At 43.1% G+C, this 472,971-nt stretch overlaps 7 protein-coding genes across 15 annotated transcripts; 4 read left to right on the top strand and 3 right to left on the bottom strand.

The window, feature by feature from the left end:
• Positions 1–128,041: 128,041 nt before the first annotated feature.
• On the top strand, positions 128,042–130,800 carry LOC115169566 (aquaporin FA-CHIP). Its single transcript, XM_029725305.1, has 4 exons — positions 128,042–128,484; positions 129,333–129,494; positions 129,780–129,860; positions 130,145–130,800. The coding sequence occupies exons 1-4, from the start codon at positions 128,122–128,124 to the stop codon at positions 130,319–130,321; spliced, it is 783 nt and encodes a 260-aa protein (XP_029581165.1). The 5' UTR covers positions 128,042–128,121; the 3' UTR covers positions 130,322–130,800.
• Positions 130,801–143,857: 13,057 nt separating this feature from the next.
• Positions 143,858–152,837, top strand: thoc1 (THO complex 1). The gene is made up of 21 exons (XM_029725302.1): positions 143,858–143,969; positions 144,202–144,275; positions 144,389–144,449; positions 148,325–148,394; positions 148,529–148,647; positions 148,786–148,834; positions 148,921–149,016; positions 149,135–149,217; positions 149,358–149,437; positions 149,608–149,716; positions 149,920–150,054; positions 150,273–150,373; positions 150,525–150,591; positions 150,701–150,751; positions 150,920–150,990; positions 151,143–151,238; positions 151,462–151,527; positions 151,689–151,772; positions 151,901–152,048; positions 152,167–152,251; positions 152,413–152,837. The coding sequence occupies exons 1-21, from the start codon at positions 143,919–143,921 to the stop codon at positions 152,688–152,690; spliced, it is 1,974 nt and encodes a 657-aa protein (XP_029581162.1). The 5' UTR covers positions 143,858–143,918; the 3' UTR covers positions 152,691–152,837.
• A 297-nt stretch (positions 152,838–153,134) lies between these two features.
• Positions 153,135–166,255, bottom strand: LOC115169565 (ubiquitin carboxyl-terminal hydrolase 14-like). 2 transcript variants are annotated; one of them, XM_029725303.1, is made up of 16 exons: positions 166,076–166,255; positions 164,858–165,003; positions 164,717–164,749; positions 159,962–160,066; positions 159,556–159,659; positions 159,122–159,180; positions 158,766–158,896; positions 158,476–158,556; positions 158,331–158,395; positions 158,045–158,159; positions 157,839–157,904; positions 157,630–157,722; positions 157,377–157,505; positions 157,128–157,191; positions 156,877–156,984; positions 153,135–153,874 (listed from the first exon to the last, which is right to left on the bottom strand). In XM_029725303.1, exons 1-16 carry the CDS (start codon positions 166,089–166,091, stop codon positions 153,729–153,731), a joined length of 1,461 nt encoding a protein of 486 aa, XP_029581163.1. In that variant the 5' UTR covers positions 166,092–166,255; the 3' UTR covers positions 153,135–153,728. The 2 variants fall into 2 exon arrangements, with proteins under 2 accessions (XP_029581163.1, XP_029581164.1); XM_029725304.1 differs by lacking the exon at positions 166,076–166,255 and adding an exon at positions 165,485–165,647.
• Positions 166,256–168,501: 2,246 nt separating this feature from the next.
• LOC115169563 (rho-associated protein kinase 1) lies at positions 168,502–236,233 on the bottom strand. Of its 4 annotated transcripts, none has more exons than XM_029725299.1 (33): positions 235,319–236,233; positions 202,833–202,914; positions 196,328–196,428; positions 196,006–196,143; positions 195,614–195,789; positions 195,256–195,340; positions 193,447–193,591; positions 191,065–191,203; positions 190,420–190,511; positions 188,378–188,537; positions 186,311–186,380; positions 185,604–185,692; positions 185,397–185,445; positions 185,135–185,270; positions 184,030–184,121; positions 183,134–183,380; positions 182,233–182,339; positions 181,702–181,852; positions 181,121–181,281; positions 180,648–180,832; positions 179,809–179,878; positions 179,612–179,715; positions 179,254–179,419; positions 178,911–179,004; positions 178,677–178,765; positions 178,323–178,514; positions 177,841–178,006; positions 172,941–173,011; positions 172,696–172,784; positions 172,402–172,480; positions 171,396–171,657; positions 170,988–171,195; positions 168,502–170,567 (listed from the first exon to the last, which is right to left on the bottom strand). In XM_029725299.1, the coding sequence occupies exons 1-33, from the start codon at positions 235,409–235,411 to the stop codon at positions 170,498–170,500; spliced, it is 4,158 nt and encodes a 1,385-aa protein (XP_029581159.1). In that variant the 5' UTR covers positions 235,412–236,233; the 3' UTR covers positions 168,502–170,497. The 4 variants fall into 4 exon arrangements, 3 of the variants coding, with proteins under 3 accessions (XP_029581159.1, XP_029581160.1, XP_029581161.1); XM_029725300.1 differs by having other exon boundaries at positions 168,502–170,069; XR_003870884.1 differs by lacking the exons at positions 168,502–170,567; positions 170,988–171,195; positions 171,396–171,657 and adding an exon at positions 174,398–174,450.
• A 17,220-nt stretch (positions 236,234–253,453) lies between these two features.
• LOC115169562 (GREB1-like protein) lies at positions 253,454–337,363 on the top strand. 2 transcript variants are annotated; one of them, XM_029725296.1, is made up of 33 exons: positions 253,454–254,309; positions 298,569–298,688; positions 302,126–302,285; positions 302,751–302,933; positions 303,226–303,402; positions 303,695–303,871; positions 304,232–304,357; positions 310,338–310,460; positions 313,625–313,762; positions 314,106–314,231; positions 314,980–315,117; positions 315,309–315,494; positions 318,970–319,269; positions 319,490–319,618; positions 320,008–320,142; positions 320,320–320,517; positions 320,699–320,879; positions 322,200–322,392; positions 323,069–323,202; positions 326,016–326,358; positions 327,008–327,123; positions 327,248–327,492; positions 327,673–328,250; positions 328,552–328,654; positions 328,812–328,967; positions 329,160–329,299; positions 329,678–329,839; positions 330,270–330,474; positions 331,659–331,824; positions 332,231–332,600; positions 332,746–332,946; positions 334,080–334,218; positions 334,507–337,363. In XM_029725296.1, exons 3-33 carry the CDS (start codon positions 302,129–302,131, stop codon positions 334,668–334,670), a joined length of 5,889 nt encoding a protein of 1,962 aa, XP_029581156.1. In that variant the 5' UTR covers positions 253,454–254,309; positions 298,569–298,688; positions 302,126–302,128; the 3' UTR covers positions 334,671–337,363. The 2 variants fall into 2 exon arrangements, with proteins under 2 accessions (XP_029581156.1, XP_029581158.1); XM_029725298.1 differs by lacking the exon at positions 253,454–254,309 and adding an exon at positions 294,874–295,148.
• A 2,837-nt stretch (positions 337,364–340,200) lies between these two features.
• Positions 340,201–363,467, bottom strand: LOC115169561 (phospholipase ABHD3). Of its 2 annotated transcripts, none has more exons than XM_029725294.1 (9): positions 363,196–363,464; positions 361,845–362,008; positions 352,122–352,304; positions 351,025–351,070; positions 348,170–348,282; positions 345,965–346,138; positions 345,447–345,495; positions 345,141–345,306; positions 340,201–342,219 (listed from the first exon to the last, which is right to left on the bottom strand). In XM_029725294.1, exons 1-9 carry the CDS (start codon positions 363,352–363,354, stop codon positions 342,035–342,037), a joined length of 1,239 nt encoding a protein of 412 aa, XP_029581154.1. In that variant the 5' UTR covers positions 363,355–363,464; the 3' UTR covers positions 340,201–342,034. The 2 variants fall into 2 exon arrangements, with proteins under 2 accessions (XP_029581154.1, XP_029581155.1); XM_029725295.1 differs by having other exon boundaries at positions 342,069–342,219; positions 345,193–345,306; positions 363,196–363,467.
• A 9,216-nt stretch (positions 363,468–372,683) lies between these two features.
• Positions 372,684–462,903, top strand: mib1 (MIB E3 ubiquitin protein ligase 1). Of its 3 annotated transcripts, none has more exons than XM_029725293.1 (22): positions 372,684–373,761; positions 374,281–374,452; positions 383,275–383,404; positions 399,557–399,661; positions 401,669–401,735; positions 402,227–402,431; positions 402,630–402,816; positions 405,773–405,917; positions 406,138–406,271; positions 407,139–407,246; positions 407,510–407,707; positions 408,219–408,370; positions 450,140–450,272; positions 451,035–451,121; positions 451,641–451,799; positions 452,955–453,136; positions 453,299–453,488; positions 454,885–454,963; positions 455,108–455,194; positions 456,572–456,652; positions 457,227–457,327; positions 460,416–462,903. In XM_029725293.1, the coding sequence occupies exons 1-22, from the start codon at positions 373,533–373,535 to the stop codon at positions 460,554–460,556; spliced, it is 3,072 nt and encodes a 1,023-aa protein (XP_029581153.1). In that variant the 5' UTR covers positions 372,684–373,532; the 3' UTR covers positions 460,557–462,903. The 3 variants fall into 3 exon arrangements, with proteins under 3 accessions (XP_029581153.1, XP_029581152.1, XP_029581151.1); XM_029725292.1 differs by having other exon boundaries at positions 455,108–455,251; positions 456,575–456,652; XM_029725291.1 differs by having other exon boundaries at positions 455,108–455,251.
• The last annotated feature ends 10,068 nt before the right edge of the window (positions 462,904–472,971 follow it).

Below are 472,971 nucleotides of genomic sequence, written 5' to 3'. Positions count from 1 at the left end.
CAGCTGCTGCACTCTGTCTTCCTCTTTGGGTCCATTCACCAATGTCCAACATACTCATCCAATCCGCAACAGCCACCAAATTCAGCTGCTCCCATGACACCTGTCACCTGGGGTCCATACTTGCAAACATTAAAAAAGTTTTTCCTCTGTCTCAAAATCTGCATCAGCCAATTAAAAACGTGATAGAACGTTAAATGTTAGCTTTTCCCATCAGATAACCTGCCACTCTTAGCCCTATGCTAACTACACCAACTGTACATGGTTATTCCCTGTAACAAATTCTGCATCAGCCAATTACAAATTGGGGCAGCAGGTAGCTTAGTGGCTAGAGTGTTGGGCCAGTAACCAAAAGGTTGCTGGATTGAATCCCCGAGCTGACAAGTTAAAAATCTGTTGTTCTGCACCTGAAGAAGGCAGTTAGCCCACTGTTCCCCGGTAGGCCGTCATTGTAAATAAGAATTTGTTCTTAACTGACTTTCCTAGTTAAATAAAGGTTAAATAAAAAAATTACAAATAAATGTATATGTAGTTTAAGTCATAGCACACTTTTTTAGTGAGAGCGTCCCTATTAAAGGCCCAGTGCAGTCAAAAACTTGTCACCAGGCGGTAAATTAGTTAATAGACCAATAAGAAAGAACATTTCCAAAATATCTAACAAAATGTTACTCTTTACGGTAAGTTCGAATCCCAAGTGAGATATAGAGTTTTCCTTTGAAATGTAGAATTACATTTGTTGTGTTACTGTGTTGCAAAGGTCAGTGCAGATTTAAACATTTAAATTCAGATACATGTAATGAGGAGCTGCATCTTCAGCCTTCTAGACAAGCATACTGCTAATAATCAACTTTATTAGGCCTACATATATTACATACACTTACATGTATAACGTTTTATAACCTTTGGTGTTTTTGAGCCACGGATTTGCAGATTGACTGACAGGTTAACACTTTTTGGCTTGGCTGGCTAGCTAGCGAGCTAGCTAGCTGGCTAATGTTTTGAAAAATGCATCTGGACACAGTACCATATTTTTTTGTTTCACCTGCCTGCCAATTTGAAAAGTCACCTGAAAAGTGAGAGGAATGTGAGATGGAGGAATACAGCAGTGCTGAAGCAGAGTGCTCATAGTGAGGAAGACTGGCTCCTATTCTGAACTTTGTGTGGTGAACTTTCTGGTGCCCAGAACTGCTGAGGCATCACCGAAGTGGGTGCTACACAGACTGGAAGAGAAGAAGACCAGTGGCTATAAAAGTCAGGCTGGTTCCCAGACGTGCCCTCTACAAGATCATCAACAGACTCCATCACCATCATCTACCATCCTCTGACCAGCTCTCTCCGGTCAAGCCATGAACTGACCCTCTCCGTCTTCAGAGGATGTAACTTTCAAAGATATGGTCTCTATGGGTTGACCTGTCATGATATATTGCTTGTTTGGTTTTTGCACTTGAAGCGCTTTGAGATTATATGATAAGCACTATGGAAATGTAATAAATTATTATTATTATATGCATTATTAGAATCATCCACTTTGTCACGCATGATTTGAATCGAGCATCGAGGACAAACTTGTTATGCGAAGGGCCTACGACCCTGCCTCACACAGGAAGCGGCGCAGGTCCTAATCCAGGCACTTGTCATCTCCCGTCTGGATTACTGCAACTCGCTGTTGGCTGGGCTCCCTGCCTGTGCCATCAAACCCCTACAACTCATCCAGAACGCCGCAGCCCGTCTGGTGTTCAACCTTCCCAAGTTCTCTCACGTCACCCCGCTCCTCCGCTCTCTCCACTGGCTTCCAGTTGAAGCTCGCATCCGCTACAAGACCATGGTGCTTGCCTACGGAGCTGTGAGGGGAACGGCACCTCCGTACCTTCAGGCTCTGATCAGGCCCTACACCCAAACAAGGGCACTGCGTTCATCCACCTCTGGCCTGCTCGCCTCCCTACCTCTGAGGAAGCACAGTTCCCGCTCAGCCCAGTCAAAACTGTTCGCCGCTCTGGCACCCCCCGCTCCTCCGCTCTCTCCACTGGCTTCCAGTTGAAGCTCGCATCCGCTACAAGACCATGGTGCTTGCCTACGGAGCTGTGAGGGGAACGGCACCTCCGTACCTTCAGGCTCTGATCAGGCCCTACACCCAAACAAGGGCACTGCGTTCATCCACCTCTGGCCTGCTCGCCTCCCTACCTCTGAGGAAGCACAGTTCCCGCTCAGCCCAGTCAAAACTGTTCGCCGCTCTGGCACCCCAATGGTGGAACAAGCTCCCTCACGATGCCAGGACAGCGGAGTCAATCACCACCTTCCGGAGACACCTGAAACCCCACCTCTTTAAGGAATACCTGGGATAGGATAAAGTAATCCTTCTAACCCCCCCCCCCCTTTAAAAGATTTAGATGCACTATTGTAAAGTGGTTGTTCTACTGGATATTATAGGTGAATGCACCAATTTGTAAGTCGCTCTGGATAAGAGCGTCTGCTAAATGACTTAAATGTAATGTAAATGTAAACCCATTGTTACTGTACCGCACAGATTCACAGCTAAGCGGTTTAGCAGTGCATGCCACCTATCAGCGATTGTAATGGAGCTACAATGTATATACAAAAGTATGTGGACACATCCTTCAAATTAGTGGATTCGGCTATTTCAGCCACACCCGTTGCTGATAGGTGTATATAATCGAGCACACAGCCATGCACTCTCCATTGGCAGTAGAATGGCCCGTACTTAAGAGCTCAGTGACTTTCAGCATGGCACCACCATAGGATGCCATCTTTCCAACAAGTCAGTTCATCAAATTTCTGCCCTGCTAGAGCATCCTCGGTCAACTGTAAGTGCTGTTATTGTGAAGTAAAGATGTCTAGGAGCGATAGCGGCTCAAGTGGTAGGCCACACAAGGCGAAGTGGTAGGCCACACAAGCTCACAGAACGAGACCGCCGAGCGCTGAAGCGCGAAGCGCATAAAAATCGTGTGTCCTCGGTTGCAAAACTCACTACCGAGTTTCAAACTGCCTCTGGAAGGAACGTCAGCACAATAACTGTTTGTCAGGAGCTTCATGAAATGGTTTTCCATGGCCGACCAGCCGCACAAAAGCCTAAGATCACAATGCCAAGCGTTGGCTGGAGTGGTGTAAAGCTCACAGCCATTGGACTCTGGAGCAGTGGAAAGGCGTTCTCTGGAGTGATGAATCACGCTTCACCATCTGGCAGACCGGCCAGGAATCTGTGTTTGGCGGATGCCAGGAGAATGCTGCCAGTCCGAATGCATAGTGCGTGCAACTGTAAAGTTTGGTGGAGGAGGAATAATGGTCTGGGGCTGTTGTTCACGGTTCAGGCAAGGCCCCTTAGTTCCAGTGAAGGAAAGTATTAACGTTACAGCGTACTATGACATTCTAGGCAATTCTGTGCTTCCAAATTTGTGGCAACAGTTTGGGGAAAGCCCTTTCCTGTTTCAGCATGACAATGCCCCCATGCACAAAGCTAAGTCCATATAGAAAAGGTTTGTTGAGATCGGTGTGGAGGAACTTGACTGGCCTGCACAGAGTCCTGACATCAAACCCATCGAACACCTTTGGGATGAATTGACGACTGTGAGCCAGGCCTTATGGGCCAACATCAGTGCCCAACCTCACGAATGCTCTTGTGGCTGAATGGAAGGAAGTCACCGCAGCGATGTTCCAACATCTAGTGGAAAGCCTTCGCAGAAGAGTGGAGGCAATTGTAGCAGCAAAGGGGGGACCAACTCCAAATTAATGCTCATGATTTTCGAATGAGAGGTTTGACGAAGAAGTGTCCACATACTTTTGGTAATGTAGTGTACATGACAGCTATTTGACAAGACAATAAGGCTCTTCTTCAGGCTCCTGAGTGGCACAGCGGTCTAAGGCACTGCATCTCAGTACAAGAGGTGTCACTGCAGTCCCTGGTTTGAATCCAGGCTGCATCACATTCGGCTGTGATTGGGAGTCCCAATGGGTGGTGCACAATTGGCCCAACGTTGCCGTGTTAGGCCATCATTGTAAATAAGAATTTGTTCTTAACTGACTTGCATAGTTAAATAAAGATAGTAAAAAAAATTATGATGAACTTAAAATGTTGTGTAGACCTGCAAAAGCACATGGATGTCTGTGAAACAGATAAGCAAAGCTTGGGATTTTGTTAAATATGTGAAAACATGCCTTTTCGATTTTGTCTAAAGTTAATAACATAGTCAAGGATTGCATCCTGCAATATTGGCTCACTACACTTGGAACAGACTAAGTGGAACAAAAGTAAACCTTGAATTTGCTGTGGTAGCCATGCTGGTTAAGTGTGCCTTGAATTCTAAATAAATCACTGTCAGAGTCACCAGCAAAGCACCCCCACACCATCACACCTCCTCCTCCATGCTTCACGGTGGGAACTACTCATGCAGAGATCATCCGTTCACCTACTCTGCATCTCACAAAGACACAACGGTTGGAACCAAAAATCTCAAATTTGCACTCATCAGATCAAAGGTCAGATTTCCACGGGTCGAATGTCTATTGCTCGTGTTTCTTGGCCCAAGCGAGTCTCTTCTTCTTATTTGTGTCCTTTAGTAGTGGTTTCTTTGCAGCATATCGACCATAAAGCCCTGATTCACTCTGAACAGTTGATGTTGAGATGTGTCTGTTACTTGAACTCTGTGAAGCATTTATTTGGGCTGCAATTTCTGAGGCTGGTAAGTCGAATGAACGTATCCTCTGCAGCAGAGGTAACTCTGGGTCGTCCTTTCCTGTGGCGGTCTTCATGAGAGCCTGTAGAGCTTGATGGTTTTTGTGACTGCACTTGAACAAACATTCAAAGTTCTTGAAATTTTCTGAATTGACTGACCTTCATGTCTTAAAAGTAGTGGTGGAGTGTATTTTCTCTTTACTTATTTGAGCTGTTCTTGCCATAATATAGACTTGGTCTTTTAACAAATAGGGCTATCTTCTGTATACCCACTCCTACCTTGTCACAACACAACTTATTGGCTCAAATGCATTATGAAGGAAAGAAATTCCAAGGCACACCTGTTCATTGAAATGCAGTCCAGATGACTACATCTTGAAGATGGTTCAGAGAACGCCAATAGTGTGCAAAGCTGTCATCAAGGCAAAGGGTGGCTACTTTGAAGAATCTCAAATATAAAATATATTTTGATTTGTTGAACACTTTATTTATAACACAAGATTCCATATGTGTTATTTCATAGTTTTGATGTTTTCCTTGATGAGCGGCCTTTCAGGTTATGTCGATATAGGACTCATTTTACTGTGGATATAGATACTTTTGTCGTGTTTCCTCCAGCATCTTCACAAGGTCCTTTGTTGTTGCTCTGGGATTGATTTGCACTTTTCGCACCAAAGTACGTTCATCTCTAGGTGACAGAACGTGTCTCCTTCCTGAATGGTATGACAGCCGCGTGGTCCCATGGTGTTTATACTTGCGTACCATTGTTTGTAGAGATGAACGTGGTACCTTCAGGCGTTTGGAAATTGCTACCAGACTTGTGGAGGTCTACAATTCTTTTCTGAGGTCTTGGCTGATTTCTTTGTCAAAACTATAGTTTGTTAACAGGAAATCTGTGGAGTGGTTGAAAAACTAGTTTTAATGACTCCAACCTAAGTGTATGTAAACTTCCGACTTCTACTGTATGTAAACTTCCGACTTCTACTGTATGTATATATAGGGGATTGGAAGTGATACAGACAATTACATCGATGGAACCTACAATGTATCTGCAATTATAAAGCTGATCTACCCCCCCCCCCCCCATGCATTTTGAAATCCTGCCCACCACAGCCCATTTTAACCTGTTTGGCAGCATTGGGGTCATGCACCAAGATATTTTGAGGAGGCACTGATTCAACATCTTTGCATTAATTATGTGTATCTGTCACGACAGTGACGGATGGTGGCGCCCCTCCTCGGTCGGGCGGAGCTCGGCGGTCGTCGTCGCCGACCTACTAGCTACCATCGATCCCTTTTTGTTTCACTTTCGTTTGGTTAGGTCTAGGTAGGCACGCACCTGTTTTGGGTTAGTCATTAGTAAGGGGGGGTTATTTAGGTTAGCGTAGGATGTATGTAGTTGTACGTGATTGTGTTGCTTGTCCGGGTTTTTTGTGTGCGAAAAGAACGTGTACTGAGTGTTCCTTCTGCCAGTGGTTTATTTTATTTGTGTACACCATCGCAGAATATTTAAGGGCTGCGCCCCTATACTTTGACGACCACATCCAGTTACTTCAAATAAAGAAGTGTGGTCACGAACTCTCTGTCTCCTGCGCCTGACTCTACCTCTCCTGTTGTTCTTCGAGCCAGCCCGTGACAGTATCTTCTATAACGTTTCAGAGAGCATTCGCATCTGTTTGGCAGCCAAATCAGAGGTTAAGTAGAGTTCATCCTGGTTTTTGCCAACAAATACATATTCACTATTTTGGCATTGATACTGTATAGACATGCACCAGAAACAGATTGCCAGTGTTGTAGTGTGGGCAGACAGGCAGGCAGGCAGGCAGGCTATGCTCTGGCGCCACCGCCGACCAAGTAGGCTACACACATAGACATGGAAATTGTAAGATGGCGCCAGAGCAGAAGGCAGACGTTTTACATGCCCCCAACCAATTGTGTTTTTTTGGTTGTTTATCGGCGTTGTTTGTAAATTATTTTTTTATTATTTTTGTACATAATGTTGCAGCTACCGTCTCTTATGACCGAAAATAACTTCTAGACATCAGGACTGTGATTACTCACCACGGACTAGCAGAATCCTTTTTCTTCATTCACAACTCTGACGAGCCCGAGGTGGAGGATATACAGCTCCCTCGGGAACAGGCCCCGACCCCAGTGATCTGCCTGAAGAGGAGGCTGAGAAAGAGAGGCCGGAGAGCGGGCTGCCATCTGAGAAGTCGGAGGCGATCGAAAAAAACCACTTCCCTCAATTCTGCTAGCAAACATGCAATCTTTGGACAATAAAATGGACGAGTTACTGGGAAGATTAAACTACCAATGGGACATTAAGAACTGTAACATCTTATGCTTCAGATAGTCATGGCTGAAAGACGATGATATCAACATACAGCTGGCTGGTTACACGATGTACCGGCAGGATAGAACAGCGGCATCTGATAAGACAAGAGGTGGCGGTCTATGTATTTTTGTAAACAACAGCTGGTGCACGATATCTAAGGAAGTCTCGAGCTATTGCTCGCCTGATGTAGAGTTTCTCATGATAAGCTGTAGACCACACTACCTACCGAGAGAGTTTTCATCTGTATTCTTTGTAGCTGTTTACATACCACCACAGTCAGAGGCTGGCACTAAGATAGCATTGAATGAGATTTATTCCGCCATAAACAAACAAGAAAACGCTCACCCAGAGGTGGCGCTCATAGTAGCCGGGGACTTTAATGCAGGGAAACTTATATCAGTTTTACCAAATTTCTATCAGCATGTTAAATGTGCAACCGGAAAGAAAATAACTCTGGACCACCTATACCCCACACACAGAGATGCATACAAAGCTCTCCCTCACCCTCCATTTGGCAAATCTGACCATAACTCCACCCTCCTGATTCCTGCTTACAAGCAAAAATTAACCTCTACGGGCCACGGGGGCAGTATTGAGAATTTTGAAAAAAATATGTGCCCATTTTTAACTGCCTCCTACACCAACTCAGAAGCTAGGATATGCATATTATTAACACATTCGGATAGAAAACACTCGGAATTTTCTAAAACAGTTTGAATGGTGTCTGTAAGTATAACAAAACTCATATTGCAGGCAAAAACCTGTGAAAAATAGATTAAAAAAAAATGAGAATTTTGTGACTGTACTATTTAGTGTCATTGTTTTAAAGATACCACAGTGAGAAAGGATTCAGTTCGCAACTCCTACTGCTTCCACTAGATGTCAACGATCTTTAGAAAGTTGTTGGAAGCATCTGTCATGAATACAGACCGAATTAGAAAGCTTACAAGTTGACACGTCATCACTTCATTTTTTGCGCCTGCGCATGAATCTGAGAAGAGTGTCTTTGTCATAATCGTTTATTCTAGACACTTGATAGGTTGTGTGAAAATATTACTGATGTTTACTGATGTTTCACGTTAAAAATGGACCAAAAGATTAATGCTAAACAACGTTTGACATGTTTGAACAAACATAAATAGATTATTTACTAGGTTTTTTTTAGCTTTTCGGCGTGACTTTACACTGCCCACCTCATTTTGTGGGAGCCTACTGAACGCTAACTATTTGGACATAAATTATGAACTTTGTCAAAAGAAACCACATTTGTTCTGGACCTGGGATCGCTGGCAGCGCCTTCTGATGGAGATAATCAAAGGTAAGGGGATATTTAGAATGTTATTATCGATATTAGATGATGCTAATGCTAACGGTTTAGCTTAGCTTAGCTTATAGCTTAGCTTATGTTGTTAGCATAGTACCCAGTTTATAGCAAAATGTGATTTCCCAGTAAAGTTATTTTGAGATCTGGCCATTCGGTAGCAATTACGAGATGATAATATATTATTCTTTGAATGACAATATTATAATTTACCAATGTTTTCGAATAGTAATTCCGTGATTTGTAATGCTGGATTCACTGGGAGCATTCGAGCCGAAAAAAATTCTGAATTTCACCGTGACTGTAAATGCTGTTTTTGGATATAAATATGAACTTGATGGAACTAAAAATGCATGTATTGTCTAACATAATGTCCTATGAGTGTCATCTGATGCAGATTGTCAAAGGTAAGTGCATAATTCTAGCTAGTTTTCTGTCTGTTGATGCCCTTCTTTGAATTGGCTAAACATTACACGCAGCTATTGTCAATGTACTCTCCTCACATAACCTAACTTTATGCATTCTCCGTAAAGCCTCTGAAAATCGGACAGCGTGGTTAGATTTAGGAGATATATCTTTCAAATGGAGGAAAATAGTTGATTATTTGATTATTTGAAACGATTACTCTTGCAGTTTTGAATTCCCCGCCATGGTCACATGACAATGAATCCCAATACCGGGATAAGATCCTGCCCCCTGGCCTCAACAGGTTTTAAAGCAGGAAGCACCATTGACTAGATCAATCAAAAAGTGGTCAGATGAAGCAGATGCTAAGCTACAGGACTGTTTTGCTAGCACAGACTGGAATATGTTCCGGGATTCCTCCAATGGCATTGAGGAGTATACCACATCTGTCATTGGCTTCATCAATAAGTGCATTGATGACGTCGTCCCCACAGTGACTATACGTACATACCCCAACCAGAAGCCATGGATTACAGGCAGCATCCGCACTGAGCTAAAGGCTAGAGCTGCCCTTTTCAAGGAGCGGGACTCTAACCTGGGAGCTTATAAGAAATCCCACTATGCCCTCCGACAAACCATCAAACAGGCAAAGCGTCAATACAGGACTAAGATCGAGTCGTACTACACCGGCTCTGACGCTCGTCGGATGTGGCAGGGCATGCAAACCATTACCGACTACAAAAGGAAGCACAACCCGAGAGCTGCCCAGTGACACGAGCCTACCGGACAAGCTGAAACATGCATGAGAGCACCGGCTGTACCAGAAGACTGTGTGATCACGCTCTCCGCAGCCGATATGAGTAAGACCTTTAGACAGGTCAACATTCACAAGGCCGCAGGGCCAGACGGATTACCAGGACGTGTACTGCGAGCATACACTGACCAGCAAGCAGGTGTCTTCACTGACATTTTAAACCTCTGCCTGTCCAAGTCTGTAATACCAACATGTTTTAAGCAGACCACCATAGTGCCTATGCCCAAGAACACTAAGGTAACCTGCCTAAATGACTACCGACCCGTAGCACTCACGTCTGTAGCCATGAAGTGCTTTGAAAGGCTGGTCATGGCTCACATCAACACTATCATCCCAGAAACCTTAGACACACTCAAATTTGCATACCGTCCAAACAGATTATGCCGTCTCTATTGCACTCCAGACTGCCCTTTCCCACCTGGACAAAAGGAACACCTATGTGAGAATGCTATTCATTGACTACAGCTCAGCGTTCAACAACATAGTGCCCTCAAAGCTCATAAATAAGCTAAGGACCCTGAGACTAAACACCTCCCTCTGCAACTGGATCCTGGACTTCCTGACGGGCCGCCCCCAGGTGGTAAGGGTAGGTAACAACACATCCGCCACGCTGATCCTCAACACATGGGCCCCTCAGGGATGCGTGCTCACCAACAAACTAACATGGTCCAAGCACACCATGACAGTCGGGAAGCGGGTACGACAAAACCTATTCCCCCCTCAGGAGACTGAAAAGATTTGGCATAGGTCCTCAGATCCTCAATAGGTTCTACAGCTGCACCATCGAGAGCATCCTGACTGGTTACATCACTGATTGGTATGGCAACTGCTTGGCCTCCGACCGCAAGGCACTACAGAGGGTGTTGCAAATGGCCCAGTACATCACCGGGGCCAAGCTTCTTGCCATCCAGGACCTCTATACCAGAAGGTGTCAGAGGAAGGCCCTAAAAATTGTCAAAGACTCTAGCCACTCTAGTCATAGACTGTTCTCTCTGCTACCACACGGTACCCATAGCGCCAAGTCTAGGTCCAAGAGGCTTCTAAACAGCTTCTACCCCAAGCCATAAGACTCCTGAACATCTAGTCAAATGGCTACCCAGACTATTTGCATTGCCCCCCCCCGCCTCCCCTACCCTCTCCACACCACTGCCACTCTCTGTTTTCATCTATACATAGTCACTTTAATTAACTCTACCTAGATGTACATACTACCTCAACTAACCGGTGCCCCCGCACATTGACTCTGTACCGGCATCCCCTTGTAAATATTGTCATTTCTTACTGCTGCTCTTTAATTACTTATTACTTTTATTTCTTATTCTTATCCGTTGTTGTGACGTTGTATTAGTTAATGTGACGACTGTTGCTCATCAAATGATTAACTGTTTATAATTGCGTGCTTAAATTAATCAAGCAATTATTAATTCATTAACCTGGGGCACCATGGGAAAATTTGTTTTATTGAGTTTCTATTTCCCAAATTAACTCAAAGAATATCAGAATATCAATTTTACAACAGTCGCTAAATTAATCAACCTCCAGTATCATGTCTGAACGTTGCATAATCCGGGAATCTGCACGAACCCGGGCTTCACCAATGAGTTTACCACACCAATCTTAGTTGATTATTTATTTACTAGCAAGCTAAAATGATGATAAAAATACACATACACAAAACACAGTCTAGGCTATTGATTAGGACTTAGTATAACGGGCCAACACACTATTGCGCATGTTACCCAAAATGGGGATTTAAAAGAGAGAGAAACAAAGAAAGTACACGAGAGAAATATACATTTTGGTTCATTTATCAGCTATGCTTATTTAAACCTAGCCTTGCCCCGAACTGCCGCTCTTATGGGTCAGAATATAATGATGTAATTACGTGTTGGAGATCTCAGAGGGGCGTCCCGCGTGGCTCATTTAGGCTTCTCAAGGGCGCACTGCTCCGAGGCAACTCTCTGATTGTCCTCACGATGTCAGTGTCCTTCTTGGCTTGGTGGTCTGATTTCTTCCATTTTCTCTGTGGTATCGTCTGAGGACAGACAGCTCTGTAGCTCAGAGCTCACAGCGTATGAATGAAATAGCGTAGATACCACGATTCGATGAAGAGTGGAGGCTAGGTGGCTCGGCTTGAATTCACCCGCTTAGACACAGCTACTCATCCGTAGCTTGGGTAGAAAAAGATTTCTTTGTCTTCAAACTTTGTGTTGCGTTTTGGGGTTCGTTGACCATTTAGACCTTCGCTGCAGCTTGGGGTCTCTTTTAGTCTACAGTTCATTCTTCAGTCACATGTTTTATACCCTCGGGTCAGAAGTGGGCGTAACCGCCTTTAGGGCAGTTCTCTGGGCGTACCAAGTTAAGGGACAAGGCCTAGATTTTACTCAAATCCAATTTTAGACACTAACTTCACATTTCATCCTTACCAAAACATTCTCTTTGATTTGGATATTTTCCACACAACGTACAATGTATAAACATCAGGCATATACTGAGAAAACTCTTAAAGGTACAATGTTTTCATAATAACGTAATCTGTTAACCTTTAATAATAAAACAAAAATTACATACATTTTCATATTCCATCTCTCGTCATGACCACCATTGTGGCTGATGGAAACCATTGTTCCAAAGTCCCTTTATTGCATGTTTAATGTTCTGAGGCCAGTTCTCCATAGTGAGGACACAGGAATTTCTCTGTATCCTAGGATTTATCATGGGCGTGAGGGGTCATAAAACCCCCACATCCTCATACCCCTAGATCTCTCCTCCTCTGTTGGGGGTTGAGAGAGACCCTGTAGGATTGTGGTCTCCTGTAACCTGACCTGATCAGGACAGTCATGACACCGTATTTAAAAAAAAATGCACTGTTGGTCAGGGGCTCATAAGTAAGCATTTCACATTTCACCTGTTGTATTCGGCGCATGTGACTAATAACATTTGATTTGATTAAAACCAGTATATAATGGTAGCGCTGACGTAATCCACGTAGTCCTATGGAAAACTCCCGATGGCGCACGAATTTGAATCGCAGCATATTGCTGAATGGGGCTGAATGGTACCAAAAGAATATGTGTCCGTAACTAGCAAAACATCATTAACTTCTATGGCATGAGGGCGTGAGCCTCCTCGTAGCCTGCTGGCCCGTGATTGGTCTGTGTCAGCACGTGGTCCTATTTGAAATGTAGTAGTCCGAATGGATCCCTATTTAATTATATATATTAATATATATATATATATATATATAAAATATCTCAATTTGTAGCGAACTTTAAAATAATTCACCTTGACGATCTAACTTGATCATAATAAACTCATTTTAGAGGCCAAAACGGCAATCTAAATACATTTTGTTCTGGCGAATGTAATTTACATGGGCTTTCTAGGGCAGACCAGGGCTAGGTTGCTACGAAGTCACCAGCACCCTCCATACCGGACACAGGGGGCCTGGCTACACATTGTGCACGCCTGGCTACTCTTTCTTTCCCGTAACCACCAGTCACCAGCCTACTATTTACAGTAGCTTTATCTGGTTAAGAAACAATAGTATTAATTTTAATAGTGAAACAGCAGTCTTGCTATTTGTCTCTCTCTCCCCTTGAGTAGCCTATAGAAAAGTAGGCTGTCTTTGAACTTGTCATCTCACTCTAACCTCCCACTTTCCCCCTAAATTAAATTCTACCAATCTGAGTCAAATCAATAGAGTCACAAATCTAGTAAAAGACGAGCACCAAGCCAGCAAACCAGCAGTACAAGCGAGCAAAAAAAAGCAGCAGTAACCAAAATACCAAAAAGGTCTAACAAACCCTGAATCATTAGTTCTACTTTTCAAGGTTTTTCAGAAGATGGTGCAAAGCAGGGGCACAACATTGGTTTTAGAAGTGGGGGGGACATAACTATAAAAAAAGTTTTATCCACTTGGATAAACACTCCAAATAGACTACCCGACCACTTTTATTCATATTTACAGATGGCATACAAGTTTGTTATTAAGGCACATGAAAGTTCAGAAGTTCCAGAAGGCATTTCTGCCTTCTAATAACACGTTATGTTCTCGTGTGACGTAGTGACCCGCGACACATGCCTAGTTTCCTGAAACGGGTCACAATTTTCCACTAACGACTGCTCTTCTGTCTGGCGGGGTCTTTAGAAGATCACAAATTACAAACTACCCCCCAACCAGGGGAGAACGACTGCCCCCTCTCATTGAAGCTGTGGAAGTTCAAGGCCAACCGTGGTACTGCAGGCTTCGTTAGCAGAAAATATATCATCAAAAAGGCATTTTTTTCCGAAACTTTAAGCACTTTTTGAATTGACTAAATACAACACACAAAATCACATGGTATCCTTTTCACCAAACCTAATCAATGTTTCATCTAGAAATACCTTTCATATAAAATAATTGCCTTTCACAATGCAATGCTCACAATACATTTCATATGATTCTCTTCTCATTAGTTTAAATACATTTGACAGTCACTTAATCCAACTGCGCTTAGTGGTTAATCACAGAACTACAGAAAAAGCACACGTTTGTAAAGTATAAACATCTAAATTATAACCATACATAATGACTACTTGCAATTTCTTTCAACATGGAACAGGATAGACAGCAAGGGAGAGGAAGAAATCAAAGAGCTTGTGGACAAGTTGCCCATCAGAGAGGTGGGCATGGGCACCATCAAAGAGGTCATGACCCCTTCCTCAGACCTTTTGGCAGAACGCCCAGAATATGTTCTATAAGTTAAGATAGGAGACAGTGCCACTCACATGCCGGAACCAACCCTATGAACCATGCCTACAGTGTGTAGCTTTTTTGTATAGCCGCATATAACAGAACTAACGGGACTGTCCCGGCAGAGTTCCCGACCGACGTGTACTATGGTGCATTAAGTTTGTTTGTAAGCTCTCCAGCTTGCTGATAGTAGACAGTGATTTAATTTAAACTTGACGTTGAGTCCCTGGTGGTAATTTCCACTACATTTTCAAAACAACTGGGAACTCGGAAAACTCTGGAAAAAAACAAGATTCGTTTTTTTACGGTCATCCAACTCGGAATTCCAATCCGGGAAACTTTGAAAACTTTCTAGAGATCTCAATTTCTGACCTGAAGATCACTGAGATCCCTATGTCTTTTCGAGTCCCCAGTTGTCTTAAAAGCATCAAATGCCATCAAATGCAGGTAGTATCAGTCCAGTAAAAAAAAATAAGTGAACTATTTTAAAATTATTTCAATTTATGCTCAGCTGTGCCTCACAAGTGCTACACCAACTGTTATCAAAGCTCAAGTATTGAAATATAATATGGTCTGAGAAGAGCAATATTGGCAGGCCAGGCATAAAACCAATATGCCGTGATAATGTATTAGGCCTACTGCACAAAACACATTCCTACAGAACAGTTTTTGTTAGGTTAATGCAAAAAAAGTCATATTTAAAATCAGAAAAGGTTGGTGACCACTGGTGTAGCTTATAGTGTTTATAGTATAGTCTGTAGTGGATTGTGTAAATTCTGCAACTATATATTTTATACGCATTTTCTCTCTATTGTCTGTCTGTTTATTGTCTGTAACTCTGTAGCAGCACCATTTCACTGAGTCAAATTCCTGTACATGCAAATATATTTGGCAAATAAAGGTGATTCTGATGTCAGATGTCATCAGGCTCTATATTACTTATGTTGTGCTTGGCCAAACCCAAAGTGTAGCAGAGGGAGGAACACCAAATGGCTTCAGCAAAGCAACAAAATCGAGACAACACTTTACAAAGAGAAGGCACAATCTGGCAGAGAGGACAAGAGAGAATACGAAATATGAATTGTCAGTCTTAACAGGGTTTTGAGGGGGGGGGTTGAGGGTGGAGTAAGACGGGGGTAGAGTGGTTTCACGAAACAGAATATCCATATTAATGTCAGCGGCATCTGTTGCCAAGGCTACAGGGAGGGGATTAATACTGGGTATTAGGAGAAGTGGTGGCCTGGCTGAAGAGAGAGATGGGAGGGGATGGGGGTGTAAGAGGGAAAGATGGTGGTAGAAAAAGAGAGAGAGAGCTCTATCTAGTGAACCAACCACACAACCTAGAGATAGATAGAGCACTGACAAATGAGAGGGCAATAAGAAGAAGAGTCATGACAGGAACAAAATACATATACTGAACAAACATACTGTATAAATACAACATGTATAGTGTTAGTCCCATGTTTCCTCACCTGAAATAGAAGATCCCAGAAATGTTCCATACACACAAAAAGCTTATATCTCTCAATTTTGGTTCACAAATTTGTTTACATCGCTGTTAGTGAGCATTTCTTCTTTGGCAAAATAATCCATCCACCTGAGAGGTGTGGCATATCAAGAAGCTGATTAAAAAGCATGGTCATTACACAGGTGCACCTTGTGATGGGAAAATAAAAGGCCACTCTAAAGTGTGCAGTTTTGCCACACGACACAATGCCACTCGTCTCAAGTTTTGACGGAGTGTGCAATTGGCATGCTGACTGCTGGAATGTCCAACAGAGCTGTTTCCAGATAATTGAATGTTCATTTCTCTGCCATAAGCCACCTCCAAAATTTGGCAGTACATCGAACCGGCCTCACAACCTCAGACCTCGTGTAACCACGCCAGCCCAGGACCTCCACATCCGGCTTCTTAACTTGCGGTATCATCTGAGAACAGCCACCCTGACAGGTGTTGAAACTGTGGGTTTGCACAACCGAAGAATTTCAGCACAAACTGTCAGAAACCGTCTCAGGTAAGCTCATCTGCGTGCTCGTCATCCTCACCAGGGTCTTGACCTTACTGCAGCTCGGCGTCGTAACCGATTTCAATGGAATGCTCACCTTCGACAGCCACTGGCACATTGAAGTAGTGTGCCATTCACAGATGAATCCCAGTTTCAACTGTACCGGGCAGATGGCAGACAGCATGTATGGCATTGTGTGGGCGAGCGGTTTGCTGATGTCAACTTTGTGAACATAGTACCCCATGGTGGTGGTGGGGTTATGGTATGGGCAGGCAGGCAGGCATAAGCTACGGAGACAATGAACACAAATGCATTTTATCGATGGCAATTTGATTGCACAGAGATACCGTGAAAAGATCCTGAGGCCCATTGTCATGACATTCATCTGCCGCCATCACCTCATGATTCAGTATGATACTGCACAGCCCCATGTCGTAAGGATCTGTACACAATTTCTGGAAGCTGAAAATGTTCTTCCATGGCCTGCATACTCACCAGACATGTCACCCATTGGCATGTTTGGGATGCTGTTGATCGATGTGTACGACAGTGTGTTCCAGTTCCTTACTATCCAGCAACTTTACACAGCCATTGAAGAGGAGTGGGACAACATTCCACAGGCCACAATCAACAGCCTGATCAACTCTATGCGAAGGAGACATGTCACGCTGCATGAGGCAAATGGTGTCACAACAGATAGTGACTGGTTTTCTGATCCACGCCCCTATCTTCTTTTTTAAGGTATCTGTGACAAGCAGATGCATATCTGTATTCCTTAGTCATGTGAAATCCATAGATTAGGGCCTAATGCATTTATTTCAATTGACTGGTTTCCTTATATGAACTTATATGAACTGAACTCAATAAAATCTTTGAAATTGTTGCATTTATATTTTTGTTCAGTATATTTGACACACATGACCACATTGTCTATGTTTATTTATACATTAATTATTATTTAACATGTCCTCACCTGGAATTTGATCTCACAACCTCTTGGTTCAAAGCATTTTGATATTCCTGCTACACCAACATGCCTATAACTGATTTCACCTGTATTCCTACACTTTGGACTAAATCTCAGCTTTGTTAGAAATGCACTGAAGAGAAACAAGTATTTTTCTCATAGTGATTCAGGAGAAATAGTAAAACAGAATAATATGCCCCACCTACATTGGACAAATATACAGAAAACCCCTCAAATTGCTGAAATAAGTCAATTAAATCAATGTTAACAGAATAGTCAGACTAACTTTAACTAGGGCTCCCGAGTGGTGCAGTGGTCTTAGGCACTGCATCTCAGTGCTACAGGCTTCATTACAGACACCCTGATTCAAATCCAGGCTGTATCACAACCGGCTGTGATTTGGTCCCATAGGGCAGTGCACAGTTGGCCTGGGTTTGGCAGGTGTAGGCCGTCATTGTAAATAAGATTTTGATCTTAACTGACTTGCCTAGTTAAATAAAGGTTACATTTTTCATTTTTGTTATAAAAAATCTTTGACACATACCAACACACAGGTGTGATCGTTGCAGTGGTCCCTGCAACGCACATTCAAACCTGTGTGATTGGAACACTTATTTATAACGTCCAGTTATGATTGACGCAACAGTCAGCGTTCGAGCTGGCCACACTGTTTTTTCACTGAATCATTTTGCACAAGCAGTCCTTACAACGTTATGTCCTGAATGTGACCAGTTGATTTTTGGATTGCAATGCTCTTTCAGTTACTTTTGGATTACTTTCCCCTTAACTTAGGGATAGGCATCTCGCTAGCGGGATACCAGCCGACAACATCCGGTGAAATTGGAGGGCGCGCAATTCAACTGAATAATCATAATATTTTAAACACATTTGGTGGGACATCATAGTGGTCTCTGACTTGTGGTCAGACTCGCTCAGGTGGAACAAACTTAAACTTGCGCCATAATTGTACAACAGGTAAAATAATCGAGTAAATACATTTATATTGTTATACTGTTAGCTAACACTATCAATATTGAAGCTGAAATATATTACAAAACAATCTGTAATTAAAAAAAAAAAGAATAATGTATATTTCACCTTTATTTAACCAGGTAGGCCAGTTGAGAACAAGTTCTCATTTACAACTGCGACCTGGCAAAGATACAAAAACAACAACACAGAGTTACACATGGGATAGACAAACGTACTGTCAATAACACAATAGAAAAATCTATGTACAGTGTGTGCAAATGCAGTAAGATTAGGGAGGTAAGGCAATAAATAGGCTATAGGGATGAAATAAGACAAATTTCGTATTAACACTGGAGTGATGGATGTGCAGATGATGATGAGCAAGTAGAGATACTGGGGTGCATAAGAGCAAAAAAAATAAAAACAATATGGGGATGAGGTAGTTGGGTGGGCTATTCACAGATGGGCTGTGTACAGGTGCAGTGATCGATTTGGAGATCAATATCTTTAAAAAAAAGATTAACACTTCTATATCTCCAATTTCAAGCGTACCTTCACAAAAGTATTTTGCCATTGGTGCAGCCATATTATGTTGTACATACTGTATAGTGGTGATATTATAAAAAAATGTCACCAAATTTCCCCAGAAATCACTATTTGTTGACATTAGTTTACTATGACATAAGCAATTCTGATTATGTAAAAGTTTATCAACTACAATTTTAGCTATGTTGTATTCTGAGATAGGAAGCATCTGAGTGACTGGGTCCACCAGAGGAAAAGCACTAAGAAGTTTCATCTGGGGGGATGATTTGGAAAACAGCTCTGTGCTGCATCCTGGGACTAAGGAAGCAGAGGGACAGGAAATTAAAGAGAAAATCTCCATGTGACACCACATGTACAGTACCAGTCAAAAGTTTGGACACACCTACATTGTAGAATAATAGTGAAGACATCAAAACTATAAAAGAACACATATGGAATCATGTAGTAACCAAAAAAGTGTTAAACAAATTAAAATATATTTTATATTTGAGATTCTTCAACGTAGCCACCCTTTGCCTTGATGACAGCTTTGCACACTCTTGGCATTATCTCAACCAGCTTCATGAGGTAGTCACCTGGAATGTGTTTCAATTAATAGGTGTGCCTTGTCAAAAGTTAATTTGTGTAATTTCTTTCCTTCTCAATGTATTTGAGCCAATCAGCTGTGTTGTGACATGGCAGGGGTGGTATATTGAAAATAGGCCTATTTGGTAAAATACCAAGTCCATATTACACAAGAACAGATAAAATAAGCAAAGAGAAACGACAGTCCATCATTACTTTAAGACATGAAGGTCAGTCAATCAGGAAATTGTCAAGAACTTAGAAAATTTCTTCAAGTGCAGTCGCAAAAACCATCAAGCGCTATGATGAAACTGGCTCTCATGAGGACCGCCACACGAAAGGAAGACCCAGAGTTACAGTACCTCTGCTGCAGAGGATAAGTTAATTAGAGTTAACTGCACCTCAGAAATTGCAGCCCAAATAAATTCTTCATAGTTCAAGTAACAGACACATCTCAACATCAACTGTTCCGAGGAGACTGCGTGAATCAGGCCTTCATGGTCAAATTGCTTTAAAGAAACCACTACTAAAGGACACCAATAATAAGAAGAGACTTGCTTGTGCCAAGAAACACGAGCAATGGGCATTAGACCAGTGGAAATCTGTCCTTTGGTCTGAGTTCAAATTTGAGATTTTTGGTTCCAACCACCGTGTCTTTGTGAGACAGAGAGTAGGTGGATGGATGATCTGTGAATCATGGAGGAGCAGGTGTGATGGTGTGGGGGATGGCTGATGTATACTATACCTCGAAAAACACTATATTAGTATTAGTCCCCCAAAAAACAAAACACTAAAATGTAAATCTGAAAAGATATATAATAGCAGATGCTAGCTTGACTCTTATTATATTACATTACAAGTTGATTCAACATATTATAAAATCATCAAAACAATTTGGCCATTTGGTCATCATTACCAATTTATGCACACTTAGATGGGATATCAGTCACTCTGCTCTTCTTTGGCTAGTAGTAATTTTAGTAAAATGTTTTAGTAAAAAGTGCGTTCCAACCTGTTTTATGTCATTGGACACATGTAATAATATTCCCCTCTGCGGTCCCATGTGTCAGCAACAGATCATAGAGCCAACAGAACACAATAAAGAAGAATGAGAGAGTTGTCTGATGGAGGAGAGGAGCAGAGGATGTCTGGAATCCTGATAAGGCCATTTATGTCAGTAGAGTTCCATGCTTTGTACATTTCAATGAAGTAGATCTTTATACTCTATACACTGCGTGTACAAAACATTAGGCTTTCACCTGTTCTTTCCATCACATGGACACAGCAGGTGAAAGCGATGACCCCCTTATTGATGTCACTAATTAAATCCACTTCAATCAGTGTAGATGAAGGGGAAGAGACAGGTTAGGATGTTTAAGCCTTGAGACAATTGAGACATGGATTGTGTATGTGTGCCATTCAGAGTGTGGATGGACAAGACAAAAGATTCATGTGCCTTTGAACGGGGTATGGTAGTATGTGCCAGGTGCACCGGTTTGAATGTACCAAGGACTGCAACGTTGCTGGGTTTTTCACGCTCAACAATTTCCTGTGTGTATCAAGAAAGGTCCACCACCCTAAGGGCATCTAGACAGTTTGACACAACTGTGGCAAGCATTGGAGTCAACATTGACCAGCATCGCTGTGGAACACTTTAAACACATTGTAGAGTCCATGCCCCAATGAATTGAGGCTGTTTTGAGGGCAAAGGGGTTTGCAACTCAATATTAGGCAGGTATTCCTAGTGTTTTGTATACTCAGCGTATGTAAATAATGGAATACATTACCAAATCAGTAGTTTTGCAGATCCTTTGTCACCAACTGATCCTTTTATCATCGATGCCCTTGAAATCTCAATACAACATCTGGTATGCATAGCAATTGCTCCAGATAGGCAATCTAATTAAAAGCTTATCCCCAACTATGCTAAATCCGTAATTGAGGCATCCAACAACGGCTAGTGACTCACTAAGCAGATTTCCTGTCCCCAGGGAATCATTGTGTCAATCACATTCTTTATGTAAGTTGAATAGAAAACAAAAGCAAGGTTAGACATTTGGACTGAACTTTCAACAAGACTGTCTTAAATTATTTAAAATGCTGTAAAAATAACATAATTAGGTATTTTGCACACAAAAGGGTTGGATTTCCCTTCTAATAACATGTAGGTCTTATGTACACTGAACAAAAAATCTAAACACAACATGCAAAGTGCTTGTGCTGGGGCCAATAAACAGCCACTGTGTGCAGTTTTGTCACACAACACAATTCCACAGATGTCTCAAGTTTTGAGGGATCGTGCAATTGGCATGCTGACTGCAGGAATGTCCACTAGAGATGTTTCCAGATAATGTAATGTTAATTTCTCTACCATAAGCCGCCTCCAACGTTGTTTTAGAGAATTTTGTAGTACGTCCAACTGGCCTCACAACCTCAGACCATATGTAACCACGCCAGCTCAGGACCTCCACATCTAGATTTTTCACCTGTGGGATCGTCAGAGGTGGGAGGGCGGTGTGCTGAGGAGTATTTCTGTCTGTAATAAATCATTCTGATTGGCTGGGCCTGGCTCCCCAGTGGTGGGACTGGCTCCCATGGCTGCCCCCCTGCCCAGTTATGTAAAATCCATAGATTAGGGCCTAATTTATTTATTTCAATTGACTGATTTCCTTATTTGAACTGTAAGTCAGAAAACTCTTTGAAATTGTTGCATGTTGAGTTTATATTTTTGTTCAGTATATTTCTTATCCCTATTAATTTACTCATAACAAAATGTAACATTTAATAAATAACAGACATGAAATAAAACATGGACAACGTCTGGACAAGGGAAACATAACGACATTAATGCTGACATGGGGATCAAACTGAGGACTAGACAGATAAAGAGCAGGAAATCAATAAAGTGATCGAGTCCAGGTGAGTCCAATAAAGCGCTGATGTGCATAACGATGGTCTGGTGCGCACCCCTGTCTGTTACGCACCCCTGTCTGGTGCGTAACGATGGTGACACCCTCGAGCACCAGACAGGGGGAGCGGGAGCATGCGTGAAAGTTAGGCTACTGTACAAATTCTTTTTCCAGGTTCTCTTTTCTGCATCTCACTTTCTCTTACACTTTATTTTCTAATGATCTTCCTTTTCTCCTCTTGCTCTGGAGACTATAATGACATGCTAATGATTTATTTTGAGATAAGCTTAGCAAAGCTCTCATCCTGTTAATTACCTAATTATTTGTAAACACCAGACCCGTCTATGCCTAGCCTGGCTGGCAGTGGAGGAACTGTATTAAGTCAAATACCAGGGTAAAGATGCACTCATCATTTGTATCTATTTTATACAAGCTGAGTTTAACCACATCAACAGGATTTTTAAACGTTTTAACATGCCATGTAACAGCTACTTTAGTTTACGCAGAGGGATTGTTCTTATCAGTGTTTGATCCAGTATACCTAAGTGAAATGCCAATACCAGCAAAACAGGTAAAAAAAATAACAGACATTGGAAATAGAACTGTCCTTATCTGTATGGGGACTGGGCATCGGTTCAAAGTTGTAAAATGTTCAACATAGATTCTTCATTTATGTATTAACATTTTGCTGTGTGGGAGGTATGATATGAATTAGAAAGAGTCTGCAATCAAAATACGCAATTCATTTTATAATTTGTAACTACTGTGTCCATTTGTAACTGCTGTGCCTGTGGAAAGGAGTACTAGCAGTTGATTTATCACAGGTCACCGATTTGTTGGTCTAGAGCCATTTGCACATCTCTGTATTTGTCCAGTGTCTTTTGCATCTCTGACAGGAAGATGTTAGGCCTTAAGTGTCTGTTTTACGATCCAATTATCTCTCCTGCCAAACGGGCCACCATCAACCAACCATGACCGCTATCATCACTCTCCAAGCTCCTTCTCTCTCAACCCTGCCGTGTTATTCATTAAAAGTTTCCATCTTGTCCAGCATACCAATAAACTATCCATATGCCTATCCTAAATTTAAACTATCCAGAATGTACTGATTTGACCACATTATTCTTCCATTATCTTCCATTATTTGATATCACTATTAATGGTCTTTTGTCCACATTTACACGAGTCATTTAGCAGACACTCCTATCCAGTCTGCTTACAGTAGTGCATACATTTTCATACTTTTTCATACGTGTCCCCCATAGGAATCCAGCCCACAACCCTGGTGTTGCAAGCACCATGCTCTACCAACTGAGCCACAAGGGACATGTATAGTGGTTTTCTGTACAGTTACTCTGACTCTCTTCACCAGATGCACTGCCTGCAGTTCACCACGCACTCATCTGAAAGAAACCACCCTCCTCCCTCATCATGTCAGTCAGATAATGATTTATTTTATCTTCGGCTCTGAAACGTCTCTTTCTTTGATGGGAGAAATCAGTGGGTATAGCCAGAGAGAAACACAGAGACAGTGTGTGAGCTTCAATCGACTCCAATGCCTAGTGTTGTAGCACTGCCACCCCACTTCCAAAGCGAAACATGAGAGAGTAAGTCGGTTTAATTATTCACTGGCAGAGTAAACAGAACTCTTCTTTCTGCCATTTGTACGAATAAGGTATTCATTATCATCACGAAAGAGCTCCTGGAGTGTGAAGTCACAGAAGTTAAATTCATAGCCAATAAGCCTAGATTTTGATCACAGTGGGGCATTTCTAGCCTACTACATATTTAAAATATGTATGTTTTTATTACAGGAATGTGAATACTGTTGTTGTCATTTTGTAAGGAAGGGGAATGATTAGTGGCACACAATTCCAAATTTGCATCTCCACATTTCATGGAGAGTACCTTTGTTTTTTGTTCTTATGAAGCAACTCAAGTTGAGTATATTTGAAAGCCAATGGTTGTTATTTGTGTTCCGTCCAGATACAAACGTCATGTTGTGCTCATTGATGTTCCCTGAATAGATTGATGGATGCTGTTGATGAGTAGGAAATATTCTTTCATTATAGAATGGATAGAGTTCCTTCTGCACAAACGAGGTTTCAGGTTCACTAAAAACCTGATGAATACACTAACAATTTAAATACAATCCAATACAACTAACCAAGCCAAGGACTGGATGACAATATCTGGCACATGACAGTGGAACTCTTATAACCACTGGTGTATGTTTTTAAAGAGCGACTGCCCCTAAAAACAAATAATCCCTTTGAAAACGACCTATGTGGCATCGATATGAGTCAGAAATGTTTATTCTAGTGTAACAATTGACTACAAAGTGTAAATATGATCATTTTGGTCATAAAGTCAGTCTCGTCTAAAAGAGAGTTTGAAACCTCAGTGTGTCACAACAAATAAATTAAGCTTTGGGTTTGGATTACAATTATGCCAGCTAATCATGCCACCTTTTGCCAAACTCCACGTGCAAATCGCTCCTCACATCCCTTCATTAAATTGGGCTCTGTTGTTTCATCGCCCCCCCAACCAACGCGTTCAAAGGATCACAGCCATTTGAGACTGAAAAGCCCTAGCTATACGGATTGACCATGCAATGCATGCTTCCAGCAGGATGCACAGACAACAACTATGGTTTGCATGCCCTGATGAAGGACCCTATCATTTGAAATAGGTGGTTGGAGTTTGTTGGTCTCCATTGGTGGTGAGTATACCGGTAGCTAGACCATAGACTGCTGGTTATGTATCTGTTTATGTATATTTTGATAATTATTATCACCATCATCGCTTGCATAGCTGGCATTAGCTACCTAGTTATCTAGCTGGCTAACATTAGCCTACCTCAATACAACTCAGAATTAGCTTGTAAACACAATAACATTTAAAAAGAAGGCAAATAATTAGTAGGAAAACCATTTGTCATGATCGTGATCTTGCCAGATTGATTAGAGATGCAGTACAACCTTAGCCAGCATTGCTAGCTATTTTTGACTAACTTTGCTAGTTACATTAACGTCAACATTGACATTTCTTTTAAAGTAAAGTTGACGACATCATAATATGGCAAAGTTGTTTCCTGCTAATTAATTGCCTACTTTAGCAATGTCATCGTATTTCCATGACACTCTAGGTTAGTGTAATTTAGACAAAACAGTGCCATTAGCCTCCAAGGTGCAATCCATGTCAAGGGCACAAATAAATATTGGATGCAGCTATGGTGGTACTAGCTAACTCATGTCTGTCTAAAACAGTGTAATAACTAGCAGCAACAAACTTAAACCAACCCAGGACCATAGCAAAACATGTCACAGTTGGTTGAAAAGGGTATCACCCGCCTGAATCTAATCCAATCTTGAGCCAGTCAGTCTACATCTGTAAACCATTAGAATTAGCTTCCAAATGAGATTACGTTATTTCTCGAACTATGCTTATAATTGAGGCATGATGACAATCATTGACCCTGTTTTTCTGTTTGACAAAGTGTACAGTTGGGTGCCAGACCGATCCCCTGGTCATGAACGGATGCCGGGACCTACCAGAAGGAGCAAAGTTGGATATCATAACATGTCCAGCAATGTGATTGCAATGGTTTAGTAACCTCCAAAATCATTTAATTCACTGTTCACTTGCTATTTTCACAACTTGTCAGGCAAGACCTCAGAATAAAAGTGTGTCATTCCCTAGCTAAGTAGATATAACTAGTATAGTCATTTAGGTTTTGAAGTGCATCAGCAAAAAGCCTTGTCCTTTCTTTAGTACAAAATGCAATTTACCACTTGGCTGTCTATTATTACACCCTGTCACAGGCCCTCCCAGTCAACACCACCTCATAAGATTGCTTGCTGCAGTTGTTCGAGAGATGTCCAGTTTGCAGCCGAACATGCAGCATAGACAAGATCAGCATCATGCATACATGCCCTCGCTGTGAGCATTCCTATGAATGGAACAGTCAGCCACTTGTATTCGGCCAGCAACCTTCACCTGTTAACGGTGACAGCTTTCACAGGCTCATCATTTGTATAAATACAGATCATCACTTCATTACTTTGATACATTTGATACCAGCCTGATCGGTGAGTTCACCATTATACTTCACATTTTATGATATCTTAAGTCAAATAAAAAGGTGAACACAGTAATCAGGTTCCACCAGACTAATCATAACTACCATTGTGTATGTCTGTGTGTGTGTGTTACCGACCTGTATCTTTGATAAGGGGCAAGGAGCTAATCTACTCTGCTATGCCCATCAATGGGACTCTATCAAAGACCTCACCTCTTGCCTGCTCACCCACGGTCATCGATGGGGATAACAGAATTAGGTAGGTTTAGTCTGAGTTGTTCAAACTTCAACATAGTTTATGTTTCTGTGTCAGATGTTGCCTATGTTAAGTACAATTGGTAATAGAAGAGTGAATATGTGTGTATGTGTTCACAGAAGCATGTATTAAGCCAGCACATGGAGACTTGCTAGATGATGTGATGAAGTCCAGATTGACAGTCTGAATGGAGAGAGACCTGGCACTTGCCATAACATTTTTACTAGACACAACTTTTACTTTTATTGTCTTTTTGTATTACTGAATTGAATGGTATCAGTCAACATGAGAAGGGAGAAACCATGTGTATTCTGCACCAGGATCAGGGAAATTCTGTTCTATGTGGAACACCACACAGGAAGGTATGACCACTCTGACATGTTTGCCAATGTAGCCCCATTACCACCAGGCAAAATGCAGATAGGCACAGTATCTTTGTAGGCTGGGAATGACAATGAAAGATGAAAGGTGCACGTTGTTATATTGGCAGAACACTGCTTCCTGGTATTATGTAAATAGTTGTGTATTCTACATGGATCTGTTACTACATTTGAAAGTTATCAAATCACTTAGTTTATAATATCTATGTAAATTCAGCTATTGCCAACTTCTCGTATTACTCTATAGGGGCCACACCTTTTGAACCTTTTGACTCTGATCTGGATTACTGACCTCTGCCTGCCCTTGACGTTTTGCCTGCCCCTGTTCAAGTATAAACATTTGTTACTTCGACATTGTCTGCATCTGGGTCTTCCCTAAAACGTGATAGTATGAACTGGCCATGACTGACCTAGCAGACTCGGACAAGCTCTGCAACGCCATCTCTTCCCAAGGAGCCACCATTGGAAGGCACGAGGAGTAGCTTCATGATCTTGTAGAAGGGTTCCAGACCTTGGCCGAACGCCATTACCGAGCATTGAACACAGTGCTAGAGCAATTCCAAGGGTTGTCTGTTAGGCAGCCTACCATGACGGTAACCTTCCAGCCCCTCAGTAACCCGGCTGTTAGCAGTGCCGCCTCCCCGGCTACCCCGGTTTTCCAGGAACCCCGCTTACCTCCCCCGGAACGCTTTGATGAAGAGTCGGGCACGTGTTAGGCGTTTCTCGCTCAGTGTTCTGTCATCATCTAGCTGCAGCCCTCCTCTTTCCCCTTGGACTGCTCTAAGATAGCGTACCTCATCACACTGATGCCCGGGAGGGCTCTTGCCTGGGCAATGGCAGTATGGGAACAGCAGTCGGCTGTATGCTTCAGTCTGGAGGAGTTTGTGGCAGAGGTAAAGAAGGTTTTCGGTGCTCAATTGTCTGGCAGAGAGGCTGCCTGGAAGTTACTCCAGTTTCGACAAGACTCTCGCAGTGTGGCAGACTATGCGGTGGATTTCCGCATGTTGGCAGCTGAGAGTGCCTGGAACCTGGAAGCATTGTTCGACATGTTCCTGCACGGAGTATCGGAGGAAGTAAAGGACAAGCTTGCAGACCGGGAACTACCAACAGATCTCGACTCATTCATTGCCTTGACCATTTGGATCGATGGGCGACTACAGGAACGAAGGAAGGAGAGGAGATTTGATTTCACTTGCCCGCCCAAGGATTCAACCTCGTCTCCGAGGCATCCCAGAAGTCCCCGACGGCTCCATTGTCGAGAAAACCTGAGGCTACCCGAGTTCCCCCGAGAGTCTCCGAAGGCTGCCGATTCACCTCTTCCCGAGCCATTTGCAACTAGGCAGAGCTAGGCTGTCTCCAGCCAAATGGCTATACATGATTCACACTAAGAGTTGCCTGTATTGCGGGACTACTGGTAATTTTGTCTCCACCTGTCCACTAAAAGACCAGGCTCACCGGCAGGAGCGAGTACTCTGGTGGATCATACGGATAACTTTTCCTCTCCCCTTACTCACACCCCTTTTCATGCCATTTTGCTGTAGGGAAACCAGTTGAAATCTCTCCGGGTACTCATCGACTCTTGGGCCAATGAGAGCTTTATGGACGCTACCCTAGTATCAGAGCTAGGCATCCCCACTGCTCTGGACGAGCGCTCTATAGCCTGGGTCACCCACAATACTACCCCCATCAACCCGTACCCTCCGTTTACATCTCACTTTTCGTGTGTCAAAAATCCCTCCAAAGATAATGGTGCCGGAAGAAATGGCAGCAGTTTTATGGGCGCCTAACCAATTGTGCAATTATGTGTTTTTTTCAGGTAATTTGTAACTTATTTTGTACATAATGTTTCTGCCACCATATCTTACGGCAAAAAAAGAGCTTCTGGATATCTGGACAGCGATCACTCACTTCGGATTAGCCAAAGATTTTTTCTTCAACAAGCAGGACGCACAGGACGTACTTCGAACACCTGACAAGGCCAACATCCCCGTCACTGGCAAGAGAAAGAGACGCAGGTACAGAGGACACATGGCGGGGTGCCTCGTAAGGATCTGCAGAAGGCGAGTGGGAAAGCTGCCGTTAGCGTCAATATTACTTGCCAACGTGCAATCATTGGAGAATAAATTAGATGAGGTACGATCACGAATATCCTACCAACGGGACATCAGAAACTGTAACATTTTATGTTTCACGGAATCATGGCTGAACGATGACATGGATATTCAGCTAGCGGGATATATGCTGCACCGGCTAAATAGAACAGCACACTCCGGTAAGACGAGGGGGGGGGGGGCGATCTGTGCATATTTGTAAACAACAGCTGGTGCACGAAATCTAAGGAAGTCTCTAGATTTTGCTCGCCTGAGGTAGAGTATCTTATGATAAGCTGTAGACCACACTATTTGCCAAGGGAGTTTTCATCCATACTTTTTGTGGCTGTTTATTTACCATCACAGACGGATGCTGGCACTAAGACTGCACTCAGTCAGCTGTATAAGGAAATAAGCAAACAGGAAACTGCTCACCCAGAGGCGACGCTCCTGGTGGCTGGGGATTTTAATGCAGGGAAACTTAAATCAGTTTAACCTAATTTCTATCAACATGTTAAATGCGCAACCAGAGGGAAAAACATTCTAGATCACCTGTACTCCACACACAGAGATGCATACAAAGCTCTCCCTCGCCCTCCATTTGGTAAATCTGACCACAATCCTATCCTCCTGATTCCTGCTTACAAGCAAAAATTAAAGCAGGAAGCACCAGTGACTCGGTCTATAAAAAAAGTGGTCAGATGAAGCAGATGCTAAACTACAGGACTGTTTTGCTAGCGCAGACTGGAACATGTTCCGGGATTCTTCCGATGGCATTAAGGAGTACAGCACATCAGTCACCGGATTTATCAATAAGGGTATCGAGGTTGTCGTGCCCACAGTGACTGTACGTACATACCCCAACCAAAAGCCATGGACTACAGGCAACATTCGCACTGAGCTAAAGGGTAGAGCTGCCGCTTTCAAGGTGTGGGACTCTAACCTGGAAGCTTATAAGAAATCCTGCTATGCCCTCCGACAAACCATCAAACAGGCAAACAGGCAAACCCTAGACCCACTCCAATTTGCATACCGCCCAAACAGATACACAGATGATGCAATCTCTATTGCACTCCACACTGCCCTTTCCCACCTGGACAAAAGGAACACCTACGTGAGAATACTATTCATTGACTACAGCTCAGCGTTCAACACCATAGTGTTGAACACCACCAGACAGCCTATAGGGAGGAGGTCGGAGACCTGGCCGGGTGGTGCCAGAATAACAACATATCCCTCAACATAGTCAAGACAAAGGAGATGATTGTGGACTGCAGGAAAAGGAGGACCGAGCACGCCCCCATTCTCATCGATGGGGCTGTAGTGGAGCAGGTTGAGAGCTTCAAGTTCATTGGTATCCACATCACCAACAAACTAGAATGGTCCAAACACACCAAGACAGTTGTGAAGAGTGCACGACAAAGCCTATTCCCCCTCAGGGAACTAAAAAGATTTGGCATGGGTCCTGAGATCCTCAAAAGGTTCTACAGCTGCAACATCGGGAGCATCTTGACTGGTTGCATCACTGCCTGGTACGGCAACTGCTCCGCCTCCGACCGCAAGTCACTACAGAGGGTAGTGCGCATGGCCCAGTACATCACTGGGGCTAAGCTGCCTGCCATCCAGGACCTCTACACCAGGCGGTGTCAGAGGAAGGCCATAAAAATTGTCAAAGACCCCAGCCACCCCAGTCATAGAATGTTCTCTCTACTAACGCATGGCAAGTGGTAGTGGAACGCCAAGTCTAGGACCAAAAGGCTTCTCAACATTTTTTACCACCAAGCCATAAAACTCCTGAACAAGTAATCAAATGGCTACCCGGACTATTTGCATTGCCCCCCCAACCCCTCTTTTACACTGCTTCTACTCTCTGTTTATCATATCTGCATAGTCACTTTAGCTATACATTCAAGTACATACTACCTCAATTAGCCCGACTAACCAGTGCCTGTATATAGCCTTGCTACTGCCATTATTGTTCACTGTTTTTTTACTGTTGTATTTATTTATTTACTTGTCTATTGTTCACCTAATAACTATGTTTTACTTAAAAATCGCACTGTTGGTTAGGTCCTGTAAGTAAGCATTTCACAGTTTAAAAAAATATATTTCACCTTTATTTAACCAGGTAGGCCAGTTGAGAAGAAGTTCTCATTTACAACTGCGACCTGGCCAAGATAAAGCAAAGCAGTGCGACACAATTAACAACAGAGTTACACATGGAATAAACAAACGTACAGTCAATAACAATAGAAAAAAATCTATATACAGTGTGTGCAAATGAGGTAAGATTAGGGAGGTAAGGCAATAAATAGGCCGTAGTGGTGAAGTAATTACACAAATAACAACAGAGTTACACATGGAATAAACAAACGTACAGACAATAACAATAGAAAAAAATCTATATACAGTGTATGCAAATGAGGTAAGATTAGGGAGGTAAGGCAATAAATAGGCCGTAGTGGCGAAGTAATTACAATTTAGCAATTAAACACTGGAGTGATCGATGTGCAGAAGATGAATGTACAAGTAGAGATACTGGGGTGCAAAGGAGCAAAAAAGAACAAAAAAACAATATGGGGATGAGGTAGTTGGATGGGCTATTTACAGATGGGCTATGTGCAGGTGCAGTGATCTGTGAGCTGACAGCTGACAGCTGATGCTTAAAGTTAGTGAGGGAGATATGAGTCTCCAGCTTCAGTGATTTTTGCAATTCATTCCAGTCATTGGCAGCAGAGAAATGCAAGGAAAGGCGGCCAATAAGAGGAATAGGCTTTGGGGGTGACCAGTGAAATATACTTGCTGGAGCGCGTGCTACGGGTGGGTGCTGCTATGGTGACCAGTGAGCTGAGATAAGGCGGGGCTTTACTGAGCAAAGACTTATAGATGACCTGGAGCCAGTGGGTTTGGCGACGAATATGAAGCGAGGGCCAGCCAATGAGAGCATACAGGTCCCAGTGGTGGGTAGTGTATGGGGCTTTGGTGACAAAATGGATGGCACTGTGATAGACTGCATCCAATTTGCTGAGTAGAGTGGAGGCTATTTTATAAATGACATTGCCGAAGTCAAGGATCGGTAGGATAGTCAGTTTTACGAGGGTACGTTTGCTTTATTGTGAAATAGGAAGCCGATTCTAGATTTAATTTTGGATTGGAGATGCTTTAATGTGAGTCTGGAAGGAGAGTTTACAGGGCAGGTGCGGGCAGCGATCGGTTGAAGAGCATGTATTTAGTTTTACTTGCATTTAAGAGCAGTTGGAGGCAATGGAAGGAGAGTTGTATGGCATTGAAGTTCGTCTGGAGTTAGTTAACACAGTGTCCAAAGAAGGGCCAGAGGTATACAGAATGGTGGCGTCTGCGTAGAGGTGGATCAGAGAATCACCAGTAACAAGAACGACATCATTGATGTATACAGAGAAAAGAGTCGGCCCGAGAATTGAACCCTGTGGCACCTCCATAGAGACTGCCAGAGGTCCGTACAACATGCCCTCCGATTTGACACACTGAACTCTATCTGAGAAGTAGTTGGTGAACCAGGCGAGGCAGTCATTTGAGAAACCAAGGCTGTTGAGTCTGGCGATAAGAATGTGGTGATTGACAGAGTCAAAAGCCTTGGCCAGGTCGATGAATACGGCTGCACAGTAATGTCTTTTATCGATGGCGGTTATGATATCGTTTAGGACCTTGAGTATGGCTGAGGTGCACCCATGACCAGCTCGGAAACCAGATTGCATAGCGGAGAAGATACGGTGGGATTCGAAATGGTCGGTGATCTTGGCTTTCGAAGACCTTAGAAAGGCAGGGTAGGATAGATATAGGTCTGTAACAGTTTGGGACTAGAGTGTCTCCCCCTTTGAAGAGGGGGATGACCGTGGCAGCTTTCCAATCTTTGGAGATCTCAGATGAAACGAAAGAGAGGTTGAACAGGCTAGTAATAGGGGTTGCAACAATTGCGGAGGATAATTTTATAAAGAGAGGGTCCAGATTGTCTAGCCCAGCTGATTTGTAGGGGTCCAGATTTTGCAACTCTTTCGGAACATCAGCTATCTGGATTTGTGTGAAGGAGAAATGGGGGAGGTTTGGGCAAGTTGCTGTGGGGGGTGCAGGGCTGTTGACCGGGGTAGGGGTAGCCAGGTGGAAAGCATGGCCAGCCATAGAAAATGCTTATTGAAATTCTCAATTATCGTGGATTTATCTGTGGTGACAGAGTTTCCTAGCCTCAGTGCAGTGGGCAGCTGGGAGGAGGTGCTCTTATTCTCCATAGACTTTACAGTGTCCCAGAACGTTTTGGAGTTTTTGCTACAGGATGCACATTTCTGTTTGAAAAAGATAGGAAAGCAAAGGCTATCTGCCTGTGTATATTGGTTCCTAACTTCCCTGAAAAGTTGCATATCGTGGGGGCTATTCGATGCTATTGCAGTACGCCACATAATGTTTTTGTGCTGGTCAAGGGCAATCAGGTCTGGAGTGAACCAAGTGCTATATCTGTTCCTGGTTCTAAGTTTTTTCAATGGGGTATGCTTATTTAAGATTGTGAGGAAAGCGGACAATGAGGCAGTGATCGCTGAAATCCTGGTTGAAGACAGCAGAGGTGTATTTAGAGGACAGGTTGGTCAGGATGATATCTATGAGGGTGCCCGTGTTTACAGATTTGGGGTTTTATCTGGTAGGTTCATTGATAACTTGTGTGAGATTGAGGGCATCTAGCTTAGATTGTAGGACGGCCAGGGTGTTAAGCATGTCCCAGTTTAGGTCACCTAACAGTACGAGCTCTGAAGATAGATGGGGGGCAAACAATTCACATGTGGTGTCCAGGGCACAGCTGGGGGCAGAAGGTGGTCTATAACAAGCGGCAATGGTGAGAGACTTGTTTCTGGAAAGGTGGATTTTTAGAAGTAGAAGCTCAAATTGTTTGGGCACAGACCTGGAAAGTATGACAGAGCTCTGCAGGCTGTCTGTGCAGTAGATTGCAACTCTGGACCCTTTTGGCAGTTCTATCTTGTCAGAAAATGTTATAGTTAGGGATGTAAATTTCAGTATTTCTGGTGGCCTTCCTAAGCCAGGATTCAGACACAGCTAGGACATCCGGGTTGGCAGAGTGTGCTAAAGCAGTGAGTAAAACAAACTTAGGGAGGAGGCTTCTAACATTAACATGCATGAAACCAAGTCTTTTATGGTTACAGAAGTCAACAAATGAGAGCGCCTGCAGAATGGGAGTGGAGCTAGGCGCTGCAGGGCCTGGATTAACCGCTACATCACCAGAGGAACAGAGGTGAAGTAGGATATGGGTACGGCTAAAGGCTATAAGAACTGGTCGTCTACTGCGTTTGGAACAGAGAGTAAAAGGAACAGGTTTCTGGGCGCGGAAGAATAGATTCAAAGCATAATGTACAGACAAGGGTATGGTAGGATGTGAATACAGTGGAGGTAAACCTAGGCATTGTGTGACGATGAGAGAGGTTTTGTCTCTAGAGACATCATTTAGACCAGGTGAGGTCACCGCATGTGTGGGTGGTGAAACAAACAGGCTAGCTAAGGCATATTGAGCAGGGCTGGAGTCTCTACAGTGAAATAAAACAATAATCATCAACCAAAACAGCAATGGACAAGACATATTGACATTAGGGAGAGGCATGCGTAGCCGAGTGATCATACGGACCAGTGGGAGGCTAGGCGAGCTGGAGACACGGCGATTCAGACAGCTAGTAGGCAGAAGGGCCTTAGGGGGGACGTCGCGACGGAAAAAGTCTGTTGTAGCCCCCTCGGACGGTTACGTCGGCAGACCAGTCGTGTTGTATTGGCAGGGCTCCGTGTAGGCAGTAAAAGGGTTCAGGCCACATGCCAATTGGCAAAATAGGTATTGTAGCCCAAGAAATTGGCTGATGGTCCTCTTCAGCTAACAGTCTGATATGCTCTCGACAGCTAGTGGGCCGCGGCTTGCAGGCTAGCGGATGGGCCTTCAGGAGACGTCGCGACGGAGGAGCCTGTTGAAACCCCTCGGGCGGATTACGTCGGTAGACCAGTCGTGGTGGAATCGGCGGGGCTTCGTGTCGGCAGTAAAAGGGGGTCCAGGCCAATTGGCAAAATATGTATTGTAGCCCAAGGCTGATGGACCTCTTCAGCTAGCCGGGAGATGGGCCTAGCACAAGGCTAATTCCAGGCTCACTGGTGCTTGCTTCGGGACAGAGACTTTAGCCTGGGGGTAGCCACTCGGATAGCAGCTAGCTAGCTGCGATGAGTCAGGTGAAAAGGTTCAGAGCTTGCGGTAGGAAACCGGAGATGTGGAGAAAGAGCAGTCCGGTATGCTCTGGGTTGAAACGCGCTGTGCAGACTGGCAGGAGTTTCCAGGCTAAGGTTAGCTGATGACCGCTAGCAGTGGCTAACTGACTATTAGCTAGTAGCTAGTTAGCTGGCTAGCTTCTGTTGGTGTTTCCGGTTCTAAAGCATAGAAAATAGCAGATCCATACCACATTGGGTGAGGCGCGTTGCAGGAGAGTATGTTGAAACTGAGGTTAAAAATAAAAAAAATATATACGAAATATATGCGAAGGAAAAAAAGATATATACACGGGACACAACAAGACGAAGACAAAGACGTCTGAACTGCTACACCATCTTGGAAAATCAAACTGTAAGGTCTACACCTGTTGTATTCGGTGCACGTGACAAATAAACCTTGATTTGATTTTCATGTGTTTAAAATCAAACCAATGTCTCACAGCCCTTTGTCTCCTGTTTCATCCCACCATTTTAGTTGTTGCCATCAGTTATACATGTAATTGATAAGATTTCCCTGAGTTTTTGTCATTCTGGTATTTGTGTTTTCATGTATGTTCTGTTGTGACTTGTTATAAACTCAGTCAGCATATAGAAAGCATAACATATCATTAACCATTCCACAAATGTGTAATATACACCCACCAGAATCAATATGCACCAGAGATATCACAGACATGTTCAGTGGGCACACCATAGCGAAACATTTTGCGACTGAAAATTCAATTGGACGGACTGTAGAACCTTCTCGTTTCACTCTGTTTCAAAACATTTTCCACTGATTGAACACGACCCATCACCACCATACTACAGCAACCACTTGATGGATCAAATGGCTATTTTTTTACCCATACACTCTGTGAAGCTGAAGCACCATTCAGTAGGCCTATCATCACCTCTACATCATTAGAGTGCCACTGCCACCTCTTCTGGTCAGTGGAGTGGTGCTTGAATCACCATGAAGCATGCTTAAACAACCCCACGTGGGTCAAGCTCTGATACTGCTCCAAAACATGATTGAAAGGAACCACTTTCTGTAATTTTACAAATGTTAAAAAAATAAATATGACAGTCCTATAGCACATGATAGTATGATTAATATATTGTTGTCAATGATGAACTTAGATTGTTGCATGGGATGTATGTGTACTTGATGGGCTATTTATGTACTCATAAAAATGTGAAAGCGTCTTCAGGCTGTCGTGCTTTGTGTTCGTCTCAGTGTATTTTATTTTGGTGGTAAATGTATCAGAAGCTTATTGACTGTGTTCGATCACTTTATTAGCAGCACTCCAGGGTTCTCTCCCACTAGAACCCTGGAGCACTACAAAAAAGTGATCGAAGCTGCAAATATTGCATCGTCAATGGGTCGTTCTTGAATTGTGGTGGCAATTACGTCCCTTGCATTTGCAACCAACCAACATTTAAATTACAAATAGTTACACATCATACATGTTTTTGTTTATATTGAACTGTTTATCAATGCTAAAACATAATGCAAATCCTTTATACTGCAAAACATTATGTTTATACATTGTTTAAAGTACTTAGGGAAAGCATATTGGCTTGTCCCAGTAGTGATGCGTAGCTTTGTAATGACATGGTTTGGATATCAATCTATTATTTTGAATGCTAGAAAGTGAACAAAATGATTTAATATATTCTATAGAGCAACAACAACAAATATAATATATAGTCTGTAATAATGTCTGTCCCTCAGTTTTATGTCTTTGGTGTTACCGCCTTGAAAATCACTTATTACAAAGTTAGACAGTACAAGGACCTTGAGCATTCCCACTGACCACAAACTAGTTGAATCAACATTGTTTCAACGTAATTGTCAACGTATTGTTATGTGGAATCTACGTGGAAAATACATTGGATTTGAAAAAAGCCATCAACAGTTGTTTTGAGGGGGAAATTTCAACAACGGGATTATGTCATCATGGTAACCACATTCCAACATAGACAAACCTTTTTAAAATATATTGCATTTGTATCTTTAAAACAATGTCAGATTTTCAACCTTACTGTATATCCATTGTCAGAAAAAACTGTAGGCTGGACAGCACCTCCTAATGGAGAATTGGTCCATCTACAGTTACTCTTTAGTCTCTCATTCAGGATTTTAACCAAGCCCAGCCCTGCATAGCTACGATATTTGTCCCTGACTATTACCAATGTGCTATCATGAGAATGATCAGATAGTCACTGTTGCTATTCAAGTCATTCCAAATAGTATAGTTTTAGCAGAGCAAATGAAATGTGACCATACTTTATCACTCATATATCATCAATGATGTCGTTTAGGCCCATATAGCATTCACTAAGTCATCAACAGCTATTGTTTCAATTGAACTTAGAATTCAACAAAAAATAAACAATACAACAGGCCTATCTCCTAAAGTAGTGTTTGTCAAACCATGAGACATCAGAAAATCGGTCTTCTCACAAAATTGTCCGTAGCATCCAAACATTTTGCCCTACGATCCCCACAAGCGTCTTGGGACTTGTCTGAAGTCGGTACAGCCAATCTGCCAACTTCTGTCTGTAGCGTCCGAACAGTTCGGGCTACACACTAATATGTGGAAAGGTCAGACTCTCACGAACATGTTGGATGTTTTGTTCTAGGATGCCCACAGGCCTCACAAGACTCGTCTGAAGATCTCCGATGCCATTTGAAAATATGAATGGAAGTACAACGCATTCGGAAAGTATTCAGACACCTTGACTTTTTCCACATTTTGTTACGTTACATCCTTATTCTAAAATTGATTTAAAAAAAAAAAAATTCCCTCATCAATTTACACACAATACCCCATAATGACAAAGTGAAAACAGGTTTTTAGAAATGTCTGCAAATGTATTTAAAAAACAAACACCTTATTTACATAAGTATTCAGACCCTTTGCTATGAGACTCGAAATTGAGCTCAGGTGCATCCTGTTTCCATTGATAATCCTTGAAATGTTTTTACAACTTGATTGGAGTCCACCAGTGTGGTAAATTCAATTGATTGGACATGATTTGGATAGGCGCACACTTGTTTATGAAGGTCCCACAGTTGACAGTGCATGGCAGAGCAAAAACCAAGCCATGAGGTCAAAGGAATTGTCCGTAGAGCTCCGAGACAGGATTGTGTCGAGGCACAGATTTTGGGAAGGGTACCAAAAAATGTCTGTAGCATTGAAGGTCCCCAAGAAGCATTGAAGGTCCCCAAGAACACAGTGGCCTCCATCATTCTTAAATGGAAGCAGTTTGGAACCACCAAGACTCTTCCTAGAACTGGCCGCCTGGCCAAACTGAGAAATCAGGGGAGATGGGCCTTGGTCAGGGAGGTGACCAAGAACCTGATGGTCACTCTGACAGAGCTCCAGAGTTCCTCTGTGGAGATGGGAGAATCTTCCAGAAGGACAACTATCACTGCAGCACTCCACCAATCAGGCCTTTCTGGTAGAGTGGCCAGATGGAAGTCACTCCTCAGTAAAAGGCACATGACAGCCCGCTTGGAGTTTGCCAAAAGGCACCTAAAGGACTCTTGGACCATGAGAAACAAGATTCTCTGGTCTGATGAAACCAAGATTGAACTCTTTGGGCTGAATGCCAAACGTCACATCTGAAGTACACCTGGCACCATCCCTACGGTGACGCATGGAGGTGGCAGCATCATGCTGTTTTTCAGTGGCAGGGACTGGGAGACAAGTCAGGATCGAGGCAAAGATGAACAAAACATCTCTGGAGATAAATATCTCTGGAGAGACCTGAAAATAGCTGTGCAGCGATTCTTCCTATCCAACCTGACAGAGATTGAGAGGATCTGCAGAGAAGAATGGGAGAAACTCAACAAATACAGGTGTGCCAAGCTTGTAGCGTCATACCCAAGAAGACTCAATGGTGTAATCGCTGCCAAAGGTGCTTCAACAAAGTACTGAGTAAAGGGTCTGAACACTTACGTAAATGTGACATTTCAGGTTTTTATTTTTAATACATTTGCAAAAAAATGGGCAGGGCTTAGACTCTTATGGGTTAACTTCAATTTTTGGTTGAGATGGAGACATGATTCCGACATATTAATTATTCATTTGTATACGAACTGGAATTAAAGTGAGTGGCACAGATGGAACTACCAAGCATACGATAAATCTCTGAAATACAAAAAACAGGGCTCTGAATTAAGATTTTTCCTTGGTAGCGCTGGCGCTCTCAACTTAAAAAAGGAAATTTAGGGGCACCAGAATTCATTTATTTATTATTGAGATCAAATAAAATAAAAGTTTACTCGTCACATTCGCTGACACCTTATCGTGAAATGCTTACTTACAAGCTCTTAACCAATTATGTACTTCAAGAAAGAGTTAATAAAAGATTTACTAAATAAAATTACAATAAATCAATCAAAAAGTAACACAAGAACTGTACATCACAATAACGAGGCTATATACTGGGGGTACCAGTACCGAGTCAATGTGCGGGGGTACAGGTTAGTCAAGGTAATTTGTAAAGTGACTATGCATAGATAATAAAGTTAGCGAGAAGCAACAGTGTAAAAAAAAGGGGGGGGGGGTGCAATGTAAATAGTCCAGGTGGCCATTTGATTAGTTTAGTTGTTCATCAGTCTTATGGCTTGGGGGTAGGAGCTGTTAAGAAGCCGTTTGGTCCTAGACTTGGCACTCTGTACCGCTTGCTGTGCGGTAGCAGAGAGAACCATGACTTGCTGACTGGAGTTTTTGACAATTGTTTGGGCCTTCCTCTGACACCACCTAGTATATAGGTCCTGGATGTCAGGAAGCTTGGCCCCAGTAATGTACTGGGCTATACGTACTACCCTCTGTAGACCCTTACGGTCAGATGCTGAGCAGTTGCCATACCAGGCGGTGATGCAACCGGTCAGGATGCTCTCGATGGTGCGGCTGTAGAACTTTTTGAGGATCTGGGGACTGATGCCAAATCTTTTCAGTCTCTTGAAGGGGAAAACGTGTTGTCATGCCCTCTTCACAACTGTCTTGGTGTGTTTGGAGCATGATAGTATATTGGTGATGTGGACACCAGGGAACTTGAAACTCTCAACCCACTCCACTTCCGTCCCGTTGATGTTAATGGGGGCCTCGAGACTTCTTTAACATTAGACATCGCGCACCAGCAGTTATTGACAAACAGACACAGATCCCCGCCCCTCATTTTACCAGACGTAGCTGCTCTGTCCTGCCGAAACACGGCGAAGCCAGCCAGCTCCATATTATCCATGTCGTAATACCGAGGGTAGTGGTGGTTTACTCACTCGCCGACGAATTCTCACAAGGCACCCAGAGCTCCGCCCCCTGTATTTCCGTCTTTTCTTCACGCGAATGACGGCAGCCATCCCCTCCGGCGCCATTATGTTGGGCCTATATGAATTCTAGCTTCTTTTGAAGCCCATGTTGTGCCCTAGAATCTTTTATGTAACACTGTAAAGACATGAGTTTATTTTTAAAAGCTAAAATCTTAATTCAAATACCCGTCATTGAAATTACAAAGTCATTTGTGGAATATTAGGTTTCTACATTGTGTAAATGCACTATTTGTCTTGTGAGATGCATTACACTCTTGGTGCTTTCATTACAACTGGGAACTTAAAACGAGGTCAAACAATTAAAAAGAGGTCAAATCATGACATGAGTGATCTTCAGGTTGGAAAGTCGGTGCTCTAGAAATATGCCAGAGTTTCCGACTTGGAAATCTGAGTTGGATGACCTTTCAAAACTATTTTTCCCAGTCGGAGCAAATTTTTTTCAGAGTTCCCAGTTGTCTTGAACGCACTGAAGTCGGAAGTCATAAATGTCAGAGTTCCCAGTTGTTGTGAACGCGGCATGTCTCTTTAAAAATGTCAAGTTTGTGATGAAGACATGCAAGATATCTGTCATTCATTCATTACTATGATCCACTGAGGTATAACATTTATTTTTACTGGTCTAATTATGTTGGTAACCAGTTTATAATAGCAATAAGGCACCTCTGGGGTATCCAGGCACTCCGCATTGCGTCGTGCAAAATAACAGCCCTTATCCGTGGTATATTGGCCATATACTACACCCCCTCGGGCCTTATTGCTTAACTATATGATCTCCTGAAGAAGCTATCCCTTTTCCTTTCTTTCTGTTCCCCCACATTTGGGAATATACTGGTAAAGTTAGCTAGCTAGCCAATGAGGTAACATGACTGAACAAAGTGGGGTGGGGGGTCATACCAAAGATCATTTAGCTATTTGATTTGGAATTTTAAGACCCCATGTAGTGTCAACAATATATATAAAACAATTATTTGATGAAACATTGACAACACTGCTATTTTTTTTATTTTACTAATTATATTTATGTGGGGCCGTGGAAATCAACTCCAGTTAACATGCCAACATGTTAAGAAATGATATGTTGAATTCACATCTCTAACTCAACCAAAAATAAAAGTTAAAGAATGTGATTAAGCCAGTGGCTCAGATGGAACATTCCAAGCAGTAAATACATCTCCTTTGTCAACCAAACACATTTCAATATTACTTTTCTAAGACAGTAAATAGCCTTTCTCATAAGTTAATGTAACATTCATCCTTAAAGTTAATAACATATCCATGACCACACTATTCAAGCTCATTTGGTTCTACTATTAGATGAAGCACAGTAATAACACAATCTGTTTTATAAATAAACCAAATATCGGACATTGTATTTTCCCATTTGATCTTTGCTGTGCATTTAAATGGTAGAAAGCACAGTGACAGACATTTGGGTGACAACTAAACCAACATTTCTATTGGTATTTGGTTGTGCTTTTAGATAGTTGAAAGCAGAGTGATAACACATTGGAAATTCAACTAACTTTTGAATGTATTTTTGAGTGGGTGAATATAGGTTGTAAATTCATTGGTCAACGTCTCAACCAAATATGACCCAATTATCCAAGTTGAAATGACGTAGCGTGGCCTCCAGTGGCAAACAGTTATCAGGAGATAATCACACAATTTTGTTTAGTCCCCAGGTTCAGAAGAGGCTGGGAAACGCACAGTATTAAATAGAGCCATGACTACATGAAACTCTCTGCCACCCCAGGTAATTCAAGCTAGCAATACAAGCTAGCAAAAAAAACGGATAAAAAAAGACTTTAAGGCACAACAGGGACTGTGAAGGGACACAGACATATTTATATATTTTGTATTGTATTTTGTATTGTATTATGCATTGTAGTATGTAGTGTTATGTATATTTTGTATTGTATTTTGCATTGTATTATGTATTGTAGTATGTAGTGTTATGTATATTATGTATTTTATTTGTTGTTTTGTTTCCTGTTTGGACCCCGGGGAAAGTAGTCATTGCCTTGCCAGCGGCAAATTGGGGATCCTAATAAAATACTAAAATACTAATCGCACCCTTTTAGTATGTCATACATTTGAGGATTCCATTGATAATTTGGTTTGTCTAAATCCAAAGTGTCACTTAGGATTACTCAATTTAAATGAAGGAACATTTAATTAGTACCAAAAAAATAAAATGCATGAAATGAAATGAAATGTATGCATTCACTACTGTAAGTTGCTCTGGATAAGAGCGTCTGCTAAATGACTAAAATGTAAATGTAAAATGTTAATTATTAATCATATCACTTTAGTAAATCATTTTCTAAAGGGTTAATGACCTTAGATTTGAGCATCTGTGGCCTTCATTGAAAAACATCCTCAAAAACCAAAACATTTCTCGTAGGTGTTACCTTGGTCCCTTTCCACTGCAGCTTTCTGCCCCCCTCATTGTAGAACCTTTGACCCATATTTATAGACCTATCCAAGGCCTTACTGTCAACCATCCCCTACTCATTTAAAGATTGTCTGAAATGGGCCTTGACCGTCTTGCAAGTATTTTTGGAACTATCTGCGTACTGCACACAATGTGTGCTTTCTGATGTTGTCAAGTCAAGTTACCTCAGTATTACTAAAAGTGTCACGCAGGGGTAGATTTTGGGACCTGTCCTTTTTACTATTATATAAATAATATTGGTCTATCTGCAAAAACCTGTAACATTCATCTGTATGCAGATGACAATGTTGTGTGCGCTATTGCCCCTACTGCTGACCAGGCTATGTTAGAGCTGCAATCTGATTTTGTTGCCTTGCATAAAAAAATGGTACTTCATGCGGGGAACAACGAAATGTATGTTGTTTTCTAATTCTCGTAGAAATATCTCAGATGGTTTATGCATTTATGCATTGGATGGTTCTTTCATCAAGCAGGTTCCCGCTTATAAATATATGGGCTTATTGGGCTGGATGAGCTAGTTTAAGAAGATGAGATTTAAAGTAAGCTTATTTTATAGAAATAGATCATGTCTCTCCCTAAACAGCAGGAAAGCAGGCTGTACAGGCAACTTTTCTGCCAGCTCTTGATTCTGGTGACACCACTTATCAGAATGCAGCAGCCGCTACTCTAAAACTCCTGGAGGCAGTGTACCGTAGCGTGCTTCGCTTTATCACAGGTGACAGGTTTAATGCTCATCACTGCATCCTTTATCAGAAGGTCAGCTGAACCTTTCTAAATTCCCGCAGGTCACATCATTTCTCCCTTTTTGTTTCCAAAGCTCTGCTGCACAAGCTTCTAACATATCTCACTTCTCTGTTAAAGTAGAAAAATATGGGGCACCAAACCCGCTCACAGGGTTGGTTAACTCTTGAGGTCCATAATTTTTCTACCAACCTATGTAAATTAGCCTTTAGTTTAACGCCCTCCATGTTTGGAATAATTTACAAACATCATTACATCTGGAATTTCTGGTGTGAATGGGGCAGTTTAGAATACCGATGAGGGATGAATTCACTGAGGTTGTGTTTTGGTTGATGGTGATCATTTATTTGTGTTGTTGAAATGTAGTGTATCTGTAAATTCTGTATCTTGTAGTTTCTTTTTGCTGTTTTAATGAATTCTACGTTGATTTGTGACTTGTTTGTTCTCAGGTAACTATTGAGAATGAGACCCTGGTCTCAATTGGGCTCCACTGATTAAAGAAAAGTGTATTACTCCTACTGGTGGCACAATGTTATCCTAATGGTAAGAGTATTTAAAGTCATTAAGCTGCCACATTAGTTTATTTAGAATGGGAAGATGTACCCAAAATACATTTAAATTAAAATGTACTTGGAAAAAATAAGTACATTTTTTCTGAAATGCCATACAATTCAAGAACAGCCCCAATACTACCTCTGTGATACTAATGTAAGCAGGGCTTTTCAAGGTCAGGAGTTCCAAATGTAAAGAATAGGAACGAATGTGGGTGAGCCTCTGTAGTTGTGTTTCAAAAACAGACAAATCCTTCAGTTGTGTTCAGCCTCCACACTCTTTTCCCCAGAGAACGTCCTTGTGCAGCGTCATATAACTATTCCCTATTGTTATCGATCAGTATATATAATCTGCATTACTCTGTTGGGCACCTTAGTGATTCACCTGCTCAGTAGTGGTTTAACAATACAGTGAACAGAGTGCATGTGTCACGTCCTGACCATAGAAATATGTTATTTTCTATGGTAGAGTAGGTCAGAGCGTGACGGGGGGGGGGGGGGATTCTAGGTTTTCTATTTCTATGTTGTCAGGGTCTAGTTTTGTATTTCTATGTTGGGGTTTTGTTTGGGATGATCTCCAATTAGAGGCAGCTGGTCCTCGTTGTCTCTAATTGGAGATCATACTTAAGTAGGGTTTTTTTTTTTCCACCTGGGTTTGTGGGAGATTATCTTTGAGTCACAGTTTGTTGTTTTTGTCATTCAGTTTATTTATGTATTGCATAGTTTCACAGTGTAAATAAAATGTGGAACGACACACACGATGCACTTTGGTCCGCTTCTCCTAACTGTAAGCATGTTAAAAGGACTGTACGAAACACCGCTGTGGGTTACGAGCGCTGCAGGGATAAAATCCTATTCTAAACTAATTAGCCTAGATTTGACAACTGTTTTTCCAGGTTGACAAACAACTGTTTCTTTGCGATTGAGCGGTAACCTAGAGTCTAGAGGCACACACGGAGGTCTAATGTTTCAACTGAAACACATCCAACCACAGCAATTAAAAAGCTTTGTTGATATGATCGCGACCCCCTCAGTGCAAAATAGTCACCCCACTATCAAGCATGTTAGAATATCCATGCCCATCCAAGGCATTTTCAAATATTATTAACCTAACAACCCCTATTATTCTCAAGCTTAATTACTGTTCCAAGGCATTCTCTCAGTATCAGTAATAACCTATTTAAAGTTGAGTCACCATCAACAAATGGCAGACAGTGGGAATGCAGGGTACAATGAGATACGGATTTGCACCACAGAGGCACATCAAGGAGCTATCTGTCTCCCCTGGTGGGATTTTAGAGAGTAAACAAAAACATCAGGTGGCTCCTGAATTGATAAAAAATACAACCCAAAACATTCCTCTCTTATGGAATGTTCTGTGTCTCGGAGTCTAACTGAGGAATTACTGTGCTCTGTCTCTTTCCTTTTTACACAACAACAGAAGACAGCCAGACTGTACAGCTTTGGCTCAGTTGGTAGAGCATGGTGCTTTCATCACCAGGGTTGTGGGTTCGATTCCCATGGGGTACCAGTACGTCGCTCTGGATAAGAGTCTGCTAAATGTAAGACATGGCATTTTCTATACTATATATGCCATTTTAGCAGACATCTTTTATCCCAAGCGACTTACAGTCATGCCTGCATTCATTTTCTATATGCGTGGCCCCAGCGGGAATTGAGCCCATCACCCTTAGCGTTGCAAGAGCCATGTTCTATCAACCAACTGTTCCACACAGTACCACAGAAAGACTAAAATATGTGCTCAAAGGCTAGAATATTCCTCCTTCAAATGAATGATTATACTAATCAAGGTCCCAGATGAATTTAAGAGTTTTGGGGGTTCCATCTAAGTGAGCTGAATCAATGTTAATATTCTAGAATTAGTATTTTACACACTTATGGGTAACTGCGAATCCAACCATGATTAAAAAGATTGTTCAAAAGAACTTCATTATAGAACCTTTCCTCACCAATATTCCACATTCTACATTTAACACCAGCATTGTGAGGTCGGAATCGTCGGACCAGCATTGAATGTAACAGCAAAAAGCATCACAACCTATGACATGTTTTACATCTCAATTTCCAGAGGTTGGAGAAAAGCTGCACTTAAAAGATGTCTCTCTCTCTCTCCCTCGCTCTTTCTCTGTCCTTCCTTCCCATCCCCTGGCCTGTTGGGGGAAGCTGCTGCTTCTGCGTTTTGAAAGGAGGGAGATGTAGGCAGTCTATCGGCTACTTCCTTTCTTATGATCTCTTAACACTTTGATGAAAAGCTGAAACCTTACACCAAAGCAGCTAGTAAGGCTAGAATCGTTTTCATCTCTGTCCTGCATTACTTCCATTGTGTTGGCTTATGTCTGATATCTGTGCGGCAGGCAGGCAGCTTGGAGGGCTGTAAAGAGGTTGGATTACAGGTGTAGAAGAGGTAGGGGAGGCATGATCAACAAAACAGCATTATGAACTCACACAGAGGTCAACGTTTTGAATGCAACTCGGCAATGCATCGACATCTTCAGTCCGTATAAGGACACCCTTGAGACTTCCTCTACATAGACAAATCCCCTTATTTAAATGGGTTCTCGTTGCGATGCTAGTTGGTGAACGTGTGACAGAATAGTCATGAACTGTAACACAAATGACTCAGTAACATGACAGCAACTGTATTCCAAACAACAGTGTAATACTACTGTGAATCTATCAATAATAAATTGGTATGGATGGCTCAGGTCTTCCATTAGCCAGGCCACATTCAGTACGTCATTGCCTTCTGCTGGCCGACTCTGTGAACAGCCCTAGATGTAGAAGTGTTCTCCAAGTAAGACGCATGGTACTGTAGCAGTGCTTCACAACATTCCCTATTGCTGGGTCAGAATCAGCATGGTAGATTAGGTGGGAATAATTTATTGGGGCTGACTCCCCAAGTAAAAACGTTGGATTGATGATTGGCATGCAGTTGACGATGACAGGTGGAAGCAAAATAATAATCCGTTACATAAAATGGACTGAAGACTGACTTCAAAGTCAGGGACAGATGAAACTACCAGTCACAGTTACAGGGGGAAAATATACTGAACAAAAATATGAACCCAACATGTAAAGTGTTGGTCCCATGTTCCATGAGCTGAAATAAAAGATCCCAGAGATTTTCCATACACACAAAAAGCATATTTGGCTCAAATTGTGTGCAAAAATGTGTTTACATCCCTGTTAGTGAGCATATCTCCATTGCCAAGATAATCCATCCACCTGACAGGTGTGGCATATCAAGAAGCTGATTAAACAGCATGATTATTACACATGTGCACGTTTTGCTGGGGACAATAAAAGGCCACTCTAAAACGTGCAGTTTTGTCACACAACACAATGTCACAGATGTCTCAAGTTTTGAGGGAGCATGCAATTGGAATGCTGACTGCAGGAATGTCCACCAGCTTTTGCCAGAGACTTGAATGTTAATTTCTCTGCCAGACCAGGACCTCCACATCTGGCTCCTTCACCTGCGGGATTGTCTGAGACAAGCCAACCGGACAGCTGATGAAACTGTGGGTTTGCACAACCGAAGAATTTCTGCTTCCTCGTCTTTTCAAAAGGGTCTTGAACTGACTGCAGTTCAGTGTCGTAACCGACTTCAGTGGACAAATGTTCACCTTCGATGGCCACTGGCACGCTGGATAAGTGTGCTCTTCACGGATTAATCCCAGTTTCAACTGTACCGGGCAGATGGTGTCTTGTTGGTGAGTGGTTTGCTGATGTCAATGTTGTGAACAGAGTGCCCCATGGTGGCGATGAAGTTCTGGTATGGGCAGGCATAAACTACGGACAATGAACAAAATTGCATTTTATCGATGGTCATTTGAATGTGACGAGATCCTGAGGCCCATTGTCGTACCGTTCATCTGCCGCCATCACCTCAAGTTTCAGCATGATATTGCACGGCAGGGATCTGTACACAATTCCTGGAAGCTGAAAATGTCCCAATTCTTCCATGGCCTGCATACTCACCAGATATGTCACCCATTGAGCATGTTTGGGATGCTCTGGATTGACAATATCCAGCAACTTCGCGCAGCCATTGAAGAAGATTTGGACAACTTTCCACAGGCAACAATCAGCAGCCTGATCAACTCTGTGCAAAAAAAGACGTGTCACGCTGCAAGACGCAAATAGTGGTCACACCAGATACTGACTGGTTTTCTGATCCACGGCCCTACACTTTTTTTAACAGTATCTGTGACCAACAGATGGACATGGTTGCCCTGTTCATGGCTCCTAATGTGTTATATCTCACATCATTAGCTCAGAACGTCCATTGCACTATTACATACAGCCGGAAATAACTTTTGGATATTAGAACGGCGGTAATACGACTTTCCTCAGTTGGACCCTTTGTTAGTACCCACAAGGAAATTCCACTTATGCCAGAGACTGCTTTAAGACGCCGCCGTCGGAGAAGAGATATTCGGAGTGGACTTTTAGTCCGACACTGGAGGTATGTATACCATCCATCACTTCGGAGTATATTACAAGCGTTTCGCTACACCCGCAATAACATCTTCTAAATATGTGTATGCGACCAATAACATTAGATTTTTTTAATTATTCCGTCATGTGAAATCCATAGATTAGGGCCTAATGAATTTACTTCAATTGACTGATTTCCTTATATGAACTGTAACTTGGTAAAAATGTTGAAATTGTTACATGTTGCATTTATGTTTTTGTTCAACGTAGTTTTTATGACTTTCATATCTTAAAGTAAAATCAAAAAATCTATGTTGCTGTAACGTTCTGAATTATTTTAATTTGGGATGTTGTTGTGTTCAATGAACACAGTCCCTTGTCAACACACCTGCAAAGTGAAGGAACAAACAAGACTCACTATGAAGAGTTTGTGATGGCATTTTAGTCACATCTTTTCAGACAGAGAATGGGGGACATAATCCCATGGTACTGTATGACTGTTCATTGCAAACAGTAGTCCTTAATCTGTATCAAACCGTATTGTTCCTCAAATGTTGCCATCTTATTTGTTGTCTTTGTTTTCTCTGTTTTTCTCATGTTTTTTCTCGGCAGAGCGCTTAGCGCAAGGCTGAAAAGGATGAATAAAATCTGAGATAGTGATTTCCACTCAGCAACACGATAAGTATATTACAATTCTCATTGATGTCAAGTCTCAATAATTATTCCAATTGTATCCAGAAAGAACGAACAGTCCGTTGTGAAAGGAATTTAATTAAGCACTGGTGCACTACAAAAGACACAGTTTGAATGATTGGATTCATCTTTATGTTTGTGAAGAAAAGTGCTCAAATTGCAGTGCATGCACTGAGAGAGAGAAAAGATACCTGGAGAGATTATACAATTTCTCTTCTGTGCTGTCTTTCTTTTAGTTCCTTTGAAAGCTCAGCTAGATCTGATACTGTAGAGGACAACTTGTAAGACAAAAGCAGAATCCTTCACTTCCTATTCAAATTAGAGCCCTTACTCAGCCTGTCAGGGCATCTCTAACGCTTCATGCTAGATTGAGAATACAAGGCAACTAACTATACAGGAGTCTCCATCTCAGCAGAAAAAGGAGAAAGAAAGAATGATGAAGTCGATTACCAATAGACTGCTCCTTCATAAAGCATAAAACAGTCTACTTCAGGCTATGACAGTACAAACGAGAGCATCCTTTTTGGAATATATTTTGTCCACATTGCATCACTAGGGGGCATGAGCGAGATGTCTAAAGTTTGGGAAGCTGACTCAGATCAAGTGCAGATCTGTTGAGTCTAACTATACTGTTAGAACATGCTACTTATTTTTGTAAGGCAGGCTATTTGTATTTGTACTTATTATGTATCCCCATTACCTGCTGCCTTATACAATTTAAAAAACATTACAACACATTCACAGATTTTACAACATATAATGTGTTCCCTCAGTCACCTACTCCACCACTACCACATATCTACAGTGCAAAATCCATGTGTACGTGTGTGTATAGTGCGTATGTTATCGTGTGTGTGTATGCATGTGTCTGTGCCTATGTTTGTGTTGCTTCACAGTTCCCGTTGTTCCATAAGGTGTATTTTTATCAATTTTTTTTAAATTTAATTTTACTGCTTGCATCAGTTACTTGATCTGGAATAGAGCTCCATGTATCTAATCTTAATCAATAACAGAATGTTTATCTTATTTTGAAGATATCCTAGTTGTTTTTAGATGGTCTACTCAACATTTAGAATGAATGATGAAAAGAAAAACTTTGGATGTTCACCCACATTGATGTCAAATGTTCCTCATATGCTTGCAAAAATATACTTGTTCAATCTTTTCTTTGTTAATGTCTTGGCTGTGGAACATCAAACAGAAAAATAATCTGTATTCACTGATCATTTGTCATCTCTGGTAATTGTTATACAAGTTTTGAAGAACATAATGGGTAATTATTTAGAAATAAAATTGTGGCGATTGGTGATTGCTTGGCATGTGAAATGTTAATATAGAGTACGATATGGTCAGAATGACCTGTGTCGTTTCACGTGGAGCAGACATGTGACTCACTCCATTCCTTACGGTAGTACCCATTGTGTCTGAACCCAACATCTCCCACCTCGGTCACACGTTAGACGACCCACCCATGTCGCTATAAATGTCCCCTAGGACCCAAATAGTTGAACCATCTGTTGTGATCAAGGTGGAAAGGAGAACAAGTCCCCTCTGCTTATTCCCCAACATACTGTTTTTAAAAGGTTAAGGCTGCGTTTGTTTCCTCGAGGAGGGAAGAGGAGTAAAAGTGACCAGTGATTCTTGCACTTTCTGATGTGCTGTTGACAAAGGCATCTAGGAGAAACGTTGGGCACTGGCTGCTGTTTCTGTCATTATGATTTCTTTGATGAAAACAAAGAATATACTGAACATGTTCCTGGAGTGTGTCCCATCCTTATCATCTCTCTGATGACTCTAGCAGAGGATGGTGATGGGAGTTCACCCTGTAAAAGCTGTGTTCTTGTTGAAATAATCAGTGTCAAGTTGAACAATTCATGCCAGGGGTTTTCACAAACTACCGGAGAGGAATGGCTGCTACAACCATTAACCAACCTTGTTCTGTGCTGGAAAAAGTTTTTACTCATACTGGCTTGCCAAAAGGACCTGTACCTGACCACATCCTTAAAACTGCAGGTGAAACTCCCCCAGGATGCACTGATTTGAAAGAGTACGACGAGTTCGATGAGGCCCAGCTACAGTAAACAATGTCAGGAAATAAGGAGGACCTGACAAACCACGATAAACATTTTCAAAATACAGTATGTGCATGTGCCTGTCATCGGTGTCTATTATTTTAAATGCAATAAATCATTTTCACAGCAACCCTCCAAAAAGTCATTCATTTCATTTCTATATGTACTAGGAAGCTAAGTGTTTGTTTCTAGGGCTTCAGGAATGTGACTGAAAAAGTATAAGGGGATATTGGTGAACAAGTGTCGTGGTTAAGGCTACGACGGAACAATACTCAGATGTTCAAAAGCGCATATCAGACCGAGAGCCTAACACTTCTTAGGTAGCTACTTCTTTATTCGTTTTAGTTTAGAAAACAATCTCTCGTAGAAGCACAGCTACCGGGATGGTAAAAACAGCGTGGTTGTCATAGCAACATCAGGGAAACTGGGCAGAAGGGAGTGGTGCTACAGATACAGCCGTTACGAAACATCTTTAATTAAACCTCTCATTCTCCTTAATTGCCAGCCAAAACACGTTATGGAAGGAGATGAACTGTATATGAAGGTCTGGGGACAGGTCGTCTGGATACTGGACAGCCAATAAATTGGCTGATGCAAACAGATGACCATCTTTAGCAGACAACAGTTCTTGAGGGCTTGAACATTCCCGGAAAAATAAATCCATAAATATAATATCTGTCTGATTGCTGATACAGTGTGAGCACGATAAGGAGGTTGTCCATTACTAGACTGCATAAAGGGGAACATTAATTCAACATACAACAACATTTAACAAAGCTTTGCTAAGTGTTTCGTCACCATTGTACTGTTTCCAGAATGGGACATTTCTTGACAGTTTGCCAGTTTGTTATGTATGCTCCCCCATTTGTGAGGCGAGAGGGAGTTGAGAGTTGATGGTCTGTGGTGGTGAAATACCCCACAGTATCTTCCTATCCCATCAGTCAGATAGCTATCGGACACTCCTAGTCTCTCTGGCTCTTTAATGGACCAGTGATTCCTGCTCTGTGCTGTTGACAAAGGCATCTAGCTGAAACGTTGGGCACTGGCTGCTGTTTCTGTCATTATTTTTTATGAAAACAAAGAATATACTGACAGTTTTCCTGCAGTGTGTCAAATCAAAGTGTCAAGTTGAACAATTCATGCCAGGGGTTTTCACAAACTATCGGAGAGAAATGGGAGCTTCTACCGTTAACCAACCTTGTTTTGTGCTGGGAAAGGTTCTTACGCCATACTGGCTTGCCAAAATTACCTGTACCTGACCACTTCCAAAAAACTGCAGGGGTAAACAAAAACCTGCACTGAGAATACTTTAAATGGTTCATTCGTTGGTCAAGTGAAACTCCCCCAGATTGCACTGAGTTGAAGGAATGCAAGGAATTTGATGAGGACCAGCTACAGTAAACTTTGTTAGGACTTAAGGAGGATCACACAAACCACAATAAACAATTTCAAAATATGTGCATGCAACATTGACCAGTCATCATATGTTTACAGTAATTGTGACCTCTTCTACTCAATTACTGTAAAAAGAATCCACCCTAGGATCAACACTTTTTGTGAACCTTCTTTGACGTTAGAGAAGTGTAAGCTGCTACCTCTTGGTTTAGGGCTTTCTAGAGAAATACATTATTATCTCCCACTGGGCACAGACGTCAATTCAAAGTCTATGCCACGTTGGTTTAATGTGATTTTATTGAAATTATGTGGATATCATGTTGATTTAACCAGTGTGTGCCCAGTGAGGACCCACCTGGATTAAATCAAATATTTAAAAATTAGAATACAATTGGACCTTTTTGCCTTTTCCAGTCAAGGTTTCTCGTTCAAGTAGACAGGGATTATCCACATACACTGAACCACAAGTGCATTGTTGGTTTTAGTGCAGTTTGATTTCATGTCAGGTATCATGGGCATAAACCAGTCCATCATCACAGACTTGCCAACATTATTACAAATTTATTTCTGGTCCACTATTAAAACAATGGAAATATGGCATGTACGCTATTTTCTTACTGTCCCTTTTCCATGACTTAACCCCACCTTAGTGTAACCTTTAAATGTTTAGTTTGCATAGTTTCTACAGTGTAGGCCCAAATGTGACAAAATGGTGATTACTGGGCTTTCGTCTGTAAAATGTATAAAATAATATAAGTACTGTTCACTGGATTTATTAAGTTCACCCATGCATACCAAAACTTCCAGAAATGAAGGTCTTTGTGGGTGGCCTCTTATGAATGTGACGAATGCCCTTGTACCAGAAAGATAAACTGAATATCCCAGTTGATATGGAACAGCACATATTTACACCTAATTGCTCCGGAGGCCCATATGGTTAAGGTTTGGGAGACCGTAGCTGGAACCAAATGAAGTTGTCTGTCTGATTACCTGCTCTGAGCATGATGAGTACAAGGAAGTCATTTTTTACTATACTGACTAGAGAGGAACATTTATCAAAGCTCCGCTAAGCAACAGTTGTTTCTTCACCATTGTATTGTACAGTATGTGGTCCCTGGGGGCCGGGATTCAACTGACTAGACTGCCTAATTCAACAACATTCAACAAAGCTTTGCTAAGTGTTTCTTCACCATTGTACTGTTTCCAGAATGTGACATTTTAATTCCATGAAGAAAGAAAAATACATATATATTTTATATAGCGCCTTCAGAAACTATTCACACACCTTTACCTTTTCCACAGTTTGTTGTGTTACAGCCTGAATTTAAAATGTATTAAAAAAGAAATTCACTGGTCTACACTCAATAGCACATAATGTCAAAGTGGAATTATGTTTTTCAAATGTATTAAAAAATGTATTAAAAATGAAAAGCTGAAATGTCTTGAGTCATTAATTATTTGACCCCTTTGCTATTGCAAGCTTAAATAAGTTTAGGAGTAAACATTTGCTTTACAAGTCACATAATAAGTTGCATGGACTCACTCTGTGTGCAATAACATGATTTTTTTGGATGACTACCTCGTCTCTGTACCCCAAATATACAATTACCTGTAAGATCCCTCAGTTGAGCAGTGAATTTCAAACACAGATTCAACCACAAAGACCAGGGAGGTTTTCCAATGCCTCGCAAATAAGGGCACCTATTGGTAGAAGGGTAAATGTACAGAATAAACATATTCCAAAACATGCATCCTGTTTGCAACAAGGCACTAAAGTAATTCTGAAAAAAAAAATGCAAAGCAAGTCAAAAAGTCCTGAGTACAAAGTGTTGTGTCTGAGTACCACTTTTTTTTCCATATTTTCAGCATAGTGGTGGTTGCATCATGTTATGGGTATGCTTGTAATTGTTAAGGACTGGGGAGTTTTTCAGCGTAAAAAAGAAACGGAATGGTGCTAAACACAGGCAAAATCCTAGAAAACCTGGGCCCTCATTTATCAATGTCGCGTACGAACAGAAACGTTCGTAAACCATTGCGTGCGATCATTTCTAAGCAAAGTGTGGGATTTATCAATTTGTACTTCTACTTGAGAATGTGTGTAAATGTAAGTACACCTCTGACCATGCGTATGCACAGCAGCTTGTGGTAGAAAAGTCAAACTGCTAATGAAATACCATCCACCAAATGGAGAAAGGATTGACCTACTGGGTCAAATCATCACCTATGACGAAAAAAAGATAATACATGAAATAGTTTATCCACTTAAGCTACTAATAGTTTTCTCGGGGTGCTATCGAATTCATGAACATGAAACCATTTAAAGCTAATTGAATAATAAAGATCAATTAGAAAGAGAGTGGAATGTAAGGTTGGAGGCAATTTAGTTAAACCAGTTAAATAATATAAAAGGCAACACTGAGGCATTGTGACTGGTCCAAAATGGCAAATCTTGCATTGCTGGAGGATCTGGCACAAGCTGCATTATACAGGGAGCGTGTTTTCAATGAGCGTGCAGATCTTTTTGCTGAGAGCGACGCTTGGCTTATTAGTAGATTTTGTTTTCCAAGGCATATTTTATTGTATCTCTGCAACCAACTCTCTCCGATATTAAAAAGGGAGACGAAACGCACCAATGCCATCCCAGTGCATACCCAAGTCCTCTCCACCCTGGGATCTTTGGCCACTGGAACATTCCAACGGAAGATTGCGGCCCGATCTTGCATTTCACAATCAACCCTGAGCCGAATATTGCCTGCAGTCCTTCATGGCACTATTTCATTGACCCCACAATACATACAGTTTCCGTACACTGCTGTGCAACAGGCCAGAGTGAAAAGGGATGTCCATACCATAGCTAGATTTCCCAATGTCATTGGAGCAATTGACTGCACCCACATCGCAATAAAAGCACCATCATTGAACGAATTCAACTTCGTCAACAGAAAAGGCTTCCATTCTGTCAATGTGCAGGTCATCTGTGATTCACATTTGGCTTTGTTGAATGTAGTGGCCAGATGGGACACACGATTCAGTCATTGTGCAGAACAGTTCAGTCGGCCTTAACCTCCAAGAAGGAGCTGTTGAGGATGGATGGCTTATTGGTAAGTGACTTATGTTTTATTTGCAAGGTTTTATTTGCAATGTTAGATCTATACTGGGAAACAATATCTGAATGTTGTGTTCATAACTGCAGGAGACCGGGGCTACCCATTAAAAACATGGCTGATGACTCCCCTCACAAACCCGTCAGACCAACAAGAGGCAAGGTACAACCAAGCCCATGCACCAGAACAACAGTGGAGCGCACCATAGGCCTGCTGAAAGCGCGTTGGCTGTGCTTGTCTGGGACAGGAGGCACACTGCAATACCAACCTAGCAAGGTTTGCCTCTGAAATGACATTCCTTCAAATGCCATTAAGGGAATGTAATACAATGAGCAAATTCCTTTTTAGGTTTGCTACATCGTCAAGGCATGCAGTGTGCTCCACAACATTGCAATCAAAAATGGCATTCCACTGAATGATCCACCCAGACCCGATGAGCCCATGGCTCTGGCACTGAGGACAAGAGTCAATATCATACAACAGTTTTAAGGTATCTGTTATTGTAATCAAATCGACAAGGAAAACACATTTACATTGCACCAGAAATTGTCTCACATGTTTGACACAATCAACAAGTTCTTTCAATGATTGATTTATCTTTCTTAGGCCGTTGAATACATCCTCCAGCTGCTGTTTGAGTCCAAGAATTGATGTGTTGATCTCTCGTTGTTGTTTCTGGACTGCGTCAGTCAAAACATGCGGTGCAGCTGAAGCGCTTGACCAAAGAGGACACCCTTCTGGTCGGCCTGGGGATGAGGGGTCAGGCAAATCACCCACATCTGTCAAGATTTCATGTTTTGTTATTTTTGTTATGTTCATTTTGTTACATTTATTTTGTTTTATATATTTGTTATATTTATTGTCAAGATTTTTTTTTTTAGATGTGGTCCATGTCTGAATATGGTTGCGAAAATAAAGCTTGACTTACCATCAGTTGGTGTGTCTGGTATTCCTTCAGGGTCTGGGAAAGGGTCCTCAGTATCACCATCAGAAATGATACCAGACACTGAGGTCTCTACAATTATGGTGCCAATGCGTTGGTCCATAGCAGACAGTGAAGAGTCACCTTGCCCTCTTCCTGTTGCACTTATATCCCTTTTGTGGATCATATATTATATTTTTTTTGCATATGTTTTCTAATCAAATTTTCATTTTTAACTGTTCTGCACTCAGATGAGGCAGAATTCACCACAGCTCTAACCTGCTCCCAAGCAATATTTTTTTAATCTTATTTGTCAAGCCATTGCTGAGGGCTCCAAAAAGTATGGCCTGTTTTGCTTCCACTTCGGTGATCAAAAGTTCTATTTCTGCATTCGAAATGTTTTTTTTCTTTGTCTTCTTTGATTTCTCCATGTTGGCGGACAGAAATTAGTGACATTTCTTGCAGCTTCAAAAGGAATGTTTGTGACCATAAATTGTCATTTAGGGCGGTTCTTTATGCAAATGAGACTTCATGTGCACTTGCACAGTGTTTTAGAATGTGTCTGATTTATCAAGGCAAAATACTTACAAGTGTGTGTAAATCAAGCGTACGAACAATTGATAAATACAATTTTTTTTGTACTTGCGAACATTCTACATTTTCTTCGTACGAGTTAATTTAGAAGCTTTTCTATGCAACATTGATAAATGAGGGCCCTGGTTCAGTCTGCTTTCCACCAGCCACTGGGAGATGGATTCACCTTTCAGCAGGCCAATAACCTGAAACACAAGGCCAAATCTACACTGGAGTTACTTACCAAGAAGACAGAGAATGAGTGACCAAGTGACAGTTTGGACTTAAATCTACTTAAAACAATCTATGGCAAGACCTGAAAATGATTGTCTAGCAATGATCAACAACCAATTTGACAGAGCTTGAAGAATTTTGAAAATAATAATGGGCAAATATTGCACATTATTGTTTTCCAGGTGTGGAAAGCTCTCAGAGACGTACCCAGAAAGACTCACAGCTGTAATCACTGCCGAAGGTGCTTCCACAAAGTATTGACTCAGGGGTGTGAATACCTATGTAGATATTTCTGTTTGATTTTCAATACATTTGCAAACATTTCTAAAAACATGTTTTCAGTTTGTCATTATGGGTATTGTGTGTAGATGGGTGAGATTTTTTTGGGTTTAATCCATTTTGAATTCAGGCTGTAACACAACAAAATGTGGAATAAGTAAATTGGTATGAATACTTTCTGAAGGCACTGTACTGTATGTCTGATTGCTAATATGAGCATGATAAGTTCAAGGAGGTTGTTCATTACAAGACTGAATAAAGGGGAACATTCATTGTATTGTTCCCAGAATGGAACATTTTAAATCCATTAAAATCTCTCCCTTCCTCAACCTTTCCCTCAACGTCAGCAAGAAAGGAGCTGATCGTGGACTACAGGAAATGGAGGGGTGAGCACGCCCCCGTCCACATCGATGGGGCTGTAGTGGAGCCGGTCGAGAGCTTCATGTTCCTCAGTGTCCACATCACTAAGGAATTAACATGGTCCTCACACACCCACACAGTTTTGAAGAGGGCACGACAGCGCCTCTCCCCCCTCAGGAGGCTGACAAGATTTGACATGAGCCCTTAGATCCTCAAAAAGTTCTACAGCTGCACCATTGAGAGCATCTTGGCTGGCTGCATCATCGCTTGGTACGGCAACTGATAGGCACCTGACCGCAATGCGCTACAGAGGGTGGTGAGCAATGTTCCTTTTAAGCTGCAAGGGGGCACACAGCTCCCCCAGGACTGCAGGTGCAGAAGAAATATCAGCACACACGGAGAAGCAAGAAAATGAACTTCACTGAACTTCCTCAAGTTTTCACTGTTAGTTAACTATCAACATTTCCCTTTACTGTGGGAATTGTGATCGAATCAATGCAATAGTAGTCACTTTCAATGCAACATACCGAAACAAAACAAACTATGCAAGACTTAGTTTGTAAAACTAACTATGCAAGAGATTTTGTTGTAGGCAGAAAGCATCGGAGTAGGATTCTATTGTATTGAGATGACAGGCACGACTCAGGCACATACTCTGCAGACCGGTGCGCCATAACCAATCAGAGTTGCAGTAGGCCTATATACAAATAGACCATTGCCATATACTGTATGGATGTGTGCCATCCACTGAGAACTGGACTTTTTTTACAGCATGAGTGGTCGTGTGTAGATGCGCTTGTTTTGAGATCAAAAGCGAGAGCTATACATTGTACATTTGTTAATATCCTTTGCTAGTTAGTGAGTTATTAACCCAGTTATAGATCATTCTGAAAAGCGAGTCAGGTAAAGAGCTTTCTTTTGCTTTAAAGGGGTAGTGTTGTATTTTGAGACAGGCTTGAATAAGCCAATAGGCAAAGAATAGCATAATTTGTCTGATTCTCTGTAATAATGGTATGGGAATAATGATGCATTTATTTTGTAAAGTGGTTTCTTGCATCAAACACCACAACAACATTGTCACCTCCTTGTCTTAAGGATAAGTGGATAAACAGGTTAATGTCAAGTCCTGCATGTTTTTTCAAAAGTCTTATGGAATTAAGGCCTACATTGAACACCACACATTGGCTGCTACTGTTTGCTGAATGATAGATCTCCTAGTTCCATGTTAAAATGTTATGGGATGTATTTTCTCCATCGTTTTTGATGGTAGGCCATTCTGGTAGGCCTACATTATTAAATAGCCACAGTAGCCTACTTGACCACTGTTAAAACTAACTTAAAGCGGATACAGCCTCAGTGTTCACTGAAAAAGCACAGCGGAAGTTGCACTGAATCTATACAATGCTCAAGTTTGCGCTCAGCAGACCTGAAATTTGATCAGTGATTAAACATTTTTGAGGGAACGTGTGATGAGTACGGCCCGGCACATCACTGGGGCGAAGCTCCCTGCCATCCAGGACCTCTATACCAGGCGGTGTCAGAGGAAGGCCCAAACAATTGTTAAAGAATCCAGGCTCCCAACCCATAAGGTGTTCTCTCTGCTACTGCACGGCAAGCGGTACCAGTGCACCAAGTCTGGAACCAACAGGACCCTGAACAGCTTTACCCCCCAAGCCATAAGACAGCTAAACAGCTAATGGCTTCCCGCTGCTGCTACTGTCTATCCTGTTGCCTAGTCACTTTAACCCTATGGATGTGTACATACTGTAGCTAAATCAATTAACTTGAACCCCTGCACATGGACTCAGTACTGGTACTTGCTGTATATAGCCATGTTATTTTTACATGTCATTGTTATTCATTATTCACTGTGTATTTATTGCTCCTGCCCCTATTTTTTTATTTTAATTCTTAACGCTGCATTGTTTCAAAATTACACATAAGTAAGCATTTCACTGTTAGTCTACACCTGGTGTTAACAAAACATGTGACAAATACAATTTGATTTGAGCTGTCTGATTGCTTAAATGAGCATGAAAAGTTCAAGGTCATTCATTACTAGACTGACTAAAGGGGAACATTTATTCAACATTCAACCACATTTAACAACAAAGCTTTGCTAAGCAACAGCTGTCAAACAAGAGCTTGATTTGGATAGCCCATGCGCTTTTCTTCCATCGGGTCAGGTCACAATGACAGGATGCCATTTTGAAACAACCCTTCTTCCGTATTTTGAGATCAGACTCAGTGTTATTTGAGGTCTATGCGAATGCTTTTGTCAATAGTCATGTTTCCTTTACACAGTGTTTCCGACGTTATTTGTTTTCATCAAAATGTCACCACGCAAGTAGCTCCTTGACCATGTCTAAAGGAGCAGCAGCTTAAAGAAAATGACATGCCCCAGTTTGAATTATGATATGGAGCAATTTTTATGACAGTTACCAGGCTTCCATCCAACCTTTTTATGCGAGTAAAGTACATGTTGGATAAAAAAATATAATGACAGGCCTTTGTTTCTTCTTTTAACTAGGCAAGTCAGTTAAGAACAAACTCGTATTTACAACAACGGCCTAGGAACAGTGGGTTAACTGCCTTATTCAGGAGCAGAATGATACATTTTTACCTTGTGAACATGGGGATTTTGAGCATGGGGATTCGATCTAGCAACCTTTTGTTTACTAGACCAACGATCTGACCACTAGGCTACCTGCTGCCTGACTGTGTAAGGGTCCTGTGTGTAGCTGGTGTAGAGAGTCAGGCGCAGGACAGCAGATATGAGTAATCAACGTTCTTTTACTCAAAAAGACAAATATACAAAGTAACATACCGAGCCCACAAAGACGGACCGAATTACAACAAACAGTCACTCACAAACACAACATGAGGAACAGAGGGTTAAATAATAAACAAGTAATTGGTTGAGTGAAGACAGGTGTGTGAGACAAAGACAGAACAAATGGAAAATGAAAAGTGGATCGGCGGTGGCTAGAAAGCCGGTGACGTCGACCGCCGCCCGAACAAGGAGAGGGACCGACTTCGGAGGAAGTCGTGAAAGATGGAAATGTTTTCGGTAAACTTTCCAAATGTCGACAAAACAAAATATGATAGATAAAGTGGGATCTTTTAGTATCGGTAAGATTCATTAATTATGCGAGATATGTCGGTTGAAACGCTTTTATGTGCATATCAAGTAAACCTGGAGTCACGCGATGACATGTGGTCCTCCTACTACGACTCGTCAGGAAAGCATGCAATTTATTAGGCTACAGATGAAACAAGTTATGATGAACTTAACAAAAAGTTTTATCTCAATCTCTTCATTCCAAGACTCAATCATGGACATCCTTACTGACAGTTGTGGCTGCTTTGCGTGATATATTGTTGTCTCTACCTTCTTGACCTTTGTGGTGTTGACTGTGCCCAATAATGTTTGTACCATGTTCTGTGCTGCTACCATGTTGTGCTGCTGCCATGTTGTGTTGCTACCATGCTGTGTTGTCATGTGTTGCTGCCTTGCTATGTTGTTGTGTTAGGTCTCTCTTTATATAGAGTTGTGTTCTCTCTCTTGTTGTGATGTTTGTTTTGTCCTATATTTATATTTGTATTTATTAATATATTTATTTTAATCACAGGCCCCTTCCCCGCAGGAGGCCTTTTGCCTTTTGGAAGGCCATCGTTGTAAATAAGAATTTGTTCTTAACTGACTTAAGTTAAATAAATAGTTAAATTAAGGTTAAATCATTTATTTTTTTTAAAACAAGGTGGTGAAAGAGCAAGGTGATGAACTTGATTCTCCTTTCCAATAAATATCTAGGGTCTTATTCTGGTGACATGATCATTGATGCTTGGCTGCCGTTTGACAAATAAAAATAATCTTGCACTTTTGTCCATAATAATCTCATCATGTAAACTATACATGCACTCCAGCCAACAGCACACGGCTAGAGCAAACCTGCCAATATCAGAGTGGGCACACTCGCTATATAAGGCAACATTTTTTTTGTGATAAAACCATCGGCAGACATGAAAATGCGATTGAAACCCATTTAACTTAAAATTTTTATTTGGTGGGAATTGAACAGCAAAATGTATTTTTATGTGCATTACGTTATCACACACAACCTTTTATTTGTTCATTTGTTCGTTGGACATGGTGGGATGTTTTTGTGTCTCTAAAATTAATTATGTGAGAAATGCCAGTGGAAAAGCCTTTATTGCCAAATACCGATATAACAACAATCATATCGAAGTTAAATTTGAGTCACGCAATGACGTGGTGTGTGGTCCTCTCACTACTACTCGGGAAACCATGCAGTTTATTAGGCTACAGATTAAATAAAATATGATAAACTTCACAGGGTGGTGAAAGTGAAGGGTGTTCTGATTCTGGTGGCATGATGATCGATGCTTGACTGCCATTTGACAAATAAAAATATCCATAATAATTTCATCACGTAGACAAGCCTACCAGCACATCCTACCAGCACTGTATCTGCGAACTGTTGGCTAGAGTGCACGTGCCAAGACCAGAGTAGGCACATTCGCTATTTAACACAACCGTTATTTTGACAATACTATCGGTATTGGGATGGAAACACATTGAACTTTTGATTTTTATTAGGTACATGAAAACTTAAGCGAAAAAGTACATTTTGTGTGGACTACTTTATCACGTACTGATTTGTATCTGCAAGAAGTCAGTTTGGTGGAAACACCACTGGTGGGGAAATATTTTCTTTATGTGGATTTTAGAATATCAGTACGAAAATCTGCGCCAATTGGATGGAAACATAGCTATCGAAAATAACATGTGGCGTGATGGATTCCTGTATTGCAGAAGTGTTTCGCGCCAGTCCTCACAGGAAGTTATGAGATGACTGTTAAAAGAAGTGATGACCCCATATATTTAAATAGTTTTAGCCAAAGCTATGCTCAGCTGAGTCCATAGATTTACTATTTGGCCATTTAACCACCACAGAACGAGAAATCCAGCCGTTATAAAATGATTACACACATATCTCATAAACATACAGATGCTATAGGCTACTTCCACCCACGACTTTTATGATCTTAACCATCTCAAGTAAGTTTAATTTTACATGTTCACTACTTAAAGGGGTAATCTGCAGTTCAAACCGTTACAAAGCGGCCCACCATTGAGGATGGGGATGGAGAAATGTAACCACTCTTAAACTCATGAACAGAGTTACGGATACTAGGACTGGCCATCCATGATATCAAAAGTATAGTTTTGCAGAACAAAAAAATTAGAGGCTATACAGTGTTTGTTTACATTGGTTACAAACAAAGAAGTAAAACAAGCTTATATTTGGGGTTCTGGTGGGGTATAACTAAGCTCATGAGGCATCTATAAGTTATTCTTCAAGAATCAATGGGCATATACAGTATAATAAATTGAAAAGTCCAAAAATTGAGATTGCCCTATTAACTCGTTAAGTCATTGGCAAAATAAATCTGCCACCGATATTTCACTTTTTTCAATTAATTATTTCACGTTTGCCTGGTATGCTCTGGTGAATTGATGTTTTCTCAGACTGTAAGTTAGTCAAATAACTTTCCATAAAGCTGGAAAGAAAACTTAAAAGCCCTTATATGTCTTAAACACATTACAGAACCATCTACTGTAGTTCACTACAATTTGTTCACCTGCACCCGAATGCTTCATTGTAGATTGGTAACATTTTCTCTGTCATCTGTTTCTTTCACGGAGCAAAGATGTTTCGGACTGGGGGGAAATGCAATAATTCTAAAATAACGGGAAAGAGTATCGGCGCAAGATGTCCAAATGACATCAGTTTGATCGGTTGTAAGGAAATAGAAAGCTGTGAAAATTACCCAACATGTTTCTGATAAAATTTCAGTTCAGCTTGAATGCATATTTTATGTGGTTGAAATACTATCAGCTTTTATGATGCTGATAAAGATAGCACCTCTACAGATATTAACTGTTCAATCGCATAGTCTCAAGATGCTGAAAAAACAAACATATTTCTTCACTCCTGTTCCCAAGTCCAAATTTAGCCTTCATATTATTTCATGCAAGAAATGCTTAATTCTGCAGGAGTTAATATTAAGGGTATGTGATTTCATTTTCCATTGAACCCATCTGAACAGTAGGCTACTGTTCCGTTGACGTGCAATGGGCCAATTTGAGGTACACATCTTGTGATTGTCTAATTTGGCATGTAGGCTATTTGGCGCCCGTAAAGTTAGGCCCTATAGTTTAGGCTTAGGCACTAATGCCAAATAAGCTAAAATAATTAAAGAAAAACCTCAATATCGATACAAATTATACAAGAAGATACATTTCTGGTTTTTTTTAAGGTATTGTTTTCTCTTCATTCAACTTGGAGTCACGCCCATCAACCCTGAAATAAAACAGATTATTTACATGGCAATTACATTACATTTACATGGTAATAACATAGGTAAAAGTATACATTCTTACTGTGACACCAGTTTGTGATTTCCATGACTACACATTGACAAGTGGAAAATATCTAGCCTGGTCAAGCAGATTTACTGCTTCCATCACGGTTTTCCAGAATGGCCTTAACTATCTCTGTCATTTTTTTCTCAGTTGAAAAAAATGTAATAATAATACGAATATATATTTTGTACACAATAATGAAAATCGATTACGGGTCCAAATCTAAATATTGCTCACAGCATTGATCAAAGCTCAGAACGCTGATATTCTTGATCTGACTGAATACTAACCGCACCTGCTTCTTTGCGAACAAGTGGAATCATGAACAGTTGTTTGTTCGTTTTGTTCACCTGTGTCCCCCTGATTTGCATCCCATATTTGCCTTTTTAGCAGCACATTCACCACTCTCTCAAACTGCTAACGCCGCCCTCGCTAGGCACAGACAGAGGACCTGAGACTTGAAATTAACTATCACAGCTCGAATATTGTAAGTGCGCTCTGCTCATGGCGGATCTGAGTCTGGGTATCCATAGCAACAGCTCCGTCTCGGCTACTCTGCTCAATGAAGAGACATGAGAGAGCAGTTAGCTCCTTTTCTTTACTCTAAACTCAAAACAAACAAAACTCCTGTCTTATATTTGACGAGGATGAAGCACTTCTGACACCATGTTATGATCTTAGTCAGATATGTCTGTACTGCGCAGCAGAGCACGCGCAAATGACTCAGCTTCAAACTGTTAGTGATCAATTTAGTGATACCCGAGCCCTGCCCTTACCTTAGTTATTGATACCTGAGCTCTACCCGGCCCTAACCCCATGTATAATGTTGGGCCCGTCGGGCTCGGATAAGGTAGCAGAGCTTTAACTTGCAGTCGACTCAAGTAGGCAAAAGGCAATTTTAAAACCCTCCCGTGACTCCTGCTGTGCCTACAGCCATCCCCTCGCCCCCAAAAAACAACTCTGAGAATGAGTGCACAACTGGTAGGAAATAGTCACTTATAGATATCAGTCAGTCAGGTGGCTAGCTGCCGGCAGAGACTTCTATTGCAGTAACATTAAAGGGCTCTGGCAAGTATTACTTAGCCAGCTAGAAGGATGAAGTAAGAAGTGAACATTATACGGAGCCTACCTAATCAGGAGAAGAAAAAAAAAGCTACTGAGTTCTCAAAATAACTTTGCTTTACAGAGAGGCTACTGAGACAGACAGTGATGTGGTGCACAGTGGTGAGGCAGGCTGCAATGAATGCAGCCTGCCTTGGGGTCACAGGCCCTGAGAAAATCTGTACTAGTCCAAGAACCCGATGGTCACTCTGACAGAGCAATAGAATTCCTCTGTGGAGATGGGAGAGCCTTCCAGAAAGACAACCATCTCTGCAGCACTCCACCAATCAGGCATTTATGGTAGAGTGGCCAGACAGATGCCACTCCTCATTAAAAGGCACTTGACAGGCCACTTGGAGTTTGCCAAAAGGCACTTAAAGGACTCTCGGACCATGAGAAACAAGATTCTCTGGTCTGATGAAAACAAGATTGAACTCCTTGGCCTGAATGCCAAGTGTCACGTCTGGAAGAAGCCTGGTACCATCCACACGGTGAAGCATGGTGGTGGCAACAACATGCTGTGGATATGTTTTAAAGCGGCAGGGACTGGGAGACTAGTCAGGATCGAGGGAAAGATGAACAGAGCAAAGTACAGAGAGATCTTTGATGAAAACCTGCTCAAGAGCGCTCAGGACCTCAGACTGGAGTGAAGATCCACCTTCCAACAGGACAACGACCCTAAGCACACAGCCAAGACAGTGCAGGAGTGGCTTCAGGACAAGTCTCTGAATGTCCTTGAGTAGGCCAGCCAGAGCCAGAGCCCAGACTTGATCTCGATCTAACATCTCCGGAGAGACATGAAAATAGCTGTGCAGCGCCACTCCCCATCCAACCTGACAGAGTTTGAGAGGACCTGCAATGAACAATTGGAGAAACTTCCCAAATACGGGTGTGCCAAGCTTGTAGCGTCATATCCAAGAAGACCTGAGGCTGTAATCGGAGCTCTTGGAGCTCTTTGGCATCAACTCAACTCGCCGTGTTTGGAGGAGGAGGAATGCTGCCTATGACCCCAAGAACACCATCCCTACCGTCAAACATGGAGGTGGAAACATTATGCTTTGGGGGTGTTTTTCTACTAAGGGGACAGGACAACTTCACCGCATCAAAGGGATGATGGACGGGGCCATGTACCGTCAAATCTTGGGTGAGAACCTCCTTCCCTCAGCCAGGGCATTGAAAATGGGTCGTGGATGGGTATTCCAGCATGACAATGACCCAAAACACACGGCCAAGGCAACAAAGGAGTGGCTCAAGAAGAAGCACATTAAGGTCCTGGAGTGGCCTAGCCAGTCTCCAGACCTTAATCCCATAGAAAATCTGTGGAGAGAGCTGAAGGTTCGAGTTGCCAAACGTCAGCCTCGAAACCTTAATGACTTGGAGAAGATCTGCAAAGAGGAGTGAGACAAAATTCCTCCTGAGATGTGTGCAAACCTGGTGGCCAACTACAAGAAACGTCAGACCTCTGTGATTGCCAACAAGGGTTTTGCCACCAAGTACTAAGTCATGTTTTGCAGAGGAGTCAAATACTTATTTCCCTCATTAAAATGCAAATCAATTTATAACATTTGTGATATGCGTTTTTCTGGATTTTTTGTTGTTGTTATTCTGTCTCTCACTGTTCAAATAAACCTACCATTAAAATTATAAACTTTGTCAGTGGGCGAACGTACAAAATCAGCAGGGGATCAAATACTTTTTTCCCTCACTGTATAGTACCAGTCAAAAGTTTGGACACACCTACTCATTCAACGTTTTTTCTTTATTTTTACTATTTTCTACATTAAATAACACATATGGAATCATGTAGTAACCAAAAATGTTTATATTTGAGATTCTTCAAAATAGCCACCCTTCGCCTTGATGACAGCTTTGCACACTCTTGGCATTCTCTCAACCAGCTTCATGAGGTAGTCACCTGGAATGCATTTCAATTAATAGGTTGCCTTCTTTGTGGAATTTCTTTCTTTCTTAATGCGTTTGGGTCAATCAGTTTTCTTTGTGACAAGGTAGGGGTGGTATACAGAAGATAGCCCTTTTTGGTAAAAGTCCAAGTCCATATTATGGCATGAACTGCAACAAATAAGCACAGAGAAATGACAGTCCATCATTCTTTTAAGACATGAAGGTCTGTAAATGTGGAAAAATTTTTCAAGTGCAGTTGCAAAAACCATCAAGCGCTATGAAACTGGCTCTCATGAGGACTGCCACGGAAAGAAAGACCCAGAGTTACCTCTGCTGTAGAGCATAAGTTCATAAGAGTTAACTGCACCTCAGAAATTGCAGCCCAAATAAATGCTTCACAGTTCAAGTTACAGACATGTCTCAACATCAACTGTTTAGAGGAGACTGTGTGAATCAGGCCTTCATGGTCAAAACCACTACTAATAAGAAGAAGATACGTGCTTGGGCCAAGAAAAATGAGCAATGGACATTAGACCAGTGGAAATCTGTCCTTTGGTCTGATGAGTCCACATTTGAGATTTTTGGTTCCAACTGCTGTGTCTTTGTGAGATGTAGAGTAGGTGAATGGATGATCTCTGTATATGTGGTTCCCACCGTGAAACATGGAGGAGGAGGTGTGGTGGTGTGGGGGTGCTTTGCTGGTGACACTGTCAGTGATTTATTTAGAATTCAAGGCACACTTAACCAGCATGGCTACCACAGCATTCTGCAGCAATACACCATCCCATCTGGGGTGGTGTATTGGACTCTCATTTGTTTTTCAACAGGACAATGACCCAAAACACACCTCCAGGTTGTGTAAGGAATATTTGACCAAGAAGGAGAGTGATGGAGTGCTGCATCAGATGACCTGGCCTCCACAATCACCCAACCTCAACCCAATTGAGATAGTTTGGGATGAATTGGACTGCAGAGTGAAGGAAAAGCAGCTAACAAGTGCTCCGCATATGTGGGAACTCCTTCAAGACTGTTGGAAAAGCATTCCTCATGAAGCTCATTGAGAGAATGCCAAGAGTGTGCAAAGCTGTCATCAAGGCAAGGGGAATCTAAAATCTATTTTGATTTGTTTAACCATTTTTTTGGTTACAACATGTTTCCATATGTGTTATTTCATATTTTTGATGTCTTCACTATTATTCTACAATGTAACAAGGGATAATGTCAGGGCTTTCGGAAGGATCGGACCAATACGCAGCATGATTGTAGTTCCACATCTTTTATTCAGTCGTGAAACTAATGCAATAAACCATAAACTTCAAATACAAAAACAAGAAAGCCGTGACGCAGAGCAGGCATACACTACTCACAAAATAATCACCCACAAAACACCAATGGGACAAACATCAACTTAAATATGGCCTCCAATTAGAGTCAACGACAACCGACTGACTCTAATTGGAGGGCATGCCAAACAAAAACTAACCTAGAAATACAAAACTAGAAACTAAACATAGAAATACAAAAATGGACAAACACCCCCTGTCACGCCCTGACCTACTCTACCATAGAAAATAACAACTTAGTATGGTCAGGACGTGACAGTACCCCCCCCCAAAGGTGCGGACTCCGACCGCACCTAAAAAAATAAAATAAAAAATAAAAACCTAAACAACAAACCCCCCCCCCCAAAAAAACACAACACAAAGGGAGGGTAGGGTGGGTGACTAATGTCTATGGCGGCGGCTCTGGTTCCGGGCATAGTACCCCCACCGCCGGCTGATCCCCCCGCTTCTGTATGTCCGGAGGAACCAGACCATGGATCATTGTCGGAGGCTTCGGACCGCCAACCGCCGCTGAAGACTCTGGGCTGCAGACCGCCATTGAAGACTCTGGGCTGCAGACCGCCGCTGAATACTCTGGGCTGCAGACCGCCGCTGAAGGCTGCGGACCGCCGCTGGAGGCTCTGGACTGGGGAGCGTCGCTGGAGGCTCCGGGCTGGGGAGCGTCGCTGGAGGCTCCGGGCTGAGGAGCGTCACTGGAGGCTCCGGGCTGAGGGGCGTCGCTGGAGGCTCCGGGCTGAGGGGCGTCGCTGGAGGCTCCGGGCTGAGGGGCGTCGCTGGAGGCTCCGGGCTGAGGGGCGTCGCTGGAGGCTCCGGGCTGAGGGGCGTCGCTGGAGGCTCCGGGCTGAGGTGCGTCGCTGGAGGCTCCGGGCTGAGGGGCGTCGCTGGAGGCTCCGAGCTGAGGGGCGTCGTTGGAGGCTCCGGGCTGAGGGGCGTCGCTGGAATAGTAACACACTTCAGGGCGAGTGCGGGGAGCTGGAACCGGAGGTCTGGAGCTTAGAGCTGGCACATCCCGTCCTGGCTGAATGGTGATTTGCGCCAAGCAAGGGCGGAGCGCCGGCACAGGACAAACTGGGCTGTGCTGGTGAAAGGGGGGTACCGTGCGCAGAGCAGGGGCAGGATAACTTGGACCGAAGAGACGCACTGGAGACCAGATACGCTGAACCGGCGCACTTCTACCTGGCTGACGGCCAACTCTAGCACGGCAATGGTGAGGAGCTTGCACCGAGCGCACCGGGCTGTGAGTGCGCACTGGCGACACTGTGCGCACCACCGCATAACAAGGTGCTTGCTCGGTCACTCGCTCCCCACAGTAAGCACGGGTATTGGCTCAGGTCTTAAAATCGCCTTAGCCAATCTGCCCGTGTGCCCCCCCAAAAAATGTTTTTGGTGCTGCCTCTCGTCCTTGCCTCTTGGTGGATACCGCACCTCATAGTATCTCCGCTCCGCTCTTGCTGCCTCGATCTCCTCCTTCGGACGGCGATACTCCCCAGCCTGCCTCCAGGGTCCTTTGCCATCCAGGATTTCCTCCCACGTCCACGACTCCCGCTGTTCCATACCACACTGCTTGGTCCTTGGTTGGTGGGTGATTCTGTCAGGGCTTTCGGAAGGATCGGACCAATACGCAGCATGATTGTAGTTCCACATCTTTTATTCAGTCGTGAAACTAATGCAATAAACCATAAACTTGAAATACAAAAACAAGAAAGCCGTGACGCAGAGCAGGCATACACTACTCACAAAATAATCACCCACAAAACACCAGTGGGACAAACATCAACTTAAATATGGCCTCCAATTAGAGTCAACGACAACCGACTGACTCTAATTGGAGGGCATGCCAAACAAAAACTAACCTAGAAATACAAAACTAGAAACTAAACATAGAAATACAAAAATGGACAAACACCCCGTCACGCCCTGACCTACTCTACCATAGAAAATAACAACCTACTATGGTCAGGACGTGACAGATAAGCTTGTGCTTTTTGCCATTTTCTTTAATTAAAGGTAGGCCTACGGCATACCCTCTCATACCCCCTCAATTTGAGTCTTGCTTTTAACTTAACAGCTGTTCACTGACGCGGAGGTAGGATATTTATAGAGTGCATGTTGGGTGGAGGAATTGACCGACAAATCTATGGATATAGCAGCTTGTAGCCTAATTTTGTGTGTCAAACAGGTAAGCCTACTTCCTTTTTCTTAAATAGGAATAAATAGACTCCAACATAAAGCCCTCTTGTTATTAGTGATGTTTAATTAAAATGAAGACGGTTGAAATGAATTATGCCAACTTGAATTTGCCTACATTCAGCACCATGAGCTGTCCACATCCGATTGATTGTGCAGCGACTGCTGCTTCAAGTTTGAAGCAGCAGAGCATAGGCTATAGGCTAGTGCCTATAGGACTAGGCCTAATAAATAAAACAAATTCTGAAGAAACCTTTGACTTCACTCCGAACTAAGGCACCAGGCCAGTCAGTGACAGCATGTTATAAACAGCATATTATAAACATGTTTCCAGAATGGACTTGTTGGGTTGGTTTGCTTGGCTATCCTGGCGTTTCAAGGCTTCCTGTCTTGAAGGTCGTAAGCCCTACCCAGCACAGCCATTGTTTAAGCAGCACAAAAAAAACTAAAACATTTTAGATCAACAAGAGCAGAGCAGACCGCGGCTCAGGGTTGGAATGTCCATTGCCGTGCATAATGCAGCCTTGTTTTATTTACACCATCCCAGCAGCTATATTAAAAATATGCCTTTGCACTTAGTAACCTATAGCCTATGGACTATGGATCATTTGATTGAGACCACAATAACTAGCCTATAGGCGCAATTGATATTGTGCACCCAGCGGAGAATCAGACATGAGAGGTGGCATCGGGCACACATCGATATATAGCCAAATAAGCAACTCATTCTAAAAGATTGAGAAATATTGAAATGTAATAAATTACAAATCACATGATCCTCCTCTGGACTGAAATTGAAAAAGCATGACTCTCCCCTGGTCAGTACAAGGTGGAAAGACGATGTGGATTGTTCCTGCATTCCTCGATTACATCTATTAAATTGGTGGGAATTATGTCACCACCTTACGACCTTCAAGACAGGATGCCTTGAAACGCCAGGCTAGCCAAGCAAACCAACCCAACCAGTCCATTCTGGAAACATGTTTATAATATAGAGACATGCTGTCACAATGACTGGCCTGGTGCCGATAGATAGGCCCTGATTTGTGGTGTAAATATGCTGTGTTGCTATTATCTACGCTGCTATTGTCCACGTATGGGCTTGTCCAAAACACTCTACTTGAAATGGACTGTCTGTGACTCATTTCTGTAACTCAGTGAATTTATTCCCTTTTTATCACATAGACCAATGAGTTGTCTATTTGACTCATGTGTGATGTGTATGGATGGTCAACCAAGGAATGCTAGCTACAGGCATTACATGTTTTGGAGAAAATGTTGAGAACAGTGTAGCATGTACAATGCAACATGTACAGTAGATCATGGAAATGCATAGGTACTCTCTTAGGGAGAAAAGTTGATATCTAGAACATAAAAAGGTTCTTCGGCTGTCCCAATAGGAGAACCTTTTGAATAACCCTTTTTGGTTCCAGGTAGAACCCTTTCCACAGAGGGTTCTACATGTAACCCAAAAGGGTTCAACCTGGAACCAAAAAGGGTTCAACCTGGAACCAAAAATGGTTCTACCAGAATCCAAAAATGGTTCTACCAGGAACCAAAAATGGTTCTACCAGGAACCAAAAATGGTTCTACCAGGACCCAAAAATGGTTATCCTATGGGGACAGCCAAAGAACCCTTTTTTTTTTTGAAATGCATGCATTTTTACTGAGAAGGTTTTAAGGTCTTAGTTGGCATACTGTGTGTGATTCAAACCCTCGTCACCCACACAGTGACACTTATCGGAACAATTGGATGAGACATAAGAAGTTATATGTTCAGTACTAGATGTTGCAGAGCATATGTGTTGACTCAACTGGACCACATAAATGTAAAATTCAATCATGTTATATCTGAAGTTATGAGCAAAATAACTGGAAAATAACTCTGTTTTGAATGTGGTGCTGACTAACAGAATAAACCTGAACTTGCAAAATAAATGAAAGTCACCACTCTCCTATTCATTGCAGTTTGTCTCGGGCTTCATCGGGCTGTGAAATTGAGTCCAGGGGATGAAATAAGCCACAAACAAAAACTAGGACATTCAATTCCAGCTGAAAAGGTGTTTATTTCAAGGTTTTAGACAGCATCTCTTGTTCACATTCAGAACTACTGCGGAAGGAAGCTTCTTGGCTGAGGACTCCCATCACTCTGGATGTTTGAAATGGCCTCTTACTGCTCACACACACACACACACACACACACACACACACACACACACACACACACACACACACACACACACTTTCTCTCTTGATCCTTCTCCATCATGGGGCTTGCACCCAAACTCCACTCAATAGGCATTATGCGTCTCAGTTGGGGGTCGGCACGGTTACAGTGGCCCTCAGGAAAGTAGATTAAAAACATTAGCAGGTCTGTTAGAAGGAGTGAAAATGGCCCCCAACCCCCCCCCCCCCCCCATCAGTGTCTTAAATGAAAATAACATATGACCTTTTCAAACAGCACCTGCAAAGCAGTTTTTCTGCTGTTCTGTGGCTCAGCGATACGTTGGGGTTAGGTAGGGCCAGCTCGAGACATGATGCTTGGATGATAGATGTTATCTAGTACAGTATAGGAACATATGTGGCTAGGTTGAAGAATTAATAAGAAATGTCTACTTAGGTTCTACTTGGAAAAAAATTAGTATTTTTTAAACGGTTTCTAATAGGTTTGTCCGTTCATCAGTCTTTAGGTTATGGTGCACATGTTGGACATATTTACTGTAGTGCTCTAGTCTTATTATTCAAGTAGGCCACGTTTCTGTTTGCAAGCATAATGCTTCATGTGTAAGCATTAGTGTTTTACCAATAAAATGTTTACTTTAAACTACAGAATTAAGATCAAAACATAAAGATAATGTAATTATATTATTGACTAGGTTTTATGGTTTTACTGTCCTGTCCCCACCAGTAGAAAAATAAAGAGCTAGTCTCATGTGGCTATAGATCCTCTACACACCAAGCATAACCCGTATTTAGTTGTATTTTGAGATTCTTCCTCTGAACTCCAAATTACATTAGCGCTACCATTGTATCTGCCAATGATAACGATTCTGAACTGAGAGTTGGTCTCTAATAGTGGTGCTTTATGAGCTGTAACTGAATAAAGACAGATTTTCTCGGTGACAGATTGGCTGAAAAAGACAGACCAAATGAATAAAGGTGTCAACAATCACCCGGGGATGGTTTAAAACAACACTGCTAATGTGGATATCTTAGACTATGTACTATCTTTGACCATGTCGAGCTCCCTGTGTGGATATCATTGTTTAGATACGTTGTCTTCTTGGCCAAAGAGCTTGTGAGAGGAGCGCGAAGTCTGCCTCTACCGCACAGCAGGATGATGAACACCTAGCACAGCGACTGACTGACAAAATCCAGACCCTCCGACCAGACCGACAGATAGACGTACAGACAGAGGGAGGAGTAATGTTGTAGTACTGCTTTACAAGGGAAGTGTTTGTGGAGTGAGGGTTGGCTTGGAACCATTCCAGTCCTGTTTTGTGAAAAAGTAGCTATGCCTCAGTCCAGGGCAAGGCAGCCAAACAGAAAAGTGTCTCAGGATGTCATTAGGGGGCCACTATACAAAAGATGCCCTAGTGGCCGCCATACGGAGACATTATGCTGCAAGCATACTAACCACCTCAATACTTCATTGTTAACCATTACATAATGATCTGTTAATCCACACAGCTGTGGATAATATCATGATATGGATGATATGTATAGGATAATAATATTGATGTAAATTGGCCAATAGTATTTAATTTAGCTAGACAATGTAATGTATCATGTATACTGTATTCCCTGTTTCAATTGACGGGTTGAAACAGGCTATGGTTCTCTAAAAGGTTATATTCTCTGTTCTACAGCCAAGTTGACGGTTTGTGGCACTGGCGCCATTGATTGCCAAGTTGAGTGAATGGACAGAACTTGTACTACTGTACGCAGATGAACAACTCAAGTATTCAATGGATTTCAGGTATAAGGACACAAAGCTTGTACTAAAGCTTGTTGTAGCCACCCAGAGAATTACCTTTGGATCAACTGTAGCAACTATTGAACAAAATGCATTGAAGCTGTATTTTTGCTGTCATTGTGGATTTGTTGTGGCAGTCCAGTTTAGTCACCTGCACAGACATGGCTCTACCTGTGCAGACAATGTGGTCTCGGAGCGTTTCATATTATTTTGTTCGTAAATTCGAGAAGCTCCATGTAGTGTGATATGTTACATTTTGTATGGTATGTATTCATTTGTGGATGTCCATCATCCATTTTGTATGATATTTTACGAATTGTAATTCATACAATATGTTACGACGTGCAATTCATGCAACATGTAACAAATTTGCAAAACGTATGATATGTTAAAAATTCCAATTTGTTGTGGCTAAATTTAGCTAGGTGGATAATGCTAACATTAGCTAACTCTAGGGGTTAGGGTTAGGAGTTAGGTTAAAGGGTTAATTACGGTTAAGGTTAGGGTTAGAGCAAGGGTTAGCTAAAAGGGTTCAAGTTAGGGGAAGAGTTAGCTAGTAAGTAGTTGCAAAGTTCCTAATTAGCTAAAATGCTAACGTTGTCCTTGATGAGCTTCATACACAAAACCTTTGGGTTGCTAGACATTCATATTATACACTTACCCATCCACCCGACCAACCACCCTCCTTTTGTTTTTGCCTTAAGTAACCTTCTATCTTATGTAACCATACCAAACGTAAAATATCATATTCATTTGAGTGTCTCAGATTTACGTTTACTATGTTACTTCTAGTCTATGAGACCAGTCTGTTGCAGAGGACATGCCCCTTTGCCCTTCCAGTCTCCAAAGTGCCCTTTTGGGTGGTGGTATAATTTCCCCAAAACGTTTTGGGTATAAATGTTTTTGCACTACCAGCAAGTTGTTGTCAAGTTTGCCACCTCCCACCCCGGCTAGTTGTTGCACCTGTTGATCTGCCTGTTGATCTGTTCACAAGCATCCGGTTGTTCCTTTTACCCTGTCTGCCCTACCCAGGTATCCAAAGATGCATGGCTTGAGAGATGTGGTCACTGTTCCAGTGTATCAAACTTACAGTGGTGGAACAAGTACCCAATTGTCATACATGCGTAAAAGTATTGATACCTTAAAGAAAGTTACTCAAGTAAAAGTGAAAGTCAGCCGGTAAAATACCACGAGTAAAAGTATTTGGTTTTGAATATAATTAAGTATCAAAAGTAAATGTAATTGCTAAAATATACTTAAGTATTGAAAGTAAAAGTATAGTTCATTTCAAATTCCTTATATTAATCAAATTGTATTTGTCTCATGACCAGAATACAGCAGGTGCAGACCTTACTGTGAAATGCTTACTTACAAGCCCTTAACTCAATTTTTCTTAACTGCATTGTTGGTTAAGAAAATATTAACTACATTAACTAAAGTAATAAAAAAGTAACACAATAAAATAACAATAAGGAGGCTATATACAGGGGGTACCAGTACAGGTTAGAGGGGGGGGGGATACAGGTTAGTCGAGGTAATTGAACTAATATGTACAGTACAGCACCAGTCGAAAGTTTGGACACACCTACTCATTACAGTGTTTTTCTTTATTTTGACTATTTACAACATTGTTGAATAATAGTGAAGACATCAAAACTATAAAAAAAACACATATGGAATCATGTAGTAACCAAAAAAGTGTTAAACAAATCAAAATATATTTTATATTTGAGATTCTTCAAAGTAGCCACCCTTTGCCTTGATGACAGCTTTGCACACTCTTGCCATTCTCTCAGACAGCTTCATGAAATAGTCACCTGGAATGCACCCACACAGACAGTGTGGTGAAGAAGGCGCAACCGTCAAACCTTTACAGAAGCACAATTGAGAGCATAATGTTGGGCCGTATCACCGCCTGGTACGGCAACTACACCGCCCACAACCGCAGGGCACCCCAGAGGGTGGTGCGGTCTGCACAACGCATCACCGGGGGCAATCTACCTGCCCTCCAGGACACCTACAGCACCCGATGTCACAAGAAGGCCAAAAAGATAATCAAGGACAACAACCACCCGAGACACTGCCTATTCACCCCACTACCATCCAGAACGCGAGGTCAGTACAGGTGCATCAAAGCTGGGACCGAGAGACTAAAAAATAGCTTCTATCTCAAGGCCATCACACTGTTAAACAGCCCGTCACTAACACAGAGAGGCCACTCTAACAAATGGATCACTAGTCACTTTATTAATGCCACTTTAATAATGATGTTTACATATCTTGCATTACTCATCCCATATGTATATATTGTATTTTATACCATCTATTGCATCTTGCCTATACCGCTTGGTCATTGCTCATCCATATACAGTGGCAAGAAAAAGTATGTGAACCCTTTGGAATTACCTGGATTTCTGCATAAATTGGTCATCAACTTTGATCTGATCTTCATCTAAGTCACAACAATAGACAAACAGTGGGCTTAAACTAATAACACAGAAATTATTGTATTTTTCTTGTCTATATTAAGTACATCATTTAAACATTCACAGTGTATGTTGGAAAAAGTATGTGAACCCCTAGGCTAATGACTTCTCCAAAAGCTAATTGGAATCAGGAGTCAGCTAACCTGGAGTCCAATCAATGAGATGAGATTGGAGATGTTGGTTAGGGCTGCTTTGCCCTATAAACAAACTCACAAAATTGGAGTTTGCTATTCACAAGAAGCATTGCTTGATGTGAACCATGCCTCGAACAAAAGAGATCTCAGAAGACCTAAGATTAAGAATTGTTGACTTGCATAAAGCTGTAAAGGGTTACAAAAGTATCTCTAAAAGCCTTGATGTTCATCAGTCCACGGTAAGACAAACTGTCTATAAATGGAGAAAGTTCAGCACTGTTGCTACTCTCCCGAGGAGTAGCCGTCCTGCAAAGGTGACTGCAAGAGCCCAGAGCAGAATGCTCAATGAGGTTAAGAAGAATCCTAGAGTGTCAACTAAAGACTTACAGAAATCTCTGGAACAAACATCTCTGTTGATGAGTCTACAATACGTAAAACACTAAACAACAATGGTGTTCATGGGAGAACACCACGGAAGAAGCCACTGCTGTCCAAAAAAAACATTGCTGCACATCTGAAGTTTGCAATAGTGCACCTGGATGTTCCACAGCGCTACTGGCAAAATATTCTGTGGACAGATGAAACTACAGTTGAGTTGTTTGGAAGAAACACAAAACATTATGTGTGGAGAGGAAAAAAAGGCACAGCACACCAACATCAAAACCTCATCCCAACTGTAAAGTATGGTGGAGGGAGCATCATGGTTTGGGGCTGCTTTGCTGCCTCAGTGTCACGCCCTGACCTTAGAGATCTTATTTATTCTCTATGTTTGGTTAGGTCAGGGTGTGACTCGGGTGGGAATATCTATGTTTTCAATTTCTTTGTTTTTGAGCCGGGTGTGGTTCCCAATCAGAGGCAGCTGTCTATCGTTGTCTCTGATTGGGAATCATAATTAGGCAGCCTGTTTTGTGGGAGGTTATTTTCTGTTTAGCGTATGTACCTGACGGAACTGTGCGTTTTCGTTTTTCCCTTTTGTTATTTTGTTTGAGTGTTTCTTGAAAATAAATAATCATGAGCACTTACCACGCTGCGCATTGGTCCACTTCTTCACCTTCAGACGACCGTTACACTCAGGGCCTGGACAGCTTGCTATCATCAACGTAAAAATGAATTCCCAAGTTTTATAAGACTTTTTCAGGAGAATGTAAGGCTATCTGTGAATGTTTACACAGTGTGTTTAACTAAGCATTGAAATTGTAACGAGTACTTTTAGTTGTCAGAGAAAATGTATGGAGTAAAAAGTACAATCTTTTACTTTTGATTCACTACATTCCCAAATAAAATTTGTCAAAAATATAAATATTAAAGTAAAGGTTAGTTGCCCCAAAAAACAACTTAAGTATAAGGGTACAGGGCAAGACCCAGATGCAGAGGAGGCAGATGGTTCGAGTCTCTGATATTTATTAGTATCCAAGCAGCAGGCAAGAGAATGGTCGTGGACAGGCAAAAGTTCATAACAAGGTCAGAGTCCAGGTGGTACAAAGTGGCAGGCAGTATGGTCAGGCAGGCGGGTTCAGAGTCAAGGCAGGACTAGCAAAAAACAGAAAAGGAACATGCTGATTGACTTGACAAAACAAGAAGAACTGGCACAGACAGACAGAAAACACAGGTATAAATACCTAGGGGATCATGGGGAAGATGGGTGACACCTGGAGGGGGTGGAGACAAGCACAAGGACAGTGAAACAGATCAGGGTGTGGAAGTACCCCCCTCTAGGGGCGCCACCTGGCGTCCTACCTGGGCGCATACCTGGTTGACCACGGAGCTGGAAGATGGCGATGAGGGCTGGGTCCAGGATGTCTCTAGCGGGGACCCAGCACCTCTCCTCCAGGCCATAACCCTCCCAATCAACCAGGTACTGGAAACTCCTGCCCCTCGGTCGAACACTCAGGAGGCTTCTCACCGTGTACACCGGATGGCCATCGATGACACAGGCCGAGGGGGGGGCCTGGAACAGAAGACAAAGGGCTGTGAGACACGGGCTTAATCCTAGACACATGGAACGTAGGGTGAATACGGAAGGCACGGGGTAACAAAAGACGAACAGCAGTGGAATTAAGGACTCTAGAGATGAATGAAAAGAAACGGGGGGAAAGTTTGTGGGACTCCACCCAAAGGGGCAGGTCCCGTGAGGATAGCCATACCCTCTGCCCAATGCGATAGTGAGGAGCTGGAGTCCGGCGGCGGTCCACTTGTCGACGATACCTGGAGTTGGGCTCATCTCCAGCTATGCCGACAGCGGCAGACGAACATCTGTGCCGAGGGTGTGTTGACTTCCTGCTCTTGTTCTGGAAAGAGCGGAGGCTGATACCCCATGGGGCACTCGAAAGGGGAGAGTCCCGTGTCCGAACAGGGAAGTGTGTTCCGGGCATACTCCACCCAGACCAGTTATCAGCTCCAGGTAGTGGGGTTGGTCGAGACGAGGCATCTTAAGGTTGTTTCCAGGTTTTTAGTTTGCTCGCTCCGACTGGCCGTTGGATTGGGGATGGAATCCGGAGAACAGACTGGCTGAGGACACAATAAGGATGCAGAACACCTTCCAGAACTGTAACAAGAACTGAGGACCCCGGTCGGAGACCTTGTCCACCGGGAGTCCGTGGATCCTGAAGATGTGCTGCACCATGAGCTGGGCCTTCTCTTTGGCAGAGGGTAGTTTAGGGAGAGGGATGAAATGGGCAGCCTTGGAAAACCCATCCACTACCGTTATAATGATGGTGTTGCCATCAGATGGAGGGAGCCCAGTGACAAAGTCCAGGGAGATATGGGACCAGGGACGATGAGGGACAGGTAGTGGCTGAAGGAGGCCGGAAGGGGCTTGCTGCGGAGTCTTATTCTGAGCACAAACGGTGCATGCGGCGACGAAGGAAAAGGCGTCAGGAACCATTGTTGGCTACCAGAAACGTTCTCGGTGGAACATAAGGATTCGACGGGAACCCGGATGACAGGTAAGCCTGGAGGAATGAGCCCATTCCAGGACCCAGGACCGGACTGAATTAGGGACGAACAACCGGTCAGCCGAGCTCCGTCCAGGGGCAGGCTGGGAACGTTGTGCCTTGCGGACCAGGGTCTCAATACCACAGCCCACAGCAGCCGCAAGGCATGAGGTAGGGAGGATGGTCTCAGAGTCAGAGGATGTGGCAGCGGGACTGTACAGGCGAGAGAGGGCGTCAGGTTTAACATTATTGGACCCTGGGCGATAGGAAATGGTGAAGTTGAACCTGATGAATAGCAGAGCCCACCGGGCCTGCCTGGAGTTAAGGTGCTTGGCAATGCGGAGATCTTCCAAATTCTTGTGGTCAGTCCAAACCAAAAATGGATGTTCTGCTCCCTCCAGCCAGTGTCTCCACTCCTCCATTGCCATCTTGACTGCCAGGAGTTTTCGGTTACCCACGTCGTAGTTTCTTTCTGCAGAGTTGAGACGATGGGACAGAAAGGCACAGGGATGGAGCTTTTGGTCCTGGACAGATCGCTGGGACAGGATAGCCCCCACTCCAACGTCAGAAGCATTGACCTCAACCACAAACTGACGGGACAGGTCCGGATGGACAAGGATGGGGCTGTGGTGAACCGATGCTTCAGGTCCACAAAGGCTCTGTCAACCGCTGGGGACCATGTGAACGGTACTGTGGGAGAGGTGAGTGCCGAGAGGGGGGCCGCCAGGGTGCTGTAGCCTTGAATGAAACTCCGGTAGAAATTGGTAAACCCCAGGAAACATTGTAGCTGCACCCTGGATGTAGGTTGGGGCCAATCCAGCACTGCTTTCACCTTTTCCAGGTCCATCTGGACATTTCCTTCAGCGATGACATATCCCAGAAAGGAGAGGGTAGAACGGTGGAACTCGCATTTCTCCACTTTCACAATACCTGGATATCCAGGAGGCGCTGATGGACTTGTCAAATATGGAAGACGTGTTCTTGGGCAGAACGGGAAAAAAACAGGATGTCGTTGAGGTAGATGAACATTAAACGGTTTAATATATCCCGGAGCACATCGTTTACCAGGGCCTGGAAGACCGCGGGGGCGTTGGTGAGTCCAAACGGCATGACCAGGTACTCATAATGTCCACTGGCAGTGTTGAAGGCTGTCTTCCACTCATCTCCTTTGTGTATCCGAACCAGGTCGTAGGCATTCCGAAGGTCCAGCTTGGAGAAGATGGTAGCCCTCTGGAGAGGTTTGAAAGCCGAGGAGAAGAGTGGTAGGGGGTAACGATTCTTGATCGTTATGTCATTAAGGCCCCGGTAGTCAATGCATGGACACAGTGTCTTGTCCTTCTTTTCCACAAAGAAAAACCCTGTGCCGGCAGGGGATGCAGAAGGACGGATGCCTACAGCAGCCAGAGAGTCCTCAATATACTCCTCCATGGCCTTGGTCCTCGGGCCGGATAGGGAATATAGCCGACCACGAGCCGGTGTGGTGCCTGGGAGAAGGTCAATGGCACAATCGTAGGGACGATGCGGGGTAGGAGAAGTAGCCCGTGCCTTGCTGAAGATCTCCAGGAGGTCATGATACTCTGCGGGGACGGCAGAGAAATCCGAGGCTTGACTTAAGCCCTGAGGAGGCTGTCTTGGGGAATGCTGTGCTGCTTTAAGGCAATGGGAATGGCAGAACGGACTCCAACCCAGGATTGAACTCATGGTCCAGTCAATAACGGTGTTGTGTTTTTGGAGCCAAGAAAATCCTAACACAACAGGATCATGGGGGGACTTAATGAGGAGAAGCTGTATAGCCTAACTGTGATTTCCTGAAACCCGCAGATTAACAGGAACAGTGCTGTGGGTAACTCTACCAATGGAGCGGCCGTCCAGTACTCTAGCATCCATGGGAACAGAGAGGAGTTGAGTGGGGATACCCAATTCAGAAACTAGGGTAGCGTCCAAAAAACTCTCAACCGCCACAGAGTCAATGAGCACCTGGAGAGATTTAGACTGGTCTCCCCACAGCAGTATCACAAAAAAAGGGAGTGCAGTTGATGGTAATTAGAGGATTCCCAGTCTGGCTCACTAGAGTACTTGTACCTACTAAAGAAATATTTTTCTTAACCAGGAAGGTTGCTATATAATGTCCCGTAGCCCCACAGTACAGACAACTGTTGGAACTTAACCTATGTGAACGTTCCCTAGGCGATAATCTAGTTTTGCCCAGTTGCATCTGACTCACCCGTCGCCAATGATTCTCGAGGGAACTCGGGTGGCTTTGGGTCTTCTCAGAAATACAGCCGTCGGGGACTTCAGGATTCCTTCAGAGATGAACGAGAAGCAGCAGATGAATGTGTGTGCCCAATACCAGACCTCTCATTCCTGCGTTCCCGTAGACGCCCATCAATCCTAAGAGTAAGGGCAATAATGGAATCGAGGCCCAGCAGTAACTCCCGAGCTGCTAGCTCATCTTTTATTTCCTCTGAAAGTCTGTGAAGGAAGGTATCGAATAGGGACTCCGGATTCCAGGCACTCTCTGCGGCCAACGTGTGAAAATCTACTGAGTAGTCTGCCACACTTTGGGGGTCTTGACGTAATTCAAGTAGTTTTCGGGACGCTTCTCTCCCATTTACCGGAGAATCGAACACCTTCCTCACCTCTGCCATGAAATCTTCCAGATGACAAATGGCGGATTGTTGCTCGCAAACTGCCGTAGCCCAGGAGAGCACCCTTCCTGACATTAGTGTAATAATATACGCTATCTTCGACCGGTCCGAAGGGAACGAAGATGGCTGTAGCTCAAAAATAAGGGAGCAGTGAGAAAGAAAGAAAACCCTGGCAGGTTCCAGGATCCCCAGAACATCGCTCCGGAGGACGTAAGCGGGGTTCCCGGGGTGCCAGCGTAGGCTGTACAAACCCTGCACTGATAGTAGACAGGTTTGGAGATCTCAGAGGTGGCAGGCTGCCTATGAGCTAACTCACTGATTTGCTCCATAATAGCCTTGAACCCTTGGTCATGGCGTTCCGTCAGGGAACGAAGCCCTTCCAGAAGTTCCTGTAGTAGCTCCTCATGCTTCCCAATGGTGGCTCCCTGCAGGGAGACAGCGTGGGGGAGCTGGTCCAAGTCTGCTGGGTCTGTCATGGCCAGTTCGTACTATTAGGGCACAGGGCGAGACCAAGATGCAGACACGGGATGCAGATGGTTTGAGTCTCTGATATATATTAGTATCCAAGGGGCAGGCAAGAGAATGGTTGTGGACAGGCAAAAGATCATAGCAAGGTCAGAGTCCAGGAGGTACAGAGTGGCAGGCAGGCTCGAGGTCAGGGCAGGCAGTATGGTCAGGCAGGCGGGTTCAGAGTCAATGCAGGCAAGGGTCAAAACCGGGAGGAATAGCAAAAACAGAGAAAAGGAAAAAGCAGGTGCAAGGCGTAACACGCTGGTTGACTTGACAAAACAAGACGAACTGGCAAAGACAGACAGAAAACACAGGTATAAATACCCAGGGGATAATGGGGAAGATGGGTGACACCTGGAGGGGGTGGAGACAAGCACAAGGACAGGTGAAACAGATCAGGGTGTGACACTTAAGTAATATTTTAAAGTATTTTTACTTACGGACTCTACACCAGTGGTAACTAGTCACCTATATAGTTTAAATATCAACAGTACTGTCACAGCAACATAACATTTGATTAACACTTGAGAACACTGGATTTAACCTACATCATCATAAATATTTGTTCTGGTTGGCTAATATACACAGTAGAGAGGCAGAGGGACATAGAAAGGTAAATCACAATCAGCTAAAGTAATTGAGCAAATAAAATAGCAGATTCACATCAATCTTCAACATCAATGATCAGCTGATAGCCCACCCTCTTTTCCCAATGTCAACCATGTCTTTAGTAGGCACTGTAACTAGCTTGCTTACAATTAATGAAGAGTGAGTGTTGCAGAAATAAATAGATCTATGCTCAAAAATGTACAGTGCCTTGCAAAAGTATTCATCCCCCTTGGTGTTTTTCCTATTTTCTTGCATTATAACCTGTAATTTGGATTTTTATTTGGATTTCATGTAATGGACATACACAAAAGAATCCAAACTGGTGAAGTGAAATGAAAAAAATGACTTGTTTCAAAAAATTACAAAAGAAATTAAACGGAAAAGTGGTGCATGCATATGTATTCACCCCCTTTGCTATGAAGCCCCTAAATAAGATCTGGTGCAACCAATTACCTTCAGAAGTCACATAATTAGTTAAATAAAGTCCACCTGTGTGCAATCTAAGTGTCACATGATCTGTCACATGATCTCAGTATATATACACCTGTTCTGAATGGCCCCAGAGTCTGTAACACCACTAAGCAAGGGGCACCACCAAGCAAGTGGCACCATGAAGACCAAGGAGATCTCCAAACAGGTCAGGGGCAAAGTTGTGGAGAAGTACAGATCAGGGGTGGGTTATAAAAAAAATATCTGAAACTTTTAACATCCCAAGGAGCACCGTTAAATCCATTATTAAAAAATGGAAAGAACATGGCACCACAACAAACCTGCAAAGAGAGGACCGCCCACCAAAACTCACGGACCAGGCAAGCAGGGCATTAATCAGAGAGGCAACAAAGAGACCAAAGGTAACCCTGAAGGAGCTGCAAAGCTCCACATCAGAGATTGGAGTATTTGTCCATAGGACCACTTTAAGCCGTACACTCCACAGAGCTGGGCTTTACAGAAGAGTGGCCAGAAAAAAGCCATTTCTTAAAGAAAAAATTAAGCAAACATGTTTGGTGTTCTTAAAAATGTATTTTGGAGACTCCCCAAACATATTAAAGAAGGTATTTTGGTCAGATGAGACGAAAATTTTGCTTTTTGGCCATCAAGGAAAACGCTATGTCTGGTGCAAACCCAACACCTCTCATCACCCCGAGAACACCATCTGGGAAGCATGGTGGTGGCAGCATCATGCTGTGGGGATGTTTTTCATGGGCAGGGACTGGGAAACTGGTCAGAATTGAAGGAATGATGGATGGTGCTATATACAGGGAAATTCTTGAGGGAAAACTGCTTCAGTCTTCCATAGATTTGAGACTGGGACGGAGGTTCACCTTCCAACAAGACAATGACACTAAGCATACTGCTAAAGCAACACTTGAGTGGTTTAAGGGGAAACATTTAAATGTCTTGGAATGGCCTAGTCAAAGCCCAGACCTCAATCCAATTGAGAATCTGTGGTATGACTTAAAGATTGCTGTACACAAGCGGAACCCATCCAACTTTAAGGAGCTGGAGCAGTTTTGCCTTTAAGCATGGGCAAAAATCCCAGTGGCTAGATGTGCCAAGCTTATAGAGACATACCCCAAGAGACTTGCAGCTGTAATTTCTGCAAAATGTGACTCTAACAAAGTATTGACTTTGAGGGGGTGAATAGTTATGCACGCTCAAGTTTAGTATTTTTGTGTTATTTGTTGTTTGTTTCACAAAAAATATTTTGCATCTTCAAATTGGTAGGCATGTTGTGTAAATCAAATGATACAAACCCCCCAAAAATGTATTTAAATTCCAGGTTGTTAGGCAACAAAATAGGGCAAATGCCAAGGGGGTGAATGCTTTCGCAAGCCACTGTAAAAAAAATTCACTATGGAGGAATTTGGTACAATATGTTAGGAATTTGGAGATTTTAATTATAAAAGTTCATTTTGAGCACTTGGTCCAGTTATAATGTGGGTCGATATAAAGCAGTTCTCTAAGGTACAGCAAGTAGGCTTTTCATTGCAGTTTTTTATTTATAACATTTTACTCTCACTTTCCATATCAAAGTATCCATATGAATTGTTACTCTACTTATCCATAAGGACACCTCCAAAACTTCAGATATCATACTACAGATGATATCCCCCTTGGGCACTGACACAGCCTTAGCTTGAGCTAACCTCGGAGTATTCTCATGTCCCAGTACTTGTGAGTCATAAGTACCTGCTCTCACTTTGGAAAAAATCCACACAATGAAGGGAAGCAGCTCCCAGAATGCTTCCTTCACAACAAAAGGAAAGGCAGTGATCACAAGAGAATGGGAAACAGACATAAGATACTCTGTTTCCCCACGGGTATGGTCCCTGTAAGAAGATCCTTTACTTTCTCAACCGACCGGCGGTACAGTTGACCACATCACGTCGCCTCTTACTATTTCCACCAATCCACCCCCTGCTGATTACTCAGTAGCCTTTCCAACACGGTTCTTCTCAGGATGTGTACACGCTCTGTGTGCTGTGTCTGTGTGCTCTGCTTGAATGCACTAACTGTAAGTCGCTCTGGATAAGAGCATCTTCTAAATTACTCAAATGTAAAACATTGAAATTCTTTGTACATGAGATTTATGAGTTGATATTTGCATCGGTTAGGTTAACTATTGTCACAGGCCGGCTCATAGCCTGTGCCAAAAACGAGGGGACATGGACAACAGGTATAGGCCAATCAAAAGGTTCTTTATTGTAAACCAAACAATTAACTCTAAACAAAGAAAAAGGAATGAGGTGTGGAAATGTCATAATGTAGGGTGGAGGTAAGGTGCATGAATCTGTGTGTGTGAACATGACTGAGTGGAAACTAAGTAAACCTACAAAGGAACAAACAAAACAGGATCATACCTGGAGGAGCAGAGAGAGAGAGAGGTTAGTGAAGCAGCAGGTTTAAATACCCTGAGCCCAGGTGGCTCCAATCACGCCAGCTCCAATCACTAACGACCCTCCTCTGCCTGCGCAAGAGCAAGCGTCTAGATGAGGTCCAGAGCAAGCGTCTAGATGAGGTCTTGTTGCTTAGTCAATTAAGGGTGATGGATTCTGACCGGATGTTGATAACTGTTGGTAGTTGTTGATATTTGTATTGGTGACATAAGCACCATCATTAAAAAGTAATTCAATAGCTCTGATCTTTGAGAGAAAATCCAAGAAAATTTTACAGGGCACCAAATCTGTATCTCTCAACAGTTTGTTTAAGTTCTAAGATATGAGATTGACAGCAAGAAAACCACAACAGAGATACTGTCAAAAATATATACAGTGAGGGAAAAAAGTATTTGATCCCCTGCTGATTTTGTACGTTTTCCCACTGACAAAGAAATGATCAGTCTATAATTTTAATGGTAGGTTTATTTGAACAGTGAGAGACAGAATAACAACAACAAAAAATGCAGAAAAACGCATGTCAAAAATGTTATAAATTGATTTGCATTTTAATGAGGGAAATAAGTATTTGACCCCCTCTCAATCAGAAAGATTTCTGGCTCCCAGGTGTCTTTTATACAGGTAACGAGAGCACACTCTTAAAAGGGAGTGCTCCTAATCTCAGCTTGTTACCTGTATAAAAGACACCTGTCCATAGAAACAATCAATCAATCAGATTCCAAACTCTCCACCATGGCCAAGACCAAAGAGCTCTCCAAGGATGTCAGGGACAAGATTGTAGACCTACACAAGGCTGGAATGAGCTACAAGACCAGCAGCTTGGTGAGAAGGTGACAACAGTTGGTGCGATTATTCGCAAATGGAAGAAACACAAAAGAACTGTCAATCTCCCTCGGCCTGGGGCTCCATGCAAGATCTCACCTCGTGGAGTTGCAATGATCATGAGAACGGTGAGGAATCAGCCCAGAACTACACGGGAGGATCTTGTCAATGATCTCAAGGCAGCTGGGACCATAGTCACCAAGAAAACAATTGGTAACACACTACGCTGTGAAGGACTGAAATCCTGCAGCACCCGCAAGGTCCCCCTGCTCAAGAAAGCACATATACATGCCCGTCTGAAGTTTGCCAATGAACATCTGAATCATTCAGAGGACAACTGGGTGAAAGTGTGGTCAAATGAGACCAAAATGGAGCTCTTTGGCATGAACTCAACTCGCCGTGTTTGCAGGAGGAGGAATGCTGCCTATGACCCCAAGAACACCATCCCCACCGTCAAACATGGAGGTGGAAACATTATGCTTTGGGGGTGTTTTTCTGCTAAGGGGACAGGACAACTTCACCGCATCAAAGGGACGATGGACAGGGCCATGTACCGTCAAATCTTGGGTGAGAACCTCCTTCCCTCAGCCAGGGCATTGAAAATGGGTCGTGGATGGGTATTCCAGCATGACAATGACCCAAAACACACGGCCAAGGCAACAAAGGAGTGGCTCAAGAAGAAGCACATTAAGGTCCTGGAGTGGCCTAGCCAGTCTCCAGACCTTAATCCCATAGAAAATCTGTGGAGGGAGCTGAAGGTTCGAGTTGCCAAACGTCAGCCTCGAAACCTTAATGACTTGGAGAAGATCTGCAAAGAGGAGTGGGACAAAATTGCTCCTGAGATGTGTGTAAACCTGGTGGCCAACTACAAGAAACGTCTGACCTTTGTGATTGCCAACAAGGGTTTTGCCACCAAGTACTAAGTCATGTTTTGCAGAGGGGTCAAATACTTATTTCCCTCATTAAAATGCAAATCAATTTATAACATTTTTGACATGTGTTTTTCTGGATTGTTTTGTTGTTATTCTGTCTCTCACTGTTCAAATAAACCTACCATTAAAATTATAGACTGATCATTTCTTTGTCAGTGGGCAAACGTACAAAATCAGCAGGGGATCAAATACTTTTTTCCCTCACTGTACTTCCAGTCATTGCGCCAATGCTGTGTTCGAGACCACCTATAGCGAGACCGATTCAAGACCAAGACCGGAGGGGGGCAAGACCGAGTCGTGACCAAGACCGGCAGGGGTCCAAACCGAGTCAAGACCGAGACCAGAAAAATGTTAGTCCAAATCAATAACATGGTTGTAATTGTGTCAAATCACCACCATAATAAAAGTTCAAAATGTCCAGTATTTCTGTGTTCATATTTCAGAAGAACATATGGATTCTTTAGATATTTTGAATAGTGAAATAATGCGTGCTGGGGGCAAATAGAGAGCCAAACAAATGAGCACTAACCCAAACAGGTATATAATAGATACAAATACAAAATAGGTTACAACTTCCCCCACTCTTCCTTACCAGCGAATCAAGGAATTTCTGTTGAGCGGGACAAAGTTTGAGGATATTTTGTTATTAAAGTAGAGGACAGTAATTTTATGGGTAAAGTAGGAAGTTGTGGCTTTACTCTGTTGGTCTCGGAAGAAAATAGGAGTCTTCATTGTCCGAGACCAAGTTAAGACCGAGTACAATCCCTGAGACAGGACCACAGTTTCTAGCACTACGACACTCACACTGCATTGCACTAATGCTAGTTAGCACTGGCTCACAAAACTACCTATAATTTCCATCATACTGGATGGAGAGATATAAAAATGGTATCCATCAGACTGGTGAAATAGATAAAAGGCTTTGTTATCAAAGTTCCTTCCTAGGGCCGAGACTTGCACTGCAGAAGTCATAGTAACTCCTTAAATAATATTATGTATCTCACTCGAGTTGCGTTCTGATTATGAGTGTGTCCCTGATGAATTTGAATCACATAAGCAGTCCCCGGCCCCAACAAGTTTGAGAACCCCTGTTTTAAACCAAACCAGTGGGGAATTTGTATCTACTAAGGAATCTCAAACGTCTCTTTGCTTGTCTGACAAGCTTCTCCAAGTGGGTCAATCCATTTCCTTTTGTTTGCAGATAAGAATCCTAACATTGTGTGATTTTGTGTGGTCAGACTCTATTGTGTCAGCTTGTGTGGCACCGTCAAAGAGCATTCTCTTGACTCTCTAAGAATCCATTCTATTTTAGAATCCATCTGATGCTATGCTACCACACGGCCTGTTGTGTCAAATCCTGCCTCTGCATCCCTATTCCTACTATTGTCTTTTATCAGTTCACAATACACAATCACACTAACATTTGGTTTACAAAAACATCCCAACAATGAATTGGCAAGATTGTGCAATGCCTCCCACTTCCACCCAAAGTTCTCAAAATGTTATGGTTTGCATCCTATCACACAAACGAACAGTAACACATATAGAGAAGTACACCCGATAACCTTAGACCCTGTTATGTGATTACATCATGGACACAAAGTTATTGGTTGCATAATCTCTCATGGACATACTACGTAATCGAGCATCTGACCAAATTACACAAGAATTGATTGGTTGCACCCTATTGTACAGAACAGAAATTACCAGGTATGTCCCGTAAGGATAAAAACACATACATTTCATGTGACCAAATATGAAGTGTTCCAATGTCATAAATTTTACTTCTGTTCCCTTGTAAAGGCGTCTGTGTGTAGCTGGTGAGATGAGTCAGGCGCAGGACAGCAGATATGAGTAATAAAATACTTCAAATGCTTCAAACATAACACACTCTCGCGACTTCGGTTGAAGGACCTAATGAAATCCCAATGAAATCCCTGCCTCGCTGGAAGCCCGCATTCCACAGGTGATAAGCGTGAGGCTCAGATTCATTCCTTCAATTTAATACCAGTCTTCATCGAGCCCAGGAACGGGCTGTGCTGGGCCAAACTGGTGTCGTACCTCATTTCCCTCCTTCTTGGGAACAATAGTTATAGTCATAATGTTACATTCCCCTTCAGTCAGTCAACTTCGGTACAACATACTATGGGGAAATATATTCACACCCCAAGCTGACCCCAACAGATACTTAATGAAACAGCCCATGGTAAACCACCTAGACCTGACCCTGCCAGATGCGCCAGTCTGGGTATTGCGCACATGGTGCACTGCCTAGTGACTTTCCCCTGTCCCAGCCATAAGCACACTGTGTGCTATACTGGAAGCAGTGACATCCAAGTGATAAAACTTCACAAAAGTGTGTGGTGATACCCAACTCAAGGCAGCAGAAATATCTCCTATAGTCAACCCTTTAAATAACCCCCAAGATGTTGCCAGACCCCTTGTGGAGTGGGTGCATACACCGCTGTAGGTAATCCTTGCCCCATGCTGCTATATGCCAGGGAGATAGCCTCCACAATCCAGTGGGAGAGACGCTGCTTAGAGAACGCCCTGTGCGAGCTGGATTAGCAAAACAGGCAAAAAGTTGGTCACATAACTGGGTATCAAAGGGTTCGTTCAAACGTACGTCCGTAAAGCTCATGGCTTGTAACCACTATTGCTCTTCTGAAGCAAAAGGAAGAGGCGAAAAGGGAAATAGCTCAAAGGCTAAAGACCTGTAGGACAAAGCCATGACTTTCGGAGCGAAGGCCGCATTTGGACTCAACGTCACCTTAGAGTTGCCAGGGGCGAACTGAGTACAGGAAGGGTGTACTGATAACGCACGGAGGTCCCCAACTTGTTTAGCCAAGGCCAATACCGTGAGCAGACAGGCTTTTTAGGAGAGGATCTTCAGATCCACCGACTCCAGAGGCTCACAGTGCCTCCAAAATCAGCGCCAAGTCCGATGTGGGAGCAATAGGTTTAGAGACTTGTCTGAGATGACATACAACTTTCAGGAACCATAAGGATGTCCCTCACAGAGCACTGAAAATGAACAAATCCTTTATCTTGGCACCAGAGCTCAAAAGCTTGCCTTTTATACACATACAGCCTTCTCGTGGAGGGCGCCGTTGCAGACTGAATGGTAGAAATAACATTCAGCGTTAAACCTCTAGCCATCAGATTGGCCCTCATAGGGGCCCATAGGAACCAAATCTCCAGCCTTACTTGCCAACCTGTCCCTGCAAACCAAGGCTGCCTGGGCCAACGGGGAGCCACAAGAATCAATGGTAAGCCCACCCGGCGCAACCTCTCCAAAGTGGGCTGGATCAGAAGCACTGGTGGAAACGCGAGGGTCCGAGGCCACTGGTGCGCCAGAGCGTCCATTCCCAACAGGGAACTCGTGTCCCTCTTAGGAAAAAATTGACGACACTGCGCATTTTCTTGAGATCAAATCAAATCAAATTGTATTAGTCACATGTGCTGAATACAACAGGTGTAGACCTTACAGTGAAATGCTTACTTACGAGCCCCTAACCAACAATACAGATAAGAATAAGAGATAAAAGTAATGCGTAAAGATCTACGTCAGCCCTGCAGAACATTCCCCATACCAGGGAGAGACTCCACTCCTGAGAGAGGGGGTCCCACCTTGATAAAAGATCTTCACCTGAGTTGAGGCAACGGGGGACATGGGTCGCCCAAAAGTGAAAGCATGTGCGCACTGCTCCCCAGAAAGACAGAGTCTCTCCCCATCATTTATGCATGCCACCACCGACATTTTGCTGGTGCTGGCCAGCACAAACCGTCCTGACAAAAACATGGGGAAGCGCCTGAGCGCCAGATACTCTGGGTAATTGACATGCAGTGTGCGTCACACCAGTGTCCATAACCCCCAAATTGCAGGATATAACTCAGCCCATGGGAGCCCCCATGACAACAGCAGAGGGTCCCATGACTGGGCTCTGGACCGTAGGCCTAACAGCGACCGGCTTAGGCTGCGAGATACGTCCAGGTGAGTGGCTAGCACTCAGCACTGGAAGGGCTGCATCAACAATAGCTCCACGGGAACAACTTCCATCACTGAAGCCATCATCCCCAGTAGTCACAGGCACTGGCGAAAATGCACTGAGTGACCGAGACGAAATTTGGCTAAGCAGAGCCAGAACCCGGACACCATCCGGTGGGATAGAAAAAACGAGATAAGCGAGTGACTCTAGCTCGAGACCCAGAAATGGAATGCGCTGAGATGGAGTCAGACAGCTATTTTATCTGGTTTCTTATGAAGCCTAGAGACTGAATATAGGGCAGTAGCATGGAGGTGTGTAACACTGCTTGCCCCCTCGACTTACAGCCAATTGCTGTAATAGCCAGCGGCTCGTGAGCATTCTGAGTTTGTAAACTCTGAGGTGATTTCTGGGAAGGAAAGTCCCATCCCTTTTCGTAACCAGGAATACCGGCTGTACCAGCCGTCACAGACCTTTCGATATAAGAAACACAGGGTTTGCCTGCTTCTGGAGACGGGAACATATTTCCTGCCACAAAATGGGCACTGAGGCCTCAGAAACAGTCGACGTGATGCTGCAGAAGCATGGGGGATGCACAACAAATTGTAGCCTGTACCCTAACATCAAGTGTGTTCGGAAGGGGCAGGATGCTTCTCATTCCTAGGTTCGCAGGAATGAGAAGCGTTAAGCTGGAAACAGACAGCCCCATTTTGGGGCTCATATGAACCACAGCGACTGCATGTGGGATAATAACGTGGTCATGTCCAACTTTGTTCGTTCCCTCGACTCCCAACAACTAATCGCCTAAAGAGCCCATAACCTGTATCACTAGACATCTCATAGGGACTAGTGACCTTCAGGCAGGAATCAGCAATGAATCCCAGTAATGATACACCTATGGGGGAGGGGCACCCCCTTGTGGACAGTAACCCAACTTATCACTCACCCTGGGGAGATTGATACACCCCTTGAACCCTATGAACACCGTGGAACGTGGGGTAACATAGGGGGCAGCATTAAAAATGGACAAGCTTCCAACACACGTTGTGCTTCCGTGAGACTGTATAGCCTGCAAGAAGACTGGGCCGTTTACAGGCACAGGGGGCTCTGGCAATGGCTGACGTAGTATCCCATTTGCCAAACGTGGAGGCACTGTTGTCACAGTAATGTTTTTTGCAGAGGGGTGAATTGCTCATTCAGACCCATGCCAAGGCACCTCACTCTGGGGGTTACCCCAGCCGAGTGCTTGGTGGGCTGCTTTTTCATTGGAGGTGTACGCAAACCCCGCTTCCTTCATTCCAGGAATTGAAAATAGGAATGGGGTTTCCATAATGCCGGGGAAAGCTAGTAAGTTTCACTCGCCGGAAGTTAAGCATGCTAGCCAACGCTAACCGGAGGCTTTTAAGCCTAAGCTAGGCTAGGTAATGCCTTTGACCGCAGCATGGTCCGTTTAGAATAACCAAGCGAATCCACCATGGTGAGGCAGGAATAGCTAGTAATAGCTATCTCACCTCAGCGAGTTAGCCAACCTGGCTTGCACGCATTGCATTGCTTATTAAGCTAGCCCGGTCTTGAAAGTACATGTAAGTCCGGAACACTGAGGTGGGACCCTTCATCAACAAGTCTGGGAAGAGAGGCAAGCGGTGCTTTACCGAGGCAGACACAGGCGGCGGGAGGTACCCACCAAACCTAGCCACCCTCTCTCTACGAGTAGCATCCCGTAACCAGCAACAGCTTGCACAGGAGCCGGGTTGGACATGGCCAGCCACCACAAACCCCATGCCCAGGCACACAAGACATTTGCACCGACCACCCAATCCATCTCCACTTCCTGCACCTTGGTCTCAGCCAATGTACCGGCATCCGGGAAAGGAAAGTCACCGTCAGTTACTCCAAGCTTTCTCAAGAATACTACATGTCTTTCCAATGAGTTTGTACGCAGTACGTGTAAATGTGCACATGGACTGGCTTGAGTGAGGGCCGCCTGAGCGTGTTCCAAGCCCAGACAAACTACACGTAGATTGTGGGTATCTTTCAGAGAAATGCTATAACCTCATGACTGGGGGCATGATCTCGACCCCAAACCTGGCTTAGCCATCATCGTCTCGGTCGTTTTGTTAGCCATCTTACTCATTGCACCAGCAAATTGAAGAATAGCTTAGTGTTTGTGGTTAGAAAACTTATGAGAACAAATACAAACTTCAGCACACAACATCCAATGGCTGAGCACGCTCTACCACTATGGGACAGTCTAATTTTCCAAATGTTTGTTTTTAGTAGCACAAATTGTTCCTATTACCCCCCCCCCCCCCCCCCCCCCCCCAGGTAAAGAGCGAAATAATTGAAGGAATGAATCCCGCTTATCACATGTGGAAAGCCGGGCTTCCAGCGAGGTGCAGATTTCATCGGCCTTGTCGGGCGTGACTGTAGATCCTTCAACCGAAGTCGCGAGAGTGCGGCTCCACATTGTATGTTGTGCCGAAGTCGACTGACTGAAAGGGAACACACGTTTCATGTGATCACGTGATCTTATGTGAAGTTAATGTGACAACGTGACAACATGTAAAGCAACATATGATAAGATCAAACTACACATGTCAAATTTAAATAAATAAATAAAACTAATTCCATATAATTGTGTGTTTTAGCTGTTCTGTGAGTTAAGGCGTTCCTAAAGTCACATATTTCATTAACAAATTTGTCAGTGAGCCTGGCTTATTTAAATGTCAGTTGGAACATCACATAAGAGAAGACTGGTTACATGAACAGCCTTTTCCACCCTTCTCTGGAACAAGACAATTTAATTATGTCTTTATTCAGTCATGTTGATATTGTTACCTAGATTGATTTAGTTTCACTTCTTCTACCGTCACTTGCAATCTTTCTAAAGAACGGAATAATGCTTCGTGCGTGCGTTTATCTGGGTATTTGACAACACATGAAAGAGTGAGAGAACCATATGAAATCACAGGATGGACATTCAGGAAAAATATTGTCCAGAAGTTATCTAAACACATTATAGAAACACGTGTGGATCATCTTTACAATCCCCAATAGTTTATAGGCCTACAGTTGTACAACAGGGAGTTAAAGAGAGAAATTAAACAGGAGTGACAATGACATATGTTGAATAAATATTCCGGAAAATATTGTCCAGAAATTATGTAATTACATAGAAACACTTGTGGAAACTCATTCCTATTGAAAGATCTGGTGGAATGGGTTGTAAATTGGGATGGGACCAATAATTAATAATTAAAAAGGGTTCCATACCAAAAACATCTTTGTCAGACAGTGTGAAAAGTTATTTTTACCCTGGGAACTATCTCAGATTTATTTTATGGCCCCTTGGCCCTGGGTGTGCTTCCGAGCTAAAATCCAGACATTATTTGTGTAATCAGAAGGAAAAAAAATAGAGAACATGTGTACTCGACTATTGTTGTCTTCCCTGCCTTTCCAGCCATTGTCTCTCTATTTACTCTGAGGAAATCAAACCGAGTGTCAGAGGAGCATGTACAAGAGGAGGCCAAGGTTGGGACTACCAGGGGTCAGTCATTCCTTCTTGATTGAAACATGAACTTGTGCTGGGACGAAAATGGCTGTGTAAGACATACAATGTGCGGCCTACGGATACAGATGAAGTCGGAAGTTTACATACACCTTAGCCAAATCCATTTAAACTCAGTTTTTCACAATTCCTGACATGTAAACCAAGTAAAAATTCCCTGTCTTAGGTCAAATAAGATCACCACTTTATTTTAAGAATGTGAAATGTCAGAATAATAGAAGAAAGAATGACTTGTTTACTTTTGTTTCTTTCATCACATTCCCAGTGGGTCATAAGTTTACATACACTCAATTAGTATTTGGTAGCATTGCCGTTAAATTGTTTACCTTGGGATTTTTTTTGGGGTAGCCTTCCACAAGCTTCCCACAATACGTTGGGTGAACTTTGGCCCATTCCTCCTGACAGAGCTGGTGTAACTGAGTCAGGTTTGTAGGCCTCCTTGCTCGCACACACTTTTTCAGTTCTACCCACAAATTTTCCCTAGGAACGAGGTCAGGGCTTTGTGATGGCCACTCCAATACCTTGACTTTGTTGTCCTTAAGCCATTTTGCCACAACTTTGGAAGTATGCTTGGGGTCATTGTCCATTTGGAAGACCCATTTGCGACCAAGCTTTAACTTCCTGACTGATGTCTTGAGATGTTGCTTCAATATATCCACATAATTTTCCATCCTCATGATGCCATCTATTTTGTGAAGTGCACCAGTCCCTCCTGCAGCAAAACACCCCCACAACATGATGCTGCCATCCCCGTGCTTCACGGTTGGGATGGTGTGCTTCACGGTTGGGATGGTGTTCTTCAGCTTGCAAGCTTCCCCCTTTTTCCTCCAAACATAACGATGGTCATTATGGCCAAACAGTTCTATTTTTGTTTCATCAGACCAGAGGACATTTCTCCAAAAAGTACAATCTTTGTCCCCATGTGCAGTTGCAAACCGTAGTCTTGCTTTTTTATGGCGGTTTTGGAGCAGTGGCTTCTTCCTTGCTGAACGGCCTTTCAGGTTATGTCGATATAGGACTTGTTTTACTGTGGATATAGATGCTTTTGTACCTGTTTCCTCCAGCATCTTCATAAGGTCCTTTGCTGTTGTTCTGGGATAGATTTGCACTTTTCGCACCAAAGTACATCCGTCACTAGGAGACAGAACGCGTCTCCTTCCTGAGCGGTATGACAGCTGCGTGGTCCCATGGTGTTTATACTTGCGTACTATTGATGTACAGATGAATGTGGTACCTTCAGGCATTTGGAAATGGCTCCCAAGGATGAACCAAACCCTTGGAGGTCTACAATTTTTTTTCTGAGGTCTTGGCTGATTTCTTTTGATTTTCCCATGGCACTGAGTTTGAAGGTAGGCCTTGAAATACATCCACAGGTACACCTCCAATTGACTCAAATTATGTCAATTAGCATATGAGAAGCTTCTAAAGTCATGACATAATTTTCTGGAATTTTCCAAGCTGTTTAAAGGCATAATCAACTTGGTGTATGTCAACTTCTGACCCACTGGAATTGTGATACAGTGAATTATAAGTGAAATCATCTGGCTGTAAACAATCGTTGTAAAAATTACTTGTGTCATGCACAAAGTAGATGTCCTAACTGACTTGCCAAAACTATAGTTTGTTAACAAGAAATTTGTGAAGTGGTTGAAAAACGAGTTTTAATGACTCCAACCTAAGTGTATGTAAACTTCAGACTTCAACTGTATGTACAATCAGCCGTTAGACTCATTAATGGTACAATGAGGAAATTTGTTTTATGGCTGTTAAGTAACCAATTAATTGACTCTGATTGAGGCCATCTGTCTCTGGTGTGACGCCATGTTGTTTCCCTTGTTATTCTGAGAACATATTTAGTACATGCATATGTAGAAATTAGCCATCTGTTACAAATCAAACCTGGGTTCAAATACGTGTGTATTTGATTATTTGTTTTTTAAAAACGTATTTGCTGTGTATTTGAGTATTTTCAAATAATGTGTCACGAATCAACTACTTCTATTGGAAGTATTTGAAAGTATTTCCAAAATAATTTCATATAAATAGCCTACTATTTGAAAGTAGGCTATTTATAGGAAATTATTTTGGAAATGCATTCAAATACTTCCATAGAAGTATTTTAAATACTATTTTCAAATACCTGGCTTAAATGAATGGGAGTGTATTTGAGTCAGTGTATTTGAGTATTTTCAGATTGGCCTACATGTCAATACTTTCCAAGTGTATTTCCAAATACATTCCAATATTGAAATACTTATCTATTCGAATAAAAAATATCGGAGTACTTACTTACTATGCCGAAGAAATTGAGATATTTAAAATGGTATTTTAACCGAGGTATGCTACACATAACCAAAATGCCTATGGACACATATGTTATTGTACAGTACATACAGTACACTCTTACACAAACACGCACACACATGTACAATGAGGAAACAGGTGCGGGTTTGTGACAATGACTACAAGACCAGCTGCTCACTGATTTGACAGCTCCAACACAGTTACACCTCTGACACCGCCAAAACACCAGCTATGCGGTTGTCGACTAGCATGGGTTAACGTTGATGTGATCAAATCTAAGCATATGACTGATTCCTTGTTTGATACTACCAGATATACAGCCAGGGGCGTAAACAGTTTTTTGGGGGGGAAAACGGCTAATTATTTTTTCATCTTATATTATTATTAATATTATTATTTTTCTTGGATAGATCAACTTTAATATTGCAGATAGATTGTAGCTTCCATCATTGTAATTGTCTGCATTACTTCCAATCCCCCATATGTTTTTTTTGCAAATACATATAGTATATACAGTATATCACAAAAGTGAGTACACCCCTCACATTTTTGTAAATATTTGAGTATATCTTTTCATGTGACAACACTGAAGAAATGACACTTTGCTACAATGTAAAGTAGTGAGTGTACAGCTTGTATAACAGTGTAAATTTGCTGTCCCCTCAAAATAACTCAACACACAGCCATTAATGTCAAAACCGCTGGCAACAAAAGTGAGTACACCCCTAAGTGAAAATGTCCAAATTGGGCCCAATTAGCCATTTTCCCTCCCCGGTGTCATGTGACTCGTTAGTGTTACAAGGTCTCAGGTGTGAATGGGGCGCAGGTGTGTTAAATTTGGTGTCATCGCTCTCACACTCCCTCATACTGACTGGTCACTGGAAGTTCAACATGGCACCTCATGGCAAAGAACTTTCTGAGGATCTGAAAAAAAGAATTGTTGCTCTACATAAAGATGGCCTGGGCTATAAGAAGATTGCCAAGACCCTAAAACTGAGCTGCAGCACGGTGGCCAAGACCATACAGCAGTTTAACAGGACAGGTTCCACTCAGAACAGGCCTCGCCATGGTCAACCAAAGAAGTTGAGTGTATGTGCTCAGCGTCATATCCAGAGGTTGTCTTTGGGAAATAGACGTATGAGTGCTGCCAGCATTGCTGCAGAGGTTGAAGGGGTGGGGGGTCAGCCTGTCAGTGCTCAGACCATACTGCACACTGCATCAAATTGGTCTGCATGGCTGTCGTCGTCCCAGAAGGAAGCCTCTTCTAAAGATGATGCACAAGAAAGCCCGCAAACAGTTTGCTGAAGACAAGCAGACTAAGGACATGGATTACTGGAACCATGTCCTGTGGTCTGATGAGACCAAGATAAACTTATTTGGTTCAGATGGTGTCAAACGTGTGTGGCGGCAACCAGGTGAGGAGTACAAAGACAAGTGTGTCTTGCCTACAGTCAAGCATGGTGGTGGGAGTGTCAAGGTCTGGGGCTGCATGAGTGCTGCCGGCACTGGGGAGCTACAGTTCATTGAGGGAACCATGAATGCCAACATGTACTGTGACATCCTGCAGCAGAGCATGATCCCCTCCCTTCGGAGACTGGGCCGCAGGGCAGTATTCCAACATGATAACGACCCCAAACACACCTCCAAGACGACCACTGCCTTGCTAAAGAAGCTGAGGTTAAAGGTGATGGACTGGCCAAGCATGTCTCCAGACCTAAACCCTATTGAGCATCTGTGGGGCATCCTCAAACGGAAGGTGGAGGAGTGCAAGGTCTCTAACATCCACCAGCTCTGTGATGTCGTCATGGAGGAGTGGAAGAGGACTCCAGTGGCAACCTGTGAAGCTCTGGTGAACTCCATGCCCAAGAGGGTTAAGGCAGTGCTGGAAAATGATGGTGGCCACACAAAATATTGACACTTTGGGCCCAATTTGGATATTTTCACTTAGGGGTGTACTCACTTTTGTTGCCAGCGGTTTAGACATTAATGGCAGTGTGTTGTGTTATTTTGAGGGAACAGCAAATTTCCACTGTTATACAAGCTGTACACTCACTACTTTACATTGTAGCAAAGTGTAATTTCTTCAGTGTTGTCACATGAAAAGATATACTCATATTTACAAAAATGTGAGGGGTTTACTCACATTTGTGATATACTGTGTATATATATATATATACATAGAGTTGAAGTCGGAAGTTTACATACACTTACGTTGGAGTCATTAAAACATGTTTTTCAACAACTCCACAAATGTCTTGTTAACAAACTATAGTTTTGACAAGTCGGTTAGGACATCTACTTTGTGCATGACACAAGAAACTTTTCCAACAATTGTTTGCAGACAGATTATTTCACTTATAATTCAATGTATCACAATTCCAGTGGGTCAGAAGTTTACATACACTAAGTTGACTGTGCCTTTAAACAGCTTGGAAAATTCCAGAAAATGTCATGGCTTTAAAAGCTTCTGATAGGCTAATTGACATCATTTGAGTCAATTGGAGGTGTACCTGTGGATGTATTTCAAGGCCTACCTTCAAACTCAGTGCCTCTTTGCTTGACATCATGGGAAAATCAAAAGAAATCAGCAAAGACCTCAGAAAAAAATAGTCTGGTTCATCCTTGGGAGCAATTTCCAAATGCCTGAAGGTACCACGTTCATCTGTACAAACAGTAGTACGCAAGTATAAACACCATGGGACCACGCAGACGGCATACCGCTCAGGAAGGAGACGCGTTCTGTCTCCTAGAGATGAACGTACTTTGGTGCGAAAAGTGCAAATCAATCCCAGAACAACAGCAGAGGACCTAGTGAAGATGCTGGAGGAAACAGGTTTCAAAAGTATCTATATCCACAGTAAAACGAGTTGCAAATAGGTCTTCCAAATAGACAATGACCCCAAGCACATTTCCAAAGTTGTGGCAAAATGGCTTAAGGACAACAAAGTCAAGGTATTGGAGTGGCCATCACAAAGCCGTGACCTCAATCCTATAGAAAATGTGTGGACAGAACTTAAAAGCATGTGCGAGCAAGGAGCCCTACAAACCTGATTCAGTTACACCAGCTCTGTCAGGAGGAATGGGCCAAAATTCACTCAATTTATTGTGAGAAGCTTGTGGAAGGCTACCCAAAACATTTGACCCAAGTTAAACAATTTAACGGCAATGCTACCAAATACTAATTGAGTGTATGTAAACTTCTTACAAAATGGGAATGTGATGAAAGAAATAAAAACTGAAATAAATCATTCTCTCTTCTATTATTCTGACATTTCACATTCTTAAAATAAAGTGGTGATCCTAACTGACCTAAGACAGAATTTTTACTAGGATTAAATGTGAGGAATTGTGAAAAACTGAGTTTAAATGTATTTGGCTAAGGTGTATGTAAACTTCCGATTTCAACTGTACATACTTATACATATATAGACATACATACATATAAATACATATACATATACACTAACGTTAAAAAGTTTGGGGTCACTTAGAAATGTCCTTGTTTTTGAAGGAAAAGCACATTTTTGGTCCATTAAAATAACATCAAATTGACCAAATTGTTAATGTTGTAAATGACTATTGTAGCTGGAAAAGGCAGATTTTTTAATGGAATACCTACATAGGCGTACAGAGGCCCATTTTCAGCAACCATCTGTGTTCCAATTGCATGTTGTGTTAGTTATTCCAAGTTGATCATTTTAGAAGGCTAATTGATCATTAGAAAACCCTTTTACAATTATGTTAGCACAGCTGAAAACTGTTCTGATAAAAGAAGCAATAAAACCGGCCTTCTTTAGACTAGTTGAGTATCTGGAGCATCAGCATTTGTGGGTTTGATTACAGGCTCAAAATGGCCAGAAACAAAGAACTTTCTTCTGAATCTCGTCAGTCTATTCTTGTTCTGAGAAATGAAGGCTATTCCATGCGAGAAATTGCCAAGAAACTGAAGACCTCGTACAACGCTGTGTACTACTCCCTTCACAGAACAGCGCAAACATTCTCTAACCAGAATAGAGAGAGGAGTGGGAGGCTCCGGTGCACAACTGAGCAAGAGGACAAGCACATTAATGTGTATAGTTTGAGACAGACGCCTCACAAGTCCTCAACTGGCAGCTTCATTAAATAGTACCCGCAAAACACCAGTCTCAACGTCAGTGAAGAGGCGACTCCAGGATGCTGGTCCTCTAGGCAGAGTTCCTCTGTCCAGTGTCTGTGTTCTTTAGACCATCTTAATCATCTATTTTTATTGGCCAGTCTGAGATGGATTTTTCTTTGCCACTTTGCCTAGAAGGCCAGCATCCCGGAGTCGCCATTTCACTGTTGACGTTGAGACTGGTGTTTTGCTGGTGGGGGGGGGTTGGGGGGCCTCACGGCCTACAGCTTGTTGGCATCGAGGGTTTAAATGCGTTCCACCTTGCGCATGAAACCCTTTCACTGGTGATGTATAGATCTATAGTATGTTGCGCATTGATGCACACAGTGTCAGGAAGATGAGTAACCACAGTGGTTTGGAAGTTAGCATGTATTAAATTACTCCTCTCTATGGCATTAGCAGAAGACATTCATCAAGAGCATTACATAGCTGACTATAAGGGCACAAGGCGAGACCCAGATGCAGACACGGGAGGCAGATGGTTTGAGTCTTTGATATTTATTGATAATCCAAAAGGGGTAGGCAAGAGAACGGTCGTGGACAGGCAAAAGGTCAAAACCAGTTCAGAGTCCAGGAGGTACAGTATGGCAGACAGGCTCAAGGTCAGGGCAGGCAGAATGGTCAGGCAGGCAGGTACAGAGTCCAGAAAACAGGCAAGGGTCAAAACCAGGAGGACTAGCGAAAGAGAATAGACAAGGCTGGCGCACGGGAAAACCACGCTGGTTGACTTGGAACATACAAGTCGAACTGGCACAGACAGACAGAAAACACAGGTATAAATACCCAGGGGATAATGGGGAAGATGGGTGACACCTGGAGGTGGGAGAGACAAACACAAGGACAGGTGAAACAGATCAGGGTTTTACACTGACCTAAGTTGCACAGTGCCTTCAGAAAGTATTCACACCCCTTGACTCCACATTTTGTTACAGCCTGAATTAAAAAATATATAATTTTGGATTTTGTGTTACTGGCACAATACCCCATAATGTCAACGTGGAATTTTGTTTTTAAAAATGTTTACAAATTAATAAAAATGGAAATTTGAAATCTCTTGAGTCAATAACTATTCAATGCCTTTATGGCCCCTTCATGGCAAGTCTAAATAAGTTCAGGAGTAAACATGTGCTTAACAAGTCACATAATAAGTTGCATGGACTCCCTATGTGTGCAATAATAGTGTTTAACATGATTTCGAATGACTGCTTCCTCTATGTAAAGCAGTGAATTTCAAACACAGATTCAACCACAAAAACCAGTGAGGTTTTCCAATGTCGTCACAAAGAAGGGCACCTATTGGTAGATTGGTAAAAAAAAGACATTGAATATCCCTTTGAGCTTGGTGAAGTTATTCATTACACTTTGGAGATGGTGTATCAATACACTCAGTCAGTACAAAGATACATTTGTCCTTCCTAACCACTCAGGGATTTCACCATGAGGCCAATGGTGACTTTAAAACAGTTACAGAGTTTAATACCTGTTATATGAGAATACTGAGGATGGATCAACAACATTGTAGTTACTTCAGGAATTTCTCTGGCCAGGAGGAATGAGAGGAGAGAGAAAATAAATCAGAAGGCGGCAGACTGAACACAGCTGTGCAGATTGCCTCAAGACAAAAACATTATATTCAATATCTGCAAGTTAGACTAAATACTTGCACGTTACAAACTTGTGAGTAATAACTTCAATCTGGCTAACACCACAAAACAAATCATAAGGCAAGAGAAATGCATCGACTAATATTACGAAAACAGGTAACACCAAACATGGCGGAGGTTAAACAAGGAGAACCAATCTCCAAAAGAAAACGTGACTCCTCGACGGATACAGACGATTTATGCTTCTTACCACAGGAATGGTGAGGGTGGAAACCGATCTGTTAAAATCAATAAATGGCAAACTGGGCATACTTGAATTAGTCAATAAAGATATAAAGGAGTTGGAAGGCGAGCCTCGAGATGAGGGATGAAATAGCTGCGACAATGGAGAAAGAAACAAATATGTCAGGACCGACACTGGAGAAGAGAAGCAGGTACGGCGAGTTGAACGTTTAATGTGGAACAGACAACAAACAGGACGGAGCCAGCGTCAGAACGGGGTATACAAAGACAAACCAACATTAATTCTGAAGCAGGGAACAGAGCTGGGGAACAGACAGATATAGGGGAGGTAATGACACAGGTGATTGAGTCCAGGTGAGCCCAATAATTGCTGATGACAAAACAAGCTAAAAGTGACAATCAATAAGATTCAAACGGATGTTAAAAAGGAGAATATCTTTCTGAGAGAAGCCTTACTTGACATACAGACTACTGGTAACCAAGAAAAATAAGGCAGTTCCTAAAAATGTGGTGAAGGAATTCTTTCTTACAACGCTTCAGATCCCATGCGAAGCTGTCAACAAAATCCAACTTGAACTTGTACACCGTTTCAGACAAAGAAGACAGAGATATGAGTGGCCAATTGTTGCCAAATTCACTTTCCTTAAAGATAAATAATGGTTAAAAGCCTGGATGAAAGACTCGCTGGCATGAAAATAGGCATGAATGATCAGTTCCAGAAGGAAATTGCAAAACGGGGCAAAGTTCTGTACGCAATCTTCAAGGAGAATAGATTAAAAGGGAAACGTGTAGCTCTCGTTGTCGATAAACTGTATATTGATAACCAACTGTTCAGAGACACAAAGACTACTCCATGGCTATTCTAAATATTACAAAGTTCTCATAGAGGAGTCAAATAATGGAACACCCAATACTAGCCAGGGTAGAAAAGCAATAAAATACAACAATTGTTGAATAAATAAACTACAATTGCACTATACCATTCTAGATAGAGATTGTTGGAAAATAACTAGCGTTAGACTTTCCATTTATAGTATTTTAAAAATTGATAAAACAGCATTAGAAGAAAGGATAATTAGAGAAATTATACATTTTCAAATATAAATAACTGGAACACTAAAGTACTCAATCAACATGGTGGAGATGAAACACAGCAAACAGAGGACATAGAAGACACGGTATGTGGGTGTATTGTGATGGAAGGTAGGGTGTGTGTTTTTGGGTTTAGAAAAGTGGGGAGTTAAGTGACTGAAAAAGACAAACGGTTGCAAAACCAGGAGCCTGTGTGTGTTTGTTAGCAGCGGTTGTGAGAGAGAGCTTTCAATTTTGTGCAGATATGGGATATACATTTTAAAATAAATTATAAATATAGTTTATTTATTTGTTGTCCTATCATGATGGAACGGTCCCCAACACTATACCATAGACACCCACCTGAGAGACCCATGCACTAAGGAGAAGTCCTTATCTGTTTCATGGGGCCTACTGTAAGTAGCCGATACGCAGCCAAATCAGAAAAATGAATGTTGTCCTAGACCTACTAAAGCAGCACCACCCCCTCAAGATTCTGAGCCTGCCTGGCAGGGTTGCTCCTACAAAGCCAAAGAACCCATATGGGAGAGCATAATATACAGTACAAGGAAATTATCAAAGCTGCTAATGAGAAACTTGACGACCTTGTATCTAGCCTGTGGGGAATCCAGTGGGGTGCTCCCACCCAGATAGTGGCAGTGCTGGCAACTCTAACTAAAGTAACCCATGGGGAGGGGGTCACACTCAGACAATCAGAGGGGGGGCATATTATTGTGGCCCTGGTGGCACAAAATAATCAAAGGTCTGACAGCAGAGTTTCTTGGGATAATAGTCACAACGGGGGACCAGCTTGGGTGTGTTTCAGAGGAAGGGGGTGTATCTGATCTCCATCACCTAGGACTTGACAATGGTTAATCAAATCTCAACATTTTTGCACATTTTTGCTCAATTTTGCATATCTTCTCAAACAGCTGCAACTGTATATGCATTCGTAAATCAAGTCCTTTCTTGAGTTGGGCCCAGGGATGGAACAACTGTTGAGCATCTGAGCTTATGGTTGTTTGTGGGGGAAGGGGTTGAGTTTGTATCAGTGTGTGTGTGTGTGTGTGTGTGTGTGTGTGTGTGTGTGTGTGTGTGTGTGTGTGTGTGTGTGTGTGTGTGTGTGTGTGTGTGTGTGTGTGTGTGTGTGTATCCCACATCTGTTGCTAGGGGGTAATGATGTTGGGGACAATATAGGATGAATCACAATAATTGTTTGCTAAAATAATAATTGCTTGCCAAAAATGTAATTTTGTAATGGCAATCCTGGTTGTAGAGTACCAGTCAAAAGTTTGGACACAGCTACTCATTCCAGGGTTTTTCTTTATTTTTACTATTTTCTACATTGCTGAATAATAGTGAAGACACCTGTTAATTGAAATGCATTCCAGGTGACTGCCTCATGAAGCTGGTTGAGAGAATGCCAAGAGTGTGCAAAGTTGTCATCAAGGCAACAGGTGGCTACAATGAAGAATCTAAAATATATTTTGATTTGTTTAACACTTTTTGGTTACTACATGATTGCATACGTGTTATTTCATAGTTGTGATGTCTTCTCTATTATTCTACAATGTAGAAAATAGTAAAAATAAAGAAAAACCCTTGAATGAGTAGGTGTGTCCAAACGTTTGACTGCTACTGTATATGGCTGTGTAACCTGTATGAAATAGACTTGGCTAAATCAACGATTAACATCAGTATATCATTGTATATGCAGTTTAAAGATTATATATTACAAAGACAAATAATTAATACAGTGCATTGGAAAGTATTCAGACCCCTTCACTTTCTCCACATTCTGTTACATTACAGCCTTATTCTAAAATTGATGAAATTGTTTTCATTCCTCATCAATCTACACACAATACCCAATAATGACAAAGCAATAACAAGTTTTTAGACATTTTTGCAAATATATTAAATATAAAAAAACAGAAATATCGCATTTACATAAGTATTCAGACCCTTTACTTTGTTGAAGCACCTTTGGCAGCGATTACAGCCTCGAGTCTTCTTGGGTATGACGCTACAAGCTTGGCACACCTGTAATTATTTATTTTTTTACCCATTTTTCTACACAATTTCATGGTATCCAATTGGTAGTTACAGTCTTGTCTCCACACTGCAATTCCCGTATGGACTCAGGGAGGCGAAGTTCGAGAACACATTTTCAGCCAAGAGCCAATCACATCCTCTTGCAGCCTGCCGAACATCATCTTTGATATGTCAATGCCATATTTGATTGTCATATTTTATTTTTTGTCCTCCAAAACACAACCAAGCCACACTGCTTCTTGACACAATACCCACTTAACCCGGAAGCCAGCTGCACCAATGTGTCAGAGAGGAAACGCCATACACCTGGCGACCGTGTCAGCGTGTACTGCACCCGGCCCGCCACAGGAGTCACTAGTGTGCAATGGGACAAGGACATCCCTGCAGGCCAAACCCTCCCTTAACCCAGACAACGCTGGGCCAATAATGCACCGGCCCATGGGTCTCCCGGTCGCAGCCGGCTGCGACAGAGCCTGGACTCGAACCCAGAATCTCTAGTGGCACAGCTAGCACTGCGATGCAGTGCCTTAGACCACTGCACCACTCGGGAGGCCCACGGCACACCTGTATTTGGGGAGTTTCTTCCATTCTTCTCTGCAGATCCTCTAAAGCTCTGTCAGGTTGGATGGGGAGTGTTGCTGCACAGCTATTTTCAGGTCTCTCCAGAGATGTTCGATCGGGTTCAAGTCCGGGCTCTAGCTGGGCCACTCAAGGACATTCAGAGACTTGTCCCAAAGCCACTCCTGCGTTGTCTTGGCTGTGTGCTTAGGGTCGGTGTCCTGTTGGAAGGTGAAACTTCAGCCCAGTCTGAGGTCCTGAGCACTCTGGAGCAGGTTTTCATCAAGGATCTCTCTGTACTTTGCTTGGTTATTCTTTCCCTCGATCCTGATTAGTCTCATAGTCCATACCTCACCGTAGGGATGGTGCCAGGTTTCCTCCAGACGTGACGTTTGGCATTCAGGCCAAAGAGTTCAATCTTGGTTTCATTAGACCAGAGAATCTTGTTTCCCATGGTCTGAGAGTCCTTTAAGTGCCTTTTGGCAAACTCCAAGCTCGCTGTCATGTGCCTTTTAATGAGGAGTGGCTTCCATCTGGCCACTCTACCAGAAAGGCCTGATTGGTGAAGTGCTGCAGAGATGGTTGTCCTTCTGGAAGGTTCTCCCATCTCCGGAGAGGAACTCTGGTGCTCTATCAGAGTGACCATAGGGTTCTTGGTCACCTCCCTGACCAAGGCCCTTCTCTCCCAATTGCTCAGTTTGTCCAGGAGGCCAAATCTAGTCTTGGTGGGTCCAAATTTCTTCCATTTAGGAATGATGGAGGCCACTGTGTTCTTGGGGACCTTCAATGCCCCAGATCTGAGCCTCGACACAATCCTGTCTTGGAGCTCTACAGACAATTCCTTCGACCTCATGGCTTGGTTTTGCTCTGACATGCACTTTCAACTGTGGGACCTTATATAGACAGGTGTGTGCCTTTCCAAATCATGTCCAATCAATTTAATTTACCACAGGTGGACTCCAAGTTCTAGAAACTGGTTGAATACTTTCTGAATGCACTGTGCTAGCAGCAAGGTCATGTATAACACAATTCTAGATATCAGACAATCATTGTACTTTATCTCATTCGCTAAATGAAATATCTAGCTACATCCCACTGGAAAAAAATCAACTATAACATCAAAGGCAGACTACATTAATTCACAAATATCTGGCATTCCCATATCCATTTAATGGCATTAAGAGCAAATCAATAATAATAATTGAAATGTTTATATTAAGTTTTATTTTAGTTTTTTTCTATTTTGGGTTGTTTGGTTGTTTGTCTGTATACATTGTTGTATTCTCCTACACTACGTAAACCTTTTCGCATTGATCATGTGTGGTCTGAAATGACACAACTCATGGGGAGGAGGGGAAAAAGAAAAATGTATATTATTTACGCAATTCATTGTAATGTGATAGGGTTAGGACCCTAATATATTTGCAGGGTTGGATGGATTACTTGGAGAAATGTAATCAGTTACTGACTACAGAGTACATGACAATAAAATGAATTAGTAACATAGTCCAATGGATTACTCAAAATGAGTAATGTAATGATTACTTTTGGATTGCTTCCTTGGTCAGCCAGCATCAGCCTCATCAGTTTATGCTGCAGACTGATCAGTTCCTCTCTAACTCTGTCCACCCAACCCCCTCAGCATCCTTGAGCGAGTGCTGGCTCAGCTGCATCTTCTTTATGAAATGGAAAGATGCGTATCGCAACTCTCATTGTTTGATTGTGGAATTATAGCCCTGCTACACGAGCTACCAAGCAGTAAAAGAGGAAATGGTGAGAAAGTTACAAACGCACAAATATCATACCCCCCAAAACAATTCTAACCTCCCCTGTAATGGTGAGATATTGAGGATATGATATTTGTGTGTCTGTAACTTTCTCACTCATCATTATTGACAATTATTTTAGGACTATCCGTAATCATTGTAGCAGCCAAATGAATGTAGGCATTTTTAGACACGTATTATATTCTTATTTATAATATAACCTCTTTGGCCACGCACACCAGTGAAGACAGACCTCTTTGGCCACGCACACCAGTGAAGATAGAGCTCTTTGGCCACGCACACCAGTGAAGATGACCTCTTTGGCCACGCACACCAGTGAAGATAGACCTCTTTGGCCACGGACACCAGTGAAGATAGAGCTCTTTGGCCACGCACACCAGTGAAGATAGACCTCTTTGGCCACGCACACCAGTGAAGATAGACCTCTTTGGCCACGCACACCAGTGAAGATAGACCTCTTTGGCCACGCACACCAGTGAAGATAGACCTCTTTGGCCACGTACACCAGTCTTCCCTGTGGCTCAGTTGGTAGAGCATGGTGTTTGCAACGCCAGCATGGTGTGTGCAACGCCAGGGTTGTGGGTTCAATTCCCACGGGGGGGCAGTACAAGAAAAAATGCATGAAATGTATGCATTCACTACTGTAAGTTGCTCTGGATAAGAGCGTCTACTAAAATGTAAATGTAAGATCGATCTCTTTGGCCATGTACACCAGTGAAGATAGACCTCTTTGGCCATGTACACCAGTGAAGATAGACCTCTATGGCCATGCACACCAGTGAAGATCGACCTCTTTGGCCACGCACACCAGTGAAGATCGACCTCTTTGGCCACGCACACCAGTGAAGATAGACCTCTTTGGCCACACACACCAGTGAAGATCGACCTCTTTGGCCACGCACACCAGTGAAGATAGACCTCTTTGGCCACACACACCAGTGAAGATAGACCTCTTTGGCCACGCACACCAGTTGTGGGTTTGGCGTCGAAATGAGAATGCATAAGCATCAAAGAACCCAACACTTTTATTAGTATAAAATAATATAATTTCCCTCTTTTTTTTACAATAAAGCTCAATATTTGTATAAAAGATTTTTGCTCATCTTTTATTAAGTGTGCCAATAATGGACCCAACTGTATACCATTCAGTCTTTATAATACCTGAGCAACCTCCCAACATCAGAGGAAATCCTTTTGAGGTTATGTCTAAAAGAAAATACAGAATTCCCTCCCTGATTACGTTCCCTTCGTGGAAGTCCGATAAGCAAAACACCATTAAAAAAACATTAGGATTGTTAATAGCTTCCTGTCCTGAGCAGGCACACCGAACTCCCTTTTCGCAAAAGCATGAGGAGGATGTTTTGTAAACAAATGGTAAGAGGAGCGCCAGAAGGAAATCTTTGGGACATCAAATAATCCAAGAGGTGAAAAAAGTCATTATTTATTTGAAGGTTGATATTTGAATGAAAGTGCCCATCTGAATGACACATGGTGGATGAGTTGCTACAAATAAATAAAACATAGCATCTTGATAGTGTCGCTCTTTTCTATATATTTTGGATGTTCCAAAAACGGACAATAGTAAGAGTGCAGTGAATAGCACTCACTCGTCATTTCCATTTATATTTTTGGTTAGTTTGTTTTGGTCCACCCAGAGGAGGGAATGGGGTGAACCAGGCTCTGGAAATGAAATCATTTTTGGAATGTAATAATTCGCTTTTTAGGGCAAATTCAAGGATTTTACATTGGTGAGTTCCCATAGTGACTTTTTTCCATCTCCACCCCTGGTCCAGTCTATGTGGTCTCTGGCAATTACATAACAGTTTCAGTACTGTCTGGGTCTGGGTCAGCGCAGTCTGCAGTGCACTGAGATGAACCCTCATTAAGCGCTAGCCTGTGAATGTGATTTGGAACCTAATGTTACTGTCGCCATGAGTTGAATGGAACTATGGAAGCCTTTGAGGGAGACTTCTGTGTTCCAGCCATCTTATTGATGTGGGGTGCATCTCAAATAGCATCCTGTTTATATAGTGCAGTACTTTTAGGGGCTCTGGTCAAAAGTAGTGCACAAAATAGGAAATAGGGTGCCATTTCAGACGCAGCTGTGGTCTCTGTATCTGAAAGTTCTGTACACTGTGAAACGTCATGACTGGGCATCACATTCAGCAAAGCTCCTGAGATTCTGAATGATCTGACGTGAGGTATTTTTAGAAAGGTTCTTTCTGCTTTTATGATCAAGAGGATCCACTCCATTCATTCAGGTCTTTTGTCTCCGTCTGTTTCACACGCTTGGAGCTAAATTCCTGTCCTGTCAGTGCATAACCACCGTGATGAATGGCCAAACTTACCCTTAAATTGGACTCTCAAAATACCACTTTTCAAAGTAAATCTGTATTTAGATTTGATATTTTTTTCTATACATCATTATTCAAATAGTTTATTTGTCAAACTTATTCTTACATGAGTTTATATTGTCCTTTAAAAGAAAAGGTTGACCATGACTGGACTCTCAGTAGATCATTTTGTTTGCTCTGACACAAGAACTGTGGGGTGTTGCAGGAATTTCTCTTTGAGCACAAAATTCCTCCCAACCAAATTTCTATGAACCAATTAAATAGGTTTGAGCAATTAGCAAAATGAGTTCCTCCACTGTCACAATATGTTTAATGGGTCAGTGAGTGTCACTGTGTTGTTGCCTATCCCACAACCCCTAACCCCTCAATATGTTAGTTCAGTCATCATCTCAAAAAAACATCTCACCAGTAGTCAGATCATGGTTTGACACCATCTTTGTTTTGTTACAAACAACATAAAGCTTCAAAAGGAGCATCCTGGTCAGTAAAGTGCTACCAAGACCCAATTGTTTGGATTTGCTGTGATAAAAAGCCTTAAAAAAATATGTCAGTTGAAATCAATCACTCCTAAATGTTCCGTATGTTTCCTGTACGTGGCTATATGCTAAATGTATGTTTTTCGAAGCATTCTGCACATTCTTACCCAAATGATTTGACTCCTCACAATTGAATATGCCATACCTTGTGCAACTGTTTAAATTATCGTTCTTAATCGTAACGTTTATTTTGACATTTGATCAACTAAAAGGACTCTATATTATGAAGTGGTTCTGACCAAATGCTGTTTACTTTGCACAGTGCATTGGAGCTGCTGGTACGATATCTGTCATCATACATACTGTACATATGGTGTCATTGGTGATGCCAGGTTTGACAAGGTGGCTGATTGGTTGCGATGAACCAGAAGATTGGACTCCCTCACTATCCAGACATAAAACCCAGAGTAGCAAACACAACTTTATTTGGGAATAGTGCCTGTTCAAAAATAGTAGACGGCATAATGTCTGCTACCCGTAGCTCTTTGGCCTAGGAAAAACTTACGCTCAGAAGAAAAATGATCATCTTTCCAGAAGTCCATTCCATATTTTTATGTTCAATGTCAGGAAAAGTAATTAACTGCTGCACGTCAACGGCACTTGGCCAATGTCATCAAATTGCTTCAAATGATGAAATTCATGAGTTATAGCCAAGGTAATGTTGTTCTGTGCACTGATCATTCATGTACGCTTAACACTCACAATTAGTCCATATTTACCACCTAAAACAAATTCAAATGGACTCTTTATTCAATGGTTTTAACCCTCAAACTGCCAACATTTTTTACATACATGGATTACCAACTGGGTTCATTTTGACCCCAAGAGCAAACTATTGGAAAAAGCAACAATCATAACTTTATGTAATTAATGCACAATTTTTCAATGCAAACTGTTCATTTATATATTCTGCAAATTAAAATATAGGCCTACATGTTTCCCTTATATAATGTGCAGATTTTCTTTTCAAAGTACAATCAACATTAGCAGTAAAAAGCTGATTTATTTCATTTTGAAGTAAATATTAATTTGTCATATTTATGTGGAAAAACAATTGCCATTTAAAGGGGCAGTACACCAAAACATTTGAATATACCAAATGTATTGACAAAAAGTGATTCATCCATTGATCCTGAGAGAGAATGACCAAAAAGAAGGCTTAGTTTTTCTTTATTTACTTCAAATTAAATTTTATTGGTCACATACACATTGTTAGCAGATGTTATTGCGAGTGTAGCGAAATGCTTATGCTCCTAGATCCGACAGTGCAACAGTATCTAACAGGTAATATCTAACAATTCCACAACAAAACCTAATATCTAACAAATTCCACAACAAAACCTAATACACACAATCTAGTAAAGGAATGGGATGAGAATATATAAATATATGGATGAGCAGTGACAGAGCGGCTAAGATGCAATAGATAGTGTGGGTATACAGTATATACATATTAGATAAGTAATGAGAGATATGTAAACATTCTTAAAGTGGCATTATTAAAGTGACTAGTGTTCCATTTACTCTCCTTCCAGACTCACATTAAACATCTCCAATCCAAAATTAAATCTAGAATCGGCTTCCTATTTCGCAACAAAGCCTTCTTCACTCATGCCGCCAAACATACCCTCGTAAAACTGACTATCCTACCGATCCTTGACTTTGGCGATGTCATTTACAAAATAGCCCCCAACACTCTACTCAGCAAACTGGATGTAGTCTATCACAGTGCCATCCGTTTTATCACCAAAACTGCGACCTGTATGCTCTCATTGGCTGGCCCTCACTACATATCCATCGTCAAACCCACTGGCTCCAGGTCATCTATAAGTCTTTGCTAGGTAAAGCCCCGCCTTATCTCAGCTCACTGGTCACCATAGTAACACCCACCCTTAGCATGTGCTCCAGCAGGTATATTGCACTAGTCATCCCCAAAGCCAACACTTACTTTGGCCGCCTTTCCTTCCAGTTCTCTGCTGACAATGACTGGAACGAATTGCAAAACTCTCTGAAGCTGGAGTCTTATATCTCCCTCTCTAACTTTAAGCATCAGCTGTCTGAGCAGCTTACCGATCACTGTACCTGTACACAGCCAATCTGTAAATAGCACACCCAACTACCTCATCCCCATATTATTACTTATCCTCTTGCTCTTTTGCACCCCAGTATCTCTACTTGCACATCATCATCATCTGCACATCTATCACTCTATCATATTAATACTAAATTGTAATTATTTTCGCCTCTTGGGCCTATTTATTGCCTACCTCCCTACTCTTCTACATTTGCACACACTGTACATAGATTTTTCTATTTTTCTTTTATTTTGTGTTATTGACAGTATGTTTGTTTATGTGTAACTCTGTGTTGTTGTTTTTGTCGCACTGCTTTGCTTTATCTTGGCCAGGTCGCAGTTGTAAATGAGAACTTGTTCTCAACTGGCCTACCTGGTTAAATAAAGGTGAAATAAAAAAAATATTAAAGTGGCCAATGATATTAAGTCTGTAGGGAGGGCAGCCGCCTCTCTGTGTTAGTGATGGCTGTTTAACAATCTGATGGCTTTGAGATAGAAGCTGTTTTTCAATCTCTCTGTCCCAGCTTTGATGCACCTGTACTGACCTCGCCTTCTGGATGGTAGCGGGGTGAACAGGCAGTGGCTCGGCTGGTTATTGCACTTGATGATCATTTTTGCCTTCCTGTGACATTTTGCCTCCGGTGATGCGTTGTGCAGACCGCACCACCCTCTGGAGAGCCCTGCGGTTGTGGGCGATGCAGTTGCCGTACCAGGCAGTGATACAGCCCGACAGGATGCTCTCAATTGTGCACCTGTAAAAGTTAGTAACGGTTTTCGGTGACAAGAAACATTTTTTCAGCCTCCTGAGGTTGATCAGGCGCTGTTGCGCCTTCTTCACCACACTGTCTGTGCGTGTGGACTAATTCAGTTTGTTGGTGATATGTATACCGAGGAACTTAAAATGTTTCACTGTCTCCACTGCTGTCCCGTCGAGGTAGATAGGGTGGTGCTCCCTTTGCTGTTTCCTGAAGTCCACAATCATCTCTTTTGTTTTGCTTACATTGAGTGAGAGGATATTTTCCTGACACCACTCCGAGTGCTCTCACTTCCTCCCTGTAGGCTGTCTCGTCGTTGTTGGTAATCAAGCCTGTTGTGTTATCTGCAAACTTGATGATTGAGTTGGAGGCGTGCATGGCCACGCAGTCGTAGGTGAACAGGGAGTACAGGAGGGGGCTGAGAACGCACCCTTGTGGAGCCACAGTTTTGAGGATCAGCGGAGTGGAGATGTTGTTTCCTACCTTCACCGCCTGGGGGCGGCCTGTCAGGAAGTCCAGGACCCAGTTGCACAGGGCGGGGTCAAGACCTAGGGACTTAAACTTAATGATGAGTTTGGAGGGTACTATGGTGTTGAATGCTGAGCTGTAGTCAATGAACAGCATTCTTACATAGGTATTCCTCTTGTCCAGATGGGATAGGGCAGTGTGCAGTGATGGCCATTGCATCGTCTGTGGACCTATTGGGGCGCTAAGCAAATTGAAGTGGGTCTAGGGTGACAGGTAGGGTGGAGGTGATATGATCCTTGACTAGTCTCTCAAAGCATTTCATGATGACAGAAGTGAGTGCTACGGGGAGATAGTCATTTAGTTCAGTTACCTTGGCTTTCTTGGGAACAGGAACAATGGTGGCCATCTTGCTGACTGTGGCCTCACAGTCAGCATCAGCATCGCTGCTAGTAAAACAATGGGAGTGGTAGCATGCCCCAAAAAAGCATGGCCAAATCCTCAAATGTCACTTCAAACCAAATGTTATAGCAACCAAAATACCATAACAAGTTGCACATACAGTGGGAAGAAAAAGTATGTGAACCCTTAGAATTACTTAGATTTCTGCATAAATTGGTCATAAAATGTTATCTGATCTTCATCTAAGTCACAACAATAGACAAACACAGTCTGCTTAAACTAATAACACACAAACAATCATAATTTTTCATGTTTTTTTAACACACCACATAAACATTCACAGTGCAGGTTGGAAAAAGTATGTGAACCCTTGGATTTAATAACTGGTTGACCCTCCTTTGGCAGCAATAACCTCAACCAAACATTTTCTGTAGTTGAGGATCAGACCTGCACAACTGTCAGGAGGAATTTTGGACCAGTCATCTTTACAAAACTGTTTCAGTTCCACAATATTCTTGGGATGTCTGATGTGAACAGCTCTCTTGAGGTCATGCCACAGCATCTCAATCGGGTTGAGGTCAGGACTGACTGGGCCACTCCAGAAGGCGTATTTTCTTCTGTTCAAGCCATTCTGTTGTTGATTTACTTCTGTCTTTTGGGTTGCTGTCCTGTTGCTGTCCTGTTGCATCACCTAACTTCTGTTGAGCTTCAATTGGCGCACAGATAAACTTGGGGAAATGATTTTTCCATCGATGATAGCAAGCTGTCCAGGCCCTGAGGCAGCAAAGCAGCCCAAACCATGATGCTCCCTGAGGTTTTGATGTTGGTGTGCTGTGCCTTTTTTTTCTCCACACATAGTGTTGTGTGTTCCTTCCATACAACACAACTTTAGTTTAATCTGTCCACAGAATGTTCTGCCAGTAGCGCTGTGGAACATCCACGTGCTCTTTTGCAAACTTCAGACAGGCAGCAATGGTTTTTTTGGACAGCAGTGGTTTCTTCTGTGGTGTCCTCCCATGGACACCATTCTTGTTTAGTGTTTTACGTATTGTAGACTCGTCAACAGAGATAGCATCTTCCAGAGATTTCTGTAAGTCTTTAACTGACACTCTAGGATTCTTCTTCACCTCATTGATCATTCTGCACTGTGCTCTTGCAGTCATCTTTGCAGGACGGCCACTCCTAGGGAGAGTAGCAACAGTGATGAAATTTCTCCATTTATTGAACATTTTTCTTACCATGAACTGACTTTTAGAGATACTTTTTGTAATCCTTTCCAGCTTCATGCAAGGCAACAATTCTTAATCTTAGGTCTTCTGAGATCTCATTTGTTCGAGGCATGGTTCACATCAGGTAATGCTTCTTGTGAATAGGAAACTCACATTTTGTGTGTTTTTTTATGGGGCAGGGCAGCTATAACCAAAATCTCCAATCTCATCTCATTGATTCGACTCTAGGTTAGTTGACTCCAGACTCCAATTAGCTTTTGGAGAAGTCATTAGCCTAGGGGTTCACATACTTTCCCCAACCTACACTGTGAATGTTTAAATTATGTATTCAATATAGACAAGAAAAATACAATAATTTGTGTGTTATTACTTTGAGCACACTGTGTTTGTCTATTGTTGTGACTTAGACCAGATCACATTTTATTTAAAATTTATGCAGAAATCCTGGTAATTCCAAAAGGTTTACATACAGTGGCAAGAAAAAGTATCTAAGGTCATTTTTATTTTGTATATGGTCATAAGATCACTCCAACAGGTCCCCCTCCACTCTCTGAGGACATGTATAACTTAATATTATGTCTCAGGAGAAACCTGGATTCCAATAAATCTTTTTTTTCTTCTCCAGCAGGTGGTCAATGAGAGAGTGTCGAATTTGGTTAACAAAAACATTTATGAATTTGCTATGTGTGGCTTATTTGATCAAATAGAAGTTTTGTAATACTTAGATTGTTACGTGTGTACCGATATAAGTAAGACACGTGACATCCCGGCAACACTGAGAAAAAACACTTTCTATCAGATTTGTGCCTGTTGTTCCCACACATATCTGCCCACTCATTGGCTAGAATGGTCCCACCTGATATTGCCTTCTCCCGACAGTCTTCCATTTCTTACGAATGTTTTTAAATGGTTAGAGCGGCCACTTAAGTATCTGATCACTATAATGGATCTGTGATCATAGTGATTCAGGAGTATCATTAAAACAGGTTAATATGCCCCACCAACATTAGACAACTATACAGAAAGCCCTTAAATTGTATAAATAAGTAATAAAATCAATGATGAGAGAATAGTCTAATTAAATGACCACAGATATAGTGGCATAGCAGGAAGTTCTGAATGTCATGAACCAAGAGGCTGTGAGTTCAAATCCCAGGTGAGGACATTGAACAATAATTACGATATAAATAAACATGCACACTGTAATCACGTATGTTAAATACTGTGTGAAAACACTGTATGTTTAAAAACACTGTGTATGGGTATCCTTGCCAACAGAAAAGAAGAGCTGTGAATGGATCAGGGGTTCACCAATCAGGGGCTTGGAAACAGTAACAATGTGTAATGAAACATGTTTTTTGGGAGAACATTTATTTTGGATCTTCAGGCGACGTCCTGACAACTGATACACAGAAATGTTCTTTCAAAGTTCTCATGAAACATGTCTAGAACATTAGCATCTTACATTCTGAGAACATTGCAACCATATTCTGTGTGTTTGGTGGGATGTTGATGGAATATTCTTCTAACCCTCCGAAAACTGGACACATGGACTGATCGTGGACTACAGGAAAAGGTAAGCCAAACAGGCCCCCATTAACATCGGCGGGGCTGTAGTGGATTGGGTCGAGATTTTCAAGTTCCTTGGTGTCCACATCACCAACGAACTATCATGATCCAAACACACCAAGACAGTCGTGAAGAGAGTACGACAAGACCTCAAAAGTTCTACAGCTGCATCATTGAGAGCATCCTGACCGGTTGCATCACCGCCTGGTATGGCAACTGCTCGGCATCTGAGGGTAGTGCGTATGGCCCAGTACATCACTGAGGGCAAGCTTCCTACCATCCAGGACTTATATACTAGGCGCTGTCAGAGGAAGGCCCAAAAAATTCTCTAAAACGATGTTGGAGGTGGCTTATGGCAGAGAAATTAACATACAATTCACTAGCAACATCTCTGGTGGACATTCCTGCAGTCATTCTTGCACTCCCTCAAAACTTGAGACATCTGTGGCATTTATGTTGCGTGACAAAACTGCACATTGTAGATTGGCCTTTTATTGTACCCAGCACAAGGTGCACCTGTGTAATGCTCATGATGTTTAATCAGCTTCTTGATATGCCACACCTGTTAGGTGGATGGATTATCTTGGCAAAGGAGGAATGCTCACTAACAGGATGTAAACACATTTGTGCACAACATTTGAGAGAAATAAGATTTTTGTGCTTATAGAACATTTCTGGGATTTGAATTTCAGCTCATGAAACATGGGACCAACACTTCACATGTTGCATTTATATTTTTGTTCAGGGTGATATGATATGTTACTTTACGTTAGGTTACATTACCTCATACACTATAATACAAATTGTAGGATGTATAGTATGCTACGTCATTTCACCTGTTTAGTATGATATGCTTTGTTAGGTTGGGGTTAAGGTTAGGATTAGGAGTTGTGATAAAGTGTTAGGGGAAGGGTTAGTTAACATGTTGCAAAGTAACTAAAAAGCAGTAAGTTGTTCATTAGCTAAAATGCTAAAGTTGTCCATGATGAGATTCGAACATGCAATATTTGGGTTGCTAGACAATCGCGTTATTCCCCCCTTTCGGCTTTGCCTTAAGTAACCTATTGTCCATACCAAACGTAACACATCATACTAATTTCAGTATCCTGGATTTACATTTAAATGAAGACCTTGAAATGAATTTATGCCTACTAGAATTTGCCTACATTCAGCACCATGAGCTGTCCATTTCCGGCTGCTGCTTCAAGTTTCAGTAAGTTACTCGAATCTGTTTTATTGTGAGGTCAATAACTCTGATAAATATGCATCATGGGCAAGAAACATATTATGTTTAATAAAATCTATTACAGTAGTAGCAAGCTATCAAAGCTAACCTCCTCATATTCACTCTGTCCTTCTCAAACTGAACAGAAGATAGACTATGGACTAGTCCGCTCGCAAGATTAGGCCTAGTCAACAACAAAACCTTCAGAAGAAGCCTTTGACTCTCCTGCTGAACTGCCACCGTAGACCTACACAGCACAGCCATTGGTTAGACAGCACACAACGTTTTTGAACTGGAATGTCCATTGCGGTGTGTAGTGCAGCCTAGTTGTATTTCCACCATCGCTGCAGCTATCTCAGAAAGATAACGTTTCTCTGTGCCTCTCCGAGCATGCACTTCGTAGCCTATTGCCTATGGACCATTTGATTGAGACCACACAAAATAGCCTATAGGCGCACTTGATATTGAATCAGAGATTAGGGGCGGCATCGGGGCGGCAACTAATTCTAAAACGCTGAGAAATATAGACATTTCATCAATTGCAAATTACATGACCCTCCGCTGGACTAGACAAAAAAACTACTAAACCCTCCCCTTGACTGAAACTGAAAAAACACGACCCTCCCCCATTTTCTTCCAGGTAATCATTCTGTACATTTTTAACCATCTCTTAATTATATTTCACTGACACGTGTTGTTTCCATGTCTGTTCTTAGCAGACACCTTTGTATTGTATTGTGGTTAACTTTCAGAGGCCAGATGCAAAAAGAAAGGTTTATCTTTGTGTGCTGAAAAAGCTGTTTGTTGGCATTTCTTCATCTTGAAACAAAGTATTTTAATGCATTCTATTTGAACATCAAGCGCTGACAACATTGAGAAGAGCTGTGTGCCACAGACTTTACTGGCTTTCTTGTACTTGTGTGGTGTAGTTACATCTAATCTAAATCAATGGACACTGACCCAGCTAATAATTCTAGGGAGAGAGAATGTTTTTGTCATGTTACACGTAATGTTCCCCTGATGTTTGACTGTCCAGTTTTCCGTTAGTTAGGGGAACATTCCATCTATGTTAGCAAAAACCTCCTGAGAAACTTTTTTTTGCATGTTTTAGTGTCAAAGGTAGGAGAACATTCCCTTAACGTCAAGCAGAACTTGTCTAGAATGTGGTTGCTATGTTCTCAGAATATACAACATTAATGTTCTAGCGAAGTTTTATGGGACGTTGCAAGAACATTCATGTCAAATCAAATCAAATGGTATTTGTCACATGCTCCGAATACAACAGGTGTAGACCTTACCATGAAATGCTTACTTATAAGCCCTTAACCAACAATGCAGTTCAAGAAAAAGTTAAGAAAATATTTACTAAATAAACTAAAGTAAAAACAGTCAAATAAAAATGAAGTAACACAAAAATAATGAGGCTATATAGAGGAGGTACCGAGTCAATGTGCGGGGGTACATCTACATTTTAGTCATTTAGCAGACACTCTTATCCAGAGCGACTTACAGTAGTGAATGCATACATTTCATGAATTTTAATTTTTTCGTACTGGTCCCCCGTGGGAATCGAACCCACAACCCTGGCGTTGCAAACACCATGCTCTACCAACTGAGCTACAGGGAAGGCCGGTACAGGTCAGTCGAGTTATTTTGTACATGTAGGGATAAAGTGATTATGCACAGATAATAAACAGCGAGTAGCAGCAGTGTAAAAACAAAGTGGGGGGGGGGGGGGGTCAATGTAAATAGTCCGGGTGGCCATTTGATTAATTGTTCAGCAGTCTTATGGCTTGGGGATAGAAGCTGTTAAGGAGCCTTTTGGTCCTAGATTTGGCGCCCAGGTACCGCTTGCCGTGCGGTAGCAGAGAAAACAGTCTATGACTTAGGTGACTGGAGTCAAGGAACTTGAAACTCTCGACCCGCTCCACTACAGCTCCGTCAATGTTAATGGGGGCCTGTTCAGCATGTCTTTTCCTGTAGTCCACGATCAGTCCATGTGTCCAGTTTTCCGAGGGTTATCAGGCAGATGGCAGGCAGCGTGTATGGTGTCATGTGGGCGAGCAGTTTAAAAATGTCAACGTTGTGAACTGAGTTCCCCATGGTGACGGTGGGGTTATGGTATGGGCAGGCATAAGCTATCGACAACAAACACAATTGCATTTTATCGATGGCGATTTGAATGCACAGAGATACCGTGACGAGATCCTGTGGCCTATTGTCGTGCCATTCATCCGCCGCCATCACCTCATGTTATAGCATGATAATGCACGGCCCCATGTCGCAAGGATCTGTACACAATTCCTGGAAGCTGAACATTTCCCAGTTCTTCTATGGCCTGTTCTTCCAACACTAGACATGTCACCCATTGAGCAAGTTTGGGATGCTCTGGATGGATGTGTACGAGGGCGTGTTCCAGTTCCCGCTATCAAAGCTTTGCACAGTCATTAAATAGAGGTGGGACAACATTCCACAGGCCACAATCAACAACCTGATCAACTCTATGTGAAGGAGATGTGTGGTTCTGCATGAGGAAAATGGTGGTCGCACCAGATACTGGTTTTCTGATCCACGCCCCTACCTTTTCCCAGTCCTGTATTCTCAGTCCTTGGGGCGGCAGGTAGCCTAGTGGATTGATTGTTTCAATGTCATTTGTCAACGTATTGTGACATGGAATCTATGTGGAAAATACATTTTCTATGTCATCATTGTAACAAATTTTAATTATAGGAAAAACCTTGTATAACTTACACTATATAGACAAAAGTATGTAGACACCCCTTTAAATTAGTGGATTTGGGTATTTCAGCCACACCCGTTCCTGACAGGTGTATAAAATTGAGCGCACAGCCATGCAATCTCCATACACAAACATTGGCAGTAGAATGGCCTTACTGAAGAGCTCAGTGACTTTCAACGTGGCACCGTCATAGGATGCCACCTTTCCGACAAGTCAGTTCGTCAAATTTATGCCTTGCAAGAGCTGCCCCGGTCAACTGTAAGTGCTGTTATTGTGAAGTGGAAACGTCTAGAAGCAACAACGGCTCAGCTGCGAAGTGGTAGGACACACAAGCACACGGAATGGGGCCGCCGAGTGCTGAAGCGAGTAGTGCGTAAAGAAATCGCCTATCCTCGGTTGCAACACTCACTGCCGAGTTCCAAACTGCCTCTGGAAGCAACGTCAGCACAAAACCTGTTCGTCGGGAGCCGCACACAAGCCAAAGATCACCATGTGCAATGCCAAGCATCGGTTGTAGTGGTGTAAAGCTTGCCGCCATTGGACTCCGGAACAGTGGAAACACGTTCTCGAGTGATGAATCCCACTTCACCATCTGGCAGTCCGACGGACAAATCTGGGTTTGGCGGATGTCAGGATAACGCTACCTGTCCAAATGCATAGTGCCAACTGTACAGTTTGGTGGAGGAGGAATAATGGTCTAGGGCTGTTTTTCATGGTTTGGACTGGGCCCATTTGTTCCAGTGAAGGGAAATCTTAACACTACAGTATACAATGACATTCTAGACGATTCTGTGTTTCCAACTTTGTGGCACCAGTTTGGGGGAGGCACTTCCCTGTTTCAGCATGACAATGCCCCCATGCACAAAGCGAGGTCCATACAGAAATGGTTGGTGTGGAAGAGATCGGTGTGGAAGAACTTGAATGGCCTGCACAGAGCCCTGATCTCAACCCCATCAAACACCTTTAGGATGAATTGGAACGCTGATCGCGAGCCAGACCTAATCGCTCAACATCAGTGCCGACCTCACTAATGCTGTTGTTGCTGAATGGAAGGAAGTCCCCACAGCAATGTAACAACATCTAGTAGAAAGCCTTCCCAGAAGAGTGGAGCAGCAAAGGGCGGATCAATTCAACGAGCAGGTCTCCACATACTTTTGGTCGTGTAGTATATATTGATTTTTTACTTGAAACAATGTCAAATTTTCAACGTTATATCTACTTTCAGAAGAAAAAACATTCAGCTTTTTTTTTTCTTACTGGAGAGTTGATCTATCTACAGTTACCTATTTGGTCTCCCATCCAGGGTTTTAACTAAGGCTAGTCATGCTTAGCTTTGATACTTTTCACTGACTACTACCAATGTGCTATCATGAGAATGATTATTATTCTTTAACTTGTTTTTTTGGTTGAGATGGAGACGTGAATCCAACATATCAGTTGTACATTTTTAGACAAACTAGATATTGAATTATGTTTGATTGTGAGCACAACCAAATATCAACCATCTTATTTTTGGATAGTTCCATCTGTCCCACTGACTAGGACTGGCTTTAATTTCCGTTTGTCTACAAATTAAGAACTGATATGTTGGATTCATGTCTCCATCTCAATCAAAAATTGAAGTTAAACCATAGGACTAAATCAAATCACTTTAAATGCACTTGATTTTATTTAGTCCTATTCTTTAAATGTTGATATTTGGTTGTGTTCTCAACCAAACACAATTAATTATGACTTCTGTAATACAGTAAATAGCCTAATGTTAAGGCTATCTTGCAAACTAATGTAACAGTATTTATTCAACCTTAAAATAATTAACACATCCATGGCCACATTTTGATGTTACTGTAACTATAAATGTATTATTATGCATGTTCAAGATAGCATGGAAAGGTCGTAGCTCTGTGGAAATCTTCACAATTGTTCTAATATATGCGCATAATCTCAAACGCATTGATCACTTGTACAATGTACTTTTAATGTAATCCAGGCCATTTGGGGTTTTTATTTTTATTTAACTAGGCAAGTCAGTTAAGAACAAATTCTTATTTACAATGACGGCCTCGGAACAGTGGGTTAAGTGCCTTGTTCAGGGGCAGAACAACAGATTTTTACCTTGTCAGCTCAGGGATTCAATCTAACAACCTTTCGGTTACTGGCCCCCACACTATTAGATGAATTGGTTGTGCTATTAGATGAAGTACAGTGATAATACATTAACTTAAATATCTGACACTGTATTCCCATTTGAACATTGGGCTAGATCAGTGGTGAAAAAAGTACCCAACTGTCATACTTGAGTAAAAGTAAAGATACCTTAATAGAAAATGACTCAAGTAAAAGTAAAGGTCACCCAGTAAAATTCTACTAAAGTAAAAGTCTAAAAGTATTTGGTTTAAAATATACTTACGTATCAAAAGTACAAGTATAAATCATTTCAAATTCCTTATATTAAGCAAATCAGATGGCACCATTTTCTTTTTTTTCTTTTTACGGAAAGCCAGGGGCACACTCCAACAATCAGACATCATTTACAAACAAAGCATGTGTGTTTAGTGAGTCCTCCAGATCAGAGGCAGTAGGGATGACCAGGGATGTTCAGTTGATAAGTGTGTGAATTTGACTATTTTCCTGTCCTGCTAAGCATTAAAAATGTAAAAAGTACTTTTGGGTGTCAAGGAAAATGTATGGAGTAAAAAGTACACATTTTTCTTAAAATGTAGTGAAGAAAAAGTAAAAGTAGTCCAAAATATTAATAGCAAAGTAAAGTAGAGATACCCTAATAAACTAAGTAGTACTTTAAAGTATTTTTACTTAAGTACTTTACACCATTGAGCTAGATCCCGGCTAGTCGACACTCGCATAGTGGTTGTTTTGGCGGTATCTGAGGCACTAGCGGTTCTGGGGGGGGGGGGGGGGGGCAGTGCCCCTGTGACAACAATTTTGGACCCCCTTGTGGCCCCCCTAAATGTGGAGTATGAAATTATTTTTACATAACTAATTTTTGCTATTGTTCTTTTTTACATCCGTTATTAGACAGTGGCAACGATGATGATTATGAACATGGTCTTTTGCCTGCTAATGCCTGCAATGCAGTGAAGAAAACGATATGACAACAATAACATCGAATGTAACTGGCCCCTCTAACAGTACAACTGGCCCCAGCTTGGCCCCACCCCCAGTTGAAATGGTCTAGAACCGCCACTGATCTGAGGTGGAACTGCTTTAGAACTGTCAAATCCACAAGCGGCTCCCGGCATTATACCTAAAGCGGACATTGCCATTGGCTGCACAGAGTCACATTATGAGAAATCCCATGCAGCCTTGTTTACAACCCACTGGGCACACATTGGTTTCCACATCATTTCAAGAAAATGACGAAGGAGGCATGGGTAGGCCTGGGTGGACCCCCCACCCACCAATTCATTTATGTCTTCATCCCCTGACCAACGTGGGACAGACATTGAGTTGACATCTTTGTCCAGTGTTAAGTTCGCACACTGGAATGTGAGCTCTAATCTACACCTCGATTAACCTGATAGGAATCCTCATTGTTTAGTTTAATGATTAAATTCACTTTTTCGTTCTGAACTTCTAACACGAGCGGGACGGGTGTTGCTTCGTGACAATGACCACACAAGCAGCCGCTCTGATTTGCCAGCTCTAAAGCAGTTACACCACTACATCCAAAAGTCCAAAGGAAAAAAGGAGGTAAGTGCAGCAGAGGGAGGGAGGAAAATGAGAGAGGGATAGAAGGAAGAGAAACAAGAGACGGATGGGAGGAGGGGAGAGAAAAATAGGGAGAGGGAGACTAGTAAAAGAGGGAGGGATTTCTCATTAATTCAGCAAGCCATTCCTTCTTACTTTTTTAGAACCTGCCCCCCTTTCATTATCAGGCCATATAAATGCAGCCTGTTGATGTTGTTTTTGAGTTCCACTGACACACCACACTACATCCCATCTCAGAGAGGACCACCATAGGCCCAGGTTGCAGCCAAGATGAGAGAATTCAAGAGCAAGGCTTTCTGGAGGGCCATACTGGCCGAGCTCGTGGGGATGACCATGTTCATATTCCTCAGCATCTCAGCTGCCATTGGGAACTCAAACAACACTTCTCCCGACCAGGAGGTGAAGGTTTCTCTGACTTTTGGTCTGGCCATCGCCACGCTGGCCCAGAGTTTGGGCCACATCAGTGGAGCCCACCTGAACCCAGCGGTGACACTGGGCATGCTCGCCAGCTGCCAGATCAGCGTGTTCAAGGGGGTGATGTACATCGTGGCTCAGATGCTAGGCTCTGCCTTGGCCAGTGGTATTGTCTATGGAACCCGGCCAGAGGGAAATGCTGCACTGGGGGTCAACGCTGTGAGTGGCACTTTTTGGTTCATGTTTTATATAATGCAAATTTGGATATATGTGGTTTATGTGTGTCCTTTTCAATTGAACAATTTACTGGTGTTTCAATAGAAATTTTGGCTTTCAATTCCATTTTATGGGAAGTGTTTGATCAATTAATATTGCATCTCTTAGTCGTTGGCCAAGAGTAATGCACATGAACCTGCATGCACTGCATTGATAAAAGAGTTGATTGAACTTAGTTGAATTATTTTTAAAGAGACTCAAATGGGGTGTTTAGAGTGTGCTTTGATGCACCGGCTGCAAATAGTTGGCAAACAGAATCATGTGATGTTGTTTATGATCACACTAACTCATACTCAGCGTAGCTGCTTCTGCTGTCCTCTAGCGAATATAGGGTGTACTGTTGCATGGTAATTACTTTCCCATGCATGCAAAACCACTCACACACCTCCTATAGACACAAATGTATATTATATGTATTTTATTGAGCTATTCATATAGAGGATCATCATATCTATTTGCATTAAAGTAATTCAAAAATATTTCAATTGGGCATTAGCAAAGTCTGTGAGGATATAATCAGGGATCGACATTTATTTTAATAATGTAAAATTTCAGTGAGTGAGAAAACTAAGACTTGTTCAGACTTTGACTAATTATAGTTAGACTATAATCAGCCTGTTAGAAGTTTAAATTACATTTTTTCCTCCTCATCCTCCACTTCAATAGAGAAGCTTTTGCTTTGCCAGATATTTACAATAGGACATGGCAGTTGAGAAAAACATAACGCTGATCCACACTGACAAATTGTTTTTGTTCGGCTCCCCCTTTGCCCTCCTCATTCTCTGTTGTAGCTAAATGGTGTCTCTGCCAGCCAAGGCGTTGGCATCGAGCTCCTGGCTACCTTCCAGCTGGTCCTGTGTGTCATAGCTGTCACTGATAAAAGGCGGCACGACGTCACCGGCTCTGCCCCCCTGGCCATTGGGCTCTCTGTCGCTCTGGGACACTTGGCAGCCGTAAGTAACTTATAGCAGTTTGTAAACAAGGTAACTCCTCTAAAACATGCATCTGATTCACAAAGCATAGATTTAGCAACAGTATTATGATGATGAATCCCCCACTGAATTAAAGCTACATTTTACTCAGTGAAAATGTTGACACCGTTTAATTTATCCCTTAAACCTTAGGTCTAACCCTACCACCATGTCAGAAAGGATCATTTCCACTGATTTCAATTCAGATCTTCTCATCCCTCATATTGTCTTAATACATTTCTCTGTTCTTTTTGTTGTTTTGTGCAGATCAGCTACACAGGATGCGGTATCAACCCTGCCCGATCCTTTGGACCTGCTTTGATCATGAATGATTATACAAACCACTGGGTAAATTGGAGTGGATTGGAGAGGCAGGCGTGTGTTTGCAGGTTTCTTGGATTTAGTGTGACATCAATGCCATGACCAGTAAATTCAATAAACCTCGAAAATGATTACCAAAGCTGAGCTACTTTCAATAAAGTAGTTACTGAGTGACAGCATCTCTATTGTTTCATTGTACAGTCCAAGTTAAGATAAAACTATTGAGAGCAAAGTTAAAGTTAACCCTGAAATATTTGTCTTCAATCTTTTCTTCCATTGATTAATCAATTGACTTATTTGCACCATGGCAGGTGTACTGGGTGGGGCCATTGTGTGGAGGTGTGGCAGCTGCTCTGGTCTATGACTTCCTCCTGTATCCCAAGTTTGATGACTTCCCTGAACGCATGAAGGTCCTGGTCAGTGGCCCTGTGGGAGACTATGATGTCAATGGAGAAGAGACCGCAGCAGTAGAAATGTCATCAAAGTAGTATTGTGAGAGAAACGCCATAGAGTGTATAGTACTTTAGGTATCTAACTATACTCCTGTAAAGAAAACATTGACATTTCCTTTAGAATGGGAGCAGTTAATTTGTTATTTCAAAATACTGATGAAGAATTTGAAAGAAGAGGAGTATTTTTATTTTGTTGTGGAGTATTAGTAGGCCTGTCTCATTGAAAATCAAAACACTTTTTTTTACTGAACTACCGATTAGTAGCCAAAATTCACTTACATTGCTAAACATATTTCTTTATACAAGTTGTTGGAACATCTTGCTCTTTGTTAACATATTTCCCCTATCAGTATTCTATATACTGTACAGAGTCATTTGTTTTTGTATATTTTCTATATACCTGTTTATGTATAAACATTTTATTTCTTGATGTATAAAGTATATATTTCTGTTTGCACTCTTGAATTGTCTTTCACTTTTGTAAGTAAATAAAACACCAGATGTACCCCTCCTGGCATTATTCTCTTCATAAACTGTATCTGGTCTACATTCAAACAGTGCCCTTTTTATTTTCATTTTATCGCCATAGAACATCAGAGCCAAGACCATTCATTTGGCAAACTCATAAACAATTTGGGTGTTTCTCAGACGGTGTGGGTCGTGGAGAGATCTTGAGATACAGATAAAGATATTTTCACTATCAAAACTTAAGACGACAGCAACACCTGTGATCAGGTTAAGAAACAGGAGCCTTATCGTCATCATCAGTCCATTTCCTTAACTCAAATCAAATGAAACTTTGTCACATGCGTTGAATACAACAGGTGTAGACCTTACCGTGAAATGCTTACTTACGAGCCCTTAACCAACAATGCAGTTCAAGACAGAGTTAAGAAAATATTTACCAAATAAACTAAAGTAAAAAATAATAAAAAGCAACACAATAAAATAACATTACATTTACATTTTCGTCATTTAGCAGACGCTCTTATCCAGAGCGACTTACAGTAGTGAATGCATACATTTCATACATTATTTTTCCCCCGTACTGGTCTCCCGTGGGAATCGAACCCACAACCCTGGCGTTGCAAACACCATGCTCTACCAACTGAGCCAGACACTTCCTGCCACATGGTAGGAAGCTTGGCCCCAGTGATGTACTGGGCCACACGCACTACCCTCTGTAGCGCTTTACGGTCAGATACCGAGTAGTTGCCATACCAGGCGGTGATGCAACCGGTCAGGATGCTCTCAATGGTGCAGCTCTAGAACTTTTTGAGGATCTGGGGACCCATGCCAAATCTTTTCAGTCTCCTGGGGGGGAAAAGGTGTTTTCGTGCCCTCTTCACGACTGTCTTGGTGTGTTTGGACAATGATAGTTCGTTGGTGATGTGGACACCAAGGAACTTTAAACTCTTGACCTGCTCCACTACAGCCCCATCGATGATAATAAGGGCCTGTTCCGCCTACCTTTTTCTGTAGTCCACGATCAGCTCCTTTGTCTTGCTCACATTGAGGGAGAGGTTGTTGTTCTGGCACCACACTGCCAGGTCTCTGACCTCCTCCCTATAGGCTGTCTCGTCGTTGTCGGTAATCAGGCCTACCACTGTTGTGTCGTCAGTAAACTTAATGATAGCGTTGGAGTCATGCTTGGCCACGTAGTCGTGGGTGAACAGGAAGTACAGGAGGGGACTATGCACACATCCCTGAGAGAACTCTCTTGGTAGATAGTGGGGTCTACAGTTTATCATAAGGTACTCTACCTCAGGTGAGCAATACCTCGAGGCTTCTTTAATATTAGACATCACGCACCAGCTGTTATTGACAAGTAGACAAACACCACCCCGTAACTAGAATTAGTTCTCCTCTCTTCTGGGCTCTTTCGAATCCACTGTGTGCATGGGTCATGAGTATGTTTACTGGACAACCCAGACCAGAGTGTGTAAGAGAATACGGGATTCAAAACAACTATTTGATTGTAAACCATTGTTAAATTTTAATCACATTTTTTCCCTTCTTTGGGTGGGATGAACAGGAAATCAGAGGTGTGGGTTTGACTGGTTTCTCATTCTGGCCTTGTACAATGAGTATCTTAACCTCTCTGACTTGTCTGTTGTTTGACACGCAGAAAAGGATGGATTGTCTGGGGATATTGTCAGGATGTAACAATCCCAGCTTCACATCAATGAGTTTGACTTCAATACAGACATCTCTGCGTGAGACCCACTCAAAACAAAGTTCATAATATCAGAGGGAACAATAACCAGATTTTTGTGGGCTACAAAGTTCACCATTTGTGATATCTCATTACCATAGTTACCAAAGCACCAATTTTTGGGTGGCTAGAGAGAGCTAGAATAGTTATGGGTGCACTGCTTACTACAATATTGTGTATCAACAGATAAACCATTTTCAATCAACGTAATTAGCTTTAATTCAATATCATTCATCGAAATATAACAAAATATAATGATTGGCTATATCATAATAAGAGAAAGGGGAAAGACATTCATTTCATAGTCAAAGCACAGATCAATTGATCTGCATTTCCATTTCACAACCCTCATGTCTGTTCTATGCAGCACATTTCAATTTGCAACAGTCCATGAACGTGTGCAGAACGCCACACCTACAGCGTGCAGAACCCCATTGATTCGTACAATTCGTAACACTCAAACTACAGAGATTGATGGGGGGGGGGGGGAAGGGGACCCATGTACCCCACTTCAATCAAGAAGGCTTCAGTCACCCACCTGGCATCGGTCACCCCCAAGATTGAAGCAAAGAGACAAATCCAGCTACGGCCTCCTTCCTGTCAGGCCTCACACTGGGCAGACAGGGGTCCTGGGATGGACAGCTCGCACAGCTTCTCCACATATGGCACTGGATCAAGGGTGACCTCGTTGAGGAGATCCAGGAGCCTGTCAACGTAGCCTGTAATGTCTATGAAAGGGAAATGTTTGTTAAATGGGTAGTTCATTTGATTTACTGTTCTGAGTTATGATGCTACCAAATTTGAAATATGTAATATTTGGTTGAGCACTTTTTGGTGAAACTTTTCAATGTTTGTATTTGGAATATGTGTGCCTGAAATGCTCAATTAATTTGAAACTATGACTTACAGTATGTTAGGTCTGTCTTCACAGGCTTCACAGCATATCCCCCTTTACCTTGGGAAAGCTGTGTCACAGCATTCCTGCTGCGGTGGTTGCCTGAGAAGCTGTGCAGACAGTAAATTACAAATACTAAACACAGCAACTCCTTTTGTGTTCTGGCAGTTCATACTCAATGTAGGGAGTTTAGGGATGGATGAGCAAAAACCATATAGTGACTATCCGGCGTGTTACAGAAAATATACAGTTCACAAGTCAAAACAGTTACGGCCACAGCTAGGGCTGTGACGGCCATGAAAAAGACTGCCGGTCTCACGGTAATTGGCGGTTAATTAACATAAACACATTTAGCATTTCCAGGCCTGGAGATGCTGAACGTGTTCTGTAACACACCTGATGGCGCCTTTGGAAAATCATTATTATAAAACATATTTTTTTAAAGTTGAATAAATCAATTTAAAATACACCACAATAGATGTATTTTAGGTCGGTCTAAAGAAACATTACAAGAACAGAATAAGAGTTGGCCTACTGTATGTTATCTGGCTATGCTCCATTCCATGGGCTCTAGGCTAGTTCATTTAGCAGACAAGGTACTGTGGTCCTGTGCCTTTATTATATATTATGATTTTATAGTAAGAAGAATATAATTGAACTTAGCTGAATAAAATAGAAAGGATCTTTTTCCCATTCTGGAGCAAGTGAGCATTTGAAGTGGTCATTTGAAACAGATCCTATACTCTAGATGTAGAGTTATTTGTCAACTTCAGTTGTGAATGATGCAAACCTTCAAATGGCAGCGATTTAAAAACATACAGTTGTATATATAGTGTATGTGGACACCCCTTCAAATTAGTGGATTCGGCTATTTCTGCCACACCCGTGGCTGACGTGTATCGAACACACAGCCATGCAATCTCCATAGACAAACATTGGCAGTAGAATGGCCTTACCGAAGAGCCCAGTGACTTTCAATGTAGCACAGTTGTAGGATTTCTGCACTGCTAGAGCTGCACCGGTCAACTGTAAGTGCTGTTATTGTGAAGTGGAAACGTCTAGGAGCAACAATGGTTCAGCTGTGAAGTGATAGGCCACACAAGCTCACAGAACGGGACCGCCTGGTGCTGAAGTGTGTAGTGCGTAAAAATCATCTGTCCTCGGTTGCAACACTCACTACCGAGTTCCAAACTGCACAAGAACTGTTCGTCAGGAGCTTAATGAAATGGGTTTCAACAGCCGAGCAGCCGCACACAAGCCTAAGATTACCATGCGCAATGGCAATCGTCGGCTTGAGTGGTGTAAAGCACGCAGCCATTGGATTCTGGAGAAGTGGAAACACGTTCTCTGGAGTGATGAATTGCGCTTCACCATCTGGCAGTCCGATGGACGAATCTGGGTTTGGCGGATGCCAGGGGAATGCTACCTGCCTCAATGTTGGTTCGGGCTAGGACCCTTAGTTCCAGTGAAGGGAAATATTAACACTACAGCTTACAATGACATTCTAGACAATTATGTGCTTCCAACTTTGTGTCAACAGTTTGAGGAATGTCCTTTCCTGTTTCTGCATAACAATGCCCCCATGCACAAAGCGAGGTCCATACAGAAATGGTTTGTCAAGATCGGTGTGGAAGAACTTGACTGGCCTGCACAGAGCCCTGACCTCAACCCCATCGTACACCTTTGGGATGAATTGGAACGCCAACTGCGAGCCAGGCCTTATCGCCCATCAGTGCCCAACCTCACTAATGCTCTTGTGGCTAAATGGAAGCAAGTCCCCGCAGCAATGTTCCAACAGCTAGAGGAAAGCCTTCACCAGAAGAGTGGAGGCTGTTATAGCAGCAAAGGGGGGGGACCAACTCCATATTAATGAACTCAAGCAAACAGCAAAATGAGCTTTAAAAAAACATTGTGTTTGTTGGTTTTATTTAGGATATATTTCACACCTAGGGTACTTACATTTTCTCCTAATAATATTTTAGTATTCGCTTTGCATAGAAATACAGTATGTTTTGTTATTAAGTAATATATTTCAACACTTGTAATTATTTATTTGAACTTTCCTGGACAGAAAGGCCGAATGTCAGCCACAAATCTGTATGGACTCAATTCAGTGTAATGTTCAATAGAGTACCTCGTAACTTTTGACCTCATTCCATCATATGTCCATCATCCAGGAAACAGCATCAAACAGTAGGTGTCATCAATTAACCTTGACTTCATCCAAGGTCATCAGAAGTATGGCACAGGTCCTTATATTATTTGAAGAATTAGCGGGACCTCCCCTGGAGTAATTCCAAGGTGTCTACAGTAACAACATGAGGATGAGGATCAGATAATGAGACATTAAAAGGCTATACATGCACCAGAAAATGAAAGATGATTCCAGCATGGAGAGAATACCCACTGGGAGAGGATACCCACTGTGGAGAGGAGATCCAATTGGCAAAAACTGGTTGAATTACCGTTTCCACATTTCAACCCCCCAAAAAACATGTGATGAAGTTGAATACATGTGGAAAACTCATTTGGATTTGCCAAAAAGTCAACTTAAGGACAGTCTGTAATTTCTTTCACCAAACTTTTAACCTAAACCCAATGACATGGTGTCATTTCACGTTGAATTCACAATACTTGACAACTCAACCCAAATGTAAATCAAAACTTGACGTTGAACTGACGTCTTTGCCCAGTGGGTAGGGAGGTTAAATTTTTGTTATGGGTATTTAATGGTCCCTAGCCCACACTCTGGGCCTGCGCTAATCATTGAGTAACGACCAAATTACTTTAGCTTTGCCTGTGGAGTCAATCTGAACAGATAGGAACGTTGGACAGGAAGTAAAGACATCCATATCCAGCCAGTGCCCCAAGTGAATACTAACTAGTAAGTTATTCTTGGCAGAAGCCCCAATCAGAGGCAGGAAAAGCTCTGTGCTTGAATGAACATCCTCTCGTTGACTGCTCCTATTATTTTACTCGGTTTGCGGGGGATCATTAACCTTTAATGTTTTCAACCCAATTACTATTAGAGTCCCCTGGAGGACAGTAAAATGGAATAAGGTGTACAATCTAGCATGTACTGGATGTGTCTGTTTGTTCTACATCTAAATTAGAAACAAGACATCACAGCCTGGTACGACAACGCCACCGCCGCTGACCGCAAGGCTGTACAGAGGGTGGCACGCTCAGCCAAACGCACCATTGGCTGCACACACTGCCTGCCCTCCAGGACACCTACAACAGCAGGTGTCGCAGGAAAGCCAATAACATCAGTGAACTCAGCCACCCGAGCCACGACCTGTTCTGTGCAAAGCTGTCATCAAGGCAAAGCGAGGCTACTTTGAGGAATCTAAAATGTAAAAAATATTAATTATAATAACACTTTTTTTGGTTACTACATGATTCAGTATGTGTTATTTCATAGTGTTGATGTTTTCCCTATTATTCTACAATGTAAAGAAAAAAGAAAGAAAGAAAAACCGTTGAATGAGTAGGTGTGTCCAAACTTTTGATTGGTACTGTAAGGTATCTGTTTGTTATTTTTCATAAAGTTTCTAAAAACCTGTTTTCGCTTTGTCATTATGGGGTATTGTGTGTCGATTGATGAGAACATATATATTGAATCCATTTTGGAATAATGCTGTGACGGAACAAAATGTGGAAAAAGTAAAGAGGTCTGAATACTTTCCGAATGCACTGTAGCGTCACACCCTTGGCCAATCAGTGTACACATCATTGACCGAAGTTTCGTCAAAATGGGGCCAGTGCTGTCTGAGATGTCACGTGACTAACAAACAGAGACAGATCCACAGTCCCCTCCACGATTTCATCATGGGGGACAATGAACAATTGCCTACAGCAGAGTCAGATATCAGTCGAATTACATAACTCCAGAAAGTAGGCTATTTGGTGTAAGAATGCAAGATATATAACTTACACTACATGACCAGAACTATGTGGACACCTGCTCATCGAACATCATTCCAAAATCATGGGCATTAATATGGAGTTGGTCCCCCCTTTGCTGCTATAACAGCCTCCACTCTTCTGTGAAGGCTTTCCACTAGATGTTAGAACATTGCTGCGGGGACTTGCTTCCAGCCACAAGAGCATTAGTGAAGTTGGGCACTGATGTTGGGCGATTTCAACCTGGCTCACAGTCGCCGTTCCAATGGCTCACAGTCGCCGTTCCAATTCATCCCAAAGGTGTTCGAAGGGGTTGAGGTCAGGGATCTGTGCAGGCCAGTCAAGTTATTTCACACTGATCTCGACAAACCATTTCTGTACGGACCTCGCTTTGTGCACGGGGGCATTGTCATGCTGAAACAGGAAAGGCACTTCCCCAAACTGTTGCCACAAAGTTGGAAGGACAGAATCGTCTAGAATGTCATTGTATGCTGTAGCGTTAAGATTTCCCTTTACTGGAACTAAGGGGCTGAGTCTGAACTATGAAAAACAGCCCCAGACCATTATTCCTCCTCCACCAAAGTTTACAGTTGGCACTATGCTTTGGGGCAGGTAGCATTCTCCTGGCATCCTCCAAACCCAGATTCGTCTGTTGGCATGCCAGATGGTGAAGCGTGATTCATCCCTCCAGAGAGCGCGTTTCCACTGCTCCAGAGTCCAATGGCGGAGAGCTTTACATAACTCCAGCCGACGCTTGGCTTTGCGCATGGGGATCTTAGGCTTGTGTACGGCTGCTCGGCCATGGAAACCCATTTCATGAAGCTCCCGACGATCACTCCTTTGCTGATGTTGCTTCCAGAGGCAGTTTTGAACTCGGTAGTGAGTGTTACAACCAAGGATAGGCAATTTTTACACGCTATGCGCTTCAGCACTCAGCGGTCTTGTTCTGTGCGCTTGTGTGGCCTACCGTTTCGCGGCTGAGCCGTTGTTGCTTGTAGACGTTTCCACTTCACAATAACAGCACTTACAGTTGACCGGGGCAGCTCTAGCAGGGCAGACATTTTACGAACTGACTTGTTGGAAAGGTTGCATCCTATGAGGGTGCCACATTGAAAGTCACTGAGCTCTTCAGTAAGGCCATTTTATTGCCAATGTTTGTCTATGGAGAGTGAATCGCTGTGTGCTCGATTTTATACACCTGTCAGCAACGGGTGTGGCAGAAATAGCCACATCCACTAATTTGAAGGGGTGTCCACATACTTTGTATATATATGTATTACTTCTGTGTTACTGCAAGGGACAAAGAACCAGTTGGTCATGTTTAGTTAGCATACATGGCAACCACAAACAGACTCAAATTCATGTACAGCTTTGATCCTAACCCCTCCGAAAGACACACAAACACACACAAGTTGAAGCTTGGAGCAGGTTGGAGAGGTTAATTTTAAGTGTTCCAGCTAAAGCTATCTCTAAAAATTGTCAGGGCGACAGATGCTTCCAGAAGACGGTGTATTGTGTTCTTCCCCTCGACACGTGCATTACCCTCGACACATTCATAGCTTACCATCTTTGATACCAGAAATTGGGGCAATAATCAAGTTATATCAGACAGTGATCTGCAAACAAACAAGATAAAGCGTTTGTATTAGATAGTTAATTGTAAAGCATGTTTTGTACACCATTGTTTGTAAGCCAATGAAGTTGAAAAGCCTTGGTTATTCTGTATTTGCTAAATCAATAAAATGTAGATCAGAAAAAAAAAGTTCAAGCGAGTTCCTGCTACTCCTTTGTCTCGGTTCTTGTGATTGCAGTAAATGTGCTCACTGAGACCAACCAGTGCATGGAATATCAACCTCTACTGCGAAGGGAGCAGAGAACCCTTACCTAGGAGTATCACTACTCCCTATCATCTGTCTCAAAGAATCATTTGGACGTGTTTTCAACGATTCAACACTGTAGCTTATATTAATTGTGCTAGTATGGTAGTGAAGATGTGCTGGGACGCTCAAGTTAACACATTCAGCCTCTATGCCTCTGTTCTGTCTGATGGCAGCATCTTCCTGTCCCGTGCCATGTCAAGGGCCTAATAGCCCCTACTTCCTTTGTGTGTTCAACTTCTGAGGTCATTCTGTTTTGATGTTTGCCCTCCACGGCATGAACCATGACCTTTTTGTTATCGTGTGTGACAGAATTCGTCTCATCATGTTATTTGACTCATGTAGAGGTCCTCATTATTTGATTACGGAGGCTGGGTAGATACAGTAAATGGATGGATGGATAGGGATTTGGTGATTCTACTTGTGGAGCGCTGACTGTATCCTGTGCAGTGGCAATTTTAGCATGTAAATGTAGGTGGGGCAAAAATATATATATATTTGATGCATGCCAGCAAAGCCACAACGCAACACACAAAAACTGTTATTTCAAAAAAACAATGCTAAACATGTGGGGTTCAAGAGCCCCACCTGCCCTGAATGACGGGTCGCCTCTGATCGTGTGGTCTAGATCCTTCCATCGTCCCTTTTGTAGGTCTGTGTGGCTCAGTAGAACATGGAGCTTGTGACGCCAAGGGTCACGTGATCGATTCCTGCTGGGTGTCACCCATACGTAAAATATTTCTGTAAGTTGCTTTCAATAAAAGTGTCTGCTAAGTTGCATATATTATTTGTCACTTATTCCTACCATATTGAAATGTATTTAAATGCATCCGTATAGGACATTCCCTGTATCTTTGACCCTGTGCATTGAGCCATTACCTGGTTCAAACGGCAGTATTCATTTACATTTTAGTCATTTAGCAGATGCTCTTATCGAGAGCGACTTACAGTAGCGAATGCATACATTTCATAAATGTTTTCCTCCGTACGGATCCCCTGTGGGAATCGAACCCACAACCCTGGCGTTGCAAACACCATGCTCTACCAACTGAGCCACACGGGACCACATAGTAGTGCTTAGCCTCGGCCTCGTCATACCCTCTCTATAATATCCCAACGGTTTATTTCTAATCTGTGTCCTCCAGCAGACACATGCACCACCACCCGATGTCCACATTAACGGTGCTGAGCAACTTGACACATTCCCTCCCTCTCTGCTTCTCATCAGTTACTGGTAAACGGTCAGAACCCGCTGTGGCAGATGGGGGAGCGACACTGCTGAGGTATGTAACCTAGTAATTGTTTTGAAGTTGGAGGTGAAGTTAATTTGGCCATGGTTATCATCATCTGTGACGAAGGGGGCGAAAGAAGAGAACTGTGTACAGTCAAATCTAGGAGGAACGAGGTGCCACAACTGCTGGGTCAAGCAGTCATGACTTAATATTTTTTTATTTGTATCATGTCTTCTTTTAGACATTTCTCACCAAATAGAAACATACACATATGACTACATCTCTGCACAGAACCGCATTGTCATACCTCCATCCCTAGTGACTGCATTATAAATAGCCACATGGCCTTAAATTTGACCAATTAGTTTTTCTCGTTCGCCCATGCTATTTCAATATTTAAATAATAAATAATTTGATTTATCCATTGTGGTAATGATGGCAGATGAATTGATTTCCACGTTTTTAATACACGTTTTTTTCTAAATGAGTGATAAGAGAATGGTCCAGCCCATTGTGTATCTCACTAACACCCCCATACAGTATGACGTGTCTTGAAATATGCAGACAGATTAAAAGCGTGTTTACATTGTAACACTTCTGACAGCCGTCGTTCTAGCTCCGCCCATAACTTTTGGACTTTATAACATTCCCAGAAAGCATGGATCATTGAGTCATTGTTAGTTTTACAATTAAGACATGACTCTGCTGTTGTGCTGTAGAATTTGTGAATTTTGTCACTTGTATAATACATTCTATACATTGGTTTATACCGGATTAAGCGTACATTTTCGTTAACTGTAATTGCATTAGTTATGCTCCAACTTTCCCTCCATCTTGTGCCAACATCAGTTATTTTTAAGTCTTGGTTCCAATAGCCTCTTTTTTCTAAGAGATTGTCAGTTGGATAGGCTCTCTGCAAGGTTTTGTATATCCTACCCATCATATGAACATCCTTTTCTGACTCAAATAAAATTCCCTCAAGGTTGCTAAAAGATTTCCAATCTAAATTTTGTGACATGTAACTTTTAAGTCGCATGCATTTGAAACTCTACATTGGTCATTCCAAAATATATTTTTAATTCTGTCATGGAAATAAATGTATTTCCTGTTACCAAGTCATTTATGTTTTCTATGCCTTTAGTTTTCCATGTGGATCAATTTATAGGTAAATTCTGAAAAGCTATCCAAGGATTGTTCCATAAGGGTATGTTTTTAGGGAGTGATATTGCTTCTTGTCGAATACGTTTAATTTTCTTCCATATTGTTATAATGTTCTTAACTATCCGCCTTATCTCAGCTCACTGGTCACCATAGCAACACCCACCCGTAGCACACGCTCCAGCAGGTATATTGCACTGTAAATCCCCAAAGCCAACACTTTCTTTGGCCGCCTTTCCTTCCAGTTCTCTGCTGACAATGACTGGAACGATTTACAAAAATCTCTGAAGCTGGAGTCTTATATCTTCCTCTCTAACTTTAAGCATCAGCTGTCTGAGCAGCTTACCGATCACTGTACCTGTACACAGCCAATCTGTAAATAGCACACCCAACTACCTCATCCCCATATTATTACTTACCCTCTTGCTCTTTTGCACCCCAGTATCTCTACTTGCACATCATCATCATCTGCACATCTATCACTCCAGTATTAATGCTAAATTGTAATTAATAGGGGGGCTACTTTGTCTCAAAATGTTGAATAGAATTCTATGGGAAAGCAATCCATTCCTGGTGCTTTTCTCTGTGTGAATGTTCTTAACAGTATCTAATATTTATTCTTAGCTGATCTCTATTTTTAGTGATTATTCTTTTGTCTGCTGATAATTGCTTCAGAGTTGTTGAGTCTAAGAAGGCTACAAGAACCATCCAACTGTTAAAATTTAATTTATATCGATTTTCATAGAAGATTTTAAAGTTGTCATTAATCGCATTGTTTTTCCCTACCACTTTTGTATCTTTATCTTTAAAAATTATAATCGGTTTAGCCACAACTGCTGGGTATATTATTTGTCATGTCATGTCATACCTGGACCATGTCATGTCATACCTGGACCATGTCATGTCATACCTGGACCATGTCATGTCATACCTGGACCATGTCATGTCATACCTGGACCATGTCATGTCATACCTGGACCATGTCATGTCATACCTGGACCATGTCATGTCATACCTGGACCATGTCATGTCATACCTGGACCATGTCATGTCATACCTGGACCATGTCATGTCATACCTGGACCATGCTTCCAATTACATTATTTCCAAAACAAATATTATACAACAATGAAATCATGGCATTGACTCATGTCACTGAACCTAAGTACATTCCATAAAGAGGATCAATCTGACAAAAGCACTGGCTCGTTTTGAAACGACAATAACCTTTCCTGCAAAAACACAACACTGAAGGTGGTGGTAAAACGAAGCTAGAAATTCCACTGAAGTGTTACTTTTATAACAGCTGATTAATGTTAATGTCCACTTAGCCCATTCTCTCCAGAACGCCCTGCCAACTGCATACCGGAGCTGACTAAAAGTTGCACACAGAAACAGTTGTCTTTACTTCAGAGAACACATCATTAATTTGAGAGAGAGAGACACACATGAGCACACACACATTCAAAGAGTTTACAGACTACACACTAACCAGTAAGTAGTCCAGTGTGGCAATGCAATGTACAATTTCTCCTTATCTATTTGGTTTCTGTCAACATCCTTTTGGAGGCATGGGAACAGGCCTCAGAGTGTTCCTCAGAGTATCCAACATCTCACGTCAGCTTGGCTGACCATTGGACAGCTTATTATGGGGTTATCTTTTTCTTCACACAATGGCAGGGGCCAGTAAAAGCTTTCAAAAGACTTGAGATTATTTTAAATGTCAGGAAATGTGCGGTCTGAGGACTGGGAGATGGGGACAATGTTCCTAGGGTTGAATTCAAATCATTTGAGGCTATCCTGTCATAGAACTACAGCCTGACAGACGGCAGATCATGCATGCATTCAGACAATGAGACTGCACTCACTGAGAGCACGCGCATGTAATGGTTGTTCAATTTAGAACCAAGGTGTACAGTGCCATCATCTGGCCTCATGTAAAACTACACATCCATCAATAAGTAGGCTATTAATTACAACTAACATCCAGGGAATACACAATAAATCATCCCTGTTGAACTGGTTATAAAACAACGTTTTTGCACAATATCTAAAGGCCAGCAATGTATTTGGATTTTGCAATGCCTATGGTTTTTAACAGTGAGTTGACGATGGTTTTCAATTCATACCTGTGTTTATGATGATCTTCCTAGTAAACTTTGACAAGCATACGTCACAAAATCTAAATACCGGTAGAGCAGAAGACTCAATAAGTAAACTGTATTTCTGTAACATAACTGTAACATTACTTTTTGAACCATGCGTGTCAATGTTGCCGTCCTGAATGCGCCCCATTTCAACCGGATCTAAAAACTTCCGTCGGGGTCACGTTTATTGTGAGGAAATAGCTATGTCTCCTCCGATCTTATTCAACTTCAACGATGCAAAAGATACATTTACTGTAAGAACTTGTCTTCAATATGGTGTATTTCAAGATATCTTCTATGCTTAAATGAAATTGTTTATCACATCTTTTTTTTTTAAACGCTTACAATAACTTTGCAAGCATGATTCATTACATTAGCCACGCGTTAGCTAGCTGTCTAGCTAGCTAGATAACGTTGGCAGAGTATGTGTAGTCTCAAGAAAACTAAACTAGTATTCTTTGTTGATTTGTTATGTCTCTCACCTAGGCCGCAACCAGAAGTGCGTTGGATAACAAAACCAGCAAACCTTTGATAAACGCATTCAACCAGATCACTGGAAAGTACGTTAAGTAAATACAAACTTTAGCTAGCCAACGGACTATATGAATTAAATGATCTCTAGGCTATGCCTCTTCTGCCCACGTCATGACCGTGCCTGCTTGTCTCTCCACAGTGAGACAGAGAAGAAGACCACCCTTGACCAAGCTCTAAGGCAGGTCCTGGAGGAGCAGATTGTAAGTTGAAAGTGTATTTTATCTATAGTATATTGGATTTAATTGAATTTATTTTGGGCAACAGACATATACAACAAAATGCACAATGTGGACCCAGAGGATATCACTTTAAAGTATTCATTAAAACGCTTGCTTCCAAAGTGGTCCTCGATGGTGAAATCAATAACACATGATTTAAAAGACAAGGCAAAATTACAAACAACCATAAATACATACATTTATATTGACATCCAAAAAAGTGGCACTATTCACTGCACTTCTCCCTAACCTTAAAAATAAACCATATTCATTTCACATTAAAACAATCTATTAATTGCCCATCATACCGATCCTTCAAATAATACACCTGACCAGCAGTAGGGGCACAAGGGGCAGTGGAGTGGTTTCCCTTACTTAGACAACCTTGTCCAAATGAAAAATGTTGCATTTTAAAGCAATTTTTTACTCTTTATTTGCTTGATCTCGAAGGGAAAGCTATTCCATAGACACATGCCTGTATGGAAAAACGTGCTTCTCGCAGTACTGTTTACTCTTGGGATTTTACAAGACATAACTCTAGCTCTAGTATTGTGACTGTGTTGGTTATAGACCATATCAATGTGGTTTTTCATGTAACCTGGGGCGCGATCATTTTAAGATGTCAAACATATGATTAAGTTTAAGTTGGTCCACTCTGGACTCCAAAGGCAACAAGCCCACCTCCCAGAACTCCTGTACCCCTATGTGGGTCCTAGAGGAGACCTGATAACATTATTTTGCATGACCTGCATTCTCTTTTTTTGCTTTTTTGATAGCCCACTATACCAAGAAGAGAAGGCATAATCAAAATGACACTGAATAAAGGTTGAGACAAGTAGTTTCTTAACTTTAATGTTAAAGTATCTAGTGTTACGATATAAAAATGTCAATAAGTTCTATTTTAGAAAGAATTTTAGCAGCAATCAGGTCTCCAGAAAGGGATTGTTCTCGGGACACCAAGATGCACTTGTTTTAGATTCAATTTCCTTGCCTGCACCGTTTACTGTTACCTTGTCAGCCCTAGGAAATCTACGTTTTTCCCAAATGTAGTGACAATTTGTTCTCAGACAACCTATCTCTTACGAAATGCAATTCCTTACTCAGGGTCTCTATGTAAACTAAACTCAGCAAAAAAAGAAACGTCCTCTCACTGTCAATTGTTTATTTTCAGCAAACTTAACATGTGTAAATATTTGTAGGAACATAACAAGATCCAATAATTGAGACATAAACTGAACAAGTTCCACAGACATGTGACTAACATAAATGGAATAATGTGTCCCTGAACAAAGGGGGGGTCAAAATCAAAAGTAACAATGCAGCTGGTGGCCACACCAGATACTGACTAAGTACTGTAGTGCATCTCCTCCTCGTGGACTGCACCAGATTTGCCAGTTCTTGCTGTGAGATGTTACCCCACTCTTCCACCAAGGCACCTGCAAGTTCCTGGACATTTCTGGGGGGAATGGCCCTACCCTCCGATCCAACAGGTCCCAGATGTGCTCAATGGGATTTAGATCCGGGCTCTTCCCTGGCCATGGCAGAACACTGACATTCCTGTCTTGCAGGAAATCACGTACAGAACGAGCAGTATGCCTGGTGGCATTGTCATGCTGGAGGGTCATGTCAGGATGAGCCTGCAGGAAGGTTACCACATGAGGGAGGATGATGTCTTCCCTGTAACGCACAGCATTGAGATTGCCTGCGATGACAACAAGTTCAGTCCGATGATGCTGTGACACACTGCCCCAGACCATGACGGACCCTCCACCTCCAAATCGATCCCGCTCCAGAGTACAGGCCTCGGTATAACACTAATTCCTTCAACGATAAACGCGAATCCGACCATCACCCCTGGTGAGACAGAACCGCGACTCGTCAATGAAGAGCACTTTTTGCCAGTCCTGTCTGGTCCAGCGGCGGTGGGTTTGTGCCCATAGGCGACGTTGTTGCCGGTGATGTCTGGTGAGGACCTGCCTTACAACAGGCCTACAAGCCCACAGTCCAGCCTCTCTCAGCCTATTGCACTCTGAGCCCACAGTCCAGCCTCTCTCAGCCTATTGCACTCTGAGCACTGATGGAGGGATTGTGCGTTCCTGGTGTAACTCGGGCAGTTGTTGTTGCCATCCTGTACCTGTCCCGCAGGTGTGATGTTCGGATGTACCGATCCTGTGTAGGTGTTGTTACACGTGGTCTGCCACTGCGAGGACGATCAGCTGTCCGTCCTGTCTTCCTGTAGCGCTGTCTTAGGCGTCTCACAGTACGGGCATTGCAATTTATTGCCCTGGCCACATCTGCAGTCCTCATGCCTCCTTGCAGCATGCCTAAGGCACGTTCACGAGATGAGCAGGGACCCTGGGCATCTTTCTGTTGGTCTTTTTCAGAGTCAGTAGAAAGGCCTCTTTAGTGTCCTAAGTTTTTATAACTGTGACCTTAATTGCCTACTGTCTGTAAGCTGTTAGTGTCTTAATGACCGTTCCACAGGTGCATGTTCATTAATTGTTTATGGTTCATTGAACAAGCATGGGAAACAGTGTTTAAACCCTTTACAATGAAGATCTGTGAAGTTATTTGGATTTTTACTAATTATCTTTGAAAGACAGGGTCCTGAAAAAGGGACTTTTTTGTTGTTGCTGAGTTTATATCCTTTCCTGATACCAGTATGGCTGAATCATCAGCATAAAGCAAGAGTTTGCACTTTACTGTATCTGGCATATCATTAATGTATATAAGAAATAAGAGAGGCCCTAAAATAGATCCCTGCGGTGCTCCACAGGATATTTCTTTGGCCTCTGACAGAACATCACCAACATTACATACTTGTGTTCTGTTGGTCAGTTAAGACCTAAACCAATTCACTGCTACATAATTTAGACCCATGCATTTCAGTTTCATCAGGAGAATATCATGGTCCACAGTATCAAAAGCTTTCTGCAAGTCTAACATAATACTAACATATACTTGTATAGTTCCCCTTCTCACTTTCCTGCTTAATGTGGTCAAAAAGGTGGATAATGCAAGTATCTGTGGAATGAGCTGCTCTAAAGCCAGATTACAGTTCATAAAGACGTTTTTCTCAAGAAGGTATCCCTCAAATTGATTAAAAACGAATCTCTCAACAACTTTGGATAAGGTGCTGAGGATTGACACAGGCCTATAGTCTCCTACATTTGTTCTACTGCTCTTCTTGTGGAGTGGAACCACCTGGGCTGTTTTGAGACCCTTGGGAAATGTACCACTACTAATAGAAAGGTTTACAATATGCGTTATCATTTTAGCAGTGACACAAGCACTATCCTTTATGAATCTTGCAGGAAGGTTATCCAGCCCAGTTGATGTGTTTGTGCTCATTAAGCATAGTAGATTGGAAACTTTGTCCACTGTTACCATGCAAAGCTCAAACAAATAATTGGTTATACCTTTTGCTATGGTAAAAGTTGTTAATGAAAGACTAGCCAAAGTGTCCAGAGCAGGTGGGTAACGTCTTAACCAGAGATGAGGCTATGGTGGTAAAAACAAAAATGTGGTAAAATAATTTGCAACCTTTGCCTGGTCATAACATAAAACATCATCAATATCCAGGCCAATACTACAGGATTTTACCATATGGGGAGTTTTTGAGCCAATGTCCTTTAAAAAAAAATCCCCAGTTTATGAGGCTGATGTAAGGTGTCATTAACGGCGTCTATATAATGTCGGGATTTGGCCTTATCCATTTTGTATCTTGCCTGGTTTCTACAGTTAATATAGGTATACTGCTAGTACATGGTCATGTTTATGCTCAATATGCTTTACAAATAATTAGTGAGAGCTATAGCTGGCGTCGCATAACATTCTCCCTTTCTCTCCTTCTACAGGTGGAAAAGAAAGCACTCGTCGACGACTTCCTGTCTCTCATCTATCTCAGCATTGATGGAGTCACTGAAGGTAAGCAGCAGGCTCAGTGAGGCTGAACGCCACTTCATAGAATCGCTACATTTACCTTTGTTCTACCTCCTTAGTATTTAACTGATATATATGTCGGACAGCAAATGATGTAGTAAAGTCCCTCGTCCGTGCAGGTATCTGCTCCGCCACTACTCCTTTCCTACTTTTGGGAGATATTCTGGACTGTCTACCCCTTGACCAGTGTGATAAGATCTTCTCCTTTGTTGAAGAGAATGTCTCCACCTGGAAGTCTGTGAGTAGCTTAGTCTGCGCTTCTCCGCGTTCTTAAAGTACGTTCAATGTAACTCCTGTGACCGTTTCCTTTATAGAAGGTCTTTCCTTTGGTTATTGAGGAAGTAACGCCAATAATACTTTCTCCTCTCACTTTCAGAACTCCTTCTACACTGCTGGGAAGAACTACCTGTTAAGGATGTGTAACGGTGAGGATAAAGTCACAAAGTTTGTTTGTCGTTGTTACCTCGATATGTGCAGATATTCCATCATGAAACACCTTCTGACCCTGCAGATCTTTTGAGGAGGTTGTCCAAGTCTCAGAACACAGTCTTCTGTGGGCGGATCCAGCTGTTCCTGGCTCGTCTCTTCCCCCTGTCGGAGAAATCAGGTGAGAGGATTACATGGATCTTATCACTACAGGAACGAAGATAATTCACGTTTAATCATGGATGTGGACATGTGGTCACCCTTGTGTTCTATTATGTGTTCCTGTGTGTGTGTTTCAGGTCTGAACTTGCAGAGCCAGTTTAATCTCGACAACATCACAGTGTTCAACAAAAACGAGCAGGAAAGCACTCTAGGCCAAAGGGTAAGGCCTTGTTCTAAGGATTACAGATACTGTATAGCGTGTGAGCTGTTGAATGATATTATAAATATTGTGTGTGTGCTGTTGAATGTGTTTTAACGATGAATTAACCCTCAACACTAACTCTGTGTTGTATTCTACAGCCCACAGAGGAAAAAGAGGATGGGATGGAGGTGGAGGAGGGGGAGATGGGAGATGAGGAACCTGGTGCACCTGCACCTTGGTTAGCAACATGAGTCCTTGTTCTATCTATTACAATGCTTGGAATCATCAGTGGTTCTTCATGAACATAGCTATTACACAGAGCCCTATGCCGGCAAGTTTTGTTGAACATCTTTTTTGCAGCTTGCTTAAACAAGTTTCCATCTATGACATTGCTTCCTTTGTTCGTAGTTCCATCCCCATCGACTACAACCTATACAGGAAGTTCTGGACCCTGCAGGACTACTTTAGAAACCCTGTGCAGTGTTACGAAAAGTTCTCCTGGATTACTTTCCTCAAGGTGACTCTCCTACCATCTAACCTTTCCTTCTAAAATCATTTTAGGCCATTTATTTTTTACATTTTTATCTGACATCTACTAAAAGTATGACACTTTGCTTTAAAATGTTTCTTGTTCAAAACTCACTAGCCATTTTTGTTCCTTTCGAGAAGACAGTGAACATATGTTTGAGTTCATGGAAATGTTCTGTATGTTGTCGCTAGTATTCAGACGAGACGTTGGCGGTGTTTAAGAGCTTCAAGCTGGACGACATGCAGGCTTCTAAGAGGAAGCTGGAGGAGCTGAGGACGGCGGGAGGAGACCACGTCTACTTCGCCAAGTTCCTCACCAGCGAGAAGGTTGCATATCTCACCCTCCTACTCAATAAAGAATAGATCTATGCATGGGTGTTTGAGATTGACTACATTGCAGTGAGAGTGCAGAGTCACTTGGTCTACGGATCACCTCGCGTCCAAAATAAGTCGTCATTATGTGTTTTTTGAGGTCAGCAATTCTGTGCCTCGACTTGTTTAAATGGATCCCCTCATACGCCGAGCCTCTCTTTTTGACCGTCTAGCTAATGGACCTGCAGCTCAGTGACAGTAACTTTAGACGACACATCCTCCTGCAGTACCTTGTCCTGTTCCAGTACCTCAAGGGACAGGTCAAGTTCAAAAGGTGAGATGGCCCAAAAAGATGACCCCGTGCCACTCCGCCATACCCTACGGCAGGTTGAATGCAATGCAGTTTGTCTAGCAGAAGACATCATAGTAAAATCCGTAATACGCTTTGACTGCTGTTTTGCCTAACTATTTGTCTGTTGCTACAGCTCCAGTTGTATCCTGAATGATGACCAGTGTTTGTGGATGGAGGAGACCACCAAACTGGTGTACCAGGTCTGTGTGTTTTTTCTCTCTCTCTCTCTCTCTAGATGTTGTACTAGATAGATGGCACGGCACATTGTTGGGGATGTTGCACTATCCTGTCTAACTTGTTTCCATGTAGCTTCTCAAAGAGATCCCGCCTGATGGAGACAAGTTTGCCACCATGGTTGAGGTAAGACTAGTCTGAATATTCTGGTGTTCCGGACGTCTTTTGTAATTCCTGCTAAGTCAAATGTTTTCGGAGTAACATCACAACATGTAGCCAACTGTTTGACAAGTCAAGGTGAGACCGGTAAAGGGTTATTGATGACCGTGAAAGTCCTCTCTTATATTTTGACAGCATGTCTTAAACACAGAGGAGAACTGGAACTCGTGGAAAAATGAGGGATGCCCAAGCTTTGTGAAGGACAGGTATGGAATCAAACAAACTCATGATCCTAGATTTATACAAATATTCATTGTCAAGACAAAGTACAAATTGAAAACTCATATCATACATTCAAATGAGGAATATATACAGCGTTAACATCATGAACGATACAAATGTATTTCTCCCCCCTCAGACCAGTAGATGACAAACCCAAGAGACCCACGAGGAAAAGGCAAGCTCCAGAAGATTTCCTTGGTAAAGGCCCAGACAGGAAGGTCTTCATGGGGAAGTAAGTAGCAATTCTAACCTGTCCTCTGTATGGCAATGATAACTACGACAGACTAGTCATGTGTTCTCTAAAACCATAGTTGATTTAGGAAGGTTTATATGCCCAGTAGGATGATTTACAATGTCTAGCACCAACATTGGAGTCTTAATGAGAAGTGTAACGAGTGACACAGCTTCTCTTGGCACTTGGCTTTGCCAAAACGCATGTGTTTATTTTCTTGCAGTGATGAGCTCACGAGACTTTGGAATCTGAACCACGACAATATGGCGGCTTGTCAGTCAGAGAGCAGGTGAGTGATCATACATCACTGCGCAGCTGGTCAAATTTACATAGATCACATAGCTACATGGAAGGTTTTTGTGTATAACTTGCGTGTTGTTCACCCAGTTCAAAACATTATTTCAGTGAACTGTTTGTTGACCCTACATAATGTAAATGTCTTGTCCACAGGGAGTTTATGCCTTCTCTGGAGGATTTCTTTGAAGAGGCCATTGAACAGGCAGACCCAGCCAACATGGTGGAAAATGAATACAAGTATGCAAGTGAATTGGAACTGATGATTGCCCAATGTCCTAACCAATGGTGTAAAGAAAGATCCTGCCATGAGAAAAGTGTTCTGGTGCAATATTCTTCAACTAACCTCCACCCTCCGTGTCATGTAGGGTGGTTCATAACTCTAACTATGGATGGCGAGCCCTGCGTCTGCTGTCCAGGAGGAGTCCTCACTTCTTCCAGCCCACCAACCAGCAGTTCAAGAGCCTGGCTGACTACCTAGAGAGCATGGTCATCAAACTGGCCAAGGAGCTGCCGGTGAGAAGTCTTGTCTGGAACCATGGTTACTCAAACATTTCATGACGACTTAGGTGGTCATCTTGGCGTCCGTGTCTCCACCTCACTCTTGATTGATCCCTTTGCCCCGTCATCACAGAAGGACCTTCCGTCTGAGGAGATAAAGACCGGGGAGGAAGACGATGAAGACAACAGTGACACCCTACTGAAGGAGAGCAACGACAGTGCGTTCTAACTTCATAAAACTGAAGTCTATAGCATCTAGATATGAGTTAGTTGTAAAATATTTTCTATATTGTCTGGATCAGATCCCCATTTTGTTTTATATCTTTTTGATTTTACAAAAACATCACCTGATTAATTCCTTCATTTTGTGTGCCCCCAGGTCCGAGCATGCAGACCAAGCTGGTGTCCAACCAGCAGATGGATGAGATAGCAGCCAAGCTGGGTGCCCAGTGGAAGACCCTGGCTGGCCAGCTGGAGATAAAGGCAGCAGAGATCCGGGAGATTGAGACAGACAGCGAGGATGTGGACATGCAGGCCAAGCTGCTGCTGGTGGCCTGGCAGGACCGCGAGGGGACACAGGCCACCGTTGAGAGCCTGGTCATAGCCCTCAACGCTGCTGGCTTCCCCAAGATTGCAGACATCCTCAATGAGACATAGATCATTCCCCCCCCCCATTCCTCTTTTAATGTACCCCTCCCTGGCTTGTGTCAAGGCTTTCCTTTTGTTGGTCTGTAGTTATGCTAAAGGGACATGAACTGTAATTTTGTCCTCTAGAATCTTCAATAAATCTTTTTTCTAAATAAATGCTCTACTTTGACCCCTCACAAGACACGGTATACTTTATTGTAATGTCTTCTAGCCATACAGGAAGGGCATTTAGATTCATAACACTTATAGGGGCACCTTGACCCCCCCCAAAATGTATTTTAACTAGCACTTGACACCCCCATACTATGGATGCAAGGACGTTTAACCATGTTCTAAGTCTATACATGGTTTGTTTACAATGGAGTAAAATGATCATTTGGGTTCTGATGTTAGAAAGTTGAACTGAGCTCAAGGCATATCAATCACACATTTCCCCCTTTAAATGAGTCAAAGTTTGGTATAACGGTTTACTTTCACCATTTATGAAAAGCAATCAGTCAATAACTTATTACAGAGAGACCGTCATAGGTCTTACACATCGTTGTTGGCCAGGATGAGACAGTGAAGCGTCAGTCATACAGTATCAGAGATGTTGAACTGCTTGTATGATGCGGGGGGTTCTCCAATACATTTTTTTGAAGGGAAGATTCAGGGTATCTCAAAAGACACCTTAAAACAATGTTGCTTGGCCAAAGACTTCTGTACAAGCGGATTAGTTATGACTACAGACAAGTACTATGACATAAGCACCTTGTTCAAGGCTTTAAAAAATATACAATGTGTATAAAACATTTTAATGAATGAAACTGCAGAACTAAATCTCTCAAAACCTCTCAAGGATCCAGTCCAGAGATTGCCTGGCTCTCTTATAATAAACAATTTAAAACCTTCCTTCGATAGATAAATTACCTCCACTCATGTTGATGCTGGATGGGTTTACAAGCACGTGTCAAGAAGTTAAAATAAAAAAATAAGGTAATCAATTTTTGTAGACACCCAGGCATGTGTGTGTGTAGGTTGGCTAGATTTTATTTGTGTTTAGGTTGGTTACTGTTGCTCTTCAAGTATTTCCAGTCGTCTTGGTCCGTATAGTAGAACGTAGGCTATATGCCAATCTCCTCCACCGGACAGCCTCAGTATATCTTCTGGAGATACCACGCTTACCTTGTCGTCGTCAAACTTCACCCACTCATCTATGACGGAAAAACATGGATGTATACAAAACATAAGTTATATTATTCACCTGATTATGGCTAAAAATGTTTAATTAATACAGTCGTTTGTATTACTCATGTAGAGTCTGCATTGCACAAGGTAAACAGCAATATCGGACCGACTTCCACAACAAATAAGAGCGCGAAACGCGAGGCTAAACTTCTCTGATGTTTTGGTCCCGCAGCTATCACGTTGCAGCAGAGTAAACTGTACATACACATATACTCTAAGTGTATCATGTTGTATTGCGCTCATCTGCAATATCGGCAGTTCGTCCGGCTGCTATGTGGCAACGTCATATCGCCAAGCCTTAGTTTAAGGGATAGATGCCCAAAATCAATGTGTTCAGACCTCAAGTGGTCTACACATATCTGGGTCCATATCCCACACCCTCTGGTTGTGTTGAACTGACTGAGGTGAACTATTCCTTTAAAGGGATAGTTCACCCAAATTACATGTTGGTTTACTTACCCTGTAAGCAGTCTATAGACAAGGTGTGACAGAAATCCATGCTTTGATTTGGTTTCCCTGGCACTGTTTCTACATGCTAAAGTTTTAGTCTTTGTGGTATACATTCCGTTCAAGTCATGGGACCGATATTAGCATTTTTCACTGCATCATGCTCAAATTTTTGTATTTTTTTTTCTCTACTGCATCATTGATTGTATGTTGTTTTACTCCATGTGTAACTCTGTTGTTGTATGTTGTCGAACTGCTTTGCTTTATCTTGGCCAGGTCGCAATTGTAAATGAGAACTTGTTCTCAACTTGCCTACCTGGTTAAATAAAGGTGAAATAAAAATAAATAAATAAAAATCATCCAAAAGTATCTCAAATAGATTAAGCTCAACAAAGTCACACACACACTACATGACCTAAAGTATGTGGGTACCTGCTCATCGAACATCTCATTCCAAAATCATAGGCATTAACATGGAGTTGGCCCGCCCTTTGCTGCTATAACAGCCTCCACTCTTCTGGTGAAGGCTTTTCTACTAGATGTTGGAACATTGCTGCAGGGACTTGCTTCCATTCAGCCACAAGAGCATTAGTGAGGTCAGGCACTGATGTGTGGTAATTTAGGCCTGGCTCGCAGTTGGCGTTCCAATTCATCCCAAAGGTGTTCGATGGGGTTGAGGTCAGGGCTCTGTGCAGGCCAGTCAAGTTCTTCCACACCAATCTTGACAAACCATTTCTGTATGGACCTCACTTTGTGCATGGGGCATTGTTATGCTGAAACAGGAAAGGACCTTCCCCAAACTGCTGCCACAAAGTTGGAAGCACATAATTGTCTAGAATGTCATTGTATGCTGTAGCATTAAGATATCCTATCACCGGTACAAAGGGGCCTAGCCCGAACCATGAAAAACAGCCCCAGACCATTATTCCTCCTCCACCAAACTTTAGTTGGCACTATGCATTCGGGCAGGGAGCGTTCTCCTGGCATCCGCGAGATCATTTGCCTGCATGTTTTTTGTTGTGCATATTGGCCTAGGCTATTTTTTGTATTTATTAAGGATCCTGGGTTCCAGCAACAAAGCAGTTATATACAATAAAAAATATTACATGACATTACATTTGATAACACTTTTCACAAAACATTAAGTGTGCCCCCTCAGGCCACTACTATACTTCTGTGCCTGTGTGTCTCTTCACAGTCCCGCTGTTCCATAAGGTGTATTTGTATCTGGTTTTTTATATCTGATTCTACTGCTTGTATCAGTTACCCGATGTGGAATAGAGTTCCATGTAGCCATGACTCTATGTAGTACTGTGCTCCCATATATAGCACTATTTACCATTTTAGGAAGTGGGAACTCAAAACACAATGGCATTAACTACCATTGTTGCTGAGTCGGTGGTGGACAGCAGTAAGGCGAGCGCCATTTGGTAGGTAGCCAGGACTGTGGTAGATTGAACTGCATTGCCCCATATCGGCCATACGCAGGATCATATCGGAATTGTGAGTTCGGAATTTTATGATTTCATTTCTATGATCGTTTTAAACACTTTAAAAATAAAATGGCGGTTTAAACGTTAAGAAATGTTTTAAATTTCTCACATCCCTACTCTTGCTCTTCTCAGAATGTATCTCTCCTGTCACTCCGTGTGCAAAGGGGGGAGCGGGGTTGAGAGCCATCAGCGAAATATGGACAGGGCAGATAATTAACCTGACCAAAGAATGGCTTTAGGACCCAGAAAAACTGCAGGAATATTGTGTAGCCTAATCACCCAAATTACTCACGTAAGCAAAATTGCTGAAGAGGGCAATGTCAGGTGTCGATTATTTTCAGGTTATCGTCCCAGCTCTAGTGAGTGTTGATGTCTATAAAATTGTATAGGTTACCTTGCTCTCTCCACTCTCTCCCCTGGCAACGGCCTGTCTAGCACATGACGTGCATGTGGATAGCTCTAACATCTTGAAAGTGGCCCAGAGTATTATTTCATGTTCAATTTTTTTTGGGGGGGGGGCCATGTTTGCAACAATTAAGCAGCGGCACAATATAACGGTAACACTGTAGTCATCTACGTCGCATTTTTTAAAGACCTTTGAAAACAGAATGTAATACATTAAGACTTAAGGCCTTTAAATCAGATAAATAATGTAATATTCTAAGACTTTTTAAGGACTCGCGGATACCCTGTGAATGGAATTTGTGCCCCAAATGCAAAAACGTTAGCATGTGGAAACAGTGCAAAACCAAAAAACGGTGCTAGGGAAACTAAAACAAAGCGTGGATTGCCGTCACACCTTATCAATAGACTGGAAACCAACATACCATTTTGTAATTTGGATGAACTATCCCTTTAAGGAGCAGACTGACATCTATGAATCATGTCAATTGCACTGACTGACTGGCCTCTTATACAGCCTCATTGTCTGACTGTATGCTTTGATGAAGGTCTACTGTGACTGAAAAAGTTTCACATTAAAATGACCGTGTGCAGAGACTTTTTTTTCTTAATGCTATCGAGGTCACCTTCTTTCCTCTTGACCCAGGCGACGTAGTGTCCGGAGGAGCTCGATCTTCCCTGGTGTGTCAGCACTCCCTGCAGGTCGTAGTAGCCACTGTTGTTAGAGCCCAGGTCTGCAGGCAATAGACAGGCACACGCTTAGAAACATATTCCTTAAGTTACAGTGTGTAACAACCTATCCCTTACACGTGTGTGTGTGAATGACGCCTTGTTTGTAGAGGCAGGCCACAAATCCATATGATGTAAAGCAACCAACCATCATCGAATGAAAAGGGCTCATATTTCACTTCTTTCGGCTCGTCTCCCACTTTCTTCTCCACCTGTTTGATGCACAAAGGGAATAACGTAAGCTACACGGACGACACTAATGTTCGTTCACACCGAGTTACTTTGTTTGGTCAGGGAACAACACTGAGCAATACATTTCTTGGAGGATTAGGCTTATTTTGTAGAGTAAGCTGAATTGCAAGAGACAAAGTAGACAAGTAATTCAATTCATTTCTACCTTCTGCGACTGTTTCTCCAGCTTCTTGTCCTCAATCTCCTTGAACTTTGACCTAACGGCCACCATCTTCTCCTGCAGCCCCGAGGTACACAGCTCATACACATCCAGCATCAGTGGGAACTTTACATCCTGGAAAATTAAGTCAATGGGGGGAAAAAAGCATCAAGACAATGTTCTTTCTTCCACTTGCAACAGTATTCTGATGATAATCCCATTGATTAGGAGGACATTCCTATAACATCAGAATACATACCTTAAGGACTTTGGCATTGACAGACTCCTTCTCTTTGTAGAAAAATCTAACCATCTGAATGGTTAGGTAGGCAGGGAGGCGGCTTACTTTAGACTAGACGAAGAAAGGGAGACCAAGTGAGCCAACCAACTAAAAGAACATAACAATAAAACAAATGTCACACCCTCTCAGTGGTTTATAAAAACCTTAGGGGCCCATGCCAAACTTACAGATTTTATGTACAGGGCATTTCTTTGCAAAGACGGAGACAGCTTGGTGATTTCTTCCTGCAGTCTCTGAAGAGAAAGAAACAGAGACGCATGATGGGATTAGATCAGTGTTGCCATGGTGACAGACCACATTGGAGACATCGCGGTGTGTGCGCGCGCGCTGTGTTCCTGTGCATGTGACTGTGAGTTGCAGTGGTACTACTCACCAGCCTGAGGCCAGTGGCCAGGTACTTGACCTCCTGGTTGATGAAACAGCTGAGTTGGAGCTGGCTCTCTTTACCTTTGGCTGGCTCCTCGTCCTCAGACTCTGTACATTTCATACTGTGGAGAGGGGTTAAGGAAGGAACTGAGAGACAGGACACTTATTCTTGGGAGGAGAGAACAAAGGTTTGTTGAAATAATATACCAAATTTGGAAGCCATTCACCATTCCCTAATAGATCATGCACTCATCTGAACTTAAATTGATCAGACGTTCAGACTGCAAGGATACGTGGTTTCGTACTCGACTCCAAAATACTGGTCAATGAAGTTCTTCTTGGCAGCTCCACTCTCAGTCTGGAGGAGGGAGAGAAGGTTAGGACAACATTCACATCTGTAACTAGCTTGACAGCTTACATACTTGCTTTTACACATACTTCCATGGGAGAATCTGTGTCTTGTGGCTCCAACTTCTGCTGAAGGACCCTCATCATCTGCAACCAGCACTCGTTGGCATCCTAGAGAGGGGCAGAAATTGACAAATGACGCTCATTTCTACTCTTCAGACCACTTTTAGTACAAACCAAAACTACTATAAACGGAGCAATCAGTGTGGTTCATTGGCGTATAGGATGTGCAGTACTGAGTAGTACCAAGCAGTGATAGCAAAGTCGCATCTTCTGATGGTGAGTGAGTGACTGGTGCCTGCCAGGGGCCATGGTCTCACCTGCTGGAGGTACTGTCCCTGGTCTCCCTTCTCAGCGAACTGGGGGAAGGCCATGTGCAGAAACTGCAGCAGGATGATGGGGGGTATGCTGGAGGAGGTCTTGTCCATGGTCTTGTAGAGGTCACGGAGGGCTGAGGAGGGGAATACAATGGTAATTTAGCAGTTCTAACATGGCCATTTAGCAGACGCCTCTTTCATCCAAAGCAGTTCATAGTATGTGGCCCACAATGCTGGTGTAGCCAGCACCATGCCCTGACTCACCAAGTCATACTATTACCATCTACACTAGCAGATAACAAAAAGGCAGTGGCACAATGATATAAAAACATACAGAGACAGAAAGGGAAATGACAGACCTGCTGTGATGTACTGGGATGGTGCACTGGCCCCAGAGGACCGCAGAGCACCTGTATACCTGTAGAGAGAGACAGAGGGATAATAAGTAAGAGCAAAGCCAGCCAAACAGGGACAGGCAGATACTTTCATAGCAGGAATCAACATAATGCATAGGCTATTACTGTTGACCATATAACGGTTTTCGAACAACCCCAAAAATCTGCAGAAACGTTGTGTAACAAAAATCACTGACCATCGGTAAGAAGGCAATGTGGTTGTCTGTAATTTTTGGTTTATCCTCCTGACTAATGAAGCCTGTGTGATCTAATTGTTAGTTGTATCATTGAGTAGATATCAAATGAATAAGAAACCTATTTTATCATCAACACTATAGATCCGACAAACGTTGCTTGCATCTTCACAGATTGGCGTTAACGCAATTTCAAGGGCCCACCTTCCGAGGGCTCCTTTGAGCTCTGGCACAGAGCGAAGACACTGCACTGTAGCGTTCATATAGCAGGTGTTTCCCAGGTTGGTCAGTCCGCAAGGCATCTCCATCTACACAACAACCAAAATTGGGTTAGTTTCTCTAGGACTGCCTGCCCTGGCAAATCCAGGCAGCATCGATTCTGTTAAAACAAACACACATCCAACAACTACGTCATAACATTGTACAATCTCAATTTCCATCAGGGCTAGTAGGAATGACTGACATCTGTGCTTGTTCATAGCACTAGTGCGCAAGGCACATCCTAAACATGTCATACAGTTCCAGACAGACTAGACACTGGCCCTGAGAGCCAGCTAGAAAACAGTACTCGACATAGCTATTAAGAGCCAGCTAGTAAACATTAACTCACAGCTGAGGCCAGCTGGTCTTCAGTCATGTCCTCAACAAACATGGGCCTGACTGCAGGCTCCTCAGGCAGGGCCTCGGCTGAGCCCATCATCAACAGAGTCATCCCCTGGGGGGGGGGGGAAGAAAAGTATCCCATGTCACATCGCGTACCATCGGATAACTGGAGATGGTAATCGCCAGCAGCATTAGGTTAGATAACATGCATCATAACACCACCCCACTAAAATGACAATGAAATCAGCCAATATATCATAGCCTACTTTGCACAATACTGACATCGATAGTAGGGCCGGACGACACCTGTACCGCGATACTCGCTAATCTCATGGCAAGGAAACAAAACACGAAGCGGATTTGACTTCTTTAGGAAAATAGCCACAAGGTTGGAAACAAACATCATGATGTCATCCACTGTCACATATTTATTTTTTCAAGCAATAGCACAAAATATTTTACATACAGCAGGTTACAGAGTTATGACTGCTTCGTGTTTTCATTATTGCCATGGAAAAAATATTGCGATACTGGTATCGTCATAGCCCTTACAGAGAAGAAATAATCTGGAGAAAAAAAATATATTATACATTTTTCTTGAATCAGTCAATGTTCCCTTGAGCAAGGCAGACTGCCCTATCCCATTTGGACAAGAGGAATACCTATGTCAGAATGCTGTTCATTGACTACAGCTCAGCCTTAAACACCATAGTACCCTCGAACCTCATCATTAAGCTCAGGGCTCTTGAGAGCATCCTGTCGGGCTGCATCACCGCCTGGTACGACAACTGCACCGTCCGCAACCGCAGGGCTCTCCAGAGGGTGGTGCGGTCTGTCCAACTGGCCAAGAAGATCATCAAGGACCTCCGCCACCCCCCAGAAGGCGAGGTCAGTACAGGTGCATCAAAGCTGTGACCGACAGACTGAAAAACAGCTTCTATCGCAAGGCCATCAGACTGTTAAATAGTCACCACCAGCCAGCCTCCGCCCAGTACCCTGCCTTGACCTTCAGTCACTAGTCAGCTACCACCCAGTTACTCAACCCTGAACCCTAGAGGCTGCTGACCTCTGTACATACACATGGAACACTTGTCACTTTAATAATATTTACATACCATTTTACCGAATTCATATGCATATACTGTATTCTAGTCAAGGCCATCCTATTTAACTATTGCTGTACATATACTATTCTATCCTACGTATTTTTCAGATATACCACATTCTATCCATAATGTCTATACATCCCATCAAAGTTGTGACGTGTCCATTTGTTTCCGAAACATATTTTCAGTATTGTAAAAATACTTTTATAAACACTGCATTATAAGACCTTCCCTTGTATATCAGCTTATAAGAGTATTCATTACGAATAATAGGAGCTATAGAGCTAATAAACTCCTCTGGCATAATTGTGAGTGTATCTGTATGGATCAGGTATTCTCAAACTGGGGTACTCGTACGCAATGCCATCAGGGGTATGCCAAATAAAATTATTCACATTTAAAAAATAAAAACTCTTCACATTTTCAAACAGTACATTTATATTTTCCAACGGGGCTATACATTTGTGTGAGGTTTTTTTCTCGCCTGAGTATCCTCGTTTCACTGCCAAAAATAAAATTAAACCATCCAGTGTTCAGAGAAATAAAAACACAATGTCAAATACAGGTAACCAAGTCAAATAATTAACATCCAATCACATTAACAGTTACTCTCCCACGGAAAACCTTCACTCTTGTGCAGACATTTTGAAACGAAACATGAAAATTTGAAAAATAAGCCACGGGAGTTTGAACGAGAATTAAGATGACTTGAGTAGTAAGACATGTATAAAAGCAACAGATAGCATTAATAAGAAGGGGCAAAAAAGCGTCTCATATGGTGAGCTACCGAGTGGCTAGGACAGGCAAGCCCCATACTATTGTGGAGGACTTAATTATTCCTGCTGCCGCGGATATGGCTGGGACAATGCTGGGGGAAAAGGTCCAAAAAACTAAACAGACAACGCCTTCATCAAACAACACTGTTTCAAGACGCATCAGGAGATGTTTTGAAACAATTACTGCTTCACATACAAGCCAGTGAATTATATGCGTTACAGCTGTTTTAGCCAACAGACATGGCGGGCCTGGCACAGCTCCTACTAAATGTCCGTTACGTTTATGGGGGGTCAATTAAGGAAGACATCCTCTTCTGCAAACCAGGACCCCTGGAGAGGATATTTTGAAAGTACTGGACAGCTTTATGACATCAAACGGACTTTGGTGGTCAAGATATGTTGGTATCTGTACTGTTGGCGCAAAAGCCATGACAGGGAGACATAGTGGAGTGGTATAACGCGCTTGTAAGCAGTTGCTCCCGACGCCACTGTACACTGCAGCATCCACCGAGAGGCTCTTGCTGCCAAGGGAATGCCTGACAGCTTGAAAGACGTTTTGGACACTAAACGGACAACACAAACAACTGGATTCGTTATCCCTTTCATGCCCTGCCTCCAGTCCACTTACCGATATCTGAACAAGAGAGCCTCATCGAAATTGCAACAAGCGGTTCTGTGAAAATTTAATTTAATCAGAAGCCACTGCCAGATTTCTGGACTGGGCTGCGCTCAGAGTATTGTGCCTTGGCAAATCGCGCTCTTAAAACACTGACGCCCTTTGCAACCACGTACCTATGTGAGAGTGGATTCTCGGTCCTCACTAGCATGAAAAATAAATACAGGCATAAACTGTGTGTGGAAAATGATTTAAGAGTGAGACTCTCTCCAATACAACCCAACATTGCAGAGTTATGTGCATCCTTTCAAGCACAACCTTCGCAACCTGTGGCGAATTATTCACAATTTTTGATGAACAAATAAAGTTATGTAAGATGCCTAAATAAAGATAAATTATTATTATTTGTGCCCTGGTCCTATAAGAGCTCTTTGTCACTTCCCACGAGCAGGTTTGTGACAAAAACTCACTCATTCATATGTTTAATAAATGTATCGTATAGTGTGTGTGGTAGGCTGACAATGATGGCAAAAAACAACATTTGAGAGTGCACTGACACTGGTGCTAGAGAGGGTATGCAGCTGGAGGTTGAATGTTTGAAGGGGTACGGGACTATAAAAAGTTTGAGAACCACTTGTATAGATAAATAATGGTGAGGATCCTAAACTTCATTGCATTTTTATGCTTGAAAGACTTCTGTCCCTACATTAGGATTTTATTCAATGTCATTCAGTATAAGAGACATTTTTTTAATAACTTTATATTTTCTCTTCACATTTCACTTCTGTTACATGGCCTTGTGTTGTGACAAGGTAGGGATGGGTATACAGAAGATAGCCCTATTTGGTAAAAGACCAAGTCCATATTATGGCAAGAACAGCTCAAATAAACAAAGAGAAACGACAGTCCATTACATTAGACATGAAGGTCAGTCAATACGGAACATTTCAAGAACTTTGAAAGTTTCTTTAAGTGCAGTTGCAAAAACCATCAAGCACTATGATGAAACTGGCTCTCATGAGGACCGCCACAGGAAAGGAATTCCCAGAGTTACCACTGCTGCAGAGGATAAGTTCATAAAAGTTAACTGCACTTCAGATTGTTGCCCAAATAAATGCTTCAGAGTTCAAGGAACAGACACATCTCAACATCAACTGTTCAGAGGACACTGCGTGAATCAGGACTTCATGTTCGAATTGCTGCAAAGAAACCTCTACTAAAGGACACCAATAAGAAGAGACTTGATTGGGCCAGGAAACACAAGCAACGGACACTAGACAAGTGGAAATCTGTTATTTTGGTTTGATGAGTCCAAATTTTAGACTTTTGGTTCCAACCGCCATGTCTTTGTGAGACACAGAGTAGGTGAACGGATTATCTCTGCATGTGTGGTTCCCACCGTGAAGCATGGAGGAGGTGGTGCGATGGTGTGGGAGTGCTTTGCTGGTGACACTGATTTATTTAGAATTCAAGGCACACTTAACCAGCATGGCTACCACAGCATTCTGCATCTGATGACCTGGCCACCACAATCACCTGCCCTAAATCCAATTGAGATGGTTTGGGATGAGTTGGACCGCAGAGTGAAGGAAAAGCAGCTAACAAGTACTCAGCATATGTGGGAACTCCTTCAAGACTGTTGGAAAAGCATTCTAGGTGAAGCTGGTTCAGAGAATGCCAAAAGTGTGCAAAGCTGTCATCAAGGCAAAGGGTGACTACTTTGAAGAATTTCAAATATTTTGGGATTTGTTTAACACTTTTTTGGTTACTACATGATTCAATGTGTTATTTAATCTACAATGTAGAAAATATTAAAAATAAAGAAAAACCTTGAATGAGTAGGTGTGTTCAAACTTTTGACTGGTACTGTATATAATGTATATTTCAACAACTAATGAATGTAGAAAGAACTTAACTAGCATTTAACACTCCCCCTGCATTTTGAAATCCTTATTTGTCATTGACCCATCTGACATTGCTCGTCCTAATATTTCTATATTTCCTTATTCCAGTCTTTTACTGTGTAGATGTGTGTATTGTTTGATATAACTGCACTGTTGGAGCTAGGAACACAAGCATTTCTCTACACCCGCAATAACACCTGCTAAATATGTGTATGCGACCAATAACACTTCATTTGCTCCATGGGCGCCATACTATTATGGCTAACCCTGTAAAACAACACATTTTACTGCACCTATCCAGTGTATGTGAGATCTTTTTATTTTTTATTATTTCATAACATACACTCAGACTATACTTACATTCTTCAATTTGATGTTTCCCCAGTCATCATCCTAAAAATATATACACAAATGATTAAGTATTATTGGAAATAATTCATGTATTGATTACCTGTGGTCCAAATTCACTGATTGTAAACTAAAACGTGACAGCAACTTTACCTTGAGTGTGCCTCCCTTGACCATAACCTTCTGTCTCACTGGTTGTACCCCTGACAAGGCAAAGAGCTGAGCCTTGAAGACCATGGGAGGTTCTTCTGTGTTCAGCTCTATTGCATCAAACTTCTCCTTTCCCCATTTCACATTCACTGAGGAAATAAAAGAGAAACAAAAACACAGGTATATGTGAATACCAAGCCGGCATTTGGGAGTGGAGGGCATCTCTGATGCATCATGTCTTGTCAAGTCATGAATGATACAGCACAATCATATTTTATTGTGATAACCTTTGTGATGCAGAGAATGGCTTGAAATAGGAGTCGAATGTTAGTCTTGATCACCTGCTAAATAGACATGTCCACCATCACCTCATATGCTAACGTTAGCTAGCTAGATTTTAGGGATAATGAAGGCTGGCAAGCTTCCTTGATGTGATGTGTACACAAACTACCTTTTTCAGTTACACTGTTTTAACATTAAGTACATCCATAATGTTAACGTTAGTTAAACATAAGCAAGTGAACCACTGCGGCTAACGTTACTGTGCTGATAAAGCGTTAGCATACAAGCTAACCTGTAGCTAGCTAAGTCATCTTACTAAGTACAATAACTGTCTTGCTTACTAGTTACCTGGCTAGCAAAAGAATCACACAAAAATCCATACATTTAGCGGTAACCAATTGGCTAACGTTTGACTAGGTACTTATTTAGCTACATCTGGCCCAAAAAACATGCTAACGTTGCAACAGAGTTTTCATAGCTAGATAGACTCTGTGACAGTTCATATCTGGCTGGTTTAGCAGTTAGCAGGCTAACGTAGTTAGCTAAATATTGACGTGAGTGCAGGAAGTTAGTGATGCTGATGGAATTTGTTAGCATAACATATGCACGTTAGTAGCTAGATACCGTAGGCTAAATTAGTTTGCTATTTTGGGAGTTATGTCCCCAAAACCAACACTGATCTGGTTTAGCTAGTTAGCTTATACATGGTTGGTTAGTTTCTCATATTGTATTTTCTTAAAATCGGGAGAGAACACTCCCGAATCGTTTATTTTTGTCGGGCAGCTCGCTAGTTGGTGACTCCGATTGACTTTACGGCCTATGATGCTAACTTGCTAGTGTGTTCGCTAGCGTTCCAATAGTGACCAATAAAACACGTGTATAAATAGTTCCGGAAAAAGTATTATCAAGGGAAGTGGTCACGTTATAGGGTTAACATACCTGAAAACACGGGCATATTTTAGGCAGTTTTGTTTGTTAATGTCCAATTCCAGTCGCCGGGAAGCGAATTCGCTGTCTGGTGCAGGTGGCTACGATAGGTTTCTGACTGGCTAGTTAGCTAGCTACACCGTCCCCGAACTTCATTTAAGCAGCTCGCACAATGACGCTGCAGTGCACGCTGAAACAGTATCGATGCGCTCTGCCTGCAGCTATCCAGCCTGGTTCAAATAGTATTTTTGTAATCTCAAGTTCCCACATCAGATACAGCCGATTTAATTATTATTATATATTTTTTAATCCTCACCTAAAAGAATTTAATCACTTCCGTCTCCAAGGTTGACTCTCCTGATGACACTCATGAATCATGATCGGTAGGAAACTGACCAAATCCCTAGCCTAAATCTACCCACTTGTTAAAATCCAAGCCTGGGAAACTCGTTTCCACCTCCTCCCCCTGCGTGGACGACTTGGACATCCACCCCACATTCACTCAGCCTACGGAGTCCACTGGTCCCAATCACACAGAACTACCCTACATTTTGACCTCTTTCTCCAGATAAAATCCAGCGACATGTGAGGTCCAGCCACACGACAACCTGCCCACTCGACCCAATCCCCTAATAACTTCTCCATCTCTGGAGACTCCCATTCCTCACTTCCCTCATTCCCTCTGACTTCAAGAAAGCCACAGTCGCACCCTTCAAGAAACGAACACCTGACCCCTCCAATGTCAAAAACTACAGACCGGTATCCCTTCTTTTCTTTCCAAAACACTTGAGCATGCTCTTTGACCAATGCTCTCATTATCCCTAACCAGTCAAGCTTCAGGACAGGTCAATCAACTGAGACTGTTCTCCACTGTTTCACGGATATCTGTCCGCTGCCTTTGACACTGAACCATCAGATCCTCCTCTCCACCTTCTCGGGGCTGGGCGTCTCAGGCGCTGCACTCCTGGATTGCATCCTACCTGGCAGGTCGCTCCTGGTGGTGTGGAAGGGATCGGTGTCTGCACCACATGCTCTCACCACTGGTGTCCCCCAGGGCTCAGGTCTAGGCCCTCACCTCTTTTCTCTATATGCCAAGTCACTCAGCTCCATTATATCCTGTCATTGCGATGCAGATGACAACTACTTTTCTCATTCCCACCTTCTGACAAACAGGTGACGACACACATCGCTGCGTGCCTGGCAGATATCTCAGCTTGGATGTTGGTCCACCACCTCAAGCTCACCAAGATGGAGCTGCTCTTCCTCCGGGTAAGGCCTGCCCGCTCAAAGACCTCTCCATCACGGTTGGTATTCCCCTCCCAAAGAACTTTGACGTGACCCTTGACAACACCCTGTCGTATTCAATTTTTTTTTTATCTAAACAGTCACTTGCTCCTGCTGGTTAGAGTACCACCTTTCCACACACAGGAAGCGGCGTATGTTCTAATCCAGGCACACGTTAAATCCTATCTGGACTACTGCAACTCTGTTGGCTGTGCACCCCGATTGTGTCATCAAACCCCTGTAAACTTATCCTGAACGCCACAGCCAGTCTGGTGTTCAACCATCCCACTCCACTTCTCCATACACATTTTTTTATTTAACTAGGCAAGTCAGTTAAATTCTTAATTACAATGACGGCCTACCAAAAGGCCTCCTGCGGGGACGGGAGCTGGGATTTAAAAATATAGGACAAAACACACATCACAAGAGACACCACAACACGGTCGCAGCACAAAACATGGTACAAACATTATTGGGCACAGACAACAGCACAAAGGAAAGAAGGTAGAGACAACTATGCTCAAATCCTACATCCCAACAAGAGAACTCCATTCCGCCACCTCTGGTTTCTTGGCCATCCCACCCCTACGGAAGGTCAGCTCCCAGGACTTCGCCCTGATGCAAGGACAGCAGAGTTCCTGCCCATCTTCCGAAAACATCTAAAAACCATACCTCTTCAAAGAGTATCTTAAAACTAGACACCGACCTTATTCCCCTCCAACAAAAAACACCTTGCACTTGTCTTTTCCAACTAGCATTGACTTTGCTCATAACTTCTTTGAGGAAAATGTACTTACTAAGACTGATATTTGTCTCACCTAGCTATCTTAAGATGAAAGCACTAAGTCGCTCTGGATAAGAGCGTCTGCTAAATGACCAAAATGTAAAAGCAACACATCAGTGGTTCAAAATCTTCCTTACCTTGTGCTTTGTCATTTTCTTCCTGCCAATCAACAGTGATGCTCATCCATCACACACACACCTCTTCTCTGTTCCCAGTACTGTGATTGTTGAATTACTAGCTACAATCACAGCCCTGTGATTGGTAAATCACTTCGTTAGCCACAAGTCTATAAGCAGTTGCTCAGAATAAATGACTGTATATCAAAATCACTCTCATAGCCTAAATACATAACAAAAGAGAAGTCTGTAGATTATAGATAAAGATATGTTTATTGACACATATCCATCAGTGCGGCCTCCAATGCAATTAAACATGCGATTCATCCAAGACAAAATAGAGTCAGTAGGTCATAGTTCCAGTGCTTCCCCCTCACCCTCTTTTTACTGAACAAAAAAAAACATTTTGAATTAGCGGTATTCATGATCATAGTCTTTTTTATCTTCAAATTATGTACACAGCTGGATTTGCGTGAATGGGACGTTACCATATGAATATAATTAGAACTACATTTTTAACAAGCCTTCGTCAAGGTACACCATCCAGAAACTGTTGTGAGCTAGATACTGGACTCTGGGAACTTTGTGTTGACACATTACACTATTGCAATGAATCTATAAAGCGGCATTCAGAATATACTCCAACCAGACAGGAAACGTTCTGATAAAACCACAATGTAGCAGATTAAAAAAAAAATGATGGAAGAGTTTGGATTTGTCTTGTTTTTGGAGATAAACACAAAACAGATATGGCAGTAAAATCATTATCCAAACATTAAGGCACTAGGTGGGCCAAATGCTACACCTGGTTAAGTCTTCTACAAATAATTTACAATTCAAACAGTGCAGTTTTACATTTGTTAACTTAATGTTTTCCTTTTGAACCATTTATCTATGAGTCAATGTAAGGCAATACATACAAAAATACAATATTACAGAAAACAATGTACCCAATGAATACACAAAGAAAAAGAAAATACTTTTTAGGTCTCCTATCCGCCATTACAATGGAATTTGCTTATGGCTTGGAGCAATTACAATAATTAATAAAAATAACAATGCATAGATTTAAATGATCTTGCACGCTCCTCACTCAATACTGAAAAACATCTAATACTCAGTTCCCAATACATACTCTGTCTCAACTGACCCCTGATATAGCTGGAGAGCCAAGTAATAAGGGATCGAAGCAAAGGCCACCAGAGTCCATCAGTCAAAGGCATTGAAGTCAATTTAGATGGAAACAGAGTATCTGTTTTCTCAGACAGGGAAAAAAAAAAAAACATTTACGGTTCCCCGAGATGTACCCATTCTCCACAGAGTTAAGCCAATCCCTGCACTACAGTACCTCAATGTTGACCTTGTTTACATGCAAGAGTCCCAAGCAAAACCTCCAGTCATTTATTCAACCATAATCCCTTCCTATTCCTGACATGGAAGATGTACTACCCACAGCATGTCATGAGCCCCTCGCTCTTTCTTGCCATCTCCCATTCAGGTCCCAAGTCCCACGTTTTGGAACGACGAGCCACGCCATCTTCTGGAAGAAACAAAGAGTTGCAAGTATGTGGTGGCTGGATGAGGGAGTCTTAGTTGAGGTTCCAGGGTGAGGGTGAGGGTAGGAGAAGAGGGGGTGAGGGGGGAATAGCAGGTCTTTTCAATGTCCCTGATGCCTTATGCAAGATAACTATCCCAAATTTCCAGCGCTGGTCAGATTGCTTTAATTGACTTTGAGATCAAATAGGGACTCTCCTGTTTTTGTGAGGTGGGAGGGGGGAGAAAACACAAAGTCCCAATAGAATCCAACGGTTCAGATGGTTAGCTGGAAGAAAGAGAAAACAGGTGTCCAGTGAAAGAGTGTAAGACATTTGACACTTGGTTAGTACCCCCGATAGATGTCAATACATTACATAGAAAAACAGGTTTAAAGACAAAGTAACTGCATCTCCATTATGCATTTCATGGTCTCTGGCGTCATACTTGTTAGAGGGAAATGCTTCAGGAAAGGTTGCATAGAGGCCTAAGAATTAGTCAATGAAACCAAAAAAAACACTTTAGTGTCAAATTAGATAGAAAGAGTTCCAAGTCAAACGAGAAAGAACCACAAAGGACAGTTCCACTGCTGTTAGATACACCATCAACACAGTCAGTTAATAATAAATAATCAAGCCAAAACAGTAAGGAGATAATAGAGTAAAGAGTTAAGACTTCTTCTGTAAATTTGGTGAGGAGGAGGAGTTGTTGTCAATGTCAACAAGTGCTGGATGTTGTGTCTGCTGCTTGGAGGCTGTAGGCTGTGGTAGCAGAATGAGACTGCAACCTGCTAGTTACACAGGGCAGGAGAAGACAAAATAGCAAGTCACGTGGCTGTCCGGACGACAACTGTCACAGACAGTCCACCAGCAGCAGCAGGGATGAAAAGAGGACTTCTGGAACTGGAGCACAAGCTCTCTTAACGCCGTCTCTTAGCCTCAATGTTCTGTATTGGCCAAAACAAGCCTCGAGCTATAGAAAACCAGTGTGGCTGCTTAGGCAGTACAAGGAGGTTGGAAAGGGCTGCCCTGTGGGACCATCAGAGGTTGTGTCCAAAATTACACCCCATTACCTATATAGTGCACTACTTTTGACCAAAAGTAGTGCACTATATGGAGAATAAGATGCTCTGGACAACTGTAGTGCACAACTTTATAAAAGGAAAAGAATGCCATTTCAGGCCCATAGAGTATGTATGATAGGTTACCTTGGCTTGCCTGTGATGCTTTTGGGGTTCTTGCGGAAGGACTGGTTGGGTGCGGGGCGGGTGGACATGGTGCGGGGCGACGCCCTCAGGAAGGAGGAGGGTGGTGTTTTGGGGATCTTCCTGCCCAGGTGGCCAATCCATTTCTTCTGCTCGTCTTGGGTCAGAGCTAGCAGGAGCATGTCCCGGGCAGAGGTCACGTCATAGTTCACTGTTAGAGGGGGGGTTAGAGGAGACAAAAGCAGGTAGAACACTGAGAACACAAACTCAGGAAGTCCCCACTTACCCCTTAACGAAAGCCAAATGAAGTTATATTAAATTTAACCTGTTTTTCTTTCTCTCTCTATATTTTCCCCCACTTTCACCACTGATTTAGGTTTCATCAGTCTAACCTAAACTCTGCGACCGTACCTTTGCAGGGGGCGATGACGTCCTCCTTCTTGTCGAGGTGGTCCTGGTGGCACTTGACGTGGCAGCGGCGGCACTCCAGGGCTGGTGGGGGCTTGAAGACATGCCACAGGGGCTTGGCACAGGCCTCGCAGTTGGTGGGGAAGTGGTAAAGCGTGGGGATGAACTCATGACCTTTGTGGGGCAGACAGTTGGTCTTGTCGCCCTGCGAGACCGTCTCCATGTCCGCCTCCTTCCTGCACTCCCCCTCATTGGCATACAGGATCTAAAGGGGGGAGACGAGAGAGAGTAAGAGTCTCTTCAAAACATTTCTGCGTTTTTATGAAAGGGATAATTTGAAGCGGGGCTTTTAGGGTTGTAATACTACTGAATCAGAAAATCTAATTGAAAGTCTCTGGGGTAAAACAAAAGGAGTCAACTTAACTAATTGTGAATGTAGACTGGAGTGCACTCAAGACAGGTGTCAAAATCTACAATGGGATTGTAATCATCTGTTTGAGCAGGCAGGTCACCCAGTAGTCGACGTCTATCCATGTCTGAGGACGTCAGGAGATGTGGAAACTGCCCACTAAGGAGCAACAGTGAGTGATGCCTTTAAGTAGGTTTTGGTTTTGCTTGGATGTTGTAGACAGGGATGGCGGAGGGGTGTAAGCAACTGCCTATGGTTCCAAAGGTTGCATGTTCGAATCCAGCGACAGAAAGTTGTTTTTCATATTTGTGTTTTTAGCCTATCCCAAACAATAACCATTCTAAGTTCATGCCTGAACGTAACCTTGGAACGATACAGAGAAGTAACCAAACACTTCGAAATTTGAATGGGCAAGTAAGGTGATTGTAGACCTAAAAATACTGAGCTGGTTAACTTGATTGGTTTAGGTCAGAAGGCTGGGGTCATTCTAACGCGAACGCATTGCCATGAACCAGCAGTCCGCCGACAGCCTCCGTGCTTTCTGACGTAAGACAATGGGTCAGAAGGTCGATTGGTCAGGTCAGAAGTTCCAGGTCCTACCTGGAATATCCTGGGGATCTCCTCGGTCTCTGCTCGGTACACATCACCCTGGGTGACGGGACGCACGTGGAACAGTTTGCTGCACAGAACAACAAGCAATGTGTGATTATTGGGGGGGATCAGAATACACCGTCTCAGACACAGTTACACGAGCTCTTACAACCCAAGCAATCATTTTCACATAAAACAAACTCATCTAAGATGGTGATATTCTGTGAGTGTTAAAAACAGATGGCGAGTGTAAAGAAAGTGAAAAAAAAAAAAAAACGAAATCCACAGAACAAGGGTACTTACTCGATATCTAGTACCATGGAGGGGTTGGACTGTTCTTTGTCCTGTTCGTCATTGTAGAACAGAATCTTCTTGCTGCTCACCACCACATACTGAGGAAAAATCGAATCAAGAATCAATGTTAAGAAGAATCATGTTGGCCCAAAGGAGTAGGCACGAGGCAGCACCATCAGTACCACCAGTACCGTGCCATTTAATATGAATCAGTAACATCAGGAAAACGATTCAAAAGCGTCCAGGTGACATACCTGCTTCTTCCAGCCATATCGTTTGATATTAGGTTTATTAGGAATGGACAGCCACCCTTCCAGTCTGGATTCTACACAGACACAAGATAGACACAAATGAAAAGCAAGCCTGTGGGTAACACTGTCCCCAAAACGCCATGCAGTGATTCAATTCAAACTCAGCTGGGGGGGAAGAACAACAAAAAAAAAAAGTAATGTGACAAGGCCGGGCCGTCATTTCAAGTTGAACTAACTGATCATTTCTCTGCCCGGGTTACACTTCAAAATAACTGTATTATACAATAGTATGTGAGCGACAGAGTTAGAATATCCCATGCATTTACTTCAAGCTCAGTAGTTTTAGATCCCATGCATAAGGGAGCATTAATTAAAAGGGATATATAGGACAGTATAAATGTCTTTAATAAAGCAAGTCATATCCAGGTTATTTTTCCAGCCAGTTAGATATCATGGACTAGCTTAAACTCCATGGTGGTCTAGATAGATGTGTTGTACAATTCTTTTCTACTCAGTCAACGGCTGACAAAGCATGGCCGTTCTAGCCATAGAATTATAAAAATCACTTATCAATTATAATTCTGTGGATCTGTCCATCCAACATGGGGCTTCTGATGCCTCAGTCTACTGTCACGTAGCAGGGAACTGTATATCGTTGGGAATATCCTTCCATTATGTTAAAGTTTTACCGACTCGACACAAAGAGCATGCTTTGGCAAACACAAGCTACAAAAGAACAGTGAATTGATCAAAAGCTCAACTACAAGTGTGTGAGAGTTCCTTGACTCTGAAAAGGAGTTGATTCTGTTCTGAGGTGAACATGCCAAAACAAAACAAAACTAAAAAAAAAAAAAAGAAAAAAGGAGTGTTTGTTTGAAGCACAAGGGACAGGGGCTCAAAAGGAAGGGTGTGGATCATGGTTTCCAGACACGTTTTGAAAGGTGCTCAGAGTGATGGGTTAAACCACACAGTGTTGTTGAAGTCTACTGTTACAGTAGCTAACCTCTCATGTAGTCACTTTAGGAGTCACTCAGATTTTATGATCGCTTGCCCTGCCGTAAAATAAATGTACAGCTGACAACATTGAAACTGATTACCTACAGAAGACTCATTTATACGGTACAGTTAGAATTTGTACTGAAATAATGTTATATTAAGTTCTATACTGTAAATGGTTGATTTGTCCCTACAAATGGCTTATGTGAATTATGATTCACGGTTAGTAAATGAAAATGCCCCCAGCATGGCTTTAAAAAAACAAGTTCCTTAAAATACCCTAAAAGGGGCTATAACTGCTCCTGCTGTCACTCGGAATGGCCTTTCAAAAGTGTTGGTGAGAGCATACAAGAAGGATGGATACCTTTCTCACCCAAAAAACAAAAACACAAGGGAGGCGAAAGACATACAGTAGCACAGCCTAGGCCAGGCGCAATTGGGGTCCACAACTCCGAGTTACTCACAGAAGGAAAAGAATAGAAGATACAAAGATAGGGAGGAGAGCAAGGAGAACCAACTGGAGATGGGGGAATAAGAGATGAGAGAGGACTTTAACCACAGGCACATCAGGCATTCAATGTACAGCAAACATTGTTGGTAGGTCTCCAAAGAAAAACAGTCATTTTAAATGGACTGTTCAAGTTGACACTTGAACCATGTGGGTTAGGAAATATGAAAATCAGCATTCTCTTATACAGTGCATTCGGAAGGTACTCAGAGCCCTTGACTTTTACCACTTGGTTACGTTACAGCCTTATTCTAAATTGGATTAAATATGTTTTTCTCAAACTACACACAATACCCCAAAACGACAAAGCGAAAATAGGTTTCTAGATTTTTTTGCACATTTAAAAATTAAAAAACAGAAATACCCAGACACTTTGCAAAGAGACTCGAAATGAAGGTCAAGTGCATCCTGTTTCCATTCACCCTTGAGAAGTTTCTACAACTTGATTGTCCACCTGTGGTAAATTCAATTGATTGGACATGATTTGGAAAGGCACACACCTCTCTAGATAAGGTCCCACAGTTGACAGTGCATGTCAGAGAAAAAAAACCAAGCCATGATGTCGAAGGAATTGACCGTAGAGCTCCGAGACAGGATTGTGTCTAGGCACAGATCTGGGGAAGGGTACCAAAAAATGTCTGCAGCATTTAAGGTCCCCAAGAACACAGAGGCCTCCATCATTCTTAAATGGAAGAAGTTTGGAACCACCAAGAGCAGGCCGCTCGGCCAAACTGAGCAATCGAGGGAGTAGGGCCTTGGTCAGGGAGGTGACCAATAACCCGATGGTCACTCTGACAGAGCTGCAGAGTTCCTCTCTGGAGATGGGAGAACCTTGCAGAAGGACAACCATCTTTGCAGCACTCCACCAATTAGGCCTTTATGGTAGTGACCAGTAAAAGGCACATGACAACCCACTTGGGAGTTTGCCAAAAGGACCTAAAGGACTCTCCGCCCATGAGAAACAAGATTATCTTGTCTGATGAAACCAAGATTGAACTCTTTGGGGATGTTTTTCAGCGGCAAGGACTGGGAGACTAGTCAAGATCGAGGGAAAGATGAACGGAGCAAAGTACAGATAGATCCTTGATGAAAATCTGCTCAAGAGTGCTCAGGACCTCAGACTGGGGCGAAGGTTCACCTTCCAACAGGACAACGACCCTAAGCACACAGCCAAGACAACGCAGGAGTGGCTTCGGGACAAGGCTCTGAATGTCCTTGAGTGGCCCAACCAGAGCCCGGACTTAAACCCAGTCAAACATCTCATGAGAGACCTGAAAAAAATCTGTGCAGCAACGCTCCACATCCAACATGACAGAGCTTGAGAGCATCTGCAGAGAAGAATGGGAGAAACTCCCCAAATACAGGTGGGTCAAGCTTGTAGCGTCATATCCAAGAAGACTCGAGGCTGTAATCGCTGCCAAAGGTGCTTCAACAAAGTACTGAGTAAAGGGTCTGAATACTTATGTACAGTTGAAGTCGGAAGTTTACATACACCTTAGCCAAATACATTTAAACTCAGTTTCACAATTCCTTACATTTAATCATAGTAAAAATTCCCTATTTTAGGTCAGTTAGGATCACCACTTTATTTTAAGAATGTGATATGTCAGAATAATAGAGAATTATTTATTTCAGCTTTTATTTCTTTCATCACATTCCCAGTGGGTCAGAAGTTTACAAACATTCAATTAGTGTCTGGTAGCATTGCTTTTAAATTGTTTAACTTGGGTCAAACGTTTTGGGTAGCCTTCCACAAGCTTCCCACAATAAGTTGGGTGAAATTTGGCCCATTCCTCCTGACAGAACTGGATCAGGTTTGTCGGCCTCCTTGCTCGCAAACGCCATTTCATTTCTGCCCACAAATGTTCTATAGGATTGAGGTCAGGGCTTTGTGATGGCCACTCCAATACCAATATCAAGCTTTAACTTCCTGACTGATGTCATTTCAATATACCCACATCATTTTCCTCCCTCATTATGCCATCTATTTTATGAAGTGCACCAGTCCCTCCTGCAGAAAAGCACCCCCACAACATGATGCTGCCACCCCCGTGCTTCACAGTTATGATGGTGTTCGTCTTGCAAGCCTCCCCCTTTTTCCTCCAAACACAACGATGGTCATTATGGCCAAACAGTTCTATTTTTGTTTCATCAGACCAGAGGACATTTCTACAAAAAGTACGATCTTTGTCCCCATGTGCAGTTGCAAACCGTAGTGTCTCTTTTCTTATCGCGGTTTTGGAGCAGTGGCTTCTTCCTTGCTGAGCGGCCTTTCAGGTTATGTCGATATAGGACTCGTTTTACTGTGGATATAGATACTTTTGTACCTGTTTCCTCCAGCATCTTCAGAAGGTCCTTTGCTGTTGTTCTGGGATTGATTTGCACTTTTCGCACCAAAGTACATTCATCTCTAGGAGACAGAACGCGTCTCCTTCCCGAGCGGTATGACGGCTGCGTGGTCCCATGGTGTTTATACTTGCGTACTATTGTTTGTACAGATGAACGTGGTACCTTCAGGTATTTGGAAATTGCTCCCAAGGATGAACCAGACTTGTGGAGGTCTACAACTTTTTTTTCCTGAGGTCTTAGCGGATTTCTTTTGATTTTCCCATGATGTCAAGCAAAGAGGCACTGAGTTTGAAGGTAGGCCTTGAAATACATCCACAGGTACACCTCCAATAGGCTAATTGACCACATTTGAGTCTATCAGAAGCTTCTAAAGCCATGACATAATTTTCTGGAATTTTCCAAGCTGTTTAAAGGCACAGTCAACTTAGTTTATGTAAACTTCTGACCCACTGGAATTGTGATACAGTGAATTATAAGTGAAATCATCTGTCTGTAAACAATTGTTGGGAAAATGATGTGTCATGCACAAAGCAGATGTCCTAACGGACTTGCCAAAACTATAGTTTGTTAACAAGACATTTGTGGAGTGGCTGAAAAATTAGTTTTAATGACTCCAACCTAAGCGTATGTAAACTTCCGACTTCAACTGTATATGTGATACTTACAATGTTGGGTCTGAATACTTTCCGAATGCACTCTAGGTACTTCACTGCTTCAGAACAATACTGTCATAACTCAACCAGTCATGGAATGGTTTAATAACTTGGAATGGCTAGGATTGACAAGATTTAAATCATGCCAGGGTTCGTGTTGGATCATTAAAGCTCGCCTGATGGACCAAAAATCTAGTTCAGTGATCCAAAATCCTGCTCATTGAGAGCTGTAGTACTGTAGATTTTTGTCCCAGCTTAGCATCGTCCCACCTTCAACACTTTCACTCGCTGAATCATGTGTGCTGTGGCTCATCACGAACAGGGTTTGAGGATGTTTGGCCTAGCCTGTCCTTTGACACAGCTGCCCTTGGTTAGCTGACCCGCGCGGTGAACTTACCGGCGATGTTGCTGTCCGTCTCGTCCATCTGCAGGCTGGTGACGCTGGAGTTGTCCATGCGCAGCTGCAGGTCGATGAGCTTCTCCCTCAGCTGCTCGATGTCACTCTCCTTGCTGTCCAGCTGCATCTGCAGCTCATTGCGGTACGTGCACTCCTCGGACAGTTGCTGTTGTAGAAGAGGAGAGGCAAACAGTGAATATGCAGTCACTTTAGGGAAGATCAGAAACACCGCACCGTCAAGGAGGAATGTAGCACTGCCTTTCACTATCGACTTTTAAGCTCTGTTCTAAATTAGGAATGTATTTTACTAAATCTTCTTAACTGTCCTATTACCTCATACTCTTTTACCTAAAAGAGTGCTTTTTTGTTCTATTTTAAAGCATACTATTAATTAAAAGGTTCCCATGATCATCGTCAGATGATTTTCAGACCGATTTGACCTTACTGTTCAATTGCCTGACAATGTATAATGTTTTACTGACCGCCTGCATCTCACTGAGCTCCTTCTGATACTTGATGGCCATGTGGTTGAACTTGTCCTTCTCCTGTTTGAGCTCCAGCTGCAGCTTGCGGTTCTCCTTCTCCTTCTTCCTCAAGTCGGTCGTGTTTCCCTTCTTCTTGGTGTCCAGCTTCATATCCTTCCTGTTCATGATCTCTGCCAGCTTGTTCACCGCCTGGAGAGACACGGTTGAGGGTTGGGATCAAATAGGGTAACCAGTTGAGGTTTAACAAATTGGGGCAACTGGTTGAGGTGTTTGGATGTAAATAAGGAGCTCATAACTATTGATGTGGCGTTCTGTAATGTAAGTTGTCGTCTAAGGTTGAAGTGTCTTCACCTGAGTCTTAAGCGTGCGCTCTGTGCTGAGAACCTTCTCGTAGTTGGCCTTGATTGTGTTTGTAATCTCCTCTTTCTGGGAGGCATACTCTGCAGGAGGGAAGGGTACAGCCTGAGGAGACTAGACAGTCTTACAGGGATCTAACAGACCCATACCAGGGCCGATGTTGACCTTACCCATAGACCTAGAATATAGTAATCAGACCAAATTATGACAATTGAGTCTTGGCGCTACCTTCCTCCTGAATGCGAAGCTTGTTGTTCAGCTCGGCCTTCTCCTTGCTGAGGTTCTCCACATCTTTGGTCAGGGTTTTGTTGGAATCCTCAAGCTGGGGAGATGCATTCAGAGGTTTAAGTGTAGGTGTTCTACAGCTGCCTGAGACATGCATTCAGAGGTTTAAGTGTAGGTGTTCTACAGCTGCCTGAGACACACAAAAACAATCCTTAAATATCCCCAATAATGAAAGTATACCAAGCTATTGTTTCCTCTGTGGTCCCATTCCTGGGTAGATGCATTTTCCCTGACATTCATTTACAACGCAGGAGAGCAGTGCGCATTGAGGCACGCTGTAACTGACCCGTGCGATGGTGGCATCCTTCTCTGTGCCCTCCTGCTTGTGTCTGGCCGTGGCCTTCTTGTTCTCCTGGCTCAGCTCAAAGTATTGCTCCTCCTGGAGCGCCCTGGCCAGCTGCTCCGACTCTGCCTTGGTCACTGTCAGATCCAGCTGGGCCAACAGGGAGTCCCTGGTGGGAGGGAGGACGGACACACACGGTTTAAAATGGAATAATAAATCACTCCGCGTGGAGACTTGAAAGTAGAGTGGTCGAGAAAAGATGCACCCCACATTTGAAGTACAACGTACGATGACAATACACATTCTTGCTACATTGACAAATGCCTGATTTTATTACGGTTTCCATTTTGTGATTTGTTACCTTTCGCTGTGCAGCTCCTGCACCTTCTTGTGAGCTTCCTGGACCTGCCGGTTCCTCTCCTCAATGTCCTCTTTCAGTTCCTTCACCTGAGTTTTATAAAGCGTCTGGGGGAGGGGGGGGTAGAGAGAGGAGATATGGCAATTAAGTTAGCCACTAAACCAGGTTATAGGAGAGTGGGGTCGTTGGGTCCTACTCACTGAGAAATACTGTTCGGCCTCAAGCTGGTCCTGAAGTTCCCTCATCTGCCCCTCGTTGCCCCTGTACTGCCTGGAAGACACACACACAAACCACATGATGAACATATTGAAGTTTCAAAGCAACCAAATCCGTGTTGAAAGGGAAATTCAGATCAAAATCATCAAGAAGCGATCAAACTTTTCAGCCACAAAACGTGTGTATAGATGATGAACCTAATGACACTGTACTATCTGGTATGTGCCAGGGCTGTAATTGGCTGGGGAATACCACCTCCACCGCTCCTTGCGGAGCTCCGTAGGCGGAAACCTATAGAATGCTCTGCTGCTGGATTAACAGTCCAGTCAGTCTGGTCTGGTGGGAGGAGCTGGACTGCAGGCTAATCCTTAATCCTGTGGTGTAAACATTGTCAGAGGGCAGCTTTGCCACAGTTACCCCCTAAACTGGAATAAGAGCCTTTTTACTGGAATAACAACCAATTGTAGGGCCATTTAACGTCTTGACTCCCAAAGCAGTACTAGCTAGCTGCAGGAAGGAAAAACGTCAAACTAAAGAGTATTACAGAATATTAGACTTTCAGAATAGAGTTGAGCTAATGAAGACCGATAAGTGTGGCTGAAATGCATTGAGACGATGCTCAATGTGGGCCTGTTGAGAATCCAGCTAAAAGTTACCCACAGATCTAGGATCAGATCACCCAACCATAATAAACATTGGGGGGGAATAAAAGATCTCTGACCCTTGTATAAGTGACTAGTGGTAAACTCGACAGTCTTATTTGGGGTAAGTCAAACTGTGGTGGGCTGTGACAACATATGACTAGTTTGGAGGGTATTCTCACTTAGTGAGCTGCGCGAGCTGGAACTCGAGCGACCGTTTGCTCTCTAGCGCCGTGTTGATCTCCTGCTTCAGCTGCTTCTCCAAGCCCTTCAGCCGGTCGGCCTCCTGCGAGCGGCATTTCAGCTCGTTCTGGGCCAGCAGCCTCTTACTGGACTCCTGCTCCATCTGCATCCGTAGCCCTTTCACCTGAGAGGAAAGGGGGAGGGAACCACAGGTTGCTAGGACACAAGAGAAACAGTATGTCCTAACTACACAGGTTATACCAGGAGATTTCGTCTTGGGTAAAAGAAAATCACCAGCGTTCACATAGTGGGCCTGAATCCTAACTACTGTGAAATTTGCCATTAGTAACAATTCATGACTGACGTCTGATAAGTCTGGCGGTTGAACGGGCGATGCAAAGTTGAAGGTTTTAAGCGCGTGACCGTGGGCATCCACCCCAGACGGTGCGAGTTAACATCCGGTGGTGCTCACCTCGTCCTCCAGCCTCTCCTTCTGCTTCATCAGCTGCTCCATCTTCTGCACTGACTGCTTGAGGTCAAACTCCAGCATGGAGCACTGCTTCTCCACCTCCACCACCCTGCTCTCCGCTCGCATCCTCGCCCCGCTCTCCTCCGACACCTTCTGCTGCACCGCTTGGAGGGAAGGAAGGAAGGTGTTTCACTCAGTTGCAACTATCCATCCGTTATTCTATGGAAGATCTCACAGACAGATTGAATAGGACATTTGTGCTCAGTCATTTCAAATAAACTACATCGAATAGGTCAGGACTGCAACAACTGCTAGAAGACAAGTAAATGTTGCTTCAAACAGTGCTAGTCTCAGTCATTTCTGTTTTTGGAAGGTGGGATGTGGTCCAGCATTTAATACGTAGGGGGGTAAAGTCTCGACATGCCACATGGAGGGGAGCGGTGTACATTCCCTGAATTCCGCCCCATCCAGCCAGTGCCCCCTGGGTATGAGTGGTGCAGGTGGGGAGAGAAGAGAGACAGATAGAAAAAGGAGACATATGGTAGTGGTGGGTAGGGTGTGCTCCAACACAGGCTCAGAAATACCATGCATGGCAGCTGACTTGGCCTCTTCAATGGACTCGTATTTGTCAGTGAGCTGGGCCCGCGTCACTCTGTGTTCTGTGTGCTCCTGGTCCAAACGCTGCTGCAGAGTCTTCAGCTTGTAGTTCAGGTCAATCTCCAGGTTGTTCTTCTCCTGTTGGGAGACAACACTGAATTGCATAAAGAATCCCCGGAATGGACATTTGCATACTAGCAGTGTGTCCATCTTGATTAGGAAAACATTCATTCTGCTGATCTTTATGGGAGAGACACTGAGAATAAAATACCAGTTAGATGTACATTTGGTTATCCCACCTTAAGATGTTTTTATTCGTCTAAATGTTTAATTTACTTTGTTAAGATTGAAAAGAAAATGGCTAATAAGGAGCACAGCCGTTATATTTTTTAAACTTCCATTTGGACCCCTACTGACAGTAGGTGGACTTCACAAGTAACCGGATATCAACGGCAGGTTTTGTGTTTGCATTCGAAAGCATAGTATGGGTTTGTATGTAACATTTGGAGGGCCCAAACCTTCTCCAGGTTGTTTCTCCTCTCCTGGGCCTGCTTGCGTTCCGCCTCCACTTTGGACAGGCTGCGTGTCAAGTTCTTATTGTCCTCCTGAAGACCAGTCATCCGCACTACAGACACACAGAGAGTCACCATCAATACAGTTGTTTGTGCAACGTGCTAAACGCACCATAATGCATAGCTTTAAGACTTGGGAAAACTATATCTGTACATCTCCAAAAGTCTGGACTGTAAGGACACTGGACAAAGTATTATTTTTCTATTCACTGTAGACTTCTGTACCACTTCAAAATCAGTCTGAATTAAGAGCAATATTTCAAGAAAATCCCTCAGATACATTCACCCCCAAGCCTCTCCTACTGTACAAAGAGTTCTGTAGGCATTGGGCAGTGCCTGGGCATGTCTGTGATGAATGACAACGGTTAAAACTGGAGTATATAATCCCCAGCTGTCTCTTAAATAGCGACTGAGTTCACTTCAGATCATTTGAAGTTAGTTGAACAGCTAAGTAAGAGTGACTGAGGTATTACTGTAAAGCAAACTTAAAATGGGTGTAGGCAATCACATGAATCCATTGTAGTTCTAACGCATGCAGTCAGACGCCTCGTGTTTACTCAAACGCCGAGTCATGTCGTAGTCACATTTACTCATAGAACAATGAGTGCAGTCTTTGGGCCCCCGAGTGTCCAAAATCGCCACCCTTTTCCTTGTCTGGTGCACTCCCCTACATAGATTTAAGAGCCTAAGACTGGTGTAAGAGACCGTGCTTAGCTGAGTGCTTAGCTATGTATTGGTTGTATGTATAGACCGTAGGAAGAGTAGCTGTTGGCTAATGGGGAATAAAGATTAAATAGTGCACACTTTAGGGAGAAGTGTGGAGAATTAGGATGTAGCCAAATGGTACCTTGCAGCTCGTGGATCTCCTCTGATCCCTGGCTGTAGCACCTCCTTTCAGAGTCCAGGGTGCTCTGCAGCTGCAGCAGCTCCTTCTCCAGCTGGGCCCTCCCCCCGTCAGACGAACGGCTCTTCTCCTGCAGCTCGCGGTTCAGCCCCTCCAGCTGGCTCATGGACTTGGCCATCTCTGTGTGGCTCTTCCTCAGCCGCGCCGCCGTGTCCGACTCTGCCCGCAGTAGGTCATTGGCCTCCTCCAGCTGCCAGTCAAGGAAACGGCCATTAGGAAAGCTCAGAGTCAATATTACTTCCTGACACAGACGATCCGCTCAGTTGCTGCAGAACGTTTGATTGAAACAGTTGGGTTTCTTAACCAACATGTGGGAGGACGTCTAATGTTGTGAATGGAATGATATCCATTCATATGCTTCTAATAATACCTAATAGGCCAAGACTACTTTTGCTCTCTGAAAGGTCTATACCAGTCCAGTCTGAGGCCTTGTTTCCTCCTTCACTTTGCTCTATGAAAATAAATAGTGACTTCAATTTGCTGATAAACATCAATGCATGTAATGCAACAAAGCCTTAGGGTGATGACACCGGGTCAGATATTGTTCATCCGTTGTCATGGTTAAGGTACCGATTTAGAGTGGAGTAATCTGATCCTTGATCTGTGGTTAAAACATGGCCTGCCCTCTCCTTGATCCGTCTCACACAACCCTCAAAAACTAACATCCCTCACACAAACCCCTTCACTGTCTGTACCTTTGACCCAGATTCTGACCTTTGACCCTCTGATTTGATGAGCCGAATAATACATTGACACAGACCTCAAACAACCCCCTCACAACTACAAATGACCCCTGTGCTGTGTGGATGGTAATCAAAGAGAGCAGTGTGATACTGTACCTGATTTTGCAACTGTAGGATCTTGTCATTCGAGGCCTGAGAGTTTTGGCAGATTTTCCTCATGTCCTCAAGCTGCTCCTTCAGCGTGGATACTGAGACGAGAGTAAGAGGAGTCAATCAAAGATTAAGTAAATCTTCACACACACACACACACACACACACACACACACACACACACACACACACACGTCCCATTCAAAACATGACGCTACACTAAACTAACTGTATCAAGAAACAGTTTTTTTGTGCATGGGACTTGCTCACGCGTTGCATTTAAAGTGCTCCGTTTATGGTATCGGATGTGGTTGTGCTTGAATCCACAGCGAGCCACTGGTCCCAGTCAATTCGAGGGTCTCAGATGGTGTGAGTCTGTGTTAAGACCGCTAGTCAGAGGGCCAGAGACCAGCAGACAACCAGACTAGCAGGTCAAGCAGCTCCAGTCTTGCTCGGCCAGGGTGAGTAGTAATCCAGTTGGGACAAACATCTCTTCGGGCCAGATCAAGGCTCCGTTCTAAATCGCGCCCTATTCCCTATGGGCCCCGGTCAAATGTAGTCCACTTTATATGGAACAGGGTGCCATTTTGGGATGCTCACTAACGTCAGGGAGGAGAGGGATGCTACAAAGATATATATGCATTGTCACATACACCGGACAGGTACAGTGAAATGTGTTGTTTTACAGGGTCAGCCATAGTAGTACGGCGCCCCTGGAGAAAATGAGGGTTAAGTGCCTTGCTCAAGAGCACCTTAACAGATTTTTAACCTTGCCGGCTCGGGTATTCGAACCAGCGACCTTTCGGTTACCGGCACAACGCTCTAACCACTACAACCCTGGGGGGAGATCTTATCATGGATTATACTGTAGTAGCATTAACCCTGTACAAACCCTGTCAATATAATGGCCAAACCACTTGTATACATTCTGCTTTAGGAACAAGTAAAGTACTGTAATACTGTACACGCCTATGATAATATTTGTTCATAATCAGTGTTAGAAACACATGTTATAGACCCGATTATAAACAGAGGTTTGGACTAAAACAGGGGGAGATTGAAAAGAGATGAAATGATCGGGTGAATGAGAGAGGACAAAAACCACCCTTACCCTCGTTCTCCAAGTTGCGTCTCTTCTCGGCCTCCTGGTCGGCCTTTCTTTGGTACTCGGTGGCTCGGTGCTGGATCATCATCTTGTCTTTCTCCAGCAGGGACATGCTGGCCTCCACACCCTTCCTCACGTTGCCCTGGGAGAGGAGGGAGGACAGGAGTAAGTCCTCAAAGTACAGAGCATTTAGCCCCTATATTATGCGGGGGTTTTTTAAAACACATTTTGCAGACTATGTGTTGCAGAATCCGAGATATTCACTCACCTCCTCGTCCAGCTCTTTCATGATCTTGTCAAGCTTCGTGTTCGAGGTCCTAAAGACACACAGATTTGCACTTTAAATTGCTTTGCTTGAGATCAAGAGCATTGGTCGTTAAAAAGACAGACGGGTTGTTTTCTCCCTCAAAACCAGCATTGTGTATTTGTTTAGCTTGAGATGGAACTTATTGGAACTGATTGACAGGTTGTATACCTGCACTTCTGCTCCATTTCGTCCTTCAGCTGCATCTCACTGTGGAGTTGTTCTTCTAGCTGGTAGATCCTCTTCTGCAGGTTCTCCAGCTGAACAATAAACAACGTATAATACGTTAAACAGATACTCTGGGGGGGAAAAAAGCGTCTTCTAAATGACTAAAACGTCAATGTAAACTAGTGTAATGACACAAATACACATGGCAGAAGTAGACTGCTTTAATCCGGTAGTTTGGAGTAATGGCAACAGAGAGAAAGAAGTCCTATTTTCGCCATCTATAGAACTGATTCTGATACCAAAAGGTTTTCTAGTGAGTGTTTTGTATTGATCTGTGTCAAGTCCTGTGGAAACTGCTAGGTGCGCGACACTAATAGCTATTTTAAGGTCGGGGAAATAGCAGCAGTAGCTCAATGCACCATTATAACATCTGCATTTTATTGAATTAACACTTTTCAATGTGATTGTATATCCTTGTAGGTAACAATGTCTCAAGGGTAATTTAGACAAAGCTTTTTCATTAAATAGGCCTACACATATTTATGTTTTTAATTCATCAACTCACTCAAGTAAATCTAATACTAACATCCGTTTGGATATTCAATTAATCGTGTCCATCCCAATAACAAACGTGCTGTGTTTTTTTTGTCTATGCAGAAAGTAGTCATGCAACTCCAGTGTCTCGTTTTAACATCCAAGCGAGTACTCACATGGCTCTTGTCTTCCTTAGTGGAGCTGCTGCGTTTGTCAACACTCTTGGTGCTGGAGCTCCGGGAAAACCTGGAGAATAGACCACAACAGGGCAATCAGATCTCGTCAGAGGCAACAATAGGACCACACTTCCCTGACCTGAGCCACTGATGACCTGGCCACACCGTGAAAGCACATCCCCGTGGGTCAAACATGCTGTGGTTGTTATCTAGGTCAGGTAACCTAGTCTGCAGTTTGAGACGTGTGCATGTCTAACACGCTCTGAGTGAGGTTAACTAAGTATTTATATAGGTTGCATTATATTTCTGTGGCGGTATAACAAACGGCTAATGGCTCTAGTACAGGGGTGTCAAACTAATTTGGTCCCGCTGGCCGCATTCGTTCTCCACCGAGGTCCGGAGGGCCGCACTTAAAACTGGTTATGTTTCCTCGCTCTCTAAATTAGCAATAAATAGTCCCATATCCCAGGCTTTTAGAATTTCAGACGCTTCCTGACAGTCTACCATTCGTTTCGATGACTGTTAACAAGCTGGACAGAGTGAAGAGACTATAAAAGTAGGTCCATTATAATTCCCCAAAACTTGTTTTACTCAAACCGCACGCTCGCCCGGATTAAATGTGTTTGGCCGTATGTTTGACACCCCTGTTCTAATAAGTGCAACCTAGAATGTGATGACTGTAGTTGACATTAGACAAACTGATGATCGCTCCAGTAGGTGCAGCCTGACCATTTCGACTGTGGTTAGGGCCTTGATGTTTTTCCTGACCAACTGAGCTGACCAGGAAAAGCCTAGGTGAAGACTGACAGTGTTGACTGTAATTGATGAAGCCTGGCTAAGCGGACAGTGTTGACTGTAGTTGATGAAGCCTGGCTAAGCGGACAGTGTTGACTGTAGTTGATGAAGCCTGGCTAAGCGGACAGTGTTGACTGTAGTTGATGAAGCCTGGCTAAGCGGACAGTGTTGACTGTAGTTGATGAAGCCTGGCTAAGCGGACAGTGTTGACTGAAGTTGATGAAGCCTGGCTAAGCGGACAGTGCCAATAGATACTTTAGATACCGTTTTGAAAATAAAAATCTATGGAAATTCTACAGGAAAAGGGCCTTAAGAGCATTACTGATGACTGCTGTAGTAGTTTGAAGCCTGGCTATGCAGAGTAAGACTTACTGATGACTGCTGTAGTAGTTTGAAGCCTGGCTATGCAGAGTAAGACTTACTGATGACTGCTGTAGTAGTTTGAAGCCTGGCTATGCAGAGTAAGACTTACTGATGACTGCTGTAGTAGTTTGAAGCCTGGCTATGCAGAGTAAGACTTACTGATGACTGCTGTAGTAGTTTGAAGCCTGGCTATGCAGAGTAAGACTTACTGATGACTGCTGTAGTAGTTTGAAGCCTGGCTATGCAGAGTAAGACTTACTGATGACTGCTGTAGTAGTTTGAAGCCTGGCTATGCAGAGTAAGACTTACTGATGACTGCTGTAGTAGTTTGAAGCCTGGCTATGCAGAGTAAGACTTACTGATGACTGCTGTAGTAGTTTGAAGCCTGGCTATGCAGAGTAAGACTTCCTGATGACTGCTGTAGTAGTTTGAAGCCTGGCTATGCAGAGTAAGACTTACTGATGACTGCTGTAGTAGTTTGAAGCCTGGCTATGCAGAGTAAGACTTACTGATGACTGCTGTAGTAGTTTGAAGCCTGGCTATGCAGAGTAAGACTTACTGATGACTGCTGTAGTAGTTTGAAGCCTGGCTATGCAGAGTAAGACTTACTGATGACTGCTGTAGTAGTTTGAAGCCTGGCTATGCAGAGTAAGACTTACTGATGACTGCTGTAGTAGTTTGAAGCCTGGCTATGCAGAGTAAGACTTACTGATGACTGCTGTAGTAGTTTGAAGCCTGGCTATGCAGAGTAAGACTTACTGATGACTGCTGTAGTAGTTTGAAGCCTGGCTATGCAGAGTAAGACTTACTGATGACTGCTGTAGTAGTTTGAAGCCTGGCTATGCAGAGTAAGACTTACTGATGACTGCTGTAGTAGTTTGAAGCCTGGCTATGCAGAGTAAGACTTACTGATGACTGCTGTAGTAGGTGAAGCCCACAAAGGGCAGCTGGTTGCCCACGAAGGCCTTTGGTATGGGGAAGGTCTCCTCGTCTCCCCTGTCCGCCTCGATGTCGTCAAAGTTACTGGTGTCGATGTCGCTGCTCAGCTCAGGCACCACCGGGGCCGCCGCTGGAAACACGGATGGACAGAAGGTGGAGGAGAGAAGAGAAGAGAGAAACATGACTCACTGCAGATGAGGTATTCTACTAGTGTTCTATGACTTGGTGCAGAGCCACACTGAGTTGAGAGCATGTTGTAGAGGAAATGTCAGTCCTAAACGGAGGCATGTATTGTACTTCTAAAACTGGCTTTTGGTGCAAGAAGCACCCTTTATATCTCTGCTTATGACAATCTTCTACTGTCAAATATGTCAGTCTACCTCCTCATTATATTATATAAACAGTCTCTTGTCAATCTAGCCTACATTTGGATGCAGGCTAGATTGCTTGGAGATCAAATGCATTAACTATAAACACCAGCATTCAGTCTGACAGTCAACACAGTACAACGTATTAGCTAGGACAGCTGGTGCCATGGCAGGGCAGGCCAGAGCAGGGCCAGGGACAGTGTGGCCAAGCCAAAGCGCCGACCGCAGCGCTTCAGATTACTTCATATTAAACCCGGTAAAGAGCCAGGGGTTGCGTTCACGCAGAATTCTGCATTTTTCGTGCAGAAAATAAATCTGTGTCGCATGCTGAAAACTCAGGTACTGACCATGACCTTCAATTTCAAGTTCCAACTTTTTATATTTAAATAGACCCGCTGCAATTATCTGAAAAGTCTCATCCATCCTCCCAACCTCTCTCTCTGCGGGGAGGGTGTACGAGGCGGGTCTCTCTGTCAATGACATTTGCAACGTGTTCCTAGCACAACGCTCAGCTCGGGGTGTTTCTGTGGTCCTCCCCATGTCATGTTCCCGCTGAAAGGGGATGCAGCTCCCAGGACCTACAGACACTAATGACAATTTCAATGGGGGCACCAGAGTCACAAAATTTTTACTTTGATAAGGCACACACAATTTTTGACCAGGCTGCCGAAAGGAGAAAATAGAGAGAAACGCAGGGAGGGAAATGAGGAAGTAAGATAGGTTGCGTGTGCACATTGACAACGTTTGCCATGTTGCCATTTTCACACTAGTTTGTTTGCTTGAGTTCGAACCAGTGTTAAATTAGCCTATTTTCGTGAGTGTGTCAACACTTTTTATCGAATTAGTCCTTTTGGAAGTATTTCTTGGTAGTATTCCTTCTCATAATTTTTGTCATTGTTGTTGCGCTCCCCTCCTTTCCTTTGTTTGCTGAAGCGCGAAGGCCCACCTGAACTCTGGGCTAAAAGTATATTACGGCAATAATATCGTTCAGATTCCTGATTATAATGACACGATAGGGTAAAGAAAAGTATGTTTTCACATCCTCTTGAACTGACCCGTATTTTCCTGCATTCTAGAACACAGAGAGGACCCATGTATATATATTTATTGTCTGTTTGTTTAATTAGAACGCAGGTGAAATCTATTAAAAACGCAGCTTTTGGGTTGGTCTGCGTTTTGAAAATGCAGACTTTTGAAATCTCAAGCGACCCTGAGAGCTGCTACAGCCACTCGATTTACATTTAGCCTCCCGCCTCTGATCTCTCTGTTGTAGCTGGAGACCACATGAATACTAAAACGCAAGGCTCCTGTTCAGCAGGGTACACCGCAGCAAAAACTATTTGCAACAGAAAACCAAAATGAGCGTTTCTTACTGGACAAGTTTAGGTAGTACCTCCCAGTTTCAAAATGTTTTTCTACCGAGGAAAGCTTTCCTCCCCATTCTCACCCTCAAATCAACCATCTAGGTGGTTGTGATATTGAATGAAATGAATGGTTCTTCTTCTGAAATTTCCTGTGACTGTAGGTCAATTGGAAAACATGTATTATAGCATGCCTGGCTATTTGTAACATTTGTCAACAGAACAATACAGAATGAAGGGGAGGGGCGTTACAAAGGAAGCGTGAAACCTGAACAGAACTCACTATCTCGGATGTTCTCCCACGTCCACTGGTCGTTCTTGAAGAAAGGATGTCTCTTGATCTCATCCACCCCGTTGCGACCCAGTCTTACCTCCCTGGTGACAAATGAAACACAGAACGTACAGTTTAGCGATTCTGCAAGCCACCGATAACGTCCATTATTATTCAAAGTCTATGGCTATGCATCTGACAGTCTCTGAGCACAACCCAGTGAAAGCATTTAGACATGATTGATAGCTCTTCAAAAGATCACTGCTCGATGTTTAAGTAATGACTCAAAGACGTAAGTCTCATCCAATCAGTGAGATCATAACACTGTTCCCTTTCTAGCGATTTGCTCACACGGAAAATCATTGGTGAAACAAGACAGACAGAGGGATAGTGCGAGATTGGGTAAATAGATAAAGGGCTTCATTGACAGAGTCAGATGAACTCATGGATACAATTGTGTTGTCCGAGTGCAGTTTGATGTGTTAGCGCAATGCTAGCTGATCCCATAGACTTCCAGTCATTGTGCTAATTAGTTAGCAATTGCGTGCAAATCTACCGTTAACTTCCTTCAACGAGTTAAGCTGACTGGGCAAGTAGATAAATCTTGCACTCTCTCTAACTCGGGCCCCTCCGAACCACCATCATCATCATCCTTACCTGTCAGTCAGGAAGGCACAGATGAGGTTCTTGGCATCCTTGGAGATGTCGCTGTCATCAGGGAAACTCAGGGCATTCTTGTGGTTCATGATCTTACTGTACGTCCCCACCAACGAGTCAGCATAGAACGGTGTGTCACCTATAGGCACACAAAACCACAGGCATTGGGGTTAGCTAGTGCAGTGCATTTGGAAAGTATTCAGACCCATTTTCTTTTTTGTTAAACTTATTCTAAAATTTATCAAATTGTTTTTCCTCATCAAACTACACACAATACCCCATAATGACAAAGCAGAAACAGGTTTTGAAAATGTTGCACATTTATTACAAATAAAAACAGAAATACCTTATTTACCTAAGTACTCAGACCCTTTGCTATGAGACTCGAAATTGAGCTCAGCTGCATATTGTTTCCATTGATCATGCTTGAGATGTTTCTACATCTTGATTATCCACCTGTGATAAATTCAATTGATTGGGCATGATTTGCAAAGGCACACACCTGTCTATAGAAGGCCCCACAGTTGACAGTGCATGTCAGAGCAAAAACCAAGCCATGAGGTCGAAGGAATTGTCTGTAGAGCTCCGAGACAGGATTGTGTCGAGGCACAGATCTGGGGAAGAGTACCAACAAATATCTGCAGTACTGAAGGTCCCCAAGAACACAGTGGCCTCCATCATTCTTACATGGAAGAAGTTTGGAACCACCAAGAGCTGGCCGCCCGGCCAAACTGAGCAATCGTGGGAGAAGGGCCTTGGTCAGGGAGGTGACCAAGAACCCTATGGTCAAGCTGACAGAGTTCCAGAATTCCTCTGTGGAGATGGGAGAACCTTCCAGAAGGACAACCATCTCTGCAGCACTCCACCAATCAGGAAAGTAGAGGGCTAGACGGAAGCTACTCCTCAGTAAAAAGGCACATGACAGCCCGTTTGGAGTTTGCCAAAAGGCACCTAAAGTACTCTCGAACCATGAGAAACAAGATTCTCTGGATGCTAAGTGTCACATCTGGTGGAAACCTGGCACCATCCCTATGGTGACAGCATCATGCTGTGGGGAAGTTTTTCAGTGGCAGAGACTGGGAGACTAGCCAGGATCGAGGGAAAGATGAACGGAGCAAAGTACAGAGAGATCCTTGATGAAAACCTGCTCCAGAGAGCTCAGAACCTTTGACTGGGGCCAAAGTTCACCTCCCAACAGGACAACGACCCTATGCACACAGTCAGGAGTGGCTTCGGAACAAGTCTCTTGTCCCGAACCCGATCGAACATTTAAGGAGACCTGAAAATAGCTGTGTAGTAACGCTCTCCATTCAACCTGACAAGAGCTTGAGTGGATCTGCAGAGAAGAATGGGGGAAACTCCCCAAATAGATGTGTGCTAAGCTGGTAGCGTCATACCCAACAAGACTCAATGCTGTAATCGCTGCCAAAGGTGCTTCAACAAAGTACTGAGTAAAGGGTCTAAATACTTAAGTACATTTATTATTTCAGTTGTTTATTATTAATACATTTGCAAAAAATTCTAAAAATATGTATTTACTATGTCATTATGGAGTATTGTGTGTAGATTGAGGGAGGGGGGAATATTTAATAAATTTTAGAATAAGACATTAACGTAACAAAAGGTGCAAAATGTCAAGAGGTCTGAATACTTCACAAATGCACTGTATATACAGCCAGATTTTCAATGGTTCACAATGGTGGTTTGCTAACCCTAACTTTACGTCTACCTTTCACCTTAACCAATTTTGATCCATATGCCGAACCATAATCTTTGGATCTGCCGGTTAAATATCCTATCAATTTTTTTTACGTTACTGGAATGTCTACAATAAGTTCAGACAAAACCATAACAAATAAACATACTGAAAAAGCACACGCGATAAATAAACAACATTGGAAGCCCGGGGTCATTCCAGAGATCACAACCACCCAGGTTCAGTGTGTGTGAAATGTTTTCTTGACCTAGATAGTTTGTGTGTATGCACTGCTACGTGTGCCTTTTTAAAAAATTTATGTAGTTCTGTCCTTGAGCCGTTCTTGTCTAATGATGTTCTGTATTGTCATGTTATGTGCGGACCTCAGGAAGAGTAGCGCTGCTTTTGCAGCAGCTAATGGGGATCCTAATAAAACATCAAACATGGGATTTGCAACCAGTGGCCAATGTGAAACACATGATAGTATTATTTTCAACTTCATCATTGTATAGTATGGATTCATGGTTTCTTTAGTGCAGGATTATACAGCATGACAAAACAAGGGAAAGATGTTATGCCCTGTCTGCGAGTTAATGGGAATACTCTGCTCCAGAATACAATAAGTTAATATGATCAGTATGTTTCCCATCGTAACAGTGTGAGAAAGACACGTAATTGCGACTCACCAACGAGCATTTCATACAGGAAGACTCCCACGGACCACCAGTCACACTCCCGGCCGTAATATCCATCTCCTCCCTGGGATTTTAGTACCTCTGGTGAAATGTAGTCTGGTGTTCCCACTGCTGTGTCACATCGTACCATACCATCCTGAAACACAGCCTCATATTATACTGCTATACTACTGTATTTATAAAACACAGCTGTGTCGCATCGTACCATACCATCCTGAAACACAGCCTCATATTATACTTCTGTACTACTGTATTTATAAAACACAGCTGTGTCGCATCGTACAATGCTTTATACGATCTGCATAAAATGCATAAGCTGTCACAGTTCAAGAAAGCAAATAAATTGTAAGCCTATGTGCTGATATGTAAGAGGAAAAATGGAAAGGAAATGTGTTAAACTGCTAAACCGTTCTAAAGATTGATGAACCGTCACTAGGGACGGGCACGGTTCATCGATTCATTGAATACCTAAACAGATGTTAGTATTCGATTACTTCAGTGAGTAAATTTTTGGGAAAAAACTATGAAAAAGCTGTCTAAATGAAAATGATCCTTGTGATATTTTATACTGTGAAATTCTTAATTTAATAAAACAACAAACTTTAAATATAGTTTTTCTAACCATACGTTGAGCTAAGGCTAAGCAACTGGCCCACCAGCCTGCCCTGACATCGATATGCTATTTTCCCCCACTTCGAATAGCAATAACAGGCACAAACCTAATGGAGTTTCCACAAAACCTTAACACTCAACAGAAACCTTATAGCTTCAAAATCATTTCCATCGTGGACGGAAAAAATCTGACTTCTCTTCGCCCTGTTGCGTAAGCTGTTTACCTCTGCCATATGCATTTGCTTCATTTTGATTGACCAAGAGAGTCAAGACCAATTACTTTTGGGAGGGGGGGGATATACAAAAAAATGTATTGATATTATTTGAATAGTAAAATCATTTCAAATTGCCCATCCCTAACTGTCACTAAGCTAAATTCTGTAGTTAACCCTCGGATCCCGGGTCGGATCCCGCTCGGTGTACACAGACCTCGGATCTGTCTGAAAATTTGTGAAATACCGATCAGATCCTTAATTATATCTGAAGATATCCTGATGAAAATAAATATCCTCTATAAATCCCTTTTGCTACGCATGGCAGTCAGTTCAGTCAAAAGCATTAATCTCTCCTCCACCTGTCTGCCTCTCTCTCTCTCTGGCTTGAGCTCGCTATAGCAAACTTGCAACTAGTGTTGTCACGATACCAGAATGTTGACTTCGATACCACGTTTAGTATCACGATACTCGATACCAAAACAATACCACAACAACAAAAAAGAAGGCGTATTAGCTTGTCTCAGATGGCACTTGATGCAGACAGATCTTTTGAGTTCAATCCAGGTCCCGGATTTGAACATTTTAGATTATTTTATGTATGCATTAATGAATCAATTATACAGTCAAACAATCAATTGGACTGTTTTTTACCAATCTAACTACATAATGGTAATCATTTATTTGAATGGTAAATCTCTAGGCTATTGATAAACTGGGTAATGTCGGATAAAATTCTCCATCATCTCTGACATATTTTGGGTTGGATCTGGTCTACCTCGGATCCGGTCTTATCTTTTTTTTTTCTTTTTTTTTTTTAAGGGTCCTGTTGGTGTCGGATGGAAATTTCGCAGATCCAATTCGGTTGGGATCCGAGGATCCGAGAAGACCGACAGTCTACTCTACAGGGTGTTGAAGTGTCAACTAACTCCTCATTATCAGTCGTGGTGAATTGGAAGGCTAGTGCGATAGCTACCTTGTTCATTTTCATACAGGTCCCAAAGTCTGCCAACTTCAAGTGGCCCGCTTTGTCTAGCAACATGTTATCAGGCTTCACGTCCCTGAAAAGACAAAAAAGACACAGTAATATAACAAACCAGCAGCTCTCGAACCTAAGACATGATATTATACAACCAAAACGTTCTCGAACCAACAACGGTACATTAAACTGCCATTTTTAAGACCAAGTCAAGAGAAAGAGCGGCTTTCTCCAATTCAGGGAGGCTTTGGAAGGGTGGCGAGAACTGCCACGACAGAACTGACATAGAAGTGGAGACATTCAAGAGCAACCTTTACAGTGGAGGTGAGGAGAAAGAGAAGTCCAGTAAGTATACCTGTGTATGAAGCCCATGGCGTGGATCCCGTCCAGAGCCAGCACCACCTCAGCGGTGTAGAAGCGGGCCCACTTCTCTGGGACGTCATAGTTGCTCATCAAGTTGACCAGGTCTCCGCCGGGCATATACTCCATCACCATGTAGAGGTAACGGTCATCCTGGAACGCATAAAACAGCTGGGGGGGGGGGGGGGGCTTAGGGTTAGTGACCAAACATAAGTAGGAGGAATGGACAGGAAAAGAGGCAAAACTAGAAATTGCATGAATATTCTGTTACATGAAACTCAATCCCCGGGCTTCCTTGCAGATTGTTCCTAGTAGGCAAAGTGAGGACGAGACTAGGGAGTCACTATATATATATATTTTTTTTAAGTGTTATTCAATTATCTATACCTGCACAACCCAGGCGCTGTTGGCAAAGGCCATGATGTCCCTCTCCTCCCAGAAGAAAGCAGAGTCCGACCTTTTGATCATTTCAAATTTGCTAAGCAGCTTCATGGCGTACACCTTCCGCGTGGCTTTGTGTCTTACCTGGGAGAGACGGGAGAACAGTTCTCTTAGGATGTATACTGGGCTTTCATACAGATGAAGACATAAGCCATGTAATCATTTCCTACGTCTGTAGCAGATTTATAAAAGGGCAAGCAGACAGACAAATGACAGTTGATGTAATTCACTGAGGACAAATTAGCATAACCATAATGGTGATCCTCACCAACTGCACTTCTCCAAACGCCCCCCTCCCGATAACCTTGACCACCTCATAGTCCTCTGCTTTCATCCGCAGGTCCCGGATCTTACTGATGGTGTCCTTATCTGAGGAGGAGAGATGACATTAAGAGGAAACCAGTTAGAGCAGGGCAAGCGTTTATCATTAGTAACCTGGGTTGATTAGTAAGTATGACTAGAGAGGCTTTTGTCCACCGACTCAGGCTGAGAATTCAGAATGGGGGAAAAAAGGCTCAACAGCAGATGAAAATCTGTATCACAGTTCAACTGATATAAAAAATAAAGCCAAGGACTATTAAAATCAGAACATTCTGATGCAGTCATTTCCAGCAGTTACAGTTTCAAGAAAGTAAAGAATATGATCCCTACTTGAGAAATGGTATTAAAAAAAACTATGGGATTAAAATACATTTTTAGAACCATTTTTAAGATGAGATCCGTATAAGGTGAACAAGCACCAACGGTCGCCCCAGGCCCATTTGTTACTGTTTTGTTTATGAAAACAGAGCGGAGGCGTATCCAGCATCGTGGAAAATAGTTTTGTAGTAAATACTCTTCTGTTCTATCACACAATGATGTGCAATGATGTCCGAGGGGAAAAAAAAAAACTGTTCGTTGTTTGAAGTAATATAATATCCTAAATGGGCGTGGTAGTTTCACCACTACGGATTCCAGCTTTAAATCACGTGTTTGTGCTGTTTGTGCTGTTTGTGCAGAGCTGTCGGCTAAGGTGACTGAGTCTATGCTACTTGTGTGATAAAGAATATAATTGGACTACATGTCATGGGCTAGCAGTTTGCAAGAAGGAGAGCACTAGCAGTACAAGGAGTACAGAACCCCTGAGGGGAAGCATCCCATTGGCAACCAGCCCCCCTCACAACACAGCTAGTCCATTAACGTCCATCGAGGCCTCTCCAACACTTGGACGTTGAACTTATTTTTCAATTTTATGGGATTTTATGTTTTTGAATAATAAAAAGTTCAAAATATGCTTTATGAGTAGTTCATGACCCCAGAGTGGCAACACAATATTTTATAATGTTCAATCCAACAACAATATTGCAGCATTTTAACCAATTTCTGCATTTCCTGGACTTTCGTTTTAATTTCCACACGCAGAGCTGCATGATATGGGCAAAAAAAAGGAGTCGATGTGCAAGGAGTTGAGCAATCAATTATTTTGGAGTCGACACTCCACCACTACATCCAGGCTGTATCACAACCGGCCATGATTGGGAGTCCCATTGGGCGGCGCACAATTGGACCAGCGTCGTCCAAGTTAGGGTTTGGCCAGGATAGGCCGTCATTGTAAGTAAGAATTTGTTCTTAACTAACTTGCCTAGTTAAATAAAATGAAAAACATCGTCGTTAACAGTTGGAACAATGGCAGAGAAAGGCAAGCGACAGCAGCAAAGTCCTGTATGGCAATACTTTAAGAAGTTAAATGAGAAGGAAATGTTAACTTTGCCAGGTGAAATTGAGGTACAGTAATGGTAGCCCAGGTGCAATGCTTAAACATCCGAAAGGGACGCATCATGAGACCAAACTGTTGCTCTAGCAGCGAAGCTGGAGTGTGAATTCACGTGGAATTATATTAATTTCTTATTTTAAGGGAAAACAGATTTTTTTTAAATGGCCGTTGAAACATTAAGAAACATTTTTCACATCCCTACTAGCTAGCCAGCTAACTAGCAGTTAGCATTAGCGGCTAACACAATTACCTTCAGCCAGCAGTTGCTAAGAAAATAAACTAGCAGACAGATACAAACAAATAGTGTAATTATAGAATGCGTGTAAAAAAAACAGCATCATTGTCACTAGGGATGGGCAAGGTTTTTTGGATATACACACAGTCACACCGGTCCCTGCTCCTCTGTCACCCCTCCCCGCGGATGGGTTTAGGCCGAGGTCATTAAATATTTTTTATGGCTGTTGGGCGGGTTGAATAAAGATAAACAATACCTTTAAAAATCCATAAATGTATAATTATTGCGCAATTTATAGAGTCTACATTGAGGTTTTTCTTTCATTGTTTTAGGCTAAACTTTAGAACTTAACTGTACGCGCGCCAAATTGCCTACACAGCCATTTGCCAAATAATGCTTTTGGGAACCGGCAGAAAAAAGTTAACATTTGTCCACGGAGGCAAAAAGGACATCAAAATTCAATTCAATAAGACAAAAGCTGGGAAAGGAGAGTCAAAAATAAAGAGAAGGGAGGGCCAGAAAAGGTTTTGAAAAGATTTGAAGTGGTAAAAGAGGATGATTGCGAGGCACTATAAAAAAAATTACAGTCACAAGACGGGACTTCAAATAGGCCTATGGCATGTCAAGGAAACCGTAGCCTACCGTTTCGATGGGTTAAATGGAAATTGAAATCTAGGCATTGACTAACCTGAAAAACCTACTGTTTTTGGCAAAGTCCTCTGATAATACTAGTGCCGTGCGAATCGACATCCTTGTGTTTTGAGAGAAATGTCTAAGTTTTACATGTGTTTCTAAATATTTGAGCAAGAAAACTATAACGATTCGATAAATTGAATGACATGCTGCGCATTGCCTATATATGAAGGGCCTACGTGTATCAACTTTTATTGCAAGACCGTGTTGCAACTTCACAATGAATGCTTTTGTGTATAAGTTTTGTGGGAATGACTTGAACATCGCCATATGCGTCATAAAAAAAAAGCTTGTGCCCATTTAATGCAACCCCTGCTTTTAATAGATCGCAAAGCAGCATACAACTGAGCTAAACGTTTGGAACAAATTCACTTTCTCATTCATAGCCTAAAAAAAGTGTCTTCACTGACATTTTCAAACTCTGCCTGTCTGAGTCTGGTAATACCAACATGTTTCAAGCAGACAACCATAGTCCCTGTGCCCAAGGACACTAAGGTAACCGGTCTAAATTACTACAGACAAGTAGCACTCACGTCTGTAGCCATGAAGAGCTTTGAAAGGCTGGTCATGGCTCACATCAACACCATTATCCCAGAAACCCTAGATCCACTCCAATTTGCATACCGCACTAACAGATGATGCAATCTCTATTGCACTTCACAATGCCCTTTCCCACCTGGACTAAAGGAACACCTATGTGAGAATGCTATTCATTGACTACAGCTCAGCATTCAACACCATAGTGCACTCAAAGCTCATCACTAAGCTAAGGACCATGGGACTATACACCTCCCGCTGCAACTGGATTCTGGACTTCCTGACGGGCCACCCCCAGGTGGTAAGGGTAGGCAACAACACATCCGCCACGTTGTTCCTCAACACGGGGGTCCCTCAGGGGTGCATGCTCAGTCCACTCCTGTACTCCCTGTACACGCATGACTGCACGGCCAAGCACGACTCCAACACCATCATTAAGTTTGCCGACCACACAACGGTGGTAAGCCTGATCACCGACAACGACAAGCCTATGGGAGGTCAGAGATCTGGCCGTGTGGTGCCAGGACAACAACCTCTCCCTTAACGTGACCAAGACAAAGGAGATGATTGTGGACTACAGGAAAAGGAGGACCGAGCACACCCCCATTCTCATCAATGGGGCTGTTGTGGAGCAGGTTGAGAGCTTCAAGTTTCTTTGGTGTCCACATCAACAAACTAACATGGTCCAAGCACACCAAGACAATCGTGAAGAGGGCACAACAAAACCTATTCCCCCTCAGAAGACTGAAAAGATTTGGAATGGGTCCTCAGATCCTCAAAAGGTTCTACAGCTGCACCATCGAGAGCTTCCTGACTGGTTGCATCAGTGCCTGGTATGGCAACTGCTCGGCCTACGCAAGGCACTACAGAGGGTAGTGCGTACAGGCCAGTACATCACTGGGGCCAAGCTTCCTGCCATCCAGGACCTCTACACCGGTGTCAGAAGAAGGCCCTAAAAATTGTCAAAGACAACCGGCCACCCAGGTCATAGACTGTTCTCTCTGCTACCACATGTCAAGCGGTACCGGAGCGCCAAGTCTAGGACCAAAAGGCTCCTTAACAGCTTCTACTCCCAAGCCATAAGACTCCTGAACATCTAATCAAAAGACTACCCAGACTATTTGTTTAGCTCACATCTGAAGGCTGGGGGGGCATTTAGGATGTCTACTGCAGATGACAAAAAAATCCTAATGATATTGATCACACTTCCTCCATTCAAATATTATAGCGACACTATACCAAAGATGTTATCAGTGTAGCCTGAAATTGCCTGGACTGGTTGAAATATCTTCACACTTCAAAAAAAAACATTACTGTCAATTTATGTAAAAAAAAGTAAGAATTACAGGAGGCAGTTTGAAAAAAAAAAAAAACGTATCCCGTCATATCGTTCTCTGGAATAACGTACATTCTGGGGTAATAAATACATAACCAACGTTCTCTGGTAATATTAGTACCGTGCGAATAGGGCTATAGCCTTAACTCCTGCAGAATTAAGCATTTCTTGCAGTAAAATTATACAGGAGTGGAGAAAAATGATGAATTTCTTTCTGCATCTTGAGAGAATGCGATGCTCCGTTAGATACGATCTGTAGAGGTGCTGTCTTCATCATAAAAGATGATAGTATTTCAACCACAATCAGTTGAGCAAGGGTTTATTTAGTCTTCTAGGGCAACATATGACAAAAGAGAAGCTATATGCATCTAATTATAGACAAGTTGACTAACAAATAGCCTACCATAGCCTAACAAAATGTCTGAAATTATAAGCAGAAACATAACTAAATGACAAAAAATCCTGCATCCCCTGTCCCCCCCCAAAAAGTATAATAATAAATAAAATACAATTATAATAAATACATTTAAAAAGGTTAGGGTTGGGTGCGGACCTCAGATTTTCAGATTTCAGATGCATTATTAGTAATTGCAGGCAGGAGCAGGTGAACAAACAGCTGACCTGCGCACCACTATCGGCGGTTCCTCGAGTTGCGTGAGCAAGTCTCCATTGAAGTAAAAAAATATATATATTATAATAATTGAAAACATGTACTTCGACTATCCGGATATCATTATGTTATTCAAATACAGAAATAAATGTCAAATGCCCATCACTAGTTGTCACCAACATCTTGTTGCATCTATCTGACCATGAAGAAGTGAAAGGCAACAAAGTGCTCATGACTCCCTGGTTGACAACTGCTCTCTCCTTGAGTGACAGGGGGCAGGGCTTGGTGTGGGAAGTGGTATGCAGCAGGAGGGGGAGAAAGATGACCAATAGCAAATGGAGTAAACTATAAAAACGGACACTACACGCGCTAGACTTCAGTATGACATTTCATTTTTTGAAACATTAAAAATACCATTATAGAAAGTAAATTAAAACGCCAAACCGGTCTGTGCAAGAATACTGGTATATAGTAAAATACGGTATATCGCCCAGCCCTAGTTGAACGTGAAAAAAGTACCAACAACACTAATTCAACAATAGTTTGTTTCTAATACAATGAACAGTTTGTGAAGAATTGTTATCATAGGAGACACTAACACAAATGACAAGAGTCCATATGTAAAAATGCCATAGCCTCCATAAGTTCTACAGTCATAGAGGGTGTAGTGGTGAAGGGAACGCGTCATGATAGACACCATGTGGGTCACCAGCCACTCATGAAAGCCCCTTTGTTGGGGACCCTGAGTGTGCTAAGCTGCGGACACAATTATACCCGGGCCTGGACACAGAGGCGAGGCAGTGACCTAAAAACAGCCTCCAATCTCTCCTGCCGCCACTGCTAAATCGTTGCCGCGACTCAAAATAAAGTGTAAACTTAAACAACTAAAGCCAGATAAAACATATGGAAAATATAATGGAGCGCTATATTATTTTATAATATCATCAGAACTAAAAAATCACCAAAATAAAAAACGACAGTCATGGGCCTCCTGAGTGGTGCAGCGGTCTAAGGCACTGCGTCGCAGGCGTCACTACAGACCCGGGTTCAATACCGGGCTGTGTCGCAGCCGGGCGCAACCGGGAGACCCATGAGGCTGAGCACAATTGGCCCAACGTCGGCCGGGTTAGGGGAGGGTTCGGCAGGCCGGGATGTCCTTGTCCCATCGCGCTCTAGCGACTCCTGTGGCGGGCCGGGCGCAGTGCACGCTGACACGGTCGCCAGGTGTACGGTGTTTCCTCTGACACATTGGTGCGGCTGGCTTCCGGGTTAAGCGAACAGTATGTCAAGAAGCAGTACGGCTTGGCTGGGTTGTGTTTTGGAGGACACACGGCTCTCGACCTTCCTCTCCCGAGTCCGTATGGGAGTTGCAGCGATGGGACAAGACTAACTACCAATTGGATATCACGAAATTGGGGAGAAAAAAAAAAAAGACAATCAGGGGGGTGATTGGCCACGCTCACCATCACCCCCCACCTACGCTAACTTTGTCACCACTGCTGAAAAAAATCCTAGGGGAAACACTGCAAAGCACTACATGATGGAAGTCACAGATTCAAAGGAAGGATGACAAATGGGGAAAAGAGCCTTGTATGGGCTAGTTACTTACATCTATTCAAAAAGTTGTCGATGCTTTTGTTTTTCCTCAAGGCTGGAAAGTCAAGGTCGTACACCAACGCATCCAAGCCATCCTAGAGAGAGAGAGAAGAGAAGCATTAATAAAAAGGTATAGTCTTCCAGGCCTAAGGCCACAACTAGGGCAACTACTCTACAATACTCTAACCAGCTCTTAGCTGGTCTACAGTAGAATACATCTATGGCGTGTTACCTGGAGGCTATAGGCTATAAACCAGCTATATACCCAAACCTTCACAATAAGTCAACCCTGCAAGCAATAGCCCCAACCTGGCTTAGCCAACAGAGGCCAAGGTTTTCAGCAAATCAAAAGATCATATTTCTGTGCCACTTGTAGCCTAAACGGTTGCAATTTAGTATAACTGATTAATAGCTGATCTCATGACAGATTGAAAAGGGTTTCATTTCACAACTTTATCCATGTTCAGGGAGTTTCAGACCAGAAACTCTGATGCTTAGAAAATAAGCATCAAGGCAGGGCTCTACAGTGGTGACCATTTTACTGTTTCATTTACGAGCACCAAAGCACCTAGAAAATTAAGGATTCTAGCTTCATTATCTGAAATATTTTTCACTGAGCTCTAAAATGTCTTTATGTGCGCCTACATTTTCCAATTTAGGTGCACACATTCTCCTTTTTCAAAAAGAGGTCAGCGTAGAGCCCTGCAAGTCACAGAGCTTGTGCACTACACACAATCACAGCAATGGTGTGACATCAAACGCCTGACCACATTTGGTCTCCGACAAAAAGATGGACAAAGCCTGTTCAGTCTGACTGAACAACTCATTCCCCTACAGCAAGATCTCAAATCTATGTTCATAAGAAACACATTATTATTAATGGTCAGCTTAGCCACAGGCATTGGACGTCACACTCATAAGCACTGAGATTTCATTAAAACACCAGCCGCTCCTTACTTAGAACAGCAACTGAGGAAACTGAAGAATGAGAAAGCATTACATCGGATGACATAAAACAGCGGGTTGTAATAATTGCCTACATTTCCCAGGTCAGGGAGCGCTCTTCAATGCAAACCTGTCTGGTTGACGGAGTTCCTACCTTAAGTCAACTTGGCAAGGCTTAGACAATTAGCACCTTGACTCGAATGGAAGTTGATGATGGGAAAAGGATTACGTCAATGTCAACACTGCAGTGAAACTACTCTACATCTCATGACATGAGGTCATCCATATGATGTTATTCCAACACTATGATTAATACCCTAAATAAACATATTAATCCCCATTCATCACCCAGGTGTGAACAAAAAGGGCCCTCCTCAGAGCCTAGATCGGTCGGGCCAACTGGCGGGATTTAACCTAATCTTCCTTAATCCAGGATGTCTCACACAAAGAGGGCGGGGCCACATCAAAGAGAGCAGTTTTAGCCAGGCGTGTAGCAGGACCCAATCGCTGCTGCAAAGCGTTCTATTTTACAGCGAAGGCTGCAGCAGAAGCGAACTTCTTTGTCGGTGACTCTTCCGTATGCTCAATTGACTGGGGAACAGCTGCCTCATAGAGAAAATCGTAAAGGCAAAAACATTTTTAGTTTAAGGCCTTGTTAATATTATTTCACACCTTGATATCTAGGTCTATAAAAAGTTATCTGAGCTGCATGAAATTGAACAGCAGCAGAACATGTATGGTTCTTTCCTTGGCTCCCACACAAGTGAGAAGGAAGCATTTGAGTCAAGTGTGACGGACTGATTGAGTTGGTTGTCATGTATTCTGTTCTGTGACACGTGAGCACAGAACGTTGACCTTTGTCTACCTAGTTATGACTTGAACAACCAATCTGTGTGAAATAAAAACAATAGATGACACTACAGACAGACAGGCCTGACCCTCCTCATGGGGAAACAAGAAGAAAAGCCACATGGTGAATCAGCTGCAGCTCAGACAAGAAGAGAGGAATGCTCTTAAGTAACTATGGCTCCGGATGGCGGACAGGAATGGGCAAAAATATAAATGTATCATAACTACAAAAAAAATCATGTATTTTGAAATGCTTTTAAATTAAAATACGTGTTGCTTTTTCAAATACAGAAATGCATTCGCAAGTAGCCGTCCCGAACAGTAGCAACATTCTCAGAAACAGTTACAGAACATTTTATTTGCTATGAATGTGATGTTCATCTGCCTCAGTTGAATGCACTGACTGTAAATACACTTCAATATATGAACGCAAAATGTAGTGTTAGTCCCATGTTTCATGACCTTAAATTTAAAAATGCTCAATACTCACAAAAAACTTCTCTCAAATGCTGAAGACTATTTGTCTGTAAAAATGCAATTTTGTGGGGGGAAAAAGTCATGACCTCCCAGGCACAACCATGGCTGCACCCATGCCCAGTCATGTGAAATCCATAGATTAGGGCCTAATGAATTTATTTCAATTGACTGATTTCCTTATATGAACTGCAACTGCATGTTGCGTTTATATATATATTTTTTGTATAGGTAGTAAGTTTGGATAAAGGCCTCCGCATGCTTCCCAGCCAAAACAGTTTGGAAGTGTTCATGCATACACTACCATTAAAAAGCTGGGTCACATAGAAATGTCCTTGTTTTTGAAAGAAAAGCAAATTTTTGTCAATTAAAAAAACATCAAATTGATCAGAAATTCAGTGTAAACATTGTTCATGTTATAAATGACTGTTGTAGCTGGAAAATGGCAGATTTATGGAATATTTACATAGGCGTACAGAGGCCCATTATCAGCAACCATCACTCCTGTGTTCCAATGGCACGTTGTGTTAGCTAATCCAAGTTTATCATTTTAGAAGGCTAATTGATTATTAGAAAACCCTTTTGCAATTATGTTAGCACAGCTGAAAACTGTTCTGATTAAAGAAGCAGTAAAACTGGCCTTCTTTAGACTAGTTGAGTATCTGGAGCATCAGCATTTGTGGGTTCGATTACAGGGTCAAAATGGCCAGAAACAAAGAACTTTCTTCTGAAACTCGTCAGTCTATTCTTGTTCTGAGAAATGACGGCTATTCCATGCGAGAAACTGCCAAGAAACTGAAAATCTCGTACAACGTTGTGTACTACACCCTTCACAGAACAGCGCAAACTGTCTCTAACCATAATAGAAAGAGGAGTGGGAGGCCCCGGTGCACAACTAGGCAAGAGGACAAGTGCATTAGTGTGTCTAGTTTGAGAAACAGAAGCCTCACAAGTCCGTTTATTTTGGACTTCGGTGAGATTTATTTTAAATCGGCTGTTCAGGAACAATATTTTATCTCAAGGCAAGCCGACATTTGGAGCCGAAGTCTACGCCCCTTCGTAGGTGATTGGTCAACAGTACGGAATCTTCAATAAAGTATTTGTCATTCAATGTGAGAAGACTCGTTTTCATGCACATTTTTTCATCGAGAAATACTGCACCAAACATCTGATGTGTAACATTGCTCGACTAAGATCTCGGCAGATTTGAGTTATTTTAGATTAATTCTGACAATTTTGAGGAAGTGAGTACTGGATACAGCGCCTCAAAATGGACAAAGTATTATTGCCGCTTTTCCTCGTTTTTCAAGTGACAGTCTTAAGGGAGTATGTGAGCACACCTGTTCGGTTAGAAGATGCTGACGCCTTAAGAGTGTCTGCTAAATCACAAAAATGTTTAATGTACATGTGAAAATAGCTAAATGAACTGCAACACACACTAGGTATTCATTATTGACTTTGTTTTGGGGCAGAGCTCATTAGAATAATACTCAGCATGCTTTGCGATTGTTAATTTCTTTACATACATTTATATTTAGTTCATTTAGCAGATGCTCTATCACACCATAGTGCCAGACTTCTGATACCAACATAGGGTGAAAGGTTTGGTATACATAAGATCGCCCTATTTGGAAAAAGATCAAGTCCATATTATGGCAAAAACAGCTCAAATAAGCAAAGCGAAACGACAATCCATCATTACTTTAAAACATGAAGGTCAGTCAATCCGGAAAATGTCAAGAACTTTGAAAGTTTCTTCAAGTGTAGTTGCAAAAACCATCAAGCGCTATGTTGAAACTGGCTCTCATGAGGACTGCCACAGGAAAGGAATACCCAGAGTTTCCTCTGCTGCAGAGGATAAGTTCTCCAGCTGCACCTGACGCCCTATATGACTGCTGTCTGTGACGGCACACTCCATCACCAAAGACTGGGAGCTGGAGTCAAAATGCCTGGAAACGACACTAGGCAATATAGCCGAGGGGCTAAGCTTGGCCATGGAAGAGTGGCAAGTGGGCGAGAAGAAGATATCCTGCTTCCCAACTGCAGGGGTCACAACACAAAGTGTTTTTCAAACAATATATAAAATATATAACCCATAACAAATATCTTGCTGCGTTTTGTAAACGCATATCTAAAACGCTCCTTATGGTAATTTCTGATCGGCATCAGACTAATTTTGTACTTCAGTTGCACTTCTCCACTCGGATGTGAATTCACAAACGGGCATTCTATCAGTCTATACTATTCTTCGGTACTAGTCAGTATAGCCTACTTTTCTCCAGAAAAATGTAAGATTAACACCAAGCAAAAAAATTAAAGGACCGTAGCTGGTTCCATTCTTTCTATGATAAACAGAAATATGATGGCCATGCATCGTTTATGGAAAATTGCTTTTTCCATTGTAAGCTAATTTACTTGTGTGGTTGCTCGCCAAAAGGCCTTGCACTTCTGTTATCTGATGAAAATGAAGCCATTTTCTGCCAAATGTGTTGCACTAATGTATTTTCATTTTAGAAAAACTATAGTTGCAAACCTAGGGCTGTGGCAGTCATGAAATTGTCAGCCAGTGATTGTCAAGTAAATAACTGCCGGTCTCAAGGTAACTGACCATTAATTAACATACACATTTAGCATCTCCTGGCTTCCATGCATAGACTACAAGCCACTGATGCAGACCTTTGGAACATCTACATTTTAACAAGTCTAATAAATCCATGTAATATAGCCTACACCATCACAATAAATCCATTATTTATTTTAGACAGGTCTAAAGAAACATGATATGAAGAAAATGTCTATTTCAGAAGAACAGAATAGCATATTGAGTTGTCCTTATGTTAGGTCCTGATCTGGCTATGCCATATGGCTGTGGGCTACACTAGCTCATTTAGCAGACAAGATTTGCTTAGAATTACGTGCCATTATTTTATAGTATGAAGAATGCAATTGAACATAGCCGAATAAAATAGAAAGGATATTTTCTCCAAACGATTTGAGGGAGTGCACACATGCGGCTATTCTGTGTTAAGAAATAAGTAATCCTAAATGCTTAATTTAGGATTATGTAACTTTAGTTGTGATACAAATGTTGGGCTATATGTTTTGAATTTTAAAACATTCTAAGGCTGCAAGATGTGACTAATGATGATTTGAAAAAAGTTGCAAGAAAAGGCATGAGGTCTGATTTATTTTTTGCGCAGGCTGCACACACTTCATCAGTCTCTCATTTGACAAGCCTCTAATTTCCCAGCTGCATCCCTGTGTGGCCATAATCCCCCCCCCAAAACATCTGGCCGCAAAATGCCAGTGGCTGAAAATAATTCCCTTCTCCCAACTGCATGCCGAAGAACCTCTGACGCACATGGCTCTCAGTCACGTGATTGGGTCTTTTCTCTTCTACAAGTGAAGACAGACACATATGGGATGCAACTGCGTGCGTCCTTATCAAATTCTGAGGAGCATATTGAAGGTATTGGAAGAACTGTCCACATTAACTTTTCGTCCGACAACAAGATGAGTAGGCCTATGAACAGCAAAAGCACTACCCTATGTCAATCTACAATAACCATAGTACAAAAGTTGACCTATTCTAGTCTGTGCGAGAAATAAATATTCCAAACATACTCTTGGACAGTTGTGGGATGTGATAGATCCCAAATTAATTCAACCAATCGCATTAAAAAAAACTGTTTTAAGAAATGAGCCTGATGCAACAGATCAGAATGTTTAGCTTAAAATGTTGATAAACTATTAAGCTGTTTCTAAACATTACAGAGCGCAGCAATGCGCACAAGGCAGTAGGCTATAAGCGCAAAAATATTCCATTAGCAGGAAAACGCCATTCTCAAAAGTAACCACAATTGCAAATATGAATGCAATACATATTATAAAAAGGAACATTTCTATGTTGAATATGATCTTCCCCAAACTTGAAACTCACGCGCTGCGTATGTATGCCAGTCAGGCTCTACAGCCGTTGGAAAGCGGCTTAATGTGCTTCATTACATGAAGTGTGCAACTATGATTTGAAAAGTTGCCCAAAACAAAGCATGCGCTGTTTCCCTTAAGCATGACATTGTAATATATAATTTACAAGTAATAGGCTAATATTGTCACTCATCACACTATACTTGATTTCATCTTGTCTTTACATATAGTAAATAATGTGACATTTTTTATTTCATTTAGAAGAATGGACCATTATCATGCACCTGTCTCAACAGGGGCAGCGGGAATAAAAATACATGTCATCTATGCACTTAAATAGCAAACGGAGGATGCTTTTCCCATGGTTCATTTTCATGCCAGCCAGGTGGGCTATACTCCTGTTTTAAAGAGAAGCAATGTGCTTAATATTAGCGAGGTTGAGAAATATAGTAGGCCTAGCCAATAGAAAACTATTTTTAAGAGGCCATCAATATTTTCTCACGCAAATGCACAGCCTATAGAAATGTTGTGCAACATGAGCTCTCATGAAGTGTTTGATTGGATTTTCGATTACATTTGTATTGATGTAAGAGTGATTAGAGGGACAATAAGAGTGCAGAGTATTAGGCAGTCAGCAAGTTTGGTAGGCTACTAATGACCATAGCAGCAGAGCTAGGAGGAGCCTAATTACCATGACTAAACGGTCACATGGAATTTGACTGCCATCATGACCGCATGTGTGGCGGTAATATGGTCACCATAACAACGCCTTTAGAAAGTATTCAGACCCCTTGACTTACTGCACATTTTGTTAAGTTAAAGCCTTTTTCTGAAATGTATTTTTTTCTTTTTTTTTACTCTGCAATCTATACACAATACCCCATAATGACAAAGTGAACACAGGTTTCGATTTTTTTTTTTGCAAATGTATATATATTTTTGGGAAACGGTAATATCTTATTTACATGAAAGTATTCAGACTCTTTGCTATGAGACCGAAATTGAGCTCAAGTGCATCCTGTTTTAATTGATCATCCTTGAGATGTTTCTACAACTTGTTTGGAGTCCACCTGTGGTAAATTCAATTGATTGGACATGATTTGGAAAGGCACACACACACACACACACACACGTGTCTATAAAAAAAGGTTCCACAGTTGACAGTGCATGTTAGAGCAAAAACCAAGCCATGAGGTCAAAGGAATTGTCCGTAGAGCTCCGAGACAGGATTGTGTCGAGGCACAAATCTGGGGAAGGTTACCAAAAAAAATGTCTGCAGCATTGAAGGTTCCCAAGAACACCCTTGACTTTCAATTTAAAAACACAGATTTGTTGTCAGACTCGCTCAACACTCCCCGATGATGGTATGAGTATATAATGAATAATAGGCTTATAATAGTAGCCTAACAATAATACATTGAACAAAAAATATTAAAAACGCAACATGCAACTATTTCAATTCATTAGGCCCTAATCTATGGATTTCACATGACTGGGAATACAGATATACATCTGTTGGTCACAAAAAAAAGTAGGGGCATGGATCAGCAAACCAGTCACTATCTGATGTAACCCCCATTTTCCTCATGCAGTGCGACATCTCCTTCACATAGAGTTGATCAGGCTGTTAATTGTGCCCTGTGAAACGTTGTCCCACCTCTTTTTAATGGCTGTGCGAAGTTTCTGGATATTGGCGGGTAACTTCAATACGCTGTCGTACACATCGATCCAGATGTGGGTGACATGTCACCCACATCTGGATCGATGTGTACGACAGCGTGTTCAAGGGGTGACATGTCTGGTGAGCAAGCAGGCCATGGAAGAACTGGGACAGGTTCAGCTTCCAGGAATGGTGTACAGATCCTTGCGACATGGGGCTGTGCATTATCATGCTGAAACATGAGGTGATGGCGGCGGATGAATGGCACGACAATAGGCCTCAGAATCTCGTCATGGTATCTCTGTGCATTCAAATTGCCATCAATAAAATGTGACCGACCGGCTCGATTCAGTCTTATGTAGCAAAATGTGAAATGTTCTTTTTTTTTTTACATTGGATAAAAGTAGACTCAGAGCTAGAAATGGTATATCACACACTACAGTTGAGGAACAATGGGAAAGTAATTCTGCTTTGAAGGTTGATAAACTTGTAACCTCACTTTTGAGAAAATGAATCTTGAATGTTTTGGTACCTACTGGACAGCTTCGTCTACACCCATTCAGTGTCATACAAACCCTTTTAAGCTTTAGCCCCACCCATCTCTTTAAGGATTCACTGTGGGGCTAAGTACTAAACAACCAAGGATTTCAAGACTAAAGGGTGGTTTATACTACGGGTGTGTTCGTAATCTGGAGTGTCAGTATGCTCTTGGGGTTCGTAAACTCAAGAGCGTTACGGTCTGGGAGCGTTCAGCGCGCACACTGGACGCAGTCAAGCACCCATACTAACTGGCTAACGTTGGCTAGCTACTTCCAGACACTCTGACCATTTTACTCGCCCTAGCACAGCTGGTTAGGCTGACACCAGCCAAGTGCATATGCATTGTCTTCAGATACACCAAACCAAGGCATAAGCACAAGTATTCATTGCGGAGGAAGGAGATGGAACGCAGGTCATCCATGCACCAAACAGTGATGCGTGAAACGTCTTTTCACGGGCAATAGCCACAGCTGCTGGGCTGAGAAAACCAGTAGCTGTGTAAACCAGTGACTTTACTAGACCTAACGAATAATGAAGGCTCTGGTTTCAAATCCTGTGCAGAAAGCTATCCACCAGGCAACCAGTGTTGAGCAGGGCACGGGCAGGGATTGGACCTGAGTTTTTCCATCTCTCCTGTCTCTGTCTGGCTCCATAGAGAAGACAGGAACACAAGGCCAAAAAGCCTCTGCCACTAATGCTCTGACTGACACCTTTCACACCATCACGCCAACCCGGACCGTACGGATTGCTTTGATTTACACTTTTTAAATGCCATCGCGCCGACTGGAATCGTACAGTACGGTTTCAGAGGTCGTGTGTCAGACTGTCCTTTCTATCTCAATTCCAGCCATTATGATGGATGCGTAACCAAACCAGCATAGTACAGCTCGGCTCAGCTCATCTCAGTAGTGTGAGAAGGGTATAACAGAGTACCAGAGGTGTGCAGTCTATCTGCGTTCCAGGCACAGGAGGTGAATCATGCAGCAACCATCAATAAACGCATAACAAACAGAAGAAATGACTAATGCAATATGGCCAGCTGTTAATATCTGAGATTCCCAGCATACAAAGGATCTAAGCCAAATAACTGCTCCGTATGGCACTGTTGCTTGATAGATTCAGACCGAAGTAAAACAGATCAATTGTATACTAGGCTGAGCCTAACTCATTCAATAGACTAAGCCTATGTCAAAAGTAAGCCTAGGTCTATAGCCAGAGTCACGTATACGGCTCTAGTCCATAGGCTACAGTTTGCTTCACTCCACACACTAAAGGAAATCAAACCATATATGGCAGTTTGGGGTAAATGGCTAGAAAAGCAGACAGAGAAGAGCACTGCATTGCAACCTGCCAACTCTGTATTTCTCCTGCTTTCTGCTGATGCTGCAGGGAAGGGTGACATCCATCCCTAAGATTGTTAAATAATAACACAAAAAGCACACTACTATTGATGAAAAGGACATTCAAAAGTGCATGACTATTCCAAATAAAATCTGTGGTTGACATTACATGGCAATTATTTATATTATGCTGAAAGGGAGTAAAAATCTACACATTTAGTCAGACCTCTTTTCGGCAGACATTTCAGTTGGAGTTAGTTTCCATGGGCGACTCAACCACATCTTCCTTCTCTACATGCCAACGCTGGGCACTGTGGACAGGCCAGGCACAGAGGTCTAATTGTAGCCGTACCTCTCATTTCCCTTTGCCACCTAAAAGATGTCACACACATTAGCAATACAGACGCAAAATACATTCGGTATCTCTCAAAAAGGCCAACTAAAACCAAACCGTGCCAATGGTGGGCTCTTTCAGTCTGCAACTTATACAAACTATGCTTGCTAAAGCCTTGACAGATTAAATGAAAGAAATATATAAAATTCATTTTTTTGCATACTTCTGCAATGCATTGTCAATGGGGGGAAATACAACTAATGGCATTGAATAGGAAAATTCAACTGTACATCCCTGCATACAGGGAAGTCAGAAGTTTACATACACCTTAGCAAAATACATTTAACTCAGTTTTAAACAATTCCTGACATTTAATCCTAGTAAAAATTCCCTGTCTAGGTCAGTTAGGATTACCACTTTATTTTAAGAATGTGAAATGTCAGAATAATAGTGTAGAGAATTATTTATTTCAGCTTTTATTTCTTTCATCACATTCCACGTGGGTCAGACGTTTACATACACTCAATTAGTATTTGGTAGCATTGCCTATAAATTGGTTAACTTGGTTCAAACGTTTTGGGTAGCCTTCCACAAGCTTCCCACAATAAGTTGGGTGAATTTTGGCCCATTCCTCCTGACAGAGCTGGTGTAACCGAGTCAGGTTTGTAGACCTCCTTGCTCGCACACGCCTTTTCAGTTCTACCCACAAATGTTCTATAGGATTGAGGTCAGGGCTTTGTGATGGCCACTCCAATACCTTGACTTGGTTGTCCTTAAGCCATTTTGCCACAACTTTGGAAGTATGCTTAGGGCCATTGTCCATTTGGAAGACCCATTTGCGATCAAGCTTTAACTTCCTGACTGATGTCTTGAGATGTTGCTTCAATATATCCACATAATTTTCCCTCCTCATTGCAAGCCTCCCCCTTTTTCCTCCAAACATAACGATGGTCATGATGGCCAAACAGTTCTATTTTTGTTTCATCAGACCAGGGAACATTTCTCCAAAAAGTACGATCTTTGTCCCTATGTGCAGTCGCAAACCGTAGTCTGGCTTTTTTATGGCGGTTTTGGAGCAGTGGCTTCTTCCTTGCTGACCAGCCTTTCAGGTTATGTCGATATAGAACTTGTTTTACTGTGGATATAGACACTTTTGTACCCGTTTCCTCCAGCATCTTCACAAGGTCCTTTGCTGTCATTCTGGGATTGATTTGCACTTTTCGCACCAAAGTACGTTAATCTCTAGGAGACAGAACGTGTGTCCTTCCTGAGCGGTATGACGGCTGCGTGGTCCCATGGTGTTTATACTTGCATACTATTGTTTGTACAGATGAACGTTCAGGCATTTGGAAATTGCTCCCAAGGATGAACCAGACTTGTGGAGGTCTACAATTTTTTTGATGTCAAGCAAAGAGGCACTGAGTTTGAAGGTAGGCCTTGAAATACATCCACAGGTACACCTCCAATTGACTCAAATTATGTCAATTAGCCTATCAGAAGCTTCTAAAGCCATGACAACATTTTCTGGAATTTTCCAAGCTGTTTAAAAGCACAGTCAACTTAGTGTATGTAAACTTCTGACCCACTGGAATTGTAATACAGTGAATTATAAGTGAAATAATCTGTCTGTAAACAATTGCTGAAAAATTACTTGTGTCACGCACAAAGTAGATGTCCTAACCGACTTGCCAAAACTATAGTTTGTTAACAAGAAATTTGTGGAGTGGTTGAAAAACGAGTCTAAAGGTCTCCAACCTAAGTGTATGTAAACTTCCGACTTCAACTGTAGGCCAGAACATTGGGCAACTGCTTGCCAACCAACAAGGGGAGTCTTCACATACAGTACTGACAGGAAGTCACACTTACCTGGAAAGACCACATATCTAACAAGCATTGTGTATAAATGGCAATGACAGTGAACCCAGGCATGGCGAACCGGATATTCCATTTCCTTATGAGGCCCCAGTGAGTCGTACTGGCTGTCATAAAGGCTTTCACATCAAAATATAATTGAGTTCCTTATTACTGACTGAGCCCTAGATTCTCAAGGCAAAGCAAAGCAAACTCAACCGTGGCTGCCTGCCTTGCCAGGATCCTGACCTCACCCCAGAGATAACCTGGTCCAACTAAACAATGTATTAAACATTGTCCTGAGGCTGGTAGAGCTGCAGCTCACTTCAGCTAGCTGGCTCTACAGAAGCACACAGACAGTACAGCCAGGGCAGGCAGAGGGGATTCCTTGGTTTGTGGGATACAAAGAAAAAGAACAGCAAATAGGAAAATATTAAAGGGACAAAAAAAAAACAGGAAGCAATGATGTTACATTAAATAAATCAAGGGAGGAGGAGGGGAGTGTGGGTTGGGTTGCCTATCTAGTAAAGGGCCTGGATCGGCATCCTTTTAGTCTGCATTCTAGCTAGGGCTGTCCCTGACAAAACTAAATCTTGGTCGACCAGGAAGCACCTGTTCCTTCGACCAATCAATGTCAATTTTAAACGTGTATTTTTCCATATATAGACACACCCTGTGTTATAATAAAATCAACTAAACTCAGCAAAACAAGAAACGTCCTCACTGTCAACTGCGTTTATTTTCAGCAAACTAAACATGTGTAAAAATTTGTATGAACATAAGATTCAACAACTGAGACATAAACTGAAAAAGTTCCACAGACATGCAACTAACAGAAATGGAATAAGGGGGGGGGGGGGAATCAAAATCAAAAGTAACATTCAGTACATCCAGCTGCATTAAGTACTGCAGTGCATCTCCTCCTCATGGACTGCACCAGATTTGCCAGTTCTTGCTGTGAGATGTTACCCCACTCTTCCACCAAGGCACCTGCAAGTTCCCTGACATTTCTGGGGGGAATGGCCCTAGCCCTCACCCTCCGATCCAACAGGTCCCAGACGTGCTCAATGGGATTGAGATCCAGGCTCTTCGCTGGCCATGATAGAACACTGACATTCCTGTCTTGCAGGAAACGCACAGAACGAGCAGTATGCCTGGTGGCATTGTCATTCTGGAGGGTCATGTCAGGATGAGCCTGCAGGAAGGGTACCACATGAGGGAGGAGGATGTCTTCCCTGTAATGCACAGCGTTGAGATTGCCTGCAATGACAACAAGCTCAGTCCGATGATGCTGTCATACACCAACCCAGACCATGACGGACCCTCCACCTCCAAAATCGATCCCGCTCCAGAGTACAGGCCTCGGTGTAACGGTCAATCTTTCGACGATAAACGCGAATCCGCCCATCACCCCTGGTGAGACAGAACCGCGACTCGTCAGTCCTGTCTGGTCCAGCGACGGTGGGTTTGTGCCCACAGGCGACGTTGTTGCCGGTGATGTCTGGTGAGGAACCTGCCTTACAACAGGCCTACAAGCCCTCAGTCCAGCCTCTCTCAGGCTATTGCGGATAGTCTGAGCACTGATGGAGAGATTGTGCGTTCCTGGTGTAACTTGGGCAGTTGTTGTTGCCATCCTGTACCTGTCCCGCAGGTGTGATGTCCGGATGTACCGATCCTGTGCAGGTGTTGTTACACGTGGTCTGCCACTGCGAGGACGATCAGCTTTCCGTCTTGTCCCCCTGTAGCGCAATCTTAGGCGTCTCACAGTATGCACATTTTATTGCCCTGGCCACATCTGCAGTCCTCATGCCTCTTTAGTGTCCTAAGTTTTCATAACTGTGACCTTAATTGCCTGCCGTCTGTAAGCGTCTTAACGACCGTTCCACAGGTGCATGTTCATTAATTGCATGGGAAACAGTGTTTAAACCCTGTACAATAAAGATCTATGAAGTTATTTGGATTTTTACTAATTATCTTTGAAAGACAGGGTCCTGAAAAAGGGACGTTTCTTTTTTTGCTGAATTTAGATGCACTGAGCTTGTCTGATGCTTTTAAGGTCCCGCACAGTAATCCTATTTCCAATGTAAAAATAGCCTTTGGTTCACCAAAACATCACCCATAATACTGTTTAACTACTAAAATGTTCAAAATTGAAGAAATTTTTACTTATCGATTAGGAAGTCCTAAAGAACAAGCTGAGTGGGCGGGGAGCTTATATTCATGAGCTCACCTTGACTGACAGCTCTTTTTAAACGCCCGTGTGGTCATTGCCAGGTAACAAGGTAAACAATGTGCCACATGTCATTCCAAGCCTAAATAGTATGCCTCACTCCCTTTTCTCTACAAAATGTTATAATGGTCAACAGAGCTGATCATAGACTGTTGGATAGCTGACTAACAGCAGCAATACACAACTGCATTTCTATTGTTTCGTAACTAAATTACAGAATACAGTTTACTGATACACTTCTTCACAAGAATTAGTAAAGGGTCGGCAACCTTTTTCCATGTGGACTGACACTACACAATTTACCTTAACATTTCTACCGATCTGTGTGTCACAGTTATGCTTTTCATTCGCAACTTTTCTTGGAAAAGTTTAATTTAAATAATGTCTTCCTATCTAAATCCAAATGAAACAAATGTAAAAGTTTAAACTAATCTAATGCAAGAGCGCCTACCTCTGCAAAACACACTGTGAGAAATTGGCAGCTAAAAGAACTTAGCGCAGAAAGTAGAGCATGCACACACACACACACACACACACACACACACACACACACACACAATGCAAGTAACTTTATTACCAACTAGGTACAAATATCCTACATAAAACCAACAAATATATTGCCGATAGAAAATATCCTGCTAAAAATAAATATCCTATTAATCACGTCGGCTATGCATGGCAGTTTGTTCATGTTCTTGCAAATCGCATTCATCTCTCTATCGGCAACAAACTCATCTACACTGAACAAAAATATTTTAAGAAACGCAACATGCAACAATTTCAAGGATTTTTTAGATGGACTTCATATTCTGTCTCCCCCCTTCTCATAGGCCGATATGGACAATGTCGTTTTCATTGATCTGTTTGTCAGTGTCAGCAGATTAGGCTACCCTGTAATTAGTCGTATAAAAATATATTCTGCTAATGTCTCCAGTCATAAAGTGTAGTAGAATTAAATGAAATGTGTTTATAAAAAGGCCCCATTTTTTCCCATGCAAAGAAAGAAGAAACGTATCTGATATAGCCTAGGCCTACACTACACACTCACACTCACACTCAGCCATGCATTGAACAGTGAGTTATATTATTAGCCTAAATTATGACTATCCAATCTACTCATCACATTATGAATACAACGCTACAAGGCAAATGCTACAAGGCAGATGCATAGAATTTTTTTTTTATTATTAGTAGTATTATAATAAAATGTGCATTTTTAAAAAGGTGAAAATTTGCTTCCCCAAACTTGACACTCACGCGCCGCCTACATATGCCAGGTTGTAAAGCGGATTAATGTGCTTCATTTTAAGAATTGAGGAATAAATATAGCAGCAGGAGAATGCTGGGATCATCTTTTAAATAGTGGGTAGCTCATTTCATGTGCGATTGCACAGTGACTGGGCTTATAGGAACACCAGTCACTAGGCTCTGTACGCTATCTGCTCTCTAAAGCTGTTCCAGGGGTCCTAGGCCTATAAGCGACATTGAGTTATTAGGCCACTTCAGTTGTGATACAAACATTATCAAAACATATAGGCCAGGCTACATGTGTGCGACTATGATTTGAAAAAGTTGCAAAATATAATTGCTGGGCTTCATTCAAAAGTGATAGTGTCACCAATCGGACATTTCTTACATTTAATCTTGTCTTTAACATATACTAAATCGTATAGGATTTTCATTTGTTTTGATTTAGAATGGACCATTAACATGCACCTGTCGGAACAGGGGCAAAAAAATACATGTAATCTATCCACTTAAATAGCGAATGGGAGGAGAATGTTCCCGTGGTTCATTTTCATGCCAGACATGAAGGCTAAACTCCTGTTATAAAGTGATGCACTGTGCTTAATATTAAGAAAATTGAGGAATAAATATAGTAGGCCTAGCCTATGGAAAGCTGATGGGATCCTCTTTTTAATAGAGGCCATCAAAACTTCCTCATGCAATTGCATAGCCTATATAAATATTGCACAACATGAGCACTCAAGAAGTGTTTGATTTGATTTTCTATGGCATTTGCATCGACGTCAGAGTGATTAGAGGGACTGTAGAGTGCCGAGTAGCAGGCTATTAGCGACTGGCCGTTAGCATGTTTGGTAGGCTTCTAATGACCATCAGCAGAATCAGAGCAGTTTTGGAGAAGCCTAGTTACCGTGACTAAAAGGTCACATGGAATTTGACTGCGGTCATGACTTGTGACCACCAGCGTGGCGGCAATATGGTCAACGTAACAGACCTACCGCAGTATGTTCATGTTTCTGCACATAATAATTTACACACTGATAAAGCAGCTCACAGTTTGAATGTATGCATTTTTGGGGGTTCGCACCGAGAAACTCATGGCGGGATCAACTAGGGCAGTGTTTACATTTACATTTGTCATTTAGCAGACGCTCTTATCCAGAGCGACTTACAGTAGTGAATGATCAACTAGGGCAGTGTTTACATTTACATTTGTCATTTAGCAGACGCTCTTATCCAGAGCGACTTACAGTAGTGAATGCATACATTTCATTTCATGCATTTTCTTTTGTACTGGCCCCCGGTGGGAATCGAACCCACAACCCTGGCGTTGCACACACCATGCTGGCGTTGCAAACACCATGCTCTACCAACTGAGCCACAGGGAAGCCAGTAATTGACTCGCCCAGTCTCTCCAGATCTCCTAACAGTACTATTTCTAGGGTCAATTTTAGATCCATGCTATGCATTTTCAGCCATTCCTGAACCTGAGGCCAGAAATAGAGGCTACCTGAGGGCAATACCAAAATATACTGTCTATTGATTCTGTATCCTCACAAAATCTGTAGAACTTCGATGATTTTATGCCTCAAATATTCAACATTTTGTTGGTGGCAAGAATTCGATATAATAATTTCAGCTGAAAAGCCCGAAGTCTTGAATTGTTGTATATATCAACTTATACACCCTGTACCATGGAATCAGTACAAAAATCTCTTCCCAACTATTTTGCAATCTGTATGGCGGCCCACAGGTGATTTTATTTGGGCATTCAAGTTGAGCAAAAATAAAATATATACATTTTGCCATTATGGGATATTGTGTGTAGATTGATGAGGAAAAACATATTTAATCGATATTAGAATCAGGCTGTAATGTAACAAAATGTGGAAAAAGGGAAGGGGCCTGAATACTTTCCGAATGCACATGAAGAATGAGAATTTAATCACTTTCTTGCCAATTAAGGAATATGGATTTTTCATGCTAGCAATTGTGCCTGCATGTCACACTGTAGCAACATAACATGAACTACAAAAATAACGCTTGAAATCATCTTTTAATTTTATCTACAAAAATTAGGATAGTATATGATAGAAATGTCCAAACTTAGATTTTGCTGGGCTTAATAGGCACACTTACCCTATCCCCACACATAAGAGAGATATACACCGAGTATACAAAACATTAAAACATGCTCTTTCCATGACAGACTGACCAGGTGGAAGCTATGATCCCTTATTGATGTCACTTGTTATATCCACTTCAAAATCAGTGTAGATGAAGGGGAGGAGGCTGGTTAAAGACAGATTTTTAAGCCTTGAAACATGGATTGTGCAACATACCACCCTGCATCCCACCGCTGGCTTGCTTCTGAAGCTAAGCAGGGTCAATTCTGGTCAGTCCCTGGATGGTAGACCAGATGCTGCTACAAGTGGTGTTGAAGGGCCAGGAGGAGGCACCCTTTCCACTGGTCTAAAAAAAAAAATATATATATATATATATATATATATATATATATATATATATATATCCAATGCCCCAGGGCAGTGATTGGGGACATTGCCCTGTGTAGGGTACAGTCTTTCGGATGGGATGGGGCCACAGTGTCTTCTGATCCCTCCTGTCTCAGCCTCCAGTATTTATGCTGCAGTAGTTTATGTGCCGGGGGGCTAGGGTCAGTCTGTTTCATCTGGAGTATTCTCTTGTCTTATCCGGTGTCCTGTGTGAATTTAAATATGCTCTCTCTAATTCTCTTTCTCTCTTTCTTTCTTTCTCTCGGAGGACCTGAGCCCTAGGACCATGCCTCGGGACTACCTGGCATGATGACTCCTTGCTGTCCCCAGTCCACCTGGCCATGCTGCTGCTCCAGTTTCAACTGTTCTGCCTGCGGCTACGGAACCCTGACCTGTTCACCGGACGTGCTTGTTGCACCCTCGACAACTACAATGATTATTATTATTTGACCATACTGGTCATTTATGAACATTTTAACATCTTGACCATGTTCTGTTATAATATCCACCCGGCACAGCCAGAAGAGGACTGGCCACCCCTCATAGCCTGGTTCCTCTCTAGGTTTCTTCCTAGGTTTTTGGCCTTTCTAGGGAGTTTTTCCTAGGGAGTTTTTCCTAGCCACCGTGCCTCTTTCACATGCATTGCTTGCTGTTTGGGGTTTTAGGCTGGGTTTCTGTACAGCACTTTGAGATTTCAGCTGATATACGAAGGGCTATATAAATAAATTTCATTTGATGTTAAACAGTGTCCTGACTCTGGTCACTAAAGATCCCATGGCACTTATTGTAAGAGTATGGGTGTTAACCCCGGTGTCCTGGCTGAATTCCCAATCTGGCTCTCATACCAATCACAGTCACCTAATCATCCCCAGATTACAATTGGCTCATTCATCCCCTCTCCCCTGTAACTATTCCCCAGGTCGTTGCTGTAAAATAGAACGCGTTGTCACTCAACTTACCTGGTAAAATAAATACAAAATTGTGTGCGTGCCATTCTGAGGGTGAATGGGCAAGAAAAAAAGATTTAAGTGCATTTGAAAGGGGTATGGTAGTAGGTGCCAGGCGCACCGGTTTGTGTCAATAACTGCAACGCTTTTACTTTCAACAGTTTCCTGTGTGTATCAAGAATGGTCCACCACCAAAAAGGGAACCTAGCCAACTTCACAACGTTGGAGTGAACATGGGCCAGCATCCCTGTGGAACACTTCTGACACCTTGTAGATTCCATGCCACAATGAATTGAGGCTGTTCCGAGGGTAAAGGGGGGGTGCAGCTCAATATTAGGAAGGTGTTCCTAATGTGTGGTATACTCAGTGTATGTGAAAGTATACAAATGAAAGCAAGGTTTTAAAGGATTGTTTTAGTCAAATATATGTTTGGGCTTCTTGCTGTCAATTTGCATGTTCCGGCCCGCTGACCATCCGCTCCAGGAAAAAATATTCTAATAAAAAAAAATCAGCCCATGGCTGAATCTAGTTGATCTCTGAACTAGGGAATCAGAGTGTAACGTCAGCACCCACGTCCTGGGGTTGAGGATGGACGGAATGAAAGATTTGGTATAGCTCAGCATTAGCTCAAGGAAGAGGCAAAACATAGACTTATGCTAGGCTAGGGAGCCCAATGTGCCAAGTGTCTAAATATAAATATATAAAAATAAAACTGGGTGGTTTGAGCCCTGAATGCTGATGGGCTGACAGCTGTGGTATATCAGACCTTATACCACGGCTATGACAAAACATTTATTTTTACTGCTATAATTTCATTGGTAGGCAGTTTATAATAGCCAAGTCTTTATTTAAGCAATAAGGCACCTTGGGGGTTTGTGGAATATGGGCCTTTTTGCTTAAATAAAGACTGGGCTATGGCAGGAACAAAGGCCCATACCAGGCAAGTTCCAACAGATCAATCCAGCCATCCCATTCTGCCAGCTGGTAAATTAGTTCTACCAAACATGTGATCAAACTCAAGGAAACTACCAACTAGCAATTAGGATTTAAATATAACATTCTGTTACTAGAATGCAGCTTTTGTTAAAAATGCTATTTCAGACAGCTTCTGGCTCCTATTCCAGGATTTCCAGGGCATGACAATTTTTTTAAACTAGGCCCGATGGAAACACACATACAGTGGGGGGGGGGAAAGCATTTGATCCCCTGCTGATTTTGCCCACTGACAAAGAAAGGATCAGTCTTTAATTTTAATGGTAGGTTTATTTGAACAGTGAGACAGAATAACAACAAAAATATCCAGAAAAACGCATGTCAGAAATTTTATAAATTGATTTGCATTTTAATGAGGGAAATAAGTATTTGACCCCCTCTCAAGTCAGAAAGATTTCTGGCTCCCAGGTGTCTTTTATACAGGTAACGAGCTCAGATTAGGAGCACACTCTTAAAGGGAGTGCTCCTAACCGCAGCTTGTTACCTGTAAAAAAGACACCTGTCCACAGAAGCAATCAATCAATCAGATTCCAAACTCTCCACCATGGCCAAGACCAAAGAGCTCTCCAAGGATGTCAGGGACAAGATTGTAGACCGACACAAGGCTGGAATGGGCTACAAGACCATCGCCAAGCATCTTGGTGAGAAGGTGACAACATTTGGTGTGATTATTCGCAAATGGAAGAAACATAAAAGAACTGTCAATATCCCTCGGCCTGGGGCTCCATGCAAGATCTCACCTCGTGGAGTTGCAATGATCATGAGAACGGTGAGGAATCAGCCCAGAACTACACGGGAGGATCTTGTCAATGATCTCAAGGCAGCTGGGACCATAGTCACCAAGAAAACAATTGGTAACACACTACGCCGTGAAGGACTGAAATCCTGCAGCGCCCGCAAGGTCCCCCTGCTCAAGAATACATATACATGCCCGTCTGAAGTTTGAATCATTAAGATGTTCATTGGCAGAGGACAACTGGGTGAAAGTGTTGTGGTCAGATGGGACCAAAATGGAGCTCTTGGACATCAACTCAACTCGCCGTGTTTGGAGGAGGAGGAATGCTGCCTATGACCCCAAGAACACCATCTCCACCATCAAACATGGAGGTGGAAGCATTATGCTTTGGGGGTGTTTTTCTGCTAAGGGGACAGGACAACGTCACCGCATCAAAGGGACGATGGACGGGGCCATGTACCGTCAAATCTTGGGTGAGGACCTCCTTCCCTCAGCCAGGGCATTGAAAATGGGTCGTGGATGGGTATTCCAGCATGACAATGACCCAAAACACACGGCCAAGGCAACAAAGAAGTGGCTCAAGAAGAAGCACATTGAGGTCCTGGAGTGGCCTAGCCAGTCTCCAGACCTTAACCCCATAGAAAATATGTGGAGGGAGCTGAAGGTTCGACGTCAGCCTCGACACCTTAACGTCAGCCTCGACACCTTAATGACTTGGAGAAGATCTGCAAAGAGGAGTGGGACAAAATCCCTCCTGAGATGTGTGCAAACCTGGTGGCCAACTACAACAAACGTCTGACCTCTGTGATTGCCAACAAGGGTTTTACCACCAAGTACTAAGTCATGTTTTGCAGAGGGGTCAAATACTTATTTCCCTCATTAAAATGCAAATTATTTTATTATATTTTTGACATGGGTTTTTCTGGATTTTTTTTTTGTTATTCTGTCTCTCACTGTTCAAATAAACCTACTATTAAAATTATAGACTGATAATTTCTTTGTAAGTGGGCAAACGTACAAAATCAGCAGGGGATCAAATACTTTTTCCCCCCACTGTAGCTCACTATATAGACGATAAAAGCACCCTTAAAATGTCAGCGAGCTTCCCCATCACAATGCCAGGAATTCTGGTTGTGCGGAGAGGCTCTCAGGAGCAGGAGCCTGCCTGGAGCTGTGATGAGGGCAGGCAGTGTGATACAGATAAGGTCCCATCTCTCTCTCCAACAGAAATTATTTAGGGAGAAGATAAGCTTGACAGGACTGGAACATAGTGTCTGAGTGGTAGGCTACCCCTGAGTGCAGGACGGGGGCAAAATATCACAGTCAAAACAACAATGGGCAAAAGAGCAACATCACTGCTTTCGGCTAAGGCAACAGCAAACTAGCCTGGGTGCCAGTCTGTTCCTGCTTTCTTGACAACATTTGGCATGGCAATTCCATAGGGAGTTGGCAAGAGAGCAAAAACAGATTGGAACCCCAGACCCTGCCAAGGCTAGCGGAAAAACACCACAAAAAGTCAAATCAGGTTAGAGACAGATAACCAGCCTTAGAAAACAGCTAGCATTGTGCTTTTTGATGGAACTGATTAGCCTACTCATAGCCTAGCAGCTAAACATGTTGAAAGCTGCTTTACGAGGTAAATGTTAAAAGCAAAGCTCTCAGAAACATGAAACTACCAACGGCCCACATCATTTTGGTTTTATGGGTGGAGAGAACACACCCAGCTAGCTACCTCAGAGCAGAGGCCGGGGCAAGCAGCTCTGACTCTCTCCAGGCGCAGGCAGCACGTACAGAATGGCTTTGGGACACACAGGGGACTCCAGGCCAGTCAAAGACAAGAGGTTATTTGATTAGCATGGAATTTTATTAAGCTGTGGGTGAAGAAGCAGAGTGGTGGTGGAGAGGGGGTTGAAGCAAAGGCTTCCATTCATTGAGGGAGATTGCAGCTAAGGGGGAAAAGAGGAACAACACCCTTGTGTGTGTGGCTGCCCTGGGCTTGAGCTTCGGAAAAGTCGCCACAGCTTTTTGCCATTAAGTCAGAGCAGAGCCGGAGTGTGTGCGTTAAGTGAGTGCCTTTCTCTATGGCAGGCAGGCAGGCAGGCAGGCAGGCAGGCAGGCAGGCAGGCGGGCGGGCGAGGGAGGTCAGGGAGACTAAACAACTGTTCTTCTTTAAAAAGGGAGTTGTTTTTAATATGGCTAGCAGCCCTGGCACCAACCATGTAGATGATAAGAGGCCGTCTGCGCTCTTTAAAAAAGGTCCTAACTTCTGAATAGTGTCTGTTCCAGGTGTGTAGGAGACAAATAAATAGAATCACACACCATAGAAAAAAGGAAAATCCAAAACCGAGGCTTGAACGCAAAATAAAGATGTTTATTGAAACATCATGGTGCCCCAAAAAAAAAAAAATCATAGTGCAGGAAAATGCATTAAATTAAAAAAAGGTGAAAACATAAGCTTTTTTACCTCAGGTCATCCGTGTAAATTGTCCGCACACACACCTGGCTTGTATTTCAAGGATAATTGCAGGTGTCACATGATCAAGGAAGAAAACACTGGAAAATCTATGAATCAGTACCAAGTACAATAGAATGCATGATCTAGATTATATACAAAATATACAAAAGTGAGAAATATCAATTATTAGGGAGCTTTTTTTGGCCACGTTTCAATAAACATCTTTATTTTGCATTGAAGCCTCAGTTTTAGATAATTATTTTTGACAGTGTGCGGTTCTATTTATTTGAACTCCATGTAGAGAAATGCTTTCCCCATGTGTATTAGGCTTAGCCTAATACCTGCTAGCTTAATTTAAAATCTGCAATATGTAGCTTTTCGGGCGACCCGGTCATATTCACCTAGAAATGTTTGTTATAGATCTGTCACTCATTGAAAGCAAGTCTAAGAAGCGGTAGATTTGTTTTATGTGCGCCATTTCTATGCTTCCCGTTTATAAGTTTCGTTTATGGGGGGGGGGGGGTCAATAGTGTCACATCAGGATATTATGGACGACATATGGCAATATGACTTTGTACAATATTGCAATAGTTTTGCGCTAGTCGGCTGTACCTGTACCAAAACTGTCATATTTTTCCATTATAGCTTGTTCTTATTATACTTATTTCCACGATTGATCAAAATAAAACTCATGCTCTCTCGTCCCTCAAATCTCAACAAATCTAAAACCGTGAGAATCACAATACATATCGGCACCTAAGTATCGTGATGATATTGTATCGTGAGGTCCCTGGCAGTTCCCAGCCCTATTCATTCTTATCACACATTTTAGGCAACTTGCTTGTGGGTCTTTCTATAAATAAATGGGGCCAAATTGACACACTAGGACCAAAACTTAAAATGGTTTCAAACAAAAAAGATATATATTTTGATGCAGTTATAAGTGTGTAGTTAAAGGAATATATGCTAAATCTCCCATAACTCCACCTATACAACATTGGCCTAGGACTATACATAATTTAAGCAGGGTTCATACAGACATTGGCAAGTGAAATTCAAGGACTTTTTCAAGCACTTCATTGTAATTTAAGGACCTCAATGTTAGACAATTGTACATATAGGGCGTAATACAAACCCCTCCCAAAAAGCATGTAAAGTGTAAAGAAAATAGGCCATTATCACAAAGATTTTGTTTAGGCCTTGTTTTAGACCTTGCCAACGCATTGATATTCAAATTATAATTACTACACTCTAAAATATGAGCCAAGTTGGAGTCAGCATTAGATGTTGTCATCCTCATAACAGCACGTGGTTTTACCGCAACAGTTTCGTAACACCCTTCAACTGAAGCGGCAGGAAACAAACGAAAGTGGCAGAGATAAAATCACAGATATAAGGGAGAAGGCAAACGTATAAATTGCCTACGATAATTACAAGCACCAAATAAAGGAAATGTCAGATTTTCAAGGTAGGCCTATTCCAGTAATTGAACTTCTGAGCTCCAAATTCAAGATTAAGTAGGCTACTTCAAGCCCCTTGTATGGTTTAAATTAAAAGGTGGAACATGGAAACAAAAATGTATTTGTCATGTTATTTAATCCTCAGAACATATTGTGAAGACGAACACGAGGCTATGTAATTTGTTGGCATTCTATTCAGAATTATTAATAAGAATAGTGTTGGGTGTTGCACAATAGTCTATCCTACACAATTGCGCACAGTAGACTCAGTGTCCAATCCGAGCCACAAAACTGAAAATAACCTCATTACCTTGATGCTTTCTCTGTTAAATCTAACGAGACCCTGCTGTAAATCTAGCAGTAGTGCCTAGCGATTAGTGCTTTTTGCGGTCGGTCCGGTTTGGATAAATTAAAAAAGAAACCAAAGCTAAAAATAGTTAATTTCAATTGCCAAAACATTGATCATATTTGTATTTTATTTTTTTAACTGTCAGGTCCACATTGATGTCGACCCAATAGATAACTAGGAAATTACTATGAAATAACAAAATATGATTTAGTTATTTGATGACTCATTTTTTATTGCTTAAAGTAATCAGCTCATCTCTGCTCGGGGGGGGGGGGGGGGGGGGGGGGGGGGGGTCGTCCCAAAAGTGGGAAGACAGGCGACAAACTTAAGTCCAAAATAAGGTTGAATATGGTCATTGTAGTTAATTACGTTTCGGGGCTGACCTAGGTTGAATATTTGCTTAAATTAAAACTACAACTCCCTTCAGCCCAGCGTCCCACATAGTAATTGACTTGATTTCTTCGATTTCTCTTGTGAATTATTTGATTTCTCTACAGAAATGGCGCATTGGGGTCACAAAAAATCTGAAGTAAACAGAATTCAAGTAATTGAACTGATGTTGGTAAAACAAAAAGCCAGTTAACTGAGCACTATCAAGCACAGAAGAACAGCAATTCGCTAGACATATTAGATCCAACATGCATACAGGCACAATTGTCTTCACCGGCAAAACAAATTACCTTTTTTCAAGCACTTGGGCTGTTGTTGCATCGCATGTGCTATCACAACAGCTGTTCGTCAATTGACTGTCCTTCAGAAAATTCCTTCCTGGATCAGATAATGATCCTGCTTATAAATATCAGTGTCATTAAACAGCTTGACACAAAATGTGCATCATACAAGTATTATGTATAGTTAGTGACCATGTTTACATGCACACAGTATTACGGTTAGTACCTCATATCCCACTTAAGGTCTTATTCAGGATAAGCTGTTGACATGCACCTTTTATATCCCGCTTCCAAGTATCCCTGTTACCATGAATATTCCTCATTTAAATTCATATGGGTGAAATGGAATAGTAACTGAAATATGGACACTGACTGTAGGCATATTACCTCTCACATGTAGCCTAATATAATATTTCCAGCAGAATTAATGCATTTCTAGTAGTAAAATTATACAAAATGTGGAGAAATATTTATTTATTCCAGCATCTCTTGAGAAAAAGTGAATGCACGAGTAATGTGCGCTGACACTCACGCAAGCAGACAGTACTTCAACCACATAAAATATGCACCCAAGGCAAACTGAACCTTTCATTTCCTTAAAACCGATCAAACTGATGACATTTGAACATTTTGGACAGGACCAATCTTTTCACTGTTATTGTGCTTGCTCCCGGGTCTCTAAATACAGACAACTTTACCAGTATTAACAACAATGAACAAATATATAAATGCAACAAAAATATTTCATGAGCTGAAATTCAAATCCCAGAAATGTTCCATAAGCACAAAAAGCTTATTTCTCTCAAATGTGCAAATATTAGTTTACATCCCTGTTAGTGAGCATTTCTACTTTGCCAAGATAATCCATACACCTGACAGATGTGGCATAACAAGAAGCTGATTAAACAGCATTATCATTACACAGGTGCACCTTTTGCTGAGGAGAAATGGCCACTAAAATGTGCAGATTTGTCACACAACACAATGCTACATATGTCTCAAGTTGAGGGAGCGTGCAATTGGAATGCTGACTGCAGGAATGTCCACCAGAGCTGTTGCAAGATAATTGAATGTTAATTTCTCTACCATAAACCACCTCCAATGTCATTTTAGAGAATTTGGCAGTATGTCCAACAAGCCTCAACTGCAGACCACGTGTAACCATGCCAGCACAGGACCTCCACATCTGGCTTCTTCACCTGCGGGATCATCTGAGACCAGCCACCCGGACAGCTGATGAAACTGGGTTTGCACAAGCAAAGAATTTCTTGACCTGACCGCAGTTCAGCATCGTAACCGACATCAGTGGGCAAATGTTCACCTTCAATGGCCACTGGCATGCTGGAGAAGTGTGCTCTTGACAGATGAAATCCGGTTTCAATTGTACCGGGCGTCATGTGGGCGAGCGGTTTGCTGATGTCAACGCTGTGAACAGAAAGCCCCATGGTGGTGGTGGGGTTATGCTATGGGCAGGCAGGCATAAGCTGCGGACATTGAACAAAATTGCAGTTTAGCGATGGCAATTTGAATGCAGAGATACCGTGTGGCCCATTGTGGTGCCATTCATCTGCCGCCATCGCTCAGGTTTCAGCATGATTATGCACGGCTCCATCTCTCAAGGATATGTACACAATTCCTGGAAGCTGAAAATGTCCCCATTCTTCCATGGCCTGCATACTCCTCAGACATGTCACCACCAATTGAGCATGTTTGGGATGCTCTGGGTCGACGTGTATTGGCGTGTTCTAGTTCCCGCCAATACCCAGCAACTTTGCACAGCCATTGAAGAGGAGTGGGACAACATTCCACAGGCCACAATCAACAGTCTGATCAACTGCCTGCGAAGGTGATGTGTCACGCTGCATGAGGCAAATGCTGGTGACACCAGAAACTGACTGGTTTTCTGATCCACGCCCCTAGATTTTTTCTTCTGGCATCTGTGATTGACAGATTCATATCTGTATTCCCAGTCATGTGAAATCCATAGATTTGAAATAAATAAATTGCATGCAATTGACTGATTTCCTTACATGAACTGTAAACTTTGAAAATTATTGCATTTATATTTTTGTTCTGTGTAGATAATTCATGTATTCATTCTACCAATGTAAGACATTCTAGTGAGCACTACTTTAGTCTTCTGGGGCAACAAGTTGACAGAAGAAAAGCTGCATGTATCTAACTATAGTTGACAAACTGGCCTTCCAAATGTCGGAAATGTGCCTATAATATGGCCTACCAAAGGCCGGAAATTATAAGCAGAAACTTATCTAAACTAGGAGTGAAAGTAGTTAGTGGGCTATAGGATACAGTAATGAGTATGAGCAAAATGTATTTGTATTGTGGACCGAACTGCACAGGTAGCCTACTTTTTGAAGTGATTTGTTTGAGAATCAGATAAAAGCAACCTCACACAACACCCATGATAAGAGAAACTGAGCCTGCACAGACCGCGAAAAACTTTAAAACGGGATAAGATGATAGTGGCATGTAAACATGTCTAAGATAAATATTTCCCAGGCATCTTAACCCTGGTTTCTCATAACTGCAATAGAAGCTTTTTTCAGGTTATTGTAAAACTCGATATGCCGTTTATGTACGTCAACTCAAAAACAGAATACTTCAGTACCCTGGAAAATAAGGGGATATGGACGTGCATGTAAACATGGTCAGTGAAGAACCACGTTAATGACAGTATCAATTGACGTTTTAATTATCAAGTCAAGGTGACTGTTAGAAGCACTCGATTTTGTCGTCGCATAGATTGAGAGAGTTGTTCGTCAATTTTTTATCTTCACCCCGTAATATAAGGAGACAAAATGTTATTTTGAGATAAATACACTACCGTTCAAAAGCTTGGGCTCACTTAGAAATGTCCTTGTTTTTGAAAGAAAAAAAAAACTTGTCCATTAAAATATCAAATTGATCAGAAATAGAGGGTAGACATTGTTAATGTTGTAAATGACTATTGTAGCTTGAAACGACAGATTTTTTATGGAATATCTACATAGGAGTACAGAGGCCCATTATCAGCAACCATCACTCCTGTGTTCCAATGGTACGTTGTGTTAGCTAATCCAAGTTTATCAGTTTGAAAAGGCTAAATGACCATTAGAAAACCATTTTCCAATTATGTTAGCACAGCTGAAAACTATTGTTCTGATTAAAGAATTAGTCAAACTGGCAGCGTCAATAAATAGTACCCGCAAAACACCAGTCTCAACGTCAACAGTGAAGAGGCGACTCCGGGATGCTGGCTTTCTAGGCAGAGTTCCACTGTCCAGTGTCTGTTCTTTTGCCCATCTTTTTATTGGCCAGTCTGAGATATGGCTTTTTCTTTGCAACTCTGCCTAGAACGCCAGCATCCCGGAGTCGCCTCTTCACTGTTGACGTTGAGACTGGTGTTTTGCGGGTACTATTTAATGAAGCTGCCAGTTGAGGACTTGTGAGGTGTCTGTTTCTCAAACAGTACATGTCCTCTTGCTCAGTTGTGCACCGGGGCCTCCCACTCTTTCTATTCTGGTTAGAGACATTTTGCGCTGTTCTGTGAAGGGAGTAGTATACACAGCGTTGTACGAGATGTTCATTTTCTCGCATGGAATAGCCATCATTTCTCAGAACAAGAATAGATTGACGAGTTTCAGAACAAAGGTCTTTGTTTCTGGCCATTTTGAGCCTGTAATCGAACACACAAATGCTGATGCTTCAGATACTCAACTAGTCTAAAGGCGGACGGTTTTATTGCTTCTTTAACTAGCACAACAGTTTTCAGTTGTGCTAACATAATTGCAAAAGGGTTTTCTAATGATCAATTAACCTTTTAAAATTATAAACATGGATTAGCTAACACAACGTGCCATTGGAACACAGGAATGATGGTTGCTGATAATGGGCCTCTGTATGCCTATGTAAATATTCCATAAAATATCTGCCTTTCCAGCTACAATAGTCATTTACAACATTAACAATGTATACACTGTATTTCTGATCAAGTTGATGTTATTTTAATGGACAAAAAAAAAAGTGATTTTCTTTCAAAAACAAGGACATTTCTAAGTGACCCCAAACATTTGAACGGTAGTGTGTGTGTGATATATATTAATATATACATTTATATATATTAATAAATAAATAAATAAATATATATATATATCTGTCCGACAGCTAGATCCAGGATTCAAGTTCAATGCGTAATTTAACTGATTAATGCTTCAATATGTGATATAACTTACACTGCCATGAATGCAAGGACAGAAAAGTAATGTTTTTTATGTCACACGACTTTGGACAAATACTTCAAGACACCTATCATGACAAAGGCTTAAAAATAGGTTTCAAATCAACTCCTGAATTTTATTGAATATAGCTATGTTCAACCCTTATAGCTGAATGTAATGACAAGAAAAAACCTGCAGATTATTATCAATGACTTATCAACAACTGTAGCAAGTTGTCCAGCATACCAAAACCTCAACGGTACCCTAGTTCATAGAAAGGCCCTTATAGGTTCATACCTGTCTGCATAACATTGCCGTTGCTTAATACAACTACAGGAAATTCAGGCTAGTACTTTACATTGAGTTACATTACATATTGCTTCACATGGATTATTAAATGAACCGAGTCCTCGGGAAGCAGACAGTAAGCGATATCCTCGAAGCCCAATTTACCAAAGAGGCTAGTTACAGTGTAACCACACATATGGACTACTTAGATGTCACACTGGCTAATATGCAGAGGCTTTCGACTACCATGTGGATCGAAGACGTCAAGCCTTCACTAGAATGCTCTGAATGATATTAACAGAGACAAAGGCTGTGTTACAATATCCACACGTGATTGTCACTTAAAATGCATGCCCAATACAATGCTTTATTCTAAGTGGTATGGACATTCATAGGAACATAGGCAGACACAGAACAGACCCTGACTGAGGCTACATCACAGTCTTCTCTGGTGGAGATACCTCAACAACAGTTTTGTTTTCGGTTTGCATGATTGATAGACTAGACTCGAGTCTGGAGGTGTTCCTCTGAGGTTTAGCACGTGGCAGTCTGATACAAGTTACATCATGAGCGGGGAATGAGTGACACAGTAAAACGTCAGGGCAGGCAGACCCAAGCAAGTTAACTGATGCAGCTGGGTTGGCAGGTTAGAACAGGCGTGATGCTACCACTTCAGAGGATATTACAAAATAAATGTCCATGTACAGGCCTACTCTCCAAAGAGTTTGTTCTAATATTGCCTGTACATCACAAAGGAGGCCTTCAGGCAGACAGCCACAACCCCTGTCACATTTGGTCCACTGTGCATTTTTACATGCCTTTCCTGTTCTGGTTCCATGCACTATGATTGAAAACCAAAAGCCCAACCTGGTCTCGGAGCATTTTGTATTATTCTGTACATAAATCCCAGATACTCCATTTAGCATATGTTCCATTTCGTATGGTATGTATTAATTTGTGGATGTCCATCACCCATTTCTATGATGTGTTACGAATTTCCAAAACGTCTATGTTACGAATTCTACCTAAGTGGCTCGCGTTAGCTATGCTAGCGGTTAAGGGACAGGTTAGCTAACATGCTAAGTATTTGCAAAGTAGCTAAAAAGTAGTAAGTAGTTGAAAAGTTGGTTAATAGCTAAAATGCTAACTTTGTCCATGATGAGATTCGAAGTAGCATCCACCTTACTTTCGTTTTTGGATAGAGTAACGATCTGTCATATTTAACCATACCATAACAATTTGAGTGTTCTGTGAACATTTACTGTGTTACGTCTTGTCTATGAGAGCAGGCTGCAAAGTCACCATGGTCAAGGTTGGACTGTCTGTCCATCTTCTTGGAAACAAAACTACACTGTACAGTTATTTATTATTATTTAGACTGCAAAATACCCTCGGGTTCAAATAGCATAGCACCTTCACCATCAACAGCGTGACGATTTTAAAATAGCTACTAGTAGTGAAATGTGTCAATTGTAATTACATCAAGAATCAGACATACCGGTATTCAACTTGATGATGTTGATTTAAAGTTATTCAGACATTCTAGCATAGATGCCTGATAAGAAGTTAACTAGTTAGCATGGGCATTAATATATATATATTAATAATATTAACATATATATTAATATATTTACCTCCCTTATCTCACCTCATTTGCTCACATTGTATATAGACTTATTTTTCTACTGTATTGACTGTATGTTTGTTTTACTCCATGTGTTGTTATATGTGTCGAACTGCTTTGCTTTATCTTGGCCAGGTCGCAGTTGTAAATGAAAACTTGTTCTCAACTTGCCTACCTGGTTAAATAAATAAATAATACATATATACATATATCGATTAACTAACGGTTCCCGGAAACAGTAAAAACAGTCACTCGGCAGCAGACATAACTTTAGTGAGCAATATGTTTGTAATATCAAATCACAATTTAAAAAAAACTAAACGTGTTATTGGAATAACGTTACATATAATGTAGAATCGCAATACATATCGTTTAGGCACGTAGTTACGTATCGTGATAACATCGTATCGTGAGGTCCCTGGCAATTCACAGCCCTACTAACGTTACATCTCATGGTTGTTTTGGATGCCACTTCTTCAGCTTGTTAGCCAAATAACGTTAGCTGTTTAGCTAACAGGTAGTCAACGTTAGTTAGCAAGCTAATCTTCAAGACGTCGGCTGGCTAACAAATATAGCCTATAGCAGGCAGCTATTCATATAGCTGACTTCACCAGGTAGCTAGAAAGTTGAGTAGGAAACTAACGTTAGATTAAATAACTAACGTTAGCTAGCTAATTTACTCAAACCAATTTCAACTTGGCTAACGGTAGCTAGCTTACTAACACATTCATTACCTAGTTAGCTAAATTATGCTAATGATAGTTAGCTAATTCAATAACATATCTAGCTAACGTTAGCCAACTTTAGCGAGCCAAGCTTATCGTCAGGTTAACGCTAGCTAGTTTACTTACCAAAAGGCAATCAGTGTTTATTTCCGACTTCGGGTCCTTCAACATGGCATCGATTTTCTCAAAACGAGCTTCCAAACTTTCTCCAGCCGACATTTTTGCAGACAAGTAGAGTTCCACGCCGGTGCTATAGCTAAATAAAACGAGTTAGCAATCTAGCTCAATTTAGCTAACGTAGCTAGTTAGCCTAATGTTATTTCCTTTGCGTGAACTCAGTGTTTAGCAAGAACCCGCAGCTTCAATCAAAGAAACGTGTCTCTTCTCTCCTTTTCACTGACCATGAAACGTTTAAAGTGGCGTTTGATATTCAAAAGCCACATTTTCAGAAAAAATATTTTCCTAGTTCAGCCAGGTTTTGCAGACAACTTCAGCAATTCAAAAGAAGTTAACTTGCTAACGCTAGCTAAATTAACTTGGCTAAATGCATCAACAGATTAGTCGGCGTCCACAGGATGCCGCAGAGGAGTTGTGCAGGATTTAAAAATATATCGATACATCCAAAGAGTAAAACTTAAATACAGTTTTAAAAATCCGATAGGATGCAAAGTAGCCACATTACTCCCAGGCTTGTGTCCATATACCAGTGTAAGGCCCTTGCAAAAAAAACTATAAACGAGTCTGACAGCTGCAAAGTAGAAGTGGCGGAAAAACAATGATCCTTCCAAATTTCGATCAGTTTAAAACACCGTCTTGTTACAACATTTCATTGCCGTCCGTTCGCAGTAAGCCTCACATTGTCATCGGTCATCTATATTGACCGATACAGAAGGACAACGTTCTGGTTCTACATAGATAAATCTGGTTTTGATCTAACGTTAGCTATGTTATTTTTCGAAAAACTAAACGATGCCCGATTTTCTCCCACCGCCTGACCAACATGTCCGCCTTCCTGTTCAAACACCCGGAGAAGCAACTTTGAAACGTCAAGTACTGCGCATGAGCCCCAGTGGAGGCTCGTTGAAGGAGTTTACCACCATAGACGGTATGGAGTTTACCCAGGCTGGGTTGTTGAGCGCACGATCGTGATGATGACAACATGTTGTAGGGCCCAGCTCAAACACGCCCCGCTTTACAATATACATGTCAATGTAAATTCAACATAAGGAGGCCCGGCCAAACCCCATTCAAAAGTAGACAAATACATCCTGCTTTATCTTGCCTTTCAGACTGCCACCCAGCCAGTACTTCAAAATCAAATAGAGATTTCCAATCAATCTACACCGGTGTCAGCACTCAACAGTGTAAAATCCCAGTTTACAAAGGAGTTTGTGCATGAGCTAGGCTTAGTTCTCAACATAATTCTGCCCCAAAACAATGCCAATTTCTCTCAACCAGTTTCATTTGGGCTTTGAGGGTAAGCGTTGATGCTGCCCTGTAATAAGCAGTGTTCAAATATTTTTGCTTGTCCATTGTGCTCCCGAGTGGCGCAGCGTTCTAAGGCAATGCATCTCAGTGCTGGAGTGGGTCACTACAGACACCCTGGTTCGAATGGAGTCTTCATCACAACTGAACGCGATTGGGAGTCCCATAGGGCGGCGCGCAATTGGCACAGCGTCGTCTGGGTTAGGCCATCATTGCAAATAAGAATTTGTTCTTAACTAACTTGCCTAGTTAAATAAAGGTTAAATAAATTAGCACAGACTGACTCATACCATTTTTTTATGGTGCAGTCTTGACCAACCTTGATTTACACATACATGGACATTGATTTTTGATCTAGTCCAGAACAAATCTGAACCAATCAAAGATATGTTTGATACAGATTTTGTCCGGTCTGGACCAGCTTTGATTTGGCCCAAACATAGACGTCTATAAATGTCTTTTCAACTTTCATTCAGAACCAAAAATGAGTCTAATTTCAAAATCCAGAAAATACATATTTTCAACATCTGGAAAATACTTTCATTCACAAGCGAAAATTAACCTAATATGCTTGGTCTGCCTAGGGCGGCAGAATAGCAAGAACATGCTCATGTAGCCCAGGTATTCCCCCCAGAGGTACACCAAATAAAAATGTGATTCACATTTAAAAAAAAAAATATATATATATATATATATATATATATATATATAATTTTTCCCCAAAAAGGTTATACATTTGGGTGAGTTTTTTTTCTCGCCTGAGTAGCCTCGTTTCACTGCCAAAAATACAATTAAACCATCTAAAATAAAATTAAACCATCTGGGTGTTCATCGAAATAACAACACAAAGTCAAATACATGTAGCCTGTTCAAATAATTAACATCTAATCACAACCGTTACTCTTGCGCGGGAATTCTACTAACGGTCCATATGTAGCCAAACGTAGCTGCTGCTCATGTTGGAATCTGTACTGATGGCGCAAAAGTCATGACAGGGAGACATAGTGGAGTGGGAACCCGTGTGCAAGCAGTTGCTCCCGACGCCACTTGGGTACACTGCAGCATCCACCGAGAGGCTCTTGCTACCAAGGGCATTCCTGACAGCTTGAAAGATGTTTTGGACACTAAAGTAAAAATAGTTAACTTCGTTAAAGCAAGGCCCCTGAAATGTCGTGTATTTTCTGCACTATGCAATTGTAACCAACTTCACATAGCCCCCCCAGAAGAAAGGCACACGGACACCCACACTTCAGTTTGACTTGTTTTTTTCTGCAGTAAAAGATATCAAACAGTGATGACAGGCATTGACAGGCCGGTCACAGCCACACGTTCACTGCTCTCAGAATATCTCTCTGACTCAATCCACAAAGTGATCCTATAGTATAAATGCGTTGTGTTTATAAAATAACAAAAATACAGAAAAGCATACCTGCAGTAAAAGATATCAAACAGTGATGACAGGCATTGACAGGACGGTCACAGCCACACGTTCACTGGTTAGGTAGAACACAAGATATATTTTAGATAGGTCCAACAGTAATGATACATGCCCTCAATGTGAAGTGATATTAACACATGAATACAAAGCACAAGTACAACCCCTTTCATATAAACTTTTTAAGGTAGTAAGAAAACAAACATTCATTTAATATTTAAATAAATCACCTGCTAGCAAATAATCTGCTAGCAATAGTTAGCTTGACATTACAGTGCACTGACGGACGGTGCTAGTCAGCTCGTCATTAACATGGCTAGCTAAACCAACAAAAACGGGGTTAACTTGCCGAAATAGGCTTTAAATATATCAACGGTAAGATAAATATATACATAGTCACATTCACTATTGAATATGAACCCGTTTTCCAAAGACACTATTGTGTTATACAGTTTTAAAGCGTTTTTTATGTACAGAGGAAGGAGACACAATACTGCTCTCAGAATATCTCTCTAGACTGAAGAGCAGGCAGACAAACTTTCCAAATAGGGGAGAAGCACTAGAAACCCACTAGTTGTTCCTTCAAGGAAAATAATACAAAAATGGTAAGTCCGAAGACCTCTCGTATTGCCAACCTTCCTACAGTGGCAGCAAATATTTTTATGAATTCGACAACACATAATGAAAGGAAACTTTATTTATATCAAACCTTTTCCTGAAGTGAATGGTTTCACCCACTACTCCACCCACGAACTGTGGTGTTCTTTGATATCTACATTGCGCGCGAAGTTGATGGAAACTCTACATTTTCACTTTGTCGCACAATGATATGGGCAACGACCATGTAACGCTTTTACAACATACAGAAAGAAGTGCGCTGGTTATCATGGGGCAAAGTATTGACACGTTTTTTTTAAATTGAGAGACGAATTTAAAGTTTAATTTACTGACCATAATTTTCACTAGTTTGACCGCTCACATGATGACGAGTTTCTCACATGACTGGGCTATCTGGGTGATGTTTTTTCTAGCCTGAATGATCTGAATCTAGGATTACAGGAACTCACCGCAACTATATTCAATGTGCGCGACAAAATTGAGGCTATTATTAAGAAGTTGGAGCTCTTCTCTGTCTGCAGGACAACACAAGTCTTTCCACCATTGTATGATTTTTTTTGGTGTGCAAATGATGGATGCGTAATTACGCAGGTACTGTCCCGAAACGGATGACACAAACAACTGGATTTGTTATCCCTTTCACGCCCTGCCTCCAGTCCACTTACCGATATCTGAACAAAAGAGCCTCATCGAAATTGCAACAAGCAGTTCTATGAAAATTGAATTTAATCAGAAGCCACTGCCAGATTTCTGGATTGGGCTGCGCTCAGAGTATCCTCAGAAAATCGAGCTGTTAAGACACTGATGCACTTTGCAACCACATACCTATGTGAGAGTGGATTCAGGGCCCACACTAGCATGACAACTAAATACAGGCACAGACTGTGTGTGGAAAATTATTCAAGACTGAGACTCTCCAATACAACCCAGCATTGCAGAGTTATGTGTATCCTTTCAAGCACACCCTTCTGATTAACCTGTGGTGAGTTATTCACAATTTTCGATGAACAAATAAGGTTTTATATGTAAGATGGTTAAATAAAGAGCAAAATGATTGATTATTAGTATATTATTATTTGTGCCCTGGTCCTATAAGAGCTCTTCTAGGAAACAAAGTATTTCACTCTTCACTCTATTTCACTCTTAAGGAACTTAGAAGAGGGGGGGAGGGTATTTCGTGGAGGCCATGTTCTTGCCTGCCGAAATCCCCTCCCGCCTTCTAATATCCTTCATTTTGTGGCTAGAGTCTGGCAGGGGGGATGTTTTCGGCACAACACCTGTTTGTCAGACTTGCCTCAGCAACGATGCAATGAAGCCATCGAAAATACGCAGATATTTTAGAAACAAACCACCCCATCTCATATAGCCTAAACCATACGATAAAAAAAATAAAAATAGAGATGACCAAACAAATAAAAACACTTGTTGGCCAAGACGTTTTAGGCCCAACTGCTGCTACAAAGGACAGTGCAATCCTACTTTACAATAACACTGTCACGCATAGAATCCAGAATATGGCAGATTATGTTGAATCCCAAATTTTAGACAGAGCTCGCACAACAACATTGGTCTGCAATCCAATTAGATGAGACGACTGACATTTTAGACGCCCGCTTCTTGAATTGAAACGCTACATTGGCTATATTAAGAATGTATTTGTTGCAAAGAGTTGCCCCCGAATACAACTGCGGGTGAAATATTCCGTGTTCTGAACGAATAGGCCTACATAACGGGACATGGATTACGACGAGACCGTTACGATGGGACCGCTCTGTACGGACGGGACTGCTGCTCAAACTATCCATGCAGGGACGCGCAAGTGACATTTTCCAAGCAAACAATAAAATTGCCGCTTTCAATAACAAGCTGAGAGACCCAGTGGATAGAGGCATTTTAGATATACTCCCCCTCTTCTCAATTTTGACAGACGAGGGTGATGTCGACATGGATCACATGCGTAAATTTATGGGGTTACATTTGAGACAAACTGCTCAAATCCTAGGATTACTTCCCCTCACAATCCGATCCACACCCGGGAAAGCAGTGGATGCGTAATCCGTTCACCAGCACTGAAGAGACTCACATATTGTCATCGGTTCTTGAGGATAAATGAATGGAGCTAACCTGTGACCAAGGTCTGGCGAACCTTTGAATGAGATGCGCCTTTCCACATTCTGGCTGTTCAGCTGTTCATAATACCCGCAACTCAGCGAGATGGCAGTGATGACGTTAATAAACTCCTTTAATTCTACCTATTTATGTGAGACCAGCTTCTCCTCTGTTGCTGCAACAAAATCAAAATATCGCAGCAGACTGGCTGTTAAAAACACCTTGAGTGTTCCACCCCTCCTTCCCTCTGAGGTTTGGTGAGTTAAACATCTTGAATTATTCTATGTACACTACCATTCAAAAGTTTGTGGTCACTTAGAAATGTCTTTGTTTTTGAAAGAAAAGCAAAACATTTTGCCAATTAAAATAACATCAAATTGGTCCGAAATACAGTGTAGACATTGTTAATGTTGTAAATGATTATTGTAGCTGGAAAGGCAGATATTTTATGGAATATTTACATAGGCGTACAGAGGCCCATTATCAGCAACCATCACTCCTGTGTTCCAATTGCACGTTGTGTTAGCTAATCCAAGTTTATCATTTTAAAAGGCTAATTGATCATTAGAAAACCCTTTTACAATTATGTTAGCACAGCTGAAAACTGTTGCTCTGATTAAAGAAACAATAAAACTGGCCTTCTTCAGACTAGTTGAGTATCTGGAGCATCAGCATTTCTGGGTTCGATTACAGGCTCAAAATGGCCAGAAACAAAGAACTTTCTTCTGAAACTTGTCAGTCTATTCTTGTTCTGAGAAAGGAAGGCCATTCCATGTGAGAAATTGCCAAGAAACTGAAGATCTCGTACAACGCTGTGTACTACTCCCTTCACAGAACAGCTCAAACTGTCTCTAACCAGAATAGAAAGAGGAGTGGGAGGTCCCGCTGCACAACTGAGCAAGAGGACAAGTACATTAGTGTCTAGTTTGAGAAACAGACCCCTCACAAGTCCTCAACTGGCGGCTTCATTAAATAGTACCCACAAAACACCAGTCTCAATGTCAACAGTGAAGAGGCGACTCCGGGATGCTGGCGTTCTAGGCAGAGTTCCTCTGTCCAGTGTCTGTGTTCTTTTGCCCGTCTTAATCTTTTATTTTTATTGGCCAGTCTGAGATAGGTCTTTTTCTTTGCAACTCTGCCTTGAAGGCTAGCATCCCGGAGTCGCCTTTTCACTGTTGACGTTGAGACTGGTGTTTTGCGCGTACTAAACAATCCTAGAAAGGTTCCATACGCACAAAAACCATATATCTCTCACATTTTGGCCAAAAATGTGTTTACATCCCTGTTAGTGAACACTTCTCCTTTGTCAAGATAATCCATCCACCAGACAAGTGTGGCATATCAATAAACTTATTAAACAGCATGATCATTACACAGCTGCACCTTGTGCTGGGGACAATAAACAACCACTCTAAGATGTGCAGTTTTGTCACACAGCACAATGCCACAGATGTCTCAAGTTTTGAGGAAGCATGCAATTGGCATGCTGACTGCAGGAATGTCCACCAGAGCTGTTGTCAGAGAATTTAATGTTAATTTCTCGACCATTAGTCGCCTCCAACATCGTTTTAGACAATTTTGCAGTACGTCCAACCAACCTCACAACCGCAGACCATGTGTAACCACGCCAGCCCAGGACATCCATATAAGGCTTCTTCACCTGCGGGCTAATGCATGGCCCTCTGTCATAAGGATCTGTACACAATTCCTGGAAGCTGAAAAATGTCCCAGTTCTTCCATGGGCTGCATACTCACCAGACATATCACCACCCATTGAGCATGTTTGGGATGCTCTGGGTCGACATGTACAACAGCGTGTTCCAGTTCCCGCCAATATCCAGCAGCTTTGCACAGCCATTGAAGAGGAGTGGGACAACATTCCACATGCCACAATCAACAGCCTGATCAACTCTATGCAAAGGAGATGTGTCGCCCTACATGAGGCAAATGGTGGTCACACAAAATACTGACTCGTTTTCTGATCCACGCCTCTACCTTTTTAAAAGGTATTTGTGAACAACACATGCATATCTGTTTTCCCAGTCATTTGAAATCCATAGATTAGGGCATCATGAATTTTTATGATCTGTCACTCAGTAAAATCTTTGTAATTGTTGGATGTTGCGTTCATATTTTGTTTCAGTGTATGTTCAGTGCATTCGGAAAGTATTCAGACCCATAGATTTTTTCCACATTTTGTTACGTTACAGCCTTATACTAAAATTGATAAAATTTTTAGTTTTTTTAATAAAACATCTATACACAATACCCCATAATGACAAAGCAGAAACAGGTTTTTAGAAATGTTTGCTAATTTATTAAATATAAACAACTGAATTATCACATTTACCCAAGTATTCAGACCCTTTACTCAGTACTTTGTTGAAGCACCTTTGTCAGCGATTAGAGCCTCTAAACTTCTTGGGTATGACGGTACAAGCTTGGTACAGGTTTTCTTTGCGGATTTTCTCCTATTCTTCTCTGCAGATCCTCTCCAGCTCTCAGGTTGGATGGGGAGCGTCGCTGCACAGCTATTTTCAGGTCTCTCCAGTCTGCACCATCGAGAGCATCCTGACTGGTTTGCATCACCGCCTGGTATTGCAACTGCTCAGCATCTGACAGTAAGGCACTACAGAGGGTAGTGCATATACGGCCCAGTACATCACTGGGGCCAAGCTTCCTGACATCCAGAACCTATATACTTCTCTCTGATACCACAAGGCAAGCGGTACCAGAGCGCCAGATCTAGGACCAAAAGACTCCTTAACAGCTTCTACCCCCAAGCCATATGACTGCGGAACAATTAATCAAATGGCCACCCGGACTATTTACATTGACCCCCCTTTGTTTTTACACTGCTGCTACTCACTGTATATTATCACTTCAAATTACCTCGACTAACCTGTATCCTTGCACATTGACTCTCTATTGTTATGTAATTTTCTTGTGTTACTTTTTGATTTTATATATATTTTTTACTTTAATTGATTTAGTAAATATTTTGTTAACTCTATATTTTTTTAACTGTGTTGTTGGTTAAGGGCTTGTAAGTAAGCATTTCACTGTAAGATCTACCTACACCTGTTGTATTCGGTGCATGTAACAAATCTATTTAGATTTTATTTTATTTGATATTCGATCAGGTTCAAGTCCGGGCTCTGGTTGGGCCACTCAAGGATCTTCAGAGACGTCCCGAAGCCACTCCTGCGTTGGCTGTGTGCTTAGGGTTGTTGTCTTATTGGAAGGTGAACCTTTGCCACAGTCTGAGGTCCTGAGCGTTCTGGAGCAGGTTTTTATCAAGGATCTCTCTGTACTTTGCTCCATTAATCTTTCCTTCGATCCTGACTAGTCTCCCAGTCCCTGCCACTGAAAAACATCCCCATAGCATGATGCTGCCACCACCATGCTTCGCCGTAGGGATGGTGCCATGATTCCTTGAGATGTGACGCTTGGCATTCAGGCCAAAAAGTTCAATATTTGTTTTATCAGACCAGAGAATCTTGTTTCTTATGGTCGGAGAGTCCTTTAGGTGCCTTTTGGCAAACTCCAAGCGGGCTGTCATGTGCTTCCGTCTGGCCACTCTACCATAAAGGCCTGATTAGGGGAGTGCTGCAGAGATGGTTGACCATCTGGAAGGTTCTCCCATCTCCACAGAGGATCTCTGGAGCTCTGTTAGAGTGACCATCAGGTTCTTGGTCACCTCCCTGACCTAGGCCTTTCTCCTCCGATTGCTCAGAATGGTCAGGCGGCCAGCTCTAGGAAGAGTCTTGGTGGTTCCAAACTTCTTCCATTTAAGAATGATGGAGGCCACTGTGTTCTTGGGGACCTTCAATGCTGCAGACATTTTTTGGTACCCTTCTTCAGATCTGTGCCTCAACTCAATCCTGTCTCTGAGCTCTACGGGCAATTTCTTCAAACTTATAGCTTGGTTTTAGCTCTGACATTTACATTTAAGTCATTTAGCAGACGCTCTTGTCCAGAGCGACTTACAGTAGTGAATGCATCCATTTCATTTCATACATTTTTTTTTCTTCATACTGGGCCCCCGTGGGAATCAAACCCACAACCCTGGCGTTGCAAACACCATGCATTGCAAACACCATGCATTGCAAGCACCATGCTCTACCAACTGAGCTACAGGGAAGGCGACCTTATATAGGACCTTATATAGACAGGCGTATTCCATGCACTGTCAACTGTGGGACCTTATATAGACAGGCATATTCCTTTTCAAATCATGGCCAATCAATTGAATTTGTCGTAGGTGGACTCCAATCATGTTGTAGAAACATCTCAAGGATGATCAATGGAAACAGGATGCACCTGAGCTCAATTTTGAGTAGCAAAGGGACTGAATACTTGTGTAAATAAGGTATTTCTGTTTTAAAATGTTATACATTTGCTAAAATTTCAAAAAACGGTTTTCCCTTTGTCATTATGAGGTATTGTGTCTAGATTTATGAGGAAAATAATTAGTTTTATCGATTTTAGAGTAAGGCTGTAATGTAACAAAATGTGGAAAAAGGGAAGGGGTCTGAATACTTTCTGAATGTGGGTGTGACAAAACATTTATTTTTACTGCTCTAATTAAGTTGGTATCCAGTTTATAATAGAAATTAGGCACCTCAAGGGTTTATGGTATATGGCCAATATACCACGGCTAAGGGCTGTATCGAGGGACTCCACATTGCGTCGCCGTATACCACACTCCCTCGATCCTTATTGCTTAAATACATTGTTTACCTGTAGCCTCTATTTTATTTTGATTTAACCTTTATTTAACTAAGCAAGTCAGTTAAGAACAAATTCTTATTTACAATGACGGCCTACCGGGGAACAGTGGGTTAACTGCCTTGTTCTGGGGAAGAACAACAGATTTTTACATTGTCAGCTCAGGGATTCAATCCAGCAACCTTTCGGTTACTGCCCCAATGCTCTAACCACTAGGCTGCCTGCCACCCCATTGCCTAGGCCTATACGTTCTCTCCCAAAGAACATATAGGGGGGGACTGTTAAAACACCAGAAAATCTGCTCCAAGTTATTTACATTTTGGAAATCTGTTCCCAAGTATTCCCACACAATAGGTTTGAAATTATTATGTTTTAGTCAAATATTATATGTGTTTGGGCATCTTGTAGTCAATTTGCAGTCTACAAATTATATGTAATGATGTTCCCGACCCTTGACCATACTCTCAAGAAAAAATCGGCCCGCAGCTGAGTTTAGTTGATTATCACCTACAATGTAACTTTACACACAGCCTACAATGTAACTTTACACTCTAATAAACATGGTTAACATTTCTAGTCTCGTATGACCTTTTGTATAAGGACTGTAGAACATGTATAGCTGTAGGAATGCACTTGAAAATGCTAGCATGATAAACAAACATTACTTTGAAAACTCAGTCTGTGTTTGGCACTAGCCTAAATGATGGGAAAGGTAGCAGTGTCTTGTATTCATAGCAAGAGAACCCAGGCTTCCCCAAAAAATGTACCAATAACATAAAAAAAAAAAACATAAAATAATTGATATTTCGTCTCTCTGTGTTTCATAACTTTTCTTCAATTCACAGAAGAAAGCATCCAAATGAGTGAAACGGCACCTCTCTGTCTTTCTACGTGTAGGGCACCTATCTGATGCTGTCTGGTCCAAACGAGGATGACATTGTTGCCGCCCGTAGCATTGAATGCAAGGGAAGCCAGCCAGCATCTGGCCTCCCATGACAAAAAAAGTATAAAACATTTACCAATCAGCGTTGAGCTAAACTGAGTGAGCTCAACTGTGAATGGTCCTGGCCCACAAAAAAAAAAGTGTCAAAGGAAGCCAGCTTGGATTTGGCATCACTCCTAACAAATCCCATTGAGAGCATATGTCATTGGCAGAACAACTTGAATTGTTGCATCTCGTTGTGTTGTTGTCCTCCAGTGGCTAACTAGACAGCTAGCTTAAATTGGCCCTTTCCTAAACTAGCCATGGATAGGGATTTGGACTTGTGGTTTAACTTAATTCTGCGTACTGGCCAATGATTATAAGGGCAATTCTGATCCAACTTTTAATTCATACATTGTTGTGCCCCTGGCCTGAGAGGATAGAAGTTCAATATAATAATAGATGTAGAAGGCTAATGTTAACTAGCTAACTTTGCCAATGAATGGAAGTTAGGCAAGCAAGCAAGCATTTTAGCCAGGTATCCTAGGACAACAACAAATAAAAGTGTGTACTGTAAGACAGAGTGATAGTCCGTTTTGTCAACATGAAAGAGAGGAGGATGGCAGTGGCGTTTCTTTTCAAGTAGGGTGAGTCAACATGTTTTTTTACTTGCACGAACGCACACACACACACACACACACACAGTATGAAGTTGGCGCCGACAGAGAGGGCTGCCTCGCTTCTAGTTCTGAGGAAACATTGCAGTATTTTGTTTTTTAATGGATTATTTCTTGCATTGTTAGCCCAGAAATGTTTATGTGTTATTACATACAGCTGAGAAGAACTATTGGATATCAGAGCGGCAGTAACTCACCAGCACTACCAGCATTACAACCAGGAATACAACTTTCCCGAAGCGGATCCTTTGTTCGCACCACCTAGGGCAATTGAACTGATTCCAGAGGCTGACCCAAAACAACGCCGGAGAAGGACAGGTACTCAGAGTGGTCTACTAGTCCGACTTAGGAGGAGCGCACACCACCCACCGCTTCCGAGTATATTACTCGCTAATGTTCAGTCTCTGGATAATAAAGTTGACAAGCTCAGGACGAGGGCTTCTTTCCAGAGAGACATCATGGATCGTAACATACTCTGTTTCACGGAAACATGGCTCTCTCGGATCCAGCCGTCTGGATTCTCAGTTCATCATGCTGACAGGAATAAACATCTCTCTGGGAAGAAGAAGGGCAGGGGTGTATGTTTCATGATTAACGGGCTCCATAACAGCTTCTACCCCCAAGCCATAAGACTGCTGAACAATTAATCAAATGGTCACCGGACTATTTACCCCCCTCCTCCATTTGTTGTGTACACTGTTGCTGCTCGCTGTTTATTATCTATGCATAGTCACTTCACACCTACCTACTTGTACAAATTACCTCAAATAACCTGTACCCCCCCTGCACACTGACTCGGTACCGGTACCCCCTGTATATAGCCTCGTTATTTTATTGTGTTACTTTTTATAATTTTTTACTTTCGGTTATTTGGTAAAAATGTTCTTAACTCTTCTTGAACAGCTCTTTTGGTTAAGGGCTTGTAAGTAAGCATTTCACGGTAAGGTCTACGCTTGTTGTATTCGACGCATGTGACGAAGTTTGATTTTATGGTGTAATTGTGATAACATACAGGAACTCAAGTACTTTTGTTCACCCGACTTGGAATTCCTCACAATCAAATGCCGACCGTATTATCTCCCAAGAGAATTCTCTTCGGTTATAGTCATGGTCGTGTATATCCCCCCTCAAGCCGATACCGCGACGGCCCTCAAGGAACTTCACCGTACTTTATGCAAACTGGAAAACATATATCCTGAGGCTGCATTTATTGTAGCTTGGTATTTTAACAAAGCAAATTTGAGGAAAAGGCTGCCTAAATTATATCAGCATATTGACTGTAGTACTCGCAGTGCTAAAACACTCAACAACTGTTACTGCAACTTCCGGGATGCATACAAGGCCCTCCCCCACCCTCCTTTCGACAAATCTGACCACGACTCCATTTTGCTCCTTCCTTCCTATAGGCAGAAACTCAAACAGGAAGTACCCATGCTCAGGACTATTCAACGCTGGTCTGACCAATCAGAATACACACTTGTTTTGATCACGCGGACTGAGATATGTTCCGGGTAGCTTCCGAGAATAATATTTGCCGAATACACTGAGACGGTGACTGAGTTTATCATGAAGTGTATAGGAGATGTTGTACCCACTATGACTATTAAAACCTACCCTAACCAGAAACCGGGGATAGATGGCAGCATTCGCGCAAAACTGAAAGCGAGAGCCACTGCATTTAACCATGGCAAGGTGACTGGGAATATGGCAGAATACAAACAGAGTAGTCATTCCCTCCGCAAGGCAATAATACAGGCAAAACGTCAGTATAGAGACAAAGTGGAGTCGTAATTCAACGGCTCAGACACGAGACGTATGTGGCAGGGTCAACAGACAATCACGGACAATAAAAGGAAAACCAGCCACGTAGCGGACTCCGACGTCTTGCTTCCAGACAAACTAAACACGTTCTCTGCCGGTTTTGAGGATAACACAGTGCCATCGACGCGGCCCGCTACCAAGGACTGTGGGCTCTCCTTCTCCGTGGCCGACGTGAGTAAGACATTTTAAACATGTTAACCCTACCAAGGCTGCTGGCCCAGACGGCATCCTTAGCCCTCAGAGCATGCGCAAACCAGCTGGCTGGTGTGTTTAGGGACATATTCTATCTCTACTCTCTTTCTCTCTCTCTCTCTCTACTGTCCCCACATGCTTCAAGATGGCCACCATTGTTCCTGTACCCAAGAATGCAAAGATAACTGAACTAAATTACTATCGCCCTGTAGCACTCACTCCTGTCATAATGAAGTGCTTTGAGAGACTAGTCAAGGATCATATCACCTCCACTTTACCTGTCACCCTAGACCCACTTCAATTTGCTTACTGCCCCAATAGGTCCACAGACAATGCAATCGCCATCACACTGCACACTGCCCTATCCCATCTGGACGAGGAATACCTACGTAAGAATGAGGTTCATTGACTACAGCTCAGCATTCAACACCATAGTATCCTCCAAGATCATCATTAAGCTCAGCCCCCTCCTGTACTCCCTGTTCACCCATGACTGCATGGCCAAGCACGCCTCCAACTCAATCGTCAAGTCTGCAGACGACACAACAGTAGTAGTCTTGATTACCAACAACAATGAGAAAGCCTACAGGGAGGAGGTGAGGGCTCTGGGAGTGTGGTGCCAGGAAAATAACCTCTCACTCAACGTCAAAAAAACAAAGGAGATGATCGTGGACTTCAGGAAACAGCAGAGGGAGCACCCCCCTATCCACATCGAGAAGGTGGAAAGTTTTAAGTTCCTTTGGCGTACACATCACTGACCAACTAAAATGGTTCAAGCACACAGACAGTGTGGTGAAGAAGGCACAACAGCACCTCTTCAACCTCAGGAGGCTGAAGAAATTTGGCCTGTCACCAAAAACCCTCACAAACTTTAACAGATGCACAACTTAGAGCATCCTGTCGGGCTGTATCACCACCTGGTACGGCAACTGCACCGCCCACAACCGCAGGGTTCTCCAGAACGGGGTGCGAGCTGCACAACGCATCACCGGGGGCAAACTACCTGCCCTTCAGGACACCTACAGCACCCGATGTCACAGGAAGGCCAAAAAGATCATCAAGGACAACAACCACCCGAGCCACTGCTTGTTCACCCCGCTATCGTCCAGAAGGTGAGGTCAGTGCAGGTGCATCAAAGCTGGGACTGAGAGACTGAAAAACAGCTTCTATCTCAAGGCCATCAGACTGTTAAACAGCCATAACTAGCACAGAGAGGCTGCTGACTATATACAAAGACTTGAAATCATTGGCCACTTTAATAAATGTAACACTAGTCACTTTAATAATGTCACTTCAATATTGTTTACATATCTTACATTACTCATCTCATATGTATATACTGTATTCTATACTATTCTACTGTATGTTACTTTATGCCGATCTGACATTACTCGTCCATATATTTATATATTCTTAATTCCATTCCTTTACTTAGATTTGTGTGTATTGGGTATATGTTGTGAAATTGTTAGATACAGAAGCACAAGCATTTCACTACACCCGCAATAACATCTGCTAAACACGTGTATGTCACCAATAAAATTGTATTTGATTACACACACACACACACACACACACACACACATAGACACACACACACACACAGACACACACACACACACACACACACACACACACACACACACACACACACACACACACACACACACACACACACACACACACACACACACACACACACACACACAGAGAGAAATCAGAACCATGGACAGCCACATCATATGGGTAAAATCACTGGGGAAGCCAAGCCGCCCCACAAAAAAAAGCCATATTAAAGAGTTGGAGTAAAGTAGGCCTGAGGGGTGAAGGGCTATATTTTTTCATAAGGGACCGCTCCGGGGTTAAGTTTCCCCTACAGAACTAGGATCAGCTTCTTCTCCCCCAATCTACCTATCAGTAGCGGTGCATGGGTAAAATCACTGGGGAAGCCAAGCCCCCCCCCAACCTATGTTTTGTGATAATTGCATTATTTACTCTATAACCTGTTAATGCCTTGCGACCGTGATATATAGGCCTAAAGACAATAAGAAGACACAGGGGCAGAATAAATTCAACCACATATACCGGATAGCAACCTCTGTCCAGTGAAGTCCACAAAACATATTGCATGTAACAAACAGTTACATGACCTACAGCAGGGTCAAGCAAGTTCATGTTTCCGACATTTTCGGACCACTAAACAACTATTGATTTAGAACCACAGAGAGTTACCGCAAGTCGCAAAGAAAACAGGAGCTGCCTCCACTATTCCAGCACCATTTCAACATCAACATTTTAACATCATCAAATCACCTCTGCTTAGTCTAATACAGGGACAACTAAAAAATACCAAAAACAATTTAGTCCAATCAAAGTAAGCTAAATATGATGTGGATGTCCATGGTTCTGATTTCTCTGTGCGTGTGTGTGCGTTCGTGAAAGAAGAGAAACATGTTGACTCACCCTACTTGTAGACAAACGTCAATGCCATCCTCCTCTTTTTCATGTAGACGAAACTGTCTATCACTCTGTCATACAGTACACGCTTTTATTTTTTGTTGTCCTTGGCAACCTGGCTAAAATGCTTGCTCGTTAGCCTAACTACCATTAATGGGCAACGTTAGCTAGTTAACATTAGAATAACATATTGAACTTCCATCCTCTCAGGCCAGGGGGCACAACAATCTATGAATTAATGGTTGGATCAGAATCGCCATTATAATCATTGGCCAGTATGGAGAATTAAGTAAAACCACAAGTCCAAATCCCAATCTCCATCCATTGCTAATTTAGGAAAGGGCCAATTTTAGCTAGCTGGCTAGATAGCCACTGGAGGACAACAGCACAACGAGATGCAAAAATTCAAATGTTTATGTCAATGATGTATGCTCTCAATGGGATTTGATAGGAGTGATGCCAAATCCTAGATGGCTATGACACTTTTTTTTTGGTGCACCAGGACCATTCACAGTTGAACTCAGTTTAGCTCAACGCTGATTGGCAAATGTTTTATACTTTTTTTTTTGTCATGGGAGGCCAGATGCTGGCTGGCTTCCCTTGCATTCAATACTACTGGCGGCAACAATGGTATCCTCGTTTGGACCAGACAGCATCCGATATGTGGCCTACATGTAGAGAGACAGAGGGGCGCTGTTTCGCTCGCTCAGATGCTTTCTCCTGTGAGATACATTCAGCCTCTTGCGAATTGAACGAACATTATAAAACACAGAGACACAAAATCTAAATTATTTTATGTTTAAAAAAAAAGAAATCCCTTGGCATCCATGAATACACGCAACTGATTGGACAAAATTGTTATTGGCATCTTTTAGTTGACGCTCTGTTTGACTAAGCAGAGGTGATTTGATAATTTTTTATTTAACTAGGCAAGTCAGTTAAGAACAAATTCTTATTCACCGGCAAACTGGAACAATTGTGCGCCGCCCTATGGGACTCCCAATCGCGGCCGGTTGTGATACAGCCTGCATTCGAACCATACTGTCCGTAGTGATGCCTCAAGTACCTAGATGCAGTGCCTTAGACCACTGCGCCACACGGGATAATGTTGAAATGTTGAAGTTGAAGTGGTACTGGAATAGTAGAGGCAGCTCTTGTATTCTTTGCGACTTGCGGCAACTCTCCGTGTTTAGTGGTCTGAAAACAGAAAGTACTTATTCACAAAGTTGGACTGTTAGCTAATAATACTGTGTTGTTGTCCTAAACTTGCTTGACCATGCTGTAGGTCATGTAACTGTCTGTTACTGTACATGCAATATGCTTTGTGGACTTCACTGGACAGAGGTTGCCACTGTGTATTCTTGTTGTCTCGGTCGCAGGGCGTATGCTTGGCTTCCCAGTTACCCACGCACCGCTACTGATAGGTAGATTGGGGGAGAAGAAGCTGATCCTAGTTCTGTAGGGGAAACTTAACCCCGGTTCCCTTATGGAAAAATATAGCCCTTCACCCCTCAGGCCTACTTTACTCCAACTCTCCACTGAATGTATAAAGACAAAAAGGTGTTATATTTCACCTATTTTTTTTTTTTTGCCTACAAGATATAGCCTAGGCTTACCATGCACTTTATAGTGTAATATATCGGAGTGATTATTTGTGGAAATATCAAATGATTTAATGATTATTAATTGTCAATTACCCTACAACGGCAGATCATGCAGTGACCGACATTTCAGCCTAGGCTACCGAGCATTTTTTTTCCGACAGAGGGAGAGGTTCTCAAGCTTTTAGACGGTCAAACCCCATGGGAGGAGCTGATGAACAACTTGTATCATAATGACGGCAGGAACCATTGTTTTAAACCTTGTTGAGAATGTGAAGTATATCACTACATGCAACGACTAAATGAGGAACGTCTGCGTGCGTGCAACATATAAAGATAGGTCTTTTATGTGGTTCAAGTTTCCATGGTGTTGTAGACGTATCATTTCTATCGTTTGTATTCTAGTTTGTTTAGCCTACCTATGTAGGTCTATGCCTAATGCAATTCATAGCCTGTTGTGGGAATCCAAAATATGGAATAAATCAAACTAAACCAAAATTAAATTTAGTAATATGTAAATCGAATGTAAGTCTTATAGATGAAAAACGATAAATATGATAACTTAGAGATGAAAAACTATAGCCTACTTTTTTATTTGTTGATTGACCGTAGGCTACAATAAACTTTTTAGGGGTTGAAAATATAGCTTAGGCCTAGCTTTAGCTTATGCCTAATGAGTTATATATGTAATGAGGTATATATGTATTCTAGATGTATATCTTTAAAAACGAGTAATGATGAGGAATTTATCACCAGGATCTAGTCCTGAAAATGCGTAAATCCCCTTTTCACTGAACTGGATTGCTTCTCTGGCGCGCATTTTAACCATAGGCCTATAGGCTACAATAACTGCGCATCAGTTACGCACGTTCTGCAGTCTTTGTTTTTATTATGTACTGTTCATTAGAAAAACTATACGTCCAAGCAATTTCCCCACTAGTAATTCCTTGACGTCACTTGGAGGCTCCCTGTACTGTGACTCGGAGTGCTCAGAGGATAGCCTGGAACTGCGAGAGCGAAAGATGTGCGTGATGGACATTTAACTCAACTCAACTGAAATCGCAAATTGGTAGGTTTTTTTTCTTCTAATTATTGATGTAGGCCTATAACATGTATGTGTTTTGCAGCTGGTTATGCTTTGCATTTTATCTCGCCGTCAGTGCGTGTTCCGAAGTTCTTCCCTTCGAACACTTGAGCGGAGGCTATGTTGCAGGTGATGGGTCGAGTTGAGACTGAGAGACTGTCTATACTTAATCCAGCACTATATTGCATTAGATGTTCTGTGTAATAGGAAACTATGCCACATTGTCTCTTTTCTCAGTCTCTCTTACACTAAGAACCTTTATAGAAATGTAGGGACATTTTGTATTTGTATTTTATTTAACCTTTATTTGACTAGGCAAGTCAGTTAAGAACAAATTCTTATTTACAATGACGGCCTACCAAATGGCAAAAGGCCTCCTGCGGGGACGGGGCTGGGATAATAAAAAAAAAATATATACAAAAATATAAGACAAAACACATATTATGACAAGAGAGACAACACAACACTACATAAAGAGATACCTAAGACAAAAACGTAGCATTGCAGCAACACATGACAACACAGTATGGTAGCAACATGACAACAACATGGTAGGAACACAATATGGCAGCAGCACAACATGGTAGGGGGACAAAACACGGTACAAACTCATGATGCACTTAAAAGGCATGATAGGCTACTCAACCTCTGTGGATGTTTTTTTTTTTTAACCTTGTAAATGCCCAGAATAGTCATGTTATTGTCACAATCATATTTAAAAACGTTTGGAATTGTACTGTATAATGTTGAATTTGGGACATTTCAGTGGGCTTATTGAAATGTTTTCCACCAATAATTTTCAAAGACATTTTTGAACAAAACCGGTATCAACGGTTGAGTGTCACAGGTGATATATGCCCACAACAGTAAAGGGTGATATTGGATGAAGACCAGTCAAAACGTTGTCTATATTGTACTATCCCGCTTGGGACTATAGATTGCATTTTGCTGACTCATCTTTTACTTGTATGTTAAAGTAGACAATGAGATGAGTCATATCAGATGAGAGTGACCAGAAGATGTGGCGTGTAAGCTATTACTGAAATTACCACCTTTACAAACTTGTCTGTCCAGACCAGATCCTAATCTACAGTACTGTCCCCCACGTTTCATGTCCTAGAGGTGAACTACATTCCGCGTGTCTCCACAAAACCTCATCTTTATCACTCTTCCCTCCTTCCTCCCAATTTCTGGTTGAATTCTTTGGAGGTTACATGCCTTTCTTTTTGACAGAAGGCCCTAAAAGGTGTTGCATTTGAAAACGAAACAGAAAGTACTTATTCACAAATGTGGACTGTCAGCTAATAATACTGTGCTGTTGTCAGTCACCAAACTGCTTTGTATTTTACGTATGTCTGCAGCCTTGGATGACTATGTAGTTGTAGATGGGTAAATCCATTTGAATTCAATAACTTTCTGACATCATCCCTTTTGATTTTAAACATAACTTTCCGTAAATGTTTGCCCATGAAAAAAGTGATCAGAAATGGACTTTTAGGTCCTGAATGCCAAAACATTCAGGAGATAAAGGTGCTCAAAGTTGACCTATTTTGCATACCTACCATACCATGAGACATCTATTTCTTTGTCACTGGAAAAGATAAACGGTGAGATTGATATCATTTAAAAGCTTCCAAACACTGTTGTCAAACTATTTAATATACACTGCTCAAAAAAATAAAGGGAACACTTAAACAACACAATGTAACTCCAAGTCAATCACACTTCTGTGAAATAAAACTTTCCACTTAGGAAGCAACACTGATTGACAATAAATTCCACATGCTGTTGTGCAAATGGAATAGACAACAGGTGGAAATTATAGGCAATTAGCAAGACACCCCCAATAAAGGAGTGGTTCTGCAGGTGGGGACCACAGACCACTTCTCAGTTCCTATGCTTCCTGGCTGATATTTTGGTCACTTTTGAATGCTGGCGGTGCTTTCACTCTAGTGGTAGCATGAGACGGAGTCTACAACCCACACAAGTGGCTCAGGTAGTGCAGCTCATCCAGGATGGCACATCAATGCGAGCTGTGGCAAGAAGGTTTGCTGTGTCTGTCAGCGTAGTGTCCAGAGCATGGAGGCGCTACCAGGAGACAGGCCAGTACATCAGGAGATGTGGAGGAGGCCGTAGGAGGGCAACAACCCAGCAGCAGGACCGCTACCTCCGCCTTTGTGCAAGGAGGAGCAGGAGGAGCACTGCCAGAGCCCTGCAAAATGACCTCCAGCAGGCCACAAATGTGCATGTGTCTGCTCAAACGGTCAGAAACAGACTCCATGAGGGTGGTATGAGGGCCCGACGTCCACAGGTGGGGGTTGTGCTTACAGCCCAACACCGTGCAGGACGTTTGGCATTTGCCAGAGAACACCAAGATTGGCAAATTTGCCACTGGCGCCCTGTGCTCTTTACAGATGAAAGCAGGTTCACACTGAGCACGTGACAGACGTGACAGAGTCTGGAGACGCCGTGGAGAACGTTCTGCTGCCTGCAACATCCTCAAGCATGACCGGTTTGGCGGTGGGTCAGTCATGGTGTGGGGTGGCATTTCTTTGGGGGGCCACACAGCCCTCCATGTGCTCGCCAGAGGTAGCCTGACTGCCATTAGGTACCAAGATGAGATCCTTAGACCCCTTGTGAGACCATATGCTGGTGCGGTTGGCCCTGGGTTCCTCCTAATGCAAGACAATGCTAGACCTCATGTGGCTGGAGTGTGTCAGCAGTTTCTGCAAGAGGAAGGCATTGATGCTATGGACTGGCCCGCCCATTTCCCAGACCTGAATCCAATTGAGCACATCTGGGACATCATGTCTCGCTCCTTCCACCAATGCCACGTTGCACCACAGACTGTCCAGGAGTTGGCAGATGCTTTAGTCCAGGTCTGGGAGGGGATCCCTCAGGAGACCATCCGCCACCTCATCAGGAGCATGCCCAGGCGTTGTAGGGAGGTCATACAGGCACGTGGAGGCCACACACACTACTGAGCCTCATTTTGACTTGTTTTAAGGACATTACATCAAAGTTGGATCAGCCTGTAGTGTGGTTTTCCACTTTAATTTTGAGTGTGACTCCAAATCCAGACCTCCATGGGTTGATAAATTGGATTTCCATTGATTCTTTTTGTGTGATTTTGTTGTCAGCACATTCAACTATGTAAAGAAAAAAGTATTTAATAAGATTATTTCTTTCATTCAGATCTAGGATGTGTTGTTTAAGTGTTCCCTTAATTTTTTTGAGCAGTATATATATATTTTTTTAAGTTAAATAAAAAGTATGTAATTTTTAAACCTTGAACGTCAATTATTTAATATTCACACATGTTTGTAGTTTAGACCCTATTTCACATCATCTGAGTTTGTGTTGTGCCCTCCATCGGTTGAGACACAATATGCTCTTGAATACAGGGTGGGCGTCATTTCAATCATAGTAATATAATTCTTACAACCACTTGAGACCATTGCAATATAGCTGCTACACCATTTACATTTCATTTACATTTTAACTTCTAATTACTACCACAAAGATGACTGCCGGTCCACACACTGTCGATTGTCAACATAAATGGTCATGTCTATTCTATTATCTACATTTCTATGATTTCAATAGGTTTCCTATGGAGGATTGACAGTATAATTTAAAACAACAGATATTCCCATTCAAGTCTACATTCTCTGATGTGTGGACCTCCAACCGTCTTTCTGGTACCATTTGAAAGTCAAATGTTCAATTCTATTGCCATTTTTGTACATTTATTAGCTAAAACATGACACCCACCCTGTAGGCCACCCTATTCAAGAGCATGCTGTGTCTCAACTGATGGCGGGCACAACACAAAAACCTAAGCTACAACATATGTGAATATGACCATTTTGGGAGTTTACAGGTTTTTAGATAATTGATGTTGAAATTAAAAAAAAGTATATATTTTTTATGTACACATTTTTTTCTCCATACATTAACAAGTAATTTGACAACCCTGCTTGTAAGCTTATAAATTATCAGGGACAAAAAGGCTCCTGAATAGCTCCTACCCCTAAGCCATAAGAAATAGTAAAACAAATAGCTATCCGGACTATCTGAGTTTACCCTTTTTGCACTAACGCTTTTTGACTCTATGTACACACACTGGACTCTACCCACACACTCACACATACTTACACTGACACTTCAAAACATAGACACTCACACACACTCTCACTCACACATAACACGTACACACAGGCGCACATTCACCAGATACACACTTACAGACTTCCACACTCATCACATACGTTGCTGCTACTATCTATTATCTATCCTGTTGCCTAGTCACTTTGCCTCTACCTATATAAACATATCTACCTCAATTTCCTCATACGCCTGCAAATCGACTCCGTACTCGTACCCCATGGACAGTTGAAGTCGGAAGTTTACATACACCTTCGCCAAATACATTTAAACTCAGTTTTTAACAATTCCTGACATTTCATCCATCACATTCCCAGTGGGTCAGAAGTTTACATACACTCAATTAGTATTTGGTAGCATTGACTTTAAATTGTTTAACTTGGGTCAAACGTTTCAGGTAGCCTTCCACAAGCTTCCCATAATAAGTTGGGTGAATTTTGGCCCATTCCTCCTGACAGAGCTGGTGTAACTGAGTCAGGTTTGTAGGCCTCCTTGCTCGCACATGCTTTTTCAGTTCTGCCCACAAATTTTCTATAGGATTGAGGTCAGGGCTTTGTGATGGCCACTCAAATACCTTGACTTTGTTGTCCTTAAGCCATTTTGCCACAACTTTGGAAGTATGCTTAGGGTCATTGTCCATTTGGAAGACCCATTTGCGACCAAGCTTTAACTTCCTGACTGATGTCTTGAGATGTTGCTTCAATATATCCACATAATTTTCCATCCTCATGATTACATCTATTTTGTGAAGTGCACCAGTCCCTCCTGCAGCAAAGCACCCCCACAACATGATGCTGCCACCCCCGTGCTTCACAGTTGGGATGGTGTGCTTCGGGCTTGCAAGCCTCCCCCTTTTTCCTCCAAACATAACGATGGTCATTATGGCCAAACAGTTCTGTTTTTGTTTCATCAGACCAGAGGACATTTCTCCAAAAAGTACGATCTATATCCCCATGTGCAGTTGCAAACCGTAGTCTTGCTTGTTTGTGGCGATTTTGGAGCAGTGGCTTCTTCCTTGCTGAGCGGCCTTTCAGGTTATGTCAACATAGGACTCGTTTTACTGTTGATATAGAAACTTTTGTACCTGCTTCCTCCAGCATCTTCACAAGGTCCTTTGCTGCTGTTCTGGGATTGATTTTCACTTTTCACACCATAGTACGTTCATCTCTAGGAGACAGAATGCTTCTTCTTCCTGAGCGGTATGACGGCTGCATGGTCCCATGGTGTTTATACTTGCGTACTATTGTTTGTATAGATGAACGTGGTACCTTCAGGCGTTTGGAAATTGCTCCCAAGCATGAACCACACTTGTGGAGGTCTTGGCTAATTTCATTTGATTTTCCCATGATGTCAAGCAAAGAGGCACTGAGTTTGAAGGTAGGCCTTGAAATACATCCACAGGTACACCTCCAATTGACTCAAATGATGTCAATTAGCCTATCAGAAGCTTCTAAAGTCGTGAGACATAATTTTCAGGAATTTTCCAAGCTGTTTAAAGGCACAGTCAACTTAGTGTATGTAAACTTCTGACCCACTGGAATTGTGACACAGTGAATTATAAGTGAAATAATCTGTCTGTAAACAATTATTGGAAAAATGACTTGTGTCATGCACAAAGTAGATGTCCTAACCGACTTGCCAAAACTATAGTTTGTTATTAACAATACATTTGTGGAGTGGTTGAAAAACGAGTTTTAATGACTCCAACCTAAGTGTATGTAAACTTCCAACTTCAACTGTTTATAGCCACGGTATCATTGCTCATTGTGTATTTATTCCTTGTGTTACTATTTTTTTATTATTATAATATTTTTTAATATATTCTATGTTGTTGAGAAAGGCCTATAAGTAAGCATATCACTGTTAGTCTACAACTGTTGTTTATGAAGCATGTGACAATTACAATTTAATTTTATTTCCAGTGATGAAGACATAGCTGTCTAATGGTATGGTGTGGAGTATTCAACATGTGTCGACTTGGAGCACCTTTCTCTCGTGAATGTTTTGGCATTCAGGTCTAAAAATTCTTTTTCTGAGCACTTCTACAATGTATTTAAGGTTTCGTTCAAATCGAAAAGGGGTGCTATCAAAAAGTGATTCAATTCAAATGGATGTACCCAGACGTTACTGAGTCAGGTATGGTTGTGATGTTTTCCCAGCCATATGTTCTCAGCAACCAACATCAGTTTTCCGTATTCCAATGCTTTGAATGATTTATGAAAACCATCTCAATCAGTTATTTACCCAGTAAGTCCAAAAAATATCCTCTCTTTATTGTTGTGAATGTGATAAAGCAAGGTCACATGATCAGCCTTTGCTTTCATTGGGGCTTGCAGTTCCTTGCAGCGTACACTTCACATAGTTTTTATGACACTTGGCGTCATTGGCCAGTGTGTATGATGATGAACTCTGGTGGCCTATGTCTCTGTGTCTGGACTGAGCACGTGCCGCTATGTCAGTGAGGGCAAGCGGCTGGCCGGCAGGGTCAGGGGCCCTGAGCAGAGCACTGAGCTGGCCATCTGGCCCTCGGGGGAGCTGGCCTGGCTTCCTCACAGGCTGTCTTTGTTCATTGGGAACAATGTGAAGTTAATCTGGGAGAGATAAGAATAGCCTCCTCAGTCACACTCACTATGCTCTCCTAAATGGTGCAGCTTCATTATGAAATCACCAGCCATTAGCTGCTTTGAAGGCAATCCTAATTTGAGAAACATGGACGTTTTACATTGAGGAGATAGTCAAGAAACTTGCGAAAGAGTTCCATGCCGTGAGTGCTATATCTCAAAAAAGGATTAATGTCCTAGTACTTTAGTTTATAAGAACAGAGAAACACAATATGCTAAATGTGCTGGGTAACACTTCATTTTAAAAGGCCCTTATTACAGTGTAATTACACTGTAACAAGTATTGTAGTTTATTGTAATAACTTAAAGTTACACTGTAAAAACAACATTTAACTGTTGGTAATTGTAGTCTATAATTACAGAGGTGTAACAACAAATGCTTGTTACCATGCTTGTTACAAATGGTCAAGTTTCCACTAAATTCACCAAGTTAGTGGTTTGCTTCTTCTCTCCGATTCAGTAACAACTGTCACAAGGTTGTCATCTCCCGTGGACAGATGTGTTGGGTGTCCGAGATTACAAAGGTTGGAGGCTCTATAGGCTCTAATTGCCTACCCGTGAATGCAACATCTCCGTGCAGTGTTGTTGCTAGCACTTGCCCTCAGAAAATGTACCATCTGGGTTAACTTGGTTGAGTTTACAGAAACAGATCAGATATAGGTCAACCTCACTGACTGGGATCTGGCATACGGGTGTCATCCTAGATTATAATTAACAAATGTATTTATAATGAATGTGTATGTTACCCATTATGACAACCTCAACCTCCTTGCCATCCAAGTGGGAGGATAAACACACCAGTACCCAATAGAGTACATGTAATATCTGTCTAAGTGCAATGTAATTACTAGGTGTTATACAGGATTTAGCTAGTTATAATGAAGTGTATTTAGGGGGGTACTTACTTGTAATTATTGTGTACCTACATAGTATGTTACTTATACATAAATATTTTAGTTGTGACTCAAATCTGCAACCTATATTATGGTGAGTAGCCTAGCTAGCTAGCTATCTAATTAAGAGAACATGGGATTATCTTTTTATGCCCTATTTAACATTACAAGTAACATTAGAAATGGACAACATCTGTCTTCGTCTGTTTCTTTCTTGATCGCGTTTTCCTATTCTAGAGTCTGAGACCTTGTGGGAATCTATGGTAGAGAAGAAGAATGTAGCTATGACAATTTAGCAAATACACTATACAATTAGCCTACTAGCTAGCAATAATCAGAGACGGTATATAAACCTTCATCCAATATCTCTGCTATCATCATTAGCTGTCATGATTTCTATAATTTAGGGTTTAGGCTTATTGCTAGGCCTATCTGCCTAGTTGTTGTGTTATCCAGCTAGCATTATACTAATAATGGTGCTTGCTAACACTAAGAAGCTAGCCAGAGTTTCAATTGAAAAGGAGGTGTTTTGACACAAGTAGCTAGCTAGCTAACTTTAACATGCTGGGTGTGTCTCACATAGTACCACAGACAGAACAATGAGAGATATTTCACTGGATGTATAAATGTGAAGCATCCGGTTGGCGTTTCCACTCACTGCCAAATATGGTAGTGAGAGGAAGCCCACTGGCGGGCAGTGGGAGAAGATGGAATGAGATGGATTTTGGCTGACATTCTGCAAATCTTCTCATGAATTAAACATTTGATCTCAATACAGTTTTCTGTTCCCAAAACTAGAATCTGTTATGAACAGAACGGAAGAAGTTTTCTAGACTTCACCCTTTGCAAAAGTTGTACAGAATTGCGCTATTTAGGAGTGCAAAGGAAAATTAAGTTATTGCACACGAGCACTTCACAGAGCAGGTATTCCCTAATGGAAATATGCTGATGTATACTAGAGCGCGCCAATAGGATATCGCAAGTGCGTGCTTGGCTCTGCCCACCACCTTGCTTGTTCTGCCCACCTCCTTGCTTGTTCTGCCCACTATAACTAATTTATTCCCATTGGAAATGAGAAGCTGTGGTCTATGATAATACCCTTGGGTACAGATACCTTGAAAACAAGGTTCAGGGAAGATAAGATCATTGAGCCCTGCTAGCTAGCTATCTGTTTGTCAGCTTTAGGTACAATGCCTTCAGAAAGTGGTCATAGACGTTGACTTATTCCACATTTTGTTGTGTTTTAGCCTAGAATTCAAAATGGATTAAATATATGTTTTTCTCTCACCCATCACCACACAATACCACACAATGACAGTGACGTGTTAAAAAAAGGCTAATTTATTGAAAATGAAATACAGAAATATCTAATTTACATAAGTATTCACACCCCTGAGTCAATACATGTTAGAATCTCCTTTGGCAGTGATTACAGCTGTGAGTCTTTCTGGGTAAGTCTCTAGAGTTTTGCACACCTGGATTGTACAATATTTGCACATTATTCTTTTTTAAATTCATCAAGCTCTTTTAAGTTGGTTGTTGATCATTGCTAAACAGCCATTTTGAAGTCTTTCCATAGATTTTCAAGACGATTTAAGTCGAAATTGGTCACTCAGGAACATTCAATGACATCTTGTTAACATGATGCAGCTACCACCATGCTTGAAAACATGAAGAGTGGTACTCAGTGATAATTTTTGTTGGATTTTCACCAAACATAACGCTTTGTATTCAGGACATAAAGATTAATTTCTTAGCCAAAATGTTTTATGTCTTTAGTGCCTTATTGTGAACAGGATGCATGTTTGTAATATTTTTTATTCCGTACAGGCTTCCTTCTTTTCATTCTGTCATTTAGGTTAGTATTGTGGATTAACTACAATGTTGTTGATCCATACTCTGTTTTCTCCTATCACAGCCATTCAACTCTGTAATGGTTCTAAAGTCACCATTGGCCTCATGGTGAAATCCCTGAGTGGTTTCCTTCCTTTCCGGCAACTGAGTTAGGAAGGACGCGTATGTCTTTGTTTTGACTGGGTGTGTTGATACACCATCCAAAGTGTAATTTAATAACTTCACCATGCTCAACGGGATATTCAATGTCTGCTTTTTTTTTACCCATCTACCAATAGGTGCCCTTGTTTGTGAGGCATTGGAAAACCTTCCTGGTCTTTGTGGTTGAATCTGTTTGAAATTCACTGCTCGACTGAGGGACCTTACAGATACTAATTTGTATGTGTGTGGTACAGAGATGAGTTGGTAATTCAAAAATCATGTTAAACACTATTATTGCACACAGTGAGTCCATTCATCTTATTATGTGACTTGTTAAGCAAATGTTTACTCATGAACGCATTTAGGCTAACAAAGGTTTTTAATACTTATTGACTCAAGACATTTGTAAACATTTCTAAAAACATAATTCCACTTTGTTATTATGGGGTACTGTGTGTTGGGCAGCATCTGAATTTAATAAATTTTGCCTGCCGATTTTAGAAAACTGCTAGTATATTCTGCAGATGTTAACTAAGCCTACCATAAACCACAGCTAACATTTACTAGCTAGCTAGTTAGTTTTTGGTATTCTGCTGGACAATTTAGGTAGTTGGCTACCTACCTATGCTAAATTGTCCAGCACAATTTCTGTATCGAAAAGCAAAACATATTGCGTGGAAAACTTACCTTCTCTCTCCTGTGTGGATGTTTTTGTCTCATCTACAGCACTGTTTCTTTCACGGCAATCTCTTATGTCTAGATGTTATGTTTTAGATCCTGGTTATTTGCACACTGTCACTATGACATCCATGTCAACATAAAGTGTGGTTGTGTTCGAGGTCATCAATATTTCGAGCTCGTTGTGCAGATGGGTGTCACGCCCTGACCATAGAGAGCCATTGGTTCTCTATGGTGTAGTAGGTCAGGGCATGACTAGGGGGTGATCTAGTACAGTGAGGGAAAAAAGTATTTGATCCCCTGCTGATTTTGTACGTTTGCCCACCGACAAAGAAATGATCAGTCTATAATTTTAATGGTAGGTTTATTTGAACAGTGAGAGACAGAATAACAACAAAAAAATCCAGAAAAACGCAGTTCTCCCCAGTCCGGTACGTCCTGTGCCTGCTCCTCGCACTCGCCCTGAAGTGCGTGTCCCCAGTCCGGTACGTCCTGTGCCTGCTCCTCGCACTCGCCCTGAAGTGCGTATCACCAATCCGGTGCCACCTGTTCTTGCTCCACGCATCAGGCCTCCAGTGCGCCACCTCAGGCCGGTAGTTCCGGGGCCTGCTCCTCGCACTCGTCCTGAAGTGCGTGTCACCAGTCCGGTGCCACCTGTACCGGCTCCATGCATTCACAGTCCAGAGCTTCCTGCGACGTTTCCCAGTCCAGAGCTTCCGGCGAAGGTCAACGGTCCGGAACCTCCGGCGACGGTCAACGGTCCGGAACCTCCGGCGACGGTCAACGGTCCGGAACCTCCGGCGACGGTCAACGGTCCGGAGCTTCCAGGCAAGGCGTCCAGTCCAGCTCCAAGGCCGGAGCCTTCTTCTGCGCCAGTGCCCAGTCCAGGCACGGTGTCCAGTCCTGCTCCATGGCCGGAGCCTTCTTCTGCGCCGGTGCTCAGTCCAGGCACGGCGTCCAGTCCAGCTCCAGGGCGGGAGCCTTCCTCTGCGCTGATGCCCAGTCCAGGTACGGCGTCCAGTCCAGCTCCAGGGCGGGAGTCTTCCTCTGCGCCGGTGCCCATTCCAGGCACGGCGTCCAGTCCAGCTCCAAGGCCGGAGCCTTCCTCTGCGCCGGTGCCCAGTCCAGGCACAGCGTCCAACCCAGCTCCATGGCCGGAGTCTTCCGTTGTGCCAATGCCCAGTCCAGGCACGGCGTTCAGCCCGGCGCGATGGCCGGATCCGGGGTCTGGGCGGGGCTACGACCTGCAACGGAGCTGCCACCGACACTAATCACCCCCCCTACCCTCCCCATTTGGTTTCAGGTTTTGCGGCTGGAGTCCGCACCTTTGGGGGGGGGGGGGGGGGGGGGGGGGGGGGGGTACTGTCACTGGGCATCAGCGCAGAGGAAGGCTCCCGCCCTGGAGCTGGACTGGACGCCGTGACCATAGAGAGCCCTTGGTTCTCTATGGTGTAGTAGGTCAGGGCGTGACTAGGGGGTGATCTAGTATGTCTATTTCTATGTTGGTGCTAATATGGTTCCCAATTAGAGGCGGCTGTTTATTGTTGCCTCTGATTGGGGAACATATTTAGGTAGCTATTTCCCCACCTGTGTTTTGTGGGATATTGCTTGATTGTTAATGTGTTTGGGCACTACGTCCTCACGGTCTTTGTAAGTTTTGTTATTTTGTTTTGTTAGTTTCACTTAAATAAATATGTGGAACTATACTCACGCTGCGCCTTGGTCCGATCATTTTCAAGAACGTGACAATGGGAAAATCTTGACGTGAAATAAATGCACCGATCCATCCCGTCCACAAGTGAGAATGTTCTTCAACCATGAAACCCTTGCAAAAGGTTACATTATGAAATAAGAGGTTGTCTTATGATCATTTTAAGTGCATTTATAAACCATTATTGGTACCTGGTAATATTAGGATGTAGGATGGGACATAAACCTAACAACTTAAATTACTAATTTCTCTGATCAGGGGGAAGAAAGTCACTGGGAATACAACAAAGTTTGGTCCAACTCAGATGTTAGGTTCTATATTTATTGAATATTATATGAATCCTATAAAATAAAATTGCTAATTTGGGTGCAATCAATTGTCTTAATTTCTCAGAGATTAAAATATATTTCCACAAAATAATTTGCCGGGAATTCTAGTCTTATCTGTTTCTAACAACAGAAACGATTTCAGAACAATCTGAGATGGTGGGTGTCGAATTCCAATTTGTTGTGCTTTTTGAAGTGGAACGATCCAGGATCTATTGTTTCTCAGCTTCCAAGACGTGACCTTTCTTACATTAAGATTGACCGCTAGCTGTTGTAGATCCATGCTTATTTAAACCATTTTTTTAAATCTTAATGAGCACCTTTTGGTTCTTCCTGCTTGGCTGGTTTCATATCTAGCGTACTGTAAATGTAATTGTATTTTTTTTTCAAACCACCTCTGCTTGCCTTGTCTCCCCTTGTGTACTAGTCATTACAACTGGGGTAAACACATAGGCAGTATTGTTCTAAAGCCCTGTATTGAATTACATCCATATTGATCACAATACCCCATCCATCATCGTCTGTTATGACAAACCAGTGTGTGATTGTATGGTTCATCTATGCACTCTGTGTCATAACAGACGGCCATACATAACAATTGACTACCAATAACATCAAGAATGCAGACATTTCTGTATCCACTCACTGTTCATATTGGCAGCAGCTGGAACATATCAGTTTGCAAAGGGTGAATTGGAATTAACTCACAAAGGGAAAGAGAGAGAGAGAGAGCAACCATTTGGCTATAAACAATCAGGTTAAGATTAAGGAGGATGCTTTCCACATGATCTGCCCACGCAGATTACATATAGAGAAATCTTATTTTTATTGTTTTTAGGTCCAATTGCAGTGTGGAAATGATGAAGGTTCTAAAAATACCAAGACAAATTGAGGTGGATGTTGTTGTTTTTGAAAGCCTACAGATTCAATCTTCTTATCCATTGAGGTGTACCTGAAGGCCATAGTGGGCTTTACTGGTGCTGACTACAGATGGTAGTAGGAGAGATAAAACCCGGCTATCTGCCAGGGAGAAATCCTTGCCTTTTTGGAGACCATCTGTTTTCTGAGATCTGATGACTCGGGAAACAGGTGGTCTTCAAAAGCTGTCATTGATCAAATTTCCAAGACGTGACATTTTGTATAAATGTTTGGCAAATGGTACCGTTTAATTCCACAATGCAGTGGATTTACAAATAAAAAAATTAATAATTCACACCAAATTAGTGAGGGGTTTTAGTATGGATTTTTAGTTTCCACTTAATTTTATCTGTTTCCTTGGGATTCATTAAAACAAGCACTAGGAACCATAGATGCCACTAGTCATTCTGATAATATTTAGCCTTCAGTCTCCAGGGCCTCAACCAAAAGCCAACAATATTCAATGAAATGTTAAAGTTGAGAGATCTCAAGTATATTTTGAGTTAATTGCACAGGTCAGTGGACCTGGAGTTAGGTCAGAGACGTGTCCTTAGTTACCAGACCTCAGAGGTAGGATCAGCTGTGGAGTTACGATATATTATTTTCCAGCTGCTGCTCTGCTGGCCCAGCCATCTTCCACATGGGTGCTTGTAAACTTTTAACCTGTCCTTTTTATTGGGGGTCAAGAATGCCAGGAACCCATCTGCATTGTCAACCCTGTGTAAAAAAGAGAGAAAGAAAAACATTGACACTGATTGTCTTTGTAATAGCCAGATGTGCCCCAAGATTAGAATAAGTACATTTGTCTGTTTCTCTGTTTTTTTTATGTTGTCATTTAGGAAGTATTTCCTTCATTTGGTTTATTTACAGCTGTAACTTTTATGCTGACAGTTTACCAAGAGGCATGATACATTTATACATCGTTGTATTTTTGTGTTTGGTAATAATTAGGCTAGGAAATAACCTATTGCTCTTTATGGGGTCCTGGAATTGACATATTTCGTAAATCAAACAAATAACCATTGACTTAATATAATATTATTCTGAATTCATTAGGAATTAAGTAAAATGACATACAGTAAGTACATTTTAGACTTTTGGCCTTGTTAGTGGCCAAGCCCCACCTACAAAATGCAGCATGAAAGCAAAGGAAGATAAGGGAGGGAGAGAGAAAGATAGGGAGTGAAAGAGAGATTGGTTGGAGGGGGGAAGTGGTGGTAGAGGGGGGATGTGAGAGAGGAGAGGAGGCTAAAAAGACGTGGGAGTGAGTGGTAAAGAAACAAGACAGCTGGAACGGTAGGGTGAGATGTTTTCAGAGGGAGGGAGGGAGGGGGCCAAACATGACTGTTTATACTGTATTAGAGAGTATGACACAGTTGCAAAATTGGATCATTTTAGCCAATCTGACAAAGGCCCTGGCCCCTACCCCCTCTGAATGAAGATGTCAAAGGTCGCTGACCTCTTCCATTTCTAGGCATTGATCCCTCTGCTGAAGGTGGGGTTTCTCTCCTCCCTCAAGCAAAGCACTCACAGATCAGCTGTTATACAGTATTTAACTTTCTTATACCAGAACATTCTTCACAACATGGTATGTTGTTGACAGCATATATTATTCAGTATATTTTATATTTAGAAACTGGACAATGGGACTGTGCAATAGACAGGTAAGCCTCAAAGTGCAAAGACTTACTGTATAGCCTGAAAAATAAGGGTTCATAGCCTGTTTCTCCTGTTTGACATTTTCCCAAATCCACTTGTAGTTAGTTGTCAGTGGATATTTATGGGTGGAAAACAAACACATTTTTTCCAACTTTGTATTGAACTTGACTCTCGTCTCTCCGTACTAGGACTGAACTCCATCACAATTGAGCATATGGTGTTTCTCACCAAAGACACTTTCAGGCCTGTCTCCTGAAAATCCTTGATTGCTTGATGTCTGAAACTATCTTTGTCATAAAGAGACTGACCATTCCAGTAATCAATAATGCCATATAATTCATACACTGCAACTGAGGGGTATACGACAAAGCAGGATCAATGAGTTAGCGAGCTAAACTTAGATATGTGTTTTTGGTTGTTGAGTCAATTAGACCATGCCCATTTCAAGCTTATCTTTTCAAAAAAAATAAGAAGTTATTTCAGAATATTTAGTTAGGTGGCTGATCTTGATTAGTGGTATACCGCTTTATTCTTATCAACTGTTCTTAGCAATGAGCCAGGTCACTCCTGCTCCAAATTTCTGTCCGACCATGAAGTTGTTGTGCTGGGTCTGGGTGCGAGCCCACTTCACTCCCTGGTCTTTACGATGGGCCAAAGAGTGAAGGGGAAACCTCTATGGACTAGCTGAAACACCTCCCAGCAGCAACCCTCCTCTCACTCAGCGCTGAGCCGTTGACAAGCCTTTTGTGATGTATGGGACAGGAGGAACATTAAGACAGCTAGAACACGCAGTACGTAATACGAACCTGACGATCCTAGTCTGTTTCTGAGGGAAGTGGAAAAGCAGACTGGGCAAAGACGTCAATTCAACGTCTATTCCACGTTGAGTCAATGCAATTTCATTGGAATGACGTGGAAACAAGGTTGATTTAACCAATGTGTGCCCAGTGAGAGCTTTGTCAGTGCATCTGTTTGTGGGGCACCATATTCTCTACAGTGTACAACTATTTGTCAGAACCTCATGCACTATAGGACCAGGCTCCGTTACAGACACCCCTTTGACTGTGTGAGTCTGTGTCCATGGACTGCAGTGATGGACGGCGGTGATGGATGTCACTTCCTGTTGTCCTGCTGGTTATCTCAGGTCCTGACATGGAGGACAGCACCTTATCTCTCACCACTGTAATCCCTGTCCCTCCCCCACAACCCTCCCCATGTCCACCCTCTCACACCCCATTCCTCCCCTCTCATCATCCTCCTCCTCAGCAGCTTTTCTGAAGGCTATCCCTCCCATCTTCCCCCTCAACTCCTCCAGGCGTCTACATGCTTCCCAGCCAAAACAGTTCGGTAGAGTTTGTGCATACATTATGACGACATTTTGTGACGTTTTTGTTCGTTTTGGACTTCGGTGAGGGTTTTTTCGGCTGTTCGGTCACACATTTTTTATAGAGGCAAGCCGAAGTTTAGAACCGAAGTCTAATAAAAGTGTGTTGGTTGTGTAGACAGAGTTGAAGGTGCAGCGAAATGCTTGTGTTACTAGCTCCAACAGAGCAGTAGAATGTCTTGTGTTACTAGCTCCAACAGTGCAGTAGAATGTCTTGTGTTACTAGCTCCAACAGTGCAGTAGAATGTCTTGTATTACTAGCTCCAACAGAGCAGTAGAATGTCTTGTGTTACTAGCTCCAACAGTGCAGTAGAATGTCTTGTGTTACTAGCTCCAACAGTGCAGTAGAATGTCTTGTGTTACTAGCTCCAACAGTGCAGTATAATGTATTGTGTTACTAGCTCCAACAGTGCAGTAGAATGTCTTGTGTTACTAGCTCCAACAGTGCAGTAGAATGTCTTGTGTTACTAGCTCCAACAGGGCAGTAGAATGTCTTGTGTTACTAGCTCCAACAGTGCAGTAGAATGTCTTGTGTTACTAGCTCCAACAGGGCAGTAGAATGTCTTGTGTTACTAGCTCCAACAGGGCAGTAGAATGTCTTGTGTTACTAGCTCCAACAGGGCAGTAGAATGTCTTGTGTTACTAGCTCCAACAGGGCAGTAGAATGTCTTGTGTTACTAGCTCCGACAGTGCAGTAGAAAGTCTCGCAAATACAATACAAATACAAATATAATAAAATAAATCCTAACAATAAATCAAGAGAACAATCCAAGAAGAAAATACATGTACAATAGCATTAGAATGAGCTACAGTGCATTCGGAAAGAATTCAGACCCCTTGTCTTCTCATACATTTTCTTACGTTACAGCCCTATTCTAAAATGTATTCAATAAAAAAAATCTCATCAATCTACACACAAAAAACAGGTTGTTTCTGTGTTGAGGCACAGATCTGGGGAAGGGTATCAACACATTTCTGCAGCATTGAAGGTCCCCAAGAACACAGTGGCCTCCATCATTCTTAAATGGAAGAAGTTTGGTATCACCAAGACTCTTCCTAGAGCTGGCCTCCCAGCCAAACTGAGCAATCGGGGGAGAAGGGCCTTGGTCAGGGAGGTGACCAAGAATCCGATGGTCACTCTGCTAGAGCTCCAGAGTTCCTCTGTGGAGATGGGAGAACCTTCCAGAAGGACAACAATCTCTGCAGCACTCCACCAATCAGGCCTTTATGGTAGAATGGCCAGACGGAAGCCACTCCTCAGTAAAAGGCACACGACAGCCTGCTTGAAGTTTGCCAAAAGGCACCTAAAGACTCTCAGACCATGAGAAACAAGATTCTCTGGTCTGATGAAACCAAGATTTAACTCTTTGGCCTGAATGCCAAGCATCATGTCTGGAGGAAACCTGGCACCATCCCTACGGTGGAGCATGTTGGTGGCAGCATCATGCTGTGGGGATGTTTTTCAGCGGCAGGGACTGTGAAACTAGTCAGGATTGATGGAAAGATGAACAGAGAAAAGTACCGAGAGATCCTTGATGAAAACCTGCTCCATAGCGCTCAGGATCTCAGATTGTGCTGAAGGTTCACCTTCCAACAGGACAATGACCCTAATCACACAGCCAGGTCTCTGAATGTCCTTGACTGGCCCAGCCAGAGCCCAGACTTGAACCCGATCGAACATCTCTGGAGAGACCTGAAAATAGCTGTGCAGAGATACTCCCCATCCAACCTAACAAAGCTTGAGAGGATCTGCATAAAAGAATGGGAGAAACTCCCCAAATACAGGTGTACCAAGCTTGTAGCGTCATATCCAAGAAGACTTGAGGATGTAATCATTGCCAAAGGTACTTCAACAAAGTACTGAGTAAAAGGTCTGAATATTTATGTAAAAGTGATTTTCATTTTTTTAATTTTTTTATACATTTTCAAAAATGTCCCAATTTTTTTTTTGATTTTTCATTATGGGGTATTGTGTGTTGATTGATGAGGGGGAAAAGCTGTAACGTAACAAAATGTGGAAAAAGTGAAGGGGTCTGAATACTTTCCGAACGCACTGTATGTCGAGAATACAGTCTACGCATACACAGCGAGTAAACAACAGTATGAAAACAGAATATGAGGTGACCAGCATTCAATGTAGCCAGCTAGTGATGGCTATTCAACAGTCTGATGGCCTGGAACTAGTATTTCAAAAGTTATCTATCTGGATTCTGTCTATCAGATAGGATTAAATGCATGAAAATAGAATGAATACAATGGACAAATCATTGACTTGAATGGGGACACCCATTCTATTCATATCATTTATATGCATTTAATCCTATCTGACAGGTGAAATCCGGATACATTACTTCAGAAAAACTGGGCCCCGGAGATAGAAGCTGTTTCACAGTCTCTCGGCCCTGGCTCTGATGCACCTATGCTGTCTCTGTCTACTAGATGGTAGCAGAGTGAACAGACCATGGCTCGAGTGGCTGAGGTCCTTAATGGTCTTCTTGGCCTTCCTTTGACACCAAGTGCTGTAAATGTCCTGGGGGGCAGGCAGTGTACCCCCGGTGATGTATTGGGCTGACTACACCACTATCTGGAGAGCCATTCGGTTGAGGTGCAGTTGCCGTGCAGATGGTGATGTTCTCAATAGTGCGTCTGTGGAAGTTCACTGTTGTCTTCATCACCACGGTGTCGGTGTGGTGGAACCATTTCAGGTTCTCAGTGATGTGCACGCCAAGAAACTTGAAGCTTTTGACCCTCTCCACTGCAGCCCTGTCAATGTGGATGGGGGCGTGCTCCCTCTTCTGTCTCCTGAAGTTAACTTATTCTCTACAGGAGACAGTCCACTCCTCTCCGCTCCTGTAGTCAATTCTCTTGCAGAGCATAGTTTGTGTACCAGATATTGACAATACGAGGGTACAGCTGAGGTCATGGCATTGTCATTGTTTATTGGCTTAGGGACAAAAGCTGTTCTGTGCTTTAAGCGTTTCACCAACTTTTTTAGCAACATTGCAGCTGCGTTATCATCAGGCCTGGCTCCTGCCCCCATTCTCAGAACCCCACACACACACACACACACACACACACACACACACACACACACACACACACACACACACACACACACTCAAACACTTGTACTTAAGCCCAAGGTCATGACAGTGTCAGACCTACCAAGGCAAGGCAGTGTGACTGTGAGAGAGGAGAGGAGAGGAGGGGAGAGAGGTTCTCTGGCAGAAGGCTGAGCCTGCTGTGGGCTGTCACAGATTGTCCAAGGCCATGGTGACCAGAACCCAGCCAGTCAGCCCACTCTCCCTCTCTCTCTCTCTCTCTCCCTCTCTCCCCCAGCTCTCTCTCATTCTCTCTTTTTCTCTCTCTGGCCACCAAAATGAGTCTACAGATAAACCCATCCAATTGGGAGTCTGACTTTCCTTGGATTATAGATGGGTTAACTGACAACGTCACTAAAATGATGTGCGCTCTTCAATGGGGCTAAAGTCTGTGTGTTATTATGATTCTGGATGGCCAGATATATAGCAACAATGACAAGAAGCTGCCGTGTGGGGAATCGTAAGTGGCTCATTCAGCTAGTTTTATCTTGATCTTGAAATCATGTCTTGTTTTGAGGTGTTTTGACTGTTTTGTCTAAAGCTCTCCTGGTTGCAGAGGACATCCAGACTCTCAGCTCTCTGCTTTGATAAGAAGATGACCAAATATTTACCTGGGAAGAGCAGGGACATGGACTGATTTTCTCTCTCTCTCTCTCTCTCTCTCTCTCTCTCTCTCTCTCTCTCTCTCTCTCTCTCTCTCTCTCTCTCTCTCTCTCTCTCCCCTCTTCTCCTCTCTTCTCCTCTCTTCTCCTCTCTTCTCCTCTCTTCTCCTCTCTTCTCCTCTCTTCTCCTCTCTTCTCCTCTCTCTCCTCTCTTCTCTCTTCTCCTCTCTCTCCTCTCTCTCTATTGGCTTTACGTAACAATGTACATATTGCCAAAGCGTACTTTGGAGATTAAGTGATTTGTTTACAATATTAACATAATTTAAAAAATTATAATCAAGATTGTCAACGGGACAATCAGTAACGACAATAATCAAGTGGAAAATAACCATACAATGGGCAATAATAATAACAATGCAAAGAGCAGTGGTTCCAAAACTTTCTGTAGTCCCGTACCCCTTCAAACATTCAACCTTCAGCTCCCCTCTAGCACCAGTTTCAGCACACTCTAAAATGTTGTTTTTTGCCATCATTGTAAGCCTGCCACACACACACTATACAATACATTTATTAAACATAATAATGAGTGTGAGTTTTGCTCTTTATTTTCCCATCTTACATATAAAATGTTATTTGTTCATTAAATATTGTGAATAACTCACCACAGGTTAATCAGAAGGTTGTGCTTGAAAGGATGCACATAACTCTGCAATGTTGGGTTGTATTGGAGAGTCTCAGTCTTGAATAATTTTCCACACACAGTCTGTGCCTGTATTTAGTTGTCACGCTAGTGTGGGCCCTGAATCCACTCTCTATCATAGGAATGCGGTTGCAAAGGGCATCAGTGTCTTAACAGCTCGATTTTCTGAGGATACTCTGAGCGCAGCCCAATCCAGAAATCTGGCAGTGGCATCTAATCAGATTCAATTCAATTTTCATAGAACCGCTTGTTGCAATTTCGATGAGGCTCTTTTGTTCAGATATCGGTAAGTGGACTTGAATAATTTTCCACACACAGTCTGTGTCTGTATTTAGTTTTCATGCTAGTGTGGGCCAAGAATCCACTCTCACAGAGGTACGAAACTTTGAATAAGAGTTTCAAATTTGGGGAAATTTCATTCTCAAATTGTTTTATATTTTTAACATTTGGTCAGGAAATGCAGCTCTGTCTCAGGTTCTGCTGTGGTGCAGTGGTTGTACAGCCTTTCCTACAGAGTGGCAGGTTTTCCCGTGTCTACCCTTCTCAATGGCAAGGTTGTGCTCACCAAGCCTGTACTTTGTCAAGGTTTTTCTATGGTTTGATCAGTAACCATGGTGAAATAGTTTGCCATGGTGTGTCACGTTGGTTGAAAGGTGAGGACCAAGGTGCAGCGTGGTGAGCGTACATATTCTTTATTTAGAAAGACGCCGAACAAAACAATAACACTACCCAACAAACCGTGAAGCTAAAGGCTATGTGCCCTAAACAAAGTCAACCTCCCACAACACAAGGAGGGAAAAGGGCTACCTAAGTATGGTTCCCAATCAGAGACGACGATAGACAGCTGTCCCTGATTGAGAACCATACCCGGCCAAAACATAGAAAATAAAGAACATAGAAAAAGGAACATAGAATGCCCACCCTAGTCACACTCTGGCCTAACCAAAATAGAGAATAAAACCCTCTCTATGGCCAGGGCGTGACAGGTGTACTGTCGATTTAGATAGCACTGCATTTTGCTTTGTGCTTGTGTTTCCCTATAGGTAATGGAGTTTTGTTTTGACTGTGTTGTAATTTGGTTTATTCTGATTGATTGGATGTTCTGGTCCCAAGGCTTCAGTGTGTTAGTAGAACAAGTTTGTGAACTCAGCCCCATGACCACCTGGATGAGGGGACTTTTCTTTGCTCAGCTCTTGGCATTTCAGGGCTTTGTAATGATATATTTTTATTTAAACTTCTTATTTACAATTCTTATTTACAATGATGGCGTACCAGGGAAAAGTGTGTTAACTGCCTTCTTTAGGGGCAGAACAACAGATTTTTACCTTGTCAGCTCTGGGATTCTATCTAGCAACCTTTCGGTTACTGCTGCCACGCTCTAACCACTAGGCTACCTCCCGCCCGGCACTAGACTACCTGCCGCTGCCGCACAAAATTACGTAATTAGAGAATGTAATTCCCCCAAATTTGAAACTCTTATTCAAGGTTTCAAAGACCTCTCTGGTGAGAATAGGTTACTAGTCCTGTTAGGGGAAGACGCAGAGAGCTGTGGGTTTCCAGCGCTCTACATCACACTACACTACATGAGAGGGGGTCATTATATTTTAGATGTTTCCTAAACTTAATTGCTATTTTTTTTTGTTTTTCTTATTAGTGGATATTGTCCTAATTCTGTTCTACGTGCATTGTTTGTAGTTTTCATCTGGATATGTAGGAGAATCTTACAGAACACTGCATGTAGGGTTTTGATGGGGCGTTTCAAATCTTGTTTTGCAAGTGGACCCCACACCTCGCTGCCATAAAGTGCAATTGGTTTAATGACACATTCAATTAGTTTTAGCCACATTTTAATAGGTATTTGAATGTTTTTTTTTTATTGGTGCGGAATGCCCTGCATGATTTCACTCAGTTCATTCACTGCCTCATTTAGGTTTCCAGTTGAGCTTAATTTTAAACCTAAGCGATTGTCATGTGCGCAGTACTTTATATATTTTGTACCAATTGAGAACTCTCTCTCTCTCTCTCTCTCTCTCGTTCTCTTACTCTCTTTCCCAGCCCTCCTAACCTGAGATAAGTCTTGTTACTGGGCAAGTTTATGGATCTCAGCTGGCCTCTCTCTCTTTCCTTCTCTCTCCCTCTCTCTTTCTCACTCTGTTTTGATGCACTGGAACTAGAACCCAGCCAACTGTCTATTTCTGGATTGAAGAGTTCCACAATCCCTCCACAGAATATCCTATTCAGTTGTGTTGGACAGAGTCCAGATTAAGTCAGAATATGCAGTTGAAGTCGGAAGTTTACATACACCTTAGCCAAATACAATTAAACAAAGTTTTTCACAATTCCTGACATTTAATCCTAGTAAAAATTCCCTGTCTCAGGTCAGTTAGGATCACCACTTTATTTTAAGAATGTGAAATGTCAGAATAATAGTAGAGAGAGTCATTTATTTCAGCTTTTATTTCTTTCATCGCATTCCCAGTGGGTTAGAAGTTTACATACACTCAATTAGTATTTGCATTGCCTTTAAATTGTTTCACTTGGGTCAAACATTTTGGGTAGCCTTCCACAAGCTTCCCACAATAAGTTGGGTGAATTTTGGCCCATTCCTCCTGACAGAGCTGGTGTAACTGAGTCAGGTTTGTAGGCCTCCTTGCTCGCACACGCTTTTCAGTTCTACCCACAAATTGTCTTTTGGATTGAGGTCAGGGCTTTGTGATGGCCACTCAAATACCTTGACTTTGTTGTCCTTAAGCCATTTTGCCACAACATTGGAAGTATGCTTGGGGTCATTGTCCATTTGAAAGACCCATTTGCGACCAAGCTTTAACTTCCTGACTGATGTCTTGAGATATTGCTTCAATATATCCACATAATTTTCCACCCTCATGATGCCATCTATTTTGTGAAGTGCACCAGTCCCTCCTGCAGCAAAGCACCCCCACAACATGATGCTGCCACCCCCGTGCTTCACGGTTGGGATAATGTTCTTCGGCTTGCAAGCCTCCCCCCTTTTCCTCCAAACATAATGATGGTCATTATGGCCAAACAGTTCTATTTTTGTTTCATCAGACCAGGGAACATTTATCCAAAAAGTACGATCTTTGTCCCTATGTGCAGTTGCAAACCATAGTCTGGCTTTTTTATGGCGGTTTTGGAGCAGTGGCTTCTTCCTTGCTGAGCGGCCTTTCAGGTTATGTTGATATAGGACTCGTTTTACTGTGGATATAGATACTTTTGTACCTGTTTCCGCCAGCATCTTCACAAGGTCCTTTGCTGTTGTTCTGGGATTGATTTGCACTTCTCGTACCAAAGTACATTCATCTCTAGGAGACAGAACGCGTCTCCTTCCTGAGCGGTATGACGGCTGCGTGGTCCCATGGTGTTTATACTTGCATACTATTGTTTGTACAGATGAACGTGGTACCTTCAGGCGTTTGGAAATTGCTCCCAAGGATGAACCACACTTGTGGAGGTCGTTCTTCTGAGGTCTTGGCTATTTTCTTTTGATTTTCCCATGATGTCAAGCAAAGAGGCACTGAGTTTGAAGGTAGGCCTTGAAATGCATCCACAGGTACACCTCCAATAGACTCAAATGATGTCAATTAGCCTATCAGAAGCTTCTAAAGCCATGACATAATTTTCTGCATTTTTCAAGCTGTTTAAAGGCACAGTCAACTTAGTGTATGTCAACTTCTGACGCACTGGAATTGTGATACAGTGAATTATAAGTGAAATAATCTGTAAACAATTATTGGAAAAATTACTTGTGTCATGCACAAAGTAGATGTCCTAACTGACTTGCCAAAACTGTAGTTTGTTAACAAGAAATTTGTGGAGTGGTTGAAAAACGAGTTTTAATGACTCCAACCTAAGTGTATGTAAACTTCCGACTTCAACTGTAAACCATGTTGTCGTTGTTATGTCTACAGTACAGTACGTTTTAAGTCTTGCATTGTGTTTTAATAAAAAAAAGTTTATTCTGTATTATTCAAGTCCTGCAGGTTTTGATGTTTCAGCCAATGCTTTTGTACCAACTCTATCAACCATTCAACGTTTTAGAATCTCTGCAAAGAGGGAAATAATAAGTAACATTATCAATGAGAACAACAACACATCTAAACTTCCCAATCCCGACTGGTGTTTTATTTGGCCATTATCAAAAGCTTTCAGAGCTTAGTAACTAATTAAACCCCATCTTTATCCTCTCAATCCACATCAAGACCCACAGAGAGAGCCTCAGCTCAGCTCCTGTCAGCCCTGACTGGCACATCTGCCGGGAAAATATCCTGTCTCCCACAGGATCAATACAGTTGAAGCAGTGGCCACTATGCCTGAATGGGTTTACTGTCACTTTTCTCATCAGTGAGGTTTGTGTTTGTGTCAGGGCCAGACAAAAGCCTCCCCGGCCACCATTGTCCCGTTAAGACAAAAAGAAGAAGAGAGGAGAAGCCCTGCTGCCACTGTGACCACGGTGGGTCCTGGCTGTGCTGTGGTCAGCTAGGGGGAATGGGATTTAAAGTGTGGACCTTGTCACCAGGGACAACATGGCTACTTATTATTAATCGGGAGGGAGTGGGGTGTGTTTGTATGTGTGTGTGTCAGCGCTGATGCAGCAGATGCACCTGGAGGTCAGTAAGAGAGGCATGATAGATACAGCTGATCGCCCCTCAAGGAAGTAAATGGAGGTGGGGGGGTAGAGCGCTCCTCCCTTAGGACATTGAGGACGTTCTTTGTCAATGTGTCACTCAAATGAATTCAAGGCTGCTTTGGGACTTCAGGGGGAGGAAAGAAAGAATGGGTGGAGGGGTCCTATTCAGTGAGGTGTCCTCTTCTTTCTTTCTTTCTGTCTCTTTTTGATGGGCATTTATTCATCGAGTTCAAAAGTAGTTAGATGCTCTGTCTTTGAGAATTTTCATAGGGAAGGGGTTGTCTGGATATTTGAGTGGTACTTTTAGATTTAGATTATCAGATTTTTTTTTTTTTTATTGAGATTAGTGCTTTTTGAGATCGGTTCTGTTTCGGTTTGATTTTTTTTTAAGAATCACGTTTTTTTCGGTTTCGATTATTTTTGTATACAGGAAATGCATTACGAAAAAATTACATTACTAAGATTTAAAGAGCTTTTTAATGGAATTTCCTAAGCCGAACATTCAATTGCCAAAACATTGAAAATATTCCATTATCTATGGTCCGTTCCACATTGGGTAGACATCAATAGAAAAATAGGAAATTACTATGAAATATACAAATATTTAAGTTTTGTATATAACTTTTTATCGCTTTATTCTTTTTCATTCCTTATAATTATTAAAGTAATCATCTCATCTCTGCTCAGACAGTAGCAGTCAGCCAGCTAGCCAGGCCATCTAATATTGTGTGCTCCCCAAACTGTACCGTCTTTAGTCATGCTATTTAGCTAGCATGCCTATCATGCTGCAGAGCTGTCTGACGATATCACTTTACTAGTTCTTCAAAGTAGTTAGGCATACTTTCACAAACTGTCTCTGTCACTCTCGTCGTTGTCTGCATTTGTCTTTCACGCGGTCTGTGTGTATCTAACTTCACATAGCAGGCGTAAAATAATATCAGTCCAGAGATCTGTATATAATGACAAAATGCTCCTGTCTCCACTCCAACAATAGGAGTCATTTTCCTAAAGGTGGGAAGGCAGGCGACAACTTTAGGTACAAATCAAGCCCATTGAAACGCATTGGGCTTATTTTGGACAGATTTTGACCAGAGTGAAACCTCTCACTTCGCCTCTTCCTTTCAGATCTGTTTGAGCTGGAAAAACAGGTGCAATGGAATATGGTCATTGTAGTTAATTACCACGTTTCTGCGCTGAACTAGGATAAACATGGGGCGGCAGGTAGCCTAGTGGTTAGAGCGTTGGGCCAGTAACCAAAAGGTTGCTAGAGCAAATCCCCGAGCTGACAAGGTAAAAATATGTCGTTCTGCCCCTGAACAAGGCAGTTAACCCACCGTTCCTAGACTGTCATTGTAAATAAGAAGGTGTTCTTAACTGACTTGCCTAGTTAAATGAAGGTTAAATGGAAAAACATTTGCTTTGTAAAAACTTCCTTCACCCCAGCGTCCCACATAGTTTTTGACTTGATTTCTTTCAGTGAATGATTTGATTTCTCTCTAGAGCAGTGGTTCCCAAACTTATTATAGTTCCGTACCCCTTCAAACATTCAACCTCCAGCTGTGTACCCCCTCTAGCACCAGTTTCAGCACACTCTAAAATGATGTTTTTTGCCATCATTGTAAGCCTGCCACACACACACTATACAATACATTCATTAAACATAAGAATGAGTGTGAGTTTTGCTCTTTATTTTCCCATCTTACATATAAAATGTTATTTGTTCATTAAATATTGTGAATAACTCACCACAGGTTAATGAGAAAGTTGTGCTTGAAAGGATGCACATAACTCTGCAATGTTGGGTTGTATTGGAGAGCGTCTCAGTTTTAAATCATTTTCCACACACAGTCTGTACCTGTATTTAGTTTTCATGCTAGTGAGGGCCTTGAATCCACTCTCACATAGGTATGTAGTTGCAAAGTGCATCAGTGTCTTAACAGCACGATTTGCCAAGGATACTCTGAGCGCAGCCCAATCCAGAAATCTGGCAGTGGCATCTGATTAAATTCATTTTTCACAGAACCGCTTGTTGCAATTTCGATGAGGCTCTCTTGTTCAGATATCGGTAAGTGGACTGGAGGCAGGGTGTAAAAGGGATAAGGAATCCAGTTGTTAGTGTCATCCGTTTCGGGACAGTGCCTGCGTAATTACGCATCCAACTCACTCAGGTGTTTCGCTATATCACATTTGACATTGTCCTTAAGCTTGAGTTCATTTGCACACCAAAAACAATCATACAATGGTGGAAAGACTTGTGTTGTCCTGCAGACAGAGAAGAGCTCCAACTTCTTAATCATAGCCTCAATTGTGTCCCACATATTGAATATAGTTGCGGAGAGTCCCTGTAATCCTAGATACAGATCATTCAGGCGAGAAAAAACATCACTCAGATAGGTGTGAGAAACTCGTCATCATGCAAGTGGTCAGACAAGTGAAAATTATGGGTCAGTAAAGAAAACTATAAGCTCGTCTCTCAATTCAAAAAAACGTGTGAATACTTTCCCCCATGATAACCAGCGCACTTCTGTATGTTGTAAAAGCGTTAACAGGTCGCTGCCCATATCATTGCATAGTGCAGAAAATACACGAGAGTTCAGGGGCCTTGCTTTAACAAAGTTAAGCATTCTCACTGTAGTGTCCAAAACGTCTTTCAAGCTGTCAGGCATTCCTTTGGCAGCTAGAGCCTCTCGGTGGATGCTGCAGTGTACCCAAGTGGCGTCGGGAGCAACTGCTTGCATGCGCGTTACCACTCCACTATGTCTCCTTGTCATGGCTTTTGCGCCATCAGTACAGATACCAACTCATCTTGACCACTAAAGTCTGTTTGATGTCACAAAGCTGTCCAGTACTTAAAAAATATCCTCTCCCGTTGTCCTGGTTTCCAGTGGTTTGCAGAATAAACATAAACATAACGGACATATACCATGAGCTGTGCCAGGCCTGCCACATCTGTTGACCCATCCAGCTGTAACGCTTAGAATTCACTGGCTTGTATGCGAAGCAGTAATTGTTTCAAAACATCTCCTGCCATGTCACTGATGCATTGTGAAACAGTGTTGTTTTATGAAGACATTGTCTGTATAGTTTTTTTGGCCTTTTCCCCCAGCATTGTCCCAGCCATATCCACGGCAGCAGGAAGAATTAAGTCCTCCACAATAGTATGGGGCTTGCCTGTCCTAGCAACTCGGTAGCTCACCATATAAGACACTTCTAGCCCCTTCTTATTAATGGTATCTGTTGCTTTTATACATGTCTTACTACTCGAAAGTCGTCTTAATTATCGCTCAAAAAACTCCTGTGGCTTATTTTTCAAATTGGCATGTTTTGTTTCTAAATGTCTGCGCAAGAGTAAAGGTTTCATTGAGTTGTGAGATAGTACTTTTACACATATAACACACTGTGGCTGAGGAAAGGCACTACTCCCAATATAAGTGAACCCCAAATCAATGTAGTTCTCATCATATTTGCGCCTCTTCAATGGTCCAATGTCCCTGTCTGTTGTTCGGTGCTTTCCCGGGTAAGGGGGCAGTAGCTCTTCGGCTGCATCAGATTCACAACTGTCCATGTCCATGCTAGCTGGACTAACAACAAATGTAGAATTACTAATGCTAGCATTGGATCTGCTCGTCGTCGACAGGTGAAGGTGTAGTACTGCTGGTAGTAGCAGTATTACCAGTAGAGCTGGTATGTGTCTCTATGGCCTTACTTTTTTTAACCATTTATCAATTTTCGAGCTACGTTTTGCTATATACGGACCGTTAGTGCAATTCCTGCGAGAGAGTAACGGTTAATGTTAGGCTGTCATTGTAAAAAAGAATTTGTTAACTGACTTGCCTAGATAAATAAAGGTTAAATAAAAAAAATAAAAAAAATGTGATTGGATGTTAATTATTTGACTAGGCTACCTGTATTTGACATTGTGTTGTTATTTAGCTGAACACTAGATGGTTAAAAAAATTGGCAGTGAAACGAGGCTACTAAGGCGAGAAAAAAACCTCACCAAAATGTATAGTCCCGTCGGAAAATATAAATGGACTGTTTGAAAATGTGAAAAAATAAATATGTATATATTTTTTTTATAAAAAAAAAATTGAATCACATTTTCATTTGGCATACCCCCGACGGCATTGCGTGTACCCCTGGGGGTACTCGCTCTAGAGAAATGGCGCGTTGGGCTCACTCAAAAACAGAACTAAATGGAATTCAAGTAATTGAACCGACGTCGGTCAATTAGTTGTTTAATAAACACAAAAATACTAAATGTCAGCACTAGAAAAAATGTAATAATCATGACAAATGTTTTGCCATCTTTGATAGATTCCGCTTTGTTTGCAACTCGATATACTGATATTAACTATCCTGTACTGACAGATATGAGATACAATAGCAAAATGCAGTTAATTGTTGAGGTGTGGTGCAGGCCAGGCCTGTCCTGTTCGTGGATATGGAACTTGACCCCTTACTGTTCCCTCCTGTCATCTGATAAGACTAAGTGTTTTGATAATATTGCCCTCCAACCATGATCCATGGCTTTAGAGTTCCCCTTTTACACCCCATAACAAATAGGCCTGTCTAAATAGCAATTGAGGGCCAGGCCAGGACAGGGTTTGGTCAAACGGAACATTAAATGTTTAGGGTTTAGGGAGGGGATGAGCAGTGAGGTGTTGACCAGATGCCCAAATGGAGATGCTAGCTGTGATGATGCTATCAGGGTACATAAACGGAGTCATATCTGAGCTATGTTCCTTTCTTCCTGTCGTCTCCTGTTATGTGAGAGGCGTGATTAGATAGGTACCAGTGAGTTTGTACAGGAAGGAGAGGTTTGTATTATTATCATTTTTTGTAATGTTTTTTTTATTTGTCTGTGTTAAATGTGAAGAACTTATGAGTCTTACTAATAACACTATATAGTAGATGTAGTACTATGCATCAATAGTACTTTGACATATCATGTAGTGTTAGTTTTTACAGTAGTAGGCCCACTATAGTAGAGCTGTTGACAGTAGAAAGACGTAAAGGAAACAAGCATGTCCTTTCAAGAAAATGTAGAAAAATATTATTGTAATTTAATTAAACATTTCTGAATTATAATTGTTTCTCTTTTTATTTGTGTATACTTTCGGCCTATGTAATAACCACTACTAAGGAGAGAACTGGAATTTATTGTTTACTTTCAATATGGCAGCTCAGAATAACTCCATAAATATAAAAATTATCCAAGGGACAAAGATTCTATGTCCTTTTCTCTTGTTCAGATAGTTGGATAGTTCAACCATGGCTGAGCAGCGTTGTAAAATGCAGAGTGGGTTCACTCGCAGGGCATCCATTTATTAGGCCTTCTCAGCGAGCATTGTAAATTATCAGTAATTCCCCACATTGACTGAGTTTGTCCTCCAGGCCTCAAATTAAATTTAAAAAGAACAACACTAAGTGAAAATGTTCCATGTATTTTTTTTTTCACATTTAAAGAGGGCTGAACTTTCTGATTTGGCCTTGTTTTTCATTAAGAAACGCAGCGGCCATGTGATTCAAGAGTTGTCTGGGGGGTTAATGTGGGTATCTCTTGTGTGTGTGTGTGTGTGTGTGTTCGAACGTGGCAAGCGTTTGTACAGTACGTTCTCTCTGTCAAAACAGTACACAGTTCAGTCACTCACCCTTCCAGATAACGTGAAACAGTCTATCAAGGTATTGTGTCTTGAAGTCACCTAGGCTAGCTAGTGTTAGCCAACTTCTTTCGGCAATTAGCTTCAGCCAGGTGGTGTGCGACCTTGGCAAAGTTGGTTTGACATTGGATAGCCTATCGCTGGGGCTAGTTAGGGACCATCAATAAGTTACACAAAGTAAATGATAGAAGAAAACAAAGTTGCACATCTTTTAGTTGTCTCATTGAATGCTTTCAATATTGGCATTTGAATAACTACAATTTATAGTTGATTTTATGTTTTTAAGTCATTGAAACTTAAGCTATTAACATTTTGTAATATTGTCTTACATACATTGTGTAATGTACTGATGGTCCCTAACTAGCCCCATAGTGATATCGAATGTCAACCAAATTGACCATTGCGTGCAGCTGATGATTACTTGGGTGCTGCCAGCTGTGGGCATGTGGGCAGTGTTATGTATGGTACGACGTGCTGTACGTCATACTATACGTTGTTATGGTTTACGACAGTGTGCTGCTTTACGGATGAATGGGTTGTCAGGATGAGTGGCACATGTCATTAAACGACAGAGTGATGTACAATGTGAAACCGTGCAGACGTGTGTTCTTCTACAGCTAGGCTAGATATAACATTGGCGACGAAGATGGCTGAATTCAGTTTACCACCGCCGGCACCATTCCTCGCCGTGCCTGGCGAACCTCCAGTCCCGTGGAATAACTGGCTTGATAGCTTTAACACTTATATCGAAGCTATGGACCTTTCTACAATCTCCGACAAGCGGAGGACAGCACTGCTCCGTCACTGCCTCGGTACAGAGGGACAAAGGATTTTCAGAGCGCTTGGATTGGCTCCTACATTCACTGCTGCAGTCAGCCTCCTACGGAACCACTTCGCCGGGAAAGAGCGAGTGCTCCTCCGACGCTACCGGCTACGGAAGAGACACCAACGGCCGGGTGAGTCCATTCAAAGCTACGTGGCTAATCTGAGGGATTTGGCTAGCTCTTGTAACTATGGGACACTTCAGGACGAGATCATCAGGGATCAGTTGATAGAGGGGACGTTATGTGAAAAGACAAGGGAGAAACTGCTTTTGGAATCGGATAATTTACAACTAGATGGAGCTATTAAAATAGCACTCCAGGTTGAAGCGGCGTTGGAATGCTCTACTATGCTAACAGACAGATCTGCAGCATACACTCGGCCCCCAGCCATTCTCACACAGCAGCTTCAGTCCGAGCAGGCGCACTACAACGATCACGCGCTGTGCATGGCCTCCCACGTTGATAGCTGCATGGACACAGACACCAGCATGCCCGTGCAGCAGGCACACAGACAAACTAACAGAAGTAGCTGTGGCAACTGTGGGGCTAGCTCTCACAATTCAAGGGCTTCAAACTGCCCAGCCCGTGGGAAAATATGCAAGAACTGTTCAAAACACAATCACTTTGCAAAAGTGTGTCGTTCTGCCCCAGCAACTAGCTCCACCCAGCACAGGCCCTTAGTTTCATCTCACTCTCAACATGAACGCACGGAAATTCGAACTGTCTCCACCAACCATGTCATTCAGGACATGCACTGTGCAGCTGGGTGAGGTAAGTACCCCTTGCCTACAGCTGAGGAGCTGACCGCACAATTCCATGGCTCCACGATCTTCACGAAGCTTGACCTTCGTCAGGGTTATCTTCAGGTACCCCTCCACGCAGCTAGCAGAGATCTCACGACCTTTGTCACACATGCTGGCGTGTTCAGATATACACGCATGCCTTTTGGACTTAGCTCCGCCCCCAGCTGCTTCCAGAAGGTGATGAGCACCATCCTCGCTGGAATACCTGGGGTGGCGGTTTATCTGGATGACATTGTGGTCCACGGTCCTGACCTCCACATCCATGATTGTCGACTCCACAGAGTATTCAGCGCTCTACTGCAGAACAACCTGACCCTTAACGGTGGAAAGTGCACCTTTGCAGCTCCAGCCGTCAAGTTTGTGGGGTTCCGCCTGTCGGCCAAAGGCATTGCCCCACTCATGTCGAACATTGAAGCCGTCCACAGGATCCCGGAACCGACCTCAGCCTCTCAGGTGGCATCATTCTTGGGCATGACAGCCTACTACCTCCGGTTTCTGCCCCACTACTCCCAGACCACAGCGCCCCTTCGCCAGCTCCTCAAGAAGGATGAGCCATGGGCCTGGACGGCAGCCTACTCCGACGCGGTCCGCTCACTGAAGAGCCAGCTCTCCACAGCCCCAGTCTTGGCTCACTTTGACCCCGTCTGCCCCACCATTGTCACATGTGACGCCTCAGCTGGAGCACTAGGAGCTGTCCTCTCACAGCTGCAGAATGGCATTGAGAGGCCCGTCGCCTTCGCCTCAAGGGCCCTGAGCCCCACAGAACAACGGTACTCTGTGGGCGAACGAGAAGCACTGGCCTGTGTCTGGGCGTGCGAAAGGTGGCACCTCTACCTCTATGGCCGTCTGTTCACGCTCCGAACCGACCACCAGTCCCTCACAACGCTACTGTCGGCATCAGGTACTGGCCACAAGCCACTTCGGCTGCACAGATGGGCCGACCGCCTCAGACAGTACGACTATCAGCTGAAGTTCACTCCAGGGAGGGATAACGTGGTGGCAGACCTCCTCTCACGCTCCTTTGACGCTCCTACTCCGACCGTCTTGCCAGACGACAACGAAACAGACCTCGTACAAATGCTTTACGCTCCTCTTCAGTCAGTCGTCTCACTGGAAGAGCTGAAGCAAGCATCGGAACAGGATCCCACACTGTCTACCCTGCGCACCTACATACGCACTGGATGGCCAGCACATGTGCCGGAAGAGCTTGCGACTTTCGCCAGGGTGAAGCACGAACTGTCTTGCTGGGAAGAAGTCTGTGTCTCTCGAGGGTTTTGCACTGTGGTCCCAAGTGGTCTGCGTGCGCGTGTTCTATCCATGGCGCACGAGGGGCACTTGGGCATAGTGAAGGTCAAACAGAGATGTCGAGACCTTGTGTGGTGGCCAGGCATCGACCACGACATTGAAGCCCTGGTCAGGGATTGTGCTGCATGTGGGAAAACAGGACAGTCCGCCCCACCCCCCCTGCAGCCTCTTTCATGGCCGTCTCGCCCCTGGGAGCACATCCAACTGGACATCTGTGGCGAGATCCATGGTCACGCAGTCCCTCACCATCAGCGCTTCCTGGTGGTGGTGTATGACCTCCACTCTAAGTGGCCAGAAGTGGTTCCTGTCGGAACTGTCACAGCACAGGCCATCGTGGACATCCTAGACAGCCTCTTCACAACGTGGGGCCTGCCCCTCACCCTTACCACGGACAATGGGCCCCAGCTAATCTCTGCCGAGTTCTCCTCATATCTCAGCAACAAGGGAATCAAACACATCCGCACGGCCTACTACAACCCACAAGCTAACGGAGGGGTGGAACGCTTCAACCAAACGCTGAAGAACGGCATCAGAGCGCACCTGGTCCAGGGGTGCACGTTCCAAAATGCTTTGAATCAAACGCTAATGCACTACAGAGCAAGCAAACACACAAAAACACAGGCCTCCCCGGCATCTCTCATGCTAGGTCGTGAGATGGAACTGCCACTGGACAGACTCAGAACACAGAGAGTTGCAGAACCGGCGACTAGGTGCACCCAAGAAAAACAGGCAGTGACTAGGCACCAAAGAGAAATGAAACAGCGTTTCGACAAGGCACACAGGGTGAAGAAGTCGATCATCCAAGTGTCTGACTGGGTCCGAGCCCGACGGCCTCAGCGGTGCAACAAAATGGCCTCATTCTGGTCGGACCCCCTGCAGGTCAGTCGACAACTGGGGCCCGCCACATTCATGTTGAGCAATGGATCACGCTGGCACGCCAGCCGCCTCAGAAAAGTCCCTGCTCCTCAAGGAATACGAATGCACACAGAACAGACATGCAGGCCAGAGACGCCACCGGATGGACCTCCCCCACCACTACCACCCGAGCCCCAGCCTCTGTGGGCTCCCCAAGGGCCAGAGCCACAAGCGGTGGCGGTTGAAGAAAGGCCTATGCGGGCACGAACTCGCCCTGCTCATCTGGGGGACTACTTAACCTCTTTTCATTCTTAGGCTCCGATAGGGGTCTTAGTCAACCTCCAGGTTAATGGACTGAACTGGTTAGTTTGGAGGGTCCTTCCGTTTTAAAGGTTAATGTTTTATTTCTTATAGTTATCACTCTAGGTTCTTGCCCTATGGACATTTTATATATGGTACCAGTCCCTGGTTTTGGAAAGGGGGGGGAAATGTTATGTATGGTACGACGTGCTGTACGTCATACTATACGTTGTTATGGTTTACGACAGTGTGCTGCTTTACGGATGAATGGGTTGTCAGGATGAGTGGCACATGTCATTAAACGACAGAGTGATGTACAATGTGAAACCGTGCAGACGTGTGTTCTTCTACAGCTAGGCTAGATATAACAGGCAGGATTGAAATAAACCCAACCCAAGGAAAACTGTTACGGTAACCTTCATTCCATGACATACCACTTTTTTCTATCATCTCGCAAATCCCTGTTTTGGACAAGACTGACTTTATGACCAAAATTATCTTATTTACACTTTATAGTCAATTTTGACACTACAATAAATGTTTCTGACTCATATCGATGCCACATAGGCCATTTTCAAAATGAGAAGTTGCATTTTAGGGGCAGTCGCTCTTTAACATAGTAAAACTAAGATGGGACAAGTGTGGTACAGACGAAGGATCTTGATTTGAACCAGTTTACTACAGCAGGAAACTTATCCTGCAGCAACAGGAAATGTGAATTAGTATGTGGATTATAATTCATCTGCATTTTTGTAGGGGTTGATACGTTTTTGTAATGGAAAATGAAGTCTTTAGAAGCCTTTTAAAACCTCAAATACGCTTCAAGTTTTACATTTCCTGCAATAAGGTGATCAAATTAAGATCCTACACCTCTATTTTGATTAGGAATTTTTAGACCATGTGTATCTAAATAAATGTTGTAAACTTAATTTTGTTGATTTAGCTGCCTAGAATTCACCCTGTCTCCCACATTATGATGAACAGTGTTAAAACCTTCAATGTTTTTTTCTGTCATGCAAAGGAATTAAACCAAAGTTGTCATCCAAAAACATTATTCTCTTCTATACTCTTCAGAATCAGATGTAACCAAAAAACGACTTTTCAACTAGAGCTGGCAACAAATCCTTAGGGGACAGAACAGAGTTTTTCAACTCTGTGTATCAGTTTATATAGCATCTATAGTGTCCTAATAGCAGCTGTTTAGACAAGTCTTTGTTAATAAATGATGCTGACCTTTGTCTGCTGTGGTTGAGGCTGGGATTTAGTTGAAGGTTAAATGCCTTGCCCTTATACTCATCCTCCACTGGGCCAGAGCAGAGTGTACAGGGAAGGCTGGGAGGCAAGGCAAGGTCAGCACTCCAATCAACCTGGTGCAAACACAAAGGCTGGGCTGTGCCCCTAATGAATTGGCCCCCCAGTCCCACAGAGTCCCTCACAACCACAGGCCACAGCTCTCATCTGCCCCGCCCCCAGGCCTTCTCAGGCACTCTGAGCCCTTCTCCCCTTTCACACGCACCCCCTAACCTCCTAATTTTGAAATGACTTTTATAACTGGACAGTAAACTTCCAGTGGCTTAATGATGATGACTTCTTCATCTGCCCAAATGCTCCTTTTGTCCGCCTCCCCCCAGCCCCCCCATCAGCCCTTCCCCAGCCCCTCTGTCACAACAGGCCTTAAACCCTAGTTCACTCCCCTTTATAGTCCCCACTGGCTAATCCACCCCACCACCCACCAACCCTACAGCCCCAGGCTCTTGTTCCACTTTCCTGGCCCTGGTCTGGTTGAGCTCTCTTTTATTTTCTCTGTTCTGCTGCTGCCGACATCAGCTATGGCATTCATCTGGAATGCTGCTGCTCACTGCCTTTTGTTTGTGTGGCCTGGCTCAGCCTTGGGGGGGGGGGGGGGGGATTATAGCAGGGGGACAAGCTGCCACCCGGCTAGTAAGTGACAGTGTCACACCTCACACCGTGAAGGTAACCAACATGGGAGAGAAGAAGGTGCAATGGGGCTCGGTGAGGAACTTTTCACATTGGGGTTTTGTTGTTGTTGTTTTGCTATCTTGTTTATTCATGCAGCAGGTTTGTTTTCTTATTGTAAGTCTTCAGACACACTGTCCCGTTTAACACCTCAGCTCTCCTTTCTCTTCTACAAACCTGATACTGATCCCTCATCTCACTCAATTCTACTATGACATTTTACTTCCAAACATTGACTCTGTTTCAGTGTATCTTCATTTTGATGTGTTTTTGTAAAATGACCCTCTCCACATAGTTTACATCAGGTCTAAATGTATAGGTCTGAATTAATGTTTTGACCTCGGCACGCAGTCAATAGTGTGGTTCACGTTCCCTTGAGTCTGAAATTGTTCTACATTTTTTCTGAACATTTGCAATTTGAACATGTTATACTTGTATCAATTAAGTATCGCAACACCTATCAGGTGTAATAATGAGTCAGTTATTGGAGTCAGTCAAAGCTGCAATGTGCTCAATTCAACCCAATGATGCTGAGTCAGTTCTGAGCTAAGACAAAGCAGCTTTTCCTCTGGGAATCCAGAAGACAAGAGGAGAAATGGAGGCAACCATCTCCTGTCCCCCTTGGAATCTAAAGACAACAGGGGATAGGAGACCCCCAGTCCCCTATCCCCCCTCTCCCTTCCCCCTGTCCTCTAGTCACCCTGTCACATGACCCATCTTTCCTCAGGTGGCAGTGGAGGGTGGAAGGGCCACTTCCCCTTTGTCAGGCCCTTTGGCTGGCCCTCAATACAGTGGTGAGGGATGGGTGGAGGGAGGGCCACAGGGCCAGCATTCAGACCCAGGCTCTTTTGTTTTCCCACACAGGGCTCTTTTGAGGCCAAAGAAACCGCTGGGTTTACTCATTATCTTCATTTCAAACGGGTCTATTTAAACGTGGCTGCTGTGTCAAAGTCAGGGAGGGAGCTACTGCTGGGAGCTGGGGGAGATGAATCACACTGCGAGACTCCTCTTCCCAGGTTCAACCTGCTGCTAGTGCTGGTCTGTACCAAATAAGCTTATTTTGGGAGTTTTCGATTGGTCATATGTTGATTTACCATCAGACAGGAAACTGTAATGTTTACTAAAGTTGCTAGTCTCCTGTTAGTGCACAAGTCATCTCTTTCTTTCATTCTTTACTCCAACTGTTTCAAATGGACTACCCCCGGGAGCCTATAGAGTCCATACAGACAGACAGACGCTGTGTAGTATAATAATACAATTTACACGAACCTCCACGTTCAGCATAGAATGCGCGATGTGTGTATGATGAATGAGTGGTGAGGAGCAATGGAGCCCTGATTGGCTAATGCCCCAGTTTATAGCTGTCTCACACACCGCCTGTGGCCGGCATACTATAACCATTGGTGAGGAGGTGAGAAGAGTTATACGGACAGATTAAACCAACTGTTGACTAGATCTGCTGTAATGAACTGAAGACTAAGGCAGTCACTCAGTCACACTGCTTGCCTGGCTATGCAAAGATGAAAATGAAAGAATTACAGTTAAACAATATGGTCTTTATCAACATCCTCCGACTTAATGTTTCATCTGTCCGTTTATTTCTCTTTAATGATCCAGGATAACACAGTTATATTATGAATCCATATTCAGAATCCAATATTTTAGTAAAGTAATGTTAAGATTGCTAACCAACTGGCTTACTCAGGCTTGTCATTTTTCTAAGAATGGACTGTTGAAAAGAAGGTTGAAGGTGGAGACAAGAGACATATGGTGTTATAGTGAATATATTGTGTGGCTCTTTTGAGGTTGTTTTAAGTCTCCCTGATGTTGGATGTAAGAGTGAGAATAATAATGTTGTCATTGGCACATCCACATGAGGTCAAATATCAATGTTAGAAAAAGTGTAAAAAGGGTCCGTGCCGCGTATGGAGAGGAGTGTGTCTTTTCTACTGTCAAGTAGCTGTGTGTTGACTTGGGAATTTTCTTAGTTTGCTTGAGAAATTCTCAGCAACTTTACTTAAACATAGAAAACGAAAAACAAGACCCAGACATAGGGATTACAGGCTTGTTTGGGAAATGTTTTTATGCATAGTAACCTTTTAACTGGTCACTCCATGGACGAGGCTGGCGTAAATTATTAACAAAAGCTATTTTGAGATTGCAGCCAAAACAGGAACCAGGCAGTGTATGCAAGGAATGATTTTGCAGTCAGTTAGCTGCTTAGATTTGGGGGGTTACAGAGAGTATAGTATTATCTTTTTCTCATACTCAGCCAATAGGTTGGGATCTGATTACAACGTTACAGATGTGTTGTTGTGAGAACCTAAAATGTCACAAAAGCCTAGTTAGAACATTCCGTGTGAGGGAACCACTGGTGAGGAGAAGGTGAATTGATTAGTCCCCAAAAAGTCTCCAAAGTCCCTATATCATTGAAAAAAATACAGTGTTCTGTTGTTATGTTGCTTATGCACTTAGGGAAACTTGTCTACCTGTACAGTATATTAGCCATGATGTGGCGTAATTGAATTTATTTTCACAGAATAAACCCAAAATGCATTTCTTAGTTTCCATAAAATCTGTCACCCCAGCGCTCCATTGACCCAGTGTTAGTAATGACGAGGCATTTGACCAGCCAGCCAGGCTATAATGACACTATAATCCTTGACATCTGTCCACCCAGCGCCTGTTGATTTGTGGTGGCGGAAGGTGGATCCCCAGTTTATTTATTTTGACCAGATGAGCCCTTGGTATTTATAGCGGGGGTAAAAAAAAAACAGTCAGGGGTCCATCCCAGTCTCCATCCCAGTCCCAGGCCTGTAGTCTGTTCTGTAGGGCCAGGGTCCCAGCCCGGCCAAGAGGGACAAAATGCACAGAGCTGACCTGACATTCTTCTTGTCCCTATTTTGCCAGTGGTTGGGGTTGCCCTATCTCTAAATTGGCCCTAATAAAAAGGAAGGGAGTGGCAGAGAGAGAGAGAGAGGGAGAGACAGGGGTGAAAGTAAAGAAAGAGTAGGGGGGGGTTGATTTTGACTAGATTTGTTTCTTCTTCTTTAGTAATCTAAGAAGTGTATGGTATAGTAGTTCCATTTCTCCAGTGTGTCATCCTGCTGTGTCAGGGTTTCCCCCGTGTTGTTGGCGTGTTAAATGCTGATGGTCACGCGTGTCGGGGTGGTGTGACCGTGTGGCAGGAGGGGATGTTGCCCAATGTCTTTGTTTCCTGGCCAGGCAGGACGGCCCTCCAAGAGCATCTGTCACTACAGGGGGTCAGAGGGGCTAAGATGAATGAGGCCCCAGAGAATTTACTCCACACACAGCAAATGGCACAACATAGGGGAGGGACAAGGGGACTGGGGGAGGGTGCGTGTGTGCTTGACTCAGAGAGAGAGGGGTTCTGCTGTACTGGAGGAAGGAGGAGTATTTGCTGTCCATACTGTCGTGGAGTTTAATTACCAAGGAGCTGCTGATGGCTTGGGGACACACCAGATGAGAATTAATCAGCCCTACGTCTCCTTGGATATTTCCTCACTCTTTTCCTCTTCCTTAGGACATACCTATCACCCATAATGGACTATAATTCGTGACTTTGTGATTTATTTATTTTTGCATTGTGGAATTTAGTGTTTAGTTTTGGAGCGTTTTTTTGTTGTTGTTCTGTTATCGAAGTGCTGTCTGGCTGGTGGAGAACCCTTGGAAGGTATGGAAGCATATTACATTGTTTACTCTTTTCCACCAACATGATGTTGATGGCTCAGCTCTTAGCACCTAATTTAAGGGGCCTGGAAATGTTAGTCCTTTTTTGCATAACCCCCATCCCCCTCTGCTCTCCTCTGCTATACTGATGTGTACTCTCGTCCTCATTCATGGCTTTTCTAATGTTGACAGCACCCTCTTGGTTAAAAAGGGCTCCAAAAGGGTTCTTCGGCTGTCCCCATAGGAGAACTCTTTTGGTTCCAGGTAGAACCCTATTTGGTCCCAGTCGGAACTCTTTCGGCTTCCATGTAGAACCCTCTGGGGAAATGGGTTCTACATGGAACCCAATAGGGTTCTACCTGGAATCAAAAGGGTTCTTCAAAGGGTTCTCCTATGGGGACAGCCGAAGAACCCTTTTAGGTCCTAGATAGCACCTTTTCTTCTAGGAGTGTAGCCTACAGTCATTGTTCCTGTATTTCTGTGAAAAATAAGATATGTAATACATTTACTTGAGATATGTAATACATTTACTTAAGATATGTAATACATTTACTTAAGATACGTAATACATTTACTTAAGATATGTAATACATTTACTCGAATGACTAAGGTAGTCTGTTTTATCATGATCTATTGTAAGTCATGATGACTGGCAAAAGCTTGAGTGAATGTTTCAATAATAAAGTAAAGAAGTAGTCAGTGGTCGTCTTTTTACCGTGTTCTGGATGATCTACATCATTTTACACTATTAAATCACTATGCGTTGTAGAAAAATCATGTTCAGGATCACCGAGCCAGTATCAAGTTTTTTCTGCATCTACCCCGGCTTTCCCTTTTTTCCCTTCCTTTTCAAAGTGTGTTTGTGTGTGGCGTGCGTGCGTGCGTGCGTGCCGCACACGTTTATTTGTGCCAGTGCCTATGTGCACGTATGTGGATACAGTAGCAAGTTAGATTTCTTAACGTGGAACCCTTGACTGGCTGCAACGTTGCAGTGTTGTCCTTTGAAGGAAAGGTTCCAGGAGTGATAGAGTGGGTCTGAAACAGGTTGTGACCAAGGGGAAGTAGATGTAATCCCTCTCTATCCTGCCTCTATCCCTCCATTGTCAGGAGTGTAACGTCATTATGCAGATGAAGGAAGAAACAAAAGGGGGAGTGGAGTGGCGTGGGGGAAACAGAGAGAGGGAAGGAGGGAGAGAGAAAGAACACAGGGAGGGGTGGGAGCAAGGCTAAGCTCACAGTGCTCTTGGAGTTAAATATGTAACATTTCTTAGAATTTAAATCCACATCACTCTAAAATAGGACCTCTGTTTTCACATCGTTCATTCACAATGAGTTAGCTATTTTACGCATACGCATGCACGGGTGCTTCGGCGTGCACATGTGGGTGTTTGTGTGTGTGTGTTTGTATGTTTGTGTGTGTTTGTGTACCTCTGCGGCCACCGCCTTAAATTCCCTCCTTACACCCCTCGGGCAAAATTCCCTACAAGCATGTCATGCTGAAAGGACCCTAAAATGTCATTACCAGAAGAACAGGATCCCAGCCGTTAGGCGCCCGAGGCTGTGCCTGAGTATGTCTAGATTTACGGCTCCGATGGGTCAGGTACATCTCACCGGCCATCTGCAGTGTCCTAGATTATTCTTATTATTAGTACTTTTTTTTACCTTCTATTCTTATTGTTGTCACATTTAGTTGAGAGTAAACAGTTCATTGTACTGAGTACACCATGTGTTTCTTGTGCATATGACACATAAACATCATTTGATTTGACAGCCATGAAAATATTTCAACACTCTGGCCAAGTGGGGGGTTAATGCTGTTGATAGTGACCCTGTGATCATGGACAGAGATACAGGGTTATGTTAAGAGTGATGTGTAGTCTAGGCCTACTGATAGGCCGGTGTGATAAGAATGTCTCATAGAATGGGTTATATTACTGTGAATGCAGAATTGGCTGCCTAGAGGGCCCTTAATGTGTGTATCTAGAAGTGAAGGAAGATTTGGATGTTCAGTCTGTACTAAAGAGAATGTCCACCTAAACTCATACAGGGTTCCGGTAAAGGTATAGCACTGTCTGACCTGGATGGTATGGAATTTGCATGACCTCCCTTATCCCCCTATCCCCTTGTCCCTCCCATTGACCATGTAGCTCTGTAGTTTGATTAGCCCTATCAGTGTGAGGCTAATCATTCACAAAGTTAACTACTTCAATGTGGTTAACAGGACAAATCAGTGTGTATGTAATGCAAGCGCGAGGACTTGGGCCCCAGACCACAGGCAGGGGCAAATTAGGGACACTAGGTCCCAAAAACTGCACAACAAGGACCGTGCATTACTGGATGGTGACAGGGAGCATTCTTGTGACAGTCAATGTTTTGAAGGGAACTTTGTATCAGCTTAGTTGTATAAGGTCTAGGAGTGGGTAAACAATGCTTGGGGTCAAAGTGGAAGTACAGATGTAGGATCTTAATTTGATCATTCTGCTGTTGCAGGAAATGTCCTGCAAAGCAGGAAATGCAAACGTGTAGTGTATTCAAGGTTTAAAAAGGCTTCTAAAGTTTGAAATTTCCACTTTAAAATGTCAGACTTAATTAAAAAAAAACATTTATCAACGCCTACAAAAACTCCATGAATTATAATCCACACCAAAGTTCAAATTTCTTGTTGCTGCAGGATTATTTTCCTGCTGTGAGAAACTGGTCAAATTAAGATCTTATATCTGTACCAGTTTTTAGTAGTTGGTGGTGTGTGTGTGTGTGTGTGTGTGTGTGTGTGTGTGTGTGTGTGTGTGTGTGTGTGTGTGTGTGTGTGTGTGTGTGTGTGTGTGTGTGTGTGTGTGTGTGTGTGAATGATTACAAACCCTAACACTCTAGTGTGTTTTACAAAAATACCCAGAGGCTACCGTATCACATGACCCCTGTTCACCGCCAACGGTCACTACATATGTCATGGTTTTGTGCAATCTGTTAAGCTCCTCTTAACTTTTGAGTGGCCTCTCTCATTGCTCTAAGTGCAGCCAACATGGTCAGACATGTTGTGTGGACTGTACTGACTATTTAAAAGCTTTCGTGCATCTTTCAACCTTGAGTTTCATTTCAATAGGATTTTTGAAATATTGGGTTTGATTTGATATCTTGAGATGAAAGGTGCTGCAGGCCTACCGTGTGTTATTTGCAGCAAACACTTCTCCTTGCATACAGTATATCAACCGTGTCAAAGCCTGATTCGACGCTCTCGCCTTTAAAAACACCAGCGTGGCATGATCGTCTTCCTTAGTGTACTAATCAGTTTCAGACAATTAGCCAACTATAAACCTTTAGCCTACTATACAGTATGTCTCCTATATTCCATATGTCTGTTCATTTGGATCCTTGGGTGAAGATGCATTCTGTTAATCTCATGTATTCATCCGACCTCTCTCTTTAGGTCTAGAACAGTGCTGCTGAGGGGGATGTCACTGCAGGACGTTTCTACACAGTGGTTCTTCTGACCCATCATGTAGCAGAGGAGAACAAATCCCTTCACGCCTGGGAACAATCACACAAGGTAAGGTCAGCTACACCAAGATGACGTGATAATACATGAGATTATCATGTTTTAAAGTCGCGTCGGGAAAGTGAGGTAAAGTCCGAATGGGAAAGATGTGTAAAGAGAGAAGGGAGGGTCTTGTTCCTTAGGGCACACCGTAGCAAAACATGTCAAAGCGTGAAACCATAACGAGCGTTTCTTATTGGACAAAATGTCTGACAATTTTCTTTCATTTAATTCCTAATGAACAAGACCTATTTTTTTTCTCCCATATGGCCTCCTGGAATTTGCCAGCTTGTCACAGGACCAGACCTTAATTCTGCACGGGGGTTAGACTCTTGCAATATGACCATTATGGCCACCCAGGCTCAGGAATCTGTGGAAGAATCTGAGACGGGTTTTCTGGTCAGCTTCCAGTTGCCTCTGGAGAAAATGGAGATCTCAGTCACTTCACTTCTCCAAACATGATTCTGTCACTACCTGGAAACACAGATCAGACACTATTTCATCATTCATCAAACAGAATTATGTCAAATGAAACCCCGCCTGAAACCACTCCTGACCACCCACTTCCTCTATCTCTCTCCTGACAACCCACTTCCTCTCTCTCTCTCTCTCTCTCTCTCTCCTGACCACCCACTTCCTCTATCTCACTCCTGACCACCCACTTCCTCTCTCTCTCTCTCTCTCTCTCTCTCTCTCTCCTGACCACCCACTGCCTCCCTCTCTCTCTCTCTCTCCTGACCACCCACTTCCTCTATCTCACTCCTGACCACCCACTTCCTCTCTCTCTCTCCTGACCACCCACTTCCTCTATCTCACTCCTGACCACCCACTTCCTCTATCTCTCTCCTGACCACCCACTTCCTCTATCTCACTCCTGACCACCCACTTCCTCTCTCTCTCTCCTGACCACCCACTTCCTCTCTCTCTCTCTCCTGCTCCAGCCACTTCCTCTATCTCACTCCTGACCACCCACTTCCTCTATCTCTCTCCTGCTCCAGCCACATCCATTAGGCCACCTTTGTCACGGTGTGGCTTTGTTCTGATGGAGCACGTGTTGAAGGGTCTCGTCTGTGTTCCCCTCTCCACCTCTCCCATGTGTCAGCTTTGTGAGGTCACCACTATGGCTTCACTTTGTGAGGTTTAAGGACAAATCTGTTCTCTGCTGCTCTGGGCTCTTGAATTGACCTGGAAGTCCTCCGGAAAACCCCTGAAGGCATCAGCATGCTTCGGTTCGGCGAACCGAATGAGTGTGCTCTCATACTCCCTTAAAATACGTTTGCTTGAAAAATGTGAAAAAAGCGGCAATAGTACTGTTTGTCTATCTTGAGACGCCGAAACCAGACTGAATTAATCTTTTCATGTTTTTGCCGAGAATTCTACAACTAACTCAGATGTTTGGTGCAGTATTTCTCAAGTGAAAAAATGTGCATGAAACCGCTACCAACTTTGAGAAAAAATGACGTGTGCACAAACAGCCGAAGACCAAAACGAACAAAAACGTCACAAAATGTTGTCATAATATATGGGAAGCATGTGGACGCCTTCACCAGGCTCCGCCACCTCTTTAAACACACCTTGGGTAGTTCTCTCTCTATCTCTTTCTACCTTTCTCCATCCATCCACCCGTCAGCGGAGGGAGAAATACTGTAGCTTCTTTATGTTAAGCTGCTTATCTCTGTCAAAGCACAATCAGGCACCACACTTAATCTTGTCCTTTGTCTGCCTTGGCTGGCCATATCCCACCCCCTCTCTATCTCTCTCAAGTCAAAGGGCTTTATTGGCATGGGAAACATATGTGTACATTGCCAAAGCTGTCTCTCTCTCACTGTCTCTCTCTCGCTCTCTCTTGCTGTCTCTCTCTTTCTTCTCATTCTCTCTGCCCCTTTTCCCTCTGGGTAGGTTCTTGGGTAATCAGCCAGGCTTGAACCTGTCCAGGCATGGGACAGGTTAGGGCAGGACCAGGACCTCGGATGGCTGACTGTTTCAACTTGATTACCAAGCCTGCCGGTTATTGACAGAATAGAAGGGTTCAGGGTTTTAGACGGCTACACTACAGTAGCTAAAGACAACATGGGAAGAGGCATGCTTCTTCATTTTAAAAGGGTGAACAAAGAGCTTTTGAGTAGAATCAACATAGACACTGAATAGTGCTTTGTATTTGTCAGATTGATCTCAGTAAAATAGGTTCTCTTGATATAATGATTAACCCAGTTAAGTCTTAGTTGGTTGTATTTTATAATGGTTACCTTAGGCGAGGGGTATTTTGTCCAGTGGCAATTCACCTGTCAATCAAATGATCTGGATTGGATGCAACTTGTTTTTTTACATGTAAAAAATAGATACAAATTGGTTAGTTATATTTAAATGTGATTTGTCTGCAAATTCTCTATGTCCAATAGATATCATATGTAGTCTATATTCCTGTACATTTCTTTTACATTGCAGATACAGGAGTTTCATTTGGACTAGTTGTTCGATAGCCAAGCCATTTATACATCGCTTGGCATAGTCAAAATGTAATATTGCTAGGCATAGAGTTAGTCAAAATACATGATATCACTAGTAATTGTGCCCCTAAAAAACCTGCGCAGACAATGTGATGGTTACAGAGTCCTAGTTGTTCCCAAACAGATGAAACCTTCAACCTGTGGCTTGACTTGGCTGTTAATGGTTGCGTTTATACAACACTACAGTAACACCTGCCAAATGTAGCCCAAGGACAATGGTACGGAGGGTTTTTCAGGCCAAGACCATATATTAGCAGGCAAAAAAATAGGACTTTCTTTTCAGTCCTTTATAATTGTAAACCCTGCAAATGAATGGCTGGGTGATATGAAAAGGGCAATGGCCAGAAAAAGGAGAGGAGCGTTAAGGAGAGTTGTTTAAGGATAGTTATTTAGCTGGACAGTCTATACCAGTCATTCATTATGGGGGTACTTGGCTATTACCCTTTCCCTGTACTGGTCACTTCTGTTCTATTTGAACAAGAGTTTTCACTAAGCCCCCCCCCTTACACTCTTCAGTGCCACCAGGCCACATGTGTGTCCCCCTGTCTGTCCAGCTGCCACCTGCTTCCCAACCTCAACCCCAGGCCCACACAGCCGACCTCGGCAGATGTCCGAAGAGTGGACCAAAGGAGGGGGCAATGAGGCCAGGGCGACATACTGAAATTCAGAAAGAGAGGGAAAGATTTAGAGACAAAACCAGAAAGAAATAGGGTAGGGATAAAGACAGAGGGGATAAAAGGTAAAGAGAGTGAGAGATTGTGTGTGCGCATGCATCTTATGTGAGACTGTAAGTGCGTCCTAGCATCTATATGACCCCTGGACAAGTATCCTTTGTAGATTGGATTCCTACTCTGTTCTCTCTTACTAATCGACGTGGATGGAGCTGAGCCTTGAGTGCATAGCTGTGCTTTTGTCCATGTTATACCGTTCTTCTCATTACAGATAATGGGGAATTCGTACGCAGGGCAGCTGAAATCTGCTCGCTTCGAGGAGGCCCTCCACAACTCCATCAAGGCCTCCCTACGCTCCAGCAGTGGAGACCCACAGCCCATCTTCACTCAGCTATATCTGGAGCCTGACCAGTATCCTGGCAACATGGATGGTACTTCTCTCTGTCTGCATGGCTCCGTTCTCTGTCCTCATCAAGGTCGTTATGTATAGAAACAGTACAAAACACTAGCTATAGCTAGCTGACTGTTTCATTAGTGGATTATAGATAACAGAAACACATTGGGAAAAAAACGTCTTTCTCTGATCATGTTTAGTTATGTTAATGATAACCAGTTGAATAGGACTTGAGAATTAGTCATTACATTATACCCACACACACAGCAAATCCATATCATCTCACTTATTTAGTTCTCTTGAAGAGAGGTGGACTTGAACGTGGCCATGTAATGTGTTATGGGTTTGTCCTTCTCTTGAAAAAGGACTTGCAAAGCCTCCGATCTCCATCTCCTTGCCTTTGTCTGGCATCTTCACTCCAGGAGAATTTATTGTGCTGTGTGATGTGGTGTATGATGGCGACATTATGTCTTACGGGGGTCATTGTGTGTTATTGGGTCAGATGTAAAGCCCAAGGTGGACCTGTACATGCCGTGCGGGGAGCCTAAGGGTCAGGATCTGCTAAACGGCCGGGCCTCTAACGGTCTGGAAGAGCTGGAGGAGGAGGAGGACTCTGACCCCAGCAGCCCCCCTCTGCCCTACCTACACCAGGGCCCTGCACCCGACGGCTGCTGCACCATGGACGGTAAGGCCTCAAAAAACATCTCATACTCCTTTTGTCCTGGGAACCCCTGGGGTTCAAATCCTTGCTAAAAAAGCATATCTTAAGAACACATCTTAATACATTCTCTACTTAGGAACACCACATGTTTGCAACAATATTCAGCTTGGTATGTTCCAATGTATCGTAGACATCTATATAAATATTATTCAGCAAGTTGATGACGATAATACTAATTCCAGTGAACGCGACCATGGTACGTGTACTGTGTGGTGTTGTTGTGGATGTTTACTCCCGAGCTGACTGTTCTTCTCAGGCTTCTGCCAGGCCGGTAAGGACCTCCGTCTGGTCTCCATGGCGACGGAACCGATCGAAGTCCCAGCTGGCTTCGAGCTTGTCGGTGCTAAGTCCTCCAGCGTCCCAGAGCACATCCTGGTGTGTGCCGTGGACAGGCGCTTTCTGCCTGATGAGAACGGGAAAAATGCACTTTTAGGTCAGTCCGTCTCTATGACCTGATATACTGAGGTAGACATATGAGTATTTTACCCGCTCAGCTTAGATGAGTCATCGGAAATGCTAGATTTTTACCACCCTCCATACCGTAGCTTGCAACTAGTTTTGATTACTGTTGCATTCAGCATTTGGTTAACCTGTGCTGTGGCCTCCTAATGCCCCATTGAATTGAACAGCTTCTTTTTGTTGTTCATAAATGTTTGGCGATATAAATATTGACATAAGACTATAATGTATCCTTATAATATGTTGTGTATGTGTTGTGTGTGCAGGGTTTTCAGGGAACTGTGTTGGCTGTGGGGAGAAGGGGTTCCGGTACTTTACTGAGTTCTCTAACCACATCAACCTGAAGCTGGCCACGCAGCCCAAGAAGCAGAAGCACTTAAAATACTACCTGGTGAAGAACTCTCAGGGTGCTCTCTGCAAAGGACCCCTCATCTGCTGGAAAGGTGAGATGTCTCTCTGACCCTATCTGCAATCATTTCACACACTTTCTGCAACACTTTACATTGAATTTCTCTCATACCTGTGTTGTAACACTGTAATTACAATAGTAACATTGTATGTTTCTACAACATGACAGGATGTTGCATAGTAATTTAGTAAATGCATTACAAATGCATAGTAGCCTAATGGAGTTGAGTGGTTTTTGTAACGTTTGTAATAACTAAAATGTGTTATTGGCCTGGGGCTATATTTGTTTTATGACCCATCAATATATATACAAAATGTATCATTGATTGATTCACTGATAATGTTTCCAGCTCTATTTTAAAAATGTTATTTATTTCTCCCCTCCTTTTCCCCAGACTGCAAGACGCGCCAGTTCTCCAATAGCAGTGCGTCCACCTCCAAGCCCAGTTCCTCATCCTCCCTGAGTAGCAAGGAGAATGGAGGCACCAATGGACACAGCTCTTCCCCTTTCTCCCTCTCAGGTAGGACACACGCACACCCTCCTCTTCCTCTTTCTCCCTCTCAGGTAGGACACGCTCATGGCAGTCAACTCTGTCTCAGTTTATAGTGCAGTTAGTGCTCATTCAGTGTGAGATCTAAGAGGGACGAGGCAAAAGGAATGGCAAATAAGTCTGGCTGCACTTCCGATTTGCAAACAAACTGTACATTGAGAAATCATGTGACTAAACTAAACAAAAAGAAGAAGAAACTGTACTATGAAACAAAGATAAATTAAATAAAGGATGATAGTAAAAAGCTTTGGAGCACCTTAAATGACATTTTGGGCAAAAAGGAAAACTCAGCTCCATCATTCATTGAATCAGACGGTTTATTCATCCCAAAACCCTCTGATATTGCCAACTACTTACATTTTTTATTGGCAAGATTAGCAAACTTGGGCATGAAATGCCAGCAACAAACTCTGAATAATAATGGCGCCGGAGGGGATGGCTGCCGTTTTACGGGATACTAACCAACTGTGCTATTTTGTTTGAAACTTATTTTGGACATAAAGTTGCTGCTACCATCTCTTATGACTGAAAAGAGCTTCTGGACATCAGAACAGCGATTACTCACCTCGAACTGGACAAAGATTATTTTCTTTAATGAGTCCGACACGAAGGATATACTGCTTTCCGGAGACCAGGCCCAAATCCCCATTGTTTGCGTGAAGAAAAGACTAAGATACAGAGGGAGAAGGTCAGGGTGCCTTGTGAGGATTCGTAGGCGATTGAGTAAATCGACACTACCATCGGTTCTATTGGCCAACGTGCAATCACTGGAAAAAAAAAACTCGATGATCTACGGTCGAGACAATCCTACCAATGGGACATAAAAAACTGCAATATCTTATGTTTCACCGAGTCATGGCTGAACGACGACACGGGTACGATAGAGCTGGCTGGGTTTTCCATGAATCAGCAGGACAGAGCAGTTATGTCTGGGAAGACAAGGGGCGGGGGTGTGTGTCTATTTGTCAATAACTGCTGGTGCGCGATGTCTAATATTAAAGACGTCTCAAGCTATTGCTCACCTGAGGTAGAGTACCTCATGATAAGCTGTAGACCACACTATCTACCAAGAGATGTATCATCTATATTATTCGTAGCTATCTATTTACCACCACAAACCGATGCTGGAACTAAGACTGCACTCAACGAGCTATATAAGGCCATAACCATTAAAAAAAATGCTCATCCAGAAGCGGCGATCCTAGTGGCCGGGGACTTTAATGCAGACAAACTTAAATCTGTTTTACCTCATTTCCACCAGCATATTACAGGTGCAACCAGAGGAGAAAAAAAATCTAGACCACCTTTACTCCACACACAGAGACACATACAAAGCTCTCCCCCATGCTCCATTTGGCAAATCTGACCATAATGATATCCTCCTGATTCCTGCTTACAAGCAAAGATTAAAGCAGGAAGTAGCAGTGACTCGCTCAATACGGAAGGGGTCAATTGACGCGGATGTTATGCTACAGGACTGCTTTGCTAGCACAGACTGGAATATGTTCCGTGAATCAGCCAATGACATTGAGGAGTTTACCACCTCAGTCACCGGCTTCATCAGTAAGTGCATCGAAAACGTCGTCCCCACAGTGATCGTACGTACATATCCCAACCAGAAGCCATGGATTACAGGCAACATCTGCACCGAGCTAAAGGCTAGATCTACCGCTTTCAAGATGCGGGACATTAATCCAGACGCTTATACGAAATTCCGCTATGCCCTCCTGACGAACCATCATACAGGCAAAGCGTCAATACAGGACGGAGATTGAATCCTACTACACTGGCTCCGACGCTCGTCAGCTGTGGCAGGGCTTGCAAACTATTATGGACTACGAAGAGAAACCCAGCTGCAAGCTGCCCAGTGACGCGAGCCTACCAGAAGAGCTAAATGCCTTTTATGCTCGCTTCGATGCAAGCAACACTGAGAGCACCAGCTGTTCCGGACGACTGTGTGATTACGCTCTCCGTAGCCTTGTGTCAAAATTCACAAGGCCGAGGGCCAAACGGATTACCAGGGTGTGTACTCAGAGCATGCGCGGACCAACTGGCAAGTGTCTTCACTGACATTTTCAACCTCTCCCTGACCGATTCTGTAATACCTACATGTTTCAAGCAGACCACCATAGTCCCTGTGCCAAAGAATGCGAAGGTAACCTGCCTAAATGACTACCGCCCCATAGCACTCATGTCGGAAGCCATGAAGTGCTTTGAAAGGCTAGTCATGGCTCACATCAACACTATCATCCCAGAAGGCCCAAAAAATTGTCAAAGACTCCAGTCACCCAAGTCATAGTGTCACAGGTCAGGTTTTCTCCCTTGAGTGTACTACCTGAGGTTGCTACTGGAGAGCACCCTTGGGTTACTTCTAGTGTCCAGGTGACCCTGATTGGGCTTATTGGGATCACATGCTGGATGACTATTTAGGTTCCTCTGTGGACTGGGTCAGTTGCTCAGGTCTCATGTTTTGTTCAGTGTTCTCGAGTGCCCTTGCTTTGTTGTTTTGGGATGAAGATCTTGAGTAAATATTCTGTGTTTCTCTGCGCCTGGGTCCGAGTTCGTACTAGCATTAATGTCACAGTAGACTGTTCTCTCTGCTACCGCATGACAAATGTAACCGTAGCGCCAAGTCTAGGTCCAAAAGTCTCCTTAACAGCTTTTCTAAGACTGCTGAACAATTAATCAAATGGCCACCCGGACCATTTACATTGAAAAAAAGAGAGTGTTGAACCAGATACAATGCTATTTCACAACTGACTTTCACCTCACGCTTATAGGGAGGGGCACTCAACATGAGCGGTACTAACACAAATTACTGTTGATTGGCTGAAAGAAATTGATAATAATATGATTGTGGGAGCTTTTTTGTCATGCATCTTTTGACATTATCGATCATAGTCTGCTGCTGAAAAAAACGTGTGTTATGGCTTTACATCCTTTACAGGCCTTAGCCAAATACATTTAAACTCAGTTTTTCACAATTCCTGACATTTAATCCGAGTAAAAATCCCTGTCTAGGTCAGTTAGGATCACCACTTTATTTTAAGAATGTGAAATGTCAGAATAATAGCAGAGAGATTGATTTATTTCAGCTTTTATTTCTTTCATCACATTTCCAGTGGGTCAGAAGTTTACATACACTCAATTAGTATTTGTGGGGTGGCAAGTAGCCTAGTGGTTAGAGCGTTGGACTAGTAACTGAAAGTTTGCAAGATCGAATCCCTGAGCTGACAAGGTAAAAACCTGTCATTCTGCCCCTGAACAAGGCAGTTAACCCACTGTTCCTAGGCTGTCATTGAAAATAAGAATTTGTTCTTAACTGACTTGCCTAGTTAAATAAAGGTAGCATTGCCTTTAAATTGTTTAACTTGGGTCAAACGTCAGGTTTGTAGGCCTCCTTGCACGCACACGCTTTTTCAGTTCTACCCACAAATTTTCTATAGGATTGAGGTCAGGGTTTTGTGATGGCCACTCCAATACCTTGTCTTTGTTGTCCTTAAGCCATTTTCAACAACTTTGGAAGTATGCTTGGGGTCATTGTCTATTTAGAAGACCCAATTGCGACCAAGCTTTAACTTCCTAACTGATGTCTTCAGATGTTGCTTCAATATATCCACATCATTTTCCTACCTCATGATGCCATCTATTTTGGGAAGTGTGCCAGTCCCCCATGCAGCAAAGCACCCTCACAACATGATGCTGCCACCCCCGTGCTTCACGGTTGGGATGGTGTTCTTCGGCTTGCAAGCCTCCCCCTTTTTCCTTCAAACATAACGATGGTCATTATGGCCAAACAGTTCTATTTTTGTTTCATCAGACGGGAGAACATTTCTCCAAAAAGTACGATCTTTGTCCCCATGTGCAGTTGCAAACCGTAGTGTTGCTTTTTTATGGGGGTTTTGGAGCAGTGGCTTCTTCCTTGCTGAGCGGCCTTTCAGGTTGTCGATATAGGACTCGTTTTACTGGGTCTTGGCTGATTTCTCTTGATTTTCCCATGATGTCAAGCAAAGAGGCACTGAGTTTGAAGGTAGGCCTTGAAATACATCCACAGGTACACCTCCAATTGACTCAAATTATGTCAATTAGCCTATCAGAAGCTTATAAAGCCATGACATCATTTTCTGGAATTTTCCAAGCTGTTTAAAGGCACAGTCAACTTAGTGTATGTAAACTTCTGAAATAATATGTCTGTAAACAATTGTTGCAAAAATTACTTGTGTCATGCACAAAGCAGATGTCCTAACCGACTTGCCAAAACTATAGTTTGTTAACAAGACATTTGTGGAGTGGTTAAAAAAAAAGAGTTTTAATGACTCCAACCTAAGTGTGTGTAAACTTCCGACTTCAAATGTATATCGTGAATTAAGAGTTAGTTACCTGTCTAACACAACACAGAGGGTGTTCTTTAATGGAAGCCTCTCTAACGTAAACCAGGTAGAGTTTGGCATACCTCACGGTAGCTGCCTTGACTTTATTTTTATCAATAACCTACCACTAGCATTGAGTCAAGCCCGCGTGTCCACGTGCGCTGATGATTCAACATTATATACATCAGCTACCACAGCAAGTGAAAACACTGCTACACTCAACAATGAGTTGCTGTCAGTTTTAGAATGGGTGGCAAGTAATAAACTAGTCCTACATATACCAAAAAATAAAAGCATTGTATTTGGAACAAATCATTCACTAAACCCAAAATCTAATATACATTTTTTAATGAATAATGTGTCAATTAAACAAATTGAGAAGACTAAACTGCTTGGTGCAACCTTAGATTGTAAACTGACATGGTCAAACCATATTGATGCGACGGTAGCTAAGATGGGGAGAGGTCTGTCCGTGATAAAGCCCTACTCTGCTTTCTTGATGTCACAATCAGCTAAACAACACCTACATGCCTTAGTTTTATCAGACCTGAACTACTGCCCAGTTATATGGCCAAGTGCCATAAAAAAGAGCATAAGCAAATGACTGTTGTCTCAGAACAGAGCAGCACGGCTGGCCCTTAAATGTACATGGAGGGCTAATATCGATAACATGCATGTCAATCTCTCCTGGCTCAGAGTAGAAGAGAGATTGACTGAATCACTACTTGTCTTTGTGAAATATACTAAGCGGTGTCAGAGGAAAGCCCCAAAAATGGTCAAAGACTCCAGTCACCAAAGTCATAGACTGTTCTCTCTGCTACCGCACGGCAAGCGGTACCGGAGCTCCAAGGCTCCTTAACAGCTTCTACCCACCAAGCTATAAGGCTGCTGAACAATTAATGAAATGGCCACCCGGACTATTGAAAGCAGCGAACTGTCAGTTCAAACATCTAACACCCAGCTCAGACACCTATACATACCCCACAAGACATGCCACCAGGGGTCTCTTCAAAGTCTCCAAGTCCATAACAGACTCTGGGAAACACACAGTACTACATAGAGCCATGACTACATGGGACTCTCTTCTACATCAAGTAACTCAAGCGAGCAGTAAAATCAGATTAAAAACACACACACACGCTCGCACACACACACACACACACACACACACACACACACACATACTAAAATACTAAACCTGATGTGTTAGGACACTGATGCGTATCAGCACAGCTATCTCCTGACACCGACCTTGAGCTACATCCTGCTCCCAGTTAGGTCATCACGCTCTGTCAGGGAAGGGTAGAGGTTTGACACAACACCCCCTCTCCTCTCCCCTCCCTCCCCTCATCTCCCATCCCTCCGTCCTCTGACCAAGATTACATCTGGCTTGAGTGTAGAGTGTCTGTATTTGTTTACGAAGCATTGTTTTGTTAACCAGGACTGTTATGGTTTACTTGTTCTAATGGAACAATTGGATTGAGTCATTATTGTTGATTTGTTAGTTTTGTTTGGAGAGATTTTGATGAAGGCAATTTGACAGGACCCAACAGCCATCCTGTGTTCTTATTACCCTCCAGACTCCCCTCCTACCAGGACTCCCTCTGCCGCCTCTGTGTTATTCTCAGCCCAGGACCTGGCCCGAGACTGCAGCTTCCTCAAGCCTCTGGCCTCTACCCCTGGGGGCAAGACTCTACCAATAGGTACAGCTCTTCTACTCTTCTTCTATCAAATCACATCAAATGTTATTGGTCACATACACGTTTTTAGCAGATGTTATTGCGGGTGTAGTGAAATGCTTGTTTCTCTAGTTCCAACAGTGCAAGTAATATCTAACAATTTCACAGAACTACACACAATACACACCAATCTAAAGTAAAGGAATGGAATTAAGAATATATGAATATTTGGACGAGCAATGTCAGCAATGTCAGAGTGGCATAGATTAAGATGCAGTAGAATAGAATAAAATACAGTATATACATATGATTTGAGTAATGCAAAATATGTAAACATTATTAAAGTGACTAGTGTTCCATTATTAAAGTGGCCAGTGATTTCAAGTCTATGTACAGTTGAAGTCAGAAGTTTATATACACCTTCGCCAAATACATTTAAACTCAGTTTTTCACAATTCCTGATATTTAATCCGAGTAAAAATTCTCTGTCTAGGTCAGTTAGGATCACCACTTTATTTTAAGAATGTGAAATGTCAGAATAATAGTAGACAGAATTATTTATTTCAGCTTTTATTTATTTTATCACATTCCACGTGGGTCAGAAGTTTACATACACTCAATTAGTATTTGGTAGCATTGCCTTTAAATTGTTTAACTTGGATCAAACGTTTTGTGTAGCCTTCTACAAGCTTCCCACAATAAGTTGGGTGAATTTTGGCCCATTCCTCCTGACAGAGCTGGTGTAACTGAGTCAGGTTTGTAGGCCTCCTTGCTCGCACACGCTTTTTCCGTTCTCCCCACAAATTTTCTACAGGATTGAGGTGAGAGCTTTGTGATGGCCACTCCAATACCTTGACTTTGTTGTCCTTAAGCCATTTTGCCACAACTTTGGAAATATGCTTGGGGTCATTGTCCATTTGGAAGACCCATTTGCGACCAAGCTTTAACTTCCTGACTGATGTCTTGAGATGTTGCTTCAATATATCCACATATTTTCTCTTCCTCATGATGCCATCTATTTTGGGAAGTGTGCCAGTCCCCCTAGAGCAAAGCACCCCCACAACATGATGCTGCCACCCCATGCTTCACGGTTGGGATGGTGTTCTTCGGCTTGCAAGCCTCTCCCTTTTTCCTCCAAACATAACGATGGTCATTATGGCCAAACAGTTATATTTTTGTTTCATCAGACCAGGGAACATTTCTCCAAAAGGTACGATCTTTGTCCCCATGTGCAGTTGCAAACCGTAGTCTGGCTTTTTAATGTCGGTTTTGGAGCAGTGGCTTTTTCCTTGCTGAGCAGCCTTTCAGGTTATGTCGATATAGGACTCGTTTTACTGTGGATATAGATACTTTTGTAACCGTTTCCTCCAGCATCTTCACAAGGTCCTTTGCTGTTGTTTTGGGATTAATTTGCACTTTTCGCACCAAAGTACATTCATCAACAGGAGACAGAACGCGTCTCCTTCCTGAGCGGTATGACGGCTGCGTGGTCCCATGGTGTTTGTACTTGCATACTATTGTTTGTACAGATGAACGTGGTACCTTCAGGCGTTTGGAAATTGCGCCCAAGGATGAACCAGACTTGTGGAGGTCTACAGTTGTTTTCTTAGTGTATCAACCTAGTGTATCAACTTAGTGTATGTAAACTTCTGACCCACTGGAATTGTGATACAGTGAATTATAAGTGAAATAATCTGTCTGTAAACAATTGTTGAAAAAATTACTTGTGTCATGCACAAAGTAGATGTCCTAACCGACTTTCCAAAACTATAGTTTGTTAACAAGAAATGTGTGGAGTGGTTGAAAAACAAGTTTTAATGACTCCAACCTGAGTGTATGTAAACTTCCAACTTCAACTGTATATAGGGCAGCAGCCTCTAATATGCTAGTGATGGCTATTTTGAAGTCTGATCGCCTTGAGATAGAAGCTGTTTTTCAGTCTCTTGGTCCCAGATTTGATTCACCTGTACTGACCTCGCATTCTGGATGGTAGCGGGGTGAACAGGCAGTGGCTCGGGTGGTTGTTGTACTTTTCTGTGTACCTTCCTGTGACATTGGGTGCTGTAGGTGTCCTGGAGGGCAGGTAGTTTGCCCCCGGTGATGCGTTGGGCACCACCCTCTGGAGAGCCCTGCCGTTGCGGGCGGTGCAGTTGCCGTACCAGGTGGTAATACAGTCTGACAGGATGCTCTCATTTGCGCATCTCTAAAAGTTTGTGAGGGTTTTAGGTGCCAAGCCAAATTTCTTCAGTCTCCTGAGGTCTGTGTGGGTGGACCATTTTCAGTTTGTCAGTGATGTGTAGGCCGAGGAACTTGTTTCTGGATGACAATGTGTTCATCGATTGTATGTGTAATTATATTTCCATCGTATAGTCATTGTTACCTCACAACATCAGCTTTAAAGTGTTTTACAGCATGGTACATTATATATCAATAATATCCAGTAATATTATGCAGACATGCCACATGTGTAATAAACTTTAGCCCATGTATTTCTAAGGGTCAGGAAATAGCCCCAGCATCACTTCTGCTATGTGCCCTGGTTTGAGTTGGAGAAGGACCTGTTGCCTAGAAACAGGCTTGTTTATGTGGCCAAGCATAGTCCAGATGGAGCTGTGGCGTGTAGATTAGCCTCTTCTACTGACTGGAGACACACACACGTGTGCATACACACACACACACACACTCCTCATCAATACTGAGCAGAAAATCCCTGTAATGACTTTTTAAGACCTGGCTATCCATTAGCTCGTTTACAAGGTTGTAAGATTGACAGGCCTGGCCTACACATACCAATCAATGTGTTAGCGTAAATGCACACGCAGTGAATCTGAGACTGGAAAGTGCCCCATCAGTTCATTGGCAATAGGAAATCAATAGCTCAGTGTTAGGCGGGCCTAAATCATTCTTATGTATTGTTCAGTCTCTATATTAGGAAGAAATCTTTCAGGACAATTGGTTTTATTTTGTAATTATCAAATACATGTATTTATTGTATTTGTTTACTCTTTGTTTACTATGAAGAAGATATAAACACACACTTCACGTATGGCATCTCTCAAAAGGCTGTCAAAACATTATCTTACGAAAGTTAATTATTTAGCGTCGAATCATCTGAAACGGAATTGTGGTGAAATGCGTCAATAATGTACGGTGTGTCTGTCTGTGTGTCTGTCTGTGTGTCTGTGTAGTACCCATGGCTTTAAGAGTGAACGGGCCGACCAACGGACTGGGTCCAGACGGCCACCCCCCTTTACTGAGCCCCTCCCAGGTGTCTCTGGGACCCCAGGGACAGGGGTACAGAGCCTCCGACCTAGGAGGCAACCCAGGTGAGCGCCACATTCTCCTCCCTAACCTCTGGGACGTTGAACATACACAGGAAATGTCTGCTTGTTGTGTTCCTGTTATGGGGGAATTACAATACATATTTACTATTCCGATTCCAATTTAATGTTTCTCTGCACCTGCTTTTTCTTTTTATTACAGATCTGATCTGTAATAGGAAGTAGAATGTAGTATAACTGCTCATAGGTCACCATTGTAGAAGCCCTCTGAATTATTTTGAGAACCTAGACTCCGAGAACCCAGACCTCTTTTGAGAACCCAGACCCATGTTCTGCAGTTACAACATAAATTAATTCTCATGTTTCTCTTGTATTGTTTTCTGTCCAGTTTCCTCTGCCATGATCTCAGGCCCGCCCAAGAAGCGCCACCGCGGTTGGCACCCCAACCCCCTGGTGCCAGTCCCCCCTACAGCCATCCCTGTGCCCGCCATCCGACCCATCGTCTGCTCCCCAGGTCTGGCACAGCTTTTGATAACGTTTCATTGTTTATTTACATAGGGACACATTCATGTACAACACTGAAAAGGCAACAGTTAGATGAATTGCACCATCACACCACAGCGTATGCTAACGTCCAGAGCGTGTCCTGAATAGATACAGCCTTAGTAGTCTTTGTTTCATGAGGAATTCTTTGAAATGTCATGCACCACCTACACTCTTAGGAAAAAAAGGTGATATCGTGAACCTAAAAGTGTTCTTCGGCTGTTCCCATAGTTTGAAGAACCCTTTTTGTTCCAGGTAAAAAACCCTTTGGGTTCAACGTAGAACCCTTTTGATAAATGTTTTTTCTTCTAAGAGTGTACTGTAGCCCCAGCCATTGTGAAAACGTGTGTGTGTGTGTGTGTGAGAGTGAGTGAGTGAGTGAGTGAGTGAGTGAGTGAGTGAGTGAGTGAGTGAGTGAGTGAGTGAGTGAGTGAGTGAGTGAGTGAGAGAGAGAGATCTGATGTTGTTTACCACATTGACCTTGCTTTTCGGGAGAAGGAAGGACAAAAGGTCCATGAAATTCTCTGTGGCCAGGGGTGATTCATTCAGCATCTCCATGGAGATAGGGTCAGACAGGTTAGTGCAGATCTGAGCAGAAGCCGAAAGAGTGGGTACAAATGATCTTTAAGAATTAGAAAGGTCCTGATTTGCAGGATCTGCATTAATATGCAGCTGTATTGTAATCGCAGTATTAACATGGTGTGTCTATTTCTGAACAGGCGCTGTGCTGGCCATGCCCACTCCTCAGCTGCCTGTAGCAGGTGTCCTTCAGCCCCAACCCGTCACTGCTGGAGAGACTGTCATCGTCCCTGACAACCTGCTCAACACCTCAGGAGTCCGTCCTGTTATCCTCATCGGTAAATCCTCCTCTTAAAACTGTAATCTCAATTTAAAAAGACACTTGTACTGTACCAGGATGTGATTTAGAGAAAAGAAAGAAAGACACACTCTATATAACTCCCAATTATTGAATGAAGCAACATTTCAGGACACAGTGTCTTCCTCAGGGTATATGATTGACTGACTGATTCTGGTGTTTGGTTTGCAGGGCACGGCACATTACCATACTTCTATGGGAATGTGGGGGACATTGTGGTGAGCCCCCTGCTGGTGAGCTGCTATAAGGGCAACCAGTTGACTGAGAAGACACTGGCCAGCCTGGGACTGACTGGCAGCCAACTACTCAGTGTGGAGACCATGATCCTCCTCACCCTGCAGTACCTTGCACGACTAGGTAAAGGCCTCAAAAGACTCATGCACACACACACACACACACACACACACACACACACACACACACACACACACACACCCTGTTACATATGAAAGGCTTATTTAAAGTGTTTAATTAGACAATGAGGCTAATAGTTGGGAGAATGGGCTAAGCCAAAGCCTGGTTGTTTTAAAGTTTGGTAACACTGATGAGGTAGTTTGGTAACACTGATGAGGTAGGTTGCTAACACTGATGAGGTAGGTTGCTAACACTGATGAGGTAGTTTGGTAACACTGATGAGGTAGTTTGGTAACACTGATGAGGTAGTTTGCTAACACTGATGAGGTAGTTTGCTAACACTGATGAGGTAGGTTGCTAACACTGATGAGGTAGTTTGGTAACACTGATGAGGTAGTTTGGTAACACTGATGAGGTAGTTTGGTAACACTGATGAGGTAGTTGGATCCCGCTCCCCCATTGTAACTCAAAGTGCTCCTTCAACGGCTGCTGCTGCACTTACTGTCACTAATGCACGTTAGTGGCTCCAAATAGCTAGCATGACCTTGAGTTGCTAAGAGCTGTAATATACTATGCTTCTCAGAGTCATGACTGAAGAAGGACATGGATAATATGTTTTTTCTGTCCATCGGCAGGACAGAACGGCAGAGTCCAGAAAAGTCAGGGGGGTGGTGTACAGTATGTCTCTTTATTAACAACAGCTGGTGTGCAATTTCTAATATTAAGGAAGGCTCTGGGTTCTGCCTCATAAGCTGTAGACCATACTATTTACTATCTGTATTTTTCGTAGCTTTCTATTTACCAGCACAAACTGATTCTGGCACTAAAGCCGCACTCAATGAGCTGTATAGGGCCATAAGAAAATAAGAAAAGGCTCATCCAGAGGCGGAGCTCCCAGCGGCCGGTGATTTTAATGCGGGAAAACTGAATTCCCTTTTTCCTCATTTCTACCAGAATGTCACCTGTGCAACTAGAGGGATAAAAATGGTAGATCACCTTTAATCCACATACAGAGATGAATACAAAGCTCTACCCCGCCCTCCATTTGGCAAATCGGACAATAACTCTATCCTTCTGATTCCTGCTTGCAAGCAAGAACTCAAACAGGAAGTACCAGTGACGTGCTCAATACGGAAAGTGGCCCGATGAAGCGGATGCTAAGCTACAGGACTGTTTCGCTAGCACAGACTGGAATATGTTCCAGGATTCATCCGATGGCACCGGCTTCATTAATAAATGCATCTACGACATTGTCCCCACAATGGCCATACGTACATATCCCAACCAGAAGCCATGGATTACAGGCAACATCCACACTGAGCTAAAGGTTAGAGCTGCTGCTTTCAAGGAGCAGGACACTAATCCAGACACTTATGAGATATCCCGCTACGCCCTCCAACAAAACAGGCACAGTGTCATTACAGGACTAAGATCGAATCCTACTGCACTGGCTCTGACGCTCGTCGGATGTGTCAGGGCTTGTAAACTATCACGGATTACAAAGGAAAATCCAGCCAAGAGCTGGACGAGCTAATTAACTTCTATTCTCGATTCGAGGCTAGCAACACTTAACCATGTGTGAGAGCACCAGCTGTTCCGGACAATTATATGATCACGCTCCCCATAGCCAATGTGAGTAAGACCTTTAAACAGGTTAACATTCACAAGGCTGCAGGCCCAGATGGGTTAGCAGGAAGCATACTCAGAGCATGCGCTGACCAGCTGGCAAGTGTCTTCACTGACATTTTCAACCTTTCCCTGACCCATTCTGTAATACCTACATGTTTCAAGCTAACCACCATAGTCCTCCAAGTACGCCAAGGTAACCTGACTACAGCCCCGTAGCACTCACATTTGTAGCCATGAAATGCTTTGAAATTATGGTCATGGCTCACATCAACACCATCATTCCAGAAACCCTGGACCCACTCTACTTCCCGCACCGCCCCAACAGATCTACAGATGATGCAATCTCTATTGCACTCCACAATGCCTTCTCCCACCTGGACAAAAGGAACCCCTACGTGAGAATAACATTCATTGACTACAGCTCAGCGTTCAACACCATAGTGCCCTCTAAGCTAAGGACCCTGGAACTGAACACCTCCCTCTGCAACTGGGTCCTGGACTTCCTGATGGTCCACCCCCAGGTGGTAAAGGGTAGGCAACAAGATATCTGCTACGCTGACCCTCAAGAAGGGGGCCGAGTTCGTGGCCAAGCACGACTCCAACACCATCATCAAGTTTACCTACGACACAACGGTGGTAGGCCTGATTACCGACGATGATGAGACAGACATAGGGAGGAGGCCAGGATAACAACCTCTCCCGCAATGTTGGCAAGACAAAGGAGCTTTTCGTGGACTACAGGAAACGGTGGGCCGCACACGCCCCCATTCACATCGGCGGGGCTGTAGTAAAGCGGGTCGAGAACTTCAAGTTCCTCAGTGTCCACATCACTAAGGACCTATCATGGTAAAAAAAAAAATCCATAAAACAGTCATGAAGAGGGCACGACAACACCTCTTCCCCCTCAGGAGGTTGAAAAGGTTTAGCATTGGCCCTCAGATCCTCAAAAAGTTCTACAGCTGCACCATTGAGAGCATCTTGACTGGCTGCATCTTGACTGGTATGGCAACCTCTCGGCATCTGACCGCAAGTTCACACAGAGGGTAGTGTGTACGGCCCAGTACATCCCTGGGGCCAAACTCCCTGCCATCCAGGACCTCTATACCAGGTGGTGTCAGAATGAAGGCCCTAAAAATTGTCAAAGACTCCAGCCACCCAAGTCATAGACTGTTCTTTCTGCTCCCGCACGGCAAGTGGTACCAGAGTGCAAAGACTGTGACCAAAAGGCTCCTTAACAGCTTCTACCCCCAAGCTATATAAGACTGCTGAACAGTTAATCAAATGGCCACCCGGACTATTTACATTGACCCCCCTTTGTTATTTATTTCTTTATCTTAATTGTTTTGCACTGACTCCCTTGCACTGGCTCTATGCACACTCACTAGACTCTACCCACACACTCACACATACTACACTGACACTCCAACACACACACACACACAAACACAAAACACACACACACACATGCACATGCATATTGACACCACACCACACACTGATTGCCAAGTCACTTTTACCCTTACCCACAGGCACATACAGTACTGTATTACCTCAATTACCTCATACCCAAACACATTGACTCAATACTGGTACTCCTTGTATATATCCCTGTTATTGTTTTTATTGTGTTACTATTGTATTTCCTTTTTTATTTAGCAAATATTTGTCTTAATTTTTAACTCTGCACTGTTGAGAATGGGCTCTGCACTGTTGAGAAATGAGATTTGATTGTCTTGTTCACATTATAAAAACATAAGAGCATCACCCCCCGCGAAACACAGCAAGTAGACATGGGAAACTGTATTCCTTTCCTCACTTCACCTCTCCACTCCTTCCCTCCCCACTCCAGGTTCGGAGCAGATCCCTCTGAGGGAGGAGTTTGAGCAGATCGTGCTGAAGGCCATGTTAGTTTGTCCTGGAGGTCCCTCCATCTCTCCGGCCCAGCTGCCCTGGCTGGCCCGCCTGGAGGCCAGTGTCTCTGGGGGCAGTGTCCAGGTCCTGGTCACCTACAACTCCCTGGGAGAAGGCATCTCTGAGTCCCTGCGCTCGCTTTGTGACGGTCCGCCCTACCAGCAGTGCCTGCCCACCTACGTGGTTATTGTGTGCACCTCCAAGATGAGCGGCAACGAGTTCTGTGTGCTCGCGCTGGGTGAGTGTTCCTCCATACAGCCTGATACTTAGTTGTGGCATGTCTGTATTTTTAGAGCATACTAAAGGAAGTAATTACAGTAGGTGAGCCTTGCCTGAGACCGTAAGACTTGCGTAAGCTCCCAGAGCTAATGCCTAGGCTTTAGCTCTTCGGGCTAGCACAGTCTTACGGCGCAAAGGAGACTCGGGCTCGTTCATACTTGTCTGTATGGGTCTTACAGGGAAGTACCAGGCACGAGCGCTAGCCGAGGGAATGCTCACCACCAATGAGTTCCTGAAGGAGATCAGCTACGAGCTCATAACAGGGAAAGTCAGTGTCCTGGCGTCACACTTCAAAACCACCTCACTCGGTGAGTATACTAGATGCCTTGGGACACGACATCAATGGGAAACACTCAAAGGTCATTTCTAAGGAGTAATGATTTAGGTAGCCCAATGAATGAATGAATCAATCAAACAAACATGACCTGTGTTACAAAGACATCAAGGACAATGGCACATATTTACCTTCCTAAATGCCGACTGGGCCATTCCAGCTAGGCAGTCACAGGACTGAAACGAGAGACTGTACCACAAACAGACAGACGTCAATATTTTATGAGTAGATTTTGTTTCTGTAGCTGCTGTGTGTGTGTGTGTGTGTGTGTGTGTGTGTGTGCGTGTGCGTGTGTGCTCGCGCACATGTGTCTGAGTGTCTCTGTCTCTGACTGGTGGTGGCCTGCTATGTTGTTGTTTCCAGGGGACAACCTGGACAAGCAGCTGGTGCGTATCCAGCGACGACGGAAGGGCCAGGTCATCCAGCCCTTCCAGGGCGACGTCACTGACCACATCCACTCCCAGGATGCAGCCACCATGGTGCCACCCTCTGAGTCAGGTGAGGCACGGCCTCTGCCTGGCCCCTCTTCTGACCCTTCCTCCTCTTTCTGCCGGAGACTCTGACGCTGTGAAGCTTCTGGATGGATAGATATGATAATAAGCTACAGTATATACTATATACTTGGCTCTAAGTTTCCAGTATGATGACATGTGCCCCCCCCCTCCCCCCCTCCAGAGCTGCTGAGTGAGATGTTTCAGATCCACCCTCCGCAGCTCAATGTAGCCAGGAGCCTGCTCTCCCAGGTGTGCTCCATAGCAGACTCAGGCAGTCAGAGTCTGGACCTGGGACGCTTTTGCAAGGTGGACTTCCTGGTTCTGGTTCCTCCGTCCCACATCCTGGTGAACCAGACTGCTCAACGCATCCGACAATCAGGTACTCATGATTAGGATCGAAAGGCAGCACTAGGCAATATTACAATGGGTGAATAAAAATAATTTGTAGTTGGTTGTCTACAAGAGGTCAAGACTATCTCTACCTGTTTTTTTTTTTTTACAAGGTTTCTTAGTTACGTGCGTTGGACTTTTTGTCATCTCTTTCTGCCCGTCTCTAAAAGGAGTGTTAGTAGACCTGGGTATAGAGGATGCGTCCTCAGCCCACCAGAGGTCCGACAAGTATGTGGTGCGTCTAGATGGAGACGTCCACGGCAAGATGGAGGCCTTCATGAGGAAGGTCAAACAGAACCCCTACACCCTGTTTGTCCTCATCCACGACAACTCCCACGTGGACCTGACCAGGTAACACACACACACACGCATGTCGAACACATACACACATTTGAGTATTGAAATTGTGCCGCTGACACTTGGTTCGGACAGATGTAGTACCGTAATTTCCGGACTATTAAGCGCACCTGAATATAAGCCGCACCCACTGAATTTTAAAAAAAATATTATTTTGAACATAAATAAGCCGCATATGTCTATAAGCCGCAGGTGCCTACCCGTACATTGAAACAAATGAACTTTACACAGGCTTTAACGAAACACGGCTTGTAACAAAAATAAATAGGCTTTAACGAAACATGGCTTGTAACAAAAATAAATTGGCTTTAACGAAACACGGCTTGTAACAAAAATAAATAGGCTTTAACGAAGCACGGCTTGTAACAAAAATAAATAGGCTTTAACGAAACACGGCTTGTAACAACAACAACAAAAAATTGCAGTAAACAGTAGCCTACCAAGAAAGTCATTGGTCACCATCTTCCTCCTCCTGTGCACTGAAACCATCTCCTTCGGTGTCGGAGTTGAATAGCCTCAGAATTGCTTCATCCGATATTGGATCGTTTTCATTGTCGCTCTCGTCACTTTCATCCGGAGGCAAATCCCCCGCTGAGCCCTCTTCAACACGCAGCAGTCCAGCCTTTCGAAACCTGTTGATGATAGTGGATTTTTTGACAATGCTCCACGCTGTCAGGACCCACTGGCAGACTTGACCATAAGTTGCTCTTCGCATGCGGCCCGTTTTAGTGAAGGATTTCTCCCCACTTGTCATCCAAGCCTCCCGCTGAACACGGAGCGCCACCTTAAATGCACGATTTACACTAATGTCGAGTGGCTGCAAATACTTTGTTGTGCCCCCAGGAATCAGGGTGACAAAATGACTACCGTAATCAGAATGATGGGAAGTTTGAGAGCGCTCGATTTAATCTAAACAGTAAACAAAAAAGTGGTTTGACCTTCACCCGTTCGGCAATTTCATTGGTCTAATGAAAGCTTCATGCCGCCAAAAAACTGAGCACGTCACAGACAGGTTTTTTTTTTTTATTAAAAAATAATTGAAAGCGGGAAAAATCCATATATTAGCTGCGTCATTGTTTAAGCCGTGAGGTTCAAAGCCTGGGAAAAAAGTAGCGGCTTATAGTCCGGAAATTATGGTAACTGAAAACATTGGTTAGAAGGTCTGTCCTCGGCTGCACAGTGTACTGAATAAGAACAGAACAGCCCAAGCCAAGACAGAGAAGAGCAGAGGCTTCTTTTTAGTCATACATATAGAACAGGGCAGAACTAGTTTCCCCAAAGGAAACCTCTTTTTTGTTTCTTCTCTCTGTGTAGTGCCCTGTCTGGTTCGGTGTGCCACGGGGAGCTTCAGGGTCTAGCTGACAGGGTGGTAAACTGCCAGGAGGTTCTGGAGGCTATGAATCTGCTGGTGCTGCAGGTCAGCTGCTTCCCATTCACCCTGCAGACACGACAGTCCCGCATCAGCGTCCACAATGAGGTGCACTGGCCAGCCAACACTGACAGCTTGGTGAGTGGTCCTGCGCCGTGGTTCATTTCTGCCACCTGGTGGCAGCTATATGGAATTACATGTACATTATTTCAGTAATTCTAACAGACACTTATCAATAGCAATTTACAATCAGTCAGTCAGTCAGTGCACTCAACTAAGGAAGCAAAACAACCACATATAACAATCACCTTCTAATTGACCTCTGTGTGAGAGCCACCATTCTGTACAACCCAGTAGGAGCAGTCCTCAATAGAAATGAATGGAATTCTACAGTATTTCAATTAAATGTTTCAAGGACAAAATTACACCTGTTTAATTATTTGTTGTTGTAGTGGGGACAGTAACATTAGCAATCTTTCAAAATGATGCTTTAAGGAAAATGTTTTTATATATTTTTTCATTTTTTTATTTGTATGTTTAGCTCACATAATCATTTAAAAGTATGCATTAAGGTGTCTGTAATATAATAAACATGGAAAAAACAGATGTAGACATGAATAAATGCATTTCTATAGCTTTTTTACAATTTTGGAGGAGTGCCAAGATGGAGGCACGTTGGCTTCAACACAGCTCCCCCCTAATGGTGTCTAGTGTATATATAAATTATTGGTCAGACAAGTAGATGTAACTAATAGACAGAGAGATGAGTCAATTTGCTCAGACAGCAGCTGATGTTCCTGTGTTTGACCCATAGGGGGAGCTGTCTCCTAAGGAGCTGGTGTACTTTGGCCTGAGGGACTACAGCAGCTCTCTGCAGTGGGGGGTGGCCAGTCCCATCCTGCGCTGTGACGACGCCTTCGAGAAGATGATCAACACACTGCTGGAGAGGTCAGTCAGTCACTCGGGGTCCGGGTTTAGGGGTCATAAAATCTCTAAGGGTGTTTTAACATATGGTCCTCTTCAGTGGAGGCTGGTTGGAGGAGCTAGTTGAGGACGGGCTCATTGTAATGGCTGGAATGGAACAATGGAACGGAGTCAATGGTTTCCGTATGTTTTATGTGTTTGATACCATCCATTCCAGCCATTACAATGAGCCTGTCCTCCTATAGCCCCTCCCACCAGCCTCCACTGGTCCTCTTTAAAAGAACCGATCTCAGTCCTCTTTAAAGTGAACTCTGGGGTAAAAAAAAAGCGAAAGAACTCAGTTCTCTTTGTATTCACACTGCCCTTGCCTTTGAATGAGGGCACCCGGACATTTTGCCTGTTCACCTATTTTGTGGTCCGAGTCCCCTTTGCATTCACATTGCTATGTTTAGAAAGGAACAAAGATCTTTTTCAAACATTCACTCAATGCACTTTTTTTCCGTGAACCTGCACATCATCATCTTCTCTCTTTCGTGACACCGATGTCAGGGGTTATGGCAGAGGAAACATTGTTCCAATAGTCTAGTGTGTGGTGCGGGAATAATGACAAGGGAACCTGGGGAGCATTGTGTTCACATTGCCTTCAAAAAGGGAACCAGACTGCGAACCTAAATCGAGATGGTCTCAGTTCGGTTTGCTTCAGGGGCTCTTTGTTTTATTATTATATATATGTTTTGTAATTTATACCCCTTTTTTTACTTCCCAATTTGGTGATTATGATCTTGTCTCATCGCTGCAACTCCCCAACGGGCTCGGGAGAGGCGAAGGTGGAGTCATGCGTCCTCCGAAACATGACCCGCCTGGCACCTCGGATGTTGGGCACCTCTGGGAGCCTCAGGGCCTCTCCTTCCTCTTCCACATTCTCCTGAAATTGTGGGGGCACGGTCGGCAGAGATAACTGCCCTGGTGGGGTCTTTCGCGTCTCCTCATTATGTGTCCTGCCCACACCAATGCAGAGGATATTTTCACTGCTGACTCCGCCTTACCATTACTCTGACTGTGGGAGGGTGAGGAGGTCACATGATGGAAATCCTAGGTTTTTGCAAGCAAAGAAGAGTCTTGACTCGTGAACTGTGGCCCATTATCTGTAACTACACCACTGTCAGGTATGCCATATCTGCTAAACTTCTGCTTAGAACAGTCAATGATGCAAGCGGCTATTGCGTCAATCACTTTCTCCACCTCCCAGAAATCGGAATAGTAGTCCACTATAATCAGAAAAGGAACGAGAACAGATCCATTCCCACTTTCGACCAAGGACGTGCTGGTACGTCATGTTGGTGCAGCGCTTCCTTTTGCCGCTTCGGTAGATTAGCATTACATGTGCTGCACACAGCCACAACATGTTACATTTCTTGGGTCATGTTGGGCCAGAATACTGAGTCTCTGGCCTTCCTGAAACTGGCTTCGACCCCTGAGTGCCCTGCATGGATACGAGAGAGAATCATCGGGCGTAGAGTTTCTGGCACTACCACCTCTTCCTGCATTGTGAGTTCGTCTCTGTATGTCCAGTAGTCCCTCACCAGGATGGGCGTACTCTTTCTTGTGTCCGGCCAGCCTCTTAGGATCTTCCCGTGTGTCACGTGTGCTCCTTCTCCGGCCTCTAGGTCACCAGGCTGCTCGTTAGGGCGCACACCTGTCACCAGCGTTATGCGCATATTGACACTCACCTGGACTCCATCACCTCCTTGACTACCTGCCCTATTTATGTCACTCCCTTTGGTTCCTTCCCCAGTCGTTATTGTTTCTGTTTCATGTCGGTGCGCTGTTTGTGTTTTGTGTTCATTGTTTCTTTTATTTATTTAAACATTCACTCCCTGAACTTGCTTCCCGACTCCCAGCGCACATCGTTACACCGTGTCTGCGGGGCGATGTTTTGATCAGTAGCATGGTTCTGGTCTCCGATTGGAGGCGTGGGTTCAAATCTCACTTCTGACACCATGTTATTATGTGTATGTGAATTACTCACTTCGGAGAGTTTGGTAAACTGCAAGCATAATCCTTTCCTCAGGTATTACAAGTTACAGGTCTGTTTATATATCCTAGATGGGTGCCCCACTAGCACCACCTTGGGTTGGCATTATGCCCATTATCTTAACACTGCCAAACCGAGCTTCTTAACCCCCCTTCGCTTAACCCGGAAGCCAGCTGCACCAATGTGTAGGAGGAAGCACCGCTTAACTGACGACGGAAGTCAGCCTGCAGGCGCCGGTCCACAAGGAGTCGCTAGAGCGCGATGAGCCAAGTAAAGCCCCCGGCCAAACCCTCCCCTAACCCGGAAACGCTGAGCCAATTGTACGCCGCCCTATGGTTCTCCCAGTCACAGCCGGTAGTGACGCCGCAACACTGCAATGCAGTGCCTTAGACCGCTGCACCACTCGGGAGGCCTCTCTGGGGGCTCTTTTGAAGGGTCTGAGTTCCTTTAGAGTGTTCACGCTGTACAAAAAAGTTAAGTGAACCATGCGTTCACAAGAATTGTCTGAAAGGGACCAAGTGTGAGAACCCCATAAGGAGGTTTAGGGACAAGTTTAAAGCTGATAGGCAGTGCCTCTCTTCCTCGCTCTCACACACACACTCTCTGTCATAAAAGTCAAACATATACATACACACATCTTTCATTTTTATTTTATTTCTTACATGTCAACTATTTTTTTAAGTTTAAGTTCAAGATCATCAGAAAGCCCATGCTTCACCCCCAAAAAGCTTAACCAGTTGACCTGGACACCAAACCTGCCTTGACACAACTAACACCACCACCTCTCCTCTCCTGGTTGCAGACACCCCCACCTGCACAGCATGGTGATCAGGAGCTACCTGTTGATCCAGCAGTACACTGAAGCCATGATGTCTCTGACCTCCTCACCTTCACTACGGGATCACATCACCCCGGAGACCCTGGCCATGGTGGAGGATCTGATCAGTGCCCCGGGCCGGGAGGGGACCAAGGGCCGGGGCCACATGCTGCTGGTCCGGGTGCCCTCTCTGCAGCTGGCCATGCTGGCCCGGGAGCGCCTGGAGGACGTCAGGGACAAGCTGGGTCTTCAATTCTGCTTCGCTGTGCTGCTGGGAAGCCCTGCCGCCGAGCTCAGCCTTCCACGGCACTTCGCTAACCGACTCAAGGTGAGATGTGAGGTCAGGAGGGAGGGCAGGGTGGCCAATTTGGATTAGCCTATTCTTACATCTTAAAGGCCCAGTGCAGTCAAAAATGCGATATCCAGTGTTTTATATTTATTTCCACACTATGAGGTTGGAATAATACTGTGAAATTGTGAAAATTATGATAATGTCCTTTTAGTGAAAGAGCTGTTTGAATAGACCGCCTGAAATTTCAGCCAGTTTTGGTGGGTTGGAGTTTTAGCCTGCCTGGTGACATCAGTTAGTTAATAGCACAATAAGAAAGAAAATTCCAAACCTCTCTGCCAATAACAGCTAGTTTTCAGTTTTCCCCTCCCCACTCCAAGACAGTCCTAGCAAAATTCTTGTTTGAGAAATTGCTCTTTCCTAAGAAGCTATATATAATTTTTTGGGGACCATTTTATTTGAAAACAATCACAATTTAACAAGTACTTAATTGTTACCCAGAAATGATTTGATATTGAGATGACCTTGAACACCACCTCTCTCTATGAAATAAGTGATTTGATGAAGATGTCTTTAAAAAATGTCATCATATCAAGGGCCCATCCACTTTCATCAGACTGAGACATAATAACTTGGTTTTAATTAGGCTCCGAAACATTTCTAATTGTGTGTTGTGTTGTTTCTGCAGGCCTGGCGGGGCTGTGAAATTGAAGACTGGGTCCCTCACACCTATGAGGATCTGGAGGGTCTTCCCTGCATTGTCATCCTCACTGGAAAAGACCCTCTAGGAGAAACCTTTCCAAGGTAGTACTGACATGACAGCATCTACATCTACCTAGCCATAGAAGGTGCATCCTCTATTGGATTGACTTTGTAGAATTGATTCAAATCCCCCACCTCACCTTTATACTGGATCTTTCCCCCTTAGGTCCCTGAAGTACTGTGACCTGCGTCTGATCGACTCCAGCTACCTGACGCGTACGGCCCTGGAGCAGGAGGTGGGTCTGGCCTGCTCTTACGTGTCCCTGAGGGTGGTAAAGGAGCCCTGCAGGTCCATGGCCCCCAAGGACCCAGAGACAGACAAGACCAGTGGCCCTCAGGACCCAGACCTAGAGCTGCACATGGACCTGGAGAGGCCCCAGAGCACCGGCAGCGCTGCTACCAGAGGCCCCGGTAGGTCGCTGGACAAAAGAGACACCTCATGTTTAGGAAATGGGGACAAGATGATTGTTTTAAGGGTTTAGGATACTGTGTAGTGATGGTGTTACACTTGTGTTTATGAAATCATTTTGAAATACTGTTCTTTGAGTCTGAACTCTCTCTCTCACCGTCCCTTGCCTCTCCCTTCCCCAGGCTCTCTGGCAGAGAACAGGGTCAGCTCCTCTGACATCCCTGACTCCTCCCAGAAGCCCTCCACCTCCTCCTGCCCCCCCGGAGGCAAGGCGGGCAGCATCATGATGGAAGACGGGATGGGCACGACCTCATCATCCCCCCGCCGGGTCAAACAGGAGTGTGACTCGCTGGGCAGTGCCACCTCCCGCCCTTCCAACGCCCCTCCGTCCTTCTGCTCCTCCTCCTCCTCTTCCTCCTCCTCCCCCTCCTCCTCTTCGACCCAGCACCCCAGCCAGTCTACGCAATGCGGCCGGGGCAGCAAGTCGCCTCGGGTCTCTCCCCGGACCGTCATCCTGTCGCGCGCGGCCTACAACCTCCTGGCTGGAGAATCAGGGAGCCAGCTGAGCTCCTTCTCCCTGCTGCCTCACGCCGATGTGGGCTGGAGCAGCCCGCTGAGGCCCCTCTTCACCCCTAACTTACAAGGGTCAGAGCAGAGCCTCTTCTACAGACAGTGGACCGTAGCCAGGCAACATCATGCCGACCACGAGGCCCCCCCAGGGCCACACCCACGACGCCTGCTGCTCAGCGGGCCCCCACAGGTTAGAGACCATACAGATATTAATATTTCACCTCTTGTCTATATCAATGACAGCTTCTCTCCTGTACAAGTCATGCATCGTATTCTAGAGCTGCATGCTGATATTCATTTTCCTCACTTATCCCTCTTCAAGCAAGAGAATATCGACCTTGTTGTATGGAGTCCCAAGAGGCGATTGTGTATAATGACGGTATTCGAATGGATACCGCAGATTGAGTGGCAATGGCTGCATGCAATGAGTGTCAGAGGTAAAAACCAGATAGGTTGTAATCGGTTGAACAACTGTTTTGTCTCTCTGATAGGTGGGGAAGACGGGTGCCTACCTGCAGTTTCTACGCATCCTGTTCCGTATGTTGATTAGACTGCTTGAGGTGGATGTGTATGATGAAGAGGAGCTGGAGGAAGGTGAGGAGAGCAGGATCCCCTAGTTAATATTTTCTTTATCTGTCCGTTCCTCTCTCTCTCTCTCTCTCTCGTCCTCTTTCTCTCTAATTTTCTCTCATACTGTCTTAGTCTAGAAACTGAGGCTGATGTCAATGTATGTTGTATGGTTCTCTTCTAGCGATGACGGATTTGTCCGAGGCCACACCCCCAGCCAGCACCCAGTGGCCAGACATTGAGGAGATCCGCAAACTGCCCTTCGACCTCTTCCCCAGAGACCCTAAGTTCAGGAGGGCCAGCGCTGTTTACACTGACAAGATGCCAAAGGGCTTGAAAGGTCAGCAGAAATAAACTCTTATTCCCATCCCTGTCATTGTAGGAGGAAGCTGCCCTTGTTCCACTGATTCAGGGTCAGATATTGCTGCGCCTTCTACCTCGACTTCCACCTCAAGCATCGCTGTCTATGTACATTGTGTATGCAGCTTTGTCCCATAGCATGTGGGTGTAACTGTAATGTTTGTCCATGCAGATCCTAAACTGGAAGGAGAGAGCAAAATGCCTGCGAAGAGGGAAACGGTGTCGATGCGGCTGAGTATGTTCGCAGCCCACAATGCATTTCACCATTGTGATCAGTGTCACCAGTACTGTGAAGCCAGCCCAGCCACACAGGTGAGTGCACAGGGAGGGAACCAGCCACGTACAGTATTTAGATATGAATAAATGGCTCTGGGAAGGAAAGGGTAGCTCGTTTGTCATTGTGAAGAGATAATTTGTCTCAATGGAGAACTTTATTTATTGGCTTAACTAACAGATCACCTGCTGCGTTGTTGGGTCTCAAGCCCCTTTCTCCCCCCTTTCTAAACCTACCGAAAAACGACCGTCCAACTTGTAGAACGACTGGTGCGCTGAGCGGTTCAGCCTTTTGTGCTGAGACGTGTGCTGACTGGTGCAGCTCTGTCTGTACTGGAAGCGTACATGTGTGTAATAATGTGTGTTATGCGTGCGTAATGTGTGCGCAACAATGTGTGTGGTTGTGTTTGCGTTCAGCTGTCGGAGTGCACCTTCCACGCCTTCACGTTCTGCTCGTCCATGCTGGGAGAGGAGGTGCAGCTTCACTTCATCATCCCCAAGGCCAAGGAGCAGCACTTTGTCTTCAGCCAGCAGGGCAGTCACCTGGAGAGCATGAGGCTGCCCCTCATCTCTGCTAAGGTAAAGGGGGATGGGGGAAATCAGTGGGGATTGGGGAAAACCTTGAGACTGCCCTCGAGTTCTTAGAATGTTGCGCCCAAGATGAATATTATTAGTGACAAGGAATGTTCTCATCCTTCAGCTTCTGTAATCAGTATGGCGTTAAATGTGCTTAAATGAAATAGTGCCATAAGCAATACATAAGCAACACAGGCACACACATCATCATGTTACAAGGAGTTGCCACATTTCACACACAGCGCGAACTATGCACCTATGTGTCTCTCGTTCGCTCACTTTAGTTGTTTGATGCTACTGCGGCCCTGGGCCCTAGCCTAGTGGAACCAGCCTGAACTCGCCATAGCTCAGCGGTCAGTCTGCTTGATCAGGCTACCTGCCCCATAGCCAGCTGCACTATGCGTCTTTAACTACAGCTCTCCTCCCATCCCAGGACCTCAGTCTGTTGAAAAGTCCCATCTTCACCCCGACCACGGGGCGCCAGGAGCACGGCCTTCTCAACATCTTCCACGCCATGGAGGGCACCGCCCACCTCCACATCCTGGTGGTCAAGCAGTACGAGATGCACCACTACAGGAAATACTGGCCCAACCACATCCTGCTGGTGCTTCCCGCCATGTTCAACAGTGCAGGAGTTGGTGAGTGTTTGGGCCCCTGGGTAAAGTTTCCCCTAGGTACATATCTATGATCAGCTTCACCTCCATCAATCCTAACTGTAACCATTAGTGGGGAAAATATGAAACTGACCCAAAATCAGCATCTAGGGGAAACTATGCCCTACTCAGAGGGTCTGGAAATCAGTCATTTAGATAGGTTAACTCATTTGAATGGTTAATTACCCTCAACCCTGCTTGGAGAGTTGCAGTTTTTGTCCCAGCATAGAGCTCAGTAAGGTGTTTCCCTGCTGAGCGGTAGCATTGAGGACCATAGTCATTTGTGATAAAACACTCAACAGAGAAACCATAGAGTTGTCCTGCGATGTATAAACTATATTTAGGCATTTGTTTATTTATACACTAATGTATTTTACATTCTTAGTTTGCCCAGTAGCGTATCTCTCTCTGATAATAATTATGCATCTACAGCAGTCTGTGTGAAATTCAAGAGATATACTGTGTCTATATTGCCATCTGTTGAGTAAAGCATGTTTGGACACATAACTTTAGTAGGTACTTGAGATGTGAATATGGCAGGAACCAAAAGGGAAGGGCCTGGCCAATGAGAACACCGGCAGGCCAGTAGTCTGATATATGGATCCACCATTTAGGTGTGTAGTCTTTATGGATGGACCAATAGCGTTGCAGTACTACAAGCACATGCCAGGTGCAGTAATAGGGGCATTGGGTAAAGGCTGAAAGGACAGGACAATTTCGCAGGTGAGAGAACCAACAAAGTAATAATTGGAATTCAGGTCAAAGTTCAGACTGCCATGTGAGTTGGAGCTTTAGAGTCGGAGGTGAAACTCTGTGGTAGAGTTCTTGGGTCGGTGGTTGGCTAATGTTTTTCTACTGTGACCATACAAGCTGTGACTATGGCCCAACATAAAGCTGTTGGAATTCACCTTGGTCATAACTAGACCCCAGACATTTTCCTGGTCGGGTCATGTGGCCAGGCAAATAAATGAAATATCAGTGGGTCTCCACCAGCATAGGTACTCTATCATTATGGTTATTATGGGGCGGCATCCCATTAGGGAACTTGTGTGTCCCAAATGGCACCCTATTCTCTGTACAGTGCACTACTTTAGTCCAGAGCAATGACTGTCTGGGATGCAACCACTGTCAGTAACATAGCAGTAACATTACTGTTGTATCTGTCCCAGGGGCGGCTCGGTTCATGATCAAGGAGCTGTCCTACCACAATCTGGAGCTGGAGAGGAACCGTCTGGAGGAGCAGGGGGTCAAGAGGCAGGACGTCTGGCCCTTTATAGTCATGATGGATGACTCCTGCGTGCTCTGGAACGCACACCAACCCCAGGACAGCAGCAGGTATGGGTTACAACAGACCCAGCAAACCAAAATAGGTTCTGTGAACATTCCCAGAGCATTTATTAGGTTGCTCCAAAAGTTCTAATAACCCCAAAATTGTCCAGTTGTGCTGATTAATATATAATGTTTGTATAAAACATTCACAAGAACGTTCCCAGAACATATATTTTTTAAATATATATATTTCAATGTTTTTGGGATGTTATCAACCTAATGTAAGATAAAACCCTAACTAGAACTTAATGGGAACGTTAGCTAATGTCCTGGGAATGTTCCCGGTTTGCTGGGGGAAACTGGCACGCGCAGACACACACGCGCAATCACACAAAAACCGGAATATATCTGGACTCCTCTATCAATAACAAGACTAATATCTGTCTCCCCCGCTCTTCCCTGTCTCCCTCAGTGATATGGCAGACACCGGGCCCAGTCTGACCAACGTGTCTTTAAAGACCGTGCTGCAGCACATGGAGGCCACTCCTAAGATCTCCCTATATGCCGTGTGCGGGGCCCGCAAGTGGAGCAGTGCCCTGGCCCGCCGCCTGCCAGCCCGGCCCTTCTCCCGATGCCACCTTCACGACTTTGTCATGCTCAACGTTGAGCTGACGCAGAACGTCCAGTACGACCTCAACCGATACAGTTGTGAGGAGGTGGATTTCAACCTGAGAGCCAACAGCAGTGGTCTGCTGCTCTGTCGCTTCAACCACTTCAGCTTGATGAAGAAACAAATACTCTTTGGAGGACACAAGGACTTCCTGGTCAAACCCAAACTCGTCGTGAGTGTCCTGCTCCTCATTTTTCTACCTCACCTCCTGGTCTGAGAGATGTATTGTGTGTGCGTATGCGTGTACGTGCGCGAGTATGTGTGTGTAGTCTGAAACACAGTCAGTCATGCTAACCCATACCCTACTCCCCCTCTAGGTGATGGAGAACCCAACCCCCATCAGCCCACCCCAGTACATCTGTGCCCCAGACAGTGAACACACCCTCCTGGCCGCCCCGGCTCAGTTCCTCCTGGAGAAGTTTCTCCAGAGCTGCAGCCACAGACTGTTCCCCAAGGCAGTACAGAACAGTAGCAACCCCGTGCTGTCCATAGACAGCTACCTCAACATAGGCCCTGAGGTAAGATCCAACCCCTAGACAGCTACCTCAATATAGGTCCTTAGGTAAGATCCAACCTCTAGACAGCTACCTCAATATAGGCCATGAGGTAAGATCCAACCTCTAGACAGCTACCTCAACATAGGTCCTGAGGTAAGATCCAACCTCTAGACAGCTACCTCAATATAGGCCATGAGGTAAGATCCAACCTCTAGACAGCTACCTCAACATAGGTCCTGAGGTAAGATCCAACCTCTAGACAGCTACCTCAATATAGGCCATGAGGTAAGATCCAACCCCTAGACAGCTACCTCAACATAGGCCCTGAGGTAAGATCCAACCCCTAGACAGCTACCTCAATATAGGCCATGAGGTAAGATCCAACCTCTAGACAGCTACCTCAATATAGGCCCTGAGGTAAGATCCAACCCCTAGACAGCTACCTCAATATAGGCCATGAGGTAAGATCCAACCTCTAGACAGCTACCTCAATATAGGCCATGAGGTAAGATCCAACCTCTAGACAGCTACCTCAACATAGGCCCTGAGGTAAGATCCAACCCCTAGACAGCTACCTCAATATAGGCCCTGAGGTAAGATCCAACCCCTAGACAGCTACCTCAATATAGACCATGAGGTAAGATCCAACCCCTAGACAGCTACTGTACCTCAACATAAGCCATGAGGTAACATCCAACCCCTAGACAGCTACTGTACCTCAACATAAGCCATGAGGTAACATCCAACCCCTAGACAGCTACTGTACCTCAACATAAGCCATGAGGTAACATCCAACCCCTAGACAGCTACTGTACCTCAACATAAGCCCTGAGGTAAGATCCAACCCATAGACAGCTGATGTACCTCAACACAGGCCATGAAGTATGCAGCAACTCAGTGCTGTCCATAGACAGCTACCTCAACATAGGCTTGCCATGAGGTACGAGCTGAGCTAGTCTGGTGGAGAGAATGTGAAAATCTTGAGATTCATGTGTCCAACTCGTGCATTGATTTTCTGCAAAGTAGATGAATGTAAAAAAAAAACGTCAACCCAGCGCAGGTTTATCTTGCGAACAGATCCCACAAACTGTTTCCCTGATAAAAAGGTCACGAGTGAGATGGTGGAGGTGTGACTGTGCTTTCTGCATCCCCAGGTGTCAGTGTGCTACGTTAGCTCCAGGCCACACTCCACTAACCTGGACCACCAGGGTCTGGTCTTCAGCGGCCTGCTGCTCTACCTGTGTGACTCCTTTGTCGTCTCTGGCCTCCTCAAAAAGTTCAGCTTCCTCAAAGGTAACTGATGCTACTTCAATGTTGTTGTTTTTTTTTAGCCCTTATGTGATGTTAAGTGTAACCTCATCCCGAGTTGCGAAACCATAACAAATATTGGGAGGTTAAGTCAATGTAATGTATGTGAAGCCAAGGGTTATTCCCCTCCGGTTAAATTCACTTCATTGATGCCACTTTTCTGATTTGTTCTATATAGCAATACATGCATATACAGCAGGAAAACCATAGCACCTTTCTGATTGGTTCCCTGACCTATGGCCTCTGACCCCTCACCCCTGACCCTGTCCATAGGTGCCACGTTGTGTGTGATCTGCCAGGACCGTAACTCTCTGCGTCAGACCATCGTACGGCTGGAGCTGGAGGACAAGTGGCAATTTCGTCTGCGGGATGAGTTCCAGACAGCCAACTGCAGCGAAGACCGGCCCCTCTACTTTCTCACAGGACGCCATGTTTGACCCTGAGACTGCTGCCAGACCTGCCCAAATGGCCCTCCTGTCCCATCCACCCTAACTAGACAGAAGGATACACACTAACCACTGATCGCAGACCAGTTAACAATCACGACGATTCCCTGTCTGTTAGGGGGATACAACCACTGTTCTCAGATCTGTTTAGCCGACCTCCTGTCACACAGACCCTGATCACGCAGGAGTATAACATCTGTTCTCAGACCAGTTAACAATCACAATGATGTCAGGAGATCAGAGAGGAGTATTGGGGCACATCAAGGCCAAAGAGCCCAAAAAATGGACATGTGGCCATCATCAATGTGGATGTGATGCCTTCTCCTACAGTACAAGCTCCTCCACAACGCTGTGCTATGTTTGGAACAGAAGTGGTTGGACAGTGAGTTTTAACTCAGACTTGTGTTGGGGTCTGTCCCTAATCTGAGCCTGATTAAAATTCAAAGACTTTACTGTGCAAAAATCAGCATTATCAGTGAACTTCTGTATTTGTTGACATATTTCTTGCTGCAAAAATAGACTCTCGCCATCGATAATGGGACTTATTCAAAGATTGTAAGCGTGGCGCTGTGGCGAACACAGCTCTTGTTGGGATGTCCCGTCACGGACATACGCTTTATCTCAGGGTTTTGAAGTGAGAGGCAACAACGAGTTGCCCGTTGCTAAAGGAAAACTACTGCTTTTCTCTCTCGCCTTCAGTGTCAAGTGTTGTTACTTATTACCCATTGTAATGTTGTTGATTCCCCTGATATGAGCCACAAATGACATCCACATCTGCACCTTGCCCTTAGCCTCCTCTACTCTCCTCTCTTCTCGCTAAAATCCCACTCCATTGTTAGATTACTAGTGTAAATATTATAGATTCTGGAGTGTATTAGAATTCTATCATCAAGGTCTAGTATATCCATTTCTATGCTGATCAGTCAGGGGAAAAGCTTCTAGTTGATATCTAAGCCACTGTGTAGTGTACAGTCCTGTCCACTTACATTTGACTGGCAAGCCACCGCAAGGGACCCTGTTGCTCTTGTGCCTTCATATTGCAACATGTTGTCCCTAACTAAACTGTTCCTATGACATTGTAATTTTGCTCATCTAACTGAGCCAATCAAATGGAGCGAGGGAGAGCAGGAAGAGACCTGTTGACCAATCAGTTAGCTCTAACGACCTGATGCTGAGATACAAAGTAGAATTCTATTTCATGTTATGCGGATGATGCATATATCCCAGTAGCTCCCACTACTAGATGAGGATGCTATAGAAAGAGCAAACCTTCACTGGCACCTCTACCTATCTTGCTATTGACTGTGCCTGTGGTCTTGTTTATGATTGTAATATTACTCAGTGATCTGTTCTCCGTGCCTGATAGTATAGATGGCTTAGGCCTCCCCCATATACCTTAATGCAGTCAAATGACTTACAGTTGCAGGGTTTTCACATGAAACTATGGATAATCAGAAAATGGGTGTGGACTGCTGTCATCATCAGATGAATACTGTAGGTCAATTCATCTACCTGAAAGCAGGTAGGAATGTTTTTTTTATATGTTACTGCACAGGGTAATCCAAAGAATATGCCTTATTAAGTGATGTTGTTACATAGATCACTCATTTGCAGTGAAGGGTAATATTGTAATAAGTCTTACAATGGAGAGGCTACAGGCCAATCCAATTGAAGAAATTGTGAAGAAACATCTGTCTGGTTGGGGTTAAGAGGTTAAGTTGGATTTGAGGACAACTGTCTGTTGTTAAAAGCTTTGTTTACATTATTAATATATTCAATCAACCCCGTTACGGCTCGCGGAGGGTTTCTGACCATTTCTTTTTTGTATTGTGTCACTTTTAGCAGTTATGTTTTGGTGTCATGATGATGGCTTTCTGTCTGCATTTTGTGTTTGCCAGCCAAGGCGCAAAGAATCTACCTAAGATTTTATCTTCTTACCGTGTTCGTTTCCCTGGCTTTTCTCATGTCAGATTATTCTCGTTTTTTTTCTCATGAAAATCATGTCCTTTACATGAGAGATTCTTATTTATTTGAACAAGCATTTTGGACTGATAATCATGTTGAAGTGTAATAATATTGATTGCATGCTGACTGAGCGAGCTAAAATCAAGAAGCGTATCCTCTTCTGAAAACCATTGACGAAGGCTTTGCGCAAGACCAAGAGCTCTTGAGTCTTATCTACTGAATGTTGAGGGGTAGGAAATGTGAACTTGCACTATACAACTTGCCAGCAGCAACAACCAAAAAAGTATTGATCATTGTCATCAAAACTGTACGGGGTAAATGATGAACAAAGACACTGAGAAAATATTGATTACACTATCAGTAAAGACAGACAGTGTTGGTTGATTAATCGGATTGATTGATGATCAGACCCTTCGATATTGATCATACCCTTTTGACCCATAGAATGTGTCTTGTTTGTAGATAATTAGATGAACACATACAGTAACTTATGCAATTTGCTTCTCACAATCTTCACTGAAGTATTATCTGTTGTGGGTATTTAAGTGTCTTGCTAAAGATTTGGCGACCCAACCGATGGTAGGCTTGGCCACAGAGTCATCTACCTCATGTTGACCATTGCGGTTGTTCAATATGCGGGCTGTGAACATTTGACTTTGGAAAACATGCTTTTGTTGTTGGAATTTCTGAATGTAATAAAGTGACATTACAATAAACTAGGGAGTTGTGACGATGTGTTGTTTATATGTTGAACTGTGCTCACATTAAACACATTCAATGAAAGGGTACTACAAAAGGTGGATCCATTTGTTTGTTATATTGCTAGATAAAAAGTACAAGTTTACTTCCTCTCTCTTGCGTAGCATTTTTGTTTTTAAAGTAATCCCCTGAGGCTACGTTTTCGAATAATCTGTTCCTTACAAAAGGCTTGTAGTTGGTAACACCGTTTTTTTGTTGTCAATCTTTTCCATAACCTTTTTCAACCTTTTCCAATGACCCTCTAGTGGTATTCAAAGTTTGAGAGTTGTATTTTAATTCCTAATTCTATGGTCAAGCCATGTACTGTAATACGCTATTTATAAGCCGTGGGAGGTAGTATTGGGACATGGGTGTTTCATTCACCTCCAAACCCAGTGTGGTGTAACACCAGGTTATTTTAAGTCACTAGCATTACTATAAACTATGTCATACCCCGTCTACACAGTAAATGTAACTTCTATGGAAATGTAAAACTATTTTGGGGTGTATATGCTCCCACCTCCATTTTGTGTTAAAACTACTCTGGTCATGGTGTTGATATTTTTGGACTTAAAACAACACTAAATATGCAACTCTCAGAAAGTCGCTTAAATTTAACTCCCAATTGCCTTTTTTTATCAACTCCCTTGCCATTTTACACTGGATTGTTTGGAATTAACAATCGACTACAGCAGAGTCCATTTCTCTTTCATTTTACTTCCTTTGAGTTATAAGGGTGGAAAGCCTTATTTGATTATTTCTCAACATGTCACATTATGGTGGTTCGCAATGTGATATACAATCTCTGTTGCACGCCAATTTACAGGAAGATATCCAGCCCTTTTACAATACATACAACTCTGAGTAAATAAGGAAATACAGTAGATGAAGACTACCTACACCATGTAAACTGGAACAACTATCTCACTAACAGTTGCTATAAATCCAGTCACTTACAGATCGGATTAGTTTAGAAAAATGTAAGTTTCTTATCTTTGTGTAGCATAAGATCAAAAACAATCAGTACATGCGAAAATACAGATATTGAAACAAACGATTTAAAAAAAATCAACCTGCAACGGAGCATGCTGGGAAATATGACAATCCATCTGTGGATTACTCCATAGATTTAACTCCCTGTCTCTGGTTACCAATAATGGAGTTAAAAGTACTCTGTCCAATTGAACTCCAGTTATCAACACCAGCTCCAGGGAGCATATCACTCTCTTGAGAGTTAAGATAACTCCCATTAGAGTGCCGCCCAAAAATATAACACTGTGATTTCAACTATACTTGATTTACTGTGTATTTGCCTGTTTCTCACCCCCTCTCTCTCTCTCTACTTCTCTGTCACTCTCTCACTCTGTCTCTCAGAGCACAGCTGATGCCCTAGGTGTACCATTTGTGGGTAAGACATAATTGATCCTACAGGAATTTAAACAACATCTGTATAGTATTTCCTGAGTTACATATGCAACCCCCCCCCCCTTACACATGTATAGTCGTAACAGAAATATTATCCAGGTATAGCACTCTTTGTCCACCTTTACCATTTCAATTGCATTGTTTCTACATTGCTTTGTAAAATGTCATTGTCACATTGCCCTTAACAAAGAAACCTATTGTCCCTCTCCTGAGGATTCCATCTGAAAACTATTTTCAGTCGTTTAGCCCTCAGGCTACTTTCTCTGTAGCTGGCAATACTGTACTCAATCTAACCACGCACATTTTACATGATTAAAATATTCAATATCTGACATAATGAATTATGAAACAGAAGTAATTGAACCTCATTGCTTAGTTAGATAAGTGTGTGTGTGTGTGTGTGTGTGTGTGTGCGTGTGCGTGTGTCTGGTCAATACAATATAGGTCACATAGATTCCTGATAATGAAATTTGTCCACTGTCTACTCTAACGACTTTCCCTCCCAAGCTTTCTAGAACCATTTAGCTGAAACCAACACTGTCTGGGAGCTGTGTGTGTTCGTGCGTGTGAAGGATTATAGCCCGGTGTCAGCAGTACCATTTGAACCAAAGTCTGTTAGAAACACAACACCAGGACAGCCAATGACAGTGAGTCGACCAAATCCGGCCAACCAAAAACAGAGAGCCCGGCATAGCGTGACACATGTGTCATAACCTAATGACCTGGCTGTGTGGCACGTGATGGGTTATATGATAAGCCATGCGGCTTCTGTTCTGTGTGCTGTCGAATGTTACCTCCACAGGACCTCTGAATGTCGTAAGAGGCTGTGTGAGGTCGTCTGACCGTGGACCAGAGCTTAGCAGAGACCCATCCCCATGTGAATCCGATTACAGATGATTTGCCTGCATTCTGCAAAGATGTTAATGTGAAGAGGGAAATAAAATGTATTTACATTGGAATATGTTTTCACTAAGGAGGAGTCAAAAGTAGAAACATATAGCGTCTTCATTTCATGCCAGTGTTGGAAATAGGGATGGATGATGCAACATACAGTAGCTTATTATTATGCCACGTTCACTTAATGTCGGAAACTCAGACATTTCCGACTTGCTTGCTCGTTGTAGAAAGAGTTTCACACTCGGGAAGTATCAGAATCAACCATTAGGAAGCTCTACACAAATAACTTAGGTTCATTTTAACTCAGAGGTCCCAAGTTTCTGACATGACGTGAACGTGGCATTACACATCTCTTGGATGATACTGAAGTTGATGCCAACATTGGGGCACTGACCAAATTACCAAACCCTTAAAAGTCAATAAAATCAGGCAGAGTCAACTGAGGAAATGCATTAACAAGCAGAGCACTGGAGAGAAGAGAGACGGCAGACAACTGTACTGTAGTAGGTTTCATTTAATAATGTATTACATACAGCGAAATACACTCCGTATTGATACATGTATATACTGGTACTTTTACTACATAGACAATTTAATTTGAAAATCTTATTGCTAGGCATGTTAAATAGAATGTTTGTTTTTTTAAATATAAAATGAAATATAATATCATAAATATAATTACTAACAAAATATGTCCTTTGTGCTACTGATTATGAGGCGGTGTTCTAAGTCGTAAGGTTCAGGACGTGATGACGATGAGACACATGCTACTTAATGGCCACGGGGCAGAATAAAGAAACATACAAATTCCACAGGAACAAAGTCATAGGTGCATTTGAAATGACACCCAATTCCCTACAGAGTGCACAACTTTTGACTAGGGTCCATGAGGTTCTGGCCAAAGGTAGTGCACTATATAGGGAATATGGTGCCATTTTGAATGCGGACAATGTCTGAAACAGTGCATTGGTGACAGTCCGGTTGCCAAATCTGGTGCTACTTTTGCTAACTCCTTTATGGCAAACAACTCCATTCTCATTGTTGTCTTAAGCAGAACTAAACTGGCAACCAGGCTGCATTGATGAAATATGCATCTGGTGCAGGATCACAGTCAACATAGAGGGTATGCATACATCCCATCTTACATCCCATCTTACATCCCATCCCATCTATGTTCAAATGTACAATATATCATACACATCACTGTATCTAGCACCTTCATTCTAACATGAGGTTTCAGGTTGATATGCTCAGCAAATACCCTACAAGTAGGGTAAAATACAGTACTGGTCCATGAAGTAACTAAGACTTGGCTGTGTCTTTAAGATCTGGACAACAATAACATCCCTGTGGTATTTGTATATTAATTTATTAGGACTTTTGGGTATACTTACTAACATATTAAAAAGAATTGAAATCAAGTGTGTTTGCATGAAGGAATTAGAGGCATGGTTCGTTCAAACTAAAATAGTGCAATTTCACATTCCTTATCATTAATAATGAGTTACATTGTTAGAGCTATTTGGTGTGTGCACAGGTAGAATGTGTGAATAAAAGTGCATGCAGAACAATTCAAGAGAACATAAATACTGTGATCTGTTCGGGTAAGGGAAAGTTATCATCTCGAACCAAGAACTAAGTATCACGCTACTATAGCAGCTAGCTGTCTGTCATGAGAGATTAGATATGGGGGGTTTTTTGTGTGTTTTTTTTTTTTTTTTTTGAATTAACGATCTTCAACATAAAAACATTCACATTCATAACAAAGACGGACAGACAGAGACAGACTATGTAAAAATAAATACAATCCCTGAGGACTAAAATCCTACTGATACACAAGGTGTTGTTGAGAACACTGACGGACGGGGAAAGACAGCTGAAAGGATTCATGTCATACAGTACTTCTGTTAACTTAAAAAAGTATTTCCACCACACACTCATTTAGCTAGCACAACTAATGTGAACATACTCATCATTTCACCGTCGACATGAGCAATTGCAATCACTTTTTCGAATAAGCATAGTATGAATTCATGGGGACATACACTGAATTAATTAATGTATGAAGGAACACGAGTGGACGGACAAATGTTGTATTGTGACAGTGTTCACTTCAAAAGAAAATGTTTTTTTGCTTGTAGGGAGGGATGGAGCGATGGAGGGAGTGATGGAGAAAGGGAGGGATGGAGGAGAGAGAGGGATGGAGACGAGGAAGTAAGGAGAGAAGGACTGGGGGAAGGAGAAAAGGAATGAAGGAAAGAGAGAGAGAGGGAGAAAAGGAAGGTGTGAAGGGACGACAGAGAGAAGGAAAAAGAGAAGAACTGGTCCTATTAGCTGGAAAGGTCATTGAGGTCACCACCCTGTTCTATGACGGCCTTGGCAAACTGCTTGAACACGCGGTCCATGTAGGTGCTCCGTCGGGGCCACAGGCCCTCCAGGAAACCAATATGGCCCCCATGGCAAGTGATAAGGAGGGCTAGGTTAGGGTTCTGCTTCACTGCCTCCACTGGAATGGCTGAGGAGGAGAAGAGACAAAACACATTGTTAATAATCAGCAGTCAAGCAATGGATACATACACCAAGCACTATACAGTAGATTGTCGATTTAACTTCCAAAACCCCACAGAAATACGGTATGCACGTACACGTTAAGGCATTACAAGAAATGTACAGATATATATATATTATTATTTCATATCTATTTTTTTATATTACTAACAGATTAAACACATTTTGGCAAAGGGTCCGTGGAATAAGTGTACAGGGTGTAATACAATTCAATGTAATATTATTAATCTCCAATTGATGTTCTTAACCCTGGGAAGCATGGGCCTGGGAGGCTCACGGGGATATTGGTATCCATCAAAGAAATAGAATGAAAAAAAGAGAAACCTTTTATAAAATGTTTATGATATCCACAGTACTCCACCAATTGACCATTCGCTAAGCCCCACACCGAATGTTGGGCAACCAATCGCTGCGCTCCAACGGATCGCAACTGTTGTCGAGTCCGACACCTCGGACAAGCTCACGTTTAAACGCAATGAAAGCCGGAGAGGGCTATAGCGAAAACAGAGTTTTCTTCAAATAAAATGTATGTCATTATCATTAAATAAGTGAACAGTTCACCAGGAGTAATTGCTACTATGATTCCTGAAATGCAGAGCCTGTGAAAGCTAGATAGCTAGGCAGCCACTTAATATAACTTGTTTTCTCAAAATGTAAGTTAGGTAGCTAAGTTAGCAATGTTATGAATACTTAGCTCCCATCTGCTGTCAACATCAGGATACGATTTGAGAGCACTAGTTAGCTCCAAAAGTGGTTATAGCTTAGACTGCATTCTGACAGTGAATTCAGAGCAATTCAGAAACTAGCTACACCACAAACGTCATTTTACCAGGTTCCTGTAAAGCAATTGAAATGACAGTCCACCACAACATACCCAAGAGTTTCCTGATTAGCAAGGGGTAGTCTGTGTTTAATTTGATTGTGTACTGGAAACACAGTTTGAGATCATTGTGAGGGGATTTCACCAGTGGTTGAATTAGGAATTGTGCTTCCGGGAAAATGTTGTCTGAGGTTGCAACAGTAACTAAGGGGGACATGGCTGAACTAAGGGTCAATTATCAATTTCTGTTCAATACTTCTTGTATTGTTTACAAAAACAAACAAAAAATACAGTGCCTTCAGAAAGTATTCATACTCCTTGATTTATTCCACATTTTGTTGTGTTACAGCCTGAATTTAAAATGGATTACATTTATATTTTTCTCACCCATCTACACACAATACCCCATAATGACAAAGTGAAAACATGTTTTTGAAATACAGAAATATCTCATTTACATAAGTATTCACACCCCTGAGTCAATACATGTTAGAATCACCTTTGGCAGCGATTACAGCGTTGAGTCGTTCTGCGTAAGTCTCTAAGAGCTTTGAACACCTGGTTTGTGCAATATTTGCACATTATTCTTTTTTAAATTCTTCAAGCTCTGTGAAGTTGTTTGTTGATCATTGTTAGACAGCCATTTTCAAGTCTTGCAATAGATTTTCAAACAAATGTATGTCAAAACTGTAACTAGGCCACTCAGGAACATTCAATGTTGTCTTGGTAAGCAACTCCAGTGTACATTTTTTGTTTTAGGTTATTGTCCTGCTGAAAGGTGAATTTTGTCTTCCAGTGTCTGTTGGAAAGCAGACTGAACCAGGTTTTCCTCTAGGATTTTGCCTGTGCTTAGCTCTATTCTGTTTATTTTTATCCCAAAAACCTCCCTAGTCCTTGCCGATGACAAGCACACCCATAACGTGATGCAGCCACCACCATGCTTGAACATATGAAGAGTGGTACTCAGCAATGTGTTGTGTTGGACTTCCCCCAAACATAACACTTTGTATTCAGGGCATAAAGTTAATTTCTTTGCCACATTTCTTGCAGTTTTACATTAGTGCCTTATTGCAAACAGGATGCATGTTTTGGAATATTTTTTATTCTGTACGGGCCTCCTTCTTTTCACTCTGTCAATTAGGTTAGTATTGTGGAGTAACTACAATGTTGTTGATCTATCAGTTTTTCCTATCACAGCCATTAAACTCTGTAACTGTTTCAAAATCACCATTGGACTTATGGTGAATTCCCTGAGCGGTTTCCTTCATCTCTGGCAACTGAGTTAGGAAGGACGCCTGTATCTTTGTAGTGACTGGGTGTATTGATACACCATCCAAAGTGTAATTAATAACTTCACCATGCTCAAAGGGATATTCAATGTCTGTTTTTTCTATCTATCTACCAATAGGTGCCTTTCTTTGCGAGGCATTGGAAAACCTCCCTTGTCTTTGTGGATAAATCTGTGTTTGAAATTCACAGCTCAACTGATTGTGACTTATTATGTGACTTGTTAGGCACATTGTTACTCCTGAACTTATTTAGGCTTGCATAACAAAGGGGTTGAAAACTTGAAATTCTACAAACATAATTCTACTTTGACATTATAGGGTATTGTGTGTAGACCATTGACACAACATCTCAATTGTATCCATTTTAAATTCAGGCTATAACACAACAAAATGTGGAAAAAGTCAATGGGTGTGAATACTTCCTGAAGGCACTGTAAATGCACTGCAATTTAATCTTTAAAATTGCAAAGTTCTCTCTGCCTCATGGCAAAACGTGTGCCAAAATGGTCCTTCCCAGGGCCCGAGACGTGTTTCATACGGCCATGCACTGCCAAAGTCATAGCAGAACTCCTTGTATGATATTTTCTTGTGTTCTGATTTTAAGGGGTCCCTGATGAATTTGTTATCACAAAAGGGGTCCCCAACCACAAAAAATTTGAGAACCACTGTTTTGTCTGCATTGTCTTTCCGTATAGGCCTTGCTCATCGGCTAAGCAACCAACATGGAGGGCCAGGGGTGGGGTGTGATTGTGGATTCACCATGACAGGGGGAGAAGACGTCGTCTGCAGCGTTTAGACACAACATGGGCACCTGCACAGACTTGAGCTTGTGGATGGGACTGGCATCGTGGTAGTAGTCATCGTTGGTGGGGTAGCCAAACATTATAGACGTGAACCTCTCATCAAACTCACGGATGGTCTTGGCCTGCATGGGGGTTGGGATAAACAACATTTGGCAGCAGTCCAAGAGGGCCATAAGGACAAGACTAGAACATGATAAGAATAGATTGTTTTCTTTGACTGATTGGATTTACAGGAGGTTATTAAAAAGGAAGTGCATTTTACCTTCATCACATGATCAATGTCGTAACTCTTCTCAAGGACAGATTTGTGTCTAGAGGAGAGAAAAACATGAGGAAGCAGGAAGTAGGTTTGCTTCACTGGGGAAGTAGGTTTGCTTCAATGGGGATCATGGGGAAGCATGGCGGTTTGCTTTAATATCCAGTGGCAATGTTCATGATATGATTGGGGCCTGAGAGTGAAGTACAGAGTATAAAATATGTCCAGGATCCCCAGAGAGAGATAGCGAAGAGAGAGAGAGCGGAGAGAGAGGCAAGAGACCGAGAGCGAGAGAGCGGAGAGAGGGAGGGGAGTGAGAGCGAGAGAGATGGAAGGAAAGAAAGAAAGAAAGTAAGAAAGAAAGAAAGAAAGAAAGAGGCTTGTGGCCAAGCTAGTTCACACCCTCCACAGACCTCAGGGGTCAGGTGCTAACCGCTAAAAGGAAAACAATGTTAAACAATGCTAACAGCTAAAATAGGCTAATCCCCCAGCCCAGGCTCCAGCTTCCTCTGGCCCCCACCCACCTGTCCACACCTGCCTGCAGGCAGCTAGTGAGGTAAGAGTTGAAGAGGAAGCGGTCCAGAGGCTTCTCCAGTGACGCTGTACACGCAAACACATCCCAGCCTGCCGAGAACACCACCACACCCTTCAGACACGTCTCCCTGCCCTTCTTCCCCAGGTAGTTTGCCAGCATCATCCTGGGGTTCAAAAGAGGGGGAGAGGGTTGTGGGGAGAGGGGAGAGGGGAGAGCAGAGGAGGATTGTGAAATGTTACATTTTTCATCAATCTGCACTTAGCTGGGAGATTATAGCTTGAATACCCCTTTTGACATGGTGTAAGTGCTACTGAGAGGCTGAGCTCTCTGAATCAAATGAAAAGTGTTGTTTCTAACAGGGGGAAAGCATGAGGCTGCAAAATTTCAAAATACATAACCAACCCATGACATAATTTCTGCTGGTGAGCGTTGACCTTTTTTGAAAATCATTAAAACTCTAAGGACTACCAAGTGCGCTCTCGAGGCTCTACTTTCCGGCTACCCGGATAAAGCACTAAACAAACTTCAGTTAGTGCTAAATACGGCTGCTAGAATCCTGACTAGAACCAAAAAATTTGATCATATTACTCCAGTGCTAGCCTCCCTACACTGGCTTCCTGTTAAGGCAAGGGCTGATTTCAAGGTTTTACTGCTAACCTACAAAGCATTACATGGGCTTGCTCCTACCTATCTTTCCGATTTGGTCCTGCCGTACATACCTACACGTACGCTACGGTCACAAGACGCAGGCCTCCTAATTGTCCCTAGAATTTCTAAGCAAACGGCTGGAGGTAGGGCTTTCTCCTATAGAGCTCCATTTTTATGGAATGGTCTGCCTACCCATGTGAGAGACGCAGACTCAGTCTCAACCTTTAAGTCTTTACTGAAGACTTATCTCTTCAGTAGGTCCTATGATTAAGTATAGTCTGGCCCAGGAGTGTGAAGGTGAACGGAAAGGCTGGAGCAACGAACCGCCCTTGCTGTCTCTGCCTTGTCGGTTCCCCTCTTCCCACTGGGATTCTCTGCCTCTAACCCTTTTACAGGGGCTGAGTCACTGACTTACTGGTGTTCTTCCATGCCGTCCATGGGAGGGGTGCGTCACTTGAGTAGGTTGAGCCACTGACGTGGTCTTCCTGTCTGGGTTGGCGCCCCCCCCTTGGGTTGTGCCGTGGCGGAGATCTTTGTGGGCTATACTCGGCCTTGTCTTCGGACGGTTAGTTGGTGGTTGTAGATATCCCTCTAGTGGTGTGGGGGCTGTGCTTTGGCAAAGTGGGTGGGGTTATATCCTGCCTGTTTGGCCCTGTCCGGGGGTATCATCGGATGGGGCCACAGTGTCTTCTGATCCCTCCTGTCTCAGCCTCCAGTATTTATGCTGCAGTAGTTTATGTGTCGGGGGGCTAGGGTCAGTCTGTTACATCTGGAGTATTCTCTTGTCTTATCCGGTGTCCTGTGTGAATGTAAATATGCTCTCTCTAATTCTCTCTTTCTCTCTTTCTTTCTTTCTCTCGGAGGACCTGAGCCCTAGGACCATGCCTCAGGACTACCTGGCATGATGACTCCTTGCTGTCCCCAGTCCACCTGGCCATGCTGCTGCTCCAGTTTCAACTGTTCTGCCTGCGGCTACGGAACCCTGACCTGTTCACCGGACGTGCTTGTTGCACCCTCGACAATTACTATGATTATTATTATTTGACCATGCTGGTCATTTACGAACATTTTAACATCTTGACCATGTTCTGTTATAATATCCACCCGGCACAGCCAGAAGAGGACTGGCCACCCCTCATAGCCTGGTTCCTCTCTAGGTTTCTTCCTAGGTTTTTGGCCTTTCTCAGGAGTTTTTCCTAGGGAGTTTTTCCCAGCCACCGTGCTTCTTTCACATGCATTGCTTGCTGTTTGGGGTTTTAGGCTGGGTTTCTGTACAGCACTTTGAGATTTCAGCTGATGTACGAAGGGCTATATAAATACATTTGATTTGATTTGATTTGATTTACATAAACCATACTCGCATCAGACTGACTCCCACAGTTCAGTGAAGTAATACTGTAGTATAGTATTGCTCTATACAGATCCCGTTGACGTCAATAAGCTACAATAATACACGATTTATGCAGAAGTCTGAGTAATGCATGTGCTTGGGATTTGGCCCAGTGTCACTGTCCATTGAAGTGAGAATGCATGAAGAGGCACGTACCCGCCCATGGAGACCCCAGCAGCCATGAGAGGGGCGTCCTCATTTGTCCTCTGGATGTGTTCGATGACAGCCTCCAGGTCCTCTGTGTTGGCAGCGCAGTACGTTCTGGGTGTCTGGGTGGCACACAAAGATAAGAAGAGTTCACCATGTGTGCTTTTGCAGAGTGTGTGTACTGTGTACCATCCTCCCTGCACGTGCACACACTGTTAGGGTATCTATAGTCAGACGTGCGCATACGGTACATGAATTACACTCAAGCCTTCATACCTTCTCTCGCACACGTGCACAAATACTGCTTGTGATTTAGAGGCCAAACAATCTCCATGATGCTATGTCGTTTCCATGGCGCTCTACTGATGAGTGGTAGGAAAAGAAGGTCTGGCATTACAAATGGCTGATTCAGGCTATTTGGAGTTAGCGCAGTAGCAACCACAGGAGCAGTTGTAACACCATTGAAGAGTAGTCAGAGCTGTGTAGCATGCAGGCTGCTGCTGGATAGCCTCTGGACTGTAGCATCTGTCCATCAAGAAATTCTTGTTAAACATTAAGCACATGACCCGCTTAGTCAAATGAGACCACAGACATGGAGAACAATAATGGGCCACTAAGGTTTGAGAAAAGAAAATAAGTCAAAACTCTATTTTATATTTAACCTTTATTTAACTAGGCGAGTCAATTAAGAACAAATTATTATTTACAATGACGGCCTACCCCGGCCAAACCCTAATTCAGATGACACTGGACCAATTGTGCGCCGCCCTATGGGACTCCCAATCATGGCCGGTTGTGATACAGCCTGGAATCGAACCAGTGACGCCTCTAGCACTGAGATGTAGTGCCTTAGACCGCTGCGCCACTCGGGACATTCAATGACAAAACTAAATGAAACACAACAGGGTTATAAAGGTGACAATGAATAGAAATACTAGTACAATCTAAAAAGGGATAGGCTACAGCTTTACAACTGTTCTATGTTGTACCTAAAACCCACTAAAGTACTAATAACTGACAACACATGGATTTAAAATAACCTTAAAGCTGGTTTTATAACATCATACTCCCTGACAACATCACTTCAGCGTTTCAAGTCCATTTAACGTCACCTATTTCTCAGTCAGACATGTTGTCTGTCTCTGTGGCTGCATACCAATACCTTTCCTCATCAATATTCATGAGCAAAGCTCAGCCAAAGTGGAAGCTGTTTTTTCACAGCAGCCATATCCACTTGCTGTGTCCTCGTAGCCTACGTTTTTGAGTAGACGACTTGAGAGGAGTAAGAACTGTACTGGTACGGTTACAACGAGAATATCCACAATAAAAACAACGTGAACCAATTTCCCTTTTGATGATACAGTGTTAAAGTTTACTACAATAGAACACACTTCAATGTCCAATAATCATCCATTGCATTGTAGTAATGGTAAATATTACTATGATATATGATGCGACTCAAATGGACCAACTAAGTGCAACGGCTGCAGTTCGAAACCTGAAGAACTGAATTAGCTCCAAGAGGGAACCTCTCACACAGCAGGACATTCATTCTAATACTGTGCCCTATTTAAACAATGGACGCCATTTACACTAAACTGGCCACAAAGAAAACAGTCAAAGGCTTATGAATGCGTAGGCATTTGCATAAAACCTCAAAGCTAGTGGAAGAAGATTCCTTTCCTACCACCACGTTATGTAGTGCAATAGTTATACTTGGAGATCATAGTACTGGTTTATATACATACCTGTACATACAAAACACTGCAAATATTTATTTAACTAGGCATAATTAGAGTACTTCTTATCTCATCATGCAGACAACACGTGAAGTTTGTTCGATTTTTTTCACATGTGCACTCATAGAGATCCTATTAAATTACTTGTACTCTAATTCCTAATTATCTGTGTGCACTACAGTAATGGCCCAGTTTGGCAACTGAGAATAGCCCTTTCAAATGAAACCCTGGCCTGGGTTACAAGATACAGTAACTGGTGTGTGTGTGTTCGTGTGTGTGTTCATGCTTGAGTGCATGTGTGTCTGTCTTTGTGACTGTGCATGTGAATACAACAATGACAAGACACAAAACAACCCATTTATTTATTCTGAGAGCACAGATCTCAAAAAGGACATTGTGGCCACAAACTATGGCACGATACAAGGCTCCATTTGTCGACTGGCTGAGCTGTTTAGGTGACACCGATACCTAATATCATTTATGCACATTAGCATCTCTTGAATAGCATCATAGCACTTCCTCACTTCAATGGAGATTGACAAACCCTAATTGTTGGCTAAATAGATCTGGAACGGGCATAGATTCATAGATAAAGCTTGAGCTACAGTGGATCTCAGAAGGAGCAAGTGCTTGGTGAAGACAGGACAGGGCAAAGTCCTTCTGCTCTACGGTCCAGTGTTAGAATACACTATCTATCCACCTGTAAATTCAATCCCTGCTATGTAACAACATAGTCTGTCTGCATCCTGTCTGGACTAGGCTCCCTATGGGTTACCCAAGACACTATGGGTTACACACTACGGGTTACACATGACACAGACATGTTATGGGCTGCTCGGTGACATAGTGACGGCGATGTCACACTGATAAATAGCACCAATGACAATGCAGGCGAAAGCCTGCACAGGCATGTGGAGCACCACTAGGATGTATGGCCTGTGTCTTTGTCACGTTGTGAGTGTTTGCATAGCCGTGTAGACGAAGATACCTTTTGATTGTACGGAGTAATATAGTCGTCGAAAACGGTTGTGGTTTTGAATCCATGTCTGAATTGAAAACATAAAAAGGCACACGCGCACCAATCCTTTTGAAACTGTACGAACTGTATGAATATTAAATTCTCACCAAGAGAGTTTCGCCAGACACCCCTCTGTTGTTGAACACCGCACACCTGAAACACAACAACATGCACTTTACCCTTGGAATTCCATTCATTCCATTTCCTTCCTTGCATTCCTTGAGAAATTACAAGACTAACGCTAATATGATTCATTTCCTAAATGTAAGCGAGTACCAGCAGACAATGTGTGATGACTATGTTCTAACTTCCAGGTGCACTGCATGACTCAAAATAACACGCTGCCCCCAATCTGTTTTTCTATTAGTGCTGAACAGCAGTATCATGCATTTCTCTACTCATCTGTTATCTGAGAGACTCAAACTTGCTGTTTCTATCTGTAAAACTCAGCAGCAGGGTGGGGCCATACTGTAGATTGGGGGGGGGGGGGGGGGGTTGGACACGGCAAGGAGTGGTGACGTACATTTGCTTCCTGCTGCAAAGCTTGTACCAGTAAACTGTAATTCACTAAGCTAGCAGGACAGGGGTGAGGGCTGGGGTGAAAGATGCTGAGTTTGCCTGCTTGCCCCCCCCCTCTCCTTTCCCTGCTTTGATAGCTTGCATGCCACCCTCCCTTCCCTGCTCCGTTTGCTTGCCTGCCCCCCTCCCGTACCTTCTCTAAACTGCTCCCTCCGTTTTAAAGAATGAGTACAGAGAACACAGAGGGGCCTTTTGGAGGAGAAAAAACTGCCTCCCTCGGCATCTCTTAGTGCTTGTGCAACGTTCAGCTCTTTCTTTCCAAAGCAGCTCTGCTCTGCCTACTGAGAGCTTGGCTAGCTTCTCTATTGTTGCAGCTGCCTACCTCAAGTAACCCTAATCCCTTCATACACAGTTGTTAAAACACAATGTACAAATGCATTTGAAAGTATTGTCAACTCCTGACATAGAGCATGTTCACTGGAAAGGAAATGTATTTGAATTTGGACTACTGAACTGCAAAGCACTGAAACAGATGAGCGTGTTATCAAGAGTTGACTGTACACAGTGTTTAAAATAGTCCTACAGGCTAAGACATAGGCCTAATCCAGAGTATTGAATGGAACAATAGTTTGAATTAATGAAAACTGTGCAGTACTGTCTAGTACTTCTAGCCAGGCCCACACACCTATATCCCAGCTCCCTGCTCTGCTGGACCATGTGGAGGATGTAGGACTCTCTGCTGGTGCCGGTCAGGCCTGGAAGCAGCAGGACGGTGGGGCGCGTGGCCGAGTTGGGGTGGGAGGCGCTGTCATCGTTGTCGAACCAATCCAGAGAGATCTGCCCTCCATCTGCTGCTCTAATGAGCTCACTGCAGAGAGGAGGAGGTCAGACATAACAGTCAGAAGAGATGCGGGACAGGCCGGGTAGAATAAGACAGCACTAAATTACAGACACACAAACTAACGATTATCATGGGTAACCGGGATCACGGGACTGTCCCGAGAACACTTCATATTTCCCAAAAATAAAAATGATGACTAATTTCTTCCCCGATGTCTGCACTAATTCCTCAGCATCAGATTAGGAAAAATGTAGTAGCACATTATCCAAACAGGTTGTAGCATGGAAGCCTAGCGTATTTACTTCACAGAAAGTGGCCATAAATTCAAAGCGCACACAAAATTGACACTGCCGGTCTTGCCGGACTGCATTCGCAACCTGAATTCAGTTAATTAACCCTAAAGGAAACCCCCTACAGCGTAGTCTATTAAAGAACGTGTGTCTCTTTGAGCTGTCATTTTAAGTCTTCAGGCAGTCACAAATTTGATAGGCCTATACACAATTCACTACGTAGGCATCTGTGTCATGAGTCTGTTAACAATTCAGAGAGACATGAGGGAAAATTCAATCTTCTCGTCCTAGAGCCTAGGCTATTTTCCTGTCAAGTCCCAATCCCACTGAAACCCAAAATTGTGACTCCTTTATTCTGTAATCCATAGGTTGGATTATCAAAAAGCACATCTCTTGGTTATGCATGTCAAAATACCGCTATAACATTTCTCCTGCTTCTCTGCGCTGTCTCGTACATGCTGCCCAAATGAGAACTTCGGTAGAGAATGTTTGAATAGGGAGGAGGTACTAAGCTAACATATGGAATTGTTTTAAGATGGTCATACCATGGATCATTTAGCTATTTGATTTAGAGTTTCTGATCCTTTTAGGCATATATATATACACTGCTCAAAAAATAAAGGGAACACTTAAACAACACAATGTAACTCCAAGTCAATCACACTTCTGTGAAATCAAACTGTCCACTTAGGAAGCAACACTGATTGACAATAAATTTCACATGCTGTTGTGCAAATGGAATAGACAACAGGTTGAAATTATAGGCAATTAGCAAGACACCCCCAATAAAGGAGTGGTTCTGCAGGTGGGGACCACAGACCACTTCTCAGTTCCTATGCTTCCTGGCTGATGTTTTGGTCACTTTTGAATGCTGGCGGTGCTTTCACTCTAGTGGTAGCATGAGACGGAGTCTACAACCCACACAAGTGGCTCAGGTAGTGCAGCTCATCCAGGATGGCACATCAATGCGAGCTGTGGCAAGAAGGTTTGCTGTGTCTGTCAGCGTAGTGTCCAGAGCATGGAGGCGCTACCAGGAGACAGGCCAGTACATCAGGAGACGTGGTGAGGCCGTAGGAGGGCAACAACCCAGCAGCAGGACCGCTACCTCCGCCTTTGTGCAAGGAGGAGTCGGAGAAGCACTGCCAGAGCCCTACAAAATGACCTCCAGCAGGCCACAAATGTGCATGTGTCTGCTCAAACGGTCAGAAACAGACTCCATGAGGGTGGTATGAGGGCCCGACGTCCACAGGTGGGGGTTGTGCTTACAGCCCAACACCGTGCAGGACGTTTGGCATTTGCCAGAGAACACCAAGATTGGCAAATTCGCCACTGGCGCCCTGTGCTCTTCACAGATGAAAGCAGGTTCACACTGAGCACATGACAGATGTGACAGAGTCTGGAGACGCCGTGGAGAACGTTCTGCTGCCTGCAACATCCTCCAGCATGACCGGTTTGGCGGTGGGTCAGTCATGGTGTGGGGTGGCATTTCTTTGGGGGGCCGCACAGCCCTCCATGTGCTCGACAGAGGTAGCCTGACTGCCATTAGGTACTGAGATGAGACCCTCAGACCCCTTGTGAGACCATATGCTGGTGCGGTTGGCCCTGGGTTCCTCCTAATGCAAGACAATGCTAGACCTCATGTGGCTGGAGTGTGTCAGCAGTTTCTGCAAGAGGAAGACATTGACGCTATGGACTGGCCGCCTGTTCCCCAGACCTGAATCCAATTGAGCACATCTGGGACATCATGTCTCGCTCCATCCACCAACGCCACGTTGCACCACAGACTGTCCAGGAGTTGGCGGATGCTTTAGTCCAGGTCTGGGAGGAGATCCCTCAGGAGACCATCCTCCACCTCATCAGGAGCATGCCCAGGCGTTGTAGGGAGGTCATACAGGCACGTGGAGGCCACACACACTACTGAGCCTCATTTTGACTTGTTTTAAGGACATTACATCAAAGTTGGATCAGCCTGTAGTGTGGTTTTCCACTTTAATTTTGAGTGTGACTCAAATCCAGACCTCCATGGGTTGATAAATTGGATTTCCATTGATTATTTTTGTGTGATTTTGTTGTCAGCACATTCAACTATGTAAAGAAAAAAGTATTTAATAAGATTATTTATTTCATTCAGATCTAGGATGTGTTGTTTAAGTGTTCCCTTTATTTTTTTGAGCAGTATATATATATATATATATATTTTTTTTATTATTTGGCCTTTAGTACTATAGCCCATAGAAACGCATTGAAAAACATATTCCTAAATGGCAAAAAAAACATTCCTTTTGATAGATTTTGTTGACTAAGGTTTTGAAGTGTCTGTCCTATATCTAGGAGATACATTACATGACCAAATGTATGTGGACACCTACTGATGTTTTGGGCAATTAGGCCTGGCTCGCAGTCAGTGTTCCAATTCATCCCAAAGGTGTTCGATGGGGTTGAGTTCCGGGCTGTGTGCAGGCCAGTCAAGTCCTTCCACACTGATCTCGACAAACCATTTATGTATGGACCTCGCTTTGTGCACGGGGGCATTGTCATACTGAAACAGGAAAGAGCCTTCCCCAAACTCTTGCCACAAAGTTGGAAGCACAGAATTGTCTAGTATGTTGTAGCGATAAGATTTCCCTTCACTAGAACTAAGGAGCCTGAACCATGAAAAAAAACTTCAGACCATTATTCCTCCTCAACCAAACTTTACAGTTGGCACTATGCATCTGCCAAACCCAGATTCATCCATCGGACTGCCAGATGGTGAAGCGTGATTCATCACTTTACAGAACGCGTTTCCAATGCTCCAAAGCCCAATAGCAAACTTTACGCCACTCCAGCCGAAGCTTGGCATTGCGCATGGTGATCGTAGGCTTATGTGCGGCTGCTCGGCCTTGGAAACCCATGTCATGAAGCTCCCGACAAACAGTTACTGTGCTGATGTAGTTTCCAGAAACAGTTTGGAACTCGGTATTGAGTGTTGCAACCGAGGACAGACAATTTTTACATGCTTTGCGTTTCAGCACTTGGTGGTCCCATTCTGTGAGCTTGTGTGGCCTACCACTTCGCAGCTGAGCCGTTATTGCTCCTAGACTTTTCAACTTCACAATAACAGCACTTACAATTGACTGGGGCAGCTCTAGCAGGGCAGAAATTTTACGAACTGAGTTGTTGGCAAGGTTGCATCCTATGACGGTGCCACGTTGAAAGTCACTGAGCTCTTCAGCAAGGCCATTCTACTGCCAATGTTTGACTATGGAGATTGCATGGCTGTGTGCTCGATTTTATACACCTGTCAGCAACGTGTGTGGCTGAAATAGATGAATCTACTAATTGGAAGGGGTGTCAACATACTTTTGTATATACTGTATATCTATATGTACACTGAACAAAATATTAACACAACATGTAAAGTGTTGGTCCCATGTTTCATGAGCTGAAATAAAAGATCCCTGAAATGTTCCATATGCACAAAAAACGTATTTCTATCAAATGTTGTGCACACATTTGTTTACATCCCTGTTAATGAGCATTTCTCCTTTGCCAAGATAATCCATCCACCTGACAGGTGTTGCATATCAAGAAGCTGATTAAACAGCATGATCATTATAAAGGTGTACCTTGTGCTGGGGACAATAAAAGGCCAATGTGCAGTTGTGTCACACATCACAATGCCACAGATGTCTCAAGTTGAGGGAGAGTGCAATTGGCATGTTGACTGCATGAATGTCCACCAGAGCTGTTGCCAGAGAATTTAATGTACATTTTTCTACCGTAACCCGCCTCCAACGTCGTTTTAGAGAATTTGGCAGCACGTCCAACCAGCCTCACAACCGCAGATGATGTGCGTGGCGTCATGTGGGGAAGCGATTTGCTGATGTCAACATTGTGAACAGAGTGCCGCATGATGGTGGTGGGGTTATCGTATGGGCAGGCATAGGCTACAGACAATGAACACAATTGCATTTTATCGATGCCAATTTGAATACACAGAAATACAGTTACGAGATCCTGAGGCCCATTGTGAGGCCCTTTTTTTTAAAAAGGTATCTGTATTCCCGGTCATGTAAAATCCATAGGTAAGGGCCAAATGAATTTATTTCAATTAACTGATTTCCGCATATGAACTGTAACTCAGTAAAATCTTTGAAGTTGTTGCATGTGGCGTTTATCTTTTTGTTTTTCTTGACAACCACTTTATTTATATACACATATATCGAGAGAGATATCTGAAATCGAATACTTTAAGGTATAGAATTATTAACAACTGTAATTGTCACGCCCTGATCTGTTTCTCTTGTTCTTGTGATTGCCTCCATCTCCTCCAGGTGTGGCTTATTTTCCCCAGTGTATTTATCCCTGTGTTTCCTGTCTCTCTGTGCCAGTTCGTCTTGCATGTTTTCGAGTCAACCAGCGTGTTTTCCCGTGTGCCTGTTTTCTATTATCTTTTTCCTAGTCTTCCCACTTTTGAACATTGGCTGTTTTTTTCTGGACTCCGTACCCGCCTGCCTGACCCTTCTGCCTGCCCTGACATCGAGCTTGTCTGCCACTCTTTACCTCTTGAACTCAGAATCTGGTTTTGACCTTTTGCCTGTCCACGACAATTCTCTTTCCTTCTCCTTTTGGATTATAAGTAAACTACAAAGACTCTAACCATCTGCCTTGTGCCCTTATAGTAATGTTTATTTTCTTGTTGGAACCTATATGGATCTATATTTCCACTTGAGAAATACTGCACCAAACATCTTACTTAGATGTAAAATATTGCGACCAGACCTCCTCGGCAAAAACGGCTAAATTAATTACCGATTCATCTTAGATTCATTCTAACTATTTTGAGGAATTGTATACTGACTATGTTGTTGCTATGGCATCTCAAGAGGGACAAAGTAATATTGCTTTTTTTTAATGCGAAGGGTCTTGTAAAAGAGTACGCGAGGCACGGACGTTCCCTTCCCCTAGCCGAGTTCTGCTAGGACTAAACTGAACCTAGTATGCAGATCATTTTTGCCACCTAATTGGTATTTTGACCAATCAGTGCAGATCTTTTGCCTATAATTGGGCTGCATGTGCAATTGCAGCCGTGCAGTCCCACCTGCACCATTTTCTTGACAACGACTTTATTTCACTAGTGATCAGCCTCACAAGCTGCATTTATACAGGCAGACCAATTCAGATCTTCTGCCAATGATTTAGAATATCTGATACTTATCTGATCTTTTCCCTAAAGTGTAAACAAAAAAACATGAAATCTGATTTGACTTCCAATTTAAATTACATCCATGTGTGGATCTCAATCCTGATACAATTCTGATGCTCCATTTGCGACCTCCGACTGGGTGCTCAGATCAACCTTTTTTGCTGTGAAGAGATTTTGTTCGCTGCAGCTGCAGTGGATTCTTATGGAGAATAAATGTATAGTTTCCCCAAGCCTACCCCGTTAGCTGGGGTCAATGACTCCCAGTGCAATCCATCTCACGCCAACCAACCGAGCGACCAGACGACAACATTGGTTGTCAATGCCTGTATGACTGGAGGAGGAATGAAATTACAGAACCACACCAGCATTAAATATGCACTTAAAGGCGAGACTAGAGCAGCCACTGGGGTCGTGGGCCGTGCACCAATCTGGAGCCAGCTGATTGGGCCGTGTACCAATCGAGAGCGAGCACGACCCACAAGCAGAATAGGAGGACACCTCTTTTATAGACATGCTAATCCCAGATGCGGATGAGTGGAGTGAGAGAGAGAGAAATTTCACTCCAACAGCCAGCGATAATCGAGACAAACCTGGTCAGCTTTCAAGGATCTCTATCCCATTCAGTTCAACATTCCATGGTGGGTCAAATAGTTAAATTGCCATGGTCTGAGGCACTTTTCCAATTCTAGTAATGCAATTTCTATGCTCTGTCCTTGTGTAGATTTGATTATGGTTAGTAGAGGTCTTCTCTTCCCTCATGACTAATAACCTCCAGCAACACACACACACACACACACAGGCTTTGATCTGAGACAGGTGGTGGGTGAGACCCACATGCTGCCATGGTGCATTGTGGGAAGTGGGAAACATGTAGCTGCTTGATTGGACAATGGTCAAACAAAGGCCAAGGGAAGTGGAATGCCCTTGGCACTAGGGCATCCTTCTGAGTCACTGGGTCAGATTAGGGCAAGTCTGACTGACTGCTATCAAGGCCAGGACAATAGTAATAGATGGCCTATAGTCCCATTCTGTGGTTAGTTACCTATAGTTTCCCTTTCAGCAATAGTAGTAAAGATTTCAGAAGGTCTACTCTATCTTGATTGGCTATTGAAGTTGATGATGATATTGCTCCTTAGTGGACAGCCTACATAAATACAGTAACTAATGACGACGATCAAATAATTTGGTATTTTCGGTCAGTAAATCAGATCAAATCACTATTTTGATTCTAGCTCTGTGGAATATACTATATTATATATATTATATACAGAGCCTTCGGAAAGTATTCAGACACCTTGACTTTTTCCACATTTTGTTAGGTTACAGCCTTATTGTAACGATCGTCAAAAGGAGTAGACCAAGGTGCAGCGTGGTATGTGTTCATCTTGAATTTATTTGAACTCTGAACACTTAAACAAAATAATAAACAATGGAACACGACCGTCACGTCTTGCAGGCTTTACACAGCAGTACAAAAATAAGATCCCACAACTCAAGGAGGGAAAAGGGCTGCCTAAGTATGGTTCCCAATCTGAGACAACGATAGGCAGCTGCCTCTGATTGGAAACCATACCTGGCCAAAACATAGAAATATAAACCATAGAATGCCCACCCCACACCCTGACCTAACAACATAGAGAAATAAACCGTCTCTCTCAGGTCAGGGCGTGACACTTATTCTAAAATTGATAAAATAAAAATGTGTCAATCAATCTACACACAACACCCCATAATGACGAAGCAGAAACAGGTTTTAAGAAAAGTATTCTAATTTACAAAAAAATAAAAAATAATAATAATAATAATATATATATATATATATATATATATAAAACATTTACATAAGTATTCAGACCATTTACTTAGTACTTTGTTGAACCACTTTTGGCAGCGATTACAGCCTTGAGTCTTCTTGGGTATGACGCTACAAGCTTGGCACACCTGTATTTGGGGAGTTTCTCCCATTCTTCTCTGCATATCCTCTCAAGCTCTGTCAGGTTAGATGGGGAGTGTTGCTGAACAGCTATTTTCAGGTCTCTCCAGAGATGTTCGACCAGGTTCAAGTCCGGGCTCTGGCTGGGCCACTCAAGGACATTCAGAGACTTGTCCCGAAGCCACTCCTGCATGGTCTTGGCTGTGTGATTAGGGTCGTTGTCCCGTTGGAAGGTGAACCTTCGCCCCAGTCTGAGGTCCTGAGCGCTCTGGAGCAGGTTTTCATTAAGGATCTCTCTGTACTTTGCTCTGTTCATCCTCGATCCTGACTAGTCTCCCAGTCCCTGCTGCTGAAAAACATCCATCGTGGGGATGGTGCAAGGTTTCCTCCAGACGTGAAGCTTGGCATTCAGGCCAAAGAGTTCAATCTTGGTTTCATCAGACCAGAGAATCTTGTTTCTCATGGTCTGAGAGTCTTTAGGTGCCTTTTGGCAAACTCCAAGCGGGCTGTCATGTGCCTTTTACTAAGGAGTGTCTTCCGTCAGGCCATTGTACCATAAAGGCCTGATTGGTGGAGTGCTGCAGAGATGGTTGTCCTTCTGGAAGGTTCTCCCATCTCCACAGAGGAACTCTAGAGCTCTGTCAGAGTGACCATCGGGTTCTTGGTCACTTCCCTGACATAGACCTTTCTCCCCCGATTGCTCAGTTTGGCCGGGCAGCCAGCTCTAGGAAAAGTCTTTATGATCCCAAACTTCTTCCAATTAAGAATGATGGAGGCCACTGTGTTCTTGGGGACCTTCCATGACGCAGAATTTTTTTTGTACCCTTCCCCAGATCTGTGCCTCGACACAATCCTGTCTCTGAGCTCTACGGACAATTCCTTCAACCTCATGGCTTGGTTTTTGCTCTGACATGCACTGTCAACTGTGGGACCTTCTATAGAGAGTTGTGTGCCTTTCCAAATCATGTCCAATCAATTGAATTTACCAGAGGTGGACTCCAATCAAGTTGTAGAAACATCTCAAGGATGATCAATGGAAACGTGATGCATCTGCGCTCAATTTTGAGTCTCATAGCAAAGGGTCTAAATACTTATGTATTAGGCCATCATTGTAAATAAGAATTTGTTCTTAACTGACTTGCCCAGTTAAATAAAGGTAAAAAATAAATACAAAAAATAAGCTATTGAAAAAAAAAATCCTTAGCAATCTACATACAATACCCCATAATGACAAAGCAAAAACAGGTTTTTAGAATTTTTTTGCATATAATGAATAAGATTTATTTATGAAATGCTAAAATTTCCCAAAACCTGTTTTTGCTTTGTCATTATGGTGTATTGTGTGTAGATTGCTAAGGATTTTTTTTATTTTAATACATTTTAGAATAAGGCTGTAACGTAACAAAATGTGGAAAAAAGTCAAGAGGTCTGAGTACTTTCCGAAGGCACTGTAGTCAAAAGTTTGGACACACCTACTCATTTCAGGGATTTCCTTTATTTTTACTATTTTGTACATTGTATATCAAAACGATGAAATAACACATATGGAATCATGTAGTAACCAAATAAGTGTTAAACAAATCAAACTATATTATGTTTGAGATTCTTCAAAATAGGCACCCTTTGCCTTGATGACAGCTTTGCACTCTTGGCATTCTCTCAACCAGCTTCACCTGGAATGCTTTTCCAACAGTCTTGAAGGAGTTCTCACACATATATATATATATATATATATATATATATATATATATATATATATATATATATATATATACTAACTACCCCCAACTCATTTTAATTAATTTCAACCCACCTAATAAATGCAGGAGGCCTTGGACACCCTGACCATTAATCTCTAACAAAATTGCATTAAAGTGGCACCGGTTGGCTGAGCCAATACCATCACACAAAAGATTCCTTTCACGTTTCTGCTGATAAGTCTTGACGAAGCCAAGAGGTGCGACCCACTGGGCACAGACGTCAATTCAACGTTCATTCTACCTGGTCACTAGGCCAAGTGACCCTTGAACTTTGACACTTACTAAAGAGATGCTAAAGATCACATGCTAAAGATCCTCTCGCAATATGTTCATTTTGAGATAGTTCTTTCAACAATAACACCACTACCATCACTTCTCATCCTATAAAAGTCTTACTTTCTGTAGCTGACCCCCGGTTTAGCCGTGACGAATGGTCTAAGCAGTGTCTGGATCCGGCTCTCCCAGCACCAGAAGGTGGGGTAGTAGGTCTCTGACACCACGGGACATTGGTCCCGCAGGAACTGGTAGAACTTCTTACCACCAGAAATCAGTTGGGGCTTCTGCAATACAAGACATGAAGTGTGTGAGTGATGTGGCTTTCACGTTATTGAGGGGAAGTGGAGGAGGAATGTCTGACCATGCAAGTCAAAGATACATTGTTGTGCCTTTCCTACATTGAATTTACACACTGTATACTACAGACGACAAACAATCTCCAGAATACAGTTCATTATACTTCATCATTCACAATCTACACCACTCCTCCCTTACAATACCCTTAAAAACATCGTGAAGCCTCTTCACTGAAATCACATGATATTGAATATTGATTCCAAAGGAAGGATCTCAACAACTATAGTGTAATTGTAATGCAATACCAAGTCTGGAATCTAAATATTTTATGTTGCTCTAATTTTGGTTTAGAGGACTGTATAAAGTGTGAGAAAATAGTAAATGTTTTGGTGAGTTTTAGGGACATTCTGCAGTCACTAGTGGAGATGAAGGAGACTGGTAATGAGAATACAGTGACAGTAGGCAGTGTTGCAAATGGGATTATATGAGGTCACCACAATATCAAACACATCTGTCCTATCAGAGAATATAGGCCCTTATACATGTGCAGCACATCTCTGAACCTGTATAACAACAAATGTAATGCACGGTCGTTATTGTATGTTTTATTATTATCAAACGATCGCCTAATGTTATATAGGCCTATGCGTTTCATTATTGGGGAAATCGAATATTGGAAAACCCATTCATTTCTGAATATAACAGTAGACCTACAGTAGGTAATGAACAATCACTGCATGAAGATTTCTGACAGCTTGTATGATAATAGCCTAAACCGAGCCTACATCATCGACATTTCAGATTACAAAACCAACAAAGGACTCACGATAAAAGATATGCGGCCTAAATAACAATTCAACTTTTGTAAATATGTAGCCTTGGCCTAATTGTACAAGTTTTGAATATTCACATTTAGTCTGGAGAAAAATCATACGATAGCATTTTATTGAGAGATTATATCACATGTGCAGTACCGCAGATGCTCGTACGGTACTGTAATAAATCAGCCCCCTCAGCAAACCATGCAGCAGCTGAGCCGGTTTGATGCGCAAAAGCGCGAGCAATATCCCTCATAATAACCGTTATGCCACATTCTAATAATTAAAATACAAGTTGCAGGTTACAATGTATCCCAAATAATTATTCTTCAAAGCAGCCTCTGTGACCTCCCTACCTTCGCGACAGAGATCAAGTAATAGTAGGCATAAGCTGCGCTGAAGCCAAGCACCAGTGACAATACTCCAGATCCAAAAAGTCCAACTTTCACTTGATTTTCCAGATAAAGTGACAGGTCCCTTGTCAAAACATTCAAATTGAAGTCCAGTGAGATCATTGCCAGGTCCCTGTTATCTCGCGCTTTCAGGTATAGCGGCCAGGTTCGAATGAAACCTCTGCTCCTCTGGACGCATGCACAAATGTGAAGGGGAAAGTCAAGGGGAGCGATATATATAGAGGCAGACGATGGCGCTATTTGACCGGACTGCGCTGAGCTTTAGCAGGCGCAATATTAGGCTATATAACACCTGCAGTGGAAGCAGCCAACATTGCATCGGGGACAGCGGGAGCTGGTTTTGATAAGAAATAATGCACATTTTGTCCGATTTATCTTTTTCGTAGCAGGTTAGGATAATTTACGCAGCAGGTTAGGTTAATTAAAGTAGCAGGTTAGGATAATTAGGTTAAGGTTAGGAAAAGGGTGAAGGTTAGGGTTAGCTAAAATGCAACAATAAAACATTTATTTTGAAATAAATGTCACAAAAGTTGTACCTTTCTAGCCATGACCCAGAGTGTGGGTACAATCAAGGCTGTGTCACATCACCGCGACTGGAATTACGCAAGGGCCATGTTGCATGTGCCCAGTGGTGGAAAAAATACCCAATTGTCATACTTGAGTAAAAGTATAGATACCTTAATAGAAAGATACTCAAGTAAAAGTGGAAGTCACCCAGTAAAATACTATTTGAGTAAAAGTCTAAAGTATTTGGTTCTAAATATACTTAAGTATCAAAAGTAAAACTGTAAATGTCAAATTCCTTACATTAAGCAAAGACAGCACCATTTTCTTGTTTTAAAAATGTACAGACATCATTTATAAAAATATGTGTATGTGTTTAGTAAGTCTGACAGATCAGAGGCAGTAGGGATGACCAGGGATGTTCTCTTGATAAGTATTTTAATTGGACCATTTTCCTGTCCTGCTAAGCATTCGAAATGTAATGAGTACTTTTGGGTGTTATGGAAAATGTATGGAGTAAAACGTACACCATTTTCTTGAGGAATGTAGTGAAGTAAAAGTTGCCAAAAAATATAGTACAGACACGACAAAAAACGACTTAACTAGTACTTTAAAGTATTTTTACTTAAGTGCTTTACACCACTGCATGTGCCATCTATTGCCCTGAACAGACGTCTCTCTGTCTGTTGTCATAATGGTCTGTCACTTGGACGATTCTTTAGAATCCATTCAAATGTAGGAGATCTTTAAGTCCAGTCATTTTTTACAGTCAACGAATTAGATCTAATCAGTGTGCCCTTAGCCTGCCTAATGCACCTTTACACCCAGTCTAAATCACTGATCTTATCACAATAAATTAGATCAGAGATATCTTCAAGAGAGAAAGAAAGGAAGGATACATTACATAAAAGCCACAGCCCCTCAATGAAAACCAGTGACTGGGTTTACGGAATAGGTGGTAAACACATTGTTCCATGGAAGCAAATACTGTATATTCAAATGTATAATACAGGCTACAGGTCACTGGAATAGGTCGTTTTCAATAAAACGCCACAATACGTTCGATTTGGCTGCTGGGGGGCAAGGAGACCCCCAGCTCCGCTAATACCATTGACAGCTACGTGCCATTTTCAGGGGATGGTTAAACGTTATAACTATTTGGTTTTAATATCACCACCTATTGAGCATAGTCAGAACTACACATTTCCGATTATTCCATGCAAAACATTTGCGCACATTTAGAGTTATATATGTATTAATTTGTGGATGTCCTTCACCCATTACATATGATATGTTACGAATTACAATTCGTATTATATGTCATGAATTTGCAATACGTGCAATATGTTACTAATTTGCTTAACATGTTAGGTCACGAATTTGCAAAAAGTACAACATCTTACAAATTTGCAAAACGTATGATATGTTACGAATTCAAGCTAGGTGGATAACGTTAGCTAACTCGCTAATGTTAGCTAGGCTAGGGGTTAAGGTTACGTTTAGGAGTTAGCTAAAAAGGTTCATGTTAGGGTTTAGGAGAAGGGTAAGCTAACATGCTAAGTAGTTGCAAAGTAGCTAAAAAACTAGTAAGTAGCTGAAAAGTTGCTATTGCCAAAGTTGTCTGTGAGGAGATTCGAGTTAGCAACCTTTGGGTTTCTAGACGTTCGAGTTACACACCCACCCACCCATCCAATCTACTTTCATTTTTGCCTTAAGTAACCATCTGTCTTACACACATATATACATACATATATATAAAAGTATGTGGACACCCCTTCAAATTAGTAGATTCGGCTATTTCAACCACACCCGATGCTGACACGTATAAAATCAAACACACAGCCATGCAATCTCCATAGACAAACATTGGCAGTACAATGGCCTTACTGAAGAGCTCAGTGACTTTCAAAGTGACACCGTCATAGGATAACACCTTTCAAACAAGTCAGTTTGTAAAATTTCTGCAATGCTAGAGCTTCCCCAGTCAACTGTAAGTCCTGTTATTGTGAAGTGGAAACGTCTAGGCCACACAAGCTCACAGAACGGAACCAGCGGGTGCTGAAGCGCGTAGTGCGTAAAAATTGTCTGTCCTCCGTTGCAACACTCACAACTGAGTTCCAAACTGCCTCTGGAAGCAACGTCAGCACAAGAACTGTTCGTCAGGAGCTTCATGAAATAGGTTTCCATGGCCGAGCAGCCGCACAGAAGCCTAAGATCATCATGCGCAGTGCCAAGCGTTGGCTGGAGTGGTGTAAAGCTCGACCTCCATTCGACTCTGGAGTAGTGGAAACGTGTTCTCTGGAATGATGAATAAAGCTTCACCATCTGGCAGTCCGAGGGAAGAATCTGGGTTTGGCGGATGGCAGGAGAATGCAAAGTGCCAACTTTAAAGTTTGGTAGAGGAGGAATAATGGTCTCTGGCTGTTTCTCATTGTTCAGGCTAGGCTCCTTGGTTTCAGTGATGGGAAATCTGAAATTACAGAATAGTGGCAATCAAGACGATTTTGTGCTTTCAACTTTGTGGCAAAAGTTTGGGGAAGGCCCTTTCCTGTTTCAGCATGACAATGCCCCGGGTACAAAGTGAGGTCCATACAGAAATGGTTTGTCGAGATAGGTGTGGAAGAACTTGACTGGCCTGCACAGAGCCCTGACCTCAACCCCATCGAACACCTTTGGGATGAATTGGAACGCTGACTGCGAGCCAGGCCTAATCGCTCAACATCAGTGCCGACCTCACTAATGCTCTTGTGGCTGAATGGAAGCAAGTCCTTGCAGCAATGTTCCAACATCTAGTGGAAAGCCTTCCCAGAAGAGTGGAGGCTGTTACAGCAGCAAACGGGGGACCAACTCCATATTAATGCCCATGATTTTGTAATGTGATGTTCTATGAGCAGGTGTCCACATACACTACATAACCAAAAGTATGTAACCATACCAAACGTAACATATCATACTTAATGGAGTGTCTTGACTCTGACACCAGGTTGCAACCATGCACCTGCTTCCACTTCATATAGGCCTATGCAAACCCCAACTCATCAAGGGCTACTGTATTTACATGTGCACATCTTAGGCTATAGTCCATAGGCCTAAGATGTGCAGATGCAAATAGCCCTTGATGATTTGGGGTTTGCATATAGTGAGCTGGGAGCAGATTTGCAAGATACTATTCCAGGGAAGCAAATATATTTGAATTATCATGCAGGTCATTCGAGTAGAATATACTAGAAACATAATAGATAAACTGAGTGTACAAAACATTAAGAACACCTGCTCTTTCCATGACAGACTGACCGGGTGAATCCAGGTGAAAGCTATCATCCCTTATTGATGTCACCTGTTATATCCAGTTCAATCAGTGAAGATGAAGGGGAGGAGACAGGTTAAATAAGGATTTTTAAGCCTTGATACAATTGAGACATGGATTGTGTGTGTGCCATTCAGAGGCTGTATGTGCAAGACAAAATATTTAAGTGCCTTTGAACGGGGTATGGTAGTAGGTGCCAGGCGCAACGGTTTGAGTGTGTCAAGAATTGCAACGCTGTTGGGTTTTTCACGCTCAGCCGTTTCCGAGTGTATAAATCATGGTCCACCACCCAAAGGACATCCAGCCAACTGACACAACTGTGGGAAGCATTGGATTCAAAATAGGCCAGCATCTCTGTGGAATGCTTTCGAACACCCAAATGAATTGAGGCTGTTCTGATGGCAAAAAAAGGGGTGCAACTCAATAGTAGGAAGGTGTTCCTAATGTTTTGTACACTCAGTGTATATTTATGCTAAACAAAAATATAAACGCAAAATGTAAAGTGTTGGTCCCATGTTTAATGAGCTGACATAAAAGATCCCAGAATTGTCCATATGCAGAAAAAGCTATTTCTCTCAAATATTGTGCACAAATTTGTTTACATCCCTGTTGGTGAGCATTTCTCCTTTGTCCAGATAATCCATTCACCTGACAGGTGTGGCATATCAATAAGCTGATTAAACAGCATGATCATTACACAGATGCACCTTGTGATGGGGACAATAAAAGGCCACTCTAAAATGTGAAGTTGTCAGACAACACAATGCCACTGATGTCTCAAGTTGAGGGAGAGTGCAATTGGCATGCTGACTTACAGGACTGTCCACCAGAGCTGTTGCCAGAGAATTGAATGTTCATTTCTCTACCATAAGTCAACTCCAACGTCGTTTTAGAGAATTTGTCAGTACGTCCAACCGGCCTCACAACCGCAGACCACACGTAACCACGCCACCCCACCGACCTCCACAACCAGCTTCTTCACCTGCAGGATCGTCTGAAGGGGTGCTGAGGAGCATTTCTGTCTGTAATAAAGTTATTTTGAGGGGAAAAACTAATTCTGATTGACTAGGCATGCTTCCCCGGAGGTAAGGCCAATGTCCTCCCAGGCCCATCCATGGCTGCGCCCCTGCCCTGTCATGTGAAATCCATAGATTAGGGCCTAATTTATTTATTTATTTAGACTGATTTCCTTATATGAACTGTGACTCAGTAAAATCTTTGAAGTTGTTGCATGTTGCATTTATATTTTTGTTCAGTGTAGTTATGTAATGGTACAATACTTGACCTTGTGAACTCTTGACCCAGAACCCTGTAGGACATTCTATCCATTTGTGAAAATGGGTGCTTCAAGCCCATGTCACCTGTGCAGTCTATTGGCCACACCTTTCATTGTGGTCCTTTGTAGCTCAGTTGGTAGAGCATAGCGTTTGCAACACCAAGGTAGTGGGTCGGATTCCCGGGACCATCCATATGTGAAATGTATCGTTGGTAGAGCATGGCGTCTGCTAAATGGCAGTGCACAAAACATTAAGAACAGTGAACAACTTCCTAATATTGAGTTGCACCCCACCTTTTGCCCTCAAAACAGCCTCCATTCCTCAGGGCATGGACTCTACAAGGAGTTGAAAGCATTCCACAGGGATGCTGGCCCATGTTGATTCCAATGTTTCCGACAGTTGTGTTAAGTTGGCTGGATGTCCCGTTCAAAGGACTTCAATATTTTGTGTTGCCCATTCACCCTCTGTCTCAATTGTCTAAAGGCTTAAGGCTTAAACATCCTTCTTTAACATGTCTCCTACCCTTCAACTTCTACACTGATTGAAGTGGATTTAACAAGTGACATCAGTAAGGGATCGTAGCTTTCACCTGGTCAGTCTACGTTATGAAAAGAGCAGGTGTTCCTAATGCTTTGTATATATACAGTTGAAGTCGGAAGTTTACATACACCTTAGATAAATACATTAAAACTCTGTTTTTCTCAATTCCTGACATTTAATCCTAGTAAAAATTCCCTGTCTTAGGTCAGTTAGGATCACCACTTTATTTTAAGAATGTGAAATGTCAGAAAATTTGTAGAGAGAATAATTTCAGCTTTTATTTCTTTCATCACATTCTCAGTGGGTCAGAAGTTTACATACACTCAATTAGTATTCGGTAGCATTGCCTTTAAATTGTTTAACTTGGGTCAAACGTTTAGGGTAGCCTTCCACAAGCTTCCCACAATAAGTTGGGTGAATTTTGGCCCATTCCTCCTGACAGAGCTGGTGTAACTGAGTCAGGTTTGTAGGCCTCCTTGCTCGCACACGCTTTTTCAGTTCTTCCCACAAATTTTCCATGGGATTGAGGTCAGGGCTTTGTGATGCCACTCCAATACCTTGACTTTGTTGTCCTTAAGCCATTTTGCCACAACTTTGGAAGTATGCTTGGGGTCATTGTCCATTTGGAAGACCCATTTGCGACCAAGCTTTAACTTCCTGACTGATGTCTTGAGATGTTGCTTCAATATATCCACATAATTTTCCATCCTCATGATGCCATCTATTTTGTGAAGTGCACCAGTCCCTCCTGCAGCAACACACCCCACAACATGATGCTGCCATCCCGTGCTTCACGGTTGGGATGGTGTTCTTCAGCTTGCAAGCCTCCCCTCTTTTCCTCCAAACATAATGATGGTCATTATGGCCAAACAGTTCTATTTTTGTTTCATCAGACCAGAGGACATTTCTCCAAAATGTACGATCTTTGTCCCCATGTGCAGATGCAAACCATAGTCTGGCTTTTTTTATGGTGGTTTTGGAGCAGTGGCTTTTTCCTTGCTGAGCAGCCGTTCAGGTTATGGTGATATAGGACTCGTTTTACTGTGGATATAATATTTTGTAACTGTTTCCTCCAGCATCTTCACAAGGTCCTTTGCTGTTGTTTTGGGATTGTTTTTCACTTTTCGCATCAAAGTACATTCATCTCTAGGAGACGAACGCGTCTCCTTCCTGAGAGGTATGACGGCTGCGTGGTCCCATGGTGTTTATACTTGCGTACTATTGTTTGTACAGATGAACGTGGTACCTTCAGGCGTTTGGAAATTGCTCCCAAGGATGAACCAGACTTGTGGAGGTCTACAAAGAAAATTCTGAGGTCTTGGCTGATTTCTTTTGATTTTTCCATTATGTCAAGCAAAGAGGCACTGAGTTTGAAGGTAGGCCTTGAAATACATCCACAGGTACACCTCCAATTGACTCAAATGATGTCAATTAGCCTATCAGAAGCTTCTAAAGCCATGACATAATTTTCTGGAATTTTCCAAGCTGTTTAAAGGCACAGTCAACTTAGTGTATGTAAACTTCTGACCCACTGGAATTGTGATACAGTGAATTATAAGTGAAATAATCTGTCTGTAAACAATTGTTGGAACAAAAAACAAAGACATTTCTAAGTGACACCAAACTTTTGAACAGAGTGTGTGTGTGTGTGTGTGTGTGTGTGTGTGTATATATATATATATATATATATACATACACACACACACACACACAGTGCCTTCAGAAAGTATTCAGACCCCTTGACTTTTTCCAAAAAAAACAAAAACAAGACTCTTCCTAGAGCTGGCCGCCCAGCCAAACTGAGCAATTGGGGGAGAAATTGACGGTGAGCAGGTTTTCATCAAGGATCTCTCTGTACATTGCTTCGTTCATTTTTCCTCGATCCTGACTAGTCTCCCAGTCCTTGCCGCTGAAAAAGATCCCCACAGCTTGATGCTGCTACCAAGAACGTGCAAAGCTGTCATCAAGGCAATGGGTGGCTACTTTGAAGAATCTCAAATGTAAAATATATTTTGATTTGTTTTGCACTTTTTTGGTTACAACATGATTATACACACACACACACACACACACACACACACACACACACACACACACACACACACACACACACACACACACACACAGTGGCCAGAGTATTAGGTACACCCATCTAGTACCAGGTCGAACCCCCATTTGCCTCCAGAACAGCCTGAATTCTTCAGAGCATGGAAACGTTGCTCATTTGGTATTAAGGGACCTAACGTTTGCCAGGAAAACATTGCCCACACACCGCCACCAGGACTCAAGCTGCTTACGCCAAATCCTGACTCTGCCATCAGCATGACGCAACTGGAACCAGGATTCGTCGGACCAGGCGATGTTTTTCCTCTCCTCAATTGTCCAGTGTTGGTGATTGCGTGCCCACTGGAGACCCTTCTTTTTGTTTTTAGCTGTTAGGAGTGGAAAACGGTGTGGTCGTCTGCTGCAATAGCTCATCTGTGACAAGGACTGACGATTTGTGCGTTCCGAGATGCCGTTCTGCACACCACTGTTGTACTGCACTGTTATTTGCCTGTTTGTGGCCTGACTGCTAGCTTGCACAATTCTTGCCATTCTCCTTCGACCTCTCATCAACGAGCTGTTTCGCCAACAGGACTGCCGCTCACTGGATGTTTTTTGTTTGTAGCACCATTCTCGGTAAACACTAGACACTGTCGTGCGTGAGATACTGGAACCGGCGCGCCTGGCACCTATGATCATGCCATGATCAAAGTCGCTTTGGTCACTCTTTTTGCCCATTCTAATGTTCAATCGAATAGTAACTGAATGCCTCAATGCCTGTCTGCCTCATTTATATAGCAAGCCACGGCCACATGACTCACTGTCTGTAAGAGCATACTATTTTCATGAACAGGATGGTTTACCTGATATACTGGGAAGTGTATATCATATGCCTAGGCTGCTTCATAATCATAGTCCTACAAAGAGTGCAACTACATCAGGCTAAAACAGAGGAAATGCATTTAGGAAGAAATTGGAGGAATGCATTCAATGAAATAGGTAATAAAACTCCTTGTTTTGCATTTTGAGAACATTTGCATGTTGCATTTTCGACAAAACAAATTGCCCCACCTTGCGCTTTGTCAAATTACCCCTTGAGCTTGCCTATTGCTGGGTTCATGTGCTAGTCGGAACTAGACAACGCAGAAACGTCAGACTTTATATTTTTGTAGTTATACACGTGCCGTGTACAACAAATCGGCAAGTCGAATATTTCCGAGTTTCCTAGTTCCTACCAGTGTTTGAACGCGGCAAAACCCTCGCTTTCCAAACCAAACATCTTCGTCGTCAACACAAAGATTTTTACAACTAAACCAAGATACGCATATGCCTTGTCGTTTCCAATGGAAACAAATGAGTCATAGTGTGCAGAACAAGCCAGGAGGTGGGCAGAGCCAAGCACGAGCTAGCGAGATCCTATTGGCGTGTTCTAGCTTTATCTGCATATTTCCGTTAGGGAACGCCTACTCTGAAGTGTTCGTGTGCAGTAACTTAATTCGCCTTTGCACTCCTTCTAAACAGCGATTTTTTCCAGTGACAAAGTCTACAAAACTTAGTCCACTCTTCATAACAGATTATAATTTTGGGAACAGAAAACTGTATTGAGATCAAAGGTTTCATGATGATATAATGTGCAGAATGTCGGCCAAAAGCCATCTCGTTCCATGTTCTCCCACCGCACGCCAGTGGGCTTCCTCTCACTACCACATTTGGTAGTGAGAGAAAACACCAAGCGGATGCTTCACATTTATACATCCAGTGAAATATCTGTCTCATTGTTTATCTGTGGTAAACCGTCTGCTTGGTATATTGACAATAATGGCGACGCGTTTATACTGAGTTTACTTCTGCGAGCCATTTGACAAAATAAATACATTTCAGACATACATCAAATACATAGGATAAACGTACCTACGAATGAAATAATTTATGCAACAAAAAGGACGAATGTACGCTAGTGGTCTAACGTTAAGTTGTGGAGGTGGCATTCTTGCAGAGGCACAAGCTAGCTAACTAAATAGCTAGCTAGCTAATAACGGTATACCATTTCGTGACGATGTGGCTACTTTACACGCTCTTGGGGTGACAATGCCTTGTGCTCTTGGGACGAAAAGCACATGAAAGGGGATACTGAGACATACCAGTTATTTCCATAACACTGCAGACGAACAGCTTGTGGAGGGGAAAGTGCGTGCCATTCAACAGCTTACTTTGGTAGCTAATGTTTGGCAGTTGCTAGTTGGCAAAGCTAGCTTGCTAACAGTTAACGTTAGTGAGTTAGCTTGGCTTTGATTTCAATTACAACGCGTTGTTTTATCAAGCAAGCTAACTGAACGTTTGATACATTTCACTAGCAATGTATATTTGCCTTTGCAACTAACTGTTAGCTTGTGTCTGCTATATTGTTTTGGAACTTTACCGCAAGCAGGCTAGCCTAGTTAACGTAACGTGCAAGCTAACAAGATATTGCTAAATTGTGTTTTTCTGGACAACAGAACAGTTTTGCTTCTCAAAATTATCCTGCTAAACACAGGTAGTTAGCTACTTAGCATATCCTGCTAGTTGGCTATATTTTTTTGTGTTACGTTATTTGCGAGACCTTTTCGTAAATGACTACTGGCAGGAATAACCGTGTGATAATGGAAGGAGTTGGTGCGAGAGTGATCCGTGGACCCGATTGGAAATGGGGAAAACAGGATGGTGGAGAGGGACATGTCGGCACCGTCAGGAGTTTCGAAAGTCCGGAAGAAGTGGTTGTTGTCTGGGATAACGGGACTGCGGCCAACTACCGGTGCTCTGGTGCATACGACGTGAGGATATTTGACAGTGCTCCCACAGGTAATGTTGCCCTGCTGGTTCTGTGATCGCTAAACATATAGTATGTCCTGTTTTTGTTAATAATTTGTTTCAATTAGCCTATGCATTTGGGTGTTGATGTGTACACGGTTGTTTGGCATACCGCCACGTTACAAGTTATTGCAATGCATCAAGCGTGCTACATGGAGCACGTTGAGTTTGATTGACATCTAGAGAGTTAGACGTGAGGATGACTACGTAAGATATCTTCATCAAAGCAAGCTTTGTGAATAACATCTCCCTCTGAGTATTTAGACCTAGTGTACTGTATGCTTACTTTTATTTGTGTTGATGAACGATGGTACAGCATGAAGATGGCAATTCAAAGGCCCCAGAGCTGCGGGCAGAGGCATCATTGCTTCACACTTGACACCTCCAACATTTACATTTGAGTCATTTAGCAGACACACAGGCAGAAGTCTTAGACCCCTGCTCCACTCGCTAGGCAACCTGCTGCCCAGCAAAAATGTGACTAACTGCCTCGTTACTACTCCCTCTCAGGTATCAAGCATGACGGTACCATGTGTGACACCTGCCGTCAGCAACCTATCATCGGTATCCGCTGGAAGTGTGCGGAGTGCACCAACTATGACCTCTGTACCACCTGTTACCACGGAGACAAGCACCACCTGCGACACCGCTTCTACAGGATCACCACCCCAGGCAGCGAGAGGTGAGTACTGTCAGCTGCCCTGTGAAGCTAATGATTACGTTCCGGGTCAACTTCAATGCAGTCATGTTACTCAGTGTGAGATCTGATTATCTATGCAGTGTGACCACAATAAAGACGACGCGGAACCAATGTGTAGGGATGCTTTGTCAACTCAGCCCCACAAACTCTATGGTTTTAGTGATGATTTAAATGATAACAATTCTAATCTACATCCGTTGGTTGATTATATTGAGGGACCCACCGATTTTACTCTCTGTTTTGCGGCTTTCTGTTTCTCCCTGGCGGTCTCTCTCTCTGACATTTGAGAAGTGGTGCCTGAGCCCAGCCTTGTAGGCAGACTCAACATGTGGCCACCGATCATGGCTCTCTGTTGCCAGGCGACTGCTCAGACTCTATTTCAGAAGCAGCGATGTTGTTGGGGCCTCAGCCAATCCCATGTTACTGGCCATGTCTGTCTTTATCTGCTTCCATAGAAGATTTACAAATGAAAGACAAAGCACAATTGCATAAAATGCCAAATCATAACAACAAACCTGTCTTGAGAATGTTATGGTCAAGGGGCCAGGATTCCGGTCAAGAAGCACGGTTTCGACTGCTCCGACAGTTCTGCTCCATAGATGGCTACATAGAGAAGTCTGATTTGAAAATGACTAATTAGACACTTTATTCATCACCTTTGTGAGCAAAACATCAATGGAATTATTCAAATAGTTGTTGCTGAGGCCAAATTTTTTCCCATCACTCACAGCCGAGGATATTAACATTTTATAGTTATTTTCATCCAATGTCTGCCTTGTTTTTGGATGACGTTACGAAGTCTTTTTCTCTTTTTTTTTTTTTTTACATCATTTAGCAGACGCTCTTATCCAGAGCGACTTACAGTAGTGAATGCATAAATTTCATACAATTTCATACATTTTTTCATACAATTTTTAATTTTTTTTCTGTGCTGGCCCCCCGTGGGAATCGAACCCACAACCCTGGTGTTGCAAACACCATGCTCTACCAACTGAGCTACAGGGAAGTCGTGCTAGTACGCATGTGATGTTGGTCCGTATAAACCGGATGCAACCCGTATGAATCGTCGTATGTGAAGATGAGTAGATTACCTTGAAAACATCGGTCTGACATCTTGGACTCAGTCTCCAGTTCATATTGTACCTCAATGGTTATGATAGGGCAGAAATGTAAAAGTCTGAAATCATTTTTTATTTGACATTTATTTAACTAGGCAAGTCAGTTAAGAACAAATTCTTATTTACTATGACGGCCTAGGAACAGTGGGATAATTGTCTTGTTCAGGGGCAGAACGACAGATTTTTACCTCGTCAGCTCGGGGATTCGATCTAGCAACCTTTCGGTTACTGGCCCGCTAGGCTACCTGCCACCCCCAATAACAAAAGGAGCTGAAAAGTTAGTTCATGAAAACAACAATTAGTGTATTTCTGTGGTTTTCAAAATGAACTGACTGAAACATAATGTGCAGAGAATGCAACCAGGACATGTTATTGCATTATTACATACAGTGAATATATTTTCTTGCTTTAGCAGTCCCTCCAACTGCTTCAGGCCCTTTATTAGATCCAAAGGGACAAACCAAATGCATGGCGAGACCGCTGGCACCCTTTCAACGACGTGTGACTTCAGTTCCCCTGAGACTGTTAATTGTCCCCATCCCCCCCACAGACACTGCTCTAAACTGAAGGCATGATGGACTTTTTTGTTATGCCACATTAAATTCTTTCACTGTCTGTCTGCAGTCTGTGGCTATTTATGAGTCTGTGGGTTCTCTCTTGACCAAGTACCATTTAAAGTGGAACTGACAGCATTTTGTCAACATAAACATTTATAAAAATCTGTTCATATACACCCCAAGGAAGAAAGGCACTTATAGTTTAAAATTTTTTTTTTTTAACGTTTTCTGACAAGCGAGCACTTAGATAAGGTAATTTTCATAAATTCATAGAAAGTTGGGGAATAACATGGTACGGCATTTGTAAAAATTCTATAGCAATATAGAGTGGGAAAGCGGCCGTGCGATTGGACAATTAATAGACGCTGCAGCAAATAATACCTAATAAAAAGGTTTGTCTTGTTCAGGACCGGAGCCTACGCAGACTGGGGCACCATAGCCAACCAGGGCTACAGTAGGCCTATATGCAAATAAGCCATTTGCCACACGGGCTATCATTCACTTTGAACTGGACTCTGTCTTTACAGGCAGTAGCAATAGTGCGACTTTACATCATCAAATCAAATTTTGTTGGTCACATGTGTTTAGCATACAGTGGATTTAAAAAGTCTACACACCCCTGTTAAAATGGCAGGTTTTTGTGATGTAAAATAATGAGACAAAAATAATGTCAGAACTTTTTCCACCTTTAATGTGACCTATAACGTGAACAATTCAATTGAAAAACAAACTGAAATCTTTGAGGGGGGAAAATGAAAAATGAAAAACTCACAATAACCTGGTTGCTTAAGTGTGCATACCCTTAAACTAATACTTTGTTGAAGCACCTTTTGATTTTATTACAGCACTCAGTCTTTTTGGGTAGGAGTCTATTAGCATGGCACATCTTGATGTGGCAATATTTGCCCACTCTTCTTTGCAAAAGCGCTCCAAATCTGTCAGATTGCGAGGACATCTCCTGTGCACAGCCCTCTTCAGATCACCCCAGAGATGTTCAATTGGATTCAGGTCTGGGTTCTGGCTGGGCCATTCCAAAACGTTAATCTTCTTCTGGTGAAGCCATGCTTTCGTGGATTTGGATGTGTGCTTTGGGTCGTTGTCGTGCTGAAAGGTGAACTTCATCTTCAGCTTTCTAACGGACGCCTGAAGGTTTTGTGCCAAAATTGCCTGGTATTTGGATCTGTTCATAATTCCCTCCACCCTGACTAAGTCCCCGGTTCCAGCTGAAGAAAAACGGCCCCAAAGCATGATGCTGCCACCACCATGCTTCACTGTGGGTATGGTGTTCTTTGGGTGATGTGCAGGGTTGTTTTTGCGCCAAACATACCTTTTGGAATTATGGCCAAAAAGTTCAATCTTGGTTTCATCAGACCATAACACATTTTCCCATGTGCTTTTGGGGGACTTGATGTTTGTTTTTACAAACTTCAGCCGGGCTTGGATGTTTTTCATTGTAAGAAAAGGCTTCCGTCTTGCCACCCTACCCCATAGCCCATTCATATGAAGAATACGGGAGATTGTTGTGACATGTAGCACACAGCCAGTACTTGCCAGAAATTCCTGCAGGTCCTTTAATGTTGCTGTAGGCCTCTTGGAAGCCTCCCTGACCAGTTTTCTTCTCGTCTTTTCATACATTTTGGAGGGACGTCCAGTTCTTGGTAATGTCTCTGTGGTGCCATATTTTCTCCACTTGATGATGACTGTCTTCACTGTGTTCCATGGTATATGTAATGCTTTGGAAATTCTTTTGTACCCTTCTCCTGACTGATATCTTTCAACAATGAGATCCCTCATGCTTTGGAAGCTCTCTGCAGACCATGGCTTTTGCTCTGAGATGCAACTAAGAAAATGTCAGGAAAATCCTACTAGAACAGCTGAACTTTATTTGTGATTAATCAGAGTCACTTTAAATGATGGCAGGTGTGTAATGACTTCTATTTAACATGAGTTTGAATGTGATTGGTTAATTCTGAACATAGCCACATCCCCAGTTATAAGAGGGTGTGAACACTTATGCAACCAGGTTATTGTAAGGTTTTTATTTTTCATTCTTCCCCCTTGAAGATTTTAGTTTGTTTTTCAATTGAATTGTTCACATTATAGGTCACATTAACAATAGAAAAAGTTCTGACATGATTTATCTTTGTCTCATTCTTTTACATCACAAAAACCTGGCATTTTAACAGGGGTGTGTAAACTTTTTATATCCACTGTATGTTATTGCGGGTGTAGTGAAATGCTTGTGTTTCTAGCTCCAACAGTGCAGTAAGATCTAACAAGTAATATCTAACAATTTCACAACAATACACACATCTAAAGGAATGGAATTAAGAATATATAAATATTTGGACAAACAATGTCAGTGGCATAGACTAAGATACATTAGTGACAAGTTTTCCATATTTAAAGTGGCCAGTGATTTCAAGTCTATGTATATAGGCAGCAGCCTCGATGCTAGTGATGGCTATTTAACAGCCTTGAGGTAGAAGCTGTTTTTCAGTGTCTCTGTCCCGGCTTTGATGCACCTGTACTGACTTTGCCTTCTGGATGATGGCTGAGTGAACAGGCAGTAGCTCGGGTGGTTGTTGTCCTTAATGATCTTTTTGGCTTTCCTGTGACATCGGGTGCTGTAGGGCAGGGCAGGTAGTTTTCCTCCGGTAATGCATTGTGCAGACCGCACCACCCTCTGGAGAGCCCTGCGTTTGCGGGCGGTGCAGTTGCTGTCCCAGGCGGTGATACAGCCTGACAGGAGGCTCTCAATTGTGCATCTGTAAAAGTTTGAGGGTTTTAGGTGCCAAGCCAAATTGAACCGCTGTTGCACCGCCTTCACCACACTGTCTATGTGGGTGGACCATTTCAGTTGGTCAGTGATGTGTACACCGAGGAACTTGAAGCTTTCCACCTTTTCCACTGCAGTCCCGTTGATGTGGATAGGGGGTGCTCCCTCTGCTGTTTCCTGAAGTCCACGATCAGCTCCTTTGTTTTGTAGACGTTGAGTGAGAGGTTGTTTTCCTGGCACCACACTTCCAGGCCCTCACCTACTCCCTGTAGGATGTCTTGTCATTGTTGGTAATCAGGCCTACTACTGTTGTGTCATCTGCAAACTTGATGATTGAGTTGGAGTCGTGGGTGAACAGGCAGTACAGGAGGGGGCTGAGCACACACCCTTGTGGGGCCCCAGTGTTGAGGGTCAGCGAAGTGAAGGTGTTGTTTCACCCCTTCACCACCTGGGGGTGGCCTGTCAGGAAGTCCAGGACCCAGTTGCACAGGGCGGGGTTCAGACCCAGGGCCATCAACAACATTAAGATCGACAACTAATGCTAGCCAGAGGGAGATGAGCTAAAATCTATCAAGGGAACATTAAATAAACCCTTTCAAACCTTTTCAGCTATTTGGCTGTCACAATTGAACTGATAAACGTTGGGGAGTAGTAGCCTGCTCATCCTTCTGCCGCGTGCTTGCCAATGCATGCTTGTCTAAACCCACGTTTTGACAACTGAATGTGTACTTCCCTGCCCGCCCATTTTATCGATGCCAAATGCGTTTGATTGACATCTAAGACAGACGCTAATTGTGGATAAGTCGTTCAAGTTCACCATAGCTTTTTTGCTAGCTAACCAAATGACACCTGCATCTCTAGCTGTAGTCACCAAAGAAACGATATGAGTGAAAAAGTTGGTCACTCAACAACTCCAATTTCATGACATCCTCCCAGCAGCTAGCGGGCCAAATATAGCCTATTTGATTTGACCAAAAAATGTGCTAACTTTATAGTGTGCACTTATGTACATATGGATGCTGTATATATCATTTTAACATATTAAAACAAAAGGGATAAATACTTTTTGTCAAGCCAAAGACTTTTTGTCTTTGCTGCTATGCTTGCAGATGTGCATAATATGCTGCGACCCTAATAACTCCAAAGAACAAAAACGAAGCAATATGTTGTCACTTAAAACATGATTTCATTTGTTTGCACTACATGGATCACCGGTGCAGTTGAATGCAGCACTAATGTCTTGTAGTTGAGTTGCCAGCCTAGGCTACCGCTCAAATGTTCCTGTAATAGGCCTACATTTTTCTCCTTTGGATGGTTTGCAGGTTTTGTTTTTTGGTTATTCATTGTCAAGCTTTAAAAACCGAAGCCAGACTGCAACAGTTTAGTAGCCTAGCTAGGACTCTGGCATGTGTCTGTACACTTTCCCACCGCTGCGCACTGTAAACGGGACACACAAAAGCAGCTTAATTTGAAGTTCAATTCACAGATGCAAGCGCATCAGGCTGTAATTTCAGAAAGTAGATGACTCAACTGTTGACTCATTTATACTCGCTTTTGTGTCCTATTCGCCCCGTGGGCCTTGTTTGACATGTGCGCTTGCCTATTTGCCACGTTATGACGGTCTTGTCATCATTGCCCTTGCTAGATTGATTGTGTTGACAGCCTTAGTTACAGTTGTCAGTTTTTATTTGTAACTTTTATATTGAGTATTTGAAACCTGAAACAGTGCATCCCGAATGGGTGGAGGCAGCAAACAATGCCTTACAGTAAGTCATGGAATTTTGAGTAAAATATAATCTATTATAAAGTTGGTTTTGAAGCATAAACTGGATGCGTGCCTCATCGGTCAAGTAATAACAATGCTACGGAGCAGACAAAAACATGATGCATTCTATACTTTTCCAAATACACACCTGCGTAAAGTATTCACACCCCTTGACCTTTTCCACGTTTTGTTACTTTACAGCCTTAACTACAATTTAAACAATATAGAATTTTTTCTCATCAATCTACACACAATGCCCAAAAAGTTTTTGCTAATTTATTAATAATAAAAAACGGAAATAAAATATTTTACATAAGTATTCAGATCCTTTACTCAGTACTTTGTTGAAGCACATTTGGCAGCGATTACAGCATTGAGTCTTCTTGAGTATGTCGCTCCAAGCTTGGCACACCTGTATTTATGGAGTTTCTCCCATTCTTCTCTGCAGATCATCTCATGCTCTGTCAGGTTAGATGGGGAGTGTTGCGTCATAGTTATTTTCAGGTCTCTCCATAGATGTTCGATCGGGTTCAAGTCCGGGCTTGGCTGGGCCACTCAAGGATATTCAGAGACTTGTCCCGAAGCCAATCCTGCGTTGTCTTGGCTGTGTGATTATGGTCTTTGTCCTGTTGGAAGGTGAACCTTCTCCCCAGTCTCAGGTCCTGAGCGCTCTGGAGCAGGTTTTCATCAAGGATCTCTCTGTACTTTGCACTGTTTTGTATTTGCCTCGATTCTCACTAGTCTCCCAGTCCCTGCCGCTGAAAAACATACCCACAGCATAATGCTGCCACCACCATGCTTCACCGTAGGGATGGAGCCAGGTTTCCTTCAGACGTGATGCTTGACATTCAGGCGAAAGAGTTCTATCTTGGTTTCATCACACCAGAGAATCTCATTTGGCCACTCTACCTAAAAGGCGTGATTGGTGGAGTGCTGCAGAGATGGTTGTAATTTTGGAAGGTTCTACCATCTCCAAAGAGGAACTCCGGAGCTCTGACAGAACTCCAATCGGGTTCTTGGTCACCTCCCTGACCAAGGCCCTTCTTCCCCGATTGCTCAGTTAGGCTGGGCGGCCAGCTCTAGGAAGAGTCTTGATGGTTCCAAACTTCTTCCATTTAAGAATGATGGAGGCCACTGTGTTCTTGGGGACCTTCAATGCTGCAGAAATCTTTTTGTAGCCTTGCCCAGGTCTGTGCCTCGACACAATCCTGTCTCGGAGCTCTATGGACAATTCCTTCAACCTCATGGCTTGGTTTTTGCTCTGACGTGCACTGTCAACTGTGGGACCTTATTTAGACAAGCGTATGCCTTTCCAAATCATGTCCAATCAATTGAATTTACCACAGGTGGACTCCAATCAATTTGTAGAAACATCTCAAGGATGATCAATGGAAACAGGATGCACCTGAGCTCAATTTTGAGTCTCATACCAATGGGTCTGAATACTTATGTAAATAAGGTATTAATGTCTTACATTTTTTATACATTTGCAAACATTTCTAAAAACCTGTTTTCACTTTGTCATTATGGGGTATTTTGTGTAGATTGCTGAGGATTTGCTTTTATTTAATCCATTTTAGAATAATGCTGGAACATAACAAAATGTGGAAAAAGGCACTGTTATAGGCTGTTCATTCTGTTTGTTTACTCTCAATAGATAGTGTGCAAGGCTTAACCCAGGATGACCCAGAGTCTGAAAGATGCATGCCAGCAACTAATAAATAAAACAAGCCAAATCCTATTTGTTATTTTGAAGTGCTGAAATATCCAGTTCAAAGACGACAAGACAAGGTTTCTTGAAATGTGATTATCTGCTGATACCCAAATAGAGGTTTGACACAAGTAATTGTGCAATTTCTTTTAACCAGATGCCCTCAGTCTTTTTAACATGTCGTTAGACACTATGGATGAGGCTACTTTGGGGTAGCCTAATCCATTGTTGTGCTGGCAATGGGCTGCAGAGTTAGTTTAACCACTGCCATAGTGAAAAATTAAGTATATAGCCTAGATATGTTGGTATTGTTGCTCTGACGATCAGACGGGCCCATCTGGCAAGCCAATTGCACTGCTCACTGTTGTGGTAATGGTTCGGTCTGTTTTCATGGCTTTTCATCCCCATAATCAAAACTGGGATCGTTTTTAGTACACTGCGCAGTTAAACATCCTCGATTAGTCTCCTCTCAAATCCAGTTAGCAGCTCTAAGTCTTCATCAAAAGAGATGGAGTTGAGGAGTCTTGATATGTTTTCGACAGACATCTTGAAATATTCTACCTATCTAACGTTAGTGACCAAAGATGCTCAGTTCTTGAAAAGGTCTAAATTGGCATATCAACAACATTTGTTTTTGGCTAATAACATTGTTAAAACTGATATAGCTAGTAGACCTAAATCATAGATGGACTAATACATCAACTTCATGATGTGCCCAATAATAGGTCTTTCAATGCCACCATAAATAAATGTCCAGCTTTATCCAACATTGGTTGAATATTTCCATCTTCAACACCCATCAATTGACAACTATTGTTATTCACCCACCCACTGTCAGTAAATTAAACATACATTTTCTTGTTTATTTTGACAGAGTCCTGTTGGAGTCTCGCCGCAAGTCGAAGAAGATCACAGCCCGAGGCATCTACACAGGTGGCCGGGTGGTGAGGGGAGTGGACTGGCAGTGGGAGGACCAGGACGGAGGCAACGGCAGGAGAGGAAAGGTACTCGTTCTGTTGCAAAAAATGTACCATGAAAAAATGTCTTGCTACGGTGTGCTTTCCTCATTAGGTCCCAGAAGGTGATAGGAGGAAGTGTGAAGAATGTGGGGACCAGCTTAGTTCCTTTGGACTGACTGGTTCCATCCCAGTCAGTCCCCTACATTAGTATAATTATGAAAAGACATGCATACTTCATCACCACAGAATACACTTTGTTTTGTTGACGGAGCAGAGCTGGTGAGTGTTGTGGATCGTGGCAAATAACAATGCAGTACATATGATACTGTTGCATTGCTCGTGCAATGATGTCAGAGGGATAAAATGTGTTGGTTGTTTGCCCTAAAATTTGTTGTAATATTGCAAATGGCCGTGGCAGTTTCACCATTCCAGCTTCAACATTCTCGTGTAGATTTATGAAGAGAACAGCTCCATAGAGCTCTAGAAGTTCAACTCCGGTCCAGGGCTGGCGTTATGGGTGGGTCTTAGGTGGTTGGGGTCAGCCTACCGTACCTATTTGCCTGTCCAAATAAAATACTTCAATATTGGTCATTTATTTGACCAGCATGTGTGCCGACAGAGACACATCAATCTCAGATTAAGCATCCAAGTGAGCGAAACAGCGCCCCTCTGTCTCAGTATGGGTTGCCAATGTATTTGATACTGTCTGGCCAAAAATAGAATGGCATGTCAATTATTTATTTTTTTGCCAGACCGAATCAGATACATGGGCTACATATAGTAAGACAGGGGTGCTGTTTCACTTGCTCCGGTGCGGGGCATATAATTTACTTTGTGGTCCACCAGCCACTGTGGCAGGTAGATTTAAAAATCTACCAGCAACTCACATTTCTTTTACCAACCAAAATATTTTTTTGCCTCTAAAATTAAAAACGAATGAGCATGCTTTGTAATATTTCCTCAACAAAAGTATTACCAATAAGAAGTAACAAATGTGGTTTATTGAATAATTACAATTTTTGTGACCTGACTCTTTTAACCAAAATATCACAGATGAGAGAAAAAATTAAACCTACCCCTTTAAGGATGGAAGGTTACCGTGGTAGCGTGACTCATCTATGTTTTTTCCTGTGAGATGGAGTCTGAATAGTAGAAGTGTTGTCTCTCAAATCAAAGTTTATTTGTCACGTGTGCCGAATACAACAGGTGTAGACCTTACAGTGAAATGCTAATTTACAGGCTCTAACCAATAGTGCAAAAAAGGTATTCGGTGAACAATAGGTAAGTAAAGAAATAAAAACAACAGTTAAGACAGTGGAAAAACAGTATCAAGGCTATAAAAGTAGCGAGGAAACATACAGACACCGGTTAGTCAGGCTGATTGAGGTAGTATGTACATGTAGATATGGTTAAAGTGACTATGCATATATGATGAACAGAGAGTAGCAGTAGCGTAAAGAGGGGTTGGCGGGTGGCGGGACACAATGCAGATAGCCCGGTTAGCGAATGTGCGGGAGCACTGGTTGGTCGGGCCAATTGAGGTAGTATGTACATGAATGTATAGTTAAAGTGACTGTGCATATATGATAAACAGAGTAGCAGCAGTGTAGAAGAGGGGTTGGGGGGGGCACACAATGCAAATAGTCCAGGTAACCATTTGATTACCTGTTCAGGAGTCTTATGGCTTGGGGGTAAAAACTGTTGAGACGCCTTTTTGTCCTAGACTTGGCACTCTGGTACTGCTTGCCATGCGGTAGTAGAGAGAACAGTCTATGACTGGGGTGGCTGGGGTCTTTGACACTTTTTAGGGCCTTCCTCTGACACCGCCTGGTGTTGAGGTCCTGGATGGCAGGCAACTTAGCCCCAGTGATGTACTGGGCACACTACCCTCTGTAGTGACTTACGGTCGGAGACCGAGCAGTTGTCGTACCAGGCAGTGATGCAACCAGTCAGGATGCTGTCGATGGTGCAGCTGTAGAACCTTTTGAGGATCTCAGGGCCCATGCAAAATCTTTTCAGTCTCCTGAGTGGGAATAGGCTTTGTCATGCCCTCTTCACGACTGTCTTGGTGTGTTTGGACCATTCTAGTTTGTTGGTGATGAGGACACCAAGGAACTTGAAGCTCTCAACCTGCTCCACTACAACCCCGACGATGAGAATGGGAGCGTACTCGGTGCTCCTTTTCCTGTAGTCCACTATCATCTCCTTAGTGTTGGTTACATTGACGCAACAAACCATGGACGCTATGCAAGAATTCTATAAAATCCATTTTTACTAAATGTCAATATTGTGGTCGTCAAAATATAATAAATCTTTTGAAAACATGAATATGGCAGTTGTTACACATGTCTAAAAATTATGACATTTACGAGATATGAACCCGAAATGTAAACCAAGTGCCGTGCTAAGGACGTTCTACTCTGTGGGGAAGCCCTTTTTGTGAAACCCGCGAAATCGGTGTGTTCATATTTGCTTTTGGTGGAAGGTATTCATTCCTCAACCTACCAGAGTAAGATCGATGAGACATTGTAATGCTTAGAAGTATTGGAGAGTCTTGAGGTTCTTTCATGGTCGTTGGACATCCTTGGACTGAAGTGTAAGGTGAAACGTTTTAATTTTGGCTCCGTCATAAAGAAAAATTCATCAGAGACACAATAAACGTAGCAGGTTGCAAAGCAGAGCTTCGTAGCTACGTTTTGATGTATGGGTTGTCAGGGACAGGTCCAAATTCACCTCCGCCACCCCGATTTCCATGACTAGTGTCAGCTTGCTAGCTGTGTGGGAGTGCTGGACGCAATTGTTGCGAGGCAGCGCTGTACAGCATTGGCTGTTTTGTACTAGCGGCGAATTTTGTGATTGATCGTTTTATTCTTTCAAGTGGAAACTACCAGTATTATGTGGCTGCAGCACTACAATCATTTTACATTTACATTTTAGTCATTTTAGCAGACGCTCTTATCCAGAGCGACTTACAGTAGTGAATGCATACATTTCATACATTTTTTATTGTACTGGCCCCCCGTGGGAATTGAACCCACAACAATGCTCTACCAACTGAGCCACACGGGACCACAATCGATTAAAACCGTAGCTAAATACCAGTTAATTTGAAAATGTGTTCCATCTATCTTGCTGTGCTGCAGGCTAGCAGGCAGCCCACTGACTCTTCTGAGCCTAGGCTAATTATTTACTTGAAACAATGCAGTTAACTCATCAACACCAAAAATAACATTACAATATAACCCAACTCAGGTGTAGGCCTACCTTAAAAGTAAGCTGTTATTAGCCTTTGTTACAGTACATACTTGGTGAAAAGGGTGTCAGGCTCTCTGTGTGTCAGGCTCTCTGTGTGTCAGGCTCTCTGTGTGTCAGGCTCTCTGTGTGTCAGGCTCTCTGGGTGTCAGGCTCTCTGGGTGTCAGGCTCTCTGGGTGTCAGGCTCTCTGGGTGTCAGGCTCTCTGGGTGTCAGGCTCTCTGGGTGTCAGGCTCTCTGGGCGTCAGGCTCTCTGGGCGTCAGGCTCTCTGGGCGTCAGGCTCTCTGGGCGTCAGGCTCTCTGGGCGTCAGGCTCTCTGGGCGTCAGGCTCTCTGGGCGTCAGGCTCTCTGGGCGTCAGGCTCTCTGGGCGTCAGGCTCTCTGTGTGCGTGCGTGCAGTGATGGGCGTATTATTTGGCTCTCCAGGCCTAGTAAGTTGGGGTGCTGAATCCAACAGCTGTGTGTGTGTGTACACGCATGGGCAGTATCTTAATCCTCAGTGTAGACTTCCAGTTCTGCATAAAACATCAATATATGTCAACGATTTGACTACCTGACTTTAAATGAACGGGTTTAACATGCTGTATTGTTTAATTCCGTACAGATGAATTAGCATATTAGTATGTATCTCATTAGCATAACGTCGTATAAAAAGTCATTTTCGAATTTCATGAAGTTTCAAATTGTTACAAACTCTGTTTTGCATAAAGCTTTATGATTTGTTAATCGTACCACCCTACCTTAAATTATTGGTATTAAGTTCCTGTATTCCATACAGACTAATTTGCATATTAGTGCATATTTTCATAAAATACAAAATTATTTGAATCGTCTGTGTTCATCAGCCCTGAAAATGTCATAACAATATGACCAAAATGAAATTAAGAATCCAGACAGGTGATTTGGTGCCTTTTTGACAAGGTAACTCCCCCCCCCCCCCCCCCCCCCCCCCCCCCTCCAATGACTTGAGTAAGATATCTCAGTAATGTTGAGTCCTATCCTCTTGAAATAGTCTTCTGTGTTCCTGAGAAGCTGCTCTGTAACATTGAATACAAAGTATAACACCAGAACGAAAGTTTCATTTTGACCCATAACACCCTATTAAAATGTAGTGCATGTAGCCTAATTTTACAGTTAAATTAGGCTACATGTCTTAAAAACCCCCCAAAAAATAGGAAGTCCATTGGCGAGAGAACTTGCCCCCCTATGAAAATCACATGCCCGTCCAACTGATTTGCTCTGGCGCTGGACCCTGCTCCGGTCTAGACCCCAGTTGTATTCAATATAAGATTCCCCACAGTCAATTTTGAAGGGTTCATTTTGCTGTGTTATTTAATGGTATAATTTGTTTTACGATGCCGTAAGCAATATGCTCAGGCAGCTCCAGCCTCTACACATCTAACTGCTATTACATGTCCCCCAGCCTAGCAGCAGCTATACTGTTAGTTTAGAATGAATATTATTTACCCCACAAAGTGAGAAATAGAACTTGGCCTGAATAAGAATATATTTCATCTTTAAGTATATACGGTTGAAGTTGGAAGGTTACATACACTTCGGTTGGAGTCATTAAAACTCGTTTTTCAACCACTCCACACATTCCTTGTGAAGAAAGTATAGTTTTGGCAAGTCGGTTAGGACATCTACTTTGTGCATGACACAAGTAATTTTTTCAACTATTGTTTACAGACAGATTATTTCACTTATAATTCACTGTATCACAATTCCAGTGGGTCAGAAGTTTACATACACTAAGTTGACTGTGCCTTTAAACAGCTTGGAAAATTCCAGAAAATGATGTCATGGCTTTAGAAGCTTCTGATAGGCTAATTGACATCATTTGAGTCAATTGGAGGTGTACCTATGGATGTATTTCAAGGCCTACCTTCCAACTCGGTGCCTCTTTGCTTGACATCATGGGGAAATCAGCGAAGACCTCAGAAAAAAAATTGTGGACCTCTACAAGTCTGGTTCATCCTTGGGAGAAATTTCCAAATGCCTGAAGGTACCACGTTCATCTGTACAAACAATAGTACGCAAGTATTAACACCATGGGACCACGCAGCAGTCATACCGCTCAGGAAGTAGACGCGTTCTGTCTCCTAGAGATGAACGTACTTTGGTGCGAAAAGTGCAAATCAATCCCAGAACAACAGCAAAGGACCTTGTGAAGATGCTGGAGGAAGCAGGTACAAAAGTATCTATATCCACAGTAAAACAAGTCCTATATCGACATAACCTGAAAGGCCGTTCAGCAAGGAAGATGCCACTGCTCCAAAACCGCCATATAAAAGCCAGACTACGGTTTGCAACTGCACATGGGGACAAAGGTCCTACTTTTTGTAGAAATGTCCTCTGGTCTGATGAAACAAAAATAGAATTGCTTGGCCGTAATGACCATCGTTATGTTTGGAGGAAAAAGGGGGAGGCTTGCAAGCCGAAGAACACCATCCCAACCGTGAAGCGCGGGTGTGGCAGCATCATGTTGTGGGGGTGCTTCGCTGCCGGAGGGACTGGTGCACTTCACAAAACAGATGGCGTCATGAGGATGGACAATTATGTGGATATATTGAAGCAACATCTGAAGACATCAGTCAGGATGTTACAGCTTGGTCACAAATGGGTCTTCCAAATGGTCAATGTTCTCAAGAATACTTCCAAAGTTGTCAAAGAATGGCTTAAGGACAACAGAGTCAAGGTATTGGAGTGGCTATCACAAAGCCCTGACCGCAATCCTATAGACAATGTGTGGGCAGAACTGAAAAAGCTTGTGTGAGCAAGGAGGCCTACAAACCTGACTCAGTTACACCAGCTCTATCAGGAGGAATGGGCCAAAATTCACCCATCTTATTGTGGGAAGCTTGTGGAAGGCTACCCTAAACGTTTGACCCAAGTTAAACAATTTAAAGGCAATGCTACCAAATAATAATTGAATGTATGTAAACTTCTGACCCACTGGGAATGTGGTGAAAGAAATAAAAGCTGAAATAAATCACTCTACTATTATTCTGACATTTCACATTCTTAAAATAAAGTGGTGATCCTAACTGACCAAGACAGGGAATTTTTACTAGGATTAAACGTCAGGAATTGTGAACCTGAGTTGATGTACTTGGCTAAACTTCCGACTTCAACTGTACGTAAAAGAGGGAAGTTTGTCACACTGTTAATTAAAGGGATACTTTATTTACTGTTCTATTGTAATATTTTTCCAATCTTGCCTTAGGCTCATAGCTGAACTTCAAAAAATGTCTAATTTTCCGAATGCACTGTATATATTCAGACACCTTGAATTTCCATATTTTGTTACGTTTGTTGTGCCTTATTCTAAAATAGATTAATAGTCCCCCCCCCCATCAATCTACACACAATACCCCATAATGACAAAGCAGAAAGAGGTTTGTAGAATATTTTGCAAATTTATAAAAGGGGAAAAAAGGAAATCGTGTGTATTCAGACACTTTACTCTATTTTATTTAACCATTATTTTACTAGGCAAGTCAGTTAAGAACAAATTCTTAATTACAATGTCCTACCAAAAGGCCTCCTGCGGTGACGGGGGCTGGGATTAAAAATAAAAAACAAAATATAGGACAAAATACACATCACGACAAACGACACCACAACACTACATAAAGAGAGACGACAACACAGCGTGGCAGCAACACAACATGGCAGCAGCACAACATGGTAGCAGCACAAAACATGGTACAAACATTATTGGGCACAGACAACAGCACAAAGGGCAGGAAGGTGGAGACAACAATATATCATGCAAAGCAGCCACAACTGTCAGTAAGAGCGTCCATGATTGAGTCTTTTGAATAAAAAAAACACTCCAATTTGAGTGTTTTTTTTTTGTTTTTTTTGCAGCTCATTCCAGTTGCTAGCTGCTGCGAACTGAGAAGAGGAGTGACCCAGGGATGTGTGTGCTTTTGGGGACCTTCAACAGAATGTGACTGGCAGAATGGGTGTTGTGTGTGTGTGGAGGATGTGGGCTGCAGTAGCCTAGTGGTTAAAGCGTTGTGCCAGTAACCGAAAGGTTGCTAGATAGAATCCTCGAGCTGACAAGGTAAAAATCTGTCCTTCTGCCCCTGAACAAGGCAGTTAACCCACTCTTCTTAGGCTGTCATTGTAAATAAGAATTTGTTCTTAAACTGACTTGCATAGTTAAAGAAAGGTTAAATAAAAATGTAAAAGTAAGTATCTCAGATAGGGAGGTGTGAGGTCTAAGAGGATTTATTAATAAGCATCAACCAGTGGGTCTTGCGACAGGTGTACAGAGATGACCAGTTTACAGAGGAGTATAGAGTACGGTGATGTGTCCTATAAGGAGCATTGGTGGCATATCTGATGGCCGAATGGTAAAGAACATTTAGTCGCTCGTGAGCACCCTTAGCTGCCGATCTATAAATTACGTCTCCATAGTCTAGCATGGGTTGGTATGTCATATGAATCATGGTTAATTTGGCAGCTGGGGTGAAAGAGGAGCGATTACGATAGAGGAAACCAAGTCTAGATTTAACCGTAACCTGCAGCTTTGATATGTGCTGAGAGAAGGACAGTGTACCATCTAGCCATACCTCAAGCTCGAAACCCTCAGCGGTAGTAATCACACCAGTGGGGAGAGGGGCATTCTTCTTAACAAACCACATTACCTTCTGTTTTGGAGGTGTTTAGAACAAGGTTAAGGGCAGAGAAAGCTTTGTTGTAGAGTGTTTAACACAACATCTGGGGAGGGGCCAGCTGAGTATAAGACTCATCTGCATATAAATGGATGCGAGAGCTTCCTACTGCTTGAGCTATGTTGTTGATGTAAATTGATAAGAGCATGGGACCTAGGACCGAGCCTTTGAGTACTCCCTTGGTGACAGGCAGTGGCTGAGACAGCAGATGTTCTGACTTCATACACTGCACTCTTTGAGAGCGGTAGTTAGCAAACCAGGCCAAAGACCCCTCAGAGACACCAATACTCCTTAGCCGGCCCACAAGAATGGAAAGCAAAAGCTTTGGCCAAGTCAATAAAAATAGTAAGACAACATTGCTTAGAATCACGGGCAATGGTGACAATATTTAGGACCGTTAAGGTTGCAGTGACACATCCCATAACCTGAGCGGAAACAAGATTGCATACCTGAGAGAATACTATAGACTTCAAGAAAGCCAGTCAGTTGATTATTGACAAGTTCTTCCAATACTTTTTATTAATAGGGCAAAATAGAAATTGGCCTGTAACAGTTAGGATCAGCTTGATCTCCCCCATAAAATAAAAGACGCACCGTGGCTGCCTTCCAAGCAATGGGAACCTCCCCAGAGAGGAGAGACAGGTTAAAAAGGTTGGAGAGGCTTGGCGATGATAGGAGCAGCAACCTTAATGAAGAAAGGGTCGTAACCATCTGACCCAGATGTTTTTGGGGGTTAAGTTTAAGTCAAATCAAGTTTTATTGGTCACATACACATGGTTAGCAGATGTTAATGCGAGTGTAGCGAAATGCTTGTGCTTCTTCGTTTCAACCGGCCAGTAATATCTAACAAGTAATCAAAATTCCCCACCTAATACACACACATCTAAAGGTGTGAATGAGAATATGCACATATAAGTATATGGATGAGCAATGGCCGAGCGGCACAGGCAAGGTGCAGTAGATGGTATGAAATACAGTATTTATGAGTAATGTAAGATATGTAAACATTATTAAAGTAGCGTTATTTAAAGTGCCATTGTTTAAAGTGACTAGTGATCCATTTATTAGTGTCCAGTGATTCGGTCTCCATGTAGGCAGCAGCCTCACTGAGTTAGTGATGGCTATTTAACAGTCTGATGGCCTTGAGATAGAAGCTGTTCTTCAGTTTCTCAGTTCCAGCTTTGATGCACCTGTACTGACCTCGCCTTCTGGATGATAGCGGTGTGAACAGGCAGTGGCTCGGGTGGTTGTTGTTCTTGATGATCTTTTTGGCCTTCCTGTGTCATCGGGTGTTGTAGGTGTCATGGTCGTTTGCCCCCGGTGATGGGTTGTGCAGACCGCACCACCCTCTGGAGAGCCTTGCCGTTGAGGGCGGTGCAGTTGCCATACCAGGCTGTGATACAGCCCGACAGGATGCTCTCGATTGTGTATCTGTAAAAGTTTCAGTGTTTTGGGTGACGGGCCAAATTTCTTCAGTCTCCTGAGGTTGAAGAGGTGCTGTTGTGCCTTCTTCACCACACTAGCTGTGTGGGTGGACCATTTCAATTGTGGCGGGGGGGGTGCTCCGTCTGCAGTCCTTGTTAGCAGGCTGCGACGGTGGCACTGTATTATTCTCAAAGCTGTGTTTGTTTTTGTAGTCCGTGATTTCCTGTAGACCCTGCCACATACGTCTCGTGTCTGAGCCTTTGAATTGCCACTCCACCTTTTCCCTGTACCGGCATTTAGCTTGTTTGATTACCTTGAGAAGGGAATAAAATTGCACTGTTTATAAATGCAGCCTCCGGATATATAGTTTCCAGTGTACATAGAGTCGAGTGAAGTTCCTTGAGGACCGTCTTGGTGTTCGCTTGAGGGGGGGGGGGGGGGTGTACACAGCTGTGACGATAACTGACGAGAATTCTCTTGGTAGGTAGAATGGCCGACATTTGATTGTAAGGAATTCTAGGTCGGGTGAGCAGAAGGACTTGAGTTCCTGTATGTTGTTATGATTACACCAAGAGTTGTTTATCATAAAGCATACTCCCCCGCCCTTCCTCGTCTCAAAGAGGTGTTTATCTCTGTCGGCGCAATGCATGGAGAAGCCCGGTGACTGAACCGATCCCGACAACATATCCCAAGATTGTAACGTTCTCCGTTTCACGGAAACATGACTATCTCTGTCTCTCTGGAAGGCAACCCTCGCTCGAATTACGTCTACCTTGTAGTCAAGAGACCGGACATTGGCGAGTAGTATACTTGGGAAAGGAGAGCGATGCGCCCGTTTTCGAAGACTGACCAGAAGACCGCTTCGTCTGCCCCTTCTGCGTCGCCGTTGTTTTCGTTCAGCTGCTGGGATTAGACCCATTGTCCTGAGTGGTGGTCCGAAGAGAGGATCTGCTTCGGGAAAGTCGTATTCCTGGTCGCAAAATTGGTTAGTTGATGTTGCTCTTATATTCAATAGTTCTTCCCGGCTCTATGTAATAAGACTTAAGATTTCCTGGAGTAACAATGTAAGAAATAATACATAAAAAAAACAAAATACTGCATAGTTTCCTAAGGCCAAGCTACCATCTTAGGAGCTCCTTTAGCACCTCGGACTCAGTGACCGCCTGCAGGAAGAAACTTTGTAGCAGAGCAGGGGGAAGAGGGGGAGGAGCATTGGGGATAGTCGCATTAGAAGGGGTGGGAAATGTTGGACGGGGAAGGAGGCATGGCAGAGTCAAATAGGAATCCTGACTTAATGAAGTGGTGATTAAAGAGCTCAACCATGTGCTCCTTGTCAGTAGCAACCACATCAACATTAAGGACATGGGAAGCTGTGAGGAAGAGGGTTTATTCCTCAGGTCTTTAACCGTTTTCCAGAACTTCTTGGGGTTAGACCCATAGAGCGAGAGATGCTCCTTAAAGTAACTAACTTTGGCCTTCCGGATAGCCTGAGTGCACTTTCTAATTTGCCTGAAAGAGAGCCAGTCAGCCTGAGTATGCGTATGCCGAGGAAATTGAATTCTTGAGGTGGAGTAACGCTGCCAGATCAAGGTCGAACCAGGGGCTGAACCGGTTTTTCATTTTTGTTGGTGCATATTTTAACAATACCACTGAAAATATAAAAAAAGAAGGTCCATGCGTCTTCGACAAAGGTGATCAAGCTGATTCTATACCAATATACAGAGGGCAAGTCATGAAGGAAGGCTTGTTCATTCAAGTTTTTTAGCAATCATCTATGACAAATCAGGACAGCTAGTTTCACTGAGCAACCATTATGAACACAGGCTGTAAAATAGGGATCACTAAGGTCATTACCGAAATCACCAGACTGATACCTATCAGGATTATTTGTAAGGACAACATCAAGGAGAGTAGCCTTTTCTGGGTGTTTGGAGTCTTCTTGTGGGATTGGTAATAATCTGAGAGATTCGGGGAGTCCCATTGCTTTAGGACTTGGTCAGGTGGTTTAACATCTCTGGGATATGTGGGACGCTAGCGTCCCACCTCGCCAACAGCCAGTGAAATTGCAGGGCGCCAAATTCAAACAACAGAAATCTCATAATTAAAATTCCTCAAATATACAAGTATTATACACCATTTTAAAGAAACTTCTCGTTAATCCAGCCACAGTGTCTGATTTCAAAAAGGCTTTACGGCAAAAGTACACCATGCGATTATGTTAGCTCAGCGCCTAGCCACAGAAAACCATACAGCCATTTTCCAAAGGAGAGATGTCACAAAATGAATCACTAACCTTTTATCTTCACCGGATGGCACTCCCAGGACTCCATGTTAGACAATAAATGTGTGTTTTGTTCGATAAAGTTAATCTTTGTCCAAAAACCTCATTTAAAATTGGCGCGTTATGTTCAGAAATGCATTGTCTCAAACAAACATCCGGTGAAAGTGCAGAGAGCCACATCAAATTACAGAAATATTCATCATAAACATTGATGAAAGATACAAGTGTTTAACATACGATTAAAGCTAAACTTCTTTATGCAACTGCTGTGTCAGATTTCAAAAAGGCTTTACGGGAAAAGTACACCATGCGATTATGTTAGCTCAGCGCCTAGCCACAGAAAACAATACAGCCATTTTCCAACCAAGGAGAGGTGTCACAAAAGTCAGAAATAGCATTAAAATGAATCACTTACCTTTGATCTTCATCTGATGGCACTCCCAGGTCTCCATGTTAGACAAATGTTTGTTTTGTTCGATAAAGTTCATCTATTTGTCCAAATACCTCTTTTGTTTGCGCGTTTAGTCCAGTAACCCAAATGCACAAGGCGCGCTCACAAAGTTCAGACGAAAAGTCAAAAAAGTTCCATTATAGTTCGTAGAAACATGTCAAACGATGTATATAATCAATCTTTAGGATGTTTTTATCATAAATCTTCAATAATATTCCAACTGGACAATTACTTTGTCTTTAGAAAGGAAAGGGAACGGAGCTTGTGCTCACGGCTGCGCGCGATATAATTGTTTTATATATAAACTTTTTTTAAACCTTTTTTAATAAACAATTAATCCACTGAGTAAATCTAACTTCTCGAGCTGCAACACACAGACATGTACGTTGTTTGTGTCACGGACATGGCAATTAATACGTCATTATTGGACGTAGCTACCCCATGTCTGCCCCTCCTGTTTGTTGTGATGCTGAGTTTGCCGACTGTCAGCTTGTACGTAAACACAAATCTCTTTTCGACTCTGTTGTGGAAAGGTAAACACTAATTGTTTCAAGCTAACGTTAGCAAACATAAGATGGACTTTCAGTGCGCTCTGAAGTGCCAGCAGTTCACTCGCATTTGCTAGTGAAAGAAATGAAATGCAAATACGAAAAATAACTGGTCGCATTTGTGCGCGTGTGATATACATTTAATTCTGCGTCCCATTAGTTGCATTTTCCATGTAACATTACGAGGATCACGCAACCTGAGACTAAGTGTAATTATGATCCTCGTCACAAAAAGCATTACCAAAGTATAATCGAAAATAAATATGAACATCTTGACATTAAATGGAGTCTGGAGTTTAGAAGACTGCGCGATGAAGATTGAATGACTGCCTGGTTTTAGCTTTAGAGGCAATGCTTCCAAAATGCCTTTGCACTAGATTTGAGATTTTATACATTTCGAAAATCTGAAATCAGACTCAAACAGCGAGTGTGCGGGGAGAAAGAGAACCCCGATTTGGTGTGTGCGTCTGGTACTCTAAAAAGTTGGACAGCGTTGTCAGGTCTGGAGATGTTCGATTGGGTTCAAGTCCGGGCTCTGGCTGGGCCACTCCAGGACATTCAGAGACTTGTCCCGAAGCCACTCATGTGTTGTATTGGCTGTGTGCTTAGGGTTATTGTCCTGTTGGAAGGTGAACCTTCGGCCCCAGTCTGAGGTCCTGAGTGCTCTGGAGCAGGTTTTCAATAAGGATCTCTCTGTACTTTGCTCCATTCATCTTTCCCTCGATCTTGACTAGTCTCCCAGTCCCTGTCGCTGAAAAACATCCCCATAGCATGATGCTGCCACCACCATGCTTCACTGTAGGGATGGTGCCAGGTTTCCTTCAGACGTGATGCTTGACATTCAGGCCAAAGAGTTAAATCTTGGTTTCATCAGACCAGAGAATCTTGTTTCTCATAGTCTGAGAGTCTTTAGGTGCCTTTTGGAAAATTCCAAGTTGTCTGTCATGTGCCTTTAACTGAGGAGTGCCTTCTGTCTGGCCACTCTACCATAAAGGCCTGATTGGTGTAGTACTACAGAAATGGTTGTCCTTCTGGAATGTTCTCCCATCTCCAGAGGAACTCTGGAGCTTTGTCAGAGTGACCATCGCGTTCTTGGTCACTTCCCTGACCAAAGCCCTTCTCCCCTGATTGCTCAGAATGGTCAGACGGCCAGCTCTAGGAAGAGTCTTGGTGGTTCCAAACTTCTTCCATTTAAGAATGATGGAGGCCACTATGTTCTTGGGGACCTTCAAAGCTGCAGAAATTATTTGGTACCATTCCCCAGATTTGTGCCTCGACAAAATCCTGTCTCGGAGCTCTACGGACAATTCCTTCGACCTCATGGCTTGGTTTTTGCAAAGACATGCACTGTCAACTGTGGGACCTTATATAGACAGGTGTGTGCCTTTCCAAATCATGTCCAATCAATTCAATTTACCACAGGTGGACTCCAATCAAGTTGTAGAAACGTGTCAAGGATGATCAATGGAAACAGGATGCACCTGAGCTCAATTTCGAGTCTCATAGCAAAAGTTCTGAACACTTATGTCAATTTCGTATTTCAGTTTTGTATTTTTCATATACACTGCTCAAAAAAATAAAGGAAACACTAAATAACACATCCTAGATCTGAATGAATGAAATGATCTTATTAAATACTTTTTTATTTACATAGTTGAATGTGCTGACAACAAAATCACACAAAAATAATCAATGGAAATCCAATTTATCAACCCATGGAGGTCTGGATTTGGAGTCGCACTCAAAATTAAAGTGGAAAACCACACTACAGGCTGATCCAACTTTGATGTAATGTCCTTAAAACAAGTCAAAATGAGGCTCAGTAGTGTGTGTGGCCTCCACGTGCCTGTATGACCTCCCTACAACGCCTGGGCATGCTCCTGATGAGGTGGCGGATGGTCTCCTGAGGGATCTCCTCCCAGACCTGGACTAAAGCATCCGCCAACTCCTGGACAGTCTGGTGCAACGTGGCGTTGGTGGATGGAGCGAGACATGATGTCCCAGATGTGCTCAATTGGATTCAGGTCTGGGGAACGGGCGGGCCAGTCCATAGCATCAATGCCTTCCTCTTGCAGGAACTGCTGACACACTCCAGCCACATGAGGTCTAGCATTGTCTTGCATTAGGAGGAACCCAGGGCCAACCGCACCAGCATATGGTCTCACAAGGGGTCTGAGGATCTCATCTCGGTACCTAATGGCAGTCAGGCTACCTCTGGCGAGCACATGGAGGGCTGTGCGGCCCCCCTAAAGAAATGCCACCCCACACCATGACTGACCCACCGCCAAACCGGTCATGCTGGAGGATGTTGCAGGCAGCAGAATGTTCTCCACGGCGTCTCCAGACTCTGTCACGTCTGTCACATGTGCTCAGTGTGAACCTGCTTTCATCTGTGAAGAGCACAGGGCGCCAGTGGCGAATTTGCCAATCTTGGTGTTCTCTAGCAAATGCCAAACGTCCTGCACGGTGTTGGGCTGTAAGCACAACCCCCACCTGTGGACGTCGGGCCCTCATACCACCCTCATGGAGTCTGTTTCTGACCGTTTGAGCAGACACATGCACATTTGTGGCCTGCTGGAGGTAATTTTGCAGGGCTCTGGCAGTGCTCCTCCTGCTCCTCCTTGCACAAAAGCGGAGGTAGCGGTCCTGCTGCTGGGTTGTTGCCCTCCTATGGCCTCCTCCACGTCTCCTGATGTACTGGCCTTTTTCCTCGTAGCGCCTCCATGCTCTGGACACTACGCTGACAGACACAGCAAACCTTCTTGCCACAGCTCGCATTGATGTGCCATCCTGGATGAGCTGTACTACCTGAGCCACTTGTGTGGGTTGTAGACTCCGTCTCATGCTACCACTAGAGTGAAAGCACCGCCAGCATTCAAAAGTGACCAAAACATCAGCCAGGAAGCATAGGAATTGAGAAGTGGTCTGTGGTCACCACCTGCAGAACCACTCCTTTATTGGGGGTGTCTTGCTAATTGCCTATAATTTCCACCTGTTGTCTATTCCATTTGCACAACAGCATGTGAAATTTATTGTCAATCAGTGTTGCTTCCTAAGTGGACAGTTTGATTTCACAGAAGTGTGATTGACTTGGAGTTACATTGTGTTGTTTAAGTGTTCCTTTTATTTTTTTGAGAAGTGTATTTTCCAAAAATTCTAATAACCTGTTTTCACTCATTCATTGTGGGGTAATGAGTGTTGGTGGATGAGGAAAAAGTTAATTTAATCCATTTTAGAATACCGCTGTAACGTAGGAAAAGGAGGAAAAAGTCAAGTTGTCTGAATACTTTCCGAATGCACTGTGTATACCTACTCCATCATTTCTACTCTTTAGGCTCTTTCTGTTGTTTGAGGTTCCATGTTAAATTATATATTATGATATATATTTATGTGCCATTATTTGTTTATTTGCTCAAATGCATGGAATACATTTGACATATCCAACAGAGTTTATGAAAACCCCAAGGCATGCCTTTAGCATGATTCTTAGATGGGAATGTCTTTGCTAGCTCCTTACTCTTTTTCATATTTCCCTCTCTCATTCTTCCTCCCCAGGTGACAGAGATCCAGGACTGGAGTGCAGCCAGCCCCCACAGTGCAGCCTACGTACTCTGGGACAACGGGGCCAAGAACCTCTACAGAGTGGGCTTCGAGGGGATGGTGAGTAAAGCACCACACACACACACACACACACACACACACACACACACACACACACACACACATACACACACACACACACTCACTCACAAAAGATCAGCTGTCAGTTGGTCTTTGTGTTTGACCACAGAGCCTGGGGTCTTTCTTGTGCTGCCAAGCCTTTGTGGTGGAGAGCCAGCCAGCAGCCAGGGCCCCATTGTGGCAGGCAGCTGGAAGGAGGGAGGGGATCTACATGAGAAAGGCAATCTGTTCCCTTCTTTCTTTATGAGGAAGAGAGCAAACATGGAGGTCAGCTTCAGTGGGTGGAGAGAAAAGGAGGGGTCCCACACGAGCCACAAATGACAGGCAGCGTGCTGATTGGTGCGGAACATTCCTGCTTTTTATGAACACGGCCAATCAGAGCGCTGGGTTGCGTAACAGATTTGTCTTTTGTTATTCTAATAGGTCTGGTAGGTTTGAGGGGTTAGGGTATACGGCATCTGATTGAATAAAGCATGGGTTCTTAAGCTTTTTCATTCTGGGACCCAAATTAGAAATTCTATGTTTTCCTGAGATCGAAGCTCATGAAAACATGCCCCCTTTTAGGTACCCTAAGCGAGATTTGGTTGGGAGCCACCCCACCTTGCAGGCAAAACATTTTAGTGCCCCCCCATCCCCTTGACGGCGGAGAGAAATGTACGTTTTTTTCCCCAGCAATTTTTTCCCCCCCAGCAATTCTACCATTATGTGATGGAGCATAGAGAAAATGTTGCTGTTTTGAAGCAAGTTTTCTGCAATTCTACACATTTTGCCATGACTTATGTTATCTGAGTGAGACTAAATAATAAAATGTATGTGGGCCCCGTGGAGGTCAGGGCGCCTGGGCACGTGCCCTGCATGCCTGGCTAATTGAGTGACTCTGTGACTGACATAACGAAATAAAACATTTCAAACAATAAAACATTTTCAACATTTCAACCTTGCACCTTGTTTATTCTACTATTCTAAGTCTCAACAGTAAGCTGAAACAGACTGAGGTCCTACAAAATAAGAAAAAACATTATTTTATTTTTTTACTCTGACTGGGTCTCGACCCAGAATTGAATAAAGGCTGAACTAAAGCACGGTTTGTATATGCTGCTCCCCCCAAAATAATAAAAAATACATATTATTTGGTGTCCTGGTCATTGGTCAACCTTGCAGTTGGTGTTTAAATGATCTGTTACTTTAACACTTTTTGTAACACGCTTTGACGTTATTGGTAGTAAGACTGCAAAAGAGCACTGTTGACAATGTCAAAGAAACTGCATTTTGGTGCGCACAATCAATGTATTTTCACTTTTATTGACAAAGTAGTTTCGTTCAAATAGCATCAAAAACACACAGTCTGGTCTCTTGGCTTCACACATTTACCAAAGACAATGCATTTCCTCTTCCTTTTTCCTTTCCTCAGCGTGCTTTCCTTTCCCTTCTCTTTTTACACATTTGTTTTGTGCAAAAGGGCATCAAAAAGAGTCAAGTTGGTTGATATCACAAATCTATGAACATGGCTACCATCCCAAATGGCACCCTATTCCATTATAGTGCACTACCTTAGACCAAAAGTGGTCAAAAGTGGTGCACTATATAGGGACTAGGGTGCCATTTGGGATAGAACCGCTGTTAGTGAACCCTGCTGTGTCCCTTCATCTCCGGATAGATGTCTTCACTGCCTTGTAATCAGCACGGCTACCCTCTAACTATGTCACAGTGGATGCACATCCACATTTGAGTCATCACAAATGACATGATGCAGTGGCTTCTTTGCCCTGCCGAGCCAGAGCTTTGTAATGTAATGTTTCCATATCCTTCAGAGCCCTGAGGGTAATGCTGTTGTTGCCACGCTACCCTGCAGTAACTTTAACAGAGTGTCGCTGCAGTATTAAGGCAGTGTGATTTTACTCTGTCGCATTTTTCTGCTGCAGTTCTAATAGATTGAATCAAGTAGATAATTAGCTGACACTTTGTTCCCCCGTCGCTCCTTTTCAGTCGGATTTGAAATGTGTCCAGGATGCCAAAGGAGGCTCTTTCTACAGAGACCACTGCCCTGTTCTAGGTGAGTACTGTATTAGTAATTCGTTGCACTACACCTACCGTCAATATTGCACCAATTTCTCCCCAGCACAGTGTTCTGCAGTGGAGTCCAAGGGCATCAGGAGCATGTCCATGCCAGGCTGCAGTTACTGGTGGCATCCACTAGGTGGCACCACCACACAGATACAGACAGGACCAGGCTGCATGGAGACAGCTTGGGTGCAGTCACAGGTCACACTGGCACAGCATTCCCACAATCCCATCTCCTTGGCTGTGAAAATGATTATCTTCTCTCAGATTGTCCTGTCCAGGGATACCTGGGTTATGTTAGGCACCCGATGCAGCACTGCAGAAACCAAATGAAATAATCACATAAGGCTCTCCAGGATCTGATTTGTCCACCTTATTTTATCTTAATGAGACTAACCTAGATAAAACAAGGTTATATAGTGTAAGGAATGTACCCCCCGTACTGTGTAACCAGTATGTATTTCCCTTGCACTCTCTCCACAGGCGAACAGAATGGCAACAGGAACCCAGGCGGTCTGCAGATCGGAGACCTGGTCAACATCGACCTGGACCTGGAGATAGTCCAGTCCCTGCAGCACGGCCACGGAGGCTGGACAGACGGCATGTTCGAGACCCTCACCACCACCGGTACCGTGTGTGGAATTGACGAGGACCACGACATTGTGGTGCAGTACCCCAGTGGGAACAGGTGAGCTCTACCAGTTCATGATTCAGACCAGTGCACAAGCATAGGGGTGTCAGGTCAATCCAGTCATAACACAAGCAGCAGCCTCTGTGTCATAACAAGAGTATGACATGGACTTGAAACGTATTTGGCCTGATGAAAAATATTTCCGACATGTCACAGAGGCCATCTGAAATAAAGCGTTACCAACGTGTGTTACAGGTGGACGTTCAACCCTGCGGTGCTGACCAAAGCCAACGTGGTGCGTAGTGGGGAAGGTGTTGCGGCGGGGGCAGAGGGCGGCAGCTCCCAGTTCCTGGTGGGAGACCTGGTCCAGATCTGCTACGACATCGACCGCATTAAACTGCTGCAGAGAGGACACGGGGAGTGGGCCGAGGCAATGCTGCCTGTAAGACACACACACACACACACACACACACACACACACACACACACACAGACACCCTTAAACCTCACAACTGGAGGGCCTATTCCATGGTGCCTGTAACAGACAAACACACCTTTTTAAAACCCTTAAACGGACATCTTTTTGTATGAGCAATAAAAACCAGAACTCGCAGCATCAGTGGTCAAAAGGAAGTGTTTCCTTCGTCAGCATAAAGGCATTTTTCTTTCCTCTCACCTCCCACATAACAATGACAGTATCGCAGGGGTGTAATGATATGTGATGACTATGGCAGAAACTAGGCTATTGTGATTTTAGGCTAAAAGTCTGTAAACTGGCATAATCGTAGATAGTCATTGCTTCATCTCATCAAATTGTATGTTACATCACACCACAATCGTCCAACGCTCCACTAAAACCAACACCCTCGGCAGCTAACGAGCTTTAAAACCCAGTGATAGGTACTTACTTTGATCACTAGCCACTGATGGTGCTGCTCTCTGCCTGCCTGTTACAGCCCCCTATAGATGGGTTAGCTGTCACAAAAACGATGCACGCTCTTCAAAGGTGCAGAAGGCTGTGTGTTATGGTTCTGGATGGGCAGATAGCTAGCAACAATGACAAGAAACTATATTGTGGGGAATCGTAAGTAGCTCGTTGGATCTTGTTCTTGATACCATGTCTTGTTTTGACTGTCACTCCTATGCTAATATGGCAAACATTTGCTTGCTAGCTAACCAACCACTGTAATGATGGGTTTGAGAGACAAGCGCTCATTGTGCAACTTTATGTTTTCAGTAAACATTGGAGACAAAATAAAGTTGACAAGTTGTCAACAATCTAAGCCAATCCAGTTTGTTTTGCCCCATAGTTGCACACGCAATCGTTTTGTTCCGAATATAACTATTATTTTGTTCCGTTGCAATTTTCCGACCAGCAAAATAAAGTTCTGAACCGGTTCAAACCCCAAAAAGTACTGCTTGATATTGTTCCTTTTGATACATCTGAAATCTTTTTCTTTTTTCCTTTAGCTCAACATTAAATGACTTCACCAATCAAGTGCCATAGTTGTTCACATGCATTGGACAGACTAGTGTAGGGTGACTGAAATGTTGCGTGTGGGGAGAGAGCAAGAGAGGGTGGAGGAGAGGAGGCTTGGCTTGAAGCGCAGTGCATTTTATGTGATTTACATTATCTGAATTAGGCCCACAGAATTACACCAACGGAGAAGCGGCTTCTATGGAGAAACTTTGAATGTCTTTCAACTTCCGAGACTTGGCTTAACGTTGGACCAGCATTTGCTAACAAGCTTGTGTGTGCGGAGCGGCACCATAATTAAAATAAAAACATTTCACAAATCCCATGTGGAACGTGATATCTATAGTATCCTCAACTGTCATTGAAAAAGTGAGTCCGTTAATCTCGGGAAATAAAAAAAAATCTATCTCCCTAATTTCTGAATCACGCATAACATCAGTAGGCCATAGACAGTAGCCTATACTTTGGAAAGGGAGGGGCAGGTTCAGGTAACCTACACGTGTACACACTGGCAAAGATTTGAAACTGGCAGGTTGACACTGGAATTAGTTTCTGAGTGACATTGAGGACTTGGATAGGCACTTTGTTGTGTTTTTTGTTGGAATGAAAAACAAATGCCCAGAACCTAAAAGAACAAGTTGTTTATCTTCTCCTCAATTGTCCGGTGTTGGTGATCGCTTCTTGTTTTTAGCCGGTGTGGGCGTCAGCTGCAATAGCCCATCCGTGACCAGGACCGACGAGTTGTGCGTTCCGAGATGCCGTTCTCCACACCACTGTTGTATCGCGCCGTTATTTGACTCTTTGTGGGTCGCCTGTTAGCTTGCATGACTCTTGCCATTCTCCTTCGACCTCTCATCAACGAGATGTTTTGGCCCACAGGACTGCTGCTGACTGGCAGTTTTGTGTGTGTCTGTCGCACCATTCCCGGTATACCGTAGACACTGTGTGAAAAGACCAGGAGGCCGGCCAGTTTCTGAGATACTGGAACCGGCGTGCCTGGCACCGACGATCATACCACACTCAATGTTGCTTAGGTCACTCGTTTTGCCCGTCCTAACTTTCAATTGAACTGTAACTAAATGCCTCGATGCCCGTCTGCCTGCTATATATAGCATGCCACGGCCACGGGACTCACGATCTGTTGGCGCGAACCATTTTCGTGAACGGGTTGGCGTACTTAATAAACTGGCCACCGAGTGCATATTGCAACATAGTGTTTGTCTGTTTTAATATTGACATTAGCATACTATGTAGAAAAACGCAGTGTGTCGGGCATGCATTCTATCTAGTATGCTGAAGACTGTGGATATTGGAACGAACCGGCGAGACAGCCAGCAAATGCCTTTCATTACTCAACTCGTACGGCGTTTCGGTGGAAGTATTTTCTGGTGTGTGTCCCTTGACGGACATCAACAAGGTCCCAGGTAATTGGCTATATAGATGAGAAATAAGTCTGCCGTTCGCTCAGCCGTTCAACTGCCCTTCCCTTTGAATGAATAATCAGAACAGTGCTTTTAGTCATCTGTGATTATTCTTTCCTGTCATGTTTTTGGAAAGGAAGGGCCAAGTCTTTCTTCCCGGAAGAGGAACGAAGGGTTTTATAGAAATTAGATGCACAGACACACGGCATCTCTTTTTTTGTTGTGACTTTTTTTTGGGGGGGGGGGGGGGGGGCATTTTGCTTATGTTTTCTATATCTTTGTTATGTCTTAGATCATTTACCCTCCCTGTGTTAGACACCAGAATGCTCAAAGGAGTTTCAGAATTCACTTCAATAATCTTCAGTACTTACTTATGAGAACGCTCCTTCATCGCAGCACTGGTTTGTCTTCAAAGACAAACTAACAATACGATGTGTTTATGCTCTTTTGTGATTGTAATGAAACGCTGTAGCAATGTAGTAATGTATTGTTTCCCTCAGACCCTGGGCAAGGTGGGCCGCGTGCAGCAGATCTACTCAGACAGCGACCTGAAGGTGGAGGTTTGCGGAACGTCATGGACCTACAACCCTGCTGCTGTCACCAAAGTGGCCCCTGCTGGCTCAGCTGTCAACAATGCATCCGGAGGTAGGCAGGACACACACACAGTCAGAACAGACACACAGTAGATGTGCGTGCACACTGAGATACACAGACCATAAACTCATCTTTTTTCCCTATCTGCTTCTAGCCCGTTTATAAGTGGGCATGCACGTACACTGACCACTTGTGCACACCACACACATTCTTCACTCCTTGGATCTAGAGGATGAACTTGGAACGTTTTTTTTTCTCCATCTGTGTGTAGAGCGTCTGTCTCAGCTGCTGAAGAAGCTGTTTGAGACCCAGGAGTCTGGTGACATCAATGAGGAGCTGGTCAAAGCAGCAGCCAATGGCGACCTGGCCAAGGTGGAGGACATCCTCAAGAGACCTGACGTGGACGTAAGTGATCCCTGCATTCAACACAGCTTCAGGGTTTAATTTAGTCCCATTTTTTTCTCTCTCTAAGATCTATTTATTGCAAATTGAGATTGCAAAATAATTCTATAAAGAAAGACATTTCTCCAGGTCACAGGTAAACATTCTGATGTGCCTTCTATACAGCACCATTTACTGCAGCCAGTCACAGCCATTTACTTCACACCTCATCTTAAAAACATTCCGCTCCGGCCCAGTGCAAGCATCCAGGGCATTGGCGTGCATTGCAGTGCTTGCTTCGTTCACCGTCTCGACATGGTGAACATACACCATGTTCTGGTCTAGGGCCAATTTTCCACGTTACTAAGACAACTCTGGGGGCTAGTTATATGATACAGGTGGGGCGCAGAGTTTTTCCTTGTCAGGGGGCCGCAGTCAGAAAAAACTCCTGTCCCTTTTTGTGATGCGTCCTTTACATCAACCAGGCCAACAAGCTTCCCCTAAGGAGAGCTGTCTGCGCTCTCCTATTTCCTATTGCCTTTCGAGAGCTGCTTAGAGTTGATCATCTTAGCGTTCTGCAGCAGTCTCAGCGGCAGTGTGTGTCAGTGCTGTGAGGGCTGGCCAGGTGCCCCGGCGCCTTTCAGTGAAATTATTACTTAAAGCTCGGTGAGCTGTGCCAAGTGATCTGCCCGCCAGGACAAGGCACGTTCTGTGACTCCCAAAGGAGCCTGCATTAATATTTATGCCCTAAGTATTGCAGTACTGCAGTTGGCAATGAAATACACACGCATATTTGTCTTCTGTTTGCAAGTGACGAGGCAGTGCACTGGATAAACTCAAAATACAAAAACGCACAAACACACGAACAGTGTTATATTGTGTGTTTTGTAGGTGAACGGGCAGTGTGCTGGACACACAGCCATGCAGGCGGCCAGTCAGAACGGACACGTGGACGTCCTCAAGCTGCTGCTGAAACACAACGTGGACCTGGAGGCCGAGGTTTGTACATCCAACAGTCCCTCCTCAATGCTAAAATCAATACTATAGTCCCCTCTCAATACTCATATATTTAAACTCTCCTCAATACCAAAATGAACAGAGAAACCACTTTAGAGAAACCAATCCCCCTCTCTTTTTCCGTACCCAGTCTACCTATACAAGTCTCGCGTCGTACTCTAAAAAGCTGACCTGGTCAGTCATAGTTACACAGTGATGTAAACAGTGCAGACATCGGGTCAGTCTATGTATAATATTCCTCCCAGGACAAGGATGGAGACCGGGCGGTGCACCACGCGTCCTTCGGAGACGAGGGCTCTGTGATCGAGGTGCTGCAGAGAGGCGGTGCAGACCTGAACGCCAGGAACAAGCGCAGACAGACGCCCCTGCACATCGCTGTCAACAAGGGTCATCTGCAGGTGGTCAAGACCCTGCTGGACTTTGGCTGCCACCCCAGCCTCCAGGTAACCGCTCAGAACACACACACACACACACTCACGCACACAGATGAGTGAGTACATGTATACATGAGTAGACTGTGTTTTGAGTCTTCAGCTGTAAACCGTGTACTCAGAAGTGAATTTCATGCTGGTGCGGTGTTGACAGGTACGTTTTCATTGATTTTGATTCACCCATAAATTGTACTTCTTGTTTTCTTTTGGTCTGTGATATTTTATGCTTAACCCTAAGATGATAAATGCTCTGTAGGGCATTGGATATTTCTACACAAATTGTCCCCGATTTTTAGGAATGAGTCAGTCTGGCTGTCCCTTCAGTGAATGTACAAACATTCATGAGATGGGAGTTTGCAGATACCTGCTTTGGAGCGCTGTCATGTATCCAACCTCTAACCAAATATTTGGGTGGATCTCGCTGCACTCAAGGGTTTAGGTGAAATCTATATGGGTGTTGTTAGTGATAATGGGTGTGGTGCAGGTGGTCAAAGTGACGTTGGTATAATGTCGCCCCCTACAGGACTCAGAGGGAGACACCCCCCTACATGATGCCATCAGTAAGAAGAGAGATGATATGCTGTCTGTGCTGCTGGAGGCAGGTGCAGATGTCACCATCACCAACAACAACGGTTTCAACGCCCTGCACCACGCTGCCCTCCGAGGGAACCCCAGGTACAACCCTGATACTTATCTGGCCCTAACCGCCAAGCCAGGGCTTGTGGAAATCTCAATGTGGAAATCTGCCTTTTGGCTTCACAGGAAACCAAGTGAATGGAATGGGAAGCCCTGGCGTCTATACAGTTGTGTTTGTGGCTTGCCAAGTTGAAGTGTTTCAAACACGGTTTTACTTTTATTGATTGCTAATGAACAAATTGAATGGTACTGCTAGAAAATGGCTTATGACCACACTGAACCGCAAATGACTTTGAGGTTGATGTGTTTGTTTCTGACTGTTAGACTAGGCAAGTCTACGGCCTCTATCAGTAGCCTCCTCGTCCTTGGCCACGTCTATTTCTAGCTCCACCTGGTTGCTTCTGCTCCACTCTGTAGCTATGGGCTATTCTCATGCATGAGACACACATTAAGGCAGGTAGCTAAGAGAGACTACAATATACCGGTCACACACACACACACACACATACACACACTAGCCGCTGCCATTGTGGCTTGGCAGTAGGTCTGGCTCGTGGTGTATGGTCTGGTCAGGGCTAGCTAGGGGACATTATCATTCCCCTTAGCTGATACACATTCCATTGGCACGAGGACAGAGGGAATTGGGGTCAGAGGGCTCTGGCGCACCTGCTATTTCAGCCCTGCCTGACATAGTCTGGTATGGTGTAGTCCACTGGGAGTGGCACAGACAGCAGTAGCACACTGGAATACAGTGGAGTAATAGTGGTATAACACTGGAATACATTAAGCCCCCCTGAATCCTCCTATGGCACTGCCTGCCACTCATAGATAGCCAGTTAAAACAATAATCTGGATTGCAATCGGCGTGCCTCGCTGTGCCGGCCTGCCTATTACTGCATAAGCCTTGTGGCCTCAGTCAGGCGCATTGAAGTCATTTGTCATAATGCGGTGATTTAACCAGTTAATGGCATCAAAAGATGGGAGACAAATGTTTCTGCTTTTCTTCTTTTTTTGTTTCATATGAATCTTCAACTCTGAGTGTGTTGCCTGGACTGAGTGGACTCCCATTGTACTGTACATTAATGCTCTGTACATTGCATTCCCTCCAGGGCCTAAGATTTACTTTTTTGTTGTTGTTATTGCCATAATTACATAAACAACACCAAAAAAAACATGACCATGCTTTGTAATGTTTCTAAAACCAGTAATGTGGTAGATTGCTAAATTTTCAGTCTTTTAACCAACATTTTATCAGATGAGAAAATGTTCAGCTGCCCCTTTAAGAGCGGGTGGTTACCGTGGTAACGGGGCCACTTGAGTTGTGTGTGTGTGATTTTGGATCTGACTAGTAGTAGACGGCGACTCTTTGCTTTCAATTGAAGCAGCAGATTCAAACCAACATCGAAAAGCAACCAAGCTTGTGAACAAAACAGTGTAGTAGCCAAGAAACACGAGGACCAAGTCTCACTTCATTGACTTTAGAGTAAATTATTAGTGCCTCCAAAAGTGAATCTATCAGCATTGAGAAGGGTGCAATTACGGCCCGGTACACAGCAGGAGGGAGGCGGTGTCAAACTAGCTAGTACACAGCAGGGCGGGGGCAACACCTTGTGCTAACTAGCAAGCTAGTTGGGGCGGTTCATGATGGGACCAATGGGATGGTGGGTGGGGGGGGGGGGCAGATGCAGGAACGCCCACATGCAAGAACGCCCCGAATTGCAGGCTGCAGTTGCACGCTATTGTCAGCACTTAACTTAATGCGCAAAGCTCCCCAGCCAGGTATTGTTGCTGCGTGAGGTGGGATACAGGATTCGTATTTCTTTGGGCGATTAGCAGCTGTGAAACAAAATGGCCGAAATTAGCACGTCCTCATACTTGACTTTTGACTGTTATTTGCAAATGTGAATGTAATGCTCGCACTGTGGAGCCCTGCATATTGACCACCCGCCTACGTGGCTGGTGAAATAGACATCCCTACCCGCCAATATCTTAATCTACCCACATTTGGCAGGTGTTCATTTTATACCCTGATTCCCTCCACCAGTGTGTAACAGTGGGAGTTGTCAGTCTTATATCAACTGTACAGTAAAGGTGAAAAGTGCTGGAGTCAGTATTTGTTACAGGCCAGGGCCCGTGTTGTTGTGACCTGCTGCCTTGCTTTCCACCCAACCTCTGTCCCCCTCGCCTTCAGAGAAACCAAGATGTGTGTGTCGATTTCACACTCAAGCTCCTCCACAATATTGCAGAGAGAGAGAAAAATGGCCTTCTGGACTCGAGCACGTCTTAAACCCCTTGAAAAGGACGTCTCCCTTGGTTGAAGTGAATGTATTTATTTTAGCAGTGCTTTAATGCAGTGGCTTTTGAGTCCTGATAGAGTGCTTGGGTCTGGGAGTAGGTTTTGACTGCAGTAGTAGTGTCGTGTTCTTCAAAAGCACCCTAGGTGGTTGTCAGACGAAGTTTAGTGGCCGTCAGTGGCGATGCCAAACCTTTGAAAATAGGTCGGGAAATGAAATCCTTTCCCTCTAAATATCTGTCGGGTGGTGTTTGTTCAGTTGAAATGATTATTGTTCAGTGGTACATGACTCAAGCTTCTGTTCAGGCTATTTATGTTCAGTTATGGATGAATACTTCCTGCCACGGGATGTTCTTGTATTGATTGTACTTATAATCCAAGTTGCATGTCTTGTGCATCATCTGGGACCAGAGAAACAAATCTGACAATCCCTCCATGTACACTAAATAGGCCACCCATCAGCCATATGTTCAGACATCAGACAGTAATGGCGGGCAGCCAGTGTGCGTGTGTGGTAGTGCCCTCCAGGTGTGGGTAAATGTTGTTGAGGATGAAGGGGGGGACGACGACACAGGAGGAGTTGAGGTGACAGATGAGTCTGGCATCTGGCAGTGTGTGTGGAGTGGAGGCCCAAACGCGGAGACAAATAAACTGTACCAGCAGGGGCGCCTGCTAATGCGGGAGCTAAACTATATTTCACCGCTGTGATGGAAAGGGGGAGAGAGGGAGGAAGACGGATGAATAGAGAGGGAGAGAGATTGAAAGCAGATTGAAATGGTCGTGTTTATATATAAAGCAACAGGTTTTGTGAGTCAGTTAATTGCGTCTTTTATAATTAGTGTGTAATTTAGGCTACTTGGTAAATAGGAAGAGTTGAGGTGACACCTTTTTTAAATTGAGTATGGAGGGTTAAGCTTGCGTGTGTACGTACTGTGTGAGTGTGTTGTGTGTGTGTGTGTGTGTGTGTGTGTGTGTGTGTGTGTGTGTGTGTGTTTACTGCTGCTTCTGCCCCTGACGGGGGACTGGTTCATCTCAGCAGCTCTGGCTCTGTCTGGCTGGAAGGCGCTAGCTTCTACAGCACTGTAAACAATACGATTAATAACCCGTGAGTCATAAACGGTACGGGGCTCCAAACAGAGCAGGCCCTGCAGTGTCAGACCAGACAACTCCGCTACCTTTTTACACGCCTCTCACCCTTTTTTAATACAGCTCTCAACATCCCCTTTAACGCTACAGTCTGGGATCTGGGAATCTGTTAAAGGGTCAAGATGCCGGGACACTTTTTTTTTCTTTTTTCTTCTTCTCCAAATTGCATAATGTAGCTTTAACGCACCAACAAACGGATAGGACACCCCGTATAGTACTAATTACCTGACCTGCTGGGTTACCAGGCGCACACACAGGTTCACGCTGCCAGAACTAATGGAGACTAGAGAGAGGAGATCGCTTCTACTGTTGGTCGTTGTAACGGGTCATAATTATTTCAAAAATATATTTTACAGAGGCCTCTAGTGAAGACTGCTGTGAAATGGTTGTGTTGGATGTTTGTTTGGTTTCTGGGATTCGTTGCTGCTGCTGCAGGGCAGACATTTCTGGAATTACAGTGAGGGTTTTACCACCTGAAGTAGGTACTTTGAGATTAGCTTAATCTGACTGGGAGACAATTGGGATTGAGACTGTTATGCTATTATTACCAGGCTAGGTTCACCTCCAGGGTTGTTGTTTTTATATCGAAAGGGGCTAAGGTGGTCGGCCTGTCGGCGCGCCTAACTTTAGAACATTTTATAGGCCCCCGTCTTGGCGGTGTAGATGAAGTTAGCATTTTTGAGACAATTTCCTGCAATTCAAAACAATTCTCCATGGAGCTGAGACATTTTTGCTGTTTTTAAAGCTAATTTAACTGCAATTCTACATTAGAGCTGAGTGAGAATGTTAGTTTTAAAACTAGTTTCCTGCAATTATAATGCTGCGTTCTTTTGCTCAAACATAATAACAAAATGAATACTGCCTACATAAAGCCAACGAATAAAAAAGTGCAGCCTGCAGGTAGAAAATATCCTGATAAAAAATAAATATCCTATAAATCACATTGGCTACGTAAGTCCTGTCTGCAATGAACTTGAAACGTTGTATCAACTATTAAGTTGGGTCCAGACCTGAAGCTTGTGCTAGCAAACTTGCAACATTGTACAAAATATTCTGCGCCCTCACTTACCCTGCAGTGAGCATTTGCGTTAAGGATAAGAAGCAGTGCTTGATTTGGGCAGGTGCTCACCAGAGCGGAGTACCGGCACCTCAAATGTTCTACTGCTTGAGCTCCTTGTTCCTCTTATAGAATATTAGCTCAAAAGTATTATGGAGCTCCTGCACCTAAATATAAACAGTGCCAGCATCCAAAATGAGTACCGAAACCTATTTCAGTCCAAGTCAAGCACTGATATGAAGTTATCAGGTTGGCCTATTTTATGACGTTTCTACTGGATCAGAGCATGACATTTTTTCCGCTTTCACGCTGAGTGGTTATTGAAGGGAAGAGGCCTACTTCTGTGTGTGTGTCCTTACTCAACATTGACACGAGCACTCCAAACCAAAGACAATGACTAAATTGAATGAAATGAACCAAAACCTGTTTCTCACAAGTATAGCATTGTTTGGAGAGTGCCCAACCTATGTGTCCACTCAGACAATGAGAAGACTGGAATAATAATGTTGAATGCATTTAAATAATTACCGTAACCAAAGCAACAAACATTGTAGATTAGAAATGATAGGAATTAATGGTAAATGTACTACAGGGGATATATGTAATGGGGAATTGATATACACTAACAATCAAACGCAAACAATTCACATAATGAAGTTATGAAACAATGAATGTGCACAAATTGGCGGGAGAGAGCGCATTCTGGAGAGAGAAGGGCATTGTGCATCTGGGTGCATGGTCAATCCGACTTCTGCATTGACCATGCAGCATTTACGGTGATATGGCCTCAGCAGATGTCAAGGTCATTCATACTTCTTGCACTTCACGGAGCAGTGCAGAGCTACCGTCAACCAATCATGTCAATGCGAAGCTATACAGAGCCTTCTGCATTGTTACAAAATGTTGGCGATGCGGTACGGAGCTCGATACCACAGCATTCTGCAGCGATATGCCATCCCATCTGGTTTGCGCTTAGTGGGACTTTCATGTGTTTTTCAACAGGACAATGACCCAACACACCTCCACGCTGTGTAAGGACTATTTGACCAAGAAGGAGAGTGATGGAGTGCTGCGTCAGATTACCTGGCCTCCACAATCACCCGACCTCAACCCAATTGAGATGGTTTGGGATGAGTTGGACTGCAGAGTGAAGGAAAAGCAGCCAACAAGTGCTCAGCATATGTGGAAACTCCAAGACTGTTGGAAAAGAATTCCAGGTGAAGCTGGTTGAGAGAATGCCAAGAGAGTGCAAAGCTGTCATCAAGGCAAAGGGTGGCTACTTTGAAGAATCTAAAATTTAAAATATATATTTTGATTTAACACTTTTTTTTGTTGCTGCATGATTCCATATGTGTTATTTCACTGTTACAATGTAGAAAATAGTCAAAACAAAGACCCTGGAATGAGTAAGTGTGTCTAAACTTTTGATTAGTACTGTATGCGTTTGTTACTGCTCGACTAAAACAATCTCGGTCGACCTACAGCCTAACAACCAAACAGTCGACGAGTCGACTAATTGGGGTCAGCCCTAAAAAATATATACGTCCGTTATCTTTTCTACGTACTTTATATCCGTTTTAGTCATTTAACTTTGCACCGAATGTGTTTTTCCATCTCTAAAATGTATTAACTTAACAATGTTTGAATTTAGGCAACCCGAAAAATACTTAGGCAGGCCACGCAAGGATTACAATGGCAGAAAAATCCCTGACTTGAAGTTGTGCAAGGCTACTCGTAGTTCAAGGATAAAGTATAACGTTTTGCTGTAAACGGTGGTCTCGGACCATGACATGCATAAGACGATCGGAGTCATGGAGATGACCAGGTGCCCTTCAATCTTGATGATGGCGGTCTTTGACCTCCACGTGTTGATAAACTCTTATGATGAACACTATGATTATTGCTTTAGACCGACAATGCAAAATATATCAACTTTTTTGCTGCGTCCAGTTTATTTAATGATCTCAAGAATGGCGTGCTCATGATGGAGTTTTATGTCTGTTTTTATGTGGTGAAGCCAAAGACAACATTTCTAATTCTAACTTTCAATTCAATAAATCTTTATTGTTCTTGAGCGGCTGCAGCTGAAAACGTATTTTTTGTATTTTTATACAAGCTAATCAAACACTTTAGGCTACTTGTGGTTATAATAGTATAATGGCACAGTTGCAATAACCACTCAATTACAAGTGCAACCCTTCTTGTTCTTCATAGGCTTATATTTTGTTTTGTTAATTTAACACCCGTGTCCCTTTTCTAGATCACAATTTCAACCAGATGTTGGCCCATTTGAGTCACTTATAGCCATGGCTTTAGGGTGTGTGATGTCACAGCTCGGTCAGGTCAGATTGACATTAAACATGAAAGCCAAGTGTGATGCAATTCTGTATGTGAGAGAACGAGTAACGGAAAGAGGCAGAAAGGTGGTGGTGGTGGGGGGGTGCAGAGGAATGGTTTGATCTGCCTGCATGAACTGCGGCTGCGTGTGTGTCAGTCTGCGAGGGGTCTGCTCCTTATGATTTGTGCGTTTAGCTCCCGTCCTCTGGAGCATCTGGCTCTTATCTCCCCCTCTTCTCGCTCACACACACACACACACACACACACACACACACACACACACACACACACACACAAAGAAGGCTTCTCCAAAGAGGGGGTCCGGGACCTGGTCTACTATTCCCCACTCCCCTTCGCTCTCTTTAAAACGTTCCCTTAGATCTGCACTTTCAAACCGTTTTATGTGGCCCCACTGTGCTGCGTTGGCTTGCCTCCCCACGTCTCAACACTAATTGTATGTTAATATATCATCCTGTGGTAGTCAGTTGGAGGAGCTAGTTCTGGTGTGGCCCCTGGGCTGCTGCTGCATTCTTTACACAGCCATGTGAGTTAACTCAGCGCAGAACGCTGGGTGTTTCTGAAGCGCACTGCGTACAGGTAACTGCAAAAATACAGGAAGCACCAACATAAAGTGTCTTTAATAGGGCGTTGGGCCAACCCAAGCCGGCATACATTCTACACGTGTCTGGAACTCTATTGGAGGGACGCGACACAATTCTTCCACGAGAAATTCCATCGTTTGGAGTTCAGTGACCACCTTTGCCCTACGGCTATGCCGTAGTCGGCAAAATAATGGCCTGCCCAGCATTTTTATAGATGGATGACGGGATGTTAATTGTTTTATCCACTCAGGAACCACACCTGTGTGGAAGCACCTGCTTTCAATCTACTTTGTATACCCCTCAAGTGTTTCCATTGTTTTGGCAGTTACCTGTACGTCCCCTGCTATTTTTTAAAAACAGCCGTTGAGTTGCGTATCTGGTTGGAATGCCAGTCTTGTACATGCGTTCTACGGTGGAGTCGAAGAGTAAGGGACGCTGCAGCGGTTTGTTCAGTCTCTGTTGGCTTCTTTTTTATTAGTCAAGATAGAAGAAAGGCAGACAGACTCAGCAATGAAACATGATACTTGATCAATAATCACTTAGACACGTCGGCTCTCATCTTCACTAAGTCGAGGCATCTGGCTACACCTGATCATTGACGCTATCATCCAGTCAGTCAGAACATTGAAGAGAGAGGAGCTCCGGTAGGACGGTATGTAGTCATCAAAGCATAGCTACAGCTGGTTGAAGGGGACCAAATCCATTCAAGAGGTGATTTGGTTCCTTTTTACCAGCTTTAGCAAAGCATTAGGTGTTCACTGGGTCAAGGACTGGAGTGTCGGCAACCCAGCTGGAACAAGCTGAAAACATGAACATACAGTATAATACAGTACAGGGAAGTGTGTAGTGTACTAATACTGCAATTAGGACATCAGCCATCAAGTATTATGTCTGCCCGCTCCATTAACTAAAATCTCTACTCTACCCCCCCTCTCTCTTTCCCACACCACAGCCATATCTCCCTCGTGCTCTGCTCTGCCCTCCAGCCAGTCTATTTATCCTTGTTGCGATGTTTTAAGTTGCCTTTCCAACCTCTCTCTGAGAGAGGGAGGAAAAATGGTTCCCTAAGAAAAGGATAATAATCTGTCGCGGTGCACTTGAGTCAAATGTCCCGGAGTCATGTAGCAATTACAGCCTGTGACGGATGGGACCTGCTGCGTGTGTGTGTGTGTGTGTGCGTGCCAGGTCACTGAAACCGAGGCCGACACCCATACCTCCGCAGTCAGCCTCACACACTCCTAATGCAGCGCTCAAGGGGGCATTACTTTGGCCCAGTCATTCATATCAGTCATAGACTGTTTTTAAAATAGTATGTATTTAAACGATGAGCATTCTCATGTCTTCCATGGTGGTCCTTTCAATGAATGTCATTGGCCTGCTGGTTAACTGTACTTTTTAACTGTCATTTAGTTATTATACCTTTTTGTTGCTCCAATTTCCGGAACAGTTTTGATGTGAACAGGTTTTTCTATGAGTGTGCCTAAGAGCCACTTTCTAAGAGCAGAGCAGCAGCTGAGGGACAGATCGGGAGAGCGATCGAGAGAGATCAGCACAGGGGCAGCTCGGTATGGCACAGGAGAGAGGCTATTTGCAACACACACACACACACTAGATGAGTCAGATGGGTGGGGGCCCGGCTGCACCATTTCGTCCACTGTCCATAACAGGGCAAAAGCAAGGGGTCGACAGACCGACAGGCACTGAGCATTTGATAATGTCAGCATCTGCTGTGTGGTGTCAGTCAGGCAGCATGTTATGGCCAGAGAGAGAGACCCCCTAGACAGTTGGTAGAATAGCTGCTATGGCTTTACAGAAATGGAGGGAGAGATTGAGGGATGGAGACATACGCAGATGGTTATTGACAGAAGGACTGAGAAAGGTTAGACTGGGGGGGTAACGAAAGAGAAATACATTTAGTAGCCTAAATCTTCTGTCCAGATTAGTCTCTTGAAATTACATTTGAGCTTGACGTAACCATTTCACCCCTACCCTCATTGGAAGGTCTCTTGTACTATTCGCTACGTTTTCTAATTTCCGAGTTCCGAACCCCCCCCCCTTCAAGCAGTAACGGCTTAGCTTACCCTAAAGCGTAGCTGCACCCTGAGCTAGCCTACACTTCATAGAAAAGGCAAACGCAGGTCTGTCTCAGTCTTCAAGCATTTTAGTTTACACCACAGAGAATCTGAGTGCCTGTACCACCAGTTTTATCTTCATGAATCAAATATGACTGCACTGAGGTAAAAAGAAAAACCAGACTGTATTAAGAGGGGACAAGTAGGTTACAAATTCCACCTCTCTCTTTCTGAAGTCTAAAAATGAGACTTTTTTTACTTAAAAAAAATTCCTGTCTTGTCGCTGGAATGGCACTGGTGCACATTGTCAAAGACTGAATTAAGAATCTTGCTTCTTCCCTACCTCCTTTCACTTTCTCTCATGGATGGCAAATGGAATATGTCCTCGCAGCGCCATCCTCAGCATGTTAATCAAACCACAACAGGGTGCCATTGTGTATTATTTCATTATACTAGTCCCATAGCACAAAGGTGTCCCAGATGAAGCACTAGACTTTTCCATTGCTTGACTGCTCTGCACTAGCATGGTCTGGTTTGCTCTATGCTGCTTTTAGCAGATTTTGTGTTAGCGCTCAGCTCAGCTCAGCTCACTACGACAACTTCCGCAAGCTTTTGTTTTTTACGCTGCAGACCAAAAAACGCAATGGAAACGCTTTCTTAGTTTTGTTACACCTTTTTCAGCTGCCACAGCCCTCTTTCCCCCCCTCCTCTCTCTCCTGTGGGCCTTTATTTGTTTGAAGCAGTGATACAATTGGAATGGTCTGACAGGGCCGAAGCTGGCCCTGATCCTGCATTGTCACTTTTCGACGGTCCTAAGCTGCACTGCCAACTGCGGTGCGGCGCAGCAAAGCATTTGGCAAGCATAGCAAACTGAACAATGAGGCTAGGAATCAGCAGCGGAGGGGAGGGGTGCAGAGGGGTTTTCAGAGGGGTCGGGGGGGGTATGTTGGGAGAGACATGGCTATAGCTGGACTGGACACACAGTAGGGCTAACGCCACACACCATGCCTGCCGTATGATCCAGCACTGTGGCAGAGCCAGCAGCTTTTTAAACGGCAGCAACTGCCTGCCTGCCTCTTTCTCTCTGATCTGCCTCCTCAGCAACTCTCCTCTCTGCTGCGTTTTCATCCCATCGCCGCGCTTTTATTAAACAAAGATGGCAACATTTTGCCATAATTCACCTTCCTTATTTTCCTGTCCCGAGGGACCTTTTTGAAGAGATTATAGTATTAATAATGGAGCTCTGGCCTGGCTCTCTGGCCTACCTATTTCTCTCTCTCCCTCCCCCTGTACTAGTCGCAAGCTAAGTTGCAGCTGGCTGTGATTCAAAAGGCCATAATGCAGTAAAGCCCACCAATGTTGAAAGGAGGACCTGTTGCTATGGCGATGTCACAGGGTCATTATTACTTCTGAGTTTGTCGGTGACGCAACTAAGTCGTTCTTTTCTAGCTCCATCTAAGTCGTTCCTTACTAGCTCCAACCAAGTCGTTCCTTACTAGCTCCAACCAAGTCGTTCCTTACTAGCTCCAACCAAGTCGTTCCTTACTAGCTCCAACCAAGTCGTTCCTTACTAGCTCCAACCAAGTCGTTCCTTACTAGCTCCAACCAAGTCGTTCCTTACTAGCTCCAACCAAGTCGTTCCTTACTAGCTCCAACCAAGTCGTTCCTTACTAGCTCCAACCAAGTCGTTCCTTACTAGCTCCAACCAAGTCGTTCCTTACTAGCTCCAACCAAGTCGTTCCTTACTAGCTCCAACCAAGTCGTTCCTTACTAGCTCCAACCAAGTCGTTCCTTACTAGCTCCAACCAAGTCGTTCCTTACTAGCTCCAACCAAGTCGTTCCTTACTGACTGGAACTAACTGACAGAACCAATTAATTCCACCACACAGGAGAATAATACAAGCCAAACACGCTAACCCTATATCTCCACTCTGGTAGACACATGTAGGCTAAACAATCGTTTCGGGAAATATTCTGATTTCTTGGTTAATAGTGTGGATCATATTGCCAGTTAGAGAAACCAGTATTAACTATGTCCCTACAGCAGTTATATTGCTGCAGTGACACTTCCCCAAAACAGTATAGCTAATGTCTTCGCCCCTCTCTCCACTCCGCCCACTATTCTAATTTACTTCCCCCCGAAATCGCAGTTGTGTTCACAATCATCTCCACACACAGCGATATAGATTGTCAACAAAAAAAAACAGGGACACTCATCAACCAAGAAACATTCCCCGTCGCTCCGCCAGTTGAGGGTCCACACCTCACCAAGAATACATACTTCTTTACATTCCATAGCTGTCATATATTCATATGGGTACATAAAGAAGTATGTACACCAAGTAGGCAATCACAGTGAATTCACAAGGTCGCACGGAGCAGCTAGTAGTGGCAGCATAGATTTTCTCTCTCACCGTTTTCCCCCTCCTAAGAATGCAGTGTGAGTCTGCACCGTAAGGTGACTTTGAGCGTGATTTCAGATCAACACTCGAGGCTGCTTTTCTTTAGCCACCCAGTAAAGTTCAACCAGCCCCCCCCTCCCCTCCACCCTCCCCCCATTTTCAGAAGTGTTCCAGTCCCGTCGGTGCTGTTTGTCCCAGTGATCCCATCAGTCCTCCGGAGAACTGGGACAAACCATTGGGAACAGGGAGTTTTTTTCTTTTCTTTTTTTCTCGCTCTCATTTTACAGCAAGAGAAGGTTGTCCTGGTCTTCTTCCAGCAAATAAAAAAAAAGAAAGAGGACGAGTGTAGAGGGGTGGGTCAAAAATTCAAAAGCGGTGGAGACTAAGCGTAGTTGACTTGTTCGTTGCTGGTTATGCGTCCTTGGTAGGTGGTTAGGCTCTGTGCACCTTGTCTTGTATGAGGCTTGATCCTACTGTCCTGGAAATAGGGGAGCACTCAAGTTACGTAGGCTACATGGTATACTTTTACACCTCCCTGATCCTCCCCCCGCTCTCTCTCTCTCGCGCTCTCTCTTACGCCCACCCTCTTCCCCATATCCCTAACCAGTTATGCACCTCCCTCCCTCCTCGCTCTTGTCCCATACATGTCTCTGGTGTCACTGTCTGCCCCTCGCCCCCCAGCTAGCGGTGTGTCCAGTGTCCACCCAGCTCCCTGCTGGCCCGTTGCCTCCTGCTGATGTTTGAAAACGAGGGTGGCGATCTATCCAAGTGGAACAGGAAGCTATTGTGAGCAGGATTTGGGTTTTAGGCTCATACACAGGCAGGCAGCACAGAACAGGCCAGAGGTCACATGCATGCACTAATACTGCTGGCCTGCCCACTCAGCACTTGTATGTTGATTGGCCGTGGGTGGCGCTGCTCCTTTTTTAATTTCCCCCCTCGCTCTTTTCTCCACCTCTTTCTCTCTGTTCCTTGGTTCTGTGGGCGTTTCGCTCCCTTTCTTCTTGTCACTCTTTCTTCCTCCTCACCTGCCCGTCCCGTGTTTACGGTGGCAGCAGCTGTTCTGTTAGAGGGGGAGAATATGACGGATAGGAGGCAATAGATCAATAACGATTTGCGCGACGGCGTGAAAAGTTCAGCGAGTCTCTAATGAATCTTTAACCCAGCTCAACACATTCCACAAGTCAACACTGCCTGGTGGCAGCTTGTACTCCCAACCCCCCTCTCTAAACCACTAGCAGTCTAGCTTAGGTGCTGACTGGCTGACTGAGGTTATGGCTGTGTGGGGGAGAGTTAGTTTACATGTTACCTCTAAACACTTATGTTTGTGAATGTGGATGACGAGTGTGGACGTGTTAATGCCATATATAGTGAAATGTATTTGTGAGTTCTGGTTCTGGAAATAGGAATGAATGAAGAGTTGGCCGTTGAGAATTGGAGGTGTCCTGTCCAGTTGTTCTCAGCTTAAAGATGGGGCAGGGCTGGCTGGGTGGGTGGATGAGGCAGCTCTGCTGTGTTGGTGTGACGTCCCGTTTAGGAAAAGTCACAGCCACCCGAGAGAATGAGTGAGGTGGGGGGGATTCCTCCTGGAGGACTAGCTAACTAGCGACTGACTGACTGACGTAAAGGGAAGGAGTGAATGAGCAGAGTTGGTGCCTTGCTGTCTGGCCCTGCCCCGGCCTGGTCTGGTGTGGTCTGAGATATACAGTAGCACTGCAGTATTGTGCCCTGCCTGCCTGCCCCTAGCAAGTGTGGGAGAGGGAGGGAGAGGGGAAGAGCGAGACAAACTGGGTTACTACCACCACTGCATGGGTTCAGCCAGCCTGTGACACACATCCACTCAGTCAGCCGTAACCCCCATCAGCCCTCCTTCCCCCTGTCCCCACCCCTCTACATCGGTGTTAATTCACTGACCCAGCTTTGTACCGTCAATCCGGTCCATTTCATCCTGTTCTGTTTAAAACTCAAGTCCTGTTTATTCGCCATGGCAACCGACGCCGTTCGTTAAGGCTGCTGACACCTCGTCGTCATCCACACCGACGATATATCATCCACATTCCGACCATCCGGCCGTCATCCTCGGGACTATTATGTCTTCAAAACGTACCCCTACGATTCAAAGAAAACAAAAACGATGATGATGACCCCGTTCCAAAAATGAAGTCTTCGGCCTCATCTTGGCTAGTGAATGAAAAGGCACGAGGGTAATCAAATACCCAGAAATGTTCTATCGCCATCAGATATCTCCTTTATCAAGTGGACGCAAAAAAAATTGAGTTCCCAGTCAGGTAGATGGAGGACAGAGTGTGAAGAAGAAGAGCGAATGCTTCTGTCTCTGGCTGTCTCTGTCTCCACGTCAGTGCGGGTTTGAGCTGACGAGTCCGTCATTAGATATCAGAGGGGCTGCAACCGTGACACCTAATGAGCCAGGCAGAGCGGGAGCTCTGATGCTGCTGCAGCAGCATGTCCTGCCACAGCACAACCGGGTGAGTGCGGGAGGGGGAGGGAGAGAGGGGAAACAACAAAAATATCCATGTGGACGTCAACTGAACAGACAGCAACTTTCCCTCCTCGTTCATTCCACCTTCACCTGCTTCTTCTTTCTCTCTTTTTCGTTCCACGCTCCTTCCTTCCCGGCCGGTATTCCCTTTCTCTTTCCTCCTGTGGGTCTACCCAGGCAGCCAGCAAGAGACCCCAGAAGAGAGAAGCCCCAAGGTGTTGGTTGGTTAAGTTATTTTCTGTCCTACTGGCTGGCTGCTACTGTGTGCTGCTGACTGCTGCCACTGCAGAACAGTAAATTCCACTCCCCCTTTCGACTGACTACGCTACTCACAGCCAAGCCATGCTCTTAATAATGGATTGCGTCCCTCCGCTGAAAGCGATAGAAGAGGACGGAGGAGAGGGAAGAGACGTCAGGGGCCCGTCGGGTAAATTCCCCCTTTTTAAATGAAAAAGGGGGGAGCATATGTTACCTGTCAGATCAGTTTGTTAACTGGGGCTGCTCCTCCTCTTCTCCCTCTCCTCCTCTCTTCTTCCGTAGTGAGGAGAACCGTAATGACCTAGAGAGCTTGCGCTCCAGCTGCTGCAGCCATCGTGTGCTGGGTGCATGCCTGACTCGCTGAATCAGCTCTCTGGTTGGGGGAGGGAGGGGGGAGCGTCAGAGTCAGGGAGAGGTGGGGGGTGGGGGGGAGCGCTCTCTCTCTCTCACACACACACACACACACACACACACACACACACTCAAGCCATACCTTTAGGAGGGGAAAGACATCGGTCTGACATGGGGAGCTAGCTGCCGTTTGAAAAAGGTGTCGGAGGAATGAAAAAACTGCAGCATTCCTCTCTTACCATGTGCATTCTGAGGGAGAGACGGAAGGGAGGATTCCCTTGTCTGTAGGAGACAGGCAGAAAGTGTAGCACTCTCCCTCTTTCTTCTAATTCATTTGACATATTCACACACATACAGCCTCTGCGCTTTCTGTGCTGGGGATTTCTAAAACGCAACACTTTTATTATTCAGTGCAACTACTTCACAAGAGAAGAGTGAGGGAGTCAGCCGAGTAGTTTTGATATTTGCCATTAAAAAAAAAAGGTCTTGATAGCAATTTGCTCATGTTACAGTTAGCGATCACAGTTAAGGGAGGAAAAGGGTAGCCTATTTTATTAACCTTTATTTAAATCTGCACTGTATAACTTTTTGGGCAATCCAATGAAATTCACATAGAAATGTGTGTTATTGATCTGTCATTCTCTTTGAAAGCAAGTCTAAGAAGCAGTAGATCTGTTCTGTGTACGCTCTTTCTGTGCTTGCTGTTCTTAAGTTTGGTTTTTGGATCTTTTACTTTCGGTTTTGTACACCGGCTTCAAACAGTTGAAAATACAATATTTTTGTTGTTATGGAAAATATATTTCGCAGCAGTTTAGATGGTTCATTGATTCTCTACACCAGGGTTCCCAAACTTGTTCACTCGGGGCCCCTTCCAGCGCCCGTGCCATGTCTATTTCTATGGGCACAAGCACTGTTTGACACAAACTGTTCACACCCCTCTTGTTGGTGGAGAGAATTTTTCAGGTTTAAAGCTTATTTCCTGCAATTCTACACATTTTTTTCAAGGGTTGCGAGATAAAATGTTGCACATTGAAAGCAAATTTTCGCGCAATTCTATACATTTTGCCATGTCTAATGTGTATTCATGTCATATTTGAGCGACACCAAAATGAAGACAAGTTATAAATAGCTCTCTTAGGTTTGCAATGACTGACATGACAAGAGGAACTGGTGATGCACTACCCAGTTTCGATAATGTACCCTGTGAACTATTGCAACTGTCAAGAGCTGGACTGAGTTCATTTAAAATAAAATATATATATTTTGTAGTTTTTTTGGGGGGTGGGGTAAAAAAAATCCTCTTTCTAGGGTGAACTGGAGCTATTATGAGGCCGTTCATAGTTCACAGCTGAAATCTTTACAGTAGACGTGACACCCTCATTAGGCCAAACCAACCCAGCAGGGGTCACCTCTTCAGGGGGAGAAGGTCACGGCCTAGAGAAGGTGGGGCAGCTAACTCACGCACACTTAAAACGCACACAGCGAATGAGACGAGCTTAACTGGTGGTTTCCCCCATAGAAATGCAATGACTAGAAAGGGCATTTCTATGAGTCTATTTCTATTGTGTCCCTTCCTCACAGTACAGAAAGCAAAGCTACCGTTGGTTACTTGACTCTCTCTTTATGGCTAGCCAAGCATTTGAAACACGCATTCAGAATTGGTCCCAGGTTGCTGGGCTGCTCCGGTGTCTCTCTCTTTCCACCACCTCCCTGACCATATTTAGTCAAGCAGTGCGTCTCCGCGTCACTCCCCCTTCCCTTCCGTAAACCCCTTTCAGCAACTGTTGGCCACAGGCTCCGGGAAGCCTACGTCCAGGTCCCCCGCCTATCGTTTGCACCTCTCGTCCATCCTTCCTGCGAGGCGAGCAGTGTCGGTTGGTTTGGCCCGGCCGAGCAGGCAAGCCCCACACTGTCTGCTACTCCTGCCATTTGCCGCGCTATTTTTAGTACCGCCAAATAAAGTGGTCTCCCTCTTATGGTTCCTCTTGTATATTCCTGAGTCTTTCTTTCCCCCTCCCCTGTTTTACTTCAACTCCCCCTCTTCTCTCCCTCCTTTTGAACCCCCCTTCACTCTCTCCCTATCCGCTTTTTAAATAGCGCTGGAGCACACTGCTTATGGTCGAGCTCGCGTCTGCTCAAACTCTATACTTAGAAACACTGCGCATTTGAGAAAGAGAGGGGGAGGAGGAGGAGGAGGAGGAGGGGGAGGGGGAGGAGGGGGAGGGGGAGGAGGAGGAGGAGGAGGGGGAGGAGGAGGAGGAGGAGGAGGAGGAGGAGGAGGGGGAGGAGGAGGAGGAGGAGGGGGAGGGGGAGGAGGAGGAGGGGGGAGGAGGAGGAGGGGGAGGGGGAGGAGGAGGAGGAGGAGGAGGAGGGGGAGGGGGAGGAGGAGGAGGAGGGAGGAGGAGGAGGAGGAGGAGGAGGAGGAGGAGGGGGAGGAGGAGGAGGAGGAGGAGGGAAAGAGATTGTGCTGGTGAGAAGTGGAAAGGGTACTGGAGAGCAGCTGATCTAGTTGTACATGTGTCAGCCTCACCTCGAAGCTTAGTGCGCGCGTGTTACCCAAAGGCTTTGTCTTTTCTCCTTTTGAGCTTTTGAATTCATTTTCAAGTGGCTTTTTCTAGCTTTGCCGAGGCACGAAGAATCTGTTGGTCTCGTCACAGGGCATATCTACTGCACTGCCTGGAATGTCCTCTGTGTCCTCTTCTCTATCTCACTCTCTCGCACTTCCTCTCTCTCTCTCTTTCGCTCGCTCTGGAGCAGTGCTTGTCTTTGACTATTCCTGCTACCTGTAGTGACAGTGCACCAGGCTCACACCCCCTACCCTGCATTTAACTGCATCGCCCGAGGATGTGTATTTCATTATTCCAGGCCCATGTTTTTTCACACCATTTACTGTCATGTCCCCTGCAAGAAGTAATCATATGGAAATGTCTCTGAGGTATTTGTGTCATTATAAAAGAGAAGGAAAACCGCCCAGAGACACAGTAGCTGAGATAGAGAGGGGCTCATGTTGTGAGGAAAGTGTGTTGTCATCAAAAAGAGTAGCCTAGCGTCTTGCATTAGCCTAATGCTCTTTATTCCAAAGCATATCTACTGATTTGATTTATATATCGTTGCTAACAAGCTCACTGGCAACACTTCCTCATCTCCACTATAGCAAAACTATATCACTGGCTTTTTTTATGGGGCGAGTGTAAGAAATCCTTGCATAGATTTAAGTATGCAACTCAATTAATATATTGTCAGTAAAATTTATAGCTTTTCGATCACGTTATCTTTATGGCTATTACAAGAATTGACCATTTGCCAGGTTGGAATGGATTCATTCCTGGCTAATGTGTGCTCAAAGCTTGACCTTACATGGCCAATGAAAGTGCAGAATTGCAACTGTATAAATGGCAGGCCCGGAACGTCCACCTGTTATTGGGCTCTAAAAAGGAGTCCCACAGTCTGTCTCCACTTTCCTTCAGCAGTTAGGCAGGGCCCTCTTTAAATCAAACCAGTCATAACTCCATTGCTAACAGACATAATTTCACTTAGTGTCATCAGATCAGAGAGGGAGGAGGGCTGTGTTTGGTGGTGGGGGTTTGTGCTTAAGTTATTGGTCTTTTTGTTCTGCTCTCAACTGGTTTTGGCTCAAATCCCCGTCTCTGGAAGTCCTATGTTTATTAGGGCTGTGTCCTAAATGGTTCCCTATGTAGTGCATTACTTCCGACCGTAGCCATTTTTATTACACTAGATAACTGTATTCCTTACTTGACCATCTCCACTCAACCATCGTGCTTACATCCCCCCGCTATTATCCAATGCTACACACTCAACAGCTCTTCATTTCCGCATTCCTGCTGTCAGGCACTGCTCCTGCTGCGTTGTCCAGCCACTACTTTATTTATGTGCGAGTAGGGCTGGGTGATATGGCCAGTATCAAAGTATTTATTTATTTTTTAAATGATGGTATTTTTATGTTTTTAAATAATAAAAGGTCAAAATGTTCTTTATGAGTAGTGTGCGACCCTAGGGTGGCAACGCATACACTACATGACCAAAAGTATGTGGACACCATCTTATCGAACATCTCATTCCAAAATCATGAGCATTAATATGAAGTTGGTCCCCCCCCTTTGCTTCTATAACAGCCTCCACTCTTCTGGGAAGGCTTTCCACTAGATGTTGGAACATTGCTGTGGAGTCTTTCTTCTATTCAGCCACAAGATCATTAGTGAGGTTGGGCATTGATGTTAGGCGATTAGGTCTGGCTCGCAGTCGGCGTTCCAATTCATCCCAAAGCTTTTCGATGGAGTTGAGGTCAGGGCGCTATGCAGGCCAGTCAAGTTCTTCCACATTGATCTCGACAAACCATTTTTGTATGGATCTTGCTTTGTGCACGGTGGCATTGTCATGCTGAAACAAGGAAGGGCCTTCCCCAAACTGTTGCCACAAAGTTGGAAGTATTGAATCATCTAGAATGTCATTGTATACTGTAGCGTTATTATTTCCGTTCACTGGAACTAAGGGGCCTAGCCCGAACAATGAGAAACGGCCTCGGACCATTATTCCTCCTCCACCAAACTTTGCAGTTGGCACTATGCATTGGGGCAGGTAGCGTTCTCCTATAGAAACCCATTTCAGGAAGCTTCCAGAGGCAGTTTGTTACTCGGTAGTGAGTGTTGCAACTGAGGGCAGACGATTTTTACATGCTACGCGATTCAGCACTCGGTGGTCCTGAGCGCTTGCGTGGCCTACCACTTCGCGGCTGAGCCGTTGTTGCTCCTTGACATTTTCACTTCACAATAACAGGACTTACAGTTGACCGTGCTTCTACACTTGCATTGCTTGCTGTTTGGGGTTTTAGGCTGGGTTTCTGTACAGCATTTTGTGACATCAGCTGATGTAAGAAGGGCTTTATAAATACGTCTTCATTTCCTGCACTCATTTGAGAGAATTTCCACACTGCCACATTAGGGTGGGACGATATGGGCAAAAAATCTAGGCCTTATTTTTTATCAAATGTGGCAAGTTGCTATTTCACTTGCAATTTAGATCAACACACTTGGGTGAACGGTGTAAAAATGATTATTCTAATTCTATAGTTGGAAAATAATAGTGGGCACTTAGAATACACTGTTTGACGTGACAATGAATGAAAATACCAGGGTAAGAACCAAAGTGTTGGTCAGTGTTTCCTATGGGACTTAATCTTTGGATACGTTCAATGTTTTCTCTTAGCCACTCTATGTAGCTAACACATTCATGATTCTACTATTCCTCTTTGATTTGAAAGATACTGTTGCACAAACATAGTCACCGATCTCAGTCCTCTTTAAAGGACTGGGTAAAAAAATAGGTTAAATATGTGTTCGCTTTGTATTTGCACTGCCCTTGCCTTTGAATGAGGACTCAAATATTTGGCCAGTTCAATTCACCTTTTTTTGTGGTCCGAGTCCCCTTTGCATTCACATTGCTATGTTTAGAAAAGAACCAAGATCTTTTTTCAACATTCACTTGGGTTTTCACAAAGTGCGCAGGGTAAGCCATTCCATCAGAAAGTATTATCGCAAAGCTAGACAAACCTATTTTGGAAGCTAATAGATTGCAATTATTATTGTTTCATCTTTTAACTAAATGCAATCAGAAGATAATATTAACATGGAAATATTATTGGTATCAAAATAAATAGCAGAAGAATAACTGCAGATTAAATAACGCTGTAATTGAAAATTTCACACTCAATGTCGGCTACCACCCCTTAAAAAGCTTGAATAGATTTTGTACCCTATGTTGATTGTGACCAAATGCGTTGTCGTCTTCTCACAGTATTTAACCCCCACATTCGAATAAACCGCTCTCTTAGCCTACAGATAACATATTGCAAACAAGTAATCTGAACAAAAAACTTCTGTGCGTCCTTGACAATCGCTAATCAGTAGCTGAAAACAGCACACGTTTTTTTTCTTCCAGTCTGCTCATCGTCTCTCTTTTGTGGCACCAGTGTGAGGGGTTATGGCAAGGGAAACGGTGTTGCAGTAGTCTAGTGTGTGGTGTGGGAATAATGACAAGTGAACCTGGGGAGCTTTGTGTTCACCTCTCCCTAAAAAGGGAACCAGACTGCGGAATTCAAGCGAACCGAACACGGACCACCTGTCGAGATTTGGTCTCAGTTCGCTTCGGGGCTCTTTTGAGGTGTCTGAGTTCCTTTTGGATTGTTTACACTGCACAAACAATTTAAGTCAACTGCCTTGAGTTCACATAAATTGTCTGAAAGAGACCAAGTGTAAAAACACCCTAGCCTTCATATAGCGAGTTTCTCTGCCCTAGCCAACCCCAGCCGAGCCAGCAGACATTTTCCCGCCAATGTGTGCTGTAAGAGTGTGCTGCCGTTGAGTTTCCTTCGCCTGAAGCGGTCGCTCAAAAAACACATGGACTTTGACCGAACAAAGTCAGGCCCCAGTTAGAGGCTATGACTAGAGCTTGGAGTTTTCCTGGTCAGGTGACCTGGTCAGCCAGGGGGAACAACTCCTCCCTAATGCAAAACCCGCAGTGGTTTGTCTGACTGGTCCCGTTTCGCCCAGCCAGCCCAACCTGAACCAAGCCCAGCAGTTTAATTAGAATTACCTCAAGACAGTCATGCATCTGCCTCTGAAGCACCATCACAGCATCACTCAACCAGCCCCAGCGGCCTCACATGCGTCCTCCCTGCCTGGGTGATAAATAGTACGGGCTGGATGTTAAGCTGAGCAGGTAATCGATCAATATGCGAAGGTAGGGGCCACAGCACTAATTGATTGGATGGTTTCAGCTGGATAAAGGGGTGGGGCAGCTGTTTTCACTCTACTGTCTTAAGACAACAACTCCATTCAACCAAGAGTTCCACTAAGACAGGCCATTTATAAGTTATTGATTGGCGACGTAGTGTTTTGGTAGGTCTCAATGCTGTTCCTTTCTGGAACCGAACATTTCGGTGTGCAAAAACTATGAAAGCTTTTGAAAACTAGTCAAGAACTTGTTTTTGGACTTTCCATGTGCCAGAATGAGTGGAAGAGTTTGAGCAACGTGTTCTCGACATTCACAATGTGCTCTCAGGTTGGACATATTTTTTTCAACTACTTTTTGGCGGGGCTATTCAATTGATACTCTCCCATGTGATTGACACAGCTTCTGTCACAAGTCTCTGGACTTGAAAGAGATCCCCTCGAACTTGATGGACTGCAGGAGTATGACGATCCTTCAGATCATTTTGAAGCTTTTTCAAGGTCTTTGACTTTGTGATCCTGACTGCTGAAGTTTGACCCATGAGGCTTCTTTCAGCTGTCCAACTCAGCTCTGTGTATCACACCAACACCATTGCGGGATTATAAGCAATTTTTTTTTTGATTGAGTCCAGTTTGTAGCCTGGTCCCAGATCTGTTTGTGCTATTTTGCCAACTCCTGTGGTCATTGATGACAATGATGAACATAGGAGTTGGCAAGACCGCACACACAGATCTGTTATCATACTGTGCTTTTGAGGTTAAACCTTCTCACTCTTCCTTCCATCAGTAAGGATCTTCTTCCCTTCATCCATTCTTGGGGCTCCCGAGTGGCGCAGCAGTCTAAGACACTGTATCTCAGTGCTAGAGGCGTCACTACAGACACCCTGGTTCGAATCCAGGCTGTATCACAACCAGACGGTAATTGGGAGACCCATAGGGCGGCGCAGAATTGGCCCAGCGTTGTCCAGGTTTTGCTGTCATTGTAAAGAAGAATTTGTTCTTAACTGACTTAGATAAAAAAAATTAAAGTATATATATTTTACTTTATCACTCCCTCGTCGGCTCTCCCTCCTCCCTCAACCATTTTTTCCCCGACTGTTTTATTTTATTTCATTTAACATGGATTTAACTAGGCAAGTCAGTTAAGAACAAATTCATATTTACAATGACGGCCTACCCCGGCCAAACCCAAACGACGCTGAGCCAATTGTGCGGCGCCCTATGGGACTCCCAATGATGGCCGGATGTGATAACGCCTGGATTCGAACCAGGGACGGTAGTGATGCCTCTTGCAGTGCCTTAGACCGCTGCGCCACTCTGCGAATCAGAGGGGGTGCTCCTAATCAAATCAAATTTATTTATATAGCCCTTCTTACATCAGCTGATATCACAAAGTGCTGTACAGAAACCCAGCCTAAAACCCCAAACAGCAAGCAATGCAGGTGTAGAAGCACAGTGGCTAGGAAAAACTCCCTAGAAAGGCCAAAACCTAGGAAGAAACCTAGAGAGGAACCAGGCTATGAGGGGTGGCCAGTCCTCTTCTGGCTGTGCCGGGTGGAGATTATAACAGCACATGGCCTAGATGTTCAAATGTTCATAAATGACCAGCATTGTCATATAATAATAATCATAGTAGTTGTCGAGGGTGCAACAAGTCAGTAACACAAGAGTAAGTGTCAGTTGGCTTTTTCATAGCTGATCTTTGAGAGTATCTCTACCACTCCTGCTGTATCTAGAGAGTTAAAAACAGCACGTCCGGTGAACAGGTCAGGGTTCCATAGCTGCGGGCAGAACAGTTGGAACTGGAGCAATGTTTGGTATACTCAGTGTGTATGGTACATACATGCACACTCTGTATGTTTGGCATTTTGACCTGATGGTTTTTCATATGGTAATATGGGAGAGGACTAAAACAGGTGCTTGTACAGTGTCAATAAAGGGAGGTGACAGGGAAGGTGTTTGATGAGGATAATGCAAAACTACCACCCTGTTGCCGTATGTTCACTCGCACACACAGTTACAATTCTCCTGAGTCACATTGAACATAGGAGCGTTTTCCTTGTTGCAGGATAAAACCAAGAGGGGACACACAGTTACATACAGAGGCCTTTTTTTGTATTTTTATTATGATACGTTTGTTGTTTATCTGCAGTGTGTATGATCGGTCCTTTCCCCAGTTGATCTGGCCTAATTCCGGATTGGGTGGCTGGAGGACGGAGATAAGTGCTCTGTAATTCATTAAAAGATAAGTGATCTCACCGAGATGCGTTACTCCAGGTAACCTTTGCAAGGCAGATGAGATGAGCTGCAGTCGTAGACCACATTTCGCTATGTGTGTCTAGAGCCTAATAGGACCATTTTACTCTTATGTGCGCCTAAATATTTTGTTGTGTGACCTTGAATTTTAATTTAGTAGCACACAGTGTGCCTAGAAAAAAGTATGTTTTATTTCTTTGTGCGCCTTTGGGTGAAAGTGACTACACAAGTGCATGTACACACACACATTCATATGCACACACACTCAAATGTAACAGGAAAAAGCCTTTGTATTGTGTAGACTACCTATCTACTGCAGGGATTGTTCTGCTATTTTAAATCCTAGTCCAAACAGTGTGAAAAAATATACACTCCCCATCAAAAGTTTTAGAACACCTACTCATTCCAGGTTTTTCTTTATTTTTACTATTTTCTACATTGTAGAATAATAGTGAAGACATCAAAACTATGAAATAACACATATGGAATCATGTAGTAACCAAAAAAGTCAAACAAACAAAATACATTTTATATTTGAGATTCTTCAAATTGCCACCCTTTGCCTTGACAGCTTTGCACACTCTTGGCATTTTTACCTGTTTTTGCTTTGTCATTATGAGGTATTGTGTCGATTGCTAAGGGATGAAAACAATTTAATACATTTTAGAATAACGTTGTAATGTAACAAATTGTGGAAAAGGTCAAGGGGTCTGAATACTTTCCGAATCCACCCGTTCAAATTTGTGGATTCGGCTATTTCAGCCATATCCGTTGCTGACACGTGTATAGACAAACATTGGCAGTAGAATGGCCTTACTGAAGAGCTCAGTGACTTTCAACGTGGCACCTTTCCAACAAGTCAGTTCATCTTATTTCTGCCCCGCTAGAGCTGCCCGGGTCAACTGTAAGTGCTGTTAGTGTGAAGTGGAAACGTTTGAAGCAACAACAGCTCAGCCGCGAAGTGGTAGGCTACATAAGCTCACAGAATGGGACCGCCGAGTGTAAATATTGTTTGTCCTCGGTTGCAACACTCACTACAGAGTTCCAAACTGCCATTGGAAGCAACTACAGCACAAGAACTGCTCGTCGGAGCTTCATGAAATTGGTTTCCATGGCCGAGCAACCGCACATAAGCCTACGATCACCATGCACAATGCCAAGCTTCGGCTGGAGTGGTGTAGAGCTCGCAGCCATTAGACTCTGGAACAGTGGAAACGCATTCTCTAGAGGAATGAATCACGCTTCACCATCTGGCAGTCCGACGGACAAATCTGGGATTGGCGGATGCCAGGAGAACGCTACTTGCCCCCAATGCCTAGTGCCAACTGTAAAGTTTGGTGAAGGAGGAATAATGGTCTGGGGCTATTTTTCATGATTCGGGCTAGGCCCCTTAGTTCCAGTGAAGGGAAATTATAACACTACAGCATACAATTACATTCTAGACGATTCTGTGTTTCCACTTTGTGGCAACAGTTTGGGGAAGGCCCTTTCCTGTTTCAGCATGACATTGCCCCTGTGCACAAAGTGAGGTCCATTTAACTAGGCAAGTCAGTTAAGAACAAATTCTTATTTTACAATGACGGCCTAACTCAGCCAAACCTTCCCCTAACCCGGATGACGCTGGGCCAATTGTGCGCTGCCCGATGGGAGTCCTGATCACGGCCGGTTGTGATACAGGCCGGGATCGAACTAGGGTCTGTATGACGCCTCTAGCACTGAGATGCAGTGCCTTAGACCGCAGCGGCACTCGGGAGCCAATACAGAAATGGTTTGTCAATCGGTGTGGAAGAATTTGACTGGCCTGCACAGAGCCCTGACCTCAAACACCTTTGGGATGAATTTTAACGCAGACTGCCCGACCTCACTAATGTTCTTGTGGCTGAATGGATGCTAGTCCCTTCAGCAATGTTCTATCATCTAGTGGAAGCCTTCCCAGAAGAGTGGAGGCTGTTATAACAGCAAAGGGGGGACCAATTCCATATTAATGCCCATGGGGGTGCTTTCAATCTAAGCTTAAATGACTAAAGCCAGATCTAAATGATATAGAAAGGATAATGAACCTACTGAGTATACAAAACATTAAGAACACCTGCTCTTTCCATGACATAGACTGACCAGGTGAAAGCTATGATTTATTTTTGACGTCACTTGTTAAATCCACTGCTGAGTCTGTCACGCTAAACAGTTTCTCGTGTGTATTAAGAATGGTCCACCACCCAAAGGACATCCAGCCAACTTGACAACTGTGGGAAGCATTGGAGCCAACATGGGCCAGCATCCCTGTGGAACGTTTTCAACACATTGTCGTTGTAGACTGTTCTGAGGGCGGGTGCAACCTAGGGCTGTGGCGGTCACGAAGTCTAGTCAGACGGTGATTGACAAGCAAATAACTGCCTGTAATCTCATGGTAATTGACCGTTAATTAACATAAATAAATGTAGCATCTCCTGGCTTCCACACACCGCCTACAAGCCACTGATGCAGACATTTTGAAACATCTACATTTTTAAAAAGTCTAAATGAATGTAATATACCCTACACCTTCGCAATAAATCCGTCGTTTATTTTACAGGTCTAAAGAAAGATGATATGAAGAAAATGTCTATTTCAGAAGAACAGAATAGCATACTCTGTGTTGTCCTTATGTTGGCATCTGATATGACTGTGGGCTACACGAGGTAATTTAGCAGACAATATATGCTTAGAATTCCATGGCATTATTTTATAGTATGAAGAATACAATTGAACAAAGCTGAATAAAATATAAATATTTTCTCCAAATGATATGAGGGAGTGCACACATGCGGCTATTCTGTGTTGAGCGGTTAACAAAGAAATAGGTACTCCTATACGCTTAATTTGGAGTTGTGTATGTAACTTTAGTTGTGATACAATCGTCGGGCTATATGTTTTGCTTTTTAATACATTGTAAGGCTGCATGATGCGACCTAATGATGATTTGAAAAAAGTTGTATGAAAGGCATGAGCTCTGCTTTGTTTTTTGTGTAGGCTGAACACACTTCATGAGTCTCTCATTCACAATTTGAAAAGCCTTGAATTTCCCGGCAGTATCCCCTTTATGTGGCCGTAATGCCCCCTAAAAAAAAGTATTCCTTTTGCATCCAGTGGCCATTTGTGCACTTGGGCTGAATATAATCACTTTAATTCCCTTCTCCCTGCATGCTGCGTGCCCCCGAAGCACTTCTCACTCACATGGCTCTCCGTCACGTGATTTGGTCTTTCTCACAGACTACAAGTGAATACAGACACATCGGGGACTTCCTTATCCAATTCTGAGGTGCATATGGAAGATTTTGGAAGAACCGTCCACATTTTAACCTATAGAAATGTTGCACAACATGAGCTCATGGGCTCTCATTAAGAGTTTGATTTGATTTTTGATTACATTTGCATAAGAGTGATTAGAGGGACAATAAGCGTGCAGAGTACAAGGCAGTTACTAAGTTTGGTAGGCTACTAATGACCGTCAGCAGCATCAGAGCTTGGAGAAGCCTATTTACCATGACTAAACGTTCACGTGGAATTTGACTGCCTTCATGACTCGTGACCGCCGGTGTGCCGGTAGTACAGTCACCGTAATAGCCCTAGGTGTGCAACTCAATATTAGGTGTTCCTATTGCGGATTTTTAAATAATATAATCTGACAACTGATAATCACCTAAATAAAAGCTAGACTGTCAGGGAGATTTGAAAATTACATACATTTAGCTGTATTGATTTTATTACATTTAAGCAAAAGAACACACCATTAGCCATGTCCAAAATTCATAGAATTGCAGGAAGTTTGAAAAGTATAACATTTTCTCTCAGCTCCATGGCGAAATATGTAGAATCGTAGGAAATTCGCTTTAAAACGACCAAAAATGCTCTGTTCCATGAAGAATTTGGTAGAATTGCAGGAAATATGCTTATAAATGCAAGAATGGCTGTACACTGCCAGCAGCATACCACCCTGCATCCCACTGCTGGTTTGCCTCTGAACCTAAGCAGTGTTGGTCCTGGATGGTCCCTGAATGGGAGACCAGATGCTGCTGGAAGTGGTGTTGGAGGGTCAGTAGGAGGCACTCTTTCCTCTGGCCACCAAACAATATCCCAATGCCCCAGGGCATTGATTGGGGAAATTGTCCTATATCAAGTGCTGTCTTTCAGGACAATAAACGGGTGTCCTTACTCTCTGGTCACTAAAGATCCCATGGCATTTATCGTAAGGAAAATGGCGCCGATAGATTGTGCAGCCGTGCTTCTAGCCCCTAGGCAACTTTCCAGTATTTTAGTTTTTTTTGTGTTAATTCTTACGTTATTAGCCCATCGTTTTTTTTGTTTGTTTACATACAGCCTGGAAGAACTTTTGGATATCAGAGTTGCGGTAACTCCCCAGCATTACGACCAAGAATTTGACTTTCCTGGATCGGATCCTTTGTTTGTACCCCCCGGGGCAATTGAATGGATTCCAGAGGCTGATCCAAAACACCGCCGGCGGAGAAGAGGTATTCCGAGTGGACTTCTAGTCCGACTCAGGAGGCGCACACACCACCTACCGCTTCCAAGTATATTAACCGCTAATGTTCAGTCTCTAGATAATAAAGTTGACGATCTCAGGGCGAGGATTTACTTCCATAGAGACATCAGTGATTGTAACATACTCTGTTTCACGGAAACTTAACTCTCCCGGGATATACTGTCTTTGTCCATACAGCCAGCTGGGTTCTCAGTTCATTGCACAGACAGGAATACATATCTCTCCGGGAAGAAGGGCGGGGGTGTATGTTTCATGATTAACCTCCCAAGAGAATTCTCTTCGGTTATAGTCACAGCCGTGTATATTCCCCCTCAAGCCGATACCACAAAGGCCCTCAAAGAACTTCACTGTACTTTATGCAAACTGGAAGCCACATATCCTGAGGCCGCATTTATTTGTAGCTCAGGATTTTAACACAACAAATTTAAGGAAAACGCTACCCAAGTTCTATCAACACATTGACTGTAGTACTCACTCTGCTAAAACACTCAACCACTGCTACTCCAACTTCCGGGATGCCTACAAGGCCCTCCCTAAGGCAAATCGGATCACGACTCCATTTTGCTCCTCCCTTCCTATTGCCAGAAACTCAAACAGGAAGTACCCGTGCTAAGGACTATTCAACGCTGGTCTGACTTATTTGGAATCCATGCTTCAAGATTGTTTTGATCACGCTGACTGGGAATGTTCCGGGTTCCCACAGAGAAATACTTTGACGAATACACTGATACGGTGACTGAGTTTGTCAGGAAGTGTATAAGATATGTTATACCCACTGTGACTATTAAAACCTAACCAGAAACCGTGGATAGATGGCAACATTCGCTCAAAACTGAAAGTGCAAACCACCGCATTTAACCATGGCACGGTGACTGGGAATATGGCAGAATACAAACAGTGTAGTTATTCCCTCCGTAAGGCAATCAAACAGGCAAAACGTCAGTATAGCGACAAGGTAGAATTGCAATTCAACAGCTCAGACATGAGACGTATGTGATAGGGTCTGCAGACAATCACGGACTGCAAAGGGAAAACCAGCCCCGTCGTGGACACCGATGTCTTGCTTCCGGACAAGCTAAACACCTTCACCTGCTTTGAGGATAACGCAGTGCCACCGACGCGGCCCATTACTAAGGACTGTGGCCTTTTCCGTGGCCGACGTGAGTAAGACATTTAAGCGTGTTAACCCTCGCAGGGCTGATGGCCCAGACAGCATCCCTAGCTGCGTCCTCAGAGCATGCGCAGACCAGCTGGCTGGAGTGTTTGAATATGTCTGTAATCTCTCCCTATCCCAGTCTGCTGTCCCCACATGCTTCAATATGTCCGCCATTGTTCCTTTACCCAAGAAAACTAAGTTAACTGAACTAAATGACTTTCGCCCCGTAGCACTCACTTCTGCCATCATGAAGTGCTTTCAGAGGCTAGTCAAGGATGATATCATCTCTACCTTACCTTACACCCTAGACCCACTTAAATTTCTTTACCGCCCCAATAGATCCACAGACGACGCATTTGCCATCGCACTGCACACTGCCCTATCCCATCTGGACAAGAAGAACACCTATGTAAGAATGCTGTTCATTAACTAGCTCAGCATTCAACACCATAGTACCCTCCAAGCTCATCGTTAAGCTCGAGGCCCTGTGTATGAACCCCGCCCTGTGCAACTGGGTCCTGGACTTCCTGACAGGCTGCCCCCAGATGGTGAAGGTAGGAAACAACACCTTCACTTAGCTGATCCTAAACACTGGGGCCCCACAAGGGTGCGTGCTCAGCCCCCTCCTGTACTCCCTGTTCACTTATGACTGCGTGGCCAAGCACGCCTCCAACTCAATCATCAAGTTTGCTGACGACCCAACAGTAGTTGGCCTGATGACCAACAATGATGACAGCCTACAGGGAGGAGGTGAGGGCCCTGGGAGTGTGGTGCCAGGAAAATAACCTCTCACTCCACGTCAAGAAAACAAAGGAGTTGATCGTGGACTTCAGGAAACAGCAGCGAGCGCTTGCACCTATCAGGAGGTTGAAGAAATTTGTCTTGGCACCTAAAATCCTCCAACACTTTTACAGATGCACAATTGAGAGCATCCTGTTCAGCTGTATCACCCACCGCCTGGTACGGTAACTTCACCGCCCGCTACCGCATGGCTCTCCAGAGGTTCACCGGGGGCAAACTACCTGCCCTTCAGGACACCTCCAGCACCCGATGTCACAGGAAGGCCAAAAATATAATCAAGGACAACAACAACCCGAGCGACTTCCTGTTCACCCAACTATCATCCAGAATGCGAGGTCAGTGCAGGTGCATCAAAGCTGGGACCGAGAGACTGAAAAACAGCTTCTGTCTGTTAAATAGCCATCACTAGCACAGAGGCTGCTGCCCTATATACATACTTGAAATCACTAGCCACTTTAATAATGGAATGCTAGTCACTTTAATGTTTACATATTTTGCATTACTCACCTCATAATTATATGCTGTATTCTATTCTACTGTATCTAAGTCTATTCCGATCTGTCATTGCTCATCCAAATATTTATATATTCTTAATTCCTTTACTTTATATTTGTGTGTTGTGAAATTGTTAGATATTACTACACTGTTGGAGCTAGGAACACAAGCATTTTGCTACACCCGCAATAACATCTGCCTAACACGTGTATTTGACCAATAGAATTTGATTTGAAGAGTGTCCTGCCTAAATTCCCAATCTGGCCCTCATACCATCATGGCCACCTAATCATCCCCAGCTTCTAATTGGCTCATTCATCCCCCCTCCTCTTCCCTATGACTATTCCCCAGGTTGTTGCTATAAATGAGAATGTGTTCTTAGTTAACTTAGCTGGTAAAATAAGGGTAAACAAAAAATGTAATACATTTTTTTCTAAAATTCAGCTGCGCCAATGGGCTGACTGCACCCATTGCCACGCCCACCGCCCAGTCCCATTTTGATCAAGAAAAAACACTGTACTGTATATGAAGCAGTGGTACTGTGTGTGTATACTGTGCCCTGCTCTTCTTTGCCAAACCTAGAAAGAGTAGGATTTATTTGTGTTGTTTCCCTTTAAGTGCTTCAGCAATGCAGGTGATAAATAGAGGATATGAAGGTGATATACTCCTTACTACACGGCTGACAGGGGTCTATGAATATTTTCTCACTCCATTTAAAAACAAACGTTTATATTAATTTGATGTATTGGAACGGCTGTCGTAATTTCTATTCGGGCCCAACTTGATAGTTCTTTATAGTCAATGATAGTGTTTCGGCTTGTCGTGTTGTGGAGGACACCTTTGGACACTGTTGACTATGTTATCATTTGTTTCATTCATGATTATTGTAGATGTAATGAAACCAAATTCTGACTGTACAAAGCTTCATAACGGGGTCTAGTGCACATGAACCCAATGTACCACACCGGTTTAGGTGTATGTAAACTTCCGACTTCAACTGTATATATTCATAAAATAAGCGAGGGGGTCCAATCCATCCTGCGGTGGGTTTGTGTATTCTGGGGGGGGGGCAGGACAGACTAACGAAATCGAAACTGTGTCGAAATAATTTACTTTCATTTATACTGTTTTTTGACTGTTCAGCTAGCTAGATAGACATGAAATATTGAAAATTCCAAAAAATGCAGGATTATCTTTTGCAAATTTTGATGGCGAGGAAATATGTAATCCATGTTCAGTTGAAGACCAAATACGGCAACCTGGGGCAAAATTAGTTTCACACCCCTGCACAACACCATTGAATAAGGAATCGCGAATAAGGAAAACCATCCAGAAGTTATCAAAAGTCCATTATTTAGCCTGTAGCTTGGACATGAAAATCTAGAACGTGAGAACTGTATGGTACTCTTTATCTATGCACCCCCAAGGATCTGGTGGACTGCAGTCGGAATTTATTCATGTTTATATGGGCTCGTTCTTATCTGTACAACAATGTACATTTAAACAGCCCAGCTCCCTCGTGAGCCACATTATACATGTCCTCTGTATTGCACTGGGGCATATGGGCCCCGTTGTTTCAGTGCTTCGGGGGTGGGGGGGGGGGGGGTTAGCGGATACAAAGCGTTTTACTCCCAATTTTTCCTCTGCAAACAATGGATACATTTCAATTAGCTATATGGACTCCTTTCTGCCCGTGTATCTTAAATCCCCGAAGTAATTTGTAGTAGGGAAGAGGGTGAGAAGTTAGAATTCACCACAGGACTCCCAGGACTCTCATCCATCCCTGCAACACTGCAGCAGACTCTTAATCTGTATGGATCTTCTGCAATTACTGCACTTTACTTATGTACAGAATCTGGTAACGGGTTGTTCCTCCTTTTGTTCATGGTTTAAAGGTGTTGGTTTATTATATTCTAGTGTGGCTGGTACCCTTGCAGCTCATCTACTACAGAGTGAACTCAGCCATCCGTCGGAGTGTAAACGGGTGTGTGTGTGGCTGAGGCAGCCAGTGATTTAGAGTGGTAGATTTACGAGCATACTGTAGATCCTTCGTGCCTCTCAGACCGTCGACCATATTTTGACAGGCAGGAGGCTGCCTGACTGGCCGTCGATCGAAGGCCCTCGCTTCGAGTAGCTTAATTCTCCACCACTGTTCTGCTCTGCAAACCCCCAGTCAATCCCTCCCTCTAAGCATGGCTTCTTAACCTCTGTGTGAAACAGTATGAAAAATCCCCAGGGGCAAGAATAGTTTTTATGTTATACTGTGTGTTGTTTGTGCCATTTTTGATGGTCAGAGTCATGGTAGTTGTGGTGAAAAAATGGTTAGGAAATCAATCAATCATGAGGGTAAGGATTGTAGTGAAAGAAATTGCAGCTGTCTCACTAGGCAGGGTCGGAGAAGTGAAAGCATGTTCTGTAATAGTTAACCAGCTATTTTGTCCATTAGTCCATGTGACGTGGAACGTTGTTCTGTTGTCATTGCTAGGCCAAATATTTATATATTCTTAATTCCTTTTCTTTAGATTTGTGTGTATTGTTGTGAAATTGTTAGATATTACTGTTAGATATTACTGCATTTCGCTACGCCCGCAATAACATCTGCTAAACACGTGTATGTGACAAATAAAATGTCATTCGATCTACGTACACACCCTTGTATTTCCCCTTTTCATTTTTCTGGATCCATTCACCCGTTAGAGGACGTGTGTTGTGAGTATTATGGCAGGACGTAGATTATGAGTATTATGGCAGGACATAGATTATGAGTATTAGGGCAGGACGTGTGTTATGGTAGGATGTAGATTATGAGTATTAGGGCAGGACGTGTATTATGGCAGGACCTAGATTATGAATATTATGGCAGGACGTGTATTATGGCAGGACCTAGATTATGAGTATTATGGCAGGACGCGTATTATGGCAGGACCTAGATTATGAGTATTATGGCAGGACGTGTGTTATGGCAGAACCTAGATTATGAGTATTATGGCAGGACGTGTATTATGGCAGGACCTAGATTATGAGTATTATGGCAGGACGTGTATTATGGCAGGACCTAGATTATGAGTATTATTGCAGGACGTGTATTATGGCAGGACCTAGATTATGAGTATTATGGCAGGACGTGTATTATGGCAGGACCTAGATTATGAGTATTATGGCAGGACCTAGATTATGAGTATTATGGCAGGACGTGTATTATGGCAGGACCTAGATTATGAGTATTATGGCAGGACGTGTATTATGGCAGGACGTAGATTATGAGTATTATGGCAGGACGTGTATTATGGCAGGACGTAGATTATGAGTATTATGGCAGGACGTGTGTTATTGCTGGTGCAAAGATAAGTGAGGCTTTTTTAAGGTGCTGAAGGGAATGAAGTGCAAGGGGCAGAGGAGCATTGTGGGAAAGTAATTGGGTCATATAGAACCAATGGAACATTTAATGTGCCATTCAGGTCCCCCTCATTGTCTACCTCTGTCTTCTTAAATCGCTATGAATCAGAATGTTCCACAATGCAAAGTGATTTAAGGATCATTTAAAAAAAATGAAGCATTATCATGCCTACTTCAGAGATGGACAAAACCCCATCTGGGTCGGTTGCTTTAAAAAAAATGCACCAGTAATTTTTTTATTTGTTACCACAAAATTCATTATATTGCTTAGCAATTCAAGCCAAACCAAAGCATAGAAATGCACAAGTCAATTAACTTTCTTCCCATCCCAGTATATGCAAATAAATAGTGGTTAACATTAGCACACACACGCAGGGCCTACGACAGGTAGACAGCGAAGGTCACTTTGCAGGGAGAATTATTCCAGCCACGCCAGCCTAATCAAAGGCTTTTTTTTCTGAAGCCTGAGCCTGGTTCCTCTGTGATGCTTTGGCCTGCACTAGTTTATTTAGCCTTTCAGTCTACATTGAGAGAGACTAGAGGGTGGAGTCCATCTCAACGGTGGGACTGGGTCAGTGGGCATCCATCCCCCTTTTGATAGCCAAAACCAACCTGTGAGGTTCTATTTACTTATTTAGGCTACATCATCATATATTTACATCATCTAGCCTAGCTCTCACTGAAGACTGTCACTCCCCAGACTCACACCAGAGAGAGTGCACCGGCTAGAGGATGGTAGCCTGAATGCCCGCCTGTTTCAATTTGTTTGGCATGAAATTCCTTAAGAAGTTGGCAGTAGACAGGTTTCCATCTAGCCATATTGATGCAATGAAATACCTGCGTGATGAAAACAGCGCATTATCTGTTAACATATTTGGTGTAGTCAATATTTTGGAAAGTTAAGGCTGGATTTAAAAAAATTTCAGCGAAACATGTTATGGAGAACACTGTTCATATTTAGCTCTGTCCTATTAGTTATTTTCCCCCTCACGTCCTGTTGCATTGTGGGTACCAGGTACTGACCACCACACAGATGGCTGTCAGCTAGGCAAGGGTAGCAGAATGGCCCTGTCGACCATTCCACCCACCCATGCACAACACACCCTCGCTATACAGGCTCCCAGTCAATGACAAATTGCAGCCCAAGACAACAGGCCCTGGTAGAGTGCTCCTGAGGGACTTCTGACATCTCCCGCTGCGTGACCCAGTTCCATCACGCCTTCACTTCTGCTCTCTTCCTCCGTCTCTTTCTCTATCCATCTCTCTCCCCATCTGTATTGGTCCCTTTCTCCCTCTATCCATATCTCTCTCTCTCTCCCCCCTGTTCTCCTTTTTCCGCTGTGCCCTTCTGCATTGAGGCACTTTCTCTCTTGCTGCCTGCAAGCTTTAACACAGATCCTAACAAAAGGAGCTGGCCTTTTTATTTCTCCAGCTTGAGTCTCCATCATCCTTTATCACTTGGCCTCCCTCCCTCCACGTGCTCCAGAATCTCTCTCCAAGCCTCCTTGGTCTTAACGCCCTGGTCAAGTCTATATGCCCTGCTACTACTAGAGGTCCACAGCCACTGCCTCCCATCTCCAATGCGCTCTCTCCCCCTCTATCTCCCCCTCTTTCCAACATACCCCCTTTCTCACAGTGAAAACCCACTCACACACCGCCAAGATAAAACATGAAGTATTTGGTATTTATTAGGATCCACGTTAGCTGCTGCAAAAGCATCATCTACTCTTCCTGGGGGTCTACATGAAACATAATATAATACATAGTACAGAAGATTATGAATCAAGGACTGAAATACATCAATTTAAAACGTCACACACGGCCTACATATCAGTACATACAAAGCTTATCAATGTCTAATACGTAGTACAGTGCAAATTACAATACAAGATATACAGTGCATACGGAAAGTATTCAGACCCCTTGACTTTTTTTATATTTTGTTACGTTACAGCCTTATTCTAAAATGTATTAAAATAATCTGCACACACTACCCCATAATGACAAAGTGAAAACAGGTTTTCAATTATTTTAGCAATTGTTTTTACAAATAAAAAAACTGAAATAACTCATTTACATAAGTATTCAGACCTTTTGCTGTGAGACTCAAAATTTAGCTCAGGTGCATCATGTTTCCATTGATCATCCTTGATGTTTCTACAACTTGATTGGAGTCCACCTGTGGTAAGATCAATTGATTGGACATGATTTGGAAAGGCACACACCTGTCTATTTTAGGTCCCAAAGTTGACAGTGCATGTCAGAGCAAAAACCAAGCCATGAGGTCGAAGGAGTTGTCCGTACAGCTCCGAGACAGGATTGTGTCGAGGCACAGATCTGGGGAAGGGTACCAAAACATTTATGTAGCATTGAAGATCCCCAAGAACACAGTGGCCTCCATCATTCTTAAATGGAAGAAGTTTGGTATCACCAAGACTCTTCCTAGAGCTGGCCGCCCGGCCCAACTGAGCAATCAGGGGAGAAGGACCTTGGTCAGTGAGGTGACCAAGAACCCAATGGTCACTCTGACAGAACTCCAGAATTCCTCTGTGGAGATGGGAGAACCTTTCTGAAGTACAACCATCTCTGCAGCACTCCACCAGTCAGGCCTTTATGGTAGAGTGGCCAGACGGAAGCCACTCCTCAGTAAAAGTCACATGAAAGCCCGCTTGGAGTTTGCCAAAAGGCACCTAAAGACTCTCAGAAACAAGATTCTCTGGTCTGATGAAACCTAGACTGAACTCTTTGGCCTGAATGCCAAGTGTCACATCTGGCGGAAACCTGGCACCATCCCTACGGTGAAGTATGGTGGTAGCAGCAGAAAACTGTGGGTATGTTTTTTAGCGGCAGGGACTAGGACACTAGTCAGGATCGAGGGAAAGATGAACAGAGCAAAGTACAGAGAGATCCTTGATGCAAACCTGCTCCAGAGCGTTCAGGACTTCAGACTGTGGCAAAGGTTTTCCTTCGGGACAAGTCTCTGAATGTCCTTGTGACTCAGTCAAGCTCGAACATCTCTGGAGAGACCTGAAAATAGCTGTGCAGTGACACTCCCCATCCAACCTGACAAAGCTTGAGAGGATCTGCAGAGAAGAATGGGAGAAACTCCCCAAATACAGATGTGACAAGCTTGTAGCGTCATACCCAAGAAGACTCAAGGCTGTAATCACTCCCATAGGTGCTTCAACAAGGTACTGAGTAAATAGTCTGAATACTTATGTAAATGTTGTATTTCCCAAAAATATAAATTCTAACTTTTTTATCTGTTTTTTGAAACTGTATTTATTGCTGGCTTGAGTTACCTGGGGTAGATAAGTTATATGTAGTCATCGCTCTATTTAATACTGTGCATTTTGTGCATTGATGTGAAGAAGGCAGAGCAACGCCCTATCATGGACAGACCTCTTCCCATTAAGCAACCATTTGAGTCTGTTTTGACCATGAAAGCTTGCTATCTAAGGTTACACCCAGCAGTTTAGTCTCCTTAACTTGCTAAATGCTCACATTATTTAGTAATAGATCTAAACGAGGTTTAGCATTGAGCGAGCGATTTGTCCCAAAAATGATGCTTTTAGTTTGAGATATTTAGTATGTTCTTTCTTCATCCATCCTTCCCCCCCTTTTTTTTTCTTGCCTCTTCGGCAAATAGCTAACTGCATTGCAGCAGTGCCAGCCAGGCAGCGTGGAAGGTGCATTAATATTAATGTCTGCCCATTTCACCCAGCGTGGCAGGGAGCCTGTCAATCTATTCAGCCTCATAGGTGCTCTCTCTTTCCAGCTCCATCTTTGCCATGATAGCTAATGTAAAAGTCCTCGATGCCGCTGTCCATGCAGTGTGCAAGTGCGACTTCTATCCATCTCTATGGTCAAGCTTCTTCGTTACTGGAGAGACTTTCCTTTCTGTCTCTCTCCACCCCAACCAGCACTAATTGACCAGTGCAGCACAGTGCCGCAGTACCACCTAGAAAACACCAGAGGCCACTAGTCTGCTGCCAGGCCCTAATCACTTTGGTGGGGGACCTGGGACTGGGGAGGCAAGGTGGGCTGTCATTGGTTAAGTTGTCTGTTGAGGAGATTTATTCGACCAATCCTGAGGGGGGAGAACTAAGGTTAGTGCTATCAGGGATCCTTGGGATGTCCCTACCCTAAAACCTAAGCTTAACCCTTATCCTTACTGTAACCTTAAGCTTACCTTAATCCTTAACTCTGTTGACACACCCGTGCTTCAATCTAAGTAACATAAAAAAAATGGCCATCAAAGTCCGTTAATTTAAGCTAGTGATGTTTTTTTGTTGCACTGGCTGCGTCTCAATCCACCCCATCTGCCTCTGTCGGCCTTCCGCATCTGCGTTGAAAGTTGGCCGAGCTACAGCAGTGTTTATGTGATGTTACGAAAATCGGCCTTCTCACGAAAACGTCTGTAGTTCTGACTGACTCTTGAAGACGATGTTAATTTGCTTTTCCTGTTCCATTTTTACATGCGCATTTGCGGGACACAACCTTAAATATGTGTTCCAACAATGAGCTCCAGTTTTGGAATAATTGCGTCATTTTCCGGTTGTCACTAGTTTCCAGACACAAAGTCAAAATAGGCTATTTTGCAATGAGGCCCTTTATCTACTTCCCCAGAGTCAGATGAGCTCATGGTTACCATTATGTCTGTGTCCAGTATGAAGGAAGTTAGAGATAGTTTTGCGAGCCAATGCTAGCTAGCTTTAGCGCAATGACTGCAAGTCTATGGGTATCTGCTAATCTAAGTTTGACAAAACGATGTATAGTGTAGAGAATGATTGTACTGTCTAAACTGCTGTGAAATATCTTTTCAATAGCCAAATATATTTTATTTTAAGTTGTTTGAAGCAGGTATACAAAACTGAAAGTAAAAGACGCAAAAACAAAATTTGACGGGAAGCATAGAAATAGTGCACATAGAACAGATCTACCACTTTTTTTGACTTGCTTTCGATGAGCATGACGGATCTATAACTCACATTTCTATGTGAATTTGGTCGGGTTGCCCAAAAAAGTTACATATTGCCGCGTTAACCATTTTACCTTTCATCTTCAATGGGGGTAAGGAAATCCCAAGGATACCAGATAGCAAGGACCAGAGAACAAAAGCTTTTTCATGGGATGGTTGCCTGTGGGTCTCATAAACTCTTGTAGTCAAGGAGAGTGCAATTCAGAAAGGTTGACTCTCAATGTCACGCTGTAGACAGTTCTTGGGGTGACAACATTTATCTTCTCTCTCAACTCAACAGTGTTTTAGTCCTGTAGAATAGAGAAGAAGAATACAGCTGTCAAATATTTATTAGTTTATACAATTGTTTAAATATTCTTGAGGGACATTTCTCGAAAGTGTCCCACGTGATCATTATATCTTATATCTTACGAACTACTGCGCTATTTCACAGTGACACGTCTTGACTGTTTAGAAAACTGGTAGCAGTAGAGCTGCGGCTGGTTGGCAACACGTTTAAGCCACGCTCTCCTGCATTAAGCATTTTAAGATGGCTGCAAGCAATGCAGGTGTGCTTAAGACAGACGCTGTGCGGAGACAGAGAGAGAGACTGGGGATCAGGGTATTCTGCAGCACTGCAGTAATACAGCAGCCAGCTCTGCTCCGTACAGAAATATACTGAACTTCTGCTGCAGCTTGGAGGGTTACTATGCTGATGCTATTTATTACTCTAAAGAAAGAGAGAGAGTGTGGGTTTAGCAGAATCCACCCTGCAGCTAACCGGTACTCCAGAGAGCTCCGAGCCCCAAAGCCTACTCTACTCCCAGCATGTGCCTGCGTCTCTACTTTCTTTCTATCGTTCTTTTTGTTTCACTGCTACATGTGTATAAGGACCTAATCTCTACCTAGCAACTACTGCGCTCCCTCTTCCTTTTCCCGCTGGTTGTCTAGTACATGCCTTGCCAGGACTTTTCAGCCGTGTCAAAACCCTTTTTGAACTTGGCTGTGTTTTTTTTGTCGCAGTTCAAAGATGCAACCTACGCCGTTCCACGGCCAGGGCTGGCCAGGGCTGGCCAAGGTGACAAGTTTCCCCACAAAGTCAGTAGATATAGCCAGGTTTAGTCTTTGACTATTGGCCTGGTTGACTGTATTAGGAAGGTTACGCTATTGCCTCACTACATGCAGTGTGTGTCGGGATGAGAGCCACTTGACTGGTCTGTGGGCTGGTCACTTCTAGCCCAGGCTGCTTACCCTGGGCTGGGCAGGGCAAGAGGGGATGGAGCGATGGATAGAGAGAATTGGATGTGTGTTGGCTAGCTGAGGAGGTCTGATGGAAGACCCGGTCTGCTCAGCAGGGGGTTTGTCGCATGCCTGTCTCTGTCCTTCTACCGCTCCGCCTCTCTCCCACGTTCAAATGGGGTCTGCCCATATAGGCCAGTTTTCCATTGTGATGTTGCTCTCCCCAGTCCAATGTTCTATCCCGTTTCTGTTTTGGTGTGGCGTCATTGCATAGTTGGCTCTCTTTTCCAAGTGCTCTGCAGAATGTCAATAGGCCTTATTCCAGTCCAGACACACTACTACTTGCCGCCTTGTCATGTCGTTTCCCCATGCAGCAGCCATCTCTCTAGAAGGCATGTAACCTCCAAATGACCTTCAAACAGGAGCATAACCACTCGCTGCTGCCTCGCAACGCACCCCTCTTTAACAACCCTGTTTAAACAATAGATTCTCTCCCCCCCCATAAGGAGAGCTGACTGAAAGCAGCTAACTGTGGTGTATTGACCAGTTTTCCTCTCAATAACGGGGGCTTTTGTGCTGCTTCACCAGGGGAAAGACTTTCTCTCTTCTTTCAACTGGGTTTGATTTGAGGACGTGGGTTTCTGAAATTCCATCAGGCACTTGTACAGTACTCCTCAAAGGTTAGCCTAAGTAGAAGCTGTGGTTGTGCCACTTGCCAAGCCCATCCTTAGCATTCTAGTAGTTTCCATGTAAGAATGAATGTACTGTTGAAAGAAATCTAACCGGTGTGTGTGTTTTAAAAAAAATATTGTTTTGGGTTCACTACTGTATGTTTCGGCACCTTTCTCTGTAGTGTGTTAGTCCTCAGTGGAGTGATGCCTTTCAAGCGGCGTATTGGACTTTGAGATAAAGAATCGAATCTATAGTTACGTTGAGGAATGTTATCATATTTCCAAAATGTATCCTGGCCACGTGACTGGACCATCACTGTCCTATCCCATAGGGCCGGTAGGAATCTAGTCAAAGGCAGTGCACCATTTGGGACTCATCCCTAGTCATTCAGCAATGATCAATTGATTGCGCCCTCATGACCTTCCTTCCTTCCTTCCTAGGATTCTGTTGTCATGCACCAAACCGTCATCTTCCTGCTCATCCCTCTCTCTCCCTCCCTCTCGGTTTCTCTCTCTCTCTCTCGTTGCAGTGCCATGCGTGTGTTGCTGTCCAAGCTGCCGCGGCCCTGGATCGTAGACGAGAAGAAGGACGACGGTTACACCGCCCTGCATCTGGCCGCACTCAACAACCACGTGGAGGTGGCCGAGCTGCTGGTTCACCAAGTAGGGGACACACTAGCACACCACTGCATTTCAAACAGTCTGGAATAGCCCAATGAATTCTGGGCTTGTGAAATTTCTACCTAGGCCAAATATAAGCCTTCTACAACCATAAGAGCATCTTTTATTTTTTTTTTATCAAAATAGTTGAACCTGCTTTTTTCAACAGTCACTGATCTGGCTATGAAAATGCCCTTTTGGTAACAAATTGAACCAGAACCATGTACAATGCACATCCCCACTAAGAAATGACCAACTTCTTGTAGCAGGCATTATAGAAAATGTCATAAACAATCCCTGAAGCACAAGCCCACGTGCTAGTGAGTAACCAGCTAATCTTTATATGTGAAGTCTAGCCAACTTGGATCAATTTGCTTGCTAACAAGGTAGAACAGTTGAACTGTTATGAACACACCCTTCTGTCCATCTCCATCTGTTTGAACAACATGCTAGCCTGTCCACTTTTAGATGTTGAAATCAAGTCGCCTACCTGGATAAGAAGATGCTTGTTTCTCAGAATGAGAACTAGTCGCCAATTCCTTTTATAGAAATGTGTATGAATTCGAATGAATTCAATATATTGCTCAGCCCGAGCTTAAACCATGCTGTCATGCACCAATGTACTGTAGTATACATTAGGAGGTACACTGCAGAACCAGTGTGTGTGTGTTATACTGGGGCGTTTTATACAGGAATATTTGAACGATAGCTCTCTCTCTCTCTCTCCCCCCGTCTCTGTGTGTTCCTTCTGTTTCCTCCTCTCAGGGCAGTGCCAGCCTGGACATCCAGAATGTAAACCAACAGACGGCCCTGCACCTGGCTGTGGAGAGACAGCACACACAGATAGTCAGGGTCAGTCTCCTCACTCACTCACTCCCTCCCTCCCCTCTTTTCTACTTTCCTTACTCCCTTGCTCCTCTCCTCGCTCCCTCTCTCCTACCACTAATTGAAGATGCTATCTGTAGTTATCTCGCTATCTGTCCCCCTGACGGTGCACTAAAGGCTGTTGAGAACATCAAAGACAGTAACCCACGTTTAATTTAAAATGGAGGATCTCCTGCAGTAGAATTAGCCCGCTAGGTCCAAGCTGACGTAGTGCCAAAGAAAGGAGAAAGCTTTCTGGGAGGGAACGTGAGAGTGGAGTAATGTGGCTCCTGTCTGGGTAAAGCTGTTACGTCGCCATCTTGTGGAGTGGTTGGCTAGTGCAGCTTCAGACTGGCGCAGCAGGACCACAGTCATGTGCAGGACCTCTTGCTACGATATGGTGCTATACTCATTTGGATGATGATCGTTTTGAAAGAAAAATTGGTACTGAACTGTTATAGGAATAAATGCTCATTATAAATTAGCACCATGTGTGTCTGTCTCCAGCTACTGGTGCGAGCGGAAGCCAAGCTGGACGTGCAGGACAAGGACGGGGACACTCCTCTCCACGAGGCGTTGCGTCACCACACGCTGTCCCAGCTCCGCCAGCTGCAGGACATGCAAGACGTCAGCAAGGTGGAGCCCTGGGAACCATCCAAAAACACGGTACGGGATTAAGCATTTATTTACTTATTTAATTATTCAGAGTTTAGGGGGGGGTGCTAAGCTAACATATGGAATTGTTTTAACATGGTCAAACAATGGAGCATTTAGCTATTTGATTTGGAATTTTAGGACCCCTTTTGAGTAATACATTCATAAATGGCAAAAAGGACAGTCCAAATATAAATCATAAGAAACAAGGTTTTGAAGTGTCTCGCCCTAAATCTAGGAGATATAAAAAAAAAAAAACGAATTAAATATATTTATTTTATACATATTTAATGCCTTTTTTGGGTAAACTACCTTCATACTTCCATTCGTTTTTTTTAAACCGGTACCGGTTACCTTAAGATGAGTCCTGTGACACGTGTGGGGTCGTAGAGCAAAACGGAGAACACCATTGCGTTCGTGGGAGTCTCCCCTTTCCATAGAGTGGTCATTATAGGTTGTAGGCCAAACTGTTTGGACACTACAGATGTTTAAGTGAGAAGATCGATTTTCGGGATGTCTCATGGTCTGACAGACAACGCTCTAGCTCTGCCGCCTTTCACCGCAGGTGCGGAAGTGCGACACTGGCGGATGCGGTGGATCGAGACACATCCAATGCAAAAAAAATATAAAATATCTAGCTTAAACTGACGGATTTTGATGGACTTTTTGACTCACTGACACGTCAATGGACTCTATCTAGGGGTTAAACAAAAAAGTCCCATTGAGAGATATACATAAGGGGGCATGCTTCATTGTGATTTCAAGCACCGTTTCGGCTCATTACTATGCCGAGACAGCTCCTCACTCGGCTGGCTGGGCCATTTCAAAGCCCCCTGTCTCCCAAGTAATTTATCCTCAACATGTCTGACTCTTTCTAACCAGTGGCTTACATCTGTACTGATGGAGCCATTAGGGTGGCTAATTCAACTGTCATCTTGTAAAGTGATGCTATGGGAGATTGACCCAGCCTCAACCTGTACAGCCCTACACGCTAGTTCACACATTCTAATCAGACACTGTCTGCTTCGCTCTCCTCTCCTCTGTCTGGTGGAGCTGGGAGGAGTGGTAAGTGGGAGATGGAGTGGGACAAAGACTGAGAATGGGTGAAAGGATAAGGGAGACAGAAAAAGACAGCCTTACTGACTCCTGTGTGTTGGTCCTCCACAGCTGATCATGGGCCTGGGCACCCAGGGAGCAGAGAAGAAGAGTGCAGCGTCCATCGCTTGCTTCCTGGCGGCTAACGGAGCAGACCTGACCATCCGCAACAAGAAGGGCCAGTCCCCTCTGGACCTCTGCCCCGACCCCAGCCTCTGTAAGGCCCTGGCCAAGTGCCACAAGGAGAAGAGCAGGTAAGAAACCCTAGTTCCTTTACCCAGCCCCCAGCCCAGCCCTTATAAACCACACTATAACACAGTTGTTGCGCTTCAAGTAGTTGTCTCCCCTATCTTCCATTGTATCCGATCTCCTCTTTCTCACAAGCGCCCTCTTCTCTCCCCGTGTCTCCCCTCCAGTGGCCAGGTGGGCTCTCGCAGCCCGTCTCTGAACAGTAACGGTGAGACCCTGGAGGAGTGTATGGTGTGTTCTGACATGAAGAGAGACACCCTGTTCGGACCGTGCGGACACATCGCCACCTGCTCTCTCTGCTCCCCCCGCGTCAAGAAGTGTCTCATCTGCAAGGACCAGGTCCAGTCCAGAACCAAGGTACTGTTGCACACCCACCCAGCCTCAATAAAGTGATCATGTCTGTATTGGAGAATTTTAGGGCGGTATTCTGACTTAGGATCTGGGTTTTTGCTCGAAGTTTCCCATTGATTTCCAAATCAAATCAATTTTATTTGTCACATACATATGGTTAGCGGGTGTTAATGCGAGTGTAGCGAAATGCTTGTGCTTCTAGTTCCGACCATGCAGTAATATCTAACAAGTAATCTACCAATTCCACAACAACTACCTTATACACACAAGTGTAAAGGAATGAATACGAATATGTACATATAAATATATAAATGAGTGATGGCCGAACAGCATAGGCAAGATGTACTTGATGTTATGGAGTACAGTATATACATATGAGATGAGTATTTTAGCGTATGAAAACATATAAAGCGGCATTGTTTAAGGTGGCTAGTGATACATTACATCAGGATTGCAAGATGCAGTAGATGGTATAGAGTACAGTATATACATATGAGATGAGTAATGTAGGTTATGAAAACATTATATAAAGTGGCATTGTTTAAAGTGGCTAGTGATACATCTAATTACATCAAGATGGCAAGATGCAGTAGATGGTATGGCGTACTGTATATACATATGAGATGAATAATGTAGGTTATGTAAACATGATCTAATATAAATTAATATAAAGTGGCTAGTGATACATTGATTACATAGATTTTCCCATTATTAAAGTGGCTTGAGTTGAGTCAGTATGTTGGCAGCAGCCACTCAATGTTAATGATGGCTGTTTAACAGTCTGATGGCCTTGAGATAGAAGCTGTTTTTCAGTCTCTCGGTTCCAGCTTTGATGCACCTGTACTGACCTCGCCTTCTGGATGATAGCGGGGTGAACAGGCAGTGGCTCTGGTGGTTGTTGTCCTTGATGATCTTTTTGGCCTTCCTGTGACATCGGGTGGTGTAGGTGTCCTGGAGGGCAGGTAGTTTGCACCCGGTGATGCATTGTGCAGACCTCACTACCCTCTGGAGAGCCTTCCGGTTATGGGTGGAGCAGCTGCCGTACCAGGCGGTGATACAGCCCGACAGGATGCTCTCGATTGTGCATCTGTAAAAGTTTGTGAGTGTTTTTGGTGACAAGCCGGATTTCTTCAGCCTCCTGAGGTTGAAGAGGCGCTGCTGCGCCTTCTTCACCACGCTGTCTGTGTGGGTGGACCAAAGACTTACTGTCCCTGAATGATTTACGCTAACTTTTGTTGCGCTTCGATAAGTATCAAGCTGTATAAGTTACTAATGAGAGAATCGATTGATAGATGTTTTCAATCTGTTTGGGGGTAGTAAAGACATCCTCCAATCAGAGGTATGACTTTTTCTTCTCTTTCCTTTCATTGACATCAGATGTGTTTTTTTTGTCTCCGTACAGATTGAGGAGTGTGTCGTGTGTTCCGACAAGAAGGCTGCCGTGCTCTTCGAGCCCTGCGGTCACATGTGCGCTTGTGAGAGTAAGTACATGAAGTGAATCAGCCTAGGCTGCGTCCGGTGTCTCGTCTCTTTATCCTCGTCTCTTTATCCCGAGTCTTTCACCCGTTCCAGCGGGCCTTACTGACCTGTGACCCTGTCTGTGTTTGTTCCCTCCCTCGCTGCAGACTGTGCCAGCCTCATGAAGAAGTGCGTACAATGCCGGGCTGTTGTGGAACGCCGCACGCCCTTCGTCCTGTGTTGTGGAGGGAAAGGTATGGAGGATGATGCAGCTGATGATGATGATGATGATGAGGATGATGAGGACCTTAGTGAGTGAATCTTCCACACGTTCCCTTTTAATTCCCTTTTTATCCTCCTTTCTTTCTTGTCATGACTCACCGTCCCTTCGTCCCCCTTCCCCCCCCCACGATGAACATGTTCTGTTTGTTGGTGTTGGCTTTGGTTTTCTGATTCACAGCCGTCTTGCTCACGCATTATTCAAACGTTGGCGTTGTCATTGTTTTGTGTGTTTTAGTCGAATGTGTTATTTTCCCAGACAAGGACACCACCTCCCTAGTTGAGGTCATTTAATGCGTCATCTATGATCGTCAACTTAATCAGACTAGAACTGGCTGACCAATTTTTATGGAATCTGTTTAATCATAACATGTAATTCAATCACGTCAGTTTTATAACATTTTTAGCAGCATGCACTCGTGATTAACAGAAATTGGCCTCCATAACTGGCTATTAATTCTCCCTTAACTGGCCCCTAGAAGTATATTTGTGAAACTGCTTCCAATATCACCATCAGTCCATTTCTCCATCCAAATCAATCTGTTAGCTAAGCAGTGACGGTACAATGTTGGTCATTTTTTTAATGTGTGTGTTTTGGGTTACGTTCACCATCCCTAGTGTTGTCTTTAAGTTGCACACGCTCTTCGATCGCATTATTGTCCCTCCTTTATGACTGCACCTCACACGCAGTTCCCTTTATTTTGTTGTCCTTATTATTTTATGTTGAGTTAAAGGGGAAACTGTTGTAAGTTCACTGATTTTTATATTGATTTGCCGAAGATTCGCTTGTCGAAAGATCTTTCTGTGTGTTGCCACAAACTCACGTAGCGCACAAACACACACATACTCACACACACACACACACACACCGATCTCTTCAAATACAAAGTACATCGTCTATCACACACAGATGCGCACATGCACATTCCCCTATGTCCCTTGACATTTGAAGAGGGATGCCGACCTAGACGAGACTCTCCTAGCCTTAGTGTTATTTAGTGTTTAATGGGGAGCACTTAAGAGTTGTCAGGTTAGCTGCTGGGCACTGCTGACCCAAACAGCTCTTTTCCTGGTCCTTATAACACTGTTTAGTGTGTTTTTTGTTTTTCGACTTGGAAGGAAGCGGTTGTAGCCAGCTGCCTTAGTCGATCTAGCGAAGACTCCTCCCCACCTCCCACCTAACATCTATTTCTGATTTAATAACCTCATTTTCCTTGCTCTCTCTCTCTCTCTCTCTCGCTCTCGCTCTCGCTCTCGAGGCCTTTTAATAGAGAGTAGACTGCTCCTCAGGCCTTGTCTTGTGGAGTTGTATCTGGGGCTCCTGCTATAACACTGTGACTGGTTATTCTCAGCAGGTAGCTCTAACTCAGCTCTAATGGCAGGGGGGTCGCAGCAGGATCTGCTCCAGCCCAACAATCTGGCGCTAAGTTGGTGTAAGTATCTCATCCTCTGCCCTGGTTCAAAACTCCCCTCTGCTGTCTGCCCTGCCTGGCCTAGGCCCTGCTGCCTAAACCCCCTTTTCCTTTGCAGCGATCCTTCGTCCACCGCTCCACACCACACACAGAATCGCACCGACCCACAATTTCACTGATTTCCACCATTCAGACAGGTTGTGCCCTCAAGCACATGGCCTCGGACCATTTTCGGCCAAACACTGTCTGGGGAAGTGCATGTGTCGAACTCTGAAATCCCTGCTTGTTAAAAAAGGCCTGGATTCAAGTGTAGAACTCTTCCCAGAATGGCCCCCCACATAGAACGGGGCTGTATGATTGCTTGATTCGTTCGGCCTTTAGAGCAGCATGTCAGTAAAAGGGAGGTTTGCGTTGACATTGCCACCAACAGAATGAAAGGCATCTCCCCTTCTCTCTCTCTCAATCTCTCCCGCTTGCGGTCTCTCTAGGCTGCATTGAAACGGCTCGGGGGCCACTAGTTTGAGAGCCTGCATATGTTGGTTGTTGGTTACTTTCTCAACTTTGTGTGCGCTCTATTCTTGTTTTCCTCCTACAGCCAGCGGTAATATCCCGGCCATGCAGAGAGACAAAGACAACACCAATGTCAACGCTGACGTTCAGAAGCTGCAGCAACAACTGCAGGACATCAAGGAGCAGGTAAGCGTGGTGGTATGTACGAAAGACAACATGGTGATATCTACTAAAGACCTCATTAAACGCCATGCATCATTTGAGTTTATATACTTGGTTCAGATTTGGTTTCATTGTAATAACAAATGTTAAACAGTCCTCTTTGTGTCTATGCTAGGCACATCCAATAACTATTCACTTACAATGCCTTCAGAATGTATTTACACCATTGAACTTATTCCACGTTTTGTTGTGTTAGGGCCTGAATTTACTATGGATTCAATTTAGATTTTGTGTCACTGGCCTACACACAATACCCCATAATGTCAAAGGGGAAGTATGTTTCTTTTTGGATATTTTTATTATTACAAATGAAATGCTGAAATGTCTTGAGTCTAAGTATTCAACGTCTTTGTTATGGCAAGCCTAAATAAGTTCAGGAGTACAAATGTGCTTTACAAGTCACATATTAGGTTGCATGGACTCACTCTGTGTGCAATAATAGTGTTTAACATGATTTCTTTATGACTACCTCATTTCTGTACCCCACACATACAATTATCTGTAAGGTCCCTCAGTTGAGCAATGAATTTCAAACAAAGATTCAACCGTAAATACCAGGGAGGTTTTCCAATGCCTCGCAAAGAAAGGCACCTATTGGTAGATGGTACTTCTAAAAATACATTTAATATCCCTTTTGAGCATGTTGAAGTTATTAATTACTCTTTGGATTGCTCATCAATACACCAGTCCCTACAAAGATACAGGCATCCTTCCTAACTCAGTTGCCGGAGAGGAAGGAAACCGTTCAGGCATTTCAACATGAGGCCAATGGTGACTTTAAAACAGTTTAATGGCTGTGTTAGGAGAGAACTGAGAGTTGATCAACAACATTGTACTCCACAGTACTAACCTAAATGACAGAGTGAAAAGATGGATGCCTGTACATAATGAAATAATCCAAAACATGCATTCTGTTTGCAGTAAGGCACTAACGTAAAACTGCAAAAATACAACTTCATTTTGTAAATAAACTCTGCAAAAAAAGTAAAGTCCTCTCACTGTCAACTGCGTTTATTTTCAGCAAACTTAACATGTGCAAAAATGTGTATGAACATAACAAGATTCAACAACTGAGAAATAAACTGAACAAGTTCCACAGACATGTGACTAACAGAAATGGAATAATGTGTCCCTGAACAAAGGGACACATTAACAGTCAGTATCTGTTGTGGCCACCAGCTGCATTAAGTACTGCAGTGCATCTCCTCATGGACTGCAACCGGATTTGCCAGTTCTTGCTATGAGATGTTACCCCACTCTTCCACCAAGACACCTGCAAGTTCCCGGACATTTCTGGGGGGAATGGCCCTAGCCCTCACCCTCCGATCCAACAGGTCCCAGATGTGCTCAATGGGATTGAGATCCGGGCTCTTTGCTAGCCATGGCAGAACACTGACATTCCTGTCTTGCAGGAAATCATGCACAGAACAAGCAGTATGGCTGGTGGCATTGTCATGCTGGAGGGACATGTCAGGATGAGCCTGCAGGAAGGGTACCATATGAGGGAGGAGGATGTCTTCCCTGTAATGCACAGCGTTGAGATTGCCTGCAATGACAACAAGCTCAGTCCGAATATGCTGTGACACACCGCCCCAGACCATGACGGACCTCGATCCCGTTCCAGAGTACAGTGTAACGCTCATTCCTTCAACGATAAACGCGAATGCGACCATCACCCCTGGTGAGACAAAACCGTGACTCGTCAGTGAAAAGCACTTTTGCTCGATCCTGTGCAGGTGTTGTTACACGTGGTCTGCCACTGCGAGGACGATCAGCTGTCTTCCTGTTTTCCTGTAGCGCTGTCTTAAGTGTCTCACAGTACGGACATTGCAATTTATTGCCCTGTCCACATCTGCAGTCCTCATGCCTCCTTGCAGCATGCCTAAGGCACATTCACGCAGATGAGCCGAGACCCTGGGTATCTTTCTTTTGGTGTTTTTCAGAGTCATTAGAAAGGTCTCTTTGGTGTCCTACATTTTCATAACTGTGACCTTAATTGCCTGCCATCTAAGCTGTAAGTGTCTTAATGACCGTTCCACAGGTGCATGTTCTTTAATTGTTTATGGTTCATTGAACAAGCATGGGAAAGAGTTTTTAAACCTTTTACAATGAAGATCTGTGAAGTTATTTGCATTTTTACGAATTATCTTTGAAAGACATGGTCCTGAAAAAGGGACATTTCTTTTTTTGCTGAGTTTACAAGCGTTATTTTTGGTGCAAATCCAACATCACTGAGTAGCACTCTTCATGTTTTCAAGCATGGTGGTGCTGCATCATGTTATGGGTATGCTTGTCATGGGTCAAGGACTTGGGGGTTTTTGTTTGGGGGTGGCGACTGATTAGAGCTAAGCACAGTAAAAATCCCAGAGAAAAGCCAGGTTCAGTCTGCTTTCCAACAGACACTGGGACACAAATTCACCTATCAGCAGGAAACTAACTTAATACACAAGACCAAATATACACTGGAGTTGCTTACCAAGGTCTGCGTGGCCTTGTTACGGTTTTGACTTAAATCGGTTTGAAAATCTATGGCAAGACTTGAAAATGGCTGTCAAGCAATGCCCAACAACCAACTTGACAGAGCTTGAAGAATAAAAAAAAAAAGAATGTGCAAATAGAGTGAAATCCAGGTGTGCAAAGCTCTTAGACTTACCCAGATATACTCACAGCTGTAATCGCTGCCAAAGGTGTTTCTAACATGTATTGACTCAGGTGTGAATACTTGTATGAATTAGATTTCCGTTTTGTTTCTATGAATTTGCAAAAATGTCTAAACATGTCTTCACTTTGTCGTTATTGGGTATTGTGTGTCGATGGGTGCGAGAAAATGTTGAATTCAGGCTGTAACACAAAATGTGTAAGTCAAGGGTTATGAATACTTTCTGACGGCACTGTAGCATGTGGATATTAAACACCTTTTCCTTGCCCTTAGACATGGCTTTAGACTCTCTTGGCATCTGTAGCCATGTCTTACAGCAACCATTTTCCAAATACAGTATGTTTATATCAGAACTGGGATGAGTACTAAGTGTCACTGTGCGTATCTCTCCAGACCATGTGTCCGGTGTGCCTGGACCGGCTGAAGAACATGATCTTCATGTGTGGCCACGGCACCTGTCAGCTGTGTGGCGACCGCATGAGCGAGTGCCCCATCTGCCGCAAGGCCATCGAGAGACGCATCCTCCTCTACTAGAGTCCCAGGCTTCAGTCTCGGCCTACTATACCCCCCATCAACAACCAACCACACCAGCTGCTGCTCTCTCATCTATCTGAACTTCACTGCTCTCCCCTCTGTGTCTGCTAGCCCAGCCCAGCGTAGGACGTCTTACAACCAGAAAAACAAAACATAGACTTTAGCGTTACAATTGTGGCAACCTTGTTACAAAAAAAAAGCTGACATTGTCTTAATAGAACCTTGGTGTTGTATCTCAGTTAAAAAAAAGCCTGTTGCAGACTGTAGTCTCTTGATCCCCTTGTGTCAGGAAAAAGTGCTTTGCTCCTCAGAATGCCCTTTCACCTTGCTTTCTATCTCTCTCTCTCTTACCATTTCTGTTATCATGATATCTGTAGTGGGGTCCTTGGCACGCAGCCCTGTCGTGTTGGACTCTTGGCCTTGGGAAATGTACAGGCCCGGAAGACAAGTCAACTCTTCTTCTGTTGAAGGACTGCCTCAAGCTAAATCTAAAGCCCATCATTGATTCTACAAAAATTCTTCTCTCTCTCTCTCTCTCTCTCTCTCTCGGGAGAGAAACTCGTCCTCTTATAATGATATCTGTGGTGGGGTCCTTGGCACACAGCCCTGTCATGTTGGACTCTTGGCCTTGCGAAATGGCCTGGAAGACTGCCTCTGCTAAATCTAAAGCCCATTTATCATTGGTTGTATTGGAATTGTGTTTATTATGCAAGCGTATTCATAATGGAGGCTACTGACTGACTATTCCGTTCTTTTGGAGCTTACTCAACATTAATCAATGATAATTACAGTATGATGGCATGTTTGTAAAAATGCAATGTCCGTTTTTAAAAAAGTTCAGCCGGTCTCCTGCGACACGTGCGTCTTTGAGGCAGGGTTATTGTTGTGACATGCTCCTCTACGGCGTGTTTAATACCAGTCAACAGGACAGGTTTGCACTAGTTAGCATGCTCTCTAGGTAGAACAACTTCTGATTGAACGTAAAGCAAAAGTGCTGTTCTTTCTGTCATGACTTTGGAGGTCCACCTCCACCTTAACTCTGATAGCGCGGTGATACGGCGGTCGTCCAATCGCCAGGTAACACCTCATCAGCTGTACCTTGTTTACCAACCTCTCTCTCTCTCTCTCTCTCTGTGGAGAAATGCAGGCAGGCAGCACATGTTTAGTATTGCGTCATCTTTGGGCTGCAGCGGTTAAATACTGTACACCCAGCGGAGATGCAAGTCAAGACACGTCTCATTCAGCCTACTTCCTTCTCTAAGTGAATAGTGTCCGTCATGTACTCGCTGGATGGATGAATTCACACATTATTGAGCATTTGTACAACAGTATGTCAACACGTATGTCACAAGTTGCTGTGGAGCTGTTCCGAGACTATAGGTGGTATTGTCTGTCTGATATTCATCCATCCTATGATTCTTATGAGCACCGTTAATAACCATTTGATTATTCCTGTGCCATTGCTTCCAAAAATGATGTACCTGTTAAAGACGTTTGGGGATAAGGTGCTCTTTACCTTATATTTTATTTAAATGTATTTTCTTTAAAAAATATATATATATATAATAATGTATTGAGCTAGTGTACAATCTAATGGAAAGCCAAAACGATAATATAGAGTAAATTATTTTGTATTGCTGCCCATAAATAGGATTTAGATAGCCTCTCCCACACATCCTGCTTCAATATCAATGTTGAAATTGGTCTTTTGTTTTGATAGACTTCCAGCATTAAACATTTTTATCAAAGTATTATTTTATATCTTGTTTTGTCTCTGCAAGTCTAACATGTTCAGAGTCAATAGTAAGATTGATAAGGAAAGGGATATATTTTTGTCAGGTTCTTCATGTATCCTTCTACCAGTGTTTTGTTTTTTGGCTAAGAAGAACATGGTTCCCCTGGCAAAGTTGACACTAATGCAGCACATCCCTCTGTGGAGGGAAAAGCAGTTCACTTCTGTATAAGGTGACCAGCTCCCTCGCAAATGGGTTTGCCAGTGCAAACAAGTTATTTTTTTAGGAAATAAAGTTTTTATTGCTTTCACTGATCACGTTAACATTTTTAAAAGCTTGAAGCACTAATATTGCTTTATCGTAGTATTGTCTTGATGCAGTTGTTATAAAGGCCTATTTTGTACCTTATTTTCCATACTTATATCTGTTCAGATTTACAAAGGTTTCAGTAGTATTCTCTTTCCTTTTTTTTGGCATGAATGTTTGATGTATGCAGTACAACATGTATCATGAAAGCTGGTCACTGTATTGCTTAAAAGTGCTTTAAAAAACAAACGTATAGCTGAAATAAAGTTCAAAATGAACCTTGGGACATCTAACCACAGGTACTTTTTTAAAATGTGTTTCTTGTGAACGTAAATTGACTGAAGGACGACAGTGTCAACTTGTTTATTTAGAAATGTTTGATGGACAATTAATTAGCATGTTGCCTTTCCCCTGCTGTGTAGGCTGGCGTCGCACTGTCTTTGTTTTTGACAAATTTACAAACATTTAGGAGGCATTTGGCTGATCATATCGATATACAAAACAATAATTGACTACACAAAATTGATGGGCTGCAAACTAAGGTAAATCAGCAGACACTAGGGATGGTTCTATGATCTCCCTCACTGATCACAGCACAGTCCTGGGGGGCAACGCATTTAACACATAAATAATCATAACATTTAAAACCATATAACAATATATACAAAAAGAAGTAAAGACCAATTGAAACACATTGGGGTATATAAATACAAATAAAAAAGACAATCGAATTATTAGTATTACACTATTGCTAACAAAAAAATACTACTTTTCACAAATCCTATATCACACAAATACACAAATGGAATAACACACTTATAAAGAAGAGAACCTGATTATTACAATATTGCACTTCAAACAAGAAACACAAACTAAATTGTACAACTAATTGCATTAGTACTGTACAAAGTTAGAGGTGCGTTGTTTGATAGATTCCCCCGCTCCCCCTACCTCAGGCTTCCAGTGGGGAGATCTGAGGTCAACCTACCCCCATCCCCCTCCCCATCTCGTACTTCTGAGTGGAGACCCTCCCAGGCAGTAGCCTGCCTAGCTCACAAACTAGAATCAGGGCGCCCACTCCGACAAGGTTAACTGACCCACAGTCCCACATGGTGACATGATATCATTGACGTGACGTGTAAATAAGCGATAGAAAACCCATCGCGCAAATGTCACCATTTGGAATATTAAAAAAAGAAGAATTGTGTGGGCGTCCCATGCCGCACTGGGCGGCTGACCATGTCGCCTATGCCTAAATCCACTGCTGGGGGGAGGGGGGGGGTCAAAGACAGTCAGTGGCCTCCGTGTCTTGGTGTGACTGTCGTTTCCATCCCTCTCTCGCCCGGGCTGGACTAATGGGCTCCTGTCACTCACACCCAGCAGGGGTTAACTGACAAACTAACTGCCTGGTGGGGGAATAACGACCCCCGACCCCTCATGACCCAGTCAGCAAACAGCCCTCCCCTCCCCATGCAGCACAGTCATTCTCCCCAATCCTCAGGCCAGGGTAGATAGTGCTGTCTCCAGCACCCCGACGGGGTGGCAGTGCTGCAGTCAGTCAGTCAAGGTGATGGATGATTGAATGGACGACTGGGCCTGGCTGGGTCTGAGCCATGATTGGAGTCCACCAGCAGACTGGCTGCCTTGCCTATCTGCTGCTGATCACACACCCACGGCTCAGGACAAGGACCAGGCCCTCTAGGGCTTGCCACATAACATACTGTGTAACACAACAGAAACAGCAAAGCTATGTTTTAAAGGGATGATTCATCCAGCTGTTCACCCAACTGTCTCCACTTAACCTCACAGTGGTCTTTTTTACTCAGCACACAGATGGTGAGTGGTGTCTTTTCCCTCCGATGGTCTATATATATAGTGAATTAGGAAAGTATTCAGACCCCTTCACCTTTTCCACATTGTGTTATTCCGGGTTTTTTTCAAATGTCCCTCATCAATCAACACACTACCCCATAATGACAAAGCGAAAACAGGTTATTTGAAAATGTTCTAAATGTATTACAAATAAACAGAAATACCTTATTTCTGTAAGTATTTAGACACTTTGCTATGATCTTGAAATTGAGCTCCGGTGCATCCTGTTTCCATTGATCATCCTTGAGATGTTTCTACAACTTGATTGGAGTTCACCTGTGGTAAATTACATTTATTGGACATGATTTGGAAAGGCACACCTGTCTATATAAGGTCCCCCAGTTGACCGTGCATGTCAGAGCAAAAACCAAGCCATGAGGTTGAAGGAATGTCTGTAGAGCTCTGCGGTAGGATTGTGTCGAGGCACAGATCTAGGGAATGGTACAAAAAAAGTGTCTGCAGCATTGAAGGTCCCCAAGAACACAGTGGCCTCCATCATTCTTAAATGGAAGGAGTTTGGAACCACCAAGACTCTTCATGGAGCTGGGTGCCCGGACTAACTGAGCAATCGGGGGAGAAGGGCCTTGGTCAGGTCTGATGAAACCAAGATTGAACTCTTTGGCCTGAATGCCAAGTGTCACGTCTGGAGGAAACATGGCACCATCCCTACGGTGAAGCACGGTGGTGGCAGCATCATGCTGTGGGGAATGTTTTTCAGCGGCAGGGACTGGGAGACTAGTCAGGGTTGAGGGAAAGATGAACGGAGCAAAGTACAGACATCCTTGAAAACCTGCTCCAGAGCGCTCAGGACCTCAGACTGAGGCGAAGGTTCACCTTCCAACAGGACAACGACCCTAAGCACACAGCCAAGACAACATAGGAGTGGCTTCGGGAAAAGTCTTAATGTCCTTGAGTGGCCCAGTCAAGCCCGGACTTGAACCCGATCGAACATCTCTGGAGAGACCTGAAAATAGCTGTGCAACGACACTCCCTATCCAACCTGACGGAGCTTGAGAGGATCTGCAGAGATGAATGGGAGAAACTCCCCAAATACAGGTGTGCCAAGCTTGTAGCGTCATACCCAAGAAGACTCAAGGCTGTAATCGCTGCCAAAGGTGCTTCAACAAAGTACTGAGTAAAGGGTCTGAATACTTGTGATATTTAATTTGTATTTTTTTGCAAAAATGTCTAGAAACCTGTTTTGCTTTGTCATTATGGGGTATTGTGTGTAGATTCATGGGGGGGGACAATTTAATCCATTTTAGAATAAGGATGTAACGTAACAAAATGTGGAAAAAGTCAAGGGGTCTGAATAATTTCTGTTATGATTTTAGTTGTCCTTGATGTCCTTTGTTTTTTTGCAGTGTTTGCTGTTTTCTTCTGTCTTTTTTTCTTTTTTCTCTTTAGTTCATTTTCTTGGTTGTTGGCACATTGCGGGTTCTTGGGGGTGGGGAATGGAATTAATTGTATTTTTTATACTTGGGGGGGGGGGGGGGGCTGTGGGAAGGGTCTCGAATGGTTGAGGGACAGCTATTGGGGAACTGTTGGAGGTATCTTGGCGGGTTCGGGTTCACGCTTTTTGGCCTGTTGGGAGATCTGTCAATATGCCCTTATGTAAAGCATTGACCCTGGATGCTTCTCTGTGTCACTCTGAATGGGAATCTGTTGGTTGACTGGTGTGGTGTAGGTGAGCAAATTCACTGCAAGTATATTTGTATGTTTCTGATATTCAGTAAAAATTCATAAAATGGAGATGTTGAACTTTCTATTTTTTGTAAACTTTGATTTTGCAGTGATCTTTCCCTTTAAAGTTATTGTGTAAGCACCACGACGAAGGCATACCTGGCTAAAATAATGTTTGGTGCAGGAAAACATTCTACTGAAGGTTTCAGTATGCCATCACTTCAAAACGTTGAATTATATTTTTCTATACTAAAGGATGAGGAACAATATAGTTGAAGTGCAGGTTATAGAGCATACCACAAGGTGGCAATATATCCAATGCCCAGTCAGTTTATTGGCCTATTGAACATAACTCAGAGAGGCTACATGCATGTAGTCCTGCCAGAACATTATGAAGGGAAATCAATTTGCCACCCTCTGAAAATAGTATTTCCCCTAGATATGTTCAGAATAATGTATTTGTTAGTTTCAGTTCAAACCTGCCATGTTGGAAGGATTTGATTCCTTCCTCTTTATTTGAGACATTGATATGTCATCCCAGTTCCAGATAAGAGTCATGTATTTTCACAACTGTTTGTGTGTGTTTGGCAATTGGCAGTATATGTGCCTGTCTTAGGTCTGAGTGCTGTGTTGGAGGCATTGATCGCTCTTCGTCTGAAGGTCCTCTCACACACGTCACCCAGTTCAGAACTAGAGCTATATTTATGGTCAGGCTTTATGGTTGGCCTGGGCAAAGTGCACTCTGACATGCACTTCTTGGACCAGAGAGGGCCTTATACTGGGGGTTGTGTGTGTGTGTGTGTGTGTGTGTGTGTGTGTGTGTGTGTGTGTGTGTGTATGTGTTTGTTCATGGAGTTCAGCCTGAAACCACCGCCCTCCCCACCTCCGTTGTAAATGAGCTATATTCTTTTCTTCCTTACCAACCCCACCTCCATACATACAGCCCCAGACTGACAAACAGATTGCTTTATTGCTATTGATCAGGGCAAAGTGTCCTGGCCCTCTTATGTGGGGAAACATACCACATATCTAACATGGAGGGGGGAACAAATGAGTAAACAACTCGTGACTTGATGTGATGTTCACATGTTACCCAATTTGTTGTTTGAACACTCAAGTTACACTTTCTTAGCCTACACCTACGGTTGCATGTGCAGAGCAGTTAAATGCACCACAGTATGGAATACTGCAATGTCTGTACAGTAGATATCCTACTACAGTATTATTAACTCTTATCTGTTGTGGGGACTGATATCGTTGCATGATATCATATTAATTTATGCTTTCTTATCGATGGCAGATAGCCTGTATTGTTGTCATATGGTGGGAGTGTGAAAATTGTCCTATCAGAATCTTTTTCAGAAGTTTTATATTTAATAATGACATCCCCAGTAACCCTCTGTGAAGGTTGACCCAGTGGTAGGATTTGACGTTGTGGAGGCTGACGATGAAGATCGTTTTTCTCTGCCTAGAGCTAGGCTTTTATTGGCAAATGTGACGATTACTGGCGAACTGTACAAGTATTTACAAAAATGACAAATTGGTTGTTGCAACGAAAGGAAATACTGAACCAAATAGAGATTTTCAAACAAAACCCAGGCTTCAACTATACCTGTAACCTGGCAGCATGCGGACCTGTTCCCTGTCCTGTCTCCCAAACAAATAAATGCCAGTTTAAATAGCAATAGGCCTACCCATCATGCCTCTTACCAATGAGAACATGACATACTGTATCATTCAATGACCAATAACCCTTCACCATGCATTAATTTTTAATTTATACATTTTCATATCATAAACATACATTTCATTACTGTAAGCACACATATCCATAGAGGTGCCACACATGCATTTAAGCGTAAACACAACCTGGGACATAAACCCCTGTGAAAAAGTACTATCGCCTGAAGCATAAATCATAGTCCGCAGATGCTAACACGCGATAGTCCGTAATCCCATTGGGACATAGGTACACGGCTCTGAGACCACCATCTGTGGACCACCACCCCAGGGGTACGCTCAATGCCGTTGGGGGTACGCCAAATAAAAATGTGATTCACATTAAAAATAAATGGTTTAAATGTTTTTTTCTTCACATTTTCAAACAGTCCATTTATATTTTCCAACGGGGCTATTCATTTGGGTGAGGTTTTTTTCTCGCCCGAGTAGCCTCGTTTCACTGCCAAAAATAAAATGAATGTTCAGCGAAATAACAACACAATTTTAAATACAGGTAGCCTAGTCAAATAATTAACATACAATCACATTAACTGTTACTCTCTCGTGGGAATTCCACTAATGGTCCTTATGTAGCCAAATGTAGCTGCTACTCATTTTGGTATCTGTACTGATGGCAAGGAGATATAGTGGAGTGGTAACCCGCTTGCAACGTCACTTGGGCACACTGCAGCATCCACCAAGAGGCTCTTGCTGCCAAGGGAATGCCTGAAAGCTTGAAAGACGTTTTGGACACTACGGTGAAAATGGTTAACTTAAAGCAAGGCCCCTGAACTCACATGTATTTTCTGCACTATGCAATGATATGGGCAGTGACCATGTAACGCTTTTACAACATACAGAAGTGCGCTGGTTATCAAGGGGCAAAGTATTTACATGTTTATTGAATTGAGAGACGAGCTTAAAGTTTTCTTTACTGACTATAATTTTTACTTGTCTGACCGCTTGCATGATGGCATCATGAGAAAGGACAATTATGTGGATATATTGAAGCAACATCTCAAGACATCAGTCAGGAAGTTAAAGCTTGGGCGCAAGTGGGTCTTCCAAATGGACAATGACCCTAAGCATACTTCCAAAGTTGTGGCAAAATGCCTTAAGGACAACAAAGTCAAGGTATTAGAGTGGTCATCACAAAGCCCTGACCTCAATCCCATAGAAAATTTGTGGGCAGAACTGAAAAAGCGTGTGCGAGCAAGGAGGCCTGCAAACCTGACTCAGTTACACCAGCTCTGTCAGGAGGAATGGGCCAAAATTCACCCAACTTATTGTGGGAAGCTTGTGGAAGTCTTCCCGAAACATTTTACCCAAGTTAAACAATTTAAAGGCAATGCTACCAAATACTAATTGAGTGTATGTAAACTTCTGACCCACTGGGAATGTGATGAAAGAAATAAAAGCTGAAATAAATCATTCTTTCTACTATTATTCAGACTTTTCACATTCTTAAAATAAACTGGTGATCCTAACTGACCTAAGACAGGGAAGTAAATGTTTTACTAAGATTAAATTGTGAAAAACTGAGTTTAAATGTATTTGGCTAAGGTGTATGTAAACTTCCAACTTCAACTATACGTACACTGCTGTTCAAAAGTTTGGGGTCACTTAGAAATGTCCTTGTTTTTGAAAGAAAAGCACATTTTTTGTCCATTAAAGTAACATAAAATTGATCAGAAATAGTGTAGACATTGTTCAAATCAAATCTAAGTTTATTTGTCACGTGCGCCGAATACAACAGGTGTAGACCTTACAGTGAAATGGTTACTTACAGGCTCTAACCAATAGTGTAAAAAAGGTGTTAGGTGAACAATAGGTAAGTAAAGAAATAAAACAAAAGTAAAAAGACAGGCTATATACAGTAGCGAGGCTACAGACAGTCACCGGTTAGTGAGGCTGATTGAGGTAGTATGTACATGTAGATATGGTTAAAGTGACTATGCATATATGATGAACAGAGAGTAGCAGTAGCGTAAAGAGGGGGTGGTGGGTGGCGGGACACAATGCAGATAGCCCGGTTAGCCAATGTGCGGGAGCACTGGTTGGTCGGCCCAACTGAGGTAGTATGTACATGAATGTATAGTTAAAGTGACTATGCATATATGATTAACAGAGAGTAACAGCAGCGTAAAAAGAGGGTTTGGGGGGGGTTGGGGGGTGCACACAATGCAAATACAGTGAGGGAAAAAAGTATTTGATCCCGTGCTGATTTTGTACGTTTGCCCACTGACAAAGAAATGATCAGTCTATAATTTTAATGGTAGGTTTATTTGAACAGTGAGAGACAGAATAACAACAAAAAAATCCAGAAAAACGCATGTCAAAATTGTTATAAATTGATTTGCATTTTAATGAGGGAAATAAGTATTTGACCCCCTTGGGGTATGTACGTACAGTCACTGTAGGGACGACGTCCTCGATGCACTTTTTGATAAAGCCAGTGACTGATGTGGTGTACTCCTCAATGCCATCGGAAGAATGTTAATGTTGTAAATTACTATTGTAGCTGGAAAAGGCAGATTTGTTTATGGAATATCTACATAGGTACAGAGACCCATTATCAGCAACCATCACTCCTGTGTTCCAATGGCAGGTTGTGTTAGCTAATCCAAATGTATCATTTTAAAAGGCTAATTGATCATTAGAAAACCCTTTTGCAATTATGTTAGCACAGCTGAAAACCTTTGTTCTGATTAAAGAAGCAATACAACTGGCCTTCCTTAGACTAGTTGAATATCTGGAGTATCAGCATTTGTGGGTTCGATTACAGGTTCAAAATGGCCAGGAACAAATAACTTTCTTCTGAAACTCGTCAGTCTATTCTTGTTCTGAGAAATGAAAGCTATTCCAGGTGAGAAATTGCCAAGAAACTGAAGATCTCCTACAACGCTGCGTACTACTCCCTTCACAGAACAGCACAAACTGGCTCTAACCAGAATAGAAAGAGGTAGAGTTTCTAGTTTGAGAAACAGACACCTCACAAGTCCTCAACTGGCATCTTCGTTAAATAGTACCCGCAAAACACCAGTCTCAACGTCAACAGTGAAGAGGCAACTCCGGGGAAAAAAACAACATTTGAGAGTGCGCTGACCGTGGTGATAGAGGGGGTACGCAGCTGGAGGTTGAATGTTTGAAGGGGTACGGGACTATAAAAATGTTGGGAACCACTGATCTAGAACACTGCTGTGGTTATGTGTACACGTTTGGTAGCCTACTCTGATAGACCCTTTACCCCTACCATTAATTTACTATACGCTTGAACATGCTCCATTTGCCCTTCAATGCTCTGGAAATTAACAAAACCTCTTCAATCACAACAGAAAACAATGTATTCATTTACATTTCTGAAGATTCACCTTGACATTTCAATTAGCAAACAACATCATACTGTACTTGTAACTTTTGATTACTACATGTATGACCAGAAAGAGCTACTGTATATTATGGGGAGACTCACAACAAAATGTTTCGGCGCCAAACCAATTGCCTAACTCATGTTTCTCATCTTTTTCAGGTGACTAGCAACAATCAAGAAGACATCTCTAACCCACGTTATTATCAATAACAATGTGCTTCTCATCAACTGTAAATCATGTCTAGTCATTTATAAAAGGCTTTAGATTATGTGACGGAGGACAGGGGCGGTCTTAGTGATTTGGAGGCCTCAGTATGTTTTGAAGTGTTTGTCCTATATCTGAGAGAGATAAGTAAAATCAGGAAAATAAAAATAAAACATTTAACATGGAATTACCCATATACCTTTACATGGAAATGCCCAATTCACTTCCATACGTTTTTGGGCCCGGTACCGGGTTATCTTCAGAGAAGTACTTGTGTGGGTTGTGGAGCGAGTCTCATCTTTCCGTAGAGGGGTCATATCAGTGTGTAGCACAGACCATTCCGACGCTATAGATGTTTTCATGAGAAGACCGATTTTTTTTTTAAACAAAAATGAGCTTTTTTGGTCATAATTTAAGGGTAGGGTTAGCAGTGTGGTTAAGGTTAGGTTTAAAATCTGATTTTAAGAAGATACATTTTAGAAATAGGCCAGGTTTAGCCATAATTATAACTTTGTGGCTGTGGTAACTAGTGACGACCCATTCCACCGCAGATGCGGAAGGCCGACATCGGCGGATGTAGTGGATTGAGATGCAGCCCATGCAAAGAAACTGAGATCTCTAGCTTAAATAGTTATATTTTGATGATTTTTTTATTATTTATTTATTATGCCTCCAGCGGAGCATGGGGGGGCTTTAATTTTCTTATTCCCAGCTCACGAGGCCCCTTGATGATGTGAGGCCTGAGGCAATTGTCTCTTCTGCCTAATGGTAAGTCCACCAGTGACGGAGGACATGGGACGATCATCATTCCCTCATAAAATGCTCATTATTCCCTATCTTTCAGAGAAGGTGTCAATATAATTGGTACCAAATGGTACATACTGTAGTAATGTTTGTGTCAATAAAATCTCAAAGCGTAATTACTATGCACTTATTAGATAGTTACCATTTTACCAAGCAATTTCTAAGTAACTACCTGGGAAATACCAGGCTTTAAAGTAAATGGTTACCTTTCTCACTTTTCTCTTCAATTTGTTGTAGCTTTATGAACTGTTTTTTACATCATTTAAAAAAATTACATTTCTCACCTCATTATTTACATATTTTTTTTAAAGAACTCAAGTTGTGCGATCTATACATTTTAAGATGAATTGACATTATCACGCCTGCTCCTCAGCCGGCTCGTCACGCTCCCAAGCCTCAGCCGGCTCGTCAGGCTTCCACTCTTCAGCCGGCTCATTGGGCTTCCACGCCTCAGCCGGCTCGTCCAGCTCCCATGCATCGGCCTGCGTGTCAGGCTTGCCCAGGTGGGACGCCGAGTGGCGCCCCTGGCGGGGTACTGTCACGCCTGCTCCCGCTCCCCCTCTCTGGCGCTTGAGGGCGCAAGGCGACCCATCATTACGCACACCTGTCACCATTGTTACACGCATCAGCGCTTCATGGGACTCACCTGAACTCTATTACCTTATTGATTGCCTCCCCTATATCTGTCACTTCCTCAGTTTCTTCCCCGTGTCTGCAATAATG

The sequence above is a fragment of the Salmo trutta genome, chromosome 31 (genome assembly GCF_901001165.1).
Source record: "Salmo trutta chromosome 31, fSalTru1.1, whole genome shotgun sequence".
Classification (NCBI taxonomy): domain Eukaryota; kingdom Metazoa; phylum Chordata; class Actinopteri; order Salmoniformes; family Salmonidae; genus Salmo; species Salmo trutta.
The sequence above is the reverse complement of the archived record's forward strand: the minus strand, read 5'-3'. Positions and strand labels throughout refer to the sequence as shown.

Bases quoted from the DNA above. Each gene is read 5' to 3' on its own strand.
- LOC115169562 (XM_029725296.1), top strand. From the start codon at position 302,129: ATGGGGAATTCGTACGCAGGGCAGCTGAAATCTGCTCGCTTCGAGGAG. The intron at 302,286-302,750 runs GTACTTCTCTCT...TTATTGGGTCAG, and splicing joins GTATCCTGGCAACATGGATG to ATGTAAAGCCCAAGGTGGAC. The intron at 331,825-332,230 runs GTATGGGTTACA...TGTCTCCCTCAG, and splicing joins CAACCCCAGGACAGCAGCAG to TGATATGGCAGACACCGGGC.
- LOC115169563 (XM_029725299.1), bottom strand. From the start codon at position 235,411: ATGTCGGCTGGAGAAAGTTTGGAAGCTCGTTTTGAGAAAATCGATGCC. The intron at 195,341-195,613 runs GTATACTTACTG...TTGTCTTTTCAG, and splicing joins GCCATGGGCTTCATACACAG to GGACGTGAAGCCTGATAACA. The intron at 185,446-185,603 runs GTATACAACCTG...GTGTGTCTTTAG, and splicing joins GAAATGGAGCAGAAGTGCAG to GACCTCGAACACGAAGCTTG.
- LOC115169561 (XM_029725294.1), bottom strand. From the start codon at position 363,354: ATGATCTCACTGGACTTCAATTTGAATGTTTTGACAAGGGACCTGTCA. The intron at 345,496-345,964 runs GTGGGTGGGGGC...TCTCTCCTCTAG, and splicing joins CTGCAGGCAGGTGTGGACAG to ACACAAATCTGTCCTTGAGA. The intron at 345,307-345,446 runs GTAAAATGCACT...ACCCCCATGCAG, and splicing joins ACATTGATCATGTGATGAAG to GCCAAGACCATCCGTGAGTT.
- mib1 (XM_029725291.1), top strand. From the start codon at position 373,533: ATGACTACTGGCAGGAATAACCGTGTGATAATGGAAGGAGTTGGTGCG. The intron at 451,800-452,954 runs GTACGGGATTAA...GGTCCTCCACAG, and splicing joins GGGAACCATCCAAAAACACG to CTGATCATGGGCCTGGGCAC. The intron at 453,489-454,884 runs GTACTGTTGCAC...GTCTCCGTACAG, and splicing joins AGGTCCAGTCCAGAACCAAG to ATTGAGGAGTGTGTCGTGTG.
- LOC115169565 (XM_029725303.1), bottom strand. The intron at 160,067-164,716 runs GTAAGTATAGTC...CCCCCCCCCCAG, and splicing joins GAAACATCAAATTGAAGAAT to GGGATGACTCTGTTGATGAT. The intron at 158,897-159,121 runs GTCTGTCATTTC...TCCCCTCCTCAG, and splicing joins ATCCCAGTACATCACAGCAG to CCCTCCGTGACCTCTACAAG.
- LOC115169566 (XM_029725305.1), top strand. From the start codon at position 128,122: ATGAGAGAATTCAAGAGCAAGGCTTTCTGGAGGGCCATACTGGCCGAG. The intron at 129,495-129,779 runs GTAAGTAACTTA...TGTTTTGTGCAG, and splicing joins CTCTGGGACACTTGGCAGCC to ATCAGCTACACAGGATGCGG. The intron at 129,861-130,144 runs GTAAATTGGAGT...GCACCATGGCAG, and splicing joins ATGATTATACAAACCACTGG to GTGTACTGGGTGGGGCCATT.
- thoc1 (XM_029725302.1), top strand. From the start codon at position 143,919: ATGTCTCCTCCGATCTTATTCAACTTCAACGATGCAAAAGATACATTT. The intron at 149,438-149,607 runs GTTAGCAACATG...CTTTGTTCGTAG, and splicing joins CCTGGTGCACCTGCACCTTG to TTCCATCCCCATCGACTACA. The intron at 151,773-151,900 runs GTATGCAAGTGA...CGTGTCATGTAG, and splicing joins ATGGTGGAAAATGAATACAA to GGTGGTTCATAACTCTAACT.